Raw genomic sequence first — 559,773 nt, 5'->3', positions numbered from 1 at the left:
TTTGCAATTTTAATTTCACGAGTCAATCTTCAACAATAAAGGTTATTAACTCCATGATTAGGAATAATTAGGTAGACAGTGAATATTAGTGACTGAAAAACCGAGCCACACAAAAAAAAAAAACTTAAATTTAAATTCAATTTGATTGGATGGTAAATAGTAATATATGAAAAGAACACAATAAGTTACCATAAAAAAAATAATAAAGATCGTTAAATAAGAATTGGGATATTAATTAAAATAGGCAAGCGGATTCCCGCCTAAACCTTTTTCGGCAACAAATACTCTGTTTTACCTTTCTAAGCAAATCATCTTTTTCATTCCAAAAATGTCCCTAATCTAATTTTACAAATTCAACGCCTGACTTTTCCGATTAACCGATTTCTACCACGAAAATCATTAATATTATATTAAGATTAAATTATCTAAAATAAATAAAATTATAAATTAAAAAAGGATTAATATTTAAAAAATAATTTATTTGTATATATCAAATTTGGATATATAAAAAATGATAAGTTTTTCTTTAAATTATTTGTAATGAAAAATATCTAAAAATTTTATTTTTATAAAATAATTGAAGTGAATTTGGATATTTATAAAATAATCTATTAAATAATATATATTTATAATATAATCTATTTTTATAAAATAGATTATATTTTATTTTTACAAAAACAGAATTTGGCAAGGGGTGCGTGGATTTGGTAAGGGGTGCGGCAGTTTGGTAAGGGGTGCGGCTGCGTGCGAGCGCGCTGGTGCGTGCGGGCGGGCGCGCGCGTTCTGGTGCGTGCGTGCGGGCGCCCTAGCGCTGGTGCGTGCGTGCGGGCGCGCGCGCTCTGGTGCGTGCGAGCGGGCGCGCGCAGCACCCGCACCCTTCTAGCAAATTGCCGCACCCCTTCACCAATTGCCGCACCCTTTAGCCAATTGCAGCACCCTTTCAGCAATTCCCGCACAGTTCAACAATTCCTGCAAATAATGGTGCGACAATTGCTCACAGCGTACGGCCATTTCTGAAAGGGTGGGGCAGTTTCTGAAAGGGTGCGGAAATTTGTTGAAAGGGTATGAAAATTTCTGAAAGGGTGCGGCAGTTTCTGAAGGGGTGCGGAAATTGTCAAAAGGGTGCGTGAATTTTCTGAGGGTATGGAAATTTCTGAAAGGGTGCGGCAATTGCTGAAAGGGTGCGGGAATTTACTGAAAGGTATGACAATTTCTGAAAAGGTGCGGTAAGTGCCGAAAGGGTGCGGGAATTGTCAAAAGGGTGCGGAGATTTGCCTAAAGGGTATGACAATTTCTGAAAGGGTGCGGTAAGTGCCGAAAGGGTGCGGGAATTGTCGAAAGGGTGCGGAGATTTGCTTAAAGGGTATGACAATTTCTGAAAAGGTACGGCAAGTGCCGAAATAGTGCGGGAATTGCCGAAAGGGTGCGTAGAACAACTTATCGTCTTTTTTAATGAAAACCTTTATTAAGAAAATTTTAAAAAAAGTTAATAATTATTTTTAATAAGCAGAGAATTTAATTCTTCATTAATATTTAGTTAGGGTAGATTTGTGGTAGCTGAAAGTATTTACTGCAATAATAATAAAACTAAGATGATTTACTTCCTCCAGTAAGAAACCGTTGTTATTTTACAGAGATTTCTTTGCTTCTTCGCTTACTTTTAATATTTCAAAGCTTCATTATAACTTCAATCTCACTTTTCAATCTCAGTCTTTTGTTCTTGAATCCATACATTAGAAAAAATGGTAGGAGTGATGTTTATGCTAGGATTCGGGGGAGAATGGCGCAACGATGAAGGTAATAATCTCAAATATATCGGTGGATTTCAGAAGCTGTTTTCGGCTAATAGAAAAATTGATTACGAAGGATTCAAGGAAGGAGTATGTTTTCGTTTAGGTATCAATCAATGTTTTAATGAAATTAAAATTTATATGCCAAGTCCAACAGAGTTTAGCGATTCACCTTATTTATTGAAAGATGATTATGATATCCGAATGATGATGCAGTTATGTAAATCTCGCAAAAAGTCTCCTTTTTTTCTTGAAGTGGTTTTACAGCAACATTCACAACCAAGTCAACAAACTCATCAAGAGACTCATCAAGAGATTCATCAAGGTCAAGAGACTCATCAAGAGATTCATCAAGGGATTCAACAGAATCCATCAACCGAAGTTCATTCCATGGATAACATATATACAGTACCAAATAGTGTACCAGAGAGTGTAGCAGGAAGTGTACCAGGATGTAGCAGGATAAATATAGATGGTATTGAGAGTGATATTGGTTGGAATTCTTTTTCTCAAGACTTGGCATATGGTGAAAGAGGCCCAGAACCAATATGGGGTACACCTGAAGGCTGTTATCAAACAGATGATTTACCTCTCGTGCATGATATTAACCCTCAGGAAGAAGATGAACATTGCGGTTGTGATAATGACAATGATAGAGATGATAATCCTGCGGAAATGCAAAATGATGATGTTGTTGATGATGCAAGGGTTGATACGTCAGTGACAACCCCTGAACGTGTAGTTGGTCGCAATCCATTTTTTGGTGGTCCAGAACCCTATAGAGATGTTGAAAATGAAGGAATTGCGGTTCATACGGTTCATACGGTTGCACCATCCATTTTTCATTACCCAGCGCACGCACCGAGCCACGTGACCCGCACCCTTGCCGCACCAGTTCATCAATTGGTGAAAGGGTGCGGGAATTTATATACGGGTGCGTGAATTGCTGAACGGGTGCGTGACTTGCTGAACGGGTGCGGGATTTGGAAAGGGTGCGGGATTTGGTGAAGGGGTGCGGGAATTGGTGAAGGGGTGCGGCATGTGCGGGTGCGCGCCCGCACGCACGCACCAGCGCTAGGGCGCCCGCACGCACGCACCAGAACGCGCGCGCCCGCCCGCACTCACCAGCGCGCACGCACGCAGCCGCACCCCTTACCAAAGTGCCGCACCCCTTACCAAATCCACGCACCCCTTGCCAAATTCTGTTTTTGTAAAAATAAAATATAATCTATTTTATAAAAATAGATTATATTATAAATATATATTATTTAATAGATTATTTTATAAATATCCAAATTCACTTCAATTATTTTATAAAAATAAAATTTTTAGATATTTTTCATTACAAATAATTTAAAGAAAAACTTATCATTTTTTATATATCCAAATTTGATATATACAAATAAATTATTTTTTAAATATTAATCCTTTTTTAATTTATAATTTTATTTATTTTAGATAATTTAATCTTAATCTAATATTAATGATTTTCGTGGTAGAAATCGGTTAATCGGAAAAGTCAGGCGTTGAATTTGAAAAATTAGATTAGGGACATTTTTGGAATGAAAAAGATGATTTGCTTAGAAAGGTAAAACAGAGTATTTGTTGCCGAAAAAGGTTTAGGCGGGAATCCGCTTGCCTATTTTAATTAATATCCCAGAATTTTAATATGACAACGTTAATAAATCTTTAAATTTGAATTACACTATTAAACTAAATTTTTAGTTCGAATTTCATTTATTTAAATCAAATATGAGCTTGACTTGAAGTCACCCTCTCTAGGTTTATGTATTATTCATTTTAATTGGTCAATTCCACTAATTATTTTATCTATTGATGGTTAATTATTAATAACCCAAAATTCTAATTAAATTTGTGATATGTTGCTTTCTTACATTACGTTCCGGTAAAGTCATGAAAAATTTTGCAATTCAGTTTCTTAATTGGGTAAATGATATAATAATCGACAAGTAATCACGATCAAGAACTTCTTGTATCAAAATTTGTCGTTTTAAAATAGTGTATGCATAAATAAAATTGCATTCATAAATGGGTACCATGTGTGCAACATATAAATATGTCTACTTCCAAACTGTAAAGTATAAGCAAGAATAGTATTAATACTAACATATATTAATCTTGATCATATTTAATTTACGTAATTAATTTTATGATTCGATCATCATCTTACATTGGATTAAAACAAGTCTTAATTGAGTGCGAAGCATGTGACTTTAGGTTATGGCTGATCCACTCTTGTATATAATGCAAAAATCAACCCATACACATTAATTAAGAATCAAACAATCAAGCTTTCATAAATAAAGCTACAAATTTAATAAAACAGCAACTTTGCTGCTTAAAATAAGAGAGAAAGAATGAAGCAATCAAAACCCTAATTTTATTCAATAATGGATCAATTCGTACAAGTGTCATTTTAGTGTAGTTGTCCCCGTAATATGAAGCCACTTGGTGGATTTATTGTCAATGAAATGAAATGGTGAGCTGTGAGGATTGACACATGACTCATAAGTGTCACTTCGCTTTACAAGTGGGATTTTAGCACTTTTCTAACCATGTTCAAAATATATGGTTCATATTTAACTTGCTTAATTATTGGCCAAGCGAAAACCATAAACCACATTTTCAATTCAAAGTAATGTTATAAAATTTCGTCAACATGGGCGAATATTAATCTTATTTAATGTTTAATTATAAAATTTGAGTAAATATATAATTCAAGTTAAATATGAACCATATATATATATTTTTTTTATGAGTGATCAATTTTATTTGGTGTCCAATGTTTTTCATACAATAAATTTGAATTATAACAATGCAAATGTAGAGGATAAAAAACTTATTTCAAATATCATCATTTAGGATATACGAGAAAAAGAAAAACTAGTTTCATCATATTAAAAAATGATCGAATTAAGAAACAATTCTACTATATATGATATCTTCAGATTTATCATGAATGGATACAATTAATTTTAACGTAGAGATAAGATTAATTGCTGCATTTTGACCCTACTAGCCAATAGCAAAAGTATTATGACATTTATGTAGACAAATCAATGCTAACGTAGAGATAAGATTAATTGTCGCATTTTGAACTTATTAGCCAACAGCCTAAAGGATTATGACATATATGCATACAAATCAATACTAACGTAGAGATAAGATTAATTGCTGCATTTTGAACCTACTAGCCAGTAGCCAAAAGAAAGAACTAATCAGAATCATCGACTTTATAGCAAGTTGTTCTCTAGTACTGTCGATGGATAAAACGCAACATCAATATCGATCATATTAGCTGGTCACTTGGTACAAATAGCTGACAGCGAAGAGACCCCAACCCTCAATTCTCTAATCTTAAGGAAGTGCATTACAATTGAATAGCTTCAGCAATAATTTCCATTGTGTTAAAATGATCAACCCTTCTATCTGATTGGACACTCACACGACAATTTATAACAAGTTGCATGAATAGACATCAAAGTAGTAATGCTTCTTCATGCAATAACATAGATAAAGCTTTATTCTAATATTACTTTCAAAAATTCTACGTGATGTTTAGCTCAACTTGCAAGAAAAGTTCTTCAGATTGAATTTGAAATAGGTAAGGTGATGACCATGAGTGGATGACTTTGGACAATTTGGCAAACTCATTGTCCATTATTTTTGACACCTTTAACTGAATCTCACACATATTTCGATAAAACACATAAAAGATATTGAGTTTATATGTAAATTTCATATCTCTACTATAACAAATTGTGTGGTGGCTCAAATATCAGAGAGAACGTTGAGTCTTATACTGAGAGTGAATATGATACTCTTAAGCTTGTTGAGTCATGTAATGAGGGTGAATATGACACCCTTAGACTCATTGAGTCTTGTAATAAGAGTGAATGTAATACTCTTAAAGTCGTTGAATCTCGTAGGAGGGTGAATATAATACTTTTAAATAAATCTCACATCAAAAAAACATAAATCGCTGGGTCTCATAAGGGGGTGTAAAGCAAAACTTAGAAAAGATATTGGGTTTATATGTGCATCTTGTATTTGTCAAAACTCACTTATGTAGAATCATAATTGACTATATATTTAAAGTGAATAATATTTTAACTCATAATTAATTGTATGTTTAAAGTGTACAATATTTTGATAGTGTAGTGAACTATTTCAACAAGATCTTACAATTTTGTAACCAATAAAAGGGGATTTAAGAAGAAAAATGAAGCAAAAACTCTGATCGAATATGACAACTCTGTAAGATCTCAGTCTGATATGATCTGAGAGAAATGGTTTGGAAGATTATATATAAAGTTCACCGAGCGGCGCGGCGTCACCTGCAACCATGCAATTGAAATAAATATTTCGAAACTGAGAATCTTTGCCAACAATGAAAATCTTCTTTATCATGTATGCAAATCTAATCATCTGATTAATACATGTGCTCTCCATCCTTAGATAAATCTACCTCAACCTGGGACGAATCATCTGATTATATTAATCAAACAAGCTAGGTTAATTTCTAACCCTAGTTCAACTGTCCTTCGACCATGACTGCACTATCGAAACAACCAAGAAAAGGGCTTCATAAATGATCTAGCAGAAACTAAATTATATGAAAATATGAGAATATGTTCGAAATCTGGACTGGATTTACTTGGATAGAGAAAATATAAATTTGCACTTGTTGCTGCAAAGGGTCATCCATGACATGAGGGAGGCTAACTTTTTTGATTAATTATATATTAATTATCACATTATGAGTATAAAAAAGCAAAAGGAAGAGGTGTCTGTAAGTTTATCATTGGATGTTTGACGCCTCTTATCATTAACACAGGACAAAGAGGAAGCTTTTTTCTTAATTTAAGAGAGATGAAATCTTTACACGAAAGATTTGCTTTCGAAAACTGACAATATGAACAGATGTACAATGCTGTATATAATTAGGACACCTAACTTTCACTTGCTCCCCAATACAGTATTATTTTTCTCCCAATTTTCCCTTCTGATTTTGTTTATACATGGTGGTTAACATTATGTATTGTTTATGCATGTGCACTGAGTTTTATATTTAAATTATGCTTTTTTATTAAATTACCATGGTGGGATTGTCAGATTAATTATCAAGAAGAATAGCAGCTAAAAGGGAAGACGTCGCAAGATGTTGAAAATTCCTAAACAATTGACAAGCCAATTCTTCAGAGCTACAAGTCTTTCCACAACATCCACAACTTTTTGGTTCGTATTAAAGAGAAAAGTTAAAAGGAGTATGAATAGGCATCAGGGTCCGCTATCGTTTTCATCCTTCTTTGTCCGGTGGCCCTCGACTGTCTCTGGTTGGTCTGGTGAGGACCGCAGCTAGAAAATTAACTATAATCCAAAAGATGACACCCTTGGCTTCTCCAGCTATAATTGCTTCAGCTTTCATCTTGAATGCTACAATTTTGAAATTGAATTCGTTTTTTTTTCATAGATTAACCCATTGCGGGACCTCTTAATTTAATGCTACACCGTTTAATAATTTATAAATTTCGATATGTTATTTTTCATATTTGATACTACAACAAATATTCCATACTCTATTTAATGGATATGGATCAACTGATAACTGCATTAGACATTGATGGTCTAACAAATCCTCGCATAAGCTGTCTCCCAATAATTAATAATGCTAATTTTAATAGAAAATGTAACATTTGAGTGGCATACGTTAGTAGATAGGGCTTACAGAAACATACTTCACTTCAGTAAAGTTTTAGTCATATCTCAATTAACATTCTTTGTCATTTCAACTGTTTGAGGATGATTTTTATATATGTAGATTTTTTTTATTTTATTTTTTGCCATTGACACATAACACTTATGATATTATTCAAATCATCCTCCTCCTCTATCAATTATTATTGTTTGTATCGCCACCTCTCCCTCATGTAATGTGAAATGTGTGGATGTATACATACATACATACATACATTCTATGTCGAGTTACTTGTGTTTCAGCTCGTGTTGAATTAGATTCGACTTGATTATTGTCAATTCGAGCTTGAATTTAATTGGCTCAAATTCAGCTTGTGCAGTTCGGTAAGTTCACTACTTATCTCAAGTATAATATATATAGATCTTGAAAATTTAAAATATCACATTTACATTCCTAAAATCTTACTTTTGTCCTTGACTTTTAATTGAGAAGATAAATGATAAATATATAAGTTATAGAGTTTAACAAAACTTTTGGAATGAGCTCGAGTTAGTGGTTCCTAAGCTCAAGTTTGCAACTTCCAAACTTATCGAGCTTGAACTTAGTGTTAACCTAATTAAGCCAAACTCAAGCCAATCAATACCCAATTTGGCTTAGATCAATTAAGAGTTGCAACCCTAAGCACAATTTAACTTATAAGGTAGATAAAGTGTGTTGATAGAACCCTAAACACAATTTGTTGAATTCAAATAAATTTAAACTTTAAATTTTCATGCCTAACTACCATGATAGAATAGGGACAATATGTGAATGCTATGAATTGTATTATGGCAAAATGGATTAAAATGATGGTAATAATAAAATTTAAAAGTAAATTAATGAGAAATTAGCCAAAGAACGAAAGAAGAGAAGAGAGACAATGGTTTGTTTAGTTAGTAGTGTGGTGATAGCAGGCAAATGGGTTCAAGTATATTGATAGAAAGAGGAGAGGAATGCCCCTGTTGTTCTCTTAGCTTATTACAAAGATTTCAGTATTAATGTTGGGGCGGTCGTTTGTGTTGCATGAATGAATATATAAACTAAAAATAGAAGAGAAGAGAAGAGAAGAGAGAGCGTGTGGGGCTTAGTGATCGTGACCAAGATTGTGGTTGAAAGGGAGTGGAAAATGGCAACGCGGGTGGGGGTCGATGGAAGTCGAGCCTTTTTGTGGATAAGATGGCAAAACGCGGAGTTAGATTAGAAGAATAACCAAACAATTATTACAATAAGCTAAAACACCAAATAGTGTGTTTTTACCAAATCCTATGTTGATAAATATGTGAAAAATGTTGGATATGTATGATATCCAACATCATTTGAGAGGAATAAGAGAATTTTATTTAAATCAATAAAGTTTATGGTATATATATTTAAAATTGATAAATGAATTTTTGGTTTTTAACTCTTAACAATTAATTTTTAAAATTTTTAAACAAATTAAAATCGTTTTCGTTGATAAGTAACGATATAATTAGTTTAATCTAACTTTTAAAACTATGATTGAAAGAATATAAGAGTTTATAAATTGTTAAAAAATGTTTTGGATTGCAAAATTTGTTTATATGATTAAGGTTTGTTCACCCAATTTTTTTTATTATTCCTTTTCGTGTTTCTCTCACTATAACACTCTTTTAATTTTTATTGGTCCTTAATTTTGTGAATCCATCCAATTATAGCCCCCTAAATATATAGTATTGTGTTAGTGTCATAAGCAACCTAATTTTTTTTTTTTTCAATTTTTCTTATTATTAAAATAAAATTTGAGAACCCTTTTTTCTAGTCTACTCTTTTCGCAAACCACCACGTGATGTTTTCTGAGGTGGACCACGATTCATCCAACTCTATTTATACCCGTTTTTTCTCTCCGTATTTCCCCAAACTCAGTCACACTCCCCGCCACTTTCTCCTTCTCTCTTTCTCAATACAAAACTCTCTTTGCCTTCGACCTGAGACAACAATCCAAGCAAAGCCAAAACCATGGCTTCTTCTACACTAACACCCAACTCTAGTAGTTGGGCTAAATCTCAATTTCTTCATCCTTTTTGTTCTTCATCTTCTTTAGTAGATTTGGGCTTTTCATCAAAGTCCATTACCTTGAAAAGGAAGAAGGAGTCCTATAGTAGAGTTCACTCTGCTTTACACTCTCCTTCAGTCCTTCATTTCCCGAAAAAAGCAATCCCCAAGGAAAATTCTTCAGTAAAACCCACAAAAACCCACCTCCATCATCAATGGAGCCTCCTTCAAAGAGCTGCAGCCATGGCCTTTGACTTGGCTGAGAGCGCGTTGATCACACGCGAGCGCCAACAGCCACTTCCCAAAACGGCTGACCCACGTGTCCAAATAGGCGGAAACTTCGCTCCGGTACCGGAACAGCCCGTCCGGCAGTCTCTCCCAGTCACCGGTTCCATCCCCAAATGCATTAAAGGCGTTTATCTCCGTAACGGCGCCAACCCTTTGTTCGAGCCGGTCGCCGGACATCACCTTTTTGATGGTGATGGCATGGTTCACGCCGTTAGCATTGACAACGGAAACGTAAGCTATGCCTGTCGTTTCACCGAAACACAAAGATTAGTACAAGAGAAAAAGCTTGGTCGCCCAGTGTTTCCTAAAGCCATAGGCGAATTACACGGTCACAATGGTGTAGCTCGTCTATTATTGTTCTACGCAAGAGGCCTTTTTGGCCTTGTTGATCATACACAGGGCACTGGAGTGGCAAACGCCGGCTTAGTTTATTTCAATAACCGGTTGCTCGCCATGTCAGAAGATGATCTTCCTTACCAAGTACGTATATCTCCTTCCGGAGATCTTGAAACTGTTGGAAGATACAATTTTGATGAACAATTAACTTCAACAATGATAGCTCACCCTAAAGTTGATCCAATTTCTAAAGAGTTGTTTGCTTTGAGCTATGATGTCGTTCAAAAGCCTTATCTCAAGTACTTCCGATTTTCTCCGGATGGAAAGAAGTCACCGGACGTTGAAATCCCCCTTCAAGTGCCGACTATGATGCATGATTTCGCTATCACTGAGAATTTTGTGGTGATACCGGACCAGCAAGTCGTGTTTAAGCTTCAAGAAATGATAAAGGGAGGGTCTCCGGTGGTATATGACAAGAACAAGAAGTCGAAATTTGGGATTCTGGCGAAAAATGCAACTGATGCTAAAGATATAATTTGGATTGAATCACCGGACACGTTTTGTTTCCATTTATGGAACGCTTGGGAGGAGCCGGAATCCGATGAAGTTGTTGTTATAGGATCATGCATGACACCGGCTGACTCAATTTTCAACGAATGTGGGGAGAGTTTGAAGAGTGTGTTGTCTGAAATCCGGCTGAATTTAAAGACTGGTGAGTCCACGCGCCGCCCCATACTTTCTCAGTCTGAGCAAATCAACTTAGAGGCAGGGATGGTGAATCGGAACCGACTCGGGAGGAAAACCCGATTTGCTTATCTTGCCATCGCTGAGCCGTGGCCTAAGGTATCGGGTTTTGCCAAAGTGGATCTTTCAACTGGAGAGGTGAAAAAATACATTTATGGCGATAAAAAATACGGTGGGGAACCATTTTTTCTACCAACAGATGCTGATAATTCTGAAAATGAAGATGATGGTTTCATTCTTGCATTTGTTCACAACGAGAAGACATGGAAGTCAGAGCTCCAGATTGTGAACGCCAAGAATTTACAGCTTGAAGCTTCAGTTAAGTTACCTTCAAGAGTACCGTACGGTTTTCATGGAACGTTCGTGGAGGCAAAGGATTTGGTGAACCAGGCATAAAAGAATTACAGTACTGGGAGATTTTACCAGAGGGATCGGTGAGACAGGTCCCCGGATTCCCCTGTACATTAAAAACCCTAACAACCCTGTGTTTTTGTTAGGTTTATATTGATATTATTATTATTATTATCATAGTTCCTCAGGAACCAGCTTGTAGCTTATGGCATACAGGTAGCTAGAATTCGAGCTCAGCTAGTTTCTGTTTCTTATTTTATTTTGTATTTTTAATTGTTTACCTTGTAAAAGAAAGAAAAGTTTGTATGAAACTTTGTCTTTTGTAGATAAAAATATTTTGAAGTCTTATGTACATGGCTTTCTATTTTTAATTTGAAGAATACTATCTTTACATAGTTTTAAGTATCTAATTAGGTGTTTCAGATACATTATCTTATGATTGGATTTAAATATTATTTTCATTATAATTTAAAATCACTCAATCATATAATTATATATTATATATGTACTCATTTAAGTAATATACGTAGTTCTATGATTAACTAAAGGAGATAGTAGACATATTTTACATGTGTAGAAAATAGGTTTAGACTCAATTGGAGTTTTTCAAACTCAAACACTAAATTTGAACCAAACTAATTCAATCATTTGAATCAATTTTGAGTTAAGCTTTGTTCGGTCTCCCATGCATTATCAGATTCACAAATTTGCTAACAGTCAACATAGTACTTTTTTTTTTTTTTGTATATATATTGTCGTCTCACTTCTTGCAAAATTTGTTCTTGAGTTCTTATGTGTTATCAGTCTCAGTACAAAGGTTTTTTTGTTTTTCAAAAGGCCAAAGGACTATTGTTTCAGTGCATTATTAAAGTCACATACATGGGGTTTGAATAACCCAAAGTCTCATCCAAGACCTAACTTCTATTAAAAAAAATAAAGGTAAAATCGTTATTTCATTAATTATATTAAAATAATATAAAATTTATTAAATTTCCCATCCCCTAGTTTTAAAAAATAACATCTTCACCCATGTCTTCTAGAATCGACGAAGACCCTTGCCTTTGTTGATTCCAGAAGAATCGATGGAGACAAAGGTCTTCATTGATTCTTCTAGAATCAACGAAAATGAGTCTTTGATGGGTCATCTGGAAGCTTTAGAGGTGACTAGTGAGATAGTAGGTTGAAACTCTTTCTTTGGTAGCCGGAGATGGTGGCCAGAGAACCTCTAGAAAATAAACCCTAAGTTTTTTTTTTAGAGGGGGTGGGGAGATACTTTTAAAAGTTAGAAAACTTTAAACAGAGATAAATTTGTTAGTTTTTAAAACTGTGGGGGGAAAACATAATAAATTTTATATTATTTTAATATAATTAATAAAATAACGATTTTATTCTTACTTTTTTTAACATAAGTTAGCTCATAGGTGAAACTTTTAGGTTTTAAAATCCTGTAGGTGTGATTTTAAGAATGCACTAAAACTTGGGAGCGAAATAGTCCTTTGGCCTTTTCAAAATCTTTGGACCCGAACCCAATAATATTTTGGCTTGCAATTCTGAAACTCAGGAAATCAATTAGAACACGTTCAGGAGATAATACAATTAACAACTTTATTAATAATAGAAAAAAAAAAAGAATCAAATTGCAATTAATTTGGCCAAACTGATTAGGACGTATTAACCAAAAGCGATACTTGTAAGGACTTTATTAAAGTAAAGACAAAATGAAATCACCAAGCCCGAAATACCCACCAACGGTTACAGGATAAAGCTCAACACAGGCCATTAAAATCAATTTAATCTTTATTTATATTAATCATAATGATTATTAATCTTAATATTGGTATAATTTACATGTATATATACAGCCAAATACAGTATATGGAAATAGAATTGATTTTGCATCATTGGACTGTGGTTGAAAAGAAACGGTGAAAGCAAGAGATGCAATATACTGGAAGGCATTGTTTTGTGTGAAAAGAAAGTTGATAGCCCTTGACTAATTATCGATTTATGATTGGATTACGATGAATAATTTACAGCAAAGAAAGATTTCCATGGAAAAACTTTCCTTATGTAGAAGATGAAGATGCATTTCTGATCTTAGTCCAATTTGCCATCATATGCAATCTTGTCTGCTTGCGAAACATGTACAGTATGGAAACGACCATGAAATATGAATCACATGACAATTGTAAAGTAAGGAAGACAAGTATGGCCATAAAGTAAAAATATAAAATAACATAAAATAAAGCCCTATGAATATTTATAAGAAAAACATGTGAAATATATTCTTATTTTGCCGCAAAACCAATATTAGCCATAACTTTAGAAAAGGTGCTTTCTGTGCAAAGAACGACAGTTAAAATGGATGTTTAGGCTCTCAATAAGAGAGAGAGATAGAGAAAGAGAGGAAGCAAAAATGTCGCACTAAGCTTTATCTCAAGTTGTTCAAAAAGTCATGTCTAGTCTCGAAAAGATCACTTAGAAAATGACTGAAAACAAACCCTACTTTTTTCTCTTTCTTTGAAAAAATTGAATCAGAATCATTTCGTAGCAATGCATGGATTGGAGAGAGCTTAATTTTCCACCCACCTGTGAATTTTCTTCTCGACCAAATCCATGCAAACATTCAACAAAGCTGAGTCCATGTATCACAAGAGAAATACTTGGCTCTGGTGCTTAATTGGTCCACAATTTATTTATTTATTAATCTGCTCGAATCTTTTATGTTTCCTTTGAAATAATAATATATGTATTATGGTAATCTTTGGAATATTGGTATGGTAAGAATGGACAATTTCCACCGTCCTGAATGACTCAAATTCCAAAAGATCGAGCACTCAAAGGACATATACAGATGTATTAATATTTATTTACAACATCATGCATTTTTGTTTATTGGTATTTATTGATGGAGTTAGATTTTTTATTTTCATTCACTTTTTTTATTCATATCATGTCGTTTTGTGTAAATATATATAGTTTATATATTGATTGAGAATTATTCTTACAAGGGGGACAAAAAAAAAAGGAAGGGGTGTATGTTGTTGGATTCATACGCCATCCATGTGGGTGGGTGAAGAAATTGATAATCGAAATGTAAATAAAACTGTTTCTGCAGGTACCAGTTATATGGTGCTTACGAGGAAGCTGCAGTTCTCAGTTCAACATGGAGCTTAGCTTTTAGTATTGTCAGCATTTTACTATTAAAAAAAGTATATAATTAATTGGGAGAATGACGATTTGGTACACCAACATTGAATTACAAAGGATAAAACTTTACTCTTCAATTTGAATAATCAAAATTTGTAACCGTACCAGTTATAATTGTAATTAGATTAAAATCGTGTTAAAACCATATTCAAAATTATATTATATAGATTCACACTACTTTAGTACGATATTAATTGAAATAACGTTAATATGATTAATGCAATTTTACTTTAGTGCGATTTTAATTAGAATCTTGTTGATTTAATACAATTCCAACGAAGGACTGCCTTAAGTTTTGAAATTTAATAAATATATAAAATAAAATTTGGAAGGTAAAATATTATTTATCTTTATGCCTTTTCAATTTATTTATCCTAATTAACTCTTTACCGCACTAGTGTTTGACAATTTCCCTTATTAAAGGTATAATTCTAGGTCTTAGAATGGCCAACCACACATCCATCATTTTTCTCTGACATTAGAATGTATAAAAACTCCGTTGAAACTTCCATCATGTTCTGAAATTTATCATTTCCTACTGATCAGAATTTGCTTTGGTGGCAAGCATATCCCGAATAAATGTTAGGCCAAAGAACTATTGCACCCCAAGTTTAGTTGCATCTCCAAGTTACACCTGAATAGTTTAAAAAACTCAAAGTCTCACTTATTAACTAATTGAAATTAAAATTTTTTATTAGAAGCATAGGTAAAATCGTCATTTTACTAATAATATAAAAAAATATAAAATTTATTATATTTTTCTTACTCAGTTTTAAAAATTAATATTTTACCTTTCCTAAAGTTTTTTAATTTTAAAAAGTTACATTTTCTTTTTGAAAACCTTAGAATTTTTTTCTCTCCCTCTGACCATTTTCTCTAGTGATCTGGAAAGGATGACGACGAAGTCTCTTCGTTGACAGCAAAGAGATTTCAAATCTCTTCGTCTACAAAAAATCTGAAATCTCTTCATTGACAAAGAAATCTGGAATTTTTTCGTCTTTATTGTTGATCTCTTCGTTAGAGATGAAGAGATCCATTCTAGAATTTTTTACTTGCATTGATCAACAGTTTAGGGTGAAGAGGGGAGGTCGTCAGTACTGAAAATGGTGGTTGGAGAGGTGAAAAAAATTTTGAAAAAAAATATTATTTTTTAAAGTTAAAAAACTTTAAGTAGTGGTAAAGTTACTAATTTTTAATATTTATAAGAGAAAATATAACGAATTTTATATTTTTTTAATATTATTAATAAAATAATGATTTTATTCTTATTTTTAATAAAAAATTTTAACGATAATTATATCATAGAAAAAATTTTAAATTTTGTTAACTACGTGGATATAACTTTAGAAACATGCATAACCTTAGGTGGGATATAGTCCTTTGGCCTACATGTTAGTTAACCTGTAATTTTCCATGGAAGTATAACTTTCAGTGCATGAAAATGCGGCCACCACCCAACAGAGAAATAGTTTTCCATGTAGGATTCTGGCTTTTATTTAGTGCATATGAAATTGCGTTCTCTTGAAATAACAAAATTTTTGGTCTATCACTTTGTGCTGAGACTCGAAATCGCAAGAACCGGCAACATATCTGCTGCTAAGTAAAAACTTTTGACTGACAAATACAGAGATCTTATTCTGAATATCACCTTTTTTTAACGAAGTTTCGGATGAATTGTCCAACCCTGCACAGACTCTGAGAAGTAAAGGGCGTACATGTAATTAGAAAATGACGTAGATGAAAATGGTGGCGTCAGAATGGACAACGGCCGTCATTGGTTGGCAGGTGTCGGTTCCTCCTGACAAAAGGCCGAAACTTAAATATTTTTAACTGCATCATTGCGGCGGACACGTCCTCGCTTCCCCATTTAATGTCTTTTGGCTCAAGATATGAAGTGGAGGCCACACGTTTCACTTTGTTAACCACCTTCTCCCTATTAAGAAAGAGCAATGCTCCTTCTTCTCTTTTTAGTTTTGTTTTTTTAACCGAATTAATTACATTGATTATATTAAATCAAATAAATTAAAATTTTAATTTTAATATATTATCAAAATAAATTTAAATTTATAGTCTTCTACACATAGAGTCACATATTTTGTCACTTAAGTTACCTTTAAAAGTAAATAAGAGTAATGTTATTTGAAACAAATTTTGAATAATCAATTAAGCACTTTGATAATATATTTTTATATGATTAAGTGTATCTTTATATTTAATTTAAATCATTTGATCATATGATGACACATTATCTGTATTCTTAATTAATAATACATTATTTAAATACCCATTTGAATACTCAAAATTAAAAAAACTGAATTTCTTTTTTACATAAAGAACTTAACTTTAAATTTTTTTATTGAATATTCTTTCATATTTGACTAAACTTATATTATTTTTTTATTAAATATACCAAATTAATCACTTTAATTCTAAAACAAAACAAATAACCCTTTAACAGAAAAATCTAAGATTTCAGTTTTTCCAATAAAAAAAATTGTTAGTTCGATACTTTCAAGTGTTATTATGTAATTCTAGAATTTGAGTCTTAAGAAAGTGGTGAAAGAAAGAAAGATAAAGGTTGCTTGATCGTTGATCGGTCCTTTTCAGTATATGCTGAAAATCTATGGACCATGACGAAGAGAATGATGCAAAGTTCTACTATTGTTCAAGGAAAACTTAATTATTTCATGCACATACATTATAAAATTTACGGTGCAATTTTTATATAAATTTCTTAATGCTCAATTCAGTTGATAAACAATACGAGATATCAAATAATTTATACATTAATCTTTTGTCATCTCTACACTTACCAAACTCCATCCCTCTAATGAAACATTATTATTTCCCAATTCCCTTAGTAATTATCAGTTGAGGCTTACGTTTTCAGAGAGGAGGTGGGGAGTGGCCACTCTTGCTTTATCCACTTCCATTGGATGGATATCTATATATATAAAACTTTCATTGAGTTCTCAGGATAAGAAAAAATAAAACCCAGAAATTAAAAGAAACCTTAGTTCCAGATATTTGTATAATCCTAACTGGTGGGCATTGACATTATAACACCAAGAGTAATTAAAAAAAATGCATACAAGAAACCCTAAAAGTGTGCATTGCTTGTGGTCGGTCAAACATTAACTAATATATCTAATATGGCACTAGAAATTTTTTAAAATAGATCAATTGGGGTCATATATATTAATACTCCATATATATTCTTTTTGTTGTTGTTAATTTTAGGGGCGGCGTTTGGTTGATTTGAGTTGAAGTTGAGTTAGAGTTTCAATTTAATAGTTTAATTTGAGTTCGGATTGAATTTTTCTCTGACAATACTATTCATTTCATCTACAACTCGATTTATCTTATTTGTGATACTATTTATCTTGTCAATTATCTCTAAAGACGTCTTCAACCAGTTTAAACAAACTCAACTTAAATCCAGATTCAAGATGAAAATGATTGCTATAACTCAAGTCCTTATAATTATGATTCATTTTGTCTCTATCAACCTGTATTTTTTTCCACTTTGACCTTCTTCAGATTTTTTCTATGGGCTGTTGATTGATACTTTGTTCATCTGCTTCTTGTTACTTTTTGTTATATATATGAATAGAGTATGTTTAAAGATAAGTACCATCAGGATAACAGATAATTTTTTAGTTTGAATTGAAAGTGCAGATTGTCAATCTATCATTCTTTACTTCCTCAGAGAAAGTGCCAATCGAAAGCAACAAGGCCAACATTCATAATTCAATGTCAATATCAATTAATGAAAATGATCCAACGTATAATTAAATTTTGAGGTATCGATTCAATGGATAATTTAATGAAAATTAACAAGTCAACCTAGTGGACATGTAAGTAGAGATAGATAAAACCCAAGCTACTTTGATTTGAATTTATTATCTAGTTTTAATGAGTCAATCTCAAGTTAGAGATCTAGTATAACAATTTAACACAAGATCAATTTACTTATTTAGTTTGTAGTATTATTTATCTGATTTGTGATACTTTTTATCTCAATGAAGATAACTTGTATTAACTCAAACAAATTTGAGTTCGATTTCAAACTTGAGTTAACCACTATAGATTTAATTTGTGTTTGAACTAGCCTAAACTTGACTCAAATCAAATCCACTTCTACATAAAAGTACAAGTTTTCTCCATATGCTAGTAGTAATATATCCACTTCGAAAGGGCATATATTGAAGAGAGACAATATGATATCAGATATTCTTTTCCTAAGGAAGCCTCCACAACCATCATAGTTAAATGCTGCATATATTCCATACACTTTAATACAACCTTTATATTCAAATCATTGTTAGAGATACTTACCACATGTCTTAACTCCCTATAGTTCAAACCGGTGCTACCGCAGATTGCACCTATTGTGCTTGACTAGATGAACAAACAAGTAAAACTTTACCCGTTACATTTACCCAAGTATGATAATGAGTATAACCGTAGAGTCATGTGTCACCTTGCTATATAATTTATTGTTGGTTATTTGGATACATAAATTCATGACACCTTTTAATTCATGGATGGACAGACGGAAATCTAGCATTGTTACTCTCACATATGATCTACGTAATGAAAGTGAGTCACTGACACCGTCAACCACCGCAAACCACTGGCAAGCAGGCATCACAACAAACGCAAATTCAAGATGGCGTTACGAAATTTCCCACAGGCTTGGGGAAGACAACATGTGTGTGTAAGCAACTATGGATATAGTCAGATTCATATAGGAAGAAAATTTTACGTGTCGAGAAAATTTGGCCGCGTATCATCTGTCAAAGGCTCCCTAGATGATTTCGGTTAGAAATTGATTGCCATGTACATTAAAGAGATTGACGTATGGCTCAATGGCTTGCATAGAAGTGGAGGAAGCCCTCCTTCCCCGGCCTTTCAAACTCTTTCAAGCAGACCTACTCAGACAAAATTTCCAATAAATTGGAAGCAATGATAAATGAACTAATAAATAATATTAATATCGCTTCAATGGAGGAAACTTAACCAAAAAGTTATACATCATTTTAACATGCAAACAAGAGAAAAATACATGCAAATTTGAAAAATAAAATTGTGTGTATAAATAATCGTTACATACTTAAATACAAATAAAAATTTGTAAAAATTATTATCATATAATTAAGTATTAATTAATTATATAAAAATTATCATCATATAATTTATTATTAATTAATTATAATTCAAGAGGCTTGCTTATATCTTTCTTATTTTACTATTCATACAACCCCAGATATTGGAAACAAAAAAGAGGGAAAAATAAATAAGAGAGTACAGTTGTGGAGAGGCTCCTAGTAAATAGGAGTGACCAGGTGAGCTCGAGAGGTTGACTCAGCCCATTTATCTAAACCTGCAAAATTTCCAGAGACACAGACACAAAGATAGTATTTGAATAAGTTATAGACCAAAGGGCTTATTCCGACCCAAAGTGTGATGTTTTTTTAAGTTTATATTTTTTAATGGCCAAACGACAATTTCCCACCCAAGGTTTGATGTTTTTTAAAGTTTTCACTCTTTAACTATGAAAACACCAAACACCCACCCATGACCGGTTAAATTTAACCAAACCCTAACATCTGAAAATTTTATCTCTTTTTACCCCCCTAAACTTTAAAAACTAAAATTTTTTCTCAGCCTAAGTTTTAAAAAATAGCAGTTTCATCCTAGGGTTTGGTTTTGAAATCTCCGACGACCTCTCCGACTCCGTTGCCGACGACGTCTCCCTTCCGAAGCATCCTCTCCTTTCGGCGATCCCTTTCCTCCCATTTGGAGGTTCGATCGGCGTCGAATACGCCTTGGAAGACGAAGAATTTCGTGGAAGTTCTTCGTCTCCCAAGGTGTCTTCGAACCGATCGGACCTCCAAATGGGAGGAAAGGGATCGCCGGAAGGAGAGGATGCTTCGGGAGGGAGACGTCGTCGGCAACGGAGCCGGAGAGGTCGTCGGAGATTTCAAAACCAAACCCTAGGGTGAAACTGCCATTTTTTAAAACTTAGGCTGGGTGAAAATTTTAGTTTTTAAAGTTTAGGGGGGCAAAATTGATTCTATTTTAGTTTATTTTTAATATTATAGAGAAAATGACGATTTTACCTTTACCACCGTTAGAGTTTGGTTAAATTTAACCGATCATGCGTGGGTGTTTGGTGTTTTCATAGTTAAAAGGTGGAAACTTGAGAAAACATCAAACCTTGGGTGGGAAATAGTCGTTTGGCCTTTTTTAATTTTGAAAATTTTATTTACTTATCTATAAACAGTTAAAATTAATTAAATTTATTAATTATATCATTTTCCTACCCTAAACCGCAAAACTAATAATTTTTCCCAATTTACGTTTTTAAAAATAACATTTTTCTCTTAGAATTTTTAATTTTTCAAATTCAATTTTTTTGACAATCAAGAGACTTCTCTAACGATCTTTAAACAATATCCCTTCCTTTTCGATAAGTCCTCCTTCTAGCATTGTGTAACGTAGTCATTGTTAGAGAACGAAGATGGGGTCTTTATCGACAAAGAGTCTTTGTCGTTGAAGAAGACCTTGTCTTCGTTCTCTACGACAATGACGTCGCATAGCATCGAAAAAAAGACTTGTCGGAGAGGAAGAGACGTTGTTTGGAGATTGTCGGAGAAGTCTCTTCGTCGTCTAAAAAAATTAATCTAAAAAATTGGAAACCCTACTGGGAAAATGCTATTTTTAAAAACTTAGGTTAGAAAAAAATTGTTAGTTTTTTAGGGTTTAAGAGAAAAATAAAATCAAATTTAAGTTTATTTTTAATGTTAAATATAAAATGATAATTTTACTCTTAAAACTAAAAGTAGGTACATGAGATTTTCAAAACTAAAGGGTGAGAACTTGCGAGTATGGCATACTTTTGGGTGAGAATAAGTCCCTTGGCCTAAATTATATACGAGATTCAGAGTGATGATAAAAATGTGGTGATGGATTTGGTCTTTGGAACAACAGTATGGCTAAGACATTGAATTAGTCAAAAAATGACTCCAATTGTAACCTTTCGTGGCCATGCATGCAAGCATTAAAACTCCCCAGAAATATCCAAAGCAGAGACAAAATGTATGTACATGAAGCTGCACCAAAGTAGGAAGAATAGATGCTCTGTTGGCTAAGATCTTCTGCCTCCTTCAGGTTGGCTATCACGTGAAGTAAATCTTATTTGGCTTTCACAATGTGTCCTACTAAGCAATATTTTGTTTTTATGTATGTATGTATGTATACATACATACATGCATACATACATAATGACCTAACGCAACTTCATAACCCTAACTTATTTTTCACTTTCTTTTTTGAAAAAAAAAAAAAGGAATAGAAAGTGTTAGAAATTTGCCTGACGTGTTACAATATGCATGAATAAAATAGAGTAATTAAACGGTTCAACAAAAATTTAATTATGAATGGAATTAATGTGATGAATGAGGGTGGTCTTTTATGAGTTATGATTTAGGTGAATGATTAAACATGGACTATATAAGAATATTAGGTTTGTGGTCGGAGAGTCTAATAATTTCTTATATATTGGTTAAGCAACTCCCCAAAATCCTAACACAATATTTTATTTATTGAAATACGTCAATTAAGGAAGTTTCAGAGGAGAAAATCATCACAATCTAGATGAATTTCAAGAACTCTACATACATAAAAGATAAGTTTGTCAATCGGCCTACTGAATTACGTTTGGCTTATTTAAGCTTGGGCGCATAAAATCCGGTCCTCAATTTTTTTGTCAAGTCTAGTTTAATCTCTTGACTTATTGGTCCCCGTTTTTTTTAGCTTTTTATAACTTTAAAAACATGGTTAAACACTCTTACAATCTTTTTTTAAGTTTGAAAACTTGATAGATATTCCTCTTGTCATGATGAATTTTTTAGCCTTAGGGGGCCTCAAGTTTATTAACCACTTTCAAGCTCAACTGGAAAACTTAATAGACAAATCTTTTATTTAGACCTATCTGAGACCCAAATTTTGTTCAATCCGAAACTAAATTTTTCAGGCCACTATGTAACATTTTCTTACCATTACAAATTTTGAGACAATTTAAGTGAACTCTTATTAGGTCAAACTCATAAGAACAACGACGAAAATGTGAAATATTCATTATGTGTAGGTGATATATAATTAAAAATAAAATAATATCTAATTATACGATAATACATATAGTTTTATTATTTCCATTATTCAACATTCTATTGAAATAAATTCAAAATCTACTCATTATATATGTGTAGATAGAATTCCACATTTAATGCTCATACTTGACAATTCATTGGAGACAACAAGAAACATATGCGAGAAGCCATGCATGGTAGGTACTGAACAAAGTCATAATACCGCACTTGGTCAAGTTTCTTCAATGCTTCCAAGGAGTGGCCGACAAGTTTACAGCATGTTTCTAACAATAACTTATTGCTAATTGGATCGATAAATTTTCAGAAGTATTATTGCCTTATCTCTATCCGAAGATTCTGATTTCTATTAAACTTTTTTCATGGGGTGGCACAATTATTTACAATCTTTCATTGTCTAAACAAATGCGCAACCGCGGCTGCTTAACAGAATTAAGTTATTTCTATTAAATTTAAATTTAATTTAATTCAAAATCAAAATGATTAAAAAGGGATTTATCTTAGTTTGCTCTATTGGTAAAAAGGAATATCGACGAAAAAGAAAAAAAGTTATTAATAAGATGAACTCTAATACAATTACGTTAAAGAGGCTTTAATTTCAAATTTAACAATGACCCAAGCCTCAACTACTCATATTGTGTCTACCCCTTCTCTCTAAAAGAAGGGCATATGACAGGCTTCAGCATGTTTCCAGTGTCTTAACCAACACTTTAATTAAGCATTTTATTAATTTAATTGATTAGAACTCGTAAATTAAAGATTATTTATATATGACCAACTCAGTTCCGACCTAGCTAGGTAATTTATTTATGACTAGAGTATGTAAATTAATAGAAACAAGTACTTCAGTAATTGATTTGATTTGATTTTTAAAAACTAGGACATAAGAACATATAAAATCATAAATTATATGGATCAATCTTTTTGCGAATCCACAGATTCCAAACGGATTCCACATGGGTAAATTCTAATTCCAAGACAAATCAATTAGACAGAACAAGAGACAAATCATATCTCGAGAGATTTGTTCTCTTCGAAAGATTTGTGCTCTGAAAGACAGCTAAATCATAAACTATTGAGAAGAATAAATAATGTGATTAAAATTATTAATTAAGCTGATTAATTACGTTCATTAACAAGTTGTAAAGAGGCTCCAACCTAAAAGAAACAAGTCACATGGCGAAGAAAATGAAGCAAATCGACATGTTGGTGTATGTTTATGCAGAAAGTATATGTGTAATCAGGAACACATTTTTAAAACCTAGATTGGATTGGATCAACTGATCTATTGAAAACCAGTATCAAATTCACTCTAAGTCATCACTTTGATCGATTTTAGTTATTAATTTGGATTGACTTATGGTTAAATTAAATAAATAATGTTTAATTATAGTTTAATTGTCAAATCAAATTAGTTTTACCACCGTTAACATTTAAGATAATGTCATATGATTATACCTATTTCAAAAATGTAATTATGTCATGCTAATATTATCACTCCAATTAGTCCAACCAATCAATCTATGGGCTGACCTTTTAATCGAATTAACATATAATCTAAATCTAAAAACATTGATCAAAGTCTCTTAATTTTTAATAATGGATGAGAATGCAGATATGTTTGAATAACTATTGCCATTGTTGAATAAATATTATTTTGTGTCTAGATTAGGGGTGCAAACAAGCCTTTGCCATGTCTATCATTGAACAAGGCTCGAGCTTGAGAAGTTTGAGTAAATGCTTGAGTCAAACTTGAAATTATTATTTCTCAATTTATGTGCTTGTGAGCTCATCCACCACCCTTTCATGTCTCTTTGAAGGTCAATAATAACAATTGCCCAATACATTGCCATGTCTAGGAATCAATGAATCACTTACATCTAGACGCAATCATAGGTCAGATTGAGCCAAACTTATCATGGTATGACTCATCGTGCCACAAACATGTCATCTTACCGCGACTCTAGGCCTAGAGGGCAGCCCATAACTCTAAAATCATTTTTCAGTAGGTTTTCTGGTAAATAAGCCCATCAAAAATTAATTTTTATATATATTTTTAAATTTATATGGGATGTGATGGCACGACCCATGAGCCTTTCCCACAGACTCGACATAGTTTGCCTTAAAAGCAGGTCTCAACGAACGATAATTTTAAGATTGTACCCCAAAAGCTAGACTTTCTCAGCCTTCAGAAACCCATTGCCATCACATGCTCAAACAATTCTTCAATACATCAAACAACCCATAATTATTGGGTTTGGTTGGGTGCTTTTGGACTTTGAAATAGCTTGGGTTATAATTTCATTTGATGGGCCTTAGGGCCCAAAGTCTTTTGTAACTTCATGAATTTGACAAATCTGACCTGCTTATTTTTCACCGTGGTAATTGCTTAAGCTTAAAATAATAATAGTTAGAATTGCATTCTAATTCTGAGTTGTTTGAGTTTAATTTGAACTCAGATTAAACAAACTGGGTTTAAATTAAAAAATAGACTCATTTTTATAAATTGAATCTAGATCAAATTGATTTAATTATTTGAATTCAAATTGACTAAGATTGAATCTAAAATTAAATTATTTTCAAATTGAATTCAAATTTTAATTTATTGATCTCAAATTTAGCCCTCTTTGGGTTTGGCATGGATCAAATTGAACGCTTCATCATGTCCGTCACAAAAATGAAAAATTTTAACAATTGTGGTCAATACACTAATGCTTAAAGACAAAATTTCTATCATCTTCACAACTCTAATAAAGGAGGAACACCTTAGAGAAGAAATTTTAATCTCTAACAAAACATAACTATTTAAAATGAAGAAAATCCTAAAGACGAAAAAACTAAGAGATCATAAAGCATTTCAAGGCATTACCCATTATAGTGTTGTAAATCCCAACATTTTGTTCCACAAGTTCAAAAATTTCACTCGGAATTCCAACTTAGTCTGTCATAAACGTGATTTTCAAGCCATATTGAACATCCCATATGAGGGTATAATTGAGCTGAGCCACTCATTTTGAGTCAAGCTCAACTCGATTAATGTCAAATCGAGTTTGAGTTTGTTGTTGGTTAGCTCGTTGAGTTCACGAACTTATGACTCAACTTAAGTAAAATATTAATAAACAAGGTAACAGTGTTGTCCTTGTATAATTGAATTGAGCCACTCATTTTGAGTCAAACTCAACTGGATTAATGTTGAATCGAGTTTGAGTTTGTGGTTGGTTAGCTTGTTGCGTTTGCGAAGTTACAGCTCAAGTCAAGTAAAACATTAATAAACAAGGTAACACTGCTGTCCTTGCAGCAGCAGCAGCCAGCAATCATTGACAGGAAAGTTACCAGGACATAAACTTCATATCACAGATACTTTAAAAAGACGGGACCTAGAAAATTATGCAATAATTCTATGACTAGCATTCATATTGGCTCATCAAACATAAAAAACTATAATCTGAAAATACCATAAAGCATTCCACCTTCTATCAGCAACACATTAGTCCAGTTACATTGAACCACCAAATTTAATGCACATTTGCATGTTTAACAACAAAAATTGCTAACAAATTCAGATTAAATAAAGAAACCAGAATAAATAAAGCAAGGGCGAAAATATGCATAAAGAGAAGACAAGGTTACCACAATTGCAACTATGCCATGGCTACTGCAGCTATTGGCATAATTGTTCAACTGCTGTCACAATCTGGGCAGGCTGAACAACGGTCCATTCCTCCAATGTTCCAGCATATGGAGTTGGAACATCTTGAGAAGACAGGCATACAATAGGTGCATCCAAGTAATCATGGAAATTCTCGGTAATAGCTGCAGTTAAACTAGCACCAATTCCACCAGTCCGCATGCACTCCTCCACGATCAGCACACGATGTGTCTTTTTAATTGAATTTCCAATGGTGTAAAGATCAAATGGTTTCAATGACCTGATATCAATAACTTCAGGATCATATCCCTTGTTAACCAAGGTTTTGGCAGCCTGCATCACATGATACCTCATTCGGGAATAGGTAAGAATAGTGACATGCTCCCCAGGTCTAACCATTTCAGCTTCCTCAAGATTACATATGTATTCTTCATCTGGAATCCTCTCCTTGAGGTTGTAAAGCAAAACATGCTCAAAAAGTATAACTGGGTTATCACTTCGGATTGCAGCTTTCATCAAGCCCTTGGCATTATATGGGGTTGAGCACGCTACCATTTGAATTCCCGGGATTGATTGAAAATATGACTCAAGACGTTGAGAGTGCTCAGCTCCAAGTTGTCGACCAACTCCACCAGGTCCACGAATGACAACTGGTATTTTAAACTGGCCACCAGAAGTATAATGAAGCATTCCACAATTGTTGGAGATCTGGTTAAATGCCAAAAGAAGAAATCCCATGTTCATTCCCTCAATAATTGGCCTCAGGCCAGTCATGGCAGCTCCAATGCCCATACCGGTGAAGGAATTCTCAGCAATAGGAGTGTCAAGAACCCTGAGATCCCCATACTTGCTAGCCAGATCTTTTGTCACTTTGTACGAGCCTCCATAGTGACCCACATCTTCACCCATCACACATACATTTGGATCTCTGTCCATTTCCTCTTCCAGGCCCTCTCTTAAAGCTTCAAAAAGTAAGAGCTCATGCCTGATAAAATAAAACACAGAATCAGTTAACTATATCCTCCATTAGTAACAATGAAACCATTTCACTGGTATAAATCAGTAATTAGTGGAAGATAATGGCTATAATAAATAATCCCAACTTAATTCCATTTGGCCAATTTGAAACAGTTGAAAGGCCAATTTAGTTGTTGCCTAACTAGACTCTTAAATATTAAGATAATCACTGTTAGATACGAAATTATCAAATTCCATTTAAGGATAAACTTTCAACCACTGTACAGAGGATGGAACATATATTAACAAAGGGATGAGAAACACCAAAGCTGCAGGTTCAGAAGAATCAATATTCTACATCCAACAGGAGAGATGCATCAACTAAAATGTATTAGATAATATCCAAGAAATTCACTTTCAAGGAATACCATAAAGGCACATGAGGTATATGAGAGTTCCCATGTTTGGCTACCTAAAGAGACAAGATTAATCCTTACTCCACCAATTAATCTCACTTGCAAACTAAACACATTGAGAACCTTGAGTTTGATTGTCCATGTTTGTGGAGTACATATTCAGTATATAATCTTCATTGTTGAATTATAATTTAAATTTTAAATTTATTAATTTATTAATTTAATTATATAACTGAATAATTCTTTGAATCAGAAATATTTATAAATATTTTTTAATTAGATAATATTACAAAATTCTATAGCCAATAGGAAAGTTAATTGAGGTGTTATAAACAAAATATTTAAATTAATTTCAAAGAAATATCAATCAACTTTAATCTAGATTGGATTCATTTGTTCAGAGGTATATTTGTGCTAATTCAATAATCCAATATTCCAATTCTGTCATGCCTGCCAAACATGCCTCACAAATTCTAAGTACCAGAATAGTCTCATAACATACAATCTCTATCTCAATAAAAATTCTTATTCTTTTTCAATGGTGATTATGTAACAACAAAATTAAAGATCCTATAGTGATATAAACTAGCTGATATTAAATTTTGAAATAAAACATACATACATACATACTTAAGTATTAAGTCAATCCAGAGTTACTTTAACCAGTAACTAAAGCTTTAAAAAACATAGGTTAAAGAGAAAGAAAAGTACCCAGGCTTCGAGGCTGAAGTAGAAGCTGCCGCAGAATCAGGTTTAGTCTATAAATTCGCAAGAATAAACAAATTCAGCAACAAAGAGTAGAAAATTAAAGAGAAACAAAACTTAAGGATTAATGATTACTTACTGCAACCGCATTAGTGATCAACTTTTGAGCCTTCTGAGATCTCGAGCTCGAACCGAAATTCGCGCTTCCATCAGATCTGACGACGACGAAGCTCGCTTTTCTTCCTAATTCAATTACCAAAAAAAAAGAAAAATCATATTCAAAAGCTTAGTTTAAAACGAATGCAAATCAGTATAAGTCGACAACGAACCTGATAGAGATCTGCGAGAAGGAAGCGGAAGCTTCTTAGAATCGAAGCAATTGGACGGTGATAAAGCAGTGGCAGCTCCTATTCCGTGGAAGATCGCGGCCATTGGATTCACGAGAGAGCTGCCTGTTTTAGACTGCAAGGAAGAAGGAATGACAATGGTTTAAATTTATATTGAAAAACGAAAGGTAAATGGGCGGAGAAATTGAGGGGAGTTTGTGTTTTTGAGCTCTTTCACGTTGCTCTCGTAGCCTTCGTTCGGCGACTTAATTGAAGAAGCCAGAGAACTACCACACGTTAACAGACCTACAAACATTGTTTCCATCGCCGTCTGTATGATTAATCGCTTGCAAATTGGAAGTAGCCACGTCAGAATTTGGAAGGGTGATTATGTCAATTCAACAACTTTTTCGATAGTAAATGACAAAATTGCCCTAACTGGTGATGAGATACTTAAGGTCTGTTGCCTTTTCGCCGTAATGGATTGTAGATTGTTGGTGACCCACCTGGACAAACCCTAACATTTTATCAAGGAAAGGATCTAATACGTGCGGTTCTATCTTTTTCAGGGGAGTGCTTAATTCATTTATGGCACGCATCACAAAGAATTAGAATTTTGATATTGAGTTGCTCGTGTTAAATCAACAGTTCATATTATGTTAATAAATTGAGTTCTAGCCAATTATTTCTACTTCAAACTCAAAGTCAAATGTGTAACTTTTTTTATAAATATCACATTAATTGTAAAAACTTCTAATTGAACTTTCGATGTGGTCCATGTCACATTGAATCAAATTTCAAAGTTTTATGGTGAAACAATTCATCTTTAGTTTCAATTTAATCCACCGCTATGTAACTAACTACATCAGCGGCCATCGGTCAACCAAGTCATTTACACCCACAATGCATGCAGAGGACTTTTAGCCCAAAGAAAGAGAAGGGTAACTCTTGTCCGCTATCACCATACGTGTACAATTTGTTATTATTATGAGAATACTTTTCATGATTTCTCCAACCACAATTCCATAACAATCAACTCCTACCAAATGGGAGCATGCAATTTTCCTCTTTGTTTTTTTTTTCATAACAATTGGATTATAACGTTACAAGATAATTTATTATTTGTGTATTTAAATTTTATATAAAAAATATATATACATAATTTTATTAATAAAAAACTTAATAAACTTTAAATTCTCGTATTAAAAAAGAATTTATATGATTATTTGTGTGATATGACAAGTTTAAAGTTTGAATTCAAAATAGCTAATTAATTATGAATTGGCCAAAACATTTGTTCCCACCTAATGTTAAATATAATATCAAACTTATATCTTTTAACTTTCAAAAACCAAACTCTCATATATAAGTAAAACTCTATTAAAAAACTCAATTAATGTTAAAGACAATATTATTATTTAACTTAAAAAAATTAAAGTTTTATTACATTTTTTTCCTTCAGTTTAAAAACTAACAATTTTCTCTATTTAAAGTTTGAAAAGTAACAATTTCACTTATAGAGTTTTAAAACCATTGTTAGAAACAATAAAGTTCATTGTCTCCAACTATGTTGACTTTTTCTTCTAGCTTATCTCCTCTTGCTAACTTGTTCCCACCCAATAACTGTATTCATCAAAGTTAATTGTTTTAATCGATAAGTGAGAACAAGTCTATAAAGAGAGATAGCTATGGTGGGAGGATGAACGAGATTGAAGATGATGAACTTCATCATCTCTGATGATATTCATCATCTCTGATGATAATTTCAAAACTCTCGAGATAAAATTACTACTTTTCAAACTTTAAGTAGATAAAATGTGATAAAATTTTAGTTTTTAAATTTATTTTATTAATTAACTATTTTGTCCTTAATTTTCACTAAAAATTTTAACAAAGTTTTGTTTACAGGTAAGATTTTGAGTCTTTGAAAGTTAAAATGTAGGAGTTGGAATTACACCTAACTTTGGGTGGGCACAAGTCTTTTGGCCTTATGAATTTGATACCAATCATTTTAAACTCTAATATTAACATGGATTCAAACGCAATTTATTAATGAAAAAAAGTGCACTAGGGTTAGATTCAAATCGAATTAAGTTTGAGTTCAGTTCGATTATATATAGTAGAGCTCGAGTTTAAGATCGAGCTCGTGGAAGCCAAGCTCAAACTTAACTTATTTCGAGTTCGAACTTTTAATTATTTCATTATTAAAACAACGTTGTTTTAATACATATTGGTCAAAACAACGTCATTTTGTATTAAAATTTTTAATTAAAAAATTTGATGAATAGTTTAAGCTTGAGCTCGAGCTTGACCAAGCTTTTATAAAGTTAGCTTGTTTCAGACTCATTCGAGCCAAATTCAAATTCGAACGGATTTGATTCGAGTCCAGCCCTTAAGCCCACCGCGGGACAATTACTGTGTGTCAAAAGCCTCATCGATCAAACATTCGTGTGGAAGCGACAAAAAGAATGGAAGCACTCTATCTCTTGTGCTCAATCCTCTCCACATTTTTTACTTCTCTAGCTCTTTCCCTCCTCCTTTCCGCCCGCACGCTATTCCACCGCTTCTATTCGCCGCGCGCGTCTTCTTCATCCTCCACTGCCGCCTCAGATGCAGTTTTTCTCTACGAAGGCACCGTGTGGCACGAGCGCCGGTGCCCTGTCCGCCACTCTTTCAAGTATCCCGTGCGCTACGCGCTCTTCGACCTTGACCATGCCTTCCGCGCGCCGTCTGACCATCTCTCCGCTGGAGAAGCTCGCCGAGTCGCTGAGACTAATGGACCAGTGTACATTTTCAATTACTATTCCTTTGTATTTAGCGCCTGAATTACCTTCTTATATTACCAGAATTAACGGTTTTCGTATTTTGCTATCGTGAATTACCATACTAGTAAATTCATACTAGTTACATACTCGAATATTCGTATCTTGAAGAATTCGTAAATTTCTGTTGATTTTCAACGAAGTTGAACCAGCATTTGGATTTGGATTTTTGTTCGGCGAAGCTTATTGTTTTCAGTGTTGTGTTTAGCTGAGAATTTAAACACAGATACGATATATAGATATATATCCATCTGTGCTCTAAGTTAAATAATATTTGAACACAGAAAACAATTTTTGGGATATGAAAAATTTGAGATCAACACAGATTTTGGATTATAGTTTACTTTTAAAAGTTTTTTTGGAGTAACAAATCAAACCATACACGTGTTTCCAACAATCTGATATTGTGCATGCATTGTGCAGTTTACTTTTAACAATACCCCGTAGTGTGGGATATGAACAAAATCCTTTGAGTTTGTACTACTGCTATGAAGTGGAAGGCTCTACTCAGTGTTTGAAGAAATGCATTGCTGAGGTGTGTAAATTATGTGCTTCATTAGCCATCCATTTAATAAATCAAGCACATGATGTTGCTGCATCTTCTTTATTTTGATTTTATAATAATTTTCAATCTAAATGATAACTGAAGCTGGAAGGTTTTTGCTTTTGGTAATTGCGGTTTCGCTTCTTCTAGGTAACTAATACACCATGGGGCGAAAGAGTATCGTTTGTTTTTAATCCCAAGTCTGATTTGGTGGCTAAACCATTACATGTCAGTCCTTTCATGGTAGGTTCTGGCAGTTCTGCACATCTTTTGCTATTATATATTTTTATGCATTTGATAGATTCTTTATTAATAAATAATTTTTGGAAATTTCGTCGATCTAATTGTTTTTCTTACATTTTTTTGAATATACTATGTAACATTACACATGGCTACTCTATATGTTTGTATACACTCTGGAATGCTATATGCTGTTGTCTTTAAGGTTCACTGATTCGTCCATTGCTTTCTCAAAGAAATAGTATAAGTATCCCTGCTAAGCTTTTGGTTTGATGAAAGGAAAGGATAGTCAAAATGTATTTGTTTGTCTTAATTATATGACTAGAAAATTTTGAATGAACCAGAAGCATTTGTTGACCAACCCAATCATAGGGGCTAAAGGGGACTGCATTCGGGTATCCTTGATAAAGTACAAGTTTGATAGAATTCTTATTTCTGATTTATGGCAGCTAATGCTTAAAAGGTGGAATTTGGTGGTTTTAGACATTTAGTAAAAAGGTTCAAGGCGTTGGGTTGATATTGAACATATTGTATTAATGTTTATAGGGGATAAGATTTCTGGCACTGGGGAATCAGGTTGCGTTTCTGGGCGTCAACTAAATTTAGGATTTTACTGATGCTTTTGATGAGCTGGTTAACAGAAACAGGTAAAGATAATATATGGAAAATTAGGGTTTTGATGGGATGAAAGAAGAGATTGTTTGAGTTGCAATAGAGAGAAACAAGATTTCCAGGCTGTGAACAGTATCACAATGGTAAAATGGTAGCAATAGCCAATGGGTATGAGTTTTGTTTGATGAAGGGATTAAAGGTAGCCGCAAAATAGTGAAATGTTGCCATGATGTTGTGACAAAATAAAAGATAATTATACTGAACTTCAAGTCTTATTCTCCAAAGAATGATTAACGTGAAGAAAAATAAATGGATCATCATGTTTTTTAATGTGGTTAAATTGAGTGGTTAATGGACAATACAATGGGTGCAGTGAAATCCCATCATAGTAAGGCCTGCAAATAGTTGACATCTATAATGAGTGATACTATTTTGCTTTGTCAAGATTTATATTAGTTTTGATTTCTACATATATAAATCAAGAGAAAAGATACAAGTGTGTGTTAATTAAAATATATTAATATCCTATTTTTTAAATTCATGATTAATGCAAGATTCGTGCCTTTCGAAAAGGCATGCTTTGTTGACATACATCTATGAGTTTCATATATCTTGCACAATGTAACATGATTATGTTCTTTCTTATACAAAAGAGATACTAAGCATCAATAATATCCACAAAATTTTCAGGATATGCTTGGGAATTGGAACATCAGGGCTAATTCTCCTGGAGAGAATTTAAATGTATCAATTTCAGTTCAGCATCCTCAGCTTGGTGACTATTTTGTAGCTACCTTGCGAGCAAAAAGGGTCTCCTCAGTAACAGTGTCTGATCATGCCATGTTCTTCTGGTTAATGCCTCATAAGGTTGCACTGTGGATATATTGGCATGTAAGTCCAATTGGAAGGTTGTTAAACAAAGTGATGCATTTCATATAGAAATATCTAAACTTTGAGAGAATATGGATACACTAGGGATTTCAAAAGATAATTTCTGGTATCACAATCAGGCACCATTAGATGGTGCAAAACAATATTACATGAGGAACAATTTTTTTCCTTTTTTATCATGCATTTCATTATTGGCTTAAGTCTTAAAAATATTTCATAACAATATTAAGAACCACAAAATTAAGAATTTGGGGTAATTACAATTCTAATATTTTTATTTCCTTCCCCTCATTTTGAGAACTGTATGTCTGTGTTCTAGAATTGATATAATATGATATGTAACTATACTGCTAACACATGGTAAAGAAGAGGGAGACCAATTTTACTTTATAAAGTCTGCTTCTTATGCAAAATTAACAAAAAGGTGAACCAATCAGAGTGCTGTAAATTTTAAGTAAAATCGAAAGCTGTCAGTAGAAGTCATTAATTAATGACAAGAACACTATAGGAGGGACACATTAATGATAACTTTGATTTCTTTTTACTTTTCGAAAATAGCAAAAACAGTTTTTCCCGTGCAATCAAAAGATGTGCAGCTGACTCAAGGTGGCTTCAATTTAGCATAGTGTTGTTGTGGTACCTTGAGAGAGCAGCCTTACCGGAGAGTTAAATTGGAGTTATGGCATATTCCTGACTAGTCCCTGCAGGATACACTGCAAAATTGGAAAGTTGAGTAAGAATTCGAAAAAGTTTGGGACCTGAAAAATGCACTGATTGTCCTTTTTTTGAATCAGTATACTCCATCTCCACATAAGTTTTCAGGAAGATTATTGATTTTCTTGCTATTAGATAGCATGCGTATTGTTTAGTGAACACTTGAATTGAAATACATTTCCCTGTGATTCAAATTCAATTATTCAGCTGTTTTTGACATGTTTTTTCTAGGCGTTTAAGCTATGGTGGAAAAATGTGTCATTTATCCAACATCCCAGGTATACTAATCCAGAGTATAGGAAAGAAGCTTTGATACGTGATCAGAAACTTCAATGCTGTCCAGCTGTTAGAGGCAATAATGATAATTATTTGCAAGTTGAAGGAAGTGATCTCAGATATCAGGCTAACTGGAATATTAGGGATCGTTGGTTTGTATGGAGAGATGCTAAATGGCCTTGGTCTTGAATATTATAGGTAAAGCCTCTATGCTGTCTGGTTCAATGTTAGGAGACGCTTTTTCTAATTCTTCCAATGTATACATTGTTACCAATATATGTGGGGTTTGCCATGCTCATTGGTGTTCAATAAATATTATATGAGGGATTGGTAATTTCCCATTTGAAGGGAAGTTACTAAGCTCCGTTTTTTATTTAATAAAGCAATTAAATGCCAATCCTTTCTAATGACAGAATTCATTGGTTCCCATATCAAATTTTTCAATTTTTTATTTACTTGGATGTATTTGTAGACTTGATTGAGATACTTAAATGGCAAACACATATCAAACAATGTCATCCTGGGAAGCATAGATCTAACTGTATGGGCAAACTGTTTACACCTATTTTCCCTCTTTTCCTTCATCCTCATCCTGAGCTTGTGTTTTTGTTTATTTTACCTGTTTTAATTGATTTGGTGTAACCAACTTTCATTTATTTAGTTAGGAAATTTATGATATTGAGGGTGGTTCTATTTTTATTCCAGTAGCACTGGGAATTTGTTCCAATTTATTAATGGTAATACAAGTGTGAGCTGTCTTTAAATAAAGAGGCAAATTGCTTTTTTATGAGGGACTGTAGCTGATAAAGTCATTGGATTAGCTACTACAGATTTTTCAGGTCATAAAAAGCATCCCTTAGCTGACAGTTGTGATAACAGTTTTCTTGTGTTTTTAGGCTTTCTCCTGTTAGCGTAAGCTCATAAATGAGTAGGATTAACTAGAAGGAAGAAGCATTGAGAGCCTAACTTATGACTAGACCTTGCCTGTGGATCTGCATTAGTATTTTTTCAATCTGCAGGATGCAGTGGGGCTGTGAAATGTAGCTATCTATACCTTATTTGTTCAGACTGAGTAAAATGTGATGGTGAGTTTCATTCATATATTTGTATAGTTTGCTTGATATGTCCTTACTAGAGCATTCCAACTTCTATTTTTTGGTTGTTTCTATAGGGTAATACTGACTTGCTGAATTTAGGTAAAGACATCAGAAAAAGGTTGACCTTGCCTTGATCTAAGGCTGTCACATGGGGTAACGTTACCCCCTCACATCATGGAAGATTCCTACTGCTATTTAAAGAGAGCATGCTCTTGGTGAAGTTTCCCATCATATGCCAATGAATCTTGTTTTCTCAATTCCTGGACCTTCTGCACATATCTCTTAAACTTTTGTTTTAACATTTATCAAAGGTGTTAAACTGTAACTAAATAGTAGTAAACTTCACTAATTATCAACCTTGCATAGCCTAGCTGAGCCCGAACATGGGTTGATTTGAGTTTAACTCGAATCTATTATAGTGAATTTGAGTTAAATTCAAATTGAATTCAAATTGGTCAAAGTTATTAGATTGTTGTGGACGGAGATGAATACTATTGTCAACAAGATAAGTAGTATTATCAACATATACATAGTGTCATCAATGGGATGAAAAATATTATTAAAGGAAGATTCAAATAAAATTTAAGTTATCGAATTGAAACTTTAGTTTGAATGGACTCGGTGTGGTTTGAGTTTACTCGTAACAGAGGGATCATATAAAGATTTTTACTGTTTTTTATTAACTTAAATACAAGTTGCATTAAGTAGAATTTGTATAGGACTTGAATAGATAATAAGGTGACTCAAGCTCCGCTCAAGTTTATTGAGTTGTGTTGATGGGAAGTTTGAGTTCAATTCAGTGGAAAGTTTGAAGTTTAAAACTGATATCGTATTTGTGGCTTGAGTTTTTATAATGATTAAAATGATATCATTTTGTTCAAAACAATGTTATTTTTATAACGATCAAAATGATGTTATTTTGACAATCATTTTACTTAGTTTGATTTGAGTTATAAATCAAACTCAAACTGAATTTAATCAAATGAATGACTCATAAATTGGATTACGGCAAACACCCTTTAAGACAACTTTGACTCAGTTATCAACCAGGCCCATGACTGTGTCTTGAGCACATTTTGAACTCAATCCATACAAACTTGATCCAAGCTGACGTTTGAATTTGAGTCAGGGCTTGGGTCAGCCCTAGTTTTCTAGGATTCTTTCCCTTGATTTGACAAAACTCTGATCTACCAGTTTCTTCAATTGTATTGCGGCATTGCCTAAAACATTAGCAACTGTGTCTGTTGACAATTGGTCTTTGAGTTAGTAGGTGTACTTGTTTCACGTTGATGCGGATAATGCATCACTGGCACCCATCGAGAAGCGCCACAGCCGCATAAAGATGTCTTGCTATAAATGGTGAGAACCTACCCATATGAAACAGTAACTGCCCAACTTCGCGCATAACCCGAGATAAAACAGCACATTGTTTCAATTTTCAACAAAGCTTCTGAACTGGTGGGGTTGGTATTTTATCAAGCGTCTGCGCAACGCAAGACATGGATGGATCTGCATTTAATGGTCTACATTTCTCCCGTTAGGTACGTTACCATTGTGATTTGATGAAACCCCATGAGCTGCAATATGCTATGTTCAATTTTTCTTGATATCTACTCAGACATTTCATGTTGAATCCAACCCACGATGTGCATACTTTTTTTTTTTTTTTTGTGGTTATGCAAGATTCTTTCTTTTCATGCATGAAATGTGATAGCATATGGCATATGGGCAGTGCCTAATTTCCTTAAATGCAAGATGGTTTTGCATCATACGGCATTCATTTAGTCAACTTGGCTGGATTCTGTTTTCCCAGCTTCTCTTTGTCTTTGTCCACGTAGCTAGCCTTGTGATTTATATGCTGAATTGATTGGCATTGAATTTTCACGTTTAGAATGAGGTGAAATGGGGGACTGAACCTAATCTATGAGTTAATTCCTTGTTGCAGTTTTTATAGGCTGAGAGATTATCAAACTCTTCCCACTATCACAGGTAATTTCCATTTTTATTCGGCCCTCTAAATACTGCAAAGAGTGCCGTATCATTATGAAGTTACTAAATCACATTTTTCCGCCCTAGGTATAGCCCAAAAACATTTTTTTCACTCTTTGATGACATAAATTACACTTTCTTATTCAAAACTTAACTCCGTTGGTGGAACATAATCTTGTTGTAATGTTAAAAAGTTAAATTATCACATTATCATTTATCATTTCATTTTCAAAATTAACATATCACACTAAATTAATAAAATTTAAAAAAAAAAACCTTTAAATATCAAATTTATATTAACAATTTATTCTTCTCCTTTCTTTTCATCCTCTTCTTCCTTTTGTTTGAAAAACTTCCTCTTGTCAGAGTCATCTCACTCATACCTTTATGAATCTTTAACAACACATTTGGCCCTTTCGAAGATAATAACCTTTTGTTGTTAGCCAACAAATTGAAGAGACAAGATTGTTGAGGAGTCAAAAAAATCAAAAAAATCTTTATCAATGAGTTAATCTATGTTATTGTGATGAATTCTCTGTCAACTTCATTAGTTGTCAATGTTGAATGTCCAAATTGTTGATCTTGAAAACTAAATATGGCAATAGGGAGGGAGGGGTAGGGATAGATTTTCTTATCCCTATCCTTGCTACCACGAACCCTCACCTCCTACTCACAAAAAACATTTCTCTCTCCACCCTCTCTTTTTTCCCCATTTTTTGCCCTTTTTCCATCCCCTGTACTTCAATTTTATTATAGTAATGAATATTTTTGTAAATTATATTTTAAAAATAGGAAAAGGCAAAGAGTGAATGAGAGGGGATTGGATGGGATGGGGATATACCTATCCCTATATCTATTTCTGAGTATTGCCTTTGCTGTTAACTCATTCATTATTTATCTAAAACAATCCTCTCTTTATATAAAACAAGGTAGGATGAAGATCTTATTTTTAAAGTCAAATTGTTATTCTTATTAAAAATATCTTGACAAGAGACTGAAGTTATAGATAATGATGAGCTCATCACAGATAGGGTTTTAAAGAATTTTTAGAGGTTAAATTATAAACTTTCAAATCTATGAAATAGTCAATTATTATGTATAAAATATTAATATGATATTTGTAAAAGGTTTTTTTTTTCAATTTTTTTTTTTTTTTACGATGAATTCACTATTTTGTTTTTTAATAGAGAATTAGATTTTTTTTTTTTTGAAAGAATGTAATTTACGTCGTTAAAAGTTGGACAAGTGTCGTGGGAGGCAATTTACTCTTCCGATGTCGATGGGCAGAGAGAGGAAACGTTTTCTTCAAACAGCAGCAGTAAAGCGCATTTGAAAAAGTACTTTATATTAGAAACGTTTTTTGAAAAAATATTTTAAAACTCAAAAAACTGATCGTGTAATTACCTCCCCCTGTTTCCTGTTGGCCGAGGCGTGCGGCAATTCGGCTAGCCGTATGCGACAATATGATGAAAGTTTCCGACGTTCATATTGTCAAAATCTTGCACATGCTCAAATTATTTATTGCGGGCTGCATGTGGGAATAGATTTTGCAGATCCTTGCAATAAGAAAGTGTTTTTTAATATAAAAAATGCTTTCAACATCAGCGTGCTGCATGCTGCATTCTGTATACCGGTAACTTTTTAAAGCTAAAATATTATGTTAGACAGAATAATTAAAGCATTTTAAGGCAAATAGACAAATTTCTTTTTTATAGTATAATATAATTGAATTTTTATTTAATAATAGGGCTTGCTTGATTGAGTCCAAACAAAAACTAATTTGAGATGGTTCAGGGATAAGTTAATTTTCAACTTTATAGTAATTTTATTTTGGATTTGAACCTAATTTAAACTCAAATATTTAGATTAGTTTGAATTTAATTTATTTTATAAAAATAAGTCTAATTCTTAGTTCAAACTTTGATTGTTCAATCTAAGCTTGAATTTGAGTTTGAGTAATTCATATTAAATCCATATATACAATCAAATGTAATTGTTTGATGAAAATTATAGGGATTTTATTGATAATTTATTAATAATAGGGTTACAAACGTATTGAATCGTAACTCAACTTTTGTTGAGTTGAATTCAAGTTTGCTATTGCTCGGCATGGTGAGTTAGTGAGCCCTTTTCTTGGTTCGAATATAATATTATAAAATTTTATATTTTTAATTTTAAAATCTTACTTTTTGATTTTAAATATGAAAAATAATTGATATATTTAAAAAAAAAATTAAAAGTAATTTTTTGAGTTGAATTTGAATATTCACTTTCATTTTCAAACTTGAGTTTGCTTTATCAATGCTTGAACTCATCGTGTTCAAACCCTAAGTGAATTCACTCTATTCATGCTCGGATTAATTAATATTTAGTTTTACTCATTTGTATCTGGCACCTATTTAAAAAACAGTGGTCCATTTCACCATAATGGCATTGATCCTCTGATGTAACAAAAATCTTTAATTTTCAAACAGATAAAATTAGATGCATTGAACCAAATCTCTCTAATTCTTCAGAATTAGAATAGAAGCACCTTCGTTTGAAGCTCAGAGGTGGCCATGTCCTACAATGGCACGTGGTAGCCGTTGAAGGCCCGCACACCGTCGATTAACCAATTATCCTCACGTTTTTAATGCAATTTTTCCATTTCTTTTATTGTTACTTTATCTGATTAAGTTACTCATCTTCACACGGGACGGTTTTCATTTAGTAACAAATTAGGTCTACAATCAGCCCCAACGATCGCCTCCGATTAATAATGTGCTCTAGGTGGGATGGACTAGATTCCAGTCAATCTTGATTTCAAATTGAGATTAAACAAGTCTAGTTAAAATCAAATATTAAACATATTTTTATAAAATAAATTGAGTTAAAAGTGATCTAAATATTTAAATTTAAACAAATTTAAATTGAATGTAAAGTAAAATTGTTTTCAAATTAACTCTTTTGAACAAGAGATGTGGTTGAACCAATTTTTGTTTATATAAAAATGCGATAATTGTATGTTATCATAAAAGTAAAATATGATTATTATCTTATTCAGATATATCATAAGATGATAAATGCTCTTTTAATGTTTTGTAATGATATGATGAAGAAATTATAAAATTACCAAGAGTCATTATTCTTACTGTTTAAAGATATAGCATTTTCTGTCCGTATTCTGGATTAACATGTATATAGATGAAATTGTTTATAGTTGATTGGTTGAGTAATTGTTTGTTTAATGTTAGTCTCGTAAATTTGATTTTGACGGAGTCCGATGATACAATAATAGTATGTATTTAAATTAGGAGTCCTAAAGTTATTAACCTAATTAAAATCTTTTCAAAGAACTTTAATCTTCACATTTTTCTTACAATTTTTTTGCCACTTGTATGAAAGATTTGCGTGGGAAGAGCTGTCTTGTTTGTTTTGACTTCTTAGACAGCCGCAGTTACATGCCTGGCTTGAAAGTCTCTAATTCTAACTAATTATGTCCGAACATCACTTTAGATGTCGTGCCAAAATAAAAACCACGTGCGCGAAAATTTTTTTATCCACATGCTCTAATTGATTATTATTTATTTATTCTGTGATATCAGACCACTGTTTAATCAGAATCAAAGACTAAGAGCTGCTGGGTTTCTTAGTCAATGTTCGCAGACTCGCCGCTCGCTCAATCCAGCTGCATTATTTTTTTGGTAATTACAATCTAGCTGCGTTGCTTTCTCCTCTTCCATGAAATATTTTTACATTTAAAATTAATTAATAATTAAATTAAATATATTTATTTTTTTACAAAATTTATCTATTATTATATTATCTTATTTTTAAAAGCTCTATTACATGTTAATTGCGGAAAATATCACGGGTTGATTTAATTTAGGTAATATAATGTATATAAATAATATATATAATTTTATACATAAATAATAATATATTATTATGTGATTAGATTTATTAAACGCAGACAAATCTCACATCAATAAAATACAAAAGAGATATTAAATTTATGTATGCATCTTACATCACTAGACGATGTTAAGTTCAACTGGTTAAATAGTCTGCTCTTTAAATTGTCGAAACACATTTGTGTTGCAAAACTATTTTAAACTAAACAATATCTTGATATTGAAACAAACTATTAAATTAGGGATGTTATAGTTTTAAATTATATATAAAATAATACCTAATCAATAGTTTTATTGATCTTTTATTAAAAAAATAAAAGATTATTATAAAGATAAATTAATAATTATTGTATTCGGTTAATAATAAAAAATAATAATAATATGTTGTTATGATGTAATGTCTTTCAAAAATTATTAGGTATAAATTATAATTATATTTAATTAAACTAATATGTGTTATATTAAATATTTATTTTGTGTATTTTCTAAAATGTTTTTCATCTTAATAATATATTAATTTTTCTATATTATCAAATTATAAAATTTAATTAAATAAAAAAAATTTTCCAAGTATATATTTTTTAAAATACTTTTCATATTACATACTATTTTAATTGAAAATGAATATATTTTTGTTCAGAAAAGTTAATAAGGATAAAATTGTAACAAATAAATTTAATAATCAAATAATCTGTCACATCACCCTTATTAACAAAAGATTATTAAAAATTTTATTATTTAAAAACAATTTTAATAAAAGATAAATTATTAAAAAAAATCAATGATTATTCTAAATCAAAACCCCCTAAAATAAAAACTCAAGACAATAGCATTAGTTAATATTAGAAGTTTGAAGTACTTTTTTAAAATACAGATTCAATAATATATTATATTGACGTGAGTGTATAAATAATGTTTTTAGACTTAGATTAAGTATTAACTTGATGAAGGAGTTTGTCGAGGTTTTTATTGATCCGATTGGCAATTGAATTAATTAAACACATTTTCAAACAATATTTAATTGAACAAAATTTTGAACTAGTAGTATGTGGGTATACATTTTTTACCAAATGAGCTTTGATTGAGTCTCAACAATTGCAAGATCTTGCAAATGAAAAAAATTGTTTCCATCATGTTAAGCATGATGGTTTGATTGGATTGGTCCGATAATTAAATTATAGTTTAAAATTTAATCCAAACTAAATTTATAATTAAGTCTTGATTAGACCGAATAATAAGATGTACAAACAAATACTTTCACCAACCACATTTAAATACCATCCAATCAAAATAACCGAAAACTAAAACCTAAAAGTAAAAAATTATTAAAAATTTTGTCTTAAAATATCATAAATTTGGCTAAAAAAATATTTAAAACATATGATATAAAGCTTATTGAAAATAAAACTAAATTTATTAATAATAGGAAAATCAAGAAAAATGAGAAAAAGGGGATTGAATAGAAAAATGGTGAAGAAGAAAGAATGAAAAGCTGCCTGGTCTTTTTACCAATTGTTGGTTGAACGTCGGCTTCTCATTGTCAACAGAATGCAAAACACATGTCGGCATTGTCGTTTTATGCACCGCAATTCGCGTTCCATACCACGTCGTTTTGAAAATTGAAAATTGAAAATTGAAAAGTCTGGCATCGGCCCCCCAATGAACGAAATTAATGCAAATCCTTAATTAAGATTTCTTATCAATTATTATTTTAATACTACTTTTATTTGTGCGTTTCACATAATATTTTTTATAATTACATTTTTATCCTTTACGGAAATGACTAAATAAAACAATTGATGTTTTATGCATAATCCATTTAAAAATAAATATATGTTTAACCCTCTCTCCGGTGATATTTACAAATGATAATAAGTTTGATTAGACCTTTTTTTTAAATTAAAATTATTTGATTATATAATAATATATGATATTAATAATTATAATTTTAAAAAATATTTAAATATTATTAAAAATTATAATAATATAGAATTATCCAAAATAAATTGAAAAGTATAAAAATTATTATCAAATAAATAATAATTGTATTTAGAATTATGGTTTTATAACTAATATTAATAAATCACAGTTTACCCAATCCGAATATGAACACCATAATTATAATCATAATTAGTCCTAAATAATCACAAAAAGAAACACATGCCCACCAAAGAATGCACGTGGTAGAAAACATTAGAATAACAAAAAAACAAAACAACTAAAGTTGCGGTTTTTTTGGGTAACAAAAATTTAAAAAAGCATGTTCCACGTGCCGTTAATCAAAGAAAGTTTCTCGTGTCTGGCTTTCCAGACCTTTTCTAAAGTTCAATCTGTATATATAACTCTCTTTCGTCTCAATTCTCCCTTCAAATCTCCATTTTCACAACCCTATCTGTATAATCACTTCACCACTAACAATAAAGATGAAGCGCAACTGCAACTTGGAACTTTGCCTTCTTCCTTCTTCCTCCTCCTCCTCCGCCGCCGCCTCAGAGCCCGAGTACGGCCACCCCCACCACCTCCAAAACATGTAAGCTCACTGATTTTTCTGTCTTTCTTTCTTTCTGTTCATTATATGTAAATACACACACACACACATGCCTCATTGCAAATCAATGAATATTCTTCTTTTGTTAATGAAGAAGGGATCAAGAATCAAGTTCAAGCCAGCACAGTAGTCAACCGTCTCAACAGTTAACGATTTTCTACAATGGAAGGGTTTGCGTTTGCGATGTGACAGAGTTTCAGGTAATTAATAAACGAATTCTCCTTCATTTTTTGACATCTTTTATTTATATTTAATTAATCTTTTTTTCTGAATAACTTATGTGCAGGCGAGGAACATTCTATTGCTGGCGAGTAGAGAAATGGAAGAGAGAGTAAAAACGGCGACGGGATCAGAACGGGCGTCACCACCTCTACCGTGTCAATTATACAGGCCGTCGTCTTCAACTTCTGGTCTTTCCATGAAGAGATCTCTTCAACGTTTCTTGCAGAAGAGAAAGCACAGGGCTTTAGCATCTCCATATGGGCATTGAGTGAGAGTTTTGTATTGATTATTAGTGGGTAATTAATTTCACATTTCAGTTAATATATATATTGAAGATGAGAAGTTATTATCAGGGCTTGTAAATTCATTAATTAATATGAGAGGAGATTTGGCTTTAATTTCTTTTGTGTTCATCATGAATTATGATAGGGGAGTATAGATTTGATCAAAACTGAGGTCGATCCAAATTCCCAATTGATTTTGACTTAGATTTCTAATTCTAATTTTAACCGAAGATAAATTTGTTTGTTTATTCTATAATATTATTTATCATATTGTTTTGGATTGAGTTGACTCCAAATTTGGTTAGGATTAAATCCACTTACAGGCAGCAACCCAAACCCTAAAGAGTGACGATGTAATAAACCCTCATACTCAATTTGATTTTGATTCTCGAAAATCAAATTGAATTTTTTGATAAAGTTTTGACATGAAAAAGAAAATGGAAAAATCAAATAAAAATTCTATTATGAACTGTATACTATTACTAGTGCGTGATTCTTAACTCTTGTGAGCATGGAAGTTTGAGTTTGAACTTTGAAGATGATTAACAGTAAAGCAACAGGAATAATAATCATTTTGATTTGATTTAGGAATGTCTTCCAACAGTAAATGGATAAGCTCCACTTCACTTCAACGATAATCCTCCTCCCAGCCATATTCTAAGTTTTTACCAAGATCAAGAAATGTTGGATATACAATAGGCAATTCGTATCATTTGAAAATAAACTAAAATATTATAACATATATTTGAGTAGAGTTATATTTCAAATTAATAAATCCTATATTTTTGTGTTTTGGGTCATAAAATAATTTAAATTTAATCGAAATTAAAACCATTTTAAAAACACTAAATTTAAACATAAACGATTAAATTGTCACGATACAATAAGAATTTAATTTATTTAAAATAATGTTAAAATATAATCTATTTCAACCCACCACAACAAGTTCGGTCCATTAATTTTACCTGTTTTGACACAATCTACCAAAGTCTCAAGGCCAAGAGTATGGAATCACAAGGACCTTCTTCTTCTTCTTATTATTATTATTGGATGGTATTAAAACCAGTTTGTAATGAATCCATTTCAACACTCCCCTCTATCCTTTCTGCTTCATATATCTTACTGAATGTTTCATTCTTATTTCACTTGTTGCAGATGGAACTTGTTGGGAGCAAACCTCAGCATAATAAGATTTCATTATTTGAAAAGAAATATGTTGCGCAACTTCTGGACTGGAGGCACTTCATGTTAAAATGGATGAACTGAACACTGGAGTGATTGAGTTAAAGATGGAAACCAACAGGATTTTGTTGAACTCTAAGAAATCCAGAGCCGAAATAACCTTATCAACTTATTGATACAGTAACTCCGAAGTCTTGGAGAGATTGAGGTCTGGAATTGCCCATTTGGTGGAGAGGATAATAGAAGGAGAGGAAGTTTAGTGGTGGATTCGATTCAAGTTGAACCGAGAACCTCGAGGGCAGAAATTGAAGGCATGAATGAATGTCTTTGGACGTTTGATATTTATTTATAGCCAGCAAATTAAAATCAGAGCTTGTTTCTTGTACTGTGCAATTTATCCTGACAATTACAACATTGAGGTAGAGGGGCTGACTGAGTACTGGATAGCAGAATGGTTGATTGATGAAGTGGGAAATTGGGAGAATGAGATCAACAAGGGGCATGCAAATTATAAGGCAACTAAAAGATACTTGCTTGCTTTAGAGCAGCAGTACAAGATGGGTTAAAAAGCATGACTTACTGAAGGATATGGCGATTAGAATCACAAGGGTGAGTTCTTGGTTCATGGGCAAAGCTGGTCTTGGGTTGAAAACACTGCCCAGGGAATATATAGAGGGTTTTGAGAAGGTCTCTTTAATGGAAAACAACATTAAGATCCTTCCTGATTTTCCCAATCGCACAAATTTGTCAAACTTGCTCCTGCAACAGAACCCTCTTATGATTATCCCTATTTCATTCTTTAGCAAAATGCATATCAAGTTATCTGGTACTCAGTTTGAACCACTTCTTGATTCAGTTTCCAATACATGGAAGTTTCATTCTCTCCTATTATGTTTTTGTGAGCTGAAGAATTGCTATTCTCAAGGAGCTGGAAAACCTATCTATGTTCAATAGCAGATGGAGATGGTCCTTCCTCTTTGGGTTCAAAAGAAATGGGCCAGGGAACAAATTTTGCCCCATTTGATTACAAATCTGTTCAAATTTACTTTACTTTCATACGAATTTAGGTTGGGTAAATCCAACAGTAATTTTTCATTCCAAACTTCAAATTATAAAATCCCGCAGTCAGCATTTCGGCTTTCTCTGCAATTACTTCATTAGTTCTATGACAGAATTAACAACACTCAAGGCGCAACTTATTCAAACAACAGTCCCTCAGCAGCTTCAGTATTCATGTAGAAGACTGCATTATTATAACCTGGATATAGCACGAGGTACGTCCCAATCAGTCACAATGTGGTTACGAGTAATCTCCTTGAGTGAACGACAGCCACTTAGTGCCATGGTTAGCTCAAACTCGTCATGAAGCATCTGAAGTACTTTCCTAACACCAGCCTCACCATCAGCAGCTAATGAGAACACTACTGGCCTTCCAATCTGAAGTTGATATAGAGGAACAAAACAAAATGAGAACATATTTTTATAAACACAGATCTGAAAACTTGTGAGAAACTTCACTCAAGCCAAGATAAATTGTGTAGAAAAAGAGCTTGTTGAGCAATCCACAATATTCGTACTTGCTTATTTCCATGAGAAAGGTCATTGTTTTTTATATATCCATAAAAGGGCGATTTCGTATATATAACTACTTACAAAAACCCCAGATGCTCCTAGAGCCAAAGCCTTGAAAACATCTGTTCCACGCCGGACTCCACCATCAAGAAAAACAGGAATTCGACCTTTTACAGCTTTAACGACCTTATAGTTTCAATGAACATATCAAATCAAAATTGTATATACCATAATATTAAGTCCAAACAGCTTTACAAAAAAGTATTTGCAATTCAAGATTGTATGATTGTCAGGAAGATTATTAACATGGATAAAGCAGAACATAAATATAACTAATGCAAACAAATGTACCTCTTCCAGAGCCATTATAGTTGCAGGAACATAATCTAGCTGGCGAGCTCCATGATTAGAAACAAGGATTCCTGCAGCTCCATGTTGTATAGCTAGAATTGCTGCACTTCTAGGAAAAAAGGTTGAACCACATTATATTGTTAGGAAGTCCATTTAAAGTTTTCTTCTTTCTTGAGGAAAGAGTCTGTTTACCATCCTCAGCGGTAATAACGCCCTTTACTATAATTGGCAATGATGTGATTGTTTGAAGCCACTGGACATCCTGTTCAAATGCCAGAGTAATATTTATACATTAAAAAAATTTTCTAATATTGAAATTTAAAACCTCTTCACTGAAACAAATGTCTTACCTTCCAGTTAAGAGATCGATCAACTTGGCCAGCAACATATGAAGCTAATCCAGAGTCATTAGTCTACCACGTCACCCATAACATGTAATAACCGTGAAACAAAATGTACAACATATAGAAACCATAAAGCATAATTGAAATCAGACGACAACATGTCACACCTTATCTATCTTGCCAAGATCCAAGCCCTCAAAGTTTTTTATGGTCAGATGTGAAGGCAAAGCAAATCTGTCAGGAAAGCCATTTGAGAAATTAAATATGTTCCTCAAACTGGGAACTAATTTAGTGCCTGTTATCTGTTTCTTACACAATATTTAAGTTCATTGAAGGGTGAGATGTCTAAAACTAAATCTCTATAAAGCATTTCTTTATTTCTCATTTTATTCATGCTGTGGAGCAATACTCACCTGTTCTTGATATCCGCTTCCCGACGGCCAAGCCTTGGAGTATCCACAGTAAGGGCAATTGCCTTGAAACCAGCCCTTTCAGCTCTTCTCACTAGTTGTCTAACCACATTCCTGTCTTTGTACACCTGAGTTCAAGTAGGAAAAATGTTGACAGGCTACATGATACAAATGCACACAAGTACCTCCAACTGATCATGTAATTCAGTGTTTAGAAAACATTTGCACTGATGAGCACTTGGAACTCTTAAATCGATAAGGACAATAAATTTTAAGGAATGTGTCCTCATGGATCTCTTATAGAAGCAGAAAAAGATTGACAAACAGAAGGTGAAAAATAATGTTCAAACTCACGTAGAGTTGGAAAAAACGAATGCCAGGTCCCGTTGAAGCAACCTCCTCAACACTGGATGTAGCCCATGAGGAAAGTGTCTGAAACAACAAAACATTCCTAAATTGAGTGAAATAAACAGATCATCTCAATCAGATGTTTATGTAACCTATAAAGAATAGCAGGTCCCCATTGATTTGCCTATTGAAGCAACACTCTGGAGCCCAATTGTAAAATAGAAATTCAAGGAAAAGCAAAAGGAATAAGATGCAAACCATAATTGTGCCAGCTGCAGAGGCTACTCTTGCAGTTGCTAACTCTCCTGCATAAAAATATGCTATTACGGTCGTTTCTATATATTTATTTACTATCATAAATACGGTAAAGAGGTAGTTGCAAGGAAAACTAAATGATTTTAGACATCAAACAACCTTCTATTGTGTTACTTTATAAGCAATGTCCTAGATGTATTATTTTTCAAGAATGTACAATAACTAAATCAGAAAATGATTTTTTTAGCTCTCATTTAGAGGTAATAAGATGTAGCATTCATCTAAAGTCAATAAGCTGGTATATCATATATTCCAAATTGTTCAACAAAGATGTCACAAATACCCTGCTATGCTAGCTTCTTGTAGTCGAATAAACATCTTCAACATGTCACATAAATAAGATGGTACATATATGTATATAAACTTTATAATTCTTTACAAACCAACAATACATTAGGATCATGTTTTAGTACAACTGTTTTTACAATGGAGCTTCAAGGTCAACACCATCACAGCTATCATGGATATTTGCATCTTTTTATCTTTGTACATCCTATGAACGCATTTGGGCAGACAAAGCTGTTCGTATGAATGCAAGTTGATATGCATCTAGGCATGTATCAATTTACTGTATCAGACCCCTTCGAACCATCGACAACTCAAACAAGCAGGAAAAAGTTCATGAAAGCAGGGGCTTATACTTCAGGATGGGCCATTTTCTGCATAGCTGTAGGAGCAATCATGATGGGCATTGAAATCTTAAACCCCAACACAGTTGTTGTCATGTCGATCTTGCTTACATCAATAAGAATGCGTGGTCGAAACCTATTTTCATAAAAAAGAAAGCTTCTCTTCAGAAACCAAGTAAACAAAAAATGGAAGGCATTAATCAAAAACAAAATCAAATCCACCAAAAAAAGTCGTCCCGTTACAAAATCTAGAAGAGCTTACAAAATCCTAGAGAATGCATTCCGGTTTTCCTTAAGAGTCCACTGGTCCTCTGCACCTGATGCATAGTAGTCATAAATTATCTTTGGCAATTTCTGCTTGACAATGGCCTCATACTCCATTACATTAGTTATCTCCATCTTTCTGATAGTTATTTAACTCTTTCCCAGAATGATCTGTAAATTGGGGTAACATAAAATCCATGTTAATTGCTTCCAATGTCAAGAAAAAAAAACAAACATATCAAAGGTTTGACAGTATATATTATAGAATTTATACTCCAATATCAAACTAATAATCTGTAAGAGAAACAACAATGCAATCTATCCAACAAAACCAGAGTTCTATAAGCCCCAATTTCATAAATTTCTGAAATCATTGACAGAACCATCAAGACATACATGGCTAGTTAATATTGAGTTCTTGACAATTAACTGCTCCCATTTCATAGGAAAAGATTCGTGAATGTTGTGACAAGGGAAAGTGAAAAGTACATACTTTTGATCGCAAGGTATGCTTGCCCCACCAAACAGATCATGATCATCATAACAATGGTACTGAAAACAAGATTTAAGAGATTCAATCCTAAACTAAAAGTTTTAGTAGCAAATAAATAAATTTTGAATCAACCCCCCCAACTAAAATCATATATAGTCACCCTTCATGCAACACATATCACCCAAACACTGGAAAAAAAAAATTGACATAGATTTTGATTCCACCCAGATGAAATAAATGCATAAACAACAGTTAGCATTATAAAAATAACGTCAAAATATAAGAAAGAGCTGATATTGACATAAAGAAAGAGAGTGATGGCCAAAGAAAGCAGACCTGGGCTCCCTCAACCAAACCAGAAGAAAAGGACACGTGAAGAGATTAGATTTAGACTGAACTGCAAAACTGAAAACTATTCTCTTCAATACAGAAAGAAAGACGGAGAAGAGAGTGAAGACAAAAGGGTAGAGACAAAAAATATAAAGTTGGTGGCGGCTCATGTGGATTGGGAAGTCTGATTCTTCAATGCGACAAAATCTTGTTTCATGGAAGATTGTGACCGAAATATTAAAAATAGTGACGGTGGGCTTAAGTTATTATCGTTATCATCTTTTATCGTTGGTCATCCCTACGTAAGAACTAAAGATGGTAAGAAATGTTTTTGAGAATTGTGAAAAAGGGTCTACAGATGACGGGGCTAGAGCAAGTTGGAGGCATTGTGAAAAAGGATCTTTCAATTAAGAATATCCATTTGACTCAGAAAGAGACAATAATCAATCTATTTTATTTAGTTATTTAATTAAATATTATATACAAATATGTGTATAAACATTTATATTTTAAATTAAATTTTAATTTAATTATATAATAATATATCACTATTTTCATCATATTTATATGTACATAAAATATTATTTAGTTGCAGCTAATTATGTTATTAATAAACCATGTGACAATAATATTGATATTTATTTCAAAGAGGGATGTGACAAAACATAAGATAAGCCTGGGGTTATGTAAGAGAATAAGGGGTTTACTCACATATAGACTAAATTTTTCATACCTTATATTTTAAAGGGATAAACACGATACCAAATTTTCTTAAATATCTAGATTTATTGTATGAAGATCTAAGTGTGTTCAATAATAAAATTACATTATTATCTATTTCTCTTATGCTATTAATACAAAATTATTGAAAAGCAAATGAAAGGAAATTGTATTTACAGTGACTTTTGAGTGGCCAATCAATCCACTTTGAAAATTTTAAGTAGATTAAAATATTTTGACAAAACTTTATTTTATGTAAAAGGCCAAAGGACAATTTTCCATATGAAGTTTAGTGAAAAAACAAATTTTCACTCGTTAATTTTTAAAAACTTAAATACTCATCTATTTATTAAAATTCATTATTAAGAATAAGGGTAAAATTTTCACTTAATTAAAAAATTAAAAAAACAAAAAAATAATTTTTTTCTCCTAGGTTTATAAATCTAAAATTTCCCCTCATGAAGGTTTGAAAAATCACTTTTTTCCTCTAGGATTTTGAAACTGTCCTCGGAGATGACAGAGTTCACCATCTTTGACCACATTCTCTCTCCCTCTTGTCTTCTCTTGTCCTCTTGGTCTAAAACTCTAAATCTTGATCGAAGATTATTAGCGTTAAACTTTGATTCCACTTCGACGCCACCTCCACTTCTAATTTTAGATCTCAGATCTCGACACCACTTCCACTTCGACAAATTTTGGCATCATCCAAAAGCATCTCTAATGAGTAAAAGTACGACAAAAGTGGTTGAGATTTGTCGCACGAAGGATCTTTGATGACGTTGCTTCTAGTTATCGCCTTCGTGGCTACGTCTTTGTTGTGGAGGTTGCAGGGAGTGTCGATAGATGGAAGGTTAATTGGAGAATGTTACCGGAGAAGGAATGAAACCCTAGGGGGGAAATGACAATTTTTCAAACCTTGGTTGGGGGAAATTGTTTGATTTATAAACTTGAGGGAAAATTGTTATAGTTTTTTTAATATTTTTAGTTAAATAACAATTTTACCCTTAATTTTAACAGTGAATTTTAATATATATGTAGATATTTGAGTTTTTAAAATTTAATAGGTGGGAATTTGTCTTTTCATTAAACCTTGGGTGGGAAACAATTCTTTGGCTTATGTAAAATTATCACATGAATTAATCTATCTTAAGAAATTAAATTTCCAAGTAAATAAAGAAAATAAAATCCATTGAAAGTTACACACTTAATTCACATGAAAATCCACAACTCCAAACACTAAAACTAAAATAACAAAAAATGAAGATTGCAAGAAGAATTGAGGAACATGTCGAAACGGCTGATATTTTAGACTCAAGTTGGATGAGAAATTTATTTCGATTGTCTTACTCGGCCCGAGATTCAAATTGGGTCTATTTATGTCAAAATGGGCTCCTTCGGGTCTTCCCACCTCTCCAAATGACTCCTTGTTTTCTCTACCTGGAAATTAAGAATAAATTGTGTTAACTTTTTAGTAAATTTATAAGAGCAAATAACAATTTATACCCAAAGCTCTTTCTGTTCATGTATTATCCAAATTTATTAGAAAAAATTGAGATTAAGGAGATAATAACAAAAATATATTAATTTGTATCGATTACATATATCGTATCGTATGATACATCAATTCTATTATACTAATTTTTAATACATTTTAAAAATACATACAATTTTTAATTAGTATTGAATGATAAGTTAATGGTACTCTAACTTACCCTCCTTTGCTCCATACGCCCATCTATAATAATTGTTGAAGTAACTTTGTTCATTTTTCCAAGTCTCTGTGTATTATACTATTGTATTCTCTTTATAGTTATGTCACTCTCTAAATGGGCAGGTTTCTAAAAACTACCTTATAATAATTGTACAAATATTAATCTAACTGTTCCATTGATTGATTGGCATTGAGCTCCAGAAACTTTTTGTGCGGTGTAGAATCAAAATCGAAATCAAAGAAGAATGTTAGGTCTATTAATTTCACTTTCATGGTTGTCAGCTTCTGTTTTTACTTTTCTACGATGGTCTTTTTCAACTCTAATGGAACTGAAATCACTAACCGAACAAATAATATTTGTTCGTTGGGATCTCTAGAATTCGGTTTAACATATAAAATTAAATTGAATTATTTTAAAACTATAGTTTAATTTAATTTAATTTAGATTAAAATCTTTTAAATATTTTTTTTGTAGTTTGAACTATAGTTCAATAATTTTTAAACCAAATTGAATTGTAAATAATATATTTTTTTAAAATGTATATAACTATATATGACAAAAAATTTTAATAAATAATTAGATGTATAATTTATTTTTTATATTTATTTTATCATTTTCTTTACATGTATATTGTATATATATATATATTTTTTATATTTATTTTACACATATATATTATATTCTAAAAAACTATAATTTAGTTAATTTTATTAAACAATATATATACTTAGAAATGAATTATTTTAAAAAATTCAAATTACAATAGTCGAATAGTGTGTCATATATTAAAAAACCTAATTTATCATATTGTGTATCATCTTGTATTATATACCTTTTAAAAATTAAAAGAATAAAATACTAATAAAATATTATGATTAACACATTATTATTTTAAAAAATATCATAAACACAGTTAACATTTTAAAACTTTTCATATACACTCCTAATGCACTATTATTTTCTCTAAAAAAGTGTATTGATTCGTATTAATAATATATATCGTTTAATAAGATATGTAATGTATTATATTAATTTGATACATCTTTTATACGTATTGTTTTTCATTTGTACTTTATCATATCGTGTATTGTAGGATATTAATAACTATGGTTCAAATCGTAATCTAAATCGAATCGAATCATATTTTTTCAGTTTGAAATCTAAAATGGTTTGATTTAGTTTAAAAAACTTTCAAATCGTTTTTTTAGTTTGATTTGAAAAAGCTTTCAAATTAGATCAAACCGAACTGTGCAAATATTTATTTGTCTTTGTTTTTATATTGATTTTCCCTGTAGATTCGAGCCAAACCCACTTGGCTCAAATCCATCTTCGGTCGAACTAAAACTTCATCTCAATGATTCGGATGAAGTTTAATGTTTTTATTTTTTTATGACATTATTTATCTCTTTTGATGATATTGTTTATCTTACCGATAACTTTTCATTAATATGATAAATAAAATGATATTGACTGACTAATTACCTCTTTGTTCCAGTCGGTTCGAAATGTGACATACATTAAGATGAGAGTTTGAATGAGGGTTCCTCCAATCATCCCTGACCATATTCCCTGCACCATATTTATCATTAATGATTAAGAATGGAATAAAATTAATTAAATTATAACAATTCTTTAATTATAAGTAAGTTACCTTAGCACCAAAGTCGAATTTGAAGCCGAGAAGGCAACCCAATGGGATGCCAATTACATAGTAGCAACCCACGTTAACATAAGCGACAAATGCTTGCCATCCACATCCGACGGCAACTCCTACATGAATATTGACATTTGATTAAGAAAGGTAGTAATTAAATTGGGATGGATTCAAATCAAATTGAATATGAATAAAAGTCAACTTGAATTCTAATTGAATTTAGAATGATCAACTTAAAATTGAACTTGGCTCATTCAATTGATGATTAGTAAGGGGTGGAATTGAGCTAACCAAATTGAGTTTAAGTTTGGGTTAATTTAAATTTAACTTAGATTGAAAAAATATAGCTTAAGTTTAGGCACGAGCTTAATGAGCTCTCCTTAAAATAATTTGAATTTGTCTTAAATTGATAGAAATCCAACTCAAATTCAGTTATGATATTGAGCCCAACTAAAATCAATTAAAACGATATTATTTTAATGTATATTGATCAAAACGACATCATTTTAACCGATTCAAATTGAGTTTTTTCAGGTTTACGAGTGTGACAAATCAATCGAATATCCTTTAAGCTCAAGCTTGAGTTTAAACTCAAAAATATAAAACTTTTATACTTAAATTCATTTAAACTAAGTTTATTTTAAACATGTTCAAATCAAACTAGTAAACGAATTTCAATCAATTCAATTTGAATATATTTTCAATAATGGGCTCCTCACAAAAACTACTAAATTAGATAAAAAAATAAAAATGGTTAGAAATATTTAATTGTACAGTTCAACCGCCAACTTAGGTTGAGCCTTGGATTAAGATTGCTTACGTGAATTTAGAAAAAAAAAAAATCGTATAATAAATCAATGATTACCTGATAATACAGGCTGAATACCATTGAGAATGATGGAGAAAGCAAGGTAGGGAGAGAGTTCAGCGACGGCATTCGAAACGGTGGAGCCGCTGGTGAAGATATAGCTGATGCTATGGCGGAATATAATCACCAGTACAGCCAAAAACAAAGCGATTAAAAATGAGCTTGAAGTTACTACCACCACTGCAAATGCCGATGATTTCGGATGCTTGGCCCCAAGCTCATTGCTTACTCTCACACTGTTAAAAAAATAATTATAAAAATATATGAAATGAACCCATGATATTAATACAATTAAGCTTACTAATTACGGATTAATTAAGAGATTAATCACCTTGCTGCCGCATTGAAACCTACTGCAATCATATAAACCCACCCACTAATCGTCATGCTACACAACAAAATAAGTAAAAGCCGTCAACATTTCAAGTTTCAGAAGAAAACAACTGTTGACTTACTGTTGTACAGATAAAGCCATTAGGTTTGTGCGTGCGTTGAATTGTTCAAGTTGCCATAAAATTAAAGCAATACTCTTTCTCTAAGGAGTATAGTATTGAGAAAGAGCTAGTGATAATTAATTAATCATGGTGAATTCGATGCAAGCTAGTGTTCAATATCACTAAGAGTTGTCGATGGATTAGCAGTTTTGTTCGAAAGATAAATAATGTTATTGAATTAAAAAAAAAAAAGGGTTTTTAATTCAAAGCGAAATTTAATTCTAGGTTCGTACGTTGGGGCCAAAAGTGTACCAGTTATTGTTTATTTCCTCCATTTGAGTGGACCAGCAATGATAACTGTACAGCATATTAATTCTATCCGTAAAATTATATAAGTGTATTTTTTTATATAATTTAAATATATAAATAATATATTATTATATAATTAAATAATTTTAAATTAAAAAAAAAATTAATAAGATAGTGATATCTTACCAGATGGAGAGAGAGTCCAAAGCGATTTCTGGATCTTGTAGCAATCCAGCAATCAAAACAATTATCTGGTAGTACCAACTTTCAAGGCACAGCATTACGGCTGAAGCCGTCGACAATTTCAGGAAGTCCCATAACCCCGAAAACGCCTGCAAAGTGAACCCAGTCCAAGTATGCTTACACCTCTCACTTGTTAAAATATACACAAACTGCGCCACCACTACTATCCACCACGACAAACTCAACACCAACGATGCGCCGAGCAGCCCCCAACCGAACTTGTAAATCGCCAGCCAACTTAGCACAAGGTGCACCACGAGCGCGGCAGCTGAAATGTATGCACTGGGGAAGACTATGCTTTGGGCTTGCAGGAATTTTTGTATGGGAAAGTTTGCAGCGTAGGCAAATATTTGAGGAATAAGACCATAAACAAAGATTGCTGCAGAAGATGCAATGGAACTGGATTCACCTAGTAAGAGTAAAATTTGTTTAGAAAATATGTAAATAAACATAAGTGGGATTCCGGTTGCAGTTAAAAGAATTGTTGATCTTTGAAGATAAACTCCCAGCATATGATATTTGTGTGCCCCATAAGCTTGGCCACATAAAGTCTCCACCGCACTTCCCATTCCTAACTGCAAACCAAGTAATTTTCATCGTTCTTATCATCAAAAATTTTCTTATACATGTGAGGATAAAAGAGATGGTACAAGATAAATTTGTTTACCATCAGCCCACAAGCGAAAACTTGGATTCCTGTGTTGCCAAGAGAGGCAGCAGCGAGTTCGAGATTGCCGAGATGGCCACAGAAGATCTGAGTGGACATGGAGATGATGTTGTTGAGCAAATACACAACGACGGCGGGGCCTGCCAGGCGAAAGAGGGTGTTGAGTTCGATGAAAGTGGCCTTTCTGAGCCGGTTGAAGTATGACAAGCTGGTGTCGGATAGAGTGTTTTCAAGAGCGGCACTCACTGGCTCTGGTGCGGATTGTTTGCGTTGCAATAAGGGTTCAAGGACCTCATTGCTGTAGGTGACGTGTTCATTAGAATCGGCCATGGCCAGCAAGCTCTCTCTCTACCTCACAAACAGTCGGTGAGAGCTAGAAACCAAATTGGCCACAGGATACAAATATTGGTTGGTCCAACGAGGGGCTACTTCTATATATATAACACAATCTAGCCAGCCACTTCACCATTAATCAACTAAAGATGTATCAAAATATCATTTAATTGAATTAGAAATGAATGTTTTCTTATTCCCGAAAAAATAACTGCAAAAGTCAGGTGGGCAGGCGACCCAATCGTCGGACAATGAGTATTAAAGGCATTAATTTCAGTAACAGATTAATTGAATTTGGCAACCTAACTATAATCTCCTAGTACAATGCAATAAATCAAAGCTCACAAGATATGAACGTCTAACAAATAATACAGTATCCGGAGCTTTTCTAAATTTCAATCTGTATATATAACTCTCTTTAGTCTCAATTCTCCCTTCAAATCTCCGTTTTCACAACCCTATCTGTATGATCACTTTACCACTAACAATAAAGATGAAGCGCAACTGCAACTTGGAACTTTGCCTTCTTCCTTCTTCCTCCTCCTCCTCCGCCGCCGCCTCAGAGCCCGAGTACGGCCACCCCCACCACCTCCAAAACATGTAAGCTCACTGATCTTTCTTTCTTTCTTTCTTTCTGTTCATTATATGTATATACACACACACACACACACGCCTCATTGCAAATCAATGAATATTCTTCTTTTGTTAATGAAGAAGGGATCAAGAATCAAGTTCAAGCCAGCACAGTAGTCAACCGTCTCAACAGTTAACGATGTTCTACAATGGAAGGGTTTGCGTTTGCGATGTTACAGAGTTTCAGGTAATTAATAAACAAATTCTCCTTCATTTGTTTTATATCTTTTATTGATACTTAATTAATCTTTTTTTGTGAATAAATTATGTGCAGGCGAGGAACATTCTATTGTTGGCGAGTAGAGAAATGGAAGAGAGTAAAAACGGCGACGGGATCAGAACAGGCGTCACCGCCTCTACCGTGTCAATTATACAGGCTGTCGTCTTCAACTTCACTAATTAATATGAGAGGAGATTTGGATTTAATTTCTTTTATGTTAATCATGAATCATGATAGGAAATCAATTAATAAGGAAAGATTTGCTCAGAACTAAGGTCTATTTGAATTTATAATTGATTTTGAGTTAAATTTTTAATTCAAATTTTAACTCAAAATTAATTTAATTGTCGATTCTATAATATTATTCATCATATGATGAATGTTGTTTGGATTGAGTTAACTTGAAACTTGGTTAGGGTTAAATCCATTTATAGGCAGCAACCCAAACTAGTGGGAATATTTAATGCCAAACCCTAAAAAGTGATGATGTAATAAACCCTCATACTCAATTTGATTTTGATTCTCGAAAATCAAATTGAATTCTTTGATAAAGTTTTGACATAAAAAAGAAAATGGAAAAATCAAATAAAAATTCTACTATGAACTGTAAACTATTAGTGCGTGGTTCTTAACTCTTGTAAGCGTGGAAGTTTGAGTTTGAACTTTGAAGATGATTAATAGTAATCATTTTGAATCACAAGGACCTTCTTCTTCTTCTTCTTCTTCTTATTATTATTATTATTGGTGGATGGTATTAAAACCAGTTTGTAATGAATCCATTTCAAACACTCCCCTCTATTCCTTTCTGCTTCATATATCTTACTGAATGTTTCATTCTTATTTCACTTGTTGCAGATGGAACTTGTTGGGAGCAAACCTCAGCATAATACGATTTAATTATTTGAAAAGAAATATGTTGCGCAGCTTCTGGACTGGAGGCACTTCATGTTAAAATGGATGAACCGAACACTGGAGTGATTGAGTTAAAGATGGAACCCAACAGGATTTTGTTGAACTCTAAGAAATCCAGAGCCGAAATAACCTTATCAACTTATTGATACAGCAACTCCGAAGTCTTGGAGAGATTGAGGTCTGGAATTGCCCATTTGGTGGAGAGGATAATAGAAGGAGAGGAAGTTTAGTGGTGGATTCGATTCAAGTTGAACCGAGAACCTCGAGTGCAGAAATTGAAGGCATGAATGAATATGTCTTTGGATGTTTGATATTTATTTATAGCCACTTAAGTAGTGATTTATCCTGACAATTAAAATCAGAGCTTGTTTCTTGTACTGTGCAATTTATCCTGACAATTACAAAATTGAGGTAGAGGGGCTGACTGAGTACTGGATGGCAGAATGGTTGATTGATGAAGTGGGAAATTGGGAGAATGAGATCAACAAGGACCATGCAATTGTAAGGCAACTAAAAGATGCTTGCTTGCTTTAGAGCAGCAGTACGAGATGGGTTAAAAAGCATGACTTAGTGACGGATATGGCGATTAAAATCACAAGGGTGAGTTCTTGGTTCATAGGCAAAGCTGGTCTTGGGTTGAAAACACTGCCCAGGGAATATATAGAGGGTTTTGAGAAGGTCTCTTTAATGGAAAACAACATTAAGATTCTTCCTGATTTTCCCAATCGCACAAATTTGTCAAACTTGCTCCTGCAACAGAACCCTCTTATGATTATCCCTATTTCATTCTTTAGCAAAATGCATATCAAGTTATCTGGTACTCGGTTTGAACCACTTCCCGATTCAGTTTCCAATAAATTGAACCTTCATTCTCTCCTATCATGTTTTTGTGAGCTGAAGAATTGCTATTCTCAAGGAGCTGGAAAACCTATCAATGTTCAATAGCAGATCGAGATGGTCCTTCCTCTTTGGGTTCAAAAGAAATGGGCCAGGGAACAAATTTTGCCCCAGTTGATTACAAATCTGTTCAAATTTACCTTACTTTTATACGAATTCGGTTTGGGTAAATCCAACAATAATTTTTCATTCCAAACTTCAAATTATAAAATCCTGCAGTCAGCATTTCAGCTTTCTCTGCAATTACTTCATTAGTTCTATGACAGAATTAACAACACTCAAGGCGCAACTTATTCAAACAACAGTCCTTCAGCAGCTTCAGTATTCATGTAGAAGACTGCATTATTATAACCTGGATATAGCACGAGGTACGTCCCAATCAGTCACAATGTGGTTACGAGTAATCTCCTTGAGTGAACGACAGCCACTTAGTGCCATGGTTAGCTCAAACTCGTCACGAAGCATCTGCAGTACTTTCCTAACACCAGCCTCACCATCAGCAGCTAATGAGAACACTACTGGCCTTCCAATCTGAAGTTCATACAGAGGAACAAAACAAAATGAGAACATATTTTTATGAACACAGATCTCAAAACTTGTGAGAAACTTCACTCAAGCCAAGATAAATTGTGTAGAAAAAGAGCTTGTTGAGCAATCCACAATATTCGTACTCGCTTATTTCCATGAGAACGGTCATTGTTTTTTATATATCCATAAAAGGGTGATTTCGTATATATAACTACTTACAAAAACCCCAGATGCTCCTAGAGCCAAAGCCTTGAAGACATCTGTTCCACGTCGAACTCCACCATCAAGAAAAACAGGAATTCGACCTTTTACAGCTTTAACGACCTTGTAGTTTCAATGAACATATCAAATCAAAATTGTATATACCATAATATTACGTCCAACAGATTTACAAAAAAATATTTGCAATTCAAGATTGTATGATTGTCAGGAAGATTATTAACATGGATAAAGCAGAACATAAATATAACTAATGCAAACAAATGTACCTCTTCCAGAGCCATTATAGTTGCAGGAACATAATCTAGCTGGCGAGCTCCATGATTAGAAACAATGATTCCTGCAGCTCCATGTTGTATAGCTAGAATTGCTGCACTTTTACGAAAAAAGGTTGAATCACATATTATATTGTTAGGAAGTCCATTTAAAGTTTTCTTCTTTCTTTAGGAAAGAGTCTGTTTACCATCCTCAGCGGTAATAATGCCCTTTACTATAATTGGCAATGGTGTGATTGTTTTAAGCCACTGGACATCCTGTTCAAACGCCAGAGTAATATTTATACATTAAAAAATATTTCTAATATTGAAAGTTAAAACCTCTTCACTGAGACAAATGTCTTACCTTCCAGTTAAGAGATCGATCAACTTGGCCAGCAACATATGAAGCTAATCCAGAGTCATTAGTCTACCACGTCACCCATAACATGTAATAACCATGAAACAAAATGTACAACATATAGAAAACATAAAGCATGATTGAAATCATACGACATGTCACACCTTATCTATCTTGCCAAGATCCAAGCCCTCAAAGTTTTTTAAGGTCAGATGTGAAGGCAAAGCAAATCTGTCAGGAAAGCCATTTGAGAAATTAAATATGTTCCTCAAACTGGGAACTAATTTAGTGCCTGTTATCTGTTTCTTACACAATATTTAAGTTCATTGAGGGGTGAGATGTCTAAAACTAAATCTCTATAAAGCATTTCTTTATTTCTCTTTTTATTCATGCTGTGGAGCAATACTCACCTGTTCTTGATATCTGCTTCCCGACGGCCAAGCCTCGGAGTATCCACAGTAAGGGCAATTGCCTTGAAACCAGCCCTTTCAGCTCTTCTCACTAGTTGTCTAACCACATTCCTGTCTTTGAACACCTGAGTTCAAGTAGGAAAAATGTTGACAGGCTAAATGATACAAATGCACACAAGTACCTCCAACTGATCATGTAATTCAGTGTTTAGAAAACATTTGCACTGATGAGCACTTGGAACTCTTAAATTGATAAGGACAATAAATTTTAAGGAATGTGTCTTCACGGATCTCTTATAGAAGCAGAAAAAGATCGACAAACAGAAGGTGAAAAATAATGTTCAAACTCACATAGAGTTGGAAAAAACGAATGCCAGGTCCCGTTGAAGCAACCTCCTCAACACTGGATGTAGCCCATGAGGAAAGTGTCTGAAATAACAAAACATTCCTAAATTGAGTAAACTAAACAAATTATCTCGATCAGATGTTTATGTAACCCATAAAGAATAGCAGGTCCCCATTGATTTGCCTATTGAAGCAACACTCTGGAGCCCAATTGTAAAATAGAAATTCAAGGAAAAGCAAAAGGAATAAGATGCAAACCATAATTGTGCCAGCTGCAGAGGCTGCTCTTGCAGTTGCAAACTCTCCTGCATAAAAATATGCTATTACGGTCATTTCTATATATTTATTTACTATCATATATACGGTAAAGAGGTAGTTGCAAGGAAAACTAAATGATTTTAGAGATCAAACAACCTACTATCGTGTTACTTTATAAGCAATGTCCTAGATGTATTATTTTTCAAGAATGTACAATAACTAAATCAGAAAATGATTTTTTTAGCTCTCATTTAGAGGTAATAAGATGTAGCATTCATCTAAAGTCAATAAGCTGGTATATCATATATTCCAAATTGTTCAACAAAGATGTCACAAATACCCTGCTATGCTAGCTTCTTGTGGCCGAATAAACATCTTCAACATGTCACATCAATAAGATGGTACATATATGTATATGAATTTTATAATTCTTTGCAAACCAACAATACACTAGGATCATGTTTTAGTACAACTGTTTTTACAATGGAGCTTCAAGGTCAATACCATCACAGCCATCATGGATATTTGCATCTTTTTATCTTTGTACATCCTGTGAATGCATATGGGCAGACAAAGCTGTTCATATGAATGCAAGTTGATATGCATCTAGGCATGTATCAATTTACTGTATCAGACTCCTTCGAACCATTGACAACTCAAACAAGCAGGAAAAAGTTCATGAAAGCAGGGGCTTATACCTTCAGGATGGGCCATTTTCTGCATAGCTGTAGGAGCAATCATGATGGGCATTGAAATCTTAAACCCCAACACAGTTGTTGTCATGTCGATCTTGCTTACATCAATGAGAATGCGTGGTCGAAACCTATTTTCATAAAAAAGAAAGCTTCTCTTCAGAAATCAAGTAAACAAAAAATGGAAGGCATTAATCAAAAACAAAATCAAATCCACCAAAAAAAGTCGTCCGTTACAAAATCTACAGGAGCTTACAAAATCCTAGAGAATGCATTCCGGTTTTCCTTAAGAGTCCACTGGTCCTCTGCACCTGCTGCATAGTAGTCAAAAATCATCTTTGGCAATTTCTGCTTGGCAATGGCCTCATACTCCATTACATTAGTTATCTCCATCTTTCTGATAGTTATTTAACTCTGTCCCAGAATGATCTGTAAATTGGGGTAACATAAAATCCATATTAATTGCTTCCAATATCAAGAAACAAAAACAAACATATCAAAGGTTTGACAATATATATTATAGAATTTATACTCCAATATCAAACTAATAATCTGTAAGAGAATCAACAATGCAATCTATCCAACAAAACCAGAGTTCTATAAGCCCCAATTTCATAAATTTCTGAAATCATTGACAGAACCATCAAGATATACATGGCTAGTTACTATTAAGTTCTTGACAATTAACTTCTCCCATTTCATAGGAAAAGATTCGTGAATGTTGTGACAAGGGAAAGTGAAAAGTACATACTTTTGATCGCAAGGTATGTTTGCCCCACCAAACAGATCATGATCATCATAACAATGGTACTGAAAACAAGATTTAAGATATTCAATCCTAAACTAAAAGTTTTAGCAGCAAATAAATAAATTTTGAACCAACCCCACCAACTAAAATCATATATAATCACCCTTCATGCAACACATATCACCCAAACACTGAAAAAAAGAAAAAACAAATTTGACATAGGTTTTGATTACACCCAGATGAAATAAATGCATAAATAACAGTTAGCATCATAAAAATAACGTCAAACTATAAGAAAGAGCTGATATTGACATAAAGAAAGAGAGTGATGGCCAAAGAAAGCAGACCTGGGCTCCCTCAACCAAACCAGAAGAAAAGGACACGTGAAGAGATTAGATTTAGACTGAACTGCAAAACTGAAAACTCTTCGCTTCAATACAGAAAGAAAGACGGGGAAGAGAGTGAAGAAAAAAGGGTAGAGACAACAAAAATACAGCTGGTGGCGGCTTATGTGGATTGGGAAGTCTGATTCTTCAATGCGACAAAATCTTGTTTCATGGAATATTGTGACCGAAATATTAAAAATAGTGACGGTGGGCTTAAGTTATTATCGTTATCATCTTTTATCGTTGGTCATCCCTACGTAAGATGTAAAGATGGTAAGAAATATTTTTGGGAATTGTGAAAAAGGTCTACGGATGACGGGGCTAGAGCAAGTTGGTGGCGGCTTATATGGATGACGGCGATGTCATGGTCCGTTATAATAGGAGAGCAATTACATGTTAATCACAATTATCAAAATGGAAAGAAATTTTATTTTTGTTTCCTGTTTCGTAGCTTCCATAAGTGATTGTTTCCTATCAAAGGCCGGGCCATGGATGACCGGGCTAGAGCAATGTTTATCCATTAGTATTTCATCGTTATTAGTTAGGAGTATACCTGTAAATTTATTAAAAAAAGTCTTGGTCGTATAAAAAAAATAATATATATTAATAGTACTTATCCAAAATATATTTTTTTTCTTGGCAGTGAATACCTAAATGGGGCAAATTACCCTATAGACAAATATGTGTATAAACATTTATATTTTAAATTAAATTTTAATTTAATTATATAATAATATAACACTATTTTCATCATATTTATATATACATAAAATATTATTTAGTTACAGCTAATTATGTTATTAATAAACCATGTGACAATAATATTGATATTTATTTCAAAGAGGGATGTGACAAAACACAATATAAGCCTGGGGTCACGTGAGAGAATAAGGGGTTAACCCACATGTAGACTAAATTCTTTGTATCTTATATTTTAAAGGGATAAGCATGATACCAAATTTTTTTAAGTGTCTAGATTCATTGTATTAAGATACACGTATATTCAATAATAAAATTATATTATTATCTATTTCTCTTATCCTATTAATACAAAATAATTGAAAAGCAAATGGAAGAAAATTGTCTTTACATACTATTTCTATCGTTATGTCAAATTTTCACCTAAAAATTCAATAATATAGTAATCAACATTGACTTGTGGGTAGCTGATCAATCCACGTCGAAAATTTTAAGTAGATGAAAATATTTTGACAAAACTTTATTATATGTAAAAGGCCAAAGGACAATTTCCCCTACGGGTTTAGTGAAAAAGTAAATTTTTATTCATTAATTTTTAAAAATTTAAAATTTTATCCATTTATTAAAATTTATTATTAAAGATAAAAATAAAATATTTACTTAGTTAAAATTTTACTATCTTTGATCATGTTCTCTCTCCCTCCTGTCTTCTCTTTTTCTCTTGGTTTAAAACCCTAAATCCTGATCAAGATTGTTAGCGTCAAACTCTACTTCCACTTCGACGCCACTTCCACTTCTAGTTTTAGATCTCAAATCTTGACGTCGCTTCCACTTCTACGAATCTTGGTATCATCTAGAAGCATCTTCGATGAGTAAAAGAATGATTGAAGTGGTTGAAACCTGTCGCACGAAGGATCTTTGATGACATTGCTTCTAGTTATTGTCTTCGTGGTTGCGTCTTCGTCGTGGAGGTTGGAGGGAGCCTTGATAGATGGAAGGTCGGCCGGAGAATGTTGCCAGAGAAGGAATAAAACCTTAGGGGGGAAATAAACAATTTTTCAGACCTTAGTTGGGGGAAATTGTTTGATTTATAAACCTGAGAGAAAAATGTGATAGTTTTTTAAATATTTTTAGTTAAATGATAATTTTACCCTAAACTTTAATAGTGAATTTTAATAGATATGTTGGTATTTAGGTTTTTAAAATTTAATTGGTGGGAATTTGTCTTTTCATAAAACCTTGGGTGCGAAAAAATTCTTTGGCTTGTGTAAAATTATCACATGAATTAATCTATCTTAAGAAGTTAAATTTCCAAGTAAATAAAGAAAATAAAATCGATTGAAAGTTACACACTTGATTCACATGAAAATCTACAACTCCAAACACCAAAACTAAAATAACAAAAATTGAAGATTGCAAGAAGAATTGAGAAACATGTCGAAACGACTGATATTTCAGACTCAAGTTGGATGAGAAATTTACTTCTATTGTCTTACTCAGCCTAAGATTCAAATTGGGTCTATTTAAGTCAAAACGGGCTCCTTTGGGTCTTCCCACTTCTCCAAACGACCTTTTGTTTTCTCCACCTGAAAATTAAGAATAAATTATGTTAACCTTTTAGTAAATTTATAAGAGCAAATAACAATTTATACCCAAAGCTCTTTCTGTTCATGTATTATCTAAATTTATTAAAAAAAATGGAGATTAAGGAGAAAATAACAAAAATATATCAACTTATATCAATCACATATATCATATCATATGATATGTTTATTATATTATACTAATTTCTAATATATCTTAAAAATACATACAATTTTTAATTAGTATTGACCGATAATTTAATGATACTCTAACTTACCTCCTTTGTGTATTATACTATTGTATTGTCTTTATAGTTATGTCACTCTCTACATGGACAGGTTTCTAAAAACTACCTTATAATAATTGTGCAAATATTAATCTAACGGTCCACTGATTGATTGGCATTGAGTTCCAGAAAATTTTTGTGCGGTGTAGAATCAAAATCGAAATCAAAGAAGAATGTTAGGTTTATTAATTTCACTTTCATGGTTGTCAGCTTAAGTTTATACTTTTCTACGGTGGTCTTTTTCAATTCTAATGAAACTGAAGCCACTGCTCCACTAACCGAACAAATATTTGTTCATAGGGATGTGTAGAATTCGGTTTAACACATCAAATTAAATTGAACTATTTTAAAATTATAATTTGATTTGATTTGATTTAAATTAAAATTTTTTTTTCAGTTCGGATTATAATTTCGATAATTTTCAAACAAAATAAAATTGTAAATCATATTTTAAAAAATATATATATATATAACTATATATGATAAATTTTTTTAATAAATAATTAGGTGTACAACTTGCTTTTTATATTTATTTTATCATTTTCTTTATATGTATATTATATATATATATATATTTTATATTTATTTTACACATATATATTATGTTCTAAAAAATTATAATTTAATTAATTTTATTAAATGATATATATACTTAGAAATGAATGATTTTAAAAAATTCAAATTACAATAGTTGAATAGTGTATCGTATATTAAAAACTTAATTTATCGTATTATGTATTATATCATATAATACGCCTTTTAAAAATTAAAAGAATAAAATACTAATAAATATTACAATTAACACATTATTATTTTGGAAAATATCACAAACATCGTTAATATTTTAAAACTTTTCATATACACTACTAATACACTATCATTTTATCTTAAAAAGTGTATCAATTCGTATTGATAATATATATCATATAATAAGATACGTATTATATTATATTATTTGATACGTATTATTTTTCATCTGTACTTTATCATATCGTGTATCGTAGAATACTGATAATTATAGTTTAAATCGTAATCTAAATTGAATCAAATCATATTTTTTTAATTTGAAATTTAAAATGGTTTTGTTTAGTTTGAAAAATTTTTAAATCGTTTTTTTTAGTTTGATTTGAAAAAGTTTTCAAATCGGATCAAATCGGACTATGCACATTTCTATTTGTCTTTGTTTTTATATTGATTTTCCCTTGTAAATTCGAGCCAAACCCACTTGGCTCAAATCCATCTTCATTCGAACTAAAACTTCATCTCAACGATTCGGATGAAGTTCGATGTTTTTGTTTTCATATGATATTATTTACTTCTTTTGATGATATTATTTATCTCACCAATAACTTTCCAATAATATGATAAATAAAATGTTATTGAGTCATTAATTACCTCTTTGTTCCAGTCGGTTCGAAATGTGACATATATTAAGATGACAGTTTGAATGAGAGTTCCTCCAATCATGCCTGACCATATTCCCTGCACCATATTTATCATTAATGATTAAGAATGGATTAAAATTAATTAAATTATAACAATTCTTTAATTATAAGTTACCTTAGCACCAAAATCGAATTTGAAGCCGAGAAGGCAACCCAATGGGATGCCAATTACATAGTAGCAACCCACGTTAACATAAGCGACAAATGCTTGCCATCCACATCCGACGGCAACTCCTACATGAATATTGACATTTGATTAAGAAAGGTAGTAATTAAATTGGGCAGATTCAAATCAAACCGAATATGAACAAAAGTAAACTCAAATTCTAATTGAATTTAGAATAGTCAACTTAAGATCGAATTTAGCTCATTCGATTGATGATTAGTAGGGGTGGATTTGAGCTAACCAAATTGAGTACAAGCTTGGGTTAGTTCAAGTTTAACTTAGATTGAAAAAATATAGCTTAAGTCTAGGCACGAGCTTAGTGAGCTCTCCTTAAAACAGTTCGAATTTGTTTTAAATTGATAGAAGTCCAACTCAAATTTGGCTACGATATTGAGCCCAACCAAAATAAATCAAAACGATATTATTTTAATATATATATTGATCAAAACAACATTATTTTAACTAATTCAAATTGAGTTTTTTCTAGTTTATGAGTGTGACAAATCAATCGAATTTCCTTCAAGCTCAAACTTGGGTTTAAACTCAATAATATAAAATTTTTATACTCGAATTTATTTAAACTAAGTTTATTTTAAACTTGTTCAAATCAAACTAATAAATAAATTTAAATCAAATCAGTTTGAATCTATTTCCAAGAATGAGCTCCTCACAAAAACTACTAAACTAGATAAGAAATAAAAGTGGTTAGAAATATTTTAAAAAAAAAAAAATTGTAGGTAAATTTTCAAGAACTCCATTAAGTCAAACTAAATTATTGGAACATGGAATCCTCCCATAATAATTAAACTCAGATGATTGCATAAATGAAAATGAGAGAACGCAGGCTTTGAAAGAGATGTATAACCACAAGTTAAAATTGTCGGTTTATTAATCAAAGACTGGTTGTTATGAGTTGCTTCAGTGCCCTAATCATCAAGAGGGTTAAAAAAAGATAAGACCAAAAGAATGTCTGACAGATGAGTAATTTAATAATGAATTTTGAATATTTAATTATGTCTAACCTATCTTGTATTAATACGTGTCATTAACCCTTTTAATCAGTATTTAACTATATTAATCATCGACACCCAATTGTCGATGAGAGCTTAAATAGAATACTAATGCAGACAAAACAAAATAAGTATATTAAAATCACAGTCGGTTCCCTTTTTGTTTGTTTGTTTCCCGAGAAAAGAACAAAGTCAACTTGAGTATTGCTACCTTTAACTTCCACTACGAGTATAGACTTTATGTATATATATAAAAAGAACATTAGGTCTTGTATCTAAATCAATGTTTTTAAAAGAAATTGATCCCGTCAGAAAATCGGTTAGGGTTTTAAACCTATTCAAGCGATCAATTTTTTTGTCAAACCAGTAACAAACTAAATAAAAATTCGAACAATATTTAACAAAATAGAGATATGGTTTGTTGGTTTGATTGGATTGAATTGATGGTTGAACTACAACCAGAGATAAATTGTACAGTTCAACCGCCAACTTAGGTTGAGCTTTGGATTAAGATTGCTTACGTGAATTTAGAAAAAAAAAATCGTATAATAAATCAATAATTACCTGATAATACAGGCTGAATACCATTGAGAATGATGGAGAAAGCAAGGTAGGGAGAGAGTTCAGCGACGGCATTCGAAACGGTGGAGCCGCTGGTGAAGATATAGCTGATGCTATGGCGGAATATAATCACCAGTACAGCCAAAAACAAAGCGATTAAAAATGAGCTTGAAGTTACTATCACCACTGCAAATGCCGATGATTTCGGATGCTCGGCCCCAAGCTCATTGCTTACTCTCACACTGTTAAAAAAATAATTATAAAAATATATGAAATGAACCCATGATATTAATACAATTAAGCTTACTAATTACTGATCAATTAAGAGATTAATCACCTTGCTGCCGCATTGAAACCTACTGCAATCATATAAACCCATCCAGAAATCGTCATGCTACACAACAAAATAAGTAAAAGCCGTCAACATTCCAAGTTTCAGAAGAAAACAACTGTTGACTGACTGTTGTACAGATAAAGCCACTACGTTTGTGCGTGCGTTGAATTGGTCAAGTTGCCATAAAATTAAAGCAATACTCTTTCTCAAATGAGTATTGAGAAAGAGCTAGTGATAATTAATCATGGTGAATTCGATGCAAGCCAGTGTTCAATATCACTAAATGATATCGACGGATTAGCAGTTTTGTTGGAAAGATAAATAATGTTATTGAATTAAAAAAAAAAAAGGTTTTTAATTCAAAGCGAAATTTAATTCCAGGTTTGTACGTTGGGGCCAAAAGTGTACCAGTTATTGTCTATTTCCTTCATTTGACTGGACCAGCAATGATAACTGTACAGCATATTAATTCTATCCGTAAAATTACATGGGTGTATTTTTTATATATAATTTAAATATATAAATAATATATTATTATATAATTAAATAATTTTAAATTAAAAATAAATTTGTATATATAAATTATAAAAAACATATATATATATATATATATATATATATATATATATATATATATATATATATATGCATATATATAATTATTATAGTACTGAATAAATTACCAGATGGAGAGAGAGTCCAAAGCGATTTCTGCATCTGGGAGCAATCCAGCAATCAAAACAATTATCTGGTAGTACCAAGTTTCAAGGCACAGCATTACGGCTGAAGCCGTCGACAATTTCAGGAATTCCCATAACCCAGAAAACGCCTGTAAAGTGAACCCAGTCCAAGTATGCTTACACCTCTCACTTGTTAAAATATACACAAACTGCGCCACCACTACTATCCACCACGACAAACTCAACACCAACGATGCGCCGAGCAGCCCCCAACCGAACTTGTAAATCGCCAGCCAACTTAGCAAAAGGTGCACCACGAGCGCGGCAGCTGAAATGTATGCACTGGGGAAGACTATGCTTTGGGCTTGCAGGAATTTTTGTATGGGAAAGTTTGCAGCGTAGGCAAATATTTGAGGAATGAGACCATAAACAAAGATTGCTGCAGAAGATGCAATGGAACTGGATTCACCTAGTAAGAGTAAAATTTGTTTAGAAAATATGTAAATAAACATAAGTGGGATTCCGGTTGCAGTTAAAAGAATTGTTGATCTTTGAAGATAAACTCCCAGCATATGATATTTGTGTGCCCCATAAGCTTGGCCACATAAAGTCTCCACCGCACTTCCCATTCCTAACTGCAAACCAAGTCATTTTCATCGTTCTTATCATCAAAAATTTTCATATACTGTGAGGATAAAAGAGATGGCACAAGATAAATTTGTTTACCATGAGCCCATAAGCGAAAACTTGGATTCCTGTGTTGCCAAGAGAGGCAGCAGCGAGTTCGAGATTGCCGAGATGGCCACAGAAGATCTGAGTGGACATGGAGACGATGTTGTTGAGCAAATACACAACGATGGCAGGGCCTGCCAGGCGAAAGAGGGTGTTGAGTTCGATGAAAGTGGCCTTTCTGAGCCGGTTGAAGTATGACAAGCTGGTGTCGGATAGAGCGTTTTCAAGAGCGGCACTCACTGGCTCTGGTGCTGATTGTTTGCGTTGCAATAAGGGTTCAAGGACCTCATTGCTGTAGGTGACGTGTTCATTAGAATCGGCCATGGCCAGCAAGCTCTCTCTCTACCTCACAAACAGTAGGTGAAAGCTAGAAACCAAATTGGCCACAGGATACAAATATTGGTTGGTCCATCGAGGGGCTACTCTTATATATATAACACAATCTAGCCAGCCACTTCACCATTAATCAACTAAAGATATATCAAAATATTATTTAATTGAATTAGAAATGAATGTTTTCTTATTCCCCAAAAAATAACTGCAAAAGTCAGGTGGGCAGGCGACCCAAACCTTGCAATCTAACTATAATCTCCTACTACAATGCAATAAATCAAAGCTCAACAAATAATGCAGTATCCGGAGCATAATAAGGAGCCAAATAAGACTCTAATGTATGAACATAGAAACTTATGAACTGATTAATTGCCAATTCCAACATTTATTTGCACATTTACGGCATAAATTTTAGATTTTGTTTATGTTACATCATGATTCAATAAGCGATGACGTAAAACAAAGATTAAGTGCAGCATCATGGGGCAAAACTACCACTGTATGGTGTCTTCTCTGCCCTCGAAATAGGTTAAGACTAAGAGCTGTTGTAAATCTCTTGTCATCTTTCAAATTGTTAGACCTCATATCAGTCAATCGCAACAAATATTCTGCTTAGAAACTCAGTTACAGGTGCAGGTTGACTGTTCGGTTTATTAGAGAGGTTTTCAAATCAAACTTTACATTGATCTTTAATTGGAGCGAGGTAAAAAGCTATTTTTGGGTCCGACGTCATTGATTTTTCTACTGAACAATGATACGGCATTCTGACACGCAATTTTCCGAAGATTGGTTCAAACTGGTAAGGCCAAAGAACTATGTCCCTCCTAGGTTTTACTTCAAATACAAATACATATTTCATAAAATTTTAAAAACTAAATCTCACTTCTCAATTAATTTTTATTAAAAATAAGGATAAAATTTTTATTTTATTAATAATATTAAAAAAATATAAATTTTATTAATATTTTTTTAAGTTTTAAAAACTAATAACTTTATTTTTATTTAAAATTTTTTAATTTTAAAAAATAACATTTTTTACTCAAAATCTAAAGTCTATTTTTTTACCCTCATTAGTCACTGGTGACAATGTTTGAATCCATACACCAACCACCATCTCTCCAGTGCAAGAAAGATTGTTTAGAATTGACGAAACGATGAGGCTTCAATGATTCATTCAAATTGACATGTCTTTGTTGATTCATCTAAATCAATATATTTTTGTCAATTTATTTAGAATTGACGAAGATACATCTTTATCACATGCCTAAGAGGGTGAAAGATGGTGGTCAATATATCCTCAGATAAAAATATTTGAGGACATTTTAACAAAAGTTGATGTATAAATAAGATTTTGAAAATTTTAAATTCTATAGGTGTGAATTGTTCCAACATTAAAACTTGGGTGGGTGGCATAGTGATTTGGCCGATTTGTAAATGCATGTACGGAGATCATTGGCTTACGTATGTAGTGATGTTATTCAGTGTGATTTACATAATATTTCCATATGTTTCAAGGAAGAGAATTCAAACCTTTAATTTGCTTAGGAGAAAAACATAAGAATACCATAAAGTTATCTCACATCGTTCATATCATATTTAAAATAAGTGATATAATTTACTGATGTATCATGTGTATACAAAACTTAACGTTATATAATGATTAGGGAGATGTTTTGACGGCATATCATAGAAACATAAATCAGCCCTAATGCTTGAGTTTTTTAATAGGATAATTACCTGAATATTTTTGTTTCAATGCGCTTGAGAAGATTAGGTTAGCTGAGGAGAGGTGCGGTGGCGGATTTTAGTGGCCAAACTCGTTAGTTAGTGTTGTCTTCTATCTGGAAAGAGTTCGATGAGACCGAAACAGCACGTGTATTAAATCCACATCTTCAAGCCAGCAGACCCACCTAAGTCCTACTAAAATTGACTTCACATGTGCACTTGTATTGGTAGAATTCAAACGTTTATCTGTGACTAGTAAAAGAGAATGCCCTTAATGGAAGTATAAGGCAATCTCTTGTAATCCTTTGTAACAGTTTAAAATTGGATCTCCATTAGAGTCAAAATGGTAAGTCCCTCAGTTGGTACAGCAGCTGTTAAAGGCTTTTCGTTTGAATCTTTGTTCTCGCTTAGTGTTCTTCTTCTTTCTCTGAAACCCACACGGATTTTGGAATCTCTCTGCCACTGTTACCAACATCTACACAAGGCTAGGCTATAGTGCCTACAGCTAATTGTGATCTCTCTGAGTAACTGTGAACTTGCACATGCAGTATCTATTTAATTAGTAATGATTTTTGTGATACAGTAATTAAATTACTCAGTGATCAGAAGCTCTGTAAAAGTACTGTGTTCAACGATGGAATCTGACTTAACACATGTTTAGTTCAAACAAATGTGTAACCCACAGTTTTGATAAGAGAAGAAGGGTTGAATAGGAGCTCGAAACTGTCAAAGTATGACTTGGTTTGCAAAGTAAAAAACAAAACCGTTACAGATTATATATCTCAAATAAATAATAAACAGAATATTACAATTACAAATACTCTCAAAAGCACTCTATACATCTTCTTGATTGATGATAGGATAGACCCCAACGAATAAAACATTAAATATCTTGACAATGGACAGACTGTTAATCCAAGGTTCCAGAATATATATAGCATAATTTAATCGACATTAAGATCACATATAATATAAAAAAAAACCTTTATGTTCAAAATTAGCGAATGACAAAAATTACAACATTAAGATCATATACAATATAAAGAAATCCGTTATTTTCAAAATTAGCGAATGACAAAAATTACCAAGAGGGGTTAATTCAGATATCAATGTAAAGTTGAAATCTAGAGGATTATTCTGGGAAAAGACTGAGCTTGAAATAAATCTGAAACAAAATTTACATGGCGTAGTCAAATGGTAGCAGATAAAAACATTCCTTCATTTTCCTGATACATATACATATTTACAAAGACTTTATTACACAAAGCATGCAAGAATCAAGAATAAATATGCTATCAGAAAAACAAATTAACTCGAAAAGCAGGTACTATTACTCTTCAAACTAATTACGTAACGTGTTGGAAGATGATAGAATTTTGACATTACTCATCATCCAATCATACATCCTTTGTACTCTTAAGGATTGAGAGAATTGTATTGGTGACAATGAAAAAGATTTTTGATGTAGATAATAAGCAGGAACTGCGTACATGGAAACTATACGAGCATCAAGAGAATCAACAAGGAAGCAAGGAGTTGATAAAATTTCAAATCTTCATTATAAAGACCTGTTACGCATAAAATATGATGTAAAGCAGAAACAACCATTAGAAAGAATCACAACCCAGTGAGAATTCAACATTCCAAGTATGTATTACATATAGAAAATGCTTGCTCTTTAACTCTGAAGATATAGCTATTCAAACTCATGACAAGAGGACTTCAATGAAAAAAAGGAAACATGTTACATCGGGAGACCTTGACTTTATATGTAGAAGCTATCATCTTAAGGAACTGTTCTGCAATTAAATTTTAACTCACATCCATCTATCTCCTCATGCACTTTTCAGATTGCAACGGCATAGTTATTAACAGTCATCAAACTGAAATGGATTGGTGTGCAGTCAATATTTCAAAGTTAGCTTTAAACCCTTGAATGAAAACACTATAACTGCTACTTGGTCTCACTTTAATACATTGGACCACAAGATAATGTTTTGAATCAAGCGGATTGGCAGGTTCAATACCAATTAGATGCTTTGCAACAGGCCTGAACCCAATTCATCTTCAGTATTTGAAATTCTCAAATTCTCACTGAAATCATTATAATACACATTTTTTTTAATCAAAATCCTCTATTTATTTTCCTAAGATTCCATATGATGAGTGATACAACTATAAGAAAAACAGTATATCAATATCATCTAAGAGTTCTCAAGTTCTCATTTTCTTAAGCATGGTAAACTGATTTCTGGATTTCTTAATTTGATACATAGTAGAAGCCTAATCCGATTCAATGTTAAGAATTAAAGCATACATGATAGGAGCGACTATGGTTCATTTCTCACTCTAATAGTTGGTACTAAATACTAACCCAAGTAATTTGCATTTAAGGGGGAAAAAAAAAACCAAGAAGGCACAAGAACAAGATAGAAAGTATGTAATTACCACTTTGTGCAGATGCAGCTGCTGGAAGTGCAGGAATCCTTACAGCTGCAGACACAATTCAAAATTAATAAATAACTTGCAGAGTGAATAATACCACCAATTTGTTAAATGTGCAGTCATTAAAGAAAATCAATTGGATCCTGAATATGGGCTGTCCATTTCAATGACTAATTTGTTATTGCTTGAACATACTTTTATTGCATGATGGAGATGGTAATTGAGATGAAGAAGGCCACGGGGCTGGAATGTTGTCATTGAGATCACAAATAAAGCTGATACCAGACTTGTCAAATGTTGCATCTGAAGGCAGGCTTGGCAGGAGGCAACCAGCTTCTGTCGTAAAAATGCAGGTTATAGAAAACCAATAAGTGAAAAAAAAGAGTGCAATAATACGTTATATTCTTATCTTCCTACTTACACAGATCCACATTGCAATACTAAGAAACTACACCACAACCTAGAGGTGCAAGGAGGTTTAGTTTCAATGACTTTGTCCCCTGGGAGAATTGATTATGGCCAGTGTACAAAATGTGGCTCTTATCTCTAATATTGGCATTGCATTATCAGGCATGTGGATTCAAACTTTATTCAACAGTGCAATAATAAACATCAACAAGCTTAGAATTCTAATAAAAAACCTATACTGACCTAAGTTGAACTATACAACAAGATTATGTGAAGTTATAAAACATGAATACATCTCACCTTGACCTTCAGCAGCTGCAATCATATTGCCAATCCCCAGGATCACCATCAAAATGAAAATGACAAGTGATATGCATTAGTAACAGCTTTATGCATCTGAGAAAAAGATTTTTTAATTTGGTTGCCAAGGGACATTATGAAACAGATCAAAGAACTGACCTTGTAAAGTGAAATCCTTGAGACTTAGATGGCAGAGTTTATAAACATCTGTCGTTATATTTGACTTTTGTAACTTCATTCCCAGTTGTGTAGCACAATCTAAAGCTTGCAAGTTGGTAATGAGGCTCTGCTTCTGTAAGTGTGATACATAGCTCTCCATGGCAGTACAGCAAGCTGTCTGATTACTAATATCATTTCTGCAGCTCTTTGCAACATGCTTCGTGTTGGGAAATGCCAAAGGGCAAACTGAAGCAGAAATCAAAAGAAAATTGCTATGAAATAAAAACTCAATTGGATCAAGTGAACAGATTGGCATCACTGAATAAAATAATACAGAAATTAAGAAGAGAAAACATGAATTATTACATAGTCCAAACACAAGAAATTCTTTAGAACACAGTAGGAAAAAAGGGAAAACTTTAATCCTTCATAACAAAATCCCAGATACAAATAAATAACCCAGAGCCTATCATGGTCATGAATAACAGATCAATCACGTGACAAGAACTAATAAGGACATGGTTGGATATGGACACAGATACAAAAAGAAGATCAAAAGGCCTAAAATTGTCTGTGTACGTAATCATATTTTTATATTCGTCTAGATACTCATAAGTGTTGGAATTGTGAGCTTTTAATGATTGAACATCTGAATGATAACCTGGAACCCCCTATGAGGTCCAAACAAATAGAATATCATTTAAGGAATCCCCATTGATTATCTGCAGTTTCCTGAATCAATTCTTGCTGATCAAAATTAGGCTTTTACACCCATGTTTGACTACAAACTTACCTTTGTTAACATTGCAATTAGATAATCTTCTAAGAACTTCCTTTGCACGAGTCTGACCAAGTTTACTGGCCAGCCATCGGAGAACAACAGTTTTACAATCATTTATTCTAGTTGAGTGTTGAGGTAGAACATTGGGCCCACCCATGTTCAAGGGATCAGAAGCTTTTAATGCAATCCTTGTAGCAGCATCTGATATGGCATTCTGACAAACTTCCTCACAACATTCTTTCACAGGATCAATCTTTTCACAGGCAGCAAGAAGTTTAGAGGAATCCACAGCGCTCTCAAACTCATCAACCCCTTTAACAGGACAAGATGCTTCAGTGAGGTTTGATGAATGAATAGAACATATCTGCTGAAGATTGTCAGAAGCACCCTGGGCCACCAAAAGTTGCTCAATATCAGAGAGGCAATGCTCAGCAAGGGTCTCGTTTAAAGCAAGCACATCAGTTTCTTTACTGGACTGACCAATAAGAATCACAACAGTGGCATCTAGCTGTGGACAACACATTACATGAGCCAACACTGGGGCAAAAAAGGCCCAGCAATCAATTGCGGTCATGGTCATCAAGCTTTCAGCTGCAGTGAAGTTTAACGTACAATGTCCTGCAAAAACAAAAACAAAAAAAAGCATTAAGAGCAGAATGTTAAGTATAGATTTCAAGCTGTGGCTTTGAGAACCAGCATTATTAGGTCTGTACGACAAACCTGATAGTTTTGGGACAGTATTATTTGTGAAAGGTGCCAATGGTGAAGGGGCTAGAAGGGGAAGATAGGGCTGAGGAGACACTGTAGGAGAAATCTCAGGCAAAAGGGCATCTCCTTGTTTGTTTATCAATACAGAATCTTTAATATTATATAGTTGACTGCAACAAGATTCATGGAAACCTGAAAAAACATAGGGATTACTAAGATTATTGAAATATCCACTTGCAGAAGTACCTTCCAGGTAGATTTCCAGCTTTAGAGACAGAGTTAACAACAGGCAAGCAGCAATGCTCATAATCAAAGGTTTGCTCAATGATATATCAACTCCCAAATTAATTAATTGAAGGGAAAAAGGTAAAAGTTTGTATTCTTGGAAAATTCAAATGCTTGCATTGATAGAAGCTACTGGCTTGGTGTCTAACTCTTGTATATTTGAGCAACTACCAGATGCCTAGCATTTAATATCAGATCAAGTGATTTAAACAAGCAGTTTATGACTCTCATGGAGAATGACTACTGCAAATTGGGATTTCAGAAACCATCATAAAGAAATATTCTTACAACTGTATATATTTTTGTGCATCATAGATACAATCCGGTAAAACTATCTTAGCACCAAATCTAAGATCCAGTTACATTCCATTAAAAATTGATGTCAAATGGCCTCTCTAACTGAAAGCGAAAATAAATAGCGTTATTAGATACTTCAAGTGATTATCATTTTGGAGTTTGCTCAGGCACAAATTAATTTATTTCCTCACCCAATATGTATTCGATAATTAATAATTCTAGACATGCATGCTTAAGCTATAAATTTAAGTTATGCTCACATATGCACAGGCCTTGTTGGGATGCAAAGAAGAGGGTAAACAGAAGGGAAGCACAGAAGTAGAGTGATGTTCCAGGACTTGGGACATTAGTGTCCAGTGAAAAAGATGTTACTAAGAGGCCAGGTTTTAAATAGTGAACTTAGTGTTTCTACTCTTTTACATTGGTACTTGTGAATTTTTCTCCCATCCATGTGTTGAAGAATGCTTTTTTTTTTTTTTAATTTGCCAAAGCAATAATATAGTGTGAATTCTACCAGGTTGAGATTGCAAAGAGTCTGTGTGTTACATATTTGCGTAGCCTTATCTCAACAATAACAATACTACAGAACACTGCCTGTGTTCCGACAGATAACCATTTGTTTTTCGTGTTGCTAGTTTTGCTTTAACTTGTATACTAAAACCAAAAACCCATTTACCGTCTAAAGAAGTTTCATATTGAAATACCAATCACTAATATGTACTCAATTAATAACAAGATCTTCATTCTCTCATCTGTTTCTCCCATTAGTTCAATTAAAAAACTATAAGCATGACTCAGCAGCTATTTAGGTAGAGCAACAACAGTTGTAATAATGGCAATCTTTTGTCACAAACAATGTCAATAAAGCCACATTTTGGATCTCAACTACTACTATAATATTTTTAAAAAGATAGCAGCTTGCAGCATGAGGTAGTTAAATGTAATGGCAAGCAACTGATACAAATATGCAGTTGAAAAGCTTGAAGAGTTTATTTACATTAAATAATCTCACATATTCAGACACCTGAACTTATTTATTTCTTCTTTCAATAAAACTACATGCATTATGAGTACTAATTTTTGTAATAAGGATAATGTGTTACTATATAAGTAAGCAATTTTAAATTAAAGATAAAATAATATTATGACAATTCATCATTAGTACATAAATGAGTACAATTGCTAATACATATAGTCTTACTCTTCTTCTTTCAGGGACAAAAGAGTGGAATCCCATCAAGCACAACATTAAACAAAGTTAATTACAACTTAAACAAAATACCTAGCTCTAAATCCTAACAATAAAAGCAAATAATTAGTGTAAATAATGCAGAATAATTGAGTTCGAACAAGCTTAACACACAGTGCACCACACCGCATTATAGTAACAAAAACATCAAGAAGCTTCACTCAGCATACAAACACAGAAAACCCCAATTCTGAGACACTAAATTCAAAATAATACGAACGACAAAATCACAGAACAACCAACAGATCACGCCAAAATAAACAAAACCAAGGAAGGGAAACAAGAAATAAGAGCTGAATACTTACATAGAAGCAACAGAAACACAAGTAAAAGAACCATATTGTGACGCAGCTTCAGAGACACCCCTTCACTCATGCCACCCAAGTTCACTTTTTTGTTCAAGTTCCAAAACAAAAACAGTCCCAAAAACAAAATGAAACAACAAGTGAAAGAAACAGTTAAAGAAATGTTAACAAATTCGCATCTTGAAATTGAGAGAAGGGGCAGGGTAATAGTAAGTTAGAGATAAAAGTCATAAAAGACATGATTATGAACAGAGAGAAAGAGTGTAGTAGGGAAGCCATGAATGAGCTTCAAAGTGAGTGGGACCCAAAAGCAGTATCAGAAAGAAATAGCTGGGAGTGGACCCTACCGAGACATCAAAACTCAGCTATAACCCACTGTTTGCATTAATATCCATTGTCTGCCCTTTCTTTCTCTCTTTACATCTTCCAGGATAATTACATTTAAATCCACTGAAATAGGAAAGTACACGTTATGACCTCTCAGTTAAGGGCAAAGAATTTCTTGTTGGATCTAAGCCAAGGCGGTTCAGTTTTTGTTGGTTGTTCGGTTTGAAATGAGTCAATTTTGAGTTAAAATAGACTCAATTTAAGTTTAAGTTAAAATCAAATAAAATTAAATCTTATAAATTATTTTTTATCTTCTCTAATTTTTTTAGTGATTTGATGACTTTTTTCTTTCTTTAACCGTGTCTCTCATAACTTCATTACCTGTTAGAACTTGAAATGAATTTTATGGATTTAATTTGAGTTTAAGTAGGTCTCTATTTTGGTTTGGCTCAAATTTGCCTTTAACTTATAGGGTTTAAGATGTTAGTTTGTTATTTTTGTGGATTTTACTAAAGATTAGGGACCCATTCAGAATTTACCCTTCATCTATTTTCACGGGGCCGCGGTTGACACGTGTGAGAAGAGTTGCCGAACGAAATATTTAGAAGTGTTGGTGCCTCCACGTGTGAATGATGAAGGGGGCATGACATAAGTGACAGGTGGCGTTAGTTTATGTGTATATATAATTTTGCTTATTTATTCTTTTTTCTGGTGTTGGTTACTTGAGCATTTAAAGCTTGCCCCTCCTCTGTATTCTACAATGACCACGAGAAGGCTAGATTGGATAAAAGTTGAATGAGATTGAACCGAACGGATCCAGTTCAAGTGAAAAACCGAGTATTTAAAACCCAGTTTGAGTTCTCTTTAATAAAATGGTCGGACATATTCAGATTAAATTTAAAATTAAATTATTTTAAATAAAATTTAAAATTTTTTTATTATTTTAAATAAATTTTCTACTAATTCTTTTAAATTTAAATTAATTTTAAATTGAATTATATTCAAATTTGATTCGTATTAAATCCAACTCTAACAATAAGATTTCAACCCAATTCCAGAGTTGGATGGTAACCACTAACCACCCAAAAGAGAGAGCACTTATGCATTGGCTATGGAGGTTGATTTGAGTTATTTGATTGAATACAACTGCATTAAATAAAACAAATGTCAATCGCATCACTTAATTATATTTTATCAGTTTTACCTCTTGAATCTCTGGAAAATTATACACATAATTTTATTCGTTGATAGAATATTTACATTGGATGAGTATCATCAATGTGAAATAATCAAGAAATCTGAAACAAGAATACGCAGACCAATAAGAACTTGTGTACAGTATTTTCTCCAGATCATGGCGTAATGTTTTACACATGTATTTACTTTTCAACCATGTTTTTTCTCATGATAAGATCAATCAAAGAATGAAGCTTGAAGAAGAAAACTTAATTAATTAACCTCTGGAATGCTCTGCAGGACCGGCCTCCATGACCGTTGGTGCTCCAGAGGATGCTGCTGCTGCTGCTGATCAATATTAGCATCAATCAACTTTGTCAGGATTTGTTCAAGAGACAGGCCTTGCATGTCAACTCTGTGCACCAACTCCTCCAGCTCCCTCTTCGAAATCTTTATCTTCACCTCCCTTGTAGACGAAGATGATGATAACGAATTCGAAAACTCTCTCTTCTCACTTGGCAGCAGCCTCTGCTTCTCTGTGCTAACATCATCATCATGATCATGATTATGATCATCCATTACTCTACTGCTACCTCCAATTCCAAGCCTGTGCTTCGACGCCGAGGAATACTCCCAGTCATCGCCAGCCCACACCATGTTTGACGACTCCCGTCTAATACAATTTCCCATTTCAGATTTGAAGTTTACGTGAATAATTCTAGCTTTTTTTTTTTGTGAAGAAGAAGAGATTTTGAAAGTAAACAATCTGTTTATATATATAGTAATAAGAGATGATGATTAGCCAACTTCCAAGAAGGATACATGTGATATTTAAATATATATAAGAATATTATAAGGGTTTGCAACGTGGGATTTGGTCTTACGTGGAAATATTTCAGAGTTTGGTTGGTTGACCAGAAATATTAATAATGAACAGCTAGCGGCTTGATTTTTCCACGGGATGGAGCTGATGAATCATGATCTAGGGGTCTCCAGATTCAAAGCGACGTGGGCGGTGAGGTGGGTGGTGGCTTGGTGTAGTCAGCGTGTGCAGTGGCTTGAAGCAATAACGTAGAAAGGGTGGGGTGAGCAGCTGGCTACCATGTGCAAAAACTTGAATGAAAATTAATAATATATAATAAGAAGGAAAGGAAAAGTGAAGAAGAAGAAGAGTCTGAAAGGGATTAAGAGATGGAATATGTGTAAGTGTGAAAACAGATATGGGAAGGGAATCCTTGACTTTCTTTCATTTGTTCTCACCTTCCGCTTACCCGATTTTTGAGAAATCAACATAACACTGATTCCTTTCTCACCACTATTCATGTTTCCTTTAATCTTTATCATCGACAGATTCATGTAGCCATTCAATAATATTTACATAACCAAACTGGTAGATGTTTTGTTAATCAATATTATTTTAATATTAGGATTTTTAAAGAAATCTTATCAAGATTTTTATTTTTAAGAAAAATCTTAAAGCTGACTCTTCATGATTTACATCTAAACCCAAACTGCTTAAATAGTTAAGGGTATTACACCCTGAGAGAGGACTCAGTTAAGGAGAAAAGTCTCATAAATAATTACTTGATTTTATGAAATTTTCTTACCAAATTTAGATAAAACGTTATCTAATCCTAATCATCAAGTGTTTATATATGCTTCCTTATGTTTGTTCATGCCCTTGTTTCTCTTATTAATCTCTTTATTAAAATGATAAGAAAGAGTTGTTACAATCTTGTAATTTCATTCAAAATTTGAATAATAAATTACTAATTAATTACATTTAAAGGATAAAATTATGATTAATAATTAATAAAATATAAAGTTATTATTTTTTATTACAGACATATAACAGATTGAAAACTATCTTATAAATTAGTTAAGACGAGTTATCGTTTTTGTAAATGATCACTTTTCAAATAAATATTTCACAGATTAAAAACTACCTTATAACGTTGCCTTCAATGTGAAGTTGGATGGATTTGTTTCCTCATAATTCTCCTGATACAAGCTCTGGTGCATGGATTTGTATTTTGGTTCCAAGCATCAGTAAACATCATGGATTTTCTTCTTTTTTTTTTTTTTTAAATTTTTTTCCTTCAAGAGAGAATTTACGTACGTTAAAACTTAGAATCCACAATATTTCAGCCCACTGAAATATCAAAACACTGGAATGAAAGCACACTGAAATCGAACTAAAAACTTGAAGCTGCTGTCACCATTGAATTTAGAAAGATGAATTTAATCTAAAGTAGAAGAAAATCGCCCAGAAACAAACTAAAACTAATATTATAAGCTATGTAATGACGAAGGCATTGAGAAATTTCTTCAAAGGTCCTTATCCAACAATGTTGAAGTGAATTAGAATCAAGGGAAAAAAGATTTCTATAAAGTGTATTACACTCAATAATTTACATTCAGTCAATTTCGTACTTGAAACTAAGTTTTATTTTATTTTATTTTTATAAATTTTCACGTTTGATTGAAAATAACATATAATTTTATCATTTACTTGTTCAAACTGCATTATGCCTAGAGCTAGTCAAGTCGATGCAGTTGCTTATAACTTTAGAAAACTTCTTTTATTAGCCAAGTAGTTGACCCTTTATTTTGTTTATTATAAGATGATCATAAAGAAAAGATAAGCTTCAAGATTACTTTGGTGGGTAGGAGTAGATTTTATCTGAGTTGAGTCTAACGATACTTAATTCAAGATTAATTAAAATTTAATTTGAAAACATTCGAAATTGATAACCTCCAATTTTAAAATAATTATATTTTAGATTTAATTCAAACAAATTTGAACTCATTTTTCAGTATAACTTGGTTCATTTGCTTTGAGGTGGTCAGATCACTGAATCTCACCCTATCTTTGACAGTAATATTTCTATCCCGAAAGAAAGAAAACAAAGCAAAACTGTCTTATCTATGAATGCATTTACTTATTTTGGCACACGATGAAAACGTTTGAGATTGAAGCTTTGAGCATGGTGGCTTGACCTTGACAAAGTTCCCCTCGTGCGGGTAAGTGTAACATGAACAAATATCAGGTCATATTTATCTCAATAAATAATTACTAATATATATATATAATTTATAGATGCAAATAAACTTTCATTTAATTATTTGTTTAGGTGATTTAATTATAAATTTTTATTTTTAATTTAAAACCGATTAATCGAATAATAATATATCAATTTATTTTTACGAATGTCTAATTATTGTATACGAGGTTATCTTGTAAATAATAAGGCCCTCAAATTATAGTTTTTAAAATCAAACAAAACCAGCCAATCTAACCAATCAAATCGTCACCCATTAAACAAAATAAAATCAGTTTGCAGAAAAACATTTTAGCAATTGAACTAATTGCTCAAATTGTTTGGTTTCGTGGTTTGACCAAGATGAAACCCAGTCAATTGTTTATGTCAGCTTGAAAAAAATTAATTTTTTTTTTAATTTCATTGCTAAAACTTGAAAAAAAAATCTCAGTATTAACTTTAAGTATGTGTTTCGTCAAGTTAAATTTATTTTATATTAAAATTTTTGAATTATCCATTTAATAATTTATTATACAAAATTATTTTAAATATTTATTTAAATAGTTAATTATCCGATCACTAGTTGAATTGAACCACTTCTCTCATCTAATCAATGTGAAGACTGACTTTGAAAACATTGCCTCAAATGATTGGTGGTGTCATAGTTATTGTAAGTTTAGCATTTAAAGTAGCATTTTATTCACTTAATCAGTCCTTTCTCCCTGCCTAAATTGCTGTATCGAAAGTGGTTTAAAGGTTTTTATATCGTTTTTAATGGCGTTCAGTTTTTTTATAAACTTGTTAATTCAAGCGATCTTCCATTGACCAAGTCTATGGTCATGGTTCAGTCAAGAAACAATATGGGCCGTTTGATTTCCAGAAGTTTTTTGGGGTCCAAATTGACCATTTGCATAATGGGCTCGCCTTCATTAGTCCAAATCCATGATGGGCCAAGCCCAGTTAGCCAATTTTAGGCTAACTTTTCCACTATCACTAACATACATCAATTTGTATAAATAAATTACTAAAAAAAGTTTGTTAGCGTTGCATTATTCCTTTTCTTACCCACCTTTAAGGAATAATTTGTCAATTTAACTATTAAAAAATAGTAGGTGAGTAGGGGTGGATTCTCAAACCCATGTTCGGCTTGAGAGAGCTGAAGTTGAAGATCCAACTCAATATCTTGGCTTGAGTTCGAAAACTCCTGCAACTGTGTTGCAGCAGAAATCTTCTTCTCTAATAATGTCTTTTTTTCTCCATTAATTAGTCTTTTTCTTCTCTATCATCACTATTTACAAACCGATCAAGCCAATTAACCCAAACTAGTCATTTTGAATTTAAATCGATTCTTATTTAAGTTCAATTCGAATCCACCATCGAAGCTCAATAATTCCCATTGAATTATATACATGATTTGAAATGACAAGTTTCTAATTTCTTTATCTACCACAACAGAATCATCAAAGCTAACATTTATACCTAATTAGAGTTAGAGGGTTGTTCAATTGGATTAGTAAATCTCACAATTTTTTTTCAATCAACTACTTGAATGTCTAGAGAGTTGACATATTTTATATGGCCTAAGATTTCATAGTGCAGGTTCTAATTAATGCAATAAATGAATTATAAATAAAAACAACACCATGGAAGATGGGCTTAATAAAACCTAGACAGAAAAAAATAAATAAATAAAACCCTAAACAGGATCGATTGAATCAGTTCAACTGAAATCTGATGATCAGTCTAATTTAGGCAAAGGACATATTGTCTCTGATTACAGTTTAACTGTCAGGTCAGTCAATCATGTTGACTTGATCATAAGTGAACCAGTTAGAGGATGGAGGAACTTGGGTCTGTTTATATGTGAATGGACACAAATACCATTGGACTGGATATATTTATTATTAAATATTATCAAATAAATATATGTAAGGTCCGACCGATTGTTTCTTTGACTGGGTAAAGGTCCGATCTGGTCTAAAAACACTGGAATGGATGATTAATTAGGTAATATGAGAAACAGAGATGAATGGTTGGCTGGCAAATGAAGTGAAAGGACTCAAAATGAATGAGCATGCATGAATCCATTCGTCACAAGTTCCAACTGAAGCCATAAATTTTGTATCCTTTAGCTTCCCAACTTCCAAGCAAATCTTCAAGTTCATTGCTTTATTATGGTGGTTTTGGACCCAAAATTAACTGCAGCCGTACTTCTTCTGGTGCAAGCAACTTGACTAAGTGCCTGTTAACTGCATATGGTAGAACCAGATCATAAAGCCATCTTTACTGCTTTGTTCTTCCTACAACTTTAATCTTTATTCATCAATTAATGCCTTCTTCCCAAATCTGTTGAATGCCAGTTACAAGTAATTGGTTCCGTGAAGCTATACCAAATTTTTGAAGAGATATTCTCGAAAATAGAGTTGGATTTGAACTAGTCAATTGAATTGGTATTCGGTTTGATTCAAATTGAATTTGATATAGAGTTTCAGTTTAATAGTTTGACTCAAGTTTATCTGAAATTCCCTTTCGATGATACGGCTTATTTTGCGAATGGCACAATTCATCCTATTGACGACCTCTAAGGTAGTCAAATATGCCGGCATTTAGCGCGGCTCAATCCACCTCAACTTGAAATAGCTTCAGTTGTTGTGTAATCATTTTATAGCATATATTGAAAATATCTTCAAAGTGATATAGCTTCCACTTGATAATTATGTCTTCTCACACGGGCACTCAATGTTAGCTCTAATTCAAATTACTATTTTTTCTCTTCCAAATTAAGAACGTATCCAATCTACTCCACTTGATCTAAACATCAGGCTTTGAAAACTGGATGAGGAACCTTTTCATGATCCCTCTTAGTATGGTCTAGTGTAGTCAGTTTGAGAGTCACCCAACTTAATCTCTCTTTTGTTGTTGATCTAGTTAGCCAACTCACGTATATTTCACGCATTGCTTATTATTCTATTGTGCCTCAAATCCTTAATATGTTTGAGATACAATATGGTATAGCTTTCAATTTTCATCCATTTTTTTCTTCATTTTTATGTTTATTTAGATATTGATTACGTTAGACACTATAATGACGTTTTACCACTGATTTTTTGTATTCTTTATGAAGATTCATTGATTTCACACTCTAGTTTTGAATCATAGTACATGACTTTCATTGATACCACTTCTGAACTCTATTTTATTGCAACAACAAGAGTGTCTCCAACATTACTCACAGTGAAATCTTTTATAAGAATATCAAACATATTGAAATTGATTATCACTTCATTCTTAATCATATTTGAAAGAGTATTTGATATATTTCTAAGATTAGATCAATACATCAAATTTTTGATATTTTTACGAAATCTTAAGAACATATACGGTTGCTTCACCTCGTCACCAAACACAATTTGGTTTACATGCTACCCTCTCGAGTTTGAGGTGGCTCTTAAAGTTATAATTGTTAATTTATTGATTCAATTTCTTCAATTAATTTCGTTTCCTTGTATATATTATTTAGTTTTCGTATACAGGTTTAAGTATAAATTCACGTACTACATTTCAATTCATGTATACAAAATATCTATGTAGTAGACCTGTGGACTCATTCAAAACACAGACCGAAGTACAGTCAGTACGTACATTACAGCATTGTTACAAGGTTTGCACTGATCTTAGATTCAGTCCACGCGGCAAAAGCTCCGAAATTTCAGCGCTTTTGTCCGAACTTCACTCTGTCTCGCTCTCTTGGAATGACACTTTTAGTGGAGAGGCAAAAAATGAACGTCTCATTTGAGCTTCACTCTCACTGTGCTAAATTCAGGAACCCACCAAAAGGTTACCGCCGTCGATCAAGGCACAGGTCTCCCTCGACTCCGCCCCTTCACTGGAAGTTTCACGACGAAAAACCCCCCTCCTGGGGCGGCGGAGGCGTTGCGTTGTCGGCCAGGAAGTTGGCTGCTGGGCTCTGGCAATTGCGTTTGTTGACTCAGGTATGTGTGTATAAATATGGAGTTTGAGTAATTGTGATGAACGGTGGGTTTAGTTAGTGGGAGAATGGTGGGAAACGTAAATAATTGTTTTTTTTTTCTTGGTAATGATTTGACTACAAAACTGTGGTGCTAAGTTAAGCAATACTAGCTTGTACTTGTAGCCAATCATGTGTTTGGATGTTGAGAAAATTGGGGTATGATTTGAGAAATAGGGTTTTGATTTCTTGGAATCCGTAATTAATGAATAGCATTACGCTTCATTTATATGTTCTGTCACATCTCCATTTGGAACTCGGGGAAAATGCAGTTTTACAGGTTTACCTGTGTAGCTGCTTAAAGAAAGCTTTCAAATTTTTTGCTTGATTCGCATATTCTTTGAGTACAAACTGACATGATCTTTCTATTTTATGCTGTCATAACAATTTAAACTTTAATTTTCTTTAAACATTTTCGGAATTCGAAACCTTTGACATGTTCTTTCCTGCAGCCTTGTGCTGGACATGTAAATCAAGTGCTTCCTTTTGGTCGCGCTAGCAGAGAATATGTTCTGGGAACCAAGCATCTGCAACAGAGCCCTCTACCGGCATGCAGTCAGAATCATAAAAGCAATCATAAGGTGCGCCGCCTTCTTCCTTAGGGTTAATTATTCTGCCGTATGCTGCAGTTGATGTATAATTGTCCACCTTATAATTGCTTGATAATTAGCAATTTGATTTTATACGTATTGCTTCCTCCTCCATCATTTAGATTAAAGAATTCACATCATCGATATTCTAACCATGTTTCTCTTTTCTTCAACAATTACTAGCATGCATCTTCTTTGCCATATCCCAAGTCAGCAATGGAAGGGGCAACAAAATGGGACACAAGGTGCTTGACTACATCCACTGAGGCTAGCTGCTTTTGCAGCCACCCCAAGTTTCTTGAAGGTCAATTTGATACCCTGTCTATTGTTTCGGCAATGCAAGCAGGGTTAGCACAGGCTCAGTTACGGATTCGTGGGCTTGAAGATGAGCTTCAGTCCTCGAAGAAGAAATTAGAACATTTGTTGAGAAGGCTTAGAGAGGAAAGAAACTCATGGCAGGAAAAATACAATAAAATGTGTGCGGTCACTGACAGATTAAAGGATGAAATAAGTGTGGGAAGGAAAAGGCAAAAAAGGATTGAGATTGTCAACTCTAAATTGGTCAAGGAGCTGGCTGACTCTAAGTCATCTGAAAAACAACTCATGAGAGATTATGAGGAAGAGAAAAGAGCCAGAGAGCTGATGGAGGAAGTTTGTAATGAACTGGCTGAGAAAATTGAAGAAGACAAGACTGAAATGGAAGTGTTGAAGAGTGAAACATTTAAAATTTGTGGAGAGTTAGAAGAAGAGAGGAGAATGTTGCAGCTTGCTAAGGATTTGAGCGAAGAATGTGTCCGAATGAAGTTGGTTGATGCACGATTGGCTCTTGAATATAAGTACTCTCAGATGAATAATCTGGTGGCTGACCTTGAATTGTTTTTGAGGTCAAGAAGTGAGAACTTGGATGAAATGGATTTAAGAAAAACTGAGGTGATCATGCAGGCAGTTAAATCAGTGAAGCTTCAAGACATGAAAGAAATTGAATATGTGCCCCTACAATCAGGCAGTATACTCTCTATTTCTGGCGAAAATCAACAAAAGGAAGCGAATGAGAGGAAATTGGCTAGACATATTGAGGATCAAGGTTCAAGACATTTGTTCGAAGGGAGTGACTGCTCTGCTATCAGAGCAAAGGAAATCCAACTTGCTTCAAGGAGCAAAATGGAATGCAATGAGAAAGTAACCCAAGATTTTCCAAATACTGAAATTAGTGAGGTATTTTCAAGCTCTGGGGAACAACCAGAGCAAAAGACATATTCTGTATGTAAACTTAGGAGATCATTAACAAGTTTTGGTAAATTCTGCAAGATAACATCAGATGAGGTTCATGGAACACATTCAAATGGGACGGTTTCTATCGCGGGAACTTCTCCACGCAGAAAGTCAGTCGAAGGCTGCAGCAGGCTCCGGCAACGAGATTTAGTAGGACGATTATTTTCATCAGACTCAGAGAATCCACATATAACTCGGGGAATGAAAGGATTTGTAGAATGGCCACGGGGCATCCAAAAGAAAAGGTCGAAAGTAAAGTGTATGAAATCAATGATAGAAAGCCAGAGAAATCAATTACACAATCTTCGGAAATAGACACTGAGCAATATGAACCGTAAAATTTCCTTGTTTCAGAGGCACTCTCCTGCATAGGAACTTTTTTTTTTGTTTTCTCTTTCATAATTTGTCGCCAACTTTCAACTTCAGTAGTGATTTTTTCCATCACTGCCTGGTTTAGTCTTACTGCTTGCTGCAGATGTGAAGTTTTCGGATGTTTTAGTCCCCGAAATTGTGGGCTAGCGAAGATTGCATTATTACACAGTTGAGCAATAGAATTCATTTCCAGCATATTCAAATTTCTTTCTTATAAGCCTAAGCACTTTCAAGCTGAGTAGTCTTTAAGGGACAATACTTTCTCTATTCAGGTGGGGGCTGGCTAGAAGTGGGATCCCATTGAAGTTTTCTTGGCACAATCTGGCCATCTTTCCGAGAAAAAAAAAATATTGTACATGTAAGATTCTGCATTTGAACTATTCCATCTTGCTTCTGCCACCTTTGATCCTCACAAACAGACTTCCATGTCCATATTTATTTGTCTCCATACAATATTTGGCCTACTGTTTTGGTTTATAAGATTGATGCTGCTTATAAAACTGCAACCCAAATCTTCAGTAAGAACCAGCCTAGGGAAAGTGCAAGTCATCGTTTTGAGAAGCATGGGTGAGTTGTTAAGCGAGGCAAGATCGAATTCGAAGGATATGGAACAAGCCTTGAACTGAAGTTACAAGTACTGAAATGTAGAATATAGAATTGAGAAATGCTGCAACTGATAATCCATATGAACAGATTTACCCAAAAAAGATAATCCATATGAACAAACAGTGTGTACTGGTGGATACAAACAAACAAACAAACTTGTTATTACGTGATTAGATGATTTAATTAATTATTTATCTTTTCATTTAAAATCATTTAACTATATGTTGAAAGTTCACATCGGTGGTCTTTTAATGCAGCTAGAAGCCCTTGTTGGTAAAGTTAAAACTATGTGATTTTTTGGAGCTAGGAATGAGGCGGCTCTCATCTGTTGGTACTATCATGACTGAAAGAGATCAATGATATGGATTGAGTACCCAGGGTGGATTAGTGCCAAGCCTCGATAAATGTTTGTTTGAACTTGATTTGAATTTAAAATAATGAGTTCGAGTTTGAACAGACTCAAATAATAAATAGTGATATTAAATAAGACGATGAGTCATTATAGAAAACAAAATCATCAAAAAAATAAAAAATCAACACTCTCAAACTCAAATTGAGCTGAAGCTTCAATTCCAATTTAACTAGTTAAACTTGAGATTACTCTGCTTGAATCCATCCGTCAGCACACATGATTGAAGAAACAAGAAAGTTGAAAGTATTAATTGAAAGAGAGGTTTCACATCATGCAAAAACAAGACGTCTATCCAATTCATGTTTCCCCATTTAATCCTTTCAAGTACCATCTAACTCAAACAAAAAAATAAACCAAGACCAAGATGGAGATAATGGCAGACATAACACAACTAACATCTTTTACAAAGTAATAATAAATGTTAAAGAAAAATTTTCTATTTTTCAGGCGAAGGGTCTGAATCTAATGACTAACTATGTATGAAAACACTTATGTATGAAACTGTAAGTTTGAAATTTGTAGGAGTTATATTGTAAAGGTTCAAAAATTCGTTGGAAACATATCACACACAAATCGAACCCCACAGCTTATATAAAAGAGGTCTTGCCACTACCACAAGAACCAGAAGTTCAGTCATCAAAATGTGGAAGTGGGGAAGAGCTCTTTTCTTATTTTAATCATTGTAAAGATGTATGTATTCATGCTTTCTGGTATCCGTCACTGTAACATCAGTCCCATCATACATCAATTTAATATCTATGCATTTGCAATACTAGAGATTTCCCATTCGTTGGATGTATATAGATCCCATCCATTTTGAATTTTTTCTAAAGTGAGCCTCATATGCATATTTGAAGCAAGCAAAAGATTTGTAAATATTCTTGCTTGTACATTCGAAGAGGGTTGGAGCCAAGTTGGCTTGGGTTTGAATTTATGTTCTGTTTAAACAAATTAAATTTGAATTAAAGTTTTAATTCAATGGTTTTGTTCGAGTATAAGGGGTTTTCAATAATTTTATTAGGGTATTTCACATCAATTAAGAAAAAAAGATAGGTGCTAATGTACAAGTATAAAACAAAAATTTCACTTTTTAAAATTAGTTTTTGGAGTAGAAGATACCCAATAACACCTAACAGTGATATCAAAGTTAAGTGTGTAGGGGAGAAGTTATTGGATTGTTCCACATTCATTTGAAAAAACGCTAGATATTAGTTAGTGTAAAAGTGTGTGAGTATTGCCTCTTGAACTAGCTTTTTGGGTTGGAAAAGTCTAATAGCGCTCGATTACAACTTAACCTAAGAGTTTTCAAGAGTGGATCATTGGGAGTGATTGGTTGACATGAAAGTCCAACCAATAATCCATTACTCTTACGAATATTTAGTTATATGAAATATCAAACCAGTATAATTATATAAGTGTGAGGAAAAATCACATCATTTGAACTGACTTTTGGATTGGAAAAGAGCTAATAACATCAAATTGATTCTTCGTTGGAAATATTTTTTTTCAAAAATTCTTCTTCTTCTACTCTAATGATTCTTTTTCTTTTTCATTTTCTCGAATAATTTATTGTCTTATTCAGTTTTGATGTTTGTTATTCAAATTAACTCAAATTTAAATTCAAACTCAATATTTTAAATTTGAATTAAGTTCAAACTAATATTTTTTTGATTTGGTTTGATTGAGATCCACTCTTATATATAATATAAGATGTGTGAGTAATATCTTAAAGGTGTTCCAACTAACATCATAACATGTAGATGATACTCCTTTAGAGTTTCATGCCAGCGCCATTGTTTCTCTTTTGAAACACGTGATCTATATCTAACATTCCCTTATAGCCTCCTCAAATAGTGTACCGTGAGCCCTAATAATTAAGATAGGTAAATTAAATTCAGAGTATAAACATGTGCCCACACGGAGAGGAGGGTACAGATCAGATACTATTAGAAGGCATTCGGTTGAGATGTTAAAAGGTTATTTTACTCACCTATCTTTTATTTTTTATATTATTTTATTTAAATTATAAAATAATAAAATATTTTAATAATCTTTTATTATTAATAATGATATGATAAGTAATATAGATAATTTTATCATTACTTTCATTTTAGGTATTAAAATATTATCGATTTTATTACAATGATATCTTTATTTATTATTATTATTTTTAAATAACTTCAGTTTTAATCAATATAACAAGTAAAAACTATTTTAGAATAATTAATTCATGTGTATTTAAGTAAAATAATATTTTAATATATTTTTATTATTTTCAATCAAATACAATAATTATTTATAGTGACCAAATTTTATCAAATATTATCAAATAGATTAATAATTTATATTTAATAATCTTTTAACTAACTATTTTTATAATAATCTTATTTTAGTAATAAAAAATTATTTAAAGTACACGTAATCATACCATATATACTTGAAACAAACAAAGATTTGCAAAGATTCCCATTCATTTACCATATGGAATGTGAGAGTGGACTTATAAAATTAAGAGTGATTGATTATAACACTATTAAAGTTAGATTTAAGTCAAATCAATTTTAAACTTCGTCTAATTTAAGTTTAACTCTATTTGAAAAAGTCAAGTTTAAACTTTGAACTTAAATTCAATCTCGCTTTCCTTAAACTAAATTGAAGTTTGGTTATAATATCAAATTAAGCTCAAATTTAATTTGATTCACATCAAAATGGTATCATTTTTTTATATATATTAATTAAAATAATATTATTTTAATTATTTTAAATTAAACTCACTTAAAAACAACTTGTTTATAACTTTATCTAATCGAGCTGACAATGAAACTCAAAGCGTCCCTGCTTAGATCAAGCCTTAAATGCAGCAGAGGGGTCAACCAGGAGGATCCCCTCTCAATTCCGGGAGGGCAAGATTCCGATGCATTGTTTTTTCTGATGATCCAGACTCATCAGAGCTTGCAAAAGATCACATCCCATAATAAAATATACGATATGGAATCTTCCCACTTGAACAAACAGAAATAATTAATACGACTTGGCCTGATTCACCATCCCCACTTAAAACAAATTAAATTATTTACCTGAATGTGCATGAGGTTCATTGTTTAGCGAAAAATCTGGCAGTACAAAGATGAAACCCTGAACATTGAAATCCCTCCAAATTAAAACAGCTTGCATGTTCACATGCGAGCTCCAGGACAACCTTTTGTGATGAAACACTTGATTTTCTGTACAGAATAATTGTACAAGATATCGTTTATTATAGGATGAAAATCTGAAAATTTGTCAGGAAATCACCAGGGTTATTCAAAGGTAGAAAATCTCTCACACAGCTATACTTCTTCAGTTCTGTGGATCTGCATGCAAGCTAGCTAGATGATAAGATAGGCACATGACAGAAAGGGCAAGACTGGCCCAACCAGAAAGTCACAGTTCCTTGCAAATAGAGATTGATGGAAACATGGTATAAAAAGTCAATTAAAAAATAATGAAAGGCAGGAAGGATTAGCATAAAAGTTTAGATATTATTTTGATATTTTAAATATATTAAATAATAATTTTTTAAAATTAAAAAATATTAAAATACCCAATTTTCATATAATTTAGATAACTCAAATATTTTAAACTCAAAAGGATCATATGACTCTCTTTGATCTCCCTTGAGTCCGGCCGGCCTCAGTAACATACATGGCAGTTAAAGGATGAACGGCCTCATCAAACCTGTACTTAAATGTGGTTCATATTTTAAAAAACTGTTCACTTAAAGTTCCAAAATAAAAAGAACGGGTATTTCTTTATAAGTGAACGACTTTCCAGACAACGGAATAGCAGAATGCGGTTACTTTAAGCATGGAACGATCGTTCTAGATATCATGGAAGAGTCGGACAATCGATCCGGAGAATTTTGGCGCTGTCCGTTCAGAAGCAATCAGTTGCTTCTTAAAACCAATTTTGGAAGATAATTTTGGAAGTGATTAATAATGGCACGTGGGGGCTAGATTGAGAATCCTGAAACATTTGATTGAGGAGCTCGTGCAAGAATCAGAATTTTAATTGCGTGGCTTCTGCCTTCCGCGTGCTGCTTGTGTCACTTCATCAGTCTTGACAAAGGGTTTATCACAGTGTCCTCCTTAAAATTTGACAAAAACACTGAATGATTTGACATAGATAACATTTCATATAGAACCTTTTTTAATTATATATATATATATTCCTTTTCAATTTTTATTTCTTTAATTTTTATTTTAATATATATATAATTCGAAAATGATTTGAATTTTTTTTTAAAATTATTACAGTACCTATTTAGTATGTAATCTATTAGATTTAGGATTCACTAGAAAAGGTTATTATGATAAAATAATTTTTGTATGCATATGCTATTTTCTAAAACTCTTGGATGTATTTAACCTTTTTAAAACCTTGAGGGGGAAATTGATAAGACCTGGCCTGATGGAACCCTAAGGTGAAAAACAATACAACAAATTCCGAATTATGGGTGGATTAGAGCGAGCCCGATAAAAAAATAGTTCAAACTCTACTCAAAGAATGAATGGCTAGGCAAGGATTAAGTTATATTCGAATAATTGATAAATAGTAATATAAGAAGAAGATAACAAATAACTAAAAATAATAAAAAAAATATTATTAAAAAAGAAGTAAAAAATAAAAAAATCGTTATAAAATAGAAAAATCGTTTAAAAAAGTTTAAAATCTAAAAAAAAAAATACAAACTAACAATGAGAAAAACTTTGGTATGACAATGTCAACAAACTTTTGAACTCGAGTCAAATCAAAATTTTAATTTAAGTTTAATTCATTTAAATTAGATATATATTTAAATTTAAACTAACTGAATTCACCATATTCTTAATTTATGAAAGATTAAAATGATGGTTAGACTTAAGTAAGCCTATTAATCTTAAAATATTAAACTTTGACTCAATTCTAAATGCATTCATTACCTCAGTGCTCAATCAACCTTTGCACATAATTTGTTGGATTATGAGTCTTCCAACCTGTGGAACCAATGCGAGCACATGGAGAACACTTGGGTGGTTTTGTTGGTGGTGGGCGGTGACTATAAAATAGTGGATGAGATTTTGATTCTTCTCAATTATTTTAATAAGAAAATTAAAAATAAAAATGGCACTTCCAGATCTTGTCTTTTGGCACTCAAGCCCAAGGAACTCTCGTCTCAACTCTCAACTTCCATTTCGTCACAGAACTGTCATGCATTGTTTATTGGCATTTTTCAATCATTACGAATAAAAAATCCTCCCTTCCAATTTCATTGGATGGTTCCTTTTTTATTTTTATATGGACAACTTTTTTTCCTTTATTTTATAATCCCCCTAAATTTTAATTAAAGATGTTAATAGATCATATCAAACACGACGATGGACACAATTAATAAAATTTAAAAACAATTTAAACTTGGTGCCACCCAAAAATAAAATAGGATGTGTCGAAGTGTTATAAAAAGACTCGTAGAATAATAATTCATAAAAAAAAAAATTATATTATTATATAATGATTTCGTGAGTCAATACAACACGTCGAGTCTTATCATTTTTAACTTAACACAATATGACATAACTTATTATTGTCTCTAATATCAGTCTGAATTCTAATTTTTGATGCACGTCATAATCTTATTTATGATTCAGCATCCAATATGATTATTGGAATATTTTGTTTTTTCAATTCAACTTTGAAAACAATCATTTTTTAACACTCCTAATCCCATATCAGATTGATACATCATATTTGTTGATTTACCATTTTCATCACATTTTCAATCTTTATCTTTCATCTCTCGTTGTTTAATTTAGGTTAAGTTTATTAGAATTTCTATTATCATTTAGATCACTAAATTGTTGTAAGGGCAATACTATTAAGTTTGAGATAATTCAATTGATAATGAACTAACAATTTTTTCATATCATTTATGGTTCAATTTTAACTTCTTTTTTTTTTTAATTTTGTATTGAAGATAAATTAGACAAGATAATAATATATTGGGCGATTTTGAGTTAAATCCATAAAAGTGATACTTAAAAATATCTTAGATTTTATGGTTAATCTCATAATTATATAATAAATTAAAATTTTAATTTTAAAATATGGTACATTAATTAATTTTATTAAATTTATTTTTTACTTCATGGGATGCTAACCTAGAATGGCAACTCTTTGTTAGAGTTGGGAAAAGAGTCCACACTCCACACGCCACACCAACTGGACCCAACTAGTGAAATTGGGTCCAGACCCAGGTCCGGTCACTGACCATCTGGGTCCCAACGCTCCTGGTCACTCTCCACTCAAACAACATCGGTGGCTCCCGGTTGAGTAGTCGGTACGGTCGTCAATAAATGCCACGCTTTGTCATTTATTTTACAGTAAAAAATGAAGTGACCGGAAAAGAAGACAAAAAAAAAAAAAAAAGGGCCAACACAATCACGCAAGCAAAACGTCAACCTTGAAAGACAAATCAATGGGTCGCCCTTTTTTTTTCTTTTCTGTTTTTAATTAGGCTAATTCGAGTTAAATTAAATTTAAAATTAATTAAAATTATAATATTCAAATTTAATTTAATTTTACTTAAATTAACACATAATATTATATAAAAATTATTAAAAATAAATAATATATTTAATAAAATAAATAATATTATCGAAATAATGAATATTATGAATAATAATAAAATGATACTATCTATAGAAAGAAAAAAGAAAAGTCGAGTATCAAATAAAAATTTCAATTCCAATTGAACTCTATTTGCTCCCCTTAAGAATTTGCCTCTTCGATTGATGATAAGGTCCTTTTGTTTACGTCATTTACGACAATGAATGGTAGGGAACTATTGTGACCCCACCAAATTTCATTCTAAACCATCCAATGTGCTTGTCACAACACCTTTTGCCTTTCTTTTTCCTTCTTTTTCTAGACTCCCTTCTTTACCCACAAGTGGGACTAATTCAATCATTAACTAAAAAAAATTATGTTAACCCATCTCTAAATGACTTTCATTGGAGTAAGATTTGACTTCGTCGAGTCGTTGCATAACTTCAAAGATGAGTTGAATGTTCATGACATATGGTATCACAAAAAAAAAAATACGTAAAATCAGATATATGATTTTATATAAGATATGATCAATATTGAAATAATTATGAAAATATAATTAAAACATGGATTTAAGATATTAATTTATATAAGAGATTATGAATACAAATATATTCTTAACATTATTTGACCTATTACTTGATAGTATATATCTATAGTTATATCGTTTATGTTTTTGGTAAAAACTCCCATAAAGTATCGACAAAGATTTGATATTACACAAGATATAATCAATGCCTAAATTGAAAGGTTAATTATGTATAAGAGATCAGTGGACAAAATATTTTTATCAGTAATACTATGTGTATATATTTTTAGCATACAGATGATGTATTATCATTAATTCTTGACTTATAAGATAAGAGATATGATTACACTTCTATGTGGTATATTCAATAAATTATGACTTTTATCCGTATACTGAATTGATTTGCGTATGGGGATGCATTTAAATTTGTGATAGGCTGATAAATTGCACAAAAATATGGCTTTCACTCAAAAGAGTTTGTGCATCTCATTGGTTTGGATGATATGCACAAGTGCAAAACGGCAAAAAAAAATCTCTATTTCACAACTAAAATACCAAATTGATGATGTGTATTGGCCGATAATTTGTAGGACGATATTTCTTTTTTTTTTTTTTTAAATGTTGCAAAAGTTGGGTATTTCCATGCAATGAAAGCTAAACAAACCCTAATACCTAATTCCCACCCAAGGTTTGATAGAATGACATATTTTACTCTTTAAGTTTAGAAAAACTATTTTCTTATCCATTTATTAAAGTATATTATTAGTTTTATTAAGCAAAGAGCTTTTTATGTTATTTTATCTGTATATTATAATACAAGAATAATTTACTACATTTTATTCCTAGTCATTGACACCTAATTAATCTAAACTTGCATAATAATTTTTTTTATTTGAAATTAATATAAATTAAGGGTATAAAAAATATTTAACAAAATTATAGGGAAAATATATTATTTAGGTTGAGAGTTTTTTTTAATAAATTAAAAAATAATTATTATTAAAAAAATTAATAAATGGGTACAAAAAATTGATTTTTTTGAAGTTATTGAAATTTGACAATTCATCCAACCTTGGGTGGAAAATAGTGATTTGGCCTTAAACAAATGGAAGAAAGTGACGTGGGTGATCATGCTAATGAGAGCCGAGAGAATCAAATCCAATAGTGCAAAATGGAGAAGAAGGGTTTGGTTTGGTTTGGTATGAATGGACAATAATTGTGGGAGGGGACCAAATTTGAGGAGATGCAAAAAATTGAAAAAATTTAATAATCCAACTGCTTTTAATGGAAGGTGATTGATGGGTCATAAGGCCACAATTTGACAGAAAAACAACACTCAATTGATGGGATTATATTGTATTATTATCATGGGGGGTTGGGTCTGAATAATATTTTATTATAAAATTTAACAGATTTTTTTAAAGGCAAATTATTTAAAAAATGGTTGAATATATATAATTATCATATTTAATAAAATTTGATAAGTATAAATAATTATTGTGTTTGATTAGAAATAATAAAAAAATATTAATAAATTATTTTATTTAAATATTATTAAATATAATTATTTTAAAATTTTTTATATTATTTATTATATTAATTAAAAATAAATTTTTTTTGTCTAAAAAAAATAATAAATAAAAATATAATTATAATAAAATCAATGTTACTTTTATAATCTTTTAAAATCTAAGATGAAAATGATAATCAGATTATCATTTATATTATTTATCATATAACTATTAATAATAAAATATTAATATAATATTTTATTACTAACATACTAAACAAGATAGTGTACATAATAAAAAATAGATTATCAAGATAATTTTTGTTAACTATAAACCAAACAACTTCTTAAATTATTTTTATGTGTGTTTTAAGTATTCATATACTTTTATGCTATTTAATTTTTAATTTAAAATTATTTAATTATATAATATAATATTATTTAAATATTAAATTTAATAACACGTATAATAACGAAAGATAAAAGATACTTAGAGAGGTGTCAAAATACTTATAACTTTACCTTTTCACAAAGGTAGAACAATTATTTATCACTTTATTTTTTTATTTTAATGATAATTTTCATTTTTAACTTTAAAAAAGATTTTTTTTCCCATCTTAAAATACACAAATTAAGATATAAATTAGCTTAAATGTTTACTATTTATTAAATAAAATTTTATCTCTAAATCTTTATTAAATCTTTTTGGCTTTGAATGGGCAAAAGTCTTTTGGCCTAATTAAATCGCAAATGACAATTACAACAGATTGTCCAAAATAGGTGAGTACATTTTTGCTTTCGAGCTGACTGAGTTCACTCCCCGGAAGTGCCGAGTTGGTGAGTGTTAAACACGTGTCACAACCAGTATTCATTCAGCTATTATTTTTTACAGTTTCGTACGTCCCCGTCTGGGCGTCTTAATTCGATGAAATTCAGACGAAATGAAGTCCAAATTCACTTTAAATGAAATGAAATTCGAAAATAAACTGTTATATATACACGTCTTCTTCCCCGAATGGCAACCTATGGCTATTTTGGTACAAGGAGGAGTCAATTGATCCCATCTGGCTTCTCCTGCTCCCTCACCCTTTTCAAATTTTTAGTTCAGAAATCTCTTTTCTTTCTGACCCGGAATCAATACGTATTATAGAAATGCTTTTAGAATGAAGTCCGGGCTTAAAAACTGTGATGATAATTCAGTTTTCAACGTTTTGAAACTCTGTAATGGGATTCATAACACTCCCCACTTGGCTTCTCTTTTCATCTTTTGTTGAACTCTCTTTTATTCTTTTTAGTCTTTGAATGCTATATGGGGAAAGGTCAGAGGTTAACGACGAGCAGAAGCGAGCGGTATTTGGGGAGCTACGGCTACGATAACGGCCACCGGACGGACGTGAACGACGTGTCGGAGCTTGTAGAGGGTGATATTTGGTCGACGGTCGACGATGCGTCAGAGAGAAACGAGACCGTTGTTATCGATAATAATAATATTAATGAAAACAATTCGCAAAGCGACTGGAGTCCACATGATTCGGTGGAGAGTAACGGGAGTTATCGTCACCGTCGGGCACTACGGGACGGCCACCACGTGGGAGGGTTGTCGTTGGCTTTTGAAACTGCGTCGTCGCAGAGAATTGTGCATCAGTTCAGAGGCGGTGGGAGTGACGGGACGTCTGCATCCCCACGTGGGCATCAAATGGCTACGTCAGCACCCTTGAACGTCCCTGATTGGAGTAAGATTTACCGGGTAGACTCGGTCGAGTCGTTGCATGACTCAGACGACGGGCTGGACGACCGTGACTCAGAGATGATCCCCCCACACGAGTACTTGGCTCGAAGCCGCAGAACGAGCGGAGCTTCTGTTTTCGAAGGCGTGGGTCGGACCCTCAAGGGACGCGACTTGAGGCGTGTGAGAGACGCAGTGTGGAGCCAAACCGGATTCGATGGTTAGGTAATTATAATAATAATATTTCTCATTAAATACATTATTATTTTTTCCTTGGGCAATGATTCGGTTGAGTTGAACTGGAAAGTTAACTCAGCGACGACTGAGCTCAAGCCTGCTCTATGAAGTGACAAAAAAAAAGTGTTCTGCGGTGGCGGAATGAGGCGGCGATGGCGGCAAAAGGAAAGGAACTCTCTCTTTGTCAACTGGCATTTCATGAAATATTAATAATTATAATCTTAATTTCGAATTGTGCTAGCTTTATGTAATTGTCTTGGAGCTGTCAGTCATTTTCGTTTGCATTTTTTCATCACCAGATTTAATATAAATATATAAATTGTACATTTATACCTCCCCTCCTATTTCATTGGATGCCTTTTTCATTTTTTATTTTACAGCCGCCAATGGATCTTCGCCTTGATCCAATGTTGGGTCACCCATCATTCCATCGTCCATATCACTCTTAAAATATTATCTATTTTAGGTATATGATATATTAAACTTTTATTTTTAAATATTATAATTTAAAATATATTTTAATAATTTAAAATCTTATAAAAATTGAATTAATTTTATATTAATATTTTTAAATGACGGAAAATGCTCATACATTTTAATTTGATTGAACCTTTGATAATCGATCAATGAACATGGTTAGAACAACCCGGTGGGTACTAAGATTCGGGTTATTACGCCCCCGCTCTTATATATCCAGTCAATGAAATTTCAACCGTCTGATCAAAATCAAACAAGCATTGGATTCTAAACTATGATAATAGTTCTAATTGTTGCCACGGTTGGAAACAGGGTCCTTGGCAACTGAACCTAGCAGTGAAATTGGCTACGGTCACTGCTCGTCTGGGTCCCAACACTGACTTGGCTTGGCAGTTATGGTCATCGCTCAATAATGCCGCCCACAGTTTGTCATTTACGGTAACAACGATTAAATGACCAGAAACCAAGACAAAGAAGTGAAAAAAAAAAAAACACACACACACACAACTGACACCCAGGGTGAAAATTTATGCGTAAAACAGTGGGTATAGTGGGTCGCGTCATGCTTGGGCTTTGGGCCTGATGAGAGAATGTGATTTTCCTATGAGCAATGTTATTTATTAAATTTTAAATATTTAATTAAATATTTTAATAATATATTATCATATAATTTAATTATTATTATAATATCTAAAATATATTTTTAGATACATCTAATTGAAATTTTATTGGGTTTTTAATAATAATAAGATTCTTTAGTTTATATATATTATGTATGAGAATGAACGGTAGGGAACTACATTGGCCCCACCAAATTGTATTCTCAACCTTCCAATGTGCCCATCATAACTCACTTTACTGACAAGTGGGACTTGTTTGATCATTAATCAAACAATTTAGGTTAACTAAGTAGAAAGAAGCATAGTAAGTTCAATAATTAGTGATCTTAAGCAAGCTATATAATTCTGATTACTGGTTTGTGTTAGTGTTGCTTCAATCAGTACATAGTAAATTACCTAAAGTCATGAGATAGACGTTATCTGTTTTGACTTTTGACTCAAAACTTCTACATGATATAAAATTATTTTATCTCAATGCTTCCCTTAATCAAGAAGTTTTGGGAGAATACCTAACATTGTGTCCACAGACTGTGATATTATTGATAAAAATACACCTTGCAAAGGAGAGAGATAATGGATTTTGTTAACCCAAAATCTTCCATTCTTATTCAACGTGAGGTCATCACAAGGGCATCTGTTGACAAAGCCGAAGAGTCAATTAAGGGCATTTTATTATATACTATTGAAGGAATTGGAGCCAATATGGCTTTACCTTTTTCAAGACATATTAGCCACTGGTTTCTTAATATCCAATCACCCTCATTGTGTGCTTATATCTTATAGAATGTGACATTGAATATTTAGAGGATTATTTATAATATAAGATTCGTAATATTTGCGATCATTGAAAATGACTTGCTCTGAAAAGAAATTGGTGATATTATATTTTCATACCTAAATTCAGTGATGTTCCAACTCTTCTTTAGCATCGATCCCATTGCTCCGAATTTGTTCTTCATGCCAACCTAAACTATAAAGCCTCTCAAATATAACTAAAATATTCTAATATAATTGATTATGTTATATAATAAACTCTTTGCCCGTGGATAATCTTCTTAATAACCTTCTTTTTGTTAGAGTCTATACGAACAACTATGGGCAATAATTAGCCACAATAATTGTGAGTATACACATCTTTTATTAGGGTTAGATTTGAATTAAGTCAAACTCAAATATAAATTAATTCCTCGATAGAAGATAAAGAATTTGTCTTCGTTGAGAAAAAGATGGAGACAAATCATCTTCATCTTTTATTCAACAAAAAGATGAGATGACTTTGTCTTGTTTTTGTTGATGAAGACAAAGTTATTTATCTTCATTGATGAAGGAGACAATTGGACTAAATGTTGAGATGGTGATGGTCATTGCCGTCGTTGCCAAAGAAGAGAGAAAGCCTTAAGGATTTGAGAGAAAAAAGTTACTTTTCAAAGTTCAGACTGAGGGGTAAAATGTGAGTTTTCAAAATCGGAGGAGGGGGAATGAGATAAAATTATTATTTATTTAATATTATTGATAAAATGATAATTTTACTCTTATAATAGTTGGTCTATATGTGGGTATTTGAATTTTTTTAAACTAAATATGTATATATTTATTTTTTCATTAAAACTTACTTGAAAAATAGTCTTTTGGCCAAAAAATATATTATTTTTGATACACACAAGAGAAAAAAAGTTATTTTTTTACTTCTGAAGATCCCCATTCATAGTAACATCACTTAGGATGTATTTTTGTTGTATAGGACTTAATTAATAGCATAATACAGATATAGTTTTTTCAAATATCACATCGGATCAAACCATATTAATAATAATTTATATCGTTTCTTTTTTATTTATATGTTTCATGTTATATCGTAATGGATATCAAAATTCAGTATCTATTCTTGACTATGCATATATAGTATTGGATCTAAATTGTAAAAATGATATAACAATGTTATATGTATACACTTTAAGTATACAAAATGAGTATATATGTAATATGTCATCATGTAATTGGATATTATTTTATCCTTAATTTAAAATTATTCAATCATATAATGATATATTATTATCTATTTTGTGTACTCAAAGTATGTATATATAATTTTATTGTATTTTTGTATGATGTATTTATTCCAATGGTGAATGTGTGTATATGTACGTATGAGATGCATTTTACGAACAATAGATCTTAAAACTACCGATTTAAGCGAGCCCAAGCCCAGTTTCTCTGGTTAGTTGTGGGGCCATTTGGGTTTTGATCCAAGAAAAGAGACGATTTTTAAATCACAAAAAGAAGTGCCACAGCCCATTGGGCAAATAAAGACACAAAATTTTTTTTTTTTCCCCAATTTTTGTTATTTTCCAATTTTTATTTGTCATCAATATCTACCTCTTCAATTCTTAAACGCATAAAATATTTTATGTTACAAAGACGGGTCTAATAATTAATAATACGGATAATATTAAGACATGTCACAAGGGTAATTACGTAATCACACTTGACAACTCATAAGGGTAGTTACGTCATATGGAACAACAGACAAGACAACATGATAAGTGGGTGGGATTGAGAATAAATAATTATATATAATTAAAAAATGTTTTTCTCAAATGTCAACAAATTATTGGTTTGACTTTTTTATTCTAATTTTCTTCATTCGCCGGCTGTTAACATGTTGACAGATACGCTTTTGAATCATAGAATCATAAAAATACTATTTTTACCTCACCGGCGGTAACTGAAGATTTAAAAAAAAAAAAAAAATCTTCATTTATCTCCTATTATATTAAAATTAAAATTTTAATTTATTTAATTTAATAATTACAACTTAGATTGACTACTAAATTTAAATTTTTAATTTAAAATTTAAAAAACTTCACATGAAAGACATAATTTACAAAATCGTGAACCATATCAAGGCTTGTTTTTAAGGTGGGTTATATTAGGCTTAATCAAAGGTGAATTTAAATTTTTCTAGTTTAGTAATTATATAATTGGTGACTAAATTTGAAATTTAATTTAATTGGTGTGATTGATTATGTATTAAAGAGATGATCTAACTCAAATTAATTTTTTTATTACTAAAATTAAAAAGTGTCTATGTGAATATTTATTAATATATTTTTTTGTTATTAGTGTTGGGTTTAATTATATTTTGACTTAGAACTGGCAATGGGTCTTACAAGCCTATGAGTTGGTACGATTCGAGACTAAAAAAGCTTGGCGTGAGAGGCAAAATCTACAAAATTAAAAGTTATATCAAGGTCGTTTTAAAGTGGTTCAAATCTGATCGAAGGTAAATATCCTAATCCAATGCGATTTGAAAAAATTTAAATTATATAAACAACTAATCATTGATAGGTTGACCTATAAAAAAATCTATAGAAATACTATTTAATAGAATATGCATTATGCCTCAATCTTTAATGTTGAGGTGAGCTAACACAATAATTTGTACCAAGTTAGGTATGATTAGACCCATTGTCACATCTATTCTAACTTATAGAGGATGATTGTATACTAATCACAAATAATAATTTATATACTCATAATAATTTATATAATTGGATGATACTTATTTGATCATTTAAAATTATTAAAATATGTGATAATATATTATTATTAATATATAAATTAATATTTATTATTAGTATATGTAATTTTATTAATTTATATGGTTAAACGATAATTGGTTAATAATAATTCGCTTACAAACTTTTTTTTATTAAATACCATTAAATAATTGGATGAATAATAGAAGGAAGTTTGCATTGGTCTTTTTATGACCAAAACTAGCAATAAATAAGTATAAATATTACTGTACTTTTTATTAAAAATCATTTTATCCCAAATATAAACATATTTAATATATTATTTTTAGGAAAGAGATGCTCTAAAGGCTCGGGGGTTTTTTTTCTTGGCCTCTTAAAAATTTTGGGATTCAAGAAATGTGAAAAAAAAATCTTAATTAAAAATAATAATTTCTTTCAACAAAATTCTTTCTCAATGAAAATAAATTTACTTTTTTAGCAATATGACTTATCTTTCCAAGAAATAATTATTCTTCGATTGAAGGTGGCACTTTTCTTTACAAGATAACCACTTCCCTGATAAATCATTCTTCTTTGCCTTTTAAACTTCTATTCTACAAAAAATCATATGAATTTTTGTCCAAAAGTTGAAATTATATCTCAAAGATTCAAACTTTTATCTGTGTTTTGCTTAGATACCCCTGAAACATATTCCCTTTCTCCAAATTTAACTTTCCCATCTTCTTATCTGTGTCTTATGTATGAAAGCCTCAACCTTTTCAACAGATACAATTTACAAGAGCTCTTGAAGAAAACCCTTTTAATTTCTAGTTCAAATCTTTGTCTTGATCTTAAAAAATGGGTTGTATTGGCAGCAAAGAAAGAGTTCCACAACCAGATATTAATGGTCAAAGATCAGGCACTGGTTATTCAAGTCATCACACAGCTGCTCCTAGACAAACCCATCAAACTTATCAGCAGCAGCAACAACAACATCATGTTGCTCAGCCTCGAAGAGTTCCAGTCCCTCAAGCTCAAACCACTCCACAAACAATTGCAGGAACTAACACTAGGGAAGTTAATGGGCCAGAAACAATACTAGGTAAGCCTTTTGATGACATTAAACAGTTCTATACGTTAGGTAAAGAACTGGGTAGAGGCCAGTTTGGGATCACATACTTGTGCACTGAGAATTCAACTGGCCACTCTTATGCCTGCAAGTCAATACTGAAGAGAAAACTTAAGAGCAGGCAAGATAGGGAGGACATAAAGAGGGAGATACTTATATTGCAACATTTGTCTGGGCAACAAAATATAGTTGAATTTAGGGGTGCTTTTGAGGACAGGCAATCAGTGCATCTTGTGATGGAGTTGTGCTCTGGTGGTGAGCTTTTTGATAAAATTATTGCTCAGGGTCATTATACCGAGAGAGCAGCTGCTGCTATTTGTAGGGCTATAATGAATGTGGTGCATATTTGCCATTTTATGGGTGTGATGCATCGTGATCTTAAGCCTGAGAATTTCTTGTTGTCCAGCAAGGGTGAGGACGCTATGCTGAAGGCAACAGATTTTGGACTGTCTGTATTCATAGAGGAAGGTGATACTTTGAATCCTCTCTTGAATTTTTATGTTTTGGGATTTTCCAATTTAGCTTTGAGATTTCTATGTTTGTTTTGTGAGAAATTTGACAATTAGCTAAACATTCTAAGGATTGGTCGAACTTGTGTGCGAACCGCTAGGTTCTGTAATGCTCAAGATTTTTCATTAACATATTGTGGCTTAAATTTTGAGACAACAGCTTCATTTACTATTATAATAAGTATTCACCCCATGAGTAGGAACTTAGATATAATCTGTGAACATGCTTGAGTTTAGGAAACTGAAATTCATGGGGTTAGGCCTCAATCATTTGTTTAGAAGTAGTGAGATATGCTGCCAGATTGTCTTCCATTGGTTTAGCTTCAAAGTGAAGTGGCAGCAGTGTTTTGTTCTTTCAGTGATCTAGTATACAGGTTTGTTTATTTCTGATAGAGTTTGCCAGTTATTGGATTCATAGATGTCGACTGGTCACTGGACCTTCAGTTCATCTGTCATTAGTTATGAATTGATAGGCGATGAGTTTATGTTAAGTAGAGCCTATGTTTCATGAGGAAAGTACTTTATGCACATATAACCTTTACTTCAAGTGACTTGTGATTTTCTTTGCAATAAAACAGTATGAGCTATTTTGGAGGTTGATGAACTAAAAAGATTTAAGTTTCTTCTATATGTTGACGACCTAGCCAGAATCCTGACTGTTTTGATTAATGGAGTACCTTGAGCTTTAAGTTTTGAAGCAGAAATTAATTTTGTACAGCAGCTCGTGATTACCATATGTATGGCTTCTGCCTACTTTCACGGATTTAACATGCAAAATTCTTGTTTTGATCATATTGTTTCAGTTAACTTTTTTTTTTCTTGCAACTTCTCTATATCTTTAATTTTTTGTTGTTCATTCCATTGGGGATTTTATGTTATTATTGGTGAACTAGCTATGAAATAAAGATGACCCTTCTGGAGATTTATCTCAGGGAAAGTTTATCATGATATAGTAGGCAGTGCTTACTATGTTGCTCCTGAAGTTCTACGGCGTAGTTACGGGAAGGAAATAGACATTTGGAGTGCAGGAGTTGTTCTGTATATTCTACTTAGTGGTGTACCTCCATTTTGGGCTGGTAAAGAAATACTTGATATTTTTTTGGAATAATGTATTATGTTCTACAATTTTGTCAGGTTCCCTAAACTATGTATTATTACTTATTTTTAGTAAGATATTTTGCTCAAATCACTGCAGAAACTGAAAAGGGAATATTTGATGTCATTTTGAAAGGAGAGATTGACTTTAAAAGTGAACCATGGCCGTTGATATCAGATAGTGCCAAAGATCTTGTCAGGAAAATGCTGACACAGGACCCTAGGAAGCGAATCACTTCTGCTCAAGTTCTTGGTAATGAACCCTATTAATCATGCTTGGCTATATGGAATATTTTGACGAAGCATAAATCATTTTATTGTGCCCTAGAGCTAATTCTATTTCTTGGTCAGTTTTTCTCAAGAATTTGTTTCTCTTTTTAATTATTGCGTGTCATTCCCATAAATTATGTTCTCATACCTGTTCAAGTAATAGAAACTAAATTTTTTGTGGTGATTTAAGTTTAAATGTTGGAACTTCCTTTTCTTGTTACTGCTTGGCCAAATTGATTTTGGAAAAGAGAAACCTTGTATTGAATTCTAGAGAACTATTGAAAGCCACTGCAGGCTATCATTGACTGTATTATAATGATAGCAAATGGATGGTGTGAAAATTCTAATTTTACTCATTAGTCTATCAATCCAGATGATTTTTTTACCTATTTTCTGGTATTATATTATTGCGAGGCTTTATGTGCTTTAGGCTAACTATTCTAATCTGTATAATTAGAGCATCCATGGATTAGAGAAGGTGGAGCATCAGATAAGCCAATAGATAGTGCAGTCCTCTCTAGAATGAAGCAATTCAGGGCGATGAATAAACTCAAAAAGCTTGCACTGAAGGTAATGGTCAAACTGTATTGCTAATTCGCTATTTTCATTTGATTTTTTGTTTTTTTATAAACGGCCAGTAGCTTGCCCATAAATTGTATAAGAAATACCAGTCTCTTTCGACACAACTGATTTGTAACTCTACTGTGATTCTTTTCATTAACAAAAACAGAGAGGTTGTTTTTGGGGTCATGTTTTGGCAAATATGAATCACAGTGGGGAGAATCATATTCCTTATGCTTATTCTACCTTTCAGTTTGGCAAAGAACTTTAAGCTTTGCATTTGAGAGGGGGTGTTCCTTCCTTCCAATCAATGATATGATGTCCATTTTGTTTTAAATTAACACCATTGTTCCCCATGGGCCGCCACTACCACCTCCTCATCATCACCTTTGCTGCCACCTCAACAACATTGTCGTCACCTTTCACCAGATCATTATCACTCTTCCTTCCTGACAATCATGTTACTGACAGTACTGCATTTCTTCCACCACTTGGCTGTTTCCATCCATCTAAGTTTTGCATTTCAAATTCATCCAGGTTATTGCTGAAACTCTATCTGAAGAGGAAATTAAAGGTCTCAAAGTAATGTTCACAAACATGGATACCGATAAAAGTGGCACAATAACTTATGAAGAACTGAAGTCAGGTTTGGCTCGACTTGGGTCAAAATTGTCTGAAGCTGAAGTCAAACAACTCATGGAAGCTGTAAGTAATCAAATTCCTTACCGCATCTCATTTTGTGCCTGTTGTGTATGACTCACATCTCATACTCAAGTTGTTCTTGTTATGCCTGTGGAATGAATTTCAGGCTGATGTGGATGGAAATGGCACAATTGACTATATTGAATTTATCTCGGCTACAATGCATAGATACCGACTGGAAAGAGATGAGCACCTCTTTAAAGCATTTCAGTATTTTGATAAAGATAGTAGCGGGTGAGTTTGCTATTATTCTATGTTTGTTATACTGGCAATATTACGTTTGATCCTGTACTATACTAGAATTGTTAACTTCCAGTTCCAGCTTGTTGACTCTATGGAGCTTCTACTTATTTATTTACTGGTGAATATATCAATCAACAAGCATGCCTAAACTCTCATTTCCAGATAAACAAGAGCAGTTGTCTTATCTCAAAATATATCAGTTTTGTATTAGTTTTCCAGAATGCATAATAGAGAGTAAAATACTGAAGAAACATAATGAAAGTCCAATGTTAAATTGGTTTTCATGTTTTCACTTTTCATATCTTTTGGTTGATCATGTTTCATGCTTTAGATTAATGAATTCTCTCCAGAAAATTTGATTCAAAATCTTATGTTTAGAAAATTGGGAAAAGTTCTAGAGAAAAAGCTATTCTTTTCTTTGTCTGTGTGAACTTTTCATATACAATTAAGTAAATAGTTCATGTCATTGTGAACTATTCAACAGATATATTACAAGGGATGAACTAGAAACAGCAATGAAGGAATATGGAATTGGTGATGAAGCCAGCATCCGGGAAGTAATTTCTGAGGTGGATACAGATAATGTAAGTCAATTTCTGATTTATAAATTTCTAACTATCTTCTGACACATTATTGGTTCTAACGCCACTTAAAATTGTAGGATGGAAGGATCAACTATGAGGAGTTCTGCACAATGATGAGAAGTGGGATGCCACAGCCAGCAAAACTCTTTCAGTTCCATTGCTAGGAGCTAAGTCCAGTAGGCAGCTGTGTATTTCCTGACCAAGCGAGATGTTTGAGCGAGTTAATGTCACTGAAAATAAGGTATTCTCCCCTGCAGTAATGAGTAGACCATTGTGACAGTTTATTTTCTTAAGAGTTCTTTAGCTATCTTGAATTTTCAACATTTATAATCACAGCGGGATCGGTTAGTATCACTTGGAGCTGCAGAAGTATTTGTGCATATATCTATTTTGTCGAAGATTCACATGTTCTACCCCAGTTTGAGCTGATCCTTTTTGATAATTCTTATTTCAGATTGTAATGTCCATAGGAATGAGTTATGTACTTCTGTATGATGGAGGCTTTGCAAAGATTAAATAAGTTGAATTACAGTCCCACTTTGTTCAATTCTGAATCCTCATTTCTCAAGGCTGAATTCATTTAGGCTTATATATTATTGTTACTGTGGCACCTTCTATCACATCTTACATCATTAGCGAATGACATAAGACAAGTTGAACAAATTGAATTTTTTTTTTTGTTGTCTATTGAAATGATTGAATTCTCATATTTTTTTTATTGAAGAAATCAAACTTTTAGATTTTTCTATTGAAAGAAACTTAATTTTCATATTTTCTTATAGAAAGACCAAACTTTTAATGTTTCTTATTTAAAACTATTGAATAAATACAATTAAAATTATTTTGTTTTATTTAGTGTTATAAGTAAAGTAACTAGTTTGATACCTTTAATGAAAAATATTTAAAGTTTAATTTTTTTAATAAGAAAATCTAAAAATTTGATTTATTTAATAAAAAATCTGAAATCTCAGTCACTTTATTAGAAAAAGTAGTCTGTTCACTTTAAAATAGTAAAATGATGGGCTGTCCAAAAAATGAATATTTACTCAATTTGGATTGTTAACCAAATAGTGGAAAGAAAAACATTCATCTACTATAATATCTATGCCTTGAAACTTCTCTTGATCAATTTTACAGGATAGACAACTAGAAAGCCTACCCATTATGGGTAAAACAATTAATTAAGATATGAAATCTCAAGTATAGAGTTAGATGACTCAAGTTTGACTTTACACTTTAGTATATAGACTTGAGTATATATATATTAAAGTTTTCTTATATGTATGAATTAAAGTGGAGGTCTTGATGGTGGGTTGTTAAGTTAGTTTTCTTAGGGTTTATCACTTTAATGGCCGACCTAAAGGGATAGTCAAGATCCGCTAAATAGGTTCCTTGCATAAAAAAACTACAGACTAGAAAGCCAATTCCAAAGTAAGTGAGCTGTTCGAATTAATACATTGCACAACTCTTTTACCTTTCAACAACACTTTTCCCACATAACCCTAAGAAGACTTATAGATTAACTGGGCATCAAGATAAGTAAAAGGCAACACAAAATCATCTCTCACTACCCTGAACTTACAACCCAATTAATATTTGTCTACAAAAGTGCATACCCATTTGAGTTTTTCTTCATTAATTTAAGATCATAAGGTTGGAATCCAAGGTTTAGCTTCATATTCCCCTGACACAAATTGCATTAGAGACAAGCGTTCAAGTTAGCTTTCCACGTGAGGCTAATTTTCTATGTTAACTCTGTAACCCATTAAGCATATTATATCATATGCACGTGTGCACAGAGTTTCTTTATACCTAGGAAACGCCAAAGGCTTGATGGACTCGATAGTCAAGACAGACAGCAAATTTTGTGGTGCTTAGTGATGATTTCTGTATCAGTTTAGTTATAACTGGAGCACATTAGCCTTAATTATGGCCCCTTCTGGAAGAGGGAATCTGTCATTTTAATCTTTCTGATCAAAGCTGCATGCATTTATTTGCTATGAAAGCTAGCTGTTCCAGAGATGAACACTCATTTTTTAATCTCAATTTGAAGACAACCGCAGACAATAGGCTCCAAATATCATGTGTTGAAAATATGTACTGGATGAATGAAATTTTCTTAGATTGCCATTGGCCATTTATATCATTTTTCCTATGTGGTGATTCGTTAGATATACTTAATTTTAAATAATTAATTAAATATTTAAATAATATATTATTATATATTATTTTATTTTTAATTAAAAATTACTCTGTCACTGACTGGAGAGCAAAGCTCTATCCACTGACCAAACACCAAGCCCCATGTGCATCATGCCTTTGTAGGTAAAGTGATAGCTAGTTCCAACACAAATAAGCAATAAATATGATCAATTATATATATAAAAAAAAGAGAATAAAGGTGAATTCAAGTTGAATTGTTTCCAAAGTGAATCAAATTCATAAAACCCAATTTAAGTTCATTTAAATTATTGTACAATATTATTTGAAGGGTGTATTGAAAAGATGATTAATACAAATGACAACATCAATAATATTATCAAAAAATGAAACAAATTGAACTTAAACTAAAACAATATCATTGAAATTATAATTTGAGTTTTACTTATTCAAATTTAATAATATATTGAAACATAACATGATAAAAGAGAGTTAATAATCCATCAAGGCTTTGACAGATCCTAATTAGATTATTCTATATATTTTTTTTATAAATCTCTCGCATATGGAATCAAAGAAAATACCATAGTAAGTCACCTAATATGGATTGCAAAGGAGAGAATAGCATTGACATTCTCCCATCTAACTGGCTCAAGCTTGGCCATGCTCACGGTTAGGTGATTAATTTTTAAACTATACTTTAAAATGTTATTTATTTGATCGAAATAGTTTAATTATAATACTAGACCTGAAGCCTCGGATACTTCCAGCCTGCTAAAAAAATGAGGCACAAGACATTCACAACACATAACATATGAAGACAATGTTGTGTTTGTGTGATATTTTAGTTCGAATTTGAAGACTCGTTAATGTTAATATACCAAATATCTTTTTTGATAATAATTTTTTTCTTGAACAATTATTTTTCAATTATTCTTTTTTTTTAGATGTTGTTCTTTACTATTTAAACCGATTAGAATTTGAACACAAGCTCATCATTCCAAATTCAAGTGGAGCTCTAGGTAGCTTTTATTCTAGCATATTACAAAATGACAATTCACAGCCTGATCGTCTTGAGGTGCGATGCGCACGTGGGGTTGCATGCCTTACTCTTCGCCGTTCTCTTTTCCTTTTTAACAGTCAAAACCAAAACCTTCCTTCTTCACTACTCCTTTTCTCATATCCTTGTGCTTCCACACTTCTTCTTCTTCTTCTTTATGCATTCTTCTCGGTATAACTATTACTTCATGCATTTGTGTTAATCAGAATTTTTTAAAGACTTTATGTTTCCTTCATAACTTTTAACTAGCTAATTGACTATCATTCAACATATCTTAGCACTCCACACTACTCTTTCTATGTATAATCATGCTCTTTTCACTTTGAAACACAACTCTTCAACCAAGGAAACAATACCATTTTACCGCTATATATGGATAACCAATCCAAGTTCTCTTTTCAAATCAATGTTTGTTATGTGGGTTTTGTCTTGAAAGTTAAAAACTTTATTGCATATCCTTTACTGAATCTATGAAGCAATTTTTTCTTGAAGTTTTTACAAGGTGGATTTGTTTCATTTCTAGTAAATATCACGATCACTGCTATGTATATTTGTATTGAAGTTAAGGTTTCGAAATAGGGAGTTGGTTTAAATTTTATCTCCAATGGTGGAGCATCAAGCTTGTGCTGGTTTGGTGAATGCTTCTGCGTTGTCTGCCATAGAGCAAGAAGTGAAAGGAGAGAGTACTGTTAATGTTATCATAGCAGAGATTTCAGCTGAGTTGCAAAAGGAGAAACAAAAGAATGCTGAACTTATGGAAAGAATATCATTACTTGAAGCTCAAATACAAGTGAGAGACAAGGAGTCTCTTTTAACAAATGGACAAGTATTTTTAATTTGCCTACTTCATGTTTTTGTTTTTGTCACTTTCTTGTGATAGCATCTGATAGTCTTTTGATTTAAATGGCTACAGAGATAACAAATTCATGGTTCTATATTTCTGCTTTAGTTTGATCATTATACATTTATGGCTTCCTTCTATACAGTTTGCTAAATAATCAAAGATCAATGCATAACATTAATTGAAAAAATTGGATGGTGCTCTCCAAAGTTATATATACATGTAAGATAAATCTGCTCTTCTTTTTCCTGAATCTGATATATTGATCATGATGAAATTTGTCTACAGCCACAATAAATAAGCATAATGACCATTTAGTTATGTTTCAAACTTCTGATTTGCAGGAACTTCTGAACCTTATTAATCTGTTCTTGAAAATTTTACATGGTTTGTATGTGAACTTATATCTTTGAAATTATTCATATGCAAGAAATCAGGACTCGTATTTTATTGATTAACACTCAGTATTATAATAATAAAACTGTATCTGTTTACATTTTCTCTCCCAAATTTAATCATAATAATGGAAGATTTAATGGTCTCTCTCAGTGCAGATGTCTGAATGCAACAGAAAGGTACATGGGGAAGTTCAAGAGACAAAAGATAGAAACAAGCTGTGGTAGGAATGAAGAGGCTGATATCATTAAAAGTGAAATGGCATTAGTTACAAAGCATGCAAAATGCATTCGCTCAGTTGATGCAAATCTAGAAGGGCGCTTAGTCAACTGGATGAGCATGGATGAGACTCAGTTTTTGCATTTTGATAAAGTTAAAGATGGTGAATCTGCTGCTGATTGTGACGATTCAGATGAGAGCGAGGATGAAGATGATGACTGTTATGAAGAAGATGAAACTAATACAAGAAGTGCTAATAATAATGAGCTAAAGGAGCAGCCTCGTGGAGAAGATTTTGATCAACGAATGCTTCCCTGTTTGGAAAATTTTGCTGGTGGTCAGAGAGAGGCCATTGTTGGAAATGTAAGCCAGGGAACTATTGAATATGAAATAGAAGATTGCAGACCACTTGATTCACAAGCACTTCAAAACCAAGTGGATCATAAGAAACATGGTAAGAGAGAAGTTATGAACGATGGAGAATACAAGCCACAAGAAGAGATACTTATGCATAAGAAGAAAGCTTGTCATACAGGATCTGCCAGCATATTGGGGAATAAAAAGCCTGCAAAGGTGCCTTTCTGTCCAAAAGAAGTAAAGGGAATACTTGAGTCAGAAGCCCTTCTATTGAAAAATGCTCAGTCCCATACCATAAGAAAAATCATAGTCTTTGCCTCTCTGGGTATAAGGCATGGATGTGAAGATATGTATGAATTAGACTTCAATCATTTTAGCATCCTAAGGAAGGGGGAACCATATGTCTCACCAAAGAATCCTGGGGTAAACTTTATTCTTGGTGCGCTTTTTTTTTTTTCACATTTCTGACCTTAATTATATGATCAAGGTTTTTTTTTCCTCATAATATGCATCCACTACATACAAAATAGTTTTTAATCTAACATGACACCCCCTCTAGAATTGGTATCATTCGTTCATTGATTGCCTTATGTTGAAGTCATAAGGTCAGTTGAATTGTATGAAGATTTCTTTTCACTCTACAAGTCATCCCAAGCAGTTTAAATAATGAAATATATTGGCTCTGTTGGTCTCAACCTGTTAATAAAATGAAGGATAATATATTGATTGACAAGGGTACTGTATTATGTAGCATACAGACTCTGTTATTGCCTAGTGGGTCTTGGGATATCTTTAGAACTTGGATTAAGGGGCATTTAGTATATCTTTGTTTGTTGAATGAGTTGAAATTGTTTATGTTCAATTTTCACTTTGATTTTTGAATTTTCACTTGACAAACATATTGCTAGTATAGAAGACGACCTAAATTTTTGCATGCATATAATATTGTGAGTGCTTGCAAAATACATGAATAGTCCAATTGTCACGGAATACCAGTTGAGCCTCTAATAGAACATTAATTGGACTTTACTAACAACAGTCCTTTGTTTACTATTAAGAATGTAGTTGGATTTTCCTTTCATGTATTCTCTCGTACTGATCATTGGATGAACATCTCAATCATTTGTTAGCAGGAGCATGTGCTATATGAGAATCCTGGAGTCCGGAGGAAGATTTTCTACCCAAATCGAGAGAATCCAACACTGTGTCCCGTTCAAATACTTGAGGAGGAAAAGGCTATGCGTCCATCTGATCCTAGCTGCCCCTCATGCTTATTTTTGTGCATCAAGTATGGTGGAAGAACAAGAAATCTTCCCCAGAATGAGTAAGTGCTACAATACCATTGATTTGCAAAGGTGTAATTATATCTTATTCAATTCTACTGAATAATATTTCATTTTATGTCCTAAATCTGATTGGAAAGACAGAAGCCACATGATCTTAAAGCCTTAAACAAATTTGATTATTTTCTCGTAGAACAACCAAGACTTGAAACTTGAAAGTGCTCCTGATAGCATTGCAGAGTGTATTAGTTGATTGTGACTGATTAACATCTTGCCAATCTATTAGCCTAACCTAAAACTGTAAATGCTTAATTTTTCCAGATATGTCAGGCAACGAATGGGAAGAAACAAGCTGAAGTCTTTTGGGCCAGTTATGTGCCGAATGGCAATGCTAGTCCATGTTCGCAGTGGAAGCTTCTTCTTCAAGGCCTTGGGCATCACTCTTCTGTTCATGGCTGGTTTTCCTGGTGACTTAGTTCAAAGGGAAACAAAATACCGGAACCTAGACTTGCTGCAAAAATATTACAGGTATATGATGCCAAATATTGTAGAAAATGTATATAGAAAGCATTACACATTAGACAAATATTTCAAGCCAATAGCTTCATAGCTTTCTAAGCATACAATCTTTATAAAGTATAGGATTATGGCTAATTCCTTAAATAAAAATGGTCATACATGTATCTGTCTTCTCATCGAACACAGTTGGCCTATAGCTCTGTTCTATCTTGCCTGAGGTGTGAATTTCAATTTCTCCATTTCTTGCTTCTTTTAGTCTTTTCTTGGTGCAGATCTTCAGAGTAGTGTAACTTTTTACTCAATCTTCTTGTTGCAGGACAGATGGGGATGCTGAAGGGGAAGAGTTATTTCTTCCATATCCAGCCACTCCTGATACTGTAAGATCTCAACTCTTGGATAATTCCATAACAGAATACTTGTTTAATCAAATTTTGCGTTAAAAGGTACCACCTGGATGAGCATAAAATGAAATATTGTCTCCCTAATATGTAAGAGTTGTTAGCACTGCCAATCAAAACTGGTAATACACTGTGTCTTGGGATTTTTGAGTCACTTTGAGTATTACACCATTGCTGAGTCATGTTTCAATTAGATGTCAATATTGTTGCATATTTTCTTCGATTTTAGTAATTCACAATACTAGGGTCACTTGGTGCAATGTCCCCAACTGAAACACTGAACTTGTTTGGGAGTCCGTTGAAACAGTGACTCAATTTGCAACTTTCTAACTTTTCAGCAGCCCAGTCCCAGCTTTCAGCAGTTAACTGGGAAGACATCATCAACGAAATCAAAGATCAAAAAACAATCAAACTCCACAAATAAGACTCAGAATGCGCCAAGATCCTCAGTGCAACAGCCTGCTTCTCCATGTGTTGTGCCTCGTGTGCAATTTGGGCTTATGGGGTGTGCTTCTATTCAAAATCATGCAATGACACCAATTCAATCTATGCCATCACAGACTCATGCCGATGCCCCTCTAGTATCAAACCAAGTATTTCCTCACTCTGCTACTAATTTGTCATACCACAGCCACTCCCTTTATCATATATTCCCACCACAGCCTGCAAATACTTTCATGCCAATGATGTATTGGCCTCCACCAAGTGCATTTCCTTCTAGTCCCTACCCAACTACCTATGGTTATGGATCTTTTCCATCAACTGCAAGTTACATGTCAATCCATCCACAGCCTTATAACAATCGTCCTGCCGGCAGTTCTTTTGTCCCTAAGATGGTAGAAGGTAATGCAAATAATAATGTGGCTCTGGAGGAACCCGATAGTGATTCAGATAGCTCTTCAAGCAGTACAGAACCAAAAGAGCCATTAGCAAGCTGCAAGTAATGCACCAGCTGAACATAGTGCAATTTTGTAAATGAACCTCCATTGGGAAAAAAAATCTTAGCGAAAGAAATGCAATTTAGTGCATATTCATGTAGCTTACAGGTTCATCTGCATGTTCTGTGTATGTTACAGTTAAAAAAAAGTGATTTCTTTCTCCCCAAGTTCTCAGTGCCACCACCCACTGTTCATTATTGTTGAAACTTTGTGTGAGAGTTAGACAGTCAATTGATCTTTACTTTTGCAGGAACAACATTCTTAAATCTGTTTCCAGAATTATATCCAAATTAAAATTGCAACATTAGAGAACTTCAAGACCAATTTTTCGGAAGACTTGAATGACACTAGAGGCAGATTCTGGAGACGCCTGTTATGTGACTGCAGGCTTAGGCTTGCCCGGTCTGGGTTCTTTCGGTCTGACCGGTTAACAGGAAGACAACACTATTTGAAATATACATATTTATAACATACCATTCTAGTAAATATATTTTTAAAAAAAATTTAATCTAAAATATATTAAACGCATATTTTATGTTATTTTTGTATTAAATATAAATTATACGTTATATTTTATATTTATCATATTTTTAAATTTTTAACTAAACTTAAAATACAAAATTATTTATTATATTTTTAATTATTTACAAAAATACCATTACCATTTAAAAAAAATTCAACAATATTTTTTTATTAATTTTTAGTCGTAATTTTGTGTTTTCCTCCTCTGTAACTCATACAAAAATTTACTCTGATCTGAAGTCTGAAATTAAAATTGATTAATTTGTTTATCTTTTCTTATTGATTAGTAGATTACTTATTATACAAAAAATTTTGATTATATTATATTATATTAAATTTAATAATTAATTAAATATTTTATATTTGAATTGTTATATCGATTTTCAATAAAAAATTCATAAAAAATACTAAAATTATTATAATATTTTTAAAAATGTATTAATGATAATATATTATATTAAACTTTTATATATATATATTCTATAATTTTAAGAATATTTTTTTATAAATATATTTTTTATTATCTACTATATTATATCTATATAATTTATATATAATTTTTTTAAGTTTTCGGATTTACCCACTAGTATGCATTGCACAATCACAAGAATGAATGCAGCTCATATATGTACAAATCTCAAAATCATTTTCAATATAACTTGTTCTGCACATCGACTCTCAGAAGATTTTAAATGCCCTTCTACCCACCAAAATATATTATTATAAAATACTAAACAGTATGCAGAGAGGCTAGAGCTATATTGAATTGCCAAAAGGGAATCTTATCCTTTTAATTCTTTATTTCTTTCTTTAATATCTTTATCCCTTTTTATGTGGCTGAATATATCTTGCCGACCCTACGGGAAGACACCAAAAAAATACTTTATTGCTGTTTTGCCCTTTTCAGGCTGGCATGTCTCTTCCTCTTTGAAAAACCATTAAATTATGCATGCATCATCCTCACATCATTATACAAAAGGCTTATAAGCATGAATCACCCATGATAAAGCATCGTTGTGGTCAATGCGCCATAACCATACATACACCATCCCCACAATCCATCCCTACATATTATACATGCATCCGACATCCCATCATTACCCATTACTAACATCATCAAGCTTTCACAAGAAACACAGCGAAAAAAAAAAAAACACTTACTAAAGATCTAAAAAACAGCCATCTTATTTTGCTAGCCACTTCACACTCTTCTCAATCAAGAGATAAGAGAATTTGATAGCTAGTAATCTAGAAGTAGAACAACTTGTACGTAAAGCTTCTAGTGGAGCTTGTTAGCAACATTGCACTGCTTTCTGATCTCACCCTTGGTGCCAGTGAGAGGGTTGTTCTCAGAAAGAAGAGTAATGGCTCTTGAAAATTCCTTAAAGAAGTAGGCTTGGCTCTTGGCCATTTTCTTCACGTGAGGTTTAGTCCTCTTGTCTGTGGCCAGTTGGTGATCCACGATAAGCAAGCCCTTGTTGTCCAAAATATTCCTGTAGTAGTTGTTGTCTAGAATCATAGGTGTGCCACGGTCATTTCTCACATACTGCACAGCCTTGGGGTCTGGGATTGGGTCAGGGCACTTGTGGAGCATGTGTGGAACATGGTCAGGGTTCAGCTCAGGTGCAACCTCTGGGTACAAACGGTGCACCAGCTTCACACAGTGTGTTCTGCCGACACTGTGAGCTCCTAAAAGACAAAATAAAACAAAAGTTATATTAACCTTATGCCACTTGCTATGTAATATATACATCAAAACATACATTCATGCATACAGTCAAAACACCGACAATTTAACAGACCGACCGTTCAAAAGTTTACACAAAGCATTTAACCAGTTTTGATATAGTATCCATAAAAATATGTTCATACATGTCCAAAACCTCTTTCATACGTTGCTGATATGGGATATGTATAGGGTGGTGTTACAATAAAAGAGAAAAAGTGTACCTAAAAGAGCAACAACTCCAGGGGTGTCAACGCCCATGGCTGCAAATCTGTCAAGGACAACAGTCATGCTCTCGTTGTGGTCTGGGAGGTATTCTTCAAGGATTTCTGCTCTGCTCTTTCTACCATCTCTTCTTCCTGTTTTGAGAGGAATGAAAGGCCCTCCTAGCTGGAAAAAGAAAAAAACATTTTCAGAATCCCAAATTACTTGCATGCACTTAGTTTTAGGGATGCTTGTTAAATTTGGAAAGACATCAAAAGGATATAATGTCATTAAACAGGTGAGATCTAGGAACGCTCAAACTTTGATTTATGAAGGAAATTAAGTACCGAAACAATAGCATCTCTTGCAGACAAGACAAGAATATCAGCACAGGAAACAACTCCAGGGCACTCCCTCTCAACAGCTTCCTTGATGTCCTCAATGTACCTGAAATTCCTCATTCCAAAGCTCCTGTCCATCTCCTTCTCAGAGAGGCTCCTTCTTGTTGAGTCCAGCAACAATGAAGCATCACATGACTATCCCCACACCAGAAAAACAAACATGCATGAATATAAAACCATTGACAACTCTATAAAGCACAATAAACAACATAAAGTAGTGTAATTTACCTGGACAGCACAGTCATGGAAGATGTTTCTGAGCCAAGAAAATGCAGTGTTCTTGTGTCGCTTATAGAGAAGCTTAACTTGTTCACTAATAATTTCCTCAGCCTGAGGACAAGAATTCTTGTAGAAGTTCATAACAAGACCAGGATCTTGATCTTCATTTTCAGCAAAAGAGAAAGCTGAGAAGGATAACAGAGCAAAGAAGAAGATGAGAGCTTTGGAGCTCATTTTTCTTGTCGCTATATGCCTATATGCCTCTCTTGGGTACTTCTTAAATAGCCTATATGCCTCTCTTGGATACTTCTTAAATAGCCCACTTTGGATGGTTAAATGAGAGCTAGTTACCTTACCTCACGTCAAGGTACCTGTATTATTTCAAGGCTGAAGGTATTGATTTGAGTAACCTTTTTATGTCCTACAATTGCTTGATCCTAAGGTCTCAGAGAAGATGATCAAGTCAAAACATTTCTAAACACGCCTGTACTTCAACCCATCCAAAAGGTAACTGGTATTCAATTCTACGTACATCAGCGTGGATCCTTTTTTTTCAATTTCAAGGCTACCTTTATGGAAAAAGGCAAAATGGTTAATTATATATGCAAATTGAATTTTAAGAGAAGATATTGAGGATAGAGGGTGGATACAATCCAAATTATTCTAGTTGGTGCTGATGATGGGCTCAAACAAGCTAAGATTGAATTGAAGAACTGTTTACTTGAACTCGGTTTGACCTCTAAATTATCTTGCTATATTGATGTCATCACACCCTTTTAATAATTTAAATATATTTAATTTGATTTTGAATTAATTGTTTTAGATTCAATTTAAACTCAAATTATTTCTTATTAAAGAAATTAGTCATATGCTTGATCCAACCAATATTCACTAAATCAAAAATACCAATGGAAATAAGATAAACCCGTGTGATATTGGTTGATTACTTTATGTCTTTGTCAAAGAGTAACACTAAAGAATAATAGCATCATATTGGTACGTTATAATCAGTGTGTCATATAATATAATAGGTAGTGGTTGGTAGCAATAATTATTTTGATGTGAATTGATAGATATATATTTTTTTTTGTAATTTTAGAAATAATGACATAACATAGGTTAATTTGAAAATTTTCACAACTTGGGGTGTTGTCTTGTTGGGTTAAAAATGGAAAAAACTAAAGGAATTGAACCTTTTACTTTGTTGTGGGGTTTCATGCATTGGCTTCCATTACTAGTGGGAAATGAAGACAAATGGAAGGAAATAAAAGATGGCAATGGCAAGAAAGAAAACGCTGGGTTATGTTGCCAATTAAGAGAACAAACATAAATTATTATTTTCTTTTTCGTTTTGTGTTTTAGATATTAAAAAAAAAAAAAAAACCATTAGCCATAATTTCCATATCATTTGATGAAATAAACATTTGCTCATAAAGCTACAAGTTTCTTGTGAAATAATTCAATATCCCAAAATGTAAATTTAATTGCTCATGCTTATATTTATCGTATAATCAAATTATGTATCATATTATATATTAAAAATATAATATATCGTATAATAAATATAATTATTAGTATTTTACAATATATGATATATATTCTAAAATATGACATGATACTTGTATAAAAAAATATGTATCATAAAATGTTTCAAATTAATATGATATAATAAATATATTATATAATACGATACACAATATTAATAGCATTTGATATATTTTTTATAAAAAATTGATAATGCTATAAAAATACATGTAAAAAATTTTAAAAATTTAATAATATTTATTATATTTTTTTAAAATAAAATTGTATCAATTAAATTTTTATTATTTTAAATTTATAGTATTATTTGATATATAATATTAAAAATTAAATTTAAAATATAACATATAATTTAAATATTATATTATAAAAATAATAAAAATTTTCAATTTTCACCTAATTATCTTCAAAACATTTCGAGCACCTGAATGTTTTGAAAAATTCTTAAAACTTTGCCATGTCACTCTCAAGAGTATGTCGGTATATAAAAGGATAATACCAACAGGAGGATGAGTCATTGAATTGCTATAATGGTATTGATATTGACAGGCCGGTAGGTGAGCGTTGCTTGTCTTGGAAGCCTTACATAGAAGAACTAAAATAATGATATAAAGCAAAAGATTGATGTGAAAATCGAGATTGGATTAAAGTTTTCAAGCAAGAGCATTGAGGATTCTGGGGGATGATTTAATCCCTCCAATGAACTATTTTCTGGCTAGTTTCAATTCAGGTAACTTTAAAAAAAATAATTGTAACTTTCGATTTAATTTGGATTAGTTTAAATTTAAATATTTAAATCAATTTATTTATAAAAATAAACTCAATCATTTATATGAACCCAGTTTATTTGATTTAAACTTGGAAAAGGTTGAATTGGGTCTAACCCTAAACTCTTTTTAATTTGATTGTGTAAAATCAATCAAAACGGACGCCCAATAAATGAGAAAAAGACAGTCCTAATGTTAAGATTGGTGGGACTGAGTGGCTTGAGCCATCAAGATTGGCTGGACCATATTGATCACCGTGGCCACCGACACTTCACCATCTCTACAGTACATAGTGTTAGAAGAGTCTTCACTGACACATGCTTGCACTTTCGTTACTTTTGGATAATTTGGCTCCATCCAAATCCATTTTTTGTCAGATATCAAGAGAATTAATTGTTTATTGATGAACACCTTATCTGTTAAAATTACTGTGCATTCCTCAAAGCAAGAAAAGAGTAAGTATTGCCTAGAGATCCACAAATGATGGCCCACTGCATTTACAGGGTGACTACAGAACGATGAGAAAAAACTTAGTTTAATCTATTATTATTAAGGCCAAACGGCTATTTCCCACCCAAGGTTTAGCGTTTTCTCAAAAGTCCCCCCTTTAACTATAGAAACACCAAACATCTACCCATGATCGGTTAGATTTAACTAAACCCTAACGGTGGTAGGGGTAAAATCGTCATTTTTGCTATAATACTAAAAATAAACTAAAATAGAATCTAATTTTGCCCCCCTAAACTTTAAAAACTAAAATTTTCCCCCAACCTAAGTTTTAAAAAATGACAGTTTCACCCTAGGGTTTGGTTTTGAAATCTCCGGAGACCTCTCCGACTCCGTTGCCGACAACTGCTCCCTCCCGAAGCAACCTCTCCTTTCGGCGATCTCTTTTCTCCTATTTGGAGATCCAATCGACGCCCGAAGACGCCGTGGGAGACGAAGAACTTCGTCGGGAAGACGAAGTTCTTCGTCTTCCCAGACGAAGACGATGGCGTCGGCTACCTCTGGGAAGACGAAGAACTTCGTCTTCCCGACGAAGTTCTTCGTCTCCCATGGCGTCTCCGGACGTTGATCGAACCTCCAAATGGGAGGAAAGAGATCGCCAGAAGGAGAAATTGCTTCGGGAGGGAGCGGCCGTCGGCAACGAAGCCGGAGAGGTCGCCGGAGATTTCAAAACCAAACCCTAGAGTAAAACTGTCATTATTTTAAACTTAGGTTGGAAAAAAATTTTAGTTTTTAAAGTTTAGGGGGCAAAAGGAGATAAAATTTTCAGGCGTTAGGGTTTGGTTAAATCTAACCGGCCATGGGTGGGTATTTGGTGTTTTTATAGTTAAAGGGGGGACTTTTGAGAAAACATCAAACCTTGGGCGGGAAATAGTTGTTTGGCCTATTATTAAGGGTGTTTTCAATGTACCTTCATCAGAGGCGTCAAGATTGACAGCGTTAAGTGACCTTTTCTTCGGGGTTTCTAGTGGGATTCAATGCTTATTCGTAGTCTTTATGAAGTGGAGGCAATCATGAAGCAAGCAAGCATAAACATGTGCTTTACTAATGGAAGCTGAGTGCTGAAACCACAACAAAGTTGAATAGGTTGCATCAATTTTTTAACTGTCCCAAAATTCAGAATAACATACATCTTCCCCTTTGAGTTAGGGAAGGCCAATTTACTAAGGCCTACTGCATGTGAGGAATTGTTGGCTTTCAATCTCCAAGACCTCATTTTCTGTCAAGAGTCTGGAGTATGGAGCTTCACAGACACAAGTATAATTTGTTACCAACAAGATATTGAATGTTATCTTTGCGTCTTTCTGCATTTCACGTCTGCAACGAGATGACGAATATGGGGTGCATACCATTTAACTCTCTCCACGTGTTCAACTGTAACTTCCCAGCAATGACCTGATAATAGTCAAATATTAAAATTGTCTAGAGTTCTCTTCTGAGATGCTTGTGATGAATTGAACATATAAAGCCATACATGGAAGTCTTGCACAAGTCAAGAAATATTACCTTCGGTTGCAGCAATTTCATGTATTGATTTTGAAACATATTCACTCCATGAACTCTCCTCAGAGTCCTTCACATTGCCATGCACATGTAGTGTTCCACCCTCAGTCCTGCAGTTTCACTATGCCATTAAAACCAAGAATAATAGGAGAACGGGAGAGTTGAATATTACAGGACCCTTTTAATGATGTTAACCTCAATATCTGTTCTATGTATATAATGCTAGTTCAAACTCAAAAGTTACTGGTTAGAATGAAGCACCTTAATGCCCTTACGGCTGTAGCCCAGCTATTTTCACTTGTTGGAATGAGACCAAGACAGACTCGATCGGCAACTCCCTGGGAGGAAAATATTTATGATGAATCAGTCACAACATAATCCATCCTTAAGATTATATCACATGTTACAACGGTAACAAGTTTCTTGTAAACAAGCTTAGAATATGAACCAACACACTGATTTCTAACTAGGTCATGTACCTAGTGTGGATTCTTTAGATGTTGCCAACATAAAGTAGAATTATATTAAACATAAGCTACAAGGAAAGTAAAGGCAAAAGCAAATCATTGCAATCAATATACTCTTGAGAAGCACAATCTCAAAAGCATCAATAACATAATTTTTCTAAATTAGTACTGAATCATGGTATTAAAAAAATGTATGAACAGTAACCACAATAAAATATATTGTATTTTAATAAAATCATCCATCCAAAGCACTTAAAGATTTTAAAAGGTCATGGAAGATTTTTAAAAGGTCATCTTCCATGTCCGGTAGGCTGTAGCCATTAGTCTATACAGGAATTGCATTTGCTCAATGTCACTGTAAAAAGGTTGCACTTTGGTTTGAATAAAGCTCACATGTAGAACAGAAATAATTAAGCTACTTAACAATTAAACCACTGAGAACATACTTTAGGTGCTGTAATCCGATTATCCCCTTCAAGTACAATACAACGATCACAGACAGCATTGGCTTTAAGATTATGCCGAAGCGCCTCAACAGCATGGGGATTCCATTCACAAGCATAAACCAGCTTTGCTTTGGCCCTGATCAATTTATATGATAGCTTAAATACAACATGATGCAAACATATATATGATTTACAAGTTAAATAGCTAGTAAGATAATGCAGACAATGATGAGCACAACCACCATCCAAATTTTATTTAAGGATCGCATAACCCAATGCTGAAATTCTGGTATAGATGAAAAAACTTAACTGTCCAAAGAATTCTAAGATTTCTCTCTTTTCTTCATTCATTCCAATTAGGAAGGGGCTATGGAAGCTTAATTGTAGGCCTAGGTTTACATAAAAGGAGGGTTTTTGGTATTATGTTTACTTCCCCCTAATGGTTTTTTGTTTTGTTTTTATTTTTTATTTTTTGTTTTCTTTGTGGACACTTGGTCCATCGTATATTTTTAACTCTAAACAATAATTTAAAATATATTCTCAGTTTTGTATCCAAGGGCAAAAAAAACCAAAAAAAAAAAAACACTGAACTTTTTTTTTTTTTTGGGTTTCAACTATCAAATATAGGTTTCTAAGCCCAACACCATAGCAATCTTGACTCTATATAAGTATTTATTCTAACCCACGATATAAATTATTAAATTATATATCACTGCAGCCTGCTAAGAAAGCTCTACACCAATAAACCACACACTTGTCTATCCATCAATGCATTAGGATTCAACGCAAAGAAGTCTGATAAGGATACTTTGCTCTAAAAACAAGTCCACAGATACTTTTCATCCACAAGAAATATAGGTGTAGGCAGAAATATAGGTATCTGATAGTTCCATCATACCTGACAAGAAATGGCAACACAAAATATCCAATTCCAGCAAACAAATCCACAATAACCTCATCTCTACAGTCTAAACGACCCATTCGAAGCTTTTCAGAGAGATTACCCCAGGAAAACATGCACTTGGTAGCATCGAACGAATATTGAATCCCATTCTCACAATGGTTAACCCAGCCATTATCTCCTACAAGAATCTCCAAGGTACTATCCCTTGTTACAGTTGGTGCAACTCGACCCTTGAGAAACAAAAACAAACTCATGATTTTATATAAGCATAGATAAGCTTAGTTTAAACAAATATTAGCTTAAAGGAACTTTTGAGAGTTAATTCCACAAGTTGTACCTACCTAATCATGGTTATTAGCATTTCTAGCTTGCATTAAGAATCAATTACATATAAAACACAAGCTTAATGATATAGCTTATTTCTTGTCACTTGACAGTATGAAAAATAGCTTTATGTTACTGTTATAAAAACACCAGAAATTCATAGCTCATAACAAAAACCAAGTTAACAAAGAAAATAACAAATTCCCAATATACACCATTGTCCAACAACTTGTCTCAATAGTATTGTAGAAACTGAAATTAAAGGTTTATTTTCATTTATTAATTTACTATGCAGAGGTACATTTATATACACATTAGGTATTCCGTATTAGGAATATGAATATTTGATTCCTATAATCAAGCTCTATATTCCTATAATTAAGCCTTATTCACTAATTTACAGATTCTGCAACACTCCCCCTCAAGCTGGAGCATAGATATTAATCATGCCCAGCTTGTTACAAAGATAATCAACTCGAATCCCATTTATAGCCTTAGTGAAAATATCCCCTAACTGTTCTCCAGTCTTCACATATCCTGTAGAAATAAAATTCTGCTGAATTTTCTCTCGAACGAAATGACAGTCAATCTCAATATGTTTAGTTCGTTCATGAAACACAGGATTAGAGGCAATATGAAGAGCAGTTTGATTATCACACCATAATTGCGCTGGTAACGATATCTGGAAACCCACTTCAGTCAAAAGTTGATATACCCATATTATTTCACACACAGACTGAGCCATAGCTCTATATTCTGATTCTGCACTAGATCGGGACACAACATTTTGCTTCTTGCTCTTCCATGATACTAAATTTCCTCCCACGAAAACACAATAACCAGTGGTAGACCTTCTATCTACCTTGGAACCTGCCCAATCTGCATCTGAGAAGCACTCAATGTTAATGTGACCATGATTTCCATACAGTATGCCACGTCCAGGAGCACCCTTTAAGTAGCATAGAATTTGCTCTAACGCTACCCAATGATCAACCGTCGGAGATGACATGAATTGACTTACAATACTGACAGAGTATGCAATGTCAGGACGAGTCACTGTAAGATAATTTAACTTTCCCACCAATCTTCTATACTTCTCAGGTTCTTCAAACGGTTCCCCATCTTTTGTAAGTTGGAGATTAGGAATCATTGGAGTGCTACATGGTCTAGCTGCCAATTTACCTGTCTCAGTCAATAAATCAAGCACATATTTTCTCTGAGATAGAAAGATACCTTTCTTACTTCTCGTCATTTCAATACCCAAGAAATATTTCAACCCTCCTAAATCTTTTGTTTGAAACTGAGTATGAAGGAATGATTTGAGAGAGGAAATCCCCACAGTATCGCTTCCAGTAATGATGATATCATCAACATAAACAACTAAAAGAATACTGCCAGCTTCTGACTGTCTATAAAAAACTGAATGATCACATTTGCTCTTTATCATGCCAAACTTTTGAACCGCCTCACTAAATTTTCCAAACCAAGCACGAGGACTTTGTTTCAAACCATACAGGGATTTGCGAAGACGACAAACCTTTCCATACTCCCCCTGAGCAACAAACCCAGGTGGTTGCTCAATATATACTTCCTCTTGAAGGTCACCATGCAAGAATGCATTCTTGATATCCAGCTGGTGTAAAGGCCAATTATAAGTAGCTGCCAAAGAAATAAATAAACGAACAGATGTCAATTTAGCAACAGGTGAGAAAGTATCAGAGTAATCCACCCCATAAGTTTGTGCATATCCCTTAGCAACCAGGCGAGCCTTAAGACGAGCCACTGATCCATCCGGATTAACCTTAACTGTAAAAACCCATTTGCATCCAATCGCTTTCTTCCCCATAGGGAGATTGACCAAGTCCCAAGTACCATTATCAGCTAAAGCATTCATTTCATCTATCATAGCCGCACGCCAACCAGGATGAGATATAGCTTCATGAGTGGTATTAGGAATAGAAATAGAATCGAGTGATGCAACAAAGGAACATGAAATAGGGGATAAATGACCATAAGAAACAAAAGAAGAAATAGGATAAGTACATTGTCTTTTACCTTTGCGAAGGGCGATTGGTAGATCAATGTCAGTAGAAACTGGATCCGACGAAGAGACTGGTTCAGGACATGCATCTGGGGTTTGTTGACGTCTAGAATAAACCTGTGTAATGGGTGGTCTGACAGGGTTTGATTCTTCAAGTAGAGAAGATTCTGAAGAACTAACAGTTATAGGGCGAGATGAGGTAACAGTATACACCAACAAATCATCATCCTCCCCCTGAATGGTGTAAGCAGGAGAAGTGGAGAAGAAAGGAATGTTCTCCAAAAAGGTAACATCAGCAGACACCAGATATTTATTTAAGGTCGGACAAAAGCACCTATAACCCTTTTGAAGACGAGAGTAACCAAGAAACACACATTTTAAAGACTTGGGGTCTAATTTTGTGATATCAGGACGAATATCACGAACAAAACAAGTACTGCCAAATATTTTAGGTTCAATAGGGAATAAAGATTTATTTGGAAAAAGAACATTATAAGAAGTCTGACCTTGAAGAACTGAGGATGACATGCGATTAATCAAAAAACAAGATGTTGAAACAGCATCAGCCCAAAACTGTTTGGGAACTTGCATTTGAAACAAGAGTGCTCGAGCTGTTTCAAGCAGGTGTCTATTTTTTCTTTCAGCTACTCCATTTTGAGATGGTGTGGCAACACAAGAAGATTGATGAAGAATGCCATTTTTTATCAAATATGACTGAAAGGATTCAGAAAAGTATTCTTTGGCATTATCACTACGTAAAGTCTGAATAGAAACATTGAATTGTGTTTTTATTTCAGCATAAAAGGCACAAAAATGAGAAAACACTTCAGAACGATTTTTCATTAAGTAAAGCCAAGTCATACGAGAATAATCATCAACAAAAGTAACAAAGTATTTAAATCCAGCTTTAGACACTATAGGACAAGGACCCCAAACATCTGAATGAACTAACTCAAAAGGAGAGTTAGCTCGTTTATTGACTCTAGACCCTGAAGACAGACGATGATGTTTGGCAAATTGACATGACTCACAATCAAACAAAGATATATGACGAAACTGTGGACATAAAGTCTTCAACACAGGTAGAGAAGGATGTCCCAACTGACAGTGAGCTTCAAACGGGTTTAAAACACTTGAACAGGCAACAGACCTTGGTGTTTGCATATCTAGGATATAGAGACCCCCAGATTCATGTCCTCTACCAATAATCTGCTTCGTCGTAAGATCCTGAAATAAACAATGATTAGGGAAAAATGAGACACAACAATTAAGAGCACGAGTGAGTTTACTCACAGAGATTAAATTAATGAAAACTGTGGTAAACTCAAAACAGATGACAATGAAATTGATGGAGTTGGATTAACAGTTCCAGAACCAAGGACAGATGACATTGATCCGTCTGCTAAAGTAACACTAGAAGGGGATGTAAATGACTGAAAGGTTGAGAAGACACTAGGATTACCTGTCATGTGATCTGTAGCACCAGAATCAATGACCCATTTGGAGGAGGAGGAAACAAGACATGTATTTGATTTACCTGACTCAGCACTGGCAGCGATAGAAGTCGATGAAGACTTTAGTGAGTCTTGGTACTGAGAGAACTTGGCATATTCTTCTGCAGAAATCATAATAGCCTCTCCAGACAATGAACTGGTAGCAGTGTTAGTTGCTGCAACATGTGCTGACTGAGATTTTGAAGCACGATTTAGCAATTTTCTACAAGTTCGCTTTGTATGGCCTGGCTCATGACAATAATAGCACACAATCCCTCCTGATTCCTGACTCCGATCAATAGCCCTGTCACGGTTACCACTGCTCCCTCCTCTATTACCAGTTCTATTATATGGACGTCCAGTTTCAGGGGCTCCACTTCGACTAACAAGAGCGCTGTTATTCTGAAATGATGAGGTGTTTTCTGTGCGAAGTACCCTAGTAAAAGTGTCATGCAAAGATGAAATCTCAGGACTAGCAAGAATTTGAGACTTGGCAGTTTCGAACTCAGATGGAAGACCCGCTAGGAAGCTCATGATGGCCATTTGTTCTCGCTGGACTTGTTGAACCTTTACATCTGGACTAAAAGGTAACAACATATTAAGTTCTTCATAAGTTCGTTTAAAGTCCATGAAATAAGAAGTGATAGTCCTGTCTTGTTTCTCTGCACGATAGAAAGCTTTGCACACCTCATATATACGAGAAAGATTACCTTTTCCAGAATACAAAAAATCTAAATACTCCATTAACTCCTTAACCAATTCACAATGATTAATTAAACTGACTACCTCACTTTCAATGGAATTCCGGATCTGCAAAAATAATCGAGCATCATCTCGCAGCCATGCTTGTCTAGTACCATCCGCAGGAGGAGCTTGCGTAAGGTGATCATCCTTCTCTAGACTCAACAGATACAATCGAACCATTTTACTCCATTCGAGATAATTGGAACCATTAAGCTTGTGTTCAGTGATTTTTGACATTACAGGAATCATCTCCGCCATAGTTATCGGTTTAATATCTGCCATAATAATACTCAAAGCAACGAAATAGAATAAATAGCAAGAAACTATTGGAGAAATTGATTTCTGTAGCACCTAGAGCAAGAATATACTGCACAAACCCCAAAGAATAGCAAACAAAAACGGACTGAGATCTGATTAGAGAGAGATTCGGCGACAGCAACTGTTCCGGCGACGGCGTCGGAGCGTGCGACGGCGAACAACGACGAGGTTATGGGGCTCTGACTCGCCGGCGTTGTCTGAGACTGACTGTAACGGCGGTGAGGTCTAACGCGCCTCCGAACAACAGATCCGATGCACAAGTTTGCAGAAGAAACGGGCGGCGCGTGCAGGTCACGCGCTGAGTTTCCGGTGATCGGATTCTGGGAAACTGCCGATCGTCGAAGTGTACTCCTTCTTAGTGCGGCGGTGAGAACTAATGTTCACTCTACAAGGGTGAACGACGAAATTGCTCACTAGGGCTAAAAGAAAATTTTCGAATTTGCACACTAGGGCAAACCTTGCTCTGATACCATGTAGAAACTGAAATTAAAGGTTTATTTTCATTTATTAATTTACTATGCAGAGGTACATTTATATACACATTAGGTATTCCGTATTAGGAATATGAATATTTGATTCCTATATTTGATTCCTATAATCAAGCTCTATATTCTTATAATTAAGCCTTATTCACTAATTTACAGATTCTGCAACAAGTATCAACACTGGTGATTTATAAAAGGAAGAGGGGATTCTCTATTATTAACATACATTTCAGTATATACGTAAATATTGAAATGTACAAGTGCAGATCCTTTCAACATGGAGTGTAATCATCAAAATGTCCCATATAGTGCCTTTGATAATGCAATAACTTTGATACAATACACGCACATAGCTTACTTGACGAGCAAGACGAGAAGCATTAAGCGACTTGGCAATAGTAGGCCAAAGCTCTTCACTAATGGAGTCCCATACTGGGTCCTTGAAGGATGTCACTGGAAGCACAACAATATCCCCAAGCCGTTCCCATCTAAATAAGTCAAATATGTTAAAACAGTTGACAGGCATTGCATGTATGAACTATAAAATTGACAGCAAATAAATGTACAGCTCTGATCTAACTGAATTTGGGTTTATAAACACTATTCATACAGCTTTAGGAAGAAAAAAGAGAAGTTTTGGAGCACAGACCTAGAGGGTAGCTGCTCTAAGAGAGAAGTTGATAGGCCTTTGTGCTGAATCAAAGAGGCAACTGCTTCAGTCATCAATGTTAAGGGAGATTTAGAAGTTCTTCTAATTTCAACAACTTCATCTGCCAGCTTGGTGGCTCCACATTCCTTAAGAAGATGCAATGCTGTTGAAGAGGAGATTTCATTTAGCAGAAAACCTTTGCCTGCCAATGCTTTAGACAACTGAAGATTATTCAAACCTTCAGATTCATCTCCAAAAAAATGCTGCTTTTCATGGAATATAGAGGAGAACTTTTGTGTCACAGGGAAACATATATGTACTCCATCTTCCTGTGGATAGGCCTTCCTCCTAAGGTCTAACCATCCAAACTTCTTCAATATGTCTTTCCCTAACTTAGCATATTTTCTATCAAGTTGCAAAACCCAATTTGAAGCAATCATCTGCTGTCCATCATTCCCAGAATGTGAATCTGTCTCAGAATTTAAGTCAGAAATTTGTGTTGAAATCTGCACATCCCCAGTTTTTCTACCTTCAACATCAATGCTCTTTTCTTCTGTTGCCCCATCACATGGGTGAATTACAAGCTTTTCTTCTATCTCTGAAGGTCTGTGATACTCATCAAAGGGCACTATGGGAGCTGGGAGCAAGTTGATTTTCAATGGCTCACTAAACTTTGAACCAAAAGCATAGCAAGCAGCACCACCACCAATCATTATAAGATCATCACCAACCACATTGGCAGTAGACCGGACAAACAACTCTTTACTCATGGAATTGAGTTTCACATGTTTCCACATTAGGATCTGCAGATCAAGTAATGCCAAAACCAGGCAGTCTTGTCCTACTGGACAACCCCCAATCACTCCAAGATAATTTTTGTAGACAAACATTGAGTGGGAGAACCTAGCATGTGGACTTCTTCCTGCTACCTCTTCCCTCTTCCATAAAAATGTATGAACATCAAAACTGTACAAATCTCCAAGTGGTTTTTCTCCATTGAACCCTCCAAACATGTATAACTTAGATCCACATGCCACCATTGAATGAGAATGTCGAGCACAAGGCCAATCCCCAGTGACCAATAATTCTTTCCATTGGAGATCATCTGAGTCAAGCACATGCAAAGATGAGAAGATTGTATCATTGTTAAGACCACCGAACACATATATCTTTGAGCCTACAACTGCTGCAGCATGCCGATGCCTATATAGGATGCATATAATTTACATATATATCAAGAACTTAAAAGAGAAAAATCTGTGTGCTTTTAAGTAGAAATCACTGGATGTATTGAAACTAAGAGATCTACAACAGCTATAAGAATGATGGAGATCGGTACAAAGATTAGAAAGCTCAAGTCAGAAGAAATACGATTCTACTTCCAAATTGAATTTCAGTGGTAGTGCTGATGAAAGAAAGGTCACCTCTTAAAATAATACATATTACATACATCAGTATGCCAAAACAAAAATTAATAAAAAGAATAGTTGCAAATGCATTTAAAAAATTACCTGGGTGGAAAAACACAACCAGCACATTCTAACAATGTCCACACTTTATTTTTTACATTGAAAACCCAAACATCACTCAAGATGTTCAAGGGATCACCCCGGCCTCCAATAACAAACAAGCGATCTCCAACCAAAGAAGATGTGTGACCCAAGCGTGGAGATGGAGATCCCTCAGCCTGAATTACTTTTAATGTTCTTTGTAATGGATCAAGCAGTAAAGAATCATTTCTGCGTCCATGTCTTCCCATACCCCCAAAACCACCAAATACAAGAATCGTGTCATTGCAATTGGTGTCTCCCAATGTGCAAGCTGAATGACCCCAAAGGTACAACTTCTCTGTAGGTTCACCAGTAATCATTATCTGAGTGGCAGTTAGACTGCAACTAGAATCTCCTGCTGGCCCTGCCAATGATTCAAAGACTCAAATTTGGTGTCACATTAAATAGAAAGCTGTCCTGCAATCAGATGCATATTAGTATGTAATAGTACTACTAGAGGTTTCCACTCAGCCTAGAGCAGAAAATGAACTTTGTAAAGAAAACCAAACACTCATATCTCAAGTTAAAAACATAAACATTATTGAAGACAGATAAGCACAAATCTAGACCAGACTATTCCAATTAAGCATAATCAAAACACCCTTTCTCCATCGAAAGTTTCAAATTATGCTAAACTGTAAAAGCAAGAAACATATACATTGCTTGATGTTTCAAAGATTTGTTAGTTCAATAGCTTACCGGAAACTGATAATGCGTTCTTCATCACTCAAAATATAGTCTTATCATCCAGCATTTATAATAATAATAATAATAATAACAGCATAACACTATCAAGTCAATGAACCATGGAAACAATTTAGCTTACAACCATCAATATCAAAATCACAAGAAATGCACTCTTTAGAAACTTAATTACCAAACTGGGAATCATCAGCCTTTACTTTCTCCTCATCCGCATGATTCTCATTCTCATTGTTCGTGGCAACAGAGGACCCCACGAACCCATTACAACCCATCAAAGCTTGTAAAAACCCTTCAGTCCTCCTCCTATTTGCCTCCATTTTCTCATTAGCCACACCCACGAGAAACCTGACGTACTCTCGCGACACCAAAACGGCACCCTGCTCTCCGAAAGGCACCTCCAGCCTTATCGAGCACCGTATCCCAATTATAACTCGCTTACTCACACTCGCTATTCCGGACTCTCTGAGCCCGCAAGACACCGCAATCGAAACCAAGGACTGAGCCGACTCGACGTCCCTGCACTCAACAGCCACTATCAACGGTTCGAACCGGAACACTAGATCGTTCGGCGATGGAGTTGACTCAGTTGGGTGAGTTGGGTCAGTGGGGAAGAGGAGGGAGACGAGTGAGTCAGCGTTGGCAAGGTCGTGGGAGATGTAGAGCCAGGTGCCGCCTTTGGGGCGGTTCTTGGGGTGGGAGAAAAGGGAGATGCGACCAGAGCAGGAGCTGGTGGTGAAGTAATTGGGGTGGGAGTTGAGGGCGTCGATGAGGGGGATGATGGGGGTGTCTAAAGTGCCTTTCGGTGATTTGTCTGTGACGGAGGAGCTGAGTGATGCTAGCGTGGCTGCTTTCCGTTGGTCGAAGGACATGTTTTGATGTTCAGTGAACTGGGTTTTAGCATAAAATGGAAAACCCTCCTAAAATCTCCTCTGCTCTAACAGGGCTGCGGCCGGCCTGCTGCAAGTGAGGAAGAAGGAATGAAGGGGGTTTACTTTAAAACTTTTATAATATATTGGGGATTTGAAAGCTAATTATATTTTGACAGGGTTCTTTTGGAATTTATGGTAATTTTTTTAAACCTCACGGAGAAATTGTTGGGAAAATAATATAATTGATTTTTTTTTTTTTAATATTAAGGTCAAAAGAATTATTCCCAACCTAATGTTTAATGGATCTCTAAGGCCATTGATGTACTATTAAAGTTAATAAAATTTATTAATTTTAAATATAAAATTATTATTTAATCAATAATATTTAAAAAATAAATTTTTTATCTTATTTTCTCTTTTTAATTGAGAAACTAATAATTTTTTCATACTTAAGTTTTAAAAAATTGTATTCCCCCTAGATTTATTTTCTCCGACTCTCTCTCCCCTAACAATTGAAGTCTAGATGAAGGAGACGTCAAAGATGAAGATAAAAGACCATTGTCTTCATCTGGCCTAATAAAGATAATTCCTCTTCATCTTGTCAATCTATCTCCAACAACCCTGAGAGGAAATCGTCATCTTCAGGAGTGATTCTCCTTCGTTCGAACTTCAATCATCAGAAGGAGAGAGATGAAGAAAATAGCCTAAGGGAAAAAATATAATTTTTCAAAACTTAAGTATAAATAATTGTTAGTTTTTCAAACCAAATGAAAAAATAAGATAAATTTTTATTTTTTTTAATATTATTGGTTAAATAATAATTTTGCCCCTATAATTAATAAATTTTATTAATTTTAACCGTATATGGGTAAACATTTGAGTTTTTGAAATTTAATGAATGAGAACAAGATATGACTAAACCTTAAGTGAAAATAAGTCAATTGGTGGACTAAGCAAGCTGTTGGGTTTGAATTCGTGTTAAATTTGAGTTAAAATTCTAATTTAATTTGAGTTTGAAATTCATTACAATTTTTTTTCCTTTCTAACAATTTGTCATTTTTTTAACATTATTATTTATTATTCAACTTACTTCAAATTTGAACATAAACTCTTTTCTTGCTAACAACCTAGACCTAATCAACACATAATTTGTCAATTAAAAAAAAAAGGCAAAATCATGACTGTTTCTAAGTGAAATTTGTAACATGTACAAGAACGATGATTAGCATCAAAACCCGCAACAAAATTGTTCTCCAAAGCTTGTAACTTCTCATTGTAAGTGTCTTTGTCTTCCCATAAGTGATTTATACATCAATGTTGGCCCTTTAAAAAGAAATATTACCTTGATTTGTGATAAGATCAAATAATAGATAACAAGTAATCTTTTTATTATATGGTAGTCAGTAGTCTTCTATCAGTAGAACATCCTATTGAAAAGCAATCAATCACAAAAACGACAACCAACACCTTGACATATAAATAAACATTATTTTGTTTAGAAAACACAATCTATCAATTGAAATATTTTCTATGTCATTTATCCTATTGAAGAATTTCTTAGAGTCACTAATCATATAATTGTAGACGTAAAGTTTTGAATAATAATGAATTGAGCCACCTTATAAAACTAGTACGTGCCAAACTCTCTTTATTTGCATTTACTTTACATCATTCCAGGTGAATATTAAGATTTATTCACACAGGTAAATCATCAACGCCACTAACAAAAGATAATGAAAGTTTGAAGACATCCTTAGATTGATAGGCAATGATCTTAATGAACAATTATATACAATAACAAGTCGATCACAAAGCTCCATGACCAAACTTTGGATTATTATTGAAATTATCAAAACAATCACACTAACTACATCTACATGCATGCCTCTCATCTTCATCTTCATCTTCATGATGATTTATGTCTTACAGTCCAATACTTCTCAATCTCTTCTGCCGTTCTTCCCGGAATTCTCCCAGCAATCAAAGCCCACCTGCTCATAAACATATAACCACATCATCACAAGAAGATCGCCAGAAGGGTTTGCTTTCAAAAGAAAAAATACCTAACCTTTCTCCAACTAGGTTAAACATCCTGGCAATGAGCAGCTCTTCATCTTCGGAGAACTCCATCTTGTTACAGTCCTGACTTTTCTGCTCTTCTGGCAGCAGAAAGAAGAATCCAGTTAAGAATATCAAAATGAGAAAGAAGAAACCTAATAAAATGATACGTATATACCTCTGTTAGTTTCTTCTGTAGCATGATTTGATGTTGTGGCAAGTTTCGAGTCTCCCATTTTTTTTTTTTTCTGCAAACAACAGGCCTCACTCTTCGGCATTCAACAAGTCAAGCTCAGCATCAGCAGACACAGCAGGGTTTATTATTAATAGTGGGAGGTAACTGGGATTTAATATAGTTTTATAATTAAATGATATGGTCAATTTGTGTTCAATCTTATCGGTGATTTATCAATGGTGGTTGAGAAAGCAAGACTGGTAGCTCTTTACTTTTGATAAGTTAGTTGAGGTTCCGTAGTTTGTTGGCTTGGCTTTTTGTGTTCATCTAATAATACCTTGAAAGTTTCTCGGCCATGGTGGGTGGCAATGTTCTCCATTTTTTTTATATATTTGTTCTTCTTTATCCATAAACTGTTTGCAGTCTGATCGGCTCAGATCAGAATTACGCACTGTTCAAAGCACCAGGAATATTTGTTCATCCTTTAGGATTCAGAGGGTGAGTTACGTCCAGATGATTCTAAAACTGACATTATAATATTCTTTATATGTCGATATGCTTCGTCTGGTGCTAGGAGGCCATCGTTGTCTTGGTTTTGGTAGCCAATGCTCTAGGGAAGTTGAAATACAAGAGTACTCGTATTCCTGCCCTATTGCTTCCCTCGTTGTGCTAGCAAACGGTATGTGAAGTTAGAATATGAGAGTAGTTAGGATGGATTCGATCAGAGTCAAATTCAATTAGGGTTGACTTAAACTCAAATCGAATCTATAATATTTAGTTTAAGTTTAAGTTTAAATTTAGGCCAAACGACTATTTCCCACCCAAGGTTTGATGTTTTCTTAAATATCCTCATTTTAACTATGGAAACATCAAACACTCACCCATGACTGGTTAAATTTAACGGTGGTAAGGGTAAAATCGTCATTGTCTCTATAATATTAAAAAATAAACTAAAATATAATCTATTTTTGCCCCCCAAAACTTTGAAAACTAAAATTTTCCCCCAGCCTAAGTTTTAAAAAATAGCAGTTTCACTCTAGGGTTTCGTTTTGAAATCTTCAGCTCCATTGCTGACGGCCTCTCCCTCCCGAGACATCCTCTCCTTCTGGCGATCTCTTTCCTCCCATTTGGACGCCCAATCGGCGTCAGAGACCCCTTGGGAGACGAAGAACAATAGAGCCGAAGAGGTCATCGGAGATTTCAAAACGAAACCCTAGGGTGAAACTGTCATTTTTAAAAACTTAGGCTGGGGGAAAATTTTAGTTTTCAAAGTTTAGGCAGGCAAAAAGAGATAAAATTTTCAGACGTTAGGGTTCTGTTAAATTTAACCAACCATGGGTGGGTGTTTGGTGTTTCCATAGTTAAAGGGGGATATTTGAGAAAACATCAAACCTTAGTTGGGAAATAGTCGTTTGGCCTTAAATTTATTTGAATTAGTGCGCAATATAAAACTATTGATGGGTGAACAATTTCATCGAAAAAATTGAATCTATAATATACCGTTCTACCATTGCTTAGGGTTCATTTGACCTCTTAACTAGAATCAAGTTTGAAGAACTTAAACAACACAATAATTGACTTTCTCTAACAAATATAATTCATATTTGATAGTAAAGGAGAAATCAAATAGAATATAAAAAAAATCAATTTAAACTTAATTCGAATTAAACTAATAAAAAGTCAATTTAAATTCGATTTAAATTCAAAATGACCGATTCAAAATCATGTTTCATTTTAATTTTAAACAAAAGAAAAAGTTTTATCAACAAAACAAACTTTGGTGTAACAATACCATCAAGATAAGAGGGTTTGAGCCAAACTAAATATTAGCCCTAGTTTGAGTAGCTCAAATTGTCATCTACCCTTATCTGAACAGGGAATATAGTAATTAATTTTGAATGTCTTAAACTAAAGATTTCTTAAAGACCGAGGGACTAATGTGATAATTTCCCTCGACAGACCCCACAAAGCTTTTTTTGTCTGTTATGGTAGTGGGGATTTTGTGTTGAGATTAAGATTAATCTATAATTAGGTTATGCTAATTAGCATGATTTACAATGCGATAAAGATTGAAAGAATAAGATAAGTACGATTGAAAAATCATAATTAGTGTCAATATTCTATTAGAGCCAATTTTTGTCATATGTTGTTAGAACGTTTGATGGACGTTTGTCTGGTGGAGATAAATGCCAAATGACTTAGTCCTACCCAAGGTTTAGTGTAAACCCACTCATCCCCGCTAACTTTTAAAAATCTAGATACTTATCTATCTATTAGTTTTAATTGTAATAGTCAAACTAAATATTAGCCCTAGTTTGAGTAGCTCAAATCGTCATCTACCCTTATTTGAATAGGGAATATAGTAATTAGTTTTGAATGTTTTAGACTATGGATTTCTTAAAAACCGAGGGACTAATATGATAATTTCCCTCTACAGACCCCACAAAGCTTTTTTTGTCTGTTATGATAGTGGGGATTTTGTGTTGTGATTAAGATTAATCTATAATTAGGTTATGCTAATTAGCATGATTTACGGCGCAATAAAGACTGAAAGAATAGGATAAGTACGGTTGAAAAATCATAATTAGTGCCAATATTCTATTGGAGCCAATTTTTGTCATATGTTGTTAGAAAGTTTGATGGACATTTATCTGGTGGAGATAAATGCCAAATGACTTTGTCCCACCCAAGGTTTAGTGTAAACCTACTCACCCCCACTAATTTTCAAAAATTTAGATACTTAACTATCTCTTAGTTTTAATTGTTACAGTCAAAAGTAAAATTGTCATTTAAAATTTTTTATTTCAATAAAAAAAGCTATTTCTTTTTCCCCCTTAATTTTAAAAACTACCTATTTTCCCCTAACTTAATTTTAAAAAACTAATTTTTTTATCACCATCATATATAGTTTTTAAGGTTTTATATTTTATAATGAACAACTGCCCCTTCAAAATTTGAAAATTACACTTACACTTCAAAAACTTCATTCCATCTTCTTGACAATTATTTTTTTCGGCGTTCTTCTCTAACCGCATCTCTCTTCCCTCCCTAATGGTTTCCCAGCATAAAACCATTTAAAATCTGATCAAAATGGTCAGATTTTTTAACACGAAGCTTCCTGAAATGGCGACGAATCATGACAAGCCTTCATCTTTGAAAAATGCCAATTTGAGTTTCCTGAAGACTAAGGATGTCAAAGATTAGCGTTTCGCGTTGATCTTCGTGGTAATTCATCACCATTTCAAGAAGCTTCATGCACAGAATCCGACCATTTTGATCGATCTTAGTGGTTGTCTATGGTAGAGGAAGTTACAACTAGTATTGATGGTCGTTTGTGACAGAGGGAGAAGGCTAGCTGTCTCCGGAGAAAGCTTGATAGAGAAGCAAAGTAAAAGAGAAACCTTATGGGCTAAATGGTCACTTTTCAAACTTGAGTAGAGAAAAATTTGTTAGTTTTTAAACCTATGGGAGAAATATGATAAAATTTCAATTTTTTAAATATTTTTAATTAAATAACGATTTTACCTCAGATTGTAATAACTAAAACTAGTGGATGGATTGATATTTGAGTTTTCAAAAGTTAATAAGAGTGAACTTGAGTTTATACTAAACCTTAGGTGGGTTTGGCCTGAGATGAATTAAAAAGTTTGATGTCTCAGCACCTTATAAATGAGGCATGTGGTTTTTAATTTCTTTAATTTTTTATAATGTGGTGACATGTTGGTTTGCAAGCTTTTCAATGAGGCATCAAAACAATCCATTTGATTCGTAAGCCTTGACAAAACCCAACAAATTTTTTGATCATGCCCAATTTTTGTAGGTTATGCTTGTCCATGTGTTAACACAACCCATTACCACCTCTATTTTATCTTGACAAGTCACTTTACATTCTCAACCAAACAAGTTATCCTTTCTCTAGTCTCTATTATGTCTCTTTGTTACATCTCACCTCTTTATTTCATGCTTAGTTGATCCTTACCATCCTAGCTTGAATTAAACAAGGTCAAAACGAGTTTTGTTTAGGCAAACTTTAGTTTAAGAGTTTTAAATTATCAAACACTTAGCTTAAGAGTTTTATATTGTCAAACATGAACTCCAACTCAAGCTTAGGGAATGTCTAGTTTTATCATACCTCTTTGTTGTTGTCTCTATTGCTCACAATTTAGTTATAGCTTACATCATAGTAATCTTTGAGATTTTATTTAAAATAGTGATTAGGGTTTCATATACTAAATTGTAGGATTTTAAATTTGTAAAAATCTTAAATTGTTGTATTTAAACGTGAATATTTCATATGTATTTTCATTTTTATTTCAAAATTTTAATATTAAATTATTATTTTACCATTTAGCATTTTTAAAAAAAATTAGGTTTCATATATATTATTTAGGGCTTATGGAGGGAAAAAGTGGGAAAATGTTGGTAACTATTACTGAACTTGAAAATGAAAACGTTCACTGCAGAATCAAGCACCAGCTATGCCTATTTTTACCATTCTTCTTTCCTTCTTGCAAGAAAGAAGCTTTAAAGGTAATCTTTTCCGGTCTCGTCACTTCTCTATTATATTTCTTTTCCTTATTTTCACGCTTATTTAGCTTCAAAATTCTTATCTTTGGCTTTTTTAGCTTTACCCTGACTAGGGTTTTAGTGTTCTTCTGCAAGCCCAATTTGATCTTAGCATCTCTAAGTTTCTCATACTGAACTGGGTTTGCTGTCTTTTGATTCTTTATTGGAGAAACTATTCCTTTTAATCATTGTTTTGAGTATTCTATGTTTTTAACCTTCTGTTTACACAAAAGAACTAGTCTTTTGTGCCGAGCTTTTCACTTGGCGAAGCAACTTATCAATCCAAGTGCAGAAGAAATTATTTTTGGAGCACTTTGTATTAATTTAAGGCAGAGGAAATGGAAAGTGTTAAATCAAATGGCCCCAAGTCTAACGAATACCTTAGTAAGCCGTGTTGTTTGCGAGTTTCGAACATCACCAACCTTGGCTTTGGAGTTTTACAATTTGGTTGGAGAGAAGAAGAGCTTTTCACATTCTTTGGAATCTAGTTGTGTCATAGTTCACGTGTTGGTGAATTCAAAGAGATTTGATGATGCTTTGTCAATAATGGGGAAGTTAATTTGTGCAGATGGGGTGCCTCCACTGGAGGTACTGAAAGGTTTGGTTGATAGTTATGAAATGTGTGAGTCAACCCCTGCTGTGTTTGATGCATTGGTGAGGGCTTGTACTCAAGTTGGAGCTACTGAGGGTGCTTATCGAGTGATTCAGAAGTCAAGAGTGGATGGTCTTTGCATTTCAATTCACTCTTGGAATAATTTTTTGGGTCATCTTGTGAAGTTAAACGATATTGCTAAGTTCTGGAAAGTTTTCAAGGAAATGGTGTCATGTGGATATGTTGTGAATGTGAATACTTTTAACTTGGTTATTTATGCTCTTTGCAAGGAAAGCAAATTAGTAGAAGCACTGTCAGTATACTACCGGATGTTAAAAAGTGGGATTTGGCCAAATGTTGTTTCTTTCAACATGATAATAGATGGAGCTTGCCGAATAGGGGACCTAGAATTTGCATTGAAGCTAGCTGGGAAGATGAGAGCAATGTCAGGGGACACTGTTTTTCCAAATTCAGTGACCTACAATTGTATCATCAACGGGTGTTGCAAAATTGGAAAAGTAGCATTTGCTCAAGGAGTTTTTAATTATATGGTTAAGGTGGGTATTGAGTGTAACACAAGGACCTATGCAACTTTGGTAGATGGATATGCTAGAGGAGGGAGTTTGGATGTGGCACTTAGGTTGTGTGATGCAATGGTGGAGAGGGGCTTGATGCCTGATACCATCATTTACAATTCAATAATTCATTGGCTTTACGCAGAAGGAGATATGGAGGGAGCTTCTTTGCTTTTCTCTGACATGATTGATAAGTGTATACCCCCGGATCAGTTAACCTACTCCATTATCATAAAGGGGCTTTGTAGAAATGGATACATGGCACAAGCTTTCAAGTTTCACAACCAAGTTCTCGGGAAACACCTTATTCAAGATGCATCTTCATACAATGTTCTCATTGATTATCTTTGTCATAGCAATAACTTATCAGGAGTTATGCAACTTTTGAGTAAGATGTTTGTTCATGGTTTGATTCCTGACCTTTTTACATATGGTTCTCTGATTGACAGCTACTGTAAAAACAGAAACATAGAAAATGCTGTGCTGGTCTACGAAAATATGATAAAGATGGAAGAAAAACCGAACTTGGCAATATACAATTCCATTATAAATGGCTTGTGCAAGGAGGCATCTGTAGATGTTGCAAAAAATGTGCTAGATGTGCTACAGAGGACGGGTTTACTTGATTCAATCACTTATAACACTTTGATGAATGGGTATTTTAGCTGTGGCAAGATTGATGAGGCGTGTTCTTTAATTTCAGAAATGAGAAATGCCAGGATTGAGGTGAATAGAGTTAGTTACAATATCTTAATCAACTTTTTGTGCAAGTTTGGATGTTATCAACAGGCAAGAGAGTTAATGAAGGACATGATTCTTCATGGCATCATTCCTGATGTCATAACATATACAACTCTTCTTACCAATTTCAGTAAGAATTGTAGTCCAGAAGAAGTGACTGAATTGCATGACTACATGGTTCTCAAGGGTGTAATTCCTGATGAGCAAACATACAGAGCCATTATTTGCCCACTTGAAGAAAAAAATTCTGAGAATCAAGTTAAGTTGCTAGAATGAGTGCATATGGATCCTTTAGGTCACTGATTATTTTGTGTATACACTTGGTATTTCAAGAGATAGGATACTGAAATTGTTTTTTTAATCTACTTGTATCATACAAAGTTTTGATGAATAAAGCCTCAATGTTTAGCTGAAAGATTTAAGTGGAGTCGTTTCGGGATCAATCCATGGTTGGCTTGAATGACCCAAACTTGAGCTAGAGCAGCTCGGTTCAAGTTTGATTTGTTTGCTTCTCTAGTGACATTGTTTACTCATATGACAACATTGTTCATCTCGTTAATAGCCCTCTAACGATACTGTTCACTTGTTTGAATGAGCTCAAGCTCAAATTGGACATTATGGACTTGAATCGGGCTTGAGTTAGCTTTTGTTTAAGTTCGATTGGAATCCACCCTTATCTAAAAAATATCAAAGGAAGTGTTGATAATTTGATATGTCCATGAAACTATGGCAGTAGATATTTATCTTGTGTCTTGGTAGATTTTTTATCTTTTTGGGACCAAATGTTGAACTAATCCTAAATTATGTTGATCTTTTTCTTAAACTATCATTCTACTGCTTGACAATAGCTTTTTAAATCCTTTATGGAACACATGCATAAGTAAAATCCAGTTATTAATTTTGAATAGATACAGCTTAATCGCACCTCCCTTTTAATGTTGAAAGCTTAAATTGACAATGCAATTAACAATTGCCTGTACAATTTTGTGGCCTTTCTATTTTCTCTCTCAATTTCTCAATTTTCTAATTTGTTCACAATTTTCCTTTTTATAAACATGCACCGTGACCGTATTTACAGTCAGAAACAATGCTGACCCTCAATGAGATGAATATTAAAAGTAAATCTTATATTAATAAAACATGAAAAATATATTATGTATAAGTATTTTACATTACTAAAAAATAACAAGAAAAGATTGCCAAATAGTATATGAACTATTAGTCTGGCAAATTCATTTTCACTTTTGAGTTACAAAGCTAAAAATCAAAATTGTTGAGGTACAAGAGAGCTCAAGTTGTTTTACAAGTTGAAAGGATAAAACACCAAGCTATGTTTAATGCCACAATCCACAAAATTACAATGCTTTCTCAGTTCAGTCAGGATTTACGGAGGGTAGAATCTTAGTTGAATAGCCGCATATACAGGAGAGGTTAAGTGAGCTATCTTCTTTACAGGCCAAATTTAAGTTGTTTTACAAGTTGAAATGATAAAATATCAAGCAATGATTCATGCCACAGTCCGCAAAATTACGATGCTTTGTCGGTTCAGTCAGGATTTACAGAGTAGGGAAGAATCTTAGTTGAATAGCCGCATATGCCTTTGGTCCACTAAGATCATGCCACATCATATAGGCCCCACTATAAAATAGCAAAAATAATTAAAATAAATTTGAAAATGAATCAAATTCATGTCCCAAGCAATCTCCAACGGTCAAAATCCTTATCTCAAAACCATATCCACTCCCTCCTTTCTCTCCACTCATTCCCTCTCAGTGTCTCCTTACCAACGAAACATAACATGAAAAAGATAAGACTTTGCAGCACAAACACCTAAAACAAACCCTTCCCACATAACAAGTCTTCTCTTCTTGTTGAGCTTCAAGACTTTGGCTTCATGGCTTGCTCAAATTTAACAATGTGGGTATCCTCAAAACCATCTCTTCCCGACACTTCTTCACTCTCTTTTGGCTCAGTTCTGAATCCTTTTAGGCTTCCTTCACAGCACAATTCAACCCTAAACAGCCCCTCCAGATCCTCAACTGTGACCCCAGTGCACTGTGGGCTCCGTGAACTTAGAGACCGTATTGATTCTGTAAAGAACACTCAGAAGATCACTGAGGCCATGAAGCTTGTTGCTGCCGCTAAAGTCAGAAGAGCTCAAGAAGCTGTTGTTAATGGTAGACCCTTCTCTGAAACTCTTGTTGAGGTTCTTTATAACATCAATGAACAGCTCCAAACTGAAGATATAGATGTTCCTCTTATCAAGGTTAGGCCTGTTAAAAAGGTTGCCTTGGTTGTTGTCACCGGTGATCGTGGTCTTTGCGGATCTTTCAACAATAGTATTATCAAGAAAGCTGAAGCAAGAATGGCTGAATTGAGGGATCTCGGCCTTGAGTACACTGTTATCAGTGTTGGCAAGAAGGGTAATTCATATTTTCTGCGTAGGCCTTATATTCCAGTTGATAGATTTCTTGAAGGCGGTTCATTACCTACAACAAAAGAAGCTCAAGCTATAGCAGATGATGTGTTCTCACTCTTTGTTAGTGAAGAAGTAGATAAAGTTGAGCTTTTGTACACAAAATTTGTCTCTTTAGTCAAGTCTGATCCTGTGATTCACACTTTGCTTCCACTATCACCCAGGGGAGAAATTTGTGATATCAATGGACAATGCGTTGATGCTGCCGAGGATGAGTTCTTCAGATTGACCACAAAGGAAGGGAAACTGACTGTTGAGAGAGATACAGTGAGGACTGAAACTGTGTCTTTCTCTCCCATTTTGGAGTTTGAGCAGGACCCAGTGCAGATTCTTGATGCTTTATTGCCTTTATACCTAAACAGTCAGATTTTGAGGGCTTTGCAGGAGTCATTAGCTAGTGAACTTGCTGCCAGAATGAGTGCCATGAGTAGTGCATCTGATAATGCTGTGGAGTTGAGGAAGAACTTGTCTATTGTGTACAACAGGCAGCGCCAGGCTAAGATTACAGGAGAAATATTGGAGATTGTTGCTGGTGCAGATGCCTTAGTCTAGTATATTATCATGTAGAGTTTCTTCACTTCCCACAATTGTGGTTCTTTGTTTAAAAAAATTTATGCAGAGTTTACACTTTTTCATTGTAATTCTCAGCTGCGAAGAAACTTTGTGCGCCATGAGAACTTTCAATATATCTTGGAACATAAGAGCTTTCTACCTTTTTGTTGTGTGCGTGCGTGTGCGTGTGTAGTATTTATAAAGAGTTTGAATCTTTGTAATTTATAAACAACTTTACTTTGTGGATTTATAAAAGGCTAGTCAAAAGGGTTGGCGTCGTGCACATAAAAACTGGGTGAAAACCTTGATTCATGTGCAAATCATGGATTCACGCCCAATATTTCTGACGTCCATGCTTTATTTCAATCATAGAAAGCCTTCTTTTTGTAATAACACACATACCTTTTTCTGCGATAAAATCCTTAAGGATAATGATTCTTAATCACGTCTCAAACTTCTGTTCCAGCTTCTTCTAATCAAATTACACCAAATTTTTAAGGTAAAGGGGAGAATGCAAACAAGTTTGGAATGAGTTTGATATCCCTGAAACATTAAGATTTAGACTTGTTCCTTTGTGCCTGAGAAGCCTTTCCATATTTGTGTTGACGTTCAGAAAAGTCTCTCCTTTTTGTGATCATTTTACAAACTTGCATTGCAGCATAATTCAAATGGTATTCCTCCAAGACCATCACCATGCATAAACTAAACTACACTAAGATATTGGTGTCTCTAACACGGAAGAACAACCAATTATTCACTGAAGAAAGGAAAAATATCAAAATAACATCAATGAGAACTAAGAATATAAGTCGAGTTGGGTGCATTGGTTGGAGTGCAAACTCCTGTAAAACTGTTCGAAAAGTTGAAAGGAAACAAAAAATAATAGTTTTTCGGCCATGCGAAGGAAAAGTCGTCTGCTAATCTTTTCACCATCCCTAGGCACTTTGTACTTGGCTTTCCCTTTTTATTTCCAGTTATTAAACCATTCTTGCGAGGAGGACATCCAAAGATGCAATATGGACTGCGAAAAGGAGGAACATGATTTCAGGGACTTCATATTCAATATTTTACAGACACATACTATATATTGAACCAACAAGATTATTTTAAAAGACTTAGATTTAAATCGAACTAATTTAAACTTAATTATTAATTCAGTTTGATCGAGTTCAAAACGATATCTTTATGGCAAATTTGAGTTTGAGATTAGACTCAAAACTAAGGGTATTCGACTTATTAGACTCGTGAGCTTAAAAGAGTTTAATTCAAAATAATCAAAATAGCGTCGTTTTGATATCACTATTATAAATTAAAACTACATCTTTTTTATAATGAATTTAGTCGAGCTTGTATTATAATCGAACAAACTCAAGCTTTATATAAAGGAAGCTTTGTGAGGCTAATCTTAGGCTTAAACTCAATTTCCTTAAGTTAAATTAAGCTTGAACTCACCTCAACTCAAATCTAACATAGTATTTTTAGGGATTGCTTGATAAAGGGTTAAAATTATATTTGGTGATAGTCCTTGAAATTATGAATTGAGCATATGGTTCATGGGTTTGATGTACAAACAAGCCTTTAAGATAGAGTTGAATCCCAATAGAGCTAGATTAAACTCAAACACTAACTTAGCTTGGTTCATTTCAGTTTGAGATTGTATCGATCAAACTTAAACAGAGTGTGAACCAAAGTTTTAGACTTGATTCATAAACAAATTAAACTCGAATTAAAAAGAACTCAAACCATTCTATTATCCATTCAAATCGAATTTGAGTGCATCTATGTGTTGGGCTCTACTTTGCTTGTATTAGGCCTATTGTGAGAGTGACATTATCCCTATAAGTTAGCAGATCCGTGACTTAGAGTATTGTAATTAGTAAGTAACTTATCAACTAGTTCATTGGCATCATATTAAAATTAAACACTAGATTTATTTAATACAATGATTGTGAGATCAATAATTAGATTTAAGATTTTACATATTTGATGTGATTAGTTCAATCTCAAAAAATAATCTAACTTAAAGAGGGTTCTTTAAAAAAAAAAAAAAGGTCAAAGGACTTATTCCCACCCAAAGTTTGATGCACCCCTCAACTCCCACCCTTCACTTTTTGAAAACTCAAACACTTACCCATTATTCAACCTCTATTACATTTAGTTGTTAGTTGTAAAAAAAAAATGTCATTTCATCAATAATATTAAAATAAATATAATTTTATCTTATTTTCTTCCCTTATATTTTGAAAATTAATTTTTACCTAAACCTAAGTTTTGAAAAATCATTTCCCCCCCTAAGGTTTTTCCTTTTTCTTCCTTCCCTTCTCTGGCATCAAAATCCGATTGAACCCACCTTCTCCATCGTCAATCTCTCTCTCTCTCGACACTCTCACTCTCTAACCATATAGCCGACACACACTCTCTCTCTCTTTAAATCAATCGATTTATGAGACAAAGGAGAAGATCTTTCATCTCACATAGTGGTCGAGAAGCATGATGAAAATACAAGAGATGGCATGGTAAGAAGAATTCGTTGATTTATCATGCTTTCCGATTGATTCATGAGATGAAGGAAAAGACAAATCAATTGATTCGTCTTCTCTTTCATCTCACAAATTGACCAGATTCAAGGAGAGAGCATTAGCTTTGTAGTCAGAGTGAGAGCATCGATAGAGAGAGAGATTGTTGACAAAGAAGATGGGTTTGGTTGGATTCAGGTGACAACGAAGGGAGGGAAGAAAAATAAAAAATTTTAGGGGATGAAATATTAATTTTTAAAATTAAAAAAAAAAAGTTAAAATTATATTTATTTTAATATTATTAATAAAATAATATTGTTACCTTTAATTTTTAAATGTAATAAAGATTAGATAATTAATAAATATTTGAATTTTTAAAAAATATAACAATAGAGTTTAGAGCCATCAAACTGTGGGTGGGAAAAAGTTCAATGGGCAACAAAAAAAAACTTGTGAAGTATTGAGATAGTTCATCTCAGGTTTCAATGCGAGCAGCCACAAATTACATGCACACTTGTCTGGTTGTTAATAGGCCCCTTCAAACATTCTACCAAAACAGCAATGATGTGCCACCTCCTCGTTAATCAGCCAATTTCTTCTCTGATTCTTCAGCTATCCATGCCGATCACTCAATGATAGCCTCTTAAAAGCCTGGGCACTAGAGAAAAAAATAAACTTTTAAAATCTTGAAACACCGTAAATATCTCAAGTATTAATCTCCCACTTGCTCATCCGCAAGCATCACCTGATCCAAAGTCCCTTCCACCGTTGATCTTCCATAATACAAATCGAAATAGTTGCTATCTGTGTGACACATGTGAATATGTGTGGTGTTTTGCATATTAAAATGTTCAACATTTATGGTCGTTATCAGCTGTGACCCTCCAGCGTGTTGTGTTTTGTTTTTTTTAAAAACGTTTCGATTTTTTTTTTGGTTTGAGGAATGCACAGTTGTGGAGAGAGATGGGATTTTGTTTAATGAATGAAATCAGAGACTAGATTGTTGTGACGAGTTTGAAGCACGAAACTTCACAGTGTGTAATTGTAGTAACCATGGAAGTGGGTTTACAGTTACGGAGACCGTTGGGTTGCAGAGCTGTGTTTCACGAGAGAGGATTCTTTAAGTTCAAGCCTGTTTTGGGTTCCTTAGCTTTTGTCAATACAGTTCAATCTTTACAAGTAAGTTGTTGCTTTGCTTTATTCATTGTCTAATGCTTCTATTCAATGTTTTGTAGATTTTGAAGGTGGGACTTTATGTCTTCATTGATTTAATTTCCATTAGACATGATTTATTGTGCTCAGTATGTTATTGTAATTATACAATTCATTTGTATATTTTAATTTGATAATTACTTTCGTTATGATGTACTTTTGATTAGTTTCTGTGTATATCTTAGAACTTGTTACACAGAAGATATTGCTTGACTTTATTATGAAGAAATAAATAAAGTTCGTTTTTTATTCCATTTTCTTCATTTGAGGCATGGATTGTAACTAATTTTAATGAATAGACTATTATTATATTGGATCTCAAATGTTGATTCTTTTGCTTTCAGTTTTTATCATGGCGCACTGACTGTTCAGCTGGAGGAGTTTCTCATAAAATCTTTGCTAGTTCTGGTTGGTTTCTTGTGTTTATCTAGTTGAGCTAGTTGTATTCAAAGTTGATTAATACATATCTAGCAATGGATTATTTAGTTTATCTTTTTAATAGGTTTTTCTAGTAAGAGACGTAGAAGATTCTCACCGAGGCCTAAACTTTCTGCTCCGGAGGGGTTTATGCCAAAAGCACCTGGGGGAATGAGCACCCAGAAGAGGGATCAAAAGAATAATGATGATAAAAAAGGTTCAAGCATGCCAGTGTCGAGTTCCACCAAGAAAACAACTGAAAGGAAAGTTGCTATTGAGAAAGAGCCAGTAATCGATCTCCCCAAAAATAGGCAAATTGAGGAAGGAAATGTTGATGGAACTGTGAATAAAATCAAAGAAATACCAGGAATGAGTAAAAATTTGAGAGTCTCTAATAACAGTCAGTTGGCAGGAAATGGCAGTGTTGGTGATGATGCAACTACATTGCAAAAGAAAGAAACAACTTTTGAAGCTGATATTGAGAATGTGAAAGTTGATTCAGCCATAGAGGGAAAGCATTTGAATTCTGATAAGAGTCTTGCCTTTGTAATAGATGAAAGTTTTGATAGTGATGCAAAAGTATCTGACGATGCTTCTCAAAAATCAAAGATGGAGATGCAAGCAAAAGTAGAGTCAGTTTTCAAGGGAAAACATTTGACTCCTGATAAGAGCAGTGACTTTGTAAAAGATGCAGATATAGAGAGTGATATGAAGGTGTCTGATGATGCTTCTCTAAAATCAAAGATGGAGAGGGAAGCTGAATTAAAGATGGCGATGGAAGCCAAACTAAGGATGGAGATGGAAACCAAATTAAAGATGGAGATGGAAGCCAAATTAAAGAAGGAGATGGAAGCCAAATTAAAGTTGGAGATGGAAGCGAAATTGCGTAAACAGGAAATTGAGAAACTTGCTCAAGAAAACTTCCTGAGAGGAACAAAAATGTTTGTTTATCCTCAGGTGGTGAAACCTGATGAAGATATAGAGGTGTTCCTCAATAGGGGTCTCTCCACTCTAAATGATGAGCCAGATGTTCTAATAATGGGAGCCTTTAATGATTGGCGATGGAAGTCTTTTACAGCCAGGTTGAACAAAACCCAACTCCAAGGGGATTGGTGGTCATGTCAGCTTCATGTTCCTAAGGAATCCTATAAGATGGACTTTGTATTCTTCAATGGGCAAAACAAATATGATAATAATGATCAGAAAGATTTCTGCATAACTGTAGAACAGGGAATGGATGTCTTTGCATTTGAAGATTTCTTGCTTGAGGAGAAACGTAGAGAACAAGAGAAACTTGCTGCGGAGAAAGCTGAAAGGGAAAGACAAGAGGAAGAGCGGAGGCGGATAGAAGCAGAGAAGGCGGCAGATGAAGCTGATAAAGAGCAGGCAAAGAAGGAGACTGAAAGGAAAAGAGAAATGTTGCATCAGTTCATGAAAAAGGCTGCAAGATCAGTCGACAATGTGTGGTACATAGAGCCCAGTGAGTTTAAAGGAGGGGACTTAGTGAGGTTATATTATCATAAAAGCTCTGGTCCTCTTTCTCATGCTGAAGAGCTCTGGCTGCATGGGGGGTATAATAATTGGAAAGATGGATTGTCCATTGTCAGTAGGCTTGTCAGCTCAGAGAAAACAGGCTCTGATTGGTGGTATGCTGAAGGTACATATAATATAGTCTCTTTTCTGCAAGATGTTGCATTTTTTTATAACTGAAGATATTTACATGGTTTTCTGGATTGTGTTTAAAACAATTGAGTGAATATGCTAGTGGCAGCAATTGGGCCAGGATTTGATGCATATCTATCTTGGTTTCAATACCTGAAATTTCTTTCACACATATGAGAACTATGCACTGTGATTCATATGGAAACCTTTGTCTATATTTCACATGAATACTTTGCAATTTGTGGTTTCTTTTAACCCTTTGATGGGTTTAAGAAGCCATTTAAATCATGAAAAGATAAGTTCAGTGATTTGAAATCTCAAATCCTTTGGAGTTGACTGGGGATCCTTGAACAAGAAAAATGCCTTTTTGTTTTCTTATTTGTTTTTCCTTGTGAATAGAGCTTAATGTCATATTGTGTTGTGTGATAAAGACCATCAATTGCATTGCCTGATATACAACATGAATTTTATTTTGCCTCTACATTTTCTGCAGTTACTGTACCTGGTCGAGCCCTTGTGTTGGACTGGGTCTTCGCTGATGGACCACCACAGAATGCCAATGCGTATGATAACAATGGTCGTCTAGATTTCCATGCCATTGTTCCAAAAACCGTTTCTGAAGAACTGTATTGGGCTGAGGAGGAACACCAGACATACAGAAAACTCCAAGAGGAGAGGAGAAAAAGAGAGGAGGCTATCCGTGCAAAGGTCATTTTGATAAACTCTGCTTAGGAAAGCATGATTAAGATGATATTTTTTTAGATTTAATGTCTATGAAAAAACAACTTTTTTTGTTACTTCAATTTTTCACGTAAAATACATCCAATAACTTTGCAGATATATTAGGGTGTGATTAGTTACTAAGCTAGAATAGGTAGGACAGGGTCTCACCAGTCAAGTCGTGGTATGACAGTCCTTTCCTGTGCTTAGACTTGTTTTGACAAGTGTGAGGGTTGTGGCAGGTTTTTGCAATGGTAAGGATGGTTGTAGGAGGTTACGTTATCTACAAGTATATCTAGAGTCACTTTAGCTTAAGTTCAACTAAACTGTAGATTTGGTTTACAATTATTTCAGGTTCTTGTTGCTGATTTCTTATTTCTTTCTTTCATGTGTCAGGCTGAAAAAACTGCTCGTATGAAAGCTGAAACAAAGGAAAGAACTCTGAAAAGGTTTCTATTATCTCAAAAACATATAGTATATACAGATCCACTAGATGTTAAAGCGGGAGGTATGGTGACGGTTTTCTATAATCCAGCAAACACAGTTCTCAATGGAAAATCTGAAGTTTGGTTCAGGTGTTCATTTAATCGTTGGACTCATCGTATGGGTCCTTTGCCACCTCAGCAGATGTTGCCTGTGGAGAATAGTTCTCATGTCAAAACTACTGGTGAGTTATATTTCACAAAATACAAATTGAAAAATGATGTGAGAATTATGGGTTTTGTTTATGGTATGTATATCCCTCTTGTAAACTAAACTTGTAATTTTGCTGATAAAATGGAGCTATTCTGACCTTGTGTAATCTAATGCATGGAACTATTTGGTGTGAATAGTCAATCCGGAGTAATTTACAATGCAAAAAATGGTGACACTTTCTTGGGCTCCCTCTGTGGGCATTTGATTACTAATGATTTCATTTTTTTTCTTTCACAATTTTGAGTTCTGGACTGCAGTATTGTCCTTACACTTCATAGCAGTTCAGATTAAATAAGCATTTTGGAGGGTTCTAGATGCATCTCTCTTTAAAACTCACTGTACATATTTTGTATGGTTATTCACTTAACCTACCTTAGCTTTAAATTTAAGTGAGTGTCAGTAATTCCTTCCACCATCGCATGCGTTAAAAAAAAGGATGCCAAGCCATAGATCAAGCGTCCTAGATAGGATTTCATAAACTCATTACATCCTAGGTTGGGTTGAATAACATTCAGAAATCAGACTGTCTTAAAAAGAGCTTTATGGTTGTATTCTAGCTTAATTGCAGTTGCCATATCATTTTACAGCAGCAGATTACCTCCTTCTGGCAGAGAGACACATTACTTTAACGCATTCATTTATTATTTCTTTGGGACTCAACAATATTGTTTTGTCTTTGCAGTCAAGGTTCCATTGGACGCATACATGATGGATTTTGTATTCTCTGAGAGGCAAGAGGGGGGAATTTTTGACAACAAAAATGGCATGGATTACCACATCCCTGTCTCTGGAAGTGTTGCAAAGGAGCCACCAATGCACATTGTGCATGTTGCTGTTGAAATGGCTCCCATTGCTAAGGTAACTTTTGGCCTAAGTTAATTGGTGATTGTATAAAACAAGTTTTAGACACTGTTTGGAATGTACCTACTGTCAATGGATTTTTTTTTTTTTTTTTTTTGCATTTTTTTACTTGCTTGTGGCTTATATTCGTGCAATTTTAAATCGTAGGTGTCTGTTGTAATCGAAGATTTTATTTTCAAATTTAAAACCTGGGCATCTATTTTGTTTGCTGAGAATTTTATAATCCATTATGTGATGTGCTGTTGAGGAATCTTTCCAAGTACTTGTCTGCTAAAAAGAAGTAAAATATTTTAACTTGGTTAAATTGTTTTGGAACCGGAATGGAGTTTGATATTGTTAAACTTGAGAGCTGTTTTAACAAATGGTGAAATCAAAGAGAAACATATGAAATAATAGTTCATCAGTTTGTTGATATATTGCATATGAAATGCTTGCTTATTAAGCCTTTGGTATTTTTCTTGTCCTATGCTCTCTTACATCCCTTGTAGGTTGGAGGTCTTGGTGATGTTGTCACTAGTCTATCCCGTGCTGTTCAAGATTTAAATCACAACGTGGACATCATTCTCCCAAAGTATAACTGTCTGAAATATGACAATGTAAGCTTCATTGTTGTTGCTTGGCCACATTTTATTTCAAATCTTTCTGCTGGTGATCTATTTTCAGTTATAATTTTAATGTTGTAGGTCTATATTCTTGATAAGTTGGGCATACTCTTGGTAGTATTGGGGTTTTTATTAGTTCGTAGTCTCTTTCTAGGGAGTAACTGAATTATGAGTTGTTCCCCTCCACATTTAGTTGAAAGATGTGCTTTAAAGAGATTCATGTTTAATTCGGATGTAATTTTCTAACAGGGTTGAAATATTTTGTAACTGTCACACATTTCCTAATTTGTACCTTCCTTGACTCGTTTAAACACTGGCCTGCCAACCAATATTGATGTGAAATTATGATTTTAGTTACATATATTTTGCAATCACCAGACAACTATTGGTTATTTATAGTGTTTGGCATAAATTAGTTGAATAAATGTGTTCTGAACAGGTGAAGGACCTTGAGTCTCAAAGAAGCTATCACTGGGGTGGGACAGAGATAAAAGTTTGGGCTGGAAAGGTGGAAGGTCTTTCAGTCTACTTTTTGGAGCCTCAAAATGGGTAATCCTTCTCACAAGATGCACCATTATGTTTTCGTTCTCTATACCTAGTGTAATTCTTTCCAATATTTATACTCTTATGTTTGTAATTCTTAATATTTTTATTCGATCTTATAGCTCAGAAAGTTTGTCCAAATATCTTTATGTTTTGCCAATGTTTTTGGTGCTTTTTCCAAAAAATCAAATTCTTCGTACAACAGAATATATTTTGATAGGCTTTCTCAATGTTCTTGTTTCTTGTAGATTATTTTGGAAAGGCTGCATATATGGCTGCAATAATGATGGGGAGAGATTTGGTTTCTTTTGTCATGCTGCACTTGAATTTCTACTTCAAAGCGGATTTCATCCTGTAAGTGAATGTAGTGAGTGTTATGAACTTGTATGCTTTCGTCTTGCTAATTAAGTATCTTTGTTTGTGCCTAGACATGCATTTTCCAAGTGAAAAAAATCTCATTATCATATCTGTCATTATTAAGGCCACCTTTCACTAAAGGTTCTATTGTTGTTGTTATTGTTGGTTGCTCCTTTCTCTCTTTTCCATGATAAATAAGTCTTGAACCTAAAAATTATTCCTAGAAATTCTTCGAGTCAGAGATATAGCGTTTTCTTATCTTTCTGAATATCTGAGCCTCACATGACCTTAGATGTTCAAATATTTGACTGGTTCTTCAAATGGCAGGATATTCTTCATTGCCATGATTGGTCAAGTGCTCCTGTTTCCTGGTTGTTTAAGGACTACTATATGCAGTATGGTCTTAGTAAAACTCGAGTTGTCTTCACAATTCATAACCTCGAATTTGGGGCACAATTAATTGGGAAAGCTATGGCATACTCGCACAAAGCTACCACAGTGAGTATTTACAGTTTCCTATATCATTTGATGTTGATCATATTAAATGCAGATTGTTTTACCTGCTCATGTAGCAGTGTCTTTCTAGGATAGAAGTACTGCAAATAATGATTTAGTTTTATAGAAGTTCTACACCTAGGGAATGATTAATTAGAAAAGATTGGTCATATTTTTATCAAATTATTAAGGATAGCCTTCTGGTTTAGTAATGATAATGTGTTATCAGTTCTTGACATTGTTGGTTGAACTCTCACTTAGCCATTTAATATTTCTTATTGAAGAGACACAACCAGTTGTTTTTGCTTGTGGAAACCAAACATTATAAAATTCGGAAAGGGAAATGTTTTATATCATTATAGCAGCAAAGCTTTGTGACATAATTTACTGGACCACAATTGATCATAATTTGATGAGTAATCCAATGCTTAGCTTATAACAGCTATGTCCTTTTTATTCCTCACTAAATCTAGTGGAATTATTTTTTTGTGCTTTTCTGTTGTATCAATTTCTTAAAATGACTATGGCAAGTGCTGAACAAGTTCACAGTTCTGCAACATCTTCCATGTTATCCTTTCTGTGGTTTCCATCTTATTCACATTTATATCTGCAGGTATCTCCCACTTACTCAAAAGAGGTTGCCGGACATCCTGCGATTGCTCCTCATCTCTACAAATTCCATGGCATAATAAATGGAATTGACCAGGATATATGGGACCCATTTAACGATAAGTTGATTCCTGTAAGTAAACATTATTTTTGCTGGCTATGTTGCGGATTTAGGGAAATGCTGATGTTTTAGTTATGGTTCTCTGGTTCAAGTTGTCTTAAATTCTTGTTTCAAAGGACTATGTCTTCCATGCTTGGTAGAAACCATATATTTCAACTATCTAGAGTGTATAATAGTGAAGTAATCTAATTGCCGAGTTTCTTGATTCACTTGACAGGTGAAAAGAGGAAATTAATTTATTAAATAAGGTACTAAACAAAGGTTAACTAATATGGTAGCAGTTACAATAGAAAATCAATGTGAAAGATACTTTTGGACAAAGTGGAAATAGAATAATGGCCAACAAAAGCTTGAAACCGTTTGGAAATTCCTGTTTGCAATCTTTTTTAAACTTAGCATCTGTTAGGTACTTTGAGTGAATTCTGGCAGCAGTTCCCCTGAATAATGGTGATTCCAATATATACAATGTATTTCCAAATCAATGTAAACGAATTCCCTGCAATAGAGATTTACTTTTATATTGAATATCCTATGCTATACATTATTCTTCCATTCTCTTTAACTCATTCAAACATTCCCAGGTCTGATTCATAAATTAACAACAAACACACATCAACAAAAGGCTTCATTCATTTATCACATTCCAAAAGTTATATGTATATGTGTTTATATCAATGAAATGCTAAATACAGAAGTTCAATCACCACAACATCATAGTACTTTTCCAAAAGGCAGATAAACTGTACATCAAAATAACACTGCAGCAGTCTCCTAGGCACTTCGAGAGGCCTTACTCTCCCTTCTAACTGATGCTATTCTCTTCTGAATTCCATTTTGACTCTTCAGTCTGCCTTTTCTCCTTTTTGTTGCTCCCAACTACCAGATCTCTCACAGAAGTGTCCTGTTGCTTCACTGTGATTAGCTGCACTGATTCTTGTAAACTCGCTACCTGTTTTAGTTTCAAATTGCCAGGTGTACTCATTTTCTTGTCTCCCTGTTTTCTGTTCATTTGGGCCTGCCTTTTGCGTGGAATATAAACCCGAGACCTAACAGCATCTCTCGGCAGCAAACTGTTTGAAGTTGTTGTTTAGTATTTATCATTTGATTCCTTGTATTGTGTTAGGAACTCATAAATCTCTTAACTCTCAAACAATATATTGATTACCTTGATGTTCTCAAAAGCACCTTGTCAATTATTATCTTCTTAAATGAGAATAATAGCATTGGAGATAAAGTCCTTTAATGAAGACTTTGAATGATTTAGCTGACTAACAAATATAAGGAGGTTAACCTGCTTGCAGTGAGAACTAACTTCTAACTTGAGGACACATTATATGTCAATGAGTTTAATTTCTATTATAGATTAAACATTCTAACTAATTGCCTATGTTGATAGTTCTGTGTGGTTGTAGAGGTAGCTCTGCTTTATCAGTTATTTTTAGCTTTGGGTCACTATTTCAGCGAGTAAAGTTGTGGCTGATAAATGAAGCATTCTAGGTGTCATATACTTCAGAAAATGTTGATGAAGGAAAAAGAGCTGCCAAGGAAGCCTTGCAGCAAAGAGTTGGTTTGAAAAAGGCTGAACTGCCTTTAGTAGGAATTATTTCCCGTTTAACACGTCAAAAAGGTATCCATCTCATCAAGCATGCAATTTGGCGCACCATAGAGCGTAATGGACAGGTTGTTTTCTCTTTTTTGAATTTCCTTAAGATCTTTGTTATTATTTTCCTATAAGATGTTCTCTACCCACCACTTTTTTTCCCAAAGTATTTGTATTTGTGTTCTCATATCACGTATAATTTATAGTTCTATATAGTAGTGAAACCATAGTGAAAAAACTCATAGTGATTGTCTGACTGATTGTCATGAATAAACTCAGTGTGAAAAAATGTAATTGTTAGCATTTTCAGGCTTGTACTGACAGAGCATGTGATGCCAGGTTGTATTGCTTGGTTCTGCTCCAGATCCTGATATCCAGAATGATTTTGTGAATTTGGCCAATCAGTTGCATTCTGGCCATGGTGACCGTGCTCGTCTTTGTTTGACCTATGATGAGCCTCTTTCACACTTGGTATGTTCTCATTGAACTCTTAATCTTTGTTCTTTTTCCTTCTTTTACATTGTGATCTACTGTATATTCATCATAATTCCAAACTTTATAATCGGACTTCATAACAGATATATGCTGGGGCAGATTTCATGCTGGTTCCTTCCATTTTTGAGCCCTGTGGACTGACACAACTCACTGCCATGAGATATGGTTCAATACCTGTTGTTCGAAAAACTGGAGGTTTGTACCTAAAAGTCATTTCAATGAATATGTCATATCAGGTTTATATCTCATATCTGTGATTTAGTTTAAAAATTAAAAAAGATACTTCTCAAACTGCTTTTGATCTAAAATCTAAAATGAGACGTTTAGTGTAATTACTGGAATTTCAGGAATGGCCCTCTATATTGCCTTTTTTCCTTCATGAAAAACATGATTATATGGTTTTCGGTGGATGATTCATTAGTTTTCCAGTTGATTACTGACGCCTTGTTAAAGTTCGTCATCCTGCTACCATGTTTATTGAGCCCTGTTAGTTCATCAGTGAAAATGTTGTATTTGACTGCACAATTATCTCATATCTGTGATTTAGTTTAAAAATTAAAAAAGATACTTCTCAAACTGCTTTTGATCTAAAATCTAAAATGAGACGTTTAGTGTAATTACTGGAATTTCAGGAATGGCCCTCTATATTGCCTTTTTTCCTTCATGAAAAACATGATTATATGGTTTTCGGTGGATGATTCATTAGTTTTCCAGTTGATTACTGACGCCTTGTTAAAGTTCGTCATACTGCTACCATGTTTATTGAGCCCTGTTAGTTCATCAGTGAAAATGTTGTATTTGACTGCACAATTTTCAATTTACTTCTTTCTGTAGGACTTTATGACTCTGTGTTTGATGTTGACCATGATAAAGAGAGAGCAGCAGCCCAAGGACTTGAACCAAATGGATTTAATTTTGATGGAGCTGATACTGCCGGAGTTGATTATGCTCTCAACAGGTGAGCAAATTTATTTTTTGTCCAACAAAGTTTTCAATACCTTGATATGAGGAAATCATTTCGTGCTTTGAGAGGGCCCTAGATATGGGCTACTAAATGGACCTCTTTCATATAGTCATTGGAGTCCTCTCCTAAAAGTCATTTAAACATATATATGAATATCCCACCTTGATTGGGACTGCTAACAAAAGATTGGTTAAATAGCCTGTGAATTTTTAAAACAAAATTATGGTAGAGTATGTGTCCAAAGTGAATAATATCTTAACAATGGACAAACTTTTTGATGTTAAAACTGATCTATAACATGATGAAATAATTTGTAGCATATTGTCTTTCTTTCTCACAAGCACATGGGTGTGCATGTCCGCACCCACTGACTCAGGCATACATGTATTAGTTATGTCGATGTACTATATTCCTTTATGTAGTTCTTATAGAAGTTGATTCTTCAGGGCAATATCTGCTTGGTATGATGGTCGAGATTGGTTTAACTCATTACGCAAGAAAGTGATGGAGCAAGACTGGTCCTGGAACCGGCCTGCTCTTGACTACGTGGAGCTTTACCATGCAGCTCGTAAATATTGATTATGCAGGGAGAGTGTGCTGCAGATATTTCCCATCATAGCTTGTACAGATTCAGAGACATTTGTTTAGATTTTTTGTCGTTGAAAAGCTTAATTAATTGCAGACAGTTCACCATAGCCAGAATCTTTCAAGGTGTCCCGAATAATGTGTAGCATAAAACAATTAGTCAGTTTCACGATATTATATATTTCTGAGCATTGCTACCTAATGTCTCAGAAAAATAAAGTGTATCAAGAATAAAGGAAATGAAAGGTGAAAAAACCTGACGATGTCATGTTGGAGTTCCAGAAACTTTAACCCAGTATTCGGATCCTGATATTACAGACAGCTACCTTTTTACAGAAACTTTATTTTTGTTTTGCTATCACTCTTTCGGCAGCTTGTTATCGAAGTTCAATTGATCATGCAATATTTCCAGATTAATACATAAATTGGTTCTAATCAGCCACAAGTAAATGCTTCTCCAGGCTTAATGCTTACTGGTGGTGACATTGATAATCATGTTCAAATTTTATGGCACCAATGAAAGCACTGCTAGTTGTATCTTCGGTGTCATCACTTCATGATGATATTTTAACCCCACCAGTGTATAAGGGGGCACATAATTATATTTGGTTGAAAGGTAACTTTTGCTCATCCTGGGGCAGATATTATTTGCTGATTTTGCTGTTTTCTGCAGAGTCCCCTTATGACAGTCTGTTGCTTAAGCATGGCTGATTGTCACATCACATGTCCCCTTATGACAGTCTTTTAGCATCTCTAAGCTAGGTGGAATATAGATGCATGCCTAACATCTCTTATACTTTCCTGATTTGAAATTTGTACACGGGTTTTGAAATAAGAAGGTACCAAAATATACTGGAATCCTAGGCAAATAGTAAGTTGTTGTAAAACATACAAAAATAGACTCCAAGAAAGAGGCAAGAGGGAAAATCTTTATTGGCCTATTAACCACGAAAATTGTCTTATCATCTTGTGATGCGTTGAAATTTGAGTGACCAACACTTTGTGTGGAAATGATAGTCGTGTGACCGAACAAGGTTGGGCAGTGGAGGCCAAAGAGCCGACTAAATCCTTGGAAAGTTGAAGAATGAAAATATGGAAGATGATGGATATGGTGGATTCAATCAATATTATTAGTAAAATAAATAATATTATTAGATATATAAATGAGTCGATTTTAAAAAAAAAATTAATCATTTTAATCAAATAATATATTCAAATTGAATTTAATTTGTATCATATTATCCCAAACAATAGGCTAGGGTTGAGGTTATATTTATAGTCAAGCAAATCTTTTCAATGGTAGATGTTGATCATTATAAGCATTTTAGTTAGTTGTATATTGTCCATTGGAGCCGTTTTACCACCTTTCATAGGTGGGATTAATTTCGTGACTTTATGATTAAAAGTAGGATATTAATATATATAAATAAATTAACGTATTATCATATTAAGTAATATTATACATAAACAATTATTATAATTTTATACATAAACAATAATATATCACTATATGATTGAATGTTGATTTATCTCTAATTAAAAATTATATAATCATAATATAATACGTTATTATTTGTGTATAAAATGATATATTTAATTTTATTATATCATATTATTATACGATTTTAAATTAATAATAAAATAAATAATTAGATCACTTAATCACATAAAAATATATCAATCTTTTTATATGAATTAGTATTCATCATTTAATGTATATAATGTTATTTATTCATTATCGACATGAGAAAATTTGTACATATATCAAAACTTTTTGAAAAGTATTAAAATATTTCTCTAAAATTACAAAAATCCCATTAAAAAATAAAACTCCCTATAAATATCAACTGCAAAATATATAAAAGGCATTTTTAATACTTTCTCAAAATTGTTGGGGCGATTTAGTCATCTTAATTATTATATTTTAAGAAAGCGAATCCGATCAATAAAGTGGCTGTAGTTTAGTGGTAAGAATTCCACGTTGTGGCCGTGGAGACCTGGGCTCGAATCCCAGCAGCCACAAAATTTTCTTTTTTGCCCTTTTTAAAATTTTTCTCGACCCTTTGAATGGTTTTTTTTTTAAATTTTTTTCGCATAATTCAATTATCTACCTTTTTATCCACAAATTAAATATTTAGTTTATAAGCACAAAGTCTCTCTCTCTCTCTCTCTCTCTCCCTCTCTCTCTCTATATATATATATATATAATGATGTAACCCATCTACCTATAAATTGCATGAGAATACGGTTGGCAATTTTTGACACCCTTTTAAATTGATATGTAAAAAATGGATTCAAATTGAGTATTTGTCATAGGAATTATAATTTAGGTCAAACTTATATATAAATTATAATTTGTTCAAATTAACCTTTATAATAAAATCCGAATGTAAGTGTCGTGTCATATTGTATTCATGTTCTATTGTTTTGTGTTCAGATTGTGTTATTTTGTATTAAAACAACTCAATTAAGCTTATGTATACGTCAAAAAAATAATGTTATATGCACCCAATTAATATTTAAAATTGAGCATATACATAATTTTGTTGAAATGAAAAACATATAAAATTTATCGTTTTCGTATAAAAACATATTAATTTTGATTGGATTTAGATTGAGTAGTTGTCATATGAATTCTAATTTAGGCCATATTTAAGTTAAATCTGTATACAAAACGAGATATATTCAAGTTGACCTTCATAATAAAACTCAAATATAAGTATTACATCATGTCATATTCAAGTTATATCGTGTATATATTGTGTTGTTTTATGTTTAAATTATATTATTTTATGTTAAAACAAGTCAATTCGTGTTATGTATAAATGAAAATATATATATATATCCAAATTGATTATGTTTAATTTTATTAAAATAAAAAACATGTAAAATATATTATTTTGATTAGAAACATATTGATTAATATCAAATATGTTATGATGTGACAAATTTGCTCCTTAAATTAATCAAATTAGATTATATCGTGTGAATAAGTTGACTCTGGTTTGAATTAAGGAAATTAAATTCTAATGCCCGAAATGATATGATATGAACAGCCTCCATCTCCTGCAAGGTATACACGAGAAGGATCAAGAATATGGCCATAATTAACAACATTAATTAAGCTAATTAATTAAACCTGATGCCACGTTTCATTTAATGATAATATAAATTAATTGGGATATTATGCTTGTCCCCTCCCTCTCTAACAGCCAAATATATAAATATATATATATTTTTTATGAAAAGGATAAGTCAGCTGATTTCACACTACCAGGCTTAGTTGTAATTGCCATTTCCATGATTCTTTCATTCTTTCTTTCAAAGTGTGACACCAATTATTTGAGAACAACTTTTTTAAAGTAAGTGGGCTTAAACCTTTCATTTTATTTTTATCATGCTGGCTTTATGCATGGGAAGCTGCCAAATTGATAGTCTGATTGAAAAAAATAACAGCTTATGGAGCTGTCGGCTTTCCATAAGCCAATTTGGGGTTTGAATTTTGTTCATTCGATCGAGCTCAATTATGTTAGTATATTTTTCAAATTTAGAATATTTAATTAAATAATTTACAAGTTTTTAAATTGTTAAAACGTATTTTGACATCTCTTATTCTATCATTGCCCTTGCATATAATGTTATTATATTTAATTATAACATTGAAAATTTGTATTATTAACTTTTAACTCTCAATGTATATATACTATTAAGTAAATTTTTACCATTGTTATATAATAATGACTTGAATTATAAAAAAAAGTTATTCGAATCTAGAAAGTATAGATTCAAGATGTGAATTTTCTAAAAAATTTATGATGATAGCAGAAAGATTAGGTCATGGAGACCACATGATTTAATAGATAAATCTCTACAAAAAATTAAAAAAAACTAGATGTTTGATGCAAAATTTTATGATATAGAAAATTTAGGAAAGAAAGAATAGGCAGGAAAAAAAAAAATCTTCTTATTGATCTATTATTATACATGAATGGTAGAAAAATCAAAATTAAATGTAATGTGCAATGGATAGGATAATAGCAACTTACAATAAAGAATGTATATTCTTCAAATAGAACAAGCGTTTTCTATTTACATTTTCTTTGTCTTATAATCTTTTTTATTTATAGTAAATATTTTGACTTTTCAAAATTTTCGTGTAAATACTAGGGTTGTTGTATATAGTATTTTTGTATTTTCCTATTTGTATTATTTGAGTTTCATAACAATAATTTATCTTTATGAATAAAGGTTTAGACAACAATACATATAGTTGAGTATATATATAATATATTATTATATGATTGAGTGTTATATTTTATCTTAATTTAAAATTATTTAATTATTTTATAATATATATCAAATATAAACTTACCTGTATATTTAAAGTGAGAATACCTCATCTCCAACTAATTATAAAATTCAAGCTTGTCACTGCAACTGCATCAACTACATTAGCGTTACTTCTTAATCCCCACAACCCAAAGAAACAGTCAAGAATTTGGTTCTGTGTGTGTGTGTGTGTGTGTGTATGTTAACCGAAACCTTGAGGCTTGAGTGCTTTTACTGCCAGCCTCCTTGAGCACCCTTCCCTAGAAACAGTCTTAAAAAGGTTGTCACTTTGGCACATATATTAGAGAGATGAGCTTTCAGTCAGTGGTTGAGCTTTTTCACTGCTGACGCCGAATCAGGAAATGAGTTGTAGTTGGGGATAAGGTTATTACGGAAATCAGTGACGTTGGTCAGACCAATGCTTTCTCTCCACCTTTCCCAATCAAAAGCCACCTTCTCCAGTGCTTCAAATAAACATATATATTATACATACATAATGAGCTCTATCAATGCACAATGGATAAAACTGTGCAGCCCCGTATCAAAAGACCCTCTACAGCTCTCTACAGTTTCTCGCTTTTAACAAGTCATAATTTTTCAAGTAGGTTGTTTCAGATTTTGTGACAACTGAGATTCTATCAGAACCCATAATGTTTGCTTCTTTTTTGGTTTTGTTTTGTTTTCTTTTCCATTTGAAGTTTTGATTTGAGAAGCCTTTAAAGCGAAAGAAAGAAAGAAAGAAAGAAAGAAAAAAGAGGGGTTAGGATAGTTCATCAACATTGTATACAGTCTGTTTTTATTGTCTCTTTCCTCTTCTGCTGTTGCAGGGTACTGCCATTTTGAGGCACTTGAAAATCTGGGATTTTATTTGGAAGTATTATTGAAACTTTCATGAAAGGGTTGTCATCTTATCTAGTTTTGCCCTGGTTAGTTTTATGATGTTTTTTCTTTTTTAAAACAAGTGTTCATTTTGAATTTATCCTTGAAAAGCTCTGATTCTTCTGGAGGATATTGAAACAAAGGCAAGGTAGATTCCTGATATTATTCTCTTACATCACTTTCTCCTTTTTGATTCCCAAGAAAATAACTCATTTGCAAATCAGAAGGAAAATTTAAATAGAAAAAAAATTCACCTTTAACTTTTTGCTCCTCCTATTTATACCAATCAAAGTTACTCTACACTTGAAATCGTCTCTTTCTCTGCTCTGGTCTAGTTTTGGTCTTTCAGTTTCCAGTTTTTTGCTCAAATTTTGATTTTGAATCTTTTGTTTGTTCTTTTAAAACTTTTTTGACTAAGTAGTCATGGAAGATCGGCAATATGGTATTATGAGCCAGAGCAGTGAGGTTGGTGGTAGAAGATCAATGATGAATGAAGATTTTGAAGAAGAAGATCTTTGGTCTTTTGTGAAAGAAAGTGAAGAAGATTCAAGTCCTAAAGGGAACTCTGCTGATTCTTCTTCTGCATGGCGTTTCACCTCAGCTGCAAGAATGATTCCAAGGTCTAATAATATGCCAAAGACAGCCCATGAAGCCAACAACGTGGTTCAAGTTCAACAATCATCAGCTCCTATGAACATCCCTGATTGGTCAAAGATTTATGGGAAAAATGCAAACGTGGGCTCATCAAGAAATGGCTCATGGGTTGATAATAATGGTATTAGTTATAATGATGGTGATAATGAAGATTATGATGAAGAGAATATGGTACCTCCTCATGAATGGTTAGCTAGAAAGCTTGCTAGGAACAAAATTTCTTCTTTCTCAGTGTGTGAAGGAATTGGAAGGACTCTGAAAGGTAGAGATCTTAGCAAAGTGAGGAATGCTATTTTGACCAAAACTGGTTTCTTAGAGTAATCTATCTAATGTCATCACCACCATCAAACCATTAAGTTCATCAATCATCTCACGGATTCCATTAATCTCTTTTTGTTTATTTTAGTCACTATTGCTACTGATACAGTATGCAATGGAGAGTCCAGCGGGGAGGTCAGGAACCAGAAATAGAGAGTCCCTAAAAGAAGTCAGAGCTGCCCTTTTGATGCGGGTTTTACAAGAAGAGAGAAACTAGGGAGAAAAAAAAGGGCATTCTCTGAGATTTTGTCTGTTAGTCGGGTAGAATTTGTGTTTTGGGTAAAGGGAATGCAGCTGTGGACTGTAGCCAGAGTGTGTAAAAGTTGAATTATTAGTTAAACTTCATGTCTGCCTAATCTTATCTGCTTTTTGGCTGCTTCTGCATCCTTCTACTATTAGATTTTAGTACTTTAAATTTGTTTGTAGTACTTCAATAGTCTCGTACAAGCTCTCTTATGTTTGTTTTGCTTTAAACTATTATGTACCCTCATCTCAATCTCATTTCATCTCCTTAATTCTTACAAAATGTGTTTGATGAAACCTAACTGTAGAAAAAAGGATAATAGATTGTGTATGTGATCACTAAAGTAAATAATTACGCATAAAAAGAAAGAATATACGTGATTTATTTTGGTTTATTTAAATCCTAATTATATCCAATATACGTAATACTATTTAATATTTTATTACTTCTTTACTTACAGTAAGTATATTTGCTATATAATTGTTTCAAAATAATGTGTATATATATAAGGATTATCATTTTTAAATCAAACTCTTTTAGGATGTTTATTATGACACTAAATTTTACTAGGATTCTTTTTTAGAAAAATTTTAAAATGACAATTCTATAATATGATAAGAAATGAGTGGATAATTAAACATAACTTATAAGTTCAGGAAGTACCTTTTACACCTTTGTCTGCTTGTTGGAGAGTAAAACTCTTATCCATTGACAGGGTAATGAGATTTGTATGCATCTGTGTATTACTTTATAAATAAAGTGATTGTCAATTCCATCATTCACATCAAAACCAATCGGTTGAACTCATAAGTCTATCTTCTTGTTTAAATTTAGTGCTTAGCTTGGCTTTAGTCTAGTGGATGTGAAGTTTATTTATCCTGAAGGAAATCTCATAGGTATCCATCCAAGACTCTTTTGCACATGAATTTAGGGGCCACCACTAATGCTTAAAAGTTCAGTAAGAGAATAGTCTTGCTCCTTTTTCTTGGACAGATTCTTATTATTTACATGGTATCATCTGTGACAGTAATTCTATATCTATAAACACAAGAAGTTCCAGATTCCACTAGATGGTTGGCTTGGCTATATCCCCTTCTACCGACAAGAATAATTATGATATTTTTCTCAAGAAAAAAAATTATTCCTATGCATTTACTTTTACCTCAAATTTCACCATATTAAGCATCACCAAAAGTGTTTAAGGACCACCCACAAGTCCGCTGTGCCATCGAACACAACAAGTAGTCCTTCCATTTCCGTAGTTCTAATCTAATACGTCAATTTAATTCTTTTCAACTTTGTTGTTGTGGATGGGATTTCTTATATCTAAATGCGCCTCCATGTTTTTTTGGCATTATCATGTGCTTTACACATTAGCAATAGTGCAGCATATGCTTGGTACATCAAAAGTGGTTTGTCCCTTGCCAGTGGCTGCTAAATCATCAGAAAGCACTGCTTTGTATATTCGTATTGTACAAATGGATAGCTTCCATTATCCTACTGTATTTCTCTTTTACTTTGTTAGAACTAATATTTAAATGAAATAGATAACAAATAAGATTGAGTAGTTATGAAATATGAACAGATTGTTATGAAATGAGCAAACATTAGAAGAGATTAAGGAAGGAGAAAAGAGGTAAGAAATCGGGTTCTCTTTGGATAATTTTTAACTCATTAAGAGAAAAAATCTAACTTCTTATAAACTAGACAAATTAGAGAGAGTTTTAGTCCCTCGAATAGGCAAAAAGAGGGAGCATCAACCTCTCAAATAATTATAATTATCTATTTGAGAATATATAAAATACAATGGAGAGTTACTCCATTTTGGATGTTGTTCAATTATACGTTCGGCAATCAGTTAATTCTGTTTGTGTCTTGGTTATGTATGCTAGCTGTGTGAGTTATGCTGGGGTGATTTGAGCACCTTCCAAGCAGATATAATGGAACTGACATAAGCATCACCTGACCTTTAAAAATTTTGCCTTTCAAGCTAGATTATGCTCGCTATTCGCAAAATCCAAAATATTTTAGTGCTATGCTTTTAATGTAGAGTTGTAATAATGATCAAAATTTAGTACTTTTACCATGTACAAGGAGGAAAAAAAAGCAACATAGTGTTGGAAAGCTCAAAGTCAGTTTGAAATGCTGCTATCTCATCCATTTACTCACTTAGCCTCTTCTTAGAGACTTCTTGGAGACAATGATTAGCCAACGAGCCTATAATAAGTTTGTCTCCTTAAGAGAGTTCTTGAGCTAAAAGTGAGACTCCAATTCTACATTGGAAAAAAAAAGGGATAAGATGCTACTATTACCAGCTGACTAATAATCTGAATCAGAATTAAAGAACTTACTTGCATCATTTTTCATATAATTATCAAGAAGAATAAATTGGAAATATATATATTTTTCTTTATAAAAAGGGTTTTGCATTAAATTGTGCACAAATTTGACAAGCACCAAAGTTAAAAGGTTTGACCCTTGACCCAACAAAGTTACATGCTGGTTGTTCCAAATGCAAAATAAAAATTACTAGCATTTGTAGAAACTATCGATTGTGTTTTGTCATACTTGGATTGGAGATATTAAGTAGACAGTTTGTCGGCCCTTTTACTATGCACTTCTTAATGCTCGTTTCTTTCAGGAAAAACAGTGTGAGTTTCAATTAAAAAACCCTGAAATCTTAAAATTTTCCTTCTCATTTTGTATCCCCTTGAGAATTCGGGAGAAAAATAATGTCCTTGAAGAGTAGAGGAGAATTTGTCTCAAGGAATGTTGTGTCAAGGAACTTGGCTCTTTTTCTGTGTGTTTGCTGCTTCTGTGCAGGGATGTTTTTTACTAACAGGTAAAATGTTTGTTCTTGGGTTTCGTTGTTTACTTTCAATTTATAGTATTTTTGGTATTTTTTTGGTTTCTTTGAGTAAAGTTTGGATTTTGCCAAGTGGGCATCAGTGCATTTTTAGAATTAGATGAGTTCTATGAAAAGGAATCTGAAGAATTTACTTTGTGCAGCTGGTCTTCGGAGTTTGTGGTTGTGAATTTGTGAATTTTTGCTACATGATTCTGTTGCCTTTGTGGCAAACCATTGTTGTGTATCTACTTATATATTTCGAACCGAAAATTCGGATCATGTGGTTTGTTGATTTAATGTGTTCTGATTGCATACTGATATTACTAACTTGCTATTTTGTTGCTAGATGTTGTGATTCATTATTGTATTTGCTGTTCTGAATATGGGTAGTATGAAATCACATTGATATTATAACCAATTGAAGCTAGCCTATTGCACTTTCTTCTCTCTTTGTTCTTAGCTTAAAATTTCTTTCAGTTTTTCCGGTTAGTGTGCTCAATTGCATGAAGTTAAGCCAAAGTTGTAATCTTTGTTATATGCATTTCCTTTTCCCCCCGGATCGCTGTGGCCAGGAATCGTAGATAAAGGAATCAACTTCTAAATTGTTATATTGTCTGGTTGCTTGCTGGAAGTTTAGACTTGCAGCTCAACTAAATCTTAGATTTGAGTTGGCTCAGTTGAGTGCAGGTGTTTATTTTCATTTCCAGAACAATAAATAGCTAATGAAAAATATTTTATTTGAGGTTGCCAGTTTTTGTGTTTGTTAAATTTTTTGGCTTCATTCTGTATGGCTGTGGATTGCCATGTTTGCAAAATGTTCAAGTCACTTGACAAATTGGCTGGTTTTTCATTATATCCATGCATGTAATCAAGAAACACTGTGTCAGGGTTCAGATTATGCCTGAAGTTCAACACATTGCACGAACATCTAAACTTGAAGACGGAGGGATAAAGTCAAAGGGTTGTTATACAGATCTTGTAAGTGAATCTGTCACGCTACTTCTAACAATTGATTTTCTTTTGAAAATGACTGCTTTATTGCTTTCTGGTCTCACTATGTGTATATTGATCTTTTCTTTCACAAAATCATCTTTAAGTGAAAGTGTAGTGCTTGGGAATACATTTCTGGAAGAATTTGCTTAGGCAGATAATTTCTTTAATGGGAAAAGTGTGGCAGAATCATGATTTAATGGTGAATGCGCCGCTCTGTTTCGAATTACCGTTTTTCATACTAACTATGATGATCTGACCACCAAGACCTGCCATTATAACAATAGTACTGCTGCTTATATTCTACCTTCTAAACTCAAGGCTATATTTGCTTGTTACTGTTATATGTGATTCCATCTCTTATTGAAATTGGCTACTGATGTTTGTCATATTCTTTTTTCTCATTGATAAGGTTTTGAAACATAATTCCAACGACAGTTTAGGAGGTGGTTCAAGAGTCCATGATGCTATTGAGTAAGTTGTTCAAATGCATCTTAAACTAGTTCATTTTATAAGATGTATTCTTTTTTGAGTGACCTACATTCTGAATGCAGAGAACAGGACATAAAAATTTCAGAATTAGAGAGGAAATTAGGTGCTGATAGAGCTGAGTATGAGTCTATGGTGCACAGTCCTCCAGTAGAAGGAAACATCAAGTCACCTTCAAAAAGAAAATACTTTATGGTGATTGGAATAAATACAGCTTTTAGTAGCCGAAAAAGAAGAGACTCAGTTCGCGAAACTTGGATGCCACAAGGTGCATCAATTAGTTATATATTTGTCTAGCATTCTTCCTGCTGTTATATGCTTATTTTGTTGCATCCTTAATCTAATGTGTGATAAATGGAATGTACTATAATGATGATAGGCGAAAAAAGAAAAAAGCTGGAGGAAGAGAAAGGCATCATAATACGATTTGTTATAGGTCACAGGTGAGATTTGAAATGCCTCTTTCACGTGCCGTTGATATGTTATATTTTCTCCTTCAATGAACTTGATGAGCATTTGAGCCATAGCTTTGAAAATATCACAAATGTGGTTCTCTCTGCCTTCTAAAAATGGGTGTAGAACTAGTCTGCAAATTAAACCTATTCTCTGATGCAAAAATTCATACAAAATGGTATAAATTCATGTTACCCAAATACTGTTTTTTTCTACCTCATTAACTATGAATCGATCCTTGAGTTCCAGTAAGAATCCTTTTTTTTATTATCAAAAGTTTTTAAGATACTGAATATCTCTTTCTGGTCTCTGTAATTTTGTTCTTAATGAGTAAAATTTGTTCATTAATCAGCTGGTATATTTTTTGTAGTGCAACATCCGGTGGTATTCTTGATAGAGCTATCGAAGCAGAGGAAATGTTGCATGGAGACTTCTTGAGGCTGGTGATGTTTCTCTCTTGTTCCTTTAATTTTACATATAGAGTCCTAGTAATCTTATTAAAGACCTGAAGAAAATTTTGATTGGCTATCTCCTGTGTTTGTTCATATTAAACGAGTAGGACCATGTTGAGGGCTACCTGGAATTGTCAGCCAAGACTAAGAGTTACTTCTCCACTGCTGTTGCCACATGGGATGCAGAATTTTATGTCAAAGTCGATGACGATGTTCATGTTAATTTAGGTAAAGGGAAAAGTCTGTACCTTAATCTTGCATACATCAGTTTTAGGTATTTGAATTCTTTTGCAATGTATCCTGATTTCATGTCTACAATGATACTCATCTGAGTAAACCATCAAGTTACTATGAATCTTTGTATTTTTGTCTGACGGAATTGTGGAGCAGAATCCATGAGTTTCGCGGTTAGATCTAATGATGTGACTGACGATTCTATTACATCACGAACATGACCTAAATGTGAAAGCTAAGACACTTTCTGGTGGTTTTTGAAGTAAAAGATAATATGTTGAAATTCTATGTGCTTGAAAGAGGGTGATGCACCAGGCTGCCATGTTTGTACTTTTTCCTTAATTTTTTCTGTGTTATTATTGAACTAGATGTTGTCCTTGGCAAGGTATACTCACAAGAATAGTAATTTCTTTGATCAACTAACAGTTTTATCAGTTATCTCCCTTGGTCTTATTGAGTTTGTTTGCTGTTAAATTATCCCAGCAACACTTGGAACGACCTTAGCTAGTCATCGTATGACACCTCGTCTTTACATTGGTTGCATGAAGTCCGGTCCCGTCCTTGCTAGAAAGTAAGTAATATTTTCTGCATTTCTTTAACTGGCTGGATATGAAAACTCAACCAAAATTTGGTATTCTGACTAACCTTTCCTTGTTGAACAGAGGAGTGAAATACTATGAACCAGAATACTGGAAATTTGGTGAGGTTGGAAATAAATACTTCCGGCATGCTACCGGACAATTATATGCTATATCAAGAGGTTTAGCTATGTACATATCACTGAATCAGTAAGTTTCGAAATCCATCATGTCTATCTAGTTGTTGATTTAGAAACTGGAACCAAGAGGTTCTGGTTCCATTTAAACATGCTCAAGACCTGATTTTAAGAGCTTGGTTTTACATGAAATGGACTCGATTGGTACTTGAAATGTCCACATTGAAGAAAAAAATTACGGCGAAACTTAGGGATTTAGATATTGTTATGCTAAGTGTGTTCTAAATTATCTCAGGCATGTCCTGCACAAATACACCAATGAAGATGTTTCATTGGGGTCTTGGTTAATTGGTTTAGATGTGGAGCATGTGGATGATCGAAGATTGTGCTGTGGTACGCCGCCTGGTAAAATTCTAAACTTACTATTTTACAGTAATTTGTAGGCTTTTAAACCCAGAAAATTTTCTTTGACCTCTAAACTCCATCTCGCAATGCTGACTCCCCATTTATATTGAGTTCCATACTCTTTCGTATATCAATCCTGTCAAGCGCATTAGATTGAATCTTGGAACGCTGAATTTTCATTCTGAACAGTGCATCTTTCAGTTTGCTTGGTATTTGAGTTCTATTCTTCTGGGGCTCTTTGCAAGTTAGACATAGAGAATGGCTTATCATCTTTGGATAGATCACATGTATCAGAGGTCGAATTTGAATACTCAACAACATGCATAGGAGTTATTTTGACTAGTGTTTAAAACCTAGACTGGACAATCGCTAGGACTCAAACCGAGTCCATCTAATAAAGAATATACATCACATATCACCAAATCACAATTCTATTCGGTTAAATATTGTTCTAATGTCTATTAAATCTGTCACCAGTTTGACTGTCAGTCAAACTTTGACCAACATACCTAGACAATACTCTTAGCTACCATATTTTCCTCCTAGGGAGCAAAATTTACACATGAAACCAGCTGATGCATGCATATACAGTACTAACATGGTTGATCATGTAACACAATTTTCTACAGATTGCGAGTGGAAGGCACAGATGGGCAAAACCTGCGTTGCCTCATTTGACTGGAGATGCAGTGGCATTTGCCGGTCTGTCGAGAGGATCAAAGAAGTTCATGAGCTCTGTGGTGAAGCTAAGGATGCATTATGGCAGTCAAGTTTCTGAGACATCGCCTGCTGCTCTTCCAAACTTAGGAATGGCAAATACTGAAGAACTCCAACACATGCATATTTGAGTATGTGCGTATGGAAAATGTATATGTAATCCCAGAATACAGAACTAGGACAAAGGAAGACATAGGCTAAGCCATCTAGATTCTACTCCTCCATTTTCATGCTCAGAGGAATTAATTTTTTTTATATGGCTGGAGAACTGTATTACAGGTTCCCTACCATAAATGAAAACAATAATAATACTAGTTATTGTAAAACTGCATGTCTACCTTTTCATTCGTATAAATTAAATATGTTCTGCAACATGTTTCATTAGTTTTATCTCTAGTCTCTCTCACTTGCAATATTTGGTAATTTAATATGTTCGGTTCAAACAAACTAGGTTTGAGCTCCAATTCAGTGCGGGTTCACTTTGTTTAACTTTTCAACAATACCATTTACCTATTTGATGAAACAATTACTTTTTCAATGATATTGTTTAACTTTGTGACAATATTATTCACCCTATCAACAGTCTTTTAGGGGTATTATTCACTAATTCAAACAAGGGATTATAGATTCACACCAAACTCGAATTACTCTTGTTCAAGCTTAGTTAAATTCAAAACTAGACCTAATTGCATGATTAAAATGAAAAAATAACCTATGGCCTCCTTAGATTGCCGTTAAAGTTAATAAAGAAGATGGATTTGAATTTACTAACATATTAGGAAAACCACATATAAAGAATATGGGTTTGAATTTACTACCATTTTAGGAAAACCATATATATATATATATCAAAGTAACAAATTAATAATATACTTTTGTTTGAAAAAAAAAGTAGGGAAGTTTTAAGTATAATTAACAAATTAATATCCTAGTAATATTATAGATATTAACAATGATACAAATGGGTACAAATATTAAGATGTTATCGTATAATAAATATTATTTTATTTTAAATTTAAAATAATCTAATTACATAATAATATGTAAATTTTTATATCCATATTTTTTAATTAATAAACCTACATATGATTATTTACTTAAGTAATAATTTAAAAATTTACAATCAGTGTATTTTATTTAATTTTGAAAGTTGCTGCATGAAAACATCTCCTATTTGCAGGTTGATGGCAGCAACATTTGTGCATTATACAATTTATACTATAATAATAATAATAATAATAATAAATAAATAAACTGCTCAAATTCATGATGCATGCAACTCAAAATTACTCTTAGAGCTTTTGAAACCCTACCTACAACAAAAATATACTTAACACAGAAGAACAAAGTAATGTTTCTAAATTCTAATGTTCTTACCCTTCAAACTTGGTGCAGGAGAAGTAGATTCATGGCAACTCAAAGCAAGGCAAAATTAGTCTTTACAGTTATTGTACGTGATATTGGCACGGCTCAATCAAATAACAATGTTCAAGACATTTGAGCATTGCCTTTAGATTGAACCGTACCAATATCTCGTACCGTTTGTATTGCAGGACAAAATCTTATAAAGAACATAAAAAAGAAACACAAAAATGAAAGAGTTCTGAAATACCTTACAAAGGAGTAGTGAAAGAGAGAGCTTGACAAGAATGATAAAAGAAGAAGAAGAAGATATGAGAGAAGAGTTAGAAGAAGGGAGAATAAGTGTGTTGTTGTCCTGTGAGATTCTGAGATTTTAATGAGGGAAGGGGCATCAAATGAGGGTGCACTGTGGCCTCGAAGATGAAGATGCTGGCATTGAATTAGCCACCAACCCATTAACAAAAAGGAGGTGGACACATTAAATATAAAGTTGGAGACAATGGAAAAAGCTCACAGAGGCAAGCCCTTGAGATTTCAATTTGTATTTATGAGGGGTTGAAGATAATAAAAATGTTCATGTTGGTATCTGGTGCCACCAGCATTTGAATTTCAAAAAGGCTTTAGAAAATATGTCCTCGGTTGCTGCACATGGTTTCTTTCCAGTTGAATTTCTAAGGTAGCTAGAGGGAATTCGATTTAAGTCAAACTGAGCTTGAGCTCGAATCAAGCTTATAATGTTCAACACAATTTATTCGAATTGGTTTACCTTATCACCAAGGAGTCAATAGTGAGATAAATAGTATCATCAAATAGGTAAACAGTATAATCAATGAGATAATAGTGTCACCAAGTACAAAAATGAATTAAATTGAAGTTTTAGATAGTTAAACAATCTTAATTGATAGATACTTAACACGTGTACTCATAGATCAGATGTTCGGAAGAGATTATCCATGTTCTACCCACAAGTCACACCCATTTTATCACAAGTCACTGTTATTCTATTTATTGTCCACTACATTAAGTGTAATCTCTCCAATACCATCTCAAATCTCTTTGTAAATATATATCTCAAAAGTGCACTTTTTGAATTCAGATAATCTCCTTTCTTAATTTGGGTCACCACCGTAAAAATAGTTATATATTTGTCAAATTTTCTCTTTCATCCACCATCAATATGATTTATGATTTTATCATCTATCATCATTCGTCAATAATGAAAAGTGAGATTGTTCAGTATTAGTATTTTTTCCTTATTAAACTAAGGTTACAAGATTTAATTGAAAATTTAATTACTTGTCATGCTATTGTCAAACATAATTTTAATTCTACCTCACTCCTTCATCGACCAAATTAAGAGGGTCAATTACTAGCTAACTACCTGATTAAACTAATAAATGCATGCTTTTCAAGCTCTGGTTAGAACGGCCAAAGCCTAAACAGATTTGATTAATTATTAATGCATTATTATATAAATCCTGGCCTAATGGATTCAATCCAAAGAGCTGAAGATGAGGTAGATGTTCAAATCAACAAGTTGATTACGCATTGAAGAAATCTTAGTTGAATTCAGCTCATCTCAAACTCTCTTGTTGCACCAGTAATGTTGTACTGGAGCTCATTATGTCAGCGATTATTTATTTATTTTTTCTATGACGATTCAAAAGAGTTGAACTAACCTTTTTGGAATTGAGTTTAACTCCAGCTAATTAACCCTTATTCAGATTCTACTCAGTTCAATTTAAATCTACCGTTACTTACATGCAGTGCATACACAATTACAGGTGGTATCTGAAGGAGATGGTCCACGACAATTGATAAAATTTCAGGCTAGCATTAGCATTGAAAAGAAGTTTTGGTTGGCAATTAAATATGTGTGGGAAGACGATCAGAATTAATGGAGACCTGGTAATTCTATGAACAAACAAATAAATATGCATGGCCTACAACAGTATATATTGCAATATTGCAAGAGTGACCTGGCCTCCCTCTTCCCCAATCAGTATTCTTCCATAACGTTCGATGCACAGTCATTTCTTGTTCACGACTGTCAGATAGTCACGTTCTTCTCAGATTTAATGTTTGAACCATGTTCCCTTATTTAATTAAATTTGTAGCATCTAGCTACACACACACACACACACACACACATATATATGTATATGGCTCTATATCAAAATAAATTCATATATTAATTGAACTTCTTCTGGTTAGATCTGATCTTCAACCCTATTGAAGATCACTGCATGCATGCCTAGCCTCTTGAGAAATTGGGATTTTGCGAAGTGTTTAAATGGTGTTTTCAATTTATTTGCGGATATATAGAATCAATGTTTATTTTTTTGACTGGTTTCCGTAACTTATTCTAAAATAGAAAATTGATCAACAAGTTAAATTATTGTGTTGATGTTGTATGGATTATATTGACCCAAAATCCTTAGTCAACATCACTCTAACCAAGGGCTTGGGGTCTCACAGTTTTGGCCTTAGAAGATACTTGACAAAAGAGAAGAAAACAGTAAATTTATATTGATTTAAAACCTTCAACTCTTATTCAACGTGGGATTTTTGATATCAATATGGTGAGCCACTTTCCTAATAAGATTGTAGGGCTTCTAATTGAGAAAATTCCTGGATTTGTTTTCCAAAGATCTAACAAAGACTACAATACTATGAAAATGTCTCTCTACCCATGTGAATTAATTATTCCAAAAAATTTACAGCCAAAAACAAGCACGTTTCCAGGATTGTTTTTTTCTTGAAAATCCTAGCATAAATTCATTCATCTTCTGTAAAAATACCCCCTCCATAACACGTGAAACCCTAGATCGGTTATCTGAGACTTAAGAAGGTCGGTGCTGGGGTACCATTTTCGTAAGAACATGCAGGAAACCTAACTTTATCAAGAAAATTAATGGCTTTAAAGAAGCTTTACGTACAAGAAGCAGATAGGTGGGCGAACCCTAGGTATCATCATTTGGGCATGAATAAAATTAATATCCATAACTCTAGCCATTTCTTATTGAGATTCTGTTACTTATAAAATGTCTATAATCGAAGACATGCAGTTATCACATTAATATTTACACGACCTGAAATGACCTGCCTGGCCACTCTCTGAAAATTTTGCAGCAAGGTGCAGCTATACGTATTAATATTTCTCGTACTTGTGCCAAAGTAATAATACAAATACACCTCCTTACTCTTCGTTGAGTTACCATGGTCTATATTTGTGAATGCAGTTAAAGAAAGAGAGACAGTTTTGTAAATGTAAATAAAGGGGAAGAAGAAGAAGAGGAGGGCAGACAGAACGTGGGCTGATGGAGGGTAAAGTGCATGGTAGATCCGGAGGTCAAGACGAGTCAGCTAACCTCCATTGATTTTGAAAATTTTTAGATTAATATTAATATATCTTCTAAAACTTTATATTTTATTTTGGAGTCCGTCATAGAGGGTAATGGGACAGATGGTCATTGGTAGCGTAGTAGAGACCAGACCAGTAATGGTCACCTCCCTGGTGGACCTGATGATGGGCAATAGGTATATATACGTACTGCTCAAGTCATATTCATTTTCCATTTTTGTATTCTTTTACCAGTAGTTGATGTTTCATGTCAAGAGGGACATGAAGTGGCTACACAATACCAAAACAGAACTTTTCCTTCGAAAATAAAAAAACAAAAAGGAAAATCTCATCTTCTTCACTTAACCTTAACCATAATGTTTATAGTTGTTTATAGTTTTTTTTTTTTTTTGGTCTCACTTTTTCATTATAACCATTTAAAGATCTCATCCTCATCGCCTAGATCTCACCCCTCCCCAACAGATTTGTCGACTTGAAGCACCATTTGGTTGCCAACAATCAATTTCGTGGTTGTTCCCACCTATGTTAAGTCATAACCTTACCAATGTCAATCCAATCCCAACTAAGTTACACCTTCCATTTGTGCACACATTCACCTGAGCAAGATCTATCAAATTCAGATTAAATTGGCGATGAACAAGATTTATAGGTTGAAAAGTTGTGCACAAGGTTAATAAAAATTTACAAATTTTCAAGGACAAACTATTACTTTGCTTTAATAAAAAACAAAGTACGTTTTTGTTTTTTCACCTATTTTATTTTTAAAAATTATTAAAATTTATTAAAAAATTTAATAAACAAATAGAAAAATTAATTTTTTAAATTTGAAAAATGATCAAAATGATAGTCATTCGGCCTATTCCTTATCATACATGAATGCTTGCAAAAAGAAAAAACATTTTTCTATATAATAATCGTAATAATATTCTTGGGCCGGGTTTATTGAAGTCCAAAACAAACGAAGCCCGGCTCAATTTAGAAAAGCGACATCGGAGCGTAACAAGCTGCTGACACGAAATCAGCGAGATTTCTTGTGATCCAATTTTTTATTGTCAGGTTTCGTGTTGGAATCAAAGAAGAAAACCCTACTAAGTGTTATTAAAATTCCTAATACCCATTAATAAAATCTCACAAATTCTCTCTGATTTTGACACCCTCGACGATCAATCAATCAAATTCATTGAAACCTAATTTTCTTCTCCGATTCACTTCTCGTGTCGTGTTGGGTATGATTGTTGATTTCTTCAACACTTTGTTTTTAGTATGTTCGCTTATTCATTATCTTGAATAAGGATGGTTTTTTGGTTCTGGATTTTTCTTGTATGTGATGTTTCGATGTTTTAAATTCGCAGGACCAGCCATGGCCAAAAGTTTGTTCAAGCTTGAGCATCCCTTGGGTTCGTTCTACAATTTTTCTGTGAAAAGCGATAGTTTTTCTTGAATGAATTTTTATGTTTGTTGTATGGGTTTTGTTGGTGCTGGGATATATTTATCTGGGTTGATTTTGCGTTGAATATATAAGATATGACTAGAATTTTATATTTTATTTGTTGAATTATCTGAAATTTTGAATGGTTTATGATGAATTTGATTAGTTGACAGAGTTTGTTTAGTGGGTTTTTGGATGGGGGATGTTTTGTTTCTTCACTCGGTTTGGATGTTTTGGTTTTATTTGTGAAATACTGAGTCAGTGTTTTGGTTTATATGATTTATTAGTGGGTGTGGATATGAGAATGATCCCTCGGGCTAAGCTGCTTGATTTAATCAGTTATGATCATAGTTTGCGCCAGATCAATTTTGATTATCATTGCCTGGTGTGTGTGCTAAAGGGATTCTGGATTATAAGATGAAAAAATGTGATTATCTTTGTGAGAGCTGAATGCTTGTTACCAAGTATGAGCTCAAAATAAGGTTGCTGGCTTTTGAATAGTAAGTTATTGTGTCTGCAAAGGATGTTTTATGGGAACCATCTTCCCTTCTGGTGAAGCTTTGTCCACACCTCGTCTAGGCTGTGTGGCAACGTTTTCATCCTTACTGAACATGCTATCATTCTTGCTGACTCTGTTATTTCTTCAGTGTAATAGGAAAGAAAGATTTGATGTATCAATTATGTGTTTGAGCAATTAAGTTCCCCTTTATTTTTCTCTGTTATTGTTTGTGCTTAACCTTCTTTTAGCTATTTAGTATGTACTAGATGAAGAAGTAATAGATAATTTAATGAGGTCTAAATGTGCATGTCTTTTTCCATAATATATTTTTGAGTTGAATATCAATTTATTTTTTTTACTTGATTTTTTATTACAAATGTCTCAGAGAGGAGATTAGCTGAATCTGCCCGCATAAGAGAGAAGTATCCTGATAGGATTCCTGTAAGAACTTCTGTTAATAATTTCTGACCCCTTCCATGGATTTATTAATGTACCCCTGTTCTAATCAAGTATTTTTACACAGGTTATTGTGGAGAAGGCTGAAAGGAGCGATGTTCCTGACATTGATAAGAAAAAGTTAGTTGAACTATCTTAGTTCCGAATTTTCTCATTCCATCACTAACTTCATATGTTTTGCTTTGATGAAATCAATGTAGTTCACTCGCAAAAAAAAAAATTTCTTGTCTTAATCACTCAATTCTAGTCATAATCTGTTTCATGAATGCAGATACCTTGTCCCAGCTGATTTGTCAATTGGACAGTTTGTTTATGTTGTCCGGAAAAGGATCAAGCTGAGTGCGGAAAAGGCTATATTTGTCTTTGTCAACAACACGCTTCCTCCTACCGGTGAGTGATTTTCTTTAAAGTGTAATTTTATATGCATATTACTGTTTATGTTACTAGTGTTTCTTCTGCTGTTGCAGCTGCTTTGATATCGGCAATTTATGAGGAGAACAAGGATGAAGATGGCTTTCTTTACATGACTTACAGTGGAGAGAACACCTTTGGTTGCTCTGACTAAAATCAATGGGGGCAAACCATGTATATACAATTTCAAAGTTGTGTATTCTCAGCTGGTCCCTTATAAGTCAAAACTCTGATCTTCATGTCAATGATGATTTCCCTTATTCTAGTTTGGATTTTATGCACATTTTATTATGTTAGTAGTATGCTTTTCAGTTGTCTCATTTCAAATTGAGATTAAATGGAAGGAATTGATTTATAATTATTAGCTTCTCTCCTACCATTGATCATCTTGTTAAGCTTTTAACAATTTGTCTGTGATCGGATTGTCTTTAATGTGTCTTTTCCCACTCCCTTGTGTTGTTGAAAGCATTTTACGGTAAAAGTTGAGATGAAACACCCTCACTTTAAATTAGGGTTGGATTTGAGCCGAACCAAGTCCGAACATAGGCTTGCTCAAGTTTAGTTTGAATCCTAAATGATCAGTTTGAGCATGTTTGAACTGGTTGGAGATATTTTCGGAGGTTACCAATGAGAGAAACAATTGCATCAGCAAGGTAAACAGTATTGTTAGAGTCAAATGTCAATTCAAGTTGGGCTGGCTCGGTTTGGTTCGAGTCCATCTCTACTTTGAATGCTGCAGAATTAACATCTTTATATAGAATATGCTTTTCAAGTGCCAACCTGTTGAAATAATGTGGTCATTTGAGTAGGAAATTGAGCTTGCAAATTCTGTGTCAAATAGGCCGCTAAGAAATTTAACAAAGAAGAATACAAGTGATCTCAAAATGCTGTTCCTGAAGCAATAAAACAGTAATTCAATTAGCAAAGCTTTTCTTCTGGCATCTATGCTTTATCCATTTGATCCCATTGGTGAACATTGCTTTGGCTTTGTTGAATCCTTCTTTAGCATTGGCCTTCTTGTTACTGCTTTCTTTCTTGGGTACAGTGTCGTCTTCTTCCATGGCACCAATGCCACCGGCTCCCCATTGATCTGCCCAGGTGGGTGCTTCAGTAGCCATACTGCCAAAAATCCCATTCTCAGTTTAGACCAAACCTTATGTGTGACAATAATAGAGATGCAAGGCTGAGCACATAAGATCTAAATAGTAAAAACATAAAAAGGGGTTTAAGATCTCTCAGAATGTGAAAAAAATTACAAGATTAGAGACAATAAACAGGCAGATCAAGAAAGAGTGTGAGAGAGAGAGAAGAAAGTACCTTAGTTATGAGAAGCTATAGAACTAAACTTGAGAGAAGTGTGAGGAAGAAACAATGGTATGAGTTCTTAAGGACTACTTGTAGATTTTTTTAAAGGAATTGTCAACTCTCACTTTGTTACTATCTATCTTTGTTTATATCTATCAATTATTTTTATGAACTGCCCTTTAGATATGTAGTTTACTACAAGATATCATTCAACTAAAATGAATATATTATAAGAGTATTGTTATATACATCTAATTTTGAGTATTTAATTATGTATCTCTCTAAGCATAATCTAACGTTTGGTTTGTGTTTTTACAACTACTTGTATCTATATATGTAATGAGAATAGGTCAATATACGAAAACTTAAACCGAATTTGATCTAAACCAAACTTTTTTAAGACTTAGTTTAAAATCGATTAGAATCTAAAAGAGTCAACTTAAGATTAAAAAACTAAAATTTAAATTTGCTTAAAAAATAATTTATTTTTAGACTTAATCCAAACCAATTTAAACTTAACTCTTGAATAGAAACAAATCTAATCTTTAGCTCGTAGTAAACGTGTTTGATCAAGTTCGAATTTAAGCTCGAAAACACTCTCGGCTCTCGTGTCCACATATAATTAATTGTATTGAAAACTATTTCAATAATTGATGTATTAATGATTCTCTCATAGGGAAATATAACTGATTTGAGGATTTTATGATGCTTGTTATATATGCAAAGGTATTGATTCGATTCCTGATAAATTTGTCATATTGTGGCTGTTTTAAGCTTTTGTGTGTATCCTTTGCTTACGCCAAGACAAGAAAAGTGGCAAGAGGGATCCAAGTAAAGCATATATTTGGTACAATGCAAGATAAGAATGAATTATTGGCATATCAAAGACTTACAATGTTTAAGGGTTGGTTTGATTTAAGTCAAATTCAATAAAAACCAATTTGAATTCAATTCGAATATAAAAAATCCAGTTCAAGCTAATGATTAATTGTCAAATGAATGATTATAGTATATTAATAAGGGTTACTGAAAATGAAAAAAACAAAAGGAATTGTTGAAAAAAAAATTAATTATTATTGTTAATGAAAAATAGTCAAAAAAAAAATTTGTAAACAACTTTTCCACTACTCAACAAAATTAAGCTAGCTTGACTCAAACTCGAGTTGGCACTATCCAGCTTGAGTTTGGGCCAAACACCCAACTCAATCTGAATCTGCCCCAAACTATATTTGCTTTAAGGAATAGAGTTAGTCTAATAAATATGTCATTGTTTTATCTTCGATAAAACTGTGTGTATTAATAATAAGTATTAACATATCCATTAACAATGACATATCACTATGTGATTAAATAGAAATACTCAATTAGATGATAACACATCATCCTTAATACACAAATTAATATTCATTACTGACTCTACCTTTATCATTTTCACTCTGAAACCGTAAAATTTGCTCACTTAACTTCAAGGAGTAAGCACAAAACATTACAAGTAAGCAACATTTCTAGTCAATAGATGGTGAGACTGAGTGCAATTCTGGTTTGCCTAATTGTTGCCAATAGCAACCAGCATTGGTAAAATATCTACACTATATTTTTCCAAGCCAAGAAAACAATGCACTAATATTGAACAACAAATCAGTCTGGATTTTACTTGGTCTTCCTTGTAGACTTGGACCTTCTCATTTTGTTGCTAGACTTGTCATCCATAATACTTGTCCATGTATACCCACTTGGTATTGCAAAAGGGTCTGTCTCCCAATGCTGTTGTGCCGATGATGATGATGAAGATGATAAAGAACTCCGCTGCTGCTTGCCCGCCGATTGGCTGCTGCTTCTCCTTAGCCACGACGATGATGATGGAAATGATGAATAATGTGTGTCTGATTTTTTATCATCATCCTCAGATGAGCCTTTAAGGAAATGTCTAGGACTTGAGAGTGGAGTGAAGAATTGCTCCACCGATTGTAGTTCAACGAACTTTGTAAATGTCACCACCACCCTTACAGTTGGAACCACCGGTATCGCCACCTGACCCCACACACAAACAAACAAACAATAAAATCAAATCAATCAATCACCAATTTTTTAAATTATCTGTTCAAATCAAATGTGAATCCTATTTGAATCAAGTTATATTTACCCAACTCAAATATAAATTGAATTATTCATACTTATATAATTTAAAAAAATCATTATAAAATAAATAATATTATTAAAAAAATAAACAGTATTAACGATGAATTAAACCATTTCGCCAAATAAACCCCCAATCAAACGCCAATCCAAACTATCACGTTAAAGCATCAATTCAAAATCAACTTAAATATCCGAGCCTGGTCATATTCAAATATGTTAAAAAAGAAAAAGCAAAAATGTTGTCAAAATTGAACCATCGACCTGGTCCCACTTTGTTTGACGAATCCTCTGATGACGTGGATGAATCAGGATGATACTTTCCCTTTGGACCACACGACAGGGGCAACATTTGGGACCCACTAGTCATACCCCAAATGAAAAGAAACTTCGGACATGTGGGTCCCACATCTCATCTCACCGTCCAAAGACTTCCACGTCACATCATATAACAAAGGTAGATCCCACCCAAAAGCTTCTCCTCTTATTAGAGAAGATTTAGATCAAGTCACTAAAGCAAGGAAAAGAACATAATTAAAGTAAAATATTTGTTATTTCCAAAAATGTCCTTACCTTAACCGGGAAAGTCCCCGGCGGAAACTTTGTGGTCAACAATTCTCTCAATCTTCGCACAGCCTTCACTTTATTGGCTAAAATATCAAGTAACGGAAGTAATTCCTCCGTCTTTAACGGAAACTGTTCCGTTAACCAAACTGACGGTCGTAAACTTCTCACATACTCTTTCTCCTTCGTCGGCAGCAAAGGCGGCAATGTAACCGCAGCCGACGTGGACTTCCTATGCGCAGCCATCGGTCGCGTAGACGACATCGCAGAAGAAGGAATGATATCAACGCTCTTTCTCCCAACCGTCACCCAATCTCTTTCCTCCCTCACAAAACTACTGTGTCTTCTCTTCTCAACGTTGAAGTTGAGACTCGGATTCTCAGCAACGAAGAATCCGTCGTCGTCTTCGTCCAGTTCCAGAGGTAGTACTTGTTCGCTTCCAGCGACATCGTTTTCCGCAACTTTACGTGACCTAAAACTGAAAACGACGTTGTGTAGTTCATATACTCTGGCTTTCCATTCACCGACGGATTCTGTCTTCTCTTGTCGTCTCCAATTGGTCCGTCCGACAAGTTCGGCTTTAGTAACGTCCATACCGGGCCGATACACGCTAGTTTGCGCACAAAATCCGGCAATGTCGGACTCGGACATTGGTCCTCCCGCGTTTTCGAAAGCGTCCAAGATTTTGCGGTCGTCGCGGTTGAGAACGAGCAAGGAACCAGGAGGAACGTTGTGTGTTTGGTCACCGTCTCCAAGGAAGAGAAAGCTTTGATCGGCGCGTTGGATTTTTAAGCCGTCGAAGCCAGCGAGTGAAGTGTCAGCCCGGAGATTACCATCGCGTTTCCAGATCTTGTAAGTGTCAGACGGAGCTATTTTCCCGACGAAGGGAATGACGGAGCTTTCGAAATGGAAGGTGATTTCCATATAGAAGTCACGCATTCTGCGTAGGACCGAAATGACACGTGGCAAGCGTCGACGCCACTTGGCCCAGGCGGAGCGGTGGTGCAGCTTGAGTAATATCAACGAAATGTCAGAACTGCGACGACAAACAGCCTCTTGTAAAGGGTTCCAACCGGCAGCATTCTGGAGAGACACATCAGCTCCGCCTGCAGCGAGAGACCGAGCAGCGACGGCATCATTAAGTCTAACGGCAAGATGGAGAGGAGTTTCCCGGAAAGGAACGTCTCGTCGGTCGAGAACAGAAGAGATTTGATCAGCAACTCGTTCTTGACTCAGTGAATCAGACTCGGTGTGAATTCTGGAAGGATCGGATAGTTTAGGAAGGGTGGAGATTATCCGGGTAAGAGTAGTGTGATCCCTCAAAACGACGGCGTAGTGAACAGGACTATGGGAGTAATCTTCAGGTTTAAGAACCGGTAACGGCGTCGTATTGGACGAGGCCGTTGAGGATTTGGCCATGAAAGCAAAGCAAGCAGGAGACAACGAGTAAATGTGTTTTTGACCGGTCTGAAATGAGAATCGAAAATGTTTATGGGAAGGTTAGATAGGGGCAGTTTAGTAATTAGATAGCGTGATTTTTGTTTTATTGAAGAATGTGTAACTTGAGGGAAGAAAGGAAAAGGAAAAGATACACGCAATCTGGCTCGGCTTTTAGTAATTACTTGAGAATAACTGTACAGCCTGCACTGCAGAGAGCCCGTGGATTTTCTATTTCCAACTCGGTACAGTACTATTACTTTTGGGTATGAATGACTAGTCTTTTTTATCTTTTGTTTGAGTTGCTTTTGTCTGTTATTTAGAGCCATCTTCCTGATCATCTCTGGATGGATTTCGTATTCAAAACATGAAAAACTTAAATACTGAATTGGGTTCCATGTGTTGTATCAAATTTTAAGTTTTCATGTTATTTATAATTTTTTGGTGAATTTTGAGGGAGTGGAAATTCTTATGAGAGACAGTCATTTGGGAGAGTTTATAGATTAGTGAGAAGAGAATGGGATTGAAAATCAAGGCAAGGCATGGTGTAAGTGGTTAGGGATGATTGGTGGGGACATAGAAAAAGAAAAAGAAGAGATAAAATAATAAAAATGGTAGAGTTTGATTTAGTGTTGTCGGGGGATGATAGATGATATGCCATTGTTACTACTGTTACGCAAACCTAGAACACAGGAAATTGTCTGCCCTAATCCAGACCAAACCCTAACGGATTTCACTCTTTACCATGCCCATTCTCCCTCTTTTCTCTTGTTTCTTTCCCATTACTGATTGCGCGATCACTTTCTTTTTTTTTAATTTATAAATGTCAACCATTTTGTTCATGTTGTTTTCGGATGAAGATGAACCATTATTTGCATTGATTGAATGCTAATGATTTGAAAGGTAAAGAGTTGAGGATTATGGGTTGAGATTGTTGTTTCGCAAGGCTTGTGTACCAAATTAAAAAAATGTTCTCTCCAAAGGAAAATGAATTTTTTATGGTTTTTAGAATATGAAAAATCACACTCAGAAGTTCTGTAAAGTTTCAATTATTGATTAGTTAATTGGGTTTTAGAGTAAGTTTATTTGGATTGAGTTAACTGCGCATACTGCCCGGCATCATCTCCTTCGTTTGATTTGATAAGTTTTGACCTCCATTTATAATTGTTATCTTGTTTCAACTTGTCTTTTGTTGTTTGATTTTACATTTTTATATATAATATTTATATGTATACTATACATATAAACTAAAAGCATAAATATTTTATGCAATTTGTCTAACATAATAGCATACCATTAAATAATGTGATTTTTTTTTTTTTTTTTTATTTTTTATTTCAAAATTTCTCAATCTATCAATTACATGTTGTTATATTAATTTGTATAAATAAATTGTTAGAAATATTTATATATGTAATATTGCACTCATTCATAAATTCTAAAACTTCTTGTCGTGTCCCAAATCTATCATATTTGATTAAAAAAAAAAGTTTATATAATTGTTAGGTTAGCGAGAACAACTTGAGTGATGTTATGTTGTGGTGTTGGTAGGATTGTAGAGATGTGGGCATCCAAAAGGAACTCTAATTCGATTATGAGGTGATGGATCACAATCTACCATGGTCCATATTCATCCACTTATCTCATCAACTTACTCTTTCATACAAACAACTTTGTGATCTAATCTTAATGCTGACTTTTTCATAACCCTGCTAGTTGTTTCCAAGAAGCTGTGAAGGAAGATGACGATTTTGAATTTATCTGACACGGTCAAGAATTTGTGCAGAGTAATTTGTTTATGCATTTTTCTCATTGCTTAACTCATAAGATTCAAGACAATGTCAAACATACAACAGTCATAAATGGAAGAATAATTTTCTTCTGAGGGTGCCACATCTCTCATGATTGCTACCTGGTCTTATTCATTTGGAAACACAATTTTGACCGGCTGTAGTTTCTGGGAAGTTAACTACAAGTAGAGACACCTGATATTGATGTGTTAAACCATTAGTCAGTACATGTATGTTTATACAGATGCCACCTTCTCTGGAAGCTACCTGTAGTCCCACATGTCAGAATTAAGCAAGGGCCCAGAATCAGCTCTCTCCAGGACTTTTCTCCATTGTTCTTGGCTTCTCCCTTCTCGCTATATATACATATAGGGGAAAGCAATAGGTTTATTTCTAAGAACAAAAACACAGGTCCTCTTGTACCTGCAAAAGCATAATTGATAACTAAATCTCTTGACAACTTTTTGAGCTTGCAGATTGCTTATCATGGCTTTGTTATCTGGCATCTTTGGTTGCTTTTCAGGTTCCGGCAGCAGGATCGCATCCAGTGATGCGATTGTGAAGAACTACAACAACAACAACCCAGAAAGCAAATCAAGGAAATGTGAAGCTGATACAGGAAGCAAGTTAAACAAGAACAAGTCCAGAAAAGGCCCTCCAATTCCTGTGTCGTATTTCCCCATTGGAACAAGATTCTCTTACTTATGATATACTTCTTGTTATGCCCTACTGTATGGACACTCATACATAGGCTTGTAGCTCATATTCATTGATTTGTTCATCCTATTTTTCTGTTGAATTCCCCCATTCAGGAATACAGCGGAGTAATAATAAAATGGATACCAACATATACCAATGATGACATGTCAATATATGATTAGTTGATTTAATGGTTAAACTTATTTCTAATTTAAAATTTAAGTTGTCCGTTAGTACTTATTTTACTAATACGCAAAGTACTATTGTTTGATTGAATCCATTTGTTGTGTTTCAAAGCCACAGCATGAATAAACTCTGTATTTAAAGGTGTAAGTTATTGGGCTTTTTTCCTGGCCCAAGCCCAGAACAGGTGTATAATATTTTTGGGGGTTGTGATTTAAGGTTGTCCCATGGGTGTTGGCTATAAGTAGAAAGGATTGGTCACTTTCAAAATTGAGGTCTGTAAAATGGGACCATTAAAATTGATTATTCAACTGGGAAACCCTCAAGTATCCTAGATAAGAAGCAATGGCTACGTTATTATTAAAGAAACACAAATATATATTCACCTTGGCTATCACCTCTTATTTAAAATTGAATTCAATCTAGATAAATCTGAACAAAACTTAAATTGAAATTGATGAATAGAGTTTGAATTTAGTTTTAAAATAGTTTTATTTTGAATTCAATCTGAGCTGTTTGATTGAATTTAATCCTACCTACTCTTACATAATCAAGTTATGTCATGAGACAAAATATAAAAAAACTTGCCCACAATTTAGAATTTGATTATTTTGAACTTTGTGTTACATAGAGCAAGATGAGGCATAGTGGTAAATGCAATTATATTACTATGTATTTGAGTTCATGGCACTAGGCTAAATCTGGTTCAAATTAAAAATTAGTTAAGCACATGTTTCAACAACTTCCAAATTGTGTTGGATACCAGCTGTCCACATTTTTTAATACAAAGTTTAAGGATCCCTCACCAACCTCCCCCTGAATTTTGTGCTTATTTATTCTACTTAGGCAAATACCCAAAAAAAAAAAAAATCATCTGTATTGATTCTAATTCATCATCTGATGGAACCTTTCATTCATGAATAGTCAATGTGTGGAGTGATTCACATTTTCACACCCAAGGCTTGGCCCAAAAGCCTTTTTCACCCCTGGATGATGGTGTGTTAGAAAGTTAAATTATCCTTTTTTTACTATTTTACTGTTTAAAATTATCATATCAAATTAGCAAAATTTTCATATCACTCTTTTAAATATCAAATTTATATCAACACTTTATTCTTTTTTATCGCCACTGAATTAACACTTTTTTATCCCAATAAGTTATCCCACACTTTCAATCTCACAACTCACTTTCTACTTTTAGTGACCCAATCTCTTGACTCTTCTTCCCCTGTGAATTGCATATATGTACGTCAATGACCCATTTCAGCTATTTTGTTAATGAAGTGGCCACTAACAAACATCTCAAGAAACAATCAACGATTTGTGGTTGTTTATAGTGACGGCTAGAGTTTTCAAAATTGTAAGACTACAATACAAGTTTTCAAATTATAAAATAGTTAAATGTCATGTTTACAATATTAAAGTGAGATATTGAAAATAAAAAATCTTATTTTCAAATGGTGAGATTATTAGTTTTCTTCTCTGATATTATTATTATTTTTATTTTTAAATAAAGTTTGATTTTGATTGAAAAAATATCATTTATGTCTAAGAATAGAGAAGTGTTCTTAGGCCAAACTTTGGATGGACAAATGTAATTTACTCTCAATATGTGGTGTTGTTGGTGTCGATGTTGAATCTAAGAATACTTATTTTGTTTAGTTACGTAATGAACCAATGAGGTAAATGTCTCCGCATATTAAGTTTTAGCATTGAATGTTTCCAAATGCAATGCAGCTGGCAATAATGGGGTAATTTGGTATTTTTAACATATTATCATTTAAAAATAAGTGTAATATAAATAATATTATATATATATTTTTCTTATTAATTTATTAATATAATCTTACATTAAAAAACCACCTAATCATATATGGTTATATTAATTTATATCAATAAATTAATAAATTTTATTTATACCACCATCTTTAAAGAGTTTTGAATTGTATTATATCTTATGTTAATTTACCTTTTTTTTAATCCAACGTATTAAGAAAATAAATACTTCAAAAATCCTTTATGGTGTTAAAAAAGTGAACTAAAAGTGTCGTTGTCAAACAAGATCATCGTATTATTATAGATCTTAAAACTTAGGTTAGAAAGGAAAGTTAAACATTCAAAATAAGTTTTAACACTAAATTATTAGATTATGGTCGTAATTAAGGTTTTAATTTTTAATTTGAAGTTGATAATAGACTAACCACTGAATTCGTGACCTAATCCTGATTTCAAAACATTAGTTGTAATTAAGAAAGTAAAATTAATCAAACTCAACAACTTCTGGATTGTGATATATATATATATATATATATATATATATATATATATATATATATATATATATATATATATATATAGAGAGAGAGAGAGAGAGAGAGAGAGAGAATCCCAAGTTTTAGTTTAATTTTAAAAGCATATTCACGATAGTTTAAAAACTCAAATACCCACTCATAGATTAACTTTTGTTAAAACTTTCAATTATAAATAAGGGTAAAATTGTCATTTTATTTTTATATTAAAAATATATATTTTATATTATTTTACCCTCAAGATTTTGAAAAATTACATTTCAACCCAGTCTCTCAACTTAAAAAAAGTGACATTTCACCCTCACAAATCGTTAAGTTTTCTTCTCTCTAACAACAACGACAATAGCGATGGCCGTCATTCTCCTCCTTTCTTTCTGTGCCATCGTCGACGATATCCCACAACTGATGAAGAAACATTGTCTTGACAAATCAAAGATTAAAAATAAACCAACATTTAATCACAAAGAGATACATCAATAATAATGTATCATCATGTAATTGAAAAATTAAAAATTAAAAATAAACAAACACTTAATCACAAAGAGATACATCGTAGTTTGTATGTATATGTGTGCGTGTGTGTGCGCGTGCGTGTGTGTGTGTGTGTGTGTGTGTGTGTGTGTGATCACAAAGAGATACATCAATAATAATGTATCATCATGTAATTGAAAAATTAAAAATTAAAAATAAACAAACACTTAATCACAAAGAGATATATCGTAGTTTGTATGTATATGTGTGTGTGTGTGTGTGTGTGTGTGTGTGTGTGGCTAGCATAAATGTTTAAACAACAATGATATGTAATCTAATTTTGAGAATCAATGACGGTATGTAACTTTATCCTTAATTCAAACTTAATTAAACACATAATAATATATTATCTGACTATTAAATTGAATCAATAAAACTATACGTATCAATTTTGAATATACAAATAGGTATATATTTATATGTATTATCATATGATTGAATTATTTTAAATTAAAAATAAAATAATATCTAATTATATAATAATACATAAAAATATGAATTTATTTTTATATTCAAAATAAATATATATAATATTAATCAAATTGAATTCATATAGTTGGAAATGTTATACGAATTCACTTGTAAATTACAAAAGCAATTAGGTGATATGTGATTATTCATTCACCAACAAATTTCTCACCAACCTCTGTAACTTTTCCGCCAACCCCCAATATTATGTCAAATTCAATGAAATTAGACATCTTAATTATTCAAACATTTGCATCCATTGGTCTTTTTAGTCCTTCTCAACATTAGCCTCTCTAACTAACTATTAGAATTGAGAAGTCATACGTCAAATCTCTAGTCATCAAATACTATTTGTAACTTTCCAAAATATTAAACGACTAGACATCAATCAATAATCAAATAATGTATATAGACATGTTGATTATTGAATCAAACCATATTAAAAATCTTGTATCATATTTCTTCAGTTTTTCTTTTCTCTTTATATAATTCCCATTAATAGACATACCATAATCTCTTCAAAATTTAATCGATGTTATCAAAGCTTATTTTATATAAAATTTTAAATTAATAGAAGATTATTGCTTTTCCTTTAAGATATAAAAGGAAATAGAAAATAATTATTTTCTATTTGTATTCCTAAATAATTAATAAATAAATGGAATAACCTATGGTGGAACTGTCACATCCTAAATATCATAAGTCAATGAAAATGTTTCGCTGTAGAACAAGGTAATGAAGCAGAAAATATTTATTGCTCCTTTGAAGACAAATTGAAAGTGGCCCAAATAGATATGGTTATGATTCTCCTTTCTCTAGTGCCCATTTTGTGTGTGCTATTAAGTGAAAGCTAACAAGAAATGACACCACCAAACTTTAATGAATAATTAAACCTTAAAATTATTTTAATAAATATAAATAAAATTATTTATTTATTTTTTAAATAAAAATATTTAAATAGGTCAATTTATTTATATTTATTAATAGTCAATTACTTGTGCATTAAATATTATTGGTATAAATTTAAAGCTTAATGCTATTATATCAAAGTCTTCTCCTCTAGATAATTATATTCACCAAACTTGACAAAGCCAAAGCCAAATCCAAATGGGCATCTTTTTCCAGTTGAATAAAATATTCATTAAATAACCAAATAATATGAAAAATCATATGATTTTATTATAATAATAATAATAATAATAATAATAATAATAATAATAATAAATGTATTATATTATAGAGAAAAGATATTTACATGAAATTATTTGTTGTGAAAAACCTTAGTATGAATAAACATACAAAACCTGGTAGATGGATTAAGGCAAAGCTCCTTGTTTTCATCTGGCCGTCTCGCATCCTTACAAGAAGACACAACAAAACTATTTCTCTAGAATCTGAGGAAACGTGCGGCCAACAACAACATTCTGTTTACCTACTGGTTTTTTCTCTGTTTCTGTCTATATTTATATATAAATATTAAATGTTCAATATCTAACTCCTAGCCCAAGTCTTTGTTTCTCGAAGTTCTTTCTGAATTTGATCATTGCTGCACTGTACGCGTACAAAATCCTGCGTGTGGGGTCCTTTACCCCAACAGAAAAAAACCAGTCTCTTGACAATGTCATTCTGGTTTCACCAAAACTCTTAAGCTTCACCAACCTCTTAATTTGCCCGAAGCTATAAACTTTGCTTTCGCATTGCGCAAATTGTTTGCAAAGTTTGCGACTTTAATGGCTTCGAAGGCCAATCCCATCTGGGGTTATGTTAAACCCTCACATTTTCATGTGGGTATGCGGGATTTGGGGTCCGGTCCTTGTGTGTTTGCTTTGGATTTCAGGGGTTTGAACAAATGGGAATGTTGTTGTGTTGGTGTTTTAGCTCAAACTCCTCAGAGAGCTATCACTCCTGTTGAGGATGAGAAGCCTACACATGGTGTGGAGTCCTCTGGGGCTATTCAGCGATCCTCTGATATTGAGTCAACTGGTTTTCATAAGGATTTGAATCTTCTTCCCAGTAAGCCAACTCCACCAGTGTTCTTTGAATTAATCATTATTGTTTGGTTTTTTGGGTTTGCGAGATTGTGGTTTGGTGAATGTATAAGTTTGATATTGAGTGCTTTTTTATTTTGCTAGTTAAATATTGTTTGTGTTGTTAGTATTACTTTTAATTTTATTGAAATTTTAAATATGTGGAGAGATTGAGATTAATGCAAAATTGTGATGGGCTGTTGGGCAATGCAGATAAATTTTAGACAGACTTAATTTTCATTCTTCTAGCTGTAGGAAGACTGAATTTGCTTAGGAAGCTTTTTCTCGTGAATGAAATATCTTCATAAAAACTGTGTGTGGGAATTGAATCCCCGTCGAGGTATCATGGTCTAATTGGTTGTTAAGGTTGTTTAATTTGAAATTTATGGATGTGATATCCAAATACTCTTTTAGGTAATGATTCTGCAGCTACTCTTAGCCTGGAAGTGATCATATTTGCATGAAGTTTTTATGAAGGGATTATTTTGATAGATGATTAGAGTGACGACTGATCTTGCGGTGATAGTAATTGAATCTCATCTTTCATGATACAGACTAGTAAACAGAGCTAAATGTTATAAATGAAAGTAAAAATTCAATTTTTAATGGTTAGTTATAATTTGTGCATATCTTTGTGAGGACAAGCCTACTATTGAAGATCATTAATTGATACTGATCTACTCTGAATTTTCCTGCATTGCTATTCTATGGCCTTGTTAGAAATGATGTTTTCCATTATACACACATGCTTTACTTTCAGTGAGAACACTTAATTTCCCTCATCCTTTCTTTTTTCTTTTTAATTTTGTTGCAATTTCATAACTCAACTGTATTAACAAATTGCAGAACCATTGTCTGCAACTGAACTTTCTTCATCTTCTTGTGATGGCTCAAAAGTACGGGTTGCTTACCAGGTATATCAGTCTGTCATTCTTTATGTTGCTAAACATTATATCTTTTTGTAATTATATTGGATGTATTGCACTGCAGGGTATACCAGGTGCATACAGTGAGTCTGCTGCACGGAAAGCATACCCCAAATGTGAGACTGTCCCATGTGAGCAGTTTGAAGCGGCATTCAAGGTTCAATTATTCTTCTTACACATTTTACTGTTATTAAATCATAATAGTATAGATGGTCACCTTTGTTCTGTTAATTCCATTTAACAGGCTGTTGAATTGTGGTTAGTGGATAAAGCAGTTCTCCCCATCGAAAATTCAGTTGGTGGTAGCATCCACCGCAATTATGACTTGCTACTTCGGCATAGGTTGCACATAGTGGGGGAAGTACAGTTGGTAGTTAACCATTGTCTTCTTGGGTTGCCTGGTGTAAGAAAAGAGGAGCTTAAACGTGTCTTGAGCCATCCACAGGTGGTCCTATTCTGTTCACAGTATCCTATAGTCCTTTTAGTTCAATAGAACATTTTATAGTCAATTGTATGTTGGTCTATGTGAAAGACGTACTGATCATTTTGTAGTAAACAATAGTCGCTACAGCAAAAACATGAGAACTACGTCCAATTAGTGATTATATAATGGACAAAAATCTTATTGAACCACCACTTGTATACTATACAAAGTATTCATTTATATGTGAGATAGAGTGAAGAGATAATAGTTCTGAGGAAATAATGTAACCTACTATTTTGAACAATTCTGCCTCTGGTTTATATATAGTAGCAATACATCCTAGTAGCAGTAAAAGGTGTTTTTGTGGGCTAGTTTCGCTCCCTGATTATTGGATGGTTAGGTTTGTTAAATTTGGAATTTGTTTGGCTGTGTTGCATAAATTATTTTCTGAAAATTGACCATTCAGATCTCAAGGATTTGTAGTTATCTAATTTAAATTATTAACTTCAGGCACTTGCTCAGTGTGAGATGACGCTAAGCAAGTTAGGTATTGTCAGAGTAAGTGCCGATGATACTGCTGGTGCTGCTCAGGTAATATTTTGAAAGCCTTTATATCTTCTTTGACCTGTTTATATTCTAATCATAAAGCCTTTGATACAGATTGTATCTTTAAGTGGTGAAAGAGACACTGGAGCAGTTGCAAGTGCCGAAGCTGCGGAAATCTATGGTCTTGACATTCTTGCTGAAAAGATCCAGGTAAGACATTTCCTCTTTTTTATGTGCCTAGGTGTTGCAAATATGAAGGGTCACATTTCAATGAATCTTTTTTCACTTTGCCCTGCCCAGGATGATGATGATAATATTACCCGTTTTTTGATACTGGCAAGAGAGCCTATAATTGCAGGAACTTGGAGGCCCTATAAGGTACTGTTCCTTGTTAGTAATTTATATACTAGGTTACAGTCTCAAGCAAACAGTTACTGATTTCCTTTTTCTCCAGACAAGTATTGTTTTCACTCTAGAAGAAGGCCCTGGCATGCTGTTCAAAGCGTTGGCAGTCTTTGCTTTGAGGGACATTAATTTGACTAAGGTACTTAAATGTAAAAACACAGTTCCAGTATTTAATCATAATGTCAAAGCGCTATGATTGTTATGGTTCTTTTAACCATTTTTCAGATAGAGAGCCGTCCACAGAGAAAGCGTCCCCTAAGGGTTGTTGATGATTCTAATAAAGGGAGTGCAAAGTGAGTGATTCAGTATATTGAATCCTTCATTTTAACTGTAGAATTATGTGTGTTTAATCCTAGGTGTGTGTGTGTGTGTGTGTATATATATTTTAATTACATATGTATGTATGTGTTTGGTTCTAGAGCCATAAAATATCGACCTTTTAAACTAAGCATTATATAATTATATTTGGTTCAAGGTCTTTCCATTTCTTGGAAACCAAAGTTTTGAAGAAAATTACAACTGGAAGATGATGGAATTTCTAAAACTTGGAAATACTAGTTCTGCTGTGAGATTTCATGACAAATAAATAATTGGTCTCTGATGGCAGGTATTTTGACTACCTCTTCTACATTGACTTCGAAGCATCTATGGCTGAAGAGAGAGCCCAACATGCTTTGGGACATTTGCAGGTTAGTTATCTAATACTTAATGAAATGTAAAAAGTACTACAGCCTCTTATGCTTTGACCTCTTATCCTCATTTTGTTTCCCAAATATATTTTATTTCGAGTTACTGGTTTATAATTCCATGGATTTTCATCTTTGATTTTTGCATTCCACTACATGACTCATGTGATTTATCCTAAATGTGTTCCATGTCGATGATTACATTACACCATAGGGCTATCAATCTTTTGCAAGTCCATATGCACACTTTTTTTTCCTTTTCAGATGTGCGCATTTTTTTTTTTTTGTTGGTACATTTTTCATTGCATGTATTTAGAGATTACAATGTTTGATTGGACCTCGTTCTAATAGATGTAATAATACCTTGAGATTTGAAGGAGCATGCTTTGTAAACTTCGTGATCTATTTGGCAATCCTATCCAAACTCTGTATTAGTTTTGAAACTAACCAGTTCACTATGGTCGTTTTGCTTCACACTCATCATAGAAAAGATGGCTTCATGCAATTTTATGAGTTTTTTGTACAATCAGTAAGTTAGTAGTGTCAACTTTTTCTAGTCAACCATCCATTACGTATAAGCAAGTTTACTTAGCAACTTCTTATTGTATCAGTAAATCAGTTACTTTGAGAGAACCCCACCTACTAGGTTTCATGGAATTTTTTCCTGTAGATGTTATCTGCAACTGGATAAATGATAAGAGATTATCATATGCCAAAGAGTCTTGCAAGCTACTAAGCTCCGGCTCAGCTCAGCTCAGCTCAGCTCGTCTCGTCGAGCTCGAAACAAGCAACGACGGGTCAAGCTAAAGCCATGGGTATGGGACGCTATTGAATTCGAACTTGAGCTTGAGCCATAGGGGTGTTCGATTCAATAAGCTCATGAACGACTTGCAAATATAACATTATTTTGGTTAACTCAAAATGACATTGTTCTGCGTAATTGTTACATAATGTTAGCAACGCAAAATGACTTTGTTTTGCTATATAACTTAGAGAAAACAATTTTGTTTTGTTTTAAGTTTATCGAGCTCGTATCTATAATTTCAAGCCCATGCAAGGAAAGCTCAAGCATCACCGACCCTATCAAGCTCTAACTCATGTCTTTAACTCGTTGAGCCTGAACTTAAGCTCAAGCTCGACTTATCTCATGGTAAGCCAAGCTTAGTTAGGCCCAAACCCGAGTTCAGTTCAGTTTGAATCCACTCCTATTTGACATATTTGCCTAAGTGTTTGCAATTAATTTTGCATTCAGCCCTCATTCTGTACTATTGTGAAGTTGTTTTGTTTTCAGTTGACTGTATTTTTGTTTCAGTTTGATTGGCACGTTGACATAAACTTTGTACACGGTCATTCTTCTTGTTTTTTTATCTTAGTTTCTATTGACCAAAATATAGTTACCTTCATAAAACTGTTATGGTTTCTCATGATAACCAATCACCCGTTGAGAAATTGATATCAGTTGTTTTTCTTTTTTCTTTTTACTAAGCAGGAATTTGCTCGATTTCTTCGTGTTCTTGGTTGCTATCCAATGGATACAATTTCATAGATGGTTCTATGGAAACCCTCCCTGACATTGTTTTCTCCCATCTTGATTTACTGTCTGAAGATAAACAATTAAACTTCCATTGCTGTGCTGTACATACATCTTCTGACCCCCGAGCTGAAGCCAGAGATGGGAAACTGGGAAGAAGTTTGTGTTAGTTATGGTAAAAGGTGAAAGTTTTCTGGGAGAGTTCTTTGGCTATTTTTAGTTCTCAATTCTTTTCTTCCTCCTAATGGAGGTTGTTTGGATGGTAAGTAGTATTGTGATGGGGTGCATTGTGGGGTAGAATTGATATACTTATACTGCAAATGTCAAGAATCTTGTGAATCTTATCGCTTTGGTGATTCTCCAAATAAAATAAGAGATTTGGATCCTGAAAGTGGTGAGGTAACTATTAAATAGTCTTACCCTTTACAGGTTAATAATCGCTGTCCTCACAGGCTGAACACTTTTTTTTTTTTTAATAACTTGCCAAATGGAACTACAGTTTTTTTTTTTTTTTTAATTAGTAAAATTTAACCAACTAGATCTTCAGAATTCTTGCATATTATTTTTTTATTTTTTCATATTAATGGAATAATAACTAAAAAATGTCAATCGAAATCAGAGATGAATGGCTTTCTTAACAAATGGAGTAGGTGGTGCGCCAGCTATGCCCACCATTGTAAATTTGAAGTTAAATAAGTTATGGTCTTTCAGATTTCCCAAAGGTAGGATTGGATTTGAAAATGAAATACTCAGATCAACTGAGTGGAGTCTTAACCCAAAAATTCTGTTTCAGAGCTTCACCGAAGATTTTAGATTTCCTTAGTGGTTGATGCCACAAACATGTTGACATGTAATTTTCGATGCCAACCATGAATGCAGCACAACACAAACACTCGGATGTTTGTATAAAACCTTTATCAAGTCAATATCCAAGGTCTCATCAAAGTCTAGATTTGAATCTAATTGAATTTGAGTAAAACCAAATTTCTCTTAAAGGTGTTCGAGTTTAACTTATTTGATTTCAACTCAAGTTCGAATTCAAACCAATTTTTAAATTTAGTTTGATACTATAACTAAACAAAAATGACTAAAACGATATTGTTTTAATAAATATTAATTAAAATAAAGTCATTTTAGTCATTTTACATCGAAAATTTTTCAAACCATGAGTTGGACAAATCGAATACCCTTAAAGCTCTAATTGAAAATATTTAACTTTCGTATTTGAGCTCAAACAAGTCCAGCCGTAGTCTCACCTCAGGATCAACAATACACTGAATATGATTGATGTTGCTCGAAAGACAGCTAATAGATGACAGCGGGCTTAAATTGGTGCATACAAATAAGTTGATGAATGAATGATAGCTAATAGACAACATTAGACTTTAATTGATAAATTCAATTAAGTATACCAAAGTTAAAACATATCATAGTTCAAATCAAGTAGCAACGCCCATATCCAGACACTAGACCTAACTTATTCATGAGTAATAATACTACTTGATGCTTCATGAAAAATCCTTCATTCCTTACTTGAGTTCCTTCAGAAAATCTTCATTGTCAACCAGGACCTACGTATAGAATTAAACACATACATGAGATTCTCAAGAAACAAACACGTGTTTCCTAAATTACCAGGATTAAGAGAAGCACCACAGAAAACTTACTGTCTTCCAGCCATCTGGGTCCAGGAAAGAGGTAATTTTGGTGTTGATTCCAGGAATTGGTCCAGGTTGTCGGGTTATCTTTCCTCCAAGCTCTTGTGTGACCAGGTTCACAACCTCAGCACTTTTGTATACATCATCAGTACCAATGGCAACCTACAATGGATTCCGCAATCATAGTAAAGGGTTCTCAAATTAAAGAGAAAGTCATTACAGATTCCACTGGACGAACTAAAATTACCTGAGCATATGCATTTCCCTTGGTATATTCAGTCACACCATAATTGTAAGTTAATTCCAGAACAGTTGTCTCGTATTCATCTGCATATCCCATCATGGCTAGGGTGTACTGTAATAGAAACACAGCCACACAAAGAAAGAAACTCCATAAGCTGCCTCCGTTGTCCATAACAATTAGAACCATTTCAGACTGACAACTGAAAATCCACAGAAGAATATATTTACCTTATAGTCAGGCTTATCAACCTTCCGTAACAGCTTCATTCCCAAAGCCTGCACAGCAGAAACCAAGAACATAAAAAATATTAAATGGGATTGACAAAAAAGAAAGTCTTGACGTGCTTGCATAAAACAAGACGATAGTCATTATGTCACTACCTTCCAGGGCACCAGTCATAAAATATTGTAAAAAAAAAAAAATGTTTTATAAATTATACACAGATATATTCATTACACCATCTCTTTTAGAATAACTTCAGTCTTTGAAGATGCATCATCAAAAACTAGAGTGGATGGTGATGAACCACAATCCAAAGTCAGCAAATTCTAGCCCAGACCCAAAAAAACCACAGAGAATAAAAGGAACAACTAGGGTAGCTTAATAACTGATGCAGAAACCTTGATAACCAAATAATGCACCAATGCTCTCAAGTTTATGGGGCACCAGTTTTAAATGAATGTTGAAAATGTAAATGCTGTGTATCATCTATAGACTTCCTAATTAAAAGGAAAATCATCCTGTTCTTTGCATCATTCGCTAAACAGCCTCCTCTAATTCAACACTCAAAAACAAATTTTGCAGAGCAATTGCTGCAAACATTAACCAGAGGTAAAGCCTCCATAAAGAGAAATTTTTTTCAGAAGTAAAGCTATATATAAAAAAAATTGTAAGAATTTCAGCATATGACAAATTTAAGATAATATAAAACACACGCTCAAAACATGCTGACAAAACCAGGTTTAGTCAGAAACTAGAATACAAGAACCGCTGGACATGCAAAATTCAAGAAAAAGTAAACAGTACATTACATTGTTACCTTTTCATAGAACTTAATGGAGCGGTCTATATCGCCAACACGGAGCATTACTTGACACAAAGGTTCAGGAGTTGGACCTCTTTGGATGAGTTCAAAAATATAGCCATCAGGATCCTTTATAAAGGCAATGTGAGTTGTTCCACCTTTGACTGGACCAGGCTCTCTAGTGATAATGCCACCCTTGGCTCGAATGTCTTCAACCAATTTGTAGACCTAGAAATCCATATATATGGTTGAATTTCAAGACTAAAACAAAATCATGTGTTTAAAATATCTAAAAAGATGAATGGCACATACATCTTGAGTTGCAATTCCAAAATGCCCAAAACCAGTTCCAATATCATATGATGATACATCATAATCTGTAGATCAATAGCAAAGTAAATACTTACTAATACACAAATAGAATTCGATCCACCTCAAATAAAATTTCCTCCTTACAAAAAATAAATAAATAAAATTCACAATCATGTCCTAGAAGTAACATTTCAATGTACTTGCAGCAATAGAACTCATAACTACTGAGCCATACAAAGAACAGTATTAGCACCGAACTGTAAGTTAACTCAACAACGAAGTGAGACTCTTCTGGGCCAAACCCAAGAAAGGCATTGGAGTATTTCTCTTCTGGGATGTCTCTCTGCCTCAACAACTTCATCCCTAAGCATTCAGTATAAAACCTGATAACAAAAGAATTAGAACAACATGAGAACATCATAGCATCCAAAATCTTTGACCATATCCAAATATCAATCCGATAAATGTTTTAAAGGCATACTTGATGGTGCGCTCAAGATCACCAACACGATACACAACATGAAGCATGCGTCGTTTATCTTTCTTTGGCCACTCCAACAGCTCAGCATTTGGGGCAGCAGCCTCAGCCATTTTAGAAATGAAGTTATTCTGCCTCCATTGAAAACATTTGTAAAGAAGTAAACTACGAATTGATAACCATAATATCTTCTGCACTTAAATATCTAGTTAATACAAGAACACTCATTTCCAATAAATAGCAAAGGATTAAAAACTTAGAACATATGAATTAGAAACATAGATATAAAACCACAAAATCTAGAACACCTAACAAAATGATTGATTCCTATCATGCAACGGAACTAAACTGCAAGACTCTGTTTTTAGATTTTTCATTTTTCACTTTCCGAAAAGTGACATCATTTTTGGCTTTATGCATATTAAATTATATTGTCAAAATTTTGCTAAAAATCAATCCTTTAGAAGCAAAAAAATATTTTGTTTCGGCAAAAACTTGAAACTGCAATTCTTTTGCTTCAAAAGAAGTTCTCACTTTAACAGTAGCCAAACGTTGACATGTTTGTTCAAAAACAAACATTTCCGAATTCCAATGCACCAACATACAAATTCTAAAAAGAATCAGATCAACCACGTAAAAAAATTCAAACATAATGACGATAACTTAAATTCACAAGGAAAATAATAAACTATAACAGATTAACACAGATATTCAAAGCTAAGTCTAAACATTTCAAACATAATGACAAAAATTTTCTCTTCGTAAAAAAAAAAAAAAAGAACAAATGATTTTCGATCCATCAAGATATACAGCTATAATAACATCAAATCAAACACGCAAAAACTTTAAAAAATAACAACAATGACTTCAACTTCACAAGACAGACTAACACAGTGATGCACATCTATACACACATCATTTCTCACAATATCAACTCGACCGAGCGTCAGTTATCAAAAATTAAACGACAACAGGAAAAAAAACAAAACAACACTCTGATTTGAGATGTAAAGCACACAATCAAATGATCGTAGCAAGAAAAGTGAAGACCAAAATCAAAGTTAGAGAGCTTACCGGAGAGACCGAGATTGCAGTTCAGTTAAAATAGGGAAACTGCTGGATAACATCAGTGTAAATTTATAGAAGAGCAATACTATGTGTATCCATTTTGGGTACACAAATATATACATATTTATATGTGTCATCATATGATTGGTTATTGTTTCATTCTTAATTTAAAATTATCCAATTATATGATGACACGTATAAATGTATACACATTTATATAACTAAAGTGGGTATACATAGTTTGATTGCTTATAGAAACCTGTTGGAGAGTTTCTTTAGAGTGACCGTCTGTTACTAATGGTTCAATGATTGAAGTTAGATCGACGGTGTAGATTTGTCCTTGATTGTTCGCATCGAATGTTGATGGTAGTAAGATGATAAAGCCGAAAATTTATGCGGCAGTTGACCTGTCCACGAGTCAGCTTACTAACATAACGATAAAAGGGCCTCCACGTTGGCATTATCATATTTAGCCACGTATTCATAAGCTTGAGATTTCCTTTTGGGAATTTTCGAGATTTCTTTTGGGATTTTATTTTTTGGAATGGGATCAGACTATTTTCGGATAAGGAAATTTGCCAGAAAAATCCTCGCAACGTTAGCTTTCTTGTCGACAAATTGACACATCATGATTTTAGGGTATTTAGTTAGATTCGAGTCAAAGACAAACAAGGCTTATATTGATAAATTGGAATATAAAAAAGTAAATTTAAAATCAATTTGGGATTATTTAGTTAGATTCGAGTCGAAGACAAACAAAGCTTATATTGATAAATTGGAATATAAAAAAGTAAATTTAAAATCAATTTGGGATCAATAAATTAAAATTCTAACTTAATGTAAAAATAATATTTATGTTTTGATATTGAACATTGATACATTATCAGTTCTATCTTTTAGAATATACAATTAAGATTTCAATTTGATTTGTTTGCAGGGAAGATTTATGGTGAGAATTAGATATTTGATTCTTTGTATTATGTCAAATATTGGACATTTAATTGAGTAAATTTGTTTCCAAAATTGTATTAGAACATTATATGTAATGTTTGAAATCCATTAAATGTGAAATAAGGAAGTTTTTTTTTTTGGTCCAATCTCGTAAGTTAAAATGGTAAACAAATATTTGATTTTAGGATTAGATTCAATTTGGATCAAATCCAAGCAAAATCAATTTAAGGTTTATGAATTGAGACTTGAACTTGATTTAAAAAATAATTTTATTTTAGATTTGATTCAAGTAATTTTGAACTCAAACATTAAAAGGACTAGTTTTTACGAAAATGAGTTCAGTCATTGAATTGAACTTGGAGCATTTGATTCAGGCATGAATTAGAATTTGAACTACTTGAATCAAATCCAACCTTGATTCAACTTATAACTCATGATGTAAGTTGGTAGAATGGGTTGAATGTAACCCTAAACTAATAGTAGGGTGTAGGTTGAGGAAAGCAAGACAATTGAAGAGATGAAGATGAACTTTGTCAAATGAAGACGGATGAAAATGGGACAGTGGGAAGGGTTGATGGTGGGAGAATAAGATGGTTGGAAGGCCAACCGAAGGTGATAACAGATTTTGGTGGTCGAAGAAAGAAGAAAAAACCTTAAGAGAAAATGCAGTTTTTTAAAGTTTAATCATAAGAGAAATTGTTAATTTTTTAAATTAAGAGGGTAAAACAATATAAAGTTTTAGGGTTTTAGAGTTTAAGGATAAAAATAACATTTTTACCTTTACTGCTAACAGAAGTTAGCTCATAAATGAGTATTTGAGTTTTTCAACTATCGTAAATATGTTTTTGAGATTAGACTAAAATTTAAATGGAAAATAGTCCTTTGGCCTTCTATAAATATCCAAACCTAAACCATCATCCATGATTTAATACAAATACCTGAGTTGATACATTTTTAATCCCTAGGGTTTTAGATTATAATAAAAGCATAAGTACACATTTTTGATTAAATATTTAAGTACACAAATAATATAATATTATATGATTATATAATTTTGAATTTAAAAAAAAATAATATTTAATCATATAATAATATATTATTTATATACTCAAATATGTACACATAACCTTGCTTTTTAGTATAATGCTTTTAAGAATGGTACTTTAATATTATAGTTTTAGTCCTTCCCATTTAAAAATAATATTGTTTTAACCCTTAAGTAAGTTGACCTGATCTAAAGTAATCAAGAACAAAAGAGAAAATTTCAAGAAGTTCGATCTATTATTGGAAAATTTATTTAATTTGTCATCATTTTATTTATCAATAATCTTGTATTTATAAAATATGTAAAAATGTTATTATTTAATTACATAATAATATATATTTTGATTTTGATTTACTAAATTTAAACATCTAACAAATTTTGGTTTAAAAAAAAGAATTGATAATTATTTGTTCCCTAAAAGGTAAGAGTTAAATATAAAAATAGAAGGAAATGCTATAATAATATGAAACAAAAATGACAGGTTAAAGAATTTTGAGAAATAGTTGAAATAGATAAAAATTCCTCTTTCCAATGTTTACAGATGAAATGAATCATAATTATACTTAGGATTGTTCTACATGAAGATAAAGTATTTAGTCTCTGTATAATTAAAATGTTACTAATGACTTAATAGATGTAACTCTCGTTCATTTGGCTAAAAAAGAGTCTAATCCCGAAACCATAATTTACAAAACCGAATCAGATTGATTAGTCTAATCTATTGAAATGTTAATTGCTATTCAGATTGGTTTTAATTTATTTGAAAACTGTTTTTGCAATTGAATTGAATTAAACCATTCAAACATTATGATTAGATTAGATATAAAATTTGGTTTGACTCGACCGATATAAAAAACTAATTTAAAAAAAATTCATTATGAAAACTTAAGCTCAAGACTTTATTTATCACATTTGAATATATGTAAAATCAAATTAAGCGTATTGTAATATTAAATAAGTTAAATTATATAATTAATGATAAATTATATATAAAAATTTTAAATATTATTTTTAACAATTAACTAGTCTTACCACTAGTTAACCACTCTAATTATCTATTAAATCAAATCGTTTTCTTTATCGGATCAATATCCAATCCAATTTTAAAAATTTTGCCGGAAACATTGCATTTGAATGTAAAAGAACCTGCCCAACAGATTATATTATGTAAACTAGGGAGAGTGGTACATTGAATACAATATAACAAGTTAAAGATGGTAAGATTATTTACTAATTGTGAAAGCACGATTAAGGAATATATTTACCAAGAAAAGAGCAAAAATTCAAGGAAATTATAATGAAACTTTAAAGTGGGCGGCGATGGAGAAAGACCCCTAAACTAATAATATCAATAGAGACCTGAATTACTTTTGGTCATAAATGGCAACAATTTCGTTGAATATGGACACAATTGGCTGCATTGTTCACATAATAGTTGAATCCGGGTTCCTTGTCCACTGACTTCACCAGTATAAAGCAGCCTGCCTTGTAAAGAAGTTCTGGATTATTTGCTTGATTACATCTCCTTTTGAGCACCAAGGGTCATAATCATATTCTTAAATGGATTTTTTAGGGTGGTTTCACAATTGTAGCCACTTCCACCCGCCTTCCCACAATGATTTTTGTCATACCTTACCTTATAATTGAAATAGAATATAATATTCAATTTATAAGGTTTAGATCTTCATATATACACGTAAGGTTTAGCACTTTGTAAAAATATAATATTATGTATATTTAATATTAAAATTTTAATTTAATATTTATGTTATTATACAATTAAATATTATTTTATCTTTAATTTAATAATTTTTAATTATACGATAACATACTAAAAAACATAATTATATACTCAAAACTTAATGGTCATTTCATTAGTCTTATTATTCCCATTTTCTGTCTCACTTATTTGGAAAAATCCTCACCTGTAAAATTGTCATGGTTAGGAGAAAAATATGTTTTTAAGACTTAGGACTTGTGTGTATAGTGTCCACATATATTTGTAAACAGTGTTTACGTATGTTTGTTTCACCAGTAAAATTATGTGTGAAATTTTATTAAATATTATTTTATTTTTAATTTAAATTCATTTAATCATATCAAAATATAATACTAACGCCACAGAAACAAGCGAAAAAAAGGACCAATCAATCTGAAACTCTGATCACAAAATACATGGCATGACGAATGGACGATGATGATCTATCAATCAACGTACCAAAGATATTAACACGGTGGACCCACATGCATTATAATTGACCTCAAATTTTCAGATTCTCTCGACCACGCCTCTCTTGAAGTCCTGTTTGTAGCGCGCGCGCCCACACGCGCCTCTTGTGACGAAAGCGATGAGGCCTAGATTGAGCTCCACCGAGTGGCCAAATGACAATATCCCACCCCAAGGTTTAATAAATGACAGATTCCTGCTGTTTAAATTTGAAAATACATTTTCCTACACATTTGTTAAAGCCACCCGTTAGTTTTAATCATAAAAGGGCAGATATCAAACATTAATATCACTTATGTCATTTATAATATAAGCAAATTAAAATTCAACTCTAAATATATTTTTTTCCTCTTTAAATGTCATTTCACCCTAGATAAATCTAAAAATTTATTATCATTAATGAAGTCAAGAATCATATCAATTGTTATGATTTTAGTTAAGATCATTCCAAATAGATGCAATTTCAATTTAACATCCAATAATTTTGTCTAGTTTCAACTAAAATTGCATCCATTAGTGCATTTTTTTTCTTGAAATTGATCCAAATTGGTGTGCTTTCAATTAAGAAATGCATTGACCAGTGTTATTATTGATATTGCTAATTAATGTCACTAACGATAGTTAATTTTAAATTTATTTATTTTTATCAGTTATAATTAAAATTAGTATAAATTAAAATATACAAATTATTTACTAAAAAATTATAGATAAAATATTTTGAGGACTCTTTTTTCTTTTCAATGATTATATAAAAATTTTAAGAAAATAAACATATGGGTGGGAAAATAGCTTTTCCAAGCCTAAGAGTGGGAATCAGTCCTTTCATCAAACCTTGAGTGGGAAATTTTTTAAGCCCAAAAAATAGCTACACCATCAAAACGCTCCGTCTTAGCAACTAATCATAATCACGTCCAGGTTCAATGAACCTGAATCGACTCCTTTTGTTCAGTCGTTATTTAACTCTTGATGATCTTCCTCTCTCTCACACAATCACAAAGCGTACGCTATTTCACAATTTCAATTTTGAAAGGATGGCTCTTGCTGCTACTTCTTCTTCTAAAGTTATCTCGGGATCAGGCTTTCCTCTCTCGAGTTTGTCAAGTGAAATCAAAGGTGAAATTATGTTCGTTTTATCTGTTTTCGTTTATTCTGTGTTGGAGGTGTTTTTGGAAGCAGAAATTGACAGTTGTTGGTATTTGTTTTTCTTTGTGTCTGTGTTTGTTCAGTTTCACAAATTGGTTCGTTCCGGTTATTTGACCGGCCGCACGTGGCATCCACAACTCTGTCTCAGCGGCGGAGTTTGGTGAAGCCGGTGAATGCGGAGCCGAAACGGAATGATACGATTGTGCCACTTGCAGCAACCGTGGTGGCTCCTGGTGAGTGAAATATGTAATTAATTGTTGGCAAAGTTGGAAGATTATGTGATTGTGAAAATGAGTGAGTTAATTGTTGACTGTGTTGAATTTTGTAGAAGTTGAAGAGAAAGCTGAGGTAGTGGAGGAGGACTATGAACAACTGGCTGAGGAGCTTCAAGATGCTTCGCCTCTTCAGATTATGGATAAAGCTCTTGAGAAATTCGGAAATGACATAGCTATTGCTTTCAGGTATTTTCGTTAATTTTGTTTAAATTATTAATTTTTAGTCTTTGGAAAAGAAGTTTATGAAATTAGAATTGAATAACATGATTAAGTTGGTGTTTTGGACTACATTAACTAGCAATGATCAATAATTTCTTTAGAAGTCGTTAATTTTCGAGCTGTTCATAAGAATTGATTTTATAAATATTTTGAAAATATAAATTTAATTGGACTTATAATTTATTTAATCATTTAGTGAGGAAACTTTGTAATTATGATAAATTTCTTTCTCTGATGTTGCAGTGGTGCGGAAGATGTCGCTTTGATTGAATATGCACATTTAACTGGTAGACCATTTAGGGTGTTTAGTCTTGATACTGGGAGGTTGAACCCAGAAACGTACAAATTCTTTGACACAGTAGAGAAACATTATGGTATCCGGATTGAGTACATGTTTCCAGATGCTGTTGAAGTTCAGGGATTAGTGAGGAGCAAGGGGCTCTTTTCTTTTTATGAAGATGGGCACCAAGAATGCTGCCGTGTGAGGAAGGTGAGGCCCCTTAGGAGGGCTCTTAAGGGTTTGCGTGCCTGGATCACTGGCCAGAGGAAAGATCAGTCCCCGGGTACTAGATCTGAGATTCCTGTTGTTCAGGTGGATCCAGTTTTTGAGGGAATGGATGGTGGTGTTGGCAGCTTGGTGAAGTGGAACCCTGTGGCTAATGTTAAGGGTAATGACATTTGGAACTTCCTTCATGCCATGGATGTGCCTGTGAATTCATTGCACTCACAAGGGTACATCTCAATTGGGTGCGAGCCTTGCACAAGGCCTGTTCTTCCAGGGCAACATGAAAGGGAAGGAAGGTGGTGGTGGGAGGATGCCAAGGCTAAAGAGTGTGGCCTCCACAAGGGAAATCTAAAAGAGGACAGTGCAGCCCAAGTGCATGGAAATAAAAATGGATCTTCTGCAGTCAGTGACATTTTCAATTCCCAGAATTTGGTGAATTTGACTAGGACCGGTGTGGAGAATTTAGCGAGAATGGGTAACAGACAGGAGCCATGGATTGTTGTGCTCTATGCCCCATGGTGCCAATTTTGCCAGGTAATTTATTAGTATTACCGGCTATTAACAATTCTGATAGCAATGTTGATTTGTGTTCATCTCTAACGTATGTTTGTTTTGATTTGAACAGGCAATGGAGGGATCATATGTTGAGTTGGCTGACAAGCTGGCCGGAAGTGGTGTGAAAGTTGGAAAGTTCAGAGCAGATGGTGACCAGAAGGAATATGCTAAGCAAGAATTGCAGCTGGGAAGCTTCCCAACAATACTGTTTTTCCCTAAACACTCATCAAAGCCAATTAAGTACACATCCGAAAAGAGGGATGTGGATTCATTGATGGCTTTTGTCAATGCCCTTAGGTGATTTTATCTGAAAGGGTTCTCATTCATTTTTATACTTTCTTTCCTATCATAATAAGTTGGGGGAATCCAATACAGCTGGTCGAAAAACATGAGTTGTGGTGAAAATGAATTTCACCACGTAAGTTAATTCTTTTCTTTTCCGGCAGTGGCACCTAAAGCACTTAAATGTGCTTTGGGCAGTTTTTGTATATGGTCGATATAGTGTTCTTTTCTTGTTTCGAGTCTTAAGAGATCGTCTGTTGTGGAAGTGATCTCATAGAGTGGTTACTTATGGCTGTAATGTGAAGTTATCCAAGATTTTGGGCAATTTCAAAACTCTGCTGCTTCACAAGTGTAACTTGAGTTCTAAATTTATAACTCCCTTACGCATTCTTCATATTTTATTGATCAATGGCTATGTTCTTCCTTTGCCTTTGGGTGGATTTGAGTTGAATTTTAATTTAAATAAAAGTTAGTTCAAACTCGGTTTCAAATCTGAACAACAAACTTGAATTCAAGCTTGAGTTGGTTTGAAAGATGAATAATAACATTGGATGATAAACAAAGACATTGGAAGAGGACAAGAAGCATTACCAAAGAGAGTTTCCGCAAAGAATTGTTGACGAACGATTACTGATATTTGAGTCCATTTACTGCACTGGAGTTTCAGTTAGAGTTCGACATGTTCAAGTTAAATGTGTATTCAAACTCGTACCCACTCCTACCTGGGCCTCAAGCATTACCTGCTATTCTGCATACTGACCGGAAATTGAGGTCACTGATCACTGGTCAGTATCAGGAACGGTGTTGTTGAACCCCGTGGCCATGAACGTGTATGAGTTGCTCAGGAAGCTAAGGATTTTCCCAATGAAATTGCCCCGTTCGTGTTATTCTTCAAGAAATGGTGATTTAATATACTATAAAATACGTATGATCAGAAAATTGAGCCAACTAAATCGACTCCGTTTCCTGATATCACTGAGAGAAAATATCCCTTTGCCAACTTGAAGGCATATTAACAGCAGCTCTGTTCAGATTCATACGGTACCAATGGTACATTATTCATATCACAGCACTTGGATCGTGCCATTTGGGCTGGACTTAAACTTCCATGAGACTGGTTGTGGGTCATCGAACCTCTCTTAATCCCAAATAGGGATAGATTTGATTTGGATCTAACATGAGTATTTTGAATTTAATTTAAGTTGAAAATAGTTAGCTTGAATTTAATTTAAGTTTAAAATTGAGTAATAATATTGTAAAAAAATATTTATTAAAAAAAGGAAAATTCATTGGAGAAAAATGAGTTGAGAGTCGAAAACAATGTAAATTTAAATTTAATTTGAACTTGATTGTTTAAATAAATTCGAATTTAGCATGTTGATGAAATGGGAAAAAAAAAGAAAAAAGGAACTTATGGCTCCATCCATAACATCAACGTAAACAGAAATAGATTTAGTACAGGCAATGCATTTGGTAGCAGCTCTTCAGTAGTTGTTGAACAGAATCAAATTTAGACTCTGCACATTTCTTCTCAGCTCGCTCCCTACCCAAAAAGGCAGAAATTTCATACAAAAATCTCTCTTTTTTCCTTATATGGACCTTCAATTGATTCTCATCATGACCATGCTTTCACTGCGTTTAAAGCCACTCATGTCCTTACAAAATTAGGAGCCAAAAGGAACTTAAAGCCACTTTAACAGATGTTATAGAATCCACTTTAAGTTAATGTTTTTAGATTCAAGCTCAAATTGGTCTCAAGTTTGGTTTTGATTAAATCAAAACCTTTGCACTATAAATTAAATTTTTTTTTTTTAATAGTTTATCAATTTTTTTATCTCATTAAAAACCACCTTTACTCTTCCTCAGGAAGGGCAGAATGTGCCCAACTTTATTAAAAGTTACCATTTAACTTTAGCCAAAGTTACTGTCTTGCCTCCTGCCACATATTAACTCAACCCTTTTGTAATTTTCTATCTTTCTTAATCTCTCGAAGTACAAACATTTCCAAGTCACCAACCTGGCGGCAATCATCAAAGAATTTAGTCAAGTGTTAATTATTAAGGATAATAATATGTACATCTATTCTAGATATATAATTAAATATTTTTTAATTTTTAATTTAAAATCAAATAATTATGTATTAACATAGATAAATATAGGTATTATATACTAAAAATAAGTAAAGATGATTTTATTAAATTATTAATATTTTTTCAAAAATATAGAAATAGAAGAGTACTTTGCTCTGTTGTCTGTCGGTTCTCATGGTCAAATTGGTGAATGGTGTGAGTGCTTGAACAGATAAATTGAAATGTAGTTGAAAAACTCATTCTTTTGGGAAGCAAGAATCCGATCCAGTTAACCCCAAAAACACGATTTCTTTTCATCAATCAAGTATCTCCTTAGGTCAATATCCAATCACAAACAAAACCCACAAAAACTTAATTACTAAATTCCCTAAAAAGGATAATTTATTGAAGATAATGCCAGGATTTAGAGCTGAACCAGAGGTTGAAGATAGAGAAGTGCACTTCATCCTTGGCTTCAATGGAAAATTCTAAACTTACCCTTTTCATCTTCCTTTACTTTACTGTAATCTACACAGGTAAAAATGTGGGCTTTACTCGTTCTTGTATGTTAAAATTGCGAACTTGGCTTTGTTCTTATCTGTTTCTTCATTGATTTTTTGCAGCTAAAGCAGCAAACCCGGATAGTGAACCGTTTGTTGGGATTAACATTGGCACAGATGTCTCGAACCTACTCTCACCAGCTGATTTGGTTTCATTTTTGCAACTGCAGAAGATTACGCACATTAGGCTGTATGATGCAGACCCTGACATTCTGAGAGCTCTGGCCAAAACCAAAATTCGGGTCATCATTAGTGTGCCAGATAATCAGCTTCTTGCAATTGGGACCTCAAATACAACTGCAGCTTCGTGGGTTGGAAGAAATGTTGTGGCTTTTTATCCTGAAACAGTCATTACAGCCATTGCAGTAGGTGATGAGGTTTTAACAACTATACCCTCTTCAGCTCCAATTTTACTTCCAGCAATTGAGAGTCTTTATAGTGCGTTAGTGGCTGCAAATTTGCATACAATAATTAAGATTTCAACTCCTCATGCAGCGTCTATAATTCTTGATCCATTTCCTCCTTCACAGGCTTTTTTTAACCAGAGTTTGAGTTCAGTAATGTTGCCTTTGCTTCAGTTTTTATCGAAAACTCAGTCACCATTAATGATGAATCTTTATCCATACTATGTGTTTATGGAAAACAAAGGTGTTGTGCCTCTTGATAACTCGCTGTTTAAACCGTTGACACCGTCCAAGGAGATGGTTGATCCTAATACTTTGCTGCATTATACGAATGTGCTAGATGCAATGATTGATGCTGCGTATTTTTCAATGAAGAACTTGAATATTACAGATGTTGAGGTTCTTGTCACAGAAAGTGGTTGGCCTTCGAAGGGGGATTCGAAGGAGTCTTATGCTACTATTGACAATGCGGATACTTATAATTCGAATTTGATTAAGCATGTTTTAGACCGTAGTGGAACTCCTTTTCACCCAGAAATTACTTCTAATGTCTATATCTATGAGTTGTTCAATGAGGACTTAAGGTCACCACCAGTATCAGAAGCAAATTGGGGGCTGTTTTATGCAAATTCAACCCCAGTTTATTTGCTACAAGTATCAGGAAGTGGGACTTTTCTGGCTAATGATACAACAAATCAGACTTATTGTATTGCAATGGATGGTGTTGATTCAAAGATATTGCAGGCGGCATTGGATTGGGCATGTGGTCCTGGGAAGGCAAATTGTAGTGAGATTCAACCAGGGGAGAATTGTTATCAGCCTAATAATGTGAAGAATCATGCTTCTTATGCCTTTGATAGCTATTACCATAAAGAAGAGAAGTCTCCTGGGTCTTGTGACTTCAAAGGTGTGGCCATGATCACCACAACTGATCCAAGTAAGTGCAACTTCTCTATTACATAGTGGTTTTATCTCCAAAAAGATATTGAGTATTAATTTTGCATTGTATTTTGAAACAATTAAAGGCATGATTATAGCGGTTTTTGCCCCCTATAGTTGGTAGTCAGTTATTTCTGCTAAGTTCTTGTAGTTTGTTACTTTTGGCTGCAAAATTTGGAAAATGATCCTTATTCAATGCCTGTATGACTAAACTCAGAAAGGGTTACAAGCTCAAAGTAAAAAGTGCTAGTTCTGTTAGCTTTATTATTCTTGTTTTACAAGTACGAAGTGTCTTAAGCTCCAAGTTGTCTAGAAAGTAAAACACTATGGAAGCACATTCCAATCACAATCCTCAGGAGGCCAAAGCTGACTCCCAAACAGGAAGAGTATGTGATTCCCTCCTGACACAGGCACATGGGTTGTTTAGTTGATTGGAGGTTGAAACAGGCCTTAAATGGCACTTTTTGGTAGTAGGAAACCATCGTTTACATTTGGACCCTGGTTATTTTGTAAGCCTTCCTTGTGCATTACAAGGTCAGCGAAACTTGGCCAGGCTTGCAAGGAACTTTGCTTTGGTTTATTTTTTGTCCTGTTTGCTTTGGAAATAGGCCTGGGGCCAAAATGGTCTGACATTTTGTTCATATTATATGCTAACACACAACCATGGCCATGCATTTCTCATATATATCTTCCAATTATGGGGTGTATTTGCAGGTCATGGGAGCTGTATATTTCCAGGAAGGTGCGAATTACTGGCTTTCTTGGTACTCTAAATTTTAAATTATATATTAGACACTGTTGCTACTTTTTGGTGCTCAACATATCATTCTCTTCTTTCTAGATTTTTTGGCTTAAGATGAAATATGCAATTACATTTCGAATAGGGGTGGATTCATGCTGTGTCAACTTGGACTTGAATCCACATTCAGCTCAAACGAACTGAATTCAAGCTGGGGTTTCAGCTTGACAGCTCGGCTAGTTTATCTCTTTGGTGATACTATTCACTGGAAACATTGTTTATCCCACCAGTAACTCCAGTGGAACTATGCATCAACTCAAACAACCTGAGCTGGCATCAAGGACTCGGCTTGAATCCACCCCTATTCCAAAACTCCTTTACACTGTATATTTTAATCAAAACAACCTGCTTAATGAGCTTGTTTTATCTTTATTTTCAGTAAGAAGGTTGACAATAAGACAAAAGAGTCTGTAAACTCAACCCAGATAAGTGATGCAGCAGATAGATTAAGATTCATGACCCTCAGCAGCAACCAAATAAGTGCAATTACTGTAGCTTTCTCTGTTTTGTTCTTCATTCCTTCTATGAGTCCATCATGGTGGCTGTAACTGTGTAAAGTAATTCTTTATTTGAGATGTATCAATTATTTTGTTCTGGTTTCTTTGATGATATAAGCTGCTTGGAGGAAGTGCTTATATTATGGATGCTTCATGTGTCTCTGCTGTCTGATAATTATTCTAGATTGGCCAGCTGATTATTGTAATTAACATGAATTTGATAAGCAGAATAGCATTTCACCGCGTAAGCAATTGCAAAATTTTTCACTGATTGCAATTACATTCAAGAAAAGGTTACAATCTTATCGGTTACATTTAGAATGGATCAATTCTTGGAGGGTCTGGTTTATTTTTGTGTTTAATGCTCTGTTTGATGATAATTTTCTGTGTGGATTTGACATTGAAACTCAGACCTTCATTGCATACTAAGTTTAAGGGAGAATGACTATTTCTTATTTGAATTACAATAAAAATATGTGTATCCACTTTGGATACACAAATATATACACATTTACATGTGTCATCATATGATTGGATGATTTTGAATTACGAATAAAACAATAACCAATCATATGATGACACATATGAGTGTGTATATATTTGTGTACCTAAAGTGGGTACACGTAGTATTGCTCTTTGAATTATACCACAAAGTGACAAATTTTTATTTTTGAGATCTAAAAAATATTTCACTTTTTTTTAAAAAAATCAGACATTAGTTTTAATGTTCAAATATTATTTTTATCAGTTTATAATATACATAAATATTATATATGCATTCACACTCTATAAGGAAAAATAAATTACATTTTTTTTAACCAACTTAGCATATTATTAATTAAACCTTTATCTTCAGTGGATTAAAAAAAAAAAAAACCCTAACTCTAACTTTCACAAATCATAAATTTTGTAATCACACCGTTTTTAATTGAATTTAATATTAAAATTTTGCAGTAATTTAGTTGAAATTAAATTAAAATAGTATCGTATCAATACAATTCGGATTGAATGATATTATTTTAATGTAATTTTAATTAAAATTATATTATTTTAATATGATTTTTAAGTTAGAATGACATCATATTTACGTTGGTTTAAAGCTTTAAAATTTAATTTTTTTAAAATAAAGTAAAAATATATTAAATAAAGTTGGACAGTTCAAGCGCTATTTGCCTTTAATAAATATTAAAAATAAATTATTTCCACCCAATTTTCAGCCTGAACGAAGTTTGAAATTTGGTGGGCAAATTTTCTTTTTCTAATGACTAAATTGACCCTTTCGTGAAATCAGTACCGGATACAAGTCTGAAAACATTGGTGACTGGTCCTATTATCCTGTATGATAACAAACTCATATTTCTTTTTCCAAATCCGACTGTAAATTCCATAATCGAACAAATTCCCATATTCACATTAAACTTCTAAATCGAAAAGGTCTAAAAAAGGAAAGTCAAATGAAAATTTTCTAACAAAAATGGCAACAAGCCTTATATGATTTTACTTTCATTTTCCAATTAAAAGACTTGTTTCCATCCTAATCCTATTTCTGAACAAACTCTTCAACAATGTATATCGTCTTAATCTCCTCCAACTTCCCTAGTCTTATACGGAACAAATTCCTGCCAAGGCTCACAATTCGTATATACATCACGACGGCACCTTATTGGTAATTTGGATTAAGGACATTGAGGCATCAAGACTGGGTTTTGCTGTCCTTCAACAGGTTTCTTCTTTATAGTTTTGAGTGTCTCTGATTTTTTTTATAGCATCTGCTTTGGATTTTTTCAAGTGGGTTTACTTTAATTTCCAATCGTTATTGTTTGTGATTATTTTTAATTCTACTGCCATTGTTGTTTGTGAAGTTGGGTATTTAAATTGAATTAAGATCAGTTAAATCTACAATCTGAGGCTGAAATTGGTTTCCAACATGGCATCAGGGGATGACATGGAAGAAAAATTGATCACATGGAAAAAAAAAATTGATTTATTCTGAATTAAGGTGCATGATGGTTTTCCACTCAACCCATTGTAGGGTCACTAAATATATGTTGCTGAGAGTTGAAGGTCCTCGCTAATTGTAAATGTTGTGGGGTTGGTTTCCTTTTAATTTCATGCTTACGAAAACATAATCAACCTAATTGTCTAGAGTGCAGAGTGTGACAGTGAGAGATAGTGCAGATTGCATCTTACTAAGAGTTGGCATTTGTGCTGAATACACCAGCAATTAATGTTTTTCAAGTGCATTGTTTGTTTGAATTTGTGAATGACCACGACCAGTTAATATCATACATAATTACATTCAGTGAATTTCCACTCTTCAAAATGTACATCCTATTGCTTCTTATGCATGTTTCTCACTGCAAACAGATCTTGACACTTTTGTTTTCAACAGTTGTACAATTACAATGTGTTCATCGTCTTCGGCGGAGCAGCAGCAAGATCAGGAGGCAGAGCCGATTAGAATAAAGAAGAAACGTAACGGGACCGGACGGAAGAAGATCGAGATGAAGAAAATAGAGAAGAATTCGAGTCGAAAAGTTGCATTCTCAAAGAGAAGAAAAGGTTTATTCAAAAAGGGTTGTGAACTTTGCCGGTTATGTGGTGCGATGATCGCTATAATTGTGTTTTCTCCCAAAGGGAGAGTTTATAGTTATGGCTACCCAACTGCTGATTTTGTTATTAAGCAGTTTCAGAGTGAAGCAGATGAAGAAAATCAATACAATGTGGGTGATGAAAGAGGGTCTATATCATTACCACATGAAGAGAATTGTGAGACTGATTGTGTTTCAGAGAATTCCGCCACAGAAGAAGAAGAGGAGAATGAGGAGGTGTATTGGTGGGAGGAGGATATAGAGGGATTAGAGTTGGAGGAACTCGAGAGGAGAAGGGCCTGTATGGAGGAGTTGAGAGACAATATGGCTTCTTCCCTTGAGGAGATAATGGAGCGTAGATTTTCTGAGAGGGACCTTTTAGGAAATGACAGGGTCCCTCGCTAGTGAAATTGCCTGATGAAATTTAAGTCATTTAGAAGGTTATAGATTTAATTTATTACTTAGATTTAGATATGTTGAAGCTTTTAGACAGAGTATTGAGTTTTGTATCAAGAATTAGTCGATTTATTCTTATTGTGCAGTCAGTTCATATAATGCAATTGCAATATGCACATTATTATGCTTTCATGCTTTTCATACAATCTATGCAATTGATAAATTTTATCTCCTTTTTCTTTAGTTTCCACGTGGGCATTTAAAGCCTGCACTTTTTCAAATCCCGCAATAATAGAAACTGTCAAGCTTGTAACACTAGGGCTCTGGTTTCGAGTTTTGATAAACTTGAATGCTATTGATGTTGATGCTGACATAATTTCCTCTGTTGGGTCTGTTTTTGTGCCTTTAAAGCTGAAGCCTTGTTGTAATAAGAGGAAGATTAGGAACAAGGATCAGGATTCAGATTGTGGTTCTTTTAATTGGTTTTCACATGTTAAGTCTTTGGGGTGAATGTAAATGGTGAGTTTTGATTGTTAGCTGTTGAATTATTGATTGTCTTTATTTGTGGGTTTTTGTTATTGTCATTTTTTTTACCAAAACATCATGCTGCGACTGTCAATGGCAAGAATTGCCAGGAGTTGTGTGTTTCCATGTGATCCATGATAAAGTATTTTAAGGAAATGAATCGGTGGTTTTTAGCAATGTTGTTTCCAAACGTGCACAAAATGATATATCGATCTGAATCTTTTATTGTTTGTTATTATACATGTATAATGTTCTTTACATTTGTGGCAGAGGATACTAATTCAGGGGTTAGCACAGAGAAAGCTAATTCTGGGTCTGTTATGAATCCATGGAAGATTTTGAGTTATGATGCTTGGTTCTGTGAAGACCTGGAGATTGTCATGTTGGTTTTTAGGAGGTTACTCCTAACATGTATGACATACTTAGCCAATCCAGCCGGTGGAAGGTATATCAATTCTGGGTTTTAAATGAGATGGTACCGTCAAGGCCATACTTTTGCATGCAGGTCAGCTTTTGTTCGTTCTCTTGGCACTGTACAAAGGTCCTTAATAAGATATATAGGAAATGAATCACACATGTTTTATCAACTTTAATACTGTGAAGTTTGCTTTCCCAAAGATTTTATAATTACATTGTGGATATTGGTACATGTCGATGGACTGCTTTGGCAACAGGAATGCACATTATACCTTTTATATGGTCTAAGTTTATCTACGTCCGATGATAATTCTTATTTGTATTTTATGTTTCTGAAATTTGAATGAAGGCTTTCCTGTGCCAAAAGTAATTTGATCTTTTGAGGAACTGAGATCTTTTTATCATACTCAACTAGTAACCATATGACATGCACTTTAGAAAATTGCAAGTGAAAGCCTTCATCTGTAAACCCTTCAGGACTTCAATTATGGGAAGAGAACTTCATATCGCAGAGCCTAAAGTTCAAGATGAGAAGTCTTTGGGTGTTGCCACTAGCCATCTTGAGCGTCCCTGCCCAGCCCCTCTTATGTGGGATCAGATGTTTACCAACGAACATGTGGAAGGAGCGGACAATGGAGGTCATCAACCTTATGGAGAATAATGTAAATCTGTATCTTTCGCGGTGATATGAACTGGGATGAAAAGTTGGATGGTACCAAGTTCAACCAGATGTTGTCTGGTAATCGCACATTGATGAGGCACCTAGACAGATTTATTTGCAATTTGTTTGATTTTAAGATAAGCAGAATTGACATGATTGGGATGGAGGCAATATCAGGTCAATCTTGTTACAAAGAGAAGAAAGCGAAGAAGTTGCAGCTTCCTGTGTTTTGCCTAGTTAGTGATCATTATGGCTTGTTTTTAACAGTCAGTAGTCAGTAATGTTGGTTATGATAATGGTTAAACGGCTTGGCCTGCATGCACATATGATACACAATACTATATAGGTGGAAATTGAAATGATGGAACAGCATTTTTGCAGGATATTATCCTTGATGAAACAGGTTTTGCGGCATGTAGTGTTCCATATGGTGATGAAGTTTTGAGGATGAACATGACTTTGAGATCAATGTTTTGGATATTGTTGGATGAAGGGGTTAGTCTGGGCAAACAATGGTCGGAGTATTTGGTTGGTACTCAAATTGGTAACTGTTCAAATAAATTAAAAAAAATTTAAAAAAACTGCTTATTTAATCATTAAATATTAAATCAGAATTACATTTCACAAAGATTGAACTTGTTCATCTTTGCTTTGTGATGTGCTTGATGGGTATTCAAGTAAGAAAAGTTTAATCATTTTAATAGTAAAAAAATTTGAAAGTTGTAACACAAACCAGCCCGCTATACATAAGAAGAGCCACCCCCGTCGAATTCTTCTCTTTGTTTTGAATATCCTCCTGCGACGTTCTTTTCTTCTCTTTTCTGTAAGATCTCTCTTTATTCATATACAAAATTTGTTTCGTTAAAACTACTGGTATGGGAAAAGTTTGTACCATCCTTTTTTTTGGAATCTTCTTCCACTTGTTTTCTCATATATATATGTGTTTTATAAATCTTGTCCTTTAAAGATTTGTGATCAAGTGCAAATTGATTAGCGGTGTTTTTTATCTTTCATTTGTTTACTACAAGAATAATCTTTCTTCGGTTACTTACATTTGTTGAAGATTTCTTGCTGATTATTTCTTCACCATTACAATGTCGTCGTCGTGGTGTTCGGGGGAGCAGGAGCAGGAGGCACAACCCTTTTTGAATAAACCTTTTCTTCTGTTGGAGAATGCAACTTGTCGACTTGAATTCTTCTCTATTTTCTTCATCTCAATCTTCTTCCATCCAGTCCCATTACGTGTATATATATATATATATATATATATATATATATATATATATATATATATATTGTTTTATAAATCTTGTCCTTTAAAGATTTGTGATTAAGTGCAAACTGATTGGAGATTTTATTTATCTTTCATTTGTTTAGTACAAGATTAATCTTTCTTCGGTTATTTACATTTGTTGAAGATTTCTTGCTGGTTATTTCTTCACCATTACAATGTCATCGTCGTCGTGTTCGGGGGAGCAGCAGCAGGAGGCAGAGCCGATTAGAATAGAGAAGAAACGTAATGGGACTGGACGGAAGAAGATTGAGATGAAGAAAATAGAGAAGAATTCAAGTCGACAAGTCGCATTCTCCAAGAGAAGAAAAGGTTTATTCAAAAAGGGTTGGGAACTTTGCCAGTTATGTGATGCGATGATTGCTATAATTGTGTTTTCTCCTAAAGGGAGAGTTTATAGTTATGGCCACCCTTCTGTTGACGGTGTTATTGACCAGTTTCAGAGAGAAGAAGATGAAGAAAATCAATACAATGTGGGAAATGAAAGAGGGTCTATTTCATTATCACATGAAGAGAATTGTGAAACTGATTGTGTTTCTGAGAATTCCACCGCAGAAGACGAGGAGGAGGAGGAGGAGGAGGAGTACTGGTGGGAGGAGGATATAGAGGGATTAGAGTTGGAGGAATTAGAGAGGAGAAGGGCTTGTATGGAGAAGTTGAGAGACAATATGGCTTCTTCACTTGAAGATATAATGGAGCGTAAATTTTGTGGGAGGGATCCCTTAGGAAATGACGGGGTCCCCGGTTAGTTGTCTGATGAAATTCAAGTTCTTTAGAAGAGTAGAGATTTAACTTTCATATTCTGTATGCAATCGACAAAGAACTTGTAGTATTGGCATCCAAAGGATTTATGCTTAACTCTTTCATTTTTGGGTTCTTGATTTTGGTTTTCTCCATCTCTGTTAGTCCTTGAAGGACTAACCAGCCTCATTTCAATGGAGGTCATCCATCCTGGAATCTGGGGCTTCTGGGTGCTTTTTGATTTGGGGTTCCCTTTACTTCAATGCAGCACCCAATAACTCTCTCTAGTGCATATTGTCACGGTTCAAAGTGAATCATCTGAGATTTCTTGTGTCATGGGGTTGCTTTGGTATTAGCAGTATAAAAGTGAAATCATGTGACTTACTAAAGGAGGATGAGACCATTCTCACACAAATTAGTCCGACCAATACCAATTCTTAGGTGCCACACAAACAGTTCCACTTTACTAAATCTCTGGAGCATTAAACTTTATTTGCACATGTCCTTCTCTGCCTCTATCTCCTACTGTTGAAAAGTATATCACCTTTACTATAAATTGCTCGGTAATATTTGGAAGAATTGCGTCCATTTATTTTACAGAAGCGCAGCACATCTGGGAAATAATTATTGCTTATAATAATATAGGTAAAATGACTTATTCCCACCCAAGGCTTAGTGTAAATCCAACTCACCTTAGTTAACTTTTAAAAACTCAAATACTTATCTATCCGTTAGTTTTAATTATTACAAGTAGGGATAAAATCATTATTTAGTTAAAAATATTAAAAAGCTAAAATATTATCATTTTTTCTCTTTAAATTTAAAAGCTAACAAATACTTTCTATTTAAATTTGAAAAGTGACCATATAACCCTTAAAGTTTCTCTTTTACTTTTCTTTTTTGGTAAGCTTTCTCTAGTGATAGTTGGTCTTCTTCCTTTGTCGTGGATGACCACCGATGCCAGTTACAACTTCCTTTGTCGTGGATGACCACCAAAACTCTTTGAAATGATCGAAATTTTGCCCACAAAGCTTTTTGAAATGATGACGAATCATGACAATGATCAGTGTGAAATGCTGATCTTTGGCATCCTTGGTCTTCGAAAAACTCATATCGACGTTTCCCGAAGATCAATGTTTTGTGTCGATCTTTGTTGCTATTCTATGTCGCTTTAGGAAGCTCTGTTTGCGAAAATCCAACCATTTCAATCAAATTTTCGATATTTTCCACATTGAGAAATCACTAGGAAGGGAGAGGAGATTCCATGGGATAGGACTGTCAGGAAGAACGACCATTAAAAAGATAGAATATAGTTTTTGGGGTGTAAGTATAATGTTTCAAAGTTTGAAGAGGGTAATTGCTCATTCTAAAAATATAAAACCTTAAGAACATATATAATAGAGGTGAAAGATTAATTTTTTAAATTAAACTAAGGAAAATAGTAAGTTTTTAAAGCTAAAGGGGAAAAAGAAAAGTTTTTTTTTATTTAAATAAAAATATTTAAATAATAATTTATCTTTAATTAAACTGGTCAAAACTAATAGATGGATAGATATTTGGGTTTGGAAAGTTAGTGGGATGACCTTGCATTATACTGAACCTTGGGTCAGTTGGCCAATAATATATAATATTTCTTTAACCCTTCTGAGCCGCACCATACTTGTTTCCTGTGGCACATGAAAGGGGTAATCCTGTGATTTCAGAGAGCCAAACTTCCCCTCTTTTTGCTCAACGCCATTGGGAAGCTCCATGCTTTGATCTTGGACCCACTTGAAATCAATGGTTTGTGACGAGAGTAGACTGTGCAATGCATTGTCTCTCGCGCATCGAATAGGGAGAATTATTGACAGACACAGCTCATATGCCATCTTTTGCCTGCTCTTTCACTGTTATCTTCTACCTTGTGCACATACTTACAAAACAAAATATAACAAAATAGAGGTGCTGTGCTGTGCTCAGAAGTAAAACTTGAAAGAAAAAAAGAGAAAATTAAGTCTCTGAGACCCCATTTCTATTTCTTTACTCTTCTTGAGATCTCTGTAAGTTAATGTAATTGAGTTCTTGAGAGCATTTATAAATAGAAGGAAAATAAAAGAAAAGTCTTCAAGAGAATGGGAGAAAACAGGGTTCTCTGTTCCCTCGTTGTTCTAGTTTTGTTCCTTGTTCTTCCTGGCGTCAATGGTGACAATCCTTACAGATTCATCACGTGGAAAATTACATACGGTGACATCTACCCTCTTGGTGTTAAGCAACAGGTAAACTAGACTTCTTTTTTTTTTTTTTGTCTCGGAACTATTTTTGTTTGTGTTTTTAAAGTAAAAAAGTTTTGTTTTTGAAAGCAAAGAAAGTGCTGAAACTTGAATGTGGGAAAATGTGGCAGGGAATCTTGATTAATGGGCTGTTTCCAGGGCCTCACATCGATGCAATTACTAATGATAACCTGATTATAAGTGTTTACAATTATCTAAGAGAACCATTCCTCATCTCTTGGTAAGTGTTATGAGCCTTGTTTTTTTCGGATCTTCTGGTTTCCCAAGAAAATGTGAAAAAAATAAAGGATAAGAAAACAAATTTAATTCTTTGATGTTTATGAAGTTCATGAATGTTGTTCTTATAAGCACCATTTGGTTCTCAAATGTATGATGTGCTATTTTCTCAGCAACCAAACAAGAGTTGCGCTAAAGTTCTGTTAAGGAATCAACTGATTTAACTATAACATATTGGATTAGATTGGCTAGCAGATCTGTGGATGAACACTTCTCATTGGTAGAAATGTTCGTATATATCTTTCTTTGCTTTTTGGTTTTTAAATGTCAAATATGTCCTCTATAATGAAATACCCATATTTATTGCCCCTTGTATCTCAAGTAAAAAGCACAAAAGTTAAATGCAGAATGGAGACTTCACTGAATCTTGGCCTTCTAAGCAATATTGGTCTGTCAGTGTGTTATTTTGGTTGAGATTTCAAAGACATTTAGTTGAAAAAATGTAGCCTAGTAGTTATAAGTATTGATCCTGGTACAGCACTGAAATATTGTACTTTGTGTAGCTGGCCACTGAACTCATGTTGAGATTAGTGAATCTTTAATACCCACATGGTAGATCTCTGATTCTTCATTATAAAATAAGCACGGAGTAATAAGCATTTACATGTTCTCAACTTGATTTGTTTTTATATTAGCTTGTTTATGGGTCCGGGCTCTTTATGATTATATCTCTTTCATTAATCTGTCATTCAATGTGCAGTAGGGCACAAGGCAGATCGGTTGTTCATGAGATTCATTGACATCTGAGTCTGCAATTTTATTTGGACCTGCTAGATTCCTGCCAAGATACAATTAAAATTTGTCTTAAAAGTAATTAATTATTTTAACTCAGAAGAGTTTAATGACCTGATTAAGTTAATTGATGCCTTTTGGTTAAAATTTGGTCTTTTTTATTTTTTCAGGAATGGGCTGCAGCAAAGAAGGAATTCATGGCAGGATGGAGTTTATGGAACCACCTGTCCAATCCTACCTGGAAAAAACTTCACATATGTCTTCCAAGCCAAGGACCAGATTGGTAGCTATTTCTACTTCCCATCACTTGGTTTGCATAAGGCTGCTGGTGCATTTGGTAGCATTAGAATTTGGAGCCGTCCAAAGATTCCTGTGCCTTTCCCTTCCCCTGCTAATGATTTCATCATACTTGCTGGAGACTGGTACAAGACAAACCATTATGTAAGGCTTCTTTCATTTCATATTTTATTACATGTGTAGATTGACTAACTAGAAACTTAATATGCATTGCTTAACATTGGTTTTGGTTCAATTTTATAGATTTTAAGACGCTATTTGGACGCTGGTAGAAAGCTTCCCAACCCTGATGGACTTCTCATTAATGGTCGTGGATGGAATGGAAACACATTCACAGTTGATCCAGGTATTGATTAATTAAGATTTCAAGAATAAGATGCCAATTGTTCATCACACGCTAACATCATTGAATTGTGTTTGCAGGGAGAACATATAGGTTCAGGATATCCAATGTGGGGATTGCAACTTCAATTAACTTCAGGATACAAGGACACAAGATGAAATTGGTAGAAGTAGAGGGTTCTCATACACTACAGAACGCCTATTCTGCACTTGACATTCATCTGGGACAATCCTATTCAGTCTTGGTCACTGCAGATCAGCCTGCAAAGGACTACTACATTGTTGTTTCGTCACGCTTCACCACTCCTGTGCTCACAACAACGTCCATTCTTCACTACAGCAATTCGCACATTGGTGTCTCTGGCCCAATCCCTGGAGGTCCTACTACTGAGATTGATTGGTCACTCAACCAGGCTAGATCAATTCGGTAATTACTTGTACATTCATTTAGAAGTACTTTTATAATTGCTCAAAATTTTTTTAATGTCACTGCTTTCTTCATGACCTATATACCAGATGGAATTTGACTGCAAGTGGACCAAGGCCTAATCCTCAAGGATCTTATCATTATGGAATGATCAAAATCAGTCGCACGATCATGCTAGCTAACTCTGCTCCTCTTATGAATGGCAAGCAGCGGTATGCTATCAACAGTGTTTCATATATTTCACCAGACACTCCATTAAAACTAGCGGACTACTTCAAGATTCCTGGAGTCTTCAACCTTGGAAGCATGCCTACCAATCCCACTTGGGGAAATGCGTATCTTCAGACTGCAGTCATGGCTGCCAACTTCCGGGAGTTTATTGAGATTGTCTTCCAAAACTGGGAGGACACCGTGCAGTCTTATCACATTGACGGCTATTCCTTCTTTGTTGTTGGGTGAGCTCATTTTACACCATTTTATGAACCATCATAAATGCATATTTTGGTCTAACTGCCTGAAAAAAATGTTGACAATTTCTGCAAATCATTAGGATGGATGGTGGGCAGTGGACACCAGCAAGTAGAGCTAGCTACAATTTGAGGGACACAGTTGCTCGATGCACCACTCAGGTAAGAAAGATTGGATTCTCATCAAAGATAAGTCATTAACCGTAACATTTTGATCCAATGGTCTGATATTGCCTGTTTTGGACATATTTAGGCTTTATAACTTAAAACACGTTTAGACAGACATACTTAGCATATCTCCCATTTATTGTTGATGTAGAATTTGCCTAGAAGTGTAACATTAACCATGAATGTGTTTGATTGCAGGTTTATCCGAGGTCATGGACTGCAATATACATGGCCCTGGACAATGTGGGGATGTGGAACATAAGATCTGAGAACTGGTCAAGGCAGTACTTGGGTCAGCAATTCTATCTCAGAGTTTACTCTTCTGCTAACTCATGGAGAGATGAACTTCCAATTCCAAAGAATGCTCTTCTTTGTGGCCGGGCAAGAGGCCGCCACACGAGGCCTTTCTGAACTAGCTCGCTCACCAAACAATGTGTCATGATAGGGTGACATGATTAACTGTTATCAAAGTAACACCATGGTTGCCGGCAAATTGTTTCTTCCTTACAAGAGAGCTCAACTTGAGCTTTGAGTCAAATTTTCCTACGTGCTTGTTTCTGTAACTCACAGATTGATCCTTAATTGTTGCAATAAAGCTTGGTAATGCATTACCCCATTTCTAATGATACAATTCCAACGATGAAAAAATTAAAAAAGAAAGAAACTTGTTTTTCAGCTTCTAATTCATTCTCTACTCAAGGCTCAAAATTTGGATCAAATAGGTTGGTTTGATCAGTTCAGCTGGGACTTGATGAACAATCTAGTTCAGGTGAAGTTTTAAAACTGTTTAAGCACAGTTGAATTGGATGAATATATTACGTGATTCAAATGTCAAACATAGTGTAGGATTAACTTGTTAGACTAAGAAAAACTCGAATCAGACCTTTGACTAGATCAAATCTTCATACAAACTTAAAAACATTCTCTCCTACAATCTCGAACAACTTCTAATACAAAATGCTTATGACGCAAGAATTATTAAAAATTAAGGTGGAATGATTATTACTCAATGGTTTTGCAATAAACATGTTTAGCCATCATCTTAATTAGAATTCTAAAAATGATCACTATTATCATAATTGCAACTAACTGGATTTCTAAAAAATGATCACAATCATCATAATTGCAACTAAGATTATTTGGACATTTGCAGTGATGAGCTTACCAAACTCTGCGGCCACAATTATCATTCATAAGATCGCTGGAGCTCTTAATTTCAAAGCCATATCTCCCTGTCTCGCGAAAAACAATTAAAGTTAAAAAAAGTCTACTCCATTTCCATTCTAAGCCTAAATTATGTTTAATGATTGATAATTTTAATTATTAGTTAGAAGAAACACAACACAATCTCACCGTTTTGCCATGCAATTATATCAATAATAATACTATGTATACAAACAATAAATACAAATGATGACATGTGATATAATGACATATCATTATTTATACGTATAGTTTGTGTTTACTGTTTATATACATAATTTGATTGTTATATCACTTATGATTAGATTTGATTTAAGTTTATAAATATAGATAAATTAGTTCATAAAGCCTCCAAATTTCATAAAGCAAAGGTGGAATATATGGAATTGAAAGCCTCCAAGTTCTCTTAAAGCAGATGGCTGTGATCATCAATGGAAGCAACAAAACCGTTTGTCTTGAATCATGACTGAACACCAGCTAAACCAGTTAAGAAACGGATAACAGCAAAATAATATGTTCATCAACTTTTGAAAAGGGTGCAGCAACCTTGACCACCTCCTTCGAGACAGCTTAATTATATGGCCATAGCCATTAATATAATTGGTGCTGCATGTTGATGCTTAGGCTATCAGAGCTTAATATCAACACACCTGCCCTTGCTTCTCCCACATCCGTCCAAGAGAATATTTCCTTACTTGAAACGGCCCTTCTCTTCTTCGTTCTCATCTGCACTGCGTCCATTTTCTCGCCTCTTCCCATCAATTTTCCACGTCGCGACATCCATGATTTCTTCACCCCTTTCGGCTCCATAATATAACTCCTAAATTCGACCACCAATGGTGACGCTTCCAGGGCTACGTGTTGGCACACCATGAATTCTCGACATGCTACACATGTCTATGTGGCTTTGAACCATTCTTGTTGTCTTATGTCATTATTCTTCCGGGTTAGACTACACAGAGGTGAGCGCTCCCCAGCAATAGTAAAACACATCAATATTTTAAAATTAAACTTTTAATTTATAAGATGTAATATTAGTGGGGTCAAAATTTTTTATATTTAATGTGCTTGGTTCAAACATAAGTTGATTAAAAGTGTAGATTTTGATCATATATGAACAAAATAATCTAACTCAAATAAAACTTTTTCCTTATTCAAACAAACATGAAAGTATATTAAGTAAGTTGTGCCTAAGGTGAGAGAAGACTATCTATATTATATAAAAGGGTTAAGATATTAAACTATCATATTTTTTCTATTAAAGGTATAACAGTTTCTTTTTTTTTTTGAGACACTAAATTTTTAAAATTTTTTATGTAAATAATTAAACTTTAGTTTTTTTTTTATTGAAACAACCAATCTAATTTTATTATATATTATTAAAATTGTCAAACTAATCATCCGTACTTTTAATGGGAAAAAACCTAAAAGTTAGACCCATTTTATGTACGAAACTAAATCATTATTGACTAAACATAATTTTTGACTAAACATGAAAATGGTAATCCGGCCAATTCAGTATGGGTTTCTTGTTATCCTAAATTAAAAAAATGTGCAAGTATGTTGAACAAGTCGTGGCCAGGGCAAGGGGAGCAATTTATGTTGTACGGAATGAATTGATCAAGAGAGTTGATCTTGAAGTTATGATGTTAGTGGGTATGTTAGCTTCTGCTATCAAAACAATGCAATAAACGCATTATTGTTCTGGATTGATTCTTCAAGACGGGTCTGGTTTATTTTTGTTCATAACGCTTTGTTTGGTTGTAAATTTCTGTGTGGGGATTTGGACATTGAAATTCGAGCTTCCACTGCATGCTCACTTTTTACTATATCGAGAGACTTCCTTCCCTTGTCTTATTAGACAAAAGCTGACCTTAAGAAGAATATTGTGATGGCAGATTGACTCATTCATTAAAATATTCTCAGACTAATCAGTTTCGAAACTTTTCACCATGAATGAAATTAATTTTGTCTTGGGTATTTAGAAACTTAGTGTTTATAAAAAAAATTAGTGTAGTTCAAATTTAAACCGACCAAATCAACCAAATACGAACAAATTTTGATTATCAAAAAATAAAAAAACCTTAAACTTCTTAAACCAACCAAACCAAACATACGAAATCGCATGTGATGTCAGCGTGTTTCAAATTCGTAATTTTTGCTTTAGTGTTTCAGTTTTTGCCAACCTTGAGGGCTTTTCACCTGTGATTTTCACCCTATCATGAAGGCAAATTTGAAAAAGATTGTAAAGTCTAAAATTCCGTGAGCAAATTTCCATTTTCCAATCGAAACTCCAATAGACTAAACAGACCTTAAAAGAGGATGAGGGAATTAAAGCTGCAGATAAAGACAAGGCTTGTTGCACCCGAGTCTTCATAAGTATTTATTGTCTTTTGTTTCATGTTAAAACAGAATAACTCCTTTTCAAATATTGCAATGAAGAGGGTTGAAGATGCTCCAGAGAGAGAGAGATAGTAATTCTCTTAATAAAAAGTCTCCGTCTTCTTCTTCTTCTTCTTCTCTCGAGAGTGGAGAAGGAGACTTTTGCTGTTCAAAGTCTTTAGATATGAGCGTTACAAAAAGAAGCAACAGTGATTCAGGAAGAAGCTTGAAATCGCCGGTTGTTCGGCCTTATGTTCGATCGAAAATGCCCCGCCTTCGCTGGACTCCTGACCTCCATCTCTGCTTTGTTCATGCAGTTGAACGTTTAGGAGGAGAAGACAGTAAGCTTTCTCTCTCTTCTCTTTCTCTTTTTCTTGCCCTAGCCTGGCCATAATTTTCTTTCTCTTGTCAACAAGAGAGCTGACTTTTCAATGGTAATTAATTTGCAGAAGCTACTCCAAAGATGGTTTTACAGGTGATGAACGTGAAAGGCCTCACCATATCTCACGTGAAGAGCCATCTTCAGGTTTACATGTCTTTCCCATTATTCCCAGAACCTAATTATTTTGAGGTAATTTTCACAATTATCTAACGTTTAACTTGCTATGAACAGATGTACAGAAGCATGAAGCATGACCAAATGATTCAAGGTACACATAATTATCAATTAATCTATTCATTATTACTAATTTCTGTACTAATTTCATAGATAAAAGATTAACTCTGATTAATTTATGGTTGCAGAAGCAGCCAAGGCTGCAAAGACACAGAATCATCACCTCAAGTATGTGAAGCTGACAAAAAACTACCCATTACGAAACATTCATCAAGGCTTTGGAAATCATTCTATTCAAGGGCTGGCTCTCAGGAATACCGCCTCACAGGATCACTGGTTTGTGTGGCGTTTTCACCATCTTCATCACATACTTTATGTATTAAGAAGTCAAATCTGTCGGTGGAAAGAGCTTTCAATTTTCCTTGCAATTGTTCACACTTTATGCATATCAACAGGAAAGACAATGGGGGAATGTGGGTTGGGAAGGGGGTGATGAATGAAGCCTTGTCATCATTATCATCAAGCAAGCAAGTAATTACAGGCAAAGGAATAATGGACCATGGACCAAATTCTTACATTATTTTCAAGGACTTGCTGAAAAGCTGCAAAGCTCAGAGGGTAAGTAAAATTCTCTACTGAATACACAAACAAACATATACAAATAGAGACCCCAAAGCACTCTATTCTAACCTTAGTTTCTTCCGTTTTGCCTTTCAGGAGATGAGAAGTGAGCAGGAAAAAGTTGCACCAAAAATGGCTATTCCTGGCAGCTTTTGCCAAAGATTACATGATTTGGGTGACAGTGGTGCAGGGAGAGTGACCGATTGGGGCTCAACTTCTCTTTCTTTGGCGTCAAAAGCTAATTCCCTTCCATGGTTAAAGCTGGGCAAAGCTGGTGAAAATGACGTCTCTCTTGACCTCACTCTTGCTTGAATTCATGTACATGGTTACAAACAGTTTGGAATTTCAGAAAGTTATAATTTCTTAACCATGTTCTTGTCAATTCATGTCGATCTGTCTTGCCAATTAATACTCTGCCCAAACAGTTTAAACAAATGAATGTGTCAATAATTTTTCTCTGATTCCAACTACGGCAATTCATTATGCACTTGTAAATAAGGGTGAATTTGCATTGAGGCTGAGCAAGGGCAACTGAAGCTCAATTTGAATTTTTAATACTGGATCAAACTCGAGTTTAAATTTTTTTGAGATGGTATATAATTTTGATAATAAATTATTAATGAGATAAATAATATTATTAATAAAGTAAATAATATTATTGAATAATAAAGAATGTTACTAAAAAACTAAACAAATCAAATTTAAGTTAAACTTGAATTTTAATTTAAATTTGACTAATTCAAATCAAATGATAATTTTGCTTAAATGCAGAGAAAACATATTATTCAAATGAACACAAGTACATGTCGTTTAAGCTTGAACAAATCATCCTATCTAAAATGAGAAAAATCTTAAAAAGTTCACATATATGTAAATAACTATGCAAGTTCATGCCATTATACTTTATAATTAATTTCCTTTTCCTATTGTCTCCATAAATAGGGGACTGAGGGAATCTGAACTTTTTCCAGGAAGGAGGGTGAATCGATTTGATTAAGGGCAGCCCATTCATGGACCATGGACATGACATGAAAAAAATTAACGTATACATAAATGGTTTATACATATATCTGAACACCAGGAAATTTTAAGCATTTGGGTTTTCAATTCTGAGACTGTGTTCATGGGTATAGGCGCACCAGGACTTGGAAGTCATGAAGGAGGAGGTCCTGGAGGTGGTGGTGGTGGCATGGGGGTGGTGCTGGTGCCAACAAAGGTTCGGAGGAGCATCAAAACTTTTAGATCAAACAAAAAGTACTACTAATGTTCACTCTTGCAAATATTTTTATTCTAATTTATATGAGATTCAAATATCATACCTTAATTCAGGTTTTCTTTATAAAAATTTTAATATTCCATCAATTTTGTTAATTTTTGAGATCAAATAATAATAAATTCTTTATAACAAGATAGTGTAAAACATGAGAGCTTTGACAATATAGTATACTTAAAACATAAAATATTTAATTTAAAATCAATGAATCATATATATTTGTTCAATTTAAATGCATTGATATGACCTGTATCCTCTGGCAAAATTTCCCCCTTGTACATAATGAAAGATCTTTCTTTTTCTTTCTGCCATCATCTTATATTATTTTTTAGCTGTATTCAAGTTTTAACATATCAAATTCAAACTAAATTTTAATTTATTTTTTAGATTTGAACTAATCTTAAATTAAATTTTATTCAAACTTAATCCAAATCAAATTTAACCCTACTTGTGAGTAGCGATTGAGAGGTAGAAAAAGCAAGAAGTGGATTACTTATCAGCTCAACATTATTCTCCCTACTATATCCGACTCCTACATTCCAAAAAGAATCAGAAGATTAATTGAACTTGAAGTATTGCACTCTTGCATAAGAATATAAATATTCAAGGGTTGACAAGAGTTTCTAAAAATCTGCCATGTCTCTGGTTAACTTTTATGATTAATTGGATCTAGTCTGAGTCTGCAAGTTTCAAGATATTCAATATCAATTAATCGTTCTCTGTATTGTTCTTAATCGTACTACACTTTATTTTGCTCTTCAAACTTAAGTTGTTGGGTCTCTCAAATTACAAACAGTGTAGTCACTGGAGTCCACTTAGAGATTATAAAACTTGTTATAATTAACTAGTTAATTAGTGCATAATTAATTTGAAATGCAAAAAATATAAATAGTGGGAGCAGTTAGCGTTTTCCGAAAATGAAGATAATTCTCTACAAAGGAGACAAGATTAGCTACAACAAGAAAATCTTAAAAAACCCTTTGCGTATACAAGGAGAAATCTTTGATAAGATTTCGTCCTAACCTTCCGGCTTCAAATGCATTCACTTTACTTGCTCTCTGTGGAGGTAGACACAGATGGATATGGCCTTCTGATGCACAAAGCCACCAACCAACCTGCCTCCTTCATCACTGGTATATAATTCATCTTTTTAAAAAAATATTTTTTCACTTTTTCAATTATAATTCAAATCAATGTGCTAATTTACACTATTTGAGTCAAAAAAGTCGCTTCCAATTTGAGTCTTTTAAATCATATGATAGCGCAATTAGATAGATATAAACTAAACTTGTTAGCTCATTGTTTAGCAGAATAGAGAGTAGTTAAAGGAAGAAGATGATATACCAAGAGGAAAAAGAAGCTGATTGGTGCTCTCTCAAGACATTCTGGTTGGAGCAGTTGTCCATTAGGAGTCAAAGGTGACGATGATTTATTAATCATTATTGAAATAACAACGTTTAAAAGTATTGAACAGTTAAATTTTTTTTTATTGAAATAATTATACTTTATTTTTTAATATTGAATAGATTCAACTTTCAAATTTTTTTACTGAACAGACTAAATTTACAGATTATTCTAGTAAATGAGTTAAATTTTTACTATTTCTTAATAAAAGTACTAAATAAATCATCTTGCTTGCAAAATAAAATTATAAAAATAATATTAATTATGTTTGTTTGATACAATTTTTAAGACAAATTACTAAAAGTTTGATTTATTTTATGCAAGAATTTTTAGAAGTTTGGTTTATTTAATAAGAAAATATGAGAGTTAAAAAACAAGAAGATAGATTAATCCGAGTCTTTCACTTCAAAGTTTTTAATCCCGTTGGCCATCTCAACAACCGATTCAAAACTATACTTATTTCTCACACCACATTGGTCACATGGCGTCCACATCTCTTTTCTCATCCTATGTGGCCATCCACGCCTCCATCTCTTAAAAATTCTAATCAAATTCGTAAAAGCCAGCATGACAGATAGGATTCTACGTAGAATATAGTAGATTTTTCATTTACTAATTCAATTAATTTGCATATATATGACTTTGTAGTCTCGAGAAGATACAATTACAATACCTACTCCACCATCTAAATTAATACAATTATTTGGTTTTTGTTTGCATTCGATATTGATCATATGTTATTAATCTTTTGAATTTTATTTTAATATTTTAGAGGCCATCATTTGACCAACCAACATATTTCTTCTACTTGTATAAATTACGGGGGGAGCGATTGAAGAGATGAAGTGCAAGCGAGCCATGGGATCTTTTGCTAAGCATTTCTACGCGGCTGTTCTTGTTTTGAGTGTTTTTAGTGTTTTGACTAGCGGAGATGATGGTGATGAGAATGGTTATGGTGGTGGTCGTCCAAGTGGTGTTTATAAGAATGATGATTATTGCTCGTATCGAAGTTGGCGAAGTTGTGGAAGTTTTTATGGTAGAGGTTTCGGTGGTGGTGGAGGAGGAGGAGGTGGCGGCGGCGGTGGGAATGGTGGGGGTAAGGGTTCTGGTCATGGAGAAGGCTATGGGGCTGGAGGTGGTGTAGTTGGTGCAGGTGGGGGTGGTGCTGGTGGAGGAGGTGGAGGTGGAGAAGGTGGTGGAGGAGGGTCTGGTCATGGTAGTGGATATGGTGCTGGTGGGGATGTTGGAGGTGGGGCTGCTGGGGGAGGTGGAGGTGGCGGTGGTGGAGAGGGAGGTGGAGGTGGCTCTGCTGGTAGTGGAGAAGGTCATGGTAGTGGTTTTGGTGGTGGGGTTGGTGTGGGTGGTGAAGGAGGGGCTGGAGGAGGAGGAGGAGGAGGAGGAGGTGGGGGTGGAGGTGGTAGAGGTTCAAATGGAGGGTATGGTCATGGAAGTGGTTTTGGTGCTGGCTTTGGTGGCAATGTAGGATTTGGCGGTGGTGGTGGAGGAGGAGGAGGAGGAGGAGGTGGAGGTGGAGGTGGAGGTGGTGGTTCTAATGGAGGAGGTTATGGTCATGGAAGTGGTTTTGGAGCAGGAGGTGGAGCAGGAAGTGGTGGAGGAGGAGGAGGAGGAGGAGGATATGGACATGGTGAAGGTAGTGGTTACGAAGGAGGTGGAGGGAAGAATGGAATGAATATGGGATTCGGAATGGGAATGGGATTTGGATTCGGGATTGGAAATAGTGGTGGGGATGATGAAAACAAAGACAACCACAACGGCAATCCCTAAATATTTAGTATTTGTATTGATTTTGCATGTCTCCAATTCGCAGCTTTACTTGTGAAACACAAGGTTTTATTCACTGAAGTAATATTGCTATTTTGATATCAAATAAACTACTTATTGTAGAATAACATTGGAACTTATACTAGTATCTTCCGTCAATCAAAGATACACATATCACAATCAAAATTGAAACTAGTTGACTATCAAAATCTATATTATTGGTTTGAGACTAATAGTAAATTATATTTGAATTAAAATATTTAAATTTATTTGATTATAACTTAAATTCAAAATTGAATACTTCAAATCAAATCTAACTTTACCATAATCCAAATATTTATTAAAACTATAACAATACAAAATAAAATATAATTTATGACAAAAGATCTCACAAATAAACTCTAAATATAACCTACAAGTCAACACTTATTTTATGGACAAATTAATTCATTAATAAATATTTTTATTACTCCATACTTTTTTCAGGGAATTTGATTATTTGAGTTAAATTGTTTTAGATTCCATATATTATTTTTTTAAACTCTTGATTAATGTAGCTATCAAAACTCACTTTATTATTGATTTTTTTAATAATATTATTATTTACTTTTTTTGACATTAATATTTATCAACTCAAATAAAACAATTTATGTTAAAATTTGAATATACTGTTATGAATCCGAACCAAACTAGGGGGTATCCCTTTTATAGATTTGGCGCAAGTTAAACCCATCTCCCAACTTTTCTCAATTTATGTAATAATAAATTTAAAAAGGAAAATTATGACTTTACGGGATGCAGATGGGCTGGTTTCTGGGCCCGGCCCATATAGCAAATCCTCTTTTGTACTTCATTCCTCCTTGCTGAAACGAAACAAACGTTAACAAGAAGCCCTAGAAAGCTAGAACTCACAGTAACAGGTTCCTGACAAAACTTGAAACTTGAACAGCTGAACTAACTCTCAAAACAAGCAGCAATGGCTGACGTGGTACAGTACCGGCTGGAGCGCATGGTGGACGAGCTGGACGACCTGGAGCGGCGAGGCCTGTTTACGCGGTGCGAAATCAGCGAAATCGTTAAGCAGCGCCGGAAGTTCGAGTACAGGTTGAAGAGACCGAGTCCTCTCAAGCAGGACTATTTAGCGTATATCGAGTACGAGACTCAGCTTGACACTCTCCGCCGCCTGAGGAAGAAGTCGGTGGCGCGAGAGACGGAGGATAATGAGAAGGGCGCCGCCATGAAGAAGAGGAAGAGGACCAAAAAAACGGTTTCAGATTTTGCTGGAGTTGCGAGGGTTTTGGAGATTTATAGGTTGGCGGTTATGAGGTTTAAGGGAGATATTGAGTTGTGGTTTCGGTACTTGGAGTTTTGTAGGCTGCGAAAGAATGGAAGAATGAAGAAGGTAATTTTTAAGGAACTATTTGGATTGCTGTGTTTGATTGAGGAAACGGAAACCAAAATTAAATGTAGTTTGGATTTGTTTTATATAGAATTTCAATGCAGTTGAGTTTTTCTCTCTTGAAAATAACGAATGCAATAGATTCATGCAAAATTGAGTTTAAATGTTTTCAAAATCAGTTTATTTATTTATTTATTTTTACAATCTGAAAAACATTTTCTAACTTGATTTACCGTTTGAGTGCGGTTTGGCTACTGAGAAAGTAGGGGGAAGAATAGAAAAAAAAGTTCAATTCTTGTGTTTTCTGCTGATGATTTGTTCTTAATGGTAAAGAGTTTACGTCTAAACAATTTGTTATTTTTACTCGTATATGTTTATGAATATTTTCAATTAACCATATGCAGGTCCTGGCTCAAGTGATTAGGTTTCATCCTAAGGTCCCAGGAGTTTGGATATATGCGGCTGCATGGGAATTCGATCAGAATTTAAATGTCACTGCTGCACGTGCTCTTATGCAGAATGGTTTGAGAATGTGCCCAACTTCTGAAGACCTTTGGGTTGAGTACCTTCGCATGGAACTTACATACCTCAATAAATTAAAGGCCAGGAAGGTTGCTCTTGGTGAGGAAAAGGGAACTCTGGTTCGTGATCGTAGAGAGGCTGATGAGAAACAATGGATTGATGAAAATAAAGATCTGTTTATGCCTCTTGATGAAGAGAAAGGAAGTGTTGATGAATCAAATGTTGAAAATATGGAATCCGAGAAGAAAATAGATTTGTTTAGAGAACAAGGTTTAAGGGTTCTTCAAACTATTTACAGTGGAGCAGTCGAGGCTATACCTTCAAGCTTCTGCCTGAGGCAAAGATTTTTTGAGATATTGGAAGGGACAGACTTGGCACAATCAGAAGACATGCGCAAGGAGATACTTAGTGGCATGAAGAAAGACTTTTCAGCAGATCCAGAATATTGGGACTGGCTAGCAAGACTTGAAATGACTGAGACTAAAAGTTCACAGGAGTTGAGTGAAAATGTTGTGCTTTCTCAAATGCAAAAAGCTGTTCAGGTATGAGTCATAGTACTGAGTGGTACATAGTACTGAGTGGTATTCTAAAACTATTAAATGCCAATGTGTGGTTTTGTAAAGGCTGGTTTTTGCTACATTAACTATAAATGTACAAGCATCTTAAGCCATTACATAATTTACGGGGAATTTGAATATACAGATGCTGATTTTCTTGAAGCTAGTAAATTATTTGTATCTTGGGTGCTCTTTCCTGTGTAGGTTTATGAGGAGGCTTTAGAAAATGTGCCTTCAGCAAAGTTGCTTGATCAATATACAAAATTTTTGACTGATATTATTACTCCCAATGGAGGAGAAACCAAAGTTTCTGAGTCCCCCAATCATATTGAACATTATATTTCACATCTCTTGACGGTCTATGAAAGGGCTGAAGCAATAGGGTGCTTGACTGAGGATATTGCCAGCAGATATATATCACTTTACTTGCAACTTGGGAGGTTGGATGAAGCCCGGAGACTCGCCGAAAAGCTTTGTGGTGGTACTCTTTCAGATTCTTTTCAATTATGGCTTTTAAGGGTCTCGGTAGAAGTCAGATGTGTTACAAAGAATTCTACCTCGCCTAGCAAGGCTGACATGCTATCCATCTTTGAAATGCTAATAAGTCTTTTGACAAAATTTTCAGTATCAGAGGCTGAGAGCCTGTGGCTTATGGTACGTTATCAAGTTTCCTTTATTCTTACCGAAAACTGCAATTAAACTTTTGTAGGGTGAAAATTGAGGCGTTAGGAATGGTGTTTAATCAGTAAATTAGAATTAAATTCCTGAACCATGTTGCGGTATTTGTTGCATTGGGTAAATTATTAAAGTGTTGGGATCTTTTAACTTATGTTTATGGCTTAAAGTGTTGACACAAAATGTCAGTTGTTGATATAATGATAATCTAAGGGTTCAAAAATTGATGAGATGGCAATGAAATAACCACTTCCAACCTCCATCTAATATCCATTAGATTACATTTATCAATGGTTAAAAATTTGTGTTTCGGTTTGTCATAAATTTAAGTCAAAAGATTCCATCGCATGATTGAATACTAGAATATGTGATTAAAGAGGTTTACGTTGCTTGAGTTAGGCTGCAGTTCTGTTGATTGCATGAGTTGATAATTTTATATGCTGGTTTGGGTTATGATATTTCACTAACTAAATTCTTTTTATTTAAAATTTCCATGTTTCATGTTGGCTTTATCCTTGTCTTTATTGAGTGCTAATGCAATAATAGCTGGGGCTTCTATAACTCTACTTTTAGCATTATTCTGTAATGCAGGCCCTCAAATTGTTTGGAAATCAAAAACATTATTTTGAAAAGCTTGTGGAGATTTCCCTCATTTCTGTGGCTAAAGATGTTGGCAGTGAAAATGGATTTTCTCTCCCTTTGGCTCTCATAAATTTTGTTCTTCAGAAAGATGGAATTCAGCATGCAAGAGAGATGTATAAGCGGTATGTTAATAAATCATCGGCTACTGAAAATTTTATGTAATGATTGGCGGAAAATTCACTGTTTATTTGCTCGGTAGCCTTTGATACAGTAATTTGGCTGATATATTTGACAAATTTTGTTTCTGAATTAGCATTGAACACATTAACAATAATATCAAAACTTAAGACTCTTAATTGGCTCTTTCTCCCAATGTAGGAGTTTGTGACTCTGGTTTTGTGTCAATTGCAGGTTTCTTGCTCTACCCCGGCCAGGTCTTGTGTTATATCGAAATTGTATTGAATTAGAGTTGAATCTTGCATCTGTTGGGGATAAAGATTCTCTGGTAAATGCTCGAAAGTTGTTTGAATCTGCTCTTGCAACTTATGACCAAAACACGGAATTGTGGCAAGATTACTATTCTATGGAGACTAAGGTGAAATTTGCTATGCTTAACCTTAAGTAAAGAATATATGCATCCACAGTTTGCTTCATTCATTTGTTTTACAAATGAGTATGATTTAGTTGGCATTGCTGAGGAAGCACGTTTTCTAACCGTCCAAGCAGAATTTTTGCAAGTTTGATGTTGTAATTCATTTGCTGTCATTGCATGCTCGTTTTATGACCCAAAATTAATTTCTATTTAACATGACTAGTTTCAGGACCAACAGCAGTTCTGTTGTGCTTTGAGAAGTATGGTTAAACCATTCCTTGCACCTGCATTACCCTTTGACACCATTTTCTGTATTAACTATTTGATATGTTACATACCTTGAATTTCTTTTGACTTCATTTTCATTCCTTCCATAGTTGGGCACATCGGAAACAGCTACCACCGTCTATTGGCGAGCACGGAAGACTCTTAAGGACTCTGCCGCATTGACAGTTTTGCCAGATGAACAGTAATGTCGCATTTGTTAGACAAACCAAGAACACAATTTTGACCTTGTTGCATACATCAATTTTGACACTGTTTCCTGATGTATGACCCATTTATTCCTGTGCATTTGAAGAGAAACAGATATAAAGGTAGTGATGTTAGTTTATTAATTTGTTTCTTTGCTCCTGAGCATGCTTTATAAGATCTAAGTACAAGGTTTGTAAGGTCTGGGCACCATTACACTAAATAGAAATGGTGTAATTGTTTAATTTCACCATTAATAATAGAATCTAGGGGTGGATCCAAGTAGAGGGTGATCTCAAATGAGTTGAACTTGAGTAGGGATGACATCAGATCAACTTGATTGAGTTGTCGAATTCGAATAGTAATTAGAAAATTCATTTTCTTTAATAACTTTTTATCTTTTTTTGATGATTTTTCAACTTTTAGGATTTTTCCTCATCTCCGGTACTTCTTTGATTATTCTTCCTCTGCCTGACTTTTTTCTTTTCTATCAACTTTTAATTGATCAATCAAGTGAGTCTAGTTCGAGTTTAAACTGGTTTTTTTTATTTGAATTAAGCTTGAACAGAACCTTTGTTTGGGTCCGGTAAGATCTAATTACGGGGACAACAGCAATATAAACCATTGATAATACCGCAGCCATGACAGATTACAGGAAACTTTCCCATGAAAGTTGATTAATATTATATAAATGATAATTTACAATTATCAAATTAAACCATAGGCCAAATAGGGGAAAAGTTATTGTTGATATTGTAGCATGCTGCTAGACAGTTGGCCATTGTTGACTTACTACCTGCAAAAGCCATAGAAAATCAGATTACAGCACCCAGATTTGTCAATTCTTCAACGACGGTAATTACAGAACAAAGCAAGATTTTGCTTACCTCTAATGTGCTAAAAACTAGTCGCATTCGGCTGGCTACTACTGATGGCTCCTCTGCACGTCCCACGACTGCCATTTGCTCTAGCTGAAGAGTCTTCACTGGAAGCCTTTGGTGAACACGAAAAAAGAGGCAAAAATTGGTGAGCCAAAGCTTAGCACAAGCAATTTTCTGCACTATAAAATGAACTATATGAGCTAAAGAACCTCACCATGCCATTCCCCTTCCAAAATATGCATTTGCTATAAGAGCACAGAATCCTTTCCATTGAAGCTGTATTTCATCAGAAACTGGTGGTGTAGCTGACCATCTTACTATGGTTGGTTGCGGTGTGCACAATATCGTGATGAATATAATGCTCAGCCACAGAATACACTCGTTTACCTGTATCATGAAATGGAAAATTGTTGGTCCAATTAAGATCATTCAGTAGTTTGATAAAAATATAATCTTCGAATTCATCAACACTTATTCGGTGTGTAATTGAACAACTGAAGCATTTTAGAAAGAAGTGCAATGTTCTAGGACGAAAGTGTCACCTCCTCTGAGAAAATCTTGGACTTCAGACTGGTGCCTCCACCGTAACTTTGCATCGCTCCAATTTCAGTACCGGATTCCTTCAAAGCAATGAGTTCTTTCCTTATTCCTTCATCAGTGCAGCCTAGTGCATATGCATTTACGCCTGCACTAATGAATTCCTGATATGCATTATAGAGAAAAAACATTACTTGGAGAAGACAGCATAATAGACTTGATAACAGATCAACCAGACATCTGAATATACTTTTAGGGTGTCACCTCCGCCACGCTCAATGGCATTCCGATATCGTCTGAACAAGCTGATTGCTATGTTGCGCGATGAACGATACTCATCATCCGGTGAAATAGCATCATGAGATTGGCACTATAATAATAAAAATAGTGTGCTACATGAAGTTAAAATCATATAAAATTTTGAAGAAAGGCTAAACACTGCTTACCAGCCATTTCTTAGCAGGCACTCTGTGTGAAAAAGCATGAGTGTCAAGTTGATTACGGCTTTTCCATGAAAAGGGAGAGGTCTCCCTGCGAACTACATTATTACAGGGACCATGTAAAGGGCTAGGAGAAGTTGCAATGCTAGTCAAGGAATTAACATGAGTATTCTTGCAGGGAGAAGCATCATGCAGCGTGTTACAGCCCAGAAATGGCAGGCAGTTGCTGACAGCTACCGGCGGATAGACCGTTAACATTGTAGAACCATCATATAATTGCCTTTAAATTCAAAACAAACACCATGGCATAAAGGGCAAAAAATAGTCAAACAGAAACTGAACCCATTTGATTTACAAAAACATAAAAAAGCAAGTACTCTTTACTAGAGAGAATGACAGAAGACACCAGTGCCAATGACTCAAACACAGAGTAAACTAGAAATTGAAGATAAAAACCAAGAAGCTGTGATACAAAGACAGAGAGATGCTAAAATGGTGGATTCAATCCAAACTGAGCTCAGCTTGGGGCTGGCTCAAGCTCAAATAAAATCCATAATGTACCGTTTGAGCTTGAGATCAAGCTCTTTCGAGATGGTATAGAGTATTGTCGTACTGCTCTCGCCAAGCAATGTTATTGGAATGGTGAAGAGTATCAATGGATAGACAAATAAGTCGAGCTACCAAGCTAGAGCTCTAAGCCAAAATCGGCTCGTATCCACCTCTAGAAAGAAACTGCTAATTGAGAGAACAAAGTCTTAAAATGATAACATCTGTTCTACTAGTAGCTCAATAAGAGTCAGTTTTCATATTTTTCTGAGGCAAGTAGCTGAGAACAATAGACTATTAAGAGCAAATCAAGGAAAGAAAATTAAAACCCTACCCCAGACTCCATCTTTATAATTATTGAAAGTTCTGGGCAGATGATCCTTTACAGAAGACAATAAAAGCAAACACATATATGATCCTGTTCATCTCTTGATCCTAAGATCACAAATACAGTTCAACCGATAAAGAAAATAGAAGAACAGATACAAAATTGGACTTACCCGTCTAGTTTATAGAAGAGTTCATGCGGGAACAACAGCAAAACGAAGAGGCTAAGTTCGATCAGAAAGATATAGTGATGTGAAAATATCTCATATCTATGACAAGACGGAGTGAAGTGAGTTTAAAGAAGAAATCTGAAAGGCATTAACTGAAGCCACCAATGTTTTGAATGGTTACCAAGATTCCATGATTTATATTTTTCTGGCTGGTATGACAAATTGAGAAACAAGACGTGGGGACTTCTCAAATCAGATGACTTCACTCGACCGCCTTGAACGCACAGTATATGTTCTACTTAAGCAACTTTCCTTTGTCTTTTGTAGGTCATCGAATTGGAAACAATTTGGCACGCAAAATTATCTTTTTTTTTTTTACAGGATTGTGTAAGATTTTGCGGTAATTACTTCATAGAGACTTCATTCTAGTCCCTTGACCTAAAAAGTGCTGCCTTTTTATAGCATAAATGATAAAATTGGCACCATTTGGAGGCAATACCCTTTACTTTTTGATAGGTGAACTTCCAAGGAGTGGATTCTAGACAGAATCTAAAGGCCAAATTGAGTTTAGTTTGAATGCATAATATTTATTTTAAATTTGTTTGAATTAATAAGTGATAAACAATATTATCGATAAAATAAACCTTATTAATAAAGAAACAAATGGGTCAAATTGTTAAATTGTAACTTTAATTTGAGTTTAATTTATTTAAATTGGTGGGCTTTAAGATTTCCTTGGAAACAGACGCTTCTGGCAAACAACCAGCAGATACTCTGGGAGAATTCTTAGGCTGTGTATAAGTCCATCCACTTCCTAAATATTCCTTCAAAGCACAAGTTAATAGAGGCAGTCAATAGTCAATCTCACCTGCTATTAACACTAGCCCACCCAACAACTTTGTATGTAAATGTATTTATTTTGTGCTGTCCACAGCAATCTCTTACCAACTTAGGTAGCCTGTCAGCAACTAAAATCTCCTGCACTCAATTCCATGACAGATAATCCTACATCCCATCTAACTTCTGACCTTGACCGCAAATCCAGGGACAAAACATAATCAAACATTTGATATACATGGTGCATTATTTGGACCAAAAGTTTCGCCAAGCAGATTGGGATACTCAAAGTGCAACCACTCACTAACGATGGGGTTTTGTTGTTTTTTGTTGGTTGTCTCTTGATTTGGCTTAGAAACCCTCCGCCACCAACTCCTTTTCCACCACCAACCATCTCTCTTTTTCGGTAATTTTTTTAAATCATAATATTCATTTTATAAAATATAATATAAGTGATAATACCATGCCGCATATATTATAAAGTCCATATTTTTTGCTCTTCCTATCCACTATCCTCTGCTGGGTTGAGTTGGGATGCTCGTTTGAGCTCTCAGATTTGTTTTTTCAGAAGAAGAAAGATAACCCATCTCTGTAAGTGTTCAGTCTATTTCTTTTTTTTCTGTGTAACTGCATTTAATATCTCTACGGTGTATATTTCCATCGCCAATTGAAAATCTTTGTAGAGTCGTTCCAGAAAAAGGATCCTTTTTTTATGAGTTCACAGTGTTTCTTCTTGTAAAAGAGAGATCTTTAAGGATCGCGATGACTAAGTTAACTTGAATTCATACTGGTAATTTTTTTTATCAACATCTCACCGCTTGGCTTGTTCAAATACTTCTGTGTTCTCATTGCCTATTCACTCACTGGGAATTATTCACTTGACACATGAAAAAATTTCAAACTTGCCACCTCATTTTATGTTATGTTGATCGTTCATCTGAAGAATGAGGTTATGTTTTCACTAGATTTTAAGGCAATTGTCGATGATTATTATATAAGGCTGTGTTTGTTGGATTTTTAGAGATCCTATCTGAAATTCATTATTATCGATTCATTATTCAAAGAAATCTGTTTAATTTTTGCCCAGGTACATTGATTTATATAGGAAAATGAGAGGAGGTCTATGGCAACTTGGACAATCAATCACCCGTCGTCTGGTGCAGGCCGATAAGAAGGGTGCTGCTGCTCGTAGATACTTTGCTTCAGAAGCTAACCTGAAGAAAACTGTTCTTTTTGATTTCCATGTTGCTAATGGTGCAAAAATGGTCCCATTTGCTGGATGGAGCATGCCCATTCAGTACAAGGACTCAATTATGGAATCGACTCTGAATTGTAGAGAGAATGGTAGCCTCTTTGATGTCTCCCATATGTGTGGATTGAGTCTCAAGGGGAAGGACTGCATTCCTTTTCTTGAAAAGCTTGTGATTGCTGATGTTGCTGGGCTTACCCCTGGAAGTGGGACTCTTACAGTCTTTACAAATGAGAATGGAGGGGCAATCGATGATTCTGTCATCACAAAGGTTAAGGGTGATCACATATACATTGTTGTGAATGCTGGATGTAGGGATAAGGATCTGGCCCACATCGAGAAGCATATGAAGAGTTTCACAGGCAAAGGTGGGGATGTCTCATGGCACATCCATGATGAGAGATCTCTTCTAGCACTCCAGGTTAGTTGTAACACTTTGTATGCTTTCCTTGCCATATATTGCTTCAAATTTGAGTTTTAGTTAAGTTTGTTTGAGATGATGAACCATGTTCTTAGATATTGTGTGTGAGGATACTCATACTCTGCTAGTGTTTGTTTCTTTGGTTGAATATGGGATTCTCTGTGAGAATTCTTCATGAATTCTATTGAGATGATTGGTTGCTCAAACATGTCTAACACGTTGTTGAAGGCTGCAGTTCCATTGTGGCAATTTTAAGTGCATTACTCTCTTGCCTATCAGTTGTTTTTGCTTGTTCTTTTCATTTCTGGCTTTTCTTTTCCCTTTTCATCGCTTGTTCTTTGATGCATGGAGCTAGTAATATCGGTAATTTATATTATCTGGGCATTCTGGTGCATTTTTCTGTAAGATCTGTTGAATATATGGGTATGAAGCAGACTCAAAGTTAATATTGGTTGAAGATTGTGATCTTTAAGTCACAAGACTTCACTTTAGCAACATATGTTAAAGTGTTTTTCATTTCTCTCTTCAGGGTCCACTTGCTGCCTCGGTTCTTCAGCTCCTGACAAAAGAGGATTTGAGCAAGTTATACTTTGGGTTGTTCCGTATTCTGGATATCAATGGGGCAACTTGCTTCCTCACAAGGACAGGGTATGATTCTTTTTGCTTTCTTCATTCTTCACTTTCCTTTGTTTGTATGTGGATTAATCAGATTAAATTTATCCAACACTTTTAGTTCTACAGTATGCCTTAATAACATGTGTTTAGCTTACTTCCAACTTCCTTTTTCTTCTGTGATTTTACAACTACTTTCTTCTTTTCCTCTCATGAGATTCGCAGATATACTGGTGAAGATGGATTTGAAATCTCAGTTCCTTCAGAGAATGCAGTCGATCTTGCAAAAGCAATTCTGGAGAAATCTGAAGGGAAGGTCAGATTGACAGGGCTTGGTGCTCGAGACAGTCTCCGGCTGGAAGCTGGCCTATGTTTATACGGTAATGATATGGAACAACATGTGACACCTGTGGAAGCTGGACTCACATGGGCAATTGGAAAGAGGAGGAGAGCAGAAGGAGGCTTTCTGGGTGCTGAGAAAATACTCAAACAACTCGAAGAGGGGCCGCCAGTCAGACGTGTTGGATTCTTCTCTTCAGGTCCACCTGCGAGATCCCACAGTAAGGTTCACGATGAGAAAGGAAATCCCATTGGCGAAATCACCAGTGGAGGATTCAGCCCTTGCCTCAAGAAGAACATAGCCATGGGGTACGTGAAATCTGGAGTGCACAAGGCAGGCACCAAGGTTAAGATTGAGGTACGAGGAAAGACCTATGATGGAAACATCACAAAGATGCCATTTGTGCCTACAAAATATTACAAGCCATCTTAGTTGTTGCTGCTTCAGCCCCTGAATCTTCTAATGGGTTCATGTTTTGACTCTGATAAACATTGGCAGCTACTGATTTCTCTTCTACTGTATTTGCGAGGTCTTTAATCTTGCATATTTTTATAATTCTTACAACAGAACAAGAATCTTTATTCCTTGTGCTCCCAGGATAATCTTAATTAAAATTAGAAAATCTAATAGGAAAAAAAGAAAATAACGTGAAATCCTAAATCAGGAAAATCATTTTTTCCTTATTTTTTTCTCCTACTTAACAAAAAACAAAAATGATCTTTTTTGCCTCATCAAAAATGGTGAAGGAAGGTTTTTCACAGGGGAGACTGGCTTGTCTCTGCAACTCTCGTCACTATAAATAACGCCCATTCTGTATAAATTTTCATCCAAAGCCTTCACGAACTGTCACAAACACACACAATTGCTTCCTTACGGGCTTAGAGTCACCTGTTGTCTTCTTCTTCTTCATCTCCTTTAAACAGAATAAATGCTTCCATGTCTATGCCAAAACTCCTAAGAACCAGTTTCTCTCCGAAAAAAACAAGGGACTCGGCTGAGCAACTGAGGATACGAGAGAATAAAAAGACAAGCTCAAACCAAGTAGAAAAGACTGTCCCTAGCCTGAATATTCAAGAAAAAAACAATGCTGATGACTCTTCTAATTCTATGGCGACATCCCATCTTTGAGGCTGTTGCTGATAGGGTTGAGATTCACTGCAACATTGGCCTGCAACGTGACAACTGGATTACCCTTTTCTTGAACTCTACCAATATGATTGCCCTCACTGCTGCAACCATGGCTGGTGTTGCTGCAACTGGCGGCGCAGGCGCTTCACTTTTGGCTCTGAAGCTTTTATCAACTCTCTTGTTTTCTGCAGCCGCTGGGATGATGGTGATTGTGAACAAGATCCAGCCGTCACAACTTGCTGAAGAACAACGTAACGCTGCAAGATTGTTCAAGCAGCTCCAGAGGTGCCCAATAAAGAAGATGTGAAAGATGCAAAGGAGAAAGTTTTGGCACTTGACCAAGCATACCCACTTCCCTTACTAGGAAAAATGATTGGCAAGTTCTCTAAAACTTTTCAGCCTGCTGTTTGGTGGCCATCAAATCACTCGCTGGCAAACTTTAACAGCAATAAAGCATATGTCAAAAAGACGGAGAAGAATGGATGGAGTGAGGATTTAGTGCTAGTCATGGGAGAGATTATTCAACTAATAAAGACAAAAGATACAGAAGATTACATGAGACTAGGCAACTTGATTTTGAAGATAAACAAGATTCTAGCCATCTCAGGGCCATTACTCACCGGCATTGCAGCAGTTGGGTCAGCCTTCGTGGGGTCTCCTCATGGGTCATGGGCTGCTGTTGTTGCGGTGGCTGCAGGCCCATTGGCCAGCACAGTTAACACATTGGAGCACGGTGGACAAGTTGGCATGGTGGTGGAGATGTATAGAAACTGCGCTGGCTTGTTAAAACTTTTGGAAGAATCAACTCTCGACGAAAGCGAAGTGGAGAAGATTGAAAGCGCGGAGATGTTTGAAATGAAAGGGGCTTTGCAATTGGGAAGAAGCACTTGACAGCTGAGAAATCTTGCCAAAACATCAAGACTTTGTCGCATAAATCGAACCCAGATAGATGAGTTTGCCAGCAAACTTATATGAATTGTTAAGAATATTAGTAAGATGATCAAAATTTAGGAGGTTTATACTTGTTAGGAGATACTGTTTTCCTGTTGTTATAAGCCTACAATAATACATATTGGCTCTTTGCTAATTACCAGATACCAGAAGCTATGCCGGCACATAAGCTGACACCGCTCACTTTTTTTGGACACGGCCCGCATGTTGGCCCTCACTGCAAGGCCCATGGATTAGCTAATCAAAATATACAAAAACACTATTTGAGATACAGAAAAAAATATATATATATATATAAATAATAATATATTATTATTTAATTAGATATTATTTTATTTTTAATTTAAAATTATCAAATCATCACGTTGAAATTTATTTTGCAAACAATTATTATTATTATTATTATTTTTTTATAATTTTTTTCTCTTATAATATTTTTTAGCCAGCAAGTGAAGTAAACTCAGTCCCAATTTAACTTTTATAAATTCAAATCCAACCTTATTTGAAATATATTGGGTTAGAACCCACCCACCCACCCACCCGCCCTAATTATAAATTTATAACACCTCACAGATTTTCAAAGAGTCAACTTCCTGAATCAATACGAGGTTATAATGTTGAGTAGAATCGAAATAACAGAGTTGAATGTTTCTATCTATAAAATGATAAATAAAAGTCTAGCGGCGAGCTCGATATACGTCTAACTTTTGACGTACGTCTGAGCAAACTCAGCTGGTCAAATATCCACTTTTACTCGGCGATTAAAAGAGCAAACATTTGCCCGGCTTCAACTATTATTTTGTCTACAGTACAGAGCGTTGCCTCTCGTTCCACTTCATAATTAATTTGAACTGCGCGCCGGACTTTTTGAAATTTACACAATTCAACGTATACGTGTGTACAATTTATTACTTCCTACGTTTTATGGATTATGTTATGAATTCAGAGTAACGGTAAATTCAATCCGAAATAATCGAGTTCGATTAAATATTCAGTTTGAATGAAATAAATTCGAAATAACAGGTTTATGCTTAATTTTTGTTTTTTTTGATAATATTTATTTATTTATTTATTTTTACGTTAACAATTTCTTCTTCAAACATTCAGAGGAACCGAACCAAACTCATTCTCAAGCATTTTTATAAATAAAACATAATACAATAGTTCTAGTATAAAATTAAAAGAAATTAGGAGGTGATTTAATAATTTTAAATTAAATATAATTAAATTATTTTATATATCAAATATATATAATTGTTACATTAATTCATAAAAATATATTTTAAAACCAAATCTTAATAAGACTTAACTCATTAAGATTGGTTTGAATCAATTCAAAAAATATGAATTAATAATTTAATTTTAGATTTAAATTAAACTAACTCAAACACTTAATATTAGAGGCAATGATCAAATATCTAAAAATGGAATGAACCAAACAATTTCTGTTCAATGAAAATAAAAAAAAGCTAATAATATAATTAGAGGCTACTAACATCTTCTTAGTTTTCTATGCTAGATTGATTATACATTGAATATATACTTCTGTTATCACAAGAATGAAATAATGTTTTGTTTTGGAAATTGAATTATCTCCCATCAGAAAAGTTTACTTGCAAACTCCTCTAGTTCGGCTCCATCCATGCGGGAATGAATTGATTTTTCAGAAAAATCTCTGAGCTCTGAAGTGCTTCTTCCCAACTGTAGGGCTACTTTCAGCTCAAACATCTCCCCGTTTTCTCTCTTCTCCACATTACTTTCATTGAGAGTCGATTCGATTGATTCTTCCAAGAGTTTGAAGAAGCCAGCGCAGTTTCTGTACATCTCAAACACAGTGCCAACTTGTGCACCGTGCTCCAATGTGTTAACTGTGGTGGCTAATGCGCCTGCAGCCACCGCAACAACAGCAGCCCATGACCCGTGAGGAGACCCTACGAAAGCGGACCCAACTGCTGCAATGCCGGTGAGTAATGGCCCTGAGATGGCTAGAATCTTGTTTGTCTTCAACACCAAGTTGCCTAGTCTCATGTAATCTTCTATATCTTTTGTCTTTAACCCTTCAATAATCTCTCTCATCTCCTCTTCCAGCTTCTCGTTCCATCCATTCTTCTCCATTTTATTAGTATTTTGTTCTCTTTCCGATACGTTGTTGTTAATCCGTGAGTGACTTGACGGCCACCATACGGCAGGCTCAAATGTCTTAGGGAACTTCTCAATCATTTTTCCTAGCAATGGAAGCGGGTATGCTTGGTCGAGCGCTAGAACTTTCTCCATTGCTTCTTTCACCTGGTTTTCACTAGGAACTCTCAGAGCAAGGATAGTTTGTATTTCTCTCTGGAGCTGCTTAAACAATCTCGTTGCATTACGTTGCTCTTCTGCAAGTTGCGACGGCTGCATCTTGTTCACGATTACCATCATCCCAGCGGCCGCAGAGAACAAGAGAGTTGATGATAGCTTCAAAGCCAGAAGTGAAGCTCCTGCGCCGCCAGTTGCAGCAACACCAGCCATGGTTGCAGCAGTGAGAGTAATCATATTGATAGAGTTCAAGAGAAGGGTGTTCCAGTTGTCACGTTGCTGGCCAAGGTTATGGTGCATCTCAACTCTATCAGCAACAGCCTCCAAGATGGCGTAAAGTTGGGCTGTAACCATAGAATTCCCAGAGTCGTCAACCTTGTTTTGCTCTAGCAATTTCGTGCTAGGAACAAGCATTTCTACTGGGATTGTGCTTGATTGTTTTGGCTTTGTCAGAGGTGATAAACTTATGATTCTTGGGAGTTTTGGGACAGATATAGCAGCGTTAATTCTGTTGGAAGAGCGACAAGAAGATGAAGAAAAAAGGGTATTTGAAACTTGTAAAGAAGCCATGAATATTATCTGATATTTGCCTTTCCTTTTTTGCAATTGTGATGTGATTGTGTTTGTGTATGGCTGGTGTTAATTTATAGTAACCAACTCAACTGATAGAGGATATGGAAGAAGAGGTCTTAGGCTGACTGCTGTGGCAGCTGAGTTTGGAATGTGACTTGGCCCAGGATGACCCTTTCTCGTTGTAATTTTCTTTCCAGGTTTCAAGTCAAGATTTTCTCCTACGTCAGGGTGCTTGAACTGAATATTTCAGTATTTGAGTTTTATTGTCCCATATTTATTGTGCCATTGAGGGGAGTATATTTTCAATAACAACGAATAATCTATTTTTTATTATTAATATCTTTATTTTATTAATCAAATAAGATTGAATAGTCTGATGGTTAAATCATTATCAAAAAATATTATTATTATAATTATAAAAATAATTTTAATTTTATTATAATTATATAAATAAACTAAATTTTGTTATAATTTTACTTTATTAATTTTTACCATAAAAATAATATTGCTTTTTAAATTAAAATAACAACTAACAAAAAAAATGTTTTGAAAAAAAATATTGATAATAAAATAATAACAAGACAAAAATAAATAAATTAATTTTGTAATGTGACAACATAGAAAAAAATTGTAATATATTATAAACAAGGAGATTATTAACATCATTAGTTTGTCAAGTCGATGAGATCGATTAACTCATAAATGTGCTCTTTGACCAAGTCAAGACATGGTGGAGTTTTAACTGTTAGTTTCCAAAATTAGGGACACATATTAATTTGATTCACCAAACCTATGGTTGGAATGTGTAATTCAATATATTATTTGCGATTTTACTAACTGTAATACTATGTGCATAAATAATATGTATAGACAATGTACATAAACTATTATACAAACAATGACAAATTATCATATGATTAAGTGTTATTTTATCTTTAATTCAAAATTACTCAATCTTATAATGACATGTTATCGTTTATATATAAATTTGTGCACCTAGTATTATTGTTTTATTAATTACATCCTCTAGCTATTAAAAATTATGACTTTAAAAAATTATATTTCCTTTGTGCAGCTGATTTTTTTTTATTGAGATTCCAATGGTAGTTATATATCACATAGAATTTATGAAAATTACACGATAAAAATAAAATGCATTGCAGTTTTCCCTTCATGGCATGACTATCCATCGTGACACCAACGCATGGTAGTCAAAACATAATCCTTCCCTATTACAATCAAAACAGTTGTATCAGAGTCATTGATTACTTCATTTGTAAGACATGGTACATATGAGAGTTACTTATAATGAAAGAGATGAAGAAATATTAAAATAAATTGAATTTATTGAACGTTACTCTATTTGGGGTGAATCAAATTTATTTGAATGCAATTGTTTATTTTATTATACCTACGTACTCTTTACTTTGTTCAACTCGATCATCGTTCTGGGTTTCTAGCTGGCATAAATCAGTCTTCTTACTTGTAAGAAGGTCCATTAATGTTGTTGGAAATTAACAAAGACAAGGTCTAAAATTCGATATTCTTTGATCATGAAAACGTTGCAACCAATCCCCTTCCTAACTTGTTATCTCTGCTTTGCGTTTGTGGATGGTTGAACCAGTTCATAAAGAGCTTCATTTCTGATTCAATTCCATGCCTTTGAACTGCACACCCTCGACTACGACCTCATGCGTTGAACTAGTTTGAAGCTTTGAAGATTCAAAAACTTGTGAGAATGCCTATTTAATCTAATATGTGCAAGAAATTAGCCTCCAATATAATAAGTGTTATTTTTAATGAAAAATCCACTGATGTATATGTTGAATCTAAAAGTCTAATTTACGTTTTGACAAAGATGATTAGGAGTATTTGCAGGGCATAAACTCCCAATCAAAGGTCAAACGGTAGAACCCTTCGTAGAAGTCTCATTGTTTATTTATAATTATATTATCTTAAATTCTTATTTAAATATATGGTTATATTTTTTTATCTTGTAATTATAAAATAAATGAAAAACCTACTGCAGTTATGAACTTAGATATTATGCATAAACGATAATATCTCATTATATGATTGACTGATTTTTTATTCTTTTCGTTCGATTTGTTTCCTAACAATTTATTAATTTGAAACTTAAGGGCAGATTTAATTTGTAGAATTTGTACAATATTTTCATTACCGTCTTGATTACAGTATAATTAAAAGAACTTTTCTTGCTCTTAGAAGACGGGATGTAAGTGACATCGTAAGAGACGACTTGTGTGGTTGATATGGTAAAAAGGAAAAGGTCAATCTTGAAAACATTGAGAACCCAAAGGACTTTCATTTTCAGATGAATGAGATGGCTTCCCATTCAAGTACCGAAATAATATTGATTCTAGCAACATCACAGGTGACTTGCCATTCAAGTATTCAACGCATAAATTAGATAACTATTGAATAGCATTTAGGGGTGTTCAAAATCAGTTAACCGAATCGGTTTTCCAACTTTTTAAATCGAACCAAATTTTCAGTTTGAAAAAAATTATGAACCAAAATCAAACCAATTTAAAGATTAACCAATTTTGAACCGAATCTAAAACATCAATTAACTTAACCAAATTTTAAGTTAACCGATTTTTGAACCGAATTTAAAAAAAAAATCATATTTTATTATTTTTTTCTAATTTTTTTGAAAATATATTTAATATTTTATTAAATTTTTTAAAAACCTGTTCGGTTCAGTTAATCAGTTTTAAAAATTAGATAAACAGGTAACTAAATTGAAAAACCAGTTTTTTATATTTTTGAACTGATATTTGAACCGATTTTTCGAATAACCTATTTTTTGGTTTGGTTTTCAGTTCAAAAATTGGTTTGATTCATTTACCGGATAATTATGAACACCTCTAGTAGCATTAATAGTAATCATTCTAATTAATTATTGGACTTACAAGAAAATAGTTAACATTTACACCAATTTAGACGTCATGCGAGGGAATATTAAAATAATATTGATTTGGATAATATTATATATATTCAATTTTTAATATCTGATTAGGTATTTACATGATATATTATAATACGATTATATATTATTTTATTCTTAATTTAAGACCTTACAATCACATAATGATATATTATCATTAGTTATTTAAAATTAGACGCATAGAGTTTATGGCATTAATTTTTTTTACTGTAACCATGTTTCAAGTTAATTAGGATAAATCACACGTATTCGTCCTCTTTGTTTGTTTTATTAATTCAACACATTCTTTAATTCATTTAAAAAGGATGTAAAAAACAGTAACAAGATAATATTGATTGATATCCTAAAACACCTATTGATTATTTTAATATATTTGCCTCCTCTTTTCTTTATTGAATAATAAATATGCATGGAGCATGTATATTAACGTCTTAATCAGTTCTCCTTAACGTAATTGTACAAATAATTTGTTTGTCCATGTACAGAACGAATTAAAGAATACGTTTAGTCAATGAATAAATGTACATATTGTACAAAATCAGAAAAGTTTGCTTGCAAATTCGTCAATCTCTTCTCCATTACTGCGAGAATAGATTGATTTTTTGGCAAGATCTCTCAGCTGTGATGTGCTTCTTCCCAACTGTAAAGCTACGTTTTGTACAAACATCCCTCCGTTTTCTCTTTTCTCTACATCACTTTCATTGAGAGTGGATTCGATTGATTCTTCCAAGAGTGTGAAGAAGCCAGCGCAGTTTCTGTACATCTCCAATACCATACCGACTTGCGCACCGTGTTCTAAAGTGTTTACTGTGGTGGCTAATGCACCTGCAGCCACCGCAAGAACAGCAGCCCATGACCCGTGAGGAGACCCCACGAAAGCTGAACCAACTGCTGCAATGCTTGTGAGTAATGGCCCTGAGATGGCTAAAATCTTGTTTATCTTCAACACCAAGTTGCCTAGTCTCATGTAATCATCTGTATCTTTTCTCTTCAACACTTGAATAATCTCTCTCATTTCCCCTTCCAGATCTTCGCTCCATCCGTTTCTCTCCATCTTCATGTCTCTTTTGTATACTTTGTTGTTTCTCTGAGACTGATTTAATGGCCACCAAACAGCTGGCTCAAATGTTTTAGGGAACTTCTCAATCATTTTACCTAGCAGGGGAAGTGGGTAGGCTTGGTCTAGCGATAAAACTTTCTCGATTGCATCTTTCACATCTTCTTCACCAGGCACCCTTAGAGAAAGTAGAGTTTGTATTTCTCCCTGGAGCTGCTTGAACAATCTTGTTGCGTTACGTTGTTCTTCAGCAAGTTGTGACGGCTGGATCTTGTTCACGATAACCATCATCCCTGTGGCCGCGGAGAACAAGAGCGTGGAAGATAACTTCAAAGCCAGAAGCGAAACACCCGCGCCGCCAGTTGCAGCAACACCAGCCATGGTGGCAGCAGTGAGAGTAATCATGTTGATAGAGTTGAGGAGAAGCGTGTTCCAGTTGTCCCGTTGCTGGCCGATGTTGTAGTGCATCTCAACTCTATCAGCAACCGCCTCTAAAATGGCGTGGAGTTGGGCAATCACCACCGTAGAATTAGTAGTAGTAAAGTCATCAAAATTTTTTTCTTCTTGTATTGTTGTGGGAGGGACAGTCTTTGTGTATCCATAATCTCTCACCTTCAGCTCTTCAGCTAAGTCTCTCCTTGGTTTTCTCAGAGGTGAGAACCGGATTCTCGGAAGTTTTGGGGCAGATATAGCAGCATTAATTTTATGTGAAGAAGAACAAGATAACAGTGGATTCGAAACTTGTAAAGAGGCCATGAATGGTATCTATATAAGCTCTTTTTCTGAATTGCTATTTGGTTTGAGTTTTTGAAGGATGAGAATGCAAGCAAGACTGCCATGGACGTACGTATATATAGCCATGAATTTTAGCATAATACTTGGTAAAAGAAAGAATTCCTAGGTTGAAATATTGACCTGCTGAATGACTTGGCCCAGGATTGGACTATTCCTGGTTGGCCGAAGGTTTTTAAAATTCCTCCTTTTGACTTTTCTGCAAACTGTAATTTTCAATGTGAAACTTCCTTGTCGTCTCTACCGTTTTGGTTAATTACAAGGGGACACTTGTTTGAATTACTAATGTTTTCTAAATAATTTTGGGTTGAGTCAGGGGTAGCCCTAGGTAGAGATTGAGTCAATTTGGCTCAACCCAATTTGATTTGACAGAATGTTGTCAATGCCAACAATTTCATCTTTTTTTAACCTTTTTTTTTTTAATTTCTACTCTAATAATTTTTTTTAATATGTAAGAACTCTTTTTCTTTTAAAATGATTTATAAGACAAGCTTATCGTTAATCAAACAAATTAAATTTGATGTTAAATTAATAGTTTTATATCCAAATTAACTTTAAATTAATATATTTATTTTAATTAAATTTGAATAGAATCCACCTATGCGTATTACACAACACACTATTGTTATATTTTTTTATTGAAATTTGAACTTGCTTTCGTGTATCATATTAATAAATTACATAAATTTATAACAGTTTGTAATTAAATGATATGATTATTTATTTATATAGATAAATTTAGTTTATACGGTTAAATTTATATAATTTATTTATACGTACAGTATTACTCTATTTGAAAATAACAACTGAAATGTCTTTCCCACCGGTTGCCAAAACACCAGCCATGGTGGCGGAAGTGAAGGTAATCATAATGATACAGTTCAATGAAAGGGCATTCCAGTTATCACCTACGTTGTTGGCCGGTGTCGTAATGCATCTCAACTCTATCAGCAACAACCTCTAAGATGCCATGAACTTGGGCTGCCGCCAAGGAATTCCTAGAGTTGTCAACTTTCTTTTGTTCAAGAAAATATGTGCTATCTACTCGTATTTAATTAGCTTGCATTTTTAGCTTGTAAAGAAGTCATCTGAATGGTCTTTGATTTCTTTGATTGTAACTGTGTTTTACAGAGATTGTGAAGGGAAATTCACAAACAGAATGAATATTAATTATAGCATAACAAACTCTATCTGAAAGCATTAATAAGAAACGGTATGCATGTTGAAAAATATATTGACCCGTACGTTGTGCGGGATGACTTTGCCTATAGGATGCCTATCTTCCTCCTTCACAATCACTATCCAGAAAATTCATAAATTCCAGTGAAGATAAGTTTCTTCCTCATGACTCACTTCCTTTCATCTCATCCATGATGATCCTCTGTTGACGTAAATGCTTGTGTAATCTCATATTGAAGATTGGATTATGAGAGACTCCGTAAAAATTCTTCATTAGAAAGTCAAGCAAATAAATAAAGTATGCATGAACATGTTGCTTGCATTATACATGTATAGTAGACTTCAAATGGCAACCACCATGTTCAAAAGGATCTTGGATCAAGAACTCAACCATGTTAAAAATCTTATGGGTCTTGACCGGACCTTGGATAAACCATGTTATAAATTTTAGATCCTTCATACATGGAAAGTGGATCAACGTCTTTATTAATACACCTCAATGCAAAACTATCTAGTTATTAAATCTAGAGTAGAGACGGCAATAAAGAGGGGTGAAGAGGAGATCTCAATTCTCGTCTCTGTCCTCACAGGGGATATCAATCTTAATCTTTATTACAAAGATGATAAAGATTCTCTGTTTCCTTCCTAGAAAGAAAAATCCACTTTCTGTTCCTATACCCATAAGGGAAAATCTTCTTTTTATACTTTCTAAACATAATATAAATATATTAAATAACAAAATTAAGTAAAATTAAAACAAACTTACTATTTCAAATGTTACAAATATCATAAATTAACAGCTTTAATATGTACAAAAAAACTAAATAAATTTAAAAAACATAAATAATCTAAAACTATAGAGATAGTTAATATTCTAAATAAATATACTAATATAAGGGGGCAGAGCAGGGATGAAACAAATATATCTCTATCTCCGACCTGTTCCCAATTACAGAGATTTTTTTTATCTCTATCCCTGTCCCTATGTCTTATCCCGTTTCTATCAAAAAAATCACCTCTTTTTTAGGGTTAGAGTGGATCATAATCCCTAAATTCGAATTTAAATTGTCATTTCTACAGTATAGCTACTCAAGCTTTAAATACTGTGGTTTCAAGTGTCCTATATATTCTATAAAATATGTAAGTAAAGACGCCATTATTTTGGACTAAAAGCAAGCAATCAATTTGGTCTGGCAGTTAGTTCTGATAAGTAAGTTGATATGCATTATTATTCTTTTATTAATATATCCAGTTGACTGTTTGTGAAAGCGATGTATAATTAATTATATACATGAGGTCGTTGGAAATGCTTCAACTTGTTATATATATGACATTTTAGATAGTGATCATATGAATAAAGAGCTGCTAACTTCACGAGAACTCTACATATTTCTCCTTTAAATAAAATTGGATTTGATTCAAATTATTTGAATTCAAATACAAATTTAGATTTAACAAACTAAGTTTAAATCAGTTTGAATATTTGAATTCAAGCTAACCCAAATAAAAACTAAAAATTAAATTATTGTCACATTGAATTTGAGTTTTAGGCCACTGATTTTAAATTGATCTGAAACTAATTCCTATGAATTCAAATTGATTTCGAATTGTGTCTTAATGAAAAAATTTTGAGATTGACATGAAGATCTTGTAGAAATCTCTTGAAACATTAAAATGCATTAAATAGAATGCTTAAGTAGAAGCATATCATATACAGAGACATTACCTTGAAAATAAACATTGAAGGTAGCCGACGGGAGGAATTGAGTAAACTACAATTGGTGAAATATATTGTCATGAAAATTTGCATGCACAACTTAAAAATTATAATATTAACTGTGAACAAAACAATTATTTACTTAATCTGTTTAGTCGAAATGGGCAATGGCCTGTTGTAATAGATCTATCTTTTATTACTTATATTATTTTGTTTAGTTTATAAATAATAAAATATTTCAATAATCTTCTATTACTAACAACAATTATTTTATATGTCAAATATATATAATTGTTACATTAATTCATAAAAATATATTTTAAAACCAAATCTTAATAAGACTTAACTCATTAAGATTGGTTTGAATCAATTCAAAAAATATGAATTAATAATTTAATTTTAGATTTAAATTAAACTAACTCAAACACTTAATATTAGAGGCAATGATCAAATATCTAAAAATGGAATGAACCAAACAATTTCTGTTCAATGAAAATAAAAAAAAGCTAATAATATAATTAGAGGCTACTAACATCTTCTTAGTTTTCTATGCTAGATTGATTATACATTGAATATATACTTCTGTTATCACAAGAATGAAATAATGTTTTGTTTTGGAAATTGAATTATCTCCCATCAGAAAAGTTTACTTGCAAACTCCTCTAGTTCGGCTCCATCCATGCGGGAATGAATTGATTTTTCAGAAAAATCTCTGAGCTCTGAAGTGCTTCTTCCCAACTGTAGGGCTACTTTCAGCTCAAACATCTCCCCGTTTTCTCTCTTCTCCACATTACTTTCATTGAGAGTCGATTCGATTGATTCTTCCAAGAGTTTGAAGAAGCCAGCGCAGTTTCTGTACATCTCAAACACCGTGCCAACTTGTGCACCGTGCTCCAATGTGTTAACTGTGGTGGCTAATGCGCCTGCAGCCACCGCAACAACAGCAGCCCATGACCCGTGAGGAGACCCTACGAAAGCCGACCCAACTGCTGCAATGCCGGTGAGTAATGGCCCTGAGATGGCTAGAATCTTGTTTGTCTTCAACACCAAGTTGCCTAGTCTCATGTAATCTTCTATATCTTTTGTCTTTAACCCTTCAATAATCTCTCTCATCTCCTCTTCCAGCTTCTCGCTCCATCCATTCTTCTCCATTTTATTAGTATTTTGTTCTCTTTCCGATACGTTGTTGTTAATCCGTGAGTGACTTGACGGCCACCATACGGCAGGCTCAAATGTCTTAGGGAACTTCTCAATCATTTTTCCTAGCAATGGAAGCGGGTATGCTTGGTCGAGCGCTAGAACTTTCTCCATTGCTTCTTTCACCTGGTTTTCACTAGGAACTCTCAGAGCAAGGATAGTTTGTATTTCTCTCTGGAGCTGCTTAAACAATCTCGTTGCATTACGTTGCTCTTCTGCAAGTTGCGACGGCTGCATCTTGTTCACGATTACCATCATCCCAGCGGCCGCAGAGAACAAGAGAGTTGATGATAGCTTCAAAGCCAGAAGTGAAGCTCCTGCGCCGCCAGTTGCAGCAACACCAGCCATGGTTGCAGCAGTGAGAGTAATCATATTGATAGAGTTCAAGAGAAGGGTGTTCCAGTTGTCACGTTGCTGGCCAAGGTTATGGTGCATCTCAACTCTATCAGCAACAGCCTCCAAGATGGCGTAAAGTTGGGCTGTAACCATAGAATTCCCAGAGTCGTCAACCTTGTTTTGCTCTAGCAATTTCGTGCTAGGAACAAGCATTTCTACTGGGATTGTGCTTGATTGTTTTGGCTTTGTCAGAGGTGATAAACTTATGATTCTTGGGAGTTTTGGGACAGATATAGCAGCGTTAATTCTGTTGGAAGAGCGACAAGAAGATGAAGAAAAAAGGGTATTTGAAACTTGTAAAGAAGCCATGAATATTATCTGATATTTGCCTTTCCTTTTTTGCAATTGTGATGTGATTGTGTTTGTGTATGGCTGGTGTTAATTTATAGTAACCAACTCAACTGATAGAGGATATGGAAGAAGAGGTCTTAGGCTGACTGCTGTGGCAGCTGAGTTTGGAATGTGACTTGGCCCAGGATGACCCTTTCTCGTTGTAATTTTCTTTCCAGGTTTCAAGTCAAGATTTTCTCCTACGTCAGGGTGCTTGAACTGAATATTTCAGTATTTGAGTTTTATTGTCCCATATTTATTGTGCCATTGAGGGGAGTATATTTTCAATAGTAACGAATAATCTATTTTTTTATTAATAATATCTTTATTTTAAGAATCAAATAAGATTGAATGGTCTGATTAGTTAAACTATTATCAAAAAATATTATTACTATAATTATAAAAATAATTTTAATTTTATTATAATTATATAAATAAACTAAATTTTGTTATAATTTTACTTTATTAATTTTTAGGATAAAAATAATATTGTTTTTTAAATTAAAATAACAACTAACAAAAAAAATGTTTTGAAAAAAAATATTGATAATAAAATAATAACAAGACAAAAATAAATAAATAAATTTTGAAATTTGACAACATAGAAAAAAATTGTAATATATTATAAACAAGGAGATTATTGACATCACTAATTTGTCCAGTCGATGAGATCGATTAACTCATAAATGTACAAGACATGGTAGAGTTTTAACTGTTAGTTTCCAAAATTAGGGACACATACTAATTTGATTCACCAAACCTACGGTTGGAATGTGTAATTCAATATATTATTTAAGATTTTACTAATTGTAATACTATGTGCATAAATAATATGTATAGACAATGTACATAAACTATTATACAAACAATGACAAATTATCATATGATTAGGTGTTATTTTATCTTTAATTCAAAATTACTCAATCATATGATGACATGTCATCATTTATGTATAAATTTGTGCATATAAATTACTATTTTATTAATTACATCCTCTAGCTACTAAAAATTGTGACTTTAAAAAATTATATTTCCTTTGTGCAGCTCATTTTTTTTTATTGAGATTCCAATGGTAGTTATATATCACATAGAATTTATGAAAATTACACGATAGAAATAAAATGCATTGCGGTTTTCCCTTCATGGCATGACCATCCATACGCATGGTAGTCAAAACATATTCCTTCCCTATTACAATCAAAACAGTTGTCTCAAAGTCGTTGATTACTTCATCTGTAAAATATGATACATATGAGAGTTACTTATAACGAAAGAGATGAAGAAATATTAAAATAATATTGAGTTTATTGAACGTTACTCTATTTGGGGTGAATCAAATTTATTTGAATGTAATTATTTATTTTATTATACCTACGTACTTTTTACTTTGTTCAACTCGATCATCGTTCTAGGTTTCTAGTTGGCATAAATCAGTCTTCTAACTTGTAAGAAGGTCCATTAATGTTGTTGGAAATTAACAAAGACAAGGTCTAAAATTTGATATTCTTTGATCATGAAAACCTTGCAACCAATCCCCTTCCTAACTTGTTATCTCTGCTTTGCGTTTGTGGATGGTTGAACCAGTTCATAAAGAGCTTCATTTCTGATTCAACTCCATGCCTTTGAACTGCACACCCTCGACTACGACCTCATGCGTTGAACTAGTTTGAAGCTTTGAAGATTCAAAAACTTGTGAGAATGCCTATTTAATCTAATATGCGCAAGAAATTACCCTCCAATATAATAAGTGTTATTTTTAATGAAAAATCCACTGATGTATATGTTGAATCTAAAAGTCTAATTTACGTTTTGACAAAGATGATTAGGAGTATTTGCAGGGCATAAACTCCCAATCAAAGGTCAAACGGTAGAACCCTTCGTAGAAGTCTCATTGTTTATTTATAATTATATTATCTTAAATTCTTATTTAAATATATGGTTATATTTTTTTATCTTGTAATTATAAAATAAATGAAAAACCTACTGCAGTCATGAACTTAGGTATTATTAACCGAATCATTCAAATATGTTTTATTTTGTGTGAATGGTTTTGATTTTTTTTTTTCTTTTCGCTCGATTTGTTTCCTAACAATTTATTAATTTGAAACTTAAGGGCAGATTTAATTTGTAGAATTTGTACAATATTTTCATTACCGTCTTGATTACAGTATAATTAAAAGAACTTTTCTTGCTCTTAGAAGACGGGATGTAAGTGACATCGTAAGAGACGACTTGTGTGGTTGATATGGTAAAAAGGAAAAGGTCAATCTTGAAAACATTGAGAACCCAAAGGACTTTCATTTTCAGATGAATGAGATGGCTTCCCATTCAAGTACCGAAATAATATTGATTCTAGCAACATCACAGGTGACTTGCCATTCAAGTATTCAACGCATAAATTAGATAACTATTGAATAGCATTTAGGGGTGTTCAAAATCAGTTAACCGAATCGGTTTTCCAACTTTTTAAATCGAACCAAATTTTCAGTTTGAAAAAAATTATGAACCAAAATCAAACCAATTTAAAGATTAACCAATTTTGAACCGAATCTAAAACATCAATTAACTTAACCAAATTTTAAGTTAACCGATTTTTGAACCGAATTTAAAAAAAAAATCATATTTTATTATTTTTTTCTAATTTTTTTGAAAATATATTTAATATTTTATTAAATTTTTTAAAAACCTGTTCGGTTCAGTTAATCAGTTTTAAAAATTAGATAAACAGGTAACTAAATTGAAAAACCAGTTTTTTATATTTTTGAACTGATATTTGAACCGATTTTTCGAATAACCTATTTTTTGGTTTGGTTTTTAGTTCAAAGATTGGTTTGATTCATTTACTGGATAATTATGAACACCTCTAGTAGCATTAATAGTAATCATTCTAATTAAGTATTGGACTTACAAGAACATAGTTGACATTTACACCAATTTAGACGTCATGCGAGGAATTATTAAAATAATATTGATTTAAACAATATTATATGTATTTAATTTTTAATATCTAATTAGGTATTTAAATGATATATTATAATACAATTATATATTTTTTTTTTTTAATTCAAGACCTTACAATCATATAATGATATACTATCATTAGTTATTTAAAATTAGATGCATAGAGTTTTATTATATTAAGTTTTTTATTATAACTATGTTTCAAGTTAATTAAGATATATTACACCCATTCTTTCTCTTTGTTTGTTTTATTAATTCAACGTATTCTTTAATTCATTTAAAAAGGATGTAAAAAACAGTAAGAAGATAATATCCTAAAACAACCGTTGATTATTTTAATATATTTGCCTCCTCTTTTCTTTATTGAATAATAAATATGCATGGAGCATGTATATTAACGTCTTAATCAAATCTCCTTACGTAATTGTACAAATAATTTGTTTGTCCATGTACAGAACGAATTAAAGAATACGTTTAGTCAATGAATAAATGTACATATTGTACAAAATCAGAAAAGTTTGCTTGCAAATTCGTCAATCTCTTCTCCATTACTGCGAGAATAGATTGATTTTTCGGCAAGATCTCTCAGCTGTGATGTGCTTCTTCCCAACTGTAAAGCTACGTTTTGTACAAACATCCCTCCTTTTTCTCTTTTCTCTACATCACTTTCATTGAGAGTGGATTCGATTGATTCTTCCAAGAGTGTGAAGAAGCCAGCGCAGTTTCTGTACATCTCCAATACCATACCGACTTGCGCACCGTGTTCTAAAGTGTTTACTGTGGTGGCTAATGCACCTGCAGCCACCGCAAGAACAGCAGCCCATGACCCGTGAGGAGACCCCACGAAAGCTGAACCAACTGCTGCAATGCTTGTGAGTAATGGCCCTGAGATGGCTAAAATCTTGTTTATCTTCAACACCAAGTTGCCTAGTCTCATGTAATCATCTGTATCTTTTCTCTTCAACACTTGAATAATCTCTCTCATTTCCCCTTCCAGATCTTCGCTCCATCCGTTTCTCTCCATCTTCATGTCTCTTTTGTATACTTTGTTGTTTCTCTGAGACTGATTTAATGGCCACCAAACAGTTGGCTCAAATGTTTTAGGGAACTTCTCAATCATTTTACCTAGCAGGGGAAGTGGGTAGGCTTGGTCTAGCGCTAAAACTTTCTCAATTGCATCTTTCACATCTTCTTCGCCAGGCACCCTCAGAGAAAGTAGAGTTTGTATTTCTCCCTGGAGCTGCTTGAACAATCTTGTTGCGTTACGTTGTTCTTCAGCAAGTTGTGACGGCTGGATCTTGTTCACGATAACCATCATCCCTGTGGCCGCGGAGAACAAGAGCGTGGAAGATAACTTCAAAGCCAGAAGCGAAACACCCGCGCCGCCAGTTGCAGCAACACCAGCCATGGTGGTAGCAGTGAGAGTAATCATGTTGATAGAGTTGAGGAGAAGCGTGTTCCAGTTGTCCCGTTGCTGGCCGATGTTGTAGTGCATCTTAACTCTATCAGCAACCGCCTCTAAAATGGCGTGGAGTTGGGCAATCACCACCGTAGAATTAACTGTAGAGTCATCAAAACTGTTTTCTTCTTGTATTGTTGTGCCAGGGAGAATCCTTTCTACTGGGTTTGAGTTTGTGTATCCATAATCTCTCACCTTCAGCTCCTCAACCAAGTCTCTCCTTGGTTTTCTCAGAGGTGAGAATCGGATTCTCGGAAGTTTTGGAACAGATATAGCAGCATTAATTTTATGTGAAGAAGAAGATGAAGAGCAAGATAACAGTAGATTTGAAACTTGTAAAGAGGCCATTAATGTTACCTATAGATGCTGTATTTCTGAGTTCTATTTGTTTCGAGTTTGTGAAGGATGAGAACGCAAGCAGGAGATGCCATGGACGAACGTATTTATAGCCACGAATTTCAACATAAAAATTACCAAAAGAAAAGTCCTAGATTGGAATATTGACCTGCTGCATGACTTGGCCCAAGGGTGAACTTTTCCTGGTTGGTCAAAGTTTTTTAAAATTTCTCTTTTTGAATCGTTTGCAAACTGCCATTTTGATTGTGAGAATTTTCTTTCGTCCCTATATTGTTGGTCTATTCTGTAAGGACACTTGTTTGGAATACTAATATTTTGATAATTTAACTCAGTTGATTTACTCAGTAAACAAACCTATTACTAGGGTTTGATGCGATCCGAGTTTGAGTAAAGGTAGTCTTTACAGAGATTGAGTTAATCCGGTTCATCTCAATTTATTTGTTGAAATATTGTCAACAAATTCATTTTTTCTATTGATTCTTCTGCAAAAAATAATTATTGAGAATAAGAATTTTAATTTGAAAAGACAAGATAAAATATAAAAATTTATTTTCTTATTATTATGTTTCGACTAAAATATGTTTAGACTGAAGTCACAGGAAATGATTTGAATTTACATGGACATTTTTCAAATGATAGCAATTGAAATGGGGGTCTACATGATAAAGAGAAACTAAAGGGAGGAAAATGTAGTTCTTTGTTTCAATAGCTTGAGCTTATCTCGTTCATTGAAAATTTAGTTCTTCTCTGTTAAAAATGAATAATTTTACAAATTTTTATTGAATTTTTCGTCATTGTTTACTGAAGTATTATATAACATTTGGAGATACCTATTAATTTATGCAATAAATATATATCGTATGCTTAAAGTAATATATTTTCCATTGAAATTCGAACTTGCTTTCGTGGATCGTACTGCATTTGAAAATAACATTTGAAACGCCTGCCCTACCACCAGTTGCCGCAACACCAGCCATGGCGGCGGCAGTGAGAGTAATCATAATGATACAGTTCAATAAAAGGGCATTGCAGTTATCACGTACATTCCTGGCCGATGTTGCTGCATAAACTGGGCCTGCCACCATAGAATTCGTCAAAATGTCAACTTTCTTTGGTATGTTCAAGCAAATTTGTACTGGTATATATTGAACTTGTATTTTTGCTATCCCTTATCCTCAGACTGGTTCGTGGGAGTGTTGGGACAGATATTTGAAGTTTATTCTATTCGGAGAACAAAATGAAGAAGAAGAAGAAGAAGCAAACAGGACATTTGAAGTTTGTAAAAAGGCCATCTGAATGATAACTGTACTTTGGAATATACGTTCGATCTATAAGTGTAAAGATTACACAAAAATACTTGGCTTGTGTTAAGATTCAATTTACACACTCACCATTCATTTTACTTAATTTTATTAGATATGAGACTCTTTGTCTTTTTATTTACGTCTCCAATATCCCCGCTCAAATACAATCATCATAGACTTTTAGACCCGTCATTTGACTTAACGGTTTTTGATTGAGTACATTATCACTTGTATCTAAAAACACTTTAAGTAATTAAACCTACAACCACCATAGGCTGTTAAATCCGTTGTTTGATTCAATTGATTTTTCGCCAAGTGTGTTGTCACTTGTATCTATAAACACTTTAGGGTGTTAAACAAAACCAATTGACTTGTGTTGGGGTTCAATCTACACACTTATATACTACTCATTTTACTCAATTTTATTATATGTGAGACTTTCTTTCTTTTTATTTGAGTTTTCAACACCATTGCTCAAGTGCAACAACCATAAGTTGTTAGACTCGTTATTTGATTAAGTCGATTTTTGGCTGAATATATTGTTACTTGTATTTAGGAACACTTTAGACTATTAAACCCGCAACTACCGTAGCCTGTTAGACCCGCCGTTTAGCTGGGTGCATTGTCACTTGTATCTAAGAATACTATATGTTGTTAAACCTGCAACCACCATAGGTTGTTTGATCCATAGTTTGACTCAATCAGTTTTTGGTTGGATGCATTATCATTTGTATCCAGGAATACTTTAAGGTGTTAAACTCGTTGTTTGTCCCATGCTCTGACATCGTGTCACTTGTATTTGAGAACATTTTATACTGTTAAACCCGTTATCTAGCTCGTGCTCTAATACCGTATCGAAATATTAAATATTTGGTTGTTTGATTTGTACTCTGATACTATATTGAAATATTAAATATTTGACCTATAAGTATAGAGATCGAAACTTATATTATACAAAACTAATTTATTCATATTAAAATTTAATTTACATATTTATTTATCATTTATTTTACTCAATTTTATTATATATAAATTTTTTTTTATTTGAGTCTTTAACAGTGTGTTTTACAAATATTGTGAATGGAAATTTCACAAGCAGAACGAGTATTTATTATAGCACAACGAGCTATATCTGAAAAGTAATCCTAAGAAACGGTAAAAATGTTGAAAAATATATTGACCTGTGCGGGTTGACTTTGCCAATACGGCCATTTTCCTCGTTCACAATCACTATCAAGAATATTCATAAAAATCCAGTCAAGGAAAGTTTCTTCCCTATGACTGACTTCTTTTTTGACCTGATCGATGGTGATCCTCTGTTGATGTGAACAATTTTGTAATCTCCCATTATTGCTTTTATTATATATATGTATAACAGCCTCCGAAAACATGACGTTAAAAGAAAACGAGTAATATTGTATAGACTTGAACTCACCATATCAGTTTCTAAGTTTTAATTATAACAAATTTTAAGAAGACCGGATACGAATTGAGCCGAATCAGAGCACTCCGACTTAAGTTTGACTTAAATAAAAAATAAAAAATTTGAGTTTGTTGAGCCACAGTGAAGGGTAATTGAAGTTTGAATCTAAGTGCGAGTTTATATTTCAGATTTGTGATTCTTATTTATAGCTCAAACTTATGGTTTGAGTTCATAACTCATTGATAAAATGTTATTTTATATAATATTAAACAAAACAATATTGTTTTAATAGTTATTTGATGTAACTTGAATAAAGTCATTAGTCAGAATAAGTAAATCAACCTCCTTTTAACTGAAGTTAAGTTTATTTTGAAAAACAAACCAACCTTCTAATTTCAAGTTTGACTGAAACAAATTTGAATCATATAAAATTAAATCGATTTTTGAGATTGAGCCAACTTAGTTAGTGTCAAATTAGCAAAGACAAGGTCTAAAATTCTGACATTTTTTATCATAACATCCTTGCAACCAATTTTCTTCCTAACTTGTTATCTCTGCTGCTACATTTGTTCAGCGACTTCATAAAGAGTTTCATTTGTCATTCAACTCCATGCCTTTGAACTTCACACGGTCGACTACGACCTCATGCGTTGAACTAGTTTGAAGCTTAGACGATTCAAAAACTTGTGAGAATGTCTATATAATCTAATATGTGCAAGAATTCACCTCCAATATAATAAATGTTATTTTTAATGAAAAATTCCACTGATGTGGGGGGGCTTAGTCTTGCAACCAGAGTCAAAGGGCATAACCCCTTGAAGGGGTTTACACGTAATTTCCTTGTCTTGATTTCTTATATAAATATCTTGCAACCCTAGAATAAGGAAGAAACCTAATGCAGTCATGAAATTAGGTATTATTAATCGAATATTGCAAATCTATCTTATTTTGTGTGGATGATTTTGATTTTCAGTTTCTTTTTCACTTGATTTGTTTCTTGACGGTTCATTACTTTGAAACCCTGAAGCACACATATAATTTGTACATTTTATTTCATATTTTGATTGCCATCTTGCTTACAAAATAATTAAAAGAACTTTTCTTTCTTCCTAGAAGATGGGATGTAAGTGATACAGTAAAGCAGGACTTGGGTTGTTGATATAGTAAAGGAGAAAAGGTCAATCTTGTGAATATTGTGAACCCAAATGACTGTCATTCTCATATTACTATGATAGGTGGCTTCTTATTCAACACAGAAATAAGATGATTATTGAGTAGCATTAATAGTAAGCAATCTTATTTAGGCCAAAAGACTATTTCCCACCCAAGGTTTGACGCATAATTCAATATGCATGGAGCATGTATATTAACAACTTAATCAATTCTCTTTACATAATTGTACAAATAATTTGTTTGTCCATGTACAGAACCAATTAAAGAATATGTATAGTCAATGAATAAATGTACATATTGTACAAAATCAGAAAAGTTTGCTTGCAAATTCGTCAATCTCGCCTCCATTACTGCGAGAATAGATTGATTTTTCGGCAAGATCTCTCAGCTGTGATGTGCTTCTTCCCAACTGTAAAGCTACGTTTTGTACAAACATCCCTCCGTTTTCTCTCTTCTCTACATCACTTTCATTGAGAGTGGATTCGATTGATTCTTCCAAGAGTGTGAAGAAGCCAGCGCAGTTTCTGTACATCTCCAATACCATACCGACTTGCCCACCGTGTTCTAAAGTGTTTACTGCTGTGGCTAATGCACCTGCAACCACCGCAAGAACAGCAGCCCATGACCCGTGAGGAGACCCCACGAAAGCTGAACCAACTGCTGCAATGCTTGTGAGTAATGGCCCTGAGATGGCTAAAATCTTGTTTATCTTCAACACCAAGTTGCCTAGTCTCATGTAATCATCTGTATCTTTTCTCTTCAACACTTGAATAATCTCTCTCATTTCCCCTTCCAGATCTTCGCTCCATCCGTTTCTCTCCATCTTCATGTCTCTTTTGTATACTTTGTTGTTTCTCTGAGACTGATTTAATGGCCACCAAACAGCTGGCTCAAATGTTTTAGGGAACTTCTCAATCATTTTACCTAGCAGGGGAAGTGGGTAGGCTTGGTCTAGCGCTAAAACTGTCTCCATTGCATCTTTCACATCTTCTTCGCCAGGCACCCTCAGAGAAAGTAGAATTTGTATTTGTCCCTCGAGCTGCTTGAACAATCTTGTTGCGTTACGTTGTTCTTCAGCAAGTTGTGACGGCTGGATCTTGTTCACGATAACCATCATCCCTGTGGCCGCGGAGAACAAAAGCGTGGAAGATAACTTCAAAGCCAGAAGCGAAACACCCGCGCCGCCAGTTGCAGCAATACCAGCCATGGTGGCAGCAGTGAGAGTGATCATGTTGATAGAGTTAAGAAGAAGTTTGTTCCAGTTGTCCCGTTGCTGGCCGATGTTGTAGTGCATCTCAACTCTATCAGCAACCGCCTCTAAAATGGCGTGGAGTTGGGCAATCACCACCGTAGAATTAGTAGTAGTAAAGTCATCAAAATTTTTTTCTTCTTGTATTGTTGTGGCAGGGACAGTCTTTGTGTATCCATAATCTCTCACCTTGAGCTCTTCAGCTAAGTCTCTCCTTGGTTTTCTCAGAGGTGAGAACCGGATTCTCGGAAGTTTTGGGACAGATATAGCAGCATTAATTTTATGTGAAGAAGAACAAGATAACAGTGGATTCGAAACTTGTAAAGAGGCCATGAATGGTATCTATAGAAGCTCTTTTTCTGAATTGCTATTTGGTTTGAGTTTGTGAAGGATGAGAATGCAAGCAAGAGCTGCCATGGACGTACGTATTTATAGCCATGAATTTTAGCGTAAAACTTGGTAAAAGAAAGAATTCCTAGGTTGAAATATTGACCTGCTGAATGACTTGGCCCAGGATTGGACTATTCCTGGTCGAACAAAGGTTTTTAAAATTTCTCCTTTTGACTTTTCTGCAAACCGTAATTTTCAATGTGAAACTTTCATGTCGTCTCTACCGTTTGTAAATAATTTTGGGTTGAGTCAGGGGTAGCCCTAGGTAGAGATTGAGTCAATTTGGCTCAACTCAATTGATTTGACAGAATGTTGCCAATGCCAACAATTTCATCTTTTTTTAAACCTTTTTTTTTTTTTTAAATTTCTTCTCTAATATATATTTTTTTAATATGTCAGAACTCTTTTTCTTTTAAAATATTTATAAGACAAGCTTACCGTTAATTAAATTTGATGATAAATTAATAGTTTTATATTCAAATTAACTTTAAATTAATATATTTATTTTAATTTAATTTGAATAAAATCCACCCATGCCTATTACACAGCACACTATTGTTATATTTTTTTATTAAAATTTGAACTTGCTTTCGTGCAACATACTAATAAATTACATCAATTTATGACAACTTATAATTAAATGATATAATTATTTATTTATTTATATAGATAAATTTAGTTTATACAATTAAATTTATATAATTTATTTATACGTACGGTATTGCTCTATTTGAAAATAACAATTGAAATGTCTTTCCCACCGGTTGCAAAAACACCAGCCGTGGTGGCGGCAGTGAAGGTAATCATAATGATATAGTTCAATGAAAGGGCATTCCAGTTATCGCGTACGTTGCTAGCCGGTGTCGTAATGCATCTCAACTCTGTCAACAACAACCTCTAAGATGCCATGAACTTGCGTTGCCGCCGAGGAATTCTTAGAGTTGTCAACTTTCTTTTGTTCAAGCAAATTTGTGCTATCTACTCGTATTTAATTACCTTGTGTTTTTAGCTTGTGAAGAAGTCATCTGAATGGTCTTTGATTATAACTGTGTTTCACGGAGATTGTGAATGGAAATTCACAGACAGAATGAATATTAATTATAGCGTAACAAACTATATCTGAGAGCATTAATAAGAAACGATATGCATGTTGAAAAATATATTGACCCGTACGTTGTGCGGGATGACTTTGCCTATAGGATGCCTATCTTCCTCCTTCACAATCACTAACTAGAAAATTCATAAAATTCCAGTCAAGATAAGTTTCTTCCCCATGACTCACTTCCTTTCATCTCATCCATGATGATCCTCTGTTGACGTAAACGCTTGTGTAATCTCATATTGAAGATTGGATTATGAGAGACTCCGTAAAAATTCTTCATTAGAAAGTCAAGCAAATAAATAAAGTATGCATGAACATGTTGCTTGCATTATACATGTATAGTAGACTTCAAATGGCAACCACCATGTTCAAAAGGATCTTGGATCAAGAACTCAACCATGTTAAAAATCTTATGGGTTTTGACCGGATCTTAGATAAATCATGTTAGAAATTTTAGATCCTTCATACATGAAAAGTGGATCAACGTCTTTATTAATACACCGCAATGCAAAACTATCTAGTTATTAAATCTAGAGTAGAGACGACAATAAAGAGGGGCGAAGAGGAGATCTCAATCCTCGTCTCTGTCCTTATAGGGGATATCAATCTCAGTCGTTATTACAAAGATGATAAAGATTCCCTGTTTTCTTCTTAGAAAGAAAAATCTACTTTCCGTTCCTATACCCATAAGGGAAAATCTTCTCTTTATACTTTCTAAACATAATATAAATATATTAAATAACAAAATTAAGTAAAATTAAAACCAACTTACTATTTCAAATATTACAAATATCATAAATTAACAGCTTTAATATGTACAAAAAAACTAAATAAATGTAAAAAGTATAAATAATCTAAAACTATAGAGATCGTCAATATTTTAAATAAATATATTAATATAATGGGGCAGAGCAGGGATGAAACAAATATATCCTTATCCCTGACCCGTTCCCAATTACAGAGATTTTTTTTATCTCTATCGCTGTCCCAATGTCTTATCCCGTTTCTATCAGAAAATCACTTTCTTTTTAGGGTTAGAGTGGATCGTAATCCCTAAATTCAAATTAAAATTGTCATTTCTACACTATAGCTACTCAAGCTTTAAATACTGTAGTTTCAAGTGTCCTATATATTCTATAAAATATGCAAGCAAAGACGCCATTATTTTGGACTAAAAGGAAGCAATCAATTTGGTCTGGCAGTTAGTTCTCATAAGTAAGTTGATATGCATTATTATTCTTTTATTAATATATCCAGTTGATCGTTTGTGAAAGCGATGTATAATTAATCATATACATGACATTTTAGATACTGATCATATGAATAAAGAGGCGCTAACTTCATGAGAACTCTATATATTTCTCCTCCAAATAAAATTGGATTTGATTCAAATTATTCGAATTCAAATATGAGTTTAGATTAAACAAATTAAGTTTAAATCAATTTAAATATTTAAATTCAAACTAACCCAAAGGAAAACTAAAAATTAAATTATTATCACATTAAACTTGAGTTTTAGCCCATTGATTTCAAATTGATCTGAAACTAATTCTTATGAATTCAAATTGTGTCTTAATGAAAAAATTTTGAAATTGACATGAGGATCTTATAGAAATCTCTTGGAACACTAAAATGCATTAAACAAATGCTTAAGTAGAAGCATATCATATACAGAGACATTACCTTAAAAATAAACATTGAAGATAGCCGACGGGAGGAAATGAGTAAACTACAAATTGGTGAAATATACTGCCATGCAAATTTGCATGCAGAACTTAAAAATTATAATATTAACTGTGAACAAAATAATTATTTATTTAATCTGTTTAGCCGAAATGGGCAATGGCTTGTTGTAGTAGATCTATTTTTCTATTACTTATATTACTTTGTTTAATTTATAAGTAATAAAATAATCTAACAATATTCTATTATTAATAGTAATATGACAAATAATATAAAAAGTAATTTTATTATTACTTACATCTTATTTATTAAAATATTATCAAGTTAATCTTGATTTTATTATAACATATAATTTATTTATTAATTTTTTTAGGATAAAAATAATTATATTTTCAATTAATATAACAAATAACTAAAAAATATTTTAGAATAATTATATCTAAATATCTTTAAGTAAAATAATATACTAATATTTTTTTATTATCTCTAACCAAACACAATAATTATTTATATCTATATAGTAATAATTTATACTCAACAATATTTAAAATAATCTACCTTCTGAATAATTTTTTAATTTTAATAATAAAACATTTCCAGAATCAAAAGTCCCCTAATACTCAGATTAACATTTAAATATTGTAATACTACTTTTATATCGCTTAGATGTATCATCACTGCAAATATATGTTCTTAGTTTTTTTTTCAATCGAATTACGTTAAAAATGAATTGTTTACTTATTAATTGTCTTGTCTTTATTTTTAACACTAAATTTCTTAGTGATTCAATATACTTCTGGTTACTACAAATTTTTTCACCAGCCGTATTTGATGGTTTCCCCGAGAATGGCTGTTGAAAGTCAAAAGTAGCGCGGGAACTTGAAGGTAATTGAGAAAATTAATATTCAATGCACAACCATCGAAGAGGTCAAAGGTTTAAGCCATAAACTTGTTCAATTTTCAAAGATAGACCTTTTCTATGGCTTTGATTGTCAACCACACACCTTGTTTGTATAAATATCACACAACTCAACATTCATGTCTCAAACCCAATTCAATTCACTCTCGTATTCGTGCACATAAAACCAGAAAAATTAGAAAGAGACTACTGTGATTTAGAGATAGAAAAAATGGCAACAGCTCAAGCTTCAAGCTTCATGTTTTCTCACAGGAGAGTAGACGTTAGAGCCACAATGAATGCACCAGATTTCCGTTTGAGTTTGAATCATCTTTCTCTTCCAAAGCTTCCAAATAATACCCATTTGGAGAAACAGTCCAGATCCAATATCAGTATTACGAATAACTCTGCAAGAGTTAGAGTGGATAGTTCTGATTCAGGAGTGATTTCTAAGCTTTATGAAATCATGGAGGCTGTAGCTGATAGAGTTGAGATGCATAAGAATATTGGAGAGCAAAGGAACAACTGGAACCATCTGCTTTTATCATCCATTAATGCAATCACTCTCGCTGCTTCTTTGATGACAGGAATTGCAGCCACAGGTGGTGTAGATGGCTCGGGTTTTTCGGCTTTCAAGCTTTCTTCCATCATTCTTTATGGCGCGGCCACTGGCATGTTAGTGATGATGAACACTATTCAACCATCTCAGCTCGCTGAAGAACAAAGAAATGCGGCCAGATTGTACAAGCAGCTTCACGGAGAGCTTCAAACAGTCGTGGCTCTAGGCAACCCAACTGTCGTTGATGTGAATGACGCCATGGAGAAAGTTTTGGCGCTTGACAAGTCATTCCCTCTTCCTTTACTCGGCAACAAAATGATCGAAAAGTTCCCTTCCAGTGTTAAGCCTTCAGTGTGGTGGCCTCAACAAAGGCGAAAGCAATGGCTTGAAGGGAAGATAAATGGGAATGCTTGGAGTTCAAAGCTGGAAGAAGAAATGAGAAACATTGTTGAGGTTTTGCGAAGGAAAGATTTGGATGATTACTTAAAGTTGGGTAACCAAGCTTTGAAACTGAACAAAATGTTGGCGATTTCTGGTCCTTTGTTGACCGGACTTGCAGCCATTGGTTCAGCCTTTGTGGGCAATAGTAGCTCTCTTGGTTCGTGGGGTGTATTGGTGGGAGTTATTGGCGGAGCCATGGCAAGTGTCATAAACACATTCGAGCACGGTGCGCAAGTTGGGATGGTGTTTGAGATGTACCGTGGCAATGCCGGTTTCTTCAAGCTTATGGAAGAGACTATAGAGTCGAATATCGGTGAGAGGGATGCTGAGAGAAGAGAAAATGGAGAATTGTTGGAAATGAAGGTAGCTCTGCAATTGGGAAGAAGTTTATCAGAACTCAGGAATCTTGCAGCATCATCTTCAAATAATGGTACTCACGAGGCCACTGAAGAATTTGCAAGCAAGCTCTTTTGATGGATGCTTTTGCTAAATTAGTATAGTTGCATATAGCATCATGACAACTTAACAGTTTTGTTTATAATTAAGTGACTTCGTAAATAGAATCATTCAATTCATTGATTCTATTTCTCAATTAGTTTAATGCTACTTTTTAATCCTTTCTCTTTGTGTTGAGAATTATGACCTCTTTCCTCTTTTAGTTTTTTTGTGAAAGTCGAGTTTGAGTTTATATTTCTTCAAAAAAAACTTATTATGATAAAAGTATAACTATACAAGAAAAAACAAATTCTACAAAGGTTAGAAAAGTACTTAAGAATTACTTATCTCTTTTACCCTTTAAATAAGAATATTGAGAATTAAATAGTTTAGGCCTAACACTTTGGAAAACCCTCACACTTTGAACATTTTATAGCAGTGGTTATTCTTAACAGTTGGTATATGTATCTAAAAATCATTGTGGGTTTCTCTACTTATATTTAGATAAATAATATCATCTGCAGTGTTCAACCATATAGTCTATATAAGAAGAATATGTTCTTTAACTATCTTCGAAGCATGACAAAAGGTTCGTGTCTATGGTATTTCACTTAATTAGGAGTTGAAAAAAAATTCACCAAATATAAAACCATCTCTCATTCCAATACATCTAGGCAAAAGATGAATTAAATAACTTCTAAGTTTTAAAGTTATTTACTTTAGGTGGATGGCTGCTTGTGTTGTGTGAGAGTAGAGCCAGTTGCCAAGCACAATGCTCCCACTAAATTTAATAATAGTAGCCAAACTCATAGAAACATGACTTGAAGTTAAAAAAAAAGCCCAGGCGTCAATGATGGATGTGATTAATTGGGGGTAATATTTATTTTAAAACCTACATCGGACTAGAGTTGGTACAGCCCACACAACTCTGCCATCCATCTCTCATGGAAAAACTTATGATCATTCTGGTATGGATGCAAAAATTAAAAACTAATTTTTGGTGGGTTTATCTGTTAAAAGTCCTATGAAGACAGAGATGATCTACTATATTGTGGTTGTGTTCCAAATCTTTAAAATTCGTAAATTGATATAGTACGCTAGAATCTACATTTTTTTGTAAGTCGTAGTATGATAAACCATACCAATCTTATTACAGTTGGATTTAATTTAGTTTTTTGATAGGTTTAAATTACAATAATAAATTTGATCATTTTAATAAAATAAATAAATTCAAATTTGATTCAAACCATAACTAAAACTCGTTCAAATTATGATTAAAACTCATTTGAGTCCCGAGAATAAATTGATCTAAGTCAAACCAGGTAAACAAGTTGAGTACTTGAGAACTTCATTTTACGGCGCATATTTACATTATAAAGTACAATATAATTTTCTAGCAAGTTTCACAGCGAGCAAACTTCTCTGGTGGCAGCAGGAGGGTTGAGATTCACTGCAACATTCGAGTACCGAAATGAGATGGCTTGCCATTCAAGCACCGAAATAATATTGATTCTAGCAATATCACAGGTGACTTGCCATTCAAGTATGCAACGCATAAATTAGATAACTATTGAGTTGCATTTAGGGGTGTTTAAAATCACTTAACTGAATCGGTTTTCCAACTTTTTGAACTGAATCAAATTTTCAGTTTAAAAAAAATCATGAAGCGAAATCAAACCAATTTAAAGATTAACCGATTTTGATCTGAATCGAAAATATCAATTAACTTAACCAAATTTTCAGTTAACCTATTTTTGAACAGAATTTAAAAATAAAATCATATTTTATTATTTTTTTTCTAATTTTTTGAAAATATATTCAATATTTTATTAATTTTTTTGAAGTTTATTCTATTCGGAGAACAAAATGAAGAAGAAGAAGCAAACAAGACATTTGAAGTTTGTAAAAAGGCCATCTGAATGGTAACCGTACGTTAAAAGATATATTCAACTTATAAATGTGTAGATTAAAATTTATATTGTACAAAATCACTTAGTTTGTGTTAAAGTTTAATCTACACATTTAGCACTCAATTTTATTAAATGTGAGACTCTTTGTCTTTTTATTTAAATCTCTAACACCCCCGTTCAAGTGCAATCATCATATACTTTTAAACTCGTCATTTGACTTAGTGGTTTTTGACTTAGTGTATTGTCACTTGTATCTAAAAATACTTTAGATTGTTAAACCTGCAACCACCATACGCTGCTAGACCCACTGTTTGATTCAGTCAGTTTTTCGCTAAGTGTATTGTCACTTGTATCCAAAAATATTTTACGCTGTTAAAAAAAACTAATTGACTTGTGTTGAGGTTCAATCAACACACTTATATATTACGCATTTTACTCAATTTTATTATATGTGAGACTCTCTTTTTTTTATTTGAATTTTAAACACCATTACTCAAGTGTAACTACCATAAGTTGTTAGACTCATCATTTGATTCAATCGATTTTTGATTGAATGCATTGTTACTTGTATCTAGGAACACTTTAGGTTATTAAACCCGCAATAACCATACAGTGTTAGACCCGTCGTTTAGCTAAGTGCGTTGTCACTTGTATCTAAGAACACTATAAGTTGTTAAACCTGCAACCACCATAGGTTGTTAAACCTGCAACCACCATAGGTTGTTTGATCCGCAGTTTGACTCAGTCGATTTTTGGTTAGATGCATTATCACTTGTATTAAAGAATATTTTAGACTATTAAACTCGTTGTTTGTCTCGTGCTCTGATATTATGTCACTTGTATCTGAGAACATTTTAGGCTGTTAAACTCGTTATTTGGCTCGTGTTTTAATACCGTATTGAAATATCAAATATTTGGCCGTTTGGTTTGTGCTCTGATACTATATCGAAATATTAAATATTTGACCTATAAGTATAAAGATCGAAACTTATATTACACAAACCAATTGGTTTATGTTAAAGTATAATCTACACACTTATATATAATTTATTATATGTAAAAATATTTTTTTTTGTTTGAGTTTTTAACAGTCTTTTATAAAAATTGTGAATGGAAATGGACAAACAGAATGAGTATTTATTATAGCACAATGAGCTATATCTGAAAAGTAATCCTAAGAAACGGTATGAATGTTGAAAAATATATTGACCTGTGCGGGTTGACTTTGCCAATACGGTCATTTTCCTCGTTGACAATCACTATCAAGAATATTCATAACAGTCCAGTCAAGGTAAGTTTCTTCCCTATGACAGACTTCTTTTTTGACCTCATCGATCAATTTTGTAATCTCCCATTGTTGCTTTTATTATATATATGTAAAATTAAATATGCGTGGAGCATGTATATTAACATCTTAATCAATTCTCTTTACATAATTGTACAAATAATTTGTTTGTCCATGTGCAGAACGAATTAAAGAATATTTTTAGTCAATGAATAAATGTACATATTGTACAAAATCAGAAAAGTTTGCTTGCAAATTCGTCAATCTCGCCTCCATTACTGCGAGAATAGATTGATTTTTCGGCGAGATCTCTCAGCTGTGATGTGCTTCTTCCCAACTGTAAAGCTACGTTTTGTACAAACATCCCTCCGTTTTCTCTCTTCTCTACATCACTTTCATTGAGAGTGGATTCGATTGATTCTTCCAAGAGTGTGAAGAAGCCAGCGCAGTTTCTGTACATCTCCAATACCATACCGATTTGCCCACCGTGTTCTAAAGTGTTTACTGCGGTGCCTAATGCACCTGCAGCCACCGCAAGAACAGCAGCCCATGACCCGTGAGGAGACCCCACGAAAGCTGAACCAACTGCTGCAATGCTTGTGAGTAATGGCCCTGATATGGCTAAAATCTTGTTTATCTTCAACACCAAGTTGCCTAGTCTCATGTAATCATCTGTATCTTTTCTCTTCAACACTTGAATAATCTCTCTCATTTCCCCTTCCAGATCTTCGCTCCATCCGTTTCTCTCCATCTTCATGTCTCTTTTGTATACTTTGTTGTTTCTCTGAGACTGATTTAATGGCCACCAAACAGCTGGCTCAAATGTTTTAGGGAACTTCTCAATCATTTTACCTAGCAGGGGAAGTGGGTAGGCTTGGTCTAGCGCTAAAACTTTCTCCATTGCATCTTTCACATCTTCTTCGCCAGGCACCCTCAGAGAAAGTAGAGTTTGTATTTCTCCCTGGAGCTGCTTGAACAATCTTGTTGCGTTACGTTGTTCTTCAGCAAGTTGTGACGGCTGGATCTTGTTCACGATAACCATCATCCCTGTGGCCGCGGAGAACAAAAGCGTGGAAGATAACTTCAAAGCCAGAAGCGAAACACCCGCGCCGCCAGTTGCGCCAACACCAGCCATGGTGGCAGCAGTGAGAGTGATCATGTTGATAGAGTTAAGAAGAAGTTTGTTCCAGTTGTCCCGTTGCTGGCCGATGTTGTAGTGCATCTCAACTCTATCAGCAACCGCCTCTAAAATGGCGTGGAGTTGGGCAATCACCACCGTAGAATTAGTAGCAGTAAAGTCATCAAAATCATTTTCTTCTTGTATTCTTGTGGCAGGGACAGTCTTTGTGTATCCATAATCTCTCACCTTGAGCTCTTCAGCTAAGTCTCTTCTTGGTTTTCTCAGAGGTGAGAACCGGATTCTCGGAAGTTTTGGGACAGATATAGCAGAGTTAATTATATGTGAAGAAGAACAAGATAACAGTGGATTCGAAACTTGTAAAGAGGCCATGAATGGTATCTATAGAAGCTCTTTTTCTGAATTGCTATTTGGTTTGAGTTTGTGAAGGATGAGAATGCAAGCAGGAGCTGCCATGGACGTACGTATTTATAGCCATGAATTTTAGCGTAGAACTTGGTAAAAGAAAGAATTCCCGGGTTGAAATATTGACCTGCTGAATGACTTCGCCCAGGATTGGACTATTCCTGGTTGGCCAAGGGTTTTTAAAATTTCTCCTTTTGACTTTTCTGCAAACTGTAATTTTCAATGTGAAACTTCCTTGTCGTCTCTACCGTTTTGGTTAAATACAAGGGGACACTTGTTTGAATTACTAATGTTTTGTAAATAATTTTGGGTTGAGTAAGGGGTAGCCCTAGGTAGAGATTGAGTCAATTTGGCTCAAATCAATTGATTTGACAGAATGTTGCCAATGCCAACAATTTCATCTTTTTTTAACCCTTTTTTTTAATTTCTTCTTTAATAATTTTTTTTAATACGTAAGAACTCTTTTTCTTTTAAAATGATTTATAAGGCAACCTTATCGTTAATCAAATAAATTAAAGTTGATATTAAATTAATAGTTTTATGTTCAAATTAACTTTAAATTAATATATTTATTTTAATTAAATTTGAATAGAATTCACCCATGCCTATTATACAACACATTATTGTTATATTTTTTTTATTGAAATTTGAACTTGCTTTCGTGCATTATATTAATGAATTACATAAATTTATGACAACTTATAGTGAAATGATATAATTATTTATTTATATAGATAAATTTAGTTTATACAATTAAATTTATATAATTTGTTTATACGTATGGTATTACTCTATTTGAAAATAACAATTGAAATGTCTTTCCCACCAGTTGCCAAAACACCAGCCCTGGTGGCGGCAGTGAAGGTAATCATAATGATATAGTTCAATGAAAGGGCATTTCAGTTATCGCGTACGTTGTTAGCCGGTGTCGTAATGCATCTCAACTCTGTCAGCAACAGCCTTTAAGATGCCATGAACTTGCACTGCCGCCGAGGAATTCCTAGAGTTGTCAACTTTCTTTTGTTCAAGCAAATTTGTGCTATCTACTCGTATTTAATTACCTTGTATTTTTAGCTTGTGAAGAAGTTATCTGAATGGTCTTTGATTATAACTGTGTTTCACAGAGATTGTGAATGGAAATTCACAGAATGAATATTAATTATAGCGTAACAAACTATATCTGAAAGCATTAATAAGAAACGGTATGCATGTTGAAAAATATATTGACCCGCACGTTGTGCGGGATGACTTTGCCTATAGGATGCCTATCTTCCTCCTTCACAATCACTAACTAGAAAATTCATAAAATTCCAGTCAAGATAAGTTTCTTCCGCATGACTCACTTCCTTTCATCTCATCCATGATGATCCTCTGTCGACGTAAACGCTTGTGTAATCTCATATTGAAGATTGGATTATGAGAGACTCCGTAAAAATTCTTCATTAGAAAGTTAAGCAAATAAATAAAGTATGCATGAACATGTTGCTTGCATTATACATGTATAGTAGACTTCAAATGGCAACCACCATGTTCAAAAGGATCTTGGATCAAGAACTCAACCATGTTAAAAATCTTATGGGTTTTGACCGGATCTTAGATAAATCATGTTAGAAATTTTAGATCCTTCATACATGAAAAGTGGATCAACGTCTTTATTAATACACCTCAATGCAAAACTATCTAGTTATTAAATCTAGAGTAGAGACGACAATAAAGAGGGGCGATGAGGAGATCTCAATCCTCGTCTCTGTCCTTATAGGGGATATCAATCTCAGTCGTTATTACAAAGATGATAAAGATTCCCTGTTTCCTTCTTAGAAAGAAAAATCCACTTTCCGTTCCTATACCCATAAGGGAAAATCTTCTCTTTATACTTTCTAAACATAATATAAATATATTAAATAACAAAATTAAGTAAAATTAAAACCAACTTATTATTTCAAATGTTACAAATATCATAAATTAACAGCTTTAATATGTACAAAAAAACTAAATAAATTTAAAAAACATAAATAATCGTAAACTATGGAGATCGTCAATATTTTAAATAAATATATTAATATAAAAGGGCAGAGCAGGGATGAAACAAATATATCTCTATCCCCGACCCGTTTCCAATTATAGAGATTTTTTTTATCTCTATCTCTATCCCTATCCCGTTTCTATCAGAAAATCACCTCCTTTTTAGGGTTAGAGTGGATTGTAATCCTAAATTCAAATTAAAATTGTCATTTCTACACTATAGCTACTCAAGCTTTAAATACTGTGGTTTCAAGTGTCCTATATATTCTATAAAATATGCAAGCAAAGACGCCATTATTTTGGACTAAAAGCAAGCAATCAATTTGGTCTGGCAGTTAGTTCTCATAAGTAAGTTGATATGCATTATTATTCTTTTATTAATATATCCAGTTGACCGTTTGTGAACGCGATGTATAATTAATCATATACATGACATTTTAGATAGTGATCATATGAATAAACAGGTGCTAACTTCATGAGAACTCTATGTATTTCTCCTCCAAATAAAATTGGATTTGATTCAAATTATTCGAATTCAAATATGAGTTTAGATTAAACAAATTAAGTTTAAATCAATTTAAATATTTAAATTCAAACTAACCCAAAGGAAAACTAAAAATTAAATTATTATCACATTAAACTTGAGTTTTAGCCCACTGATTTCAAATTGATCTGGAACTAATTCTTATGAATTCAAATTGATTTCGAATTGTGTCTTAATGAAAAAATTTTGAGATTGACATGAGGATCTTGTAGAAATCTCTTAGAACACTAAAATGTATTAAACAAATGTTTAAGTAGAAGCATATCATATACAGAGACATTACCTTGAAAATAAACATTGAAGGTAGCCGACGGGAGGAAATGAGTAAACTACAATTGGTGAAATATATTGTCATGCAAATTTGCAAGCAGAACTTAAAAATTATAATATTAACTGTGAACAAAACAATTATTTATTTAATCTGTTTAGCAGAAATGGGGAATGGTCTGTTGTAGTAGATCTATTTTTTTATTACTTATATTACTTTGTTTAGTTTATAAGTAATAAAATAATCTAATAATCTTCTATTATTAATAGTAATATGACAAATAATATAAAAAGTAATTTTATTATTACTTACATCTTATTTATTAAAATATTATCAAGTTAATCTTGATTTTATTATAATATATAATTTATTTATTAATTTTTTGTAGGATAAAAATAATCATATTTTCAATTAATATAACAAATAACTAAAAAATATTTTAGAATAATTATATCTAAATATATTTAAGTAAAATAATATACTAATATTTTTTTATTATCTCTAACCAAACACAATAATTATTTATATCTACATAGTAATAATTTATACTCAACAATATTTAAAGTAATCTATCTTTTGAGTAATTTTTTAATTTTAATACTAAAACATTTCCAGAATCAAAAGTCCCCTAATACTCAGATTAACATTTAAATATTGCAATAGTACTTTTGTATCGCTTAGATGTATCATCACTGCAAATATATGTTCTTAGTTTTTTTTCAATCGAATTACGTTAAAAATGAATTGTTTACTTATTAATTGTCTTGTCTTTATTTTTAACACTAAATTTCTTAGTGATTCAATATACTCCTGGTTACTACAAATTTTTTCACCAGCCGTATTTGAAGGTTTCCCCGAGAATGGCTGTTGAAAGTCAAAAGTAGCGCGGGAACTTGAAGGTGCTTGAGAAAATTAATATTCAATGCACAACCATCGAAGAGGTCAAAGGTTTAAGCCATAAACTTGTTCAATTTTCAAAGATAGACCTTTTCTATGGCTTTGATTGTCAACCACACACCTTGTTTGTATAAATATCACACAACTCAACATTCATATCTCAAACCCAATTCAATTCACTCTCGTATTCGTGCACATAAAACCAGAAAAATTAGAAAGAGACTACTGTGATTTAGAGATAGAAAAAATGGCAACAGCTCAAGCTTCAAGCTTCATGTTTTCTCACAGGAGAGTAGACGTTAGAGCCACAATGAATGCACCAGATTTCCGTTTGAGTTTGAATCATCTTTCTCTTCCAAAGCTTCCAAATAATACCCATTTGGAGAAACAGTCCAGATCCAATATCAGTATTACGAATAACTCTGCAAGAGTTAGAGTGGATAGTTCTGATTCAGGAGTGATTTCTAAGCTTTATGAAATCATGGAGGCTGTAGCTGATAGAGTTGAGATGCATAAGAATATTGGAGAGCAAAGGAACAACTGGAACCATCTGCTTTTATCATCCATTAATGCAATCACTCTCGCTGCTTCTTTGATGACAGGAATTGCAGCCACAGGTGGTGTAGATGGCTCGGGTTTTTCGGCTTTCAAGCTTTCTTCCATCATTCTTTATGGCGCGGCCACTGGCATGTTAGTGATGATGAACACTATTCAACCATCTCAGCTCGCTGAAGAACAAAGAAATGCGGCCAGATTGTACAAGCAGCTTCACGGAGAGCTTCAAACAGTCGTGGCTCTAGGCAACCCAACTGTCGTTGATGTGAATGACGCCATGGAGAAAGTTTTGGCGCTTGACAAGTCATTCCCTCTTCCTTTACTCGGCAACAAAATGATCGAAAAGTTCCCTTCCAGTGTTAAGCCTTCAGTGTGGTGGCCTCAACAAAGGCGAAAGCAATGGCGTGAAGGGAAGATAAATGGGAATGCTTGGAGTTCAAAACTGGAAGAAGAAATGAGAAACATTGTTGAGGTTTTGCAAAGGAAAGATTTGGATGATTACTTAAAGTTGGGTAACCAAGCTTTGAAACTGAACAAAATGTTGGCGATTTCTGGTCCTGTGTTGACCGGACTTGCAGCCATTGGTTCAGCCTTTGTGGGCAATAGTAGCTCTCTTGGTTCGTGGGGTGTATTGGTGGGAGTTATTGGCGGAGCCATGGCAAGTGTCATAAACACATTCGAGCACGGTGCGCAAGTTGGGATGGTGTTTGAGATGTACCGTGGCAATGCCGGTTTCTTCAAGCTTATGGAAGAGACTATAGAGTCGAATATCGGTGAGAGGGATGCTGAGAGAAGAGAAAATGGAGAATTGTTGGAAATGAAGGTAGCTCTGCAATTGGGAAGAAGTTTATCAGAACTCAGGAATCTTGCAGCATCATCTTCAAATAATGGTACTCACGAGGCCACTGAAGAATTTGCAAGCAAGCTCTTTTGATGGATGCTTTTGCTAAATTAGTATAGTTGCATATAGCATCATGACAACTTAACAGTTTTGTTTATAATTAAGTGACTTCGTGCATAGAATCATTCAATTGATTGATTTTATTTCTCAATTAGTTTAATGCTTCTTTTAATTTTCTCTTTGTGTTGAGAATTATGACCTCTTTTCTCTTTTAGTTTTTTTGTGAAAGTCGAGTTTGAGTTTATATTTCTTCAAAAAAAACTTATTATGATAAAAGTATAACTATACAAGAAAAAACAAATTCTACAAAGGTTAGAAAAGTACTTAAGAATTACTTATCTCTCTTACCCTTTAAATAAGAATCTTGAGAATTAAATAGTTTAGGCCTAACACTTTGGGAAACCCTCACACCTTGAACATTTTATAGCGGTGGTTATTCTTAACAGTTGGCATATGTATCTTAAAATCATTGTGGATTTCCCTATTTATATTTAGATAAATAATATCATCTGCAGTACTCAACCATATAGTCTATATAAGAAGAATATGTTCTTTAACTATCTTCGAAACATGACAAAATATTCGTGTCTATGGTATTTCACTTAATTAGGAGTTGAAAAAAAAATTCACCAAATATAAAACCATCTCTCATTCCAATACATCTGAGCAAAAGATAAATTAAATAACTTCTAAGTTTTAAAGTTATTTCCTTTAGGTGGATGGCTGCTTGTGTTGTGTGAGAGTAGAGCCAGTTGCCAAGCACAATGCTCCCACTAAATTTAATAATAGTAGCCAAACTCATAGAAACATGACTTGAAGTTAAAAAAAAAAGCCCAGGCGTCGATGATGGATGTGATTAATTGGGGGTAATATTTATTTTAAAACCTACATCGGACTAGAGTTGGTACAGCCCACACAACTCTGCCATCCATCTCTCATGGAAAAACTTATGGTCATTCTGGTATGGATTGCAAAAATTAAAAACTAATTTTTGGTGGGTTTATCTGTTAAAAGTCCTATGAAGACAGAGATGACCTACTATATTGTGGTTGTGTTCCAAATCTTTAAAATTCGTAAATTGGTACGGTACGCTATAACCTGCATTTTTTTATAGGTCGTAATATGATAAATCATACCAATCTTATTACAGTTAGATCTAATTTGATTTTTTGATAGGTTTAAATTACAATAATAAATTTGATCATTTTAATAAAATAAATAAATTCAAATTTGATTCAAACCATAACTAAAACTCGTTCAAATTATGATTAAAACTCATTTGAGTTCCGAGAACAAATTGATCTAAATCAAATCAGGTAAACAAGTTGAGTACTTGAGAACTTCATTTTACGGTGTATATTTACATTCTGAAATACAATATAATTTTCTAGCAAGTTTCACAGCGGGCAAACTTATCTGGTGGCAGTAGGAGGGTTGAGATTCACTGCAACATTCAAGTACCGAAATGAGATGGCTTGCCATTCAAGTACCGAAATAATATTGATTGTAGCAATATCACAGGTGACTTGTCATTCAGGTATGCAACGCATAAATTAGATAACTATTGAGTAGCATTTAGGGGTGTTTAAAATCACTTAACTGAACCGGTTTTCAACTTTTTGTATTGAACCAAATTTTTAGTTTAAAAAAAATCATGAAGCGAAATCAAACCAATTAAAAAATTAACCGATTTTGAACTGAATCGAAAATATCAATTAACTGAACCAAATTTTCAGTTAACCAATTTTTGAACATAATTTAAAAATAAAATCATATTTTATTATTTTTTCTAATTTTTTTGAAAATATATTTAATATTTTATAAAAATTTTTAAAAACCTGTTTTGTTCGGTTAATCAGTTTTAAAAATTAGATAAACTGATAACCAAATCGAAAAATCAATTTTTCTATATTTTTGAATTGATATCCAAACCGATTTTTTGAATAACCTATTTTCTAATTTGGTTTTCGGTTCAAAAATCAGTTCGATTCAGTTATCAGATAATTTTGAACATCCCTCGTAGCATTAATAGTAATCATTCTAATTAATTATTGGACTTACAAGAAAATAGTTAGCATTTACACCACTTTAGACGTCATGCGAGAAAATATTAAAATAATGTTGATTTGAACAATAATATATGTATTCAATTTTTAATAGTTGATTAAGTATTTAAATGATATGTTATCATATGATTATATATTATTTTATTTTTAATTCAAAACCTTACAATCTTATAATAATACACTGTCATTAGTTATTTAAAATTAGATGTATAGAGTTTTATTGCATTAAGTTTTTTATTGTAACTATGTTTCAAGTTAATTAGGATATATCACACCCATTCTTTCTCTTTGTTTGTTTTATTAATTCAATCGTATTCTTTAATTCATTTAAAAAGGATGTAAAAAACAGAAGAAAATAATATTGATTTAACGATAGAGTAATATCCTAAAACACCCGTTGATTATTTTAATATATTTGCCTCTTTTTTTCTTTATTGAATAATAAATATGCATGGAGCATGTATATTAACGTCTTAATCAATTCTCCTTACGTAATTGTACAAATAATTTGTTTGTCCATGTACAGAACGAATTAAAGAATACGTTTAGTCAATGAATAAATGTTCATATTGTACAAAATCAGAAAAGTTTGCTTGCAAATTCGTCAATCTCTCCTCCATTACTGCGAGAATAGATTGATTTTTCGGCAAGATCTCTCAGCTGTGATGTGCTTCTTCCCAACTGTAAAGCTACGTTTTGTACAAACATCCCTCCGTTTTCTCTCCTCTCTACTTCACTTTCATTGAGAGTGGATTCGATTGATTCTTCCAAGAGTGTGAAGAAGCCAGCGCAGTTTCTGTACATCTCCAATACCATACCGATTTGCCCACCGTGTTCCAAAGTGTTTACTGAGGTGGCTAATGCACCTGCAGCCACCGCAAGAACAGCAGCCCATGACCCGTGAGGAGACCCCACGAAAGCTGAACCAACTGCTGCAATGCTTGTGAGTAATGGCCCTGAGATGGCTAAAATCTTGTTTATCTTCAACACCAAGTTGCCTAGTCTCATGTAATCATCTGTATCTTTTCTCTTCAACACTTGAATAATCTCTCTCATTTCCCATTCCAGATCTTCGCTCCATCCGTTTCTCTCCATCTTCATGTCTCTTCTGTATACTTTGTTGTTTCTCTGAGACTGATTTAATGGCCACCAAACAGTTGGCTCAAATGTTTTAGGGAACTTCTCAATCATTTTACCTAGCAGGGGAAGTGGGTAGGCTTGGTCTAGCGCTAAAACTTTCTCCATTGCATCTTTCACATCTTCTTCGCCAGGCACCCTTAGAGAAAGTAGAGTTTGTATTTCTCCCTGGAGCTGCTTGAACAATCTTGTTGCGTTACGTTGTTCTTCAGCAAGTTGTGACGGCTGGATCTTGTTCACGATAACCATCATCCCTGTGGCCGCGGAGAACAAGAGCGTGGAAGATAACTTCAAAGCCAGAAGCGAAACACCCGCGCCGCCAGTTGCAGCAATACCAGCCATGGTGGCAGCAGTGAGAGTAATCATGTTGATAGAGTTGAGGAGAAGCGTGTTCCAGTTGTCCCGTTGCTGGCCGATGTTGTAGTGCATCTCAACTCTATCAGCAACCGCCTCTAAAATGGCGTGGAGTTGGGCAATCACCACCGTAGAATTAACTGTAGAGTCATCAAAACTGTTTTCTTCTTGTATTGTTGTGCCAGGGAGATTCCTTTCTACTGGGTTTAAGTTTCTGTATCCATAATCTCTCACCTTCAGCTCCTCAGCCAAGTCTGTCCTTGGTTTTCTCAGAGGTGAGAATCGGATTCTCGGAAGTTTTGGAACAGATATAGCAGCATTAATTTTATGTGAAGAAGAAGATGACGAGCAAGACAACAGTAGATTTGAAACTTGTAAAGAGGCCATTAATGTTACCTATAGAAGCTGTATTTCTGAGTTCTATTTGTTTCGAGTTTGTGAAGGATGAGAACGCAAGCAGGAGATGCCATGGACGAACGTATTTATAGCCATGAATTTCAATATAAAAATTAGCAAAAGAAAAGTCCTAGATTGTAATATTGACCTGCTGCATGACTTGGCCCAAGGCTGAACTTTTCCTGGTTGGTCAAAGTTTTTTAAAATTTCTCTTTTTGAATCGTTTGCAAACTGCCATTTTCATTGTGAGAATTTTCTTTCGTCCCTATATTTTTGGTTTATTATGTAAGGACACTTGTTTGGAATACTAATATTTGGATAATTTGACCCAGTTGATTTACTCAGTAAATAAACCTATTACTAAGGTTTGATGTGATCCGAGTTTGAGCAAAGGTAATCCATATAAAGATTGAGTTAATATGGCTCGTCTCAATTTATTTGTTAGAATATTGTCAATAAATTCATCTTCTCTATTGATTTTTCTCTTTTTTATCCCAAAAAACATTTTTTAATTTTTTCTTGAATGACATCTTTGTCAAAATCATTGTCAATCAAGTAAGTCAAACTTGATCTTAAACTAATAGTTATGGATTCAAGCTAACCTTGAGTTGATGTTTGTTTTGATTTGATTTAAATCAAATATACTCCTATTACATAATACACACTGTTGTGGAATGAGTAAAGCACTTCTCGTTATTTCAAAATAATTTATAAGTTGCTCCGTTAGTATAACTTCTTTTTAACACTTTGGGGCATGAGTTTATTTTATTTTATTTTTTATGAATTTGTCTGAAAATATAAAAAATGAAAATAGACAATTTATCATCTGTATAATCGATAAAATAATTTCAAATTATCACTTATTTTCTTCTAAGAAATAATCTCAAATATATCAATTTTGTTTTTTTTAATTTGTAACTTTCTGTAAAATAAAAAATTATTTAGAATAAAAATTTTAATTTGAAAAGACAAGATAAAATATTAAAATTTATTTTCTTATTATTATGTTTCGATTAAAATATGTTTAGACTGAAATCACAGGAAATGATTTGAATTTACATGGGCATTTTTCAAATGATAGAAATTGAAATGGGGGTCTATGATAAAGAGAAACTAAAGGGAGGAATATGTGGTTCTTCTTTGTTTCAATAGCTTGAGCTTATCTCTTACATTGAAAATTTAGTTCTTCTCCGTTAAAAATGAATAATTTTACAAATTTTTATTGAATTTTTCGTCATTGTTTACTGAAGTATTATATAACATTTGGAGATACCTATTAATTTATGCTATAAGTATATATCGTATCCTAAAAGTAATATACTTTCCATTGAAATTCGAACTTGCTTTCGTGGATCGTACTGCACTTGAAAATAACATTTGAAACGCCTGCCCCACCACCAGTTGCCGCAACACCAGCCATGGCAGCGGCAGTGAGAGTAATTATAATGATACAGTTCAATAAAAGGGCGTTGCAGTTATCACGTACGTTGCTGGCCGATGTTGTTGCATAAACTTGGCCTGCCACCATAGAATTCGTCAAATTGTCAACTTTCTTTTGTACGTTCAAGCAAATTTGTTCTAGGAATCGCAATCTTTTCTACTGGTATATATTGAGCTTGTATTTTCGGTATCTCTTATCCTTAGACTGATTCTTGGGAGTATTGGGACAAATATTTGAAGTTTATTCTATTCCGAGAACAAAATGAAGAAGAAGAAGCAAACAGGACATTTGAAGTTTGTAAAAAGGCCATCTGAATGGTATCCGTACGTCAAAAGATATATTCAACTTATAAATGTGTAGATTGAAACTTATATTACACAAAATTATTTGGTTTGTGTTAAAGTTTAATCTACACACTTAGGACTCATTTTACTCAATTTTATTAAATGTGAGACTCTTTGTCTTTTTATTTAAATCTCTAACACCCCCGTTCAAGTGTAACCAACATATACTTTTAAATCTGTCATTTGACTTAGCGGTTTTTGACTTAGTGTATTGTCACTTGTATCTAGGAATACTTTAGATAGTTAAACCTGCAACCACTATACGCTGTTAGACCCACTGTTTGATTCAGTCGGTTTTTCGCTAAATGTGTTATCACTTGTATCCAGAAATATTTTATGCTGTTAAAAAAAACTAATTGACTTGTGTTGAGGTTCAATCAACACATTTATATATTACGCACTTTACTCAATTTTATTATATGTGAGACTCTCTTTCTTTTTATTTGAGTTTTCAATACCATTGCTCAAGTGTAACTACCATAAGTTGTTAGACTCATTATTTGATTCAATCGATTTTTGGTTGAATGCATTGTTACTTGTATCTAGGAATACTTTAGGTTATTAAACCCACAATCACCATACACTGTTAGACCCGTCGTTTAGCTAAGTGCGTTGTCACTTGTATCTAAGAACACTATAGGTTGTTAAACCTGCAACCACCATAGGTTGTTTGATCCGCAGTTTGACTCAGTCGATTTTTGGCTAGATGCATTATCACTTGTATTAAAGAATATTTTAGACTGTTAAACTCGTTGTTTGTCTCGTGCTATGATATTATGTCACTTGTATATGAGAACATTTTAAGCTATTAAACTCGTTATTTGGCTCGTGTTTTAATACCGTATTGAAATATTAAATATTTGGCCATTTGGTTTGTGCTCTGATACTATATCGAAATATTAAATATTTGACCTATAAATATAAAGATCGGAACCTATATTACACAAACCAATCGGTTTGTGTTAAAGTCTAATCTACACACTTATATATAATTTATTATATGTAAAAATATTTTTTTTTTTGTTTGAGCCTTTTAACACTGTGTTTTATGAAAATTGTGAATGGAAATTGACAAACAGAATGAGTATTTATTATAGCACAATGAACTATATCTGAAAAGTAATCCTAAGAAACGGTATGAATGTTGAAAAATATATTGACCTGTGCGGGTTGACTTTGCCAATACGGCCATTTTCCTCGTTCACAATCACTATCAAGAATATTCATAACAGTCCAGTCAAGGTAAGTTTCTTCCCTATGACAGACTTCTTTTTTGACCTCATCGATCAATTTTGTAATCTCCCATTGTTGCTTTTATTATATATATGGACAATTAAATATGCGTGGAGCATGCATATTAACATCTTAATCAATTCTCTTTACATAATTGTACAAATAATTTGTTTGTCCATGTACAGAACGAATTAAAGAATATTTTAAGTCAATGAATAAATGTACATATTGTACAAAATCAGAAAAGTTTGCTTGCAAATTCGTCAATCTCGCCTCCATTACTGCGAGAATAGATTGATTTTTCGGCGAGATCTCTCAGCTGTGATGTGCTTCTTCCCAACTGTAAAGCTACGTTTTGTACAAACATCCCTCCGTTTTCTCTCTTCTCTACATCACTTTCATTGAGAGTGGATTCGATTGATTCTTCCAAGAGTGTGAAGGAGCCAGCGCAGTTTCTGTACATCTCCAATACCATACCGATTTGCCCACCGTGTTCCAAAGTGTTTACTGCGGTGGCTAATGCACCTGCAACCACCGCAAGAACAGCAGCCCATGACCCGTGAGGAGACCCCACGAAAGCTGAACCAACTGCTGCAATGCTTGTGAGTAATGGCCCTGAGATGGCTAAAATCTTGTTTATCTTCAACACCAAGTTGCCTAGTCTCATGTAATCATCTGTATCTTTTCTCTTCAACACTTGAATAATCTCTCTCATTTCCCCTTCCAGATCTTCGCTCCATCCGTTTCTCTCCATCTTCATGTCTCTTTTGTATACTTTGTTGTTTCTCTGAGACTGATTTAATGGCCACCAAACAGTTGGCTCAAATGTTTTAGGGAACTTCTCAATCATTTTACCTAGCAGGGGAAGTGGGTAGGCTTGGTCTAGCGCTAAAACTTTCTCCATTGCATCTTTCACATCTTCTTCGCCAGGCACCCTCAGAGAAAATAGAGTTTGTATTTCTCCCTGGAGCTGCTTGAACAATCTTGTTGCGTTACGTTGTTCTTCAGCAAGTTGTGACGGCTGGATCTTGTTCACGATAACCATCATCCCTGTGGCCGCGGAGAACAAGAGCGTGGAAGATAACTTCAAAGCCAGAAGCGAAACACCCGCGCCGCCAGTTGCAGCAACACCAGCCATGGTGGCGGCAGTGAGAGTGATCATGTTGATAGAGTTGAGGAGAAGCGTGTTCCAGTTGTCCCGTTGCTGGCCGATGTTGTAGTGCATCTCAACTCTATCAGCAACCGCCTCTAAAATGGCGTGGAGTTGGGCAATCACCACCGTAGAATTAGTAGTAGTAAAGTCATCAAAATTTTTTTCTTCTTGTATTGTTGTGGCAGGGACAGTCTTTGTGTATCCATAATCTCTCACCTTGAGCTCTTCAGCTAAGTCTCTTCTTGGTTTTCTCAGAGGTGAGAACCGGATTCTCGGAAGTTTTGGGACAGATATAGCAGCGTTAATTTTATGTGAAGAAGAACAAGATAACAGTGGATTCGAAACTTGTAAAGAGGCCATGAATGGTATCTATAGAAGCTCTTTTTCTGAATTGCTATTTGGTTTGAGTTTGTGAAGGATGAGAATGCAAGCAAGAGCTGCCATGGACGTACGTATTTATAGCCATGAATTTTAGCGTAGAACTTGGTAAAAGAAAGAATTCCTAGGTTGAAATATTGACCTGCTGAATAACTTGGCCCAGGATTGGACTATTCCTGGTTGGCCAAAGGTTTTTAAAATTTCTCCTTTTGACTTTTCTGCAAACTGTAATTTTCAATGTGAAACTTCCTTGTCGTCTCTACCGTTTTGGTTAAATACAAGGGGACACTTGTTTGAATTACTAATGTTTTGTAAATAATTTTGGGTTGAGTCAGGGGTAGCCCTAGGTAGAGATTGAGTCAATTTGGCTCAAATCAATTGATTCGACAGAATGTTGCCAATGCCAACAATTTCATCTTTTTTTAACCCCTTTTTTTAATTTCTTCTTTAATAATTTTTTTTAATACGTAAGAACTCTTTTTCTTTTAAAATGATTTATAAGACAACCTTATCGTTAATCAAATAAATTAAATTTGATATTAAATTAATAGTTTGATGTTCAAATTAACTTTAAATTAATATATTTATTTTAATTAAATTTGAATAGAATTCACCCATGCCTATTATACAACACATTATTGTTATATTTTTTTTATTGAAATTTGAACTTGCTTTCGTGCAACATACTAATAAATTACATCAATTTATGATAACTTATAATTAAATGATATAATTATTTATTTATTTATATAGATAAATTTAGTTTATACAATTAAATTTATATAATTTATTTATACGTACGGTATTGCTCTATTTGAAAATAACAATTGAAATGTCTTTCCCACCGGTTGCAAAAACACCAGCCCTGGTGGCGGCAGTGAAGGTAATCATAATGATATAGTTCAATGAAAGGGCATTCCAGTTATCGCGTACGTTGCTAGCCGGTGTCGTAATGCATCTCAACTCTGTCAACAACAGCCTCTAAGATGCCATGAACTTGCGTTGCCGCCGAGGAATTCCTAGAGTTGTCAACTTTCTTTTGTTCAAGCAAATTTGTACTATCTACTCGTATTTAATTACCTTGTGTTTTTAGCTTGTGAAGAAGTCATCTGAATGGTCTTTGATTATAACTGTGTTTCACGGAGATTGTGAATGGAAATTCACAGACAGAATGAATATTAATTATAGCGTAACAAACTATATTTGAGAGCATTAATAAGAAACGGTATGCATGTTGAAAAATATATTGACCCGTACGTTGTGCGGGATGACTTTGCCTATAGGATGCCTATCTTCCTCCTTCACAATCACTAACTAGAAAATTCATAAAATTCCAGTCAAGATAAGTTTCTTCCCCATGACTCACTTCCTTTCATCTCATCCATGATGATCCTCTGTTGACGTAAACGCTTGTGTAATCTCATTTTGAAGATTGGATTATGAGAGACTCCGTAAAAATTCTTCATTAGAAAGTCAAGCAAATAAATAAAGTATGCATGAACATGTTGCTTGCATTATACATGTATAGTAGACTTCAAATGGCAACCACCATGTTCAAAAGGATCTTGGATCAAGAACTCAACCATGTTAAAAATCTTATGGGTTTTGACCGGATCTTAGATAAATCATGTTAGAAATTTTAGATCCTTCATACATGAAAAGTGGATCAACGTCTTTATTAATACACATCAATGCAAAACTATCTAGTTATTAAATCTAGAGTAGAGACGACAATAAAGAGGGGCGAAGAGGAGATCTCAATCCTCGTCTCTGTCCTTATAGGGGATATCAATCTCAGTCGTTATTACAAAGATGATAAAGATTCCCTGTTTCCTTCTTAGAAAGAAAAATCCACTTTTCGTTCCTATACCCATAAGGGAAAATCTCCTTTTTATACTTTCTAAACATAATATAAATATATTAAATAACAAAATTAAATAAAATTAAAACCAACTTACTATTTCAAATATTACAAATATCATAAATTAACAGCTTTAATATGTACAAAAAAACTAAATAAATTTAAAAAGTATAAATAATCTAAAACTATAGAGATCGTCAATATTTTAAATAAATATATTAATATAATGGGGCAGAGCAGGGATGAAACAAATATATCCCTATCCCCGACCCGTTCCCAATTACAGAGATTTTTTTTATCTCTATCGCTGTCCCAATGTCTTATTCCGTTTCTATCAGAAAATCACTTCCTTTTTAGGGTTAGAGTGGATCGTAATCCCTAAATTCAAATTAAAATTGTCATTTCTACACTATAGCTACTCAAGCTTTAAATACTGTAGTTTCAAGTGTCCTATATATTCTATAAAATATGCAAGCAAAGACGCCATTATTTTGGACTAAAAGGAAGCAATCAATTTGGTCTGGCAGTTAGTTCTCATAAGTAAGTTGATATGCATTATTATTCTTTTATTAATATATCCAGTTGATCGTTTGTGAAAGCGATGTATAATTAATCATATACATGACATTTTAGATACTGATCATATGAATAAAGAGGCGCTAACTTCATGAGAACTCTATATATTTCTCCTCCAAATAAAATTGGATTTGATTCAAATTATTCGAATTCAAATATGGGTTTAGATTAAACAAATTAAGTTTAAATCAATTTAAATATTTAAATTCAAACTAACCCAAAGGAAAACTAAAAATTAAATTATTATCACATTAAACTTGAGTTTTAGCCCATTGATTTCAAATTGATCTGAAACTAATTCTTATGAATTCAAATTGTGTCTTAATGAAAAAATTTTGAAATTGACATGAGGATCTTATAGAAATCTCTTGGAACACTAAAATGCATTAAACAAATGCTTAAGTAGAAGCATATCATATACAGAGACATTACCTTGAAAATAAACATTGAAGATAGCCGACGGGAGGAAATGAGTAAACTACAAATTGGTGAAATATACTGCCATGCAAATTTGCATGAAGAACTTAAAAATTATAATATTAACTGTGAACAAAATAATTATTTATTTAATCTGTTTAGCCGAAATGGGCAATGGCTTGTTGTAGTAGATCTATTTTTCTATTACTTATATTACTTTGTTTAATTTATAAGTAATAAAATAATCTAACAATATTCTATTATTAATAGTAATATGACAAATAATATAAAAAGTAATTTTATTATTACTTACATCTTATTTATTAAAATATTATCAAGTTAATCTTGATTTTATTATAACATATAATTTATTTATTAATTTTTTTAGGATAAAAATAATCATATTTTCAATTAATATAACAAATAACTAAAAAATATTTTAGAATAATTATATCTAAATATCTTTAAGTAAAATAATATACTAATATTTTTTTATTATCTCTAACCAAACACAATAATTATTTATATCTATATAGTAATAATTTATACTCAACAATATTTAAAATAATCTACCTTCTGAATAATTTTTTAATTTTAATAATAAAACATTTCCAGAATCAAAAGTCCCCTAATACTCAGATTAACATTTAAATATTGTAATACTACTTTTATATCGCTTAGATGTATCATCACTGCAAATATATGTTCTTAGTTTTTTTTTCAATCGAATTACGTTAAAAATGAATTGTTTACTTATTAATTGTCTTGTCTTTATTTTTAACACTAAATTTCTTAGTGATTCAATATACTTCTGGTTACTACAAATTTTTTCACCAGCCGTATTTGATGGTTTCCCCGAGAATGGCTGTTGAAAGTCAAAAGTAGCGCGGGAACTTGAAGGTAATTGAGAAAATTAATATTCAATGCACAACCATCGAAGAGGTCAAAGGTTTAAGCCATAAACTTGTTCAATTTTCAAAGATAGACCTTTTCTATGGCTTTGATTGTCAACCACACACCTTGTTTGTATAAATATCACACAACTCAACATTCATGTCTCAAACCCAATTCAATTCACTCTCGTATTCGTGCACATAAAACCAGAAAAATTAGAAAGAGACTACTGTGATTTAGAGATAGAAAAAATGGCAACAGCTCAAGCTTCAAGCTTCATGTTTTCTCACAGGAGAGTAGACGTTAGAGCCACAATGAATGCACCAGATTTCCGTTTGAGTTTGAATCATCTTTCTCTTCCAAAGCTTCCAAATAATACCCATTTGGAGAAACAGTCCAGATCCAATATCAGTATTACGAATAACTCTGCAAGAGTTAGAGTGGATAGTTCTGATTCAGGAGTGATTTCTAAGCTTTATGAAATCATGGAGGCTGTAGCTGATAGAGTTGAGATGCATAAGAATATTGGAGAGCAAAGGAACAACTGGAACCATCTGCTTTTATCATCCATTAATGCAATCACTCTCGCTGCTTCTTTGATGACAGGAATTGCAGCCACAGGTGGTGTAGATGGCTCGGGTTTTTCGGCTTTCAAGCTTTCTTCCATCATTCTTTATGGCGCGGCCACTGGCATGTTAGTGATGATGAACACTATTCAACCATCTCAGCTCGCTGAAGAACAAAGAAATGCGGCCAGATTGTACAAGCAGCTTCACGGAGAGCTTCAAACAGTCGTGGCTCTAGGCAACCCAACTGTCGTTGATGTGAATGACGCCATGGAGAAAGTTTTGGCGCTTGACAAGTCATTCCCTCTTCCTTTACTCGGCAACAAAATGATCGAAAAGTTCCCTTCCAGTGTTAAGCCTTCAGTGTGGTGGCCTCAACAAAGGCGAAAGCAATGGCTTGAAGGGAAGATAAATGGGAATGCTTGGAGTTCAAAGCTGGAAGAAGAAATGAGAAACATTGTTGAGGTTTTGCGAAGGAAAGATTTGGATGATTACTTAAAGTTGGGTAACCAAGCTTTGAAACTGAACAAAATGTTGGCGATTTCTGGTCCTTTGTTGACCGGACTTGCAGCCATTGGTTCAGCCTTTGTGGGCAATAGTAGCTCTCTTGGTTCGTGGGGTGTATTGGTGGGAGTTATTGGCGGAGCCATGGCAAGTGTCATAAACACATTCGAGCACGGTGCGCAAGTTGGGATGGTGTTTGAGATGTACCGTGGCAATGCCGGTTTCTTCAAGCTTATGGAAGAGACTATAGAGTCGAATATCGGTGAGAGGGATGCTGAGAGAAGAGAAAATGGAGAATTGTTGGAAATGAAGGTAGCTCTGCAATTGGGAAGAAGTTTATCAGAACTCAGGAATCTTGCAGCATCATCTTCAAATAATGGTACTCACGAGGCCACTGAAGAATTTGCAAGCAAGCTCTTTTGATGGATGCTTTTGCTAAATTAGTATAGTTGCATATAGCATCATGACAACTTAACAGTTTTGTTTATAATTAAGTGACTTCGTAAATAGAATCATTCAATTCATTGATTCTATTTCTCAATTAGTTTAATGCTACTTTTTAATCCTTTCTCTTTGTGTTGAGAATTATGACCTCTTTCCTCTTTTAGCTTTTTTGTGAAAGTCGAGTTTGAGTTTATATTTCTTCAAAAAAAACTTATTATGATAAAAGTATAACTATACAAGAAAAAACAAATTCTACAAAGGTTAGAAAAGTACTTAAGAATTACTTATCTCTTTTACCCTTTAAATAAGAATATTGAGAATTAAATAGTTTAGGCCTAACACTTTGGAAAACCCTCACACTTTGAACATTTTATAGCAGTGGGTATTCTTAACAGTTGGTATATGTATCTAAAAATCATTGTGGGTTTCTCTACTTATATTTAGATAAATAATATCATCTGCAGTGTTCAACCATATAGTCTATATAAGAAGAATATGTTCTTTAACTATCTTCGAAGCATGACAAAAGGTTCGTGTCTATGGTATTTCACTTAATTAGGAGTTGAAAAAAAATTCACCAAATATAAAACCATCTCTCATTCCAATACATCTAGGCAAAAGATGAATTAAATAACTTCTAAGTTTTAAAGTTATTTACTTTAGGTGGATGGCTGCTTGTGTTGTGTGAGAGTAGAGCCAGTTGCCAAGCACAATGCTCCCACTAAATTTAATAATAGTAGCCAAACTCATAGAAACATGACTTGAAGTTAAAAAAAAAGCCCAGGCGTCAATGATGGATGTGATTAATTGGGGGTAATATTTATTTTAAAACCTACATCGGACTAGAGTTGGTACAGCCCACACAACTCTGCCATCCATCTCTCATGGAAAAACTTATGATCATTCTGGTATGGATGCAAAAATTAAAAACTAATTTTTGGTGGGTTTATCTGTTAAAAGTCCTATGAAGACAGAGATGATCTACTATATTGTGGTTGTGTTCCAAATCTTTAAAATTCGTAAATTGATATAGTACGCTAGAATCTACATTTTTTTGTAAGTCGTAGTATGATAAATCATACCAATCTTATTACAGTTGGATCTAATTTAGTTTTTTGATAGGTTTAAATTACAATAATAAATTTGATCATTTTAATAAAATAAATAAATTCAAATTTGATTCAAACCATAACTAAAACTCGTTCAAATTATGATTAAAACTCATTTGAGTCCCGAGAATAAATTGATCTAAGTCAAACCAGGTAAACAAGTTGAGTACTTGAGAACTTCATTTTACGGTGCATATTTACATTATAAAGTACAATATAATTTTCTAGCAAGTTTCACAGCGAGCAAACTTCTCTGGTGGCAGCAGGAGGGTTGAGATTCACTGCAACATTCGAGTACCGAAATGAGATGGCTTGCCATTCAAGCACCGAAATAATATTGATTCTAGCAATATCACAGGTGACTTGCCATTCAAGTATGCAACGCATAAATTAGATAACTATTGAGTTGCATTTAGGGGTGTTTAAAATCACTTAACTGAATCGGTTTTCCAACTTTTTGAACTGAATCAAATTTTCAGTTTAAAAAAAATCATGAAGCGAAATCAAACCAATTTAAAGATTAACCGATTTTGATCTGAATCGAAAATATCAATTAACTTAACCAAATTTTCAGTTAACCTATTTTTGAACAGAATTTAAAAATAAAATCATATTTTATTATTTTTTTTCTAATTTTTTGAAAATATATTCAATATTTTATTAATTTTTTTGAAGTTTATTCTATTCGGAGAACAAAATGAAGAAGAAGAAGCAAACAAGACATTTGAAGTTTGTAAAAAGGCCATCTGAATGGTAACCGTACGTTAAAAGATATATTCAACTTATAAATGTGTAGATTAAAATTTATATTGCACAAAATCATTTAGTTTGTGTTAAAGTTTAATCTACACATTTAGCACTCAATTTTATTAAATGTGAGACTCTTTGTCTTTTTATTTAAATCTCTAACACCCCCGTTCAAGTGTAATCATCATATACTTTTAAACTCGTCATTTGACTTAGTGGTTTTTGACTTAGTGTATTGTCACTTGTATCTAAAAATACTTTAGATTGTTAAACCTGCAACCACCATACGCTGCTAGACCCACTGTTTGATTCAGTCAGTTTTTCGCTAAGTGTATTGTCACTTGTATCCAAAAATATTTTACGCTGTTAAAAAAAACTAATTGACTTGTGTTGAGGTTCAATCAACACACTTATATATTACGCACTTTACTCAATTTTATTATATGTGAGACTCTCTTTTTTTTTATTTGAATTTTAAACACCATTGCTCAAGTGTAACTACCATAAGTTGTTAGACTCATCATTTGATTCAATCGATTTTTGATTGAATGCATTGTTACTTGTATCTAGGAACACTTTAGGGTATTAAACCCGCAATAACCATACAGTGTTAGACCCGTCGTTTAGCTAAGTGCGTTGTCACTTGTATCTAAGAACATTATAAGTTGTTAAACCTGCAACCACCATAGGTTGTTAAACCTGCAACCACCATAGGTTGTTTGATCCGCAGTTTGACTCAGTCGATTTTTGGTTAGATGCATTATCACTTGTATTAAAGAATATTTTAGACTATTAAACTCGTTGTTTGTCTCGTGCTCTGATATTATGTCACTTGTATCTGAGAATATTTTAGGCTGTTAAACTCGTTATTTGGCTCGTGTTTTAATACCGTATTGAAATATCAAATATTTGGCCGTTTGGTTTGTGCTCTGATACTATATCGAAATATTAAATATTTGACCTATAAGTATAAATATCGAAACTTATATTACACAAACCAATCGATTTGTGTTAAAGTATAATCTACACACTTATATATAATTTATTATATGTAAAAATATTTTTTTTTGTTTGAGTTTTTAACAGTCTTTTATAAAAATTGTGAATGGAAATGGACAAACAGAATGAGTATTTATTATAGCACAATGAGCTATATCTGAAAAGTAATCCTAAGAAACGGTATGAATGTTGAAAAATATATTGACCTGTGCGGGTTGACTTTGCCAATACGGTCATTTTCCTCGTTGACAATCACTATCAAGAATATTCATAACAGTCCAGTCAAGGTAAGTTTCTTCCCTATGACAGACTTCTTTTTTGACCTCATCGATCAATTTTGTAATCTCCCATTGTTGCTTTTATTATATATATGTAAAATTAAATATGCGTGGAGCATGTATATTAACATCTTAATCAATTCTCTTTACATAATTGTACAAATAATTTGTTTGTCCATGTGCAGAACGAATTAAAGAATATTTTTAGTCAATGAATAAATGTACATATTGTACAAAATCAGAAAAGTTTGCTTGCAAATTCGTCAATCTCGCCTCCATTACTGCGAGAATAGATTGATTTTTCGGCGAGATCTCTCAGCTGTGATGTGCTTCTTCCCAACTGTAAAGCTACGTTTTGTACAAACATCCCTCCGTTTTCTCTCTTCTCTACATCACTTTCATTGAGAGTGGATTCGATTGATTCTTCCAAGAGTGTGAAGAAGCCAGCGCAGTTTCTGTACATCTCCAATACCATACCGATTTGCCCACCGTGTTCTAAAGTGTTTACTGCGATGCCTAATGCACCTGCAGCCACCGCAAGAACAGCAGCCCATGACCCGTGAGGAGACCCCACGAAAGCTGAACCAACTGCTGCAATGCTTGTGAGTAATGGCCCTGATATGGCTAAAATCTTGTTTATCTTCAACACCAAGTTGCCTAGTCTCATGTAATCATCTGTATCTTTTCTCTTCAACACTTGAATAATCTCTCTCATTTCCCCTTCCAGATCTTCGCTCCATCCGTTTCTCTCCATCTTCATGTCTCTTTTGTATACTTTGTTGTTTCTCTGAGACTGATTTAATGGCCACCAAACAGCTGGCTCAAATGTTTTAGGGAACTTCTCAATCATTTTACCTAGCAGGGGAAGTGGGTAGGCTTGGTCTAGCGCTAAAACTTTCTCCATTGCATCTTTCACATCTTCTTCGCCAGGCACCCTCAGAGAAAGTAGAGTTTGTATTTCTCCCTGGAGCTGCTTGAACAATCTTGTTGCGTTACGTTGTTCTTCAGCAAGTTGTGACGGCTGGATCTTGTTCACGATAACCATCATCCCTGTGGCCGCGGAGAACAAAAGCGTGGAAGATAACTTCAAAGCCAGAAGCGAAACACCCGCGCCGCCAGTTGCGCCAACACCAGCCATGGTGGCAGCAGTGAGAGTGATCATGTTGATAGAGTTAAGAAGAAGTTTGTTCCAGTTGTCCCGTTGCTGGCCGATGTTGTAGTGCATCTCAACTCTATCAGCAACCGCCTCTAAAATGGCGTGGAGTTGGGCAATCACCACCGTAGAATTAGTAGCAGTAAAGTCATCAAAATCATTTTCTTCTTGTATTCTTGTGGCAGGGACAGTCTTTGTGTATCCATAATCTCTCACCTTGAGCTCTTCAGCTAAGTCTCTTCTTGGTTTTCTCAGAGGTGAGAACCGGATTCTCGGAAGTTTTGGGACAGATATAGCAGAGTTAATTATATGTGAAGAAGAACAAGATAACAGTGGATTCGAAACTTGTAAAGAGGCCATGAATGGTATCTATAGAAGCTCTTTTTCTGAATTGCTATTTGGTTTGAGTTTGTGAAGGATGAGAATGCAAGCAGGAGCTGCCATGGACGTACGTATTTATAGCCATGAATTTTAGCGTAGAACTTGGTAAAAGAAAGAATTCCCGGGTTGAAATATTGACCTGCTGAATGACTTCGCCCAGGATTGGACTATTCCTGGTTGGCCAAGGGTTTTTAAAATTTCTCCTTTTGACTTTTCTGCAAACTGTAATTTTCAATGTGAAACTTCCTTGTCGTCTCTACCGTTTTGGTTAAATACAAGGGGGGACTTGTTTGAATTACTAATGTTTTGTAAATAATTTTGGGTTGAGTAAGGGGTAGCCCTAGGTAGAGATTGAGTCAATTTGGCTCAAATCAATTGATTTGACAGAATGTTGCCAATGCCAACAATTTCATCTTTTTTTAACCCTTTTTTTTAATTTCTTCTTTAATAATTTTTTTTAATACGTAAGAACTCTTTTTCTTTTAAAATGATTTATAAGACAACCTTATCGTTAATCAAATAAATTAAAGTTGATATTAAATTAATAGTTTTATGTTCAAATTAACTTTAAATTAATATATTTATTTTAATTAAATTTGAATAGAATTCACCCATGCCTATTATACAACACATTATTGTTATATTTTTTTTATTGAAATTTGAACTTGCTTTCGTGCATCATATTAATGAATTACATAAATTTATGACAACTTATAGTGAAATGATATAATTATTTATTTATATAGATAAATTTAGTTTATACAATTAAATTTATATAATTTGTTTATACGTATGGTATTACTCTATTTGAAAATAACAATTGAAATGTCTTTCCCACCAGTTGCCAAAACACCAGCCCTGGTGGCGGCAGTGAAGGTAATCATAATGATATAGTTCAATGAAAGGGCATTTCAGTTATCGCGTACGTTGTTAGCCGGTGTCGTAATGCATCTCAACTCTGTCAGCAACAGCCTTTAAGATGCCATGAACTTGCACTGCCGCCGAGGAATTCCTAGAGTTGTCAACTTTCTTTTGTTCAAGCAAATTTGTGCTATCTACTCGTATTTAATTACCTTGTATTTTTAGCTTGTGAAGAAGTTATCTGAATGGTCTTTGATTATAACTGTGTTTCACAGAGATTGTGAATGGAAATTCACAGAATGAATATTAATTATAGCATAACAAACTATATCTGAAAGCATTAATAAGAAACGGTATGCATGTTGAAAAATATATTGACCCGCACGTTGTGCGGGATGACTTTGCCTATAGAATGCCTATCTTCCTCCTTCACAATCACTAACTAGAAAATTCATAAAATTCCAGTCAAGATAAGTTTCTTCCGCATGACTCACTTCCTTTCATCTCATCCATGATGATCCTCTGTCGACGTAAACGCTTGTGTAATCTCATATTGAAGATTGGATTATGAGAGACTCCGTAAAAATTCTTCATTAGAAAGTTAAGCAAATAAATAAAGTATGCATGAACATGTTGCTTGCATTATACATGTATAGTAGACTAAAAATGGCAACCACCATGTTCAAAAGGATCTTGGATCAAGAACTCAACCATGTTAAAAATCTTATGGGTTTTGACCGGATCTTAGATAAATCATGTTAGAAATTTTAGATCCTTCATACATGAAAAGTGGATCAACGTCTTTATTAATACACCTCAATGCAAAACTATCTAGTTATTAAATCTAGAGTAGAGACGACAATAAAGAGGGGCGAAGAGGAGATCTCAATCCTCGTCTCTGTCCTTATAGGGGATATCAATCTCAGTCGTTATTACAAAGATGATAAAGATTCCCTGTTTCCTTCTTAGAAAGAAAAATCCACTTTTCGTTCCTATACCCATAAGGGAAAATCTCTTTTTTATACTTTCTAAACATAATATAAATATATTAAATAACAAAATTAAATAAAATTAAAACCAACTTACTATTTCAAATATTACAAATATCATAAATTAACAGCTTTAATATGTACAAAAAAACTAAATAAATTTAAAAAATATAAATAATCTAAAACTATAGAGATCGTCAATATTTTAAATAAATATATTAATATAATGGGGCAGAGCAGGGATGAAACAAATATATCCCTATCCCCGACCCGTTCCCAATTACAGAGATTTTTTTTATCTCTATCGCTGTCCCAATGTCTTATTTCGTTTCTATCAGAAAATCACTTCCTTTTTAGGGTTAGAGTGGATCGTAATCCCTAAATTCAAATTAAAATTGTCATTTCTACACTATAGCTACTCAAGCTTTAAATACTGTAGTTTCAAGTGTCCTATATATTCTATAAAATATGCAAGCAAAGACGCCATTATTTTGGACTAAAAGGAAGCAATCAATTTGGTCTGGCAGTTAGTTCTCATAAGTAAGTTGATATGCATTATTATTCTTTTATTAATATATCCAGTTGACCGTTTGTGAAAGCGATGTATAATTAATCATATACATGACATTTTAGATACTGATCATATGAATAAAGAGGCGCTAACTTCATGAGAACTCTATATATTTCTCCTCCAAATAAAATTGGATTTGATTCAAATTATTCGAATTCAAATATGGGTTTAGATTAAACAAATTAAGTTTAAATCAATTTAAATATTTAAATTCAAACTAACCCAAAGGAAAACTAAAAATTAAATTATTATCACATTAAACTTGAGTTTTAGCCCATTGATTTCAAATTGATCTGAAACTAATTCTTATGAATTCAAATTGTGTCTTAATGAAAAAATTTTGAAATTGACATGAGGATCTTATAGAAATCTCTTGGAACACTAAAATGCATTAAACAAATGCTTAAGTAGAAGCATATCATATACAGAGACATTACCTTGAAAATAAACATTGAAGATAGCCGACGGGAGGAAATGAGTAAACTACAAATTGGTGAAATATACTGCCATGCAAATTTGCATGAAGAACTTAAAAATTATAATATTAACTGTGAACAAAATAATTATTTATTTAATCTGTTTAGCCGAAATGGGCAATGGCTTGTTGTAGTAGATCTATTTTTCTATTACTTATATTACTTTGTTTAATTTATAAGTAATAAAATAATCTAACAATATTCTATTATTAATAGTAATATGACAAATAATATAAAAAGTAATTTTATTATTACTTACATCTTATTTATTAAAATATTATCAAGTTAATCTTGATTTTATTATAACATATAATTTATTTATTAATTTTTTTAGGATAAAAATAATCATATTTTCAATTAATATAACAAATAACTAAAAAATATTTTAGAATAATTATATCTAAATATCTTTAAGTAAAATAATATACTAATATTTTTTTATTATCTCTAACCAAACACAATAATTATTTATATCTATATAGTAATAATTTATACTCAACAATATTTAAAATAATCTACCTTCTGAATAATTTTTTAATTTTAATAATAAAACATTTCCAGAATCAAAAGTCCCCTAATACTCAGATTAACATTTAAATATTGTAATACTACTTTTATATCGCTTAGATGTATCATCACTGCAAATATATGTTCTTAGTTTTTTTTTCAATCGAATTACGTTAAAAATGAATTGTTTACTTATTAATTGTCTTGTCTTTATTTTTAACACTAAATTTCTTAGTGATTCAATATACTTCTGGTTACTACAAATTTTTTCACCAGCCGTATTTGATGGTTTCCCCGAGAATGGCTGTTGAAAGTCAAAAGTAGCGCGGGAACTTGAAGGTAATTGAGAAAATTAATATTCAATGCACAACCATCGAAGAGGTCAAAGGTTTAAGCCATAAACTTGTTCAATTTTCAAAGATAGACCTTTTCTATGGCTTTGATTGTCAACCACACACCTTGTTTGTATAAATATCACACAACTCAACATTCATGTCTCAAACCCAATTCAATTCACTCTCGTATTCGTGCACATAAAACCAGAAAAATTAGAAAGAGACTACTGTGATTTAGAGATAGAAAAAATGGCAACAGCTCAAGCTTCAAGCTTCATGTTTTCTCACAGGAGAGTAGACGTTAGAGCCACAATGAATGCACCAGATTTCCGTTTGAGTTTGAATCATCTTTCTCTTCCAAAGCTTCCAAATAATACCCATTTGGAGAAACAGTCCAGATCCAATATCAGTATTACGAATAACTCTGCAAGAGTTAGAGTGGATAGTTCTGATTCAGGAGTGATTTCTAAGCTTTATGAAATCATGGAGGCTGTAGCTGATAGAGTTGAGATGCATAAGAATATTGGAGAGCAAAGGAACAACTGGAACCATCTGCTTTTATCATCCATTAATGCAATCACTCTCGCTGCTTCTTTGATGACAGGAATTGCAGCCACAGGTGGTGTAGATGGCTCGGGTTTTTCGGCTTTCAAGCTTTCTTCCATCATTCTTTATGGCGCGGCCACTGGCATGTTAGTGATGATGAACACTATTCAACCATCTCAGCTCGCTGAAGAACAAAGAAATGCGGCCAGATTGTACAAGCAGCTTCACGGAGAGCTTCAAACAGTCGTGGCTCTAGGCAACCCAACTGTCGTTGATGTGAATGACGCCATGGAGAAAGTTTTGGCGCTTGACAAGTCATTCCCTCTTCCTTTACTCGGCAACAAAATGATCGAAAAGTTCCCTTCCAGTGTTAAGCCTTCAGTGTGGTGGCCTCAACAAAGGCGAAAGCAATGGCTTGAAGGGAAGATAAATGGGAATGCTTGGAGTTCAAAGCTGGAAGAAGAAATGAGAAACATTGTTGAGGTTTTGCGAAGGAAAGATTTGGATGATTACTTAAAGTTGGGTAACCAAGCTTTGAAACTGAACAAAATGTTGGCGATTTCTGGTCCTTTGTTGACCGGACTTGCAGCCATTGGTTCAGCCTTTGTGGGCAATAGTAGCTCTCTTGGTTCGTGGGGTGTATTGGTGGGAGTTATTGGCGGAGCCATGGCAAGTGTCATAAACACATTCGAGCACGGTGCGCAAGTTGGGATGGTGTTTGAGATGTACCGTGGCAATGCCGGTTTCTTCAAGCTTATGGAAGAGACTATAGAGTCGAATATCGGTGAGAGGGATGCTGAGAGAAGAGAAAATGGAGAATTGTTGGAAATGAAGGTAGCTCTGCAATTGGGAAGAAGTTTATCAGAACTCAGGAATCTTGCAGCATCATCTTCAAATAATGGTACTCACGAGGCCACTGAAGAATTTGCAAGCAAGCTCTTTTGATGGATGCTTTTGCTAAATTAGTATAGTTGCATATAGCATCATGACAACTTAACAGTTTTGTTTATAATTAAGTGACTTCGTAAATAGAATCATTCAATTCATTGATTCTATTTCTCAATTAGTTTAATGCTACTTTTTAATCCTTTCTCTTTGTGTTGAGAATTATGACCTCTTTCCTCTTTTAGCTTTTTTGTGAAAGTCGAGTTTGAGTTTATATTTCTTCAAAAAAAACTTATTATGATAAAAGTATAACTATACAAGAAAAAACAAATTCTACAAAGGTTAGAAAAGTACTTAAGAATTACTTATCTCTTTTACCCTTTAAATAAGAATCTTGAGAATTAAATAGTTTAGGCCTAACACTTTGGGAAACCCTCACACCTTGAACATTTTATAGCGGTGGTTATTCTTAACAGTTGGCATATGTATCTTAAAATCATTGTGGATTTCCCTACTTATATTTAGATAAATAATATCATCTGCAGTGCTCAACCATATAGTCTATATAAGAAGAATATGTTCTTTAACTATCTTCGAAACATGACAAAATATTCGTGTCTATGGTATTTCACTTAATTAGGAGTTGAAAAAAAAATTCACCAAATATAAAACCATCTCTCATTCCAATACATCTGAGCAAAAGATAAATTAAATAACTTCTAAGTTTTAAAGTTATTTCCTTTAGGTGGATGGCTGCCTGTGTTGTGTGAGAGTAGAGCCAGTTGCCAAGCACAATGCTCCCACTAAATTTAATAATAGTAGCCAAACTCATAGAAACATGACTTGAAGTTAAAAAAAAAGCCCAGGCGTCGATGATGGATGTGATTAATTGGGGGTAATATTTATTTTAAAACCTACATTGGACTAGAGTTGGTACAGCCCACACAACTCTGCCATCCATCTCTCATGGAAAAACTCATGGTCATTTTGGTATGGATTGCAAAAATTAAAAACTAATTTTTGGTGGGTTTATCTGTTAAAAGTCCTATGAAGACAGAGATGACCTACTATATTGTGGTTGTGTTCCAAATCTTTATAATTCGTAAATTGGTATGGTACGCTATAACCTGCATTTTTTTGTAGGTCGTAATATGATAAATCATACCAATCTTATTACAGTTAGATCTAATTTGATTTTTTGATAGGTTTAAATTACAATAATAAATTTGATCATTTTAATAAAATAAATAAATTCAAATTTGATTCAAACCATAACTAAAACTCGTTCAAATTATGATTAAAACTCATTTGAGTTCCGAGAACAAATTAATCTAAATCAAATCAGGTAAACAAGTTGAGTACTTGAGAACTTCATTTTACGGTGTATATTTACATTTTGAAATACAATATAATTTTCTAGCAAGTTTCACAGCGGGCAAACTTATCTGGTGGCAGTAGGAGGGTTGAGATTCACTGCAACATTCAAGTACCGAAATGAGATGGCTTGCCATTCAAGTACCGAAATAATATTGATTGTAGCAATATCACAGGTGACTTGTCATTCAGGTATGCAACGCATAAATTAGATAACTATTGAGTAGCATTTAGGGGTGTTTAAAATCACTTAACTGAACCGGTTTTCAACTTTTTGTATTGAACCAAATTTTTAATTTAAAAAAAATCATGAAGCGAAATCAAACCAATTAAAAAATTAACCGATTTTGAACTGAATCGAAAATATCAATTAACTGAACCAAATTTTCAGTTAACCAATTTTTGAACATAATTTAAAAATAAAATCATATTTTATTATTTTTTCTAATTTTTTTGAAAATATATTTAATATTTTATAAAAATTTTTAAAAACCTGTTTTGTTCGGTTAATCAGTTTTAAAAATTAGATAAACTGATAACCAAATCGAAAAATCAATTTTTCTATATTTTTGAATTGATATCCAAACCGATTTTTTGAATAACCTATTTTTTAATTTGGTTTTCGGTTCAAAAATCAGTTCGATTCAGTTATCAGATAATTTTGAACATCCCTCGTAGCATTAATAGTAATCATTCTAATTAATTATTGGACTTACAAGAAAATAGTTAGCATTTACACCACTTTAGACGTCATGCGAGAAAATATTAAAATAATGTTGATTTGAACAATAATATATGTATTCAATTTTTAATAGTTGATTAAGTATTTAAATGATATGTTATCATATGATTATATATTATTTTATTTTTAATTCAAAACCTTACAATCACATAATGATACACTGTCATTAGTTATTTAAAATTAGATGCATAGAGTTTTATTGTATTAAGTTTTTTATTGTAACTATGTTTCAAGTTAATTAGGATATATCACACCCATTCTTTCTCTTTGTTTGTTTTATTAATTCAACGTAGGTTGTTAAACCTGCAACCACTATAGGTTGTTTGATCCACAGTTTGACTCAGTCGATTTTTGGCTAGATGCATTATCACTTGTATTAAAGAATATTTTAGACTATTAAACTCGTTGTTTGTCTTGTGCTCTGATATTATGTCACTTGTATCTGAGAACATTTTAGGCTGTTAAACTCGTTATTTGGCTCGTGTTTTAATACCGTATTGAAATATTAAATATTTGGCCGTTTGGTTTGTGCTCTGATACTATATCGAAATATTAAATATTTGATCTATAAGTATAAAGATCGAAACTTATATTACACAAACCAATTGGTTTGTGTTAAAGTATAATCTACACACTTATATATAATTTATTATATGTAAAAATATTTTTTTTTTGTTTGAGTTTTTAACACTGTCTTTTATAAAAATTGTGAACGGAAATCGACAAACAGAATGAGTATTTATTATAGCACAATGAGCTATATCTGAAAAGTAATCTTAAGAAACGGTATGAATGTTGAAAAATATATTGACCTGTGCGGGTTGACTTTGCAAATACGGTCATTTTCCTCGTTCACAATCACTATCAAGAATATTCATAACAGTCCAGTCAAGGTAAGTTTCTTCCCTATGACAGACTTCTTTTTTGACCTCATCGATCAATTTTGTAATCTCCCATTGTTGCTTTTATTATATATATGTAAAATTAAATATGCGTGGCGCATGTACATTAACATCTTAATCAATTCTCTTTACATAATTGTACAAATAATTTGTTTGTCCATGCACAGAACGAATTAAAGAATATTTTTAGTCAATGAATAAATGTACATATTGTACAAAATCAGAAAAGTTTGCTTGCAAATTCGTCAATCTCGCCTTCATTACTGCGAGAATAGATTGATTTTTCGGCGAGATCTCTCAGCTGTGATGTGCTTCTTCCCAACTGTAAAGCTACGTTTTGTACAAACATCCCTCCGTTTTCTCTCTTCTCTACATCACTTTCATTGAGAGTGGATTCGATTGATTCTTCCAAGAGTGTGAAGAAGCCAGCGCAGTTTCTGTACATCTCCAATACCATACCGATTTGCCCACCGTGTTCCAAAGTGTTTACTGCGGTGGCTAATGCACCTGCAGCCACCGCAAGAACAGCAGCCCATGACCCGTGAGGAGACCCCACGAAAGCTGAACCAACTGCTGCAATGCTTGTGAGTAATGGCCCTGAGATGGCTAAAATCTTGTTTATCTTCAACACCAAGTTGCCTAGTCTCATGTAATCATCTGTATCTTTTCTCTTCAACACTTGAATAATCTCTCTCATTTCCCCTTCCAGATCTTCGCTCCATCCGTTTCTCTCCATCTTCATGTCTCTTTTGTATACTTTGTTGTTTCTCTGAGACTGATTTAATGGCCACCAAACAGTTGGCTCAAATGTTTTAGGGAACTTCTCAATCATTTTACCTAGCAGGGGAAGTGGGTAGGCTTGGTCTAGCGCTAAAACTTTCTCCATTGCATCTTTCACATCTTCTTCGCCAGGCACCCTCAGAGAAAGTAGAGTTTGTATTTCTCCCTGGAGCTGCTTGAACAATCTTGTTGCGTTACGTTGTTCTTCAGCAAGTTGTGACGGCTGGATCTTGTTCACGATAACCATCATCCCTGTGGCCGCGGAGAACAAGAGCGTGGAAGATAACTTCAAAGCCAGAAGCGAAACACCCGCGCCGCCAGTTGCAGCAACACCAGCCATGGTGGCGGCAGTGAGAGTGATCATGTTGATAGAGTTGAGGAGAAGCGTGTTCCAGTTGTCCCGTTGCTGGCCGATGTTGTAGTGCATCTCAACTCTATCAGCAACCGCCTCTAAAATGGCGTGGAGTTGGGCAATCACCACCGTAGAATTAGTAGTAGTAAAGTCATCAAAATTTTTTTGTTCTTGTATTGTTGTGGCAGGGACAGTCTTTGTGTATCCATAATCTCTCACCTTGAGCTCTTCAGCTAAGTCTCTTCTTGGTTTTCTCAGAGGTGAGAACCGGATTCTCGGAAGTTTTGGGACAGATATAGCAGCGTTAATTTTATGTGAAGAAGAACAAGATAACAGTGGATTCGAAACTTGTAAAGAGGCCATGAATGGTATCTATAGAAGCTCTTTTTCTGAATTGCTATTTGGTTTGAGTTTGTGAAGGATGAGAATGCAAGCAAGAGCTGCCATGGACGTACGTATTTATAGCCATGAATTTTAGCGTAGAACTTGGTAAAAGAAAGAATTCCTAGGTTGAAATATTGACCTGCTGAATGACTTCGCCCAGGATTGGACTATTCCTGGTTGGCCAAAGGTTTTTAAAATTTCTCCTTTTGACTTTTCTGCAAACTGTAATTTTCAATGTGAAACTTCCTTGTCGTCTCTACCGTTTTGGTTAAATACAAGGGGACACTTGTTTGAATTACTAATGTTTTGTAAATAATTTTGGTTGAGTCAGGGTTAGCCCTAGGTAGAGATTGAGTCAACTTGGCTCAAATCAATTGATTTGACAGAATGTTGCCAATGCCAACAATTTCATCTTTTTTTTAACCTTTTTTTCTTATTTCTTCTTTAATAATTTTTTTTAATACGTAAGAACTCTTTTTCTTTTAAAATGATTTATAAGACAACCTTATCGTTAATCAAATAAATTAAATTTGATATTAAATTAATAGTTTTATGTTCAAATTAACTTTAAATTAATGTATTTATTTTAATTAAATTTGAATAGAATTCACCCATGCCAATTATACAACACACTATTGTCATATTTTTTTATTGAAATTTGAACTTGCTTTCGTGCATCATATTAGTAAATTACATAAATTTATGACAGCTTATAATTAAATAATATAATTATTTATTTATATAGATAAATTTAGTTTATACAATTAAATTTATATAATTTGTTTTACATACGGTATTATTCTATTTGAAAATAACAATTGAAATGTCTTTCCCATCGGTTGCCAAAACACCAGCCCTGGTGGCGACAGTGAAGGTAATCATAATGATATAGTTCAATGAAAGGGCATTCCAATTATCGCGTACGTTGCTAGCCGGTGTCGTAATGCATCTCAACTCTGTCAGCAACAGCCTCTAAGATGCCATGAACTTGCGTTGCCGTCGAGGAATTCCTAGAGTTGTCAACTTTCTTTTGTTCAAGCAAATTTGTGCTATCTACTCGTATTTAATTACCTTGTATTTTTAGCTTGTGAAGAAGTCATCTGAATGATCTTGGATAAACCATGTTAGAAATTTTAGATCCTTCATACATGGAAAGTGGATCAACGATTTTATTAATACACCTCAATGCAAAACTATCTAGTTATTAAATCTAGAGTAGAGACGACAATAAAGAGGGGTGAAGAGGAGATCTCAATCCTCGTCTCTGTCCTTATAGGGGATATCAATCTCAGTCGTTATTACAAAGATGATAAAGATTCTTTGTTTCCTTCCTAGAAAGAAAAATCCACTTTCTGTTCCTATACCCATAAGGGAAAATCTTCTTTTTATACTTTCTAAACATAATATAAATATATTAAATAACAAAATTAAGTAAAATTAAAACAAACTTACTACTTCAAATATTACAAATATCATAAATTAACAGCTTTAATATATACAAAAAAACTAAATAAATTTAAAAAATATAAATAATCTAAAACTATAGAGATAGTTAATATTCTAAATAAATATACTAATATAAGGGGACAGAGCAGGGATGAAACAAATATATCTCTATCTCTGACCTATTCCCAATTACAGAGATCTTTTTTATCTCTATCCCTGTCCCTATGTCTTATCCCGTTTCTATCAAAAAAATCACCTCTTTTTTAGGGTTAGAGTGGATCATAATCCCTAAATTCGAATTTAAATTGTCATTTCTACACTATAGCTACTCAAGCTTTAAATACTGTGGTTTCAAGTGTCCTATATATTCTATAAAATATGTAAGTAAAGACGCCATTATTTTGGACTAAAAGCAAGCAATCAATTTGGTCTGGCAGTTAGTTCTCATAAGTAAGTTGATATGCATTATTATTCTTTTATTAATATATCCAGTTGACTGTTTGTGAAAGCGATGTATAATTAATCATATACATGACATTTTAGATAGTGATAATATGAATAAAGAGGCGCTAACTTCATGAGAACTCTATATATTTCTCCTTCAAATAAAATTGGATTTGATTCAAATTATTCGAATTCAAATATAAGTTTAGATTAGACAAATTAAGTTTAAATCAATTTAAATATTTAAATTCAAACTAATCCAAAGGAAAACTAAAAATTAAATTATTATCACATTAAACTTGAGTTTTAGCCCACTGATTTCAAATTGATCTGGAACTAATTCTTATGAATTCAAATTGATTTCGAATTGTGTCTTAATGAAAAAATTTTGAGATTGACATGAAGATCTTGTAGAAATCTCTTGGAACACTAAAATGTATTAAACAAATGCTTAAGTAGAAACATATCATATACAGAGACATTACCTTGAAAATAAACATTGAAGGTAGCCGACGGGAGGAAATAAGTAAACTACAATTGGTGAAATATACTGTCATGCAAATTTGCATGCAGAACTTAAAAATTATAATATTAATTGTGAACAAAACAATTATTTATTTAATCTGTTTAGCCGAAATGGGCAATAGTCTGTTGTAGTAGATCTATTTTTTATTACTTATATTACTTTGTTTAGTTTATAAATAATAAAATAATTTAATAATCTTTTATTATTAATAGTAATATGACAAATAATATAAAAAATAATTTTATTATTACTTACACCTTATTTATTAAAATATTATCAAGTTAATCTTGATTTTATTATAACATATAATTTATTTATTAATTTTTTAGGATAAAAATAATCATATTTCCAATTAATATAACAAATAACTAAAAAATATTTTAGAATAATTATATCCAAATATATTTAAATAAAATAATATACTAATATTTTTTTATTATCTCTAACTAAACACAATAATTATTTATATCTATATAGTAATAATTTATACTCAATAATATTTAAAGTAATCTATCTTCTGAGTAATTTTTTAATTTTAATAATAAAACATTTTTAGAACCAAAAGTCCCCTAATACTCATATTAACATTTAAATATTGTAATATTACTTTTATATCGCTTAGATGTATCATCACTGCAAATATATGTTCTTAGTTTTTTTTTCAATCGAATTACGTTAAAAATGAATTGTTTATTTATTAATTGTCTTGTCTTTATTTTTAACACTAAATTTCTTAGTGATTCAATATACTCCTGGTTACTACAAATTTTTTCACCAGCCGTATTTGAAGGTTTCCCCGAGAATGGCTGTTGAAAGTCAAAAGTAGCGCGGGAACTTGAAGGTGCTTGAGAAAATTAATATTCAATGCACAACCATCGAAGAGGTCAAAGGTTTAAGCCATAAACTTGTTCAATTTTCAAAGATAGACCTTTTCTATGGCTTTGATTGTCAACCACACACCTTGTTTGTATAAGTATCACACAACTCAACATTCATATCTCAAACCCAATTCAATTCACTCTCGTATTCGTGCACATAAAACCAGAAAAATTAGAAAGAGACTACTGTGATTTAGAGATAGAAAAAATGGCAACAGCTCAAGCTTCAAGCTTCATGTTTTCTCACAGGAGAGTAGACGTTAGAGCCACAATGAATGCACCAGATTTCCGTTTGAGTTTGAATCATCTTTCTCTTCCAAAGCTTCCAAATAATACCCATTTGGAGAAACAGTCCAGATCCAATATCAGTATTACGAATAACTCTGCAAGAGTTAGAGTGGATAGTTCTGATTCAGGAGTGATTTCTAAGCTTTATGAAATCATGGAGGCTGTAGCTGATAGAGTTGAGATGCATAAGAATATTGGAGAGCAAAGGAACAACTGGAACCATCTGCTTTTATCATCCATTAATGCAATCACTCTCGCTGCTTCTTTGATGACAGGAATTGCAGCCACAGGTGGTGTAGATGGCTCGGGTTTTTCGGCTTTCAAGCTTTCTTCCATCATTCTTTATGGCGCGGCCACTGGCATGTTAGTGATGATGAACACTATTCAACCATCTCAGCTCGCTGAAGAACAAAGAAATGCGGCCAGATTGTACAAGCAGCTTCACGGAGAGCTTCAAACAGTCGTGGCTCTAGGCAACCCAACTGTCGTTGATGTGAATGACGCCATGGAGAAAGTTTTGGCGCTTGACAAGTCATTCCCTCTTCCTTTACTCGGCAACAAAATGATCGAAAAGTTCCCTTCCAGTGTTAAGCCTTCAGTGTGGTGGCCTCAACAAAGGCGAAAGCAATGGCTTGAAAGGAAGATAAATGGGAATGCTTGGAGTTCAAAGCTGGAAGAAGAAATGAGAAACATTGTTGAGGTTTTGCAAAGGAAAGATTTGGATGATTACTTAAAGTTGGGTAACCAAGCTTTGAAACTGAACAAAATGTTGGCGATTTCTGGTCCTTTGTTGACCGGACTTGCAGCCATTGGTTCAGCCTTTGTGGGCAATAGTAGCTCTCTTGGTTCGTGGGGTGTATTGGTGGGAGTTATTGGCGGAGCCATGGCAAGTGTCATAAACACATTCGAGCACGGTGCGCAAGTTGGGATGGTGTTTGAGATGTACCGTGGCAATGCCGGTTTCTTCAAGCTTATGGAAGAGACTATAGAGTCGAATATCGGTGAGAGGGATGCTGAGAGAAGAGAAAATGGAGAATTGTTGGAAATGAATGTAGCTCTGCAATTGGGAAGAAGTTTATCAGAACTCAGGAATCTTGCAGCATCATCTTCAAATAATGGTACTCACGAGGCCACTGAAGAATTTGCAAGCAAGCTCTTTTGATGGATGCTTTTGCTAAATTAGTGTAGTTGTATATAGCATCATGACAACTTAACAGTTTTGTTTATAATTAAGTGACTTCGTCAATAGAATCGTTCAATTCATTGATTATATTTTTCAATTAGTTTAATGCTATTTTTTAATCCTCTCTCTTTGTGTTGAGAATTTGAGTTTTTTCCTCTTTTAGTTTTTCTGTGAAGGTCGAGTTTGAGTTTATATTTCTTCAGAAAAAACTTATTATGATAAAAGTATAACTATACAAGGAAAAACAAATTCTACAAAGGTTAAAAAAATATTTAAGAATCATTTATCTTCCTTATCCTTTAAATAAGAATCTTGAAAATTAAATAGTTTAGGGCTAACACTTTGAAAAACCCTTACACTTTGAACTTTTTATAGCAGTGATTCTCCTTAACAATTGACATATGTATCTAAAAATCATTGTGGGTTTCCCTAATTATTTTTAGATAAATAATATCATCTGCAGTGTTCAACCATATAGTCTATATAAGAAGAATATATCCTTTAACTATCTTCGAAACATGAAAAAATATTCGTGTCTATGGTATTTCACCTAATTAGGAGTTGAAAAAAAATCAACAAATATAAAACCATCTCTCATTCCAGTACATCTGGGCAAAAGATAAATTAAATAACTTCTAAGTTTTAAAGTTATTTCCTTTAGGTGGATGGCTGCTTGTGTTGTGTGAGAGGAGAGCCAGTTGCCAAGCACAGTATTCCCACTAAATCTAATAATAGTAGCCAAACTCATAGAAACATGACTTGAAGTCTAAAAAAAAAAAAGCCCACGCAGCGATGATGGATGTGATTAATTGGGGGTAATACTTATTTTAAAACCTACATCGGACTTGAGTTGGTATAGCCTACACGACTTTGCCATCCAACTCTCATGGAAAAACTTATGGTCATTTTGGTATGGATGTAAAAATTAAAAACTAATTTTTGGTGGGATCATCTGTTTAAAGTCCTATGAAGATAGCCATGATCTACTGTATTGTAATTATATTCCAAATCTTTAAAATTCTTAAATTGATACGGTACGTTAGAACTTATATATTTTTTTATAAATTGTAGTATGATAAATCACACCAATCTTAATACAGTTGGATCTAATATGATTTTTTGATAGATTTAAATTACAATAATAAATTTGATCATTTTAATAAAAAAAATTAAATTCAAATTTGATTCAAACCATAATTAAAACTCATTGAAATTATGATTAAAACTCATTTGAATCCCCGAGACCAAATTGATCCAAGTCAAATCAGGTAAATAAAGCTTAACAATTGTTCAATTGTAGGAAATTGGAAGATTACTTTGCTACCATCTAACTACTAATAAAATTACTTAGAATATCGGTATGGCTGTTTATATTACCTGATTTTATACATACATATATATATATATATATATATATATATATTTTGTGTGTATTCGATAATGATTCAATATATGACCAAACAGTAAACATTAATTGTTTATTGTTATCTATTATTACCCTTCAACGGCCCACTTGATGTACATATATCAAACTCATAATCACGCATTTTTCAATTTCTTTCCTTAATTAAGGAGTGTAGTGCAATGCAATTTATAAATAAAAGTTTTTGGAATTGCGAATTTGCCCTCACGTCCCTTCTCAAATAGTAGCGCGTCTTCCTATTCTCTTCTATTCGTATTGACTTTTCTCTTGCTGTCTCTGATCTTCGATTCTATTGCATTAGCTCATACCCACTTTCTCATTTGATCCGAATTCATCATAAAAATCAGATTTTTATAAGTTTTTGTTGTCAAAAGTTTGAGCTTTCTGCCACCTGGAAACGATGCAACACCTCTTGTTCACCGTGATATTTTCCGAGGTGGTATTGATATTGGTTTTATTGTTCAAGACCCCCTTGAGGAAGCTTGTGATCATGACCCTTGATCGTGTGAAGCGCGGCCGTGGGCCTGTGGTGATCAAGACGGTGGCGGGAACGGTGTTTGTGTTGTTGATATCGAGTATGCATAGTATGCTGAAGATCCAGAAGCGTATTATCGTTGAGGGTTCGGTCAATCCAACGGACCATGCCCTCGTGGTTAAGCATCTTCTTGAAGCCACTCTAATGGGTAATTATCGTTTTTATTGATTTGTGTTTTGTGTTTTGTGCTTTTGTTTCTGCTTGGTAAAGTTGCGATCTTTAGGAGGTTTCACTGATAATGTGGATTGGAATGTACTTGATTAGGTGTTCTGGGAAGTGGGTTATGTTTGGATTTGTGAAATGTGTTTATATGAATTGATTGTTTGGAATAGTTGACTGCAAGTTTGAAGCTTGTTCTGTTTTGTTCTCCGAACTTTCACAAATTAGTGTACCTGAAGTATCCAACTTTGTATGTCAAATGATGTGGTTGATTTGAGATATGAAGTCAAGCGACAATATTCAAAACATGTCTTAACAGTTTAGGAATTCACCAGGTATTATGATCATGCATACCTTAACATCTCTGTCATAGTTTATCGATATGACATTTGTTTGCCTAGGGGTCTTACAGTTACATCATCTGAAATACAAAATTGAAATTCCTACTTTGTAAGTGTAATATAATTATCACAAGATTAATGTTAGTTTTGATGATTGTGGCAACTATTTGATCTAGAATAATTCCATGGTTGTTTCAAGTACATAAATTGTCTTTACATATATGAATTAGGTGACCATGACATTTTCTAGGTCATCTAAGGTGCTTTAAATCATGTGGCTTATAACAGTGGGCATTGCCTTCAATCTCTTTGCATCTTGAAAGCATCACTTAACCAAGCTATTGTATTCCATCTCTCATGACCTACTTTTGAATTATATGTGAAACCAAGTTATTTTATTATTTATATGAAGAGGATTTGTCCTAGTATTTGATATTGTAAGATACTGCCATAGATTTAAGTGTGGTGGGATGATTTTTCTGCATTCATCAGAAAGTTATATCCGTAATGAGTATCTGAAGTTAGAAAAACTGGTTGATTTTCCTTTTTGCCCTGGTTTTTCCTCATTTAAACTTTAGTGGAAATTTGAAGTGGTTCATTTGATGGAAGTTGATTAAGAAATTGTTGGGCATGTAAATGTGTTAGAAGGCATTGTCTGGCTGCCTCAAGATCCAGCATGCATATAGGTGTGTTTGACATTCCATCTGTTTTTGTAATTTCTCTTTTTAAATGAGAATAAAATCCCTGCTGGAAGATGTGTTTATTTATCCAAGGGCTTCCCTTGTAACCCAATCAATATCGTGAATAATCTTCTGTGCATCATATTCCATCCAGCTCTTGGGCCCTGGTAATTTTGGATAATTGCCTGCAGGAGCCGCAGTCTTCCTTGCACTAATGATGGACAGGCAACATCACTATATTAGAGAACTTTGCATTCAAAGGTAAAACATGGAAGCTTTAAAGAAACAAAGTCAAGATTTTGAGAATGGGAAAGCTGCTGGTTCAGGGGGAAAAAAGGCATTGGAGGAAGAGATGACAAAATTGATGGTCAGATTGAAACACCTGGAATCTGAACTTGAGACAAAAACAAAGGAGGTAAATGCTGCCGAAACCGATGCAGTTGCTTTGAGGAAACAATCTGAAGGTTTCCTTCTTGAATATGATCGTTTGCTCGAGAAAAACCAATACCTACGAAGTCAGTTGCAATTTCTGGACCGAAGATTGTCACATTCAGGTAGCAAGAAGAATACTTAATTGACACAATTGGCCAAATATTGCTGTTTTTCCTTATGTTTTTCAAGGTCTTTAACTAGGAGTTCCTTCGTAATTTTATTGTATACTTTGTCGTGTATGTGATCTTGCAGGTGTGAAGAAAAAATTTCAGGTGAGCACGAGGGGAGGAGAATAGTTTTTTTGTGTGTTCATTGTAAGTAGAGCTTAAGTTCTGAAGTAGAATTGCTAAACTTTTCCCTGACAAATTGTAATACATTATGAGGTTTAAAAAGAAGATTTTCTACTGTTGTTTTCATTTCTGAATATAGACTTCATCTCATAATAAGATCCGAGAACAGAATAGAAATGTCAGGTGAGTGATATTAGTAAAGTTAGGGATAGTTTATGTTAGGACCACATATAATGGCAGGGCACAAAACCAAGACACAACACAAAAGCAAGACAGGCAGGAAGACACAAAAGCAAGGCAGACGCAGGACCACTGTGAAAATGCAGACACATGGCAAATAAAATCAAGGGTAGTTAGAGGAGAAAGGGTTATAAAAATAGAAGAAAAGAGGGTGAGAAGGAAGGAGATTTTTCAGGGAAAGAGTGGGCAGTTCCGGTTGAGAAGGAGAGCACCTAGCCTCTCAAAAGCTAAGCCATTTAGGAGAGATTTCCAGCTTCTATTACTGCAGTGTTTTCTGAGTTTCATTTAACATTTTCTGGGTTTTGCTATGTTATTTTTCTTAGGTTTCATACGCTAGAAGTGTGATTGAATAGAGAGTTTACTGTAAAAACTCTTTTATTGATATTCTGGGTTATAATAAATACAATATCTTTATATAAACAGTGGAGTTGTTGAGTACTTAAGAACTTCATTTTACAGTGCATATTTACATTCTGAAATACAATATAATTTTCTAGCAAGTTTCACAGCGAGCAAACTTCTCTGGTGGCAGCAGGAGGGTTGATTGCAAAACATTTCTAGGCCTTCAGCAGTGCAAAGTCCAGCTTATCTCCAGGTACCTATCAGTTTACAATTGAAGACCAGGAATGAAGGTAGCCTGCAATTATTTTTGACCATTAACTGTTTCTTCCACTTTCGGCAAAGCAGAAGTCTTTGATTTTGAATTATTAATAAAATTCATTAGGGGATCATCTTCATGCAAAAGCCTATTGACCTTGGCTGCAGTGAGGACCATCAACACTAGGGAAACTAGTAGTGACAAAGATGTTAACGCAAGTTGCAATACAACTGCTACTTCAGCCTTCACCTCCTGTGCATATCGAAGAGCAGCCAGGGCCAGAAATGTTGTCGTGAATGAGTATGCCCACCATGCTACATTGAATTTCCGCATAGCTTTCTTGAAGAGAACTGGTCTACAAGCCTGTTAGATATAAGACAACAGTGCTTAGTTAAATTGTATGGACTAATGATAACTGTTGATGGTGTCCCTGATGAAACTAGCTGAGTATGAAAATCGGAGACCTCAGTGATAAAATTACCAGAGAAATGAAGAGGAACAAAGCCAGAAAGAAAAGCATCTTGCAAGTGACATCGAAAGCTCCTGTAATGGAGTTCCAAGCTAGACTTCCCATGCTCGGTGCAGCGAAGAACAAGAAGAGACTTGGCCGCAATATCGTAGGGAAACGACTGCTACTTGAAAGATGCTGGTAAAGCGTTATAAAGAGTACCATATAGTGCACCATCCCCAGAGAGAACATGCCAATAGCACCCTCCTTCCATCCCATATGTGCAGCAGCTCGTGTCACGACGAAGTTCCCTATCACCGAAATCTGGCTACTTGGATTTGCAAATATGGATAGAAACCTCTTCTGTGTAGTAAACCACTGGCCATAAATCTTGACATCAAGGATCAAAACTGGAACGGCGAATACCCAATAAAGAACCGTAAAGGAAATGATCCCAAAAGCGTGGTGAACACTTTCCGGGGCTGCTTGAAGCAAAAGCAGCAACGATATCCATGGAGTATACAAGTAGTTGACGGCTACATGATTCAAGAACTCAGCCTTCACCAAGTGAAAGTGAAAGAAACATCTGAGAACATACAGCAAAGACAGTGATACTTGAGCTAAAAGAGCAAACCACCAAAGCAAGAGAAAAATTATGTGAGGCAACAGGCTAAGTACGTCGCGTTCATGTTTTGATGCATTATTTGCGATCTTGGGTTCACTCAAAATCTTCCATAGTAAAGCCTGAGCAGCAAGAGAGAGGGCTATGCTGAAATAACCCGCATGAATCCTAGTTAAAATGGAGGAATTCGATGGCTTTGAGCTAGAGATATCAAGTGATTGGGCACTTGATCCTTGTCTGGTAGTGATGGAAGTGATGGAACTGTCGCTCACTATCTCAAGTGCCATTAGTATAAAATTATATTAGCTTGACTTTATGAGAGCACAAGTTCAGAACAGGCTTTGAATTTCGTCTCCATTAGTGGTGCTTATATAAGAAAAGAAATGGGAATTAGAAAGGTGTTAAAATTGTTGGTTGGCTGAGTTAAACCAATTGAAGGCCATGCGCGTCCAGTAACAATGTGATTTATATTGTACATGCCTTCCTCTGATGCAATCATTTACCCAACTTGCTTGAAAATCCATGTTCAGTTCTGCACTTACTTAAAACACACGCAATCTACCTGTTTAATGGTACAGTTTTGCCCGAGTCAACGAAGCCGCCTAGATCGACAGGCTTTTCGTATTTAACCGAGTATGTCATTTTACAGAGGCCACATGACTTTTTCCCACCATGGTTTAGTGTAAACCCAAACTTACCAAAATTTAAATATTCGTTTAACAATTAGTTTCTGTTATTATAATTAGAGATACAATCGTTATTTCAAACTTTTATTAAAAAAAATCATTTCTTTTTCTTTCTTTAGTTTTAAAAACTATCTATTTTCTCTTAATTTAATTTTAAAAAATTAATCTTTCACTCTCATCATATATATTTTTAAAGTTTTATATTTCAAAATGAACAACTACTTCCCTCAAATTTTAAAACATTACACTTACATCCCAAAAATTTCATTCCATTTTTTTTACGACTATTCTTCCCGACGTTCCTCTCCATGACATCTCTCCCCCCCCCCCCCCCTCCCTGGTGGTTTCTTGGCATTGAAACTAGCAAAAATCTGATTGAAATGACTACATTTTTGTGTACAGATCTATATAAAAATCACACAAATCTATGCGACTATCTATGCATCGACAGACATATAGATCAACCCGACGACGTCACACGAACGTCTCCAATGTATGTGCAACGCCGTTAGACTGATACGTATAGATTTGTGCTATTTTTGTACAGATCTGTGTATAAAAATTTAGCCATTTTGGTCAAATTTTACGTGGTTTCCTCTTTGGAAACCACCAAGGGAGAGATGCCGCTCGAGAGAAACGTCGGAAAAAACGATGGTTGGAAAGATGAAATGAAGTTTTGGGGTTTAAGTGTAATGTTTCAAAACTTGAGAGGGGTGATTATTCATTCTAGAATATAAAACCCTAAAACCCATATACGGTGGAGGTAAAAGATTAATTTTTTAAAATTAAGCTAGAGGAAAATGATTAGTTTTCAAAATGATGAGGGAAAAATAATTTTTTCTTTATTTAAATAAAAATTTTAAATGATAATTTTATCCTTGATTGTAACAATCAAAACTAATAGATGAATAAGTATTTAAATTTTCAAAAATTAATGAAATCACTTTAAATTTTCATTATTCATGAGTGTGAATAAGACAAGAATTTTTATTATTTAGGATTACATTATCCTATTTCTGCTGCATTCATTTTTTTAATCAATGCCTAGAATAAACCAATTTTTTTGTAAGTATCTTATAAAAAGGTTGTGTTTAGTTCTCAACCGGAGGAATAGATCCCTAAATATAATAATAGTTTCTTGTTTTAAGTAAATATTTTTATGTTATGCCTTGTGGACTACAAATTGTTGAACCACCTAACTATTGTGTCTTCTTTTTTTCCCTAGTTGTGTGTTTATTCAAATATATCACAACAATTAATATCAAACCCTAAATAGAAACTGTCGAAACACAAGACTAGTATTCTATGGTTTATAATTAAAAATGATGTCTAATTCCTTCATATTTGACGTGTCAAGATTCAATGGTTCTAAATTCAAATTATGGAAGTTGAAGATGCAAGTAGTTCTTGTGAATGATGGATGAGCATTTGCTTTGAAAGAAAATGATGAGGAGCCATATGAAATGTTGATCAAAAGTTTGAGGAGAATGACAAGTTGGTTATGGCAGATATTTATTTTGCATTGGTTGAGGTTGCTTTATGCAATGCATCATGACAAACCATGTTTAATGGCTTAGAGACAAATTACAAACAATTTGTAATCTGTTGCCTTACTCTCCACTTGATTCGTGAGATACGTTGGTCATGAACCTCACTAAATATACATATCTCACTTATGAATTTATAGAATCTTTGTTACTTATTGAAGAGTCACGTAAGAATTTAAAGGTGGTTCATCAAGTGATACAATGGTAGCACATGATAGACTTGTAGCACAAGGGGATGAAAGCAAAAATCAATGCAAATCCAACTTTAATGGCAAAGCCCATGGGAAACATTGGAATTGTATATGAAAACATTGTTTGAGGAAAAATTGTATATTTAGAATGACAACTTAAGAAAATCTCAAGACTGATCTACTGATTAACATCAAATTTAAATAGTTCCTTAGTAAACATTGTTGAAGTTAAAGATTCATATGAAGATGGAGAGGCGTTGCCAATAAATTCACATGATAGTATGAAATATTAATAAAGGTTTAGGTTCGATTGTTTCATTTCATATGACACCATATAAAGATTAATTCCACATTTATCAGTCGTATGACAAGTTGTGGAATACTACTATCCAAAAGTTTATTTTTAACCAAGATGCTTTTAATGAAAATTAGTATAGTTGTATATAGCATCATGACAACTTAACAGTTTTGTTTATAATTAAGTGACTTCGTCAATAGAATCATTCAATTCATTGATTCTATTTCTCAATTAGTTTAATGCTATTTTTTAATCCTCTCTCTTTGTGTTGAGAATTATGACTTTTTCCTCTTTTAGTTTTTCTGTAAAGGTCGAGTTTGAGTTTATATTTCTTCAGAAAAAACTTATTATGATAAAAGTATAACTATAGAAAGAAAAACAAATTCTACAAAGGTCAAAAAAATATTTAAGAATCATTTATCTCCCTTACCCTTTAAATAAGAATCTTGAGAATTAAATAGTTTAGGGCTAACACTTTGAAAAACCCTTACACCTTGAACTTTTTATAGCAGTGGTTCTCCTTAACAATTTGCATATATATCTAAAAATCATTGTAGGTTTCCCTAATTATGTTTAGATAAATAATATCATCTGCAGTGTTCAACCATATAGTCTATATAAGAAGAATATATTCTTTAACTATCTTCGAAACATAACAAAATATTCGTGTCTATGGTATTTTACCTAATTAGGAGTTGAAAAAAAATTCAACAAATATAAAACCATCTCTCATTCCAATACATCTAGGCAAAAGATGAATTAAATAACTTCTAAGTTTTAAAGTTATTTACTTTAGGTGGATGGCTGCTTGTGTTGTGTGAGAGTAGAGCCAGTTGCCAAGCACAATGCTCCCACTAAATTTAATAATAGTAGCCAAACTCATAGAAACATGACTTGAAGTTAAAAAAAAAGCCCACGCATCAATGATGGATGTGATTAATTGGGGGTAATATTTATTTTAAAACCTACATCGGACTAGAGTTGGTACAGCCCACACAACCCTGCCATCCATCTCTCATGGAAAAACTTATGATCATTCTGGTATGGATGCAAAAATTAAAAACTAATTTTTGGTGGGTTTATCTGTCAAAAGTCCTATGAAGACAGAGATGATCTACTATATTGTGGTTGTGTTCCAAATCTTTAAAATTCGTAAATTGATATAGTACGTTAGAATCTGTATTTTTTTGTAGGTCATAGTATGATAAACCATACTAATCTTATTACAGTTGGATCTAATTTAGTCTTTTGATAGGTTTAAATTACAATAATAAATTTGATCATTTTAATAAAATAAATAAATTCAAATTTGATCCAAACCATAACTAAAACTCGTTCAAATTATGATTAAAACTCATTTGAGTCCTGAGAACAAATTGATCTAAGTCAAACCAGGTAAACAAATTGAGTACTTGAGAACTTCATTTTACGGTGCATATTTACATTATAAAGTACAATATAATTTTTTAGCAAGTTTCACTGCGAGCAAACTTATTTGGTGGCAGCAGGAGGGTTGAGATTCACTGCAACATTCAAGTACCGAAATGAGATGGCTTGCCATTCAAGTACCGAAATAATATTGATTGTAGCAATATCACAGGTGACTTGCCATTCAAGTATGCAACGCATAAATTCGATAACTATTGAGTAGCATTTAGGGGTGTTTAAAATCACTTAACTGAATCGGTTTTCCAACTTTTTGAATTGAATCAAATTTTTAGTTTAAAAAAAATCATGAAGCGAAATTAAACCAATTTAAAAATTAACCGATTTTGAACTAAATCGAAAATATCAATTAACTGAACCAAATTTTCAATTAACCAATTTTTGAACAGAATTTAAAAATAAAATCATATCTTATTATTTTTTCTAATTTTTTTGAAAATATATTCAATATTTTATAAAAAATTTTAAAAACCTGTTTTGTTCGGTTAATCAATTTTAAAAATTAGATAAACTGATAACCAAATCGAAAAACCAATTTTTCTATATTTTTGAATTGATATCCAAACCGATTTTTTGAATAACCTATTTTTTAGTTTGGTTTTCGGTTCAAAAATCAGTTTGATTCAGTTATCAGATAATTTTGAACATCCCTCGTAGCATTAATAGTAATCATTCTAATTAATTATTGGACTTACAAGAAAATAGTTAGCATTTACACCACTTTAGACGTCATGCGAGGAAATATTAAAATAATATTGATTTGAACAATAATATATGTATTCAATTTTTAATAGTTGATTAAATATTTAAATGATATGTTATCATATGATTATATATTATTTTATTTTTAATTCAAAACCTTACAATCACATAATGATACACTGTCATTAGTTATTTAAAATTAGATGCATAGAGTTTTATTATATTAAGTTTTTTATTATAACTATGTTTCAAGTTAATTAAGATATATTACACCCATTCTTTCTCTTTGTTTGTTTTATTAATTCAACGTATTCTTTAATTCATTTAAAAAGGATGTAAAAAACAGTAAGAAGATAATATCCTAAAACACCCGTTGATTATTTTAATATATTTGCCTCCTCTTTTCTTTATTGAATAATAAATATGCATGGAGCATGTATATTAACGTCTTAATCAATTCTCCTTACGTAATTGTACAGATAATTTGTTTGTCCATGTACAGAACCAATTAAAGAATACGTTTAGTCAATGAATAAATGTTCATATTGTACAAAATCAGAAAAGTTTGCTTGCAAATTCGTCAATCTCTCCTCCATTACTGCGAGAATAGATTGATTTTTCGGCAAGATCTCTCAACTGTGATGTGCTTCTTCCCAACTGTAAAGCTACGTTTTGTACAAACATCCCTCCGTTTTCTCTCCTCTCTACATCACTTTCATTGAGAGTGGATTCGATTGATTCTTCCAAGAGTGTGAAGAAGCCAGCGCAGTTTCTGTACATCTCCAATACCATACCGATTTGCCCACCGTGTTCCAAAGTGTTTACTGCGGTGGCTAATGCACCTGCAGCCACCGCAAGAACAGCAGCCCATGACCCGTGAGGAGACCCCACGAAAGCTGAACCAACTGCTGCAATGCTTGTGAGTAATGGCCCTGAGATGGCTAAAATCTTGTTTATCTTCAACACCAAGTTGCCTAGTCTCATGTAATCATCTGTATCTTTTCTCTTCAACACTTGAATAATCTCTCTCATTTCCCCTTCCAGATCTTCGCTCCATCCGTTTCTCTCCATCTTCATGTCTCTTTTGTATACTTTGTTGTTTCTCTGAGACTGATTTAATGGCCACCATACAGTTGGCTCAAATGTTTTAGGGAACTTCTCAATCATTTTGCCTAGCAGTGGAAGTGGGTAGGCTTGGTCTAGCGCTAAAACTTTCTCCATTGCATCTTTCACATCTTCTTCGCCAGGCACCCTTAGAGAAAGTAGAGTTTGTATTTCTCCCTGGAGCTGCTTGAACAATCTTGTTGCGTTACGTTGTTCTTCAGCAAGTTGTGACGGCTGGATCTTGTTCACGATAACCATCATCCCTGTGGCCGCGGAGAACAAGAGCGCGGAAGATAACTTCAAAGCCAGAAGCGAAACACCCGCGCCGCCAGTTGCAGCAATACCAGCCATGGTGGCAGCAGTGAGAGTAATCATGTTGATAGAGTTGAGGAGAAGCGTGTTCCAGTTGTCCCGTTGCTGGCCGATGTTGTAGTGCATCTCAACTCTATCAGCAACCGCCTCTAAAATGGCGTGGAGTTGGGCAATCACCACCGTAGAATTAACTGTAGAGTCATCAAAACTGTTTTCTTCTTGTATTGTTGTGCCAGGGAGAATCCTTTCTACTGGGTTTAAGTTTCTGTATCCATAATCTCTCACCTTCAGCTCCTCAGCCAAGTCTCTCCTTGGTTTTCTCAGAGGTGAGAATCGGATTCTCGGAAGTGTTGGAACAGATATAGCAGCATTAATTTTATGTGAAGAAGAAGATGACGAGCAAGAGAACAGTAGATTTGAAACTTGTAAAGAGGCCATTAATGTTACCTATAGAAGCTGTATTTCTGAGTTCTATTTGTTTCGAGTTTGTGAAGGATGAGAACGCAAGCAGGAGATGCCATGGACGAACGTATTTATAGCCATGAATTTCAATATAAAAATTAGCAAAAGAAAAGTCCTAGATTGTAATATTGACCTGCTGCATGACTTGGCCCAAGGCTGAACTTTTCCTGGTTGGTCAAAGTTTTTTAAAATTTCTCTTTTTGAATCGTTTGCAAACTGCCATTTTCATTGTGAGAATTTTCTTTCGTCCCTATATTTTTGGTTTATTATGTAGGGACACTTGTTTGGAATACTAATATTTGGATAATTTGACCCAGTTGATTTACTCAGTAAATAAACCTATTACTAAGGTTTGATGTGATCCGAGTTTGAGCAAAGGTAATCCATATCTGAAAAGTAATCCTAAGAAACGGTATGAATGTTGAAAAATATATTGACCTGTGCGGGTTGACTTTGCCAATACGGCCATTTTCCTCGTTCACAATCACTATCAAGAATATTCATAACAGTCCAGTCAAGGTAAGTTTCTTCCCTATGACAGACTTCTTTTTTGACCTCATCGATCAATTTTGTAATCTCCCATTGTTGCTTTTATTATATATATGGACAATTAAATATGCGTGGAGCATGTATATTAACATCTTAATCAATTCTCTTTACATAATTGTACAAATAATTTGTTTGTCCATGTACAGAACGAATTAAAGAATATTTTTAGTCAATGAATAAATGTACATATTGTACAAAATCAGAAAAGTTTGCTTGCAAATTCGTCAATCTCGCCTCCATTACTGCGAGAATAGATTGATTTTTCGGCGAGATCTCTCAGCTGTGATGTGCTTCTTCCCAACTGTAAAGCTACGTTTTGTACAAACATCCCTCCGTTTTCTCTCTTCTCTACATCACTTTCATTGAGAGTGGATTCGATTGATTCTTCCAAGAGTGTGAAGAAGCCAGCGCAGTTTCTGTACATCTCCAATACCATACCGATTTGCCCACCGTGTTCCAAAGTGTTTACTGCGGTGGCTAATGCACCTGCAGCCACCGCAAGAACAGCAGCCCATGACCCGTGAGGAGACCCCACGAAAGCTGAACCAACTGCTGCAATGCTTGTGAGTAATGGCCCTGATATGGCTAAAATCTTGTTTATCTTCAACACCAAGTTGCCTAGTCTCATGTAATCATCTGTATCTTTTCTCTTCAACACTTGAATAATCTCTCTCATTTCCCCTTCCAGATCTTCGCACCATCCGTTTCTCTCCATCTTCATGTCTCTTTTGTATACTTTGTTGTTTCTCTGAGACTGATTTAATGGCCACCAAACAGTTGGCTCAAATGTTTTAGGGAACTTCTCAATCATTTTACCTAGCAGGGGAAGTGGGTAGGCTTGGTCTAGCGCTAAAACTTTCTCCATTGCATCTTTCACATCTTCTTCGCCAGGCACCCTCAGAGAAAGTAGAGTTTGTATTTCTCCCTGGAGCTGCTTGAACAATCTTGTTGCGTTACGTTGTTCTTCAGCAAGTTGTGACGGCTGGATCTTGTTCACGATAACCATCATCCCTGTGGCCGCGGAGAACAAGAGCGTGGAAGATAACTTCAAAGCCAGAAGCGAAACACCCGCGCCGCAAGTTGCAGCAACACCAGCCATGGTGGCGGCAGTGAGAGTGATCATGTTGATAGAGTTGAGGAGAAGCGTGTTCCAGTTGTCCCGTTGCTGGCCGATGTTGTAGTGCATCTCAACTCTATCAGCAACCGCCTCTAAAATGACGTGGAGTTGGGCAATCACCACCGTAGAATTAGTAGTAGTAAAGTCATCAAAATTTTTTTCTTCTTGTATTGTTGTGGCAGGGACTGCCTTTGTGTATCCATAATCTCTCACCTTGAGCTCTTCAGCTAAGTCTCTTCTTGGTTTTCTCAGAGGTGAGAACCGGATTCTCGGAAGTTTTGGGACAGATATATCTGCGTTAATTTTATGTGAAGAAGAACAAGATAACAGTGGATTCGAAACTTGTAAAGAGGCCATGAATGGTATCTATAGAAGCTCTTTTTCTGAATTGCTATTTGGTTTGAGTTTGTGAAGGATGAGAATGCAAGCAAGAGCTGCCATGGACGTACGTATTTATAGCCATGAATTTTAGCGTAGAACTTGGTAAAAGAAAGAATTCCTAGGTTGAAATATTGACCTGCTGAATGACTTGGCCCAGGATTGGACTATTCCTGGTTGGCCAAAGGTTTTTAAAATTTCTCCTTTTGACTTTTCTGCAAACTGTAATTTTCAATGTGAAACTTCCTTGTCCTCTCTACCGTTTTGGTTAAACACAAGGGGACACTTGTTTGAATTACTAATGTTTTGTAAATAATTTTGGGTTGAGTCAGGGGTAGCCCTAGGTAGAGATTGAGTCAATTTGGCTCAAATCAATTGATTTGACAGAATGTTGCCAATGCCAACAATTTCATCTTTTTTTAACCCATTTTTTTTATTTCTTTTTTAATAATTTTTTTTAATTCGTAAAAACTCTTTTTCTTTTAAAATGATTTATAAGACAACCTTATCGTTAATCAAATAAATTAAATTTGATATTAAATTAATAGTTTGATGTTCAAATTAACTTTAAATTAATATATTTATTTTAATTAAATTTGAATAGAATTCACCCATGCTTATTATACAACACACTATTGTTATATTTTTTTTATTAAAATTTGAACTTGCTTTCGTGCATCATATTAATAAATTACATAAATTTATGACAACTTATAATTAAATAATATAATTATTTATTTATTTATATAGATAAATTTAGTTTATACAATTAAATTTATATAATTTATTTATACGTACGGTATTGCTCTATTTGAAAATAACAATTGAAATGTCTTTCCCACCGGTTGCCAAAACACCATCCCTGGTGGCGGCAGTGAAGGTAAGCATAATGATATAGTTCAATGAAAGGGCATTCCAGTTATCGCGTACGTTGCTAGCCGGTGTCGTAATGCATCTCAACTCTGTCAGCAACAGCCTCTAAGATGCCATGAACTTGCGTTGCCGCCAAGAAATTCCTAGAGTTGTCAACTTTCTTTTGTTCAAGCAAATTTGTGCTATCTACTCGTTTTTAATTACCTTGTGTTTTTAGCTTGTGAAGAAGTCATCTGAATGGTCTTTGATTATAACTGTGTTTCACGGAGATTGTGAATGGAAATTCATAGACAGAATGAATATTAATTATAGCGTAACAAACTATATCTGAAAACATTAATAAGAAACGGTATGCATGTTGAAAAATATATTGACCTGTACGTTGTGCGAGATGACTTTGCCTATAGGATGCCTATCTTCCTCCTTCACAATCACTAACTAGAAAATTCATAAAATTCCAGTCAAGATAAGTTTCTTCCCCATGACTCACTTCCTTTCATCTCATCCATGATGATCCTCTGTTGACGTAAACGCTTGTGTAATCTCATATTGAAGATTGGATTATGAGAGACTCCGTAAAAATTCTTCATTAGAAAGTCAAGCAAATAAATAAAGTATGCATGAACATGTTGCTTGCATTATACATGTATAGTAGACTTCAAATGGCAACCACCATGTTCAAAAGGATCTTGGATCAAGAACTCAACCATGTTAAAAATCTTATGGGTTTTGACCGGATCTTAGATAAATCATGTTAGAAATTTTAGATCCTTCATACATGAAAAGTGGATCAACGTCTTTATTAATACACCTCAATGCAAAACTATCTAGTTATTAAATCTAGAGTAAAGACGACAATAAAGAGGGGCGAAGAGGAGATCTCAATCCTCGTCTCTGTCCTTATAGAGGATATCAATCTCAGTCGTTATTACAAAGATGATAAAGATTCTCTGTTTCCTTCTTAGAAAGAAAAATCCACTTTCCGTTCCTATACCCATAAGGGAAAATCTTCTTTTTATACTTTCTAAACATAATATAAATATATTAAATAACAAAATTAAATAAAATTAAAACCAATTTACTATTTCAAATCTTACAAATATCATAAATTAACAGCTTTAATATGTACAAAAAATTAAATAAATTTAAAAAACATAAATAATCTAAAATTATAGAGATCGTCAATATTTTAAATAAATATATTAATATAAGGGGGCAGAGCAGGGATGAAACAAATATATCTCTATCTTTGATCCATTCCAAATTACAGAGATCTTTTTTATCTCTATCCCTGTCCCTATGTCTTATCCCGTTTCTATCAAAAATTCATCTCCTTTTTTGGGTTAGAGTGGATCATAATCCCTAAATTCGAATTTAAATTGTCATTTCTACACTATAGCTACTCAAGCTTTAAATACTGTGGTTTCAAGTGTCCTATATATTCTATAAAATATGTAAGTAAAGACGCCATTATTTTGGACTAACAGCAAGCAATCAATTTGGTCTGGCAGTTAGTTCTGATAAGTAAGTTGATATGCATTATTATTCTTTTATTAATATGTCCAGTTGACTGTTTGTGAAAGCGATGTATAATTAATCATATACATGACATTTTAGACAGTGATAATATGAATAAAGAGGCGCTAACTTCATGAGAACTCTATATATTTCTCCTTCAAATAAAATTGGATTTGATTCAAATTATTCAAATTCAAATATGAGTTTAGATTAAACAAATTAAGTTTAAATCAATTTAAATATTTAAATTCAAACTAATCCAAAGGTAAACTAAAAATTAAATTATTTTCACATTAAACTTGAGTTTTAGCTCACTGATTTCAAATTGATCTGAAACTAATTCTTATGAATTCAAATTGATTTCGAATTGTGTCTTAATGAAAAAATTTTGAGATTGACATGAGGATCTTGTAGAAATCTCTTGGAACACTAAAATGCATTAAACAAATGCTTAAGTAGAAGCATATCATATACAGAGACATTACCTTGAAAATAAACATTGAAGATAGCCGACGGGAGGAAATGAGTAAACTACAAATTGGTGAAATATACTGCCATGCAAATTTGCATGCAGAACTTAAAAATTATAATATTAACTGTGAACAAAACAATTATTTATTTAATCTGTTTAGCCGAAATGGGCAATGGTTTGTTGTAATAGATCTATTTTTTTATTACTTATATTACTTTGTTTAATTTATAAGTAATAAAATAATCTAAAAATATTCTATTATTAATAGTAATATGACAAATAATATAAAAAGTAATTTTATTATTACTTACATCTTATTTATTAAAATATTATCAAGTTAATCTTGATTTTATTATAACATATAATTTATTTATTAATTTTTTTAGGATAAAAATAATCATATTTTCAATTAATATAACAAATAACTAAAAAATATTTTAGAATAATTATATCTAAATATCTTTAAGTAAAATAATATACTAATATTTTTTTATTATCTCTAACCAAACACAATAATTATTTATATCTACATAGTAATAATTTATACTCAACAATATTTAAAGTAATCTATCTTTTGAGTAATTTTTTAATTTTAATACTAAAACATTTCCAGAATCAAAAGTCCCCTAATACTCAGATTAACATTTAAATATTGCAATAGTACTTTTGTATCGCTTAGATGTATCATCACTGCAAATATATGTTCTTAGTTTTTTTTCAATCGAATTACGTTAAAAATGAATTGTTTACTTATTAATTGTCTTGTCTTTATTTTTAACACTAAATTTCTTAGTGATTCAATATACTCCTGGTTACTACAAATTTTTTCACCAGCCGTATTTGAAGGTTTCCCCGAGAATGGCTGTTGAAAGTCAAAAGTAGCGCGGGAACTTGAAGGTGCTTGAGAAAATTAATATTCAATGCACAACCATCGAAGAGGTCAAAGGTTTAAGCCATAAACTTGTTCAATTTTCAAAGATAGACCTTTTCTATGGCTTTGATTGTCAACCACACACCTTGTTTGTATAAATATCACACAACTCAACATTCATATCTCAAACCCAATTCAATTCACTCTCGTATTCGTGCACATAAAACCAGAAAAATTAGAAAGAGACTACTGTGATTTAGAGATAGAAAAAATGGCAACAGCTCAAGCTTCAAGCTTCATGTTTTCTCACAGGAGAGTAGACGTTAGAGCCACAATGAATGCACCAGATTTCCGTTTGAGTTTGAATCATCTTTCTCTTCCAAAGCTTCCAAATAATACCCATTTGGAGAAACAGTCCAGATCCAATATCAGTATTACGAATAACTCTGCAAGAGTTAGAGTGGATAGTTCTGATTCAGGAGTGATTTCTAAGCTTTATGAAATCATGGAGGCTGTAGCTGATAGAGTTGAGATGCATAAGAATATTGGAGAGCAAAGGAACAACTGGAACCATCTGCTTTTATCATCCATTAATGCAATCACTCTCGCTGCTTCTTTGATGACAGGAATTGCAGCCACAGGTGGTGTAGATGGCTCGGGTTTTTCGGCTTTCAAGCTTTCTTCCATCATTCTTTATGGCGCGGCCACTGGCATGTTAGTGATGATGAACACTATTCAACCATCTCAGCTCGCTGAAGAACAAAGAAATGCGGCCAGATTGTACAAGCAGCTTCACGGAGAGCTTCAAACAGTCGTGGCTCTAGGCAACCCAACTGTCGTTGATGTGAATGACGCCATGGAGAAAGTTTTGGCGCTTGACAAGTCATTCCCTCTTCCTTTACTCGGCAACAAAATGATCGAAAAGTTCCCTTCCAGTGTTAAGCCTTCAGTGTGGTGGCCTCAACAAAGGCGAAAGCAATGGCTTGAAGGGAAGATAAATGGGAATGCTTGGAGTTCAAAGCTGGAAGAAGAAATGAGAAACATTGTTGAGGTTTTGCAAAGGAAAGATTTGGATGATTACTTAAAGTTGGGTAACCAAGCTTTGAAACTGAACAAAATGTTGGCGATTTCTGGTCCTGTGTTGACCGGACTTGCAGCCATTGGTTCAGCCTTTGTGGGCAATAGTAGCTCTCTTGGTTCGTGGGGTGTACTGGTGGGAGTTATTGGCGGAGCCATGGCAAGTGTCATAAACGCATTCGAGCACGGTGGGCAAGTTGGGATGGTGTTTGAGATGTACCGTGGCAATGCCGGTTTCTTCAAGCTTATGGAAGAGACTATAGAGTCGAATATCGGTGAGAGGGATGCTGAGAGAAGAGAAAATGGAGAATTGTTGGAAATGAAGGTTGCTCTGCAATTGGGAAGAAGCTTATCAGATCTCAGGAATCTTGCAGCATCATCTTCAAATAATGGTACTCACGAGGCCACTGAAGAATTTGCAAGCAAGCTCTTTTGATGGATGCTTTTGCTAAATTAGTATAGTTGTATATAACATTATGACAACTTAACAGTTTTGTTTATAATTAAGTGACTTCGTCAATAGAACCATTCAATTCATTGATTTTAATTCTCAATTAATTTGATGCTACTTTTTAATCCTCTCTCTTTATGTTGAGAATTTTGACCTTTTTTCTCTTTTAGTTTCTTTGTGAAGGTCGAGTTCGAGTTTATATTTCTTAAAAAAAAGCTTATTATGATAAAAATATAACTATACAAGAAAAAACAAATTCTACAAAAGTTAGAAAAGTACTTAAGAATCACCTATCTCTCTTACCTTTTAAATAAGAATTTTGAGAATTAAATAGTTTAGGCCTAATACTTTGAAAAACCCCCACACCTTGAACATTTTACAAAAGTGGTTCTTCTAAACAATTGGCATATGTATCTAAAAATCATTGTGGGTTTCCCAACTTATATTTAGATAAATAATATCATCTGCAGTGTTCAACCATATAGTCTATATAAGAAGAATATATTCTTTAACTATTTTCGAAACATGACAAAAGGTTTATGTTTATGGTATTTCACCTAATTAAGAGTTGAAAAAAAATTCACCAAATATAAAACCATCTCGCATTCCAATACATCTAGGCAAAAGATAAATTAAATAACTTCTAAGTTTTAAAGTTATTTCCATTAGGTGGATGGCTGCTTGTGTTGTGTGAGAGGAGAGCCGGTTGCCAAGCACAATGCTCCCACTAAATCTAATAATAGTAGCCAAACTCATAGAAACATGACTTGAAGTTAAAAAAAAAGCCCACGCGTCGATGATGGATGTGATTAATTGGGAGTAATATTTATTTTAAAACCTACATCGGACTACAGTTGGTACAGCCCACACAACTTTGCCATCCAACTCTCATGGAAAAACTTATGGTCATTCTGGTATGGATGTAAAAATTAAAAACTAATTTTTGGTGGGTTTATCTGTCAAAAGTCCTATGAAGACTGACATGATCTACTATGCTGTAGTTGTGTTCCAAATCTTTAAAATTCGTAAATTGGTACGGTATGTTAGAACCTGCATTTTTTTGTAAGTCGGAGTATGATAAACCATACAAATTTTAATACACTTGAATCTAATATGGTTTTTTGATAGGTTTAAATTGCAATAATAAATTTGATCATTTTAATAAAAAAATTAACATAAAATTTGATTCAAACCATAACTAAAACTCACTCAAATCATGATTAAAACTCTTTTGAGTCCTGAGAACAAATTGATCCAAGTCAAACCAGATAAATAAAACTTAACCACTGTTCAGTTGTAGGAAATTGGAAGATCACTTTGCCACCATCTAACTACTAATGAGATTACCTAAAACATCGATATATCTGTTTATATTACCTGATTTTATACATATATATAAATTTTGTGTGTATTCGGTAATAATTCAATATATGATCAAACACTAAACATTAATTGTTCATTGTTATCTATTATTACCCTTCAACCGCCCACTTGATTTACATATACCAAACTCATAATCACACATTTTTCAATTTCTTTCCTTAATTAAGGAGCTTATAGTGCAATGCAATTTATAAATAAAAGTTTTTGGAATTGCAAATTTGCCCTCACATCCCTTCTCAAATAGTAGCGCGTTTTCTTCTTCTCTTCTATTCGTATTGACTTTTCTCTTGCTGTCTCTGATCTTCGATTCTATCGCATTAGCTCATACCCACTTTCTCATTTGATCCGATTTCATCATAAAAATCACAGTTTTTTAAGTTTTTGTTGTGAAAAGTTTGAGCTTTCTGCCATCTGGAATCGATGCAACACCTCTTGTTCACCGTGATATTTTCCGAGGTGGTATTGATATTGGTTTTATTGTTCAAGACCCCCTTGAGGAAGCTTGCGGTCATGACCCTTGATCGTGTGAAGCGCGGCCGTGGGCCTGTGGTGATCAAGACAGTGGCGGGAACGGTGTTTGTGTTGTTGATATCGAGTATGCATAGTATGCTGAAGATCCAGAAGCGTATTATCGATGAGGGTTCGATCAATCTAACGGACCAGGCCCTCTTGGTTAAGCATCTTCTTGAAGCCACTCGAATGGGTAATTATTGTTTTTATTGATTTGTGTTTTTGTTTCTGCTTAGTGAAGTTGCGAGCTTTAGGAGGTTTCACTGATAATGTGGATTGGAATGTGCTTGATTAGGTGTTCTGGGAAGTGGGTTATGTTTGGATTTGTGAAATGTGTTTATATGAATTGATTGTTTCGAATAGTTGACTGCAAGTTTCAAGCTTGTTCTGTTTTGTTCTCCGAACTTTCACAAATTAGTGTACCTGAAGTATCCAACTTTATATGTCAAATGATGTGGTTGATTTGAGATATGAAGTCAAGCGACAATATTCAAAACAAGTCTTAACAGTTTAGGAATTCACCTATTATTATGTTCATGCATACCTTAACATCTCTGTCATATTTTATCGATATGACATTTGTTTGCCTAGGGGTCTTACAGTTACATCATCTGAAATACAAAATTGAAATTCCTACTTTGTAAGTGTAATATAATTATCACAAGATTAATGTTAGTTTTGATGATTGTGGCAACTATTTGATCTAGAATAATTCCATGGTTGTTTCAAGTACATAAATTGTCTTTACATATATGAATTAGGTGACCATGACATTTTCTAGGTCATCTAAGGTGCTTTAAATTATGTGGCTTATGACAGTGGGCATTGCCTTCAATCTCTTTGCATCTTGAAAGCATCACTTAACCAAGCTATTGTATTCCATCTCATGACCTACTTTTGAATTATATGTGAAACCAAGTTATTTTATTATTTATATGAAGAGGAGTGGTGCTAGTATTTCATATTGTAAGATACTGCCATAGATTTAAGTGTGGTGGGATGATTTTTCTGCAATCATCAGAAAGTTATATCCGTAATGAGTATCTGAAGTTAGAAAAACTGGTTGATTTTCCTTTTTGCCCTGGTTTTTCCTCATTTAAACTTTAGTGGAAATTTGAAGTGGTTCATTTGATGGAAGTTGATTAAGAAATTGTTGGGCATGTAAATGTGTTAGACGGCATTGTCTGGCTGCCTCAAGATCCAGCATGCATATAGGTGTGTTTGACATTCCATCTGTTTTTGTAATTTCTCTTTTTAAATGAGAATAAAATCCCGGCTGGAAGATGCGTTTATTTATGTTCCGTTTAGCTTCCAAGGGCTTCCCCTGTAACCCAATCAATATCATGAATATTCTTCTGTGCATCATATTCCATCCAGCCCTTGGGCCCTGGTAATTTTGGATAATTGCTTGCAGGAGCCGCAGTCTTCCTTGCACTAATGATGGACAGGCAACATCACTATATTAGAGAACTTTGCATTCAAAGATAAAACATGGAAGCTTTAAAGAAACAAAGTCAAGATTTTGAGAATGGGAAAGCTGCTGGTTCAGGGGGAAAAAAGGCATTGGAGGAAGAGATGACAAAATTGATGGTCAGATTGAAGCACCTGGAATCTGAACTTGAGACAAAAACAAAGGAGGTAAATGCTGCCGAAACCAATGCAGTTGCTTTGAGGAAACAATCTGAAGGTTCTTGAATATGATTGTTTGCTCGAGAAAAACCAAAACCTACGAAGTCAGTTGCAATTTCTGGACCGAAGATTGTCACATTCAGGTAGCAAGAAGAATACCTAATTGACACACTTGGCCAAATATTTCTGTTTTTCCTTATGTTTTTCAAGGTCTTTAACTAGGAGTTCCTTCATAATTTTATTGTATACTTTGTCATGTATGCGATCTTGCAAGTGTGAAGAAAAAATTTCAGGCGAGCACAAGGGGAGGAGAATAGTTTTTTTGTGTGTTCATTGTAAGTAGAGCTTAAGTTCTGAAGTAGAATTGCTAAATTTTTCCCTGACAAATTGTAATACATTATAAGGTTTAAAAAGAAGATTTTCTACTGTTGTTTTCATTTCTGAATATAGACTTCATCTCATAATAAGATCCGAGAACAGAATAGAAATGTCAGGTGAGTGATATTAGTAAAGTTAGGGATAGTTTATGTTAGGACCACATATAATGGCAGGGCACAAAACCAAGACACAACACAAAAGCAAGGCAGAGGCAGGACCACTGTGAAAATGCAGACACATGGCAAATAAAATCAAGGCTAGTTAGAGGAGAAAGGGGTATAAAAATAGAAGAAAAGAGGGTGAGAACGAAGGAGATTTTTCAGGGAAAGAGTGGGCAGCTCCGGTTGAGAAGGAGAGCACCTAGCCTCTTGAAAGCTAAGCCATTTAGGAGAGATTTCCAGCTTCTATTACTGCAGTGTTTTCTGAGTTTCATTGAACATTTTATGGGTTTTTCTATGTTATTTTTCTTGGGTTTCATACGCTAGAAGTGTGATTAAATAGAGAGTTTACTGTAAAAACTCTTTTATTGATATTCTGGATTATAATTAATACAATATCTTTATATAAACAATGGAGTTGTTGAGTACTTAAGAACTTCATTTTATAGTGCATATTTACATTCTGAAATACAATATAATTTTCTAGCAAGTTTCACAGCGAGCAAACTTCTCTGGTGGCAGCAGGAGGGTTGATTGCAAAACATTTCTAGGCCTTCAGCAGTGCAAAGTTCAGCGTATCTCCAGGTATCTATCAGTTTACAATCGAAGACCAGGAATGAAGGTAGCCTGCAATTATTTTTGACCATTCACTGTTTCTTCCACTTTCGGCAAAGCAGAAGTCTTTGATTTTGAATTATTAATAAAATTCAGTAGGGGATCATCTTCATGCAAAAGCCTATTGACCTTGGCTGCAGTGAGGACCATCAACACTAGGGAAACTAGCAGTGACAAAGATGTCAACGCAAGTTGCAATACAACTGCTACTTCAGCCTTCACCTCCTGTGCATATCGAAGAGCAGCCAGGGCCAGAAATGTTGTCGTGAATGAGTATGCCCACCATGCTACATTGAATTTCCGCATAGCTTTCTTGAAGAGAACTGGTCTACAAGCCTGTTAGATAGAAGACAACAGTGCTTAGTTAAATTGTATGGACTACTGATAACTGTTGATGGTGTCCCTGATGAAACTAGCTGAGTATGAAAATCGGAGACCTCAGTGATAAAATTACCAGAGAAATGAAGAGGAACAAAGCCAGAAAGAAAAGCATCTTGCAAGTGACATCGAAAGCTCCTGTAATGGAGTTCCAAGCTAGACTTCCCATGCTCGGTGCAGCGAAGAACAAGAAGAGACTTGGCCGCAATATCGTAGGGAAACGACTGCTACTTGAAAGATGCTGGTAAAGCGTTATAAAGAGTACCATATAGTGCACCATCCCCAGAGAGAACATGCCAATAGCACCCTCCTTCCATCCCATATGTGCAGCAGCTCGTGTCACGACGAAGTTCCCTATCACCGAAATCTGGCTACTTGGATTGGCAAATATGGATAGAAACCTCTTCTGTGTAGTAAACCACCGGCCATAAATCTTGACATCAAGGATCAAAACTGGAACGGCGGATACCCAATAAAGAACCGTAAAGGAAATGATCCCAAAAGCGTGGTGAACACTTTCCGGGGCTGCTTGAAGCAAAAGCAGCAGCGATATCCATGGAGTATACAAGTAGTTGACAGCTACATGATTCAAGAACTCAGCCTTCACCAAGTGAAAGTGAAAGAAACATCTGAGAACATACAGCAAAGACAGTGATACTTGAGCTAAAAGAGCAAACCACCAAAGCAAGAGAAAAATTATGTGAGGCAGCAGGCTAAGTACGTCGCGTTCATGTTTTGATGCATTATTAGCGATCTTGGGTTCACTCAAAACCTTCCATAGTAAAGCCTGAGCAGCAAGAGAGAGGGCTATGCTGAAATAACCCGCATGAATCCTAGTTAGAATGGAGGAATTCGATGGCTTTGAGCTAGAGATATCAAGTGATTGGGCACTTGATTCTTGTCTGGTAGTGATGGAAGTGATGGAACTGTCGCACACTATCTCAAGTGCCATTAGTATAAAATTATATTAGCTTGACTTTATGAGAGCACAAGTTCAGAACAGGCTTTGAATTTCGTCTCCATTAGTGGTGCTTATACAAGAAAAGAAATGGGAATTAGAAACGTGTTAAAATTGTTGGTTGGCTGAGTTAAACAAATTGAAGGCCATGCGCGTCCAGTAACAATGTGATTTATATTGTACATGCCTTCCTCTGATGCAATCATTTACCCAACTTGCTGGACAATCCATGTTCAGTTCTGCACTAACTTAAAACACACGCAATCTACCTGTTTAATGGTACAGTTTTACCCGAGTCAACGAAGCCGCCAAGTTCGACAGGCTTTTTGTATTTAACCGAGTATGTCATTTTACAGAGGCCACATGACTTTTCCCACCCAAGGTTTAGTGTAAACCCAAATTTACCCCTAACTAATTTTTAAAAATTTAAATACCTATCTATTAATTTTGATTATTACAAGTGGGGATACAATCGGTATTTCAAACTTTTATTAGAAAAAATCAATTCTTTTTTCCCCTTTAGTTTTAAAAACTAACCATTTTCTCTTAATTTAATTTTAAAAAATTAATCTTTTACTCTTATCATATATGATTTTTAGAATTTTATATTTTAAAATGAACAACAACTTTCCTCAAATTTTGAAACATTATACTTACACCCCAAAAACTTTATTCTATTTTTTTTACGACCATTCTTCCCGACGTTCCTCTCCACGACATCTCCCCCCCTCCCTGGTGGTTTCTCGGCATGGAAACCAGCAAAAATCTGATTGAAATGACTAGATTTTTGTGTACAGATCTATATAAAAATCACAAAGATCTGTGCGACTATCTATTCATCGACAGACATATAGATCAACTCGACGACGTCACACGAACTTCTCCCATGTATGTGCAACGCCATTAGACCGATATGTATCAATTTGTGCTATTTTTGTACAGATCTGTGCATGAAAATTTAGCCATTTCGGTCAAATTTTTTGTGGTTTCCTCTTTGGAAACCACCAAGGGAAAGATGCCGCTCAAGAGAAACATCAGGAAGAACGATGGTTGGAAAGATGAAATGAAGTTTTGGGGTGTAAGTGCAATGTTTCAAAGCTTGAGGAGGGCGATTTTCATTCTAGAATATAAAACCCTAAAAACCATATATGGTGGGGGTGAAAGATTAATTTTTTAAAATTAAACTAGAGGAAAATGATTAGTTTTCAAAATGAAGGGGGAAAAAATAACTTTTTCTTTTATTTAAATAATAATTTTACTCTTGATTGTAACAATCAAAACTAATAGATGAATAGGTATTTAAGTTTTCAAAAATTAATAAAATCACTTTAAATTTTCACTATACATGTGTGAATAAGACAAAAAATTTTATTATTTAGATTACATTATCCTATTTCTGCTACATTCATTTTTTTTAATCAATGCCTAGAATAAACCAATTTTTTGTAAGTATCTTATAAAAAAGTTGTGTTTAGTTCTTAAGCAGAGGAATAGATCCCTAAATATGATAATAGTTTCTTGTTTTAAGTAAATATTTTTATGTTATGCCTTGTGGACTACAAATTGTTGAACCACCTAACTATTGTGTCTTCTTTTTTTCTCTAGTTATGTGTTTATTCAAATATATCACAACAATTAATATCAAACCCTAAGTAGAAATTGTCGAAACACAAGACTAGTATTTTATGGTTTATAATTAAAAATGATGTCTAATTCCTTCATATTTGATGTGTCAAGATTCAATGGTTCTAAATTCAAATTATAGAAGTTGAAGATGCAAGTAGTTCTTGTGAATGATGGATGAGCATTTGCTTTGAAAGAAAATGATGAGGAGCCATATGAAATGTTGATCAAAAGTTGGAGGAGAATGACAAGTTGGTTATGGCAGATATTTATTTTGCATTGGTTGAGGTAGTTTTATGCAATGCATCATGAGAAACCATGTTTAATGGCTTAGAGACAAATTACAAATTTGTAATTTGTTGCCTTACTCTCCACTTGATTCATGGGATACGTTGGTCATGAACCTCAATAAATATACATATCTTACTTATGAATTTATAGAATCTTTGTTATTTATTGAAGAGTCATGTAAGAATTTAAAGGTGGTTCATCAAGTGATACAATGGTAGCACATGATAGACTTGTAGCACAAGGGGATGAAAGCAAAAATCAATGCAAATCCAAGTTTAATGGCAAAGCCATGGGAAACATTGGAATTGTATATGAAAACATTGTTTGAGGAAAAATTGTATATTTAGAATGACAAATTAAGAAAATCTCAAGACCGATCTACTGATTAATATCAAATTTAAATAGTTCCTTAGTAAACATTTTTGAAGTTAAAGATTCATATGAAGATGGAGAGGTGTTGCCAATAAATTCGCATGATGGTATGAAATATTAATTTCATATGACACCACATAAAGATTAATTCCACATTTATCAGTCATATGACAAGTTATGGAATACTACTATCCAAAAGTTTATTTTTAACCAAGATGCTTTTAATGAAGATTCAGGTTTGAGGAATGAAGAGCAACCATATTCATAGAATGTGGAGATGAAAGTATTTGAGACTTTATTTAGAATTCATGATCAACAAGAACAAGTTGATGAAGTGATTGAAGATGATGGTGTTGATGATTAGCATGGTGCTTTGGAAAAAGTTGGAATGAGATAATCAAAGGTATCTTGTTAGAGATTGAAGAGCCTTAGTGTGGCTCAAAATCGATGTAACATGTTATGCTTGCATTACATGCTAGTGTTAGTGTTTTTCATTTTCAAGAAATTTGTGAATCCAAATGCTAGCCAATAGAGAACATTTATGAAGAAGAGTTAGAGTCTCTACATAAAAAAAATTTGGAGTTTAATTCAATTACCTAAAGGGAGGAAAACTATTGGATGTAAAAGAGTTTACAAACTAAAGAAAAACTAACAAGAATATCAAAAGATAGAAGGCTTGATTAGTGGTGAAAGACTATACTTAGAATTTGATATTGACTTCAATGAATTTTTCTCTCTAGTAATTCATTTAAATATTATATGTATGTTGTTAAGTCTGATAGTTACAATTGATTTAAAACTTAAACACTCAATTGTTAAAATGTGTTACTATGTAGAATGTTGATGAAGAAACTTATATGACTCAAACTTGCAAGTTTGTTAGTTGAACAAATCATTGTATAATTTGAAAAAGATGCATTGGTGTAGGTTAAGTAATTTGACTCTTTTATTGTAAGCTTATAATTTTGAAAATGTGATGTTGATCATTGTGCCTACTTTTGTAATTATGGTGACAATGATTTCATAATCTTGCAATTACATGTCGATGTCATGTTAGTTCCAAGTACCATATGAATGGTGTTGCAAACTTAAAAGGTCATATGACTATGGAGCTTGAAATAAAAGACTTAAGAGTTGCAAATTAGATTCTTGGATGATAGTATTCAATGATAAAGGGAACATAAAAATCTAGATATTTCAAAAAAGTTATGTTGAGTGAATCTTGTATTGCTTCGATATGGAGGATGCTAAACTAATCATTATTTCATTTTTATTAGATACAAGTTGTCTTATAAACATTCACCCACCACAAAAGCAAAGTAAGTAGAGATGCCTTTAGTACTAGGTTCATTAGTAGTAGAAGTCTTATGTTTGTCATGGTATGTATAAAACCTAATATTGCATAAGTAATATGAGTAGTGAGCACGTGCAATGCTAATCCTGGTAGAGATCATTGGAGTATCATGAGTTAGATTATTCATTGTTTGAAGGGCAATTTTGAGGTTATTTAGTGTTACAACAGACTTTTTGGTCAGTTAAAAATTCTTTTTAATTGAATGATTGAACTTTAAGAATTTTTTATTGAAATGACCAAATTTTTTTATTTTTCCATTAAAGGTATTGGATTCAATATTTTTTATTAAAATCATCAAACTTTCAAATTGACTTTAATTATGTTAAATTACAATGATGTGGTTGATTGTTTCTATTAATGATAGTGACCTAAGCATTTTAGGGTGCTAACATGAAAATTTTTATGTAATGATATGGAAAAATTGTCTACATCATCACATAAAAATTTTGGGAAGTGGTTATTTTGCTATTTTTGCAAATTGAAATTGTTCATATTAATTCTAAATTTCTCCACCTGAGCAAATCAATATCCACATTAATCAATAATTATGTAGCAAATAATTTTTGAATAAAAAGAAGGCCAAATGACTATTTCCTACTTAAGATTTGATGCAAACCCAACTTCTCATTTACTAACTATTGAAAATCCAAACTACTACTATAACACTTTCAAATACGTTTCAAAGGCATTTATGTCTTTTGACCCTATTTTGATATATTTTCAGTCTCAAATATATATGTTCAAATGTGTGTGTGTGTGTGTGTGTGTGTGTGTGTGTGTGTGTATGTGTGTATAAAGGGATAAAAGACAAGAAAAAGGGATTTTATGCATTTTGCCTTTCGTTTTCCCATCCCTTTCAGAACCTTGGTGAAAAGGCAACCTTCTTCATGCTTCTTCCTTGTTTTTGAAGAAAAGTAAATGATTTGAAAGGGTTTTGGAAGAAAAATTAAGGAAAGAAAAGGAGAGGAAACATTTTGGAAGTCTTGGTAACTAAAATATCTCTTTCTTTTTCCTTTACCTATGTTTATATATTGGAGTATGTTATATGAATATGTCAATGTGTTTTGGTTGTGATTTAAGGTGATTCATGGTGAGAAAATAAGTAAGGCAAAGAGGAGAGAGCAAGTTTGGCAAGTGTTGGCTTTAAGCAAGGTAAGTGAAATCATTTTTTGTTTCCCCTAAGTTGCTAAATAAACTCTATGTTTTATGTCTTTGGTTCCTTTGCTCTATGTTATAAATGATGATATTGTGTTATATGGATGCATTGGTCATGGTTAAAGGCAAAAGAAAAAGGTATGTATATATATATATATATATATATATATAAACATATATACTTGATTGAGTTGAGTTAAATGATGTGGTTGAAGAGTTTTGGAGTTGAGAAATGTTGTTTGGCCATTTGGGGGCATCTATGTGTGTGATTTTGGCTCATGGTAGAAAGTTGGAAAATATTTACAGTTTTACCATTAACTTCGTTTCACATTTTGACTATCTTATCTGATGAATCATGAGTGTTGTTATAGCTCTTTGGAAAGCTCTTTAAATCCTCTTTTCAATGATATATAGTTTGCATGATTTAGAGATTGTTTGGACTGTTAAATTACTTGAACAAAAAGACTGTTCTATCAAATGAACAATATTACAATTTTTGGAAAGAAAGAGAGAAAGAAAGCACGTTTTGATTGTTTTATCTGATAAATCATAGTGCTACTAAAGCTTTTTAAATCCTCTTTTCAATGATATATAGTTTGTATGATTTAGAGACCATTTGGACTATTTAATTACTTGAACAAAAAGACTGTCCTACCAAATGAACAATAATTACAGTTTTTGAAAAGAAAGAAAGGAAAGAAATGAGAGAAAAAGAAAAGAAAGAAAAGGAAGAAAGGAAATTTGAGGTTCAAGAGTCAGGGGTCGTCATGAGGCTATAGTCTGATGGGTTATAGATACACAATAGTATCCCACATGCCTAAAGAGAAAGAAATGGCTTGGGCACGAGTTTTACCGTTAGATGGAAACAAGATTAGTAAGAGATAATGTATGCATGCTACGAATTATGAGGAGGCACTTCATGCTGCACTGCTTCAATAGAGCATGCTCATAGTAGAGCACAATTCAAATTTTGAGATGGTATAGTAAGAGAAAGAAGGAGAGCTCGAGCTTAGAAAAGTATTCAATCCTTATAGTCAGCTTCCAGAAAGTCTCAGATAAACACTAGATGGGATAAAGTATGGCTCTAATAGAAAAAGATGAGCCAGATTATTCCCTCAAATGGAGATAGTTTACTTATTTCTTTCTCTTCACTAGGTGTTCTTATCCCTCAATTTCTTTCCTTTCATGAGTGCAGGTACATGTGATCAGGGTAACTACGAGGCAAGGTCAGGTCAGCTAGGATAGATCCAGACTAGAGCAAGTTATCTATGGTTTATGTTACATACGTATGGTCGTATGATATTATTGACTTCTGGCCTTATGCAGATATAGTTTTCAGATAATTTTACAGTTTTATTTAGGGGTATATACATGACTACTCCATGATTTCAGATGAGTTTTTGTATATGATATATATATATATATATATATATATATATATATATATATATATATATATATATCTTTTGTTAGGGCTGGATTCGAGCTCGGTTCACATAGAGTTGGCTCGAGTTCGAGCTTGAGCTCGATTGAGCTTGGTTAAGGCTAGCTCGTTTTCTGGCTAGACTCGTTTTTTATTATCAAAACGACATCGTTTTAATACATATTGATCAAAACAACGTCGTTTTGTATCAAAAATTTTAATTAAAAAATATGACAAGTAGCTCGAGCTCGACCGAGCTCAGCTAAGGTCGACTCGTTTCGGGCTCGACTGAGCCGAGCTAGCCGAGCTCGAGCTAGCTCGGTTCGAATCCAACCCTATTTTTTGTTCACTTTTGGATTTTCAGTTTTTATAAAACAATTTCTAAACGCTTTTAGTGATGAGTTCATTTTGATTTTTTTTTTTAAATAGATGCTCCAGATATTAATTAATAACATTTTTTTTTCCTAAGGGCAATACTTTTAGGGAGAGATGTTACAACTACCTATCAGTTAAATTTCATTATTACTATTAGAGGTAAAATTATCATTTAAAAATTTTATCTAAACTTATATTTTTTATTATCCCTAAGTTTCAAATTTTTATTTTTATCCCCTTAACTCATATTTTTCAAGTTTAAAAATTCACTTTTTCCCCCCAAGTATAGGGTTGCAAACTTTTTCCCATATACAACTACGCCCCAATGTTTTAGAAAGTTATAGTTGAACCCAACTTCTTTTCTCTTTTTCTCTGGCAATAATTCATTAGAGACGACGGTCGAATCTCTTCCTCCTCCCTTCTCTCTCCCTCTTGGTCACCCCCTCTTCACTATTCGACCATCTTCGTCTTAGACAAAAATGAAGACCAAGATCAGTCGTCTTCATGACCCTTAGTCTTTATCTGTAATAAAGACGGTCGGATAGCTAAAGAAGAGTAACCAGGAGGGGGAGGGAGAGGGAAGGGAGGAGGAAGAGATTCGACTACCGTCTCTGATGAATTGTCATCGAAGAGAAAGAGAAAGGAAGATGAGTTCAACTGTAACTTTCTAAAACATGGGAGGCGAGGGGAGTGGGGCCAACTATATAAGGGAAAAGGTTTGTAACCTTAGACTTGAGGAGAAAAGTGAGTTTTTAAACCTGAAAAATATGAGTTTAGGAGGTAAAATAAAAATTTAGAAACTTATGAATAAAAAAGTATGAGTTTAAATAAAATTTATAAATGATAATTTTACCATTGACAGTAACACTGAAATTTAGCTGACAGATAAGAGTTTGAATTTTCGATAATTAACAGATGAGAAGTTTGATTTGTATCAAACCTTGAGTGGAAAATAGTCATGTAGCCTAAAAAGAAAATTTCCAAGTTAGAGGTTAGTTTTATTTTTGTGTGACAAAACATAAGTTAGATCAATTTAAGTGGAAAATCAAAAAGTTTAACCCCTTCATTAGAAAATTATGATAATTCAATCTCTTTCGGTGTTGTTATTCCTAAAAATCAAATCTCAACTTGTGGTGGTGAAGAGCCAATGGACAAAAGATAAGTTAATTATGATGGATCATGCATATTAATTAATCTCCTTAAGTATTGTATCGGCCATGCAATTTAAGAAAACTATTGTTACAGCATGTAGAAAAAGCATATAGGAAACAATAACACATTGTAAATAGCATGATTCTTAATTATAATTGTCGGTTCCTAAATACTACTTAGGTACCCCTATTAAGACATTTTTCAGAAAGAAATTAATGATGAAGAAAAGATTGAAGAGATGATTAACAAAAGTTCAGAGTGCTTACTTTTGCAGGTCAGGAATAGGAATATGAATGTGTTCAAGCATGGAGAGACCAATGGGAAAAAAGTCGGTGAATATGATAAGGTTTTGACTGGGAACAAATCCATCGGCACCCAAGTTATACTTTTGTTTTGTCACAGCCAAGTATTCCATTGGGATAACAATACTTGGAGCTATCGATTATCTTTTTTTTTTTTTTATTGATAGGATTGAACAATAAATTTTTTTTTTTCTAAATAAACTTTTAGTATTTTCTAACTAAACAAATATAATTAAAATTATTTATTTTGTTTTGTTTTAAAAACAATTTGATTAGTTTAATATCTTTTACTTTTTTTAATAAAAAAATTTAAGAGTTTAACTTCTCTAATAAGAAAAAATAAAGATTTGTCTCATTAATAAAATTAAAAAAAAGCAATGATTCAACACCTCTAAGTGTTTTAATACCTATATTCAAATTGAACCTAGGCAATAGTTCATACTTCATACATCTTAGCCATTCATTCATGTCTTGCACCGGATAGATGTTGCCAAAGATGATTATTTCCAGATAAGTTTTTTCTATATTCTATGAACCCAATAGAAGGTGGAGTGTGTACCTATTAAGCCCAATTGAAGAAACTAACAAATCACAATTGTGGAATGCATGGTGGGAAGAAGAACATTGCTTTCGCTTTAGTAAAAAAATTAATTTTGAGCACACTTATTTTCAGTGATAATTTATTTGTGTATCTAAGAGGAACAAGAGCCATTACAAAGAGGGCATATTGAATTTGGAACCCATATGAGCCAGCAAAATAAATTGCTCTTAGCCAAGCTTAAAAGTTGGACAAAAGAACAGAGTCAAGGAGGATTTAGTAGAGAATATATAATTGAAAGACCAAGTATTTTCTTCCTTGAACTTAGAATTCTGCATATTCTGTCATTTACACATTTACATGGCATCTGAGAGCCTTTTTCATTCTTACTGCTATTGCCGTTACATGTATTTATCACACTGATTCCAATTCTAGTGGTATCATTAGGAAGATGCGAGTTGTGGCTAGCACTTGTGGCTTCATTGTCGCATGACAAGAACCAATTCTGGCTCGTCGTGGCCTCCTCTGGCTCTTTGATGCCACTGCTGCTCCTCACTGTGACCCAAGTTTCATCCCAGACCCAGTTGGATTTTTCTGAGCTTGCTTCACTCAATTGCCAGATTCTTTCCTTTGGAGAAGTTGAATTGCTTTTGTGGTTCGAATTCCAAGTTCTCTCTTCTAGCCCTTCTTCCATTGAAAGCCACAAGCCTTGATTCAATACACTTGTTGGGGTCTCCAAGTTCTGTTGCTTCAGAAAGTCATGTTTCAGAAGTTCACTGGCTGCCCATCTTTCCGATGGGTCTCTTTTCAAGCACTTGTCCAGAAAATCTTTACCTTGTTTTGACATGAACTCAGGAATTTCGGGAACATCATCTGAGAACCCAGTTCTATAAAGAACGGATACCGGATCGGATGAATTAACCCATGTAGCACACCCGGTGGCCATCTCGATAACTGTGCATCCAAGAGCCCACACGTCAGCAGGGAAGTTCTGTTCTTCGCCACGGGCCACCTCAGGTGCCATGTAGATAGGTGTGCCATTGATTGGCACACTTGAAGACCAATCAACATGTGACGCCTCATCAACCTGCCTAGCACAACCCAAGTCACAAATTTTTGCCCCATCACCACAAGTGATCAAAACATTCTGACCTTTGATGTCACAATGCACTATTCCTTTAGAGTGAAGGAATTCTAACCCTTGTAATATCGTCTGAGTATATGATTTGATTTGAATCTCATCTAAACCACCATTATTATCACCGTGCAGATGAATTGTATCAATAAGTGTGCCTCTGGATGCATACTCCAAGAAAAGATTATATAGAAGCTTACCATTCTCATATGAAATGTCACACCCCTTGTATGCCACAATTTGAGGACACATTATTGTAGACAAAATTCTCTGTTCCCTTTTGAGCAATTCTGAATTTGAGACCTCAGCTGACTTCACCGCAAAGACTTCACCGGTCAGGTCATCCGTGGCAATAGTGACAGTGGCACTTGACCCCTGGCCAATAATCCGGCCCCGGGTCCAATTCATTTTAGGATGTTAAGAGAGAGAGTGAAAAAGTAAGGAAATGCTTAGTTGGGTTCTGCTTTTGTGGGAGGGTGAATGTATATATACATATATGAATAATATTGTTTGTTTTATTATTGTTGGCTTTAGCGCAACATTTTCTTCGATTGTAGCCAATGGGCAGCCGCCGTATTCCATCTCTCACTAAAAGGTTCCACGTGGCAAAAGGAGGTTGATGAAAAGTTTTGGCCAACTTGGGCGGCGGGATTATTTAGCTTATTGCTACCCACGCGTGTGCGCAGAGAAATAGTGATTGATAGAATAAAAAAATATTATATTAATCCAATTTTAAACATTTAAATAATAAAATATTTTAAATTAAAAATAAAAAAATATTTAATCATGCTATAATATATTATTTAAATATTAAATCAGTTACTTAAAACCAAACTAATGATATATAACATAATTTTTAATAGAATTGAATGTGATTTAAACTATTCAATTTAAATTTAAAAATTTGATTTGAATAAGTCAATTTCAAAACAGGACTCTAAATAAATAATTAATATTAAGATTAATTAATTTTTTTATTTGATAATATTATTCATCTTAATAATATTATTATTTAATCTATTTAAGTATTTGTCTCATGATATCGTGCAGCAACACAAGCAGGATATTATGTATTTGATTTGAATTTAAGCATATTCCAGACTAAACCTGGCTCCCATCCACCCATGAAGTTTGATTAACATAGAATACAATTAACTTGAAGCGTTTGATGGGATATTCCGTCCACGGGTGTGGACTGTGGAGTGCTTGACTTTAGGATTAATTAATACACAATTAAGGAGTAAGCCTCCACTTTCGGGAGATACCATGAACCCATTTACTAGTTGAAGTTGCAGATTCATTTGTATTATATGAGGAAACTGGTCATCTTCATCGAGAGATGTCAAATGGGCAATAAATGTGGAGGCAAGTGTTAGAAGTTTCATTGATTTCTGTGCCAAATACATCCAACAAACTAGTGGTCAGGAAGTTATCCAATTTCTAGAGGCAAGTTGCCCTGGAGAGAAGGTGATGCTTACAAGATGGGGAAAGGGGCATAATTAAGAAGCATATATTGTAATAAACTCAAAAGGGCACCTAAGAGACTCTTGGACTTTTGTTACTTGTATGTACCGATGGGTAAGGCAGGCACCAAAAGAAACCTTCCCAACTTATCATGTTGTTATTCTTGCGACACCACCTGGTATGTCTCTTTTTTTTTTTAGACTTTTGACTTGTAGTACCCTTAGCATTTTCTTATTTTCCAATGACACTTGGATGGCGTAATTTGATTAAAATTGCACCGATTATAATGCAATTTTAAGTGGATCACATAAGATCGTGCAATTTAATTAAAGTCTCCTATAATTTAATAAGAATCACATTAAAATCGATATAATTCTAAACATAATTTCAATAATCATTAATGCCATTATAGATTACGGTTTGATAACATCTAAGTGAAATTTGTTAAAATTGTAAAAGAAAATATAATTTATTTGCCTTTTAAGAATATAAATAATATATTAATTTTACAATTTATATATTTTTTAAACCATGAAAAATACTTTTTTATCATTAAAATTAATATTTGAATTTTAACATGAATTTGATATAAAATGAAGAATGCCCTTTAAAAGTGATAAATAAAGGTGATAAATAAATGTGAACACAAAACGAATCCAAACACCTTCAAACTCAAATTCAATTTGGATAAAAAATGAAGTCAAATTTAGAATTTGAATTTATAGTTCAAATTTATGATTCGAATTCGTAACTCAAATTTATAACTTATTGACAATTGACATCACTTTACTCAATAATAAAGAAAATGATGACATTTATCAATAAATCACAAACTTAAACTACTAATTTGAACTACAAATTCAAGTTATATAAAAAATGGTTATATTGCCTCCATGCAGTACCATACCGCTTCCCAACCATTTATTTGCTTGCCCTCGTCAAGTGCAGTCTCATGTAGGGATGACAATTTGGACCCGACTTTAGGGGCCCCGAACCTCCCCGACCCTAACGGAGAGGGGATTCCCTGATAAAAACTGGGAAAGGGACGGGGATAGGGACGAAAAAAATCCCCGTAATCGGGGACGGGGATACATATGTCCCCGCCCCGCCCCTCCTCTCCCCACCCCCTAAATCTAATATATTAATATAATAATTTCTAAAGTATTAAATTCTATAAATTTTTTTATTATAATTTATTAAAACTATAACTTTAATTTTACTAATTTTTGAATTATCAATTATCAGCTTTTACTAATTTCTAAACTATTAATCTAATATATTAAAAAAACCCTAGAATCTCATTATCATAAAATGCAAATGTACCAAATTAATTCTATTTCAACTTCAAAACTTAATTAGAATTAAAATTTTGGGAGAATATGATTTATTTTATTTATTGAAATACATAAAGGAATTAAAATTTATATTTATGGGTATGGGGAGGGGATTTTTCCCCGCGAGGATGGGGAGGGGATTTTTTCCCACGGGGACAGGGCGGGGATTTTTCCCCACGGGGACGGGGTGGGGATGGGGAGAGGATTTTTCCCCACGGGGACGGGGCAGGGATGGGGAGGGGATTTTTCCCCACGGGGACGGGGCAGGGATGGAGAGAGAATTTTTCCCTGCGGGGATGGGGAGGGGATTTTCCTTCACGGGGAGGGAACGGGGATTATTTTTTATCCCCGTAACGGGGACGGGGCGGGGACGGGGATTGATATCCCCTCCCCGCCCCTCCCTATTGCCATCCCTAGTCCCATGCCATCTACTAACATTTCGGATAAACTTATGGCTAAGAGTGCTATCGTTGAGGCCCACACCACACATTAGAGGTCTTTAAAGTCAGCATTTGAGTTCACTTGGTAAGGCCATGGCTAATTGGTGAGTCTCTTTCAAAGCCTGGGTGGGTAAGGTGAAGTGCATCATGACACGACTTCCCACTTTCCAAACCACTGCTTGGATAAAGTGAGCAATACGAGGTTAGTTACTGAACACTAACTTATCTTAAATTTTATCCACACTGAATTCGCCATTCTATATTAATATGTAAGAGGACAAGTCTTCCACAGCAACCTCCGGAACTTCTTACAAGGACAAAGACAAAACTACTTACAAGCACCAGGCATTGTCGACTGCCTCTTATCAATAATCCGATTATCTTTATAAAGTTACATAAAACACACTATTAGATAAATTAGATGATCGAACCATTGGGGCTTGAAGTTGGCCATTTCTATGCTGCTTCGGCAAAGCCAACTCTCAATTTACCGTAATCAAAGACGGTGTGGTATTTGCCCATGAAGATATCTCCCAAGATCCTGCATAAACACAAACACCAATTCTGAGAACACAACTGCTAGATGCAGATGTCGAGTACAAACAATATGAGAAAAGAATTACCAGAGAGGTCCACGAGGAGGAGGAATGTCCAAAGCAGTAAAGCCACTAATGCACTGAGCTTCGGGGCCTTCACCCACCTTCAGAATGTACTGATCATATCACCAGAAGAGTGCCATGAGTCATATAGTATAGTATCTGAGAAATACACGATGCCCTACCAAGTGCTAATTATCTGAAATCCAGATTAGTCCCTTATAGATGAATAATGAGTTAGTTCAGATCGATAAATGTTACAACTCATACTCAAACATATGTACTTTATTCTTGTTTTATATTTTAGTGCACCGGACGCAGGTATTAACTAAGCATGACTGGACACATAAGCTACAATATCCAAGGAGGGACACATAAGAGACAATATCTAATAAGCGTAAATAAACACAAACCATCTTTAGTTCCCACATAATCATCTCATTCTATTCTTGAAAGCCTCCCCTTACCATGAAAAAATCATTGTATTAATAAAACTGATTTTATTTTTAGGCCAAAAAAACATTTTAAACATATGACAAACTCATGATGAAAACAGCACTAACAAATCTGATGCAAAGCACACTATAAACTATAAAGCATGTTCATCTACTAGGCCTTGACAATCTTTTGATGCAATATTGTTCTTCTGCAACTAATTGATCACACCAACAACCAATTGAACACCCATGATAGCCAACTCTAATCACAGTGTTATTATCTCTAAGTATTCTAATTTGAGAAATGGAGAATGGTAAGTATTGAATGTCAGAAGAGAAGAATTCAGATGGTATTATGAGGCAGGTGAATATAAGAGCAAGTAAACAAGAAATGTAAAATTCAACTGATTCTAGCATGCAGACAGGGACAAATAAAATCCACAAATCATGAACATAATGAAAAACATTATTACAACTAATCCAGAATTATCTATCTTGAAATGGATAACAAAAATGAGATTTTGTTACAATGCTGTCATACCTCGTCTGATGACAGGTCAAAAACTTTGCCACCAATAGTGAATGAAACCTTAGGCATAGAAGAAATCTTTCCACAGTCAACAAATGATTCTCCATTGGGACTGGGCATTTGATCACAGAGCTGCAAAAACAGCCGAGGTAATGCCATCTCATACTACAAGCTGAACAATTCATTGAATTACTAGCATGTCCATCTCACCTCATTTACATATTGCAATATGTGTTCCTGAGTTTGATTCTGCTGCATCTGGTTTTCCATCCATACAACTGCCATCTCACAAGCTGAGCACATAGTGTCATGACCAATACCAGAGAACCTGCCATTTCTCTCATCCACCACATTCTCAATGCCCATGCTGTATAAAAGAATATTTGTTTAATTATAAACTAAACAAAACAAATTTCTTTGCCAAAAAAAACAAAGAAATAATGGTTAAAGAAGAATAGGATCTAAAACACCATAGGATAATAATGAAAGTGAATCCTGAGATCCTGACCTAACACCACGTGTTCCATCAAATGTGCACAATCCCATTTGGGAGCAAACCTTCTTAGGTGTTGCCTGACAGATAAAGTAGGAATGCCCAAAGTGAGGGCAAGATGTGAATAAACATATCAGCCAGTATACCCCATTAAAAAAAAAGTTATGAACAAAAGTTGATCAATTACTTACCTCAGCTAGAAGTAGATCCAAAAGCATTTGTCCATATTGCTCAACAACTGCCTTGCATTCTTTGCTGACAACTCCAGAGGCTCCAATAGCTTGATTTATCATGGTAATCACAGTCTGCAAATATCAATATACAAGCTGAGAGCAATTTCCATTTAGTGACCGCTAATGATGCAATAAAGAGTCAAAATAAAGTAGACATTATATCACAGAACTCATAAAATCATTTTTTTATCTTCAAACATCTCAGAATTGCTTTTCTACAAGAATAGAAGACATGACAAACTCGGTGCTATTTATCAATCAAGGATAAGCAACCATGTATGACCAAGACATTCAAGGGTAACATATTCATGATTGTATTCAATCCATTTATGAAGAGAAAAGGCAGCAAACATGCCAGTGAAATCAAAATAATTTTCTTTCTTAATTTATCTGATCTGTAATTTGATAAATCTTAAAGTTCCACATAATGAACACCATACATCAGAAATGGTTTTGTAACTTATAACACAACCTAACTCCACTACAAAATGTGCGGGACATTAAGCAAACCATACCCCAATAGAAGATTTGTCAACAAAAATCCTAAAGTCCGACAAAATTGAATCACAATTTTCATACCGTTGGACCTGCCAGCAATGATGTCCCGGAATCTGCAATTGCTGAGCAGCCTCCAGCACAATATCCTGGAAAACAGTATGTGGAATAGTGGAGGTTAGAGTAGTAACATAATATGAAGAAAAAAAATCATGTCATATTCCAGCCCTTGTCTTTGCCAGTCAAAGAAACTTTGTTAACAAGGAAACTCATTTCTATTTCAGTTTTGACCTTCTAGCCTAGGACTGTAGGCATGAAGAACATACCTGTTGGTTTACCACCAATCAGAACATCACCCATATCAAACTGTCAAGATAATTATTATGGAACAAAATGAGTAAATGATTAGGAAAATATACATATATATATATATATGGAGACTTCGGTGAAGAATACCAATAAATAACCAACCTGCCAGTAGCCTTTCCGTGTCACAGGAACATATGTGTGCTTGCCCTTGAAATGATGTGGATCAACCCCCCCAAACACAAGTTCACCACCTTCTTCTTCATCTGGATGGTGGTTAAGCCAAAATGAAAAAACTGGGTCCCTAATAAGACCTTGTTTTACCATGTTGTCCCTGTACAACATAGAGAGACATTGGAAATATAGATTACTATAATAATATTAAGAATTTTTAGCAAATCAAACATAAATTAAGGATTGACACACATACCAGACTGGCACAGCATTTCCAACAGAAATCTCTTGAAACCCAAGTCCTAATATACCATCAAACTTAGCCACCAAAAATGTGGCACCAGGCTCCTTGGTCGCCTCAATGAATTCCTGAAGAGGAAAGGGCAAAAAGATTAGCACATGGTACTTTAACAAAGCTACTGCAACATATGAAGATGGCAAGAGAAGCTTAGGTTTACCTGATCTTTCACAACCAGATCACCAACTTTGATATGGTCATAACTAAAGAAACCAGAGATGGCCCCAGTACCATACTGAATAGCAGCAGGTTCACCTGCATCATGGATGATACCCAACAACAATCAAATTACAAGTTTCTAAAATTTTGATAGTCCATCTGACATATGCCCCCAGAACACGTGCAAAAACCACAATTTGCCTTTCTAATCTGTAATATAGTTCCACCACAAATGTCTTCAGCATTTAAGTAATATTCTATGGAGGATAAATTTCCCTCCTCAAGTTGATAAGTTAACAATTCATCAAAAAAACTTTAGAAACCCTCAAATCTGTGCAGGCAGAAAACTAACCATTCTCCTTGTAGGTGCTTGATTGGCTTGACTTGTACTTGGGATGCACGAAACAAGGGAGCTAAACCACAATACAGAAACATCATATTAATAACCACCATTTTCAACAAGCTTCATATTGAGACACATTCATAATAGAAGCAAATGTAAAAGCTCACCGAGAAATAGCACTTAGATGAGGGCACCCACAAATTGGAGCTGCCCGTGTCAAAGATCACAGTGAACTTCTGTGGAGGAGTACCAATACCAATCTCACCATAGTACTGAGCATCCATATAGTTCTTCAATGCAACAATATCGGCATCCCTATAATCACCAAGATTATTACCAAATCGATACTTTCTAGTGTAAGCTTCTGAAGCCTCTCCATACTTGGACTCAAGCCGGGCAGCAATCCGGTCATTTTGATCCAATTTCATCTTTTTCAGCCCTATCCTAAGCAATCCGTCATTGGACGCAGAAGCCACCAAGGTAAACAGAAGCATAGAAAGGAACAAAGACAACAACACCACTCTGGTTTTGTTTCCCATATTTACCTACAGAAGCCACATTCAAAATCAATATTAAGAAAATGCAACCAATGAAAAACATAAACAATCAAACTCAAAAATGAGTAAAGATTTTTCTTATCAAACAAAGTATTTAATCTTCCTCTATTCAGAAAAACTCCTCAACCTCTCAAGTATCTTATCCTAATTACAAATAAAACCTCTTAGTTTATGCAATTTCTCATAAAATAGAGAGAAAGCTAAGACTTAAAAAGTTACATGATAGTTATTTCCCGGTTCATTCATCAAAACTTCAACTCAAATTACACAAGGAAGCAACAGCAAAAACAATCCGGTCAAACTTCGAAGCAAAATAAACATTGCGATTATGATAAAATTTTTTAATTAAAATGCGAAAATTTAAATTGAAAGAAAAAAATTCTACTCACTGAAACGTCAAGGCCGGCTGGTTCGTAAGGCAAAAGCAGAAAATTTGAGTTCCGAGAGAAGCGAATGCAGAGCCTCCAATATATAGCTACCCGTCAGCCAACGGGCCCCGCTCAGCTGACCTGGATTTTGTTATCTTTTTTGTTAAATATCAACCGTTTGATCTTTATTTCAAATGCTGGACTGTGACCGATGATTCAGGAATCACGAGGTCCACGTTGGGGGCACTCTAAATATATGACGCCCAAACAAATAAGGCGAGCTTTAGGAGGTGGATAATGTCTGGAACTTAGGGCGAACATTGGCCGTTACGATTGGATCGGATGGTGAGTAGGGAAGGGGTATTTTGGGATGCGAGCTAATGTGGTAGGTCGTGATGTTGGTGGAGGATAAAGTTAACGCCACGCTGGATTAAGAAGTGGGACCTTAAAACTGAAATTCGCTTACGTGTCAATAAAGAATGCAATTAGGATTGCTAAACACGCGACACGCACTCCTTCTTTTCTTGAATGTGGGGTAGTAAGAGGGAAACTCTCCCGTGTGTCTTGGTGCACCGAGAAACTTACTATTTATTTATATTTTCAAACGTAAAATATAAAATAATATTCAAATCAAATAATATATTATTATATAATTAATTTTTTTATTTTTAATTTAAAATTATTTATTATATAATAATATATTATTTTTAATATAAAAATTAATATTAATAGTTGATATATATAATTTTATTATTTTTCTTAAACATAATTAAATCATGAATGACCAACAAAATTAAATGTATCACTAAATAAGTTGATTAATTAGAAACTCTTTCACCCAAACACAACTCAATTAAGAAAGAGATAATTTTTTTCAATTCAAACACAATTAACATTAATTTTAATATGTGAAAAAGTTCATACCCTTTATTAATAGTTATTAGTATATAATATTGTTAAACTTAATAAGACATTAATCATATTAACGGATTGATCTTCAACATAACTGATTGAATCGAATTAATAAAGATAATATGACGTAATTAAAAGTTTAAAATTGATTTTAACCATATGATCTCAAGTTAACATTAATATAATGGTCAAATCAATCTAACCCAATATTTGAACTATGATTCAATACAACTTATCATAGTTAAATCTAAATTAATTAAATTAAATAATTAATTATCGATTGAATCAGTTGTTTTGATCAAATATAAGTTCCAAAATTGTGCAAATCAACGATTTTTTTCCTTTTAATTGTAAACTAAGTTTATTTATTGTTGGGAGCAAAGCACTATCTTGTGGGGGTGGGGGCCTCCTTTACTCCATACAAAGTTGTTTTCGGCAACAAAAGCATATAAAGGAAGGGTTGAAAGCAAGATGTTGCGGAGAAGCAACTAGTTTCAAAATCATGGAAAGTTTGTGATGATGGAAAGCAAGATGACGCCCCAACTAAGGCATTGTCTTGAGTGCAAGAAACAATAATATTGCTACCAATATTGCCAAGAGAAACAAAGAATATCTTCATGCATTATCTCATGGTAAACCCATTTAACTGGTTAGGATTTGAGAGCTTCAATGCTACATTAACTTACCATTAATTTAGAAACGTTCCATTAACAATTTAAGATGAGGCCTAACCTCCACATTGCTTTATATGGTAATTTATTGTGATTACGTATTTAAAATAGATTGAATTTAATCTAAGTTAAATCTAAAATGTTTAATTCAAGAATGATAGGTTCAAGCTCAAACTCCTTTTTTGATTTTTCTCTATTGAAAAACAATTTAAGTCAAATTGAATTAAATTCAAATTATTTATAAAAATAAGTCCAATCATTATATTGAGCACGACTTGTTCAATCCGAGTTGCCATATACAGCATGTTGCAAGTTGGGAGAAAAAGTTTCTTGGGATGGGCCTAATCCAGTTGGATCAAATAGTCTAAACTCTCAAGCCCAAGTATTACCTTGTAAAAGAGGCCTTAACTTCTTAATGAATGAGCATTTGTAGCTCAATAACATCTCAAATGGGCTCCAACCATGAAACTTGAACAAGCCCAAGTGAAGGCCCATTAGGTTCTAATTGAATAATCTAATTCCAACCAACTGCTTGTAATATGCATGACCCAAAAAAAAAAAAAAAACCTGTAATTAGATAATTGAAGTTCTACTCCCAAAATACTAATAACTAAACTCAAATCAAATTAGTTAATTTAATCAGTCTAATTAAGACTCAAGACTAATCCGAGTAAGCCTAATTTTGGGTTCAATAAGCAGTTCAATTATTATATCAAATCATAAAACGATATATGCGATTTTAGAACCTAACACCTAGCCAATATATACATTGTTTGTGCAACAAGGTCAAATTAGATATTGAATATTAAATATAATTTATATTTTATATTTAATAATTAATTAGACAAAATTATTTTAAATATTTTTGAAAATTAATTCAAACCTTAACTCAATCCAATCACCAATTAATCAAATTGGCCATCAGTCCATCCCGACTGAGCGTTTTCACTGAATCAATGTCTGAAAACACTCAATTCTTCTCCCACTAAGAGTTAGTAAAATGATCTAGAGAGTATCTGCATATTTAAATATTACTATTTATCGGAGTTTAAAAAAGGTAGAATCGATAATAAGATTGGATTTAATATTAGTTGAGTCTAACCCAAACACAGAGTGACTCGAATACATAATAGTCAGTTCAAGTTTGAGTTTATTTAAATTGGTTAAATATATTATTAACAAGATGAATAATATTATCAAAATAGGGATTAAATTTAAACTCAGACTGAATTAAAGCTCCAAATCTAATTCATGATCTCAAACCAAGTTAGATTCAACCTTAAAAGAAACTCTTCAATTATCATATAACTAAATAAATAACATCTAAAATATCAACATTTACAGGGAGAACACTATTTGCACATTTGATAAGAACCAAAAATGTTTAAGAAATATATATTGAATCAAGAGTAGTGATATATGTATAACATTTATATATAATTTTGTACACAAATAATAATGTGTCATCATATGATTGAACAATTGAGAATTAAAGATAAAATAATGTTTAATCACATAGTGACATATTATTGTTTATGCATAAAGTTGTATGTAAAAATTATACATATGATATTATTGTTAAATTGGTAAAACTATGCTACCTATTTTTTAGTATCAAATTAAATATTTAAATAATGTATTATCATATAATTTAATAATTTTAAATTAATGATAAAATAATTTTTAATCACATAATAACATATCCTTATACCCAATTGAATACACATGGTTTTGCTCTTATTGTGTATATGCCAAATTCAAACTATCACAATCATTTACGTCTTATCTTTATTTCTTTCCTTGTTACTCATAAAGCAACCCAATTATCTCAATTCAATCAGTATACGTAACCTTCTTTTTCTTTTCCGAAGCTATTTCAGTTTATCTTGAAAACAATTCACCAAACTTGCCCAAATTTCAAACCGGGAACCTTCAAGATATAGTTAGCTTTATTTCTTTACTATATATCAACTTTCTTAATGTATAATAAACCCGTGACAAGAACCCAGTAACATTAATAGGGCAGGCGGGCCATTCACTCTTTTTCCCAATGGCTCCCACCCAAGGTACAGTGTATTCCAGAAGTAATATTTGCTCATTTTCAAAAATTCAAAATCTCATCTATAAACTAATTTTTATTAAAAATTTCAATTAAAATTAAGGGTAAAGTCGTTATTTTAATAATAATATTAAAAAAATGTATAATTTATTATTTTTTAACCCTTGAATTTAAAAAACTAACAATTTCACCCCTGGTTAAAATTTTCTAGTTCCCGCGCCTCCCCCCCCCCCCCCAAAAAAAAAAAAAAAAAACTTTTCCTCTCCTCTCTAACCATCAATGACCTTTATGAAACTTTCTAACCCATCTTCGACTACCACCTTGCTCTAGATTAGACAAATCTAGATAGTCTAAACAACGAAGATGTCGTCCAGACAAAGCGTTAGCCAGACAATCTTCATTTGGTCGTCGCTTCATCTGGACGGTGAAAGCGTCATCGAATGACGCCTTCGTCGTCCAAACAATCTAAATTTGTCTAATCTAAACGAATCTAGACCAAGATGGTGGTCAAAGATGGGTAGAAAGTTTCGTGGAGGTCACCACTAGCTGGAGATATCGTCGAAGAGGAGTGAAAAAAAAATCTTAGGTTTTTGGGAGGAGGGGGAATACGACTTTTCAAAACTAGAAAACTTTAACTAAATGTAAAATTGTTAGTTTTTAAAACTTATGGGTGAAAATATAATGAATTATATATTTTTTTAAATATTAATATTAAAATAATAATTTTACCCATAATTCTAACCGAAAATTTTAACAGAAATTAGTTCATGGATAAAATTTAAGGTTTTTCAAAGTTAGCATGTATTAATTAGATTACACTATACCTTGGGTGGGATATAGTCATTTGGCCTTTCCCAATCCCATTTCTTGCCACTAATTAGATTCATTTCCCTGAAATAAATGCACCAATTGTAGTACAATGCACTGGGACTCCATAAGCCAAGCTGCTTGGCTCCATGTCCTCCTCAATTTGTATTGAATTCAAATTAAAATTTCAGTAATTTGAATCTTTTTTGGATGATATTATTCATCTTTAATGATAACACTTTTTATTTGAAAAAATTCAAATACAAATTATACTAGAACAAATATTTAATTTATAGTTGAAATATGTGGCTTTTAAGGATAATATTTTTAAGATTTAAGAATAATTTTTATTTGTTAGAACAAAAATTTTCATCATGATCTATTAAATTTGTAAATACAATGCAAACCCATCCCTTTGCAACCCCACATGTCTGCATGTGCCATGAAAATTTCACGATATACCGAGACAAGTAAGCAGATTTGAGTACGGTGGATAAAGAAGTACGGTGCGATCCACAAAGTTCCACGTTTTCAGTTTGGTCTTTAATACGAAGATGGCAGATTTTGATTGACTGGTAGATTGGTTTGTGGCAAGCTGACATAATGTCAAATAATGTGCACGGAAAGTCAAAAACGTATCAGAGTTGTCCAATTAAAATTAAAGCAATTCACCACAATCCACGAAACTGCAGTTGCTTGGAAGTCTCCTCAAAGTCTACTGTTCAGCTTCTTTCTTTCTTTCTTTAATCTTTCTTTCAATTCTTTACTGTTACAATTTTACGTGTCAAATGGTTATAGCCGTATTTTCTTGACCTCTGACGAAGATGCCTTGGCTAACTTCTCTTGGAAACGTAGCTTTGTGATTCATCAATGGCAAAAAGAAAGATGAAATGAAAGGAATGATTATTTTCATAATAAGAAAGAAAGAATGACATTTTGTGTTTCTAATTGGAAGTAAAAAGTGAAATATATGAACATCAAATCTCATTCTCATGATCCCCAAAAGAAGAAAAAAACAAAAAGAACAAACAAACGGTAATTAATTTATAAATGAAAGAGAAAAATTAATTAAAAGATGAACAGGGTCCGGCCTTCTTTCTCAAATTTAATTTCCTGAGAAGCTGTCGATTTTATTGCTGTTGCTTGTTGTTGTTGTTGTTGTTGTTGTTGTTGGGGTTGCTGTTACCATTGGAGGTGTTGCTGTTACTATATGGATGTGCAGCACCACCGATTATGGAGGTGATGGCAGCTGCAAGAGCTGCGGTGAAATTGGGATCGGCTGTGATGGCGGCCGTGGCTGCGCTGACGGTTTCAGCCAGAGAGGAGGACTGTGGTGGTTGTTGGGGCAATGATGGGGGGAGACTTTGGTGAGAAGTAGAAGACCCCAGTTCTTGAGATAACTGAAGACCTGAAAATTTCGATTGGTTGTAAAGTCCTTGACTGAAAACCTGAGGCAACTGATGAGGGGCTGATATTGAGCCAAAGTTTTGAGGCTGCCCAGCAAATGGAACCTGGAACTGTGTGGGAGGTCTTTGGAATTGTAGAGGATTTGGAGAGTGTGTGAGGTCTAATGTCACTGTAGGAAATGGAGCAGAAGCTGAAATCGTTGCCATGCTTGATGAACATGGAAGAATAGCTCTTGCTAACAAATTGGGATTCATTATCCCATCTGCACTTGACATTGAGCCTGAAAGTAACATGCTGGCGGCTGCTGTTGTTGTTGAAGCCATAGCCATAGCAGCTGGAGGCAAAGGATGATTATGATTCCCCTCATAAGTTGTTATCAAAATCGTCCTATCTTCTGCGCATCGTTGCACCTGATGAGAATTACGATCGTATTAGAGCCATCAACACGCGTTGGGATGTAAAGTCAAATGCTATTCAATGTTAGAATTATTTAAATCACATACTTGTTTACGAACAGGGCAACCGACGGCCATGGTGCAACGATAATAAGCTCGAGGACATGGGTTTCCTTTAGCCATTTTTTGTCCATATTTTCGCCATTGACATCCATCAGTGATCTGTCACAAACCAGCAGGATTAATCAAACCCAATAACTCTCGTAGGTAGCTATGAATTTGGGAAAGAAAAGGAAAAAATTTGAAGTACAAACTTACCATGGGAGCTTCTGAGCGAGCACGGACTGAGACACGGGCTTTTCTCATGGTGGCTTCAGTGGAAGATTGATCAATTGTTTTAGATGGTGAAGAATTCAACTTCTGGACCTTGTTCGGACCCCAGCCTGGAGTTTCAGATTCTGGGCTTTCTTCTCTACCAATTCTTTTTGAATTTTCTTGATCGAATGAAACAATCTCACCTTTTCCATTGCTTTTAGACGCTACCTCGATATTGTTCGGAGGTGTCCCCGATAAAGTTCTCTCTTCCGAGGAAGAATTAGACACTGCCTCGTCTGTCTCAGCTGTCCCAGAAGGACCCAGATCCATAAACTGCCGGGGCACCATTACTTCATGCTTTTTATGATCTTCAGCTTTTCCTTCAACAATCTAATTGATCAATCGAGTCAGCTCCTTGAACAAACCATATTACACTTTTAAAAAACAGTTCATTTATTCAATAATGAATCACCTCATGATCTTGAATACTTTCTGCTCTTTGATTTTGTTGCTGTTGTTGTTGCATTAATGCAACAAGGTGCATCTCTAGAGCGTTGTAATTGCTTGTAACTTGACTAAGCATGTCTCTCAGCCTCTGGTTTTCTGCATTCATATGCTGTAACTCTCCTTGCAATTGTACCAGCTGAAACAAAAACAACAATTTAGTTGAAAATTATCTCTGTATATCAAGCAAGAGAAGACACAAGTCTTCAATTCATAATCTCTCCCACCTCAGTTTTAGCTCGTTTATCTTCCATATCAGATGAAACCCCATCATCCACAGTAGATTGATCACTTCCAGTGTTAGCAGTGAGAAGACGCAAGCCAGTCTATATTAAAAAAACAAAAAAACAAAAAAGCCATTAATGATAAATTCAATGGCGTGTTCAAGGAATAAAAATTAGAATCTTACATTTACATCAAAACCAGTCCTGGAACGTCCCATTTCCTCATTGGAATTCTCCTTCTTGACGCTAACACAAACCAGCTGCTTATTATTATTGCTATCATCACGATCATCCACGACCCTCTTCTTATTATCAGAAAAGAAATCAACTTCATCGACGGCGACCCGGCGATCATCATCCGGCGGTGAAGGAGGAGTCCCACCGCTGAACTGAAACATCCTCATCGACGAGGAAGATTCACCACCTCCACCACCACCACAGCCAGCCAAGTTGTTGTTCATTCTAAACCTGGAAACTCCTCCACCAGCAACAGCTGCAGCCACTGAAGAGCTCTTGTTCTTGTTGTTAGTGAAGAAATAATTAGTGATGGGATCAGAATCAAGAGTAAGACCCCAACCCGTGTCCATAAATCAAGATGAAGAACAGAAAGAAGGTAAAAAAGAGAGAAGAATTTGATTATGTGTGTCAAGTCTGTGAAGTCTTTTACCGGTGCAATGGGCTCGCCTATAAAAAGGGTTTGGAATCGGAACGTAGACTATTTTTTTTTCTGAATTTTTTGGGATTTATTTTTATTACGTCAGATGGTGCGTCAGGTTCCAGCTGGCAATCTGGTCTAAATTCAAAGCCCCTTGAAAGAGAAATAGTAAGAGTCGGGTCATTACTTGGGTTACCCGTTATCCACTAAAGTCAGATTACTAGTTTAGAACTATTAAATTAATTTTATTTTAATCATATATTCGTCCAATTGATGACTTTCTCCCCATCGGGCATTTCCCACCAATTTTATTAAAAAAAATAAAAGTTTTAAAAAGTATTATTTCCAAGTTTTTAACATAGTAGAAAATTACGAATATTCCAAGTTTTGTAAGTTTATAAATATAATGATATTTTATATATAAACAATTGAGTATTATAGATACAAATAAGTTGACATATACATATATACTTAGTTTATAATATTTAAATTTTTTAAAAATTTATTAATATTTTATTTAAATTGAGTTATAAATTTGCAAACTCACTAAATTGATCTATAATAAATTTAAATTAGATTCAATGTTTTTAATATTATTTTTTTCCATAAAAAATTAGGGAAATATTTAAGAACATTAAGAAATGTATAATGTATTTTGATATGGCAAATGCTTTATAATATTGATAAATAATTCTAAAGTGATATTATTATAATTTTATTAAAATTGGTGTGGAAATTAAAATAGAAAAATGTGAGATGGGTGGGGGATCCGATCCGAATTAGAAAAGGACAGAGTTGACAGTCTAGAAAGGGGAGAAAAAGAGGTTTCGTCTACATTTCGTCAAGAAAGATATTGACTGGTTCTTCAATCAAAAGAAAAAAAGAAAAAAATTAATATTTATTAACAAATAAAAAAATTAATATCCCATCCCACCGCCCCGAATTGTGCGGCGCGTTCCACGTGATCAAAAAGAAAGTTGCACTGTCAGGTTGAGCCAACCAAGTCAACGAATTTGACGGGCCTATTCTTTCTCTCTCTCTCTCGCTCTCTTAATGTGACGAGTGACCGGGTGGGCCAGTAACCAAGTCGCCACTTTGGACCCACCCGACCCCGTTCTTTATTACGCTCACGAACTTTATCTGAAGAAGAGTGAAGAGTCTCCACGTTTCGGATCTTGGCCCGGGTACCTTGTTGACTATTTTACCGGTGGTGGGACCGAGTCACCTGGTTTGACTTTTTAGACTCCTTTGTTGTTTGTACTCCTTTTACAACATAGTTTTCTTGTGACTCGTGTAAGTATTACCTGCAGGTTGGGCAGACCGTAGCTTCATTATTTTTCTAATTACGTATTGTTGATTTGGAATATGTTATAAAGTTTTTATAATATTATTTTATTAACATCATTGATTGATTGGAGGAAGGGTCGGATACTAGTAAGGCTAGATTAGATTTAAATTCAAAAGAGTTCTCTCGAATTAGATTTGAAATTGATGAATTAATTTAATTTTAAATTTAATTTGAGTTATTTTAAATTTATTTTCTAACATCTTATAAATTTATAAATAGGATTGATATATGATATAAGTATTTTGTTGTATTTATAAATTTGTGTATGAAAGTAGGGATACATAGAATCCCCAAAAGTATTCGTAATATATATGTTTTCTAATACGAAATAATATAAATCTTAAATAATCACATCTCATAAGTTTATTGTTAAAATTGGAGAATTCAAACCTGACGGGATGTTAGTATTTCTATGGTTTCATGGCAATGAACTTTTTCAACAAATGGTGAAATTCTTCTATCTACTTCAATCACCTGATTTAATTACATTTAATGTTTCTTTTGAAAGTATTATCGCCACCATCCAGACTCAGCATGCTGAACACTTGAAAAATTCAAACACACGCACGTACGTGGGCCAAAGCTTTCTAGCCATCAAAAATTGACAAATGGGATTTGATCAAAACGACTTTGATTTTATTCAATTAAAACCTCTTTCAATTTCCAAATTCATACGATTCAATTTCTGTCCAAGCTTTCTTCTTCTGGCCAAACTCTTGTGGGGATAGACTTTTGGAAAACTTTTGGAATAATAATATTATTCTGTCACATTTGTGGAAAAGTTAACGTTCATCATCTCTGATTTTTCTTTCTTTTTATGCATGGAATTGTGACATCTTTTTCACATATACAACTGACAAAGTTTGTATTGTATTGTTAGTTCATTCAAACGCCCAAAAGTCGAGAGAAAAAAGAGAAGAATATTAAGATTTATTCTTGTAGAAGATAAAGATTCCTGGTTGAGAAAGTTAAAAGGAGAATATAAAGAGTTGTTCTTGAAATTAAATTTTCAATACTCAAATAATATATTATCATATAATTGAATAATTTAAAATTAAAAATAAATTAATATTTAATCACATAATGATACATCATCTGAATTCTCAATTATATATTCAAAACTGAATATACATAACATTTCTTTTCTTGAAAAGGACAAAGATTCATTTTGTAATATATTAGGGAGTTTACAAATTATTTTTCTAATTTTTCTCAATATTATTTTTGTATTTTCTCGATGAAGGATATTTGTAGAAAGTAAAACTTTTAATTGAATTCCGAAGCACGAATAAAAGTTGTCTTTTGTTAATAGATTAAACGAGATGGATCACACGTGTGGACACAAAATTAGTACGCGTAATTTGTTTCTTATTAATCAGTAAGTAGTCTTATATTATTGAGAAAGAAATTGTAATTAGTCTCGAATTATAATATGAAAGTTAGATGTTAGTCGGCAATAAACTATTGTTAAATTCAAAGTAATTGGCTTATTGCCTAATCACAACGTGCATGATGAAATTAAAATACTATTTTAGCACCGAATTGATTGATGGAAAGTTAGTCAAGAATGCTTCGAAAGCTTTGATTGCAACATGAAGAAAATTTAAGATTAAGGCCAACTTTTTTCCCCTTTTCAAGTGTTTGGATGACGTTTCATTCATACTCAAATTTCTTCTTCTTCTTCTTTAATCAGTTTAATTATTGCCCTAATATTAGAAGAGATTGATGAAGCATAATAAGATATAGGGTTATAATTATGATGTTTGACGGTGAAGGCTGAATTCTGTTATATGGTAAAAACTCTTTCTTTGACTGAATTCGAAAAGAGTTATCTAAAAATATGATAAGTTATACAAACATTGATCAAACACTTTATTTATACACCAAATCATTTAAATATACGAATATAAATCAAACTAAATAAGAATTATGAGAAAAAACTTTATATTGTAGTGTATAAATACGAAAAAACTATATTATATAAAATTTTTAGGTATCAGGTACCCATATTATTCTTTCTAAATAATCAATAATATGGTTGTAAATGTAAACACTCAAATCATTAGTCAAATCACAATCTTTTTATTTTATTTATATACTTTAAATTATATTTAAATCTCGATACAGTGGATAATAAAACCAGTTATTCAATTCTGACGGTTATTATCATAATTTATCTTGTATAAGATTTAAAGTTTAAATCATATCAAATTAAATCTAAAATTAAGTTATTTTTAACTAAATTTGAATATTTATTTATTAATCTTTAGCTGTCTTTTTTATATTGGAATTAATCAAAACCCTGGTATTCACAACCACGGTTTACATCCTTCTATCCTTGCATATACGGTGGTACTATAATTCGTACTGCATAGAAATTAAGCAAATTGGACTTCCGTATAAAGTGATTCAATAGAACAACGTTTTGCACATTTATTTTAGAAAATTTAATTAGAAGGTCTTATAACTAATAAAATAAAATAAAATAAAATAAGGTGACCGAAATACTAGTTCCGATTAGGTATATATGAAATGAGAGGCTGCATGCACTTTTCATATTTGCATTTGAATACCCGCTCAACTGATTTGAATGAGTATGCGTAATCAAAAGTCAATGAGATAAACAGTATTATCAAAATAATTAGATATAATTTTGTTACCTTAATAAGTAATGTCATTAGTGTGATAAATAAAGTTATTGAATAACCAAATGAATTAATGATGAATCGAATTATCAAATTGGAGATTTATTTTGAAATTAACTTATTTGAATTGAACTGTGAATCCAACCCGGGAATGATGTAAACTTTGCTTTCCCAGTCCAAGCAATATGAAAAGAAAATTTGCTAATGGTGGCAGTCAACGGCTGCAGGTAACAATGTTACTTCATCAATCTTTCAATGATCAACGACACGCCATGTTTTTCTCCGCTAGACCAATGACTTTCTTGGTCTTCCATTGCTGCTATTTATGAAGAAAACCAACCCTGTAATTTTTTTCCCAGACGAGAGTTCCCGATACCCTAATTGTACGCTATCCGTCTAAATAAATAACAAGAATATAAGATATTAGTTGATCGTGATTGATTAAATTATGGTACTTCCAAATCAATTTCCTTGGTGCGGTTTCAAGAAATCAACCAACGTATAATAGTAAAGACTGAGGTAGGAATTGATTCGAATAATGATAGTTAAATCAAGTATCATATCACTTTTAAAAACAAAATTTTTGCATTATATAGTATTATATTAATATTAAATTGTATTATATTAAATTAATACTCTTTTAAATATGTATTATTTTTTTATTTATATTATATCATAAGATATATATATTATATATAATAAAATACTAATATCCATAATTCAAATCAAATTGAACTTATAACCACTTTGAATTTAGATCAAAACAATAGTATTATTAAAATGATAAATAATATTATTGATAGAATATATATTATCATGAGATAAATAAATAAATTGACAGTAAATTAAACTATTAAATTAGAGTTTTAGTTCAAAAATCAATTTATTTAAATTGAACTATCGATTCAATTTGAGAGCTGCATTACCATTATTATTAATATTTCTATCTGGGTAGAAAAAAGAAAAATAAAATCAACATAGAACAAAAGACAAAGTTGACTGAGATTATATGTTGACCAATTTGTGATGTTGCCACCCACGTGGCCTACTTGCATGATGTAGAAAATTTGGTGAATGGTTAGGTTTAGACAGCAAGGATTTGCAGACCAATCTCCCTAGAGCCATAAAAAAGGTAAACGCCATTGAAGACAGACAGACAGGTTGCTTGTACCCTCAACCAATTTACAGATACCTTTCACACTAATTAACCTTTATTTTAATTTCATTTATGAAGATGGTTCAAACTTGTTTCTCTCAATTTCAAACTTCTATACCCTGAGAGACCCACAATTTCTTCATTTCAAACTTCAACACCCTGGTAGCCCCAACTCAAATCCACCCAGTCATTGAAAATTCATCAACATATTCGTATTCTTCCATTTTTGTAGTTCTTTTTCTTCTTATCTAACAACCCTTCTTTTTATTCTTAACCATTTTAGACAGCTCCTCTAACAATTTTATCATTAGTTTGAACTAAACTTTTTAGATATAAATTGAGTTTGAATCAATATTTATTTAAGCTCAATTTGATTTGAATCCTTCTCTAACATGCATAAGACAAAATCTTCCAAAATATGAACACTCTTTTTCTTTTTCTACTTTAATTTGTTATTATAATGAAAACAAAAAGGTGCCCATCATTCATTTTCAAGAAATGGCTAACTTGAATAAGATTTTTCAGGATACTTCTAACTTGCATTTATATAATAATATCATAAGAAATGAAATTATAAGATCTTCAACTCACCTGCTTTCTGGTGCCTCATTCTTGTTTTGATATTGATTTTGTGACGTCTAGAAAACTTGGATTTTCCCACTGAGAAATTAATTATGGTTTAATTAATGTAGTTTTACTTTGTTAAGTAAAGAGTTGTTATTGCTAATTAATTATAAAGTATAGCTAAATTAGGGTTAGGTTGGTTGTGGACATCAGTTATCAGGTGAAGACACATGCTGGGTTATAACTTTATTTATATATAACTACCAAATATGCTTTAAATTTTAATATTAATTAACTCCAAAAGTAGGAAAAGAATAGTATTAGTATTGACTAATACTTAAGCTAAAGATCAGTCATATTCATAATCTTAATTAGACCAAAATCAATTATAAAGTAGTAATTGAAAACGATGTTAACTTACTACAAAATTATCGACTATATATAGTTGAATATTTACATATATATATATATATATAATATTGATTGTAAAGCCTCTTTCACAGAGAAGTATATAAGATTAGTGATGTGATTTTGCACAAATAATCAAGAACAAGACGAAAAAAGGCAAAATTTTTGAAGTGGCTCGATTTACTATTTACAAACTTATAAACACTATTATGTTATTGAATTTTTTTTAGTGAAAATTTGACAAAGGACAATAAGAAATTGCAAATTGACATTTCTCATAAAGGTATGAAGTGATTATTGTCCCATGAGATAAAAATGGAAGATGATCTCTTAATAATAGAAAAACAAAAAGGGTCCCTTTTCAGAAAATTTTCTACTCACATTTAGTGTTAGATTTGAACAGAGTTGATTGAGTCTTGAAAGTCGACCTGACTTGGTTAAGTTTGACTTAAATTCGTTTATGTTAAACTCAAATTGAAAGGATTGGTTTATTTATGAAACCAAACTAAACTCGAATTAAAAAGAATTTATCTCAATTCAACTAGTGAGCTGAGTCGATGACTTGATTTAGTTCTTGATTTAGTTTAAACTTTTGTAATTTAGTAACTTTAAGTTATGTTATAAAAGTTGAATTACGAACAAACCAAAAAAAAAACAGATTGATAGAAATACTCGAGTTAAGGATAATTTGAAACTTAATCGAATTGAACTTTGCCCTTAACTTTGGTTAGATGAATAAAACTCAAACTCAAACTATCCTAATTTTTATTTGAGTCAAACCAAGCCAAAAAGTGTCTAGATTCAGTTTGGTTTGTATTTGCCTTTACCCACATTTTCAAATCGATTTGCTATAGGTGGTTGTATAATTATTATATACTAAGTGTGTAGTTTATCACTCTTTTGATGTAACTCTTGTACATTTGACTAAGACGAAATCCTGAGTGGACAAAACATGGAAACAAGACACAAGTTACGTCTAGAGCTAAGTTAATTTAATTTCTTTCAATAGTTTGAACCAAGAGAGAGGTCATAACAAGAGGTTTAAAATAAACATGGAAGAAGAAGATGAAGCAAATGGTCCCAAAATAGTCTACAAATTGCAACATTTATTTATGAAGTAAAAACATAACGTCTTTGATTGGTTATGCCAATTGACCATAAATGAAAATTGAAGAAGAAACAAAGAGAGAGTTGATAAAGATGGAAAAATTGGCGAATTGGTAGACTTTTTAAAGTAAATTATCCCACGAGGGCGTCACAAAAAGGTACCTTACCCAATTTTTCTTGTGAATTTGGTCAGCAATTTAAGACAATTCAATTTTATCCAATGCTGTCTGTGGGCGACTGACTTGCTTATTTTTGAGGCTTTCAAGACTCGACAAAGCTTAGTTATACAAACTCGAATCGAGTATTATAAATTCGATTCAAATTCAAATCAAGGTATTGTTGGGATACACCCCTAATCCAAACCCTAATTACACAATCAAATTTTTATAGTTCAGTGTTATAAATAACATTACGTAAATTATAATCTTCAATTATAATTGATCGTGGATGTCGACATTTATGACCAAACCAACATAAAATTTTACCCCAGTACTATTTAAACTTCAGAAAATTCATGCGGCGCTGGCTTAAAATTTCAACCTTACTTCTTTCTTTAATTGTGCTGTTAGACACTTGGTTGATCCTAAATAGTGACATAGTCATAATTGATATAAATTAATCACCTATATCAACCATAATTACAGTTTAAGTTTCTTTCCCCTGAAATTTTAATTAATTTTCTTATAAGTAGTGTTATGTATATAATTTTATGTACAAATAATAATGTATTATTATATGATTAAATAATTTAAAATTAATAATAAAATAACACTCGATTATATAATAATATATTATTATTTATATATTAAATTATATATATAATTTTATTATATTTTTGTATGTGTGAATCGAGTGATTGGTGGAATTAATTTTAAATTTCCTTTTCTTTGACCAAGAAAACTTTAAAAATATATTGACATTAATTCAATAAAATTCACTTATTTATTCTATTCAACTTTATCTTTTCAAGTGACTTATTACAGCCAGGGAAGCATGAAAATGTAATTTGTCTTGTTAAAATTTGACTCTATTGTTCATAAATATCAGAATAGTAATTACAAACCAAATTTTTTCCAACTTTCCATTGTCACGTGACTAAGCCAAACGTTGAAAAATATAATTTGCATTGTCATATTTTGACTCAATTGTTCATGAACTAGATTAATATGATATGATTTAGCAACAGCCTTATTAAGACTTGATTCGATTTGAGTTACTCAAACTTGAATTTAAATTCAGATTGAACAATTTGAGTTCATATTAAGGATTATACATATTTTTTATAAAATAAGTTGAACAAATCTAAAGTAAAATGGTTTTTAAATTGAGTTCTAATTTCAACTCATCGATCTTAAGTTTATCTTAAACTGAGTTTTGTTTGAAATTGATTCAGATTGCATCAAACCATAAATCTAAAGTTGATATTATAATTTACTTGGTCAAAAACATGTTACCATAAAGGAACACAACCATGGTGAGTTATTCATTGTTACTTGTTGTCAAGATCTCATCGAGTGAAACACAAACTCAATTCCAAATTGTCAAATCTCATGGTGTAAATTTTGACATCTTGTTTAATCTATACAAAAGTTTTGCCACGTTTTGAGATATCAAAGATTTGACAAAAAGTAAAATAATCAGTAATAATCTATATATTAACGTTAATGTATTATTATAAAATAATTAGGACTATGTAAAGAAAGAGAGAATATTAAGTTATCTTTAACTGTGAAGCATCACGAGGATTCAAAGATCTTTTGGAGTTGAAATGCGTGGAATAGAGTGTTTGGATTGAAAGAAAATTATTGAATAATTAAATAGATTATAACCAGAAAAGAAATTGAAATTCGTTTTGTAGTTCTTCTTTTTCACAGTCAACTCTTTCAACGATGGCTATATTAGGGCCCAAATGAAGGCCCAATATGAACCCATTGGATTATATTTGGGCTAACAACTGGACCAGTAGGTCCATGCCATCCATTAGAAAAATCTATTTCACTTTTCAGAATGCGATGTAAATGTGCAACGTTGTATTATGATGAAATATGAACATTAACATTTTGTTTAATATATGCTCTTTACTTGGTCTACCCCACACTCGAATTTGATTTGAGTTATTTGAACTCAAATTGAATCAGTCAAGTTTGAGTTAAAAATTGAATTTATTTTCATAAAATGAATCTAGTTTGGGTAGATTTAAATATATGAATTCAAATCAATATGTATTGAATTAAAAGTAAATTTATTTTTTATTTGAGTTCGAGTTTCATCTTGCCAATTTTGAGCAAATCTCAAGATGACTCTTTTGGATTCGAACTAATATCAAACTAAGCTTTGTTTGAATTCAATTTGGATTGATTATAATTTTATCCATAACTTAGGATAGATTTGATTAGAATTAAGATAAGTTTAAGACCGGCTCAAATTCAAATTAAATTTATAATATCTAACTTAAACTTGAGCTTATCTGAGCTAATGTATAGTATAATCGGATTAGTTATACAGGAATGCAAATATTATTAAAAGTTTGAAAATAATATTACAAGCAGAATGGAGAAGGTAAAAATCAGATGTGCTGAGTTAGAAGCTACGACTCAAAATCAACTGATTCTGTATAAAATCCATCCCTTAGTACTCGGATCAGATACCTGGGCAGCGAAAGAAGCAAAACTATTTTTTTATTGTAAGAATACTAAATACTTGTAGTAACGAGAAAGATTATAAAAGAAAACACTTTTGAGATTCTTTAATTTTATTCTCATTCAACTCTCCACTTTACTCATCTTGACTACTTTTCTCACCATCTTCTTCACCTTTCAATTCATAACTTGAATCACAGATTTTCAAATTCTAATTCTTTCTCCACCCTTCAGCTTCTTGAACAACATCCCCATGTCAAATTCTCAATCTTCATGTCCCTGTTCTTACAATTTTTGTTTCCTAATCATTCTAGTAATCTTCCAATTTCTGAAAATCACCACAACGGCACAAGCAAGCCTCTGCAGAACCGCCTGCGGAGACATCCCAATTAACTACCCTTTCGGCATCGACGACGGCTGCGGAAGCCCTTATTATAGACACATGCTCGTGTGCTCGGACTACGGCAAGCTCGAGCTCCGAACGCCCTCCGGGAGATACCCAGTTCACAGCATAAGCTACTCGGACCATCACATTCTTCTTAACGATCCATTCATGTGGCATTGTCAAGATGGCGATAACTTTCGTCCCACCAGACCCTTCAGTCTCGACACAAGCACGCATTTCTCACTTTCCCCTCAAAACGACTATCTCTTCTTCAACTGTAGCGAATCCAACGTGATCATCGAGCCGAAGCCGATCTTTTGTGAACGTTTCCCTGAACGTTGTGATTCATCGTGCGATAGTTCGAGTTATCTTTGCAGGCACTTACCTGAATGTGCCTCGGCTTTGCATGGTTCTTCTTGCTGCGCTTATTATCCGAAAGCTACCGAGTCTTTGAGGTTGATGCTCAAGTATTGCGCTTCTTATACGAGTGTTTATTGGAGAAATATTGGAAGTAATCCGCCTTATGATCAGGTTCCGGAGTATGGAATTCGAGTGGATTTTGATATTCCGGTGACCACTCGTTGCTCGCAGTGCCAGGATATGACCAAGGGCGGTGGAACTTGCGGATTTGACACGGAAACACAGAATTTCCTGTGTTTATGTGGGAAAGGAAATGTCACTACTTACTGTAAAGGTTGGAAAATATTTCCATCTGTTCATGTTAATCAAATTAATAGTAGGGCTGGCTCTGAACGAGTTGGCTGGGTCTCGAATGCAGATTCAATTCGGTTGAGCTTGAATTGAGTTTGTATGGATTGAGTTAGAGTTTTAGGCTTGTTTGGTAACTAAGTCAAACTCAGGTATTTAGCTTGATTTAATTTGTGAGTCAATCATTTGACTCAAATTAGTTTGAGTTTGACTCATTACTTCAATCATACTTAGTCGAATTAATGATTATCAAAACAACATTATTTTATGTATTATGAAAACAAATGAGAAAAACAATGTTGTTTTAAGTATCGAAACTCGAGTAAAAAACTTAAGTTTCAAACTTCCCTACCGAGTCTAGCTTAAGCTTCCTTTTAGTATAGCTCAATGAATTCAAACCATCTATTCATCAATTTTAGTCGAACTCGACCCAATTTATGTTTAAGTTTGACTCAGATCATATCCAGACTTAATTAATAATTTTTAACTATCACTTAATTATATGGTTATAATTTTGCAGATCATGCTCTTTCAAAGCATAGTAACTCCGGAGTGATTGCAGGTATGTATATTGATATGAAGATGAAATATAGGTAGACTGAAAGATTAAATAGTGAATTTGCTTTGAATAATTTTTGCAGGGACGGTGAGTGGAGTTTCAGCTGCTGGGGTTGTAGCCATTGGAGCTGGTGTTTGGTACTTGAAGAAAGTGAGAGCAAAAGCACCAGTAACATGTGGTGTTCAAAGCAATGAGAATAGGCTTTTCTAAAATCAAACACCTGAACATCTTCTTTATTCTGCTTTTTGTTATTCTTTGAATTGCTTTTTTGTTTTTTCACTTTAACATTTCTCCTTTAATGTTTCTTTGTTTATACACAATGTTGAGAAAGCCCCCCACTTCTGTATGAATCTTTATTAATCATGTTACTTTTATTTTTCTTCCCAATTAGTTCTTCTATATTCCAATGCTCCTCCGGTTGAACTTGTCAGTTTAAAACAGACTCTAGCTCTTTTTAGCAATTCCTACTCGCCTTGACTAGTGTGACACATGATCCATTTAGCTCTTCCTGGAAGCTTGAAACAAGTTCTATCTACATTAAACTTTGGTTCGACTCTTTTTAACTAGCCTAAGACAGGATCCACCTAGGTTAAACTTGAGTATAACTCTTCTTGACTGGCCAGAATCATGGTCTGGGTTTTAACCCAATGGTCTAGCTTTTTACGTTATCCCATTATACTAAAACGAGTCTTGAAATTGGGTCCATTTGGATTTTGATCCATGAATTCGACTTTCTTCAACTCAGCCCCCCCAGTGGGAGTTATATATTCCAAAATTTTGACAGTTCGCTCTTTATTGTTCTTAGTAATTTATTTCATAGCAATGCACCAAAACCAGCAGTACGAATTAACTGCAAGATTGAGTGTCCTTCTGCCATACATCAAGCGTCTTGCACTTCCTCAAAAACGAAAGTACATGAGCAGAGAAATTTACAAGAAAGATTAAAAAGGAAAGAACTCATTACATATATATAAATATAGCAAAAGCTTTGAATATTTAAGGATCAAAGATATCAACATGCATTCCAAACAACACATTGCAGAGGGCCTGCACTAGCTGTTAAAGCAGGAACCATGGCTCCTGATGCAGCAATAAAAGATTGAGCTTTGAAGTAATTTGGCGCACAACTTCCATATCCTGATGGAACAAAATAAGCTCCATTCAGAAACACATCTCCAGAACTCCTCCATTTCCAATTTTTCCAGCCATTTTTAACCTCTCTCTTTGTAACCTGTTATTCAAGACAAATACAGTTATAAATATATCCAAATATTAATTATATTAATACCGAAATGAAGGTTAAAAGATGTTATACATGTTTACCTCTTTGGCGTTGGGATTATTTGGAGCCACAAAGTAATTGCCTTCACTCAGAATGGTTGGATCAGCACTGCCACCGATTGCATACATTTTCCACTCATCATATCTGTTGTTTGCAACGTGAGCATAGCCAAACCTCACCCTGCATGCAATAAAAACTCTTTCAGATTTAGTTAATATAAATTACGTCAATTAACCTATTGGGATTTGTTGGCTTGTATCATATCAGGGGGAAAAGGGGTTAAGTATGAATTTATAATACGAGAAAAAATCTCACTCTTTGAGGTAGTTTTTAGAGTGAGAGAATTTTGATAACATTTAACAATAGTATCAAATTTTCATTATAACAACTTTATCTAAGGTCTAATAAAACTATTGATTTAAGTGAAGATCTAACTAGTAATTATTCTTTTAGATGATAGATTGTTAGATTGTCTCACATTTATTAAGAAATACACTAGTATCTATAAGAAAAAATCTTACGTCTTAAGCTAAGTTTTAGGATAGATAACTAGTTATAAGAAATATCATACCGATAATAGGTTGTTTGATTATTCCACATTTATTAGAAAATCTTAATTAGATTTTGGGGTGAGTGGCTAGTTGTGAGAAGTGTTAAACCGATTACAAGTTATTGGGTTGCCTCATATCTATTAAAAAAACCTTAAATTAGTTTTACGTATATAATTGATTATAAAAAGTGTCAAACTATGTTGTTAAGTTGTCTCACGTCTATTAGAAAATGGGCTAATATTGTAAGCCTCACACCTTGAGCTATCGATTGGGACGGGAGAGGCCAATAACTCCTACAAGGATTTAATAATCAAGATTAGATTAATTTTCAATTTTCCTCACCTGGGCATCCTCTCAATAAGTCCCTCCCCAAAACGGTTGAAGATTACTGTAACTTTCATCACTTTATCTGAGGTGAACTCATCGTTGTGTCCAAGCAGCATCACCTGTAAATTAATACTGCTACTTGATTAATCAGAGTCACATACAAAACCATTAATGGATCCTCATAATAAAGTCAACCTACTTTGTCATGTTGAGAGAAGTAATTGTTAGAGATGGTGATTGCAGTTGAAGCATGAATGACATCGATTAGGCCATCAAAACAACGAGCAAGAAAACAATGGTCAATCCAGATATTTGAAGAAGCAAAGACAGCAATTGCGTCGCCGTCCGAGCCACCTCGAAGCCCGACATGTGTAGTATTACTCCTAACACGGCCAGCTTTCCCTGGCTTACAATCATGGATGCCGATTCCATGAATAATCACATGGCTAACATCTTGTATAGTTATGCATGGTCCATTAGCAATCTCCACTTTAACTCCTCTCCCGTCAATGGTCTTATAACTATTCATTATAAGCTCATTTTTAAGCTGAATAACCATGTCCTTGGCAAAAATAACCCAAAGCGCTTCTGTTTGGATAACGCCATACCTCAGGGTTCCAGGTTTAGGGTTCACAGGATCATCAGCACTACTAGTAACTACATAAATTGTGCCATATTTTCCTCCAACGGCACCTTTTCCAAACCCCACCGCACAATCAGCCAAAGCTTGACGATTAGTCGCCCAATCAGATTTCCAACGCCGGCATGAGTCTATTACATTCATGACAACCTTCTTAGGATATCCCTCCAGTGAATATGCATTTGAAGTTGAAGCAAAGGTTATGATCAAAATACAAGGAAGAAACAAAAAGAGGGTGGCTGATCTAGAGGCCATATCAAAGCTTGAAGTTTGAGATACATAAAGTAAAAAGAAGACTTAGTTAATATATAAGAAATGAGAAGCTGGTGCACACGATTTAGTGCTTAATTCTGCTATCGTAAGTTGTTTGGTAAGATTTTGGTGCTACACAAAACGTGGTTGCACGTACGAGATAATTAAGCATTTGGCTCATTGACATTGTATATAGATTTAGGGTAAAGTCATAAAATATTTAGCACTTCATATTGCATAGTTTTCCAAATATATATTCAATGGATTAGGATATGCACATGGCCGGTGGGAATAGAGAAAATGTTCAGAAGAATGTTAGATAGTACAGTGGACTTCAATAATTTAAAAGTTTTGACTCGGAAGTTCTTATAATCTATAGTTTTTTTTTTTTTTAATTTCCGAAAGACATACAACATTTTCCTTCTTCTTTTCAACATTTAAAAATATTTTATATATTACAAATGTCACTCATTTGAACATTAAAGAAAGTACTATTAAAACTGATACTTTTTAGAGATTATTAAAAGAAAAAAAAAACATGATGTTAAACTAAAATTGAATTAGTTAATAAATATTTGATATCATCTATAAATGAATTCTAAAAACATGTGAAATCGATAAAATAAATATTCACATTTAAATCAATATAAATAGTAAATAGAAAGAATATAAAATTTATCGTAATTAACCTAAAACAAAGTTATGTTTATCAAAATTAATATTATTTTAATATCTCAAACCAGTGTATTGCAGCTTATATGAAATGGTCACAAATTCCAACAATTTTATTCATAGATAAAATGAGGTCTAAATTGTTTATTACCCACTGTTTGCTAGCATTTTTTAATGAAATATGTTATGTTTTTTAGGCTGAAATGGCAACTTTAAATCTCAACCAATACTAATTTTGTACTATTATTAATGCTAGCAAACACAGTGTTTTTGGTTTGCTTCTAATGACAGGCCACAAATTAGTGTTTTTTGTTAGTGTACAGTTTTTTAAATACTATATTTTTCTTATAAAATAACTTGGCAGTATTAATTTCCTATTTCTTAGAGTTAATGCAAAAATAACATATCAACTTGATGAGAAGTTACAAACTAATACTTAATTGTGTATACAGTAATATTACATCTGCATGAATTAATATAAAATGGAAGAATTGAACAAATATTGACAAGTCATGAGAGATATCGATGACTTGCCTTTATTACTAGGCACACACACTAATTAAAACCATGAACAAATCGATTAACCAGTTTTACTGCTCTAAATCCAGCCTGAGCTCGATCCAGAAATGTACATGGAGCACCATATCTACGAATAATTGCACATTCCATACGTGCATGTTTTCCCTTTTTTGCACTTCTTGTTGCAGCCTCCACAGTGCTTGGTGTTGAACATCGTATTCACACACTGCCCTTTGCAGCAAGTCTCCGAGAACTTACACTTCTTCCCGCACATGCCGCAATTGAGCTCGTCTGTCATCACGTTTACACATTTCTTCTTGCAGCAGTACGGCCCCGGGCTCCCCTTGGCGCGGCAAACTGTAGGGTATTTGTCACATGTCTTTGTTTGAAGCCGAGGCGACTTCCCATTGGAAGCCAGAAAGCGGCCTGCAACACGTAATGAAGTTGTCAACTCTTCCTCCTCGACATTCAATCTTTCTTCTTCTGATAGTGTTGCAGCGTCAATGAGATCAGGAATTGTGATTGTGGCCATGAGCGTGGCCAACAGAAGCAACGAGATGAGCTTGAGGGAATTCATAATGAATAATGCTGAGTGTTTTGGATGTGGGGAAGAATGGAGGATTGGTGAAGTATTTATAGTGAGATAAAAGAGCTGCTCTAGCAAGGCAACTGCATGGGAATCGAGTTTAAGACTTTCAGAGGGTGTGGATTGTTAGTGGAGTGGTCAAATTCAAATGGCTAAAGAAAATTGAAGTAAACAAAGTTAGGCCACAGGGAGAAATATTATAGTATAAATTAGGTAAAATTAGGGAAGAAATTGAAATTATATCCTCTTGCTAGCAATTCTCTTTCATTTGAATTAGCTGAAAATTTTTGAAAAAAATTAATTTAAACAAAATGATCGTCAATTCTAATAAAATCTAGATAATTTTTCTCAGAAATTTGTAATATTAATGTAGAAATTAAAATATTAAGAACAAATACAAGGAAAGAGATGGCAACTTGCAAGTAGCGACAATGAACTTTTTGTGTGGAAGCAACTTATGATAGAATGGTATTGTAGCGCATGGTCAACAAGATTGTCCACGAGATTGAAATTTAAAACTCGTAAAGAATTCAGCTATAATATTAAAGTACTATATACAAGGAATTTTGTTTTCCTTCAATATAAAAATTCTATGGTTTGACTGCTCTATAAAACGTCAGCTCTCGGGTTCCGATTAAGCTCTTGAATTGCCCTTTCACTTGTTATGAAAACCGTTAAGAAAGCACTTTCATCGATTCTATGATTTGACTTCTATTTTTGTAGGCAAGATTGACCATATTTTATGTAAATGCTTTATTTAACCACGTTGTCTAGGTCAGAGACGAATCACGTTTCTTATTCCATTTTAAGTATGACTAATGACATTTATAAACATTAATAATTAATTGTTAGTTAATTGAAGAACCATGTAAACTTTAGTCCAACTAAAAATTAACTATTTATTCTTTAAAGATTACATATTTTTTAACGTTGAAGTAAGCTTGCAAAACTCTTTAATGATCACACTCCCATGACGTCCTCATCTAGAGATAATAATTTTTCAAAATAATTTTTTATTAATTTATTAAATTGAAATAAAATAATTATTCCATCTCTATGTGAAATGGATTAGGATATTAATCTGAATAAATTTAGTGGATTATACAAAAGGAGGGCTTGGGTTAGAATCCCTCAAAGAGCCAAAAAAATTTACTTCTATGTAATAATTATATATATGTACTCTATCGAAAATTTGTTTATATAATGATTGTATATACTTTGTTGGAATATTTTCTCGCACGTAAATAAAACAACTATATGTACTTAATTATTAATAATATTATATAATTATATATTAAGATGTAATTTAACGACGTAATGCATGGAAAAGCCATAAATCAAAGAGTAACGTATGGTTTTTCCATCAATCAACCCTAAACACACATACACACACTACTTATTATATATATAATAAATCATGCATGTTAATTTGCTAAATAATTAACTATATAGAGGCCAAGGACTTGGCAGACTAGGCGTAGTTGCACAATCCATAAGCACAGGAACCTCCCTTCTTGCACTGGTTGTTGCATTTGCCGCAGTGATTCTCATTGAAAGAAGGATTTACACACACTCCTTGGCAGCACATTTCTGAGTAGTTGCATTTCTTCCCACACTTCCCACGGTTGAGTTTGTCTGTCAGCACATTGACACATTGCTTGTTGCAGCAGTGAGGCCCCAGACTGCCCTTGCTTTGGCAAACAATCGGGTACTTCTCACAAGTCATCGCAGCCCGCGGAGGCGTATAAGCCTGCAGCAGGAATTCCTTTCGACAATTTAAGTTGATTTGTGTTTAGATTATCTAGCTAGTCGTTGCATACCACTCACTTTTTTAGTATAGCCTTCCTATATTTTCTAAGGGTAAATATGACCTTACAACTATTTGAATAATACGTCATCTATTTATTTATTTATTTATATGCTTTCAGGGTTTAAGGTGATTAATTTATCTTTTTAAAATACAGATGTTCATACTTTATAATGGACTGCATACGAAAGGACAGAGACGTGGAAAATATGTAATGTCGTCAGCTCTTAGCAGGGATAGGCAGGCTTTGTTTACTTGATCAACGGAAAGAACACAGACCACGACGTTGCCTATTAAGTTTGAATCAGTTACAGAAGCACTAAACTTTCGAGATGACAACTTCTTGCTTTTACGTCTTTATTAAGAACTTTGCCTCGATATTTTCCTTAGTCAGAATATTTGGGCAGTGTTTGGCTATCCTGCATATTGCACTCTTCATCACACCTCATGAGCTAATTAACCATAAGATATAGATTTTATTGTGCTTACCAATGTTTTTGGTCCGGATTGGATCTTGATCCGATTAAAGAACAAGTTTATGAGTCGACCGATTCACCAAATCAATGATATAAGTATAATATAATTAAAATTTAAAATGGTTTATTAAATATTTTCTATCTAATAGTTTTATGCCTCCCAACATGTTGTAGGAGATAGTTGAACAAATTTTTAGCTTTATCTAGATAATTAATTCCAAAGTCAAAGAGAATGACTAATTAAGAGATTTAACCTTACTAAAAATATAAAATTAAAATTATAAGATTGCATGAATTTAAAGGGAAATTGAGTACTACCACTTTATTAACTATTTTATTTTTTTCTTCGGCAGGGTGAAGCAAGCTTGATTCTATGCACCTTCCCCAAGCACACATGTTCAGTTTGACCTAAGTTACTTCCCTGTTATAGCATGCCAAGAATCAAGGGATTTATGAATAATAAGTAGAAAGATCTAAACAAGCATAATGTCCATATGGTAAGAAGACTCCAAATTGCAACGAGAAATCTCATCAACCTGTAAATTCAACGTCACTAAAATTATTGAAGTGAAAAAAAAAGGCTTTACACTGTTGTAATTTTGAAATCAATCAAAACTTTTTACATCCTTTGCAGGGAAGATTATAAACAGCATTACAACTTAATTAATTTAGGTCATCCGTAGTTAATAAACAACCTTGATGCTCTTTCCTTGCTTTAATGTGTTAATTCAAAACTCAACGTACATTTGCAAGTTTATCATAAAACCGGCAATATATAAGATTTCACATAATTGCACATCCCATAAACACAGTACTCTCCCTTCTTGCACTTCTTATTGCAACCACCACAATTTCTCTTGCCAAATGAAGCATTCACGCATTGCCCTTTGCAGCAAATTTCTGTATACTTGCTCTTGTACCCGCACATTCCACAGTTCAATTTATCTGTCTTCACATTAACACATCTTCTTTTGCAGCAGTCTGGCCCTCGACTGCTCTTCATCTGTTGACACAATCTTGGAAACTTATCATAAGTCATATTTGTTGCCATTTTTCTGGTGTGCCAACAACCGGTTCACTCCTCTCAAAACTGAATGCACATAGTTTAATGTCAATATATTTAAACACGGTGTGGAGCTCAAAGACAAATCACATTTCTTATTCCAGTTTAAGTATGGTTACTGACATTTATAATCATTGATTTTTACTTGTTAGAAAATATAAGAATCATGTAAACATTGGTCGAACTAAAAATTAACCATATTATCAAAATTTTATCATTTCAAGATTACATATTTTTAACATTGAAATAAGCCTGTAAAATTCTTCCTTGGTCACACCTACGAGACGACACTAACAAAACAATAAGTCACAAGTATAATGACCAAACAAGTAGAAAAACAATAACTTTTTATCAAATTAAGACATAATAACTACTCCATTTTTACACGAAACATAATATGAAATTAATTCCTATAAATTTAGTAGATTATACAAAGGTAGGGGTGGAATACAAATCTCTTAGGAGGTGTTTGGTTACCAATAATCAAATATTATCTTGGTTTTATTACTTATATTATTTTATTTGATTTATAGATAATAAAATATTAGAGTAATATTATATTATTAATAGTGATGTAACTGATAATATAAATAAAATAACACTTTTATTTTAGGTATTAAAATATTATCAAACTAATTTTAATTTTATAATAATTATATTATTGACTTATTAATTTTTTAGGATAAAAATATCTTTATTTTCAATTAATATAACAAGTAATATAAAAAATAACAAGTTTAAGGTTGTTTAAGAAAGTTGAACAGAGAGGTAGATCATACATAGGGGAAATCTTTATGGGAAACGGATGAAAGAGTTTAATATCTGTAATGGATTGTCGTTATCCATTTATGTGCAAGTAAAGAGAAGTTAGGGTGAGAATTGATGAGCTAGAATTCGAAAATGAGAAAGAAAATTGAGGAAAGGAGAAGAAACCAATTAAATACATTTACGGTGTGTGTGTGTGTATATATTAACTTTGAATCAGTTCTTTATTTGGAGATAACAACTTCTTGCTTTCACGTCTTTATAAAGGAATATGCCTTAACATATTCCCTAGTTAGAATATTTGGGCAGTGCTTGGCTATCCTGCATATTGCACCCTTCATCACGCTTCATGTGCTATTTAACCCTAAACCTAACTACACTCATTTTGATATAGATTATAATCGTGTTTAGTGATTATAAATATTTTTAGATTTAAACTGAATTTTAACCCAATTAAAGGATTTAATCGGGTTTATTAAATATATTTATTAGATATTATTAAACAATAAATATTTTCAACTTAACAGTGTTTATAATTTTTTATAAAAATTGAACAAATATAGTATTAGAATTAAGCTTGTGATTTTATATTTGTATTCATATTGAACATATTGGATACTTGATTCCAAAATCATAGAGAATGACTAAGAGATTTGTGCTTACTAAAAAAATATATAATAAAAGTTAAATAATTGCATGAGTTTGAAGGGAAATTGAGTACTACTTCATTAAGAAGCAAACAACTTGATTCTATGCACCTTCCCAAAGCACACATGTTCAGTTTGACGTAAGTTACTTCTCTGTTATATTATGCCACGAATCAAGGGAGTTATTAATAAAAAGCAGAAAGATCTATACAAGCATAATGTTATATAGTAAGAAGCCTCCAAAGTGTGACGAGAAATCTTACCAACGCATAAAGTCAAAATTACTCAAATTATTGACGCAGAACAATAGCGTTCCACCATTGTTTGTAATTTTGAAATAGATCAAGACTCTTTACATCCCTTGCAGGGAAGATTATAAACAGCATTACAACATAAACTAGTAGTATATGTAATATATTGATCATGCATAGTTGCACATCCCATAAACACAGTACTCTCCCTTCTTGCACTTCTCATTGCACCCTCCACAATTTCTCTCGTCAAATGAAGCATTCACGCACTGCCCTTTGCAGCAAATTTCAGTATACTTGCACTTGTACCCGCACATTCCACAGTTCAATTTATCTGTCTTCACATTAACACATTTTCTCTTGCAGCAGTCTGGCCCTCGACTGCTCTTCATCTGTCGACACACTCTCGGAAACTTATCACAAGTCATATTCTGCTGCGCCAACAACCGGCTCACCCCTCTCAAAGAAGTGCTTAACTCTTCAGTGTATGCATCTGGGTTTGTAACTGTTGCTGCAACATTGACAGTGAGTAATGTTGCCGAGATAAGGGCGAAGAAGAGAGTTGAGTTTAGCAACTTCATTGCTATGATAGGACGATTTGCTAGGTTGGGCTTGAGTGTATATAGTTGAATTTGGTAAATGAATTTGCAAGTCTTGCTTTATGCGTTTGTGGTCTTGATTCATGCAAAAATCTTACAAAATACTGAATACTTCTTCCAGCGATATCCATTTGAGTAGATGTAAAGAAAAGCGACCTTCCTTTGATTTTGTATCCCGACTGTAAAGCAAAATCAATACACAATGAATCTTGGCTGCTAACTTCCTGTCGGTCAGATTGATTTGTGGCTCTAAAGAATACATCGGAGGAAGAAAATGTGATGTCAATACAAGAAAATGTCGAAGAAATAAGTTCGCCTAAACAATAATTTAACGAACAAATCATTAACTTCCTCTTTTGGTGACGTTGAAATCACAAGTGAAAGTGTAACCAAACAACAATCCAAAATTCCAACTGCAAAAATTCATTATATAAGATAAAAATTGGTGCATGCTAAACAAGTGTCAAGCCGTGACGGAATTTCAAATTTGAAAATCATATCATAAATCTTGGGTCGAACAGGTTTATAGATTTCAGAGCTTATACCTTAGGAAATAGGCTCTCACTTAGAAGACTACCCATTTATATATTAGATGGATTACTAAATCTGCACTATGAGTCTTCAACCTTTTTTCAATAATTAGGGTTAGATATGATTTGAGGTAGATCGAGTTTGCTTGTTGTTTAGATTGAATAAGTTGTATTTGAATTTAAATATGTCTAATTCGAGTTAAGGTTAAACCCTTTTTCATAACGAATTGAGTTTGAATTAAGCTCAAATAAATTTAAAATCAAGTTACTTTTTAGTTAAATTCAAACTTCAATTTTACAAATCAAGTTGACTTTAAGCTAAACAAATTTTTGTTCATCGATTTTAAATTAACCCTTGTTTAGATTCAATTTAAATTTAATTCAACCTTAATTATAATTCTGTATATATGCATATACAAATAATTTATGTATAAAATTGTTATTTAATGTATTTCTCAATGCGTATGATAAAAAGAAAATAGAAGCAATATACAAATCGTCGCAGATGGTGTTGCTGATGCGCAGCGTTTTGGCACTGTCTGTACCTGAAATGAGTGAATGAAGGGACATGAAGAATCTAGAACTTGGAGAAGACAACAGCAAGAGAGACAACAACCCTGATATCAACGAAGAAGCCATGGCCGCGTCCTCAGCCGCCACAGAAGGCGTCGCAGCGGCGGCGCTCCGTTCCGTGATCCAAAGAGTTCACCAAGCAGCCGAACGGTCGGCTCGCGGGCCGGACCGAATCCGAATCGTCGCCGTTAGCAAAACCAAGCCGGTCTCTCTTCTACGTCAAGTTTATGACGCTGGTCATAGATGCTTCGGTGAAAATTATGTTCAAGAACTCGTCGAGAAAGCTCCTCAGGTCCTTTTTTATTTGAATTAGTTTTATTTGATTATAGAAAGAGATAATACTTTTAAAGGTCACTGGTTGGTCAAAGTCTTTAATTTTATTGAGGTTTCAGATGATAGGAAACAAAAATTTGATGTTTCGTTTTTGTGCTTATTATTGTGAAGGATAGATTTTGACTTGGTTACTTGGTTTTGAATGGATTTTGAACCTGCAGCTTCCAGATGATATAGAGTGGCATTTTATTGGGAATTTACAGAGCAATAAAGTGAAAGCTTTACTGAGTAATGAACTCTTTGATTATTTTCATTTGCATTTTTTTGTCTTTGATTGCTAGAGGATGACATTTGATGTCTGATTTGTATATAATTCATCATTTCTCGTGCAGCTGGTGTGCCGAACCTTGCAATGGTAGAAACTGTGGATGACAAGAAAGTAAGAACTTTTGCCAAGTATTGTTTTGTCATGTGACTCAGTTTGCTGTCCTTTTATGTGCTTTATTTATTTATTTTTGGGTTTAATTTTAGGAGATTTGAGTATGATGTACTGATAATTATTGACTGGTTCACTGAGTTGAGTACCCTTATAAGGAGAAGCTCTCTGGATGGCCTTGACAAGTCTCATTTTGTTTGATTTCACAAATTTTTTTTTTCTCTGCAGATTGCTGATCGTCTTGATCGTATGGTTGCAAGCATGGAAAGAAAGCCATTAAAAGTCTTTATCCAAGTGAATACCAGTGGAGAAGAATGTAAGTTGATTAGTTTTTGTTACCACATTGTTGTTACAAAATTTCCAATATTGTCAGTTGCATGGGAAGTTTAATGCTCTAAACTGCACTTTTAGCTATAGATTTTTCCCAATCAAGGTCTTCTCTTTTAATCTAGTTTGGAACTTGTTCTTGGGCCATAGGTTGTCCTCAGTGTTGATTTCAAATAAATTCCTGTTCTCCAATCGGACATCCAATATCCCATATCCGCCTAGTTCAGTTAGTTGTTGATGTAGTTACCGATCAAAGTACAAAAGTGTTTCATCTTGTCTTGTAGTGCATAAGGTGCATGCCCTTCATGCCCACTTATTTGTAAAATTCCTTTGGAATTTGAAAATTTTAAAAGAAAACCCTGATTCTGCTATTGTCTTCATTACAGTGCGAAGCATATCAGCTGTGCATTTTGTGACTTACTTTATTCACTATAATCTTGATTTCGTTTTCATAAGTATCTTTTCATCTTAAGAATTTTGAAGGGTCAAGTGTGTTTTGTGTGCTGCTTGGTAACAGTACTGAATTCATTTTTGGTATCTGCTCTGTTGCAGCAAAATCTGGTGTTGAGCCCGCAGGGTGTGTGGAACTTGCACAACATGTTAGTCAAAGCTGCCCAAACCTTGAGTTTTGTGGCCTTATGACAATTGGGATGCTAGATTATACATCAACCCCAGAGAACTTCAAGGTTATAGTCTAATTTCTTTTTACACTCTCTCTCTTTTATCCATATGCCTTGCATACAATGGAAAAACAGCAGAAGTTCCAACATACGGTTGTATTCTGTAATCAGACATTAGCACAGTGTAGAAGTGAGGTTTGCAAGGCAATTGGAATGCCAGAAGAACAATGTGAACTTTCAATGGGCATGTCTGGTGACTTCGAGCTAGCGGTAAGGAAGACTTTTAGCTTAAACAAATAATTTTGTTACTCTCTCATCCATTATGTCACAAAATCATCTTTGGAACAAAAATATTTGCATGTTTGATTTGCTATGCTTATTCAAGAGTTACAGAACTAATAACAAAAGTTGCTGCTTTTGCAGATTGAAATGGGCAGTAACAATGTTAGAATTGGGTCTACGATATTTGGAGCAAGGGAATATCCAAAGAAGAATTAAATCTGTGCTGAATTCTATCTTTGCCCACGACATTATTGGCGTTTTTATGTACCCCTCTTTAATGCGTTGATAATTTATCAGATTTATCATAATTTTACGCTATTTGATTCTTGATATGAGAATGACCATCTGTACTTTGATTTGCATACGTTCTCTCTAGTTATACCATACACTTGAGATGGACCAAATTCATCTAGGAGCCTTTGCTACTCTTAATCATTGATTTGAAACATGGACCGGATAGGACCAACTGATTCAACTTGTTCGAGTAAGACCTGGTGGCCAATCTAGTTTGGATAAGCGGAGTTTGGGATTGAAATTGGACCATTGTGACTCACTGGTCTGGTTGCAAGTCACATTAAACCACTATGGTGACATAAGGGTAAAATATTGCTTGAGTTATAGGCTTATAGCAATCAGTCCAGAAAATTTCGGAATGGATTCTTTATTGGGTCAATCCCAACCACATTTTGGGCCTAAGATCATGATTAGATCTAAAATACGAAATATGAAACTTTGGATCTCACAAAAAGAAAAATTATGGATTTATATTATAATATTTGAATGATTTGTGTTCTAATTGCAACATTTATTTCACTCATATTATTAGTATTAAATTTTATCATATCTTTAAGTTGTAATTACATTTGTAATATTCACATTATACAAGTTTTGATATAAGTGATAATATTTATCATCATTACTCTATGTTGCAATCACATTACAGTGTTCACCTGGTTTTGAGTTTAAGTTTATCATATTTCCTAATTGCATTGTAGTGTTTGTCCGATATAGGGTTGGACCGTCCATTATTGTGTGTTTCAATTGTAATTCCATTGCATAAGTGTTCATCCGATGTGAGGTTGGAGTTCATCATGTCACCTAATTACAATTACATGGTAGTGTTTGCTCAATGTGGTGTGACTGTTGCAGTGTTCCTGGATGTGGTGAGGCTTACCGCCCTGTAATATAAAAGCTATATGTCGTATCTTCCGAAACATTAAGCATTATGTTATTACATTGTCTTCTCCACACTGGCAGCGTTACCAGAGAGCAGAGGAGGTTTCTTAACAGTTGACAAATGCTATAAAGTTGAATGTAAACACCAAACTGGAATCGGAATTTTGACTTCAGCTTTGAGTTATGAGGAAGCTCAAACCATCATTCTTCACTTCCCATCCTATTAAGTCACTTGTCAACATCCTCTCTTCTCAAAACGCTAACCCTGAAGTCAATTTAAGCAGCTCTTCCACTTTCATCACTCTCCTAAAATCTTGCATTTCTTTAAACCTCTTTACATTAGGTCTCTCATTACACCAGCAAGTTTTCGTTAATGGTTTATCTTTAGATCCTTATATTTCCTCCTCTTTGATCAGTTTTTACTCCAAATTTGGTCGAGCAAAAATCGCGCGGAGAGTGTTTGATTTAATGCCTCATAAAGACGTGTATGCTTGGACTGGAATCATTGGCTGTTACTCTCGTGCTGGGGATGTTAACATGTCGTTTTGTATGTTTAATCAAATGCGAATTAATCGGATTGAACCTAGTGCGGTAACTTTGTTAGGAATGGTATGTGGGGTGTTGGAGCTTAAACATGTGAAGTGTTTGCATTGTTGTGTTGTTTTGTATGGTTTTGAGATCAACATGTCTCTGGTTAATTCTATGATCAATGTGTACGGTAAATGCGGGAGTGTTGAGGATGCAAGGGACTTGTTTGAAAAGATGGATAAAAGGGATTTAATTTCGTGGAATTCGTTAATTTCAGGGTATGCTCAAGTTGGTAATGTTAGAGAAATATTTCGGCTTTTGTATAGAATGAGAATTGAAGGTGTGGATCCTGATCATCAGACATTTGGGTCTCTTTTGTCTGCAAATGTAACAGAGAATGATCTTGAATTGGGAAAGTTGGTCCACGGACAGACTATGAGGGCAGGGTTTCACTTGGATACACACATTGTAACTTCGCTTATAGTTATGTATATGAAATGCGGAAATGTTAATGTTGCATTTCGAATTTTCGAACAGATGCAAGAGAAGGATGTTGTTTTATGGACTGCAATGATATCTGGGCTTGTGCAGAATGATTGTGCTGACAAGGCACTTTTAATCTTCTCTGAGATGTTAAAGTCAAGAATAGAGCCATCTAATTCCACAATAGGTAGTGCTCTTTCAGCTTGTGCACAATTGGGTTCCTTGGATTTTGGGACCTCCATTCATGGATACATAATAAGACAAGAGACGACACTGGACATCCCTGCCCAAAATTCTCTTATAACCATGTATGCAAAATGTGGTCAGTTGGAGCAGAGTTGTACTGTTTTTGATCGGATGGGTGGAAGAGATTTGGTTTCATGGAATGCAATAATAGCTGGATATGCTCAGAACAACCATTTGTCAAAGGCTTTCTTCCTCTTTACTGAAATGAGGGCAACCCTTCAACAACCTAACTCAATAACAGTTCTTTCCCTCCTCCAAGCTTGTGCTTCCGTTGGGGCACTTCACCTGGGAAAGTGGGTCCACAATATTGTGGTCAGGAGTTGCCTAAGACCATGCATCTTGGTTGATACAGCTCTGGTTGACATGTACTGCAAATGTGGTGACTTAGATTCTGCTCAAAAGTGTTTTGATGTGATGACGCAACATGATGTGGTTTCATGGAGCACAATCATAGCCGGATATGGTTCACATGGCAAAGGAGAGATTGCTTTGAGGATGTATGAAGAGTTTCTACTGACTCGGTTTGAACCAAACCATGTGATGTTCCTTGCAGTTCTCTCTGCATGTAGTCATAAAGGGTTTGTCCAGCAGGGTCTGAACATATTCAAATCAATTAGTAGAGATTTTGGGTTTGAAGCTAAGCTTGAACATCATGCATGCGTCATTGATATCCTCTGTCGGGCTGGTAGGGTTGAGGAAGCATATGACTTATATAAGAGAAATTTCTCATACCCTTCAGTAGAAGTTTTAGGCATACTCCTTGATGCTTGTCGGGCCACTTGTAACATGAAACTTAGTAAAATTATTGCCAATGATGTTCTCATGTTGAGGCCTACAGATGCGGGAAACTATGTTCAACTAGCACACTGCTATGCTTCACTGGATAGATGGGAAGGAGTAGGTGAAGCATGGACCCTAATGAGGTCTCTTGGCCTGAGAAAACTCCCCGGTTGGAGTTTTATTGAACTAAATGGGGTGATAACAACTTTTTTTATGGATCATAGTTCACATCCCCAGTTTGAAGAACTAGTATTTGTATTAAAAACCTTGAATAAGTTAATGAGGAAAATGGCTATCAATTTCAACGTCAGTTAATTCATGATATATCCTTAAAAAAATTTTATGTTAGAGATTATGATTATTTAGAAACAACTCTCGATTGGGAGGCTCCTGAGAAACAGCTTCCACTGCCTACATAATTGTTATTCATTGGCACTTGCCATATAATGGGATATGGAACTTTTGGCTTCTGATCAACACTGAAAAATAACTTGTATAGTTGCAGAAAGAGTAGTATTGGTGAAGCATAGATGCTGAGTTATAGCTTATGAGTAGTGGCTTGAGAGTTGAACACAGACTGCATAATTTTTTGCTGGGAACCAGAACCCATAACAGATCACATTCTTTCTAACATCAAAAGCTGTACAAGGAATTCTGTTACATCAGAAGTTAGCTGAAATCAAGACTACATATCACAACGACCTAGTTCAAATTAAATGTGTTTTGAAATAAAGGCTGATCGGGAGAAAAATAGAGGGCAGATCAGAAAAGTCAGAGGACCCTTCCCTTGGTAATTCTTTTTATGTGAATCATTCTTGTATTCTCAACATGGTAGGGCACTAAAAGAGTACGTTTTTGCACATTACACATCTACCTCATTACTTTATACTTAATGTATCGAATCATTTATTTTGAAGTGCAGAGACTTCATTGTTGGTGTTTCACAAAGAAGAAACTGTAGCTGTACCAAATTAAATTGCAGTTCTTAGTTGCACATGCGCTGCTTGGCTTGGTTTGTTTAAGTACAGTATTTATTCACTCTTTATTGTAAATAAATGAAACAACCGCAAAGTAAAGAGAAAGCATACACAATTTATTATGATTCACCCAATATAGAGCACATAGTAAAGAGAAAACATGTTTAATTGATTCTAGCTCACCCAAAATAAGGTTATCTCTAATAGAGTCATATTATTTCATTTATGCAAGAAAATAATATGTTTATATACTATCCATAACACAAACCTTATTTAGATCCTTTCTTAAAAGGAAAAAAAAAATCCTAAAGTTGCCTCTTTTACAGGCTCGAGAACAGTGTCCTATGGATTAGCATAACATCTTATTAACAAAGTGGTTGTCAACTCCAATGTATTTAATCTACTTGTAGCTAACAATCTCCGGAATATTTATGAAATATAAATGCATACACCCTCTTTCTTTCCTAGTTGTTTGAGGCAGCTTTTCTACGTTACAATTTTTTTACCTTTTATGTTAGGCTATGTCTAAGCGAAGTAAGATCTTCTCAATGTTCTTCAAGCAGCTGTTAGAAACCGAGAAAAAAAAAAAAAACAATCGTTTGTTGAATAATTAAACGGTATGCATAAACTCATATGCTCCGAAAAAATATTTGCGGTTATTAACAGTTATTCACGACCGACAAATTTCCAGCCACCAACTAATTTGCCGCATTCATTTAGTAAGCTGGAAATAGTGATTCAGCAACTTGTTTTCCGAAGTATTTTTGTAGCAACAACAGTGTAGTGGTAAGTTAACATCCAGATTGCTGGACTAAAGCTGCGCCTGAACATGGATAAGTTCAAGTTTGGTTTGGATTCATAATGGTTAGCTTGAATTTGTTTAATCTAACCAAAGAGATTGTTAATTAGATAAATAATGTCACTTAGATGAACAGTATCAAAAAAGAATGATTTGAGTCCAACTCGAATTAAAATTTTAGCTCAACTTTGATTCGAATGGAGCTAAACATTGAGTATAGTTAACTTAATTCAAATCAAATTCTATTGATGAGATCTTTGACAGGCTATATTTACATAAACTTATTACTGTCAAATACTATTGAACACCTTTCATCTTGAAAACTAGTTTAAAAGGTGAGATTTTTTCTCACACTTATTTTGACACCTCTCGTAACAAGTCATGCAAAGGAGTTATGAGCTATTATTGGTTGGAGCTTCACATCAGCCAATCACTCCTGTGACCGTTTAGTGGAGTTGTTACAGTCAAACTCTAATGCCAATGTTTTGTGTAGTTAGATTTCTCCCACCCAAAAGCTAATTCAAACAGTAGACTTTTTCTCACACCAACACGCTAACACCTAGGCCATTTCCCCTTGCTGTTTGAATTATTTTTTCCATGTTAATACATTGTTTGGTCCATCCTGGAAATCTAGTCTCTCTCTGCCGCCACGGGTTCCATTCCACTTCTACACAAAGGTCAAGAAGCAACAGAGACTCATGAAAATAAGCTGTATAGATTGATGATCGTTCTGGGAATTACTGCTGCAAAATTTCGGATAAAGTAATTTCAGTATTTATCGTACTTAAGAGACTAGTTGGCACTATTCACAGGCCTGGATTTTGAAGACAAAGCTGGGAAAATTTATAAAGACAATCAAGATTCTTGTGATAGAATAGTGTAACAGGGGTAACGTTACCCCTTGTGACTCCCATTGGATCATGGTCCAAGATGTATTGAAGCAATTTGTTAAAGGCTTACAAGCTTCCAAAATCTCCCTGACCCCCACGCAGCTATATATATATATATATATATATATATATATATATATATATATATATATATATATATATATCCACTCTTATTACAAAGTTTCCTCTATCTCTCCAATTGTGTCTCTGGATAGTGAGAGAATGGGAAGCTATTCTGCAATTTTTCTGTTAGCAGCATTGATGGAGACTGTAGAGGTCTCAATTAAAGTTAAAGAAGCACAACTTGCTTATGACTATTACAAGTATTCATGTCCATGTTTAGAAGCCATTGTCAAAAAGGAAATTCTCAGCATTTCCTTCTTTGATGCCTCAGCACCTGCTGCTTTTCTCAGGCTTCTGTTTCATGACTGCTAAGTTCAGGTAATTCTTTGCCTAGGATACACTTATTTAAACTGTTCTTACCCCGGAGTAGGGAGTAGAGTTTTCTGTTATGATTTCAAATGCAATGTATGAAACTTAAATTCTAAATTAAAAAGGTATGAGACTTGGATTCCTAGTCAAAAAGTATGGTTTCTAACATATGATAATGACTATCATACCAAATGGTATAAACATTGAAAAACTACATTCAAAAAACTAGTCGTAAAGATTGAAAAGACTTAGAATTATATAATTCTATATTAAAAATTCATACTTTTCAATATAAGATTCAAGTTTTATACCTTACATTTAAAATTATATTAACCTCATGTTTGATCTAGCTTAAATTTTAATATTATGTTTCCTTGTATAATCTTGCACTTACGGATTTTGTTATAACGTAGGGTTGTGATGCATCGATCTTGCTTGATAATGATGGCTTGACCCATGATTCCGAAATGGTTTCTTCCAAGAACTTTGGTGTTAGACATCGAGAAAATATTCAACATATTAAAACCATATTAGAAGCCGTGTGTCCTGGGCAGGTTTCTTGTGCAGACATAATTGTTTTAGCTGCCAGGGAATCAGTGTCACTCCGGAGGACCACAAATTCAGATTCCTCTTGGAAGAAAGGACTCCACCACTTGCGGTCACCAACAAGCTGACACTCATCTTATTTCTTCAGGAATTACAGCTGACCAATTACGTCCTATCTTCAGCTCTAGAGGAATGAACCTCGAGGAATCAGTCACCATCTTAGATAACGATTCTTTTATTCTTACCAGCTTGAGAATGTTATGTAACGTCTCTAGTCTACTAGACTGGCTCACTAGTAAGAGAGTATTTGTTTTACACATGTAGTCTATTATAGTGGAATGTGATGTCTATACATATTTAGCATCTCTCCCATAGTCTATCATAGTAGAATGTGAGATCTGTATACATATCCAACTCTAACATTTCTTTCGATTATTTAACCAATTATTTAATCTATTGTTAAATTAAGAGCTCACACGTTTTTTAACAAACATTTTCTTATTAGTATCCTTGCAATGTCAAGTGCAATGTAAAATATTCATACACACCCAACATCTTTACTAGTTTTAAAACTTACAAATTTTTTTTTATTAATATCCTCAAAAGATATGAAAATGATGTTACTGATATTATTTATAATATTTTGGTACAAAAATATGGTCATCTATTAAAATATTGTCTATTTTAAATAAGGTAGTTTATGATTTTATTTTTAAACTTTATAATCTAAAATATATTTTGGTAATTTAAAAAATTATAATTTATTTAACTAATATTATGATAGTATCCTAATACGATGTGGGACATCCTTATATATTTAGCATCTTCTTTATATTTTATCTCTGTAAAATTTACCAAAAAGTGTTAAATATACGAAGTGGGAATTTACTAGACTGACAACATAAACTGCTTTCACTTCGTTGCAGGTGCGCATGCACTAGGCCTTGGACACTGCACAAACATAGTTGAGGGATTGTATGCTCCACATCCAGGAGATGAGATGAATGAAGGCTATCTACAGCCACTAAAACTTGCATGCCCAACAAGACCTCCACGGACAAATCTGTCAGTTCCTCCCAATGACTTGACCCCACTGGTCTTTGACAACCAGTACTACAGAGACATCATGATGGGCAAGGGCTTGTTGTGGTGGACTCGAGCCTTTCAAGAGACTCTCGCACTGCAACCATTGTTCATAAGTTTGCTTCTGATAAAAAGTACTTTTTCCAGGCATTTTCCTCTGCATTTGTCAGGTTATCTTAATCAGGTGTGCTTACCAACGGAAAGGGTGAAGTAAGGAGAATATGCCGCCATGTAAACAAGAGAAATGTGTAAAAATAATATTATCAATAAAGTATTTATAACGTTATTGTTTAATGATTATTTACACCATTGTTATATGATTCTCTATCTGAATTATTTTCTCTCGTAAGCAGTTGGGAGTTGGAAGTATCATTGTTGCAAATATTTTGGTTATTATTATATTTTTCTAAAAGGGTTTAAACATGTGGAATTGCATTTTTTTTACAGTTATATTTCATATTTTTAAGCTTAGACTCAAATCAAGTGTTGAAACAACTCAAAAGAGATTAATAATATTAATTTGTTATAATTAAAATTTTAAACTAGCATTTGATAAATATATCTATTGGCCAAAGGACTATGTCCCACCCAAGGTATGTCGTTTTGTTAAGATTCCTTCCGTTAACTTTGAAAATCTCATTTATCCACATGTAAACGATTAAAACTAACGGTTTTAAGAGTAAAATCATCATTTTATCTGTATTATAAAAAATAAACTTAAATTTGATTTAATTTTCTCTCCTAAACCCTAAAAACTAATAATTTTACCCCAACCCAAGTTTTAAAAAACAACATTTTCTCCCCTAGGATTTCCAATTTTCAGATTCAATTTTTCAGTGTCGTTTCTTTCTCTCCGATGACCTCCAGGCGATGTCTCATCTTTGTCGACGACCACTCCCAGAAGAGTTTCCTGAAAGAGACCACATCAGAGAGGAAAAGGCGTTGCTTGGAGGTCACCGGAGAGGAAGAAATGGCACAGAAAAATTAAATCTGAAAATTAGAAATCTTAGGGGGAAAAATATTGTTTTTTAAAACTTAGATTGAGGTGAAATTATTAGTTTTTAAGGTTTATAAGAGGAAAATGATATAACTAACTGACTCAGTTAATTTTAACAGTTTATGGGTAGGTAAATAAAATTTTTAAAATTAACGAGAAAAAACTTGAAAAATACACATACTTTCGGTGGGAAATAGTCCTTTGGCCTATATCTATTAGATAATGATGAATAATAAATAAATATATCTAGTCTAGATGTGTCTATGCCATGTCACAATTTCAAAACAAGGTTCCATTCTCATCTTCTTCCATTAATTGAAAGAATTGATACTCCCTACGTCCCAGTTCAAGTCTTCCCATTTTCTATATCAATTGAAAAGAAATTTTTTATTAAAATAAATGATGATGTTGTTAGTACGATGGCCTGGTCAAACAGTAAAATTGTGGTCAATCATTATTTGGATTAGATTTATCAATCTTGAACAGGTTATAAAACACTCTTTTCAGATAATATTTATTATGAAAGTGAATAGGAAAAATTTTGGGTGGGTTGTGTAAGAAGAAAATAGGTACCATATCAGTACAAATAATGCTCATGTATCTATCCAATAGAATCTAAGCAAATTTAAAATAAAAGAAATACTAAATATCTAATGAAAATGATAAACTTATTTTCAAGACTTTTTTTTGTGATTGAATTATCATTTAGAGGTAGCTATCAAAATGATGAATTATCATTTAGAGAGACAGTGGAAAAAACAAAAAAAAAAGGGCAAATTTCTTTAATCCCCCAATTTTTATACCCTTTACTATTATTAACTTTACCAGTAATTAATAAGATAAGGACTTTGGTCAGGTAAGTGATTATTATTATAAGAGAATTCAATGTAATTTTCAAAAACAAATAAAGAAAAAGGTGTAAAAAGTGGGTGGATTAAAGTGATCTGCCCTTTTATTTTTCCACTGTCCCTCTAAATTCCCACATAGTTACTTACCTCTTTTTTATTATTATTATTATTATTATAAAAGAGATAAAAAATAAAACAAATGTTGAAAATGATTAAAAAAATTCCCATCTAAAATGAGAAATAAGCAAATGTTAAGAATCATATTAAAGTTGAGAGTGACTTTAAATGAAAGAGAAAACGTTTATCAAATAAGAGAAGAGCAATATTACCCCGATTAAGAAGTTTGATCAGTGGTCAAACTGGAGACGTAATACTATTGATATGAAAATTAGAATATTATATAACTAAATAACATTATAACTTGCGTGGTTTGGGGCATATCCTCCCAATTATCGAGACTTCTAAGTTTTGAAGCAAAGTTGAGGTATGGTAGTAGATGTTTGTGTATGCCAAAGGCAAAAGTAATTACGCTCAAAATGTGGGTGTCCCTTTAGCCAAGTGTGATGTCTCCCAATCCAAATCTTTGAAAGTCTGAAGTTGATGTTTACAAAAGATGCACACGAGAACATGCTCACAATTGAGCGGGGAGTGTCATGGTTCAAAGCGAACCATCATGACACAGAGCATAAATGAATGTTGGTTTTATAGTGAAATTAAGAGTGAGAAATTACTCCAGGAGTACAGAGTACAAGAGTGGAACCATGTGCAATTAACAAAAAGACTAGATCATCTTCACATGAGCTGATCAGGAGGTGAAACCGCTCTCCTGATGAAACCACAGCACATAAAACTAATAACCTTATACCCATAATGGGTGTAACAAAGTTGAACCCCAAGGATGCGTGTACTCAAGGTGCCGTGACATATTGTTTGTGAGAGTGAATCCAGCATAACTAGAGATCCTGGCATGACACCGGCTGCTCATAAGTTTGCAGATCATAAAAACCACTTTTGCAGGTTTTCTCCTCTGCACTTGTAAGGCTATCAGTCAGCCACAAATGTGCTGACTGGTGCAAAGGGCAAGAAGTTAGGAGGAAATGCAACCAAATAAATATGACCAATGTATATACTAATAGATCTGTGCTTGCAAAAGAAATATTTTGTATATTATTTCAATTATTTACTGAGTTGAACCCCTTAATACTACTGTAACTGTATGTAAGTTTTGTGCTACAACAATGAACCTACAGAAAAAAATAATAATAATAAGTGACAGATTTGCTGTTTCCTTCTAACCTGTTGAAGGAGTTGTTGGATCAGAGCAGGCACAATTACATTAATTCTTTGTAAAACCTCCAGGCAGGCTAGAAATAATGGCTTTCAGATTCGCTCCAATATTCAGTGTTCATCCAGTTTATATGCTCTAAAAATTAGTTGCTTCTTCTGTTTTGATTGTCTTGGTATCAAAATCTTCTCAGCCTATATGATTGTGTGGTGAATCTGTAGAACTACAGTGGGCTACCAGCTGGCTACCCAGATTATGTTTTGGAGTGGGTCAGTTGATTACCTATCAAAGATCACCAGGATGCATTTAATAATGCAGATGTATCAAAGGGGCCAACTACACCCTCGCTCAGAAGGCGCATGGCAGCTCCACGAGAAAACTTCCTTGCAAACAAAAAGCAGGGAACTGATTTGTTGTTAGTCCGACACCACTCTGTCCGGAATTCAGTCTCATAGTATACATGGTTGATATGCTGTTCAATAAAACAAAATGAATAAAAATTAAACATTTAGTACCAAAAGGAAAGAACAGCCAAAACAATGGTCTCCAAAACCGGCTTAAAAGGGACAAAATAAAACAAAAGCATAAAATAATATAATTGACCCACATAAAAACTATATGCTGAGATCCAAGCACTCTGCAAGTTTGAAGAAAACTTTGTTTTAACAGTAAAACATAGCCAGCCAAGGACTCACAAATAACCGCTTAAATGACATGTACAATTATCCTAAGAGTAAGCCAAATAATTAGAAACAGAAAGGCCCTTCAGCACGGCAACAAACAAAATGGTGCAGTAGAAGTATACCACGGATTTGTACTGAAGGGGAAGCACAGAACAATGTAAAAAGAAAAAATATAGGATAAATGGGGTAAAATAATAACCTTTATTTCCTTGATCTTTTGAGGCCCAGCATTAGCATAGGTGAATGTAGTAGGATGCCAACCTTTATTCTCCATCTTTGCAGCAGACTGATTCCACTGGGTATAGGTCAATGTTCTACGTTCAAGTTCACCTTCAAGCCCACACATCTAGCAAGAGAATGTAGAGAAAAAGCAACTAATTACACTCAAAGAAACAGTAATAACAATGTTATAAGTACACACAAAAGGTTTAGAATAGTATACATGAACAGGAAAGGAGTGACAAGAAAACAACACCAGGAAGAACCACTATAGCATATTGAAAACATTGTGAAAGACTGACAAGAAGATGAAACAAGAATTTAGCTTACCGCAAGCAGTGTCTGCACATAGTGTTCATCTGGAATGCAATTGTGCTGCTTTTGAAGTTTCTGAATTTAGCAGTGATACCCAAATAAGAAAATCTTAACAATTACTTAAAAAAGAAGGAAATTATAAAGAGCTTAAGTTATAGATCAAAAGGAACAAGAGCAGAGACTACAAGTAAGCCTATAAAATGAACATTTAATCTAAGCTGTTAAGATTGATAGTACGCCATCTCACATCAAAGCTTATTTGACCAAGGGGCCTTATATTTGATTTACGTCACAAACATGCTGACTAAATCCAACCCTGACCTTCATGGGAGTATTAGAGCTTAAATAATATTTATGGACCTTTACCTATCAGTTAAGAATTTTCCAAGCTTAACGGTGGTTTACCAAACAATAATGATGACAGGGGTTTACATGTGTTGCTGGCAACCAAACCCTTGCAATGCAAGCACTTAATGTTCAAATTCTGAACTTCAGCCCCAAATCAGAAGCTATTCCCATATTGTGTATTAAGGTACCAACACATATGAAACAATATAAAATATGCATACAAATTAATGCATATAACATATAAAGTTCAGGGCGTTATTTTTATCACAACTCAAATTAGAGGTGAAGCTGTCTTACCAGATTAAGCTTTCCCTTGCTAGCATCTACAGGCGGGCGTCGCTGTAAATAGGGATATAAGTTAGTCCATGTACTGTTCAGATGATATACAGATTTAACACCCTAGACAAGAAATTGAAAATTTTTAGTTTACGAGTGGCAATTGCTTTATGGTGAAGACCAAGAGGTATGTGCCCTGCCCATGGAAACACTTACCAACATGCATGTCATACTAGCAAAATCAGACACAATGTGCCATTAATCAGTAATAAGAAAAATGTTTCATTCAAAAAGTTCAACTTGTGGAGAAGATGGTGTATATGGTTATGCTTAATTTTGTAAAATATTGTTCAGCCTCAATGTATTTAATAAAAATTGCAAAAGACTGAAATCCTTTGAAATTCAATAAATTACATTACATAAGGCACATTAAATATAATTGAACCGATCAACATGTCACAACCAAAAACAATATTGGTTATGGTAACATTGTTCATGAACGCTAAGGGCTCATAATTCAGTGAAACATGCCATAAATATTATTGTACCAGATTTGAGACAGAATATTGTTTAACTGCATACCTTGCAAAGTTTCTTAAAGACTGGGAAAATGATCTCATCATCTACAATAACTTCTGCATGGCTTCGTATTAAAGAGATCCACTGTATCAAATTAATCCAAGTCAGTAGGTAAATTATGCTTAGGGCGGAAGAACAAATGTGTGTCCTATACTTGACAATATAATGATAAATACGATATAATGAAAAATAATGACCTGGGATCCTTTTCGCCATTGCTCTTTCGGTATGACAGGTGACATTTTTGGGTGGTAGCGGCCTTCCTTCCCATCAAGAAAGCTATAAACACAAAGGTAACACTGTAATTTCATCTTTAAATTATTGACACACTCATCCACATATAAAATTTCATGAAGAATCGTAATATAACAAATGCAGAAGATTGAAATCCTCTGAAATTCAATAAATTACATTAAAGAAGGTGCATTAAATATAATTGAACTGATCAGCATGTCACAGCCAAAAACAATAATGGCTATAGTACCATTCTTCAAGCAGCTCAAAATATTGACACACTCATCCAGATATACAATTTCCATTGATATGAACCATATTTAAATAATCAATGCTAGGCACCTCAAGAATCAAAGTCTTCCATCTACCTGTCCACGAAACTCCTTGGAGAAGCCATTAGATAGTTGTATACATAGCTAAAGTTGTACAAGGGTACACAACTGCGATATGGAGGGGAAAAGACATAGACATATAAGCCATTGTCAAAGCAATCTTTCTTCAAAAACCCGCATCATCAAAAATAAAAAACAAATCAAATTCAATCAAACTTTTTTTTTTTGGGGGGGTGGGGTTGGGGTGGTGACCTGTCAGAGACAAGCACAAATCTTTGATTTGCAGGATCCTCTAAGGCAGCTTCAAGTAACAATCTCTCTGCTGCAATCATACTTGATTCTCCCCATCCCACCTGAGACACAGCATGTCATTTCTTCACTCACAATCACCATTTTTAAATAAACTCAATTCAAGGTCAAAACAAACATTTCAGAAAAAGTATTACTTTCAGTAACTAAGAAATGTAAAATTTAAATAAACAGAAATATTTTCCAAACTAAACTACAGTGTGATTAATTGACAGATGATAGTTCATTTTACTCTCTCCAACAAAAAAAAAAAAAAAAGCAAAGACATCTAAATAAAAAAAAAAATGAAGTCTACTTCTCTTTTTCTTTTTTACCGCTTATTTTACACCATTTTCCCAGAAATCAAACAGATGCAAAAACAATAAAATATTTTTCTTTGATTGAACATCATCCTCACCTGAATACTATTACTCAATTGGCGACCATAAAAGAACTTTGACCTCGTAGTAGACTCATCGAACACAAACCCCGGCGCAGTGTGTATATAAATCGAAAAATTCGCCACCGCAGCGTTCTACGTTGCAATCACCGAAACAACTGTCATTTTTACAAAAACCCGCAACAAAACTCACATAAAAACAACAGTTTTTTTGTCAAAATATTTACCGCACCTCAAAGAAACTCTCCCAAAGAAAGTCAAGAGGCAGGTCACGGCGAACAAGGAACAAAAAAGCGATCTTATCCGGCCCCTTGAAGCCATCGTTCGGACCTCGAGATCTCACAACGCGACGAAACGGCGCTGCACTGGACGAGGGGACTTCGTATTGAATGTGGAGCCGAAACAAAGCAACGAAAGAAACCAGGACGCAGAGTAAGATCACCAGCTTCCAGCTCACCCAGATGACGTGGTGGACCTGCACCGACACGGGTTTTTTCGTCATGATAGAAGTCGTCGTTGGTTTTGCCGTGGTTTTCGCTCCGCCTTGAAATTGAAAGAATGAAAGCAACCGCTAAGAGTCGTTCATATAAGAAAATAAAGACTGAAAAGCAAAGTAAATATGTTTTGTACAAATTACATTGAAGGGTTTGGGTTTCTTTGGAGAGAGACACAGAAAGCATCAGTTTCGGAATTTAAAATCGTGGGAAAGTAACAAACTTTTTCCACTGTAGTGTCGTGCGGGTGCGTGTTTTGAAGGCCAGAGATTGAGGGTGAATTAAACGGTGTCGTTTTCTGTCGTATGGGCCACACGTTGTCCCGGGTCTCCGGGGTTGTTTATTTTATAAAATCAAAACATTTAGAATCGTATAGTGTCAAGAAAATGTTTAGGGGTGAGTCTGCATTTTCTTGATTGTGATGGTGGGTACGCTGTTAGTTGACGTTGAGTAGAGACTGATCAAAGAAACGGCGAAATCAAAGGGGAAATTTGGTATGATACGGGCTTTGGTGGTCAAATTAGACCAGACCTTGTGAGGGCATTTATGTCATATTTTATATGAATATTTATATTATATTTTTGTGAGTTGATACATTCTCTGCGAACCCAATGCCTAATTTGATGCTGTTTTTTGTACCACAAATTGAATTATATTAGTCTACCCAGATAATAACATCTGTGCATGTCCCATAGTCTTTAGGCCGTGTCTCCATAAACTTTTTGACAAGGAAACCCAGGCGCTTTGTGGGTCAATCCATCAAAAAAAAGCTTTTTTGTACATATTTTTATTTTTCATTTTGCAGATTGTGCCCTCTGGGCCGAGACTTTTTAGTCTTGCACTAGCATGAGATGACACCTTGTTGAGACAAATTATCATGTTTTTATTTAGATATTACCTCCAACAATAATATTTAACGTATTAACAAAATGAATACGTTTGATGATTTTGCCCCTGTCCCTAACTGAAAAATTGGACGGCAGTTTGGTCACGGGTGGGAAAACTGGATTTTCATCTGCCGTGTGTGGCAATGTGAGAACGCATCAAAAGTTGGGTGGGAAATAGTCCTTCTCCCTAAACCTAAACATAAGTTGATTAAAATTTGACTCGAATAGATAATAGGATGACCCAAACTTGATTCAAGCTTATTAAATTATATTGAAGGGAAGTTTGAGCTTAGTAAAAAAGTTCAAAACTCAAATCTCAATTCGTATTTGTACCTCGTTGGTTTACTTGAGCTTGTAACTCAAGTTTCTAACACTTAAAATGACATTGTTATAATCGTTATAAAAACGGTGTTATTTTCGTAAGTGTAAAAAACAACATTTTAAGTGTCAAAATATCATTGTTTATTTAATTATTAAAATGTCATTTTTATAATGATTAAAATAATATTATTTTAATTATCGTTTAACTTGATTTGAATTATAAGTTAAACTCTAATTAATCAGAGTCAAATGATCGACTCACTAATTTAACCAAACCAAACATTTCTCAACTTAAGTTCAATTGGATTAGTTTAAATATGATCTAAACGAACTTAAACTAAGCTCAATTGAGCCAAATTGATATTCATAACGAAAGTTGTTTGGTTTAAATCCAATCAAACTAACCCTATCTATTTTGTTAGTTTATATAGTATTGCTCTATTTTTTAACCATCAAGCCAAAACATTCTGATTTAATGCTATGGAGATGTACATGCTAGATTGAACATTAATTTCAAACATTGAAATTTGCTCTAAATTTGATTTTGACGCTTTTGTCAAAAAGTGGGTGTTCGTAACCTAAATAATACAAGGACACAAAGTTCAGAGATAAAATAGACACAGAAGAGTATCGATCGAACTGGTCCACCGTTAAGTCGGTAAGCATAGCCACCAAGACAAGAAAAGGGTCAAAGGTTGCTTTTTAGGGTTGAAAATGCTGTCATTTTCATATACAAATCATTTCACAAAAACGGAATTTCTAGACCAGCTTTTAAAATTAATAATAGCAACATGGTTACAACATAAGTATTAAAATATAATACATATTTTAAAATGCATAAAAAAATTAGATGGTTATGATGAATATGTCACATTTTACAGTAGACATTATCAATATAAATTGATATATGGTGATCAAAATGTATCCAAAATATTTTAGAATTTAAGAATGCATTTGTAATATTTTTTAAGGTAATATATAACAGTTAGATTTTTTATTATTTTTTTAAAAGATATATATATCATAAGATAAGATCTGCAATACACAACGTATAGACAATTCAACTACCCTGACCTAAAATACATATGATTTTACACCATATTATAAAATTTATAACAGGTGGTTGGTCACATTTCATAGTTAAATGTTATGGCTAAAAATTGGTGGATGGGCATTTAAATGAAGAAAATGTGGCTTTAAAGCATCTGGGTAGTTCTATGTACAGTGTTTGAAGAAGCTCCCTCTTTGAAGCAAACAAGCAAGCTTGCCAACTCCATGCAAATGCCCCTTGACACATTCTTATATATTCTAATGAGCTGAAAATTTGCAAGATTTTCATGTTTTTTATTGATTTGCAGTGCAGACGTTGAATTGAAGATTGGAAAGCCCGGCAACGTCTCCTGCAAGTAGTAATTATTTGGCACCTACCTTGGTGTTTTGACGGTCAAAAATTATGTTCATGATCTTTCCTGGGACATAGATTCTTTTTTTGATTGTTTTGCCATCTATGAACTTGGAGAGTTTCTCATCTAGGGAAGCTAATCTGAAAGCTTCTTCTTCTGAACATCCTTCATCGACTTGAATAGTACCCCTTGTCTTGCCGTTGATCTGAATTGGTAGGACTATCGTAGAGTCCTTCAAGTAAGTGGGATCCGCCTGCAATTATTATAACAAAGAAATAAGTCCATCTATCTTCAATGCTATCGTTTCAGCAATAGCTCGGTAAGTTTTGCCCTATACATGCACTATGGCATTGCTGTTGTTACTTCAGGAATATGGAGTACACCATGAAAGAGAGTGTTTTACCTTGGGGAATGACTCATATGCCAATGAATTCGAGTGCCCCATTCGAAACCAAAGCTCCTCCGCCATGTGGGGTGCGTATGGTGACAGCAATATAACAAATGGTTCAATAATTTTTCTTGGATGTTTATCCCACTGAAACGGCAAAAAGCAAACAACAGATAAAACGATTAATGAACAAAAGCTTGAAATTCAAACAAGTTTGGAGAAGGAAAGAAAAATAATAGGGGGCATTCTTCACCCCATCAAACAACATTGAATAAGCGGATATAACTAGACAGAAACTGGATTGCGGGACCAAATAGCTAGGGGAAAAACCTTATATGCTGCATTAATGAACTCCATCATTGCAGATATACCGGTGTTGAACCGAGTACCTTCAACCTCCTCAGTCACCTGCAAAGTTAAATATACTCCATATCAGACATTTATATTAGATATTCAACACCATTTGACATGGATGATTTCAAACAAATAGAGCACCTTTCAGAATTTTATGACATCTACATGTTTACTGTTGTGTAATCAGGGGTGGTCACCCTAGGCCCCACAAGAATTTTCAAATTTTATACAGAAATATATCATTTTTATCACTGAACGTTCGCTTATTAACATTTTGGCTACCCCATTCTCTAAACCCAACGCTTGAACCCCTAATGGTGCAACTTTGTAAATTGAGTTTTTTACTCTAAACCCACTTTATTAGTTGAAGGTGATATACTTCACAACCACAACACCCCCCCCAAAAAAAAAAAGAAAGTAGTTTTCCTGGCTCCACCGTTGCATGTGATAATATAGCAATATGATACCAGATCTTCAGGCAAGACTTCCCATTAAGAAACTAAAACGTTACCACAGGCACAATGTAATGTGTGTCAATTGCAATTGGGCAAGACAGTATTGAAAAAAAAAAAAGGACTTGCACAAATAAAAAGAAAAGGCATCTCAGAAATTTGAGATACCTTAGCTATGCATTTATGTAAGGCACGAAGTTGGTCCGAAGTAGGTTGTTCATCAGTTATCAGACTTCCATCTTTGAATGTACCATCGGGCAAAGGTGAACCAACAATCAGTCTCCAAGTTCTTCCCAAAAATCGGTGCACACCTTCAATACCACTTGTATTCCAAGTTTTGGAGTCTCTGAAAGCACAACAGAATCAATAACAACAATACATAAGAGAAAATTATATATTGTCAGTGCGTCCTGTATGCACAGATTAATTAAAATAAGTAATGCCGATCATTAAGTGATATCAATAAAAGTTTACCTAAATGGCCCCATGAACATTTCATATAAACGAAGGGAATCTGCACCATACTCAGAAATAACATCATCAGGATTGACTACATTTCCCCTACTTTTACTCATTTTGTGGGCACGAGCAATTACACGAATGTTAGGATCCTCTTTTAGGACAAAGGAGTCCCCGGATTTCATGACCTAACATAAAAAAAAAAAAAATGCTCTCACTAGACAGATCACTGGAATGACATGAAAAAGAAAAAGATACTAACACTGTAAATGAACATACTTTCTCCTCAGGAATGCTTTCCTGATGATGTTCACTAGACAGATCACTGAAGTCAGCAGATACATAGTTCCCATCAGCATCTTTACAAGCCATATATTGAACCTGCAACTCCAAACATAAGAAGCATCCAATGATGAAGATCTAATTATACAAGTAGAAGTAAGCTTTCTTACTTCCCCAAGGATAATCCCCTGGTTTATGACACACTTGAAAGGCTCTATGGTCGACACCACACCAATGTCATAAAGGACCTGAAAAATAACAAAATGTATAAGAGAAAAGCCACAACATGCACCATAAAATTTGAAAACCTGTAATTTGATGTTAACAGTTAACTGTCAATTTTAACTGTTGCCAACCACACTAGAACTCTCTCCCCAGAGGGTTCTAGTGAGGCTGAAATGGATAGGAAAAGTATAAAAAACCCATGCTAGTAACAATAAGAATGGAGAGATATACATTGACAAAAATGATAACAGATGAAACAATTTCATAAACAGGGGCCATGGATAAAAACTGATACTAATTTACAAACCTTGTGCCAGAATCTAGAATAAAGCAAGTGGAGAACAGCATGTTCAGCACCACCAACATAAACATCAACTGGACCCCAGTACCTTCAAATAAGATAGTTGTAAAAGCTAAGGAACCAACAAAACTTGTTCCACATAGCAACTTATATTTTACTCATTTAGAGATTTAAAACAGTGTAAGACAAGTCAGAATGTAAAATGATCAAGGGAAAACTTGGTCAAAAAGGCTGCTCTTACCTTTCTTTTGCTTTGTCAACTAGTTCTTTAGAATTTTTTGGGTCCATAAACCTTAAATAGTACCTGAAATGGATAGGGTATAAAAAGCCTGATCTCAAACAAGCTGCTCACAAATTATCAGAACTTTAAAAAGCAGAAGGTCAGCTCTGCTTGTCAGAAAAATGTTAAAATCATATTATGAAAGACCAAATTCCACAATCATCTCAATGACATAAACCATAGATGTCACACCCAATGAGAAAGGACAACAATGAATGATATTTTTCAAAAAGAGAACGTGATGTCAAATTGTGATTCAATTATGGATTTCATTTAGTATTATGGATTAATCAGCAATTTAAAACACTAATAACTCACACTATGTGATAAATTGAACTGACATGCATATTCCAACTGCAACACAAACAAAATGACTAAACTTACATCATACAAAAATAGGGAAAAAAAATTGGTGTCAGTCAAATTACATGGAAGAGTACAGATGTAAAACAATTTTCCATGAACTGGTAATATTCAACTAAGGAAGGTGATAACAAACACAATTACCAGCAAGAACCAGCCCACTGTGGCATGGTGCTTGTTTCTCGTCTAGCAGGTTTTCCTGATGAAGGATCTCTGGTATTAACCTGAAAATCAACCATAAAGTGTAGGAAACAATGCTAACCGATATGATCGCACAAATACACACACACACACACACAGAAACAGAGAGAGAGAGAATGCCTTCGCGTTAGCAACAGTTCCAAAGCAGGACAACAACTCATGCAAGTGTTTCATGTGGTTTATGTTAATTCTTTTCCCTCAATCTTAGTTTAAAAAATCAACATTGGTACCAAAAAAGCAAACAAAAAGTGGGAATCCCAGAAAAGAACAACCAACCTCAATCATTAGCCAGGCTTTTAATGTTGATTTGTTTCACAACTTTATCTAAATATGAAAAAACATTAGCATCTAGTAGAAGATAGTTCCACCATATACTATTTTGATCTTGATTGCTTCCAAAATTTAAACAAATATATGTTTTGTTCAAATAGCTGAACATTTCCATTTTCTGCGAATAAATCAGCAGTCTTTTTAGTAAAAATAGTGATTCACATTTATTTAAGCCAATCACTTAATTTTATATGCATATTACCACAAATTTAGAAAAAAAAAGAAAAAAACTCCATGAAGCAAGGCACATGAGCCAACTGCAGACATTGATGGAACCCAAGGAAAAAATATATACCCACGACACTGCCTTTGATAGCGGTGGCTCTCCTGTCCCAGTGGGAGTAAAATCATCCAGCTCTGGTAGGGTAAGTGGCAATTCAGTTTCATGAAGTGGAACACTCTCACTAGTGCCCTCCAAGAAAATGACAGGAATAGGTTCCCCCCAATAACGTTGCCTAGCAAAAAGCCAGTCCCTGAGCTTGTAGTTCACCTGAAAATGGACAATTAACAATGCAAATTAAAAGAAAATTATCAAGAAAACCATTGCAAACGTGAAGGTCAAGACAAACAGAGCAAACCTTTTTCTTTCCATTCCCAGTTTTCTCAGCCCACTCAATAACTCTAGAAGCAGCTTCCTTGCAATTCAATCCATTGATGTCAAGCCCTGATGTTGTATTTGATGAATTCATTACAGTGCCTTCACCAGAGTAAGCATTCCCAGATTCAACACAACTTTCATCGTCTGGTGTTACAACTGAACATATTGGAATATCATACTTCAAAGCAAACTCATGATCACGACTGTCATGCGCAGGCACGGCCATAATTGCTCCTGTTCCATAACTGAACCAAAAACAAGTACTTAAATCAAGTTGATAAACCTCAGTAAATACTTATTAGCAACTAAAGAACACAAAATTGTCTGGCAATTCAATGCACTTCAATTTGTAGACAAGACACACAGGCGGAAACTTATGCAAGGATGGTCTGCCAACTGATGAACAGATAAGTTTAAAACAAAGAAAATAAAGACAAGCACACCTTCCCAATACATAGTCTGCTACCCATATTGGTATTGCTTCCCCATTTGCTGGATTTCTAGCATAACAACCACTGAAGACCCCAGTTTTTTCCTTCTGAAGCTCAGTCCGCTCAAGATCACTCTTTCTTGAGGCAATTTCTTTATATTCATCCACCTGCATTCAAGAATTATTGTCTTCTAAATTCCATTTTCAGAAAACCTTTCAATAAAACAGGGTGGGAGAACAGAGGAGCATACATCTTTACTCTGTGGTGTCGATACTAATGATGACAACAGGGTATGCTCTGGCGCTACAACTAAATATCTGGATGCAGATACCGATAATAATAAATTATAGTCCAAATACATCTAATCACGAAATTAATCAAATGCAGAAAATAAGAAGAAAATCTTAAGTTGCATACGTTGCTCCAAATAAGGTCTCAGGCCTGGTTGTATAAACAGTAATTTTTATGTCTCTTTTCTGTCCATTACTATCAACAGCATAAAAGTCCAGTTCAGCCCCTTCAGACCTCCCAATCCAGTTCCTTTGCATTTCCTTCACACTTTCAGGCCAGTCAAGGTCATCTAAATCTTCAAGAAGGCGATCAGCATATGCAGTAATCTTGAGCATCCATTGCCTCATTGGCTGCTTGGTCATAAACAATGATACTGTAAAATTATAAAACCATTCAAACAAAGAAAACAAGAGAAGATTACCAAAACTTGAATGCAAGTCGTAGAAAACATAACCAATAATGAAACAAGCATACCTTTCTTATAACCGGATGCCCCCCACGCTCACTAACGCCATCCACCACCTCCTCATTTGCTAAGACAGTGCCAAGAGCAGGACACCAATTGACTGGCACTTCCGCCTACATTGAGATTTGATGGCCATTATGTTAGATTTCTAGCCAAAAAAAAAGTTGTGAACTACAAATAATCATATACCTGGTATGCCAATCCCCTCTTGAGCAGTTGAAGAAAGATCCATTGGGTCCACTTATAATAATCTGGTTCTATAGTGGAAATTTCACGATCCCAGTCATATGAGAAACCCAATGACTTGAGCTGCAAAGTAATTAAATATCAACACTTTGAAAAAAAGCATAGTAACCACCAAAATATCAGACTGATGAGGCTGAGTTAGTAAAAGTCATTATCAGAAATAAATAATTTTAATAGTACACACAGAGGCATCAATCACATATTATTTGAATCACATAACCTGCATGCGGAAGCGGTTAATGTTCCTCAATGTTGTGAGTTTTGGGTGAGTTCCTGTCTGTCAATGATGCAAGTAACCAATGAATAACAACAACAAAATGATTATACATACACAGATGTAAACCACATACTATCAAAATCACAGAATAACCTCGATTGCATATTGCTCAGCAGGCAATCCAAATGCATCCCATCCCATTGGATGCAAAACATTGCAACCTTGCATCCGTTTCAACCTCGCTAAAATATCGGTGGCTGTATATCCCAGTGGATGGCCTACATGTAACCCGGCTCCACTGCACAAACCATCAAACCCACTCGCAGAACGTCAATAAACCTCCTATTACAAACATAGCTACTAAACCAAGGACCATTAAGTAACACATTACAACAACAAAACTAACAAAAACGACAACAATATTCGAACAACCCAGCTGCTAAATTTCATCAAATAAAAGGCAAAGCAATCAAATTCTCATCAACAGACGACGTATGCTTAAAACACATACACAACTGAGTCTTCCCATTTCTAAATTCTTAATTGCACACACAAGTACAATATAAAGAGAGAGAGAAATAGCGACCTGGGATAAGGGAACATGTCAAGAACATAGAACTTAGGTTTAGAAGTATCAATTTCATCTGGGGTTCTAAAAGTTTTATTCTTTTCCCAAAAACTCTGCCATTTTGGCTCAATTTCATGAAATGGGTAAGCCCTTTTCACCACTTGTTGCTCTGCTAGTTTTTTCTCTTCAACTTCACTCACAGAGTCTCTAACCTTACTCCTAGTCAAGCCACTAAAGCCGCTACTCTTCTTTATGGTAAAAGTTGCTAGTCTTTTACGTTGAAATTGTGCTTGTGAGGATAAGAAAAATGGGTGTTTTTGAAAACAAAAAGATTGAGGAAGTAATGTTTGAGTAGGAATGCGTTGTGTGTTCATCGTTTTGTCTGGTTTTGGGGCATCAAATTGAGAGTGAAGAATGAAGAAAGAGGAGAGTGGTGCTGGATTGAAGTGAGAGGCGTCGAGATAATGTGGTTGTGTTGGTGCTTGAAGTCAACCGATTGGCTGTTTTAGTTCCTCTTCTTGTTGATGTTCTGATTTTGGGCTCGGGCTAAGAGCCACATCTTATCGCACATGAGTTTTCTTTTTTTTTTTTAACAATTCAATACGCCAAACTTTATTTTGTAATTAAATATTTGGAATTTTAAAATTTTATTATATAAAGAATTCAAATCTTTGCACAACTTCTTCGTTACATCTCCTAATTGTTTAAAATTATGTATTATATAAATAATATTATATACATAACTGTATACATTAATAATTATGTGTCTTTATATAAATTGTTAATTTTAAATTAAAGATAAAATAATATATAATTATAAGATAATAAATTATTGTTTGTACACATAATTTTATTGTTATTATATAAGCTAAAGCACTATATCCTACTCAAGTTTAAGTGCGTTCCCAAAGTTATACTCGCAGAGTTTGAAAAATCTAAAATTTCACCCATAACGTAATTACAGTTAAAATTTTCTATTAAAGATAGGGATAAAATCGTTATTTTATTAATAATATTAAAAAATATATAAAATTAATTAGATTTTCTCTCATAAGTTTTAAAAATTAACAACTTCACTTTTACCTAAGGTTTTCAAACTTTGAAAAGTCATATTTTCCCCTTAAATTTTTCTTCACCCCTCCAACCACCATTTTCAACGTCGATGACTTCCTCTCTTTACTCTAAATAGTTGGCCGACACATAAAAAAAAAAATTGCAACAAATTTCTTTATCTTGGAACAAAAATATAATAAATTTTATTTTTAATATTATTAGTAAAATAACAATTTTACCTATATTTTTAATAAAAAATTTTAACCCCAATCGGTCAACGAATAAGATTTCGGATTTTTCAAACCTTGGAGTGTGACTTTGAATATGCAACCAAACTTGTGGGTGACATAGTCCTTTGGCCTATTATATAACCTAATTGTTTCAATTTTTTGATCTAATAAACGGTTAACTAATATTAAAATTTATTTTTTTAACATAACTTTGTTAAAGTTATTGGAAAGTGATAATAACACAATAGTTATTAGTATCTTATAATATATTATATGTATTATATGATACAATGTAATATAATTGAAACTAATATATATCGTAATGTATATCAAAAATTGATATAATATATCTACTGTATCATTTAATATAATATATATTATCAATATGGATTGATTCATCATTTTAAATAAATGATGATATGATTGAGTGTATTTATAAAATTTTATAATTATAAGGGATTTTGTATAATAATGTAATAATTATTTTTTTTTAAATGTATCATATAATATGATATGAAATATAACACATAATATGAAAAATTGAATTTTTGATATACGATTTGATTACTATATTTGACATAGTGCTAAAAAAAATATTTGGAGAGCCGGGTCAATGGTTTTATTTTTCAAAATTTTGGAAAATAGAAATAATGTATATATCTTTCTATTATTGCTTTTTTTATTTATGATAAATTTTGATGAATGTATTAATGTAGGTATTTAGTAGATGGAAATTTGTTTTTTCATCTAAGGTTTGCTCAAATGGCAAATTCTTATTTTTAAGTTAAAAAAATAATATAATTATGTATATCAATTTAAATAGTAATTACATAAATAAGTATATATTCGATATATATTTAATCATATAATGACATATATAAATGTATTCATATGTGTTTTTAAAATGGATATATATAATATTGTTCTTTCAAAAAACTAGATTTCTAACTGTCATACTCTCGTTAATAAATTTCAAAACAATATATGTTTGAAAGTGAATTATAAATTTTTAAAATGTTAGGGATGTTAACAAAAATTTTAAGGGGCTGTTTGATTTTAAAGATTTAAAGATTACTTTAGTAATCTATATTTTATTACTTACATTATCTTATCTGGTTTGTCAGTAATAAAAGATTACGATAATTTTCTATTACCAATACTGACGTAACAGATAATATAAATAGTAATCTGATTACCACTGTTATCTTAGGTATTAAAAGATTACCAAGATAATTTTGATTTTATTATAATTATATTATAATTTATTAATTTTTTAAGATAAAAATAAATTTATTTTTAATTAATATAACAAATAATATAAAAAATATTTAAAAATAAATATATTTAAAGGCATTTAAGTAAAAAATTTATTAGTATTCTTTTATTATCTTTAATCAAACATAATAATTATTTATATTTATTAAATTTTATTAAACATAGTAACCGTTTATATCTAATAATCTTTTAAATAATCTATTTTCAAAGTAATTTTTCTATTTTGATAATAAAATATTACCTAAACCAAACACCGTCTAAGGATTTTTTTTTTTAATTCAAAAAAGTTTGTAGTATTTTTGAAAATTTAAATATACCCTTTAATAATTTAAAAAATAAAACTACACTCAAATAACTGAACAAAACTCAAAATTATTTATTAGAGTTATAATATTTTTAACAGATTAAGTGATAAATTTGAATATGATAAGAATATATTAATAATTTAAAATTTATATTACATATTAATGATGTTTTCATAATTTCAATAAAAGAGCCAAATAATCATTTGCAAGAAAATTAATCAGGATTCACTAAAAAAAATAAATGATGGATAAGAATTCAACTTTATAAAACTTAAGGGGTAAGAATTATATTTTCATCAAACTTTAGATGGGAACAGTATTTGACAAGGTGAGTTCCACTATAAAGTCTTGTAGCCCTGGCTCTCTTTCCTATGATATCCTTCTTCTCCTTTCCCCTGCTTCTATTTTCTTTCTCCACCTTTACTTCCTCGAACATGTGCCCTTCTTCCTTGAAAGGATTGAAATCCACATGCAAAAGCTTTTCCTTCTAGGCTGTAAGCTTTTCTCTCCTTCATTATTGAAAGCCAGGTATGTTATCTTTTCCAAATGAAATTTCACATGGTTTATTTATTATTTCTTATTGTTGAACATTGAAAGATGTGATATGAATTGTTTCTTTCGAAATTATTTACTAAACTAAATATTTAACTAGTTTTGATTAGAAAGGTGAAAGGGGCAAATCACACTAGAGTTATTTGACAATAAATTTGATAATTATTTATAATTTTCCTTTTTTGAAAATATAAACTATTTTTATCTAATTCCTTAGATTTAGAGGTGTTACTATATTTAAAATTGAGTTTCAAGGTTTAGGGTTAAATTGAAATCCAAAGGGTGAAAATAGTTTTTGAACATTTTGTTTGTATGAATGTGTTTTTGATAGTTGATGAATACAAGTTATAGAAGATGTTGACCTAGTAGACATTTTGGATAGTTGTTGAATACAAGTTATAGAAGATGTTGACCTACTAGACATTTGGACAATGGGGCTTATACTAATAGATGGTTTGCAATTGTTTCGTTAAGGTTCAAAATATTATCAATGTGTTTTGGATAGTTTGTGAGCATAAGTCACGAAAGGGTGTTATATGACTAGATAGTTGGCAATTGTCTTACCAAAGCTAAATTATTATGTAAGACATGACTAGACAAAGAAGGCTATTGGATTGTTGGTAAACATCTCGTCAAATGTGGGTTATTATTGATGGTGAAAATTCTACAATAAGAAGTACACAAAATTTAAGGTGTAATTGTTTGGCTGCATAACAATTATTGTAAGATGCGATGAGACATTGGTGTTGGACTAGCAAGAGAGCTAGTTAGGTAATTCGCAAGCATCTCATTAAAGCTAGGTTGTTGTGTCGATTGTTACCATGAGTCATGGTCTCAACTTTACATTCGAGGACTAATTGCTAAATCACAACTTAAAAAGCAAGAGGGGTGGCAAGGCAAGTGATAATAGATATAGAAGTTATGGTCAATGAGGTAGGGATCATCAAAACACCAAACCATCCAATTAAAGATAGTCGGTTTTTGATGCAAGTTATCTAGTTACAAAAGTTTCCAATAGGTGTTTGCATATCTAAAACTGTAGTCATGGTAAAATCTTGATTCATTTAATCATAGGGACTTCTAAACACACCAAATTTCTAGAATAAAATCATTCGTGGAATACCACGCAATTCAAAACCTTTCTTGAATAAAAAGCCAATCTTCGTGTATTTTGCATGGTCAAAGTGATGTCATGATGTAGGACATGATAAGACATATAGGTCAGATCTGATTTGAATTGTTTGAGTTTGAATTCGAATTGTTCAAATTTGAATTTGGGCTCAGATCAAACAAATAGAGTTGGAATCAAGGATTGAACTCATTTTTATAAACGTGTTGAGTTTAAGTTGATATGAATATTCAAATTTGAATCGGCTTGGATTGAATCTAAAATTATGTTGTTTTCTAATTGAGTTTAAGTCTTAGCTTATCAACCTTAAGCTAGACTTTCTTTAGATATGCCTAAATTGAATTTAGCCCTATAGACATATGTGTTGGATGAGCTACATAGTTAGCATGTTAGAGTTAGGTTTCCATGTCGAACGTTACAAGTCATCATAGATTGTGTTAGAATGTAGGACGTGATGAAGCATATAAGTTAAAATGTAGGACTTGACGAAGCACGAGTGTAAGAGTAGCTAGTTGGTTAGCATGTAAAAGCGAGGTGATTATGTTGAACGTTTCTATAGCATAGCCAAACAAACTAGACTTTTGATATTTGATAAATTGAAAAACAAACTAATGTAAATATTTGTTATTATCCTTATCTTTCATCTTCAAATTCATTGAATTTTGATGCTTAGTGTTGCTTTCATAAAATTTTTGTACATTTATATAGTTGACATTTTTATATGCTCTTATTCACATAATCTGTATACAAAACTTTATATGTATATTATTATTCTTATTATTGACCATATAAAATATGTTGTGATAAATAAAATTATATATACAATCATTTCTAACTTATTTATATATATTGACATAGTAACATGTGATTATGCGTAATTATGTGATAAATTAATAAGTATTATAATACCATTAAATCATCTTAAATTAAGGATAAACTAAACAATTAACTTTTTTAATTTTGATAATACACATCAACAAGTATGGTTAAATTAATGATGAAAGTTTGTATATGAAATGTAAAAATAGATATCTTTCTTATTTGATAGGATTTGCTCATGTTTTAGACCAATTGGCCAAAAGCATAACATTGTAGAAACTGTCATTAAATTTGGACATCAAATCCACCCTTGTAGGCTAATTACTCTTGTAAAGAAGGTATGAAATTTAGTTAGGGTTCTTGGTAGCTACTCTAAGACAAAACTTCTTGTGCTAACAAACTCCTCGCATCTTTGATTGCTTGCTCAACTGCATACAGTATCATCTTCTTAATCTGATCACCAACACAACGAAGAAGACAAAAATTGCTTAGTAGAAGGAAAGTAAGATGGAAAAGAATAATTACATATATTAACATATGAGTACTAACAGCTGACATATGTTACTATACGATTGAATGATTAATTTTTTAATTTAAAATCAATCAATCATTTAATTACTTGTTAATACCCATCTGGAAGTACATTAAATATTACTCATGAATGAAAGAGTTTTACTTCAAGTTTGTCTTCTCGGGCTTTATGGTTCTTCGGCAGAAGTCTGAACTCCTTTGTTAATCGCAGGCACTCATGAATGTTTTCAGGGGAGACAAAGTCCACAGCTACTTTTGTACAAGACTGAGATGCATGTAACATTTATCAGATAACTAGAACAAGAAACCGACTTACTTGCAAATGATAATGAAATTCTAACCTTGAGATTTCTGACTTGGTGCGGGCATCCAGCTGGAATAAATACAGCCTCTCCAAGCTTTTGTTCAAAGCTCCAGGGCTCAATTCCTGTAAATTTCATGGTAAACATGTTAACAGCTGAGTTATAGAAGAAGATATTGACATTGCAGAAATATTTACTGACCAAATTCTTCGTTCAACTTCCTTTTGTGCTCTGAAGTTAAATAAAAACATTGATCATGGATCGGATGAACAACCTGCGATAATAAACAAGCATAACCGCATTACTGTTAGAAAACCGCACTTGGATATTGTGCCAAGCAGTAAATCTGATACCTGTTCTACCGGGGAGCAATAGGTGTGCCTGAATTCTTTGAAATGCTTTCTAAGATATGCCTCTAACTTGGGAACATCCTCCCTTCTGAAAATGTCCCACAAAGCACCCCCTTCTGTACTGGGTTGCTCGCCACTGGGCTTTCCGAAAGGTCCAACCAGTTTCTCTTGCACAAGACCTTCCTTTAGATCTTGTGCCCTGTGTTTCTCTTTCAATATTTCCACTGCAGAACGCTGTTGCTCGGTTAACTCTACTTCTGCTGTCTGTGTCAATATATTAACCTGCAGTATGGATGTTTTCCAAAGTAGCATTTTAAGTGAAAATAAAAAAAGAATGAAAATAAATATATTCTTATTGCATAATTGAATATAAAGAGTATCTTCAAGCATTCATTTTTTATATGCAAATTTCATAAAAATCCCAGAGCGGTTACATGTCCAAATTAACTCCAATTTTAAGGGGAAAAATACTCTTTTCCACATGCATATAAAAGAAAGATAAGAAATCAATGATCATTCTGTTTTTCATTTCTCCTGTACTTTTGTAAGTAAAATAGTGAGGAGGAAAATGAGAGCTGAGTGAAAGATAAATCGGCTTAGCACTCTTTCATTTTTTGTACTTTTGTACATGAGTCAAATGGTGAAGAGATAAGTGAGAGAAGGTGACGAGCGTGCTTGACACTAGATCTTGTAAACGGGCTGGTCAGTTCTGGTGCGAGCAGGTCAATTTGGATGCAGAGAAAATAGATATTAACTGAAAACAAATCAAATTATACAAATTTTTAAAACTCATATTTGGCCTTGTGAATTCGAGTCAACCTATGGATTACTTACTAAAGTTAGTTTTTCACTATTTTTTTTAATTATTTTAATGTATTCATTTCATAATTTTTAATGTTTTTTTCTTTAAATAAATAAGTATTTCATAAAAGAACAAAAAATTATCTTAAATTATAAAAATATTTTCTACATATTTGAAAATTTTTAGTATTGAATACAGAATGAATATGTATAACAAAATATTTAGTACTTATATTCTTAAAATTTGTTTTCAACACAACTTCTTTAATTTTAGGTTGGATTTGAATTCATTTCATATTAATCAAGGAAAAATATATAAAATTTGCATTGAGTGTGATATAAATTTAACGTTGGAGAGTAAGAAGATGAATAGGAAAAAATAACGAATAACTTGCGGGTACCTTGGGCAAACCCAGTTAACCCACAAAAATTTATTACCCATGAGTGTAAATTCAAAACGGGTACCAACCAAAAAATATACAATTCATACCCGTTTTTAAATAGGTTACCCATAAGTTATATGGGTAACCTGTTCATTTTGTCAGATCTATTTAGTACATTTACTCTAATCAAAATCTTTAGAGTAACACTATATGTACAAACAAATCTAAACTAACTTATTAATATAATTTGATATGATAACATATGTTTGAGTGATTTTGAAGTGAGAGATAAAATAAACACTCACATACTATTACATCAGGTTGTATAAATTAGTTAGTAAAATTTGTTTGTACAAATATTTTTGTTCAAAATTTTACCATATACATTTACAAAAATATAGCAAGAAAAACACCATATTTACTAAGTTATTCATACAAATGTGTATTAATATGATCGAGTGATTTAAAATTTGAGACAAATCAGTAGCTAAATCATCAAAGTTTTTGAGATTTAACTTTTAAATAAGCCCACCAATAGCAATTAAAAGTCCATTTGTTTCGGTTCTTCAAATAGAGTTAATTGTTTAGTTGAAAAAGGGTATAAGAATTTTTCACCATCAATAAACTCACAAATTTAAAAAAAAAAAAAAAAAAGGGGAGAGCTTCAATACAAGGATATTATGTGAGTTGCGAATCTCAGTACGATATGATAGGAACATGATTAAGATCAACTCCAATCAGCGAACTTCATATCATATTAGCTCAAATAAAATAAATTTGCCCTTAATAATAAAATTATATGTATAAATTTTTGAGCATATAAATAAGTATATAGATTATGTGTCATCATGTAATTAAAAGATTTTAAATTAAAAAAAAATATTCAATCACATAATGATACATTATCTCTGTACTAAATTGTTGTAATCAAAATTGTGTATATATAATATTATTCTTATTAAAGTACCTAGACTTTATCACATGTTGGATGGATGCCTAAGCAAAGATAAGGAAACACCAAATTCAACAATGAATCCATTCAGGGTTGAGATGCATGAAATTTTGAACTTGCAAAGATTGGCTAAAGCTAATGTTGAGAGACTCCAATCACAAGAAAAATGGTCCCCAACGATTGACTGGAGTGGATGAGTTGTAGAATCCTCAATGGAAGGATTGGGTTCAAGACTTGATGATATCATATCAAGTCAAACATTGAATTAATCAATACAGTAGTTATAAATCTAATCACTGTATTTACTTCATTGGTTAACTAAGTGGACTGAATTTTGTAGCATAATTCTAGTTGATGGGTCAATCAATCAAAACCCAAATATCTATCATCCTATAATTAAGGAGATATTGTCAAATCAACTACCATATGAGTAAAGATATGAACTTGGGATCCCAACTTAACAAATGTAAGCACTATTACAATAAAATAAGATAAATATTAGTCTTCAAATTTTCAAGGGTTTGCAAATAAAGAACATGCTTTGTCAATATCAAAAGGAAAAGCATGGTAGAATATGCTACAAAAATAGAATTGTTAGGTAAAGTAGTGGATTCATGATCTAGGTTAAAGGCAGTGACAACAGACATCTAGAAGTGCTTACCAACACATGGTGGCCAAAACAATTCTTCCAAACATGCACACTTGACCAAAGGTATACATTAGTTCTCTATGGGATAGGCACTATGAATTTGGGCAAGGCTTAAGAGCACTATTACAGCTCTTTGCAGAAATGGGCTTCATAAAGGTTTAAGTAGGGCTGGATTTGAAGTAAGCTTATTTGGGCTCGAAACGAGCTTTGCTCAAACGAACCTGAGCCGAGCTTTCCTTAAACGAACCCAAATACGAGTCCGAATTCAAACATAGGTTGAGCAAGCTGAGCTTGGCTTGCAAGCCATTCACTCAAATGAAAAAAATTTTAACTTGGATTTATTCCCTAAAATATAAGCATGAAGTCGAGCTTCCGAGCTTGAAATATGAGCTAGGGCCAAAACACATGAGCTCGAATACTAAAATTATGAAACGAGCCAAACACAAACATGTGTTTAATGAGCTCAGTGAGCCCGAACCCGAACCTGAGCCGGCGCTTGGACTCATTGAAAATGAGCCAAACCTTATTTGGTTTCGATTCGGCTCGCATCCAGCCCTAGGTTTAAGAGCATTAATACAACTCTTGGTAGAACTAGATTTCTGGGAAGGTTTACGAGAGCTACTACATTCTCTAAACAAAAATGGACTTTTGGAAAGGAAATGAATTGAGAAAAATTATAGGAGAAATGAGAGAAACCTAGATGTGGGGGAGGACTTACTATTATTCAATAATCTAGCATAACATGGTCTCTTATGGTGACAAAAGACCATAATTATATTGTGGCTAGCTCTAAACAAAAAGCGAAAAATCTACTTTTAGTCAATATTCAAATCCTACCTAATTAAAAATTAATTTTAGGAAATAAAAACCACCTAAAATAAACAACATTTTTACAAATGAAACGAAAATTATTTATAAGAAATTAGTAAAAGAGTAATATACCAAATTTTTTTTCTTTTTTTTTTTTGTGGTAAACTCTCGAGGCATCGTATCCACCTGAACCCGTAAGTACGGTCTAGATAAATCAGGGGATAAACTTTATTGTAATACATTACATTAAGATTATTCAAATATTTAAAAATTCGCAAACAACCTTTAACTCTTCGCCACTTAGGTTAACCTTTGAGGTCATTTTTTTTTTCAATTTTGACAAATAAATTTTGCTATAGATAAGTATATCCGTATCAAACAACTAAAACTTGAGCCTTGACTAATTCTTACAGCTTAAAAATGTCCACTGTAAAATTTAAGAATTTTAATTTTTAATTTATGCAAATGGGATATAGGAAAAAATGGAGAAGAGTCCACAATCTCTCTACTTTGCATGTAAAATTTTTGTATCTTATGGAAACATGAAATGACACAAAGGTTAGGTTTTTTTCCAAATTCCCAAGGCTCAATAAAAGGAAAAGTAAAAAATGGGTTATAACATGAGCATGTCCTAAGCAGCTAAATTGTATTTTCCTTTGTGCACCACAATTTAGACAACATTACCATAGATTTTGACTTCTTAAACAGTTGTTATCAAGACAAGGCAAAAAATCAAACCCTAAGAGTTTATGAAAAGAGAGAAATAGAATAAAACATAATTATGAGGGAGTCTTTGATTTGGATAATGTTTTATTACTAAAATAAGAAAATTACTTTGAAGATAGAGTATTTAGAAGATTACTGGGTATAAATAATTCCTATGTTTAATAAAATTTAATAGATAAAAATAATTATTGTGTTTGATTAAAGATAATAAAAGAATACTAATAAATTATTTTACTTAAATGTCTTTGCATATAATTATTTTTAAATATTTTTTATATTATTTGTTATATTAATTAAAAAAAATTATTTTTGTCTCAATAAATTAATAAATTATAATATAATTATAATAAAATCAAGATTACCTTAATAATCTTTTAATATTTAAGATGAAGATGATAATCAGATTACCACTTATATTACCTGTCACGTCAGTATTAGTAATAGAATATTACCGTAATATTTTATTACTGACAAACCAAACAAGGTAATGTAAGTAATAAAAAATAGATTACTAAGGTAATCTTTAAATCTCTGGGACTAAACAACCCTTTTAAGGTCAAATAAAGATAATTGAGATGAAAAAAAGTAAAAATATATTAGAACATTACTGGGTTTTTGAAGACATACCGCATCTGACATATCACAATGAAGCTTTGTCACAGAGTCCCCTCTTCCAAGCTCTTCAGCGACCCCGTAAGCAATATAAGTTTTTGGACCCATATCTGGTTTTAAGACACCATATGGAAGCTTAACTGCAAGGTTGAGGAAACCAGCCCTAGGATCACAGTATTCTTGAAATGGCAATGCACTTATAAATTCATCACAGTGGCGTGGCAAAAGATCTTCAAACTTGTCAGAAGGAGGCCAGTCCTTTAATTTGAGCATCTCCGGCCAGAAGTTATCATATCTTCTGCCTTCTGTATAGCCTTGGAAAAACTGGCGAGTCTTAATCTCCACCTGTGTTCTTGACAAACTCAGAATTTAAAAGAGAAATTTAGCAAAAAGAAGAAAGAGAGAAATTATGATTGCACGCATATTTCAAGTATGAATCTTATGAAAGGATGTTGAAATCCATAGCCTTTTTGGAAGGGACATGATTTCCGTAGACTAGCATTAAACAGATGATCATACAGATATTAAACTACAAAAGTAGATTATGAAACCAATCCTAAGATGAGATATTATGTAGACATTGTGTTGAGAGAGGTATGCAATTATCATATGACAATGATTGGAAAACCCCTTTTTTTTTCTAAAATTAATGTGGAAGAGTTTCTTTAGCTCATCGTATCAATCCAAAATTTATAGGTGAATATTTAAAACAAAAACAAAGGGAATAACAAACCTCACAACCAGCCAAGCAATCAATGGCCTTCACTTCTGAAATCTTAGAACTGATTGCCATGTCCAGATTTTCACATAAAGCACGCCACATGACCATTGGCTCCCAGCTTAGACCATTCACCTTTTTAAGAACATTCCGAACTATAACTGGTTCGCCTTTAACCCAATGTTTTTGAAAGCGCAAAAGTTCTTCTTCCTCTTGAATCTCTGTTGAAGGTGGATAATACAAGAAGTTGTCATCAGATCCTAATCTAGAAGCTGCTCTATATAACATCTCCATGCCTGTTTCAGAACAGCTGCTATTCAAATTCGTCAAAACGGTTTGGAAATTTTCCAATAAATCTGAAGCCTCCTTTTCCAAATCTGAAATCCATCCATCTGGAATAATTCGTTTAAGCTCCAACACACAATCACCACAACCACCCATTTCAATTGGAGGACATGAAATAAATCCATCATTACTTGCAGTCCACGGAATTGGTGATTCAACAAGATCATGTTTAGTTCCAGAATGGCAAGTTTCAGGCTGAGGATCACCACCATGCATGTAACTGTAGCCTCGGTTGATATACCTAAACTTCATTTCACCACAGCCTGAAAGGCTTCCCTCACGAATTTCTTGGCAACAGCTGATGCAGAGTTCATAAGAACAATTTGGGCAGCCTCGATGAAGATCAATAATGGAAGTTGCACAGTGGTTACTGCTCAAAGACCAAGATTAAACAGCAAGAACTTCATGAATAATACAAAAAATTACATATTTTTCACTCTGGTTGAAGAAAAGGAGATGCTTACCAATAAACACGTTCATCATTGCCGCACTGTATCTCTGGTATTTCAACCTCTGAAGAATGCACCCCTACACATACAAAACCTTCATTAGATCAAAATGACTTTAATAAGAAAGAACTGATCTCCAAAGCCGGAAAATTACTCGCCTTGAATGATTGCTTCAATTTCTGTCTCCTGAGTTTGTTCCTCACAAATTTGTCTTAAAAAAGGAAGTAGTAACTTAATCAAGTAATGCAGATGCCGAGCCTTTTCCCGATCAGTTATTTTCCTCTTTGATGTCTGAAGGATAGAAATTATCATGCAAATATTTTAAAGGATAAAATGCAATGGCATTGTCTTTACAAATAGTATAGTTAACTTACAGACAACCATCTGAAGTCATTAGCATTACTATTATACATTAGAATAAATAAACAACCCATAAGCCCACAGTGAATAAACGTCAAGTATGGTTAGAAACCAAATACTCTAACTCCAGCAAACAGAAAAACCCCAATAAGATGCATAGACCCTTCTATCCCAGCCATTAAAGCAATTACATTTCTAACTCTTCTTGTTACTTAATAGGCCAACTAAAGAAATATATTGCCTTAAATAATAAAGCTACAAGACATTCAGCTAAAACATGAACAATGAGAATTGCTTGAAGTGGTGTTGACAAACAGAACTAGGATTCCATTGCTCATCAGGACAAACTATATGTGGAAATCTTAAAGACAAGAAACTTGAGCAAAAAGGCATTATCAATAATTCCATGTTCCAGGGACGGAAACATCTTTGCAGACTTCATAATGAACTGTAGGCATACTGTCAAATAACCTAGCTGGTGTAATTTCTTTTTGGTTAGTTAATATGGCTGGAGTAACTTACAGAAGAGCTTCGGCATAAATGTTTTCAGCTCCAGAAAAAAAAAAAGAATAAAAGAAAAGGGAAAAAAAAGAGATAAAAACTAACCTTAATCAAACCACAAGTGTGCAAGCATACACTGCAGTTGCAATTTCTACGGCAAAATGGGCATAACTCTGCTATGTCTTCTTCTGACATCTGAGGATACCTATTAGATACCCCAAAGAAAAGATAGCAAAATAAATCTTTAAATTTCTATACTGTAAAGAAAGAAAAACATAAATATTTCAAGACACAAATTTACCATTGTTTGATGCATTGGATACAGTACGCTCTACATTTACAGTTTGTGCAAGGGACAACAATTCTACGTTCAATTTTCATACACTGATGACATTTGAAACGCTCTAAAATTTTAGCCTGCTTCAAGTAAGAATTATTATACCCTTTAGTTAGTAGAACAAAAAATAAAAACTTATTTCAACAAAAAAAGCATTGAAACACATTATCCAAAAGTAGCAAGAAAATCATAGCCTAGATGTAATTACCTTCACATTTCTCATTGTACATCTATCATTGCTATAACTATCACTTCTTGAAACCGAACTGGAGGATCTAGAAGATGATGACGATGAAGGGCATGAAGAATTCTTCACTAACTCACTCTTCCTTCTTTCATTTTTTGGGCATCTTTTGATTGTTGGATCGTCTGAACTTCTAAACCTCTGACGTTCTTTGATCCTCAATAAAGCCATTGTTTCATCATCAAGATCCAGTTTGTCCTCCAGAACTTCATCTTCAAAACAGATTTTCTTGTTCAACACTTCATCTTCATGATTAACTTTCTCATTTACGTCGCTACGAGGCTTCTTTGGAATTCTGGTATCCCCAAATATTCCAGAGAGTCCACTCACCTTTCTTTTCTTCAATGAAACTTTGAATCGTTGAGCAGGTGACTCTACATTTTTCTTTTCTTTCTCTTTCTCTAGTTCCTTCATACTTTCATCGCACATAACTTTCATAATTCTCCGCTTTGAAGCAATCCAGGAAAGTTTCGAGGCTCCATGAATCCTCTGCTGCACTTTTTCATCATTGTAGCTATCAAGCGTATTTTGATCAGCTGTATTTTGATCTGCTATCATAGCTCCCATTGTCACTGCAGAGGAAATAAAATAAATCCTTACACAGTTAGCAATTTCTCCATCCTATATTATTAACATAGAAAACCTCTTACTCCAAAGCCAAAGTTCATCAGGAAAAACATTTAAAATAATCCAGAACAAATTTCTCACCACATAAAATTTGACCTCTAAGTAAAATAACACTTTCCGGGGAACAAGCAGACAACTCAGGAACCAAACTCATAAAAAACCATACCTCTACGCAAACAAACTGGCAGACATTAAATTGCCAAATTTTCACCATAATCTATAAAAATAAACCTGTTATACTGACTTCTTACAATATATATATATAAAATCTAAATAAAATTTCTGGTATTCCAGACCACGAAAAATTAATTTGACCTCTAAGTCACGGAATATTTTTTCCCATGAAACAAACAGACCTCACTGAAAACAAACATACAAATCATATCTTCACACAAACAAACAAATAATAACTGAATAAAAGACAATGAGATATCCCTACATCAACCAAACGCCGATCAAACAAATAAACATCAGATTTTGACCAAAGTCAACGCAGCTGCAAGACACACAACAGAGAAACTCATATAACCAAATTCAGAAATCAGGAACAAAAAACAAAACAAAACGACGTAAAGATAAAGAAGGAAAATGCCAAGATTGTTTGTTCTTAACGAACTTACCGTTACTTGCAATCAACAAGAATTCAGATAAGAGAAAGGACGACGCAATTCAATTATTCAGCTAATCGAGGACTCGAGAACAAGAAACGAAGGGATTCGAATTCAATCTGATAATCGCGAGTGTGAGTGAATGAAAATCTAGGTCTTTTAGGAATCAAAATCTTTGAAAAATACGAATGACAAAAATAGAACATTAATAAAGGCCGTTTTTTCACGCTTTGCGCATGGATTCTGAGAGAGAGAGAGAGAGAGAGAGAGAGAGAGAAAGAGAGAGAAAGAGAGAGGGCTTGGCCTTATATAGTAAGCTAGTCAAGTCACAAGAGGGGCAGAGCCACGCGTGTTATGAACGGAATCTCTATTCCTCATCGGGAAGGGCATATAACTTACCAAGCTGGCCAGTTCAATCAGTTTAACCTAATCATAGTCTGCAGTCAAACCGTTAGGTCATTCTAGTCAAGCAACTGTATTTCAACGATTTACAAATCAACATAACATGACCTAATTAAATGTTGATTACATGAAAATATGATCTTATATATAATAAATAAATTATTTTAAATAATTTATTTAAATAATTAACTGATTTAATCACTAATTTAATTGATTGAATTAAATTTAACCTAAATTGACTCTTTATCTAGATCAAATCTCACTCTATATTTCAAATTATTGATTGTAATATAAAACGATTTAAATGGCTCAATTCAAATGACTTATATAAAAGTTTGTCTTTTGTGAGAGATACTGGATGGATGCTATTTCCTGAGTTGTAACTTTCCTTTATCTATTTTAGATTTTTTTTTTAATTAATTTGTGAAAGGGAGATGACAGGAATGTTTGCATATGTGGATATTTCCTATATTGGCATTAAGCCTTTTATATCGTACTGATACTGTAAATAAAAAATTATTTAGAAAAACAATTTCCATAAAAAAGAAAACAAAATATGTATACTTTAACAAAGTCCTTTTCAAAAAGTCCTCTATAACATGCCATGAATTCTAAACGGCATGGCAATAGTTAATTAGAGGCCAAAAGTAACGTGTTTTTTTTTTTTGTATACAGTGATTCACGTCGCAGATTATGCTTAATTTATGTTTAATTTGATTTGAATAGAAATTAAATTAGAGTTTAAGTTTGATAACTTAATTCGAGTTTGATTTAAATTTTTTTTTGACAATAATATTTATATATTATTAATAATATTATTCATCTCATTAATAATATTATTTATTTAAATAATTATTTTTCGTCAATATCTCTAATTAGTTCAAATGAATTCAAAGTAACTATTATAAATTTAAATCAATATCAAATTAATCTTTTTTTAAAATTAAATTATACTCAAATTCAATTTTAATTACATTTAAAAAAAATTATTGATAAGATAAATGGTGACATCAACAATAATTTTGATATACTAAAATTACTTCAATTTAAATTCTTTTTATTTAAATTAAACATAAATCGAGTCCAATCAAAACCAAGTATGTTTATTATATATATGTAGTACCAGTTGGGCTTGAAGGAAGGGTAGTTGTAAAGACGGTAGTTCCACGCGAAGAAAAACGTGCGCCCCTAGTTTTGTTGTTTCAGGCGACGCATTGTACACAGTTTCAGTTTTCGTATTTTGGCAACTACAGATTGTGCCTTGATTTCCAAGTAAAGCATTCATGAGTGACTGACAGTCACAGCACCTCTGTATTTAACTGACATGTATTGTCCTTTTTAATATTTTTATAATTTAAAAACCCCCCAACTACTTCCATGGATTATTATTTTTCTTGCTTATTTTACAAATTGATGCTAAGAACTATGTTCATTTACATACCTCCAAGTATTGTTATCTATCAATTTAATTAGAATTTTGACCTGCATACTGCTTACTTGATCATCTGGCAATACAAAGTTTTGATCTTCATCTAGTAGATTGATCTTATGAAATATTATGATAAAATTATTAACTGCTTACTTGATGACGGAAAACAGTACAGGTCAGCGCAAAGAAAACAATTATGAAAGGGAGCAAAAGAGGTATGTGACAGTATATACAAGGCCTAATAGAAAGTAAAACTGAATACGAGGTTCTCCAGTGTTAGAACAAGGACTTCCTGGATCCATTGCCTCCTCCCTGTCACTTTCAGTCTTCACCAAGAAAAAGTTTTTCAAGTGGTAGATTATCAGTGGTTGCAACCTTAAAATCTCCAAGGCTACGCCAGCCCATCAACCAACCATTACGTAAGTTATGAAGAAAGTTGCTTTAATTGGTATAGCTACTCCAATTGTCTGTGGAATTAATTCAGCCAAAAGGAAAAAAGATTTAAGCTTCACCTTCAAAAAACTGAAAGACAATTAGAAAATTGGATAAAGACATTTGCAATTCAAATCTGTAGCTAAATTGTTTATGCAATCACTTATAAGAGGGTAATCCACCCCTTAATTTACTCAAGGAATGAGGAAAAATAAATCCATACAATAGAAAAAGTCTTTTGTCCCAATATAGATGAGATGAATTAAACACTTGAATTCCAACAAATGCAAATTCTTTTTTCCATCTCTATTTCATCTCTCTCCCTCTTCTATTTTAGCATTACTTAATAGGAGAAAAAGCAGAGAAGAAAATCATTAGTCCGAAATAATTACATACTCATTTGCGGAATGCATTATAAACGAATTTAGCTGCTCAAATGCAGTTTCAGTTATTAAGCTCCCAAGGAAGACATTCACAAGTTTGAAAATATAATATCTAGATGCCGATCTTCTTTCTAGAGACGATAGAGATACAAAGCCTTCATATTTAGACAAACTCATCAGTATCATCTCGAGGAAGATGAGAAAAATCTTGAATACAATACCAGGAAGAAAACCTTGGATGACTGATTTAACAAACTTGCTGCATAATGAATTAAAATAATATCAGTTATTTATAATAATGCAGTCTGAATTCTAACTCAAAGGGTTTGAGGATGATAGAAAATTACATTTCAATATTAGGTTTAAGAAAGGGTGCAGCCTTTTCTAATCCCTCAATGCTTGCAAGAGATTGTACAAATGCAATAGGGACCATGAAAGAGAGGGTGAGGAAAAAGAATGCAACACCAATAATCAGCAGCCTCCTAATCCTGAGTGAAACATATTGAATTGCCAGGTTTTTCCGATAGACATCACGCAGCTCCGGAGCCCACTCTGTCAACCATATAGTTGGATCTCTGGTTTGTTGAGTTTGTGCACACACAGCTGCACCCTATCTAGTTTTAAAGGAAACAAATGCTGCTGGCATTATAGAGTTGGGATCATTAACAACCCTTACTCTTTCTTCAGCTATCTGAACAACACCAAATAGAATGTCTCAGCATCAAAATAATGATACTGAAAGGAAACACAACAAAAGAAGCCCAATAAAGTACAGAAACCTCTTGTTTATTCATATGGAGCTAAGCATGAAATAGGAAATCACTGAATCAACTTCATCACATGATAGAACTAAACTTTCATGTTGATCGTAAGATCTAAAGACCATCATGACAATGCTTTAAATTTAAGTTGGACTGCTCATCCCTCCTAAAGACAGAGAACGAAACATGTAATTGTTGAAAATACAAAACCGTATATCCATTTTTCTTACCAGGGAAATTACCATTTTTCCATGGTTCAAAATAGTGAGACAGGCCAAAGCTTTAGTGAAACGGTCTGAGCAGTTGAAAAAAGGGGAAAAGTCAACTGTTTACCAACTTGTTCAGCTTGGCTAAGGCTCGAATATGGTAGAAAAATGTTGGAGTTTGATTGACTACTGTAAAGCTCTCCAGAGTCTAACTAAATTTTGCCGAAGCTCGGGCACTTTCTAGTTGCTTAATAGGGCTATATTTTTTAAGGAAACGATATACTAAGACAACAACTAGTATGTTATATTCACAAAAAGTGAGCAAAGCAAAGCCAGCTAAATTGAAAAAAACAGAGCAACATGATTAGTTTTGAGCATAGAGCAACTAAGATTGTTCAGTCTTAGTTATTTAAATATAAAGCACAAGAGCAATATAGAACATTACAATTGTAATACTCACTTTTGTTGACAATTTTTCAATTTCAGATATGTGATAATCAATTGCATCCAAATTTTTCCCCCCAAAGTCCAAGAAAACCAATCTGGCAAAAGAAAACATACACATATTGAGATCACAAGAAGTTAAGCCTTAAAAGGATACATATAAATTAGCAAACTTAGTAGTTTACAATGAAAACAACATCTCAAATTGAATGTTATCTTCATAACCGGCCTTTTTGTAGTACTCAAGCCAATTCTGCATCTTTTTCTTCTGCACCAATTTGGCAATTTTGTTTACATTGATTTTCACCTACATAAAATAAACCATGAAGCAAATTGGAATTGAGTCCCCAAAATGTCACCCATTAAACATATGTAATACACATAACCGAATTGGAATTCACAATATTTTAAACATGTCATAACTCATGGCTTCTGACAATGAATCAGCTTCCATGAAATCAGATATCAACAAAAGTCAACCTGACGTGTTAGGTAGTGATCTGGGTGATTGACCAAAAAGAAATGCTCGATAAGCCCCCTAACAGATTCGTGCGGGTCTGGAGGAGCATTCCTAACAAGGACCTGTGAATCAATATCTTCCTTCAGAAAACTTCGGCCTAGAAGCACAGTATATACAGATCCGGCTATCATATCTAATGAGCTTTGATGATTAAATCAAGTATTTCCGCTTTGAAACTTTCAGTTATGATTACAATGTGATAGAACCATAATTACCAGTGCCAGTAGCAGATTTCAATTTCTGGCGCTACACTTAAAATCGAAAACTACAATAAATAATTGCTAAAAATAGAAACTGCTACAAGATTAAATTATGAAAATGAGGTTTTTTTTTTTTTTTGCCAAAAGAGTTATTCCCACCCAAGGTTAAATGTAATTCACAGTTTATCCTCTCCAATTTTTTAAAACTCAAACTTTCACTCAAAAGTAAAATTTTATTAAAAAATTCAAATAATATTAAAAATAAATCATTATTTAACAAAAAAAAAGTTAAAAAACTAAAGTTTTATTACATTTTCCCCTCTAATTTTAAAAAACTAACAATTTTTCCTTACCCAAAGTTTGAAAAGTGACAATTTTACTCATAGGGTTTTGAATTCATCACTAGAGACAACGAATTTTGCCATCTATGGTTGCATTGGCTCTCTCTTCCAGCTTATCTCCTTTTGCCAACTTATTCCCACCTATTGAAAACAGTAATGTCCTTCAACGAAGATGAAATCCTCTTTATCAGAGTATCTTCGGACGATTTCATCTTCATCGGAGGTAATGTTTTAATTAGTGGGTGGAAACAAGTCAGCAGAGAGAAATAACCTAAGTGAGAGGACAAACGCGGTCAGAGACAACAAACTTCGTCCTCTTCGATGGTAATTTCAAAACCTTAGGAGTGATATTGCTATTTTTCAAACTTCAAGAAAAAGAAAATTGTTTGATTTTCAAAAGAGAGGGTTTGGGGAGTGTAATAAAACTTTAATTTTTAAAATTTTTTTGTTAAACAACGATTTTATCCTTAATTTTAATTGAGAATTTTAGTCGGGACTTTGAATTTCACAAGTTGAAGGATAGGAGTTTGGGATTACATCTAACCTTGGGTGGGAACAAGTCTTTTGGCTTTTTTTTTTTTTTTTTAAAAAATTTTGGTTTCTTTATTGCACCCAAAATTGTTTATAAATTAACACAAATTTGAGATCAATCAACGACATGTCAACATGTGAGTGCATAATTTTGAATTAAATATTAATAAAATGATAACATGTCATTATTTATATTAAAGTTTGTGTTTATTTATTTATAAACAAATACATGAATTGAAATGACAGTATAACATTGAATGATGTTATTGTTATTTATTTTTTTCCTTTAAAATTATTTAATCACGTTTCACAACTAATTATATGTGTAACTTAGTATGATTTATTTTTACACATAATATGACTCAAATGGAAGGAAAACAAATATAATTTATAAAGAAAAAGACATGAAGCACATACTTGGATAACATAATTAGGTAACATATCATACTGACTTATTCATACAAACAAATCAGTTTTCTAATAGACTTAACAAAAGTCATACAAACAAATCATACTAACTTATTTAGACTAACATAATAACATGTGATTAGATAACATAATTGCTTATTTTCCTCTCACATCAAAATTATCTAACATCATATTGCATAAATAAGTCAATAAAATTTGTTTGCGGTTTGCTCCCCTAGGACTTGTGGCAAGCTCTTCTCGCTCAATCAAGAGCAAATAAGAAAGGAAAAATAAGCAATTATGTACCACAAATAAGAAAGAAAGATAAGCAATTATGTACCACAATTATGTGAGAAAAAAATATACCACTAGTTTTGTCATGGAAAAAAAAAACCTTTAAAATGGCTGTTTTTAATGTTAATGTGTTTTCATGCAAAGCCATGCAACGTAAACAGAAAATGATTTCTGACATCAATGGAACGGAGCAAATTGAATTTTGTATTTGATTGTGATGCAGTTATGTCAAATGAAAGTGAAGCATGTTTCTAGAAAGCTTAAAAGAGCAAGTCATGTTGAGAAACAAAGAAATGAACAGTCTCAGACTGTTTTATTTTGAAACCCTATGAAGAAACAATCCACAAGATGCACAAATACTCTAACCTAAAATGCAAAATTTACGTGAAAAATCCAACATGAGAAAAATCATATATAAAAGAGGAAGAAAATCTCAGACTGTTGTCCTTCACTGATTGACCTGCAAATAGCTAGATGTGGACTGATTCATGGCTCTAAGCTTTCAGTAACGGTATTGGGCAAAGAGGGAGACGGCAAGGATGCACTACTAATGTCGCTGGGCAATGGTGTGTTTCTGTGGCTCTGGCGCTTTGCGGGGACTAAAACATTTTCACTTTCCATGTTTCCTTGCTGCATTTCAATGTCGTCATCATCTTCTTCATGAACGATTTTCAGGGCTGGATGGATGTATTTATTTTGAAGAAAACTTTTCAAGTTAAAGTTCGGTTCCCTGGCACGTTCCAGAGTATCTTTCATCAAGGCTTCCTGAAATTTCAGGGAAAATCCCAGATTGTTGAGAAGATAAAAACAGTATTCTGAAATTCTGTAATTAACCATTGAATTTACAGACCTGTAATGGATGTTTAACAAATGCAGGTTCGTAACGGCCTGTGCAGAACCTGTGAAACCATATCGTAAGAACAGGAAGAACAAGGAGAAATGGGGTGGACTGAGCAGCCTCCTTTGTACTCAGCAATCCCATGAGCAGCAACTGTGATATAACCAATGCAGTTATGACTCTTTTATGGACATCAGGCCAGAATGCTGCACCGCTCTCGTACACTTGGTTGTAAACATTTATTATCTACATTTTCACATAAAATTATAAACAGTAACACAAGGACATAAGATTTTACGTTAAAATGCAAAACAAGAAAATCACGGACAGTAGAAGAAGAAATTTCTCTAATAACTGGCAGAAGATTACAAGGCAAGGGATGAAAATTCTCTGTGTACAAAAACGTAATTTTAGATCCCAAAAAAATTGGCGACTTATGTGGACACCACAAATTTATGTTAATACATCAGAATGAACAATAATAAACAGTAATTGAGCAATATGAATATGATAACAACAGACCAGTGGGTCTATCGGCCCAATCCTGCCTCTACCACTACACATTTCTTTTGAAAATCCACAATGCAGACCACCACTTTTTGAATTCAGACAAGTTGCTTAATGAAAAATAATATGAAAACACAGTTGGAATGTTGGTGAAAACTTGATTACACAGGCATAATCTAAAAAAATAAAAATCATGTGTACCTACTTTGAATACATAAACGGATACACATTTATGTGTATCATCATGTAATTAAGTGATTTTAAATTAAAAATAAAATAATATCCAATTACGTGATCACACATAAATATATACTAATTTATATATTCAAAATGAATACACATAGTATTGCTTAATCTAAAAGCACCGAGAAATTGGCATGCCCAGTAACTTTGCAGAAAACTATTTCAGGAATCTCATGAGAGAATCAAGCAATTGGAGCAAAATCATCCAGCAATACAAGATATTTGATCTTCGTCTCCTTAGATTGATGGTATGAAAATTATGATCAAGCCATTTGATTGACAAATACATTTGTTGTAGTGGACTAACGTTATAAAACCTAAAGAAAAAACAAACATCAAAATGCACAAATAGTTAAATCAAAAGCACAAATATTTACATGAAAAACTCAATATGGGAAAACATCACAAACAAACGATGGAGAAAATATCACTACAAATAAAAAAGATTGGACAATGAAGAAGACTAAAAGAGATTATTTTTGTTCTCTTTTCTAAAAACTCTTGATCTTAGCTCACTTTAATTTTCAATATACTTATCATCTCTTTCCAATAACTTAAAAGACAACTTCATATATAAAAATTCTAGCTGATAGATACATGTGTCCTAGTTGGTCACATATTTGCAAGAAATCATATATTACAATAGGTTGTTCTAGTCTACAGGTAGTATCAGCTTTGTTCAACTAGGCTATCAGCATATAAGATTAGTCGTGGGCTATGGAAAGGCCTATGGACTTAATCCCTCTGCTACCACCAGAGATTTCAGGTCAAATGGTCCTTTACAAAAACTCAGGTCATCACTATACAAGAACTATCAAAGACATGCCCACATGCACAATTAAATCATTGTGTAAATTGAAAAATCTGATAAAATTATTTACTGGTTACCTGATGACGAAAAACAATATGGGCCAGCCCAAAGAAAACTATAATGAAGGGAAGCAAAAGAGGTGCCACTGTAGCATATACAAGGCCTATTAGAAAATACAACTGTATGCGAGGTTCTCCAGTGTTAAAACAAAGACTTCCAGGATCCATTGCCTTCTCCCTATCCTCTTCGGTCTTCACCAAGAAGAAGTTCTTCAAGTGGTAGATTATCAGTGGCTGCAACCTTAAAATCTCTAAGGCTATACCAGCCCATCCATCGACCATTATGTAAGTTATGAAGAAAGTTGCTTTAATTGGTATAGCTACTCCAATTGTCTTGGGAATTCTGACAATAAAAAAAAGATTTAAGCTTCATTTTCGCAAAAGTGATAGACAATAAAAAAAACTGGATGAAGACATTTGCAATTCAAATCTGTGTCTAAATTGATTATGCAATCACTTATCAAAAAGTGAGAAAGAACAAACATCCATACAATGGACGAGATGAATTCAACAATTGTATTCTAACAAATTAAGGGTGGATTCGAGTTAAGTTAGCACGGGCTTGAATCCATGTTTGATTCGAACAAGCCAAACTCGAACTGAAGCTTTAACTCAGCAGCTTGGTTCGAGTTCAAAGGCTTACCGACGATTCTTCACCAAAGCTCTTCTTCTTCGAAGATTGTTCTTGTTCTCCTTGTCCGATGACTCAGTGTTATCCAAATTCTAGATTCAAGCTCAACTTTCCAGAGTTAAGCTAAGCTCAAGTTGGCACTTGTTCGGCTCAAATCCACCCCTACCTAAACAAATGCAATTTCTTTTTGTCCATCTTTATTTCCAATATCTCCGTATTCAAGAAAAAAACAGAGAAGACAGTCATTAGTCCGAGAGAATTACATACTCATTTGCCGACTGCCTTATAAACGAATTTAGCTGCTCAAATGCAGTTCCAGTTATTACGCTCCCAAGGAAGACATTCACAAGATTGAAAATATAATATCTAGATGCTGATCTTCTTTCTAGAGTCGATAGAGAAACAAAGCCTTCATATTTAGACATAATCATCAATATCATCTGGAGGAAGATGAGAAAAATCTTCAATATAATACCAGGAAGAAAACCTTGGATGACAGCTTTAACAAACTCACTGCATAATGAATCAAGACAGTATCAGTTTTTTATTGAAATGCAATCTGAATTCTAACTCAAAGGGTTCCAGGATGATAGAAATTTACATTTCAATTGTGGGTTTCAGAAATGGTGCAGCTTTCTCTATTCCCTCAATGCTTGCAAGAGATTGTACAAAGGCAATAGGGACCATGAAAAAGAGGGTAAGAAACAAGAATGCAACGCCAGTGATCAGCCTCCTAATTCTGAGTGAAACATATGGAATTGATAGGTTTTTCCAGTAGACATCACGTGGCTCAGGAGCCCACTCTGTCAACCATATAGTTGGATTTCTGGTTTGTTGAGTTTGTGCACACACTGCTGCTCCCCATCTAGTTTTAAAGGAAACAAATGCTGCTGGCATTCTAGACTTGGGATCATTAATAACCCTTTTTCTCTCCTCAACTATCTGAAAACAACACCATAATATCATATCTTTGAATCAAACATTTCCTCAAAAGGAAATACGAGAGAAGAATTTGGAGCTAAGCATGAAATAGCATATCACGATATCAACCTCATCAATTGATAGAACTAAACATTCATGTAATTAGGCTTATAAATGAGTGGAACTTTAGCTTCTTGTGGCTATGCTCGGTTATTGTCAAATCTATGTTTGCTATACTCACCAACTTAAGTGAGCTGTATAATATTAATAAATCCCTAAAATTTGAAATATCACATTTACGCTAAAATCTCAATTTACCCCTAAAACATACATTTACTTGCTAAATTTTTAATTCCAATATGAAAATTTTATCTGACCCCCTAAGCTTGTAAAATTAGCACATGCAACCCAACAATGAATTTTGAATATAGAGATGACTGATAAATAAATATGCTATAAATTTTAAGTGTAATTTCTCAAGCCAACCTCAAATCAACAATTTCTATCTTGAATATGCATCTCTCGAACTCGAGCACTGCATCTATCCTATCCAGTCTAACATAATGTTGTCTAGTACAGTCTACTGTAATGTTGTTCAGTGTTTAGCTTTTTTTTTTAAAGCTCGGGCATTATCTAGCTGTTTAATAGTGAACTACTGTAATGTTGTCCGGTGTTTAGCTAATTTTTTTTCAAGCACGGCCATTATGTTGTTTAATAATGAACAAACTAGAGAGTTTGTGGAATTAATAATGCAAAAAAAATCAAGTTCTCACCAATTCCAACAAATAGGGCTATATTTTTTAAGGAAAGATAGACTAAGACAGCGACCAGTATGTTATATTTACAAAAGGTGAACACAGCAAAACCAGCTAAATTGAAAAAAAGGGTGGCATGATTAGTTTTGAGCACAGAGCAACTAAGACTGTCCAGTCTAAATTATTTAAATATGAAGCATAAGAGTAATACTCACTTCTGTTGACAATTTTTCAATTTTAAATATGTAATGTTCAATTGCATCCACTTTTCTGCCCCAGAGTCCAAGAAAACCAGTCTGATAAAAGAATCCATATAAATTAGCAAACTTAACATATTGCAATGACAATAAGTTCTCAAAATGAGTATTACCTTCATAACCGGCCTCTTTGAACAATTTCTTGCATATTTATTTTGGTAGTAGACAAGCCAATTCTGCATCTTTTTCTTCTTTTGCACCAATCTGGCAAGTTTGTTAGCGTTAATTACCACCTACATAAATTATACCATAAGCAATTTGGAAGTGAGTGCCCAAAAGATCACTTATTAAGCATGTGTAGAGTAGTACATAGGGCTGCAAATAAGTCGAGCTACTCATGGCTTGATCAACAATATCGAGTCAGCTCAGCTCAGTTGCAGCTCTAGTAGTACAGAGATAACTGGAATACACAATATTTGAAACATGTCATAACTCATGGCTTATGACAAGGAATCAGATTCTATGAAATCAGATATCAAGATAGCCCAACCTCATGTGTTAGGTATTCATTTGAGTGATTCACCAAAAAGAAATGCTCCACAAGCTCACTAACAGTTTCATCCGGGTCTGGAGGAACATTCCTAACAAGGACCTGTGAAGCAATAAGATTCCATCAGTCAACATCAGCTTAGAAGCATAGTATATGAAGATCAAATTGTCACATTGAGAGGAACAGATCATACTGTAAACTGATCTGGCCGCTGATTTTCATATGCAAGAAAATGCAACCGCATACCGGCAACTTTTTCATACTCCCTCTTCAACACATAGCATGTCCAAAAGGTAAAGACATAAGCCAGCACAATATGAGCCCAAAATCTGCAGCTCAAAAAGAAACATAATTCTTGTGCAGAAAAATTCATCATATTACAATCAAGATAGTATAAAAATCTTGATTAATATGTAACATCCTAGTCTACTACCATGATGAACTATTTGGATAGTGGATTAGATTATTAGACCAGGATGTTACATAACATCTAGAAATTTAAAAAGAAAAAGAAAAAACAAAGGGCACCTCTCTGATTTAAGCGGGATATTTGAAGTTGAAAGCTTATCAATTTCGCTTGAAGTGATTTTTGATAGCTTGTTATCTCTGCCTAATGTGGTGTTTGTAAAATTGACCGGCCCCAAAACAGCACAAGCAAGGAATGCAATAGGGACAAAAATCCTGAGCCCCATAAAGTAAATCCGCAAATACACAGCTGAATCTAATCCGGCATGGTCAATAAGCTCAGGTTCAGGCATCTTGTATGCCATAGGCATCCAATTCAAGAACCTTATCCATGCTCCAAAATCCAAATTCACAAATTTCCGCACAAAAGCTCCTGTACTCATTGGACTTTGTCTTAACCCTTTAAGATACCATTTCGAATAGTAGACTCTATCATTGATGGATTGAATTCTTAATATTGCAAATGCTATGAAGATAATAAAGGTTATAAGAATATTCAGAGCAGCTGAAACCCCTATATCTCCGATCGTTGCCATCTATATCTCCCAACAAAAATTCAACAAAAATTCAATTTTCCCTTAGATTGAATAACAATATAAATATTCATAAAAAAATTGAAATGTTAGAATCAAACCATTTCAAATTTCACTTTCATTTTTGGGCGCTAAACTCAAAATCGGACACTATTGAACGAACTAGCAAATGATAGGAATCCATATAAACAAAACAAACACACAAAACAGTAAAGGGAAAGAATGCGCACAATTTATCTTTGTTCACCCAAAAAGTGGTACCTCCAGCCTAGTAGAGTTTTATTTCTAAGAGAAATTTTCCAATGGCTTCTCATGGATTAACCCTAAACCGTTTACTGTTCCGTGGGCAGCCCCGTTTACCAAGGACCAAGCCCCACCCACTGACCTGTCAGTTGGCCCCGTGTGTGCCGCGCCTTATATGCTAAGTGATTGCCAATTCCAACCGTATTCATATATAGAATATCAAAGGTAATAAGAAAAAAAATATGATTTTCGAAAGTTTTGAGTATCTGCAGTTTTTGAAATTCTAATGTAACACTTATTCTAAAAAGAACAACATGAATTTTTACTTTCAAGCTCAGCAGCTCCATCAATCAAAGACGAAAACATAAATAAATAAAAAGAAAGGAAGCTCATACTTTTTACTTCTCGAAAAAGCTTCCTGGAAGAAACAAGCAGGAGATAACACAACTTAAAACCCTCTGAACGAAGAAGAAGAAGAAGAAGAGTTAGGGAGTGTTTGGCTTGCTAAGAACATTCTTGAACCCATCCTCCACGATAACTACAAAGCTATAACACTCACTCACTCTCAAGCATTCTTACTTGTCAGTCCATCCCACCTAAGTTTTCTTCAAACATTATTGATATTCTTATCAAATATTTTACTCCATCTTTAACCAGCAAATGCAAATATTATAATCGAAAGAATTATAAGCATTGTCAATGCTTTTCTGTAAAATATTGAGCATGCTTCATGTTATTACAACAGTTTGTCTGTTAACAACATTAAAGTTACTAAATGATTAGGAGTTATTTTTTTAATTTAAAATTATTTAATTTAAATAAATAAATAAATATTTATTATGTTATATTTTTAATATATAAATTAATATTTATTATCAATAAAATTATATATTTTTTAAATATATAAAATAAGTATATAAGTGATATATTACCACTTATCATATGTTTGAATAATTTTAAATTAAAAATAAAATAATATTTAATTATATTTTTATTTATTAATTATATATTTATTTTATATATTTAAAATTAGTATATATGATATTACTTATTTATTATTTGTGTAAATGCAGTAGGTGTGGACATAATCCTAGCTGAATTAAATTCAAAGTGTTGTCCAACTCAAGCAAATAGAGATCAAAATAAAGAAATTTTAGCTTGAGTTTAATTAAAAGTTGATATTTCATCACATCAAAACTCATCTTGGGGGTGATGCTTCTTCTCGAATTATTCTTTTAAATTCGAATTATCTTCTCCTTCTTTAATATAATTATTTATCATTCAAATGAGTTGGACTCGTTATCATTGCATTTATCTTGATTCTATATTTTGATCATTTTTTAAAACCCAAATCTATATATTAAAAGATGCGTTTTAAAATATGTTTTATCTATGTAGCACAGTTCATGCCAACTAAAATTCTTCTTTCTTTCTTATTTTTCGGAAATACTTCTACTTCTACATTATTATTGTCTATTGATTCGAGCAGGTGAAACTCAAACTCAAATTAACAGTTGTGAATTCAAACAAACTTGAACTATCTCTCGTTCAAGTTCGGTTCAACTTAAATCTACCCAAAAACTTGTTACTAACGAGTTATATAAAGAAACTGAGAGAAATGCATGGAAGGGAATTGTGTGAACATCAATACCTGATGAGAAGCCAAATTTCTACTATATGGAGAAATGCAAGTAAAACTATATTGAACACACTACAATGCTACAAACAAATTAAATAAATTTAATATATCATCCATCTTTTCACACAACTTAACACTTCCTCATCTGTATGTGTTCACCATTAAAGTAGTCTTCAACTGCCTGCTACAGAAATCCAGAACTTGCTTCTTGCTCGAAAATGGAAACCGGAGTTCGACTGGCTGCTTATCTTTTCCTTCACTCCGTCTATACAAGAATTTGCTTTCTCAATTTACTTACAATGTTGCCATCCTTCACTGTGCCTTAAACAGAATCACAGCTCTGAGTTTTCACGAACAGTGTCAGGCAAAGAGGGAGCCGGTGAGGATGCACTACTCATTTTGCTGGGAACTGGTGTGTTTTTACGGGAATTGCGTTTTGTGGGAACTAACACATTTTCTTTCTCCTCGCTCCAGTAAAGCATATCATCTTCATCTTCATCTTCATTGTCAGTTTTGAAGACAGGATGGATGTATGCATTTTGAAGATAACCTTTCAAGTTAAAGTTCGGTTCCCGTACACGCTCTAAAGTGTCTTTCATCATTGCTTCCTGAAACCCAGAAGAAACAGAATTTCCAGATTGCTTAAAAAAGTTGAAAAAACCAGAATTCTGGAATTCTGTCTGTAATAATTAACCATCAAATTCACAAATAAGTGAACACCGACAAACCTGTAAGGGAAATTTAACAAATGCAGATTTGTATCGGCCTGTGCAGAACTTATGAAACCATATCGTAAGTACAGGAAGAGCAACGAGAAATGGTGTTGATTGAGCAGCTTCCTTTGTACCCAGCAGTCCCATAAGAAGCAACTGTGATATAACCAATGCCGCAATGACTCTTTTATGGACATCGGGCCAGAATGCTGCACCACTCTCATACTCTTGGTTGTAAACATTTATGATCTACATTTCAACATAAAATTTAACAAACAGAAGTAAATCATTGTGTAAATTGAGCTTTCTGTTAATAAAAATATTCCTCTTACCTGATGACGGAAAACCACATAGGCCAGTGCAAAGAAAACAATTATGAAAGGGAGCAAAAGAGGAGTCACTGTCGCATAGACAAGGCCCAGCAGAAAATATAACTGAATACGAGGTTCTCCAGTGTTGAAACAAATACTTCCTGGATCCATTGCCTCCTCCCTGTCCTTTTCAGTCTTCACCAAGAAGAAATTCTTCAAGTGGTATATGATCAGTGGTTTCAACATTAAAATCTCTGCAGCTATACCAGCCCATCCATCGACCATTATATAAGTTATGAAGAAAGTTGCTTTAATTGGTATAGCTACTCCAATAGTCTTGGGAATTCTGCCAAAAGAGAAAAGAAATTTAAGCTTCATCTTCTCAAACTCAAAGATGATAAAAATTGGATGAAGACATTGCAGCTCAAATCTATTGCTAACAAGAGGGGAAAAAAACAAAGAAAATAAACAGTAGTCAGTAAGAATAATATACTCATTTGCTGACTGCTTTATAAAAGACTTTAGCTGCTCAAGTGCAGATCCAGTTATTATGCTCCCAAGGAAGACATTCACCAAATTGAATAGATAATATCTAGAAGCTGATCTTCTTTCGAGAGATGATAGAGACACAAAGCCTTCAAATTTAGACATAATCATCAATATTGTCGGCAGGAAGATGAGAAAAAGCTTCAATACAATACCAGGAAGAAAACCTTGGATGACTGATTTAATAAATTCGCTGCATAACAGTGAATTAACCTGACATCACTTAGTTGAGTAATGAAATCTGAATACTAAATCAAAATGTTTTGAGGATAACAGAAACTTACATTTCAACTATGGGTTTCAGAAATGGTGCTACTTTTTCAATTCCCTCGAGGCTTGCAAAAGATTGTACAATTGCAATGGGGATAATGAAAAAAAAGGTGAGGAAAAAGAATGCAACACCAATTATCAGCCTTCTAACCCTGAGTGAAACATATGGAATTGCCAGGTTTTCCCAATAGACATCTCGAGGCTCTGGGGCCCACTCTGTCAACCATACAGTTGGATCTTTGGTTTGTTGAGTTTGTGCACACACAGCTGCACCCCATCTAGTTTTAAAGGAAACAAATGATGCTGGCATTATAGACTTGGGATCTTTAACAACCCTTTTTTTCTCTTCATCTATCTGAACAACACCAATATATAATGTAAGTGCGAGATATGTAACTGTTTACAAAATAAGTTTGATTCACTACGGTAATGTTGTCCAGTGTTTAACTAAATTTTGTACAAGCACCAGAATTTCTAGTTGCTTATATTTATGAAGAAACGATATACTAAACTATTTCATATGAAACATGGGAAATTATATATTTATGAAGACATTACAAGAATAGTACTCACTTTTGTTGACAATTTTTCAATTTCAGATATGTGATAATCAATTGCATCCACTTTTTTCCCCCAAAGTCCAAGAAAACCAGTCTGACAAATAAAAACATACACTTACTGAGATCAGAAAAAGTTAAACCTTAAAAGTGCACATATAAATTAGCAAACTTAGCATATTACAATGACAGTAACATCTAAAATTGAATATTACCTTCATAAACGGCCTCTTTGATTTTTTTCGTTCATATTTATTTTGGTAGTAGTCAAGCCAGTTCTGCATTGTTTTCTTCTTTTGCACCAATTTGGCAAGTTTATTTGCATTGATTACCACCTAACATAAAATATACCATGAAGCAAATCAGAACTGAGTCCCCAAGATTTATCACTCATTAAACATGTGTAGAGCACAGATAACTCAATTGGAATTCACAATAACTTAACATGTCATAACTCATGGCTTCTGAGAATGAGTCAGATTCAATGAGAACGAATGTCAACAAAACTTAACCTGATGTGTTAGGTAGTGATCTGGGTGATTCACCAAAAAGAAATGCTCCACAAGCTCGCTAACAGATTCATCCGGGTCTGGAGGAACATTCCTAACAAGGACCTGTGAAACAATAAGATTCCATCAGACCACTTTGGCATAAAAGCACCGTATATAAAGATCAAGTTATCATAGCTACTGAGCTTTGATGATTAAATCAAGTGTTTTAGTTTTGTAACTTTCCGTTATGATTACAATGTGACAGAACCATAACTACCAGTAAGTGAATACTAACAGCTATAACTACAAATAGCAGAATTTGCACCTTAACTATTCAATTATAAAAATAATTCAAAAAAATATCTTCACTATAACAAAACATGTCATCAATCTCAACGTTGTTTTAAAAAAAATCATATATTCAAACTAATTTATTGAGGAAAAGAACAGATCATACTGTAAATTGATCGGGTCTACGCTTTGCTGCTGCAAGAAACTGCAACCGCATATTAGCAACTATTTTATACTCCTTCATCAGAACATAGCATGTCCAAAAGGTAAAGGCATAAGCCATCACAATATGAACCCAAAACCTGTAGCTCAGAAAAAAAAAAACATAATTTTGTTCGGAAGCAAGTTATTATATTTCAATAAAGATAGTATAAATACTATCCAGGCTCCAGCGTTGATTAACATCTAGATATGAAAGAAAAGAAATTTAAGAAAGAGGAGAGCATACCTCTCCGATTTTAGTGGGATATTTGATATTGAAAGCTTATCAACATTACTTGCAGTCACATTTGATAGCTTGGCTTCTATGTCTAATGTGCTATTTGTAAAATTGACTGGCACCAAAACAGCCCAAGCAAGAAATGCTATAGGAACAAATATCTTAAGTCCTATCAAGTAAATCCTCAAGTAGGCAACCGAATCCAATCCAGCATGCTCAATAAGCTCAAGTTCCGGCATCTTCAATGCAGCCGGCATCCAATCCAAGAACCTTACATATGATCTAAAATCCAAATTCACAAACTTCCGCACAAATGCCCCCCCATGAGTTGGACTATCTCTTAACCCTTTGAGATACCATTTCGGAAAGTATACCCTATCGTTGAACGGTTGAACCCTTAATATAGCAAATGCTATTAAGAACAAGAAGGCACTAAGAATATTAAGAGCTGCTGAAACCCCTATATCTCCGAGCGTCGCCATCTATAACTCCTAATGAAACTTCAATTTCGCCCCTGTAAAATAGTCAACCCTATCAATACAAACATTCAGAACAAAATTCCAAAACTATTTCCAAATTAAATTTTTTCAAAATTCCGCCACAAAACTTAAAATATAAAACTAAAAGGAAAAATTATTAAAAATAGAAACTTTCACGAGATCAAACTAAGTCCTTAATTTTTCACTAATTTTTCTCGTATCTACTTCATTTCACCATCACAAAGACTTTTTTCCAGCTCGATCGCTAGATCAAACTTTCATTATATATATTCACGTAACAGTTCATGTATCTACTTCATTTCACCATCACAAAGATTTTTGCAGCTCAATCATCAAAAACAAAAAGAAAAGATACACAATTTTTTTATGAAATGAAACACGTACTTTTTGCCGGATTTCTTCAAGTTAACGACCTTCTCACTCACTCGCTTCGTCGAAAGAACAAACAGGCACAAAAAGAGATAACAGAAATTAAAGTTCTTGGATCTGAAGACGACTAGTTAGGGAGTGTTTGGATTGGCTTGAAAACTCAAAAGAAGTTAAGAACCTTCCTGAACTTGTCCTCCAGGTCCAGGATAAGCACAACACAGGCAGAAGCAACAACGCAAGCTTCCAAAAGAGAAAGGAACAAATAGAGACAACTCCAAATACAAGAATCGTTAGTGATTGTAGAGAAGAAATGTAAGTTTACAGGGAGAAGATATCGGTTTTCTTTCGCTTTCAAAATGGAAAGCCAAAGCGAAGCGTGATGGTCATGTTTTATTCTTAGTTTATGACGTCGTTTTAGCTGTAGAATTTATTAATATAATTATGGGACGACGCGTCGTTTTTGTGTCGCCTTCGATGTCGGCAATCGGACACGTGGGAAATCCCAACGGCTACTTTTTATGAGGGTTATTGCACGCGCGGGGGAGAGCGTGGGGAACAAAGAAGGATAAAATATGATTGAGAAATTTAGAATCAAATGAAAGTTACTCCAATCATGTAATTTCATGTTATAATTGATGCCATATTTGATACTCAATTCGGCTAAAAGGCCGTTTGACTTGTGATAATTGAATCATGTTTTATGATACATATATCAAAAATTTAATTTTATATATTATATATTGATTATTATATCATATTATATAATATAATTTAAAAAAATTATTAATAAAATAATAAAAATATAATTAACATGTCATTATTTTGAAAAAAATATAAATATTTTTAAAAATTTAAAATTGTTCACATATATCTCTATTATATCATCATTTTCTCTAAAAAATGTATCAATTCATATAAATAATATATATTGTATGATATATTCACTGTATCATATTAATTGTAATACACCCATGATATGTATTATTTCTATTTGTATTGTATCATATCGTAAGATATGTATCATATATCATAAGATATCAATAACTATGGTTTGAATAACAAATGAGTGATTTTTTTCTTTCAACAATATTTTAAAATTAAATTATTAAGTTATCATATAAAATTATATATATCTAATATGAAAGTATATATCAATTAAATAAACCCAACCACCTTTAAGTGTATCAAGTTCTTCATAACCAATGTCAATTTCAAAAATAACCTTATGCATTGAAAACTGAAAACCGTATCATTATCGAAGGAAAATTTGGTAAGCCTCAATAATGTACCATTTAGACGATTATTATTATAAAAACTCATAAAATTATTCCAATGATACTTATATAATATACTCTTAATCAAGATTTCATGAGACACAGTACTTTATTATTTCTGACAATTTTCTTTAAAACTATTGCATCTAACCCAATGAACAATACTCTTAACCTAATGTGATAATTTAAACACACACGATAGAGTTAGTATCTAATTTTATTAATTCTAATAATATGAAAGTACTTTATGTTACAATATTTAACCTAAAATTTAATTCAGTTTTTAATGGAGACTTACAAGGTATCTAATATGTCTTTTCATGTCACTACAAGTCATTCACATGCTACTATAAGCATGAAAGTCAAATTATGTATTGAAAACTTAATTTTTTATATCATATATCTAGTATCGTATCGTATAATATAACTTTCAAAAAATAAAATAATTAAAAAAATGTAATTGACATGTTATCATTTTAAAAAATATCACAAAGATCTTTAAAATTTTAAAATTTTAAAATTTCTCATATACACTCCTATTATATCATCATTTTCTCTAAAGAGTATATCGATTTATATCGATAATATGTATCATATCATAAAATACGTATCGTATCATATGATACATTAACTATATTATATTAATTATGATACATCTTATGATATATATCATTTTTTATTTATATCGTATCATAGAATACGTATCGTGTATTATAAAATATTGATAGTTATGCTCATAAGTCTTTTATGCAAGCTATGGATTGTTGTTTACCTTTCACACGACATTACGCACACGTTGCCACATGCCCATAACGTGCCTAACCACCTTAATGCCCTCACATGCATCTTAGAAAATCATTCATGTCAACTCATGTGCCTTTGGAAAACTTTAAAACCTTATCACATGTACTCATAAGACATTCACACACAAATATATTCAAATTATCCCTTATGTATGTGCACACAACTACTAGGAACCGATTACACACAATTGCATGTAGCCACTTAATAAAATTCACCATTTACATGCATTGACATACTTTTAAAAGACTCTACAGGGTACTTTCACATACCACAAGCTTACACAGGCCTTCAAGGACAACCAATGCGTCGATAAAACCCTTTTATATACCTCCAAAAGCATTACATGTGTCAAAATGTGCCACCAATACCCTAAATGCACTATCACGTGCTTTCAGGAACTTCCATGCAATGGCACGTGCCTTCAGAACCCTGTCACGCTGGTCAAAACACTTTAGACATGCTTCCACAATAGTACAAGCTCGAGCATGTGCCCCTAGAACATTTAGACACGTTTGCATGCAAAACCAAAATGAGACACGCACTACTTTTTGTCGTCACACACTCTTAGTCTCTCACACTTGCATGCACACACTTTTATCACCTTTCCATGCACATGAAATCCATGTACATATCCTTTCAATCTTGGCCTTGGAAGCTTTAGGTCGGTTCATCCCCAGTTCTTGACCTAGTTTGACTTTGGCCAGGTAGCCAAGTTAGACTCTTTTTGTTTACTTTACAAGTTAGATTTTCGAGTTTTTCCAATCTAGTTTGACCCGCGATACCTAAGAAACCCTAGTTGTCGTGTTTCTTTGTTGACTCGCTTATGTTCCAAGAGTAATTGGTAATTACAGACGATGGAGAAGCTTCATAGCATGTCATCAACAACTGACTTGGAGTTTCCAACTTCGAATATCGTTGGAAAACGCGTGCACAAAAACCAACCATACTCGATCACCAATAAAAACCTTTCTACCCGATCATACCATCAATCAGTTTTACCAATTGATAGAGATAGGGCATGAGCACACAACTTATGTCGACGGCAGCTCAAACACCTTTAATCTTGTCAGAATTCGCGACAACAATTAACAAGATATTGTTGATAAACTATTTACGACTAAATCGAGTCGAAAATCTAAATTTATTACGAAATTCGATTCAACCATAATGAAATTTCAATCTGTAATTTGACTAATTACAAATTATTAACACTTAATTCTAATGTTTGATTTCTGAATCAAAAATCATAATTTTAATTTCAAAGTCTAATTAAAAACTCTAATTGAATTTCATTCAACCCTAATTTCGATTTCAATTTATAATTTAGATTATGAAGTCATAATTTCAAATTGTATAATCATAATTTCAGTTCCAAAGAAAATTCAGATTTCATAATCTTACATGCACCACTCTGATATTACGTGAAAGATTTAATTTTGTATAAACTTAAATTAAATCAATTAATCTTAAACCACATGATCTACGTACAAATTATAAAATATTGAATTAAAACTTTAGGGTTTTAGGAATACCTAGATTGTTATACAGTTTGAATCTCAAAAATATTTGAAAATCACCTAAAATTATTAATTAAGATTATCTCTAGATGCGATTTGGTTTTCTACTCCAGAAACCTTCCTCAATGACAACTTTGAATAAGTTATACTATACACATACTACATTAGATTTTGAAGTAGAGCTCTAACGAATATATAATAAGTTACTTGACCTTATCAAGATCCAATAAATTTCAAGACTCACATTTATACTATTTACCAAGATTATAACTTTTATGTGTATTAGAATTATCTTTGTTGATAAGTTAAACTTATCTGTAAACTGATATCAGACTACTTAATTATTTAATTTTATTAAATAAAAATTATAATTAATGTAAGTACATGTTAAAAATTTTCTAACAATTTTTTAAATGAAATGAAACAAGTACTTTTTGCCGGATTTCTTCAAGTTAACAAACTTCTCACTCACTCTCTTTGTCGAATGAACGAACAGGCACAAAAAGAGATAACAGAACTTAAAGTTCTTGGATCTGAAGACGACCAGTAAGGGAGTGTTTGGATTGGCTTGAAAACTCAAAAGAAGTTAAGAACCTTCCTGAGCTTGTCCTCCAGATCCAGGATAAGCACAACAGAAGCAGAAGCAACAACGCACGCTTCAAAAAGTGAAAGGAACAAATAAAGACAACTCCAAATACAAGAATCGTTAGTAATTGTAGAGAAGAAACTTAAGTTTACGGGAGAAGATATCGGTTTTTCTAAGCTTTGAAAATGGAAAGCCAAAGCGAAGCTTGATGGTCACCTTTTATTATTTTATTACGTCGTCTTAGCTGTAGAATTTACTATAATAATTATGGGACGTCGGCAAGCGGACGCTAGGGAAGTCCCAACGGCTACGTTTTGAGGGGTTTCGGGGGGGACTGTATGTCCTTGCACGCGCGGGGGCAGCCGTGTGGCGACAAAAGAATAATATTTTAAACAGAGAGCAAAGGTTTAAAATTTTGAACATAGCGAAGGTTTATATATATAATATATATATATGTATACGTATATTTTAGTAACATTTAAAAATTAAACTATTAACTTAGGCCAAAGGATTATATCCCACTCACAAAGTTATACTCATCAAATTTTAAAAACTCAAAATCTTGTTTATAAGTTACCAATTGTTAGAATTTTTTATTAATAATAGTGGTAAAATTATTATTTTACTAATAATATTAAAAATATATAAATTTTGTTATATTTTTTTTTTCTAAATTTTAAAAACTAACAATTTCTTCTCTGTCTAAAGTTTTCTAATTCTGAAAAATCATATTTTTCTTTTAAATTTTTTCTTTATCTCTCTATCCACCATCTCTGATATCGACAACCTTATCTCTTCATCCTAAACAGTTGACTAGTGCATAAAAAGTAATCTAGAGTAGATTTTATCGTCGAAGAGAAGATCTCGATAAATTTCTCTTCAACAACTAGATGAAGAGATTTCAGATCTCTTCATTTCTAACAAAGTGCTCTACTCCAGATAACTTCTCATACATTGATCAACGGTTCAAGGTGAAGAAAAGAAGTTATCAACGTTAAATATGGTGGTCGAAGGGGTAAAAATATTTTTTTTTGGGAGGAGGACGGAATGTGACTTTATAAAATTAAAAAACTTTATACAATATAAAATTATTAATTTTTTATTAAACTTTGGAAGAAGAAATAATAAATTTTATATCTTTTTAATATTATTAGTAAAATAAAAATTTTATATTTATTCTTAACAAAAAAAAAAATTTATAATAATTGATTTATAAATAGGATTTTGAAATTTTTAAACGCTACCAATGTGATTTTAATAGCACATTAAGACTCGGGTGGGAGATAGTCCTCCGGCCATTACTTTATTGGAAATGATATAAATTAATATACAAATAAATAATACTTGTTATTAATGAGAAAGGGATTCACATGCGCGGAAAAGAGAGCACGCGCCGTGTGTGTGGGTGACATGGTGTTTGTGCCGTGTGAATTAAGCGTTGTCATCGTGGGACTGGTGTGGGGTAGAAAGACATCTCGGGCCCAGTTCGGATATGAACTGGCCCCTGGACTTTTATGGGTACAAGATGATGTAACATGGGATTCACAACTGTAGAAAGTTGCATTTTGAAAATGATTTTTGGAATTAATTATAAAACCTATGTTTACATTTAAAAAAAATGGTTATAAGTGATGAGATTGACCAAAATTTCTCGATTCAAGACTAAATCAATCTTACCTAATTTAATCTTAAGTCCACAACTTTGAAGCTCATCAAATTTGAATTTTATATAAATTTAAGTTAGTTAAACAACATTGAATTTAATTCAATTTGTTGTATAATTACATAAAATTCGTACCTATAATTGGTATAAACAAGAAAAGAAGAGAGCCCCACAAGAAAATGATGGTGTCAAACCATCAATCCTAACCCATCACCCACTATCTATGCCACCAAATCCACTTACTTTATTTTCTAATTGATTTGCAATTCTTTACCAAACAATTTGCGCCAAATCTTGATCTTGATTTCATCGTTTGCCCCTTTTAAATTTCAATTACTCTATGATAATCAAAACGCACGTGCCAGAATTGTTGGCGTGTCCATCTACACTGGATTTCAAGGTCACCCACTTAGAATATTATTTATTAACTACATTATCAATCAAATTTCAATTTCCAAAAGTTTTAGGTTAAAAAGATCGACTTATTGAAAAAGAGTTGTGTTATTCGTGTAAATAATATATATAATTTTATATATAAAAAATAATGTTTCATCATATAAATAATTAGTTTGAAATTAGATATAAAAGAATACTTAATCACACGGTGATATATTATTTATCTATAAAATTGTACATATTATTTTATTGTTAAAAAAAAAAGTCAAAAGACTTATTTCCACCCAAGGTTTAGTGTTAAACTCAAACTCGTATCTACTAACTTTCAAAAACTCAAATACTTTCCTATCTATTAAATTCTATTGTTATTGTCAAGGGTAAAATTATCGTTTAAAAATTTTATTTAAACTTTGATTTTAGAATTACCCTTATGTTTTGAAATGTTTATTTGTGCCCCATAACCTCATATTTTTCATGTTTAAAAACTGACTTTTTCCAGATATCAAATGAAAACAAATGGAGAGAGGAGGGTGAGTGATTGGGAGGGAGAGAGTCGATGGCTGGAGACAACAAATGGTCACCAAAGATGAGAATTTTTAGAAAACTAGAGGTGAAATTGAAATATTTTAGAAAGTCGGAGGAGTAGTTGTATAGCAAAAAAAGATAAAAGTTTAAACCCATAGACTTGGAGGGGAAAAATTCAGTTCTTAAATTTGGAAAATACTAGATTAGAGGATAGAAATATACATTTCAAAATATAAAGGTAATATTAAAATCAAATTTCTAAATGATAATTTTACTCTAGTAAAATTTAACAAATAAGCGGGTATTTGAGTTTTCAAAAGTTAGCGATATAAGTTGAGTTTACACTAAACTTTGAGTGGAAATAAGCCTTTTAGCCTTAAAAAAAAAAACACACCAAATTTTAGTTCATTCAACCCAAATTCGAACTAGACCAATTTGAGATCAACTCAAATTTAAAAGAACTTGTTCAACATCTATGGTTATGAAAATCGAGTTAATTGGTTGGATCAATTTGACCAGTTTGGTGGCTAATCCAATCCAATTTAGAAATCTCATAGTAGTTATTAGATCGTTTTGAATTATAATTCAACCGAATGAATCGCTTGACTCACAATTAAATCATTGATTTTATTATAGTTTAAAGACATGGTGATGTTAGGATGACATTATGCTAATGCAACGTACTATTTGATTTTATTTTTTTTCACAAATGTTGGAGACTTGTGGTAATTAAAATATATATTTTATTTTTATTTTTTTGGTTAGGTCAGGTCTTTGACCGAGTGAAGACTTGATCTAATTATTCAAACATTATTGAGATCAAATAAATTGAGACTTAAACTCAATTTAAAAATAATTTAACTTTAAATACAATCTAATTTAACTCAAATTCAAATATGTGAATTGATTTATTTTATAAACAAGCCCAATTTTTAGTTTGTTTGATCCAAATTTAAATTTGAACTCAACCATTTTAAATTAAATCCAACTTTAAATAAAACTATTTATTAATTTTGCATGAAGTTAGAAAAAAAATGGTATAAAGTAAATATAACAAAAATTAAAAAAACAGAAAAATAAGGGATTCAATATCGATTCGAGGGTTTATGAAGTTAAAGATCAATTATTCACCTTAAATACTTAAAGATTAAAAAAAAAATTAAGATGTTAGGAATGAAGATTGACTATGATTTATGTGTTTTGATGGTCAATATTCTCCAGGTGTGTGACAATTTGGATTGACCATTTCCTTGTTTTATTTTTATATTATAGTTGTGTGTTTGTTGATTAGAATTTAAGATGAACGAAAGCAGGCCAACATAGAACAACATATGAGAAATTCTAATGCAAACAAATGTTTTTAGACCAGATGGGAGCTTACCAGTCCAATCAACCAATCGGTTTGGTGACATCAGTATTATTTATTGCAATTTAAATTCAATTCAAATCATTTTTTACTTTTATATATATATATATATATATATATATATATATATATATTTTACATAGTATCATGCTGACAATGTTGACAACCTTTCGATATTTATTTTGAATTCAGTTTGAATCGAAAGAAAATCTTAAATATTACTTCTTTGGCCATGGTAGAAGATACAACAAATGGAGGGCAAAGCATAAAAGATATTAATTATGGGTTCCAGCTTATCAGATGTGACACAAAATGTTTTTAGTTCAACTGCCATTCTAATTTCTTCCTGGATAACAATGGTTTATCAAGCACTGAAGCAGATTTGTGATCTACTGATCTGGAAGTTACCGTTTCATTTATGGATACAGCCAAAATTATCTGGACTTTCTGCAGATGATGTTTGTTTTGTTTGTAGAAGCTTTCTTTGCTTGTTCTATACTCTGCCAGATGGCTGCTTAAAGTGTCTTCTGAATTTACAAAACACTCTCTACTTGCTCAAGACTGTTGCAATCTCATAGAGCAGTAGAAGGCAATCTTGCATTGTCTTATCTACAATGAACTGTAGTTTGCTGAAATACAGTGCAAAAAGTTGTTTAGTTAGGAGGTTCTTTTAGTATCCAATATTATAATGACACGTCAATTTATTTATAGTAATTGATATCCACCGTTTGTATATAAAGTATTATTGTTTACTAAAAAGAACAATAACAAGACACCATTGACAAAAAATGAACTCAAAGTGCTTCTACTTTCCAGACATTAAATTGAGCATAGCTTTATTTTTACGGAATGTGCTGACATTCCATTCCTTTGTTTCAGATGAAAGTGTTGTGAGAACTACCACAATCTCCCTCATGCTAGGCCTCAGTTGAGGATCTGCTTCTGTGCAAGCCCTGGCAAGCTGAGCCATCTGTGACCAAAACATCAACTCATCTCATTAGCATTGCACTATTGCTCCAAACTCCCTGAATCCTGACATGAAAAACATTACCTTGAGGATTGAATCAAGAGGGTAATTATCGCCAAGCCTCAGGTCGACAAGTTTCCTGAGATCTTCCCCTGGATCGGGCTGACTCAGAACATCTTCAAACTGAAATAAATTAACCAAGAAGCATAAACAAACTTAGCTCCGGAGGAAATGATTTCACAGATGTGCTTATTATAGTAGTGAAGGGCTAGAATAAGAACCAATGCAACAAGTGCTGTAGGTTGAGTTAGGGCTTCATTTCTCTTCATAATAGCTCCCTTGGCAGAGATAATTTCAAAGAGAACAACGCCGAAAGCATACACATCTACCTTGGGAGAAACTTCGCCATATTGAAAATACCTGTATGAAATTGCTGCATTGAGTCTTAACTATAAAATGAAAGAGACAAGAGAGGCTCAGCAGTCAGCATCATTCTTTTGCAGATGGAAAAAAGATCTTACTCAGGAGACATGTATCCAATTGTACCAATAGGGTGTTTTGTGACCGATGACTTGTCTTCAGATTTAGTCAGTTTAGTTAATCCAAAATCACCTACCTGTAAACAAGAGTGGGTGATAAAGTTAGTAATATAAGTGAAATGCAGTGAACATCAGCATAAAGCTTGGATAGTTTCAACCTTTGCCCGAAAGTTTTTGTCTAATAATATGTTTGCCGATTTGATATCACGATGAATGTAGACAGGAACAGTATGTTCATGGATATATTCAAGTCCTGTGGCTGAATCTAAGGCAATTTGCATTCTAGTTGACCAGGGCAATGGCTCCTTGTCTGAACCTCGTAAATGCTGACTTAGATCTCCATTCTCAATGAACTCATAGACCAAAAACAAAGAGCCATCAGCGCAATATCCCATTAGGCGCACCTGAATGATTTAAGTTCAGAGAAGACATACAACCATAGTAAGAAAGAGGTTTCATATGTCATGAACTTGAACTTGAGATAGGCTTGGATAATCAAAAGATGGGGAATGTAAAGAACAAGTTGACCAAATAATTGCTTCTGCGCCAGAAACATCTCTAAATGACAGATGTTGGAAGCGTCTTGACAATCAAATATTCTCAGTTTTTATTGTGATTGAGCCATGGAGATTTCAAGCATGTATGTACTTCTAAACCAACTGATTGAGGTCAATTATCTTGAAACAGCCACATATTATTACATATTTCCGGAATTACTGAGCTCAATAGAAAATGTTTGCTCATTTTACTAGGCATAACAACTTAGGCCAGCAAATTTGAACTAGTTTAAAAGTTTTATCATAACATGCATAAGTATGTAAGTATAATGAAATTTAAATGAGGGAAAGCATAATACCAGGTTCAAATGATGAACATTAGTCAAAATCTTGAGTTCAGCATAAAATTCTTTTGATGCTCTCATTTCCATCTTCTTGATTGCAGCTTTCTGAATGAAACAGAAGCACAGAGTCAGCAAATTCCATACACCAGTTGATTTCAGAAAAACACTCTATAAGAGTAATGGAAGTTTAACAGGTGGGATACGAACCTCGCCTCTTAGTTCTCCATAGTAAACAGCTCCAAAGCCACCTTGTCCAATCTTATTAGCCATACTAAAGTCATTAGTAGCCTTGGCGAGCTCTTCATAGGAGAACTCCACGGATTTGTCCACCGTAATACTTGTGAGCCCAGGAGAAGCAACAAGTGCAGTTGTTTCTGAAGCTTTTCGTGTAGTTCTTCCGGAACCTAAATTCACAACATTAGCAACATCTAATCACTGAGTAAAAATCCCCATGTATTAAATGTGGTCAGTTATCAACTAAACTTGTGATGGTTGAGTTACATAGCAAGAAAAAATAGACAAAGAAAAAGGCCCATTTTTTAATATCGTAATTCATTCATCACACCTAAAGAATTACCAGGCGCTTTTGATGCTTCTGGGAGAAATGACACCTCCATGCCCTTTTTCCTTTTATAAAACCCAGCACATAGACAAAATGCCAGAAATAGAACACCAGCAACTCCTACAGCTATGCCAGCAATAACCCCGCTTGAAATTCCTGCTTAGAAAGCCATGACAACATCAGCCGGTAAAAATATGGTTATCATAATTGACATTTCAAGCTTCACCTCATACACACGAAGATTCATATAAGAAGCAATGAAGAAAAACTCAAGACTATTACTACCTGTGCTGCAAAAAAGAGAAAATGATTGTTAGACATCTCGAAACAAACATTTAAGACTAAATAAGAAGTTAGATTGCAAATCAAGATGGCATTACTTACCTTATCTTTAGTCGTGGGAAGTTTCCAGTTTGATCTGCAAAACTCACAAGTAAACAACTCAGTGAGAATGATCATAAACAATGATACCCATTATTAGAAACATGGCTTTTCATCCCTGTATCACCAGTAGCAAGATCATTAAATTGGAATGAATTATGCACAAAACCAAGACCAAAGAAGAAAAGGCCCTGCTTTCAGAATTTTTGGCAAACAAACAGAACCTAATCACAAGGAACAAAATTACCTCTTCCTGGAATATAAACCAAACCACTTCCACTGCTAAAATCCGAACTGGGATTATACTTCTGCAACAACTCTGAAGGAACGCCAGACTGATTAGCAATGCTTGTCAAATTCTCACCAGGCCTAAGAGGGTAAGTCACAAACAGCCCATACTCCTTTGAAACTTTCTTGTCTCCACAAGAACAATTCACAATAACATCTATGGTTGTATCAACATTCGGTATATTATTCGCATCATAAATATTAGAATCTGTCAGCCATGCAACTGTGGTAAGATTTGCATAGTATTTCTCACCAATCTTGCTGTAACTGTCACCAGTGTTTATGTGATATGCAAATCTGTGACCAAGAAATTGTTTCTCAATGCAATTGCAATTGAAAGGAACATCGATTCTTGAACCAATCTGGACTTTGTCTTTGTCAGGCACATCAGGATTGAAGCTTAGAATGTTCTCTATCTTAGTATCAAACAAATCTGCTATGAATTTTAAATTTGTTCCATTCCATATGTAGTATGAAGCTAAAGCAAGATCACATCCTTTGCTGCACTTAGATTCAACCCCACTCGCCCACACGAAGATTAGCATAAAAAATGTAAATTTTGATTCAAGTTCTCTCATTTTTTTGCTTTAACTCGGATTTTAATGGATTATGATAAAGCAATTCTTAAGCTTGAGTCCTGTAGACTCCAAAGTCTTGACCTTTTGAATGTTAGAATTGCGTGTTAGATTTTTGTGGAAGTTAGGCCTGACCAAGACTTGCTTTTTTGTGTTGGTTTCTTCTGATTTTTCTGTTTGTCAATTAATTCCATGGGGAAAGCATCATGACTTTGGACTTCCACAGGAATATTTGAATTGACTAGCCATTGATATCCTTTTTATATGACTTCATGACTAAGATAGTTCTACTATTTCTATTGCAATAAAGATGAGTGGGGTTACCCCATTTGCATGACAAACAGCAGCCTTCACACATCTCTTTGAGATGCCCCTGAATGCACCCTCTAAACGAACTGATTGGCCAGATTTCAGTGTTTTGCAGAAAAGATAGACAAGAAAAAACATTTATAAGACCAAATAGTGAAGCTCTAATGTATTTTGAGCCAATTTAGAGCTTGTGGATGACAAAGGTGAAGCCCCTAATAGAAAATGTAAAATTGATTGGAAAGTAAAAAATATATATAAAAATGAAAAAAAAGAAACATTGCGGGATTTACCCACAATCCTCAACTCAACCATCCCATTGGGATATCTCTCACAGGGTCACGCCTAAACTTAACAGCCTTCCCCTCAATTAGGCCAAATAGGGAGTAAAAGAATTAAACCTCCCTCTCATTTAGATCTCCAGGGAGAGGCTTTACGAGGGTGGAGTTTCAAATGAACCTGTACCTTTCCGTGAACTTCAAACGGAAAACTTTGGATGGAGTTGGGAGAACATAAAGAAAACCTCTCCCTCGTCTAGGCCTCTAGGATGAGCCTTATAAGATTAAAGCTTCAAATGAACTAGTAACTCCCGGTTAACTTTGGATGGAACTGTTTAAATCTCGTTTCTAATCAATATGGGATTACCAACAGTTTCTTAGTGGGAAGAATGAAGAATGTGATGGGTCTTTTTTTTGGAAAAGGATTATGATGAAATTTTGCACCACAAAATCTTCAAATAATGTGACAAATAAATTAAACTAAAATACAAAGAGGAATCATTCCAGAGAAACTGGTATCAGTTATTCACATTTGACAGAAAAATCCTGAGCAAGAAACCCAAGATCTTTGTGGTGGCACTTGTTGAGACTACTGACTGTAAATGCTGCTCAAGCTGCTACCTTCCTGACATTAGATTAACCAGAGCTTGATTTTCATAGAATGAGCCAGCATCCCAATCTTCAGTTGTAGATGAAAGTGTAGTAAGTGCGACCACAATCACCCTCATGCTTGGCCTTAGTTGAGGATTTTCTTGTGTGCAAGCTTTGGCAAGCTGAGCCATCTGTAACCCCAAACAACAACCAGCTAATTAGCGTTGAGGATTTTTGGCCATAGACCATACCAACTACGGGGATCAGATGTGTTACCTTTTGGACCAAGTCAATTGGGTAGTTATCACCAAGCCTATGATCAACAAGTTTCCGAAGATCATCCCTTGGATCAGGCTGACGCAGAGCGTCATCAAACTGAAACAAAACCATCATGTTCAGCTTAGTTCTGGTCCTCAGGATGAAATGACTAAACAGATATATAGTGAGTAGAAAAGAACTGCAGTAAGTACCAAAGCTACAAGTCCTGTAGATTCAGTGATGCTTTCATTAATCTTCACAATAGCTTCTTTTGCAGATATAAGTTCATAAAGGACAACTCCAAAAGCATACACATCTATCTTAGGGGAAACCTCACCATATTGTGCATACCTGCATCATTCATTCTGCAGTTAGTCTAACTGTTTTTGTTTGAATAAAAATTGGCAGAAGATAGGATAACATATGTATGGAAAAATGATCTTACTCTGGAGGCATGTATCCAAATGTGCCCACAAGACGTGTAAGCACAGAAGAAGCACCTCCAAATTCAGTAAGTTTAGTTAATCCAAAATCAGCAACCTGTAACCAAAAACGATTTAAACCGAATTGATACTAAAAGCTTTGGAAACTATTGCTATGCTAGTATGGGAAAATTTTCAACCTTTGCACGGAAGTTTTTGTCTATTAAAATGTTTGCTGATTTGATATCGCGATGAACGTAGACAGGAACAGTATGTTCATGGATATATTCAAGTCCTCTAGCTGAATCCAAGGCAATTTGTATTCTAGTTGACCATGGCAATGGGTTCTTTCCTGAAATGAAGAACACAATATGTATTCATATACCACAAGGTTAGTTTGGGATGGATTCAATCCAATTCGAAATTGACTCATTCAAGCCAAACCATAGGTTCAATCAAGCTAGCTTGGATCGTGTCCACTCCTAGTTATGATAGCAAAATATGGGATGTCTACTGTATATATGAATAATCTTCCTCACCTGTACCATGCAAATGTTGACTTAGATTACCATTCTCAATGAACTCATAGGCCAAAAACAAGGAACCCTCAACACAGTATCCTATTAAGCGCACCTGCATGATTTAAATTGCATAGAAATATATTTAGAACACAGTAAGATTCAGGGTTCACATATGTATGACATTAAAGGATCATCATCTGGTTGAATTAAAACCCAAAAGTTATACAATCTATGAGTGGTGCATGCTGAGATCAGTTACCGTCCAACTTGCTTCTTTTAAAGTTATAAGCCGGTTTTTCTACTAAAATGGCAAAGTTATCCTAAGAAGCACAATGGTAATGTTGTATAGTGGTGACCCAAAAGAGTTTATCATAATTCAAAAAGTGCAGATTTGAAAAATGAATTTTCAAGAAGATTTGTGGTGGGATTTTTTTTAACACAATTCAATAAATGCAATAGTTAAGATCTTGTCTGCTTATTAGTTTAGTTGAACAAAGTGAGTACGACATATGAATTAGAGCAGTCCGTTGTAATAAGGGTACAACTTATTAAAGAAATGCGATCAACAATTACAAGCGTCAAGTATTTGTCCACTAAAGTTTGCATATAAAAAATGTATTAACGGAGTGTGTCACCAAAAAGAGCAAGCTAGGATTAAGAGCTTAGATGGAGAAAACAAAAATAATCTCTTTTTACCCTGTAATCTTCTTCTTTCATAATGAATTTTTTTTTTTAAATTTTCTGTCCATGGTTATTACAATATTAGGTTTTCCACCTAAATAATTTTGTTTCTATATTGAATATTTACGTATCTTGTTGTTTGTTTCCATTTGAGTTTTCATGACAGGTAAAATGGTAATAAGACCAAAGTTTCTGGCCTGAAACCAGGTTTATTAAATTGAGGCACCAAAATTTCTGTAAACAAGAATCTCCTCATAATCCTACTGGTTGAACAACAAATTTCAAGTATAATATAGTGTTAGTAGGGAAAGCAAAATACCAGGTTCAAGTGATGAACGTGTGTTAAGACCTTCAGTTCAGCAAGAAATTCTTTTGAAGCTTGCATATCCATCTTCTTGATTGCAGCTTTCTGAATGATTGTCAGAGCAAAAGGTCAGGCAATTTCATAAACCAGGTTTGAGTTTTGGTGGAGAAAAAAGTGAGATAAATACTAATGATGCTTGAATGAATCTCATATGCTATGAGTTAAGATCAAGAATATGTTAACGTCGCCTCTTAGTTCTGCATAGTAAACAGCTCCAAAGCCACCTTGCCCAATCTTGTTAGCTGTGCTAAAGTCATTTGCAGCCTTAGCAAGCTCTTCATATGAGAACTCCACTGATTTTTCCACAGTAATACCATTAAGTCGAGGAGAAGCAGCAAGAGCAGTTGATTCTGAAGTTTTCTCCAAAGCATTCCTGGAACCTAAATCCACAGGAAAGGCAAAATTAACCACAAGGAAGAAAGGACTGACAAACAAAAAGTATATCCTCTCAACCAACTAGCATCAGACCTAAAGAATTACCAGATTTATGTTGAATGTATCGGTCTTCTGTTCCTTCTGGGAGAAATGATGTCTCTACCATCTTTTGTCTTCTATAAATTCCAGCATATGCACAAAGTACCAAAACTAGAGCCCCGGAGACTCCTGCAACAGATACCCCAGCAATAACTCCGCTTGATATTCCTGCTTCGAAATGCCATGAAAAAGTAAGCTCATGTATGACCACATTCACAGAAAACTGAGATATGAAGCAGCAAGATATAGCCAAAGAAGACCCTACCACCCGGGCTGCAAAAAAGACAGAAAACATACAATTAAACATATCTATTAGACATCGTGAAGCATGTATCTAAAGAACAAATAAAAAATTTAACCATTCAAGCATTTCTTACCATATCTTTAGTGGCGGATAGACTCCATTCTGATCTGCAAAATCAAAGAGTAAATAAAGAAGGCAAGCATCTCTAAATGGCTCAACAAAAAAAGTCAAATGAAGACAATGAAAGTGCTTTTGCATTGTACACATAACCAAAAGAAAACATACTGCAAATATAGATAAATTAGAGTTGAGCAATCTAAAACAACCTTACCTTTTCCAGGAATAAAAACCAAACCACTTCCTTTGCTAAAATCTGAATTCGGATTAAAACTCTGTAACAAATATTGAGCAAGGCCAGTATCATTGGCAATGCTACTCAAATTCTCACCAGGGCTAAGAGGGTATGTCACAAACAACCCATACTCCTTTGAAACTTTCTTGTCCCCGCAGGAACAATTCACAATAACATTTATCTTTTAATCAACATCCGGTATATCGAACTCTCTGTATGAATTAGTACTCTTAAGCCACTCAACTGAGACAAGATTCGAATAGTTATTCTGAACCAACGTGTATGTATCACCAGACTTCACTTGGTATGAGAAATTGTGACCAAGATATTGTCCCTGAATCCAATTGCAACTAAAGGGAATATTTATTCTTGTGCCATTTTGTAAGAAGTCTTTGTTGGTTATATTATTGACGCTTAGAATGTCCTTTTCGGGAGTTCCAAAAAGCTTCGAAATGAATGTCAAATCTTCTCCCCAGATAAGATATGAAGCTAAAGCACGATCGCAACCTTGGCTACACTTAGACTCTACTCTAACTGCCCACGAGAAGAAAAGCATAAAAAATGCTGATTTTCGTTGAAGTTCTCTCATTTTTTGAATGCTCAGCTCAGATTCTAATGGTGTAAGTGAACTTGAAGGAAGCCGAGAGTGTTTAACTATTAGCAGTTGTTGAAGAGGTTTTCAAAGCTGAAAAGTAAAAGACAGAAAGAGATACGTGTTTGTGTTGGTTAACTCAATTGACTAGCCAGTCCAGTTGAGCCATCGAAGTAAGTCACGAGCACAAGCAGTCTCCAGCCAACTTCTTCTGAATCGTTGAATCTTCCTCTTCGGTCATCTATTACAGCCAAAACGAACTTCTGTTATGTGGGCTTCACATATTGGGCCCCGAAGTTCCGTTCCAAGTTGGGCCTATCAAAGCCCAACTCTTTATTATTTTCATGAGAAGTGATTCTTAATCTAATAATAATATATAAACTAATAACATGTATAAACAGAAATGTAAATATTATTTATTCTTATGTGATTAATTGTTATTATATCTTTAATTTAAAATTATTTAATCTCATATATTTTTCCCTTTGTGAATTGAGCAACATGAGCTTGCCAGAGCAGTTAAATCTTATTGTTTGTTAATCACTTTATAAACTACTTGCATTTGGTGAAGATTTATGGGGCCTATTATATGGCTGGAGCTCTTGGCATTTCTGAGGTCAGTAAATTGTTCATAATTTTCTTTATCAGAAAACAGTTACAAATAAACTACCAAATCATCATATAATTAAATAATTTTAAATTAAAAATAAAATAAAAATTAAATGACAAATTAATTACTTTATATCCGTTGATATATGCCAGTTGCGCATGTACATGTCCAAATAATTTGTTAAATTTAATTGCTTTAACATCTCTGGTTTTGCATTACACGTGGAATCTGCACATTGTAAACATGATTTTGAGTGGGAATTCGAAGCAATTAGCCATTAAGGTAAATATCAAATTCTTTCATGCTTGTGTCCTATAATTTGTGGCATTTTCGCAAATGGTCTATGAATATAGCACAAGGATTATGAGAGATTGTGTCTTGGAATGGAAACTGGTTATGTAGAAAGTGCGCATGATCAAAATCGGCTCATTAACATTGCAGACTAAGCTGCCTGGCTTCTACTACAATAAATAGGAGTGGATTCTGAATGTTGTTCACATCCAACAAATCAAGTTTGAGCTGAAGAAATTTGTGTTTGGAACTTGACTCAACTCGAATCCTCTTGCCCTTCTGGCATTACCACACCAAATCTCAGTTCACCACTGATTTTTTTTCTCTTATAATTCTTCTCCTTTACTTTTAAAGACTCTTCTCCAGTAACAAGCGAATAGGCATTTTGAGGTTATTCTCCAACAATACTGTTTATCAATCAAGCTCTATCTCGATCTAACCATTTCGGATTTGAACAGAGCTCAAATTAACCCTTGTTTAAATTTCACTCATCCACCCCTAGCTATAAGCAGTGGAACTTAAATTTGGTCATCTAAGCATATTATATAGATGTTACATACACAATCAAAGATCAAATTTTGAGATAACTAAATACAAATACTAAAACAGCAAACCAAAAATGTCCTCCATCAAATCCTGATCCATAATAAACCATATCCTCAAGCAAATGAGATCATATACTATAAGGCCCCTCAGATTATAAAACACATGCTTCAATATAAGTATAAACAAACACACCTGTAGTCGATAAAATGGAAATAAATTTTCAAGGCATATTATCCTCAATCTGGTTTTTCTTCTTGTCTTGTCCCTTCGACGGCTGCAGATGATAGCAAATAAATCAGGGATATCAAAACATGGGACAATGTTTTCTTTCATTCACAAAGAAAATACCTCAGCATAGCAGCGAACATCATCGGATGCATGGATGTTCCCAGTGCTGAAATATGATTGAGCATACTCTTCAATATGCCCTAGTCTGCAATTCATCATTTAGTTTGAATGATTGTGGAATGATCAGAAGGTAGAAGGTAGAAATTAGTGTTATGAATAAAAAAATTTACCTGTACACATAATTTACCATGATGCCAGCACTTTGATTAAGGCCTTTTTCTGATCGGTCTGCCATCCAATTTATTCTTTCAATCATCTACAACAGAATGAAGGTTTAAAATCATCGTAATGGAAACTTTGACTCCAAGAACATTTTCTTGGTGTCCACATATATTGATCTATAAGAACAAGTCGGTTAACTGTAGGGAATCATGCACCAACTCTACATTACCCCATATAAGCTACATCCCAAAAAATGCTATTTCAAGAAGTATATGCTCAGTAACTCTATAAATTAAGTTTGTATAGCATACCGCTCCATTTTGCAAATGAAAGTTTGCAACAGAGTCTAGAGCCTTTCCTCTTTTTTTCTCTTGCAGAAGGTACCTAATTCAAAGAACCAACATCTATAAAGTCTACTTCCATTAAAATACATACATTCAAGCCTTTGTGTAACTGAAAAGAACTAATTTATGGGAGGCCATATTCTTATACAACTCCGTTTCCACATATTGAGTTTCTAACTAATACAAAAGGATTGAATATTTTCCAGATAACAGATTGAAAATTTACAATACAGCAGAAACTAGGCTACATGGTTAAATCTCACAGTTCACCATCATCGAATTTCTTGTGATATTTTTTGTCATGGGTAGAAATATAATCAACTTATGAATTTATTTCAATAAAGATTCATTAGTTATATATTATAATTATAATTATGATTAAATTTATCAAAGCTTGATGGATAATATAATTGACTCATGAACACTACTCATCAACTAGCATTATTTCATGATATTGCACCTGGCACAAAGTCGTAAGAGAGGGGCTTTTAGAACTGAAAGCAATTTGTCTGAATTGCTCCACTCGTGGTTTCTTGATGTCAGCAAGTTTAACAATATATCTGTGCCATTTCTCCCAGCAACAGACTCCCTGCAACTGCAAATGTTATCATGGATGCTAGAGCAACTTTTTTTTCCTTGTAATAGAAAATGGCAAAATATTTTGGTGAATTAAGAAGAGACAGATGAACAGGCAACCAAACTTGCACTTCCATAATGTGCCAAAGTATATTCATATTAATTGGTCCAAGATAGTTCAGGAAAGGTAGCTTAAACTCCAGATCAAAAAAATTGTGAAGATGACAAGTTTTCGTCAAGAGGGGTTAGGTGCCTATGATCATCAACTTAATCTTTGAAACAAAGTTTCATCTGAATCTATATCTAGTTCAGCTTTTCCGAAGAAAAAACCATTAGATAGTGTCACAATATTTGAGTATCAGGACAACAGGTTGTTGACGAAGATAAGTTCATAGCTTACTCGGATAAATCCATTAGTGCTTTTTCTTCTTCTGGTTCAAGTAAATTGTCCAGAAAAGTAGAATTTGATCTATCTTCCAATGATTGTGATATGCCCTCCACTTCAGCTAGCTTCAACTGAGATGCCAACTTCGGTAGAAGCCATTGTATGTACCCTGGGACTGGGCTAAGCGTTGCAAAAGTCTATACACAAACGGAAACTTAAAAATAGTCAGTAAGTTATCAGATGAAATCAGACTTAAGCTTATGTGAACCAGTCTTGAATGATTACTACTTTAAGAGGCTCCTGTCTCTTCAAGAACATTATGGATTAAATAACATTACTTACAGAAATCTGTGGCATATCTCTTTTCACCAGGGTAATCACACGTTTAATTAGAAACTTTCCTAGATTGATCCCTGCCAAGCCAGGCTGAAAAGTATAGACATATGCAGTTAATTTACAAGCAAGCAAATCATGTTTATTTATGGAACAAATTGAAAACACTAATTTCCACATTTCCTATAAAAAAATCTGATTCTGATTTCTCATTCTTGTGTTCTGACTTCATATCAGAAGAGGTAACAATTATGTAAGAAAACCTTCCCTTGATACATAACACAAAGGAAAAAGAAATGTTAGACATGTGAAAGGCATACATAATGACTTCAGTTACAATCAACTCAGGAATAGCCATCTAAAGAATAAGTGCACACTAGCAAGATCAACAAGGTCTAGATTAATAAAGGCATCATATTGAACAAAAAGATAATGCTCTATTAACACAACTACAAACACCTCTAATCCCTGTAAAACTTTAGGCTGAGTTTTTTTCAATATACATCTAATCTGTTTTTAATACTTTTTTTCCTTTTACAAATAAGAGGAGTAATTCAATTTACCTGAGTTGAGGATATAGAGTAAAACAATGCACATGTTGCTTCACATTCAGGTATGGGAGGATCATTCCATAAAACTTCCTACCATTTTAGAAAGAAAAATTGTTAGCAATACATTTAAAAATAAAGAAGGATTCTATGAAGGGTGGAAGAAAATTAACCTGAATTGTCTGAGCTACATTCTTCAACAGTGCAACTTCAATAAAAATGAGAGGTTCACCTGGAATAATTTGATTAAAAATATTTGGATTACACCCAATAGAAAGACCAGGATGATTAAATTAAAAACATTCTAATCGTAAGGATCCAAGTAGTAACATGATCAACAACTTCTTCCACTCTGAAGCAACATGGAGCTTAAGGTACTTAGATTCTCAAGCTATCCAGATGAATGTAAGTTCATGTCAGAAACATCATCTAGAAGCAAAAAATTAGTCAACAGAATGCCATCGCTTGCACAATTCATGATAATTCTGCTAGTACTAATTTCAGTCAAATTAAATGATAGCACTATTGACTCAAGATCCTGCCTCCGGAGATAGACACTCAACTACCTACAAACTGGTCTGGCCAACAAAATGTTTTGTAAAATGTCTCTGCAGTGAAAATCCTGACAATTCATCAGTTGCATCAGTTAAATTTAGCATCAATGTATGCAATTATTATAGGAAAACAAATTATATCATCCAAAAAACCCCAGCAAACCATTTACTATGATAGTAATCAGTATATTATTTTGGATGTGAGATATTGATAATATTCTTCATATTTATAAAAATGAACCAAATGAAAACAAGCATTCACTGTTGTTTATTACTAGATCCAAACAAGCAGTGAAAGTAACAGCTCACCAGGTATTGCCGGATGAAAATACCCAAAACACCGGCGGCCAACCCCCAGCCTTCTTTTTAGATCTATAAGGTTGCTGATTGGATGCACAGCCTATATAAAAATATATATATATTTAACATTGTGAAGAAAACCTATCAACATACCAAGATATGGAATAAGCACACCTCGTAAGCCACAATTTTCTCCAGCAAAGAAGCTGGGTCATTCCAAGTAATTTGATATAGCTCCAAAACCGCAGGACTAAGCCAAGTACTAAGTTTCTCCTTTAGGTAGGAATCCAATGCTCGCAAGGATGCAATATTCTCCTCTCTGAATTATTGCAAGATAACCAATTCACGAAATTTATTCCCTTTGGCGAGTCATATCATTGATAAAAATGATACAAGAGTAAAATGAATCATACAGTAAGGACCATAACCTTACGCGATAATAGATAAAATATCAGCTCGAAGACATGATAGAAACTTCAACCCTCCAGGATGCATGTTAAGCTGCTCAAAAAGAGATTCATACATCGGCTTAAGAGCATGTCTCAAATTCCGCTCAATTCGGTAAAAACCAGCAGGATAACCACCGTCCTCTTCAGCGCCAGCTAATTGTGCTTCCTCACCTGACACTATAAGCTTCTAAAAAACTCAATCAACATAACTAAAATTGAAATAAATAAGTAACAACAAACAGTAAGCACAAAAGTGACCTCCAAGATATTGCTTGATCAATTCGCGAACTTGTGTTCTATTTAGATCAAACTCTTTCGCTAGTACAAGCAGTAGTCTCCGACGATTATCATAAGAAAGGCTAAAATATCCCTGCATTACATTAGAAATTAATCATAAAACTAATAATATAGTTTATAATTATATATGCCTTCTAAAATAATCACTTAACAATTGTAAACTTTCATTTCACCTCTGAAAAATCATTAAGCACTGTATCTAAAACTTCAGTTTTATTCATTGATATCGCCAGGCGCATTGATTCTCGTACATGCTCAAATTCTCTGCCAATAACAATAATCAAATACAATAATACTTTCAACAAGTATATAAATTCGAAATTTAAAAAATTATAACTACAGAATAACATACTTCCGCGACTTGTTCTCATTCTCTGGAACATGTTGCGCAGCATGTGAACCAGAGGATTGCATCAGATTCACCTCATTCTATTATCAGAATACAATTTTAGAGCCAAAATTTGTCTGAATTTTGAAAATAAAGTGTAAAGCACTTACAGTTAGAGGAGCGAGAGCCAGTTTGGTTGAGTTGTTAGGTCTCATTCTGGCGCGTAACAGAATCGCTAAACTCTTCTTGTTCATAGCTATTTATGACACAAAGCTTCGTCTTTTTCATAATAAAGTTCAAATTCTGAACTTGAGCTCTCAATTTGTCTGTTTATGCATCGCTTTCCACGACGAGTCACATGTATCTTTTCTCGGCGTGAGTGACTGATAGACTCAGAAAGAAGAAACAGGACGGACACGAGTGGTAACCGAATCCGCCCGAGTTGCTGTGTTAGTGTGTAGCCTCAAAACGCAGCGTTTTGCTTTCCTCTTAGAAAGAAACTCTTTGGATCTTAACAAGTGCAAACTAGTACACACAAATAACAGAAATATATAAATTACGTGTACAATATAAATGAAGCATTTAAAATTGGGCCAGTTTGATCTTCGATTTGTGAATGTTAGAGATTCACCCCAGTGGCCCATTAAGGGCCTCGTACCACCATTCTCGAGTGCAAATCTCACTTATGACCAGATTTGATATAAATTATTCAAGTTTAAATTCAAATTTAAATTAAATGAGTTAAATCTTAATTAAATATTAAATTTGTTTTTATAAAATAATCTAAGTCCCATCAAATTTAAATATTTAAATTCAAATTAGATCAAATTTAAAATAAATTTATTTTTCAACTGAATTCAAACTTTAACTAATCAATCACAAATTAATTTCCTTTCACTTATAACCGTTCCTTCATGACAGAAATAGTATAAAACTGGTAATTAGAATCCAGCTTTGCAACAGAATTTTAGTCAACTTTTAGGTGATAAAAATGGTGGTGGGCATGTGGGTTAGATCGATTTGGTTAATGCATGCATATGATACCTTTCTTGAAATTCAAGAAAACGACAAAAACATAGTGGAATTTTGACAACTGGGTGTGGGATTCTTTGCTTCCTTACAATCTCTTTGTTCCCTCTTTCCACCCGTCATGGCTGCTTCAACACTCCATTGTAGGGGTGGATTCAAGCTGGTCTTACAGTCAATTCAAGTTTAATTAGAATTTATTATATTTATTTTAAATTTAAATTAATATATAATATCATTACAAAGTTATCGATGAAATAAACAAATTAAAACTCTAATTCAAATATCACTCCATTCGAATTTATCTATGACTTTATTTACTATCATTGTTCTTATTTTGAAATGGTTAGTTCCCGTTCATTCGGTTCATCTAATATAAAATGTGTTGGGAATTATACTATTTTAAAAAATTAAATGAGTTGTTGACTTTGTTGAAATTAAACTACTTTGATTCCTTTTTTTACCCAAATCAAACTAATTTCTCAACTACCATTAATAAACTCATTCTTATATTTGGGTTGTAACAATTTCCGTCTCAAGGTTTGAGGATAATAAAATTGTTTTAAAACTCGTAATCAGACAAGTTAAACTGATAAATCTGGTATAAACTATGACTTAGGACTAAACTTGACGAATTATATTATACCATACTAGGTTTGATATCTTAATATTATCAATTTTATCAATTAAATAAACAGGTAATTCATATATCAATTTTTTTATTACAAATCTAAAAATATTGTCAAAATATATGAGATTGACTTAAATATTAATGTTCCAAACTACAAATAATGTGGGTACAACATCCTCCAACGAACAAATCACAATGAAGAAAATTAGTTGAAATCTTAGTTACATGTTGAAGCCAAAGAAACTGATAATATATTATTATAAAGTTTAAGTAGAAGTTGAAGTTGAAGAATGAAGATTAATAAAAATGTGGGTACGAATCTAGTTAGTTGGCTGGCTGTCACAGGCAGGCTGTGGTGGGACTAACTAATGAAGATGATCAGATTCATCAGTTGATAAGTGCTGAATCAAACGGTGACTACACATTCACGCATGCATCGGAGACCAATAATTAAACACAGCTGAGCAAATGACAAGACGTGAAACCTGCAACTCCAGTCCAGTGGTGATCTGATGGTGTCACCATTTTTTTTCCTACCGATTTTCTGGTTATGTCTCTTACCAACCACCCTCCTCCTCCAACAACTGGCATCCTGTCGAAAGTAGGGTTAGGTTAACAAGTCAAATTTAACTTTGGTTATATCTTGTGCTCAGGTTAACAAGTTCACCGTATCTACCATTGTTTCCCTTTTTTTTTTTTTTAAAACATTTTTTTTTTTTTAATATAGTTAAATAATCTATTCTCAAATTGGCTATTCTATATTTAAGTATTATCCAAACTAATTTTTGTTTAGATTTAATTTAATTTAATTTCACTCTTATTCAATATTAAATCAATGTTTTGACGTATAAATCATATATCTTAAAATCTTTAAAATGGTTTGGATTGTTTAATCAAAAATCTATGCTATTCAATAGGATCAAAACTTGAAGCCTTATCATTTTTAATTATCAACATAAGACCAGTATTTTATCCTAAGTCATATACTTTAAACCCTAAATAAAATGATGTTGGAACATTTTTAACATTGCATGCAAAGATTTTGTGGAAGAATGGGCACGAAGCCTGACTTGGTAAAGGAGATTTGTTTGTATATTGCTTTAAATATTGTCGAGGGAATCTTATACAGATCACAGGTCACCCAATTTGCTTTTGAATGCAGGGAATGGAATAATTTGATTTAGTCGATTCACGAGTCATCTTGTTTCATACAACTTTCTATTCTTTCTACCTACACTTTTCTTTATTAAATTCCATCTAAAAATGTCACTTTCCTTACTGATTTCAAGCCCACTTTCCCCCATGGCCGACATGGGATGAATGATTTACTTTGGAATTCATTCACCGAATTTTTTATTACACATGGATAATATGTTCCTAACTAATTTCATGTTACTTTGTCTTATTCAACCCCACGTCAAAATTTATTATTAATATATATAATTTTATTGGTATCATTATACCGCCAATTTTATTTTATTTTGAAACTTATAATATGTATTAATATATATATATATATATATATATATATATATGGGTTTATCACATAACAGTAAATTAAATCACATAATAATCTTTTGTTCTCAAAATGCATTACTATAAATTGAGTTTTATCTGATGAAATTGTACTTGTAAACAATGTTGTTACAGGTCCCAAAATGAAAAAAAAATATAATGAAGTAACTTTTTTGTGGGTCATAGTATGATACATAATGATGTTTTAGCAGCCTGTAATGGCATTTTAATAACATATAAATATAACATCCACATTATTCCATGAATACCTAATGCGGAAAATTAATCAAATAATTGAAAACAAAACAATATCAATGCATCCCTAATAGTGAAAATTCATTTTTTAGGATGAATTTAAATTAAGTTAAATTCAAATAAAAATTAACTTAAGTTTGATTTAAATTAAAATTGTTAAGTAATTTAAAAAAAAAAAAGAAATATTAGTAAGGTAAACTTTGCTTTAATGATGTCAATAAGAAAGTGATTTCAAATTTGATCAATTAAAATTACTTTACTTGAAACTCTACTTATTCAAATTAAACGATCTTATATGTTTTGAGATTCATAAAATCAGTATTTATTTAAAATAAATCTACTTGGTTATGAGAATGGAATTTATGTGAAACTTGGGGACGTGGAGTAACCATGAATCGAGCTACTTTTTTTAAGTTCGATAAAATGAAGTCGATAACCGAGAAGTATTTTAACTCAATCCATCACTAGTTTTATGCTTTTATTATGAATGAATGGATGTTATTATCCAAAGCAAATTTTTCAAAGCAATTTGAACCCATTGTTTTCATTTCCGAAAAGCAAAGGGCCATCCTTCCAAAATCTAAAGTCAAAAATTATGGAAGTCCCTATCAGTTTCACAAAGGGACATTTCAGTCATTTCATCAACATTTTCTAAAGCTAGTTCCTATCTGTCTGCCAGTCACAGCCCTGATTTGATCCTTTTCTTCTTGTCCTCGCACCGGCGCCAAAAGTGGAAGTCAGTGCTCCGACTCAAGGATCAATGATTCACTGCAATTATATTTCACTTTCAAGGGTGTTTTGGTCTTCTCACTTTTCCAGCTTATTTTACTCATGTTGGAGTAGGTTTGGTCTTCGCGTCCCAGGGAGTACGGGATGTCGATCCTCTGCACCCGGGTCCATTGTCCTATTCCGCAACTTGATCAATAAAATATTCTCGTTATGCATTTGTTAATTGTTATAATTTAATATTTATATAATATATTATTATATAATTAAATATTATTTTATTTTAATTAAAAAATATTTAATTATATGATAATATATTATTTAAAAATTTAATTTAATATTTAAAATTAAATATACATAATTTTATTATTTATTTTAAAATTTTTAGAGGTATACTATCAATAATTATTAATTATGTTTAGTAATAATATATCATTATATGATTTTTTTATTCTTATTATTAATCATCTAAGCATATGATAGTATATTATTATTAGTATATACATTAATATTTATTATTAAGACATATAATTTTATTGTTTTTATAATTAGTTTAATTTTTTATTTAAATCTATTTTTGTAATATTTTGAATATTTAAAAAACTAGTTTTAGTATAAAAATTATAAAAAAAACTGTGAAATTATTTTCTAATTTTATATATTAATTTTTTAATATTAAAATATGATTGTAAAACTCGAATTGAATCAGTTGATTCAACCAAGACCTAATAACCAACTTGGTTTAGGTCAAATTTTAATGTTATATGATTTCATTTAGATATATATTTGTTTTGATTTTCATATAATTTATTTTAATTAAAATATATATTAAAAGAAAAGTAATAATTTTTGCAATTGATCCAATCTTAACAATTAGGAGAATATATACCAACCCATCAAATGGTTTTGATTGTCAGTTATTCTCATTTTTATGTCAGAAATGTTAACATTCAAACTAGAAAAAACCTAAATAATAGAATCAAAAATATTTTATTGTCTATTATCTAAAAATAGCTTTCAAAAATATTTTATCTAATTTTAAACAAATATATTTTTATTTATAAAAATTGTACTTAAAATTCAATCATAAAATATTACCCATAATGATCAAATGAAACTTTTTTTGGGAATAAGAATAATATAAAGACCAAAGACCACTTATAAATTCAAATCAAGATTTGATAATTGTTACATTAAATTCTTTGCCAAATAAATTAGATAACAATAATAAATAATCGGATAACATTACAATACCCTTTTGTCTCATTTTTTTTTTTTTTTTAGAATATTTAGATTACTCAATCAATATTCAGTTGTTGATGAGAGTATGCAGTCAAATTCCGTATCGTAGTGTGTATAAAAAACATGATTTTTTTGGTTTCGTGCATAAATTGTACCATAAGATACATTTTTTAAAAAACATTAATAACAAATAAATAAAAAATAAAAAATTCTAATTATTACACATCATATTGAAAAATATTACAAACACTTTTAAATTTTTTCATATATATTTTTATCATATCTTATTTTTAAAAAATATATATATGATTATATCGGAAATATATATCTTATAATAAAATACATTTTAAGGTAAGATATTGTTTTCTTTTTTAATAAGAAATTTTTACTTAAGTTGAATTATCTTTTGGAGTTAAATTTATCAAACCAAATAATTAGGTAAATTTAAATTCAATAATCAATTTCATAATTATAAGTTAAAAATTTAATATTTATATATAATTGACGAGTATTGAACCATGCTCTCCGGTTTGGACGCTTCCCACCTTTGTTATTTTAACCACTCCTCGAGGGCTAAACGTACCATGGATGTGATAGACCATGAGGCAGCTTTAGGTAAACAAAAATGAGAACGGATGTAGAGGATGAAAAAGACATGGAAGAAGACCAGAGAGAGAGAGGCAAAGAGTTGCCAGAAAGGTAACCAGTCATTTGTTACTTGTTTACTGCGAAGCTCAAAGCAACCTTAATTTTTCCACTGTTTACACGTAAATTAATTTTAACATTTTCCATCAATTTTTAATTTTTGATTTTTTTTTCGCCGACACTAAACTCAAAATCACCCTCTCTTCATTGCTACTCTCAAGCTTCGAATCTCTCTCTTTCTTTCTTAATGGCGTTGTTGCCTCTCTCAACATTCACAACAACTGCCCCCCCTACCCTCACCTGCTCATTCTCTTCTTTTTCTTCTTCTTTCTCGGCTGCGTCTTCATGTTGCTGTACCATGCACTCAACATCACCTGAACCTCATCTCTGATCCTCACCTTTTACAGCCGGGGAAGAGAACGGTACGGCCGCCCACGAAGCAATGGCTGCCCAAATAAGACCTTTTTTATCTGTTGTGTTCATTTTGTCCGCTCTGGCTCACGTTCATTGCACTACTGATGCTAATGATGGTACTTGTTTTTGTTTTTCAACCGATGAGATCAAGTTATATTGGTTTTTTGTTTGGCTTTTGTGTGTGGGATTTATGGGTTTGGTTTAAAGTTTGATCCTTTATGGGCCATCTGTTTGGTTGTTAAGAAAATGCAGGAAAGTGGGTTTTGAAAAAGTTTGAATCTTTTGTTTGTAATGTTGTTTGAGTATTGGAAAAAATCCCATTTTTGGGCTGTTTTATTTGTTGCAGTTCAAGCTCTTCAGGTTATGTACAGTTCACTAAACAATCCATCACAGCTTACTAATTGGAAAAGTAATGGAGGTGATCCATGCACAGAGTCGTGGAAAGGAGTCTCTTGTGGGGGATCTGCTGTTGTTTCAGTGTATGAGTTAATATAATAAATGTAGATTTCATTTTATTTTCTCGTTATAAAAATCGATTTTATATGTGATTTTGATTATGGGTTTTATCTGTTGCTTTTTTAACAGTGATATTTCTAGGTTAGGACTCAACGGAACATTGGGATACTTGCTTGCAGACCTTATGTCATTAAGAAAATTGTGAGAAAAATCCTAGCTTTGTTTTGTTTGTTGGGTACTTGGGTTTAATGAAGTTATCTATACCATTAGTTAACTTGATTATTTTTCATAGTCTTTATCTATTTATTTTTATTTATTTTTGCTAGCGATTTGAGTGGCAACAACATTCAAGATACAATCCCATATCAGTTACCACCAAATCTTACAAGCCTGTAAGGTTTTATTGTTTATTTGTAGATTCTATTCATGTTTTTTATTAACTTGCTTGGTGTGCTGATTCTTGTTCTTCGTTGTATGATGCAGAAATCTTGCAAGCAATAACTTTACTGGAAATCTTCCTTATTCCATTTCTACCATGGTTAAGCTCAGTTATCTGTAAGTAGGTTGTCTTGGAAGCTATGAAATTTGATTTGTCTATCATGCAATTCTTTTGCGATTTGGAATATGTCTTATTGCGTGATCAAGTGTCATTTGTTGTATAGGAATGTAAGTCAAAATTCACTCACTCAGTCAGTTGGCGACATTTTTGGTAATCTTGCTGCTCTCTCAACCTTGTAAGACATCTTACTTGAATGCAAATTTGTTACTATTGTTATGTTAGTTTGGTTTCTGTAATGTTTAGGCTGTTATAATTATAATTCTGAGAACTTTAATTTATTATCTGTTGTATTACAGCAAATCTAATTTTGTTCAATATGGGCTTTGTGCATTAATTATGAAAATTTGATTATTGAGATGTAGCATTTGAGCCATTTCAGCTCAGTGCCTACTGAAGAGCATCTATAACTTTTGAGAAATTGCAACTGTTGGTTGTTTCTAAATTGTATTGTTCAATAACCATTGAATTAAATGCAGAGACATCTCGTTCAACAACTTTTCTGGAGATCTTCCCAATTCATTTAGTTCCTTGTCCAATATTTCTGAACTGTGAGTAAATTGATACTTCCTTCCTGGGGAAAAAAATTGCAATTATTTGTGAAGTTCTATGAGAGTGCTCATGATATCTGAATTTGTTGCAGCTATATGCAGAACAATCAATTGACTGGAACTCTTAATGTTCTTACGAGTTTGCCATTGAATACTCTGTAAGTTTCACCTTACATGTTGGGGCTGGGTGTTGTATTATCTTCTCATCTGTTCTTATCTCACCTAAACTTCCTACAGAAATATTGCGAACAACCATTTCAGTGGCTGGATACCTCGAGAGCTTAGTTCAATCCAAAATTTTATGTAAGCTTTTGCTGAATGTTCCTCTCTTTTGATGATTCTTCCCTGTTCATTCTTTTAATGACTTCTTCATATTGTTATCAATATAAAATTAGATATGATGGCAATTCTTTTGACAATGGTCCGGCTCCACCACCACCTCCATACACTCCACCACCGCCTGGTAGCTCTCATAATAATCAGACTGGTTCTGGATCTGGCTCACATGCACCTCCAGATATTCAATTGTCTGATTCAGATGAAGGATTGTCACTTGGATCTATTGTAGGCATAATTCTGGGTGCTGTGGTTCTGGCTGCCCTTGTGCTACTTACTCTTTGTTATTGTGTTCGAAAGAATAAAAGGAAGGTTAGTGGTACAAGAACTTCTGCGGGAGGTTTACCTTTCAGCATTACTAATGGTGGGTTTTTGTTGCTCTGTTTTTACTCTCTTGCATCTCCTATTCTAATTTAGTTATAAGGTTATGTACATAGTTTCGCATTAGATGTTAAGGTAGGGTTACATTTTCAATGAGTGAATCTTCATGGATCAAAATTTAGTAATAAGGTTGTTCTTCTATCGTCTATATCATTTATATGGATTTGGTGTAGTTTAATTGTCTACACTACCTTAACATCAATGTTATGGCAATAGAAGAAATTCTTCTTTAGGCAGCCTGCTTGGACTTATATATTCATCAACCATTTTCTTTTTGCAGTAAATTCTGAGATACAAGAGCCAAGAGTGAAAAGTGCAGCTGCTGTTACTGATCTGACTCCCCCACCTGCAGACAAATTGGTGGTTGAGAGTGTCTCAAAAAATGGATCCTTAAAGAATATGAAGTCACCTATCACTGCTACTGCATATACCGTTGCTTCACTCCAAACAGTTACCAATAGTTTCAGTCAAGAATTTCTTATTGGTGAAGGTTCCCTTGGTCGTGTTTACAGAGCGGAATTTCCCACTGGAAAGGTAACTGAATGGTGCTGTAATTGTGTAAAACAATACAATGGTTCTACTGTGGTCCATGACAATTAGACTAGGGTGCAATATAATAAGCTTTATATCTGCTAGGCTGGTTTTCTACTACTATAATTCTGCCGTAAGAATCTAATGATGTCCTATATGTGCTTCTCTTCCTTTTTCTATATATATTTAATGAGCTTGCTATATCTATACAATCTTATTGTTGCAAAGAACCCTTAATATCTCTGGTTCACTATACACCCACATAGACCATCATTTTGACACTTAGGTTTAGCAGTGTGGCAATACTGCAACATCTGACTCTGAGGTATGTTTTACTCATGCATCTTATTATGCATTATGATGATAACTTTTTTGTATTTGGCTTGAACTAGATAATGGCTGTTAAGAAGATCGACAATGCGGCACTGTCATTACAAGAGGAAGATTACTTTCTCGATGCTGTTTCTAATATGTCACGCTTGCGGCACCCAAACATCATTACACTGGCTGGATATTGTGCAGAGCATGGTCAGCGTCTTCTGGTGTATGAGTATGTTGGAAATGGTAGTCTGCATGATATGCTGCACTTTGCTGATGATAGCAGCAAGAACCTGACTTGGAATGCACGTGTTAGGGTAGCTTTAGGAACTGCTCGGGCTCTAGAGTAAGTGACATGCCTATGACAATAGGTTGTCCCTCCTCTTCCCCCTTTCTCTGTAGGAGGATGTTTTGGTGGTTGAAATTTGTCCTTTTTCTAAACTTTTGCTCTGTTATCAGGTATTTGCATGAAGTGTGCTTGCCTTCTGTTGTACATAGAAATTTTAAGTCGGCAAACATTCTTCTCGATGAGGAACTCAATCCCCACTTGTCAGATTGTGGTTTAGCTGCACTAACACCAAACACCGAGCGGCAGGTAATTAACTAGAGTACGATACCATTTTCACATTTCATGCAATTGCTCTTAATGTATTTTTTTCTTATAGGCTAGCTCCATGAATGCTGTTCTTTTAATGTTTAACAGGTTTCCACTCAGATGGTTGGTGCATTTGGATATAGTGCCCCGGAATTTGCCTTGTCAGGGATATATACAGTAAAAAGCGATGTGTATAGCTTTGGGGTAGTTATGCTGGAGCTGTTGACTGGTCGAAAGCCACTTGACAGGTAACCTTGTTTTACATTATTGTCACATTTTTGTTCCTGGACTCTGGTGGTTTACTCAAATTGCTCACGTTTCTTGTATTACCTGTTCTGCAGTTCAAGGCCAAGATTGGAGCAATCACTTGTGAGATGGGCCACTCCCCAACTGCATGATATAGATGCATTGGCAAAAATGGTTGATCCTGCCTTGAATGGCATGTATCCAGCAAAGTCTCTGTCACGCTTTGCTGACATCATTGCTCTCTGCGTCCAGGTAAAATTGTTATCGATGATAGACTGCTAGATAGTTGATGTCATTTCAACCTTCTATTTTCGTGTTTATGTAACTTTCTGGTTGCAGTATTACCCATCCTTATATTCATGTACATGTTAATCCTGCCGTACAGCCGGAACCTGAGTTTAGGCCTCCGATGTCTGAAGTTGTGCAAGCATTGGTGCGTCTAGTGCAAAGGGCCAGTGTTGTCAAAAGGCGTTCCAGTGATGAATCGGGATTTGCCAACAAGACCCCAGAGCATGAAGCTTTCGATATGTCATTCTAATCATACCAACCTTGTTGAACATGGAAATGGAAGCTTCCAATTTTGTATACAGCCATGCCTGAGTACTGAGGAGCATACAGCTTCAGAGAAAAAAGAAAAAGCAAAAAAGATATGTAATTATTCCCCATAAAATTTTCTTCATAATTTTTTTTTTAACAATGTAAATTAAAGTATATATACATGTGTTTAGCAGCTTAATAAAAAATTGTGGGTTTGATTCGAGTGTTGAAGATCATATTTTAAGTTCTTTTATTTCATATATTTAATTGTTGTGGTTGACAGTTGTGATAAAGTGGATGTATTTTAGAGAATGGGCTTTTATTAGACATGACAGCCAGTTTTCAGCTACCTTAAGATTCTGGTAGAAAAGACTGGCACTAACTTCATAAAGACAAAATGGTCAACCTACCGATGTGACAATTCTTGTAAAAAATTGATGGGAAATCAATTATTATAGGTCGGGCCCTTCAGGGCAGTTGTGCGAAAACGTAGGTGATATATAATATTAAGATTAAAATTTTAATTTATTTAATGTGATAATTACGATATTACTCATTAAATTCCCAGTTTTATTAATTTTAGGTTGAAAGAGTACTTTAATTCAAAAGTTTTTGTTAATCAAAAAAATTTTAAATCCTGACCAAATGTCAATTTGTTAAAAGCATGATCTATAAATTGATTAATTTGATTGGTTGAATAAGTGATTATTATTATGATACAATTAAAATTTTAAAATTAAATTTAATTATTTGATACTAGCGTAACACTGGATCCATTTGGTTTAATGGTTGAACCATGGTTTTAATCATTGGATAAAACTTACCCAAATTTAAATCAATTGAAGGGGATCAGGGGTTAACAAATGTCACATTGTTTTTTTTTTTTTTTTTTCTGAAACAAAAATTACAAATTACATGCATGTGATTAATATATATAAGAGTAGATTACTATTTTTCACCCAAAGTTGGAGGAAGCTATAAGTTCCCACATCTTAAATTCCAAAACTACAAATTTTCACTCAAAATCTAAAAGAGCTTAAACATCTATACCGTGTGGTGTTATTTGATAATTAACTATATAGGGGTTAAATTAATATCTTACTTAGTGATGATAAATTAATATGTTAAATTTAATATTGTTTTTAGTTGAAATACTAATAATTATAAAATATAGAAAAACTTCTGAATGAGTGTCATGGGTAAAAACTGTGGGAGAGGGTAAATTGATATTTTATCTTGTGGGAGTAAAATAATATTTTTTAAATTTCATATCGATTTTTTTAAGTAAACTTTTACTTATGATATCTAATAAAATTTTGAAATCTAATCATCAATGATATCTAATACTGGATATTAAATCTTGATGCGCATGCTTGATTATTTGTGTTTTAAAATAAAGTTTGAGAGAGAATCTCATTTTACTATTTGACTATGTCTCAAGTAAAAAAAGTTATTTTTTATAAAAATATTTTATTAAAAAACAGACCAAAAATTTAAAAATTATATATTAACAAATTTTAAAATAAAACAATTTTAATTTGCCCCTAATAATGTAAATATTAGAGAAAACCCTTAGAGTTGGAAAATGTCTAATAAACCCACCACCACTCGTGACGTAAAATTATCAAAAAACCCCACCACACCCACCCCGCCTGGTTGATATCAAAAAACCCCTGCATACTGAACTTTCCGTAACCCCCTGCCACGTAATACTCCTGTGACCCGCCTGGTTTGAAATATCACAAATTCACCCATCTTCAACTCTTCTCACCACGCCATACTGTGTCTTGACACAGTGTTGACGGGACAGAGTCTTTGACAAAAATTGTGTCTTGTCAACTCATCTTCAGTATCAGCTTCAATTTCGGTTAAGAAAAATATTTTAATGGCTAAAGTAATGATTTTTATGACAAGCCAGTTTCTTTTAGAGGTTTTATTGGTTGATGCTGATTATCGAATATACCATGGCGGAGGGAAGATGCCGACTATTCGACCAAACAAACAAAGACTTGAAGCCATCTTCATGAAGAATTCCACCATAGAAGGGAAAGTCTTTGAACAGAGAATCAGGAAGGCAGTTAGACAAACTAAACATGTACAGAGAAGGCCCAAGGCAAGGAGCGTGCATCTGTATCCATCGAGTAAAGAATGTGTGTGTACTGCAGATTAAGCTACCCTAGAACTGGCTAGTTCTATGAAAACAAACCCAATCCGCAGGGATGTCAGGTCAGTACCAATTGTAACATGTAACATTTATTGTTCATTAAATTTTACCTTACCATTCATATTCATATGCTCTCATTGAATGAATGAGAATGAGAGCATTTTTTTCTTAGAATATTGAAACTGGCCTTACTGATAATGGTATTCTTACAATGTGATTCAAACTCCCAGTCAAAACAATTTCACCAAAGCTGAATTGGCCTATGGCTTGGATGACATTGAATTCTATATCCAGAACTTGGGATCCCAGTGGAGCTACAGTAAACCAAGGTGGATTCAAGTTAACTGTTGTCCCATTTGGTGGCATTACTGAGCTAAAAAAAGTCTCTGATTTGTTTCCCACATTCGTGAAACTCCTCTGTACTGTAAGCGACCTCACCAGTGATGATACTGTCACCGAAGGGAGATTCAAGTTGGCTGGGTGGCTTAGCGACTGGTTGCACCATGCTCCGGTCACTGCCTTGATTGTAGACCGATCAATGTCGGGCAAAGAGCATAAGAAACTGATGTAGTCTTCAAATTCTGTTTCAGTGTCATATATTGTTCATGTAAAATCATATAAAATTTCACTTTAAATCCAAACAATATAACACCGTCAAATTTCATATCTATAACTACATCTTGACAATTTAAGAGTTTACTATACATAGTCTATCACGGTTTTATTTATAAACTTTACAATTTAAAATGCGCTTAAATAGTTTAGGAGTGTTGAAGATTAATTTGAAGATTTCTAGATGCATCTTATATGACACAAGTTCATAAACATATTTTAAAGTACATCTCATATGACACAAGTTCAATGTTTGCACAACTTTAAGTTCAATATTCAATGTATAAGCTCATTTTCATACATAATTCATACACAAGTTCAATATTAATAGTATAAGTTCAATGTTAAGTTATTAATGACTAATATACAAGTTCAATATTAGGTTCATGTACTTAGGATTTTAAAAGTCATTCTTGTACCTATAAATACTCTAGTAGTTTTGTATTTGAACTATGAATGAAAATTATAAGTATTCCTTTCAAGTAATTCTCTCTCACACAAAGCCTCTCTCTTATAAAATTATCTCTTATCTCTAACAAAGTGGTATCAAAGCCTAGTTCTTTTGAGAGATCGCAAATAGCAATGGAGTTTACTCATTTCAATTTCCTTGCCTCACAAAAGAAAATTAGGAAACTTGGTGTCTATGCATAAAAGTAGTACTTGGCTCATAAGACGCATGGGATATTATTCAAAAAGGTTTTGTACACCTGAAAATGAAGCCGATTTACCACAGAATGAGAAGGATGCTTTGACGGAGATAAGAAAGAATGATCAACAAGCTCTCACCCTCATTCATCAATGTTTAGATGATTCAATATTCATGAAGATGGTCGATGCAACTACCTCAAAGGAAGCATGGGAGATTTTGCAAAGTTCATTTCAGGGAGTTGACAAAGTAAGAAGATTGCGACTCTAATCATTAAGAGGTGATTTTGAAGCTTTGCATATGAAGGATTCTAAGTCAATTTCGGATTATTATTTAAGGGTAAAGATCATCATAAGTAAAATGTAAAGGTATGACGATCAGATTGAAGATGTTCGTGTGGTAAAAAAGATTCTTTGTTTCTTGACTCCAAAGTTTGATTATGTGGTTTGTCATTGAGGAGTCCAAAGATTTAGACTCCTTATCAATTGAACAATTAGAAGGTTCTTTACAACCCCATAAAGACAAGATAAAAAAGAGGAAAGACGAACCATTGGAGCAAACTCTAAAAGAAAAAGTTTCTTTGAAATATGATAATGACGAGACTAACCAAAAAGGACGAGAACGAGGATGATGATAAAGTTGTGGTTGTGGTAGAGGAGGACAAGGTAGAGGTTATTATAACAACTTCACTAATGATGAAAAGAGCCATAAATCGTATAGAGGTCAAGGAAGAGCAAGAGGAAGAAAGAGAGACAATAATTCTACACCAAATGAAAAGAGGTATGATAAGTCTAAATTACAATTGTCATAATTTTCATCATTATTCTTGGGAATGTTATTTTGCAATGACTCATGTTAAGGAACAAGTGAATGTTGTTGATGACAGGCAAGAAGTTGAGGAGCATGTTTTGTTGCTAACACTCAAAGATGACAAGATAAAAAAAGCAAAAATTTTGAAGGTAGATGTGAGAGATTCGTCTAAGGAAGAGGTTTCCATTGAGAGATATAGGGAAGTGCTTGTGGAGTTAAATCGTGAAAGGCAAGCACGACAAGTAGCAGAGAATTTAGCATCAGAATTAAGTGAGAAGTCCAATTGCTTAAAAGCTATAACACATGAGTTAATTAAGTAGTGGGACGAGTATGCAAGACTGAAAGATGAAGCGTTGCATGAAAAGGACGCAGTTACAAGATTGAATGAGAAGTTGCCATAAAAAATTATTAAAGCTAATAATGTCAGGATCAAGTTTGTGAGGAGTCCAATGTGAATCAATAATTTTTAATTAATAAAATGCAAAAACACGATAACATGATAATGCACTTGCATAAGGTGAAGTTGGAAGAACAATATAAAAGATAGATTGATTTTTATAAGCTTGAGTATGAACTTTATGTTATGACAAATGTCCTTGAGGGATATAGAAAGGTTTTGAAGGAGACCTATAAGACATTTGCTGAATATAAAGCACAGTGCCGCAAACTAATGAACCACTTTACAAGGATGTTATAGGTGGCATAGGTTTAGTTCTACGTATAATGGAATTAGAAAAGTAAAATGTGAAACTAGAAGATGAAATAAAGGAAAAAAAAGAAGTAGAGCTTAAGTATATAAAGACACATGATCAAGTTGCGGACATTATTATAAAACCACTCAACTTTGAAGATTTTCATCGATAACGAGCATATCTTGGAGTAAAGAAGAAAATTTTAAATTAAGGGAGAGTGTTAAAGATTAATTTGTAGATTTCTAAGTGCATCTCATGTGACATAAGTTTGATGTTTGCACAACTTCAAGTTCAATGTTCATAGCACAAGTTCATGTCCATCTATGATTCATATACAAGTTTAAGTTTATGTTCATACACAAGTTCTATGTTAAGTTATTAATGACTAATATACAAGTTTCAGTGTTAGGTTCATGTATTTAGGGTTTCAAAAGTCATCTTTGTATCTATAAATATCATAGTGGTTTTGTATTTGAAGTATGAATGAAAATTATAAATCTTCCTCTCAAATAATTCTCTCTCACATAAAACTTCTCTCTTATAAAATTAACTCTCCTCTCTAATAAAAAGTTTATAAACTATTTCATTAGTCTACTTTCAATATCATAAGCAATGTGATATGTTTATATATACTTAACATTTTTTTTTTTTTTGTTATTTTGTCAATGTGAGATTTCTATAAGGTGTTATAATCGGTGCAACAATATTCAAGGTTACCTGCTGATAAAACCAGGCCTGGATCAATAGCATGAGTTGCACTCACAAGGCCTGCTCCAAAATCGAAGTAAGTGGAGTTATACAAGCTATTGAAATCAAACCCTTCTGCCATTATACGTTCTCCATAATTATCATACTTGGTAGCAGTGGTGGAGATTGCGGAAGCAATCATCGAAGGAGTCCATGAAGGATTATTTTGCTTGATGAGAGCTGCAATTCCAGCTAGATGTGGTGCTGCCATGCTTGTGCCAGACAATAGTGCAAAATAGTATCCTAATATTATCAACCAAGTTTGATCAATCATTTACTAATGAGAATATATTAACACAATCTTGAATATGGTTGGATTCGATCTAAGCTATTCCAATTACTATCAAGTTCGATCAGTCTTGTTTAGATTTTGGATCGAATTTAAGCCAAATTTTGAATAGCTGATAAATTAATTACCTGATAATATGGGCTCTAAGGCGCTGATGGGGCTCCAGGCTGCCCAAATTTGGTGGCCTGGTGCAAGTATATCAGGCTTTAGCACATCGGTGGGATTCCTATTAAGATCAATAAAGTCTGGCCCCCTTGATGAGAATCTACTAACACTAGGTGCTCGACCCTCAAATGAAGCAACTCTTCCCTCTCCTAAGGCAGCTTGTGCATTAAATTTGGTGGCCAATCCTCTTTCATCCCTATCAGTCTGTTGCTCATAGTATTGCAAAATAATCTGCAAAACACAATAACATAAATATCTTACATTGCTTGGAATGATAACTAGTAGATTGGTTAAATAGTCATAAGTTTTCAGACTGTCTAGATGCGTTTGAGGTTATAAATCTCAATATTAAAACTGTGATAGATTATGTTTAAAGTAAACAATATCTTGATAAATAATGGGCTGAGCTATTTGATCAAAATATTACAAATGGTATCTCAATCATTTTGCATGTTCTTTTTAACTATAATTTGTGAACCTCAACAAGGAAGTGAGTCCCTTGAGGGTGTGAATCAACTCACATCCCACATTAGGCAAACCTTAGTAATGGCATTGAGTTTTGTAGAAAAGGTAAATTACCCTGACATCCTATATCCTATATCATGACTTGTGAATTGAAAAGCAAAATCGTGATGGACGACAATAGGACCAAGATGTTGCATTGATTTTGGAATAACTTGTATTAATATCTTGGATGCAATATATGCTGATTATTGGTACCTGTGAGCTGGAGACTTTTGGTATCAAAATTCCTGGAACATCAAAGGGAATGGGCTCAGCGATGTAGTCACCATAATCAGACTTTGCGAGTAGAGCAAAACCAACGAATCCTAGAGTTCTTGCTGTGTTGATGATGGCAGTGAGTGTTGAAGTCTCGTTATAGAAGCCAGCCGAGAAGGTGCAAATGACAATACTTCCTTGCACTAGAATAGGATCAAAAGCTTCTGGGCATTGGCACTCTTCAATGAACTGCGGAGTCCTTGGAAATGTCCCATTTACCTTGAGTGCATCCTTGGCCAACACTAACTTCGAAAGTAATAACCCTCCCATAGTCGGCCCTGAGCAAGAAAAATAAAACAAATTTCGAAGGAAGATTGTAATGACGTTGGTACACTGCGAATATCATATCTAAATGCAACAATATTTTGTGCAACCTTGGTCATAATTATTATCCTGTATTCCTACACAATTTTTTGCATAGAACAAATGCCACTTTAAGGGGGAGCCCGACTACCAAGTTGGTAAATTTGGAGAGACTAGTCAAGCAATCTACAGTTTAGGTCTCCACTTCAATATAGGATACTTGACGTTAATATATGCATTCAAATCCATTTACGGAATGAAAAATTGAACCTGAGTACTCTAACTCCATTTTGAGTGGGGAAGGTTTGCCACAGCTCTAGGATGGAGCCTAGAAGGGGCTTGGGCAGCATGGATGTAGTGTGTGTGGTTGTTGTTTTTGTAGGCATGTTGGTTGGGAGTTGCTAGGTTGGAGGCATGCACAATAAAGCCAAGGGGCGACATTGAAGAGGTAATAAGTCATTTCCGTAAAAACTGATCGAAAGTTTGAGTTGCTATTCTAAAGACTTCAAAGCGGAATGAAATCAGTTACCCTCAGTCTATGGGGACATACAAGACTGATTTCGAGAAAGAAATATCGGGTGCCACACGAGTAGGTCAAAATGTTTCTGCGAACGTGTCAATAGATTCCACACTATCATATGTCTAAGTAATAGTCGCTAACCTTTACTGTATTGATACGTTAAACAGATTCAATCAGGTGATATGTTTGGGAGTAGAAGTTACCTGATAATCCAACACCTCCAACTTTTTGACCATTTCCGAGGAGGAGAGAACCAGGGTAATATCTGTCTGTGCTGCAGGCGGCGGCGCCAACGGCCCAAGGGCTATAAGACACGACAGTAGAGGGGCCAGGCCCGCGATTCCCGGCAGCCTGCACCACAAAAACTCCAGCTCGTCTTGCAAACAGCATGTAAACATCAAAAAGACTTAAGAAAGTTGGTGTATCCGTGGGCGGCTCATCTGGTCCAATAGAGAGATTTATGATATCCACCCCATCTTGTGTTGCCTGTGATGATTTAGACCATAAACAGATTCAAAACACTTGTATTACTTCTCTTCCCCAAATCAATTTCAACCATTATTGAATGAAAAATATGCTGAAGGTGTCAACTTAAAGCTGCATGCATGCTTGCATAAGCGTATATATCTTTAATTTTTTAGTGTAATAATTTTGAGTTCAAGCTTTAATTAATTGGAGTTAGTGTAGTAAGAAATATCACTAACAAAATAAACTGTTTTATTGAAAAACAAACGAATTAATTTTAAACTAAACTGAAGTTTTAACTTAAAATCGATTCACTTGAGTCCTACGTGTACCAATTTTGCTTTGCTTAAACTGAAATAAAAGGGAAAACATTGAAAAGGAAGATGCGCATACTTGGTCAATTGCTGCAACTACATCTGCAAGAGTTCCCACAGTGGGATACAAAGCCTTGTAAACAGCAATTCTGAAAAGGGTTGAGATTATTAGGTTAAATAAACAGGTCGCTGAAAAGTACAACGGTGTAGACAGAACTTGTATTACTTAGCATTTTCCAGCCATAAACAGTGATAAACTGATGACCTACCGGGCTCGCGGTGCCATTCCGCTGGCTCGCCCGTAGAAGTAGCCATTCACGACCACCGGAACACCAGCGTTTCCAGCAGCCGTTGATGCCACATGGCTGAACAAGCATGAACAAACATAAACAATGAGTCGTACTAAAAGTTAGCACCCATTTTTTTAGTACATGCATGAAGTATTATTCTAACATTATCACATTAAGACGAATTTTCCATTAATGAAAAAAGTATCTATGGGCTCCGCTGCATATACCTGCCATGTCCAACTGCATCATAAGGTGAAAGAAAGTCCACAGAAGAGTTAAGAGTGGCGACTGCTTGGGCACCTGCTGAGAAAAACCTAGCCGAGACAATCTTTTCATTGCAAGAAGTCGCAGGAAATTGAGGACCAGTTTCACAGGCACCCGAAAAATGAGAAATATTTGAGCTGAAAGGATTCAAAGGATCGTATGCAAAACTTGGATGCGATGGGTTGATTCCTGTGTCAACAACACCAATCACAATCCCTTCACCTGCCTTCTTATCTCCTCTAGCTTCCTGTGCCCAGACTCCTTCAGGTAACCCTAGGAATTCAGGAGTGTAAGTTGTCATTAATGTGGCTCCTCTATCTCTCTCTACCAACTTTGTTTCTTTAGCTTTTTTGAGCTTCTTTGCCTGAAATTCATGTAGAAAGAAGTATGAAACTTTGTTTTCTGGAGGGGATTTTGAATGGTTGAGTGAATGAGAGTTACCTGGGAGGCGGTTGTGTGGACTGCAAAGCCATTAACAATGTGTTTAAAGCTATAAAGCTTGTTGTAGCTTCCAATTTCTAAATTGTTTTGCAGAAACTTGTCATGTGAATCCACCAGCTTCTTTGCATAAGCCTTGGAAACATCACTAATCATAAGCACAAAAACTCCATGAATTAAGACACAAAGACATGGGATAAAGACAAGGGTACTCAAAATTATTCGAAAACAAAACTGAATCGATATCTTGATTGAAAATTAGGTTATCTGAAAAGTTGGTTCAATTATCAGTTCAAGAATATATCAGGAAAAAGTTTATCGTTTCAATTATGAGGTTGTTCATGTGTTAAAACTAGTTAATCAAACCAAACCAATTAATATCTAAACTAAGAACCAAACTGAAAAAAGAGTTATTTAGAAAATGATTCACTTACGAGTTTTATAAAATAATAAAACCAGTTTTTTGATTCAGTTAGAGTTTTCGATTTTTGAAAATTGGTTATCAAAACCAATATTCGTACTAAAAACCAAACTGAAAAATAAATTATACAAAAACTAGTTTAATTACTATTTAAAAATATAACAACCTATTTTTAGTACACAATTCATGTACACAGTGATGTGTCATCATGTAATTAAATGATTTTAAAACATGTGTCACTATAGGATAAAGAAATATTCAATCACATGATGACACCTTATTTGTGTATACAAATTGTGTATAAAAAATATGTATATATAGTTTTATTGTATAACAAAATAAGTTTTTTTGTTTGGTTACTTGATTATCTATTTTTAATAACTAATTAATCAAACTGAACCGATTTTTTTAAAAATGAAAAAGAAAGTAACACATCATTTAAAAAAAAGTGAACAAAATAAAAAACAGAATAACATAATCTTCTAAAATTCAGTTCAAAACTGATAGACCTAAAAACCGATTTAGTTTCAGTTTATAACTTTCTTTAAATAAGAATTTGATTTAGTTTCAGTTAACCGGTGTTGATAGGTGATCATATAAATACAACTGTACCTGTTGAAATTGGGTTTTATTGTATTACTGGCAGTGAAAGCGGAGCCATGAAATGCAACTGGGTCGTCACCTTCCATTAAAACCAAATATATATCCCGTTTTTCTGCAAAGCAAGGAGTCAGACTCACAAAGACCAGCAGCACAGAGTGAAGCCATGAAGAGGCTGATAAGGAACCCTTTTTCGCCATAATGCTTACTGAGAATAGCGAGATGGGGTTGGCAATTATTAAGGTCAGTACGCACTTCATTTACAGATATGGAAAGAAGGCAAAAACGTACGCTGAACTGAACCCTCATTGTTAATGTGAATAAAGCTGTTTACTGAGTTGTATAATAAAAAGCTGTTACCACTTTCGCTTGCTTGTTTCCATGAGTCTTAGCTCACGCTTTGCTTGCTTAGATGAGAAATTATAAATGATATATCACTTCATAATCCATAAATGAATACTGATTTTATGGAACTGTAATTTGTCGTATTCATCAGCGAAAACATCACTGCTTTGTTTATCAAAGTCAAAACTCTGCCGGCCTACAACTGATGGCACATAAAAATTTCTAACTGTACTTTTCTTTTTTTAAGAACTCTCAGATTTTTCTGCAGAAAAACCAAATTTTATTATCAAAGAAAATATGAAAATTTAAGAAAAAACAAAATTTGATCCCTCTAATGCATAAAAAGTGATAATTAGATATTTTCAAATGTTGTTATCTGATATTAAGAATTATATAAAACAAAAAACACATAAATATCCGAGGAGTATACACCAAGCAAATGTTATAAAAATACTCAAAGGAGAGGAAGATAAAGCACATAAACTCCAAAAAGCTAATTAGACAAATGCTAGATAGCACAAAACTGCAACAAGATGTCAAATTCTACCTTGAAATCCACAACCTTAAAACCGAATTACATTACAAATATTTATGACAATGTCCCATGTGAAAACTATGACATTGATGAAACAAGCACTATATCTGCTCATACAACATTGATTAATCCATGACAAATAGAGATAACCGTGAAAGAAAATATCTGAAGCCCCTCTTGCGTGAAGATGCAAAGATGATCAATGAACCAAAAAGAACCATGAGAAACTTGCCAAAAGCCATAAGAGTGTATTAATTGGCAGCCATGTCCACTTATTAGGCATATTATATAAATACAAATGTAGAAGTTGCTAATTAATGAATTAAATTGACATCGAATCCAGCTTGAAGTTAGATGATGAACAAATACCAGAAGCCATAAGAAAGCCATTGCTCAAAATGGTAAACAATTCAAGATCATAAAATTAAGAATTATAACCAACAAACCAGATAACATGGACTAGCTATCAGGCAGTTCACAACCAAATATTGTTGCTTGAATTCCTGGATTAAGATCTTAATTGTGAGAAAACTACATTTGACATTTCCAGGACAGCTTGAAAAAAGAGACAAATCTCCTAAACCTAGAGTAAGTACACATTGTCTTAAAATAAACATATTACTAACAGGCTCCAGTCTGACCAGAGCACAACATAGCTTTATGGACTATACAGCTCACATGACATTCTACAAGTTAACAACGGAAAGATGACCAACCTTCCTTCATGCACCCCAATGCCCCCAAAATGTAATCATCTCTTTCGCCGCTTGGGCTCCACCTGCTTGTTACAAAAAGGGACATAGACCTTAAATAGTTATGTAAATATATAACGCAGCAGGAATATACTAGAAATTAAATATTCAAAAGCACCATCGCCAACTAAAATGATGGCATTAGCTCTAGGCTCTCCATTGCATAGAGAAGAAACATTATAACGCAATGAATCATTTATAAACTTTACTGTTTAATGCCTTGTGTCTAACCTCAATAATTTACAAACTAGAACTCTTAAACTGTAGATATTGAGCAAAGTAAAAGCTCACATATCATGTCCACAGAACTAACTTGGATAAGATATAACAGCAAATCATTAAAGCAATGATATGGTTGAATTGATTACCAACAGATATTGAGACCCAAGTGAACATTGTGATCACAAAAATGTGTAGAAGTAAAACAACATAATATTTTATATAACAAAAATTTGCATACATTAAGACACAATTATTTGTCATCATTATAAACCGCCAATTCAGGTGTCTTGTAAATATACAACGATAGGACGGTAATCAAAAGTAACAAATACAGTTTGTCATTTGCTTAATCAGGCATATTCTAGATGGCTGAGTTATATCTATCAACTGTATTTTTTGTCATCATTATAAACCACTAAACAATTATTCTTGTTTGTAAATGATAACATTGTTGAGTAACTTGGATCATCCAATTTTTTGTTTGACCTTGAATCATCTACAGAAAAAATGATGGTGGAAAAAAAAACATTAACTAGTCTTAGTAAATGACAAACAAGAAGCTTAATTTATGAGAATGTAACATACTGGGATTGCCTCTCAAATATCATTTACCACCAAATGAGCACTTCCACTATCAAATGGACAAGAACTTTATCAATTTCCTTTTAAAAGAAAAAGAACAAAACTAGCAACTAGTCACCTTGACATCATCAGTTGGTGATGAAGCAAATCCATTTTGGGATCTTTTGACCTCATCATCAGATGAACATTCAGAACAAAGAAAGCGATCAAGCTTTTTTGCTTCTTCAATAGTCATGCCCACACAAGCAGGATGATACCTACAATGAGAATGGCATACAGATAGTATGTGAGTCATTACCTGTGCAAGTATATTAGCAGAAAGTTTAACCACAGTTGATTAAGAATTTGATGCTTTTTAACCAAGAGGTTGGTACCCAACACATGTCAAAGCAAGAGTATATGACCAGCTTGTTACTTTCTTTGTCTCTTGAACACATGTCAAATGAAGGGAGAGAGTGTACTAAACATTCCTCTTCCACAGTTTATCATTGCTCCCTCCCCTCCCCCTCTCCCAAATGAGTTTTACCACTCTTCCAGATGATTGAGACAGAATAAGAAGTGTAATTAATGATCTTCAAATATCATCTAATCCTTCAAATTATAATGTTGCGTATGAATAATACAAAACTGAAACACCGGATATTTCATAGTAGAATGTAAATTAAAAACAAAAGTGAAGAAAGAAAGAAAAAATGCACAACTATATTACCAGTCCTTGCACCCCTCACATTGTACCATAAGATCATCTGGGTTATACGGCATCTCGCATTTGCAATACCTTCAGAACATAAGAAAACAGTTTAAACCCTCAATGACTATAACATACTACATATTTAACCAGTCACAAATAGCAATAAAACCACAACTCACACAGCAACTCGATCTGGTGTAAAACCCCCTGTAGCAGCCTTATACTCAAATCTACAGTAGTAATCTTCTGCACCAACGTTCTCAAGCTTAGTATAGTTCTTGAAAGAATGAACAATGCACTTCCCTTCAATCGTGTGAGCGCTCTGCATGTCGTAGTGATCTGACAAAAAGAGCTCCTTCGCTCCATGGAATTGTCTCCTTCCTCCAAGCGATTCCTCAGGGCGATAGTACCACCGAACATGAACCTTGACATTGTTTCGAGCATCAGATTCGATCTTCTCTATTCTTGCCACATAAGGAGGCTTACCGGTGTCCGATGGTCGCATCAACACACAATCCCCAACTGCAAACAAGAAATTCAATTCTTAGCAGTAATAACCACATTTCTAACAAACACATAACCACCATAACTCTGACATCCAACTACATAACCACGAGAAAGATATTTCACAACTTCAGCATAAAAAATAAACATTTCCCAACTTAGACATACACTTATATACATTTATCCATATATAAGCACATTAATATATGACAGAATACCCAAATGTAAAACAACCAACATTCATTCCATAATCATAAAAAATAAAAAATACCCACATGCGAAACTACCTCAAAATTCTATTTTGAACATCAATCCAACATTTTTAAATGCATACATAAAAAAACAGATACACGCAAACGTAAATGTGTTGAGAAATTAAATTAAACGACACATACCTCTAACAATCTTGTTGGTGCCTCTGATAGTGTAAGACTCAAGGTCTCTTTTGCCAAGTTTGGTCTTGGTTGCGATCCCTGGTCTAGTTTTGGCCATGAAAGCTAGGGTTTTTCTCTTGTAGCTAGAACAAAAAAAGGCCCTTTCTGTTTTAGATTTTAAAAAAAGGAAACGCTTCAGTTCCTCCAATGGTTGAAATGCGCTGCAGCAATCGTTCAGAACCTAGAATTTGGGCGTGTAAGAAACCCTAGGCCCTCACTTAGAGAAGCATAGAGACAGGGAGAGAGAGAGAGAAGCAGACTGTAACTATGGAAAGGAGTTTTACAGCTTCCTTTTCTATGTCAAGTTAATTAATTAATTATACTTAGTCTATAATTAATTACGTCGGTTTAATATTGGCTCAGATTTTCATATGGTACTTGCATTTCCTTAATCCAATACTTTTCTGCCACGTGGCTTTACATAGCAACATAAGTTTATTGGTCGGAAAATTAAATGCGCATTAATGAAGATGAACTCCAATTATCAATGAGACCGATGTTTTCAACATTTCACATTTTCATTGGAGCCTCTAACAAGGTGTAAATTCGAGCTTGTTTTACTGTTTAATTCCAACAAACTAGGTCCAATCTAAAATTTATCAGTTTATCGAGCCCATGGCCCTATTTCTTCTCTAACGTTACCACTGATTATCAATTTTTTAAAGTTTAAACTTAAACTCAAATTAATCTTTCTTAATTAGTTTGTTTGATCACCAGTTTAGAGAAGACAAGCCGCAGATCTTTATAGTTACTTGGGAGGCAGACTATGCGACATTCTGAAACCCACGAATCCTTCATATTGTAAGAACATGGATTAAGGAAAATGATGATTTTGTCTCAATTTACCATGTAAATATATGACATGGCATTTTATGTTTGGGATTCAACTAGAAAATTCAAAGATGAAGCCTCAAACACAAAAAACTGATACATTAAAATGGTTATCCTGCTAGGCATCTGGGTATTTTAACCAAAATGACAATTTTATGTTCCTTCGAAAATAAATGAAGATTCTGATTCTGAATCAACGATTAATCGGAGTGTGCATCCGCTCGACAATCTTGTTCACAGCATCACGGGACATTACCAATGTGTCATGCAGCAGAATACTGTAGACATTCAATCCCTGCAAAAGCATTGATATGAAACAAGTTCAAGATTTGAAATGGAAACTAACTACCAGAATAGTTACATTAAGAACATAAGAGAGTTCTTGATTACAGCCATGGATATAATCGCCATTATGCAGAGAATAAGGAAAATTTGGGATTCAAGTCGTCTTTTGCAGCAGGTAAAATTCTAGATGCAAAGTCAATAAAGAAAACATATTTGAAATAATATTTCTCATCCAAATGCTTTTTGAAGATAAAATGCTGTGATGTCAAGCAGAGTTGATTTTACTATGATTTTCTACCTGGATTCAAATCGATTCAAATTTTCATGGAAAATCAACAACCACTTTGTAAAATGAAAAATGAGATCTAATTAGAGTTAAATTTTAAAAAATCTGATAACGTGTCTTAGGTACAACAAAAATTCAAAGGGCATTAGAGAAACCTTCAAACGTCCAATGATACAGAACAGGATTGCCATAATTTATGATATCACAAAAGAAGGCTATCAAGTTGTCTGCAAAATATATGGAGCCAATAACCCACCAAACCGCATGTATGAGCTTCATTCAAACTCAGAGGTCAAGATATCAATCCTCCAGTTCCAGATGATATAAACCCAAAAAAAGAACCAAAGCATAAGGATTTGATTGTGTAACTTACAATTGAGGGCAGTACGTTGACGTAATGTAAATTTTGCGTAGCCAACTTCAGCTTTTCATTGATGGGGCCACCATCAACTAGCAAAACTTTCTTCGTATTTTCCATTTGTTTGTAATTATTCACAATATTCTTGGTTTTATGCGTCGGAACCTCCAAATCCTCAAAAATCATAAGCTGTTCATTATTGCAACATATCCTAGTTAGGTTTCACAAATCAATTAGAACTAAAAAACAATACAAATAAAAGAGAAAAATGCGGAGCATGGCATAAGTTATGGCCAAGAAACAAGTAATGAAGAACACCAGAAGCAAAACATTGTGTATGTGTACACACACACACACACACACACACAAAAAAGAATAGGGACAATAAAATACAGAGCAAAGCATGGGGCATAATCTTAATTTGAGTACTCAATTTAGAATATAGCAGTGAAGTCTATCAAGGATTGAAAATGCATTAAATTTAAAGTATGGGTTTAATGCGATGCCACCTACTTTTCACTCTTCCTCAGCCTACAGACTATATCAAGTATGATAGGTAGTAACACAGTTAAACAGTTAAAGTAGTTAATGACAGCTCATACTCCCAAAAACACTCAAAATCATAGATATACGTATAAGCTAGATATTGAATCTATCCAACTGTCTCTGTGTTCATGTGTGTGTTCATGTGTGTGCCCATGCGCATGATTGAAAGACAGAGACTTGCCTTCCCTTCTGCTGCTCGAGCTGACAGAGCAATCTTCAATCCTAGACGCCTCACCTTTTTGTTCAGCTTAAAAGCATGGCTTCGCGGCTTAGGGCCATGCATGGCAGCACCACCCCTGAACTGTTAACCGTCCATACATATCATCAAGGTCCAGAGGTATACATCTCATCAATAGAATAGCACTGAAATTTTGAAAAGTCAACAAAACTGATCATTCAAGCATGAAAATGCATACCTGGGGACCACGCAGTGTTCCATGCCTAGCTCGACCAGTACCCTTTTGCCGCCACGGCTTTCTCCCAGTTCCACTGACCTCACTAATAGTTTTTGTTGAATGTGTTCCCTGTTAAACAGTAAATCAGTAAATTATGCCATCCATTTATTCTACATTAACTCTTGACAACCTAAATTTACAATTGACTACACACTATCTATATAGATTTCACCCTTAACCTCACCATTCCCCAATTTAAAGAAGACAGATAACCATACCGCATTATAAAAAAAGTTCTGGAAAAATCAAGGAGAAATTAGAAAGATGTAATATTTTCTGGGTATTCAACTGCAAAAAGCATCTCCCATATAGCTAATACAACATTGATTAAAAAAATATAGTTCCTTTCCCCAGATGCAGTTTTTTTTTTCAGTCGTCAGCGCTCACTAATTAAATGCTTCGGGTATCTAAACATTGATTAAGCACTACCTGTTGTCTTTTTGCTAGCTGCCATCGTACAACGCGATGAATAATGTCCTTCCTGATGGGCACATCAAAAACATCACCAGCCAAGACCATGAGGCCCTTGTCTTCATTGAGGAAATTTGTTACTGGAATCACCAGATCCTGGCAAAGTCCTGCATCATGATACATTCCAGGAATTAAACACTTAACACATGATATATAATCTGAACACACTGAGCAACATTTAGTTTATCTCAAATATTCAAAGATTATGACACTACAAACGATAGAAGGAAACATAAAAGATAAGAACTCACAACAAAGCCATTTAAATCAGTAAATACCCAAAAAGATGTCATTTAAGTCACACAAGCCTAATGAAAAGGAGGTTAAAATTCAATGGAATTAAGCAAAAGAACATAGGTATGGCCATTATCATGGTAACTGAAAAAGGCATAACAATACCATACAGAGGAATTCAATTATTCAAGACATAACTATTAGATCTAATCTTGATGGTGCTGGTAACGGTTTAAAGAACAAGCATTCCAATGTAACCATCAAATCTAATCTGGACAGAAATAGTGAAAGAAGAACTGTTGGTAGTGCTTGTTATCGTTCCAAGCGCATGCTTACGCTTTATGATCCTAATAAAAAAAGTGTGGAAAATTGAGAATACAAGAGAAAGAAAATAGTCTAAATTTTCATTCATTTGGGTTGCATAATACAACACAGTGAGAGTTGTAATTATAAAGACCCAAACCATTAAGCTACCCACTTCAAGAACTAATCATCAATTATTAACAAATTGTTAATGAACTTTGTTGACAGCACCTGTCATGTTACTTTTCCATTTCTCAACAACTCTCAGTGGATGCAACAAACTTCATGAAGTCATCTTTGCTGGTTGATGATGACTTGTTGAATCAGGTGGCCTAAGGGTCCCTAGAAACGCAACTTCCACTACATTGTAATCATACAATTTGAATGCACAAATTTAATGAATTCAAACTGAATTTGAGAAAAAGATTCAAAAGACTATGCCTACTATGAATTGAATAACATTGGATAAACTTAGTAAGGAGGATTGATAAAGTAGGGCCAACACATTAAGTCCATTAGCATAGGAGAAGGAGGATTGCTAATGTGGCAAGAGCAGCCCAATTAAAAAGGAAAAAATGGCACAAAAGCATGTCCACAACATTAGTATGTGAAACAAACTTTTGTAAAATTTTCCTCCAAGGTCTTATGCACAATATAAAGAAGAATGTCAGCGTAAAATGTACTCTAATCACATCCATCAATAATATACCTTTTCAGCTGGAACATTCTCACCACATCAGAAAACTTCCTTTTCCTATTTTAATGGGCCTGATTTTTATGTCCAACTTGAGTGGCCTCACTTCTTACTAAGTTTAGCCAACCTTACCCAATTCACAACTTAATGGTTGATGAAAATTTGATGAATTGGCAGGCACCTAAAGGTCTATAGAAAAACACATCTTCTCCTACACTATGTTTTATTTTGAATCATAACATAATGATATTAGTGATAGAAATAGGTTTTGTTATTATCACATTTCATATCCATAGCTAATGAGAGACTACACTAATTTACAAGCTTTCGGTTACTTCAATTACATAAATGATTTTTAGGTGAAAAATACTTCACGCTAATATCAATAGTAACCATTTGGAGTCAACCAAATAATAATATGCAATTTGCAAGTTTCAACAGCATTCACAATTTGCCTTAAGCAACATAATACCTTTACATCATACAGCTACATTCTAACTTTTAACATACCTATGGTTCGATCCGGAGTTAGAACAGTCTTCTTTGAGAGTAAATCAGAGGGAAAAGCACCATCACTTGAGTCAGGAGTCAAAATAGTAGTCGAAAGCCTTTGGCAAGCAAGTAAACATGACCCACCCTGCATTCAAAAGAACAATCACAGGTTAGTTGATAATACAATCCCTTCGAAAAAAAACCCAAAAATAGAGAAAATTTGAGATATTTAAGCACCATATATAAAGAAAACATTATAAGACTACACAACAAGCAACGAAAACTCATTACTCAACAAATATAGCCAAAAACAAAAACTTCAGCAGCAAAAATTTTACCTTTGAAGTAAATGAGTCATACCCAGATAAAACACCGTGAGAATCTGTTAGACAAAGTAAAAAATAGAAAGATTTAAAAAATTAAAAATGAAACCATTTCAAACCCAGATAAGGAAAGGATAAACAAAAATAAATTTACCACGGGGATTTAGAGACGAATGATTGGCGATACTCGGAGACTCACAGCGACTAATCGCAGAAAAAGAGCCTAAATGGCGTAATAGCCTTCTAGAAACGGACAGCGCCATGGAAACTCCCTACTCCAAATCTTTTAATTGATATGTAATGAAGAATACTCAACTAGTTTCCTAAGTGATGAAAAGAGAAAGCGGGTGCGGCGGCGTTGTTGATGCCGTGATTGAAATCTGGCCGTTGATTGTCTCACAGCCGGCTTTGAGATGATTTCAGTGAAGCTGAGGCGGACAGTTACGAGAGGCGAATTACCCCAGACACCTCTTCGTAAATTGTAAAATAACCCAAAACCCTGTACCTTTTTTTCAAATCTGACCTGTACATAAAAGGCCAAATAACTATTTCCCACCTAAGGTTTAATACAAATACTTTTTCTCGAAAATCTAAAGTCTCACCTATCTATTAAACTTTACTGTTACGTCAAAGGTAAAATTATCATTTAGAAACCTATTATAAACTTATATTTTTTATTAACCCTAAATTTTTAAATTTTTATTTTTATCTTTTAAACTCATATTTTTCATATTTAAAAACTCATCTTTCCCCCAAGTCTAGGTTGAAAACTTTTCTCCATATGCGCCACCCTCTAACATTTTAGAAAGTTACAATTGAACCTAACTTTTTTTTTCCTTCTTTTTGATGATGATTTGTTAGAAACTGTGGTCAAATCTCTTCCTCCTCCCTTTCCTCTCCCTCTTGGTCACCACACTTTGTTATCCCACCATCTTCGTCTCCAACAAAGACATTCAAAGAGGCCAGACCAATTGACCAAGATGATGTAGAGAGAGAGTTGACAACTAATGATAGGCAGTTGGACACTGGAGATGAAGATTTGAAAACCCAAATTGTATAGGGGTTAAACGAGGTTTTTAAAACTCTAGGGTGGAATTGTTTATGATAAAAAAATGAGAGTTTTACCATGTTAGATTTAGGGGGAAAGTAAGTTTCTAAACATGAAAAATATGCGGTAGAAATAAAAATTTTAAAATTTGAGGATAATTTAAAATATGAGTTTAAATAAAATTTTTAAACAATGATTTTATCATTGACAATGATAATAAAATTTAATAGATAAGTGAATATTTAGAATTTTTAATAGTTAACAAGTAAAAAATTGAGTTTGAATCAAATCTTAGGTGAGAAATAGTCTTTTGGCCTACATAAAAAATTGGATAACTAATTGAAGCTTCAAGTGTAGTATTAGGGTTGAATTTGATTAAAACTGCTTAAATTTGAATTGAAGTTCAAGTCATATTGGAGTGGGCTTTATTTGGATGAATCAAATTCTCTGAAGGAATCAACCTTTATATAACATTGCTTGCTCATGTTTATGCGAGGGAGGCATTTAATGGATCCCCCATGTCTAGCTGAGTTTGGGTTAGGCCTAATTAGTTTTCTACCATTGTGTCAGATTCAATTTTAATTAATCAGACTTTATATTTAATGATAAAGATAAAATTATTTTAAATATTATTTAAATATATATTTAGCAATTTATTAGTATGATCATCAGTTCAAGCAATCAGATCAATAAAAACTTAGACCAATCCCTTCACCATGTCAAAACTCGACTGGGTTTTGAAACAATAAAATATATTAATTATTGAAAGAAGAAGGCTCATCCCATTAGATCACTATGTTTCTTTGGGCCCCTAGGAAACAGCGCAAGTTCTAAGGATTGGGCCTACAGACTAATGTACTATTAAGCCTGAGCTGTGCGAGGAAGTAGGACAATCCTATTGTCCCGCTCATAAAAACCACTGCAACCCCATAACCTTAATCCCTAAAACCCTAAAACTTAAAACTTAACTCTAAAAACTAAACTCTAAAACTTAAACCTTAAACCATAGAAAACTTTTCATCTACAGGTAGCCACATGAAACATGGTCTACCATTGAGATCAAGTAACATATGGCAAACCGAAAAGCTTTAATATAATTTGTTTCATCGTCCTCAGAGTAGTACAAGACCTTGCTCTTCCAATGATATAGAGAGAGGTTACAGCAATGAGAAGTATACATTGTTAATAAAAGGTTAAACTTTAAGATATTTACATTCCACCACACTTTTGAAACGGGACTAGAGGTTCCACCATCGGATTAATCCAACCAAACCCTTACGCTAAGGGTCATAAAAATTTGCAATAAGAACTCAAATCCAACACATTACAAATGAACATGATCATTGGTACCACCAATCATAGATTTCATATTTAATGATTAAATAATTAATTTTATTTAAACAATTCATTGTCCATCCACCAGTGCAACCGTTCAGACAATAAAGGATTCAAACTGACTTTTTCACTAGATTAATTCCCAGTCCAAAACTGAAAACATTGCATAAGAGAAAAGATAGTGAACAAGCTAACTACAATTTAGCAGTTTGAATTCATGCCAAAATAGCATCCAAATGCATGCTTGCAGCCACATGCATATGATAAGGTTACATCGTCGCTGTAATATCTATAGTATTGGGTTTATATATAATATAATTAATAAGTAAGACGAACATCAGATGATCAGCTTGTTCGATCAAGGCAGTGCAGGAGAGAGATACATTGGAAATTGGGTGGCCATAACATTTTCCATGTAATATTGAGAGTGAGGAGAATCCATTACCACAAACTGCATATCTTCTGAAGGCTTCCAATGCCGTTTCCTTTGATTAATAAACCAGTTGTTTATTTGCTTCTGATCCAGACCTGTTGATTCAGCAAGGGCCAACTTCTGCGATTCCTGCAATGAGATGTAAAGGTCAATCGATTGTCATATATACAAAATGATTACAAGCTGGGTAAAGGAGTAGACAGATAAGGCTGCTTTCTTAACAAAGAAAACACTAGAATGTGTCACAAATTTGCCCTGGTCAGGGTTTAATTCAAGATGGAATCTTCGATCAGCTTAAACAAGCTCAAATTCGAACTAATCATATCATATAAGATTTAAACCAAACTCAAACCAACTCATGTTTGAGCTTGATTCAAGTCAAATTCATCCTTAATCAAATGGCACACAAAACTTTACAAAAGAGTATTAGCAAGCATTAATTTTCTACCATTCAGTACATTCAAAGGAAACTAAAAAGAGGCTCTTCATGAAGAACGAAATGCAAGGCGGAAATAGATACCGAAGGGTAAGGCCATTTGTAATGTCTGCTCCACCAGTCGAGCAATTGTTGACGGGCTTCTTTAGGCAGCTTCCCCTTTTTCCTCTTCTTCATGAACTCCTGCTTGAGACTACCTAAGTATCCACCGTACCTGCGCAGAAGCTGACCTTTCATTTCTTGGTCTTCTGCCAGGGGATCTATGAAGTGATGGTTATTCACATCAAACTCTTCCTCAGATGAACCACTCCTATCAATAGCCTCAGTTCGAGCTGAATTTGGCATGAAACAACATAAAATTAGCTCATACAAACGCTAAAATATAGATTTTGGCAGATTACCGCTCACTGGGATCAGACATTATTGTTAAGATTTAATTATGCCATGAAGATGCATCCCAAAAATATGTTTGAATCAAAACAGCCACACAAAGTAATCCATCAGATCAACAAGCCTCAAAATACTGATGAATCATTTTGCAGAACTGAGTTTCCAAATTTTCAATACAAATTGCTCTTTGCTATCAATAATTCTCCCCTTATCACACATAATTATCAGACTAACTGGGAGTAAGGGAGACAAAAGGGTTAGGGTTTTGATACTAAATGTTGGATTCTTAAACTCTAAGTGTCACCAGTGATTAAGGTATGCATGGGTGAGGTATTGATAAGATCTTCATATAAAATGTGAGATATTGGACCATGGAAAAAGGTTTTATACAGTAGCAGGTAATTAGGGAATGCCCTAGGCTGATGAAAAATATGAACTGTGTAACACCTATAAACAAATTCTATATCGACACAGCTTGGGAACGATGTTGGATATGCATGTGCAATATGAGTCCAAAAACAAAACTATGATGAACTGTGTAAGTTGGGCTATCGAACCAATTGTTAATTCCTCCCAAATCCCAAATATAGGCTTAATAAAAAAGACTTGATTGAAGCTGTAAGTAATAAACTGAATCATCTTGTTCATATGATAGCAAAGTTTCCAAACAACCTACCGCATACATACAATTTTACTAGAGAAACATTTTCCAAAACCGATGATCAAGTCAATTCCTTACTGCTTAGAATGGATTAGCTTAAAATAAGCTTTCTAAAAAGATCCCAAGTGGTTTGCAGGAAAAGAATTTATTTATTAACTCAAAAGGAAGATGAATGACACACAATTGAATGAAAATGATGATTCAAACAGAAAATGCATCACCAGGCAAATTAGTTTGACCATATCATGCTTCCTCGAAAAAAAATGATCCGTGTACATAAACAAGAAAATCGTTCTTTGACAACTTAAGTGCTTGATCGGTTAAAAATTTTATGCAGGCAAGCAGTGAAGGAATGGCTGGAAAGAAGTAGCAAGATCCTGAAAATTGTAGTTAAAGAATACATGTGTTAGGAAGCTGAAAGTAAAACAAACAACAAAAACCACAAATATTCCAAACAAGATCGAACATAGGATTTACATGAAAAACCCAATATGTATGGGAAAAACTATCGACAAAATATAGAGAAAATTCCAATATAAATGAATTAGATTACAAGATGGAGAAGAGATTATTTTTTATGCACTTTTTAATACAATTGTATGTATTAACACTAATTGACAGATACTTGACATATGTACTCTTAGATCGTATGTCCACCACAGGTCATGCATGTTTCGCCTGCAGATTGTACCCACATTATCCCAGGTCACTGTTATTTTACTCACTGCATGTATATTTGTTCAAATGTCATGAAAAGTTTATCCTAAAACCCTAAGCCCGTCTTGAATCCGACTTTTTGAATTTGGATGACCATTGTACAACAATGTAACGGCAACTATGAGAATATTCTGCAATACTGATTTATACTACCACATAGACAACTCCACTAGCAAAAATAAGCTACTTATAATATTTTGATTATATATAGTTAAATTAATAATGTTTCACTTCAAAATCACTTCGGGTGTTCCCATTATGAAGTAAGATGAGAATCACCAGAATACCACATCCATAGCTTGTTAAAACTACTGATAAACTTTGTATAAAAGTATAAACGTTTAATAAGCCCCAGTACCATCTTGCAAGGCAAGAATAATAGGGTGTAATGCATGAAATTTCAAATGCATATTTAACTACAATAGCAGCAAAATTAACCAGCTACATTTTTTGAGAAAGTAAATATATGCTTATGACTTGATTAAGGGATGATCGATGTTCTTGCTTCTAAATCTCACAATCTTAATATAGTTAATCCAATCCCTCCATACATGATCCCTAGATTTCCGCACTTGCGAAAATAATTTTACCTCAAATTGAGCAATATCCTGAAATAGTGCTTTAATTAGCCACCTCAAATCCATTAATCAAGTTCTAAGCATGATCATATGCAATCGTCATTTACTGGCCTCGAATAACGTTTTTCTTCGGCGTTTCCGGACCGAACAGGTACTATTTTCAAGAGAATAAAATAAGTAAATATTGAAATCCATCTGCCAAATCTTTTCCATAGCATTAAATAGCTAGGCATAATAGTCTATTTTTATTCTACCGAAGAAAGAATTCACAAGAAAAAAATAATAAGATAACCTTTCAAATACACAAACACCGAGAAGTATCAAAGCAGGAATATGTTCCGCTCTCTATATTGGGCAGTGAAGAATTAATAAGATCGCCTGTATGGGTACCCCGACATCTAAAACAGCTGCATACCAGTAAATATGCATAGCAAAAAATTAAAGACAAAGCAAAAGAAGCCTTCACAGCACAGGATAAGTTAAAATGAGCACAAAACTAGGTAACTGCACTTTAAGAACAAACATGGATGATCTTGGAAACCCGCATGTATGAAAATCAAGAAACCCTAAAGCTGTTCCGTGATATAACAATGGAAGAGAAGTGAGAAAGATGTTATATATCACCAGAATTTGAAGGAGAAACAGTGAGGGCTTTGAATTGACACTCGATCCTTTGGAGGAACAGCATAGCCTCCTTAATGGGTTTAGAGAGCTCTTGTTCATACTTGGTAAGCATATCGCAGTAGGCCTCCATGAACTGATCGAGGGCTGGATCTTCACCAAGAGGGGCCTTGACAGTGGGGCCAATCGATGCAGCAGATGCGCAAGCTTCTTCTAATCTTGCCACCACTTCAGGTGGAGCTCCCACCTGTTTGTTTCGGTCCTTCTCATCAGAAAATAATGATCTTTGCTATATAGAAAAATGAAAACTATATGACTATATATGACTCATGTCTCCATCATAATACTCAAAAGGATTTTGACCTCTCTCTGTCTCGAAACATAAATATTCATAAAGAAAAGTCACAACAAAGCATATGACTTAGAATTCAAATAGCCACTGGAGTGAAGACTTCCATATTTTTCGTCCATACAAATTGAAGCAAACATGAAATATCTGTCGTTTCCAGGCATTGAAGTAGTTGGTGATACTTGAATTAGTCCAGCATGTGAATGTGTGTGCGAGGAAAATATGTTTGGAGGAAGTAGGTAATTTAAGTTAGGTACTTTTGAGTTAAAAAAAAAATTCGTTCTTGAACCTTCTGACAGTTAGAGTAGGCAGCCAAAAGGCGGTGGTAGTAAGGATGAGCCATGATCTTAGCCTTGACTGAGGAAGTAGAAGAGGTGCCATCGTGGGTCTCCATGAAACAACAGCCTGTGTTTGTGATGTTGTTATCGTCAAGAATCGGTGAAGAAAAGCCACTACTGCTATTGCGGTTTTGAGTTTGATTGTTGGTAGAAGGCAAGGGAAGAAATAGAGTACTTGAGTCTGCATCAGGATGATGGTGATGGCGATCATTATGATGATCATGATCATGATGATGGTGATGAGAAGAAGACATGAGAGGCATCATCATCATCATCATAGGGCACAGTCCATTACTGTTGTCTCCAAAAGCCATCTTACAAGGAGTGCTATTAGAACCACCCTCCATTTTCTCTCACACTCTCTTATCTTTGTTATTCGGCTTTGGCTTTAGCGACATGGTAATATTATCACCCATATCTTTTTTTCTTTTTGTCTTTTTTTTTTTTTGCTCGCAAGATTGTTGCGTCTGCAGTCTCTCCCGAGATTTATGCTACAACAATCAGCCTTTTAACAGAAATCATAAACAGTGATAGTGGTAGAAGTCGTCAGTGTTATTAATAAGAAGTTTGCAAGTTATATACACACACACATACTCTCTCCTTCATGGCTTCTCTGTAAAAGCCTGTTCAGGTTCCTTTGGAAAATGGGTGTTCATCTTTCCGGTGATTAACATTAACTCTCACTTCTCTCTCTTTTTCTTTAGAGACGAACGATCAGAGCGCAGGACCAGAAAAAATAGATTGTGTTTGACGGATTTAGTGAATCTTGTTTATCTATGTGGCAAAGCTTTACCTCCCCGACGAAAAACTCTTTACCTCTTTTCTTGCACTGTAACTGATGCACTGCCTTCACTGCCAAAGGAAAGAAAATCGAGGAAGCCAAAGACTTCTAAAATATTTCTTACTGGCGTTAGATAGAAAGAAAGGAAAGGTTTTTTCGCACGAAACCACTCTCCGTTTCTCTCTCTGTCTCACCTGTATAAACTCCTTTTTACTCTACTGCTGTTTAATTGCAATCTTTCTACTCGTTTTAACACTTGCACATATTCTGTCATCTTTTATCCCGTAGCCACACAAAACCATACTCTCCCTAATTTTTTTTTAACAGGACATTTTTCTTTTTCTGTTTCTGTGCACAATGTCTAACATGAAAACATGGCATACAGTAGTAACATGGGAAATGGAGAAGACTGGGATTGTGAAAAATGAAAATCACCAGGAAGATCTTTTACTGACAGAAATCTATTTCCAAGACACTTCAAAAAATAAATTTAACCTTCTCTATTCTTTCTCTCTTTCGCTGTCTCTCGTTATTGTCTCAGTAAGTCATAGTAGCATCTAATCTGCAATTATTTACCAAAGTAGAGGTTGTGTTTCAGCTAAAATTAAGAAACTGGTAAAGCAACTCTGACAGTGCGAAAATGTCTCCTCTTCTCAACTCTTCTCTTCGTTCACTCTCTGTCAAATCTAATCTCTCTAGTCTTCTGCCTCCATTCTGTAATGGTACAGGTCTTTTTTACTTTTATTTTTGTATTTTCTTTCTCTATCGCGATAAAGGCATGAAGCCATAGCTTGTAGCTCGAACTTCATTTCATTCTTCTGTGAAGAACCCTGTGAAAACAGCCCCATTTTCAGCTTGAACAAATTCTCTTTTCCTTTGTCCCTTTATGTACCTAATTCTCTAACAACATTTATGTCATATATAGCCTACTTTTCACTGTTGAATCTATCCTTCTGGACCTCTCTATTGCCACGCCTGGGGGACCCGACTTGTGATTGAAAGAAACAGGCGGACCATCTCTGTAATCTCTGTACAAATTGACACTTACAATACCAGTGGGTTGAAGACATAGAAATTCACCGTGCCCCGGTACGTCGTACAGTATTTATAGTACTATACATTCACTGTTAACTTGCCCTTGCTTTTCTAATTTTGATGACCATAACATCATCCCACGTATTCAGAGTTCCCTAATTATATATAATATATACACACATATTAGATAAAAAAATTTAACTGCAATAGAAAGCTACAGCATTGGAAGCATAATAAGCTCAGCTTTTCCAGTTCTTTTGTGATTTAACTTGTGCATGGTTTTATACCCATGGCACACAGTTGCTGCAAGTTAATTGCTTGTGTGCACTGCACACCAACTTTCCAATAAATTTTATTATTGTTTGTTTGTTTGTTCAATGTTTTACGGTGAAAATGTTAAGCTCGAGTCAAGGTTAGGCTAAAATGAGTTAATTCAATTTGAAATTTCAGCTCAGCAACTTATCTCGGAAGGATGTTCATCCTTCTATCACTCCAACAATACTGTTAGTCAATTCGAATACACTCCAGTGAGATATTATGGATTCAAACTAAAAACAAGGGCTAATTCTGTTTAGTTTATTTGAATTTGATTTGAATTCATCATATGTAAAACACCAGAGAAAAGAATGAGATGAGATTATAATAGAAATTTAACCTAAGATTGGTCTCCTAGTTCATGATTTAGCCTTGAATTTGAAGTCCATCAAAAGGTAATGGTGATTTTTATAACGATTAAAATTGTTAAGATTTTGAGTCCTTTCTTTGATAAAAAATCTATTTTATTTTATATAAAAAATTTAACCTATTATATTCATAAATTACAATAAAATAAATTTTAATATATACATATAAATAAAAAAAGAGAGAGGACTCATGTAATAATAAAAATCGTGTTTTAATTTTAAATAAACTGTTATTTGTGTTAAAATGTGATTAATTATATTGTATAATTCAATTTAAACAATTATTTTTTTATTATACTTATAGTATAATTTTATCAAGAAAGTGATTTTTATTTTAATCTTGTTAATTTGTGTTTTTTTCTCAATAAAAATCAATAATGAACATCTTTAATCAATAATGAACCCCTTCATTTCACAAATTCTAAACTTTAGTAAATGGTAATTGGCACAACTAGATGATGATTCTTCCACATGCACATATGATAAAACCCTAAAAGGTTCACCCGACAAAGCAAATCAAACCCATCAACCCGAAGGTGATTTAGGATTTGGCATCCATTGATACGAATAGAATCAAGACAAGAGAGAGTTAGGGTTAGCGTTAGGTCTAGGGTTAGGGTTTGCAAGAGAAAGAGAAACAAGCGTGTAGTGAAAGAGAAGTGCGGGAATCCATCAAAACAGCGTAAGAATAAAAGCAAATGCAAGACAGGAGAAAAGTAAATGAAGAGACGTAAGGACATTGGCGAGTGGAGAATGAGAAGGCGGTGGAGGAGAGGGGAATGGAAAGCCTACCTAGGCCAATTCAGGCAATTAAAGCCTTCTTTTTTAATTTTTCTGATTCACTTTACGTCATTCCATCAAATAGAACCGATATAATGTAAGAAAAATGGGAAAAGAACAGAACAGCTTGTAATTGCTAGCTGCAGGCTGCAGCAACTGCAACAGGTGTGATGGGCTTCATACAATCAAATTAAACATTTAATTATTCCTCTTTTCAAAGTTGATATGTTTGAATTTGAAAAGACCTTCGAAGAATTTGAGTTTAAAGTTCAGATATATGTTAATTGAGGTGGGATTTAAAATTATTTAATAATATATTGATGTATTATTATTTATATTTAAATTAATATTTATTATAAATATACATAATAATTTTATTGGGTAACTGCAATGTTTCCTGCCTATTTAATAAATCTAAAAAAAAAAAAACTTTGGCTATCACCTCGGGAATCAATCATTTAAATCCATAAATGGAAGTTCGTGCTCTATTCCTCCTCGTCCATTTGTGCTAGCTTTAAAGATTATGAGTAGAATTTGAAGATTATGAGCTCGTTTAATAGCTTAGGTAATAATATAAAAGATTAAATTTTTAATTTATTTATTATAATGATTTAAAGTTTTAGATTCAAATCAAATAAAATGTTTTTATAAAGAAAAAAATAAAGAAATCATACAATATTATTTGTGTAGCTTAATAATATATCTACATTTACGGGATGCAACACTAATATTTATTTCACTAGGATAAGAGAATTTTGCAGTATAGGGTATCTCTCACTATCTTTCTACCCATAAATTAATGATATCTCTTAATGAAATGTTTATAGAAGATACAATTCATCACCTATTTTTGGAAATTTATTATATTACATCAGGAACCCAAAGTCCTCAAGGATTTTATGAATTCTAAATAAACATGTATTCATAAAAAAAAAAAAAAAATCTAATATAAATACCGTAATAATTAATGAAAAAATAAAATCTAATTAAATTTTTAGTGATTATATTGATTTTATATATATTAAACTAAAAAATTTTCAAAGTCTAAAAGAGATTAATTAATTCGCTAGATTTATTACTGATAATGAATCATAATTATATGATTCATTTTATGTATATGATTGAATGATTTTAAATTAAAAACAAAATAACAGTCAATTATATGATAATATATTACATATGTACTCATTTGTGTATTCAAAAATAGATACACATAACATTGCTCTATTAGAAATTATATTCTATTAGAAAAGGCACATAAGCTAACAAATTTCCTACCTAAATACTTCTTTCTCTTCTATGGTAAACCATTCTTCAATGTTGTTGTCAATATGCATGTTACAAAATCATAAGAAAATATCAAACTCTATGTAAGTTTTACATCAAATGGACATCTCCCTTTTAAGAGGCTTTGTTAAAATATTTACCACACTATCATTAGTGTGAATATTTTTGCAATAAGTTCACCAACTTCCACTTCTCCACATACAAAATGATGATTTGTATGCCTTGTCCTCCTTGAGTGAAATAACGAATTCTTAGCAATACATATTGCAATTTGACTATCACAATGAATAGTAATCATTTTCTGTCTAAGCAAGACTTTCCAAATAGCTTCATTATATGATTTAGTGGCTGCCACATATTAAGCATTCGTAGTAGACAATACAACATTAGATTGTAACTTATACATCAACTATATAACATCCATGTTATAGTGAAAACAAAACAAGTAGCAGACTTATATTTTTTTTTCTTTTTTTATTAGAAAAAGACCTTTAATAGCATCGAACCCTATAGAAGTCTTGCATAGAATGAATTTTTCCCTTCCAATGGCTAGGGTTTGTTAAAATACTTGTCATATTATCGTTAGAGTGAAGCTTTTGTAACAACATGTCACTATCTTCTAATACACTTACAAAATAATGATTTGTCTTAATACATTTTGTTTATGCGTGAAATACCGAATTCTTAGCAAGACATATCACATTTTAATTATTACAGTGAATAAAATGAATCACAGTCATTTAAAATCTTTTAAGTAGACATTTAGGCCAAATAACTTCTTCATACGATTGAGTGGCTGCCACTCCTGCTATAGAGAATACAAAACGTGTGGCAAACTTCCCTTCTTTCTTAATAGAATAAGACTCCTGATCTATCTTATACATACAAATATATACAAATGTCCTCCCTTTTGCACCTACAATCATTTTTAGCTAACTTTTTTGTTTCTCGATTTTCCATAAAATTATGCCAAAACAAAACTTAGATGCCACTAGATCACCAATCACAAGCATATCGTTGAAAATATTGTCAATCTTTCTCTGATTCTTCACTGTATGCACAGTTCTTTCATAAAGCCTCAATATATAATTAGAAAGCTTATTTGGGTACGGGTAATGCATGAACAAAATTCGCCTCTAATATTTAGTTCTTAAGTTGGCTTCATGTTCCGAATAAGGTAATTGGATAATTCTTGTTTGTTTTCAATGGTTAATCAAGAAGGGAAACCAAATTATTAGAGGCTTTATACTTTAAATACAAAATTAAATAGTTACAATATGGCTTAGAGGTTCACACATGCAAAGATGATTAAGTTATGATCATTAAATTATAGAGTCAAACTTGTACTCTTGGTTATGATCATCAATAGTGGCTTTAAATGAAAATAATAATGGGTCCTAGCACATCTCTTTCGAATTGAATCACCACTATGGAAGTATAAAGCAAAGGCAAAATATTTTATTTTAATTAAGTAATCATATAATAAATGACATGAGAAGTAGTTGTATGGGATTTGGCATTTGGGATACACCAGCTCGAAGTAGTTGTTTGTGACATAATGATGTTTCGCTGATTTGATTCACAAATTTACTACAAATTAAAATGCACTTCAAATTGTCTGAATATAAGGCTGGATTCAGCTGAAGGGCTCCATCCTAAAAGACCCAATTGGAGATTGGTTTAAGATTGATAAATTAAGACTCAAAGTTGATTTAAAAATAATTTAAAAGAATGTTCAAACCAATTTAAACTCAATTCATAAATGAAAACAAAATCTTTGGGAGGACTTGATTAAAATGAAAAGCACCACTCACCAGCTGCAAAGTATATGTACAGAAAATTATGCACAATCGGTCACACATAGGAATGGTTCTTCAGAATACATTCAGAAACTGGACATCAGCGAAGAGATCGATTCTGAACAATGCGATTTCTTTCCTGCTGTACCATGCTGACTTCAAACCATTAAGGGGGAAGATGCAAATTAAACTAAAAAGAATAAGACATCTTTTGAGGATGTAAGGATTCTAGCGAGAAAAAACAAAACGATATTGTATTGTGACAAACATAAGAATCAACCTCATTAACCAGTCACTAAAACCCTTCTCTTTGTATACAAGTAGTAGACAGTCATTTAAGTTTGAATATATGTTCCATTAAATAAGCAGTAGAGAGTGGCAGTAGAGCATAGAGCTTAATTAGAATTTCTGGAGAACCACTGAATTGGCAAGGCCAGCCTGCTCTATTGTCTGAGATCGGTCCGCAAGAACTTTTGGGGGGAATCCCATCATCTGGAGTTGATAATTTCTTGCATTCCCAGGTCCAGATACATCAATGTGAGCATGAATGTCATTGATTGTATGGTGGAGATTGAATTGTGATACCATGCGGGTACCATCAGCCAACCTAATCTGAATTGATGTTGATGGTAGCTTGTCATCCACAAACAGACCCCCACTAGGGATTTGAGCAGTGTCAGGAGGAGTGGAACCAACAGTTGGTTCAGATGCTGCTGGAGTACTGGTACTACCTAAAGTTCTACCCACACCCTGAAATGGAACATGGTGCTTCTCTTGTTCCTGAAAGAAAATAAATTTAAAGAATGACGGCGAATTCACATCCTCAAAATTAAGATCAGAAATTCATCAATTTCCATAAAAATATGAATAATAACATGATGAATTTTTGGATAAGAAATAACTTTTCAATATAATACCATAACTGGGACACCCTTACGTAAAAACTACATATGCTTGGTCCCAGGGTGTATAATTTCAGTTAAAGGCAATAAAAGTTAGACACTTACCGGGCATTTCACATCCTTCTTTATCAGATTGACATGAACTGAGGACCTTCTATCGGCAGGTTCTAGCTCTTTTGGACACTCAGACTTTCTGATGCTCTGTGATAGAATAGAAAACCTTATTAACCAATATCATCAACTCACAAGTACACTAATAACGCAAATACAACCAGACAAGAGAAACCAGTCCAACATGCTTAGGATACTAATTCACCCCTTGGTGAGAAGGTAGAAAATGAACACAAAATGAAAAATCTGCTGAGAAGCAAAAGAAGCCACATAAGTTGCAGAAGGGGAAAGATAAGAACAAATATTCCACTTTAATACTTCACATAAAAATCTTCAGGGTAATAATAAGCCACTGGGCAAAAAGATATAAACTGCAGAATCTTAATCTCCAAATCAACAATATAATTCTTTCCTCTCCTTTTCTGCTATATAGCACTAATTGTAATTACCTCTAAGAAAGATGCATTTTCAGGATCATCCAACCTTCTCAAAGGGCCATCATTTACAGTAAAACCATTAGTCCAAAAAACAATGTTGTGAAAGACAGGCTCAGGCTGCTGAGGTGCAGATTGTACACTTTCCCCTGAGAGCAATCTACCAGTTCCAGTAAAGCTCCTTGAGCTTGACGATGGATGAAGATGTTCAGGAGGCCCTTCTACGGCTCCCAGTTCCCTAGCTTGATTGAAAATTGCATCAACATCATTAGGATTACCCTTTGAAGGATCTTGAACAAGCATACCACTGCAGAAGTCACAATCAAAATGTTAGCTTCCCATTAAAACTTTCAATTTTTGAATCAAGTGATCATACTTGGCAATACAAATAAATGAAATGGTCTGCAAACATTAGCAGGGCAAGCTTGATGCAAGTTCAATTAACACTATCAACGGAATAATTGGAAATATTTAAGCACCAACAGAGAATAGACATTTTCTATAAGACAATGCCCTCACAAATGTTTGTTCATTAAACCAGTCGACATGTGGCTGTATACCTGTACGGGCACACTATGGAAACTAAGGATACGGTACATCTTATTATTGACTTTAAGAATGACACAACCGCATAATTATGAAAACAAATATTTTTCATCTGCTCAAGATTTTCATCTACACATTCAGTCTAAAAGGGAAAAAGTTCAATTAATGATAATCAACATCACCCAGTTGAAGCAATTTCTTTTATCATGATACATAGTACCCCAGCACAGTATCCAGAGAAAAGTGGGTTCAGTGCCCCATAATTCATGTTGACTACATGAATGTAATATATTGATATACCATACAATTTTGTGCTGGTAAGATAAGATGGGCATTGCATAGTGCAATAACACAAGTATCAGGTTGCAAAGCACAGCTACTTTATGTTTGAATTGTTTAACAATAAAAAATCATCAAATCTTCCCTTAATCAGATTTTGCATCACTAGAATTCAGACAGATCATACAAAAAAAGAGTTTCCAGCTATAAATTTTTCTAGAAGAGTATAATCTATCACAAACCATAAATCTGACAATTCCAACGTTTAGATCTCCCTCTTCCATATTCAACACCCTTCCAACTCTCTCAATAAAGCCTTTGTCAATATCCAGGAGAAAAGTTCAAACCCGTCAATCACTAAAGAACAAGCCCTTAACCTTTTTCATCCACAAAAATTTAGTAAAAGCTAAAGAACTATATCAAAATTTTTATTTTCTCACCACAACAAAATTCAACAGTCTCCCAACTCAACATTAGCTCAACATTAAGCTAAAGTTTGAATCTTGACAATTTCGTTATAAAGATATGTTACCTATTAACTATTCAACTAATAATAACACCAAATTTTCCAACTTAATCTTCTCCAAGAACATGTGAATTGAATTTTATAAACCTAGGTTTCTTCAAAAGCAAGCTACCACACGGTTGACTTTTAACACTTCTTGAAATATAAACTTATGCAAGTCACATGATAATGTTTTTCCTTCTAGGTTTTTTCCTGAAAATTTTCAGATTTACAGATAAAGTTCTCAATGGCTTGACTAAAAGCTGTAAAATTTATCCTAAATCAAACATTTTTACACTAATAATCAATTTTTTCTCCAATAACCTTAGCAACCATACAACTACTCATGATATTACAAACAAGAACTAATTAACATCAATAATCGCTATTTCCAAATTCAATTAACTCAATTAATTTAAAAAAAACAGCTAAAACATGATTAATAAGAGCCAAATTTTCATTAAATACACAAAAAAAAAACATAAAGGTCGATGAAGTGGACCTTTTTTCACCGCCAGTGTAGTATTCTTGAGGACCATCGGAGTCGGAATCGGAATCAGGTCCAGTCCTCCGGTTTAGATCGGAGAGGGTTCGTACGTTGCCGGTTCGGCTAGTCGATGGCTTCGCTGGTTTCTTGTCACGAGACGCCATGGATCGCTCTCTCTGATTGAAAGTCGAAAATCGAACTCGAATAGAAAATATTCTTAACTTTTGGGGTGCGTTTGGTTCAGGGATTTTATGAGTATCTTGTTAATCTATATTTTATTTCTTTGTTTGGTTTGTCAGTAATAAAAGATTATAATAATCTTCTATTATTAATACTGATGTGACAGATAATACAGATGGTAATCTAATTATCATATTTATCTTAGATATTTAAAGATTATTTGGTAATCTTGAGTTTATTATAGAAAAATTATTATTTATTTATTTTTTAAGATAAAAATAAATTTATTTTTAATTAATATGATAAATAATATAAAAAATATTTAAAAATAATTATATTTAAGAGTATTTAAGTAAAATAATTTATTAGTAATCTTTTATTACCTTTAACCAAACACAATAATTATTTATACCTATCAAATTTTATCAAACATAGTAATCATTTATACCCAATAATCTTTAAAGTAATCTATCTTCAAGGTAATCTTTCTATTTTAGTAATCAAATATTACCCAAATCAAACGCCCCTTTAAAGTTATTTTTTTATACGGCGTTTCATATATATATATATATATATATATATATATATATATATATATTTATATATTATATGTGCGTGACATGAACGACGCTCCCTATGACTAGACTGGGCCGGGCGAAAATGCTAAGGTTCCCCCTTGCTACGGGGCCGTGCCGGGGCCCATAAAAAATTTGGGCATTGACAGCCTCGCCCGTTTACGAACTTCAAGACCCATGGCATGGTGGACCGTGTCTTTGTGGGCCAATTTGCAAAAATATTACAGTCCATTGATTGAGATGGCATGGCATCGCAAATACTTTATTTTTTAATATCGATTAATTATAATAATTGCATAAAAGTACAAAATAATTCGAATTATACACACAAATTTGACAATAGAACCTTCTGATTAACGCAACAAATTTACCAACTTTTGAAGGATGAAGTTGCATTGGAGCAGACTAAGCAGCAAAGCTCCTTCCCTGCATTGACAAATTGCAAGATATGATATGTGTGTATCTGATCAACTCAGTTAGTCAATTGCAGCGAGACTCTAAGGTAAAGAATTTGCCTTTGAGAGACTAGTACTGACTCATCTTCTCCGACTCGCTTTCTCTCTCTGCTGGAACTCATCCCCGCGACGAAAGACGCTATCTGCAACTGAGTCTGTACCAGCATCTGACTCAACTCAGCCTCCGTCTCCATCCGTCTCTTCTACGCTTCACACCGTAAGGCCTCTCTCGACTTCATCATCTCCAGTTCCGTCCTCAGCAGCGACTCGGAAAAGATTCGGAAACTCGCCGATAAATCGGCAAAGCGTGGTGACTCAGGAACCGAGTCATTACTTCCGAAATTAGAACACTCTCCGTGTCTAGATATCACGGCGTGCTTTACACGCTTCTCATTATTGCTTCTGATTCGGTTCGGTACGGTTCGATCTCCTAGCTCCTCGTCCATTTTGCTTTGTGAAACTGAAAATTATCTGAGCGTTTTTACAGGAGGAGCTTTTGTTCCATTAAGTGTGCGCGTGGGTGATACTTTGTTGCCACGTCATTGTTTTCTTTATAGGTTGGATTTCTCACGTTACATCACTAAACATTCTAAATTTAATTTTGATTTAAAATGACTTGAACCTTACCTCAGCTCTGCCCAGTTCTCCTCGTTTTGAATAGGTGTTTTATTTAAAAATGAAAATTATAGATTGAATTTGATAATTTAATTTGTAAATGATTGAAATTTTTGTTTATTATTTCTCATATTAATTATGCTAGTTATCCGTGAATAATGCATTATTTATTTTATTTTTTTATAACATTTCTAATTAATTTGAATTCAATTTATCAAGTGATAATAGTTTGAGGAAGATATTATGCCCCATAAATAACAGTGGAGTTGATAAATAATAAAACGACAGTGAAGGGGACATTCCGGTACCATTAAGGAATGAAGCATGGGCTCAAGAAGGGGATGGCTCAATCTGAGGCCAGAGTACAAAAACAAATAAAGGTTGATTCTATATATTATATAATTTCCAGTTTTAAGGTGGATTCAATCAAAATATTAGGTTCAAATTTAGAAAGATCAGATCTAGATCAATCTTTGACTATTTTGAAAGGTCAAAAAACAAGAAAAAGAAGAAGATAAAAGAAAACAGGCGAGGTAGGTTTTGATGCAAGAAGAGAGTCTAAAGCTGAGTTGAATAGCAATCCAAGCTCATGGAGCTTGATTTGAATCCACCCGCACCGCAATTTCCATTTTGATTAACCAAAATCAACATAAAAAACATTGGTATATAACAGAAAGTAAACAAGCTTTCACGCAAAAAATTTACAATATTTATGGCTAACTTTTAACTCTATTTATCTGTTGTTTACACAAGAGAAGAATATCAACCACAATAAAAAAACATAAGAAATAAATAAATAAAGCCTGGTGTACTATAAAATTAACATATAATAAAAGAGATAGTAGCGTTAATGATTAATTAATTAATAATAATACTCGTTTAATAAACCTTCTTGCTGAATAGGCTGCGGAAGTTGAAGAGATTGCCATTATTTGTAACATGGCCATGGCCACCGTCTGTGCCGCCGCTAACAGTCCCGGTGGTGGTGGTGGTGGTGGACTTGTTATTAGCTGCACCCACAACCCCTAGTGCACCGTTTTCATCACTTCTACAGCTCAAATGATGCCGGTACCCAATACACATTGGCACATTCACGTTCATATTCAAAACCCTCATTTTTCCAATAGTGGTACTGGTACTGCCATTTCCGATTGCCTTGTTGCTTTTAACTTCTTTTTTACTGACCACTTTTTCACCGTTTCTAGATAGAGTTTCTGAGCTCCTCCCGCCTAAGCCTCCACCGCCGCGCTTGACTTGCCAAATGGGGCTGCTCCGACCCAGATGAACCCCGGGGCGACCCGGGCTGCTTGGCCACTTCCTTGACTTCGACTCACCCGCTGAGTTACTCCTCGAACACGGCGCACTGCTTACTTTCCGGGTCCCTGGAGCTCCGGGAATCAATCTGGGTCGGGTTCCGCCATTCCCGGCGGATCTACTCCTTGAAAAAGGCCAAATATTGATATTCAACTCCGCTGAAGTCACTCCACTTTGACTCTTCTTGTCTCTCTTCTTCTCTTTCTCTTTATCCTTATTGTCTTCCGTGTTCTTCGTCACAGCTTTCTTGTCGCCTTTCCTGAAAATGTCCGTCCACCGCTTAGAACTCGACAACCCGTTTGCAGACTCAGTGGTTACATGAATCAACTCAGGGCCAGGGCCGGGTCCAGGTCCAGGTCCAGACTCCGGGTCACCTGACTCTTTGTTGGCAGGTTCAGGATCTGGAAGCGGGTTCGGGACAGTTGGGTCGGAAGGTTTGAGCGAAAGGAGGTGAAGAGGCAGAAGAACACCATCAACAAAGAGTTCATCGGCTGAGTGGAGATTAGGCTGAGGAAAAGAGGGGTTTCTGACCATCCAGAACTCGAACTCGGGTGAGTTTGAATCGCTGCTCCTCCTGCTTCTTGAACTGGGGCATGGAGAGAGAGTTTCGGGTTCATAGATTCTCGGAGTAGCCATTAACTATTGAGAGAAGGAGGGCTGAGTTTCTGAGTTCTGTAAGAAGAGAAATGAGAGTTAAAGATGAACGTTTCAGATGGTAGTGACCTGTGACCCTACAAGTAATAAAGAACGTAAGATAAAGAGGAACTCAACGGAGATTATATAAGCAAAGGTTATAAAGCAATGTACGGCCTGATTTCGAACGGAATTTGAGTAAGATACTGTCTGAAACCGGTTTAAATTCAAAAAAAAAAAAACTTAGAACAAATTGATGTTCAAATTTGATTCTAAATAATTTAACTTGAAATTTAATTCTATCCAACTTAAACTTGAATATTACAATTAATTCAAATATATGTAAGATCTTAATTCCTAATTTATAATTAAAAAAAAGGTGATAAATCACAAAAATAAAAAATTTGATGTGATAATATCGATAAACTCTTGGATTAAGTTAATATATTAAACTAAATCTTTAGCTTAAACATGTATTTAAATTCAAATTAGCTCGGTTATTGCACACATAATTAAACAAGTGAGATTTGGGATAGATCAAATGGGGAGAATGGGAATTGTGATTAGAACATTGTGTTTTAATTGGGCATTTTTAATCCTTGAAGCTTGGAACTTGATGGGGTAGACTGTGGATAGGCAATGTCCTGTGCCTGCATAAAGTTGTATAATGTGATGTCGTTTCGTGGCTGCATGTCATGTGGGGTTACGTGCTCTATCTTAATCAACATTTACTTATATATACACCATCATGTGCCCGTTGACATCCTCAATCTCTAATCAATATTTCTTGACAAAATTCCAAAAAAATAATAATGATGATAATTGACAATTTTAATTTTAGGCATGGATTATATGATAATCAGCAAAAAAAATATATATTTATTCTGAAATTATAAAACCCACTAGATAAGAACCAATTAGTTTTTTTTTTTTTTGTTGAGATTAATAAATTAAGACTCAAACTCAATTAATAAAATTAATTTTAAATATCTGAGATTATTTATAAAAATAAATCAAAATTTTGATTTGAATTTAACTAATTTGATTCAAGCTTAAACACATGGGCTCGAATCTAATTTTAGTTTTAGTACAAAATTATGTAATATTTAACTACTAATGTTTGTTACGTAAACATTTATCATGAATTACAAAACTGAATATATTTTAATTATTTTTATGAAATAAAAATGTTTAAATATTACTGCTGTCAAAAATATTTTATTAAACATCATAAAAGAATTCTCTGGACATAAAATTTATTGAATAATTGACAGAACGATGTTGTTTTAATAATTATTTGACATGATTTAAATTGAGTAATGAACTAAGCTTGAATCAAATCTAACTATCAATCGACTTATAAACCGAATCAAATCGAACTTATTTTAACTTCAGGTTTTAAGTTAAAAAATCAGTTTACTCTTTCGATTTGAATGTAGCTTGAATTCAATCGTAACTAATTCAAGTTAAATCAAAGTAAACCGAATTAATTTTTGAGACCAAATTAGCGCAATTCATATTTAATAGTATTCATAGGTAAGGGTCTATAATGAGCCTAAAGAGATAGAGCGAGCATAGGATACAACTAGGATTGTGTCTAAAATTTGATTATGATTGGGCAAAACTTAGAACCAAACAAGCAATGAGACGAATTGAAACATCATTGTCAATTAATTATCAATTATCATTTCATGTGGTGATTAATCAATAATTAGAAGGCATCCAGTGTCCATATTTGTGGTGAAATAAGAGATTATTCAAAATTATTTTAAGCTTTAAACATATTATCAGTAAATATATTTGACACCAAGATAGATGTAACAAAATAATATCATTTTATTTAATAATAAAAAAATAATATTATTTTAATAATTATGTGATATGATTCAAATTGAATTGTAAGTTTAGTTTGAATCAAATTGAGTTATCACTAACTTATTACTTAAAGTAAATCGAATTTTTTCTAACTCAAGTTTGACTCGATTTCATAAATGAATCAACCTTTCAAACTTAAACTTGACTCAAGATTTATCTAAACAAATTTGAGTTAAACCAAACTGATTTTTTAGACTAAATCAATTCAATTCGTGTTCAAACCCTAATAACTACTTAGAAAAGGAAACAAAGAAATAAATAAAATAAGAAAAAAAATATTGATGTAAAATGGAAGATTTGAGTGAAGAAGACAAACGAAGTGGGGGCAAAAGAAGGTTAATAGCCTGATAGGTAAGTGGTTGGTTGTAGGGAATTGACATAGAAATAGAAAAAGTAGTGGGGACTAAATATGAATCAAACAGAAAGATAAGCGAAATTGGCTGAAGGGGGGATTTATATTATCCCTTTACGTTAATGGAGTTTGTTTGTAGGCAAAATGATGAAGCATGTGATGGCAAAACCCACAAACTTTATTTTCATTTATGTTATGGGCCATCTTTACCCCCACCTTCTTCCTCTAAATGGTGATATGAAGCGTTAAATCTGAATTAAATTGAGTTAACCTAAAAAATAGTTTTAGTTCGATTTTTTTTAATTCAAGTTAGAGGGTCAGTTTATTTTTTAAACTAAACTAAACTTGAGTTAAAGAGTTTTAGTTCGGTCTAATTTAAAAGTTAAGCAGATGGTTAAATTATATTTGAGTTTAGCTCTCAACTTTATTCATGTCAAAAAATTGTTAAAACAATGTTATTTTATTAATTATTGGATAGAACAATATTGTTTTACAATGAGTCATGAACTTGAATCACAAATTTGACTTGAGTTTCAAACTTTGAACTTAAAGGTTAAGTTGAACTTGAACTATCATTAACTTTAGTTCAATAAACTCGAATTAAATCATTTTTATTTGAATTGAATTCGAATTAAAGAGTATTCAGATTTGGCTCAACTCATATCCATCATTGACAAGTGTAATGTTAGAGCCAAAGTTAAGGTTGAATTTAATCAGAATTTAATTTAATGTTTAGTTCAAAATCAGTTTAAATCTAAAAAAAAAAGGTTAAAATACAAGAAAACATCACGTTATAATCAACAATTAAAAGGACAAAAACACAAGAAACATTTAACATATATGTATGTATGTATGTATGATTTGGCATGACCAAGACTCGCGAAAACCTTTCAATTTCTCTTAAATTTTATAGCCTTTCATGTATAATTAGGACAATTGGCTAAAGTGTGGAATCCAAAATGTAAAGTTAAAAGAATTCATGTTCAATTTCACACTTCTGTAATTAATTGAATTTGAGAGGGCACACTAACGTCTCCTTGAAATGGGAGGCCTTAATGGGATTCTCCGAATATTCGAGTCATCCATGTTTTCCCAGAAGAGGAACTGTGAATTAGCATTCAATTTTCTGGAATTTCTTGGCTTAAATATAATTTTATCGATAAGTCAATTTCGGTAACACCAAAATGGCAAAATCTACAGCTATATCTGTTTATACAATACAAGAAAATGGCGGTCCTTCCAAAACTCTTTCTAGTCAACCTCGAGAGAATATATATATATGAGGAGCATAGTCGTTCGGACATGGGTCAACCAAATGGCTCAGAGCACAATGTTTAGGGTTTCACTATTCTTTTCTCTCGATTATAGCTCATTCATTGACCTTTGATGATGATGCAAATGAGCTAAGTTATCTTTTGAGTTAGATTCGAATTGAATCAAATCTCATATTTTATTTTATATTTGATTTGAACAAATCAAACTTGAGTTAAGAGTTTTAATTTAATAGTTTAACCATATCTTATTTGTTTTTTTGTTAACACTAAGATTAGACTTAAACTGAGTTATTTTTAGTTTAAAAATCAGTTTGAATTGATTTATATATATTTAGGTCAAGTTCAAATCGAAAAAGTTAATTTATTTTCAAAATTGAGTCAAATTTGAATTAAAAGAAGTTTGACTTAATTTGACACATGAATTAGGTTGATGACTCAAATTGGTTCGAATTTAGATTATGACTCAATTCAAATCGTGTTAAACAATTATCAAAATGATATCATTTTATCTATGAATTACAAACTCAAGCCATAAATAAAAGTCACAAATCCCAACTATTAACTCGAATTAAACTTCAAATTTCAAACTCGGGGACTGATTCGAACTTGAGTCATTCTTAACTTTGACCCAACAAACTCAAGTTACTCTATTTTTCATTCAAACAAACTTAAACTAAAAGATATTTGAACTTGACTTAATTTATGTCTAGACCTAGGTAAAATTATTTACCTTACCAATAATATTATTCACTTCGTTAATAACCTTGTTATAATTTTATGCATAAATTTAAACAAACTGGAGTTCAAATTAAACATTATAAAATCAAATCAAACTTAAGACAACCACCCTCACAAATCCACCCCTAGTTTTGCCATAGCTGTAAAGACTCAAAACTTGTATTAACTTGTATTACTTCCATTTGAAGTGGGTTTCATCATCAAGATGGTCTCATTGTTATCAAATTTATTTTGATGGAGGTTGTTACGATGTGATGCTTACCAACTATTATAACATGGCATGGGTTTTCAAAACAACAACCAAATTTCAATTATTCTCCCTTGGCTTCACATGCAAAAATGCACATATTGATCCATTTCTGTCAATTATTGTTGGATTGAAAAGAGTTAGTTGGTGCATAATGTCGCTTCATGTAAGAGTCTTCTATATCTCTAAAATCCCTTTTTTTTTTTTTTTTATTCTTTATTGCTTTATTCAATAACCTATCTTGCTTCCTACCATTAACTTGGGGCCATTTTTTTTCTTGTTTCTTTCATAATTCCTATCATCTGTTGCTCAAGGATTTTTAAAATTATTAAATACCCTTTAAAATATTTAAAACCCCTTGTAAAAATATTTTTAAAAACCTGTTAATCATATTAAACAAAACTGAGTTTAAATTGAGTCAAACTTGAATAAAAATGTACTGAATTTTGAATTCAAAATTATTAGTTTAAAATAGAATTTGACTCATTCATATTATCAAAGATTACGATGTTATCATCAAAGAAAAATGAGAAAAATCCTCAAAGAATATAAAAAAAGAATCGTTGATAAACTAGTTTTTTAATACGACAAAAAGATTCAAATCAAACTGAGTTTGAGATAAAATTTATTCAATTCAAACTTAACTTATTTAAATTGAAATTTCTTCAATTTGAATGAAAACATTATTCCAATCCAAGCAATTAAGGTCGGGCCATCTCCGTAATATTCACTTTTTCATGTCAATATCATATGAAAAACGAAAAAAAACGTTACCATTCATATTAATCTTGAGATTATATATTTAATTATTCATATGATAGATGGTCTTGTGCACCAACCAACCAACAGACAGAAAAAGAGATTAGGAGGTGAAAGCTGGCGGTGAGCTACTTCCAAGCTTTATCCTAATTTGTTGTTACATGGCACAAGATAGGTGACTGCATAAAATTTAATTTCTTGGAATCAACATTAATTTTAAATTTCCAATGCTGGTTGTACTTTAATGTACTATTGTCTTGTTGTTTGTCCAGGAAAGTATCTGTGTATATAATAATAATTAAAGATAAATCCGAATCAAATAAGTGAGACAACGTGATTAGGTTTAAATTTATTTGAATTAAATTTGAATTGAAAGATTGAATTAATTTTAATTCAAATTAAAGAGTATTTAAATTTGACTTAATTTAGAAACTAATAATTATGTTTCACCATTTGAGCGACTCTCAACCAAGGGTTTTACTTCTATAGAAGATGCTAATATGAACTCAAAAGCATTTGTAATAGTGAATAGTTAAACTTGAGTCTTTTGATATTAGACTTATAATTTTTCCTCTTAACCCGTTGTTCTACACATTCCGAATTGTTGTGCGCTTACAATGATATGGGGATTTGGACGGGTTGTCATCTCCAACCATCTCCTGATGCACATGATACCTCCATTCCGAAACTTATTTTTTTAATCTATCTTCTTTATTTTACCATATGTTCAAGAAGAAACATTACTAATTGTGCTTACTAATGGGTTGCATCTTGCATGTGATTAAAGGAACTTCAAAGTAGTGTTTTAAAACTCCAGTCGGGCATGACCAATCGAACACGATCACCCAGTTCAAACATAATATAAAATCTGTCATGAATTAGAATATAGCTTGCAATTGTTGGAACTCGGTTAGTTTATTTGGTATGGAATATGCACCATATACTACCTTATCACAATTATGTTCGGTTGAATATTATTGTAATGTTTAATTATTTTGTTAACTGGTAATGACCAATCAGGATACGAAGACATTGTTTCGAAGATAAAGAATGTTGGAGGAAAAAGTGAGAGAGGTCAAGTGATAGTGCTTGTGGTTGTATCCAAATCCAAACCATCTGAGCAGTGTAGACAAGCACATTACTTCTAGTGGAAGGAAGCTTTCGTTATTATAAGCAATATCAATCAATGTTACAAAGCTTTGTCAATTTGGTTAAAGAACAAACATAATCTAGGCAAAAATATCAAATCCCCAAGGACATTATCTTCAATTGAGTGGTCATTTATCTTGATCTGTCTCCCTTTTTCACCTTAATATCTGCTTTCTAGAATGTTTGGTTCCCTTGTTGAGATGTTAAACGTTATCGGCATGCACACATTGCTTGAAACAAGAACAAATTTGATGTCTCTCAATGCAATTGCTCAAGGAGACCAATTAAGATTAAACCTTTTTGGAGGTCAAAACCAGCCAACACATGATTCCTGAACAGGGGTAAAATCAAATCCAAACCGATCCTCAACAGATGCCACTTAAGTGGTGAACAATAACCCAAAAGAAGAGAGAACAAAAATCATCAAAGAAAAAAAATTTCACAACTCCAATATGATGCTGCCAACAAATCTCAAACTTAGCCGAGTTACTAAATTGAAACTTAAAAACTTGAATTCGACTCATTCATATCCGAATCAACTTGGCTCAATATATCCGTAATCCTGAATCTTGACAGACCCCTCTCAGGTGTTCCTCTTGTCAGTTACTCAAATTTTGATGGGCTTTGAAAAAGATTCAATAAACTAGCCATTGCACAGTAGCCGCGGGACGATGGCCACTCGTGGGCTCAAGACAACAATAACATTAAAAAAGATAATCTAAAAAACATCATTCTTCTAAAAGTCCCAAAAATGTAAGCTAAAATTCTCACATAACATAAAATAAAACAAAAACAACCCAGAGATAAAGAACACAATCAGTTCGTTATTGCTTTCTTTTTGGATGTATGAACTTCAGTTCCGTCTGAGGACGAATTTGACAGCACGCTTAAACTTGAGCACCCAGCTCCAAGAGTAGTGTGTGATTAACAGCAACGGACGTTGGACCGACAAATTGAATAGGGCCTAGAAGAAAAATCCATCAAACTTATTAGGTTACGCATGAATGATTGCCAAAAGAGGGTAGAAGTGAATCTGATCTAATATAGGTCAATTCAAATGAGTTGATTTTGAGTTAAAAGTTTTAATATAACAACTCGGATCAAGACCGACTCATTTATTCATTTAATGACAATGTTTATCTTGTCAAAGATACTGTTCACCATATTAGCAATCCTTTGAAAACACTATACACTAGAACTCAAGTGAGATGTTATGAATTCCATCCAAGCTTAACTAATCCTAGGCTCGGCTCAGATTGGCTTAGATCAAATCCACCATTAAAAGAGGGTAGTTATATCATCTAAATCAATAAAATTTTGTATGCCTCCTTTGAATATACAAATAAATACATATTTATGTATGTTATCATATGATTGGATAATTTTGAACTAAGGAAAAAATAACATCTAATCATGTGATGACACACATAAGTGTGTATCCATTTATGTACTCAAAGTGAGTACGTATAGTATTACTCTTAATAATAAAGTTTTATCATATGATTAAGTGTTAGTTTATTCTAATTTTAAAATCATCTAATCACATAACACTGTGTCATTGTTAGGAGGTAAATTGATACTTATTATTAGTACATATAGTTTTATTAAAGCACAAAATGAGACTAAATATTCAAAAGTTAATATTAAATTAAAGACCAACCAGGACTAATGTAGCGATTTTTGAGAGCCCACTCCTCGCGCAAGGATGCAAATTTTTTATACGGAGCACCTGAAAAATCATTTACAAGTAGCAGTTCATGCATTTTATATATATATATATACAGACACAAGTGTGAACAGAGGTTCAAGAAAGAACTAACTTAGAGATCATGAGCTAAAAAATTATGGTCCTTATTAAAGATTCTTACCATCAAGTTCTACCATGGCCTTCTTGATCACAGGCTTGAACTTACCTGCAAAGTGAAATAAGTTTCAGAAAGAGCACTAAAAGAGTACAATAAATTCATGTAAGTATGACATTTCCACAGATATTATAGGTACAGTGTATTCTTCTTGACAAAGAGTGACAATGAGGTGTAGAAGGGAAAGATTCACATACCATGTCTCCTCTCCACATCCATTAAGGCGGTCAGAGCAGTTCCACTGGCAGTCCATTGATCAACTGGAGCACTTAAATTTCCAACCTGGATACATCAACAGGACAGACAAAAACAGGTAACCAAGTTAATTATTGTCAAGTACCATAGGAGATTAAAGCAAAGGAGGTTAAAAACACTACTTACTGATGATATTAAGCCAGTTTTCCCGCTATGAAGGAGAGCTCCAGCAGCATAGCCCAACGCATAACAGTAGGAAGCATCGAAGTTTGTTGGCAAACCGCATCTTCCTTCATACCTGCATATATGAAATACACAGAAGTTTACAACTAATGTAAGGAATGCAAAGTTTAAACAAATTTTCTCATTTGTATAACATTGTCAAATATGAAGACGTTGAAACTCATCATGAACATAAACACTCTCCATTGGCTCAGTTCATCTAACATAATGCTTAAGATCCAGTTCAACACTACTAGTAATGATAGTAATGATTAAAACTTTGACTCAAAAGGACCTCACAGGGTAAGAATATTAAATACCCGAAAAAGTGGGACTGCCCTTTGAAGTGGCCTTTGTATGCACCTTGCTGTTTCCTCTTCTCCAACTCAGTCTCAACCATTTGAATCAACATTTTTTCTGTTTCTATCTTGGCAACCTACCAGAGGAAAGAGATACAAGATAAACAAAAAGCTGGAAAATCATCAGCACAAATCAAACACAAGCACAGAAATATAAAGTACATACCTGGACATTTCCATGGGGATCTCTTTCAAGCATCAATTGTTCTTGAATAGCCTGAGGTAAGAACTCAAAAAGTTGTTCAGACTGACCAGTGAGTTTCTTTTTCCATAGCCCATTTTCATCAACAACATCATGGGCTAGAATTTCATTCAGTTCTGCAATAAGCTGCTGCACCTGCATATTCAGTGTAACAGAAATACAAGTCAAAAGAACATTACAGGAATTAGGAGTGTATAATTTGACTTCTAGAATCATAACTGTGCAGAAAAGGGAGTAAACAAAAATGGGTTTAATATTCGATTAAGAAAAGTACCTCAGGAATAAAATCAATTAAACCTTCTGGAATGAGTATGACACCATAGTTGTAACCAAGTACAGCCCGTTTACAGATTATGTCAACAATGTAGTCTGTGACATTTTTCAGTGTTTGCTTCTTGGCAGCAACCTGCAGAGAGATATATCCCAGGATGATTTGTGAAAAAAGCTTATTTCATGAGTGATAGACTCAAGAGAACAATAGATCCTTAAGACTATAGATCTTTCTCTTATTTTCTAAATTATTTAGCAATGTGGAGTGCTTGTGTCTATGAAGTGTCTCTTAAAATATTGGACCTGTTGTACAATTTCAATCAATAGAAACACAAACTGGAACATCTACGTAAAGTGATACCAATGTGTATGTGTTCTTTTGCTTCAAACAGCAGCCAAGACAAGCTTTTCACTTGATTTTTTCAGTGACTGGGGATAAGGGAGATAAAGTCTATAGTACTTATCACGATTGTGCCAAAGATACGTAATTGCACTAATTGTTCATAAAGATACATAAAATATCCTAATGCTAGAGCAGCAAGAAGTTTATTAAAAAACATGGGAATCTTAGCCAGGCAAGTCATTTGAAAGTAGAGAAATAACACAATGAGATTACCTCTTCTCCAATAACGGTAATGTTTGGGTGAGTTTGCAGTGCACACTCAAGAGTAATATGGGAAGCAGCACGTCCCATAAGCCGTACAACTGCAGACAGACATCTTAATTATTACTCATAATCTTGCTCAGAAAGTCAAACTGAGGGAGAATGATAATTTTATATACTCAAAACAGAGTATAATAACATGTCATAATCAAGTCACAAATACTTACAATGATAGTATTTTCCAGTTGACCGTGCATCTATCATCACATTTCCGATCATTTCAGCATATATCTGTATAAAACAGGACATATTACAATTATTTGAGACTCTGCTATTCCTACAACTTATAAACCAAAAAGAGACTGCAATGGCAATCATTTCCAATCGCCAACTGAAAGAAGGTTTCATGTTCACTATGATCCAGTTGCCTTATTTGACAGCAAACATAAAATAATGCGTGATACCAACTTTCATACCATGCTAATCAGTAGTATGTTTTTAAAAAATGCATAGAAACATGAAAATAAGGATAGGATTCGAGTAATAATAGCTGATGGGAATAACATTTAGCTTTATCAACAAAATTGATAAGCCTCAGAACCCTTTGCTTCAACAAATTGATAATATATAGAAAAAATGCATGTCAAGAGAAAAAACAACACCTTAATCAATCTTTCTAAAATTTTAATATGATTAACTGGAAAGTTGAAAAATGAATGATATGAGTTTAAGTGAAAATCTGCACACATAGCTATACTCACCCTGCATGCCGTATCAAATCCAAAACTTGTGGGAACCTCTTTGCATTTCAAGTCACCATCAATGGTTTTTGGGCATCCAATCACCCGAGTTTTCAGATTTTTACCCCTAATTCAATATTAAAGGTTAACACAAATACATGGAAGTGACATAATACTGTAAAAAGTATCTCCTTTCACCATCGTATCAATGACTCCCCAAAATTAATGATTTATATATTCACAAAATACCATTGCTAGTGTTCAAAGGTAGAATTCAAAAGGAAATTATACCAAATACAATTTCATCTAAATATAAAATTTAGATTAAAAACATCATAGCACACCTAAAGTTTTCAGCAAGGAGGCAAGCGTTTGTGTTTGAGTCATCACCACCAATAACGACAAGGCCATCCAAATCCAGCTTCTTAGCCGTTTCTTCAGCTTGTTTAAACTGAAAATAAAGCCCATCATACTCTGGTGCAATATAAAAATAAACACTCAAAACAACACCCATCAAATCATTCAATCATCAAGCTAACAGTCTCACCTGCTCTGGAGTTTCAATCTTGTCTCTTCCACTGCAAATCATGTCAAAGCCACCCTGGAAAAGAATATTACAAACAACTTAGAATGAGATACCAAACATGAAGTTGAGCATTTACTTCTACTTGGCCAAAACTAGTGTACACATATTTAAATTTTAAAAATTATTGATTTCAATAAAACCAACACCTGTATATTCTGTTTTCTACATATTATTTTTATAACAAACTATCTGAACTTACAATTATAAAATTATAATTGAAGTTATTAATCATTTATTTCTACATCAATAAACAATAAATTATAATTGCACAGATTGTAATACAATTTGCACTGTTGGATCAATCCAGTTCTAACTACTGATTCAAATTTTTTCATTATAATTAATCTAACCTGCATATTAATGCCTGTAGAAGAAGAAGTTCCAACAATTTGAAAACTATGAATCACAGCCAAAAAGAACAACCATACCTGGTTTCTGTACGGATAAATATATTCCGGAGTCAATTCAATGTATTTGCACTTCATGATCCCAGCCGGACCTCCCCTAAATCCATACAGGACACTACCTTTTGCACGATCCTGCAAATAATCTACCAAAGAAACACAAAAACCACACTTGTAAATTGCATTTAACGCAAATCACGTTTCAACATATCAGAAAAATATATTGGACTTACACAAAACCAATTGGCTTACATTAAAGTTCAATCCACACACTTATATACTAGATGTTTGACTGTTAGACCTGTCATTTGGCTATTAGACTCGCCATTTGGCTATTAAGCCTGCCGTTTATTAGACTTACAAGTGTGAAGATTGAAACCATATTACTCAAAACCAATTGGGTTATGTTAAAGTCCAATCCACACACTTATATATCACTCTCTTATCTTCTATTGATTAGAAGTGGGGTCTCCAACACAACACTATAGCTTCATACAGATCCTCACCGAAAATTCCCGAGATCACATTGTGTCCGCCTGGAGCCTGGCCTCCGGACAAAACGACACCGATTTTCAACTTCTGATTAGCCGGCAGAGTATCGACGTCGTTTGGCACAAGGTTTGCCGACGGTTGCCCGAACAGATTCGGAAACAACTTCTTAATCTCATCTGTGAAATCGAGAACATCAATAAACATCAACAAACATGTCGCATTAGTGAAAGCGATGAATATTCGAAATGACGAGAATAACCTGGATTGCCCGCAGCTGAGCTGGCGGGACCGTCGACGATTTTGAAAGGGCTACGGAGAACGGAAGGAAGAGGAAGCGCGTGGTCGATACGGCTAGTTTGAACTTCACTATAGACTGAAGCCACACGTCCGTTGACAGCACCGGACTTGACGGGAGTCAAATCGCCGTTAGAAACGAAGGAAGGAGACATGATTATTTTTCGGATACACCTAACTGAGTGCGGGTGTGAGGAGTGTGACTGTCAGCTTGAACGCAGCTGATCTGCCCCCTTTAAATTATGTATGGTTCAAACACAAGGTTGAAAAGGGTAATATCGTCTTTTAAGTCTTTTGTTGGGCTTTGGACTCTCCGCTCTGGAAGAAAGGAAAGGTGGTTGGTTGCCCTTTGGATTTGAGGGTAGGATTGGGATTTTGTCGAAAATTTATGGCAAAAGCGGCTTGATAACGTTTACCTCTCTTTATTTTTATGTTATTTTATGGCAATCCTATATTTAGGAATCATGTGACGTCCCTTATAGTTAGGGAGTCTAAAACTAACCCCATCTTGAAACTCAGATTGAATCGAGTGGATTAACTTAGGTTGACTCTCTAATCGAAAACCCTTAATTGAACATATTATTATATAATACAATAAAATGATGTGGATCAATAATAAAACTAATTTATATACTAACAATAACATATTATTATATGATTAAAATTTTTTTATAATGTTTTAATATTGGGATTGAGCTTTGACCCGATCAAGAAGCTGGTTCGAGTCTTTCTTGATTTGACCAATCAAATCAAAATATAAAAACTGATAATATACATATATATTTACCATATATACCTAAATAAAAATTAGATGTAGTGGTGCATTGCATGCTTTGGTAGCCTTGCTAATCGCTATAACTTGGGTTTAGGTTTCAACAATTGCAAAAAAATTTCAAAAGTCATGCTAAAGAACTAGTGATTTAATCTTGATCAGGTGCAATTAGCTCAATCCAACTATGATTCAAAATGGTTTAATAACTTTATTGTTTTTAAAACCTTACTTAAATTAAATAAGTCATCAAGTCTTGATCAAATAATTAGTCGAACCAGGCTATAAAAACATCCTTATAGTAAGAATTAGCTTTCTCGAGTTATATTTTAGTGAAGGCAAATATAATCAAACAAAATCTTACAGATACAGCCATAATTAAGCAAAATTTCAAAGAATGGCCTCAATGTCAGATACAAACTACAGAGGGAGGTTATTGATAATAATCAAATTTGAATGGATATTTGTTGATTACAACAAACCTTAGGGCAGTAGAAAATTAACCCGCAAAATATCTACATGTTTTGTCTGTACTTGATGGGCGAAGTTGAGAAGATAAAGGGCTGTGATGCTCAGGTGATGATCGGGAGAGTTGGATGGTGATGATGATGACTACAACGCTGGATCATGCATTTGTCCTACTCCTTACCCAACCAACTCAGGTTGGTGGGGGCGCGTAGCGTTAAACGCCAAAGAATATTCCCGGTTTCATCCTCCTAAGCTTAACTTGCACTGGAAAAATAAGATAAGTCATATCTAAATTATGATGACCTTGCTTTGTTACTTTGTTTACAAGTGTTAATTTTTAAGTAGAAATGTAAAGAAATGAAGAATAGAAGGAGCAGCATCTAGTTTAGGCGTGGTGGTGATGTGATTTTGTGATAACAGTAGTTAGAATATGAAAAGATTCTACTATACCTACCGGATTACCGCATTGTATTAAAATGCAAATGAAAGCAAATTAGTATAAGAAGATGAGACATGATTTAAAATGTAGTTTGATCGTATGATCGAAATATATATTATGTTATTAATAATAATATATTACAAGAAAATGATAATTTTGTAATAAATAACTTTATATATATATACTTTGAATATATAAAAAAATACATAAATAATATTACTTAATCAAATAATTATATATTATCTATATATATATATGTTACCAATTCAAATTTAAAAGAAAAAGAGAATATTATAGCAATCAACGGTGTATAGATTAGGAAGGTTGTTAATATCTTCTTGTTAATAAAGATTATAAGAATATCTTGCAAAAAATTTCAGATTGATTCCTCTTTTGATAAGAGGATAATAGTTGCCTCAATCCGAAGAGATTTCTTTCATGTGAGGTGTTAGATAGAAATGGTTTAGTTAGTAGTCATTTGTTGTAACATCTATGTCACAAGTAGAATTTTGCGAGTTGCAAACTACAATATAAAACCTAATTTTGAATATTTCAATCTATGTTACTTTAACACAAATTTAAACTGACATCAAAATGAGTCAAATCCTAGTTTAGGATTGAGCTTGTTTTCACATATAACTCGTATTTGAGTCTACTCAAATTGATTCAAATTTAACTATTTTTGAATTGAATTCAAATTTTTACTATTCAATCTTAAATGGACTCTTTTGAATTTAGATTAATCTCCAATTGAGCCATGGTTGAACTCCATCTTGAAAGAATCCAACACTAATTTGGTAAATGTTAAGTATTTTGATTGAGTTTATTCATGATTGGGCCAATTTTAATGTAACTTATGGGCTCAAATATGTTAAAGCAACTTAAGCCCTCTATCAGCCCATTGATCATCATCAACGCTGAGCTTGAGCATTCTTCATGATGTTATATTTGCCGTGATTCTACTCTGTAGTCTTTCAGAACTTGATCAAAATATTACACTAAACAACGTGCCTTTCATCATAAACTTTGACTTCAATATTGGCCTGCTGCTCCACTTTCTTTTGCAGCCAAACGCATTTCCTTGTTCGATGAAAAGGCCAGGCCATCCATCACCAACCCCTTTTCCAGTTCCTTTTTTTTTTTTTTTCTAGAAACAAGGAGTAATTGAGTTGAGCAACACTCTGTCTTCTGATTAGTCTGTAGGCCTTATTATACAAAGTAGCTTGGCCCTGCTTTTACATCAAAATCATCATGCAAGCATGTGCGTCTGTTTGCTCAACAGACACCATAGGTTTTTTCTCACTCACATGGATGGATTCAAGCCTAACCGAATCCAAACAAGGGGGGCATCAGTAGATGAACAATAACTTCATAAATAAACAAAAGAAGAATAGCCAACGAAACGAGCTCTAATCAAGAACTTGGCTCATTTTATTCAAACAATGATTTGATTTCAATCTGTCTCAGTTTGCATCTACCCTTGCTACTTAACAAATCTTACAAGATAGTTCAAATTCGTGTTACACACAAACGATTATCACATGCTAAACACCTACCGTTTTCTTATTTTTTTAACTGGTCTTGTGTCCCCAAAATGCGTGGGCTATGCACAAAAGTGACCATATCCAGCTATGTAAATCTTCTTTGGATTTTCTCCATAATTGAATACCACAAGTGCTTACATTCGGCTCCGAATCAATAAAAGTTTCACTAAAGTATTTATTAGTGTTACGTAAGGATGAATTCGATTTGAGTTAATTTAATTCGAATAAATCAACCTTAAAATAGAGATTCAATTTAATAATTTGGATTAATATCAATTAGTTTATTCAATCTATAATATTATTTATTCCTTTAATGATATTATTCACTCTTCCCATCAATGATACAAGTATGATCATCAGTCAGCATCATTTAATACATGTGCAATATTTAAGCAGAACAAGATCTAGAGACCACTGCTAATTGTGATTAATGTTTTCGTTAACTGTCTTGTTTCATCTTCATCAATTGCCTCCTCATTTGCAAGTTTGTCATATGTACTAATTGAACACCAAAGAATGATGGGGCAGAGTGGTTTTTGAATTGGCAAATCCAGTTGAAAATAAGTTGAAATACAAAAGACTCAACTCAAGATCCATTTAGAGATGCTCAAATTTGTTTTGAAAATAATTTAATATTGGATTTATTATGAACCTTATGGAGATACAATTCTATATTTTATAGAATTTGAGGGCTTATAGGTGATTCTTTTTCTTCTTCTCTTATTCCTATGACTCCTCGTTTTTTTTTTTATTTCATTGTTTACTATTTAAACCAACTTAAGTTTGAACACGAGCTTGCAATTTCAAATTCGAATCAAGTTTGAATTGAATCTTATTTCATATTTGGTATGATTCAAATTTACCCTCAGTTAGGAAGTAGAATAGCACAGTATCCCCACAAGCATGCATGTGAGGCCAGCCAAAATTTTCTAACTTTGTCACTCATTAGTCTTAATTTTTTAATCAAAAGGCTTAAGAAACTCCATGTTTACTTTCTATGGTAACTGTTGTTTGAACAGAACGCCACCTAACGACCCTCTAAAGGAAATTTATTATTAAAGCTCTTCACATAATAATCACTATAGCTCAATTAACAATACAAATGTTCCCCAATCTGCCTCCAATCTTCGTCCTCCAACCTTACCTAATCTCTTAAAGATGTGAACTTTGTTCTTTTAAGCTCAAGACATAATCATGTTTACACTGACCCACTTGCAATTTTTACATAAATGATTATTTTGCCACAAATTCTCCTTGAAAGCTCCCAGGTTAATCCATGCCTGAGAAATGAAACCCTCCAGAGAATATTACAAGAAGCAGAAGCTTCAACCGAGAGGATGCAAGGCCTTGTGTTGCAGTTGCAGGCTTAGTGTTTCTTCGTCGGAGGAAGCAGAAAGCTCAACTTCCGATCAGTTCCCGTCGGTTTCAAGCCTGGCGCACGCCATGGTTCAAGAAAGACTCGACCAGATGATCAGGGAAAGGCAAGAGGCAAGACAAAGGGAGAGAAGAAAGCGAAGGGCCGAGAGTGATCAGGGGACTAAATTCATTGTGATGGTAGCGATGGAAATGGCTTCTTATGATCCAAGAGAAGATTTCAGAGCTTCCATGGTTGAGATGATTTTGACAAACCGGATCGAAGAAACAAAAGATCTTCGAAGCCTGTTGAATTATTATATGTCTATGAATTCCAAGGAGTATCATGGAATTATACTTGAAGTCTTCTACGAGGTTTGTACAAGTTTGTTTTCATGCTATACATGCTATTGATGAATAATATTTAAATCATCAATTATAAATTTCACTAAGAATAAGATATATATATATATATATATATATATATATATATATATATATATATATATATTTATGTATATGCACAATAGTCTGTAGCCAAATTTTTGAATCAAACGAAATCATACTGATTTATAATTATAAAGCAAAGTGGTGTATCCTCGACAATATGTTGGAATTCCAGTAAATAGGATTTGTTTTAAAAGCAAAATTGAAGTAGGTTTCTCTTTGAGATAAGAATGCTACTATCCAAACACGGTTTTCTCTTCTACAATTGGCATATCAATTCAGTATAAAATATATTCATTATAATAAAAAAGACTGGAGTATTGAAATAATATTGATTATATTGATTGTAGTCTTATTAGGGAAATACCAAACTTTTAGAATTTTTTACGGGTAGATGTAAATTGAACTGAATCCAAATATTTATTGGTTAGAGTTCAACTCAAATAAAAAATAATTTGACTGAAGTTTTCTCAAGTCAAAATTAAGAATAACCCAAATTTGACTTAAATGAAGAATAATTTGGTTCGAATGCAACTTGAATTTATAGTTCAATTTCATAATTCAAATTCACAGCTCAAATTTGTAATTTGAGTTCGCGACTCATTAACAAAACGATATCATTTTAGCATATAACGGTTAAAATAATATTATTTTATAAATGAGTTGTGAATTTAAACTATAAATTCAAATCGAACACCTCTTGGCTAAAATTCAGTTCGATTTAAAAAATGAGTCAACTCTTTCGACTCAAATTTAATTTAAATTTGAATAAATTTTTAAGAATAAATCAGTTTGATTTGAATTCAATCCTTTATTTATTTTTGTAATAAACTTTTACTGTATTCTATTGAAGATAACAAACTAATCATTTTATTTTTGAAACAAAACAATTCTAACCGTATTTATTTGATTACCCTTAAAGCTTGATGCGAAGTAATCGCAAGAAGATTTTCCTGTATTCACATTAAATTCATAAGATTTGTGGCCCATTTCAAGTTTCCTGTACTTCGCAACAAGAATTCCAGTCTTAAAATCACAAAGGCTGTGGTTCAGAGTTTACATGGAATACGAGCTACTGGTAGAAGCAGATAAAACCATACTATTATTCTGAAATCAAGTACCCAATAATGCAATCATGTTTCTGAGTTGTCCATACCCCATGGATTATTTTAAGAATCCAACCTTTTTGGTGGGTTCATGGCGTCAAGAGAGAGCTTCCTTCCTTGATGAGCACAAACACACTGCCAACATCTCCCCTTGAAATGCGAAGCTCTTCATCGAGGTATGTGGTTAGTAACCAGGCCTGTGCATTGCTGTTTGAGATTGTGAATTTGAGTGGCGGTTGGCTAGAAATGGTCTTTGCAACAGATGAAGCTGTGTCTTGGACTGAAGTGAAGAAGCCTCTTAGTGGGGAGAGGTCAATCTTTTGTCCTAGAAATTCAAAGTTTTCCGGTAAAACTATTGAGTCTGTTATCTGAGGGGTCCCAATGATGCCTTCTTCAAACTTGATCTGAACACAGAATTGAAATGGCCAATTAAAAATGAACCCAGCATCCCAAGCGGGGTTTGATAAATCATAAAGGTAAACCGTCAGTTAAACTGTAAACCAGTGGGTTTGAACAGGTTGGACCACAGTCATCCCATTTCAAAGCCTCAACCGAGTTTATAACATTACCAGGCTGGCTTAGGGTTCCCTGTCAAAACATTCTTAATGCTTCGATTTTGCGGATTAAACCATTTTATTAGAAGTGATCGATCATTTCCTTAGTTATATATTCTGAACTATCAGGCATAACTTGAAAGAAGATACAATTAATGTAATTACCAACCTGCACACGTTTGGGACTTCGGATTTCAAATTTGGCACTGGTACTAAAAGATGTTGTGGCCAATGGCCCAGAAAACTGGATAGAATTCTGTACAGTGAAGCTCTCTGAGTCGATTGTCTGTGATATCTCCTCCACTCTTGCCAATGAAAATGAACCCCCTGACAATAAAGGGAACAAGCCAGGAAAGGACGTGTACCTGCATTGCAACAACACATACATTCAAAGTCGATACCTTCATGACTACAAAATGAACAAAGCATAAATTCATCAGTATTGTGCTACACCAATAACTCTATTAAGCATTGATGGGTCTAGCTAAAGAGGTGTTCCTTGTATACACAACAACCTCTTACACTCCTTGGGAGATTGGTTTGACACACCTCACAACTCTTGCCACACACGTATATACTAACATCTCGAGGGATCAATTCAACACTCCTCACAAACTTATCCTAGCCATACACGTATATACGAACACCTAATAACTTTCTTCCAACTGATGTGAAAAAACCCAACAACCTCTCTCTCACATATTAGGGAATCAGTTCTACACTCCTCATAACCAATCATCTGAAATAGGAACAAATTGGTCATAATTTCACATCAACCAATAACTTGTTAAGACTCTTGAGTAGAGTTACAGCATCCGTATAGGTGCTATTAGGACTCTCCACCCTAAAAATGTTTTCAGTTCAAGAGATGATACTTTTATAGACACTTGTATACTAACACCTACAACTTAATTTCTTAATCTCAAAAGAAAAAAAATCTGCAATTTCATTTCTAGGCACAATTTTGAACACTAATTTTTGCCATCAGATTTAACACAGTTTCTCGGAGAGTTCAGCAGCCACCTAATCTATACCATCAAACTATAATTCGCTCTGGAAAATTAAATCACTTTACCATACCATAAATTTTCCCACGAACCAAAGAAAAAATCAAACACTTACGCAAGAATCCATTTGCCGTTAAGCAAAGTTAAAGCCTCGGTTGGTGCAGGTGTTGGATTCTTAGCTTCCAGCTGTGTTATAAGCTCAACGATCTCCGCTCTCGTTTCGCTAGTCGCCGTCAATCCACGATCGGTCCCATAGAACGAATCCACCAAAGCCTTCTTTAAGTTATCAATCTCCGTCAATTCTTTGGGCTTCTCCTCCTCTACCACGGTCACAGCGCCACCTTCTTCCTCCTTATCGGGTCCCAACTCGTCGCCGTCGTCCACAGCTCTAGTCACGAACACGGGCCTAGAATTCAGAGACTTGCTAATAATTCTTTGCGAAAGCTTGGCTGAGTTCAGAGGAAGAATCGAAGGTTTTACAGTGAAGAGCTGGCGATGAGGTGGGGTTGAAGAAAGAGTCTTACACGGGAATTGAGCGAGTTGATAGAGAGAAGCCATTGGGTCTTCAGGTTCTCGATTACTAAGAGAAGTTTTTTGAAGTCTAAACAGAGGAACGACAAAGACAAGAAGCAAGTCTATTGAGTTTTGTAACCGCGCTCTTGGTGGTGGGTATTTGCAGATCAGCAAAGAAAATAACCTCCGTCATATATAGAATAATATTTAATTATTTTTTTAAATTAATAAATAAAAATAAAAATTTAATAATATTAAGGTTATATTAGTAATATTTTAATATTAAAAAAATAATAATAATTAAATTAAATTAATATTATTTATTATATTACTATTAATAATAAAAATTTAATATAATATTCTATTATCAATAAAACAACTTAAATAATAAAAATAAATTATTTAAATAATCCTCGTCTCCAACTGACTAACCTTGAGGGCAATAATGAGTTTACAGGGTGGGTGTTCAAATGAGTTGGGTTTTTGACACGTGGATGACTAGTCGGTAAAATGAGTCCAGCAAGGGCATGTGACTATTTGAGGTTAGTAACGGTTTGTATTTGCTTTGGATTTCGTATTGTATCTTTTTAAGAGCACAACATGTCATATGCGTGAGAGAGAAGTGAAATCTAGAATCTTCTGTCTTGCCTGGGGCTGGGCACCAAAATATCTTGCAAGAGGTTTTGTAAGCTATGAGATTTTGTAATATAAATGGCCCATTTGTAGCCCTCAGTTTCTGGCCCATACCAGGATTGCAAACAAATTTTAAGCCATCAGAGATAAGATAACCTTGGATTCAATTCAAATGATTTGCGTTTAAAAATTAAATTAAATTATTTTTTAAGCCCAATTTGATCCTTTGCTTGTCAATCTTAAAT

The 559,773-nt window shown here is 33.5% G+C and overlaps 82 protein-coding genes, 2 long non-coding RNA genes, 1 other non-coding gene and 6 pseudogenes across 114 annotated transcripts; 41 read left to right on the top strand and 50 right to left on the bottom strand.

Moving 5' to 3' along the window:
- The first annotated feature begins 9,418 nt into the window (after positions 1-9,418).
- On the top strand, positions 9,419-11,591 carry LOC123218366 (9-cis-epoxycarotenoid dioxygenase NCED2, chloroplastic). Its single transcript, XM_044639812.1, has one exon. The coding sequence runs from the start codon at positions 9,526-9,528 to the stop codon at positions 11,323-11,325; it is 1,800 nt and encodes a 599-aa protein (XP_044495747.1). The 5' UTR covers positions 9,419-9,525; the 3' UTR covers positions 11,326-11,591.
- A 14,504-nt stretch (positions 11,592-26,095) lies between these two features.
- On the bottom strand, positions 26,096-29,005 carry LOC123219170 (pyruvate dehydrogenase E1 component subunit beta-3, chloroplastic-like). The gene is made up of 4 exons (XM_044640950.1): positions 28,721-29,005; positions 28,531-28,634; positions 28,398-28,444; positions 26,096-27,298 (listed from the first exon to the last, which is right to left on the bottom strand). The coding sequence occupies exons 1-4, from the start codon at positions 28,821-28,823 to the stop codon at positions 26,326-26,328; spliced, it is 1,227 nt and encodes a 408-aa protein (XP_044496885.1). The 5' UTR covers positions 28,824-29,005; the 3' UTR covers positions 26,096-26,325.
- A 2,157-nt stretch (positions 29,006-31,162) lies between these two features.
- Positions 31,163-36,278, top strand: LOC123217975. 6 transcript variants are annotated; one of them, XR_006502601.1, is made up of 7 exons: positions 31,163-31,502; positions 31,963-32,074; positions 32,234-32,326; positions 33,626-33,826; positions 34,772-35,014; positions 35,713-35,901; positions 36,013-36,278. XR_006502601.1 is itself a non-coding variant. In XM_044639090.1 (6 exons), exons 1-5 carry the CDS (start codon positions 31,186-31,188, stop codon positions 35,003-35,005), a joined length of 957 nt encoding a protein of 318 aa, XP_044495025.1. In that variant the 5' UTR covers positions 31,163-31,185; the 3' UTR covers positions 35,006-35,014; positions 36,013-36,278. The 6 variants fall into 6 exon arrangements, 4 of the variants coding, with proteins under 4 accessions (XP_044495025.1, XP_044495024.1, XP_044495023.1 ...); XR_006502602.1 differs by having other exon boundaries at positions 35,988-36,278; XM_044639090.1 differs by lacking the exon at positions 35,713-35,901.
- A 600-nt stretch (positions 36,279-36,878) lies between these two features.
- Positions 36,879-38,106, top strand: LOC123219833. Its single transcript, XR_006502915.1, has 2 exons — positions 36,879-37,454; positions 37,859-38,106. It is a non-coding gene; the product is annotated as an uncharacterized LOC123219833 (long non-coding RNA).
- Positions 38,107-44,132: 6,026 nt separating this feature from the next.
- LOC123219390 (protein TIFY 5A-like) lies at positions 44,133-44,963 on the top strand. 2 transcript variants are annotated; one of them, XM_044641336.1, is made up of 3 exons: positions 44,133-44,325; positions 44,441-44,543; positions 44,630-44,963. In XM_044641336.1, the coding sequence occupies exons 1-3, from the start codon at positions 44,219-44,221 to the stop codon at positions 44,831-44,833; spliced, it is 414 nt and encodes a 137-aa protein (XP_044497271.1). In that variant the 5' UTR covers positions 44,133-44,218; the 3' UTR covers positions 44,834-44,963. The 2 variants fall into 2 exon arrangements, with proteins under 2 accessions (XP_044497271.1, XP_044497270.1); XM_044641335.1 differs by having other exon boundaries at positions 44,135-44,325; positions 44,438-44,543.
- A 2,136-nt stretch (positions 44,964-47,099) lies between these two features.
- On the bottom strand, positions 47,100-51,434 carry LOC123217973 (peroxisomal (S)-2-hydroxy-acid oxidase-like). The gene is made up of 13 exons (XM_044639087.1): positions 51,094-51,434; positions 50,263-50,435; positions 50,013-50,136; position 49,655; positions 49,315-49,361; positions 49,063-49,140; positions 48,712-48,836; positions 48,466-48,532; positions 48,305-48,367; positions 48,147-48,216; positions 47,955-48,055; positions 47,685-47,789; positions 47,100-47,468 (listed from the first exon to the last, which is right to left on the bottom strand). The coding sequence occupies exons 2-13, from the start codon at positions 50,397-50,399 to the stop codon at positions 47,283-47,285; spliced, it is 1,104 nt and encodes a 367-aa protein (XP_044495022.1). The 5' UTR covers positions 50,400-50,435; positions 51,094-51,434; the 3' UTR covers positions 47,100-47,282.
- Positions 51,435-52,978: 1,544 nt separating this feature from the next.
- On the bottom strand, positions 52,979-58,114 carry LOC123219051 (protein DETOXIFICATION 40-like). Its single transcript, XM_044640760.1, has 7 exons — positions 57,695-58,114; positions 56,971-57,602; positions 56,373-56,429; positions 56,039-56,277; positions 55,171-55,289; positions 55,002-55,088; positions 52,979-53,244 (listed from the first exon to the last, which is right to left on the bottom strand). The coding sequence occupies exons 1-7, from the start codon at positions 58,022-58,024 to the stop codon at positions 53,182-53,184; spliced, it is 1,527 nt and encodes a 508-aa protein (XP_044496695.1). The 5' UTR covers positions 58,025-58,114; the 3' UTR covers positions 52,979-53,181.
- Positions 58,115-58,266: 152 nt separating this feature from the next.
- On the top strand, positions 58,267-59,150 carry LOC123219053. 2 transcript variants are annotated; one of them, XM_044640765.1, is made up of 3 exons: positions 58,267-58,627; positions 58,745-58,847; positions 58,935-59,150. In XM_044640765.1, the coding sequence occupies exons 1-3, from the start codon at positions 58,494-58,496 to the stop codon at positions 59,061-59,063; spliced, it is 366 nt and encodes a 121-aa protein (XP_044496700.1). In that variant the 5' UTR covers positions 58,267-58,493; the 3' UTR covers positions 59,064-59,150. The 2 variants fall into 2 exon arrangements, with proteins under 2 accessions (XP_044496700.1, XP_044496699.1); XM_044640764.1 differs by having other exon boundaries at positions 58,311-58,627; positions 58,742-58,847.
- A 1,666-nt stretch (positions 59,151-60,816) lies between these two features.
- Positions 60,817-65,130, bottom strand: LOC123219052 (peroxisomal (S)-2-hydroxy-acid oxidase-like). Of its 3 annotated transcripts, none has more exons than XM_044640761.1 (12): positions 64,852-65,124; positions 64,013-64,185; positions 63,763-63,887; positions 63,065-63,111; positions 62,813-62,890; positions 62,462-62,586; positions 62,216-62,282; positions 62,058-62,120; positions 61,900-61,969; positions 61,706-61,806; positions 61,437-61,541; positions 60,817-61,220 (listed from the first exon to the last, which is right to left on the bottom strand). In XM_044640761.1, the coding sequence occupies exons 2-12, from the start codon at positions 64,147-64,149 to the stop codon at positions 61,035-61,037; spliced, it is 1,104 nt and encodes a 367-aa protein (XP_044496696.1). In that variant the 5' UTR covers positions 64,150-64,185; positions 64,852-65,124; the 3' UTR covers positions 60,817-61,034. The 3 variants fall into 3 exon arrangements, with proteins under 3 accessions (XP_044496696.1, XP_044496697.1, XP_044496698.1); XM_044640762.1 differs by lacking the exon at positions 64,852-65,124 and adding an exon at positions 64,508-64,665; XM_044640763.1 differs by lacking the exon at positions 61,437-61,541 and having other exon boundaries at positions 64,852-65,130.
- Positions 65,131-66,897: 1,767 nt separating this feature from the next.
- LOC123219050 (protein DETOXIFICATION 40-like) lies at positions 66,898-72,934 on the bottom strand. Its single transcript, XM_044640759.1, has 7 exons — positions 72,382-72,934; positions 71,659-72,290; positions 70,979-71,035; positions 70,645-70,883; positions 69,020-69,138; positions 68,855-68,941; positions 66,898-67,175 (listed from the first exon to the last, which is right to left on the bottom strand). The coding sequence occupies exons 1-7, from the start codon at positions 72,709-72,711 to the stop codon at positions 67,113-67,115; spliced, it is 1,527 nt and encodes a 508-aa protein (XP_044496694.1). The 5' UTR covers positions 72,712-72,934; the 3' UTR covers positions 66,898-67,112.
- A 2,646-nt stretch (positions 72,935-75,580) lies between these two features.
- Positions 75,581-81,685, bottom strand: LOC123219049 (uncharacterized GPI-anchored protein At1g61900-like). Of its 2 annotated transcripts, none has more exons than XM_044640757.1 (8): positions 81,383-81,685; positions 79,259-79,438; positions 78,551-79,156; positions 77,758-78,003; positions 77,599-77,613; positions 77,086-77,226; positions 76,894-76,938; positions 75,581-76,013 (listed from the first exon to the last, which is right to left on the bottom strand). In XM_044640757.1, exons 1-8 carry the CDS (start codon positions 81,450-81,452, stop codon positions 75,943-75,945), a joined length of 1,374 nt encoding a protein of 457 aa, XP_044496692.1. In that variant the 5' UTR covers positions 81,453-81,685; the 3' UTR covers positions 75,581-75,942. The 2 variants fall into 2 exon arrangements, with proteins under 2 accessions (XP_044496692.1, XP_044496693.1); XM_044640758.1 differs by lacking the exon at positions 75,581-76,013 and adding an exon at positions 76,031-76,328.
- A 1,238-nt stretch (positions 81,686-82,923) lies between these two features.
- Positions 82,924-84,130, bottom strand: LOC123219048. The gene is made up of 2 exons (XM_044640756.1): positions 83,770-84,130; positions 82,924-83,651 (listed from the first exon to the last, which is right to left on the bottom strand). The coding sequence occupies exon 2, from the start codon at positions 83,573-83,575 to the stop codon at positions 83,159-83,161; it is 417 nt and encodes a 138-aa protein (XP_044496691.1). The 5' UTR covers positions 83,576-83,651; positions 83,770-84,130; the 3' UTR covers positions 82,924-83,158.
- Positions 84,131-89,563: 5,433 nt separating this feature from the next.
- LOC123218440 (coiled-coil domain-containing protein 18-like) lies at positions 89,564-92,382 on the top strand. The gene is made up of 3 exons (XM_044639899.1): positions 89,564-89,918; positions 90,406-90,534; positions 90,727-92,382. Exons 1-3 carry the CDS (start codon positions 89,679-89,681, stop codon positions 92,128-92,130), a joined length of 1,773 nt encoding a protein of 590 aa, XP_044495834.1. The 5' UTR covers positions 89,564-89,678; the 3' UTR covers positions 92,131-92,382.
- Positions 92,383-102,881: 10,499 nt separating this feature from the next.
- LOC123218253 lies at positions 102,882-104,942 on the top strand. Its single transcript, XM_044639557.1, has 2 exons — positions 102,882-103,819; positions 104,621-104,942. The coding sequence occupies exon 1, from the start codon at positions 103,178-103,180 to the stop codon at positions 103,817-103,819; it is 642 nt and encodes a 213-aa protein (XP_044495492.1). The 5' UTR covers positions 102,882-103,177; the 3' UTR covers positions 104,621-104,942.
- Positions 104,943-108,911: 3,969 nt separating this feature from the next.
- LOC123219150 (calcium-dependent protein kinase 21-like) lies at positions 108,912-114,086 on the top strand. The gene is made up of 8 exons (XM_044640911.1): positions 108,912-110,043; positions 111,017-111,160; positions 111,280-111,432; positions 111,907-112,019; positions 112,548-112,715; positions 112,819-112,946; positions 113,440-113,539; positions 113,617-114,086. The coding sequence occupies exons 1-8, from the start codon at positions 109,305-109,307 to the stop codon at positions 113,701-113,703; spliced, it is 1,632 nt and encodes a 543-aa protein (XP_044496846.1). The 5' UTR covers positions 108,912-109,304; the 3' UTR covers positions 113,704-114,086.
- Positions 114,087-118,158: 4,072 nt separating this feature from the next.
- On the top strand, positions 118,159-121,877 carry LOC123219546. Its single transcript, XM_044641552.1, has 5 exons — positions 118,159-118,995; positions 119,706-119,896; positions 120,177-120,383; positions 120,691-120,751; positions 121,111-121,877. The coding sequence occupies exons 1-5, from the start codon at positions 118,180-118,182 to the stop codon at positions 121,714-121,716; spliced, it is 1,881 nt and encodes a 626-aa protein (XP_044497487.1). The 5' UTR covers positions 118,159-118,179; the 3' UTR covers positions 121,717-121,877.
- Positions 121,878-123,200: 1,323 nt separating this feature from the next.
- LOC123218182 (peroxidase 42-like) lies at positions 123,201-125,175 on the bottom strand. The gene is made up of 4 exons (XM_044639460.1): positions 124,792-125,175; positions 124,510-124,698; positions 124,183-124,348; positions 123,201-123,921 (listed from the first exon to the last, which is right to left on the bottom strand). Exons 1-4 carry the CDS (start codon positions 125,014-125,016, stop codon positions 123,512-123,514), a joined length of 990 nt encoding a protein of 329 aa, XP_044495395.1. The 5' UTR covers positions 125,017-125,175; the 3' UTR covers positions 123,201-123,511.
- A 3,437-nt stretch (positions 125,176-128,612) lies between these two features.
- On the bottom strand, positions 128,613-140,225 carry LOC123218181 (tRNA wybutosine-synthesizing protein 2/3/4). Of its 2 annotated transcripts, none has more exons than XM_044639458.1 (9): positions 139,400-140,225; positions 138,484-138,886; positions 136,973-138,175; positions 136,673-136,811; positions 130,913-131,148; positions 130,015-130,150; positions 129,363-129,439; positions 129,105-129,211; positions 128,613-128,993 (listed from the first exon to the last, which is right to left on the bottom strand). In XM_044639458.1, the coding sequence occupies exons 1-9, from the start codon at positions 140,094-140,096 to the stop codon at positions 128,887-128,889; spliced, it is 3,105 nt and encodes a 1,034-aa protein (XP_044495393.1). In that variant the 5' UTR covers positions 140,097-140,225; the 3' UTR covers positions 128,613-128,886. The 2 variants fall into 2 exon arrangements, with proteins under 2 accessions (XP_044495393.1, XP_044495394.1); XM_044639459.1 differs by having other exon boundaries at positions 136,682-136,811; positions 139,400-140,224.
- Positions 140,226-141,830: 1,605 nt separating this feature from the next.
- LOC123218698 (MYB-like transcription factor ETC1) lies at positions 141,831-142,640 on the bottom strand. Its single transcript, XM_044640249.1, has 3 exons — positions 142,333-142,640; positions 142,165-142,255; positions 141,831-142,087 (listed from the first exon to the last, which is right to left on the bottom strand). Exons 1-3 carry the CDS (start codon positions 142,430-142,432, stop codon positions 142,003-142,005), a joined length of 276 nt encoding a protein of 91 aa, XP_044496184.1. The 5' UTR covers positions 142,433-142,640; the 3' UTR covers positions 141,831-142,002.
- A 4,072-nt stretch (positions 142,641-146,712) lies between these two features.
- On the top strand, positions 146,713-149,218 carry LOC123218696 (pentatricopeptide repeat-containing protein At1g11710, mitochondrial). Its single transcript, XM_044640247.1, has one exon. It carries the CDS (start codon positions 147,100-147,102, stop codon positions 149,077-149,079), a length of 1,980 nt encoding a protein of 659 aa, XP_044496182.1. The 5' UTR covers positions 146,713-147,099; the 3' UTR covers positions 149,080-149,218.
- Positions 149,219-150,561: 1,343 nt separating this feature from the next.
- On the top strand, positions 150,562-151,992 carry LOC123218697 (ATP synthase gamma chain, chloroplastic). Its single transcript, XM_044640248.1, has one exon. It carries the CDS (start codon positions 150,698-150,700, stop codon positions 151,829-151,831), a length of 1,134 nt encoding a protein of 377 aa, XP_044496183.1. The 5' UTR covers positions 150,562-150,697; the 3' UTR covers positions 151,832-151,992.
- Positions 151,993-154,888: 2,896 nt separating this feature from the next.
- Positions 154,889-166,645, top strand: LOC123218689 (starch synthase 3, chloroplastic/amyloplastic-like). Its single transcript, XM_044640236.1, has 16 exons — positions 154,889-155,526; positions 155,904-155,967; positions 156,062-157,633; positions 158,132-158,346; positions 158,755-159,025; positions 159,737-159,912; positions 160,404-160,511; positions 160,957-161,066; positions 161,309-161,414; positions 161,745-161,915; positions 162,526-162,654; positions 164,140-164,322; positions 164,582-164,713; positions 164,821-164,932; positions 165,572-165,695; positions 166,148-166,645. Exons 1-16 carry the CDS (start codon positions 155,401-155,403, stop codon positions 166,278-166,280), a joined length of 3,732 nt encoding a protein of 1,243 aa, XP_044496171.1. The 5' UTR covers positions 154,889-155,400; the 3' UTR covers positions 166,281-166,645.
- Positions 166,646-168,236: 1,591 nt separating this feature from the next.
- TRNAH-GUG lies at positions 168,237-168,308 on the top strand. Its single transcript has one exon. It is a non-coding gene; the product is annotated as a tRNA-His (tRNA).
- A 2,838-nt stretch (positions 168,309-171,146) lies between these two features.
- LOC123219617 lies at positions 171,147-172,860 on the top strand. Its single transcript, XM_044641621.1, has one exon. It carries the CDS (start codon positions 171,918-171,920, stop codon positions 172,467-172,469), a length of 552 nt encoding a protein of 183 aa, XP_044497556.1. The 5' UTR covers positions 171,147-171,917; the 3' UTR covers positions 172,470-172,860.
- Positions 172,861-175,207: 2,347 nt separating this feature from the next.
- Positions 175,208-180,401, top strand: LOC123218030 (probable beta-1,3-galactosyltransferase 3). Of its 2 annotated transcripts, none has more exons than XM_044639201.1 (11): positions 175,208-175,552; positions 176,446-176,536; positions 176,961-177,022; positions 177,103-177,305; positions 177,417-177,480; positions 177,861-177,933; positions 178,050-178,170; positions 178,660-178,747; positions 178,839-178,964; positions 179,187-179,296; positions 179,926-180,401. In XM_044639201.1, the coding sequence occupies exons 1-11, from the start codon at positions 175,443-175,445 to the stop codon at positions 180,072-180,074; spliced, it is 1,197 nt and encodes a 398-aa protein (XP_044495136.1). In that variant the 5' UTR covers positions 175,208-175,442; the 3' UTR covers positions 180,075-180,401. The 2 variants fall into 2 exon arrangements, with proteins under 2 accessions (XP_044495136.1, XP_044495137.1); XM_044639202.1 differs by having other exon boundaries at positions 175,209-175,552; positions 176,453-176,536.
- Positions 180,402-185,780: 5,379 nt separating this feature from the next.
- Positions 185,781-187,895, top strand: LOC123217985 (autophagy-related protein 8C-like). The gene is made up of 6 exons (XM_044639103.1): positions 185,781-185,965; positions 186,092-186,136; positions 187,053-187,108; positions 187,191-187,243; positions 187,395-187,513; positions 187,591-187,895. The coding sequence occupies exons 2-6, from the start codon at positions 186,100-186,102 to the stop codon at positions 187,686-187,688; spliced, it is 363 nt and encodes a 120-aa protein (XP_044495038.1). The 5' UTR covers positions 185,781-185,965; positions 186,092-186,099; the 3' UTR covers positions 187,689-187,895.
- Positions 187,896-190,224: 2,329 nt separating this feature from the next.
- LOC123217983 (ankyrin repeat domain-containing protein 13C-like) lies at positions 190,225-193,075 on the bottom strand. Its single transcript, XM_044639100.1, has 2 exons — positions 191,549-193,075; positions 190,225-190,870 (listed from the first exon to the last, which is right to left on the bottom strand). Exons 1-2 carry the CDS (start codon positions 192,956-192,958, stop codon positions 190,490-190,492), a joined length of 1,791 nt encoding a protein of 596 aa, XP_044495035.1. The 5' UTR covers positions 192,959-193,075; the 3' UTR covers positions 190,225-190,489.
- A 7,191-nt stretch (positions 193,076-200,266) lies between these two features.
- LOC123217984 (arogenate dehydratase/prephenate dehydratase 1, chloroplastic-like) lies at positions 200,267-205,972 on the top strand. Its single transcript, XM_044639101.1, has 11 exons — positions 200,267-200,969; positions 201,830-201,897; positions 201,974-202,066; positions 202,154-202,354; positions 202,844-202,924; positions 202,994-203,089; positions 203,180-203,257; positions 203,334-203,423; positions 203,510-203,577; positions 203,892-203,973; positions 205,460-205,972. The coding sequence occupies exons 1-11, from the start codon at positions 200,687-200,689 to the stop codon at positions 205,514-205,516; spliced, it is 1,197 nt and encodes a 398-aa protein (XP_044495036.1). The 5' UTR covers positions 200,267-200,686; the 3' UTR covers positions 205,517-205,972.
- An 895-nt stretch (positions 205,973-206,867) lies between these two features.
- LOC123219526 (lactoylglutathione lyase GLX1-like) lies at positions 206,868-210,435 on the bottom strand. The gene is made up of 9 exons (XM_044641519.1): positions 210,292-210,435; positions 209,221-209,348; positions 208,998-209,122; positions 208,740-208,804; positions 208,443-208,655; positions 207,631-207,678; positions 207,407-207,514; positions 207,169-207,321; positions 206,868-207,072 (listed from the first exon to the last, which is right to left on the bottom strand). Exons 2-9 carry the CDS (start codon positions 209,328-209,330, stop codon positions 207,031-207,033), a joined length of 864 nt encoding a protein of 287 aa, XP_044497454.1. The 5' UTR covers positions 209,331-209,348; positions 210,292-210,435; the 3' UTR covers positions 206,868-207,030.
- Positions 210,436-215,461: 5,026 nt separating this feature from the next.
- LOC123219166 (5'-adenylylsulfate reductase 1, chloroplastic-like) lies at positions 215,462-217,883 on the top strand. Its single transcript, XM_044640941.1, has 5 exons — positions 215,462-215,621; positions 215,735-215,884; positions 215,980-216,112; positions 216,389-217,184; positions 217,276-217,883. The coding sequence occupies exons 1-5, from the start codon at positions 215,540-215,542 to the stop codon at positions 217,504-217,506; spliced, it is 1,392 nt and encodes a 463-aa protein (XP_044496876.1). The 5' UTR covers positions 215,462-215,539; the 3' UTR covers positions 217,507-217,883.
- A 1,846-nt stretch (positions 217,884-219,729) lies between these two features.
- On the top strand, positions 219,730-223,015 carry LOC123218051 (glucan endo-1,3-beta-glucosidase 1-like). Of its 2 annotated transcripts, none has more exons than XM_044639251.1 (4): positions 219,730-220,092; positions 220,180-221,457; positions 222,174-222,223; positions 222,638-222,864. In XM_044639251.1, exons 1-4 carry the CDS (start codon positions 220,035-220,037, stop codon positions 222,638-222,640), a joined length of 1,389 nt encoding a protein of 462 aa, XP_044495186.1. In that variant the 5' UTR covers positions 219,730-220,034; the 3' UTR covers positions 222,641-222,864. The 2 variants fall into 2 exon arrangements, with proteins under 2 accessions (XP_044495186.1, XP_044495185.1); XM_044639250.1 differs by having other exon boundaries at positions 219,731-220,092; positions 222,174-222,201; positions 222,638-223,015.
- A 1,303-nt stretch (positions 223,016-224,318) lies between these two features.
- Positions 224,319-225,932, top strand: LOC123219591 (agamous-like MADS-box protein AGL61). 3 transcript variants are annotated; one of them, XM_044641595.1, is made up of 2 exons: positions 224,319-224,478; positions 225,148-225,932. In XM_044641595.1, the coding sequence occupies exon 2, from the start codon at positions 225,161-225,163 to the stop codon at positions 225,749-225,751; it is 591 nt and encodes a 196-aa protein (XP_044497530.1). In that variant the 5' UTR covers positions 224,319-224,478; positions 225,148-225,160; the 3' UTR covers positions 225,752-225,932. The 3 variants fall into 3 exon arrangements, with proteins under 3 accessions (XP_044497530.1, XP_044497531.1, XP_044497532.1); XM_044641596.1 differs by having other exon boundaries at positions 224,322-224,478; positions 225,123-225,932; XM_044641597.1 differs by lacking the exon at positions 224,319-224,478 and adding an exon at positions 224,521-224,543.
- A 148-nt stretch (positions 225,933-226,080) lies between these two features.
- On the top strand, positions 226,081-227,759 carry LOC123219594 (annotated as a pseudogene).
- An 874-nt stretch (positions 227,760-228,633) lies between these two features.
- On the top strand, positions 228,634-229,517 carry LOC123219593 (agamous-like MADS-box protein AGL29). Its single transcript, XM_044641598.1, has one exon. The coding sequence runs from the start codon at positions 228,795-228,797 to the stop codon at positions 229,383-229,385; it is 591 nt and encodes a 196-aa protein (XP_044497533.1). The 5' UTR covers positions 228,634-228,794; the 3' UTR covers positions 229,386-229,517.
- Positions 229,518-231,052: 1,535 nt separating this feature from the next.
- Positions 231,053-234,979, top strand: LOC123218301 (L-ascorbate oxidase homolog). The gene is made up of 8 exons (XM_044639677.1): positions 231,053-231,632; positions 231,758-231,867; positions 232,826-233,096; positions 233,196-233,298; positions 233,376-233,721; positions 233,811-234,176; positions 234,272-234,350; positions 234,555-234,979. Exons 1-8 carry the CDS (start codon positions 231,489-231,491, stop codon positions 234,765-234,767), a joined length of 1,632 nt encoding a protein of 543 aa, XP_044495612.1. The 5' UTR covers positions 231,053-231,488; the 3' UTR covers positions 234,768-234,979.
- A 3,019-nt stretch (positions 234,980-237,998) lies between these two features.
- LOC123219773 lies at positions 237,999-239,486 on the top strand. 2 transcript variants are annotated; one of them, XM_044641755.1, is made up of 6 exons: positions 237,999-238,282; positions 238,391-238,467; positions 238,555-238,591; positions 238,692-238,833; positions 238,953-239,115; positions 239,215-239,486. In XM_044641755.1, the coding sequence occupies exons 1-6, from the start codon at positions 238,012-238,014 to the stop codon at positions 239,428-239,430; spliced, it is 906 nt and encodes a 301-aa protein (XP_044497690.1). In that variant the 5' UTR covers positions 237,999-238,011; the 3' UTR covers positions 239,431-239,486. The 2 variants fall into 2 exon arrangements, with proteins under 2 accessions (XP_044497690.1, XP_044497689.1); XM_044641754.1 differs by having other exon boundaries at positions 238,686-238,833.
- A 3,167-nt stretch (positions 239,487-242,653) lies between these two features.
- On the top strand, positions 242,654-243,580 carry LOC123218849 (glycine-rich cell wall structural protein 2-like). Its single transcript, XM_044640501.1, has 2 exons — positions 242,654-243,287; positions 243,387-243,580. The coding sequence occupies exons 1-2, from the start codon at positions 242,654-242,656 to the stop codon at positions 243,578-243,580; spliced, it is 828 nt and encodes a 275-aa protein (XP_044496436.1).
- Positions 243,581-244,453: 873 nt separating this feature from the next.
- LOC123218850 (U3 small nucleolar RNA-associated protein 6 homolog) lies at positions 244,454-248,521 on the top strand. Of its 2 annotated transcripts, none has more exons than XM_044640503.1 (6): positions 244,454-244,979; positions 245,381-246,040; positions 246,260-246,709; positions 247,322-247,494; positions 247,724-247,907; positions 248,282-248,521. In XM_044640503.1, exons 1-6 carry the CDS (start codon positions 244,554-244,556, stop codon positions 248,375-248,377), a joined length of 1,989 nt encoding a protein of 662 aa, XP_044496438.1. In that variant the 5' UTR covers positions 244,454-244,553; the 3' UTR covers positions 248,378-248,521. The 2 variants fall into 2 exon arrangements, with proteins under 2 accessions (XP_044496438.1, XP_044496437.1); XM_044640502.1 differs by having other exon boundaries at positions 247,304-247,494.
- Positions 248,522-248,972: 451 nt separating this feature from the next.
- On the bottom strand, positions 248,973-251,551 carry LOC123218851. Its single transcript, XM_044640504.1, has 8 exons — positions 251,458-251,551; positions 251,280-251,375; positions 250,240-250,513; positions 250,044-250,163; positions 249,799-249,957; positions 249,471-249,643; positions 249,263-249,368; positions 248,973-249,171 (listed from the first exon to the last, which is right to left on the bottom strand). Exons 3-8 carry the CDS (start codon positions 250,489-250,491, stop codon positions 249,142-249,144), a joined length of 840 nt encoding a protein of 279 aa, XP_044496439.1. The 5' UTR covers positions 250,492-250,513; positions 251,280-251,375; positions 251,458-251,551; the 3' UTR covers positions 248,973-249,141.
- Positions 251,552-252,396: 845 nt separating this feature from the next.
- Positions 252,397-255,319, top strand: LOC123219191 (aminomethyltransferase, mitochondrial). Of its 2 annotated transcripts, none has more exons than XM_044640987.1 (4): positions 252,397-252,519; positions 253,201-253,783; positions 254,313-254,431; positions 254,621-255,319. In XM_044640987.1, exons 2-4 carry the CDS (start codon positions 253,223-253,225, stop codon positions 255,165-255,167), a joined length of 1,227 nt encoding a protein of 408 aa, XP_044496922.1. In that variant the 5' UTR covers positions 252,397-252,519; positions 253,201-253,222; the 3' UTR covers positions 255,168-255,319. The 2 variants fall into 2 exon arrangements, with proteins under 2 accessions (XP_044496922.1, XP_044496921.1); XM_044640986.1 differs by lacking the exon at positions 252,397-252,519 and adding an exon at positions 252,550-252,704.
- A 135-nt stretch (positions 255,320-255,454) lies between these two features.
- On the top strand, positions 255,455-257,008 carry LOC123219192 (annotated as a pseudogene).
- A 1,198-nt stretch (positions 257,009-258,206) lies between these two features.
- Positions 258,207-259,722, bottom strand: LOC123219804 (probable F-box protein At4g22030). Its single transcript, XM_044641792.1, has one exon. It carries the CDS (start codon positions 259,677-259,679, stop codon positions 258,414-258,416), a length of 1,266 nt encoding a protein of 421 aa, XP_044497727.1. The 5' UTR covers positions 259,680-259,722; the 3' UTR covers positions 258,207-258,413.
- Positions 259,723-263,191: 3,469 nt separating this feature from the next.
- On the bottom strand, positions 263,192-264,485 carry LOC123219795 (probable F-box protein At4g22030). Its single transcript, XM_044641781.1, has one exon. It carries the CDS (start codon positions 264,464-264,466, stop codon positions 263,192-263,194), a length of 1,275 nt encoding a protein of 424 aa, XP_044497716.1. The 5' UTR covers positions 264,467-264,485.
- Positions 264,486-267,827: 3,342 nt separating this feature from the next.
- On the bottom strand, positions 267,828-269,343 carry LOC123219788 (probable F-box protein At4g22030). The gene has a single exon (XM_044641774.1). It carries the CDS (start codon positions 269,298-269,300, stop codon positions 268,035-268,037), a length of 1,266 nt encoding a protein of 421 aa, XP_044497709.1. The 5' UTR covers positions 269,301-269,343; the 3' UTR covers positions 267,828-268,034.
- A 3,395-nt stretch (positions 269,344-272,738) lies between these two features.
- On the bottom strand, positions 272,739-274,114 carry LOC123219829 (probable F-box protein At4g22030). Its single transcript, XM_044641823.1, has one exon. It carries the CDS (start codon positions 274,087-274,089, stop codon positions 272,791-272,793), a length of 1,299 nt encoding a protein of 432 aa, XP_044497758.1. The 5' UTR covers positions 274,090-274,114; the 3' UTR covers positions 272,739-272,790.
- A 4,170-nt stretch (positions 274,115-278,284) lies between these two features.
- On the bottom strand, positions 278,285-279,580 carry LOC123219800 (probable F-box protein At4g22030). Its single transcript, XM_044641788.1, has one exon. It carries the CDS (start codon positions 279,578-279,580, stop codon positions 278,306-278,308), a length of 1,275 nt encoding a protein of 424 aa, XP_044497723.1. The 3' UTR covers positions 278,285-278,305.
- Positions 279,581-283,486: 3,906 nt separating this feature from the next.
- LOC123219784 (probable F-box protein At4g22030) lies at positions 283,487-284,846 on the top strand. The gene has a single exon (XM_044641770.1). The coding sequence runs from the start codon at positions 283,553-283,555 to the stop codon at positions 284,792-284,794; it is 1,242 nt and encodes a 413-aa protein (XP_044497705.1). The 5' UTR covers positions 283,487-283,552; the 3' UTR covers positions 284,795-284,846.
- Positions 284,847-288,182: 3,336 nt separating this feature from the next.
- Positions 288,183-289,460, bottom strand: LOC123217911 (probable F-box protein At4g22030). Its single transcript, XM_044638986.1, has one exon. The coding sequence runs from the start codon at positions 289,458-289,460 to the stop codon at positions 288,186-288,188; it is 1,275 nt and encodes a 424-aa protein (XP_044494921.1). The 3' UTR covers positions 288,183-288,185.
- A 3,944-nt stretch (positions 289,461-293,404) lies between these two features.
- LOC123219771 (probable F-box protein At4g22030) lies at positions 293,405-294,765 on the top strand. Its single transcript, XM_044641751.1, has one exon. The coding sequence runs from the start codon at positions 293,472-293,474 to the stop codon at positions 294,711-294,713; it is 1,242 nt and encodes a 413-aa protein (XP_044497686.1). The 5' UTR covers positions 293,405-293,471; the 3' UTR covers positions 294,714-294,765.
- A 2,537-nt stretch (positions 294,766-297,302) lies between these two features.
- Positions 297,303-298,624, bottom strand: LOC123217912 (probable F-box protein At4g22030). Its single transcript, XM_044638987.1, has one exon. It carries the CDS (start codon positions 298,622-298,624, stop codon positions 297,326-297,328), a length of 1,299 nt encoding a protein of 432 aa, XP_044494922.1. The 3' UTR covers positions 297,303-297,325.
- A 3,265-nt stretch (positions 298,625-301,889) lies between these two features.
- On the bottom strand, positions 301,890-303,198 carry LOC123219826 (probable F-box protein At4g22030). Its single transcript, XM_044641821.1, has one exon. It carries the CDS (start codon positions 303,162-303,164, stop codon positions 301,890-301,892), a length of 1,275 nt encoding a protein of 424 aa, XP_044497756.1. The 5' UTR covers positions 303,165-303,198.
- A 3,917-nt stretch (positions 303,199-307,115) lies between these two features.
- Positions 307,116-308,475, top strand: LOC123219782 (probable F-box protein At4g22030). Its single transcript, XM_044641767.1, has one exon. The coding sequence runs from the start codon at positions 307,182-307,184 to the stop codon at positions 308,421-308,423; it is 1,242 nt and encodes a 413-aa protein (XP_044497702.1). The 5' UTR covers positions 307,116-307,181; the 3' UTR covers positions 308,424-308,475.
- A 3,337-nt stretch (positions 308,476-311,812) lies between these two features.
- Positions 311,813-313,090, bottom strand: LOC123217917 (probable F-box protein At4g22030). The gene has a single exon (XM_044638999.1). The coding sequence runs from the start codon at positions 313,088-313,090 to the stop codon at positions 311,816-311,818; it is 1,275 nt and encodes a 424-aa protein (XP_044494934.1). The 3' UTR covers positions 311,813-311,815.
- A 3,943-nt stretch (positions 313,091-317,033) lies between these two features.
- LOC123219780 (probable F-box protein At4g22030) lies at positions 317,034-318,393 on the top strand. Its single transcript, XM_044641765.1, has one exon. The coding sequence runs from the start codon at positions 317,100-317,102 to the stop codon at positions 318,339-318,341; it is 1,242 nt and encodes a 413-aa protein (XP_044497700.1). The 5' UTR covers positions 317,034-317,099; the 3' UTR covers positions 318,342-318,393.
- Positions 318,394-321,519: 3,126 nt separating this feature from the next.
- LOC123219827 (probable F-box protein At4g22030) lies at positions 321,520-322,828 on the bottom strand. The gene has a single exon (XM_044641822.1). It carries the CDS (start codon positions 322,792-322,794, stop codon positions 321,520-321,522), a length of 1,275 nt encoding a protein of 424 aa, XP_044497757.1. The 5' UTR covers positions 322,795-322,828.
- Positions 322,829-326,251: 3,423 nt separating this feature from the next.
- LOC123219793 (probable F-box protein At4g22030) lies at positions 326,252-327,616 on the top strand. Its single transcript, XM_044641779.1, has one exon. It carries the CDS (start codon positions 326,318-326,320, stop codon positions 327,557-327,559), a length of 1,242 nt encoding a protein of 413 aa, XP_044497714.1. The 5' UTR covers positions 326,252-326,317; the 3' UTR covers positions 327,560-327,616.
- Positions 327,617-329,195: 1,579 nt separating this feature from the next.
- On the top strand, positions 329,196-331,396 carry LOC123218073 (annotated as a pseudogene).
- A 712-nt stretch (positions 331,397-332,108) lies between these two features.
- Positions 332,109-333,710, bottom strand: LOC123218072 (S-type anion channel SLAH4-like). The gene is made up of 2 exons (XM_044639282.1): positions 332,760-333,710; positions 332,109-332,641 (listed from the first exon to the last, which is right to left on the bottom strand). Exons 1-2 carry the CDS (start codon positions 333,633-333,635, stop codon positions 332,324-332,326), a joined length of 1,194 nt encoding a protein of 397 aa, XP_044495217.1. The 5' UTR covers positions 333,636-333,710; the 3' UTR covers positions 332,109-332,323.
- A 5,063-nt stretch (positions 333,711-338,773) lies between these two features.
- LOC123217907 (probable F-box protein At4g22030) lies at positions 338,774-340,072 on the bottom strand. The gene has a single exon (XM_044638982.1). The coding sequence runs from the start codon at positions 340,070-340,072 to the stop codon at positions 338,774-338,776; it is 1,299 nt and encodes a 432-aa protein (XP_044494917.1).
- A 772-nt stretch (positions 340,073-340,844) lies between these two features.
- LOC123217919 (probable F-box protein At4g22030) lies at positions 340,845-342,119 on the bottom strand. Its single transcript, XM_044639000.1, has one exon. The coding sequence runs from the start codon at positions 342,117-342,119 to the stop codon at positions 340,845-340,847; it is 1,275 nt and encodes a 424-aa protein (XP_044494935.1).
- Positions 342,120-346,078: 3,959 nt separating this feature from the next.
- Positions 346,079-347,463, top strand: LOC123219770 (probable F-box protein At4g22030). The gene has a single exon (XM_044641750.1). It carries the CDS (start codon positions 346,146-346,148, stop codon positions 347,385-347,387), a length of 1,242 nt encoding a protein of 413 aa, XP_044497685.1. The 5' UTR covers positions 346,079-346,145; the 3' UTR covers positions 347,388-347,463.
- Positions 347,464-348,968: 1,505 nt separating this feature from the next.
- LOC123219311 lies at positions 348,969-351,361 on the top strand (annotated as a pseudogene).
- A 446-nt stretch (positions 351,362-351,807) lies between these two features.
- LOC123219310 (S-type anion channel SLAH4-like) lies at positions 351,808-353,534 on the bottom strand. The gene is made up of 2 exons (XM_044641194.1): positions 352,530-353,534; positions 351,808-352,411 (listed from the first exon to the last, which is right to left on the bottom strand). The coding sequence occupies exons 1-2, from the start codon at positions 353,403-353,405 to the stop codon at positions 352,094-352,096; spliced, it is 1,194 nt and encodes a 397-aa protein (XP_044497129.1). The 5' UTR covers positions 353,406-353,534; the 3' UTR covers positions 351,808-352,093.
- An 8,648-nt stretch (positions 353,535-362,182) lies between these two features.
- LOC123219533 (mitogen-activated protein kinase kinase kinase 18-like) lies at positions 362,183-363,585 on the bottom strand. The gene has a single exon (XM_044641526.1). It carries the CDS (start codon positions 363,537-363,539, stop codon positions 362,262-362,264), a length of 1,278 nt encoding a protein of 425 aa, XP_044497461.1. The 5' UTR covers positions 363,540-363,585; the 3' UTR covers positions 362,183-362,261.
- Positions 363,586-366,591: 3,006 nt separating this feature from the next.
- LOC123219614 (aspartic proteinase A1-like) lies at positions 366,592-371,629 on the bottom strand. Its single transcript, XM_044641618.1, has 14 exons — positions 371,379-371,629; positions 370,600-370,977; positions 370,442-370,502; positions 370,091-370,185; positions 369,889-370,001; positions 369,624-369,792; positions 369,479-369,518; positions 369,237-369,301; positions 368,616-368,729; positions 368,440-368,504; positions 368,142-368,298; positions 367,944-368,063; positions 366,993-367,081; positions 366,592-366,910 (listed from the first exon to the last, which is right to left on the bottom strand). Exons 2-14 carry the CDS (start codon positions 370,969-370,971, stop codon positions 366,826-366,828), a joined length of 1,545 nt encoding a protein of 514 aa, XP_044497553.1. The 5' UTR covers positions 370,972-370,977; positions 371,379-371,629; the 3' UTR covers positions 366,592-366,825.
- A 5,068-nt stretch (positions 371,630-376,697) lies between these two features.
- Positions 376,698-379,320, bottom strand: LOC123218192 (probable WRKY transcription factor 31). The gene is made up of 6 exons (XM_044639474.1): positions 378,837-379,320; positions 378,655-378,753; positions 378,396-378,566; positions 377,927-378,313; positions 377,717-377,830; positions 376,698-377,623 (listed from the first exon to the last, which is right to left on the bottom strand). Exons 1-6 carry the CDS (start codon positions 379,236-379,238, stop codon positions 376,937-376,939), a joined length of 1,860 nt encoding a protein of 619 aa, XP_044495409.1. The 5' UTR covers positions 379,239-379,320; the 3' UTR covers positions 376,698-376,936.
- Positions 379,321-389,282: 9,962 nt separating this feature from the next.
- On the top strand, positions 389,283-391,222 carry LOC123218593. Its single transcript, XM_044640089.1, has 3 exons — positions 389,283-390,252; positions 390,787-390,828; positions 390,908-391,222. Exons 1-3 carry the CDS (start codon positions 389,427-389,429, stop codon positions 391,033-391,035), a joined length of 996 nt encoding a protein of 331 aa, XP_044496024.1. The 5' UTR covers positions 389,283-389,426; the 3' UTR covers positions 391,036-391,222.
- A 615-nt stretch (positions 391,223-391,837) lies between these two features.
- LOC123218844 (putative pectate lyase 2) lies at positions 391,838-393,880 on the bottom strand. The gene is made up of 4 exons (XM_044640497.1): positions 393,185-393,880; positions 393,001-393,104; positions 392,149-392,287; positions 391,838-392,056 (listed from the first exon to the last, which is right to left on the bottom strand). Exons 1-4 carry the CDS (start codon positions 393,878-393,880, stop codon positions 391,838-391,840), a joined length of 1,158 nt encoding a protein of 385 aa, XP_044496432.1.
- A 1,080-nt stretch (positions 393,881-394,960) lies between these two features.
- LOC123219518 (stigma-specific STIG1-like protein 3) lies at positions 394,961-395,679 on the bottom strand. The gene has a single exon (XM_044641512.1). It carries the CDS (start codon positions 395,643-395,645, stop codon positions 395,196-395,198), a length of 450 nt encoding a protein of 149 aa, XP_044497447.1. The 5' UTR covers positions 395,646-395,679; the 3' UTR covers positions 394,961-395,195.
- Positions 395,680-400,732: 5,053 nt separating this feature from the next.
- LOC123219799 (stigma-specific STIG1-like protein 1) lies at positions 400,733-401,581 on the bottom strand. Its single transcript, XM_044641787.1, has one exon. It carries the CDS (start codon positions 401,242-401,244, stop codon positions 400,834-400,836), a length of 411 nt encoding a protein of 136 aa, XP_044497722.1. The 5' UTR covers positions 401,245-401,581; the 3' UTR covers positions 400,733-400,833.
- Positions 401,582-402,262: 681 nt separating this feature from the next.
- Positions 402,263-404,715, top strand: LOC123218208 (pyridoxal phosphate homeostasis protein). Its single transcript, XM_044639498.1, has 7 exons — positions 402,263-402,657; positions 402,860-402,926; positions 403,031-403,077; positions 403,303-403,390; positions 403,954-404,087; positions 404,193-404,291; positions 404,445-404,715. The coding sequence occupies exons 1-7, from the start codon at positions 402,361-402,363 to the stop codon at positions 404,517-404,519; spliced, it is 807 nt and encodes a 268-aa protein (XP_044495433.1). The 5' UTR covers positions 402,263-402,360; the 3' UTR covers positions 404,520-404,715.
- A 576-nt stretch (positions 404,716-405,291) lies between these two features.
- Positions 405,292-408,510, top strand: LOC123218516 (pentatricopeptide repeat-containing protein At4g04370). Its single transcript, XM_044639986.1, has one exon. It carries the CDS (start codon positions 405,663-405,665, stop codon positions 407,829-407,831), a length of 2,169 nt encoding a protein of 722 aa, XP_044495921.1. The 5' UTR covers positions 405,292-405,662; the 3' UTR covers positions 407,832-408,510.
- Positions 408,511-415,232: 6,722 nt separating this feature from the next.
- LOC123219618 (glycosyltransferase BC10-like) lies at positions 415,233-419,859 on the bottom strand. The gene is made up of 11 exons (XM_044641622.1): positions 419,685-419,859; positions 419,280-419,590; positions 419,066-419,182; positions 418,612-418,712; positions 418,396-418,467; positions 417,991-418,072; positions 417,797-417,877; positions 417,236-417,277; positions 416,606-416,665; positions 416,256-416,402; positions 415,233-415,845 (listed from the first exon to the last, which is right to left on the bottom strand). Exons 1-11 carry the CDS (start codon positions 419,725-419,727, stop codon positions 415,666-415,668), a joined length of 1,236 nt encoding a protein of 411 aa, XP_044497557.1. The 5' UTR covers positions 419,728-419,859; the 3' UTR covers positions 415,233-415,665.
- Positions 419,860-421,803: 1,944 nt separating this feature from the next.
- LOC123219448 (leucine--tRNA ligase, chloroplastic/mitochondrial) lies at positions 421,804-429,122 on the bottom strand. Its single transcript, XM_044641426.1, has 20 exons — positions 428,623-429,122; positions 428,190-428,334; positions 428,040-428,096; positions 427,763-427,882; positions 427,582-427,686; positions 427,234-427,457; positions 427,067-427,133; positions 426,829-426,983; positions 426,366-426,630; positions 426,083-426,277; positions 425,401-425,480; positions 424,855-424,917; positions 424,620-424,701; positions 424,258-424,335; positions 424,085-424,186; positions 423,821-423,993; positions 423,515-423,692; positions 422,871-422,948; positions 422,556-422,687; positions 421,804-422,405 (listed from the first exon to the last, which is right to left on the bottom strand). Exons 1-20 carry the CDS (start codon positions 428,976-428,978, stop codon positions 422,163-422,165), a joined length of 2,898 nt encoding a protein of 965 aa, XP_044497361.1. The 5' UTR covers positions 428,979-429,122; the 3' UTR covers positions 421,804-422,162.
- A 2,707-nt stretch (positions 429,123-431,829) lies between these two features.
- Positions 431,830-434,990, top strand: LOC123219187. Its single transcript, XR_006502825.1, has 2 exons — positions 431,830-431,995; positions 434,710-434,990. It is a non-coding gene; the product is annotated as an uncharacterized LOC123219187 (long non-coding RNA).
- LOC123219186 (lysine-specific demethylase JMJ25) lies at positions 434,161-444,646 on the bottom strand. 2 transcript variants are annotated; one of them, XM_044640977.1, is made up of 13 exons: positions 444,285-444,646; positions 443,002-443,609; positions 442,758-442,876; positions 442,562-442,661; positions 441,754-441,886; positions 441,611-441,674; positions 440,817-441,516; positions 440,099-440,428; positions 435,154-435,432; positions 435,002-435,074; positions 434,840-434,925; positions 434,644-434,763; positions 434,161-434,420 (listed from the first exon to the last, which is right to left on the bottom strand). In XM_044640977.1, the coding sequence occupies exons 2-13, from the start codon at positions 443,602-443,604 to the stop codon at positions 434,340-434,342; spliced, it is 2,688 nt and encodes an 895-aa protein (XP_044496912.1). In that variant the 5' UTR covers positions 443,605-443,609; positions 444,285-444,646; the 3' UTR covers positions 434,161-434,339. The 2 variants fall into 2 exon arrangements, with proteins under 2 accessions (XP_044496912.1, XP_044496913.1); XM_044640978.1 differs by having other exon boundaries at positions 442,758-442,873; positions 444,285-444,645.
- Positions 444,647-446,244: 1,598 nt separating this feature from the next.
- LOC123218843 lies at positions 446,245-448,980 on the bottom strand (annotated as a pseudogene).
- Positions 448,981-450,901: 1,921 nt separating this feature from the next.
- On the bottom strand, positions 450,902-458,065 carry LOC123217956 (calcium permeable stress-gated cation channel 1-like). Of its 3 annotated transcripts, XM_044639061.1 has the most exons (11): positions 457,772-458,060; positions 456,664-457,136; positions 456,329-456,464; positions 456,136-456,237; positions 455,759-455,878; positions 455,604-455,684; positions 454,314-454,654; positions 453,980-454,225; positions 453,100-453,424; positions 451,474-451,707; positions 450,902-451,388 (listed from the first exon to the last, which is right to left on the bottom strand). In XM_044639061.1, exons 2-11 carry the CDS (start codon positions 457,134-457,136, stop codon positions 451,110-451,112), a joined length of 2,337 nt encoding a protein of 778 aa, XP_044494996.1. In that variant the 5' UTR covers positions 457,772-458,060; the 3' UTR covers positions 450,902-451,109. The 3 variants fall into 3 exon arrangements, with proteins under 3 accessions (XP_044494996.1, XP_044494997.1, XP_044494998.1); XM_044639062.1 differs by lacking the exon at positions 455,604-455,684 and having other exon boundaries at positions 457,772-458,061; XM_044639063.1 differs by lacking the exons at positions 450,902-451,388; positions 451,474-451,707 and adding an exon at positions 451,901-452,528 and having other exon boundaries at positions 457,772-458,065.
- Positions 458,066-459,054: 989 nt separating this feature from the next.
- LOC123219401 (calcium permeable stress-gated cation channel 1-like) lies at positions 459,055-467,543 on the bottom strand. Of its 2 annotated transcripts, none has more exons than XM_044641348.1 (11): positions 467,529-467,543; positions 462,643-463,147; positions 462,361-462,496; positions 461,925-462,026; positions 461,628-461,747; positions 461,429-461,509; positions 460,870-461,210; positions 460,533-460,778; positions 460,061-460,385; positions 459,744-459,977; positions 459,055-459,623 (listed from the first exon to the last, which is right to left on the bottom strand). In XM_044641348.1, exons 2-11 carry the CDS (start codon positions 463,113-463,115, stop codon positions 459,348-459,350), a joined length of 2,334 nt encoding a protein of 777 aa, XP_044497283.1. In that variant the 5' UTR covers positions 463,116-463,147; positions 467,529-467,543; the 3' UTR covers positions 459,055-459,347. The 2 variants fall into 2 exon arrangements, with proteins under 2 accessions (XP_044497283.1, XP_044497282.1); XM_044641347.1 differs by lacking the exon at positions 467,529-467,543 and adding an exon at positions 463,518-463,904.
- Positions 467,544-472,301: 4,758 nt separating this feature from the next.
- Positions 472,302-475,850, bottom strand: LOC123218681 (chitin elicitor receptor kinase 1-like). 2 transcript variants are annotated; one of them, XM_044640216.1, is made up of 11 exons: positions 475,171-475,850; positions 474,927-474,960; positions 474,828-474,832; positions 474,546-474,698; positions 474,188-474,384; positions 473,996-474,085; positions 473,298-473,543; positions 473,122-473,216; positions 472,882-473,020; positions 472,685-472,783; positions 472,302-472,603 (listed from the first exon to the last, which is right to left on the bottom strand). In XM_044640216.1, exons 1-11 carry the CDS (start codon positions 475,787-475,789, stop codon positions 472,439-472,441), a joined length of 1,842 nt encoding a protein of 613 aa, XP_044496151.1. In that variant the 5' UTR covers positions 475,790-475,850; the 3' UTR covers positions 472,302-472,438. The 2 variants fall into 2 exon arrangements, with proteins under 2 accessions (XP_044496151.1, XP_044496152.1); XM_044640217.1 differs by having other exon boundaries at positions 474,558-474,698; positions 475,171-475,849.
- Positions 475,851-476,821: 971 nt separating this feature from the next.
- Positions 476,822-481,088, bottom strand: LOC123218678 (annotated as a pseudogene).
- Positions 481,089-481,891: 803 nt separating this feature from the next.
- Positions 481,892-487,460, bottom strand: LOC123218679 (malonyl-CoA decarboxylase, mitochondrial). 7 transcript variants are annotated; one of them, XM_044640212.1, is made up of 17 exons: positions 487,111-487,460; positions 486,965-487,041; positions 486,786-486,876; positions 486,574-486,685; positions 486,300-486,492; positions 486,041-486,185; positions 485,876-485,966; positions 485,186-485,244; positions 485,028-485,105; positions 484,474-484,557; positions 484,147-484,328; positions 483,631-483,765; positions 483,138-483,210; positions 482,835-482,920; positions 482,665-482,749; positions 482,509-482,590; positions 481,892-482,272 (listed from the first exon to the last, which is right to left on the bottom strand). In XM_044640212.1, the coding sequence occupies exons 1-16, from the start codon at positions 487,192-487,194 to the stop codon at positions 482,537-482,539; spliced, it is 1,629 nt and encodes a 542-aa protein (XP_044496147.1). In that variant the 5' UTR covers positions 487,195-487,460; the 3' UTR covers positions 481,892-482,272; positions 482,509-482,536. The 7 variants fall into 7 exon arrangements, 6 of the variants coding, with proteins under 6 accessions (XP_044496147.1, XP_044496145.1, XP_044496144.1 ...); XM_044640210.1 differs by lacking the exon at positions 481,892-482,272 and adding an exon at positions 482,283-482,406; XM_044640209.1 differs by lacking the exon at positions 481,892-482,272 and having other exon boundaries at positions 482,283-482,590.
- A 5,692-nt stretch (positions 487,461-493,152) lies between these two features.
- On the top strand, positions 493,153-498,132 carry LOC123219463 (protein STRUBBELIG-RECEPTOR FAMILY 8-like). The gene is made up of 16 exons (XM_044641442.1): positions 493,153-493,510; positions 493,741-493,873; positions 493,980-494,051; positions 494,177-494,242; positions 494,334-494,405; positions 494,513-494,584; positions 494,886-494,957; positions 495,050-495,115; positions 495,195-495,260; positions 495,353-495,657; positions 495,955-496,208; positions 496,598-496,869; positions 496,983-497,118; positions 497,227-497,366; positions 497,460-497,616; positions 497,750-498,132. The coding sequence occupies exons 1-16, from the start codon at positions 493,423-493,425 to the stop codon at positions 497,900-497,902; spliced, it is 2,124 nt and encodes a 707-aa protein (XP_044497377.1). The 5' UTR covers positions 493,153-493,422; the 3' UTR covers positions 497,903-498,132.
- A 2,009-nt stretch (positions 498,133-500,141) lies between these two features.
- LOC123219462 (subtilisin-like protease SBT2.4) lies at positions 500,142-508,670 on the bottom strand. The gene is made up of 10 exons (XM_044641441.1): positions 508,434-508,670; positions 507,404-507,548; positions 506,926-507,326; positions 506,678-506,773; positions 506,488-506,557; positions 505,833-506,115; positions 504,747-505,084; positions 503,990-504,257; positions 503,543-503,815; positions 500,142-500,646 (listed from the first exon to the last, which is right to left on the bottom strand). Exons 1-10 carry the CDS (start codon positions 508,619-508,621, stop codon positions 500,234-500,236), a joined length of 2,475 nt encoding a protein of 824 aa, XP_044497376.1. The 5' UTR covers positions 508,622-508,670; the 3' UTR covers positions 500,142-500,233.
- A 1,105-nt stretch (positions 508,671-509,775) lies between these two features.
- LOC123218055 (chromatin remodeling protein EBS) lies at positions 509,776-512,786 on the bottom strand. The gene is made up of 5 exons (XM_044639257.1): positions 512,448-512,786; positions 511,728-512,070; positions 511,567-511,635; positions 510,976-511,114; positions 509,776-510,079 (listed from the first exon to the last, which is right to left on the bottom strand). The coding sequence occupies exons 1-5, from the start codon at positions 512,542-512,544 to the stop codon at positions 510,053-510,055; spliced, it is 675 nt and encodes a 224-aa protein (XP_044495192.1). The 5' UTR covers positions 512,545-512,786; the 3' UTR covers positions 509,776-510,052.
- A 514-nt stretch (positions 512,787-513,300) lies between these two features.
- Positions 513,301-518,258, bottom strand: LOC123218166 (50S ribosomal protein L4-like). The gene is made up of 8 exons (XM_044639420.1): positions 517,919-518,258; positions 517,780-517,823; positions 517,460-517,586; positions 515,677-515,825; positions 515,209-515,316; positions 514,974-515,093; positions 514,262-514,435; positions 513,301-513,612 (listed from the first exon to the last, which is right to left on the bottom strand). Exons 1-8 carry the CDS (start codon positions 518,025-518,027, stop codon positions 513,511-513,513), a joined length of 933 nt encoding a protein of 310 aa, XP_044495355.1. The 5' UTR covers positions 518,028-518,258; the 3' UTR covers positions 513,301-513,510.
- Positions 518,259-520,250: 1,992 nt separating this feature from the next.
- On the bottom strand, positions 520,251-525,661 carry LOC123218795 (homeobox protein SHOOT MERISTEMLESS-like). The gene is made up of 4 exons (XM_044640424.1): positions 524,622-525,661; positions 523,987-524,230; positions 521,101-521,348; positions 520,251-520,709 (listed from the first exon to the last, which is right to left on the bottom strand). Exons 1-4 carry the CDS (start codon positions 525,015-525,017, stop codon positions 520,506-520,508), a joined length of 1,092 nt encoding a protein of 363 aa, XP_044496359.1. The 5' UTR covers positions 525,018-525,661; the 3' UTR covers positions 520,251-520,505.
- A 5,583-nt stretch (positions 525,662-531,244) lies between these two features.
- On the bottom strand, positions 531,245-534,545 carry LOC123218794 (plant UBX domain-containing protein 3-like). Its single transcript, XM_044640423.1, has 4 exons — positions 534,315-534,545; positions 532,498-532,789; positions 532,043-532,138; positions 531,245-531,815 (listed from the first exon to the last, which is right to left on the bottom strand). Exons 1-4 carry the CDS (start codon positions 534,461-534,463, stop codon positions 531,435-531,437), a joined length of 918 nt encoding a protein of 305 aa, XP_044496358.1. The 5' UTR covers positions 534,464-534,545; the 3' UTR covers positions 531,245-531,434.
- A 2,292-nt stretch (positions 534,546-536,837) lies between these two features.
- LOC123218792 lies at positions 536,838-538,315 on the bottom strand. Its single transcript, XM_044640422.1, has one exon. It carries the CDS (start codon positions 538,072-538,074, stop codon positions 537,004-537,006), a length of 1,071 nt encoding a protein of 356 aa, XP_044496357.1. The 5' UTR covers positions 538,075-538,315; the 3' UTR covers positions 536,838-537,003.
- Positions 538,316-545,099: 6,784 nt separating this feature from the next.
- On the bottom strand, positions 545,100-550,921 carry LOC123218791 (pyrophosphate--fructose 6-phosphate 1-phosphotransferase subunit beta). Its single transcript, XM_044640421.1, has 16 exons — positions 550,661-550,921; positions 550,416-550,577; positions 549,934-550,055; positions 549,467-549,520; positions 549,264-549,370; positions 548,941-549,046; positions 548,407-548,470; positions 548,192-548,280; positions 547,580-547,711; positions 547,270-547,440; positions 547,065-547,180; positions 546,709-546,820; positions 546,525-546,609; positions 546,334-546,378; positions 546,126-546,194; positions 545,100-545,429 (listed from the first exon to the last, which is right to left on the bottom strand). The coding sequence occupies exons 1-16, from the start codon at positions 550,848-550,850 to the stop codon at positions 545,353-545,355; spliced, it is 1,701 nt and encodes a 566-aa protein (XP_044496356.1). The 5' UTR covers positions 550,851-550,921; the 3' UTR covers positions 545,100-545,352.
- A 5,717-nt stretch (positions 550,922-556,638) lies between these two features.
- Positions 556,639-559,060, bottom strand: LOC123218790 (plastid-lipid-associated protein, chloroplastic-like). Its single transcript, XM_044640420.1, has 3 exons — positions 558,498-559,060; positions 557,545-557,740; positions 556,639-557,225 (listed from the first exon to the last, which is right to left on the bottom strand). Exons 1-3 carry the CDS (start codon positions 558,938-558,940, stop codon positions 556,911-556,913), a joined length of 954 nt encoding a protein of 317 aa, XP_044496355.1. The 5' UTR covers positions 558,941-559,060; the 3' UTR covers positions 556,639-556,910.
- Positions 559,061-559,773: the final 713 nt, after the last annotated feature.

The sequence above is a fragment of the Mangifera indica genome, chromosome 6 (assembly GCF_011075055.1).
Source record: "Mangifera indica cultivar Alphonso chromosome 6, CATAS_Mindica_2.1, whole genome shotgun sequence".
Classification (NCBI taxonomy): domain Eukaryota; kingdom Viridiplantae; phylum Streptophyta; class Magnoliopsida; order Sapindales; family Anacardiaceae; genus Mangifera; species Mangifera indica.
This window is presented reverse-complemented; position numbering and strand designations above follow the sequence as displayed.

What these genes read in the sequence shown, in the direction of transcription:
- LOC123218366 (XM_044639812.1), top strand. Translation starts at nt 9,526, where the DNA reads ATGGCTTCTTCTACACTAACACCCAACTCTAGTAGTTGGGCTAAATCT.
- LOC123219170 (XM_044640950.1), bottom strand. Translation starts at nt 28,823, where the DNA reads ATGGCCGCGATCTTCCACGGAATAGGAGCTGCCACTGCTTTATCACCG. An exon ending in TTCTCGCAGATCTCTATCAG is followed by an intron (nt 28,635 to 28,720) that starts GTTCGTTGTCGA and finishes TAATTGAATTAG; the next exon opens with GAAGAAAAGCGAGCTTCGTC. An exon ending in ACTTCAGCCTCGAAGCCTGG is followed by an intron (nt 27,299 to 28,397) that starts GTACTTTTCTTT and finishes TTATTTTATCAG; the next exon opens with GCATGAGCTCTTACTTTTTG.
- LOC123217975 (XM_044639090.1), top strand. Translation starts at nt 31,186, where the DNA reads ATGGAAGCACTCTATCTCTTGTGCTCAATCCTCTCCACATTTTTTACT. An exon ending in GCTGAGACTAATGGACCAGT is followed by an intron (nt 31,503 to 31,962) that starts GTACATTTTCAA and finishes TGCATTGTGCAG; the next exon opens with TTTACTTTTAACAATACCCC. An exon ending in TGAAGAAATGCATTGCTGAG is followed by an intron (nt 32,075 to 32,233) that starts GTGTGTAAATTA and finishes CGCTTCTTCTAG; the next exon opens with GTAACTAATACACCATGGGG.
- LOC123219390 (XM_044641335.1), top strand. Translation starts at nt 44,219, where the DNA reads ATGAAGCGCAACTGCAACTTGGAACTTTGCCTTCTTCCTTCTTCCTCC. An exon ending in CCCCACCACCTCCAAAACAT is followed by an intron (nt 44,326 to 44,437) that starts GTAAGCTCACTG and finishes TTGTTAATGAAG; the next exon opens with AAGGGATCAAGAATCAAGTT. An exon ending in GCGATGTGACAGAGTTTCAG is followed by an intron (nt 44,544 to 44,629) that starts GTAATTAATAAA and finishes ACTTATGTGCAG; the next exon opens with GCGAGGAACATTCTATTGCT.
- LOC123217973 (XM_044639087.1), bottom strand. Translation starts at nt 50,399, where the DNA reads ATGGAGATAACTAATGTAATGGAGTATGAGGCCATTGTCAAGCAGAAA. An exon ending in TTCGTTTTTTCCAACTCTAC is followed by an intron (nt 48,837 to 49,062) that starts GTGAGTTTGAAC and finishes ACTTGAACTCAG; the next exon opens with GTGTACAAAGACAGGAATGT. An exon ending in TAGGAGCATCTGGGGTTTTT is followed by an intron (nt 47,469 to 47,684) that starts GTAAGTAGTTAT and finishes TATCAACTTCAG; the next exon opens with ATTGGAAGGCCAGTAGTGTT.
- LOC123219051 (XM_044640760.1), bottom strand. Translation starts at nt 58,024, where the DNA reads ATGGCCGATTCTAATGAACACGTCACCTACAGCAATGAGGTCCTTGAA. An exon ending in TATTCAGCCTGTATTATCAG is followed by an intron (nt 55,290 to 56,038) that starts GTAATCATTGAT and finishes ATATTCATGTAG; the next exon opens with GAGTTGCCGTCGGATGTGGA. An exon ending in AATTCGACTTTGGTGCTAAG is followed by an intron (nt 55,089 to 55,170) that starts GTAACTTACTTA and finishes AATATGGTGCAG; the next exon opens with GGAATATGGTCAGGGATGAT.
- LOC123219053 (XM_044640764.1), top strand. Translation starts at nt 58,494, where the DNA reads ATGATCACTTTACCACTAACAATAAAGATGAAGCGCAACTGCAACTTG. An exon ending in CCCCACCACCTCCAAAACAT is followed by an intron (nt 58,628 to 58,741) that starts GTAAGCTCACTG and finishes TTGTTAATGAAG; the next exon opens with AAGGGATCAAGAATCAAGTT. An exon ending in GCGATGTTACAGAGTTTCAG is followed by an intron (nt 58,848 to 58,934) that starts GTAATTAATAAA and finishes AATTATGTGCAG; the next exon opens with GCGAGGAACATTCTATTGTT.
- LOC123219052 (XM_044640761.1), bottom strand. Translation starts at nt 64,149, where the DNA reads ATGGAGATAACTAATGTAATGGAGTATGAGGCCATTGCCAAGCAGAAA. An exon ending in GAAAATGGCCCATCCTGAAG is followed by an intron (nt 63,112 to 63,762) that starts GTATAAGCCCCT and finishes ATTTTTATGCAG; the next exon opens with GAGAGTTTGCAACTGCAAGA. An exon ending in ATCTTGGCAAGATAGATAAG is followed by an intron (nt 62,121 to 62,215) that starts GTGTGACATGTC and finishes GTGACGTGGTAG; the next exon opens with ACTAATGACTCTGGATTAGC.
- LOC123219050 (XM_044640759.1), bottom strand. Translation starts at nt 72,711, where the DNA reads ATGGCCGATTCTAATGAACACGTCACCTACAGCAATGAGGTCCTTGAA. An exon ending in TATTCAGCCTGTATTATCAG is followed by an intron (nt 69,139 to 70,644) that starts GTAATTATTGAT and finishes ATATTCATGTAG; the next exon opens with GAGTTGCCGTCGGATGTGGA. An exon ending in GAACCGACTGGAACAAAGAG is followed by an intron (nt 67,176 to 68,854) that starts GTAATTAATGAC and finishes CTTAATTTTCAG; the next exon opens with GTGGAGAAAACAAAAGGTCG.
- LOC123219049 (XM_044640757.1), bottom strand. Translation starts at nt 81,452, where the DNA reads ATGAGTGAAGGGGTGTCTCTGAAGCTGCGTCACAATATGGTTCTTTTA. An exon ending in TACTGTCCCAAAACTATCAG is followed by an intron (nt 79,157 to 79,258) that starts GTTTGTCGTACA and finishes TTGTTTTTGCAG; the next exon opens with GACATTGTACGTTAAACTTC. An exon ending in TAATTGCAATGTTAACAAAG is followed by an intron (nt 78,004 to 78,550) that starts GTAAGTTTGTAG and finishes TTTCTGCTTCAG; the next exon opens with TTTGCCCTTTGGCATTTCCC.
- LOC123219048 (XM_044640756.1), bottom strand. Translation starts at nt 83,575, where the DNA reads ATGGGAAATTGTATTAGACGGGAGTCGTCAAACATGGTGTGGGCTGGC.
- LOC123218440 (XM_044639899.1), top strand. Translation starts at nt 89,679, where the DNA reads ATGACACTTTTAGTGGAGAGGCAAAAAATGAACGTCTCATTTGAGCTT. An exon ending in AATTGCGTTTGTTGACTCAG is followed by an intron (nt 89,919 to 90,405) that starts GTATGTGTGTAT and finishes TCTTTCCTGCAG; the next exon opens with CCTTGTGCTGGACATGTAAA. An exon ending in ATCATAAAAGCAATCATAAG is followed by an intron (nt 90,535 to 90,726) that starts GTGCGCCGCCTT and finishes AACAATTACTAG; the next exon opens with CATGCATCTTCTTTGCCATA.
- LOC123218253 (XM_044639557.1), top strand. Translation starts at nt 103,178, where the DNA reads ATGGGGAAAGGTCAGAGGTTAACGACGAGCAGAAGCGAGCGGTATTTG.
- LOC123219150 (XM_044640911.1), top strand. Translation starts at nt 109,305, where the DNA reads ATGGGTTGTATTGGCAGCAAAGAAAGAGTTCCACAACCAGATATTAAT. An exon ending in TGTACCTCCATTTTGGGCTG is followed by an intron (nt 111,161 to 111,279) that starts GTAAAGAAATAC and finishes AAATCACTGCAG; the next exon opens with AAACTGAAAAGGGAATATTT. An exon ending in CACTTCTGCTCAAGTTCTTG is followed by an intron (nt 111,433 to 111,906) that starts GTAATGAACCCT and finishes CTGTATAATTAG; the next exon opens with AGCATCCATGGATTAGAGAA.
- LOC123219546 (XM_044641552.1), top strand. Translation starts at nt 118,180, where the DNA reads ATGGGGAAGTTCAAGAGACAAAAGATAGAAACAAGCTGTGGTAGGAAT. An exon ending in TCTCACCAAAGAATCCTGGG is followed by an intron (nt 118,996 to 119,705) that starts GTAAACTTTATT and finishes ATTTGTTAGCAG; the next exon opens with GAGCATGTGCTATATGAGAA. An exon ending in ATCCAGCCACTCCTGATACT is followed by an intron (nt 120,752 to 121,110) that starts GTAAGATCTCAA and finishes CTAACTTTTCAG; the next exon opens with CAGCCCAGTCCCAGCTTTCA.
- LOC123218182 (XM_044639460.1), bottom strand. Translation starts at nt 125,016, where the DNA reads ATGAGCTCCAAAGCTCTCATCTTCTTCTTTGCTCTGTTATCCTTCTCA. An exon ending in CAAGAGATGCTATTGTTTCG is followed by an intron (nt 124,349 to 124,509) that starts GTACTTAATTTC and finishes TTCTTTTTCCAG; the next exon opens with CTAGGAGGGCCTTTCATTCC. An exon ending in TGGAGTTGTTGCTCTTTTAG is followed by an intron (nt 123,922 to 124,182) that starts GTACACTTTTTC and finishes TTTGTCTTTTAG; the next exon opens with GAGCTCACAGTGTCGGCAGA.
- LOC123218181 (XM_044639458.1), bottom strand. Translation starts at nt 140,096, where the DNA reads ATGTCCTTCGACCAACGGAAAGCAGCCACGCTAGCATCACTCAGCTCC. An exon ending in TTGCTCGTCAAGTAAGCTAT is followed by an intron (nt 131,149 to 136,672) that starts GTGCGTGTATTG and finishes TTGTTTCTCAAG; the next exon opens with GGTCGAGTTGCACCAACTGT. An exon ending in ACAGCCGTAAGGGCATTAAG is followed by an intron (nt 129,212 to 129,362) that starts GTGCTTCATTCT and finishes GTGAAACTGCAG; the next exon opens with GACTGAGGGTGGAACACTAC.
- LOC123218698 (XM_044640249.1), bottom strand. Translation starts at nt 142,432, where the DNA reads ATGCCGAAGAGTGAGGCCTGTTGTTTGCAGAAAAAAAAAAAAATGGGA. An exon ending in TACAGAAGAAACTAACAGAG is followed by an intron (nt 142,256 to 142,332) that starts GTATATACGTAT and finishes TTCTGCTGCCAG; the next exon opens with AAGAGCAGAAAAGTCAGGAC. An exon ending in TTTAACCTAGTTGGAGAAAG is followed by an intron (nt 142,088 to 142,164) that starts GTTAGGTATTTT and finishes GTTTATGAGCAG; the next exon opens with GTGGGCTTTGATTGCTGGGA.
- LOC123218696 (XM_044640247.1), top strand. Translation starts at nt 147,100, where the DNA reads ATGTTTTTAACCTTCTGTTTACACAAAAGAACTAGTCTTTTGTGCCGA.
- LOC123218697 (XM_044640248.1), top strand. Translation starts at nt 150,698, where the DNA reads ATGGCTTGCTCAAATTTAACAATGTGGGTATCCTCAAAACCATCTCTT.
- LOC123218689 (XM_044640236.1), top strand. Translation starts at nt 155,401, where the DNA reads ATGGAAGTGGGTTTACAGTTACGGAGACCGTTGGGTTGCAGAGCTGTG. An exon ending in ATACAGTTCAATCTTTACAA is followed by an intron (nt 155,527 to 155,903) that starts GTAAGTTGTTGC and finishes TTTTGCTTTCAG; the next exon opens with TTTTTATCATGGCGCACTGA. An exon ending in ACTCGCACAAAGCTACCACA is followed by an intron (nt 161,916 to 162,525) that starts GTGAGTATTTAC and finishes TTATATCTGCAG; the next exon opens with GTATCTCCCACTTACTCAAA.
- LOC123219617 (XM_044641621.1), top strand. Translation starts at nt 171,918, where the DNA reads ATGGAAGATCGGCAATATGGTATTATGAGCCAGAGCAGTGAGGTTGGT.
- LOC123218030 (XM_044639201.1), top strand. Translation starts at nt 175,443, where the DNA reads ATGTCCTTGAAGAGTAGAGGAGAATTTGTCTCAAGGAATGTTGTGTCA. An exon ending in ATGGAGACTTCTTGAGGCTG is followed by an intron (nt 177,934 to 178,049) that starts GTGATGTTTCTC and finishes TTAAACGAGTAG; the next exon opens with GACCATGTTGAGGGCTACCT. An exon ending in GTGCTGTGGTACGCCGCCTG is followed by an intron (nt 179,297 to 179,925) that starts GTAAAATTCTAA and finishes AATTTTCTACAG; the next exon opens with ATTGCGAGTGGAAGGCACAG.
- LOC123217985 (XM_044639103.1), top strand. Translation starts at nt 186,100, where the DNA reads ATGGCCAAAAGTTTGTTCAAGCTTGAGCATCCCTTGG. An exon ending in CAAGCTTGAGCATCCCTTGG is followed by an intron (nt 186,137 to 187,052) that starts GTTCGTTCTACA and finishes CAAATGTCTCAG; the next exon opens with AGAGGAGATTAGCTGAATCT. An exon ending in CAACACGCTTCCTCCTACCG is followed by an intron (nt 187,514 to 187,590) that starts GTGAGTGATTTT and finishes CTGCTGTTGCAG; the next exon opens with CTGCTTTGATATCGGCAATT.
- LOC123217983 (XM_044639100.1), bottom strand. Translation starts at nt 192,958, where the DNA reads ATGGCCAAATCCTCAACGGCCTCGTCCAATACGACGCCGTTACCGGTT. An exon ending in CGGGGACTTTCCCGGTTAAG is followed by an intron (nt 190,871 to 191,548) that starts GTAAGGACATTT and finishes GTGTGGGGTCAG; the next exon opens with GTGGCGATACCGGTGGTTCC.
- LOC123217984 (XM_044639101.1), top strand. Translation starts at nt 200,687, where the DNA reads ATGGCTTCGAAGGCCAATCCCATCTGGGGTTATGTTAAACCCTCACAT. An exon ending in GGGACATTAATTTGACTAAG is followed by an intron (nt 203,424 to 203,509) that starts GTACTTAAATGT and finishes ACCATTTTTCAG; the next exon opens with ATAGAGAGCCGTCCACAGAG. An exon ending in ATGCTTTGGGACATTTGCAG is followed by an intron (nt 203,974 to 205,459) that starts GTTAGTTATCTA and finishes TTTACTAAGCAG; the next exon opens with GAATTTGCTCGATTTCTTCG.
- LOC123219526 (XM_044641519.1), bottom strand. Translation starts at nt 209,330, where the DNA reads ATGGCTGAGGCTGCTGCCCCAAATGCTGAGCTGTTGGAGTGGCCAAAG. An exon ending in CGTTGTTGAGTTAACTTACA is followed by an intron (nt 208,805 to 208,997) that starts GTTCGGTGCTAA and finishes ATTGATCTACAG; the next exon opens with ATTATGATGTATCATCATAT. An exon ending in AGGGAAATGCATATGCTCAG is followed by an intron (nt 207,322 to 207,406) that starts GTAATTTTAGTT and finishes AATCCATTGTAG; the next exon opens with GTTGCCATTGGTACTGATGA.
- LOC123219166 (XM_044640941.1), top strand. Translation starts at nt 215,540, where the DNA reads ATGGCTCTTGCTGCTACTTCTTCTTCTAAAGTTATCTCGGGATCAGGC. An exon ending in TTTGTCAAGTGAAATCAAAG is followed by an intron (nt 215,622 to 215,734) that starts GTGAAATTATGT and finishes GTGTTTGTTCAG; the next exon opens with TTTCACAAATTGGTTCGTTC. An exon ending in CATGGTGCCAATTTTGCCAG is followed by an intron (nt 217,185 to 217,275) that starts GTAATTTATTAG and finishes TGATTTGAACAG; the next exon opens with GCAATGGAGGGATCATATGT.
- LOC123218051 (XM_044639250.1), top strand. Translation starts at nt 220,035, where the DNA reads ATGGAAAATTCTAAACTTACCCTTTTCATCTTCCTTTACTTTACTGTA. An exon ending in CTTTACTGTAATCTACACAG is followed by an intron (nt 220,093 to 220,179) that starts GTAAAAATGTGG and finishes GATTTTTTGCAG; the next exon opens with CTAAAGCAGCAAACCCGGAT. An exon ending in GATCACCACAACTGATCCAA is followed by an intron (nt 221,458 to 222,173) that starts GTAAGTGCAACT and finishes GTGTATTTGCAG; the next exon opens with GTCATGGGAGCTGTATATTT.
- LOC123219591 (XM_044641595.1), top strand. Translation starts at nt 225,161, where the DNA reads ATGTGTTCATCGTCTTCGGCGGAGCAGCAGCAAGATCAGGAGGCAGAG.
- LOC123219593 (XM_044641598.1), top strand. Translation starts at nt 228,795, where the DNA reads ATGTCATCGTCGTCGTGTTCGGGGGAGCAGCAGCAGGAGGCAGAGCCG.
- LOC123218301 (XM_044639677.1), top strand. Translation starts at nt 231,489, where the DNA reads ATGGGAGAAAACAGGGTTCTCTGTTCCCTCGTTGTTCTAGTTTTGTTC. An exon ending in GGTACAAGACAAACCATTAT is followed by an intron (nt 233,097 to 233,195) that starts GTAAGGCTTCTT and finishes TCAATTTTATAG; the next exon opens with ATTTTAAGACGCTATTTGGA. An exon ending in TTGCTCGATGCACCACTCAG is followed by an intron (nt 234,351 to 234,554) that starts GTAAGAAAGATT and finishes GTTTGATTGCAG; the next exon opens with GTTTATCCGAGGTCATGGAC.
- LOC123219773 (XM_044641754.1), top strand. Translation starts at nt 238,012, where the DNA reads ATGCTCCAGAGAGAGAGAGATAGTAATTCTCTTAATAAAAAGTCTCCG. An exon ending in ACGTGAAGAGCCATCTTCAG is followed by an intron (nt 238,468 to 238,554) that starts GTTTACATGTCT and finishes TGCTATGAACAG; the next exon opens with ATGTACAGAAGCATGAAGCA. An exon ending in GCATGACCAAATGATTCAAG is followed by an intron (nt 238,592 to 238,685) that starts GTACACATAATT and finishes TTATGGTTGCAG; the next exon opens with AAGCAGCCAAGGCTGCAAAG.
- LOC123218849 (XM_044640501.1), top strand. Translation starts at nt 242,654, where the DNA reads ATGGGATCTTTTGCTAAGCATTTCTACGCGGCTGTTCTTGTTTTGAGT. An exon ending in TGGCAATGTAGGATTTGGCG is followed by an intron (nt 243,288 to 243,386) that starts GTGGTGGTGGAG and finishes GTTTTGGAGCAG; the next exon opens with GAGGTGGAGCAGGAAGTGGT.
- LOC123218850 (XM_044640502.1), top strand. Translation starts at nt 244,554, where the DNA reads ATGGCTGACGTGGTACAGTACCGGCTGGAGCGCATGGTGGACGAGCTG. An exon ending in AAATGCAAAAAGCTGTTCAG is followed by an intron (nt 246,041 to 246,259) that starts GTATGAGTCATA and finishes TTTCCTGTGTAG; the next exon opens with GTTTATGAGGAGGCTTTAGA. An exon ending in CTGAGAGCCTGTGGCTTATG is followed by an intron (nt 246,710 to 247,303) that starts GTACGTTATCAA and finishes CTCTACTTTTAG; the next exon opens with CATTATTCTGTAATGCAGGC.
- LOC123218851 (XM_044640504.1), bottom strand. Translation starts at nt 250,491, where the DNA reads ATGTTAACGGTCTATCCGCCGGTAGCTGTCAGCAACTGCCTGCCATTT. An exon ending in TGCCTGCTAAGAAATGGCTG is followed by an intron (nt 250,164 to 250,239) that starts GTAAGCAGTGTT and finishes TTATTATTATAG; the next exon opens with TGCCAATCTCATGATGCTAT. An exon ending in TAGTTTTTAGCACATTAGAG is followed by an intron (nt 249,172 to 249,262) that starts GTAAGCAAAATC and finishes TGGCTTTTGCAG; the next exon opens with GTAGTAAGTCAACAATGGCC.
- LOC123219191 (XM_044640987.1), top strand. Translation starts at nt 253,223, where the DNA reads ATGAGAGGAGGTCTATGGCAACTTGGACAATCAATCACCCGTCGTCTG. An exon ending in GATCTCTTCTAGCACTCCAG is followed by an intron (nt 253,784 to 254,312) that starts GTTAGTTGTAAC and finishes TTCTCTCTTCAG; the next exon opens with GGTCCACTTGCTGCCTCGGT. An exon ending in TGCTTCCTCACAAGGACAGG is followed by an intron (nt 254,432 to 254,620) that starts GTATGATTCTTT and finishes TGAGATTCGCAG; the next exon opens with ATATACTGGTGAAGATGGAT.
- LOC123219804 (XM_044641792.1), bottom strand. Translation starts at nt 259,679, where the DNA reads ATGGCTTCTTTACAAGTTTCAAATACCCTTTTTTCTTCATCTTCTTGT.
- LOC123219795 (XM_044641781.1), bottom strand. Translation starts at nt 264,466, where the DNA reads ATGGCCTCTTTACAAGTTTCGAATCCACTGTTATCTTGTTCTTCTTCA.
- LOC123219788 (XM_044641774.1), bottom strand. Translation starts at nt 269,300, where the DNA reads ATGGCTTCTTTACAAGTTTCAAATACCCTTTTTTCTTCATCTTCTTGT.
- LOC123219829 (XM_044641823.1), bottom strand. Translation starts at nt 274,089, where the DNA reads ATGGCCTCTTTACAAGTTTCAAATCTACTGTTATCTTGCTCTTCATCT.
- LOC123219800 (XM_044641788.1), bottom strand. Translation starts at nt 279,580, where the DNA reads ATGGCCTCTTTACAAGTTTCGAATCCACTGTTATCTTGTTCTTCTTCA.
- LOC123219784 (XM_044641770.1), top strand. Translation starts at nt 283,553, where the DNA reads ATGGCAACAGCTCAAGCTTCAAGCTTCATGTTTTCTCACAGGAGAGTA.
- LOC123217911 (XM_044638986.1), bottom strand. Translation starts at nt 289,460, where the DNA reads ATGGCCTCTTTACAAGTTTCGAATCCACTGTTATCTTGTTCTTCTTCA.
- LOC123219771 (XM_044641751.1), top strand. Translation starts at nt 293,472, where the DNA reads ATGGCAACAGCTCAAGCTTCAAGCTTCATGTTTTCTCACAGGAGAGTA.
- LOC123217912 (XM_044638987.1), bottom strand. Translation starts at nt 298,624, where the DNA reads ATGGCCTCTTTACAAGTTTCAAATCTACTGTTGTCTTGCTCGTCATCT.
- LOC123219826 (XM_044641821.1), bottom strand. Translation starts at nt 303,164, where the DNA reads ATGGCCTCTTTACAAGTTTCGAATCCACTGTTATCTTGTTCTTCTTCA.
- LOC123219782 (XM_044641767.1), top strand. Translation starts at nt 307,182, where the DNA reads ATGGCAACAGCTCAAGCTTCAAGCTTCATGTTTTCTCACAGGAGAGTA.
- LOC123217917 (XM_044638999.1), bottom strand. Translation starts at nt 313,090, where the DNA reads ATGGCCTCTTTACAAGTTTCGAATCCACTGTTATCTTGTTCTTCTTCA.
- LOC123219780 (XM_044641765.1), top strand. Translation starts at nt 317,100, where the DNA reads ATGGCAACAGCTCAAGCTTCAAGCTTCATGTTTTCTCACAGGAGAGTA.
- LOC123219827 (XM_044641822.1), bottom strand. Translation starts at nt 322,794, where the DNA reads ATGGCCTCTTTACAAGTTTCGAATCCACTGTTATCTTGTTCTTCTTCA.
- LOC123219793 (XM_044641779.1), top strand. Translation starts at nt 326,318, where the DNA reads ATGGCAACAGCTCAAGCTTCAAGCTTCATGTTTTCTCACAGGAGAGTA.
- LOC123218072 (XM_044639282.1), bottom strand. Translation starts at nt 333,635, where the DNA reads ATGGCACTTGAGATAGTGAGCGACAGTTCCATCACTTCCATCACTACC. An exon ending in TGTTCCTCTTCATTTCTCTG is followed by an intron (nt 332,642 to 332,759) that starts GTAATTTTATCA and finishes TATATCTAACAG; the next exon opens with GCTTGTAGACCAGTTCTCTT.
- LOC123217907 (XM_044638982.1), bottom strand. Translation starts at nt 340,072, where the DNA reads ATGGCCTCTTTACAAGTTTCAAATCTACTGTTCTCTTGCTCGTCATCT.
- LOC123217919 (XM_044639000.1), bottom strand. Translation starts at nt 342,119, where the DNA reads ATGGCCTCTTTACAAGTTTCGAATCCACTGTTATCTTGTTCTTCTTCA.
- LOC123219770 (XM_044641750.1), top strand. Translation starts at nt 346,146, where the DNA reads ATGGCAACAGCTCAAGCTTCAAGCTTCATGTTTTCTCACAGGAGAGTA.
- LOC123219310 (XM_044641194.1), bottom strand. Translation starts at nt 353,405, where the DNA reads ATGGCACTTGAGATAGTGTGCGACAGTTCCATCACTTCCATCACTACC. An exon ending in TGTTCCTCTTCATTTCTCTG is followed by an intron (nt 352,412 to 352,529) that starts GTAATTTTATCA and finishes TCTATCTAACAG; the next exon opens with GCTTGTAGACCAGTTCTCTT.
- LOC123219533 (XM_044641526.1), bottom strand. Translation starts at nt 363,539, where the DNA reads ATGAATTGGACCCGGGGCCGGATTATTGGCCAGGGGTCAAGTGCCACT.
- LOC123219614 (XM_044641618.1), bottom strand. Translation starts at nt 370,971, where the DNA reads ATGGGAAACAAAACCAGAGTGGTGTTGTTGTCTTTGTTCCTTTCTATG. An exon ending in CACGGAAAGGCTACTGGCAG is followed by an intron (nt 369,519 to 369,623) that starts GTTGGTTATTTA and finishes TTATCTTGACAG; the next exon opens with TTTGATATGGGTGATGTTCT. An exon ending in GATGGAACACGTGGTGTTAG is followed by an intron (nt 368,299 to 368,439) that starts GTCAGGATCTCA and finishes TCTTTTATACAG; the next exon opens with CATGGGCATTGAGAATGTGG.
- LOC123218192 (XM_044639474.1), bottom strand. Translation starts at nt 379,238, where the DNA reads ATGGACACGGGTTGGGGTCTTACTCTTGATTCTGATCCCATCACTAAT. An exon ending in GGACTGGTTTTGATGTAAAT is followed by an intron (nt 378,754 to 378,836) that starts GTAAGATTCTAA and finishes TTTTTAATATAG; the next exon opens with ACTGGCTTGCGTCTTCTCAC. An exon ending in ATAAACGAGCTAAAACTGAG is followed by an intron (nt 378,567 to 378,654) that starts GTGGGAGAGATT and finishes TTTTTGTTTCAG; the next exon opens with CTGGTACAATTGCAAGGAGA.
- LOC123218593 (XM_044640089.1), top strand. Translation starts at nt 389,427, where the DNA reads ATGTCAAATTCTCAATCTTCATGTCCCTGTTCTTACAATTTTTGTTTC. An exon ending in TGTCACTACTTACTGTAAAG is followed by an intron (nt 390,253 to 390,786) that starts GTTGGAAAATAT and finishes ATAATTTTGCAG; the next exon opens with ATCATGCTCTTTCAAAGCAT. An exon ending in TAACTCCGGAGTGATTGCAG is followed by an intron (nt 390,829 to 390,907) that starts GTATGTATATTG and finishes TAATTTTTGCAG; the next exon opens with GGACGGTGAGTGGAGTTTCA.
- LOC123218844 (XM_044640497.1), bottom strand. Translation starts at nt 393,880, where the DNA reads ATGGCCTCTAGATCAGCCACCCTCTTTTTGTTTCTTCCTTGTATTTTG. An exon ending in ACTTCTCTCAACATGACAAA is followed by an intron (nt 393,105 to 393,184) that starts GTAGGTTGACTT and finishes ATTAATTTACAG; the next exon opens with GTGATGCTGCTTGGACACAA. An exon ending in CTTATTGAGAGGATGCCCAG is followed by an intron (nt 392,288 to 393,000) that starts GTGAGGAAAATT and finishes TATTGCATGCAG; the next exon opens with GGTGAGGTTTGGCTATGCTC.
- LOC123219518 (XM_044641512.1), bottom strand. Translation starts at nt 395,645, where the DNA reads ATGAATTCCCTCAAGCTCATCTCGTTGCTTCTGTTGGCCACGCTCATG.
- LOC123219799 (XM_044641787.1), bottom strand. Translation starts at nt 401,244, where the DNA reads ATGAAGTTGCTAAACTCAACTCTCTTCTTCGCCCTTATCTCGGCAACA.
- LOC123218208 (XM_044639498.1), top strand. Translation starts at nt 402,361, where the DNA reads ATGAAGAATCTAGAACTTGGAGAAGACAACAGCAAGAGAGACAACAAC. An exon ending in TCGTCGAGAAAGCTCCTCAG is followed by an intron (nt 402,658 to 402,859) that starts GTCCTTTTTTAT and finishes TTGAACCTGCAG; the next exon opens with CTTCCAGATGATATAGAGTG. An exon ending in TAAAGTGAAAGCTTTACTGA is followed by an intron (nt 402,927 to 403,030) that starts GTAATGAACTCT and finishes TTTCTCGTGCAG; the next exon opens with CTGGTGTGCCGAACCTTGCA.
- LOC123218516 (XM_044639986.1), top strand. Translation starts at nt 405,663, where the DNA reads ATGAGGAAGCTCAAACCATCATTCTTCACTTCCCATCCTATTAAGTCA.
- LOC123219618 (XM_044641622.1), bottom strand. Translation starts at nt 419,727, where the DNA reads ATGCTTTCTGTGTCTCTCTCCAAAGAAACCCAAACCCTTCAAT. An exon ending in TTTGGGAGAGTTTCTTTGAG is followed by an intron (nt 419,183 to 419,279) that starts GTGCGGTAAATA and finishes ATTGCAACGTAG; the next exon opens with AACGCTGCGGTGGCGAATTT. An exon ending in TTTGTGCTTGTCTCTGACAG is followed by an intron (nt 418,468 to 418,611) that starts GTCACCACCCCA and finishes TCCATATCGCAG; the next exon opens with TTGTGTACCCTTGTACAACT.
- LOC123219448 (XM_044641426.1), bottom strand. Translation starts at nt 428,978, where the DNA reads ATGAACACACAACGCATTCCTACTCAAACATTACTTCCTCAATCTTTT. An exon ending in GACATGTTCCCTTATCCCAG is followed by an intron (nt 428,335 to 428,622) that starts GTCGCTATTTCT and finishes TGGTTTGTGCAG; the next exon opens with TGGAGCCGGGTTACATGTAG. An exon ending in GAGACCTTATTTGGAGCAAC is followed by an intron (nt 427,134 to 427,233) that starts GTATGCAACTTA and finishes ATCTGCATCCAG; the next exon opens with ATATTTAGTTGTAGCGCCAG.
- LOC123219186 (XM_044640977.1), bottom strand. Translation starts at nt 443,604, where the DNA reads ATGGGAGCTATGATAGCAGATCAAAATACAGCTGATCAAAATACGCTT. An exon ending in AATGATGAACGTGTTTATTG is followed by an intron (nt 441,517 to 441,610) that starts GTAAGCATCTCC and finishes GTCTTTGAGCAG; the next exon opens with TAACCACTGTGCAACTTCCA. An exon ending in ATTGCTTGGCTGGTTGTGAG is followed by an intron (nt 440,429 to 440,816) that starts GTTTGTTATTCC and finishes TCAAGAACACAG; the next exon opens with GTGGAGATTAAGACTCGCCA.
- LOC123217956 (XM_044639061.1), bottom strand. Translation starts at nt 457,136, where the DNA reads ATGGCAACGATCGGAGATATAGGGGTTTCAGCTGCTCTGAATATTCTT. An exon ending in AGCGGCCAGATCAGTTTACA is followed by an intron (nt 456,238 to 456,328) that starts GTATGATCTGTT and finishes ATTGCTTCACAG; the next exon opens with GTCCTTGTTAGGAATGTTCC. An exon ending in ATGAATACCTAACACATGAG is followed by an intron (nt 455,879 to 456,135) that starts GTTGGGCTATCT and finishes TAATTTATGTAG; the next exon opens with GTGGTAATTAACGCTAACAA.
- LOC123219401 (XM_044641348.1), bottom strand. Translation starts at nt 463,115, where the DNA reads ATGGCGACGCTCGGAGATATAGGGGTTTCAGCAGCTCTTAATATTCTT. An exon ending in GTAGACCCGATCAATTTACA is followed by an intron (nt 462,027 to 462,360) that starts GTATGATCTGTT and finishes ATTGTTTCACAG; the next exon opens with GTCCTTGTTAGGAATGTTCC. An exon ending in TTGAAAAATTGTCAACAAAA is followed by an intron (nt 461,211 to 461,428) that starts GTGAGTACTATT and finishes GGTGTTGTTCAG; the next exon opens with ATAGATGAAGAGAAAAAAAG.
- LOC123218681 (XM_044640216.1), bottom strand. Translation starts at nt 475,789, where the DNA reads ATGAGAGAACTTGAATCAAAATTTACATTTTTTATGCTAATCTTCGTG. An exon ending in AGCGCCTGGTAATTCTTTAG is followed by an intron (nt 474,385 to 474,545) that starts GTGTGATGAATG and finishes TTGTGAATTTAG; the next exon opens with GTTCCGGAAGAACTACACGA. An exon ending in CTACAGCACTTGTTGCATTG is followed by an intron (nt 472,784 to 472,881) that starts GTTCTTATTCTA and finishes AATTTATTTCAG; the next exon opens with TTTGAAGATGTTCTGAGTCA.
- LOC123218679 (XM_044640212.1), bottom strand. Translation starts at nt 487,194, where the DNA reads ATGAACAAGAAGAGTTTAGCGATTCTGTTACGCGCCAGAATGAGACCT. An exon ending in AGAAAATTGTGGCTTACGAG is followed by an intron (nt 485,967 to 486,040) that starts GTGTGCTTATTC and finishes ATTTTTATATAG; the next exon opens with GCTGTGCATCCAATCAGCAA. An exon ending in ACTCTATATCCTCAACTCAG is followed by an intron (nt 484,558 to 485,027) that starts GTAAATTGAATT and finishes TATACTTTTCAG; the next exon opens with CCTGGCTTGGCAGGGATCAA.
- LOC123219463 (XM_044641442.1), top strand. Translation starts at nt 493,423, where the DNA reads ATGGCTGCCCAAATAAGACCTTTTTTATCTGTTGTGTTCATTTTGTCC. An exon ending in AGTTTGCCATTGAATACTCT is followed by an intron (nt 495,116 to 495,194) that starts GTAAGTTTCACC and finishes AACTTCCTACAG; the next exon opens with AAATATTGCGAACAACCATT. An exon ending in CGGAATTTCCCACTGGAAAG is followed by an intron (nt 496,209 to 496,597) that starts GTAACTGAATGG and finishes GGCTTGAACTAG; the next exon opens with ATAATGGCTGTTAAGAAGAT.
- LOC123219462 (XM_044641441.1), bottom strand. Translation starts at nt 508,621, where the DNA reads ATGGCGAAAAAGGGTTCCTTATCAGCCTCTTCATGGCTTCACTCTGTG. An exon ending in TCCACACAACCGCCTCCCAG is followed by an intron (nt 507,327 to 507,403) that starts GTAACTCTCATT and finishes CATGAATTTCAG; the next exon opens with GCAAAGAAGCTCAAAAAAGC. An exon ending in AGGCCTGGTTTTATCAGCAG is followed by an intron (nt 500,647 to 503,542) that starts GTAACCTTGAAT and finishes ACACTGAAACAG; the next exon opens with AATTTGAAGACTACATCAGT.
- LOC123218055 (XM_044639257.1), bottom strand. Translation starts at nt 512,544, where the DNA reads ATGGCCAAAACTAGACCAGGGATCGCAACCAAGACCAAACTTGGCAAA. An exon ending in CACCAACAAGATTGTTAGAG is followed by an intron (nt 512,071 to 512,447) that starts GTATGTGTCGTT and finishes TCTTGTTTGCAG; the next exon opens with TTGGGGATTGTGTGTTGATG. An exon ending in CACCAACTGATGATGTCAAG is followed by an intron (nt 510,080 to 510,975) that starts GTGACTAGTTGC and finishes TGTAACAAGCAG; the next exon opens with GTGGAGCCCAAGCGGCGAAA.
- LOC123218166 (XM_044639420.1), bottom strand. Translation starts at nt 518,027, where the DNA reads ATGGCGCTGTCCGTTTCTAGAAGGCTATTACGCCATTTAGGCTCTTTT. An exon ending in GAACACTGCGTGGTCCCCAG is followed by an intron (nt 515,094 to 515,208) that starts GTATGCATTTTC and finishes GACGGTTAACAG; the next exon opens with TTCAGGGGTGGTGCTGCCAT. An exon ending in CTCGAGCAGCAGAAGGGAAG is followed by an intron (nt 514,436 to 514,973) that starts GCAAGTCTCTGT and finishes AATAATGAACAG; the next exon opens with CTTATGATTTTTGAGGATTT.
- LOC123218795 (XM_044640424.1), bottom strand. Translation starts at nt 525,017, where the DNA reads ATGGAGGGTGGTTCTAATAGCACTCCTTGTAAGATGGCTTTTGGAGAC. An exon ending in TGTTTCTCCTTCAAATTCTG is followed by an intron (nt 521,349 to 523,986) that starts GTGATATATAAC and finishes TGCCAAATTCAG; the next exon opens with CTCGAACTGAGGCTATTGAT. An exon ending in ACAAATGGCCTTACCCTTCG is followed by an intron (nt 520,710 to 521,100) that starts GTATCTATTTCC and finishes ATCTCATTGCAG; the next exon opens with GAATCGCAGAAGTTGGCCCT.
- LOC123218794 (XM_044640423.1), bottom strand. Translation starts at nt 534,463, where the DNA reads ATGGCGTCTCGTGACAAGAAACCAGCGAAGCCATCGACTAGCCGAACC. An exon ending in TACACTGGCGGTGAAAAAAG is followed by an intron (nt 532,790 to 534,314) that starts GTCCACTTCATC and finishes TGACTTCTGCAG; the next exon opens with TGGTATGCTTGTTCAAGATC. An exon ending in AGAAGGATGTGAAATGCCCG is followed by an intron (nt 531,816 to 532,042) that starts GTAAGTGTCTAA and finishes ATTTTCTTTCAG; the next exon opens with GAACAAGAGAAGCACCATGT.
- LOC123218792 (XM_044640422.1), bottom strand. Translation starts at nt 538,074, where the DNA reads ATGGCTACTCCGAGAATCTATGAACCCGAAACTCTCTCTCCATGCCCC.
- LOC123218791 (XM_044640421.1), bottom strand. Translation starts at nt 550,850, where the DNA reads ATGTCTCCTTCCTTCGTTTCTAACGGCGATTTGACTCCCGTCAAGTCC. An exon ending in GATTTGATACGGCATGCAGG is followed by an intron (nt 548,471 to 548,940) that starts GTGAGTATAGCT and finishes TGTTTTATACAG; the next exon opens with ATATATGCTGAAATGATCGG. An exon ending in GGGCAGTCCCACTTTTTCGG is followed by an intron (nt 546,821 to 547,064) that starts GTATTTAATATT and finishes TCATATATGCAG; the next exon opens with GTATGAAGGAAGATGCGGTT.
- LOC123218790 (XM_044640420.1), bottom strand. Translation starts at nt 558,940, where the DNA reads ATGGCTTCTCTCTATCAACTCGCTCAATTCCCGTGTAAGACTCTTTCT. An exon ending in AACGGCAAATGGATTCTTGC is followed by an intron (nt 557,741 to 558,497) that starts GTAAGTGTTTGA and finishes GTTGCAATGCAG; the next exon opens with GTACACGTCCTTTCCTGGCT. An exon ending in GAAGTCCCAAACGTGTGCAG is followed by an intron (nt 557,226 to 557,544) that starts GTTGGTAATTAC and finishes TTCTGTGTTCAG; the next exon opens with ATCAAGTTTGAAGAAGGCAT.